We start from the raw sequence: 568213 nt of genomic DNA, 5'->3' as shown, positions 1-568213 counted from the left end.
TTATGTTGTACACTACACATTTATTTGAAAATAGAATAAATTTTTTTTTTAATATATATATTTTTTCGTTGATAATAATAAATATAAGCGTTAATAGCTTATTTAGGTTAGTTATAAGTAAATTTTAGTGTGTCCGGAGACCCGGTTACCGTTTACCGAGACCGAAATTAATTTCGCCGGCCGACGGCTTCGAGATGATACAAACTCAGAGTCCTTTGTCAGAAATATCACATAATTAAGACGAATAATTGGCCTTTAATTATTTACTATATGTTTCTAGTTAACAACAGTACGAAAAGTCGAATAGTCAATTTTAAGGGTTACATCAATCACAATTTCACCTTTATAAATGTTTTTTATCATTAAAATATTTAAAAAATAAGTTTATAAGTTCTCAGGTCTGTTTAAAAAATTTATTAGACGAAAATTTTACATCAAATAAATTTCATATTTTCATTGGGGATTTAATAAATTAAGAAGGAATTTCTGAATAATTTCAATAAGTTCTACGCTTCTACGAAACTTCGTAGCGACCAAATATTGACGAAATCTTGTTATCTACCTATCTTAAAATTTAATTAAAACATCGAAAATGTCATTAACGTTGTATATGTATACATATATATTACGTTACATAAAATTTATACTCAGTTATGATATTATTTCGAAAATATATTGAATATCACAGCGTAAAGTAAGTAAAATGCAATGAAATTAATAATTACTAATTTAAAATCATTTGATATCGATAGATATGACTGTATCATATAGAAACGATATAGAATAATTGATACTTAAACGCCGGAAAGGGATTTCAGTAATTTCAAAATTTCGGGGATTTCAGGTTTGAGGGGATGTTGGGGTCATTCAATCTAATGATCACCTAAACTGTAGCAAATTTTTGTTATTTCGAAAGAATTCGATTTTCAAAATTAATATATATTTTTATTTACTTAAAATATATTGGAATACTTTATTTTAAAACACTTAAAATTGCATTCGAATTATTAGTCAGAACTACACGATATAGACAGTTATAATTTAATCGGAACAATTTAATTTTCCTCACAAAAACTTAGTGAAGCCTCCCGAATCTAAATGTCCGAACGGTAGTTAGACTTATCCGATACAGGTTATCTCAATGACCACAACAATAGCGCTCAAGACAATGACCAAAGATAAACAATTTCATCGTCTGCGTTTCTAGCTTTCATAAAAACATTTATTCATATTATTAAGGGGTATAGGGCATAATGTAATATAAGTCAGTGTTGCGTGTAATTTTGAAATGTTTACTAATAAAATTATTTTATAAAGAGTATGTTAAGTTTTTACGTTACAAGGATTATTTGTAAAACCTTTAATTGTGTTGTTTATTAACTAACGCTAATAAAACAAAAATAATGATGCGTGTAAAATAAAATATGAAGCTGTTTTAGGGAAATTAGTCAATTAAAAATGCTATAAGTGAAAAAATTTAAACTGTAATTTTCATGGAATTTGATGTATTTTACATACTGTCAATATGTTATTGAATATAGATGCATCGCTTGTGATCCTACTTTGTGTCAGCTTAAGCTATTAATAATAATAAACTTCTGAAATAGAAGTCCCGAGAGGGATATTACTACATAGTGTTAGTAAGGCGATGTTTTCTTAAAAATCATGTATTAGTCGGTACAATTAAAAAAATACTTTAAATATTATATTTAGTGACTGAATTAAGGACTTAATATTAATATAAAATATACAATAATCAAGGATTCTTTTTATTAAGGTATTTATTGTTACATTTCAGCTCCTGACAAAATATAAATGACAAAAACATATACAATAAACAATATAAATGATATAGTAATTTTAAATATAATTAAATGCCCTAAAACACTAAAATTTTTTATAAAACTCTTAATTTACACATACAGACAAAATGAACAGTTAATTTTTCGAAGTATTTAGATTTTGTTTATATCTTCTTATGAGCAGTTCGAGGCTACAAAGTTATCGGTGTAACACTTGTTGCGCTCCGCCGGTTTGCGCCCCGTAGGCCTAAAGAGTTCCGACGGAAAGACGATTACAATTTATTGACTTGATATATTAGTTACGACATTATATTATGTTTTATATCTCACTGGGCTACACCAAATTAATTTGATATCGTCATCGCTCCAGAACACAAATTTTCGCAAAAGGGAAACAAATTTTTCTTTTTATAATTGCATGTATTTTTACTATAATAAGTAATGTTTTTGACCTTCTTATACACATACGTTGTAGAAAATTTATGACAATGTTATAAATTCTTACAATGGGTTTTTTTATTATCTAGCACACGTTATTCACCTAGGAAAATTTTGTGTTTAAATCAAGCCTCTTTAAATAGATTAGCGTCCAATATTCTCATGGATAAACCATAAGCCTATGTCGTCTGTGTTCCTCTTTGAAGGTTAAGTGACTTAACTATAACTTAATTTCGAATTACAATTTCCAGATTACATGTATAGAATTGATGTAAAAATTATATTCTAGGAAGCTCTTTCACACTTGGATCAAAATTATCATATTTTGTTATAACTGACAAGCTTATGGCTTCAATATTATTGTTCTGTATTTTTAAGAGCTGAGATGGCCAAGAGGTTAGAAGGCGTGTGTCGTGATGATTACGGGTTCGAACCCATACAAGAACCACTGATTGTTCGTGTGCTTAATTTGTGTTTATAATTCATCTCCTGCTCGGCTGTGAAGGAAAACATCGCAACGAAACCTGCATATGTCAAAGCTCACAGAAATTCTGCCACATGTGTATTCCACCAACTCGCACTGGAAAGCGTGGTGGAATATATTCCAAAATTTCTCCTCAAACGGTGAGGAGGCCTTTACTTAAGGAGACTTTAGCAGTGGGAAATTTACAGGAACGTTGCTTATATTTTTTATTTATTTTTCTAAGTTAATTTTATCGTACGTCCCTCATAAACATTTGGTTTCCAATGAATTCTATGTAAATTTTATAACAAGGAAACTGTATATGTTGTAAAATTCTTGCATTTCATTTGTTATTCGTTAGAATATCTTGAAGTTTTCATAATAATTTCATCCAGCGTATAAGCTTTGCCTTCACCTTCGAGCATTTTGAGCCATAAACGTACATTAACCAAATGAAAACTCAGTTCAGCTTAAACGGATATAAACGCGCATGTAAGATATGTGTAATACCGTGCTGTGTTCATATATTTTATATTATAGTCTTATTTTATATTCTATTACATATTTAAACCGAGATTTTATGCAATTTTTTTATGGTAACGGCGCTTTTATATCATGTGTGTGAGTTTTTTATTTCATATAGGTAGGCGACCTGGTAAATAGACTATTTAGTAGCTTACCACTGCCAATAAATATTGGTACTACAACAAATATTAATCATTCCTCATTTTAATGATGTACCAATCCTGTGAATAAGATATTATGTCTCTAGTACCTATCGTACACTTTCTCATTCACCATTTAAACGGGTACACAAAGATACTTAGATTAGTGGGTGGTATCTACCCGGATAAGCTTGAACAATGACCTACCACCAAGTGTACAAAACATATAGGTATAAAACATTTTATTTTTATCATTTTATGTTGATCCAGAACATAATTGATATAATAACACGTATGGCAACACCTATCATTCATTTTAATTTTCACTACAATTCAAATATACATAGCCCAGCGGCTTAGTAAGCTGAAGTGGCAGTGGGCTAGCCATATTTGTCGTAGAACCGACAACCGTTGGGGAAATGGTGTTCGTCCTCAGGCACGGCGGAGTGACGATATACGCAAGGCAGCTGGCAGGAGCTGGATGCGAGTACCCGGAGAAACACCACAGTGGCGTGCACTTGGAGAGGATTATGTCTAGCAGTGGGCAAGATCAGGCTGATGATGATGATGATGATGATTCAAATGTTACAATTTATCAAATATGTATTGTGTAAATTTACAAATAAAAAGTGTTCTTATTTAAAATGATATCGTTTTAGTAATTAATGAAAAGGAACAAATGGTTAACGAAGATTGTCAAAAAAAATTGTTTTGGAATTAATTTACCCATGGGAAAGCATAGGTAAGTTTTTGGGTTTGAGATAATTTCAACATAAGCATACTTTAACTTGTGCTTCGATGTACGAAACCACACTGTCACATAGGCTGTGTAATTTCCCCTAGAAGCCCTACAGATCGTCTTTACCTATCAATGTGAACTGAGCCTTAATCCATAGAAAACATTGTTATTTATGGACCATAAAAAATAAGGCTTATCTCTTAATACCAATATTATATTAAAGAAAAAACTTGAATTTGTTATGTTTTCGGCAGGATTTATTTAATTAAGCATCAAGAAGTTTAATTGGGATTATTATTTTTTTATTATTACTATTTATTATACTCGACTGGCAACATCAAGCTGAAAGTGAGGTCGCCACTGTGTTAGTATAAGGTAACATGACATCGAAACTTAAGGTTGAAGCGTCGATTGCGCTGGCCCTGTTAATCAAACGAATTCGCTGCCTTACCAACTCAATCGCGCTATATCTTGTTAATCTTGTAATATTTTAAAGTTATTGTGATTTAATATTGAAAATACTTTACTAACGTGAACGACTAAAATTAATTAATTTCGAAGATAACTATGTTTGATAACGCATTAATGCCATACTCCTCGTTATATATCTATTAAATATAATTAATTGTATTATACCGACATACTCTGTAATAAAACAAATGGAAAAGTGTACCTAGTTTATTTCTTGCCGGTTCTTCTCGGTAAAATCTACTTTTGCGTTTAATTTTACGTGCTCTGTTCTTACATCTTTTACATACTCTCGTGTTTGTAATGGATACACGAAAGCACAAGATAGAAACCAGATAGGGTAGACCGAGGCGAATCGGATCACAGGGCGAATCGGATCAAAATAAGTTTTTTTTTGATAATTCAAATATCGCATTCACATAGAAAGCACTCAACCGGCGTTTTTCGTCCCTCCCCTCACCCTGCACCTCCCGGCATAGGCAGTATTTCGATCCCGCTTGTGGATCAATGTCGAAGCCTCTCGTTAGTGACTCGGTTGTTTGTGTGTGTCGCAATTATGGCACTCATCTAAGGTACGTACTTACGAATTATTTGTGTCATATTACAGATTTGTGTTAAAACTCAACTACATTGGTTTATATTGTTAAGCAGGGTGTCTATATTATAGAACCAATTTTCTTTTAAGTGTAATCTTAGAGGTTAACGACTAAAATTTTTATTTCAAAAGTATTAAGTATGGGGCTAATCGGATCTTATCATCAGGGGTGAATTGAATAACACTTTTAAACTGATTTATTAAATGTTTAAGGTATTATTGATTTAATTTTTTTTCATTGTAGATGGTTCGCATGTTCCAAAGAAAGTTTCAAACCTCTGCCACTGTTGGGAATGTTACAAAAGGCTTCGAAAAGACTGGAATATTTCCATTAAACGCCAATGCAATGTCTGACTACAAGTTTATCGGCGATCTAGAGTCGGACATTTTAGAGTCCTTAGTTCAGTCCCCAGGTTCCCAACAAGTGAAAACCACAAATACCCAAACAGTAGCTGTAACAGTGTCATCTGAAAATTCACAACAATCTGACAAACCCCAGTCTTCCACCTGTGCAGATGTGGGACAAAATAAGATGAAGAATAAAGCAACGCCTGGGTTAAAAATTAAGAATTCATCAGAGAATACAGAGAGTGTCGAGTACCCCAAGTTAAATCTACGAGTTCCCAAAAGGTGCAGCCACAAGCCCAATCCTCAAGTGTCCAAGCCACAAATACAAAACCACTTGATAATATAGTGCCATCCACAAATTCACAACAATTTGACGAAGCCCAGCCTTCTATCTGTACTGAAATAATTATAGAAATTTTTCCATCACCTTTAAAGTCTTCAATTGCTTCTCAAAGATTTTTTAAAGTTTCATAAGACTTTTCTTCACGGAAGAGAAACAAAAAAGAAATTTAAAGTAGACAATAAAACCAAGGAAAATAAGGAAAAGTTTGTGGGCAAAGAAAATACTTTGAAGAAGATGAAGAATAAAGCAAAGCAAAATATAGAAATTAAGAGTTCATCTGCAAAGCAGAGAGACTGGCAGTGCATTTACTGTTCCAAAATATTCGTGAATCCACCCTCAGAGGATTGGATTCAGTGCAATGCCGGCGAAGAATGGTGTCACGAAAAATGTGCTGATATGGGGATATAAGGACCACATTTATGTGAATTACATGTCTATAATTAAAATTGATCCCATTATTAATTTTTTACTGATTCCAAAGCTGTATTGTTAAGAAACCTATAAGTTTTATTAACTAATGTGTACGATCCGATTCACCCCGAAAATTGGGGCGATTCGGATATTTTTGTTTTTTTGCTTTTTAGTATCTAATTAAGAGAATATATGTATGATATAAGTTTTCAAATGTTTATTTTATAGCCGATTGTTACTTTTAACATTTTTATTAATAAAAATAGCACTATATAACAATTTAGTATGATTTGCTCAACCTCAAAGAAAAAGTGATCCGATTCGCCTCGGTCTACCCTACATATTGACTTAATATCCATGAGTCCATAGTTGGTAATGAACTTCAACTCTGGACTAGACTCACAATTACCGAATTTCGTTTGTTCTCGAGCAAATCCGATCATTCCTACGACGGTTGAATATCCGAACGTGGTTTTGGTACAATCTTGTTAAACTCCGACCTGGTGAAACTAACGAGTGTACAGTTTATCTTTTGAGCGTCTGTTACTAATGACAAGAGAATGTCTGTTGTTAAAAGTTGTGTCATTTCACTGCTCGTAAATTATATACAATAAACTAAAACGAGCAAACCCAGGCAAGCACCACTATATATATGAGCTAAATTTGTGTTTATAATTCATCTCGTGCGCGGCGGTGAAGGAAAACATCGTGAAGAAACCTGCATGTGTCTAAATTCTGTCACATGTGCATTCCAAAAACCCGAATTCCGTTAATGGAAGAGGAGGCCTTATCTCAGCAGTGGGAAATGTACAGAAGTGTTACTTTACTTTACGTTTGTTTAAACTAAAAAGATGATTCAATTTTACCGAATGCATTTTTAAACAATGCTGCAAGTTCAATGCTAATATTTCTTTTTTATATGAGCTTTTGAATGTATTAATCGACCAAGTCATAAAGAAAGGTTTAACTTTTGTTTCGTCGTGTCTATACAATGATTGTCATTGTTTGTTTTGAAACTATGTGGAAAGGAGTCCTGAGCTCTTAGTTTCAGTTCACATACTTTCTTTCAAAGGCTATTCGTATGCAATAGTGGATGGACAACAACAACAACAGCCTGTAAATTCCCACTGCTGGGCTGACGGCCTCCTCTCCCTTTGAGGAGAAGGTTTGGAACATACTCCACCACGCTGTTCCAATGCGGGTTGGTGGAATACACATGTGGCAGAATTTCTATGAAATTTGTCACATGCAGGTTTCCTCACGATGTTTTCCTTCACCGCTGAGCACGAGATGAATTATAAAGACAAATTAAGCAGATGAATCAGCGGTGCTTGCCTGGATTTGAACCCGCAATCATCGGTTAAGATGCACGCGTTCTAACCACTGGGCAGTCTCGACTCAGTAGATAGACAATTGATGAAAATGACCCTTATCATCTACATCATATACCATGATATTCATGCTAGCAATAAACCATTTTATTGATTTCACAAATAAAATGAAATATAAAGATACAAAATATTCTTATTCAAAGTTTGGACAAAATGATGATAATGATGGGCAGTCGAATCTGTGGCGGAATGTATCGCAAATTATAGTAACGTTAGCTGTAATTGACCGAAACCGCACAGATTTGGTTTTGCATCGGTTATCGGGCGTGTATCAGTTTGATAATAAACAAGTTTAATGATCCAATGTTAAATGAATTGTATAATTGTATATTTATTATATACAAGTATACAATTAAGTGAAAATATTAAACTTTACGTACATGAGATTGTATTTAACTCAAATCCGTTTATTCAATGTAGAAACATTACACTTACTTATAGATTGTATTTCTACCATCAGTTTGAGAAAGGAAAAACCCTGACCTGAGAAGAACCGGCAAAAGAAAAACAGCACGTCTTTTTCTTTTATTTTTTTGTCAAATTAAGATTAATTCATAATAAATAAATTACTTACTTTGGTCTATCCTAGGGATCCTTCACTTTTGAAATCAGCTCTTTATTTTTGAAAACGTCAAACACTTTTGATAGTTTCGCCTACAGACAATAAATTTGGAGAAGTAATTCCGTATACAATGTAATACGAAAATTGTTAATGTTTTTATGTTTTCTATTCAACCATTGGCCACAGTTGGTTCATAGTTTGGCCTTCGAAATAAAAAGTTAATCTCTTCTAGCCTGACAACGTTTGTGTTAGATTTAATGGGGTTTTGGATTAAGTAGTTACGATAAGAAATTATCTTTTTGATCATAGCCAACATTGGTTATATACAGTGTTTATGATATTATAATTTATTCAATTAAGTCTCCCTCTAGCTGACTTGAACAACCCCTTCTGAAGATCTTTATATTATTTTTTTTTTTTGTATAAACTTGATTCAACTCAATCAATGTGCAGGCATCTATTTATTTTTACATACATTTCGTTTAACCTCGTGTATTTTTCGAAAACATAAATAACATTTCCAAATAAGTAATCCGTTATTCTCTCCAACGACCGGTTTAATTAAAACCGTACGATAAAAGTTCATTCTAATTAAGTAATGAAATTTCGGTGCTTGATGGTTGATTACTTACAATTACACAATTATTATAAATAAACTTTATTAATTTTATAACGTATGACAAATCGACTGCCATAGTAAAACAATTACTATTGCAATATTTTTATACATGTAGTCGCCCGCGGCTTCTGTTATTTGCTAGGCAAAAAAAGAATGTTCTTTCTTGGAGTTCAAGTTTGCTTCATAACAAATTTCATAAAATTTGGTTCAGCGGTTAAGCCGTGAAAGATTGACATACAGAGTTTTTTTCATATTTATATTATTATACTATAGATTAAAATTTAAGCGCCTGATATATTTTTATATTAAAATCACAAAAACATTTTTGTGCCTTATTAATAATATTAGGATTTCTTTTAAGGTTCGACGGGTTATTAAAATATAATATTATGGAATATAAATGTGAATTATTTTCTTTCATATACTAGTAATACAATGAAATAATGACTGCAAAGTAAGTGATCGCATCCGCCCATAAATTTAGATGTTGGGTAGCTTTAATTTGTTTTTGCTTGTCAAATGGAATTACAAATCATCTAATTACACGGTCAAAGATTAGGCCTGTTCCCTAAGCCTGTACACAGCGGGTTTGAATATTTTTATTCACCTTTTTATCCCTTTGCATTTATAATATTTAATTTTAATATTTTATAAATATAATACTAGAATAGCATAATAACTTATAATTTACTAGCGACTCGCCCCGGCTTTGCACGGGTACAATACGATACTAAATAAACTACACATCAGAAGCTTCTAAAATTTTATCAGTGTTTCTTTACTATATTTTCCAAATTATATTGTATACAACAACTTTTCTCTTGAATCTCTCTTACTAAAAAAAAAGGACAAACAGCGGTAAGCGACTTTGTTTTATACTATGTATTTCAATCACTCGATAACTCATAAGTCGTTTTGATACTGAAGCTAAATGTCTCTTCAATGAATATTATTTAAATTATTTTAATGTAATTATGATTTATGCTGTTTAATTAAATATTTATTTCGTAATAAATTTTAAATATTTTAGAAGATATTACACCGTTTGTAATCGGGAATTATATTATTTACATTGGGATGTACAGACAAGTTTTAGGGAGCAGTTTGTAGACCAACTTTTTAACTCAACCGCAGAGAATCAGCTTAAGGATAAGTGATCCAGGATAATAAGGACAAGGAAGTGAAGACGAAACGACTTATACTGGCCGCTATACTAATAACCACGACAGAAGGACCTGATTTTAAGGCCTTCATTTCGGGCAGCCAGGTTTGTGAATAATCTTTTAATTTGTCATTAGTAATATTATTTTAATTTTACGATATCAAGATCTATCTAACCGTAAATTACATTAAAATTGTTAACTCTTCGACATACATGTTGTGGGACCCTCACTTTTGTGGCGATCATAGGCAGTTGCCAAGGCTCTCCCTTAAATCCGACCTTGATACCGTGGTTATGGATATAGTAAAAGAGTAAAGTAAAGTAATAGCCAGTAAATTTCCTACCGCTGGGATACGGCCTCCTCTTCCATTAAGGAGAGGGTTTGGAACATATTCCAGCACGCTGTTCCAATGCGGGTTGGTGGAATGCACATGTGGCAGAATTTCGATGAAATTAGACACATACAGGTTTCCTCACGATGTTTTCCTTTACCGCCGAGCACGAGATAATTTAAACACAAATTAAGCACATATATATAGTCGTGCTTGCCAAGGTTTGAACTCGCAATCATCGGTTGAGATGCACGCGTTCTAACCACTGGGCCATTTCAGTTATGGATATACCACCAGTTATTTTATTTGTTCAACTGCTTCATATTTGTCTAACTTTATTGCTCCAAACTGTGTTGTTTGTTATTGCTCTCTCTCACAATGATTCTATGGTTAGTGTATTTGACAAAATACATTTGAATAATAAAATTGTTTACACGTTATCTACAAATTAAGGACATAATCTTAGACAGGTTGTTCGGATACTTTATTTATGTTAGAGCTCTGTGCAAGGCGGGCTGGGAAGTTACCACCCACTAGATGTTCTAACACCACATAGACTTCGGTTTAACCACATATTGTTGTGTTCCAGATTCAAGGATGAACTAGCGTTCTTATTATTCGAATTAGTGTTCAGGCACAATGACCATAACATCAGGCAACGTCAGGAATGGTTTCTTTCATTGTTTTTTTTTTGTTGATGGCGCTGTTGAAAACTAAATATCAGCTGACTTATTAACTAGACCGCCCAACTATGTCATAAAAAACAACAATATGTACTTTTCTTCAAAAACCACAAACATCGGAATTGGAACAGCTGGACTTTGTCTCAACGCGATATAATCTGAATATTTTCCTTTTTTACAAGACTGACCAATTACAACTTTATCCATTAATCTTAATTCGTGTAACATAACTCCAAGCCTTAACATGCAATAATAGTTTGTTTAAAATTAAATAGAATACATTTAAGGTAACGTTTCGTGCAATTTAATGAAACACGGTACAATAAACATAGTTATAGTCTGAAATTAGAGACGCGTTCTGTAAATTAAACGTGCTCGAGAACTGAGATGAGGTGTGTATTAAAACTTACCTACTGTTTTCATAACATACTACAAAGCTCCTCCCATCCAGTCTGTATGTTTGCTTACAAAAACGTTCCTCTCCTAGATTGACCATCTATTAAAAATTTAAATGGTATCTAAATCTGTTGCGTAATTTTAAAGATTTAAACATACATAGGGACAAACGGTGGTGGCAGACAATAATGACAGTGACTTTGTTTTACGTATACTATGTGAAAATGATGATGATGGTAATAAGTCAGGGTTTTGTGTTAATTAGGTGAAATGTAGCGATGATTGTTGATCATATCCGAAATCACACCGTCTACGAGAATTCCTATTGTAAACCAAAATAGTTATGTTCGTATGTATCACGATCATGTTTTATGCTAGCCCTTACCCTACTCGTGCGAAGTCAGAAGAACCAGTATGCATATATAGGCTATTATTCCGCCACTCATTTCTACTTATAACAGTAGCTTGCTTCAGTCAGAAGAGGATATGCAAACTACTTAGTATATTATACAAACACACGTGTACAAATAAATGCCGTAGCACATGTCGACTTAATGACGTCACTAAAATCGTGGGGCACAAGATTAATTATAAACATAGGTTAAGTTTACGAAACTCTTAGATAGACGTGCGCGCTCTAGAAAGTACGACCACGAAATCAAAATCAAAATCAAAATAAACTTTATTCAAGTAGGCTTTTATAAGCACATTTGAATCGTCATTTTACAATTAAGTGAAGCTACCACCGGTTCGGAAAGTAGATAGTACCGAGAAGAACCGGCAAGAAACTCAGTAGTTACTCTTTTTTAACATTTAAAAAATACAACGTCATGTTAATTAAATACAATTATTTAAATTAATGTATCCTGCTTGGAAGTCAACAGGTACACGAACAAGATTGTCATGTAAGTCCGTTGTCTCGTTTCTTTTGAGGTGAGTTAGTTTGTTATGTGTTAACGTTATGTGTTACACACTCCCTTACACTCTCACACAAAAACAAAAAAAAACATATTTATCTAAACTAAGAAATAACGGATTTAAATTTCAATTAAATCTTTTTTGAGGAGACATACTTATATTGGCACGTCCTGACGATTTAATGGTCTTCGTATGTGAATTCTGCCCAGTCCTGTTCTGGTGTGGACATAAGAGAATAGCAAAAACATCTGTTTCACACACATTTGTGCAATGTTGTAGATCCTGTGCAGTTGGTTGGCTTCCGTTCAGGATGATCACTGACCGAAATCGCTTTGAAATACATCACATTATATTAATGATATTATGATATATGATAATCATCCTGGGATACCTGGATGGAACGAAGTTCGGTATATTCGTGCCGAAAGCATACATATATATTATATGTTAAAAACAACAAGACAAATTTAGAGACAAAAAAAATAGTTCCGGTTTGTCTGTCTGTTTGTTGCGACTAATCTCTAAAACGGCTGGACCGATTTTGACGAGACATTCACTGGCAGGTACCTAATGTGATAAGGTTGACTTAGGCTACTTTCGTTTTAGAATTATATATTACATAAAAAATCACGCTGCAATACCCAAATACTGTCCATTATTGCTCGCAGCCCTCGAACATATACATATATAGTGTTGTGGATATGATTATTTCTATTACTTAGCAGTATACATACCTATTTCAATTATACATCTTTTCTGTATTTATATCGCTAATTAGAGTTCATAAAATGGAACAATGTTGTAATTATGAAAATGAAGGAGGCACTTAGATAACAAAGGAAGCAATCACTGCTATCTTTACCTTAATATTAAATTGCAGTGATTCCTGTTCAAGTCGTTAATGTAACCGCGCCGGTAATATTGTATCAAGTAGACTTTAAAAAGTGCCGTAATTGTAAAAATGTTTTTTAAACCAACGGTTCGAATTGAAACAATTGTGAAGAGCGAACGGAAACTCGATAGACTATAAATCCGACTCATTTTATTATATTTCTCAATTATTATATTCGATTCAAAAAATACATTCAGTTGGCTGCAAATTAAACATCTTTATTAACATAAGAATTAACAACATTAAATGCTTAAATATATATATACAAATATGAACTAAAACTAGTTACTGTATAAATCTTGACCGCGTGGAATGGTGGCAAGAATGCTAGCAGCATTTCCCCGTTGAATCGCAATTCCGATCCTCTGGGCAAAAAACGAACCAGCCCTCCTGTCACCAGTGGAGGCAATGAGGCGAGGTGTTATACTTTTGATGAAGCTTTTTGCAAATTAAACTATATTTTTATGCAATACAATATAATTCGATACATCATCGCTCGAGATTGTTTCTTCTTTGAAATTTTCAGTATTATTTCTTTGATTATGTTACTTACCAAAGTTACAAAATATATTTCCCATGTCTTTTAAGTGATGATTGCAGTTCCTAGGAAGGCACCGCCTAAGTAACATGTGCTACAACATTGTGAGGATATCTGTATTTCTCTAATTACAAAGAAATTCTGGTACGTCTTTATCCACCGACCTGCATTGAAGCAGTGTGGTGGAATATGCTCAAAACCTTCTCCTCAAAGGGAGCGGAGGCCGTAACTCAGCAGTGGGAATTTCACAGGCTGTTACTATTGCTTTTGTTATTAATCTCTTTGGCGATAGTGGGAAAAACTGCAAGTCTCTAATTTCAATGAAAGACAAGCACATGCCTCTCCTTCGTGGTCTCAAACACCTAAACAGATGTGTGTGAGTATGTGTAGACTAAAGACATTAGTATCTCACCTTAAATCATAGGTCTTGGAACTAATTTTCTTGATTACAATATTTTGGATGTTCTGCTAATTGCCATTTGGATAGTGATAATAATTATCTAAATTCTACTTATTTACAGAACTTTAGGTAAGTGGGTAAGTTCCTCTCTGAAAATAATATATAACGGAGCAGCGTGTCCGAGCCCGTTTTTAAAAATCATGACGCCAGCATAGCTGACCATACCGGCGGGCGCTTGATCTTTTATAACAAAAATAGGCGGTATTCACTCAACACAACAGCTGTTTACAAACACTTAAATATATTAGACCAATTTAACATTTCAAAATTCACTAAAAATTATTAATTTAAGAATCAAACAGTTTTAAATAATTAAAATAAACATTCCTGGACACGTGTTTTTCTTAAATTCGTGGTTTCGCGCCGACATGTGTAATTGGGTATTTATTTAGTTTGATTATAGTTGTTTATATGTAATTTTTTATATGTTTTCCAATTGTTATTACTTTAGCTCTATTAATCTAAAATATATAATTTTAGTAGATAGCATAAGGTATTTATAAATAAACTAATAAAAATAATAGCCATAAGAACAATTAGCAGATGTTTAGTATAAGAATAAATATAAAGCTTGGCGCAAATCTGATTGCTTAGACTTAATGTCATTAATAAAATAAACCAGAGTAGATAAGTGTGTTATAAAAGCTGTGCCTGATACGTTATAATTGTAACAATAATGAAACACGCAGCTAATACATTGCTCCTAAGAATCTATCAGGCGATAAAATAAAATCCAATCACATTTATTTATAGAACTCGCCCAATGACCAATACTTCATATTTGATGCATATCTCATTTTGTACTTGCACAATATTTAATTGCTCAGTACACATTTAATTAATCGTCAACTAGTTTGTGATTAAGGTAGGTTGCCAAAATCATTAACTTATGTTTAAACATGTATGATTTATTTTATATTTGTCTTGCGACATAAAAAGTACTCTGGAAATTATTTCTGTCAAAAGAATATATACAAGATTGCTAAAAATAGTTGTCCAATCACTTATAGTATTTATGAATCAAGATTAAAAATTGTTGTCTAACAAATCATAACAGCTTGGAACAATTGCGAGGTGACAACATGCCCATACTTAGAAGGTCAATCCTAGAAAACAAATAAAATTATAAGTAATTATTATACAGTGAGGGTACGGTGCATTTGCAAAAACAGCGCACTTGATTAGGTCGGTGGACTAACTTGATGGTGGTGGGACTCGAGTGCACGCAGAAGTCAGAATAATGTCTACTTTGGCACACCTTGGTAGAGCAGGTCCAGCAGATCATGATGTTGATTTAATCTATTGACAGGTGATTTAATATTAACAAGAAGTGAAAATTTTTGACTGTTCATAAATGATTTTTATACATTGGGCATACTCGATATATGGGTATAGTTACAGTACCTCAATCATAGGATCAGCTATCATGTCAAAGAAATGTAGATGACCATTTTCGTCTACAAATATAGAATTTGACAATATAATTATTAAAGCCTTGTTAAAACAAAATAAATCTAATGATTGTTCTCAACTGCTAAATTCCTTTAACCTTATTATTCATACCAGATTTGAGCGTAGTCCCCATTATACCCAAGAATATCCATATCCTCATACGACACATCGTAACTGCCATTTTTCAAGGAAATATAAGATATCGAATCATCATAATCAGCAGCAGCAGCCCATGTTTGTCCACAGCTGGACATATGCCTTTCCAAACGCACGCCACTGTGGTCTTTCTGCAGCTACCGGCATCCAGCTCCAGCCTGCCGTCTTGCGTAAATCGTCACTCCATAGTGCCTGAGGACGTCCTATACTACATTTGCCGAGACCCGATCTCCACTCTAGGCCACGTTTTCCCCAGCGGTTATCGGTTCCACGACAAATATGACTAGCCCACTGCCACTTCAGCTTACTAATCCCGTGGGCTTTGTCACAGATATCGAATAACATCAGCAAATTTCAATAAATAAACTCTGACACATTCAATACATTTCGTAGAATATTTGTGTGAGCTGGTGATTCCAAATCTTGTTTAAGGTGATCATAATGCTTTTAGCATGACTAATATTATTTTCGAGCAAATGTTTTCAAATAAACTTCCTGCAATTTACTTCTTTCTCTGTAATTATGGGTGTACTAGTCCCGAGCTAATTTTGTATTATTTGTCATGATTTTTAAATTAGTCAACTCGTTCAGAAGCCTATAACGCTACTGGACATGCATTTATATTTAATCTGTGGAATTTCTACCGTTAGAAAGAAGTCAATAAGCTACAGGTTTATAAGAAAACCCTAAGTAAACTTCGTTGACTAATATTTATATGACTGTATACAAAAGGTAGCTAGAAAGGTATTTCATGTACGTGGAACCAAAGTTAGAATTCTTTGAAAGCCTTAGATGGATTTATGTAAAAGCTTTCGATTTAAATATCACCTTGTTCCCTATGTATATATACATAACTGTTGATATTTACTAAATATACAACCATGATACGCTATTTTCTTTCCTGTATTCTTTAAATACTATTTATTATAATGGTCAATTTTACATTTCACTTTCTGAAAATTACCAATTTGTGTCTTCGATGAGTTTCAATTTTTTCACAGACATAGTCTGCATATACACCTGAGGCAGATAGCCTGGATTGTTTAGACCTAAAACAAATTGTTATTATGCTCGTACAATAATATATGTATACTTTTATAAAGTTGTAATGTCATCGTAGCTAAATTAACATGTATACAAACAACAATAACAAGAATTATTCACTTTTCCAGATTTAAACTAAACAGATAATCACATCGTCGGGAATTATGATAATTAGTAAAAGGTAGTAAAATTGTTTGTTTCTAAATCTTATGGCCTTTGATTAGATACAATATTGGGCAGTATGCCAAAAGGCCTTTAGAGAAGGGTCTATGCCGGAAGACTGTAGTAATAATCAAGATGTTTTGAATAAACAGCCGAACTAGATTAAATAACTTTATTATCTCATAGAAACTTACCAACATTGGTTTCTATGTTTAAGGTTAATAGACTTGTCGCCGTTTGGTTTCCATGAATGTTTTTTCACCCTAGTATTGATTCATGGTGGTTTTTATAGTATCCATAATGTCGCGACTTACTTTGAGAGCTATAACAATATGTCTAAACTATAACCAAGCTCTACAAAGATCTACACTACTATAATAATATTAGAAGTGCGAAAGAAATTCTGTCTGTACGGATAAACTACTGAACCGAGTTTGATCAAACTTTCTATGGATCAAGCCTAAAAGAAGATCATAACTACATTTTATGTTGTCGATCTGTGCCCAAACCTAGGTAACAACTAGTAGATATATAAACACAAACAAGATGAGCATAGCTACTAGAATAAGCAACTTAAATTTAATTTTAATTATATTTTTCACAGTGGAAGTTCAACAACTTCCAAACATTATCGAACACTCCAAACAAAGATAATATAAAGGCGTGCTACTCACCAATATCTCCGTAAAATTAATACAGTATAAACATTTCAACGATTACTCAGATCCATATTTGTTAATATATTAATTTCAAAATTTTAAACTTTGTTACTATTGACATAAAGTATCATTTGCTTTGCTTGTGCTTGATTCATTCGCGTACAGATGGTGTCAAACGCGCCCCCGCCCCTTGCTGCGTCATTGAGTAATAAGCGCAGACGCAACCAACGCTTCGATCTCTACGAGAATAATCACGAACGTCATGTCCACGGAAAACTAACCGCGCACGTTCAATCATCGTCTCGGTATTTAGCCAGCGATGTATGAGTAACACATTATTTATACATCGTATTTTAAAAACTCGAAGCCGCTATACGGTCCGGAATATTTTGACTCCGATCAGTTGTGTTCCGATTTCTGTTTGCGACGGTTGCTTGGATTTTTCAGAAACATATATAGAAATGCGTCACACTTTACGGAACCAGGTGAATATTTTAGTTCATAGTCTTTATTAGCGCTTAGCGAATGTTTTGGCAAGCGTTCCTTGAACTTAGCCTTGCTGTTTTATCTATTTGGGATGCGTCTGCGCATAGCCGTCTATTGAAAATAATTTATACTTTTTGTTTTCATATGCTCTAACCTGTGTACCATTTCATCTTTGATCTACTAATACTTAAATATTTAATATTTACGACTACGTGTATATTATATATAAGCATACCCTTTATTGCTGTGTTTGATTTCACCGTATATGCGCAAATAGAATTATTTGTATGAGTTAGTAAAAATAACTATTCAGATAATACATGTCACAAAATGTTATCAACTTTATCGCTTAAGTGAACTCGACAGTTAAATTATTAAATACCTAGCATATGATGTAACTATGGTTTTTTAATCCTTACTGGTTCAGTCCGCTATTAAATCTTTACAAATAATATTCTCCCATTTACGTTTAAGAACTCTAAATTGTTTCTAGTTCATAACAAAAAGATTTATGCACATCTGTATAGCATTATAAGTATACCATTCTTGTATCGCAAACCTTATGTAATGTGGACCTCAGAATATACATACATAATCCTGTCCCGAGTGGAAAAAGTATAGTCGTCTTCTCAACTTGTTACGCGACTAACAAAATATATATTTAAGTATGGAGGTGAGTGACCCGAAATACGTCGCACTTTTTCGAACAATAAAACAGATGTGTTTAAAAGTTCACAGTGAACAATGATTTCTTGAAATAAACATTCATTTTGCATTAAACAAGTTACAACTTAGCTATTAATTATAATTTAATGTGTTTCTAATGTTCTTCATCCCAAAAAAATCGCCTCTTGTTTTTTTTTTTTCATTAGTATCAAAACAGTATATATTATGTTTATATATTTGTTGTACAAGCAGCTAATAAGGGTAAACGCTTTCACTTCTATCAGAAAACAGGAATTAACATATATACGTATTGTATATTTAAAAGATAATGTTATTGTGTAAAGAGTCTATATCCAATTCTGCGATATATTCCGGTCACATTTCCGATGAGTACATACAAAGACATTATTATATAAGACTAGCCAACATACAAATAAACATACTCCAGAATTTATTTATTTACGATATCACATTAGAAACTTCTAAAATTATCAGTGTTTCTTCACTATTTTGTTCATCTATTATATACAAAAACTTTCCTCTTGAATCACTCTATCTATTAAAAAAACCGCATCAAAATTGTTCCGTAATTTTAAAGATATAAGCATACATAGGGGCAGACAGCGGTAAGCGACTTTGTTTTATTCTATGTAACAATGATAATGATAAATTTGTCACAGTACGAGTACATTCCGATCGTAAAATGTTGTAAGACGACTTAATATGATGATACGGTCGATTAGGGCGTTTAATTATTATAATTATTGTATTAAGGTCGAATTCCAGTTTCCGATGATAGGTTTTTTGTTAATTGTAAATTTCGAGTTTCTTGTTATAGAATATATATAAGTTTGTCACTGTTATAAATAAACTATACAATATTATTGGTAGTCATGTAGTCGAGGGCAGTCACAGCATCATAACTACATAGAACTTTTTTGTATTCAGACAAATTCGTGTCAATTCGCGTTCATGCAAATGTATAAACAACATGCATATATATTGTTGTATTACCAAGTACATATTTTATTTATTTTTATTTATATACTTTATTGCTAAACACATCTGCTCTTATATACTCAACATAATAGAAACTAAAAAATGTTTTTCAGTTTATTTCATAGTGCATCAAAACTCAATTATTTCTTGGTTGTTACCTCGTACTAACTACATATCAGATGTAAATTAAGCAATTTTAACTCATGTCAAAAAATTAATTTAAGCATATCTGAAGCCTTGAGCTCAGACTAACAATTGATCACTCCATAATTTCTAAGTTGAAGTCCTACTAATAAAAGCGAAAGTTTGTGAGGAAGGATGTATGTATGTTTGTACCTTTTTCCTAAAAAAACTACTGAACGGATTTGGGTGAAATTTTACTGTAATATAGGCAATACATTAGAATAACATATTAGCTACAATTTATAATGATTGTATGTGAGTTAGTCATAATATAAAGATACATATCAAGTACCCAAAAGCCGGGGCGGGTGAATAGTGAAGAAATGTGTGTCTGCACAAGTATGCGACGATTTAACAACTGTGTCGGCCAAAAACGTCTGCCCAATAATTGCCCTTTAATTAAAAACCGGCCTGTTGTTTAAGCGAGAGATAATTTATAGGCGAGCACTCACGATTCAGTTGTAGTTGATTAACAATTCAACGACTACAACAAAAAACAATTCAAATTGAATAATAGTTCAAAATCCATTCAAAATTATATCAAAATAATTTTAAGTATAGTACGCCTAATAGAATTTTTTATTGCTTCATGTTACTTGAAAGTTAAGACTTCGAATTGTTTTTAATTAAGGCGCGGTTTAAGAATACATAGAGAACATTTGCTTAGATACTTAACTTTATTGATAATGAAAATATGTAGACGAAATAAATTGATTTATAGTAAAATGTTTAGTCTAGAGGCACTAAAACACATATCTGTTTTGAACTAATTTAGACGACCTCCGTGGTTGAGTGGTGTGTAAACCGGTTTTCATGGGTACGCCACTCTGAGGTTCCGGGTTCGATTCCCGGCTGAGTCAATGTAGATTATCATTAGTTTTCTATGTTGTCTTGGGTCTGGGTGTTTGTGGTGCCTTTGTTACTTCTGATTTTCCATAACACAAGTGCTTTAGCCACTTACATTGGGATCACAGTAATGTATGTGATGTTATCCAAGAAAAATAAATCTAAGTCTAATAGAATTTTTTATTGCTTCATATTACTTGAAAGTAAGTTAAGACTTCAAATTGTTTTTAATTAAGGCGCGGTTTAAGAATACATAGAGAACATTTGCTTAGATACTTAACTTTGTTGATAACGAGAATATGTAGACGAAATAAATTGATTTATAGTAAAATGTTTAGTCTAGAGGCACTAAAACACATATCTGTTTTGAACTAACTAACATTATTAGTCAATGTACGAAATATTCTGTACCCGTGGTCTCACATCTTGAATATTAATTAAAATGTTATAAAAATTATTTGAGTGGTTTTATGTCACTTTGTAGCAAAACCCTTAAAGTTTTAATGTAGGTGTTATAAATGTTAAAAAAGAGTAACTACTGAGTTTCTTGCCGGTTCTTCTAGGTAGAATTTACTTTCCAAACGGGTGGTAGTTTCACTTAATTGTAAAATGACGATGCAAAATTGCTTGTAAAAGCCTACTTGAATAAAGTTTATTTTGATATGATTTATTGTATATGTTGTTTTTAAGTTAACTAGCTTAATCGTTTTATATTATAATTTCATAAAGAATACATTTGGAATAAATAATTACATTTGAAATGTTGTTTAAATTAAATTTCTTAGCTTAGAACTTTTTGATTTTTGATTCTAAAATCCATGCATCCATTTGTTTTTATATTGACCTACGAGTCTGCGTATACATAAATAAAATTTTAACAAAAAGAAAAACCGACTTCAAACAAAACACTATTTTAAAACAAATGAATATGCACGAAAAAGTAATAAAAATAATTGCGTATTCAACATATTTTTTAGAGTCTTCCTAAGTTAAATGAAATGAAAAATATTAGACTACTTAAAAGTCGATTAACGATTATATCATGTAGTTATAGTTATTGGTATATTTGGAGCCGGTGTCAGCCACGGTGCCCTTGCCCCAACAATCAAAAGAAAGAAGCGATACGAGCCCCTTGATTGATCCAGTATATTATTGTGTAAAAGGTAATTTGTAAAAAACATATTTGTTAAAGTATTCTCGTATTGTTTTTTGATAGATATACTGTAGGGTTTTATTGGCTGACACCGACTCCAAATATAACAATAATTATAACTACATGATATAATCGTTAATCGACTTTTAAGTAGTCTAATATTTTTCATTTCATTTAACTTAGGAAGACTCTAAAAAATATGTTGAATACGCAATTATTTTTATTACTTTTTCGTGCATATTCATTTGTTTTAAAATAGTGTTTTGTTTGAAGTCGGTTTTTCTTTTTGTTAAAATTTTATTTATTTTTTGATTTTAAGTGATGCTGATGTTGACTAACTAATTTTTTTTAATATGGATAGATTAAGCGTTCCGTTTATATGAGTCAGAAACTACTTCGAGGACAATTTCAAAGAAAATTGCGAATAAAGCAAAAATAGGCTTTCGAAAATGCGGATTTAATACGTCACGCGGCGTGAACTACAAGGATCCCTCGAAAGAGCTGTAATCGAACTCAGCAAAAAAACTTTGAAAAAGACCAACTATATTTCGTACATCATATGACATCACATCACATACACAAAATTTGATTAAAGATAGTAAGAAATTCTGCCCCATATCGCACCCTAACTGCAAGCCGTATAGGAGTTCCATCACTACATAGTATAAAACAAAGTCGCTTTCTCTGTCCCTATATCTTTAAATCTACGCAACGGATTTTGATGCGGTTTTTTTTAAAAGATAGCGTGATTCAAGGGGAAGGTTTGTGTATATAATACATGAACAATATAGTAAAGAAACACTGATAATTTTAGAAGTTTGCGATGTGATGTCGTATATAAACAAATTCTGTAGTATATTTTGTATCAGTATTGCACCCCTGGCGAAGCCGGGGTGGGTAGCTAGTTGATTATAATATTCGGCTATGATAATTACATAAACATAACCACATTACGGAAGGTGACTCAAACATCCAAATAACCTATAAATAAAAGATTCGACCGAGTATCGCTAACGTGCTCCTCAGAATTGTTCCGTTCCCTTCCGTTCCGTCACTTTGTCATGGATCCTGTGCTCAGAACCTTACCAAACTTTCACCAAATTACCCTTGAAGTATATATTTTATAATAAAAAAAGAATTATCAAAATTGGTTAACGTGATTTTCAGTTATTCACTTATTTGTCGCGCATATACATAACGCAAATTTAAGACTTATGTCGTTTTCACATGGATACCATCATCGGAAAAAAAAATAAAAAAAATGGGACCCCACGGGAAGCACTACCTTTCAAACAAAAAAAAAATTATCAAAATCGGTCCACCCAGTGAAAAGTTATGAGGTAACAAACATAAAAAAAAAAAAAAAAAAAAAAATACAGACGAATTGATAACCTCCTCCTTTTGGAAGTCGGTTGAAAACGTCATAAAAATATTATATGAAAAAGATTTTCAAAGCGTTTTTTAAAACAATATATGGTTTACATTTATAGATTTTACTGTTACTGCTAATATTATAACATAACACGTCAATCTCCACGCTTGTATGCCACCTATGCCACTTATATGCTATTTGTCACTGCCGTTTTCAATTTTATTCTAAACGTTGTTTAATCCGTTATTTGCGAATTTGATAGGTGCAATATACAGAAGTATATCTACAATAATCTGCATATATAATTCTATAATAATCTTTTAACACTGTATGCCTTTACAAGGCTTTCTTTTAAGCACCATTTTGTAACATAATTGAGAAAATTACACATAATTTATTACTTTTATCGCTTTTTCGTAGTCATTTTGTAGAAATTTCAAGTTTATTTACAAAGTAAGAAACCTTATTTAATAATTAATTTTCTCCTCTCTTACTGACAGATGTTTTTTCTTATTTCGTTTGTTTAATTTATTCGTGTATTGTTTTTTAATTGTAGTTGCGCATTCGTGTATTTTTGTTTTTCAATAATGGTTGACCGGCACAGAGTGCCTCCAGGCATCGAGTCCGCCTTTTGTTCTAACTGAACAATTCTTTTGGTTCGTGAAGTTTTTTAAATAAATATATCTGTATTAATTTTGAAATAAGTACTATTTTATACATTATTGCCGATACTCTTACTTGGAATTAAATACATGAAACTTTTTTGGACATATTCTCGAAAGTCTCTCTATACTGTTTAAAGCGTGGAGTAATCTTTCGACTGAAACTATAAAACAAAAAAGAAGTACAAAAATCGCACTTATAAAAAAAAATTATATATGTTATACAATTTTTAACAAATAAATTAATAATAAATAATTAAAATGAACTTTATTCGAGTAGACTTTTACAAGCACTTTTAAATCGTCTTTTAAAAATTAAGTGAAGCTATCACCGCTTCGGAAAGTAGATTCTACCGAGAAGAACCACCAAGAAACTCAGTAGTTACAATTTTTAACATTTAAAAAATACAGTCATGTTATACTATGTATACACATATTAATTTAATGCGATCAACAAGGAAAGGAACAGAAAATAATAAAAATATATTTCCACGGTGCTGTTGAGGACCTGACCCGCTTCATAGGATTGTATTTTCAATAGAACGAAACAAATAAACTGCCGGCGATGCATATTGCTTAATACACGATTACGTAGGCGTATCAATAACAATGGCGATGTCTAGTATCAAATATATATGAGATTGCTAGATGCAATTCATACACCTTCAAAGGAAAGCTTCGCAATAGTGAACTCAATATGAGACGTGATATTTCCTTGAAGATTTCTATTAAAGTGGAACCATTTGTACTCATTTGTAAAGACATTTCAAGGATCTGAGACTTTATTCGCTCGAATTGCAAGATGTTATATTAAAATGACGACAGCGCGTTGCTTCTGATCTCCTTTTCGCTTGTGGATTAATCTTAGTTGAATGTCACTTCAATGCAATTCTCTCCATGGCGTGTAAAATTATGTAACGTATAACATTTATTATCCTCTCATAGAAATATCAAGCGCTTCAGCGCTGTCTGTGAAATAAGCGTTGTATTGTAACCACCAAAATTCAGCGCCAAGGACAAGCTTTTCAATCAATTATAGTACGACACAACTTAGATGTAGCATCAAATTCAATAAAAACGATTACTGCCGATTTAAACAACCAATAGAAATAGCTCCCTATCTACAGATTCTTGCGTCAGTTCAACCCGAGAAAACAAGTGCAAGTAAATCGACGTGTCAAATTGACGAATATATTAGGTCATATGAATTTGAAAGTTATTACGTTTCTGTAAAGATCATATTCATATAAGAAATAAATATTGATAATTTGGGATAGCGTACTTAATTCGGATGTGATCGGTTGTACGAATTTTGTCGATGCTACATCTAAGTTGTGTCGTACTTATGTGATTCATTTAAACGATCTTCCATATTGGGTTGTCAATCTAAATATCTCAACAAATACGACCACTTAAAGCCCATTAAATATTTGATATCCCAAATTAATACCAAATCTTCTACTTCTAGTCCGATTGATATAACTTTCAAAATGAGTATAAATACATAGTTTTAGTATGGATATATTGTAGCAAATATGCTAAGATATAGTAACATTTCTTAATTTCTCATATTATCTTTTTATCTTAAACACTTTTGACCTCCAGCCAGGATATACATATTACATACATATATAATTGTATTTAAATAAAATGACTTTTTATTTTTCAATTTTGGAAAAGAGACTAAGTAATTAACCGAGTCTCTCGCCGGTTCTTCTTGGTAAAATCTGCATTCATAACCGGTGGTAGCTTCACTTAATATAGTTTGTTAAATGACCATTCAAAAGTGCTTGTAACAACCTTAGGTTAATCGCTAACTAGTATAAAACAATGTCGTTTTCTTTGTCCTTGTATCCCAATGTATGCAATATTAAATCTATGAAACTGCTAAGGTTTTTGTATATAAAATACATGGACAATATAGCAAAGAAACACTGATAATTTTAGAAGTTTCTAATGTGATGTCGTAAATAAATAAAGTCTATAGTATATTTAGTATCAGCATAACACTCGTGTGAAGCCAGGTCGGGTAGTTAGTAACCTATACTTTGATTTGATTAAAAATTTAAAAATAAATTTAAATAAAATGTAAACGTACACTGCTATTCGATTTAGTATAGACAATATGTTTCAATTAACGTTGGCAAAAAACGACAAGGAACGTGCTCTACTGACACCTACGGGCGGGCGGATCGATCGCCGTGTTACCTGTTCGTTAGGCTGTGTTTGCGTTGCGATATTTGTATATTTCTCAGAACCGTTAAAAATATCCACAGCTATAGTTTTTAAAGTAAAATTGGACAATTACCAAATTAATAAAAACGTATTATAAAATTGATGGTAAGGCTGTCTGTTTAGATACTCGCTTAATATATACTAGCGACCGACCCCTACTTCGCACAGTGGCAATGCTTATACTACATACTCGTATACTGCAGTGTCTTGCAATGTTCACAGTTTCTCAGTCATTCTCTACTTTATTGTACACGTTTTAAAGGTTTTTAAAGGTCTAAGCATACATAGGGATATAGGGACAGAGAAAGCGACTTTGTTTTATACTACATAGTGATTCTAACTTCAAACTATAAAACCAGCATTTTTAAAGTGGTCCTCCTATTTGCAACTACGAACTACGAGAAGTAGTACATTAGTTCTTACAATAATTTCATATCGTTCATCACTTTACATATAATTATTATAAATAAACATGAAACAACATCACATCAATTACTCTGATTCCAATGTAAGTAGCTAAAGCACTTGTGGTATGGAAAATCAGAAGTAACAATGACACCACAAACACCCAGACCCAAGACAAGATAGAAAACTAATGATAACCTACATTGACTCGGCCGGGAATCGAACCCGGGACCTCAGAGTGGCGTACCCATGAAAACCGGTGTACATACCACTCGACCACGGAGGTCGTCAAATAATAATATAAAATAAAATTATAAAAGGTTTTATGTAATTGGGTGACCTACTTTTATTAGTATGTATTACTGTAGTGTGAGTAAGTCCCATGTTGAGTGAGTGAAAGATACAGTACGAAACTTTTAAGGTAAACCCAGAAAGTTCTCGAAAATAGGAGAACGAAAAGTACTTGAAATTAATAGTTAACGAATTCATATACTACAATGAAAATATAATATCATGCGCTTACATACACATTTAAACATGCACAGATTTGAGTTTAATAAAGTCCCTACCGACTGCTTTCTAATGTTGAATATGCCGATAAGAAGCGGCAGCAACTCAGGGAAATCCGCCTGTGAAAGTGAAAAATAGTCTTATTTTCACACATTTGCCATGTGTGAAAATAAGACTATTTTTCACTTATTGGATGTGGAATTTTTTTAATTAAATTTAGAGAAGGATTTCAATTGGAATTCAATAATTAATTTATAAATTGAAATGAATGTACAAAGCCTTATAAAATTGAAACTAGACACGTGTAAGCCAAGGTAAATTAATGAGATGAAATATAGCTATTCCTATATTTCATTCAAAGGAAATAATTATGATTTATTCGTAATGGATGCTCCACTACTCAGATGCATAATATACAATTTCTATAATATTCAATATCAAATCACTGCAAGTCAGGGGTATTATGTTTCCCTTAATGAGAATACTATTCAGAATTGAAATGTATTCATTCCCTACTTATTAAATATAATAAATTAATATATTCTTCAAACGACAAATTAAATGCAATCTCAGACTGAATTGGCTTCCTAACTAGCAATCAGTGACATTCAAGGAAACCACTTCGTATTATATAAACTACATTTGTAACCGACTTAATTTATAGTTATTGAATTTATGTTTTTCAATATTATTTGTTTACATAATCTACTAACTTTAAGATAGTAATAATATACAAACAAGAATTGAAATAAGTCATTGCATATAGATGAAGACTAAAAAAGGGTAGCAAGCGTCGTAGTATAGCGGACTGATTTCGGGACGAACCAGGAAGACACCCGCGCCGCGTGCGACGACTGTCGGCCCGTTAGCGGGAACGGGACGTTGGAATAGTCGAATCGGGACACGCGTAATAAGAATTATAGCGTCCGCTCTTGCGCCGTTAACTATTAGATTTGTCTCAGTTATTTTATTAAAATTATTTATTATTTAATTACAGTAAAGTTTAAATCATTTAAATCGACATTATTATTCACACGCCTCCTATACTAGCAATATTATTTTTTTACGTTGTAATTGTAATCTCAAAACACGAACCAGCCCTTGTTTTTTGAATGATTACCCTCAAAATTTAAATTACTCGGTAGTTTATAGTGAGCGTCTAAATTTCAAGGCGTAAAATTTAAATTGTGATGCTGCCTGGTAATAAAACCTGCATGTTTAAGTGCATGAAAGTACGCTAAAAAAATATCTTAATTAAAAATACACGATGCACGCACAACATGTCTGTGAAGATGACATATAAATAAAAAACAATCAGTTTTTGAGTGACATTGAAATTTCTTCGATCTCATATAAATCAATTGTATTTCGCCCATGGAAGTAGTTATTTAGTGAATATAAAAAAAATATACATATAAACTGTTCATAAGAAATAAGAATTATTTTCTCTTTATTATAAGAAATATATCTCTTTATTAAAATAATAAAAATAAGTGAACTAAAATTATTTGTAAATTATTATTACAAATATTTTTATTTCGCTTTTATACCTGATCCTAATTAATGAGCTTCCTCCCGGTACATGGAACCTGAGATCAATTTTTCTATATATAAAAATTAATCCTTAACAACAATATGGATGTTTTTATAGCTTTATTAAAGATAATGGAAAAACAGACGATAATGGATACCTAAATAGACAGTTCTCCACTGGAGCCGCGATGAATAGCAAAATAAAGATATATATTTATCGTCAGAGTAACATCATTAATGAGTATGAGTTGAATTTGAAAGTAGCCAATTAGAACTAGCGCGCACTGGTAACTTTTGTCACGGTGACTGTTTCGTCACTCCTGTCGAGTCCGTGAATATGTACAGATGCAGACACAAATGTCACGTCGTAATTTGCGCGCACCTCCATATATATTCATGGACTCGATAACAGTGACGAAACAGTCACCGTGACAAAAGTTACCAGTGCGCGCTAGTTCTTATATAAACGATTGTTACTTAGCATCGACTGCTTAAAATTTTGAGGCAGTAACATTGATTGGCGATTTTGTAGTAGCGCAAGATTCGTACTGTACTCATTGATTAATTAACAATATTGTATTCAATGACTTAACGTAAGCGACAACTCTTGAAATAATAAATCCAGATAGAGCATATAGCACAAACTTTTCTAAAAGTGTAATTATTTTCAAAGTTGTATGTCGCCTACAAGACGAATACAATATTCTAGTTTGATATATTATTATAGATATTAACTAGCAAACCGCTCCGGCTTCGCTGGATGCAATGCTGATTCTAAATATATATATATATATACCTACTACATAATTTGTTTATTTATGACATCACATTATAAACATCTAAAATTAGAAGTGTTTCTTTACTATATTGTCCCTGTGTTATATACAAAAGCCTTCCTCTCGAATCACTCTATTTATTACAAAATACCGCATCAAAATCTGTTGCGTAGTTTTAAAGATTTAAGCATACATAGGGACAAAGGGACAGAGAAAGCGACTTTGTTTTACACTATGTAGTGATGATTACGACGTTCTCAAAGAGCTTCGTGTGATTGCGTTACACTGACTAGAATGTATTGACAAGAAATCTCATCAAATCTGAACGGATTGCACTCGTAAATATTTGGCCGGACACTTCTGTGTAAAGCCGTAACGTACACGTAACGTGGTCGACTAAAGGGAAGTTCACCAGGATAGCAATTCTACTAACAAAATCAAAACATTATACTTTGCTCAAGTAGGCTTTTTTACAAGCTTACTTTTTAATTGTCATTTTTCGACCCTACTGTGATACCGTAGAATTTGGATTGGAATATAATAGTCGGTCACCCGCGAAACTGCGAAAATTCAAAATATTATAATGGAAATTTCGAAAACAAAGGCATGTATTATTTTTATTTTATTTCATTGTAAATTATAAACTGCAAGTCACAACATTTGGAGTCGAAATGATGAAACATTATTAAAAGGATGTTTTTCATACATCCTTAGCAGCACCGTTTTCTAACCACTCTCTAAAATTAAATATTTGTTAAATTGTAACGATATAGTAAATAACAATCACGAATGTTCCTTAATTCTCTGCACATCTACTGGAGTTCGCTAGTTGGTCTCTATCTGGAGCTCTTAAAAATGAGACCACAACCGATCTTTTATATGACGTTATCGTCCTAATCACTGGGACAAAAAATAGCTTACACGATTAATATATAAAACAGCCGATGAAGATAAGTAGAATTAATCCCAATTAAACTCAGTTTTATTTTCTGAGGAATATTCGATGATGACGTAAAGGCTTCAATATTGTTATGTGTAAGTAGTAGAATTGACCACCTGGCCACACTATGTAGCCTATGTTTCCCGATAGCGGTGAGGATAAATCAACATGCAATATACAATTAATGTAGGCTACGTATGGAAACTATACTGTGCGCTCGCTTTGTCAGGTGTGCGCATATAGTTGCGAAAATATCTACTAAAATTATGGATTTCAATAATCCATATACTAAGGGTATGAATTTAATGCTCCTTAAGACAAGCCTGCAAAAGGAGATTAATGTTATATTTATTTGAAAATCATAACTTTACATAACTACACAGTATAAAACAAAGTCGCTTTCTCTGTTACTATATTTTGATACGAATTTGCTACGGATTTTGATACGTTTTTTTTAATCGAATCAGTCTATCTGACTGATTCGAGAGGAAGGTGTTTGTATTTAATACATGGACAGTGTAGTAAAGAAACACTGCTAATTTTAGATGTTTCTAATGTGATGTCGGAAAAAAACAAAGTACGTAGTACTTTTAATGCCAGGTTGGCTTCTGAACGAAACCGGGGCGGGTTGCTACTAGTAGTTGCTTATATAAATGCCTAGTATTTAGAAGTTAGATTTCTCAGTTAAGTATTACAAAACAAATGTATCCTCATTTGTAAGTTATATATCTGCTCCGCTGTGAGAACATTTTTAGCTGACTTTGAAAACGAACACTATTACTTAACTTCACTTGCTATGAAGCTAAATTTCAAATCATTTTAACGAAACCGATTATGCTGATATTTTACCAATATTGTGGTGCTGCTGACGTCATAGCGTCGTGTGCTAATTACATTAATTTAAGAATTAGATAACAGCTTGTGTCGAAGTCGGTTTCTTTTTTATTTATTTATGTGAGTATGTTTCGCGATAAATTTTCCAATTGTTACGCGATTTTTAGATGCCTTATTAAATAGCTTATACAAATTTAAAAGTAGACCCTTTTAAAGTTACCAGTAAAGTTCGGTCCGTTAATGGAATAAGGGTCAGAACAGGTGTGGATACTATTCTCTAAGACAGGTTCTTTTGAAGAGTACTCACTGTGTTTAATATACAAACTTCTACACCGATTAATAAAAACTAACCAAACATCTTTTTTAACATACCTGTGACATTTTCACCAAATAAATTGTAATTATTTTTTATTGTTTGTAAATATTTTTATTATTTTATTGACAAAGAATTTCATTTTCGGTAGGTATTGTAGTTCTTATTATATAATTTTTAAATATTTTCTAGACCAATTATGAAACGCATGTAATGTTTAATACGATTAAAATTTATAAATAAATAATTAAAAATAAAATATAAATATATTCATTTTACATATTTATAAAAGAATGACAATGGTAAAAAATACATCATGATTTAATCGTTGATGAATGATGAACTACGCAATTTGTTTATATTTGCAATAATTATTCACCAAAATGTATATAATATAACTTATACACATAACATTACTCATATTATTTATTACCATAATGGACGAAGATGTCATATCATGACAATTTATGGGTGCCTCTATATAAACTTACATTCATTACTCTACTTGATTATAGAACACTTTGATTCAGCCTACATCTCTGACAGTACATATTAAAAACCTGTAAATTTACCATTGCTGAGCTAATGCCTCCTGTCTCTCTAAGAAGGAGATTTGTAGCATATTACACCACGCTGCCCCAATGCGGGTTACGACGATACAAATGTGTCAGAATTAGACACATAAAGGTTTGCTCTCGGTGTTCGAGCATAAGAGATCTCTGAAAAAAGCGTACAATTCGAGCAAGTTTAAATTATATTTAATAATACTTCGGAATGAATTTTCATTCGTAATATATGTAAAGCTTTACATAAATGATTTTACGCCTAGCGAAGCAGGTTCGCTAATTATTATGGATCAATATATGTTTTCACAATCGTACATTGTATTCCTCGTATGATTAAAATAATATAAATAAGTGCAAAACCGCACGTTTTAATAAATTTGTATATATTTTAAATCGAGATTCATCCATGATATAAAGGATTTTATGTAAATAATCAATTCATTTGAAATAGCGCTATATAAATATATTTCACGTTTAAACTTTTTATTGTCGTAACTGCCACAGGTGCTGCTAAGTGCCGGCATGAAATAAATGTTGTTACTGCATATTCAATTGTTCTATGTATATATAACAAACAACAACAGCCTGTAAATTCCCATTGCTGGGCTAAAGGCCTTCTCTCCCTTTGAGGAGAAGGTTTGGAACATATTCCACCAAGCTGTTCCAATGCGGGTTGGTGGAATACACATGTGGCAGAATTTCTATGAAATTTGTCATATGCAGGTTTCCTCACGATGTTTTCCTTCACCGCTGAGCACGAGGTGAATTATAAAGAAAAATTAAGCACATGAATCAGCGGTGCTTGCCTGGGTTTGAACCCACAATCATCGGTTAAGATGTACGCGTTCTAACCACTGGGCCATCTTGACTCTTTTGTCTATGCTTATATTAATAAGGATTTATTTATAAAACTAGAGGTGTGTACATAAATAAACGTCAAAAGTGATTTGGCAAACTCAGTACAGGCGCTTACTAACCAAATTCCATCTGACCTCTCTCGCCTCTTTAAAGAGACGACTCTTGACTTAGTGTATTTCATTAAATAATACATTACTATAATATTTAAACATTATTAGAGCTTCCGCAAGCCACGCTTTTAGTGGAAGATTAGATTAAATTAATTCAATTTCATGTGACTATTTTCGATGTTTTGATATTTTTTCGTCTCGTTAGCTTTAGAGCTAATGGATATGACGAATTCATTTATTGTTAATCCTTACTTTCCCGTTGCAGTATTTGTCGTTGTACATAGGTAAGTTTGTTTCGGCTAATCTCTGGAACGGCTGGACCGATTTTGACGAGATTTTCACTCACAGATAGGTGATGTAATAAGGAGTAACATAGGCTACAGCAATATATTTTTAATACAAACGGCAAGAATCCGCGTTTTTGGTTGTTATATATTTATTTCTCCACAGACCTGTTGCCCGTGCGTTTTTTTGCAGTGTTTGACAATTTCAGTAGCTTAAGATATATATTTTAAATCTAATATTTGTATGGAATATAAATGTGACTCGACATTAGAAGTCGTAGATTCCAGACGGCATATTCATTGAATCGGAATGCTTCCTTGAAGGGGTTTACCTTCGTGGTATTCTAGATTCCTAAGCCTGGATGGCTTGCAATCCAGTCTGTTCATGTGCTGATATATATTTATGCGTGTGTGAGTGTTGTGTATTAATATTTTCAATACTTTAACGGCAATACCACATTTAGTCTCGTCATTTCAATTTCGTTTTATATACTTCCTAACAACATTAAAAACTACTTTTTCATTTATTTTTTATAAATGATGTAGGCAGATCCCAGCCTATACATGATGCTTAGTGGCTACTCAATTCTCAACGAGACAGTCGGAGGTAAACAGTGAGGAATGGTTGAAATGTGGTTCCCGATAAAAAGTTATTCGGTTTTCCTTGGAAAGATTCCCATTACGTCTAGAAATTGGAAGGTGTACAGTCCAAGGAGGTAAAAAACTTAGGTCATGCACGTAAACTCTTTCCGGTCGTGTCTCTGTCTTTGCCAATCCAATCATATCCAATGGGATAGGATAATGGGAGTAACGGACTAGCAGCTCTTGTAATCAATGCAGCTCTCTTTGCGCTTGCGCACTGTAATATCTCCTGCGTAGTTGACTGGTTTCTCTTAAGATTGGTCGCCGTTGACAAAATCGGTCAGAACGCTAACGATCTTAGGAAGTAAATAAGTATCTCCAATGTGATGTAGTTCACTCACTAGCACACTTGAAACCGGAAAACTTGATGTTTGACGGCAGAATATTTGATGTAAAGTAAACATTAAAATCAAATAATTTTGGTGTACGTAATATACAACAGTCTTAATCAAAGTGGAATCATTTGGTAATAATAAACAAAGATTTAACTTCAGCATATTATAGTCATAACTTTTTTTTACACGCCCCTACTCGGTGTGACCACCGCATCGCTCAATATTGGAGTAAGCATCTAAAAATATCGAATGTTTAAGCTTAAATAGCAAACACGTGGGGGCGGACACAAAATGAGATGTCTGTAAAAACTATACTTTTTTTTCTATAGTGGACGAAAAATATTGTAATTATGAAGAATAGAATGCATTCCAATTTCGAAAATAGAAACACTATGTTTTTAAAAGTGATAATTAATAGAGGCAAAGGTAGTAAAAAATAAAATGTTAACAAAAGAATAAAATAGTTATAATAGGATAGGATGTGTTGCTATTTTATATCTGATTAGTGATTACGATTAGTAAATATAATGACTATTCTGTATTTCATATTAAAAATAGTTCTCCATGATTTTTTACTTCGTCTAGGTCCACACAAATTAGCAGATTCAGATCGTTAAATAGAGGAAAGATTTAAGGTCGATAATAGATTTACAGCCACTTTCATTGATTTCTGAGCCTTTTGCACAAATGGCACAATAAAAAATTTAAATTATCAACTCAATTTAAACCAATATTTATAATATAACACCTCGCCTCATTGCCTCCACTGTTGACGGGTGGGCTGGTTCGTTTTTTGCTCAGAGGATCAGAACTGCGATTCAACGGTGTCAATTCCACGCGGTCAAGATTTATACAGTAATTAGTTTGAGTTCATCTGTGTATGTAATTCTTATGTTAATAAATGTATTTAAATCTTATTTTTATTGCGATTTCAATTATAATTAGCTTTCCTGTACAAAGCTTTACCTAGCTGAGTTAACAGAGTTTTTCGGCAGTTTTGACAGTAACAATCTTCTATACTAATTCAAGTTCTTATATTTGATTTTAATGCAGTTTGACGAATTATGATAAACGACATTTTTCAATAGTTTATGTTTGAAAGACAATGCCTGTTACAAATATCACACTATAAATATTTACAGGCGACGTACTCACTTTTTATATGTTTTTAAATATATTTTTTTATTGAAGCATAAATGTTTCTTAAGTAAGTGTCATATATTTTAAACATAACGAAGTTGAACAAATACTATTTCGAAACATTTGTATACCATCGTAACAAATCATAAATATACCCGAGCATGATTGGCGAACAAAATGATGAACATAAATGTCCCAAGACGTTTTTATTAAATTTGACTACCCATAAATTTAAATTGGTAAGAAAACAAACGTTTGCCTTAACTTTGATTGTTTATCACAAAAACTAAAAAATCACTAAATAAAATATATACTGACACTACATTTCCCACTGCTGAGATAAGGCCTCCTCTTTCATTAAAGAGAGGGTTTGGAACATATTCCACCACGCTGTGCCAATGCGGGTTGGTGGAATACACATGTGGTAGAATTTCGATGAAATTAGACACACGCAGGTTTCCTCACGATGTTTTCCTTCACCGTCGAGCACAAGATGAATTATAAACACAAATTAAGCACATATAGTGGTGCTTGCCTGGGTTTGAACCCGGAATCATCGGTTATGACGCACGCGTTCTAACCACTGGGCCATCTCAGCTCTGTACTGACAGAACTATTGTAATAAAATTGAGTGTGAATTTGTTTGTTTGTAACGCTTTTGTGTAATACTCAATCGGAGTTTTTGAAATTATTACGTACATGTTTTCCGAGGTAAAAAAAATATTAAATTAAAGATATATTCTTAAAAAAGAAATCATATTTGTGGTGATCTTCGTGGATAGTGGTGACTACTTACCATCCGATATCATATAAAATATATCCGCCTTAAGCAGGCGGGGTACGACACAGATGGGATTTCTTAATTTGTATCATTCATCGGATTCATTTATTTGAACATTTGTTTGAAACTTGTTTGAAGAGTTATCGCCATAACATTATTTTATAATTTATAGAAATAATTTTAAGGGTTTTGTATCACATGCATTAGCTAAAGTTTAATATTGAAGTAGTTTTAGCCGCCGTTGACATTATTATTCATAGCAATAGATATACATTTTACAAGCTTGTTCGTGATATGCATTTAGATATACTAAATATTGACCATCTTATATGGACTTTGATTGTGTATTTTTAAGTTTTCTGCTCGTGGTTATACTATTATGAAGAATAACAGAACTAAAGAATTAGTAGCTAAAATATTTATAAGAAATGTTCGTATTATACTCTCATGAATTAAATTGGTATTATATTCATATTACCAGAGGAAAGTAGTTATGACTCTTTGAATCAAATTGTCACGTTTTTATATTGTGTCAATAGTTTGATCGATGAAGGAAAAGCATCATGAGGATCTGATACAAACAAGTGCCAGAAAATCTGCCAAATGTTTAAACAGAGAAGCACCTTCCCGGGTCATTGGTGCCTTTTTTAAACATTTGGTCAAGTTTTTGCACAAGGTTTACACATCCATAAATTGAGGACTATAATTTTACTTTTATGTATTTAAAAAGAAAACCCCGTCAAGAAAACTGCTTTACTTTGAAAACGAATTAACTTTAGGAGAAACCTTTTTAATAAGACAGATTTATCTAAACTCATGATTTTTTAATAAACCGTAAAGACACCATTAAAATATTTATTGTGTGCCCAATTAGGTCTCCAATCGATTTCATGTCAGGAACCCAGCTATTTTCCTCAATTGATAATTTTATAAAAACTTGCTACAGCGGTGTCCTCTTTTTTAAATGTTGATCCCTATTTGTCATTCCACGGAATAAAAAATAAAACAGGTCACACAACTTCCGTGTTCTCGCTGCAAAAATTTCAATACTTTAACAACATTGCAAGCTATTAAACGTGGTGATAACTTTAATTTATTAACAATTACTAAAATACGGTTAAGTTAGATTTATTTTTTCTAAAATTAGAGCTGAGTTGGCCCAGTGGTTAGAACGCGTGCATCTTAACCGATGATTGCGGGTTTAAATCCAGGCAAGCACCACTATATATATATGTGCTTAATTTGTGTTTATAATTCATCTCGTGCTCGCCGGTGAAGGAAAACTACGTGAGGAAACCTGCATGTGACTAATTTCATCGAAATTCTGCCATATGTGCATTCTACCAACCCGCATTGGAACAGCGTGGAGGAATATGTTCCAAACCCTCTCCTTAATGGAGGAAGCCTTATCTCAGCAGTGGGAAATGTACAGGCTGTTACTGTACTTTACTTTACTTTACTTTTCTAAAATATGACGTACATTAAAACTAAATCAATAATAATCTTTACTTATAACAAAATCTAAACGCCAAATTGTATTATTCAACTCCAAAAATAACAAACACTCTTGCAAACTTTCCACAACATTTATCTATTAAACCTCTCTAGTAACTTTTATAACTAACGTTTATTTATAAACAGATATTTTTCCAACTTCCATACACCTAATTTCCATTTAAACTTTTATCTCCGACAAAACCTACCGAATTAAAAACCCATTGAATGTTCAGATAAGTTGTTATTCATTGTTTAAGTAAAGTAAAGTAACAGCCTGTAAATTTCCCACTGCTGGGATTAGGCCTCCTCTTCCATTAAGGAAAGGGTTTGGAACATATTCCACCACGCTGTTCCAACGCGGGTTGGTGGAATACTCATGTGGCAGAATATCTATGAAATTTGTCACGTGCAGGTTTCCTCACGATGTTTTCCTTCACCACTGAGCTCGAGATGAATTATGAAGACAAATTAAGCACATATATAAAGTGGTGTTTGCCTGGGTTTGAACCCGAAATCATCGGTTAAGATGCACGTGTTCAAACCAATGGCCCATCTCGGCTCGCTTTAAAGAAATTTGTTATGAAACAAACTTGAACTAAAACACTAAAACGCAAGCTAATCCGCGGGCGACTACTAGTATGGTATACATCTAAAACCTATGATACTATTTTTTTTGTAGTTGGAGGAGGATGGCTACGTCGTGTTGGAAGACTTTCTCCGACCGGCGGAATGTGATGAACTCCTCGCTGCCGGGCTGGAGCTGACGAAGCAAGCGCCTGACTCCGACGACAAGACCATCTTCTCAACTTTAGAAAACGACAAACAAGTATGAAATAAATATTTGTTACTTTTTTATGGTATAGGTTGGCGGACGAGCATATGGGCCACCTGATATATTAACTATTCCTTACATCGCCAATGCGCCACCAACCTTGGGAACTAAGATGTTATGTCCCTTGTATCTGTAGTTACACTGGCTCACTCACCCGTCAAACCGTATCACAACAATACTGAGTACTGTTATTTGGCGGTAGAATAACTGATGAGTGGGTGGTACCTACTCAGATGGGCTTGCACAAAGCCCTACCACTTGGTGGCACTTTACTACACGGTATTGAAGATTATTAATGATAACAAAATCAAACCATTTACAATTTACGACACGATAACAAGCTTACCAAAAACGTTAAATTAATAATCAAAAGCGTCAAAATATTTTCCTTTCACAAGGGTACTGTAAAACATTCAGCCTTCAAGGATTCGATCGATAGATCCGTAGTGCTGCTTCCCAGTTAAGATCCACTAAAGTTCTATCTAGGTTTCGTTTAAAAACAAGAGATTAAGTTTAATTTAGAACTAATATGTAAATTTCTAGTTAGATAAGCGCATCAGGATTCCCTCTTACAACGCCTACACGTGATCTTTAGCTTAAAGTTGTTGACGTAAATAGCAAAAGTCTTAGATGAGAGTAAATAAATAAGCATGTTCCTACATTATTTTTCATTTTAAGAGGTATGTAACGAGGCTTGATGTAATAAGATCGCCCTTGGATTCTAAGAAAAACACTCTCAATTCAATAAACAAGCTCATGCTGAACTCGACTATTTCAATCTTGAATGTACAACAAATTGAAGGTATATTATGAGAATAACATTCTGATTGAAGTATGTTTTTATATGCATATTGAAATATATAAGACCAAAACAATATTTAATGGCATGCTCTTATAATATCATCGTAATATAAGAGCATGCCTTACTTAGTAAATCGTAAAGAAATTTCTTAATATTTGCCTGACCATGGTAAGGCTTTGTGCAGAGTCGTTTAGGTAACCACTTATAGAAATCAAAATCAATTGACATAGTTCTACCGCCGACAAGCAAGTATTTGCCATGTTCATTTCAACTTGAATGTTAAATGAATATAGTTATTGACAGGCCCATCTGTTCGAAAGATTTTTTCTTTAGTAAGGAAGTACACAAATAAATACAAATCTTGAATACGTTTATAACAAATTCTAATGATTTATAATTTTACAGTTCACACAACAAATGTCACCTTATTAAAAAGAATATACAAATCAATTAATTTTTAAACAAAGGAACTTTCAGTGCCAGTTAAGCTTAAAGAATTATAGATATTTATTGTTAAATTTTCTTTCAGCAACTAAAGGACAAGTATTTTTTGGAAAGTAACGACAAGATCAGCTTCTTCTTCGAAGCCCAGGCCGTCGGACCAGATGGAAAACTACAAGTTGATCCCAGTATATCTTTGAACAAGGTGATCTATTAATTCAATGATAAAACCATAGCAATTCATTATCAATTTTAACACTTATAATAAATCCAAATCAAAATTAATGTTATTTTTTATAAATATATAAATAAATGTAATAATAGAAATATTGGTCAACATCACATACATTACTCTGATCCCAATGTAAGCAGCTAAAGCACTTGTGTTATGGAATATCAGAAGTAACGACGATACCACTAACACCCAGGCTCAAGACAACATAGAAAACTAATGAATTTTTTCTACATCGACTCGGCTGGGAATCGAATTTGGGACCTCGGAGTGGCGTACCCATGGCAACCGGTATACACACTACACCACCACGGAGGTCGTTTTTTATTAAAAATTTGCAATATAGATATGAATTTAAAAGAGTTTAGATTTAAATTGTGTATTTACTTGGTGGTAAAACTTTTTGCAAGCCCTGTATAGTTACCACCCACACAAAAAATCAGGGAATACCAAACGTTTAGCTTAGTTATATTATTTTTATGATATTTTATAAACTCTAAATATATTTCAGAATATCTTATTATTTTTCGATGGGCAAGTTATTTTAGTAGTTTTTTATATGCTCATGTGTTCCAGGTAGGACACGCGCTCCATCTCCTGCACCCCATCTTCAGATGCTATACGTACAGCGATAGAGTGAAAGCAATTTGTCAAGAGCTCGGCTTCAGGGAACCAGCGGTTGTACAAAGCATGTACATTTATAAAAATCCTGGCTTAGGCGGGGAAGGTACGCACTTGAATTTTATTATAACCTAACAAATTACCAGACCCTCAAAAATAACTAAAATATATATTGTCCAAAAATTTATATACATATTAATTTAATGCTTTACAAATTTCCTTTTGACGAACTTTCATCTGTAAGATGTGTGGAAGTGATCGCTTTCTTAACAATAAGATTCATATGTACCATAAAATTCAGTTCTGTAGCAAATTTAAATTTTACTAGACTATTCAAATTAAATAAAAATCATGCTTAGTACTGATTCCTATTGGTTAGTAGGAAACTCAGTACTCTCTCATTTCTACTAATTAAATTTTGTAATTTTTTGAACTAATTTGTCAATAAAATGCAAATAATGTATCTACATATACTACCTGAAAATTAAAAATCTATATTTGAGTAATATTTATCAGTGATATTTTATTATAAGGCGCAAATGCCTTAGGAAGTATTTATTGACTTTGCGGTGTGAACTTGGAGTTATAAGCTTGTTCTCTCTTGTCGTGTTTACAAATTAACGATTTTAACAAATTCCGAATTTAATCTAAGTTATTCTCAAAAACACAGCATTGGTTGCAGTCTGATCATACGATCTGTAAAAAATCTAAAAATGAAATCTATAAAATTTAACAGGTAACTTTAAAATACTCAATAAAAATAAATGAAACATACAATCAGTGTGAATCCGTCCTGTCACGAAGTCGTGCAACTTCACGTTTAATAATTATCAGCGTGCATTAACAAATATTAATTTGGCATCGTAGTAACATTAGTCATCTCACGCACACTAAGACATCTTGTAAGCACAAGCACTCATACTAATGCACACCATTAACATAGCGCGGAGGTAGCGAGGAAGTAGGTTTGACGACCTCCGTGGTCGAGTGGTGTGTACACTGGTTTTCATGGGTACGCCACTCCGAGGTCCCGGGTTCGATTCCCGGCAGAGTCAATGTAGATTACCATTCGTTTTCTATGTTGTCTTGGACAACAAAGAAAACTAATCAATAACATAACATACATCATTTACCCCAATGCAAGTAGCTAATGTTACGGAAAATCAGACGTTACGACGGTACCACAATACAAACAGTTCCCAGCGTCTCCATAAGCATAAAATCCCTATCGCATGAGACGGTATAACAAGATGTGAACGTTAATTCAAATACAATATTATGATTATAATTCTCAACTTTATCTGTCCAAAGCCAGTTTTGTAGCTTATCAATAAAAAAGTTATATTTCAGAATTCATTTCGTTCGCCTTTCATCGAACCCGCAAACTTTTGTTTAGATCCTGTTTCATCCACTTGTGTATCTCGGCTTCATTTGTTATTAGTATTTTAATGAGCTTATACTCGATACAAAAATAATTTATGATGATATCGGAAATTGGAAAACAAATTAAAACTTGTTATAACTTTATGTTATAGATCGAAGTCGATAGCTCGCTAACGAGGTATCTGAAAGACTTGTATGTAAGCCCTTGAAGTTTTATTTAATTAAATAGAGAGAATATTTTTTCATAAAAAAATAAATAATTAATTCTGAAATATTTATCCAGTAATATTTTGTTTTTATTCATCTCCGATGTTATTGTTTCGTATGAGTTGTTTATTTTTAAATGTATACTATACCCACTCATCATTCTAAAACAATGTAATAGCTTTTAATTCAGCTGATTAATAGAAGCTCAAATACCTATTCACATATTTCTAATAACAAATTTGCGGAATTTCTATACCAACTTCCACCCCCAAAATTAACACCCTAAGGACATACATTTTGAAACACTTTACCTAGTGCTTCACCAAAGCTCTATAAGTCATTCGTTATCAAATTTGCATTATGTTTAAGTTGTGTGTTTGTATGTCACATAATTTTAAATGTTACTTAAGGGTTCATTATTATTTCCAATATAATTACAGTTGTAGCACATCAAGACGCGACATACTTGTACAGTGAGCCGGTTCCTCCTATCGGTTTTTGGATTGCCCTTGAAGATGCAACAATACAAAATGGCTGCTTGTGGATGGCACGCGGTTCTCACAAGTCTGGCGTCCATAGAAGACTTATACGCAACCCCGACAAGGAATCGAAACAAGCTTTGATATACGATAAAGGAGCGCCGGTGTATCCTCAGTCTGGTTTTACACCGGTACCGGTTAGCAAAGGTATTTTGAAACGTTTTTTATTAATCATTCGTGCACAATTTTCGACGATCAATCGTAATTAATGCACTTGCAAACAGAATATTCGAATATTTAATATTTTCGCGTCGTTCCATTTTCTTAACCAAAAGCTTGTAAAAAATACAATTCGATATTGTATATCACGTTGACTGTGTACACCATAGCATTCTGTTTTCAATAGGCATCATATAAATATATTTATCACTTTCCTACAATTTATAAAATAGATGTTACGACCTCCGCACGACAAATAAATCTATGTTTTTCTTAGACACACCGCAAAGGAGACACATACGAGACCTATTGGACCTCGCTCCAAAGCGAACATGATATCGTATAAATTATATTTGTACTTTTACTACGATTGTAGACTTTTTTCTCGAAGTTTCGATAATAGTACACCTGTTGTGGTATGAAATTAACTCGTCTTGTGATCAAAATCGAAATCAAAGTAAACTTTATTCAAGTAGGCTTTTACAAGCAATTTTGAATCGTCATTTAACAATTAGGTACGTGAAGCTACCACCGGTTCGGAAAGTAGATTCTACTGAGAAGAACAGGCAAGATGTAGTAGTTACTCTTTTTCAAGATTTAAAAAATACAGTCATATTAGTTAAATAAAATTATATATGTATGTAATGTCTGGAAGTCATCAGGTATTAATTCCACGCTTTTTTAACATCTACAAATCTTATATCGAATAATATGCCTTTTTTAACCAACTTATTTTTTACAAACGATTTGAATTTACGAAACGGCAAAGTTAAAAATGTCTGCGGAATTTTATTATGAATATGTTTGTGTTTAAATCCAAATAATATTATATATTAAGTTAATAATATATGTACATGTAGATAGCTAAAAATGTACATGTATTATCATATCTTAGCCTAGTCCTTATTGGACAAAACAGTGGCAAAGTTAATTTGTGACAGATACACATATTTAGACGGATAGGGGTTAGTTTAGAAATTAAAATACTTGCATAGCTAAGGAAACATGCATTTCAGCACATACGTTTGAAAACTTCTTGTGACGAGGATGAGAGGTCTTTTGCCAGCTTTCAATATTTACAGACTGCGATTTTATTTACACTAGTCTTCTACTCTTCTAGGCTATACCTAGCTCGAGCTATACAAGAAGTTGTTTTCACAAACATATTGTTGTGTTACATGTAACACATTAAATATTTTTCATGTATTTCAATTTAAGAGCCGAGATGGCCCAGTGCTTAGAACTCGTGCATCCAGTGGCGGATTTACTAATAGGCAAAGTAAGTAGGCTATAGCCTAAGGCTGCAGCTTTAGAGGGGCGGCAAATTTAGTCCAAATTTGTTATTATCTTACAGAAATTAAAAAACAAACTTATAATTATATGTATATACATTACGTCCGTAATCCGTATACTTCTCACTACATAGCGGGTTGCAAAACTAATCTAGTAACTGACTGAAATATCACCTAGTTTATAATCATACTAATAACGGGAAAAAACCGATGTAATGAGGACGATAGAACCAAAATCATAAATGTTGCAAAAAAAGTAGGGGCGACAAAAATTGAATAGCCTGTTAGCCTACTAGCGGCAGATTTGTAAATCCGCCACTGCCTGCATTTTCACCGATTGCAAGTCCCAACCCAGGCAAGCATCATGTGCGTAATGAGTGTTATAATTCATCTCGTGCACGACGGTGAAGGGAAACATCATGACGAAACCCGCATGTGATTAATTTCAACGAAATTCTGCCACACGTGTGTCCATCAACCCGCGTTGGAAGTGTTGGAATATGCTTCAATCCTTCTCCTCAAGGGAGAGGAGGCCCTTAGCCCAGCAGTGGGAAATTTACAGGCTGTTAATGTAAATTTATGTAATGTATCAATTAATGCTCAGTAATGATTACTCAAATTGGAACTTGTACCACACTTTACTTGGTGATAGGGCTTTGCCGTCTGGGTAGGTACCACCCACTCATCAGTTATTCTTCCTCCAAATAACAGTACTCGGTATTGTTGTGTTCCGGTTTGAAGGGTGAGTGAGCCAGTGTACTACAGGCACAAGGGACATAACATGTTAGTTTCCAAGGTTGGTAGGCTGGTTGGCTCATTGAGGATGTAAGAAATAGTTAATATTTCTACAGCGTCATTGTCTATGGGTGATGGTGACCACTTACCATCAGGTGGCCCATATGCTCGTCCGCTAACTTATACCAAAAAAAAAAAAAATAACAGTCACGATCAATGTTTAATCAACAGTTTCATCTCGAGCTCTGTTTATCGTTTCGAATGTAATTATGATTTAAACGAATATCTCTGTAACGAAACTTTTTGCTTAAAAAAATGTAATCTATCCTTTACGAAATACGAAATTCATTTTTATTATACTTCGGTTATTCTGTTATTGTAGTTAGCCGGCGTTAACAATGGAAAATATAAAGTCAAACGAAACTAAGAGGATTTTGTAAATGCGATTTATTCGAAGCCTTTGTACTGATGTTGTAGGGAGTAATTACAATATTTCAAAAGATTTCAGCCATTTTGGATTTTGTCGTGAAAACACAGCGCACATTGCATATAACTGTGCTAGGGCACAAGAAAATAAGGACCAGCTGGGATTGTCAAGTTACAATGAAACTTCGCTAAAACCTCATCGATAATACACTATACTAATATTATAAATTAAAAGTATCTCTGTTAAACTGCTACGCTTTCACGGCCAAACTACTAAACCGATTTTGATGTAAGTTTTTATGAACTTATTTCTACACTCAACTCAACTAAACTCGGTCCACAAGGAGGACAAAGGTTTTTTAATACCCTAATACTTAAGATCTACGAGCGAGGGCAAATCTTGGGTAAAACTGGTCGCTTATAAATGTCTAAAACGTCGCGAAATTATATATATTATATATTCTTAATAAAACATTTTAGAATGTTAAAAAAATCATGTTATTAACTTAATTGGAAAAATTTGATAGATTATTTTGTTTTACACGAACAAAAAATATACGCATTCAGATTAAGAACTAGCGCGCACTGTCCGTGTACGTGTCTGTCGAGTCCGTGAATATGTACAGATGCAGACACAAATGTCACCCAATTGTCTCGTCGTAACGTGCGCGCACCTCCATACACATTCATGGACTCGACAAGAGTGACGAAACAGTCACCGTGACAAAAGTTACCAGTGCGCGCTAGTTCTTATACTATAAATTTGACAGTAACTCTGCCTGACACCTATTCAAGCTTAGACCTCTGAACCGATTTAGGCGATAGTTTGTATCCCAGGGAAACGACATCGGTCATCATCATGTCTTTTTTAATTCACGCCTCGGTGTTCACGATTCTGAGCAATAGATAAAGTTTTATAAACTTCAGTTAAAACCATAAGTGCGGCTAGTTATAGTGGCTTGGCGGTGTTTGCTAGTTTTTTTATTTAACATAATTTATTATCAAATGTTACATTATTTATATTACTTTTACTTTATTTAACAATTCAAATTTTATGATGATAGTGTCAACATAAATATATTACAATTTAATTTATACACGTGTTATATATAAAACTATATTTCATGTTTATCTAGACATCGCTATGAGTTATTACCTATAACATTCATTTAATCGGTAAAATTATTAAATTGAAGGTATTGAACGGTGATGGTTTTAAACTCAATGTATATCTATGAAATAAGCTATGTAACTAATGAGTTTTTGCCGGTTCTTCTCGGTAGGATCTATTTTCCGAACCGGTGGTAGCTTCACTTAATTGTAAAATGACGATTTAAAAGTACTTGTAAAAGCCTACTTGAATAAAGTTGATTTTGATTTGATTTGATTTAATTTGAAGCACTGGGAATGACGACATCTCTCAGATAACAATCTTCCCAGCCATATCATCTTTCACACAATCCATCCATCATTTCATTGGTCGTCCCATTTCTCTATGTCCATCCAGATTCATGCTTAAAACCTTCCTGACGATATGTTCCTCATTCCTCCGCACCGCACAATAGCCGCCTTCCACACAACTACTCGGCTATCGTTGCTACTTTCAAAGTTCCTATTCTGTACTTAAAGTGTTAAAAGGGAAGGTTGGGGATAATTTAATTTATCTTACACTTTTTGGAGTACCCTGACACTCACTCACTCTTCAATCCACAATAATAGTAAGAATTGCTATTTGGCTGTCATCAACACATGCTAATAGAAAACTTTTTAATTTCCAGGTACCTGCATTTTAATACACGGTCACGTTGTCCACAAGAGTGCTCAGAACAAATCGGACAAAAGTCGCCACGCTTACACATTTCACGTCGTCGAGAGGCACGACAACACCTACTCACCAGACAACTGGCTGCAGGAGGGAGAAAACGCGCCTTTTCAAAACGTTTACACAACTCCCCAAATAGTTTAATAACTTGTCAATATACATTAAGTAGTAAGCGACAAAACTGTTACTTACCGTTATTTTTAAGACCAAACACATCGTGTGACTTTTTAAATCTATATTATAGTAAATCTATTTTTGTCACTTATTATTCATATACCTATGCATCTTTATTTTTATTTCTGAAATGAATTCTAGATAATTGTTTTTTACGCAGACCTAAACAATATATCATATATTTTCTTACATTCTAATTTTGAATCATATTTTATTACAGATAACTAAAAATATATTCGTTTTGAAATCATGCTTATAAGAATCTTTACAATTATGTATCTTTTAAATCAGTTGGATAATTATTACATTGTAAGTGCAACCATTACTTCCTTCAATCGGAATTATAGCCCGTAGATTATTTTATTTATGGGCTATAATCTAAAAGGCTAAACTTTATATAAGCCATGTTCATATGTGCTAGTTAAATGGTTTCTTTTACTTTCTCACACGACGAGAAAACTAAATTTGTGTTTACATTAAAATATTATTTTTTTATTAATATTAACGATTCTATTTTTTTTTCTATCATATGTAAGCTCATAATGTTGGCTCAAGTAAACATATTAATATAGTTATCATTATTTTTACATTTGTTATTCATAAAAGTAATAAACAATTGGTTTTATAAGTTTAACTGTGAATTTGAAGTGCAGATATAAAGTTTTTTGTTTTCGAATAATTTTCAAAAAATAATTATGTTTTTTTTTTTATTAATGTAATAGATACCAAATGTTTTCCATAATGTGATATGTCGCGATTTGCGAATTTCAATGTGATACTTTGTACTAAGTAAACATTAAACATTATCATGTGTTTTTATTATATAACCAATAAGCGACCCGCCCCGGCTTTGCACGGGTGCAATATGTACTACTACAAATTATACTACAGAATTTGTTTATTAACGACATCATTAGAAACTTCTAAAATTATCAATGTTTCTTTTTTTATGGAATCAAAATCAAAATCAAAGTATACTTATTCAAGTGGGCTTTTACAAGCACTTTTGAATCGTCATTTAACAATTAAGTGAAGCTACCACCGGTTCGGAAAGTAGATTCTACCGAGAAGAACCGGCAAGAAACTCAGTAGTTACTCTTTTTCAACATTAAAAAAAATACAGTCGTGTTAGTTAATTTTAAGTTAATACAATTATTATATTAATATATCCTGCCTGGAAGTCAACAGGTATTAATTCCACGCTTTTTTATCATCTACAAAATCTTGTATCGAATAATACGCCTTTTTCACCAATGTATTTTTTATAAACGATTTGAATTTACGAGACGGCAAAGTTAAAAATGTCTGTGAAATTTTATTATAGAAATGGATACCATGCCCCAAGAAAGATTTATTGACTTTGCGGAGTCGGAAACTTGGCGTTATAAGCTTATCCTTACTTCTAGTGCATATTGTAGATTATCACTGTAGATTATCACTGATTTTATCAAAGTGATCAATGTTACTGTGAATATACATGATATTGTTGTAAATATATTGCGACGCAACAGTGAGTATTCCTACTCTGTTAAAAACATCCCGAAGAGAGTCTCTAGCTCCAAGATTATAAATAAACCGAATTGCTCTCTTTTGTAAAATAAAGACAGATTCAATGTCTGCAGCGTTACCCCAAAGTAATATGCCATATGACATAATACTGTGAAAATAACCAAAATAAACTAAACGAGCGGTATCAATATCAGTTAGTTGTCTAACTTTTCTAACTGCGTATGCTGCGGAGCTGAGTCTCCCTGTTAGGGACGACAAATGGGGACTCCACCGAAGTCTGAAATCCAATTCTATTCCCAAGAACATGGTAGTATCGGCTACATCAAGCGGGCCACCGCTTAAAGATATATTATAATTTTGCTTTCTAACATTGGGTAGGGTAAAAACTACACATTTTGTTTTTTGAGTATTCAAAACCAAATTATTTACATTAAACCAATCTTGTATCTGTGATAAGGCACCGTTCACATCGTCATAGTCAGTTTTTTTCCTGTCAACCTTAAAAATCAGTGAAGTATCATCAACAAACAATACTATATCACAAATACCTTTAACAAAGAAAGGAAGGTCATTTATATATACTAGGAATAGAAAGGGACCCAAAATTGAACCTTGTGGAACACCCATTTTTAGCGTATGTAATGAAAACTTGCTGGATTCTTTGATTTAAGTATGAAGCAATGAGATCAAGAGCCCTACCTTTAACGCCGTAATATTTGAGCTTATAAAGAAGCGTCTCGTGTTCTACACAATCAAACGCTTTAGATAAATCACAGAATACTCCAATAGCATTCTGTGATTTCTCCCAAGCATCGTAAATATGCTTAAGAAGCGCAATTCCCGCATCAGTTGTTGATCGACCTCTTGTAAAACCAAATTGCTCACTATGAAAAATTTTATTTGTACCAAAATGGATAAGAAGTTGATTTAAAATATTTTTTTCGATAATTTTACTTAAAGATGGGAGTATTGAAATAGGCCTGTAATTACTGGGATCGCTCCTATTTCCATTCTTAAAAAGTGATAAGACTTTACTACATTTTAACAAGTCAGGAAATGAACCCGAGTCCAAACTCTTGTTAAAAATTACTGCTATATACGGAGCAATATCGTATATGATGTTATTTATGAATTTTACCGAAATGTTTTAAATACGTTTATAAAATCTATTGCAGAAACTGTTTCAAAAGAAAAATCAATAACGCATTTAGAAACATGTTTATTTAATAATCTAGCTGCATCTAATGTAGATGATTTTAAATGAGATGTTATTTTATTAGGTATGTTATCAAAAAATATTTCAAATAAATTTGCAACTTCCAAATCAGAATTTGTGTATTTACTGCCTGTGTTTAATTTGATTGGTATACTTTCCTTTTTAGGTTTTCCACTAACACTTCCAATAATGTCCCAAGTAAGTAAGTAGGTTAGCGGACGAGCATATGGGATCTATCTATTTAATGAAACGGTTCCGGTCAAAGCTGTTGCGTAATTTTAAATATCTAAGTATACATAAGGACAGACAGTGGTGAGCGACTTTGTTTTATACTATGTAGTGATGATACCAATAGATATAAAATATAATATAAATATCCCTTAATTTTAAAGTTAAAAATATGTCGAGATGTTTACCTATTAACCTTCATTATCCATCATTGTCATTCACGTTCAACAGATTATATAGAAGATCGAAGGGTATTATATTTGTCGTGAGGGCAATTCTACTAACTTATAACGGTTACGTACGGATAATACGTACCATATGTTCCTTTCCATTCCTCATCTATACATATAATAAAATTGGAGTGTACGTTTGTAATATTAAAATAGCCGTTTTTAATCAATGCATGTGTGTATACACGGTATATATAACAAAATAACATTTTTTACAATTTTTATTTGTCTGTCTGTTTGTTCCGCTTAATCTCTGGAACTGGTAGATAATTTTACTGGTAGATAACTGATATAATAAGGTGCAACTTAGACTATAATAATGTTTTTTTTTTGTTGTGCTAGTGCCTCATATAAATAAAACTTGTAACTAGTTACAAATGTCGCTAATTTAAAGTTTAATTATACTATTCTATTTCCAAACGATATCAAGAGAACCTATTCTATTTGGATCGTTGGGTTAGCGTAATAGATAAAAGACAGTTATTACGTTTCGATTCCATTCCGTTGGTGACAATTTGTTAGTAGAATTGCCCTCTGGATACTCAACTCGCTGTAGATATTGGATATCGATTGAAGAAACATCGAGGTACTGTGATCTGAGTGTCGATGATGCTCCTACTGCTAATGACTTTTCCAGTGAGATAGGAAACCTTCACTTGGAGACCACGCTGTATTTTAATAAAGTGTAGTCTCTTTCTCTGCAATTCGAACTTAATATTATTGCTCTAAAACGGCAAAATGTTTTTTTTTACAGTTTTATACGAAATGAGAAAATCGGTTAGAGGAGGCATTACACGAACGAGTTTGAAAGGTTAGGTTTCATACAGAGAATATTATCAGGAGTGAAGCCATAGTCGATTATATGAAATTACCAGAAAGCTTATGGCCCAGGCTCGTATTATAAACAGACTATGCTTATATTCGCGTATTGAAAATTATTTCAAAAGTAGGTTAACAGTGCATAATATAAAAAAATAGTTTTTGTCCCGTTTTCTACTTGGAATAAATTTATATCTGATTCATAAGTGAAGACAACTTTATAAACATATGATTTGGCAAACATTGGAAAAGTTTGCCCTGATATTGAGGTTTATGGAGACTACTGGCTTACACCCAACACCATAAATCTCTTGTTTCTTCTTCAACTTCACGTTCCATGGTCAAAATATGTCAGGGTGAAAATTTTAGCCTGAAATCTACTATCAACTTCAATTTGACAGTATTTTTTCTCTGAAAGTATGTGACAGGGTGTTCTTGCTGATTGCGTTGAATTTAGAACTTTCCTTTACACAATGCATGCACATAAACACACGTCCCTTTTTATAGCATATACAAGAATGTACATAGAAGGAAATGTAAAATGAAAATATTTTTTCAATAATTTATAACAGAAGATCTCATCTTAGAAATCCTGTGGTTTTAGAACAATTTTTATTTTTAATGTCATATTTATCATTGAGATTCCTTGTATTAATTATATTACTTGTTAATATCAACCTAAGCCCATAACTTCGTTGGGCGTAAATATGTAATAAAATAATATTTTAACGAGATCATGTCAGTGCAGCGTGAGGAAAACTGTGTTACCGTGAAATCTAGGGGTTAATATCTGTAAAATATTCTCAATAATTACATAAGTCATAACATCGCCAGTGAAGCGAGCTTTTCATTAATTACCTACATGTCGGGTTATATCCTTTACAATATTCATAAGAACAATTGCATCATATTTATAGGTATCGTAATATCTGATAAGCTCGACTCCCATCTAAGAATACTCCTGGATTTATTGAAGCAGAATCACATCTAGGCTGAGTATTTAATATGCATGAATTTAATATGTAAGGATCAATGATTTTTGCAGTTATTAAAATATTCATTTTTATTTATTTACTAGATGTCGCCCGCGGCTTTGCTTTCGTTTTCGGAGTGTGATTGTCATGTGTTAAGCAAAAAAGTAGCCTACGTCCATCATATTCGAAAACATCCATCAGCACATTATTGGACATATCTTCTTCTCTAGAGGAACTATCTCTCTGCTCTAGAAATTTCTTATATTCTCGAGGAGACTCTTCATGGAACTTTCGTGACGTCATGTTTCTGTAAATATAAATAAATATAAATATGAGACAACATCACATACATTACTCTGATCCCAATGTAAGTAGCTAAAGCACTTGTGTTATGGAAAATCAGAAGTAACGACGGTACCACAAACACCTAGACCCAAGTTAACATAGAAAACTTATGATAAACTACATTGACTCGGCCGAGAATCGAACCCGGGACCTCGGAGTGGCGTACCCATGAAAACCGGTGTACACACCACTCGACCACGGCGGTCGTCTTCGAGTAAACTTCAAAAGTAAACATTAAATAGTAAAAGCCATACATTTAACCTGTATGTACTAAAACTTTAAAAATATTTATTAATATAATATATATATAAGTACATACATGTATTTGTGGACGAAGTAGAACGACTCTCTATTAAATAAATAAATAAATTGTTCGCAATATGCTTATGACAATTATGGGCAGTTCACACGAGCGCAAATATTAAATTGCTGTTATTCACGCCCGTTGCATACTTGACCCACTGCAGTTCAGTTTCAATGAGGATGCACCAGGCGCTATCAATGATGCCTACCGTTCAATTCTTGAAACCTGTGCCCTGTGAATAAATGTTTAAATTGGCTTACACGAATCCACACACTTAATTTGCAGCTATTAGTAGTTTTGTCAAATTCAATAATAATCTTTCTTCATGTATATATATTATTTAACTTCAATTTCACCATCATATATCACCGATTAACCTTAGGAGCTAAGATGTTATGACTTGTAATTACCCTGGTCCTCACTTCGAACTGGGAACAGAAACAATAAGTATTGGGCGGTAGAATATTTAACGAGTATGTTTGGATATTAATTAAATACATCTATCACACATTAGTTCAGTAATCATCAATTAATGATATTACATACTAACATGCTTTGTAATATACATATATATCTTACATAAAATCTTGATCCTTGTAGATGCATTAAAATAATTTGTTCTTGCAATGGATCTAGTTTGAGATAACGAGGTTCACAACAATGTGGGCGGTCTGTTAACAACAAAAACAAAGGCTTTATAAAATAATAATCCTTACTAACTGGATTTCATGATAGCCTCGCGTATTATTCCAAGTAACTTGATATCTATAAAATAAAATTCATGGAAAATAAATCTTGTAAAAGCCAATTCCTTTTATTAATATTTCTCTCCGAAGAGAATTTAATCCTCTCCAAGTAAATAATTTATATTATATCGTCTCGAATTTTATGTTATCCTCTTAAGTATTTTTAATATTTGAAGGATTTAAATATACGTTTTACATTTGTACCCGTGCATGGTTGGTTCCTATTTGTTCACTGAGGATAGATGAGAGGCCACTATATGGAATGGAATAACGGTATCTTGAGCTTGTTCTAGAAATATAATGACCTAATAAATTAGACAAATGTATAACTATTGGCTAGATTACTTATAAATGTATTCAAACGAGTAAATGGCCTTAGAATATCTGAAGAGTGGGTGGTCTTCCCAAACTGGATTGTACGGAATCACCTTGAGAAATTATTGTATGAACTAATTTGCTTTTCAGTATTCTTGAAAACGGCTGGTAAGAACTTTGGCTATATTTCAGTACGAACTTTACGGATTTTATGTATATTCCATTTGAATAGATAATCCATCAGAGTTCTAATATAGACAAGAGGAATGTCATTATAAATCGCGAGGTGGAACACAGACGTTGAGTAAAATAAAGTATGAACGTTGAAAGGCTTATAACGGAAAGTATCTTCATTCAATATGGGCTATATTTCAACATCGTTTTAATATATTCTTAGTAAGATAGGAAGAGTTAATCCTGGTTAACAGACCCCATTATATAACATACTGGTAAAGATTCCGGGATCATAATTACTTGGCAAGACTTTCTCTAATGTACCGTGTTTGTATACATGAATGTAAATCTTTTTTCTCAAAATTATTTCCTTTAACAAAGTATGACAATTCTATTTTTGACTGGCGTTGGTACTTGTTTTACGGTGTCAATAAAGTACCTGTATTAAGTTGCTAAGACTTTTTCTTAACATAGAGTTTATATTCATTCCGATTAATTTTTATTTATTTTCTTTTTTTAAACACCTCTTGTTCGTTCTTCGACTTTTTTTTTCAACACATAAAAGAACATATTATGCATACATCGAAATTTTATTAACTCACATGCATTTTCTACATTCCCCTAATGAAGCTTGCCAATGCCAATTTTGCCAAATGCCAATTTTTTTGATGTGAAAAATCAACAGACATATAAAGCTACTTTAACATTCATAATAATTATAGATGCCTAATGTTATTTTCTTCAATAGAAGCAATACACAAGCTAGAAAGATTAATCTTAGCTAGCCACTAATAGTCCATAATTCCATAAAATATATTTTATATTCTTACGAACATGTAACACAAGTGATTACATATCGTATGTGTATAATGGATGCTTTTACGTAAATATTATATTATTTAATGAGATATGATTTTATCCGCTGATGTCAATGACCTATCATTTTGGACAAATTAATTCATTCGTAAATCATAAAAGTATGCATTCTATCATTTTTTTTTTTGTCAGCATAAAAGCATTACACACACTCACTGACTGTCAAATTTGACACTACCACTGTTTCGGAAAATAGAAATAAATACTACGGAAATAAAATTGAAAATTGATAGATATTCGTTTCATTTCCAAGGTAGCACACCTTGTGTCTGTAGTTACATTGGCTCACTCACCCTTCAAACCACCACAATAATACTAAGTACCGTTCTTTGGCGGTAGAATATCTGATGAGTGGGTCGTACCTACTGAGACGGACCACAAAGTCCTATCATCAAGTAAATGTATGCGGTGCGGTGCATAGGGATTAGCAGCACAATAATTTTAGTATTTTTTTTTGTAATCGAAATAGCATCGATTGTAAAGAAGTCAGAATCCAAAAAAAATAACGATGAACTTCTTTTTAAGTCTTTTAAAAATACTTTCTTTAAAGTGTTTTAAGTTTTGATTTTGGATTGTTTTAAAAAAAAAAATCCTCGTAGTTGTTGAACGCAATACTGGTATTTAAAATACGTTTAAATTGTTTACAAATTCACGGTATTACGTTTCACGGATTATAGCTCGAGAAGAGCTTGTGGGCGGGAGAGGAGGATCAATTTTATCGTGTAATTTACTATTCTTTTAAAACGTTCCATGAAAAGCTTTATATAAGCTCAGTATTTTCAAAGGGATTATTACATTTAAAATACTCTTACATATATTTAATATTAAAATAAACATGCACTGATAGAGCTCTGTTATAGTCATACATTATTATTTACACAGGAATTTCGTTTTTTTTATGGTATAGGTTGGCGGATGAGCATACGAGCCACCTGATGGTAAGTGGTCACCATCACCCATAGACAATGACGCTGTAAGAAATATTAACTATTCCTTACATCGTCAATGTGCCACCAACCTTGGGAACTAAGATGTTATGTCCCTTGTGCCTGTAGTTACACTGGCTCACTCACCCTTCAGACCGGAACACAACAATACTGAGTACTGTTATTTGGCGGTAGAATAACTGATCAGTGGGTGGTACCTACCCAGACGGGCTTGCACAAAGCCCTACCACCAAGTATATACAGTGCCTTATATTCCTCTGGAACTCGTATATGTTTTATCGGGGGCAAGAGAGCTAAGGCTCGATTCCATCACAGTGACCTAGTGTTAGTAGAGGCATAACCTCAGATTAAAAGTGGCTTTAAGGGTATAAGAGCTCAATATCAACAGCGAGATCGGGGGGCCCATATGAAAATGAACTTATTGATTTTAAATTAATGTTCAGCAAACATTTATTTACAAGATTCTGTTTGTGTGAAAAAAAACGATTTGAAAACCCGGCACATCCTTAGCTTTCAATTAAGTGTTACTCTTACGCACTCTCTTAATGATATATCTAAGAATACCTTCAAGAGAAATCAATACTTATCTGCTCTCTAAATTACGTCCTTCTATATATTTGCAATGTATTTTTAAACTCAGAAATACTTCTCCAAGCGCCATGAGATTGATCACTAAAGTGTAAATAGCTAGTACATCTCAGCATCTCTAAAACGCAACCTAAACCTTACAGTAGAATAATTACAGTTAATTAATTAATTATTAATTCCAAAGTTGACTATGTCGAGACGAGATTAACAAAAGAGCACTTCATCATTGCGATTCTGTAAATAATGACTTCGTAACTCATTTCAGTAACGTTGACAAGCGACTTACAATGACACGCCATTAAGAAACGTGTATCCTATTAATTTTATAAAGATTATATTCGCATATCAAATTTTGACATTTCACCCTTGTGCTCTGCTTGTAAGAGTTTCATCTTGTAAGATACGTCTCTTCGTAAATGTGACATCTCGCTTAAAACACTCACTTCTTGTTAACAGCTCCTTAATTATCAAATCATTCCAAAGTCTCAAGAATTATATTATAATTAATGATGATGCACGGTGATGAGTAATAAAATAATAGTGTTTGACTTTTTCATACTGCCTGTGTATCATCAATATCTTTACATAGTATAAAACAAAGTCGCTTAGTAGTCCCTGTGTTTGCTTAGATCTTAAAAATTACTCAACGATTTTTGAAGTAGTTTTTTTTTTTTTTTTAATAAATAGAGTGATTTGAGAGAACGTTTTTGGTATACAATACATGGACAATATACTTAGTAAAAACGGATAATTCTGTAGTATATTTTTAGTATATATATTTAGTGTAAGCATTGCAACCGCGCGAAGCTGAGACGGGTCGCTAGTTATAAATAATTTTTATACCACGTTATACCTATATCTTGTAATTATGTACGGCTTCATCATCATCATTATCATCAGCCCGTTCCCGTCCACTGCTGGACATAGGGCTTTCCAAGTGCACGCCACTGTGGTCTTTCTCCGGCTACTCGCATCCAGCTCCTGCCTGCCGCCTTGCGTAAATCGTCACTCCACCGTGCCTGAAGACGTCCACTACGTTTGCCGAGACGCAGTATCCATTCTAGAACGCGTTTTCCCCAACGGTTGTCGGTTCTGCGACAAATATGACCAGCCCTGCCACATCAGCTTACTAATCCGGTGGGCTATGCCGATGATGCCGATTTGGTGATTTGACGGATCACCTTTCTTCTGATGGTGGACCAGCCTTGTCGTAAGTGTCCGTATGTCTCCGTATGTCATAACGGGTAGGACGCACTAATTGAAGACTTTCGTCTTAAGGCACGACTTATACAACTTATCTGTATAATCTTTTTATTTTACAAATATTATGAATGATAAAATGATGTTTGTTCTCAATCATGCCTGGACAGATAAAAAAAAACTGAAAGAAATTTATAAGCGATAGATTAATTTTAGTCTGGAACGTGTAGGTTAATTTTACCCCTAAAAAATATATCCCTCTTCTCCTCATAAGCGGGCGCAGTCGTGGGTGGAAACTCGTTTATCTATATATATACCAATTACGTGAAAATGCTTAACGCGCCACGAGACCAATCGATGCATAAATATTCGTAATTCAGTTAAAGCTGTTACTTTTTTAATTCTTTGGTACCTATATTCATTATTAATACCAGGGATGCTGGATGATAGTAAATATTGTTTAGATGATATATTATATATAGATACAAGATAAATACTTCTCATCATGTGATTTTCAAAACGATGTTTGAAATTTAGTACCTATCGTTAATCCTTTCGAGGGACAGTGAGCGCAGGAGTTCTCTTTTGGAAATTTACCAAAATAATGTTGTTCTTACCAAATGGTGTAAAATAATATTATTTAAATATTTTTTTAAATACATATATACACAGAGCTCCTTCACATGCAGTTTGTATTTTTGAACAGAAGTGACCAAACCGTAAAAATATCCACACGATTTTGTAATAAATGGTGACAAAAGTACAATCGCTTTTCCTATCCTTGGGGTAAAAAGAAACCAGCCTCCTGTCACCAGTGGAGAGTGAAGGGCAAGATGTGATACTATTAAGAATATTCTTTTACTTTTAATGCCAGGGGACGGTAGCAGCTACTATTTATATATCTAATAATTATAAACGACAATCGCTAGTAAAATAGGTTTTATATTTATATTTTTTAGAGTAAAGTATGATGAAAAAGTCTACTTAGGTCGTTGTTTGTATCGTTACTTACTAAGAAATCAATTAGCTTTGCCGTACAACATCATTAATTCACCGCCAATCAAAACGAGTACTAATTTTAATACAACACTAATTTAATAAGTATACAACAACAACATCGACAACTTGTAAATTTCCCAAAGTTTTGGGGTAAGGCGTCTTTTGAGGAGAAGATTAGGATTTCACCACGCTGCTACAATGCCATTTGGAAGATCAATGATTGGGGGCTATCCTCCTCGTAATCCAGATGTCAAGCTAGTCTAATTTAAAGATTCAATTAGATGAGAATTATTCTAAGATAATAAGTATCATTTTCCTAGCATTATATAGAATAGATTAGAATATAATTTAAATCTAAAAAGGAAAGTATACCAATCAAATTAAACACAGGCAGTAAATACACAAATTCTGAATTGGAAGCTGCAAATTTATTTGAAATATTTTTTGATAACATACCTAATAAAATAACATCTCATTTAAAATCATCTACATTAGATGCAGCTAGATTATTAAATAAACACGTTTCTAAATGCGTTATTGATTTTTCTTTTGAAACAGTTTCTGCAATAGATGTTATAAAAGTATTTAAAACACTCGATATTAAAAAAACGACGTATGGGGCATTTCGGTAAAATTCATAAATAACATCACAATATTGCTCCGTATATAGCAGTAATTTTTAACAAGAGTTTGGACACGGGTTCTTTTCCTAACTTGTTAAAATGTAGTAAAGTCTTACCACTTTTTAAGAATGGAAATAGGAGTGATCCCGGTAATTACAGGCCTATTTCAATACTCCCATCTTTATGTAAAAATTTCGAAAAAAATATTTTAAATCAAATTCTTATCCATTTTGGTGCAAATACCATTTTTCATAGTGAGCAATTTGGTTTTACAATAAATTTTTCTTGGGGCAAGGTATCCATTTCTATAAAAATATATATAATAAAATTCCACAGACATTTTTAACTTTGCCGTCTCGTAAATTCAAATCGTTTATAAAAAATACATTGGTGAAAAAGGCGTATTATTCGATACAAGATTTTGTAGATGATAAAAAAGCGTGGAATTAATACCTGTTGACTTCCAGGCAGGATATATTAATTTAATAATTGTATTAACTAACACGACTGTATTTTTTTAAATGTTGAAAAAGAGTAACTACTGAGTTTCTTGCCGGTTCTTCTCGGTAGAATCTACTTTCCGAACCGGTGGTAGCTTCACTTAATTGTTAACTGACGATTCAAAAGTGCTTGTAAAATCTCACTTGAATAAAGTATACTTTGATTTTGATTTTTTTTGAATCTATCTCATATTTCATCGACCATAATAAACTGGAGAAAGTCTCGGAGTATGCTTCAATTCGACCCTTAAGAAGAGAGGTCGCCAGTTCGATTACTGTTACGCAATTGAAGCTGAACACGGCTGAACTCATAGATTATTTTATTCGAAAATGTATTGCAAACATTTTTTTCTTTAAAAAATGTAGGCAAATGAAACACATAAAATAGTAAGATATCACACATAGACTTTTCCCGTCTGGGTAGGTACCACCCACTAATCAGTTATTCTACCGACAAATAACTGTAGGTACTCAGTGTTGTTGTGGTCCGGTTTGAAGGGTGAGTAAGCCAGTGTAAACTACAGGCACAAGGAACATAACACCTTAGTTCCCAAGGTTGGTGACACATTGACGATGTAAGGAATAGTTAATATTTCTTACAGCGTCATTGTCTATGGGTGATGGTGACCATTTATCAGGTGGCCCATATGCTCGTCCGCTAACCTATAGAATAAAAAAAGACATCTGCTTGTAAGATATATTAAGTGTTCGGTTATTTGAATGACGAAAGGCTTAAGTTTGTCGAGTCGACTGCATAGCTTGGTATTTGACCTTGACTCCAAACGTTATTGGGCACCGCTATAGCAAGTCAAACCAAGTAGAGGCATTTTTACAGGAATTTGCTGCTGTTACCAGCGCTGCTGCTGCTGCAACCGCTAGGCTGATTTATGATACTAATTTTAATTCTATTATGTCACATAGAGTGATATTATGAGGTAATGTCATAGCTAATTAAATTTTATTTATGCGGCCTAAAAGATTACTCCGAATTTATAATGCTAGTTCTACGACATCATAACCGGGTATGTACGGCTACTTTTGAAAACAATTCACAAAAATATTCCAATACAATTAATAAAATAAATTATGTAACATCTACTTTTGGCGTGCCTGTAAGACTGAGACTTTTGAGCAACGGTGCACAGATATAAAATAAAATTAAGTAATAAATCTTATCATTCATTAAAGTAATACTTATCGGATCAAGACTTGATTTCATTCCAATAAAGGTCTGACGAACAATCATTGTGGATATTAACAAAATTATAAATTTTGGTTGTATAAAAGAGCAGCTATGTATGAGATCATTGAAGTAGAGTTGGAATATTATATCAGTTTTTAAATATTGGTACAGGCACCAAAGAAATAATGTTAAATGGGCTGGTAAGCACTCTGAAGAGTATAGGTTGGATTGCGGAGTGAGGCAGGGGGGTCTAACCTCGCCCACACTTTTCAATTTGTACATTAATAAACTGCTTGAGGAGCTTAGCAGTAATGGAATCGGTTGTCATATTGACGGAGTCTGTGTCAATAATATTAGCTACGCAGACGATATGGTACTGCTGAGTCCCTCAAGTAGTGCAATGAAAAGACTTCTTAGTATATGTGAAAGTTATGCAGTGACTCATGGACTAAAATACAATCCAACGAAAAGTGAGTTTATGATATTTAAACCGGATCACAAGCGTTACAACCATGTACCAAATATTACACTTTGTGGTACATCACTAAAAAAGGTTGACCGTATTAAGTACTTGGGTCACTGGATTACGGAAGATATGAAAGATAATGTTGATATAGAGAGAGAACGAAGGTCGCTGTCTGTTCGTTGCAATATGTTGATCCGCAGATTTGCAAAATGTACAAAACAAGTAAAAACTACGCTCTTTAACGCATATTGTCAATCTTTCTATGCGTGCAGTCTGTGGGTGAACTATACTCGGAGGGCATACAATGACTTACGTGTGCAATACAACAATGCGTTCAGGATGTTGATGGGGCTGCCGCGATACTGCAGCGCCTCTGCCATGTTTGCAGAGGCTCACACAGATGGTTTTGCTTCCATCATGCGCAAACGCTGCGCGTCCTTACTTCGACGAGTACGGGACAGTCCCAACACCATCTTGCGTGCATTGTCGGACCGCTGGGACTCACCAATACTAGCTCACTGGATACGACTTCACGTAGTCCAGTAGAATAGTTTAAAATTAGTTTTAAAAAAAATGTCATACATAAATAATTAAGTAAAATTGCTTTTGTGAACTTACTAACCAATTTAGGTATTAAGATTAATTAATTTATTTTTATTAACACTATATGGATCTATGTAAATTATGGTCTGAAATAAATGATTATTATTATTAATATTAACAAGTCGAATAGGTTTTATAGTAAAATATATTGGAATTGATTCCGTACATAACACTGATGCTCCACTAACCTTGGGAGCAAAGATGTTATGTCCCTTGTGTTTGCAGTTAAACTGAAACTCAACAATACTAAGTATAATAATTAATTTATAATAATACAAAACATTTTATCTTTCCGCCGCTGCAGCTGAAATCTGAAGTAAATTCTTTATAATATCGCTGTCTACATCCTCGGTTATTTTTATAAATTAATTTAAACGCAAACTTTATGCAAAGAATATTTACTTTGATGTTGCGTTCAAAGGCGAACCTTTATTACAGAGAAAAGTGCAATTTTATTTAGCTCCAATGTCGAACGAATGTCAAAAGGTGAAACTCTATAAAGTTATATCTAGTCCTTGAACATTTCAAATAAAATAACTAAACCGAGCTGTTCAACGCAACGGAAATAATAATATGTCGTTAATTAATATAATACTTGTAAACAATCATTGTTATCGTTTCTTAGCTGTTCATATTTCGGGTTTCTCTCGTAATAAGTAATATGATATGTATATTTACCGTACTATGTACGTCGATGTGTGTATATTTTATCTGTTTTGTATGTAATATGCGTATCTCATTATATTTCGCTAAATGCCTCAGTAATGAGATAAATAGAATCTGAATGAATAAAGTATGAGCATGAGATTAATTTACCTATTCTATCTTATATTTATAGTGACATTTCACGGCTTACGAGTTTACTACTAGGCTTTAATACTAGTCAAAAATCTTCACGTGAAGAAAAAGCGTTTTACCTCTGCATGGACCAGGCAACTGTTCCCTCTTTCTCGTTCTTTTCTCGTCTCTTTCTTTGGTTTTATAAATCACGTTTTGTAATAACATTTTTTCACTGGCATTTAACTATTCACAAACTTTGTTAATTTATTTTATTTTGTTCCTTATAAAACGCTTCATTGAAACAGATGCGGCTCTCAGTTTGGACTTTTGACGTGTTTACTTGGTGGTAGGGCTTTGTGCAAGCCCGTCTGGGTAGGTACCACCCACTCATCAGTTATTCTACCACCAAATAACAGTACTCAGTATTGTTTTGTTCCGGTTTGAACGGTGAGTGAGCCGTTGTAACTACAGGCACAAGGGACGTAATATCTTAGTTCCCAAGGTTGGTGGCACATTGACGATGTAAGGAATAGTTAATATTTCTTACAGCGTCATTGTCTATGGGTGATGGTGACCATTTATCGTCAGGTGGCCCTTATGCTCGTCCGTCAACCTATACCACAAAAAAAGCCAAGAACGAATTACAAGTTCTTATTTTATATATATTTATATAACGTCACCCGCTTAATTAGTTATAGTTGTTTATTTCTTATACTTGATGGCTTATTTACAGCCGTTATTATTTGACAAGCGTCAAACCCAACCAAAAACAACCAAACCCGAACCAAACGACATGTATATAGAAGAATGAAAAATGCCAATTCATTTGAAGTTATTAAATCAATGAAAACATCGTGGTTCACAGACTAAGGGGCTTTAATAGCATTTTATAGTATAGTTAGGTGAAATAATAGAAACAAGAATATTATCATAAAAAATATGAGATATATACAGAATCATTATCCATTTCCAAGGGACAGTTTAGATCCCGAGGTCGAATCACAACAAATATTCAGCCCTGTCACTCTCGTGTCCAAAATTGATTGTTAGATTATTAACAAAATTATTACGCTTAGCTCATCTCCTAGTACATGACAAGATTGTTGAGATCCAAAAGTTTCACATTACGTTCTTTTTCTATTTTACATGCAGAACATTATTATAATACGAGATAGAATATTTCAAAAGATTTTTGAAGTAAAATTGAATATGTTTTCAACTTCTCGACTTAATATTAAAAATTTAATCTTACTTCATACTCGTATAACGTAATCTTCAAACCAGAATCATTACATATATGTATATCAACTATGTTCAACTAATCTCAACTATTTGTCCTATGTCTATACATTATTATGTTTTAACCTACCTACTAACCTTAAATATAACCTAACTTATTTAAACACTCTTTTTCATTTATATAGTAAAGTAAAGTAAAGTAAAGTAAAGTAACAGCCTGTAAATTTCCCACTGCTGGGCAAAGGCCTCCTCTCCCATTAATTTAAGATTGGAACTTATTCCACCACGCTGTTCCATTGCGGGTTGTTGGAATGCACATGTGGCAGAATTTCAAAGAAATTAGACACATGCAGGTTTCCTCACGATGTATTGCTTCACCGCCGAGTCCGAGATGAATTATAAACACAAATTAAGCACATATATATAGCGGTGCTTGCCTGGATTTGAACCTGAAATCATCGGTTAAGATGCACACGTTCAAACCACTGGGCCATCTCAGCTTTATATAGATATATTTTTAACACTATCTAATACTTATATAAGTATGTTCTGTTACCATGGGTAAAAGAATCAATCAAAGACACCATTCAGATTACTCTAAGAGGCTCTACAGAACTGTTTACTCTCAATTCTTATATTATAAAGTAGCAAAGCAACGCTGGTGGAAATTAACACTAAACCTTATAAGGGTTTGTTCTTGACGACATAAGATAAAACAAATGAAGATGCTTGAAAAAAATAATACAGTCATGCCTTCTGTATTGTAGTATGTGACGTGATTACTCATATATTGTATTACAAAATATTTAAGAATAGATTAGACTGACACAAGATACATAGAAATCTAGAAGTCAGGTAGAGGATAAGAAAGCATGCACATTCAATCATCACTCATTTATTTGTTTTTTTCTTTCCTTCATCTGTGAGTGACTCTATAGTCACTCCGTTATTCCTCTCAGTTCTAGGATCCTTAAGTCTGAAGAATTCCTTCATTCAAACCTTGCATATACATAACTGGTTGTCGCTCGCGGCTCGCTCGCATTTAGGGGGTTGATTAGCACGTGTTAGACAAAAAGCGTACCCCCTGCCCTTTCCTAAAGTTCAAGTTTGCTTCACACCAAATTTCATCAAATTCGGTTTATTGTTTTAGCCTTGAAAGAGCGTCGGACAGACAGACAAACAGAGTTACTTTCACATTTATAACATGATTATAGATGTTACAGTAAAATGATGCTATAGCATTTAATCTGTTAACTAGTTTTGAGGTGAAGTTTCAATATTTTTTTATATAGAGAATTGAATAGAGAAAGTCGCATGAAACATCTAACTGCGTCAAGTGGGCAAGCTGTGACATAACGATATGTTATAGTATAGTTAACAGAATAGATAAGGCGGTACAGCGGGCGTTCACTTCAGTGGCTCGCTGTTATCAGTCGAAGCTTGTTCTCTAATCAAACTAACGATGCGCACACGCACCGCACTTCTCGTCATCGCCATCGCGGCCGGTTTCAGTGAGTATTTGCAATACTCTACATTTTTATTTATTATTTTTAATTAGAATAGAACATTCTATTACTTAAATTATTTTCTTGCTTTTCTTTATTGTATTCTAAAATGTGTAATTTATTTATTATATCAAGCGAATTCCAAAATATTGCTTTTTAATATTAAAAATAAAATTAAGAATTTTCGACTGATAACAATAATATTTTTAAAAATATAATCTTATTTATCAAAGCATATTTTTAAAGCTAGCGTCTTGTTTGACTTCAAAAACAATCTATGCTACTCAGATGTATGAAAGCTGTTGGAATTAACTTGTAAAACAAATTGCGATCGAATTTTATATCAAAAGCATTACGCCTATTATGTTTGACGATATTAGTTTTTGTCATAAATAAAATTGTACGTTTATTAAAAATAGCTACAGCGATATATTGTATGGTTTGATAATGACCGGATAGCTCGCGATATATGTATACATATTATTTCTGTTCATATATCACTACTGTTCTAATTTTTAACATGTAATTTCGTGGCCCTAGAACATTTCAATTATATTCTATTTCATACATATTTAAGGGAATGTCTGCTACTTAAAATACTTACATGATACAGAAATTGTGTACTAGAATATAAAGAGGTTTTATGAAGCGCATTATCATATATTGATATGTAAAAGCCTGAAACACTCGTAGTGAAGACCTGACTGTAATATCCGGCTAATCCTTTCTATCTAAACCGATCCCACTGGTGGGCAAACGTTGCGTGATTAAGAACCTAACCAATAATAGTACTCGTTTTATTTTAATACTAGTACTCGCCCGCGGTTTCTCTCGTTTTATGGTGTTGGTTGTCAAGTGTTAGACAAAAAAGGACCCTATGTCCTATCTTGGAGTTCAAGTTTGCTTCATACCAGATTTTATCAAATTCGATTAATCGGTTTGGTCGTGAAAGAGCGACCGACAGACAAAGTTACTTTCAAATTTATATATTAATATATATAGATAATATCATCAAATACTTCATTATGTATTCCATTTATCATTATTCAATTGTGAATGAGAGCTTAATTTAACAATGAGGTAACGGTTTAACTCGGATACGATTTCCGTGAACTGTATACATTAACTAATTTCCATACATGACCTATAAATTATAAATAATTGAATATGTATAGTAATATTAATAATAACAGTAAGTAACAGTAAATTTCCCACTGCTGGCAAAGGCCTTTTCTCCCTTTGAGGAGAAGGTTAGGAGGATATTCCAACACCCTCCCCCGAATTTAGTTGTTGCATTCACATGTGGCCGAATTTCGTTACACATTAAAAATTAATAAACACATGCAGGTGTCCTCACAATGTATTCCTTCACCATCGAGCTCGAGATGAATTATAAACACAAATTAGGCACATGAAAATTCAGTGGTACTTGCTTGTCTTTAAATTCATCGGTTAAGATGTAAGCGTTCTAAACATCTGGGCTTATTATTATTATTATAATTAAATATATATTTGTCATTATTTAATTAAACCTAACCACCATCAGGTGGTGATCCAAGTGCCGTTCGATTTTGATCCAGCTCAGATCATTATTTTTATCAGATCTTTTATGTATCACTTTTCAAAATTAGGTCGTTGAACTGTCCAAGTCACATTTATTTGATCGACCAATCAAGATATTCTGATCTAAATCATTCTAAAGCATTCAAATCTTAACAATACACAAATAGAATAAACTTTACATGAGAATATATTCGCATAATCTTCATCTTGTAAGGGATGAGATGTTAGTACTTTGCAAAGGTCGTAGGCGATTGTGTCCCGTTTCATATTACTGCTATTTTCATGACAAGAATATCCTATATACGGCTTGTTTATTCAATGTGCTCAGATGCATTCACGTTATATTCGTTCTTAGGTAACAATCAGATCCATTTTCTCTACTAACTTATCCGACCTGGCTTCGATTGTATGCAGAAAAAGTAAAGTAATAGCCTTTAAATTTCCACCGGCATTGCTAAGGCCTCCTCTTCCATTAAGGAGAGGGCTTGGAACATATAACCACGCTGTTTCAATCGTCGGTCGGCGGAATGCACATGTGGCAAAATTTCAATGAAATAAGACGTGTGCAGGTTTACTCACGATGTTTTCCTTAACCGCTGCTTTACACTGTGAATGTAACAAAATATGCTTCTATTTATCTGATGATTTTAAAAATCAAATTATTTTGACACTGTACCCAAAAGAACTGAAAGGAACTACAGATTGAACTTAATACAATTAAAATACACGAGAATAGTAACAGGTCGTTGGTTTTAAGCTCTTTCACTGTTAGGGAGGAGGCAGAAAGCATGTCAGGATTGATTAGTAGAGTGCGGGGTGGTACAAAGATAAATTAAGCCGGTAGGCTCGTTTTGTGGCACCTATTTGCTATGGTATCTCACCAAAAATATATACAATGTTAAAATACTATCGTGTATTATATATGCGATAGTATTCTATCGCATATATAATGGGATATTTCCCATTAGATACAGAGCAATCGTAGAGAAGACTCTTTTCATCACTGAGATGATTTACCAAATACACATTATTACGTGTTGTGTAAAAATGCCTTTACTTAAAAGTATATTTGTGCTATTGCTTGGTGGACGAGCACATGGGCCACCTGACGGTAAGTTGTCACCACCGCCCATAGACAATGGCGCTGTAAGAAACGTTAAGCATTCCTTTCATCGCCAATACGCCACCAACCGTGGGAACTAAGATGTTACGTCTATTGTGCCTGTAGTTACACTGGTTCACTCACCCTTCAAACCGGAGCACAACAATACCAAGTATTGTTTGTTTGGCGGTAGAATATCTAAAGAGTGGGTGGTACCTACCCAGACGGGCTTTTTACCGATAAAAAGAACACATTTAAGAAATAGTTCATTCGACGTCCTATTAAATAAACCATTGTTTTTAATTGTAGACTTGAATTAACTGTTTTGCGTCTCAGTATTGTTTTCTATTTCTGTTCGACTATTTAAGTTGTTCGGGCGTAGGAGGAGTTGTTTTTAAGTTCTATGTTATCATGGCAGGTGCTTGTATGTTCTACAATGTGTATCTAATATTTCTAATTAATAAACAAACACATATATTATATATGTTTTTATAAAAGTGAAATACCTATCTTTTATTTAGATTAATCATGAAATCTGAAAAACCATAACACCTAAAAACGCAAAGAACGGGTTTTATGAAACCCTCAGGAAGTAAAACGGGGGTAGGAAGTTTGTATGAAAGTTAATAGTAACAGTCAGTCACGTTATTCACCGCTCGTTCAAACATTTACGGTTTTTGTTAATACAGCAATATGATATTTTAATTATAATCTTATCGACGAATAAAAAACATGCATGCTATCGTTTCATCAAGAAACCCTACTGAAGTTATATGAGAAACCATTCTATTATTACCGTTTACAGAATAGAAAATTGGACATCGGATATCAGGCGGATATGATTGCTGCAACTCGATCTAGATTCCATTTTAAAATACTTTTGGATATGATTTTTCACTTAGGTAATATAATATATTGTAAGCTGTTGGTAATTCTTCAAACTCTCATACATAATATTTATATATTAAGATATATCTTAGCAGAATTGTTTATATGTTTTAATTTTGATATGTTACACCGAAATCTTAGTACGGGACTACCTGACTTAGTTTTCACTCCTGCCACACACTCACAATCGTTATTTTGTTTTAAAACGCATTATAAAAAATATATCATTATTATTGTTATTAAAAAAGTTAACGTTAAGCTTAATAAACTTTATTAACATAAGAATTAATAACATTAAAAGCTTAAATATATACAAATATTAATTAAAAATAGTTACTTTATAAATCTTGACCACGTAGAATGGTGGCAAGAATGCTAGCAACTGTCCCCGTTGAATCTCAAAAATAATAGTAAGTTTATTATATGTATATGTTTATTAGTCAAGATACTAGTTATCATAAATGATTAAATATGCTAATTCATTAATTTTACCAATGCGTATATGTGAGTTAGATATTTTTAAATAAAAATGACCACTACTAAATGGTCATAGACAGCTGTTCTATGTATAGTTTTACAAGATTTACATAAATCAAGAGTAATAGAAAATGGGAGCTGTTTATTTCTAAGGTTTCAAATGAAATTGTTCAAAGAAAGTTATACGATATGCATATTGAATTACAGAGACTTCAAGCTGAAGGATTCTAGCTATCTCGTATTGCGTTTTATTCCTATGAGTTTTATTTATATCTTCGTTATGAGTAAATGCATTTATTTTCAATATATGTCGCTATTGCGTCTAAATTTTCCACTTCAGGACAAAACGCTCTGTTATTGACAATAGGCAGCTTATTTCGTTCAATATCTCGAGAAGAGTTTGTTGAATACTATTTATTTCATTTAGTACGTTTAGTATTCACAATTATATCCTGCTCGCAGTGCACGCTTGATTCGTGTTCGCAAATGTTCGGTTATTATTCGTATTTTCTAGGACACAATTTTTTTCTAAAAGCAGATGATCAAATGGGCCATGAAATGGTAAGTGGTAACTAGCACTGTAAGAAATTAACTAAAAAAAATAACATAATATAAAAATTAAATTAAAATTAATTAACTATTTTATATGTGGCAATTACCGCCACCTTGGGAACTAAAATGCTCTATCCCTTGTATTTGTACATACAATGCCTCACTGACCCTTTAAACCGGAATACAACAATCACAAAAAAATCACAGATTAATTGGTTTTAATTAAATATAACATTACTTAATAATGTAACAGTAAGTAAATGTCACATTGTTGGGTAAAGGCCTCCTCCCTCTTATGAAGAGAAGGTTCAAAAATGACTTACATTCAGTTGGAGTAATCTCTTTGAAAAATACATACAACATATTTTTCCTTTCCTATAACACTACCTATGTGTTTAATTTATTTCATCACTCTGTATAATCCGAACTACTCCGTATAGTCCCCCGAACAAGGAGCAAAGATTCCTACATCCCACTAAAACAAGACATTTGCCGCAAGATACTTGTACAAATTCAGCTCCCGACAGATGGAAAATCAAACTTCGATAGAGGGTTTGAAGGTTATCAAGCGATTTATTAACTTAATAAAAATATCTCGCAACTGTGAGTAGAGATTAATCTCAGTGATTTATAGTAGTGTCGCGCGCGATAAGGTTCGTAAACTATTTTTAATATACCCTATATTAACAATATATCATGAATAGAATCACATATTGCATTTCTAAAGATGTATCGATGCATGATGCATCTAGCCTATCGCTACACATTATGTACTGTCTTATTGCCTAGCGGATTGCTAGTAGGACTGCAAATGCTAAAGCCTATATCCCATATTTATATTATAAATGTACTTTTATTAAAACTCTCAAATGTTAATGATATGAGGCCTAAGTAAAATTTTCCTTTTAATATGCGTAAAGTGCGCGGTTTTCATGGGTACACCACTCCGAGGTCCCGGGCTCAATTCCCGGCCGAGTCGATGAACAAAAAGCTTTCTATAAAATATTGTCTTGGGTCTGGTTGTTTGTGGTACCGTCGTTACTTCTGATTTCCATAACACAAGTGCTTTAGCTACTTACGTTGGGATCAGAGTAATGTACGAAGTGTTGTCCAATATTTATATCTATATTTATAATTTGTGTTTATGGACAGTGAAAGTTGAAAACGAGACGACACAAATTGTATCTAACAGTTGGCTACTAAGTACACCCACACTAGTAGGTAAAGTATTATAACGTTTAGTGAGTGTCAAACGCACGCACACCAATACAATCAAGTTGGCTCGATTCCTTTAATTCTCTTGTAGTAGGTATAACACTATATTTTGATATATAAATTACGAAAAAACTTAAGTATTAGTACTGCTCCAGAAGTCACACCTGCCTCATCCAGCTAAAAGATTGCTTCACTATAATCACTCCCATCTCGATAAATTATCTTCTGGATTACAAATTTAGTCGGAAGTAATCATACTATTGTGAAAAGTAAAAAAAAAACTAGTACGACGTCAACTATATGAGTAATTCAGAGAACACAGTCCGACTTTAATTTAATACTCGTCACAATAATTCATTGTGTCCAATGAAAACAGTTAGAAGCTGTCTTTAAACGGAAGCGATCAAGATAAAAACATCCGAAAGCGAACGTTGTTTGTTAAATTATAATTTGAAGCTGCTGTTCATTTCCTTTATATTCAAACATTATAGAATAAGTTTTCAAAGATTTGTTTATAAGGAGAATTTATTGACACGCGGTAATTCTCGATAATTGAATTTATATTATAAAATAATTGAATTTATATTGTACCATAATAACTATCAAAAATAGATTTTTTTATGGTATAAGTTGGCGGTCGAGTATATGGGCCAACTGATGGTAGGTGGTCACCATCATCCATAGACAATGGACGCTGTAAGAAATATTACCTAATCCTTACATCGTCAATGCGCCACCAACCTTGGGAACTAAGTTGTTATGTCCTTTGTGCCTGTAGTTACACTGGCTCACTCACCCTTCAAAACGGAACACAACAATACTGAGCACTGTTGTTTGGCGGTAGAATAACTGATGAGTGGGTGGTACCAAGTAGGGCACTTGTACTTCAAATTATAATTTTCAGTATGCATTTTATCATTTGTATTTTATTTTCCAGTGCTGGTTCTGGCTTGCGAGCCGGAAGAGACTCAATATGGGTGCAAGATTATGAGCTCAACTTGCACTTGCGGCTACGGGTGCAAAACCGAATTCGTCTTCCACTCCAGAAGAGAATGTCTCGACGCATTGAGAGGTATAATATATAGTTATAATAATGATTAACACAACTCATACAACTCACCGAAAACATCTAGATCCTGCTTTCAAAGAATTACTATTGTTGGAGGTGAAGACGGATAACCAACACTCGCGAGAAACGCTACCAAACTCCACTAACCCTTAAAAAGCAGAAACCTGAATCGGAACAAAATATATTTAATTAGCGTTGAGGGCTCTCTTTTCTATAGGAGAGGATGCCTTAGCCCAGCAATGGGAAATTTACGGGCTGCTACTTTACTCTTTTTTTACTTTACTTTAGCGTTGAGGGTATAGATCTCATAAACCGGTTTCCAGATTTTCCTCATCCAGTCTGCTCAAGCATTTGTTTTAATTCCTTCTACTTGGACCTGTCCAATTAGTAACCCATTCCACCTTCTATACGTCAATCTTGATCGATTCATTGATCTGTAAAATAATTAGTTCATTATTAATTCTAATAATATAAATGCGAAAGTTTGTTTGTTACGCGTTCGTTTCTCGTCCTAAGTTAACCAATCTTCATTTAATATTGTACATTAGATTCCAGGGATATCGAAATGGGTAATGACTATCAAACATCTATCTTTCTCTTCAAAGGCGGGTAGACATTACTTATTACATAAATTACCTGTACAGAAGTGCAATGGGACATTAAGATTAGTACCGTAGATTGTCAATGAGTCTCAAACTTTTGAATTATTATTATAAACCGTCTAATGGTGCTACCATTTATACTTACTTACATTACATTTTTACATTTGTTACTTGGGTACCTGGCTTTTTTTCTTATTATAGTCGCATATCGCTGACTCATTTTCGATGATTATCTTTGGCAGTATTTTTCTCTTACACTAAAGTATTTTCGCTCTCTTTATTTTCCAAAATAAGGTGAAGAAACAGCCTGTAAAAGTCCCCTGCTGGGCTAAGGCCCTTCTCCCTTTGAAAAGAACTTTTGGCGCTTATTCCATAACACTCCTTCTATGCGGGTTAATGGCAAACCCATGTGGCATAATTTACTTGAAATTAGATACATGCAGATGACGACAACGACGCTTTCCTTCATCGCCGAAGACGAAATAAGTTACAACTACAAATTAAGAGCATTTAAATTCTGCGGTGCTTCTCTGGGTTCGAACCCGCAATCTATTGCTATTGGAAGTAAAATACACGCGCTCTAAACACAAGGCTCCAATTGTTTCAGTATTTTTTCACGGTTTTGAAAATACCTTGCAATAATTGAAATGATAATAATACTGACATACTGAAAACACTGAAAAGTTAACTTGAGATGTACTTATACATTTATGCATGAATGATTATATAATTATCAATGTACTCTATATTCATGATTCGAGATCGGAAGACTCGTTGAACTGTCACAAATGATACCGCAAATCGTCGGATATACAAGCAAGTTTAAGCTCAATAATCACGTAAATAGTGCCCATATTGCTTTAATCACAATTATTCGAAAATGTTGTATCAGAGATTCAATATGTTACAGGGACGAATCGCAATTTAAAGCCTATATAAAGCCTAATCCATATTATATACACAAAATTTATTTAGAGCCGATTAAATAAATAGAATACCTCGAATACTTTTGAATCTTACTTACAAAAAGTAAGCGATAAAAAAATGCAAGCTTTCTAATTCTTTGAAAAATTTAAAACAGCTGCTTGAAAATTTACAGCGTGCAGAGTACAAGCTACCGTGATCTATGATAAAAAAGGCCATGAAGGCTGTTTAAACGCTCCCTGTGTTTGACTATATTTCTTGCTGCTATATTTTCGAAGTGTAATATGCCAGTGATTGAAATATACCAATGAAAACAATGAAAGCAAAATCCGGTGCGGACGAGTATTAAATAATACGATACGTTTAATTAGTTATTTATTGCTTCAAACAAACTGATTCCTGCAACCTTTATTTATTACTTGGTGGTAGGGTTTGTGCAAGCCTGCCTGGGTAGGTACCACCCACTCATCAGATATTCTACCGCTAAACAACCGTACGCAGTATTGTTGTGTTCCGGTTTGAAGGGTGAGTGAGCCAGTGTAACTACAGGCACAAGGAGCAAAGCATCTTAGCTCCCAAGGTTGGTGGCGCATTGACGATGTAAGGGATAGTTAATATTTCTGACAGCGTCATTGTCTATGGGTGGTGTGTACCACTTACCATCAGGTGGTGTGTATACTTGTCCGCCAACCTATTCCATAAATAAAAAACAAATAATACCTTGCTGACTTGCATTCCTACGCTGACGAAGCATGCAGCATGCTAGATGTGTTTCCACGCATCAGCTTATCTATGTAATAAACCTGAGAAATTATTTCTAATGAGCCCAATTAATGAGTTAGGATAGGTAGCAGCTGCCTCAAGCGGTTCCATCCGCTTACTTGTTTATCGTCTTATCATATACAAGCCTTGAATTACGTTATTTTGAAGGCTACATTTAAAATTCTTTGAATACTGAATAAACTACTTACTTCGTATCCTTCATAAAATGTTTCGTCCATTAGATTACCTTTGACTTTGTAGAAATAATGAATTGTAAATGGAAGCTTGCTTGTTACCTTAAGGCGTTCTTGATGGGATAAAGAGTTTGAAAATTACGTCGCTTCATGCTACCATCTCTTAGCGTGCATTTGACCTTTATAAAATATAATATTAAATTTAATTCCTTCTTAGATAGATGGGTATGGCGTACATATCCCACTGAAATATATCTTAGGCATGAGATCGTAGGGGGGAAGATTACCTTCGCCCCCTGAGGAGGTCTCCACAGCACGGATGCAATACAGACGATCACACAGCCTCTCTGTTCTGTGTCTATGACTGCTTCCGATATACGTGGTTAAGAATCCCACATAATCCGGTTAATTCAAGAACATTGGCCGTTCAGAAGGGTCCTTTCTGAAGCACCCACCGCTCGGCCGATGAATCTGCCGATAGCGTCGTCACCATCGTCCGTGTAGTAGACATTGGTGTTAGTGTGTCTAGTAATTGCCACAACTGCGTGAGGAACACTTTCGTGAATACGGAGCCTCACATTTTTCGACTGGACTATGATAACGTCGCCGTAGGTCTGTCCCTGAGATTCGTGGATGGTCATGACGCCTGATCCTTCTCCTTTTCCATATCCCTGGTCCATCAGGAGTTTCTTTTCCTCCTGCGTAACGACCAGATATAGGGTTTCGGTTTGGTCGGATGGTTTGTTGGCGTCAGTGAATCTCTTCATTTTGAGGGAGTGGATTATAGGGCTTGCAGAGTAGATGGTGCGGTAGACCTCACTAATGGCGTATGCGACGTCCAGGGGGTTTCGGTGCGTACAGGATAACTCGCGGGTAATGTTTGTTGTCAGGCTTGGCCGGCAGTACCTCATTTCGAACAGATTTTCTCTGTCGATATAAGGCAACTGGTTGATGTCTCCGATAAGGACCACCTCACTAGCTCCAGACAGCTGTGTCGCCATTACTATGGCTCCGAAGTGGTTCATGAGGGCTTCGTCGACCGTCAGTCGGTTGCACTTTGTGCTCTCGTTGAACCCGTTTACTAGCACGGATGCCATAGTTCGTACCCTTGATTTAGCTTTTTCGCCAAATCGGCGTGTAAGTTGTTCTTTCAGATCGTTGGCGGCTTCGATTGTTGAGGTGATTACCACTTCGAGAGTACACACGAGTATCCTGTCGTCTAGCATTACTCTCGTGCATCTGGCCACTACTACCACCATTAAATTATACTCAGTACTTTGCGTGAAAGAAAAACATCCATACATACTATCATCTTAATAAAATTAGTAAGGATATAAAATTTCATAATATAGCTCAGCTCTATCCGAAAAGATATAAGAATTATTTTTTACGAAATATTTTCTAAAAACATTCTACAGAATCATGAATATAACTTTCAATTATTGAAGTCCGATCCTGTAAATTTACTGGTAAAGCTTATTTTAAGCCCGCCTAGATGTCTAACAGCACACGCAGGCGGGCTGAACAAAGGATACCCACCCTCATGCATTCGTTATTATATCAATAATTTGTATCTGCGTGTTCCGGTTTGCAGGGAGTGCATTGATTGAACCCTAACCTACAATTTTGTTATACATATCATATACTAACATAAAACTTTATATAAGGATTTGCACGGGTATACTGATAGTAAATGTAATACAATATTTGTTTATTTACGACATCACATTATAAAATTCTAAAATTATCATTCTATCTATTAAAAAAACGCATCACAATCCTTAGTTTTAAAGATTTAAGCATACATAGGGATATAAGGACAGAGAAAGCGACTTTGTTTTATACTATGTAGTGATTAAATAAAGATTTAACCGTTAAACTATGCTTACAATGCTCCTTTGATCTTTAAGATAAAATCATGTGAATGACAATATATATCATATGTTTTTAATCGATCAAAATTATATATGTACATAATATATTATTTAATGACCAAGTACATGCATTATCTATAGTTGTTAGGTAATAAATAAATATATGTATTGTATACTTACGTTACGCGCTACGCTACATAATACTGAGTTATCAAATTGCCTAGGAAGAGTTCTTAAAAGAATTAAAGTGTTTATAGAGAGCCAAGTACATATGCATTTGTATGTATATATGTCAAATTACACTGGCTCACTCAGGCTTGAAACTGGAACATAATATAACTCAAATATGTTGTTTAGCGGTGTAATAATTAGTTCGGTGTAATAAGCAGTAGTTCACATAAGCTTCTACAAGGCTCTACTACAAAGATAAGAAAAAAAAGCTGTACTAATATTATAAAGAGCTAAAATTCGTTTGTGTGTATGAGGTAATCTTCGGAACTTATTATCCAATTCTAAAAAATCACTATTTACACACACACACACACATATTTTTCTTATAATAATGGAGTGGATTAATTTAAATTAAAGACTATTTTTCTTCTTTTAACAGAGAGAAGTGCAAATCCATGCTCGCGAGTACCGTGCATGAGAGGAATCTGCACTCAAACGGTTCAGCAACCAGGGTACGCTTGCAAATGTGAGGGTACGGGTTTTTTTGGACAGCGATGTGAGAAAGGTAACAACAGCAACATTAAATAAAAAAATAAAATATATTATTAATTTAATATAACATGTATTTATTAACTAACAATTAATATTATGTAAAATAATACTGTCTAATAGACTGTCCGGTGGCAGCGCCCCCAAGTTCCCGCCGCTTTTGTCTTTATGAAAGAAAAATCTAATTATATGCTGCAATATCATTGTAATATCAACCTAATTATAATAAAGGATCACATATTCCAAACCATTGAGAGCTAATGTTCATTATCGGATAACGCGAATGGTAAGGATATATTGTCGTCTCTTTCTTTCTCATAATATCCTTCATAGAGAAAAAAAAGAAAATTTCGACTATCTTTTGTGCTTCCATTTTACCCTTCCATGTTCTATATATAATTTATAGTATGTTTCATTATTTTTTTTATATTTTCAGCATGTCCCACAGTCGCTGTTCGAGGATTAGTTTTTCCACACGAATGCGTTGTTATCTGATGCAAATATCTCTGTATATTTCTTTTCTATTTATTTAGCAAAAAGTAGCTATAGTGTTAAAATATAATATAATTTTTATTCTTAAATTATATTCACACTATGTACCGAATATAATAAGTGTACTAGGAATATGTTTCATTAGATTAGTTTCATTTTCGTATTTTATTTTTGTTTTTTTTAAATAAATGACTATTAAAATGTATACTGTGTTTTTTTTACTTATATTAATTTATCTGTGGGCAGTTCGCCTTGCAGCATTCACGTTGAGGTGTCACCGACACATTTTTAGATGTATTGTATGTATCCCATCGAAAACATAAATGTAAAATGAGAGCCAAGTTCATTATTATGAAATGTACCTTGGTTGTTGACTTCAACGACAAAAGGAGTGAGATCTAAATGGGTGCCAAGTTCCATTATCCTTCCTGAAATTCATTTAATAATATATAAAATAACATTTCTCCTTATAACTCAGAATAATGTATTGTAGACTAAGGTCTGACTTGACTAGTTCTTATATGTTTATAAATACGAATTACAATTTAAGTTTATACTAACAAATTATAACTCAGAACATCTAAGAATAATTGAGGACAGCTCCATATTGCTTAGTTAGTATTAACGTACATTAAGAGCTGCTATGATCCAGTCGTTGGAAAACATGAATCTTAACCAAATATTGCGTATCCAGACAAGTATCATTGTTTTTTTTGTGCTTATGAATATAAGTGTAGTTTTTGTGTGCTTATATTTGTAACAAGGCTATAATATAATTCGTATATCGTAATAACCAATAAAATGTAATATTTTAACTAAATGATAAAAATATACCATTTTCAGATTTTTTCCTTTATCTTCGCCTAATTATCTACCTATATGCCAAATTTGAACATTCTAGGTCACCTGGAAGTGGGAAATAGTTTTGATCTATAGGTCAGTCAGTGATAAAAATGTCGATTTTTGGACATTAATATCTAAATAATCGTTTGAGATGTGTTTATGAACTTTGGAGCACATATATATCTCGCAAGTCTTAATAGATTAGACAAAGACAGACAAGACAAATTTGACACGTTTATATCAAACAGTTTTTGAGCTATGAAGGGGTCAAAAGTGGCTCCAAATGGTTCGTGTAAAATTACACACCGTGCTACTCGCCAGTTCTATTACCTGAACTTTGCTGACAAGCTACCGCGTGTCTAGATACATAGATCAATGTTTAGGATATATTGCTTATGATAGCGAGGGAGTCGTTAGCTGTTAGTCTGCAAGAATTATATCAATGGGATATCGGTTGAGTCTATAAATGATTTTAATTGCAAACATATCTTATTATTAATTTGCTTTCTATCATGATACGGTGTTATTGATTATATATTAGAGTCGAGAAGGCCCAGTGTTAAAACGTGTGCATCTTAACCGACGATTGCGGGTTCAAACCCAGGCAAGCACCGCTGTTTCACGTGCTTAATTTGTCTTTATAATTCATCTCGAGCTCAGAAATTTATGCCTACTAGAATCTAACGTCAATTATGTTAATTGTTGTTATTATTAACGCACAACCTAAGGTTTTATAATAAAAAATATTTGACTGGAGTTAAATTAAAATGGCTTTTGTTTTATTTGTGAATGTTTTGCAGATGATTATACAATTAAATATAAATCAAAAATTGATGAAATAAACATAAAGAGATATTTTAATAAACAATCAATTAAACTATAGAAAGGAGTAGAACTCTATATAGATATAGTTTGACTAATTGGTCAACAAAGTAAATGTCAAGTCGGTATGTTAGCAAATCAAGAGCCAATTTATTTATGACCATGATGAATGCATATCAATTAAAAAAAATTAAACAACAACAACAAAACGTCATAAACAAAAATAATAATATTTACCACAAAAAGAATATTGAAATTTAAAAAGATATTTTGTTAGAGGTTTACAAAAACGTCATCGTAATTTACAATTATTCAAATTTAGAATTCTCCCGACAAGAACAGAAGTCAACAAAAAGTAAAAATAGGGAATTTATTTTATATATTATTTTAGGGCTATTTTTATTTTTGTGTTTATTATAAAGAACTCCCTACAGGATAGACCACAAGTATACTAAAAATCTAAAGCACTCTAATTTAATGTAAAAATGCAGTTTCAAAATGTCATTTTAAATTTTCGCGTGAAAACGCATCTTTATTTCTTATGACGTCACTCCTGTCTGTCACCCGTTGAGCGAACTTGTCCTCACTTGCTTTCATACATATGCATTTTTTCGACTTCGATACTTTTTTGTAAAAATTTAAAACTGACTATTCGATACTCCGAAAAAAGCCGTATTGACCTATGTTTTGTTGCAATGTGTTCATCTACTTCAACAAAGTTTTCAAATAAATGGTTTTTGAGTGGACCTTCTGACACAAATTTGAGAAAAAAGCGGTTCGAAGTTGAAAAGAGAAATCTGGAGTTTGCTTTGAAAACCCAACTTCCATTTTTATTCCAAATACGCAATTATTTTTCGTTTCGATATTCACTTTTTTTACAACTATAAAAATAAATAAGTGACTAAACTAAAATAAGTAGTCTTAACAGGAGTGACGTCACTGAACAGTGTTTTGAAATACGTTCCGTTTCAAGTTACTTTAATTAATAATTATTGTTAAATTTTATATAATAATTATTGTTAAAAAAATAACATTACATCAAATATAAGCCTGGCAGTGGGGCCACTTGTTTTATAATTGTTCCACATTTTAACACCAAAAATTGCATAAATATTATATTTGCATCTTCCCTATTGAAAGTGTAGTGGGTTGGCGTACGAACAAATGTACCATGAGATGGTAATTGGTAAGTGATTTCTAACGCCCAGGCTATAGACAAAAGAATAATGAGATATAGTAACAATTTCTTACACCAACCTTGGGAACTAAGGTGTTACCATGTTATGTCCCTTGTGACTGTTACACTAGCTTACTCATCCTTCAAACCAGAACACAGCTACTGTTTGGCGGTAGAATATCGGACCTACCCAGACGGCCTCACACAGAAACTTGATACCATGTAAGCAGTAACATCATTATTAACATCCTTAACAGCATTAGTTAGGTAAAGTTAACATGAAAAATATAAAAGTTAGCGAGAAATATACCATTTTTTAAGTTACTTATAAATAATAATTAGCCATACTATTGCCATCTACATTTTGTTTCATGAGATTTGTTCTTACCTAGTTTATATGTATCATAATAGATGGCAATAAGAATTAATTAACAATTGAAATAACATCATCTGTTTTATCTATACTTTGAAAGCTTATAAAAAAAAACTATATATTAATATATTATAATGATAATATTAGTGAATTTTATCATAATCCCCAGTTTCTTTCAGTCAAGACGGATCAAAGTATTACCGAAGCATGTAAAGTAAACAGCTATTTAAGTTTAATCTGTGTTTTACCTTTACACTCTGTTTTTATATCAATTTATAATCTGTGTATAAATTGTCGCTGACGCGACGAGGCTCACGGTCGTCGAGTAATCAAAGACAACAATATAACTTCTTCATTGTCTATTTGTCCCATAGTATTGGTAAACGTTTTAAAAATATTGTTTTGTGATTGTCAGAACTCAGAAGCGGATGCAATTGCAATACGTAAGTAAATTATCAATATTCTATTTTAATTTACACCTTAGAAATACGACGTATTATTATTCCAACTAATTAACCAAATATTTTTTGTAATAAAATAACAATGATAATAACTTGGTTGAGTTCAGTGACCAAACAGTGTCAAAAATTCTTCTCTATAATGACGAAGGAGTTAATTTAAACAAACGAATAACGTAATGACAATGTAATATTCTATACCGAATGTAATGCAGATTTCTAGATGTACCATAACTTTAAAATGAAAAAAAAAATAAAGAACAAATTCGTATTTTTTTTAAATTAATATTAACAGACATACTTCTATTTGATGTTTATCTACCAAACAAAAATGTTAACAAAGACTTATTTATATTTAGTTTTTTGTTCAATCGATGGATTGACATTGAATAAAAGAAATATTTACGCAGTATGCATTCGCGTATTAACTTTTTTTTTAAATATATATTTTTAATAATAAAAACATATGGATTTCAAAGCTTATCTTGTGATGAAAATGTTTAAATTATACTCATAATTATTCTTAAAATCGCAATATAACTGTGATAAGTTGCTAATATTCCCTTCAAGCCCTAATATCTACTTGATCTTAGCTCACAAAGAGTAACTAATGATGATCATATTCCCCTACTAGACAATCTAGTTAATTTCTTCATAATATATGCAAAAATTTGACCTTATACACTTAAAAAAAAAGTAGGTTAAAAATACATTATATTATACAGTATTATACAGTATTATTATTATTATTAGGGTTATTTATACAGTAGGTTAAAAATGGGATTGTATACACTAATAGAGAATGATCAATTTTATGATATTTAAAAGTCTGCTTTAACTCGCTATAGCGTCTAAAGAATTTTGAGTCAGAACTCTTTTCAATACTACTAATACTTGATTCACCTCTATTGTACTGTATTTTATGAAGAATGGTTACATTTGTGTCTGGGTAATCAAATATATTTATCTTTTCATAAGATTAGATCTGACAAAGGTATAAAAACAAACATTTTAATATACATAATAATAAATAAGATAAGTCTTGTTGAAATTGCTTTTTGTTAAAATTTGTAAAATAAATATATATCATTAAGATTTCAACTTTTAAATTGAATATTTAATCATTTAGGTACTGTTTTTTTACTTATATTAACCCATTAGTCAACTGTTCAGGTTATTCCAATGCTGTGTAATAAGGTGTTATATGCAAAACCATTTTGTAGAGAAATTCTCAGAAGCAGGTAATTAAGTTAATGGAACAAAAAGTTCACTTGTCCTTATTTTAAACTTATATGAGAAAATTTACATCTTCTAAGGTCACTGTTGCTTACATCTATTAGGGTGATAGAATAATTTTATATCTATTTAAAAATTTCATGCCCCATGAACGATGATGAATGATGATTATATTGTATTGCGTAGGTTAACTGAGGAATAAAGCAATAACAACACAAACAATGGCGTGGTCAAAGTATCAAAAGTTTCTTGCACTCATGATGGTGGTTACTGGATCAATAAATACATTGAGTACCAAATGGGCCGATCAGATGGATTCGAAAGGTTCCGACGGCAATGTGAGAAAATTCGACCATCCATTCCTACAGGTATTTGAACTTCACAATTTATTTATTTAATAATCCGTACCTTTTTTTCTTTTTAACAAGCTAACTTGAGAGTTAATATCAATTAAATATTAATATATTATTAATAATTTGTAGGCAGCAGCAATGTTTCTCGGAGAGATTCTTTGCTTGTTGACGTTCAAATTTATCTTCTGGAGAAACAGGAATGGTGATCATCAGCTTATACAAGGCAGTCAAGATTTCAATCCATTTATACTGATGCCGGCAGCTATGTTTGATTTGGTAAGTTATAGAATATAGTTGACTGATTAACTTTTCTAAATGGCTGAACTTTCTTGTGAATTCAGTGGTAAATAGGTGATTGTGTTTTACCGTTGAACAAAATTTCTCTGTGAATATTCTTGTCATCTGTTGAGAGGTATAAAAAGCCTTTTTAACAAGTAGGTTGAAATACATAGACCTATTTGTTAGTGGTAAACCGTTCTGAAAGATCATATGGGTAGGTATAATCCATTCATCAGATTCCAAAAATAGCAATGTTCGAAGAAATACTGTAATATTTCCTGTTCCACAATGGCTATTCAAAAATAAATCATTCAATACAAAATTTGAAGAAATTTAGATAAATAACCTATTGTAGGATTTTATTTAAAGAATCATTCAAAGTTTGTAGAAAAATATGCTAAATAGTCAAGCATTTTTTTACAACAACTGTTACATAGTGACAATTTCAAAATAATTAAGTGCTGTGTTTTTAAAATTTTATTCCAATTGTTCTCAGATCGGTACGTCCATCATGTACATAGGTTTAAACTTGACGTACGTCAGCAGCTTCCAAATGTTCAGAGGATCAATTATTATATTTGTGGCCGTGCTGTCCACTACATTCCTCGAAAGGATTATAGTCAAGAGGGAGTGGGTGGGAATCGGTAAGTTTGTTATCTCTTAATTTTCTAATTATACTTAGAGTTTTGACGGTTAATGGGTTCAAAACTAGTCAAGCATTGAAATGTACCAATGAATGAAAATATTTTCAAGAAACCTGTATGCTTGAATGAAATAATATACACTCCACATCGGAACAATAAAATTTCTTGCTACAGGGGTAAAATCGCACTTCGTTTTGTATTGAGACATGTACAGAGTATCACGGGCTGCGTATATTTATGTCTGTTATGTTCGATTTTGGAATATGAAAGTTACAACTGATTGGAAAACTAATGCAGATGACTGCAAATATCATATAAATAATTATGTTTGTTAACTTTTTGTTGTTGTTGTAACTTCTTGTTGCTCATATTCAAAATTCAACAAAATTCAAATCGGTCAGTAATTACAGTTTTAATTTTCCTGTAATCCTATATACAGGCTGTATACAGGATTACAGGTAATTTTATTTATTTTAGTTTGGTGGATAAAATAAGCATATATAGCATTATATATTCGTAGAACTGCCATATTGTTAATATTCTAAAAGTTTTACACTTAAAAAAGGAAAGTTATCGAAGTATGTAATTATTCAGAGCGACAATCGTAAAAGTTAATATTGTGAGAGTAAAACGTATGTTTACATGTCACTTCCCGAAATCGTCTAATCAAAACATGTGCCCGTCTGTGTGACGCACATTGTGTTATCATAACATGAAACTACTACATAAACACAGCACGAATATCAACAACATTTCAATAACTTTTATGAAGATCATTTGCGAAAACGTTTTAGTAAAGCAGCTGTCTTTTTCTTTTGCACGTCGCCTTACTCATGAGAGAAAAAGACAAATCGCTGTTTCAATCGCTATTCACACGCAATATAAAGTTCATTATGAAGACTTAAGAGTAGAGGGGTGATAAATAAGCGGGAGTCAATAAAATAATAACGTCAATTTTCTAATATAACAGTGTGACAAGGATCTTCCCATCAGCCAATCTGTATAAGTGGTCAGCTTGATCAGCATCATTGTATAAAACAAAGCTGGAACTATATCTAACTAACTACAACATATATAATTTATTTTAATAACTATTCATTGTATCTTATAAAATTAACAAACCGGTAACAAATGTTATACGTTTTTCACTAGTAGACGAAATTATGCTTCAGAGTATTATTTGTATGTTTTATGTAAATCCTTATTCTTTCAACGCGAACTGGTAATTACATACATTTATTAAAAAAAAATTAATAATACTTGAATAATGGAGTCGAGATGGCCCAGTGGTTAGAACAAGTGCAACTTAACCGATGATTGCGGGTTCAAATCCATGCAAGCACCGCTGATTCATGTGGTTAATTTGTCTTTATAATTCATCTCGTGTTCAGCGGTGAAGGAAAACATCGTAAGGAAACCTGCATGTGACAAATTTCATACAAATTCTGCCACATGTGTGTTCCACCAACCCGCATTTGGAATATGTTCCAAACCTTCTCTTCCAAGGGAGAGGAGGCCTTTAGCCCAGCAGTGGGAATTTACAGGCTGCTGTTGTTGTTGTTTGTTGTAATAATACTTAATATTATGAAGTTGGAAGGTTTACATGACTACATTAAACTATGGAAATAACGCTCAGATTTAAAAAACCTGTTGTATTAAATAGTGCGTCAACTGTAAGAGGTTAATCTTAGGTAATGGATGATGGTCAAAGATCGCTTTCTTCATCATAAATCTCACATCACTTAACGTTTGCACTGAGTAAACGTTAAGTGCGACTATAGTCAAGTGATACGGACTCAACGACTATGTTGTGATAGGTCGAAATAGCTTCTAATCAAGCGTAGCTACTAGACTAGAATGGAGACGCGAACGAAACAGTTTATTCCCAGCGATTGATCCGATTATCAGATAACTTGTATCGATTTAGTGGAGATTTTATAATTTTTAATACAATGTAAAAATCGTTACACCTAAAAATTAATTTGCTTGTTTAAATTTGTACTTTTGTCAATGAATGGCTGAAAAATAGAGAAAAAGTGACTCAACCGTTTTGTCTTTGGTTATTTTTTAAATATCGAATCGCATTTAATTAATAGAATTGTTCCGATTTTCAAATTATAGCTTTGTAATATAAAGAAAATCGAATTATATTAAAAATAATACACATTTAAATAAAACTATTTGTTACGGATTTTAAGTGCTCGAAACGTCGGGATGTCCAAAATAATTAATATACGCGATTAAAATCCGTAATAACTAGTTTTATTTAAATGTGTAATAATCGCGAAAATTTAGGACAAAATTAAATATAATACATATTTTCTTAGCACAATAAATCAATAATAAAAAACAGTTAGTTACCGAGATTTTAATAAAAAAAATAGAATTAAATGTATTGTGCTGTCGTTACTATTGTATTGTTCTATAGCATATATATTGTCATAGCAGATAACTATATTTGAGATATATTGTGATCGACAAAAACATGTGCGATATAACGAAAAAGATGTGTCATTATAAAATCGAGAGCATGCAAATATTGATATCGTTATATGATTCATACGACGCAAGTTAAACAATTTCACTTCGAATCGACATTCCTATTGTAATTGTATCAGTTTTTAAACTTACAATGCAATTTGTAAACAAATATAACAACGCTATACGACTTGTGAGTTATAAAACGTTTTGTTTATAAAATTTGTATAATCATTCGTAACTATGTAGCAGTTTAATCTTGTGTATTAATAGCGTCAGTCGATTTTTATCCCAGTAATTATGTGTGACGGATTTACAAATTTGCCGCTAGTAGGCTATTCATTTTTTGCCGCACCTACTGACTTTAGAAACTCAATACGTTAGTTTAGTTCACAATTAAATTTATTCTGAAATTGCAACTTCATGATTTGTGTTCTATCGTCCTCATTATATCATACATTTTTTATTTCTTTAAAATAATAACAAATTTGGGCTAATTTAGCTAAGCTCCAGTCTATTTAGGCTATTGGTAAATCCACCACTAGTAATTATGGTCTTATTTTGACGAGTTCCAGTAGATGTGCAAAAATTAAATGTATCATATATGTGTTAGTATCTGTCTATCTGTCGCTCATTTACGATCAAACCGCTGAACCGAATTTGATGAAGTTTGATGTGAAGCAAACTTGAACTGCAAGAAAGGATATAGGTTACTTTTTTGCCTAATATATGACAACCTTGTTGGTTACCGTAAAGGCGAGCATAGCCACGGACGACTACTAATATTATATAATTGAGTCGTAACAACGATATGACAAGTAATTAATTTTAGAAGTCGAAAAAAGTTACTGGCCTCGTAAACAACGGCGCTAAAAAAAAAACAAATGTAAAACATGTGAACAGACATTGTCGGTTAATAATGCAATTAAATTCAAATAAAACCTGCAATAAGTTTGGAAATTAGTAAGAATCTGTTGAATTTATTAATAATTTCAAGTGCTAACCACTAGTAAATAATAAAACTTCATCATCGATAAATTTGAGACGTACAATCCTATCCCTCGAGAAATATTGTATTTAATTTTATAAAATTGCAATTTTAAACCATAGACTATAAAATTAAAAAAGAAAAACACCAGACATTGCTCCTAAAAACACCAATATAACTTAATTTATCAAGATACTTAGACTACTTAAATAATACTGTTATAAACAAGCTGCCTGGTAGACTTTGCTTGAGTGAAATATGGATTTATTTGCTTCCCGATCCGAAACGCCCATGAATCCACGTAAATACATAATAAAGTAAAACAAAAGCGAAATCGTCCCAACGTATACGGATCGGATTGTACATACATATAAAATCAGGCCCGCCGCTAGCTGTTTTGTCGCCCGCGTGCAATACCTATTATGCCGCCCTTTTTTTCGCTACAAAAACGCATACCACTATTCCTCCACATGAGGTGGGGGGCGGGGTGTATACCTGCTAAAAAACCAACGTTAACGACCCACTCTGTCTTTTTGGAGGATGTTACGAAATCTTTTGTGCATACTACCGTGACGTTCTAACGGTAGGCTCACCTCTGCGGAGTTCCACTTCCTAGGGAGTTCTCAGGGTACAGAAACCCTTAACCCCGGGACACTTATGGCGGGAGGAGAAGACATCCATAGCGAAGACCCCTTCTACTGGTCTTCTTCGGCGAAGCGGGTCAGCAGCACTGTTCCCACGGTCCCGTAAGATAAGAACCTTGTTACGAGCATTAAGGGAGTCCAACCAAATAGGTGTATTTTCCGTCCAAGTACAGAATCAGCAAACAAATCCCATACCATTGCATCAAGGTGTGAGATGAGGGGACGTTATTTCCCCCAAATTGTTTACTAATTCAAAAGGAGGATATGTTCAAGACGCTGAACTGGAAAGGACATGGCATCAACATCAATGGCGAATACATCTCTCACTTAAGATTTGCAGACGCTTGCTGATTCTTCTATGCGTATCGGCCTACGGATGAACTTGGATAAAACCAAGGTCATGTTCAATGAACATGTTCTAACGGAACCGATTGCGATACACGGTACCGTCCTCGAAGTTGTTCAAAAATATATCTACCATGGGCAGACTTTGCGATTAGGTAGAAACAACCTTCAGGACGAGGTGAATAGAAGAATTCAGCTGGGTGGGACAGCGTTTGGAAAATTACGTCGAATCTTTACATCGTCGATCCCACAGTGCCTTAAAACGAAAGTCTTCAACCAATGCGTCCTACCCGTCATGACATACGTAGCCGAAACGTGGAAACTCACGGCAAGGCCGGTCCACCAGTTTAAAGTCGCTCAGCGTGCTATGGCAAGGGCTATGCTCGGCGTTTCTCTGCGGGATCGCATCAGAAGAAATGAGGTGACCCGCCAGAGAACCAAAGTCATCGACATAGCCCACCGGATTAATAAGCTGAAGTGGCAGTGGGCGGACCATATTTGTCGCAGAACCGATAACCGTTGGGGAAAACGTGTTCTAGAGTGGAGACCGCGTCTCGGCAAACGTAGTGTAGGACGTCCTCGGGCACGGTGGAGTGACGACTTACGCAAGCGGCTAGTAGGAGCTGGATGCGAGACGCCCAAGAACGATCTCAGTGGCGTGCAATTGGAGAGGCCTATGTCCAGCAGTGGACGGAAATGGGCCAGCCCATTTCCGGTCATTGGATTAGATTTATTTATATACAATAAATAAAAAATACAATGACATAGAGCGCACGCAGGCAAGGTGTTTGGTTTAGGAGGTCCTCCTAGGGGCGCCCCTTTGCTCTCTGTTTACTTAACGCCTTTTCTAACTCTTTTTTCAACTGACGATGTGCAGCCCGCAGGTGTACCTCTAAGTTTGCGTTGAGCACGATGCGCCTGCGACAGCGAACGTATGCCCTCCGCGCCCAGTTTAACGGTGCCCGTGTAGCTCTGCTAATTCGAGCGACCACCAATATATAACTTACGGCGTGATACCCTTCAAGCCGCCCTACGACAACGCCCTACTACAAGTAACGGATACCTAATCTACCGATTGATAAGGAAGCTAAAGGGGATTCTCGTAACTTCGACAATATTGTTTTTCATAGGATAACAGACGACGGACTTTTAACTTTACTGAGTGCGATATTTTTCGATGCTTTAAATAATTTATTTTACTTAATGATTTTTGGGAATTATAATAATGACTTGAATTAAGTACGTGATGTATTGCTCAATTTGCCGCCCCCTGGATGTGCCGCCCGCGTGCGGTGCACGCGTCGCACCCCCGCTTACGGCGGCCCTGTATAAAATATAGTTAGTAACTAATTACTGCATCCTTTTGTTACTTGTAGGTATAAAGAGTAATAAAATTTTCTTTCAATAATTTCCTTAACCGTTGAGAGTGACATCATTTGTAAGCACAAAGTAAACACATTATATTCACTATATGTATATATATAATAGGACTTCTATAATTACATTTTATAGCGAATACAAATTTTATATTTAATATTAATATTTAGTGTTAATTTTTAATTAAATCCACCAGACAACATTTGTTGTTTTCCGGTGTGAAGACTTAACTGAGCCAGTGTAATAAAATACATAAAAGTAAAAAAAGCAGCCTGTAACCCTTTGCTGCGATAAGGCCACCTCTTCCATTAAGAAGAGGACTTGAAGACTTGGGTTGGTGGAATGCACATGTGGCAGAATTTCGATGAAATTAGACACATGCAGGTTTCCTCACGATGTTTTCCTTCACCACCGAGCACGAGATGAATTATAAACACAAATTATGCACATATAATGGTGTTTGCCCGGGTTTGAACCCGAAATCATCGGTTAAGATACACGCGTTCTAAACACTGGGCCATCTGAGCTCAATTACGTACATGGGGGTATGATATCAGTTCCTACAGCTAGTAGTGTATTGTCGTTGTAAGGGTTGGTTAATGTTTCTCAAAATGCCACCACAATGGACTTAGGGCTCATAACCCCAGATTCATTAGCATCTATTAAAAACAAAATCAAATACCAAGTATGGTGTGACAGCACTTTAATTTTTTTTTCATTTAATTTCAGCTACAATTATCCTAGGATTGTTGATAGTGGGATTAACAGATGCGATATACCAATCGCCGAGTGAAGCTAAAGGCAGGAACAGCTTGATAACCGGTGATCTCTTGATCATTGTTGCACAGATTATATCAGCATGCCAAATGGTGTATGAGGAGAAATACGTGTCAGGTACGTGGAACTTCAATTCACACCAAAATATATGAACGGTTACAAATTTAAATTAACACGAAGAAATTTGGGCTCATATTTTTTAATAATATAGTTTATTAACATAAGAATTAATAAAATTAAATGCTTAAATATATGCAAATATGAACTAAAACAAGTTACTGTATAAATCTTGACCGCGTGGAATGGTGGCAAGAATGCTAGCAGCATTTCCCCGTTGAATCGCAATTCTGATCCTCTGGGCAAAAACGAACCAGCCCTCCTGTCACCAGTGGAGGCAATGAGGCGAGGTGTTATACTTTTGATGAAGCTTTTTGCACCACTATTCCAAGGGCAAATGGAAAAAAAGTAATTAAATAATATCATGTTCTATTTATCCTGTGAACCATAGTGTGGTTCCGTATCTGATCGTTTGCGATTTTATTTTCATGCTATTCATTACATGTCAATCCATATGAGATTTGTTATTATATAACACGTTACTAAGACTTAAATGATATCTTATTGTCAGTCTAATCGGGTTACACTGTTGCATACTATTGCTAATTGGCTTATGACGTCATAGATCAATGGTTCCTATTATTAGAAAACATAGCAACATCTCAATTTATCTAAACATCTGTCCATATAACAAAATACTGCCTAAGAAGTCATTTATTAGCAATTATCATTGGTGTGTTTACAAATACTAAAGCTAATATCAAATCGTAATATGTATTCTACATAGAATTACTTTATTCATCCGCGTTCCATCCGTGTGTTTCGGAGAGGGGTGTGGGGGCGTGGTACTTAGGTGTTTAGGCACTGTATACAGACCTGTATGTATGTTGTATCAGACCTATATATATGTCAACTTTCATGATGATAAATAAATAAACACACCTGTAATGTTCTATCATCAAGTTTTAGACAATTAGGCTTATAATGTTAATAATATAAATATATTACTTGCTTGGTTAGCTAATGTTTCTGGTGAGTCATTACAAATATAAACAATTAAATATGCTATTTCTGTTAGGTATATATTGTTGTAAGTCTCATAGAGACACATAAGTTGGACAAATGTTAAAACCACACTTGGTCAGTTGAAAAATCATTGTTCAAGGTAGTCTTGCTTCTATAATCAAAACCACTGGCTCGAATTCTGGTTTCCTCCGAGAAAAACCGGAGAGAAATTCAGACGTAGATCTCTTTAAAAAAACACCAATTTGTATGAATATCTACTAAAGTTCTACCAGTGATAAATCTAAATATAAATATACTAAATAATATCCCAAAATTTAAGCATTTACAATCAACATGGTCCAACCTTTTATTCCAGGTTTAAATATCCCTCCATTACAAGCAGTGGGATGGGAGGGCGTCTTCGGATTCTCTGTTCTATCTGGACTACTCGTGATCTTCTACTGGATCCCCGCACCTCCTCACTTCGACCACAACGCTAGAGGGACCGTTGAGGATGTGGTCGATGGGCTTGCTCAAATCGGTAAGGATGTTTATCAGATTAACAATTTCACTTCGAAGATATCCAGTCTGAAATTGGCCATCAAATTTTCAATGTTTACTCTATCTAATTTATTTAAGGTTTTTAACAGGAACTAATTTTTAAAAAGACCTAACAGGCTAGTTTATAAGAGGAGCCTTACTCTAATAACCCTAGATATTTCGAAGTAATAACACTATGTCCACTACTTACCATCATGACATAAGGTTTTGAACTTAGTTTTCCGTCATTATTGGCTCATTAAATGATTTTACTCACAAATTGACCCAAGTTGTGGTTAGGTGAGATCAAAACATCATGATTTGTGATCATGTCGTCCTCGTCGTTGAAGGAAAATATCGTTAGGAATGTTTGTAGAGGATGCAAATCTGACCAATATACCCACTGCTTAGGAACAGTGAGGGGTAGGCTCTAAATCTTCTCCTTGAAAAGAAGGGAAGGATTTGTAGTTGGGACTTTACAGGCAAATGTATCTTAAGCCGATTGCATTAATAAATAAATGTTATGTTTCAGGTAATAATCCTCTTTTGTTGGTGGCCATTTTGGGTACTATTGTGTCGATAGCGTTCTTTAATTTCGCTGGTATCAGCGTTACGAAGGAAATGTCAGCCACGACTCGAATGGTTCTCGATTCAGTGAGGTAAGAAATTATTCAAATCATTTTGATTATATAACACCCATAAATATATATTATAAGAATGCTTATTATGTAATTTTCAGAACACTCGTCGTCTGGATGGCATCCCTGGCTTTGAGCTGGCAAATATTCCACTGGCCGCATTTAATTGGTTTTGCGGCATTGATCCTTGGTATGTGCGAGTATAATGGCATATTGCCAAGGTGCTGGCAAAGAAGAGTTGTACAGGAAGATGAAAATCAAGTTGTTAATACAGAAGCCGACCGGCTTGAAGAGGCTTAAGAGGTACACTATACCTATATATGTATACATGATATTATATGTCAATTCTTCTATTTTGTAATTAAATTTTATATCTAAGGGACACTATTTTATATATATTTTTTTAATTTAAGACTGGGACGGTGAAGCCAATAGTGATTTTATGGAATTTAATGTATATAGAGGCTCGCCTTAAGGGGGTACAATACAGACCTGACATACATTCAGTTTTAGATATTGAGACAAATTTATAAAATATGTAGCGTTTTTTTGTACTATAATTCGTAGTTTTTTTTTTTAATACAGATCATGGTTTATTGATTAAATGTTATTTGCTTTCTTGATATTTCACATATACTGATTTGAACACTCTGTATATATAAACATAAGGCTTACTTATAAACGGTAATCAGAGGCTGAAACGCAAACAATTTTGTCTCCAATAAACAATTTGTAAACTATAAAAAGAGAAAGATATACATATAAATTTAACAGCCAATACTGCGTTTATAAGTAAGACAATAATTATTCTTTGTCAAAGGGAAATATGTTATAAAGATATTGTAAAGACAGTCCCTCACTAGCGTCACTCTTGCTTGCAATGTAACAATATAATATCGGTATAATCGCCTGTATGAGCCGTGACGTAAAGACAGTGGTGGGGATCAATTTTACGTAAGTACCTTTCGGCCAATGAAATTGACCGATTGACAAGTGACAGTTCAATAAATGACCAATCGCGTGCGGCCTCGTCGCCCCCGGTTCCTTCATTCCTCCAAAGAGATCTAAAAATGTACAGGTAAGTTTGTGATCATAGCTCATGCCGATTATTATAACATATCATTTATATTATATTAGTTAAAAGAAAAAAGTTAAGTTGCCCACACTGTCAGTTCTACTCATGGAAATATTGAATCATACTGTTACATTAAGGCGAATTCAGACGTTGAGGGACAGTCTGAAATATTTTTTTATATTGTGGGTGTTTAAGGTGCCAGGGTTATTCGAATTAAAATTCAATTGAAACAAATCGAATTAGGTTATAAATATCAGAAAAATATATTTAATTTCTATTCAATAAGGATTAAACATGTATCACCATCATTTGAAATATTAAATTAAGTTAGATTTAGAGTATTATAAAAATGAATATTTAATCATTGATCGAAGATGACTGCGGCCATACATCTTATAAAAAATCGATTTTGGCAGCGATAATCGATTCTCTATTCGGCCGAGTTAGGTTTTGCTATATAATTAATACCATCGCCGTTAAAGTTAATGGAAAGGTAATAATTTTTAATGGTGTAAAAATTTTGCTCAAAGGCATACTGTGTCTAAGAACTTAGGTATTAAGTCCTTATGTTTCTAAAGAATAAAATACATTGTTTTCAATTCTATATCTGTGAATGCCTCAGAAATGTTACTCATTGAATTGATTTTATTGGCTTTAGTGTATTATGTGTCATTAAGGATCCTAAGGTTCAAAGTTTTTGATAATCTATTCCTAATTGCTTTAGTAAAATATTGAAATATTATAATATGTTGTGTTTTCACTATTTTATTTTATTATAAACAAATTAATCTTGCTCAGCTGATCAGACTTGACTGTTTCGTTACATATATCTTGTAATTAATTAATTAACATTCAAAATTCAATGCTACCATGAATCAAATATAATTGCTCCTAATTTGTGCGATTCGTCCAAAGATTGAATACAAAATTATAAATTTGAATCCAAAGATTATTTAAAAGTTAAAATGTCTATATTGAGAACAAGACAACACCAAAATAATGTAAAGTATTTCCTGTAGTTTAAATAAAATAAAGAAAAGATTATTATGTAGACTTTAAGAAGGGACGAAATAAATATGCTTATAATTTTTTTTGTAACGAAAAAGATTTAATTTAATTGATTAGAATAACTGGCAACCTTGTTTGTACCGATCATAAATTACGATAATATTTTTACGTCATCTGTAGTCCACGTGGCATTGTAACATCAAACTACTGTCATTTGAAGATGACATTTTGTTTATAAATTAATACCTAATTGTTATTAAACTAAGGTCGTTATGAATGTGTTTAAAACTATCGGATATTTACTTTACAATAATAACGGATTATAATTTAGTAAATTTCTTTTTATTTTTATGGGTTCATAATTTTTGTCTGAGTAGAAATCTTAGTAAAAAATTATGCATGTAATAATAAAGTAGATCTGCTTTTTCAGGTTAAGCTTTAGAAACACAGAAAATAAATTAGCTGTAGTGATTCATTCTCATAAAGTTATTTATTTTTCATATTTTTTAATCTATAACATTGTTAAGAATTATTATTATTACTTTAAAATCAAAAGGTGCCTTTTAATGAACTAACATGTATATTATTATTAAATTAAATATTATGTTAATGTTATATCCAATTCAGAAACCTCAAATATTATTTAAACCGACTCCACAAAAGTAATTTCATCAGAACTTCCTAATTTATGAACCAATTCGAATAGATCTGTTTTTGTTTGGGACCAACTTTTCTTGTATAACAATATGATAATTTCCTCAGACTAATATTTGAGGTAGATTTTTTAAATTACTTATATCTAACCTCATTGTTGTAAATTTTGATTGAATTGATATTCTGTGGACTGGTATTAGTACCTTCTTAGAATGGTTAAAGTAAGTTTTAAAAATGTGAAACAAATTTTGCCATTTGCCAAATTATTTAAAAATAATTAATTTATTTATGCTACACAAATAACCACTGTTACATAAAACATCTTTTTGTCATTTTAAAACCAGGGTACAGAATTTAATTCAATGAGAATTTGTTTAAAAATGAGGCATCTAAATATTAATCTAATAATCATATTAATTATTTTCAATGAATAATAAAAAAATATCTCATTAAATCTATTTATCATTAATCAAATAGTATTTAGATTACCTGTGACTACAAATTACAAAAAAAAATAATATAATATAATTTGTGATTTAAAAAGCCGAGTGCTAACATTCTGAAACTTATTATACATATATACTCTCTATAATTTTTTCACAATTCGTTTAACAGGTAATGTGCACTCGGCTTATTTGTGATATAAATGAATTTAAATTCTATACAGAAATCCTTCCATGTCAAAACTACATTTGCATTGAAAATATCATCAACTTTCAAATGATGTAAATTAGTTTTGAATAGGAACTATTTCTGAACATTTGCAATTCCTTTATGCGATAGTGTTACCATTATAAAAATATTATTTTAATAAATAAGTTAATTACAATTAATTTATTGTTTTATTTATTAATTAATTAAATTATCCTTATTGAAGTATCATGTGTTAGTTTTTTTTAATTCTGGTTGATAGAAAATAATATGTCTGCTTTTGTTTGACTGTTTCCTAAAGGCGGGCATAACAAAAATTCTCCTGCGTCAGTTTCATACATTTTGTATGGGCTATCGCACACCTCAAGCTGGCCGCAACGGGCCGCATCGCAACGCATTGGCGCATCGCTAGCCAGGCGTATTTTTGCGGCGATGTTATGCGTTGCTATGCGGCCCGTCTCAGTGTGCGTTAGCAGACGCAACAAGTAGACGGCTGATTGAGTGCTGTTCGTCAGAACTATCCATCTTCTTAGCTTGCCAAAACCTGACTGATTGTAAGATATTGGGTTGCGGTGTGGCCCGATGCGCCTGCTATATGCTTTGGCGCAATTTTGCAATGCGATACGTTGAGGCCCGCCGCGGTTAATATGTGTCAAATATGTGTCTTTAGTGAGAAATAAGTTTTTTTTTTTTTTAATATATGGCTTTTATTTGTGCCAAGAGAGCACAGATTATTTCGCCAATGAGAAATAAGTTAACTGACACCAAGTATTCTTGTCTTTGTTAAATGTCAAAACAATGAATACAAATTACATATCAAACAAAATAAGATACTTTTTGATTTCTTTATTATTTAGTTTTTTTTTTATAATATTTGAAAAAAGAGATAAAAAAATATCTTGTATTTGTGCAGTTTAAATACAATTAATTTATAATTAGGTTTTATCTTTATCCGGTAACTTTGGTTTTTCTCCGGCAGCTGTAAAAGATAACAGATTATATTAGTTACTCTGGTATCCAAGGTGATAACACTACATATTATACAGCTGCACAGTTAGTAACTTAAATCCAAAACCCTATCTCAATTTCTTTGGGTTATTGTAATATCGCGCAAACACATTTTAAAATCAATTGTGTAATTCAAATTTAAAAAGAAACCGGAAACCATTAATGTTTTGACAGCGAATAGGTCTTTCAAGGTTGCTTGCTAGGACTTCATACAAGTCTATCTCAGCATGTACCACCCAGTCATCAGATTTTCTACCACCACAGCAATACCCGATATTGTTGTTTCTTGGCTTAAAGCGTGAGTGAACCAGTGTGATTACGTAGGTACAATGTACATAACATCTTAGTAAGCAACATTGGTGGTGGAATTGTGATTGTATTCATGGATGATTGTGGTGATCACTTACCATCAGGTGGCCTGTGACCACTTGATTTTATTATTCTTACGTAATCATTTTTGTAAAGGGGGTACCCTAAAAAAAGCATCCCTAATTTTGGGATGTTTAATGATGATTAATTATGAAACTTAAAATAAATTCTCTTTTCTTGTGTAATGTAAGTGAGTGTATGCAATGAAATCCACGAACGAATCCAACAACCATTATTGCCTTACGTAATTGATTCCCATTGACCCAATAAAAGTACTTAATAAACGATTGATCACGTTTAGCCGCCTCGTCCTTCATATCAGACTTGAGTGCCTTCCTCAATGTTGTCGCAGCGATGTTCGAATAGTTAACGTAACTGAAAATTTTATACAAAATATGAACATTTAGGTATAATCAAGTTTACCTACGATCGACCGTACACATACGACTGTATTATATTATATGTATTTAGAATAACAGCAAAACCCATGTTTTGCTGTTATCAACTGGTGGATAAATCAGGCAGATTTTCAGCTAATTACTAGATAAGAAGTTGTCACAAACTATTATTGTCTTTCGTAACAGCAAATTAAAGTTTTACAGCACTGTTAATACGTTATCTAACTCAATGTTGCTATAGAATTAAGAAAACCTATATTAATATTATAAATGTGAAATTGACTCTGTCTGTCTGTTTGGAACTCTTTCCCGACCAAACCGCTGAACCAAATTTTACGAAATTTGGTATGAAGCAAACTCAAACTCCAAGAACGGGCATAGGCTATTTTTTTGATAACATGACAACCAACACCCAAAACGCGGGCGACTACTAGCAAATCATATAATATTGAATATTAGATTTAATTTATTTTAACAAACGTACGTACTTTAATCCAGCCATTCTCCAAGTGCTCATTATTATTTATATAAGTGAATTCTTGCTTCGAACAGATATATCATTTAAATGTAATTTACTGTGGACTTTTGACAACAAAGTTTTATGACAAGGCGATAATATGCTCGTCAGAGTTTATATTAAATAGTTTGTATATCAATTATTTACGATGATATTTAAAAGTCTTTAATTATAATAATGTTAAAATTGTCTTTAATTAAGCTTAAATCATGTATGAAATATTTTAACTGTATACACCAGTGATTCCCAATGTGGTCCAGGTGGAAACCGCCCGGGGTCTACGGGAGAAATGATGGGGGTCTAGGTAGGAGTAAATAAAAAATAGGGTTCCATAAAATGTTAATGGGGGTCCACGAAAATTTATCTGCTTTTGATAGTAAAGAGAAAAAATGTAAGCATAGGTATAGTAAAGTAAAAAATGGGCCAAAAGCGACACAATTTTTATTCTTTGGCGACTTTAAGAATGTGGTAGAAATGTAGCAGTCGGGGTCCACCGAAACCAGTAAAATTTTGAAAGTGGTCCACGAGAAAAATAAGTTTATGAACTACTGATACACCTATACACAATAATGCTTACTATAACTACAACAGGAGTAAAATCAATTTTGATAAAGAATAGCCGCGAATTCGAGATCTTACATAATATATGAAACTTAATAAAGATTTGCGAAAATTTTGCGCTTTGGATATCGGCAAAATGTTTTTTAATTAAAAAAAAAAGTTTGGTCGATTTGGTGGAATAGAGCTCTTTGCAGGTCACATGAGATTTGTTAATTTAAATTATGTTTATCTTTATTTTTACGATTGCTATAATATATACCAATGTTATTATAAAATAGATTATTGTTAAATATACTTAACTACTGGTAATCGCCCAAGGCTTCGTGGCTTCAAATTTCACAAAATTCGGTTTAGCGGTTTGGTCGTTTGGCCGAAAGAGGGACAGACAGACAAACATACAAAGTTACTTTCACATTTATAATATTAATATAGGTTCAATAAAAGTAGCTGTTGTCTATTGGTTAAATTTAATGTATTAACTATATAGTGTCTAAATATAATTTGAAACAACGCCACAAAGCTATGTATGAATGGGCCTATAGACAGTAGCTGGCAGATAGTAGATTCGCAGTAATAAATACGTACGTTGAGTATTAATAGATGTATGAAACTAGAGACTCATAGATAAAATACTAAGGCTAATAAAAAGTAGATAACGACTATGTTTGGTTTACTTTATATATTAAATGTGTCGGTAGGTCAGTAACCGAATCCAGACGATTGATGCTTTGAGTATTGTCAAATGTAAGACAGCATGTTGACGAAATCACTTAATTTCAATAGTCATAAATTATTAGTAATTGTGGGTAGATGTCTGTAGAGTAGGAATAGAGAAAGTTCTGGAAGGGCTCATTGAGTGCCGAAAATAAAATGAACAATGCTCCCTTCTTCATATGACTTCACGACTCTGCTTAATTACACGAAGGTAGTGCGGCTGAACACTTCGTAGGTACATATTAATTAAATACGTCTAAGAAATATAATATGGAAAGAAAATTAGTAAGTAGGTACAAATTGAAGGAGTGCAGGGCATACAAAATTAACTTCTTTGATATATAGTACATAGTATGTTTAGGTTTTAACAACTCACCAAGTGACCAGCGTACATAAGACATAATAGAAATAATATATTTAATTCATTGGTTTGAGAGATGTAGATTATAGTATACAAGTAACAAGTACTTAGTACAAAGTCTGTGTTCTTAAAATGATTAAAAAAGTATTAAGGTTGACCCCACAAGCAAGAACAGTGCTGCTGACCTGACCCGCTTCGCACATTTTCTCCTCCCGCCATAAGTGTCGCCGGGCCTAGGGGTTTCTGTACCCTTAGACCCCCTAGGAATTGGAGGCCCGTAGAGGTGGGTGTGTCGTAATGACGTCACGGTAGTATGCGCAAGCGATCCCGTGACGTCATTCGAAAAGACGAAGTGGTTACCGCTGGTTTTTTGGTAGGTATTCCGGCCACACACGTGAAATAAGACTTTATATCTCTTGTAATTGAGTGTAATAACAAACACGAGGAAATCATGTTAATCGTTGAAGAGATAATGCTAGTGATGTGACGTTTTTAATCACTAACTTCCTGTAAACGAAAGTCATGTGTTATGTTCCATAACCCCTTTACCCAAGAGTCCATATTAATATTATAAATAAGAAAGTGAGTTTGTGTGTCTGTATTTACACTTTCACGTCTCACGACTCAAACAATCAGTTAACCCTGAACTCGCGGGTTAAGCCGTGGGCGAAGACTAATTAAAAATTCATACAAATCATCTGTAAAATAAATGGTATTGTGTTTTTAAATTACAAATCAAAAAATCTAGTGATAATAAAAGTTAATTGCCTGATTATAATTGACATTTTAGTAATCATGACATAATTGGCGATATTTAACAAAATACTGTGGCAAAGTTTATCTTATCTGCACCAGAAGTTCCGTAGAAGGCATTATATTTAAGTTTGAGAGATTTATAGACCGGGAGATGATAATGACAAAATATTTGGTCATTTGTACCAGTATGGCGGTTCTTCAGGGGACTAATTACGTAAAGGCTAAAAGGTGAAAATCGTTTGGCCAAAAAAAAAATTACTCCTTTGCAGTGGTATGGCGGCCATTGGGAACTGTCGAAAAAGTATGGCAAGGCGATTTTCGTGAATGGCTACTCGACGATAATTAGCTATCCAAAAATTAGCCTGGTATAAATGGTTGGATTGATTTATTAAAATTAATGTATTCGCGTCGGTATGGCGGGCTGCAAGCCACACCCGAGAAGTATTGCATTACGCTACCGCCTACTTCTTTTTTTTCGACTATATGAAAATACAAGCATTTTGTGGAACAAATCGTTCGACACTCGTTCGATTAAAGCCCACGCGATTGGGGCGCCGCCGGTGCGAGCGCTATGACCATCATTTTCCTTTTTGCCTTTACGTAATTAGACCCCTGGAGAACCGCTATGCTGGTACAAATGACCAAATATTTTGTCATTATCATCTCCCGGCCTATTATTGTTGACATATAATAATTATTTCACGTTACATAATAAACGATAAAGACAAAATATAATAATTCATATCATACGTTAGATAGAACATACAGATTATTTTGAATTAATTCTTTGTATATTTACACGATCTTCGCAACATTGAAAAACTTATTAAAAAGGAGAATCAAAACCATAAGTTTTTTAAATATTAAAATATCATCTTTAAACAAAAATCCTTTTAATTAGTTAATGTAGGTCATATGCCAGTTGAACTTTATTACCCCTACTGTGCTAATCTATATGGTTTTCTGTTTGACCTAAAATGTATCTGGCAGACAATACTTTCAGACATTTAGTTTTATCCCATTTTCTATATGGTGTTTTATAAAGTATTTAAATAAAAAAATCTTACGACGCAATGTACAGAAGCTCTTCTTAAACTTTATTAAAAGAAGAATCGCTCTAAGACAGTGGTGGATTAACCAATAGGCTAAGTAGGCTGGAGCCTAGGGCGGCAGATTTAGAGGGGCGGCAAATTTAGTCAAACTTGTTATTAAGTAAGTAAGTAAGTAACAGCCTGTAAATTACCCACTGCTGGGCTAAGGCCTCCTCTCCCATTAAGGAGAGGGCTTGGAACATATTCCACCACGCTGTTCCAATGCGGGTTGGTGGAATGCACATGTGGCTGAATTTCAATGAAATTAAACACATGCAGGTTTCCTCACGATGTTTTTCTTCATCGCCGGGCACGACATGAATTATAAACACAAATTAAGCAAATATATATAGTGGTGCTTTCCTAAGTTTGAACCCGAACTCATCGGTTAAGATGCACGCGTTCTAACCACTGAGCCATCTCTGTAATCATTTATTATGACATAAACATAAGGAAAAAAAAACGCTCAGTTTTCATACTGTCTAACGGAAATGCGGTGTCCAGTATATTATAAATTTGAGACAGTAGCCGTTTTTATGTTAAAAATGGTAACATTATCTCTGTGTATTCGTCTCTCACACAAATAAAAGGGGATGTAAGGGAACTTGTTATTACCCTACAGAAATAAAAAAAAAACTTATAATTATGTGTATACACCGTCCGTAATCCGTCTACTTGTCACTACATAGTGGGTTGGATCTATTAACTAACAGAAATATCACCTTTTTTTTTCTCGCTGGAAAAACGCATTACGCGCTTCCCCCACGTGATGGAAAGTGGGGGGGTGTGTGGGACTCCCCGGAGCCCTGAACGCCGAGTACGCCCAAGCACACCGGGTTTACCCACTAAAAAACCAGCGGTACCCTCTCCGACTTTCGGCGGACGCCACGGGATCGCTTACGCATGCTACCGTGACGCCCTGACGGTCGGCCCGTCTATACGGGCCTCCAACAGCTAGGGGGGATTCCCAGGGTACTGAGACCCCCCCTGGTCCCTACGGCGCCTATTGAGGCGGAGGGAGAAGGTGCGCGTAGCGCCTTTTCCTTCTCCCCGGTCGTAACAGAAATATCACCTAGTTTATAATCACTGATTATGAAAGTTCATCAAAACATCTCAAGCATTATCCAACAAATAATTTCAGTTTATAGTAATAATATTTCAGTTTTGTTTTCTCGTAAAATATTATCATAGTTCCGAAGGTAACTCCTAAATCAGTATGTTCTAGAACTTTTGAAAATGAGTATTTGTGTTTTAAGCGATCGTATGGACGTATCTTACCTGTCTTAACACTTGCAAGATCTGGACCGTGCGCGTGTACAGCAGCTGGGTCGGCGTTGTCTTTACCGACTTGCATCACAACAATCACTTATTTACATAGAGTCATATGAGACATTTGGTTGTAACACTTATTAGGATTAAGAATGTAAGTCGTATTCAACTTCACGAGTGAGATACGATTATTTATTTCAGAATAGCATCGCAGAGCAGAGTAAATTTAATAAATTTATATTTGTAAAAACATTTTTTTATGGTATAGGTTAACGGACGAGCATATGGGCCACCTGATGGTAAGTGGTCACCATCACCCATAGAAAATAACGCTGTAAGAAATATTAACTATTCCTTACATCGTCAATGTGCCACCAACCATGGGAATTAAGATGTTATGTCCCTTGTGGCTGTAGTTACACTGGCTCACTCACCCTTCAAACCGGAATACAACAATACTGAGTACAGTTATTTGGCGGTAGAATAACTGATGAGTGGGTGGTACCTACCCAGATGGGCTAGCACAAAGCCCTACCACCAAGTAAAAATAATATTACGTTTTTTTATTGATTGACTGACAATTTTCACTTTTATTGACATCTATACCTTAGGCTTTCAACTACGATTTTAGTTACTTATGTATACCTAATAGTACTTGCCAGTTTTAGGATTTCTAGGTTATTGGTTGTCACGTACTCGTATTAAGCAAAAAAATTAGCATATATTCTTGGAGTTCAAGTTGCTTCATAAATAAATTTCATCAAATTCGGTTCAGTGGTTTGGTCGTGAAAGAGCGACTGACACACAGACTGAGTTACTTTCATAATCATTGATTATAAATTAGGTGATATTTCTGTCAGTTACTAGATTATTTTTCCAACCCGCTATGTAGTGACGATTATACGTATTACGGACGTAATGTGTAATAATCATACTAATAACGGGAAAAAATCGATGTAATGAGGACGACAGAACACAAATCATAAATGTTGCAAAAGATAGTAGGGGCGGCAAAAATTTAAGTAGTAGGCTACTAGCGGCAAATTTGTAAATCCGCCACTGCTCTAAGCGTTCTAGTACTTACTAGTAAATGTGTACACTATGATAATAATATGAAATTTCAACATAAGGGTACTTTTAATAAACAAATTGCTGCCCGAAAAATCCGTTATTTCCAATATCTAATTTTTGAAAGCTGTCTTTCTTAGTTCATGAGGTATGTGTATTGTTCTACAAAGAATAACAAAGAGCTTTTACAAAGTAGAATAAGCTGTTGTACGTTACGCAAAATATCGAAAGCCTAAAATTCAATTCATATTTCAAAGATATTCATTTCTATGCCACATTTTAATATCCTCTAATTTGCATCGGAAGCAACAGCAGCATGATGAAATTACCTCTAAAGCTTCTCTTCTTTCTCTTCTTTTAGCCCAGCAGTAGAACCTTTACAGGCCGAACATTCATTTTTATATGTAATCATTATGTATTTACTTAATATGAGTATTATTCTACTATTTGTAACAGTAATCGCCTAAATATATACAAATATGAACTATAACTAGTTACTATATAAATCTTGACTGCGTGGAATGGTGACAAGAATGCTAACAGCATTTCCCCGTTAAATCGCAGTTAAGATCCTCTGGGCAAAAAACGAACCAACCCTCCTGTCACCAGTGGAGGCAATGAGGCGAGGTATTATACTTTTGATGAAGCTTTTTGCACCACTACTACAAGGGCCAAACGGTTCGACAGCAAATCGAACCAAAAAGTATTTTGATATAATACACGAATATTTAGTTCTTTTTTTTGCTTTAGCTTTTTCCGCAGTGGCACCGGCTCTTTCTCGGTGTTTCAGTGTTTCTCGGATATGAGTTCGAGCCAACGTGTCAATGCATATAGCGTCCCACACAAGGGCCCGGCCTCGTTCCCAGGGAACAAATGTTAATCCATCAGGTCTCTTACCATCATCACGACTTTTTAGAGGGTAATTAATTCAACCAGTGACTTGACTCTTTAGATGATAACTCTAAAAGCCTGGCACGATCTTGGGCACTTATTTATTAATTTGTATTTATATTTTTAATTATGTATTTGCCATAATCTTTTTTATATACTGTTTCATCATCATCATCCTTCTGCCTTTATACCAATTTTATTTGGGGTCGTCGCAGCAAGTTTTCTCCTTGCATACTTCTGTGTCAGACGTCATCTCACAAGTAACATTTTTTCTAACCATATCGTCTTTCACACAATCCATCCATCGTTTCCTCGGTCGTCCTCTACCTCTATATCCATCCACATCCATGCTCTTTCTATACACTACTTATATTTACGAATATTTGTCACATATTAGGTATCGATATGAATATTTATAACTTGTAAAATGATATTAAATGCCACGTGAACATTTTAGTTGCAATTCTTTTTCTTATTTGAGCACCTCTATGCAACAAAGTGAAATTCTATAATTTAAACGGACATGTGTGTCGCCTGTAATGGCCTTAACGAATATGACCTATTGTGGTTAATGAGCTGGTGGCTCACCTGATGGAAAGTGATTACTACCGCCCATGAACAACGGGGAGCTTACAGGTGCGTTGTCGGCCGAAAAGGGTAGGCTCTTATCTTGAAAGTTTCCAAGTCAAGGTGGCGAAAGGTGGTTCCGCGAAGTGGTAAGCAAGGCAGGAAAAAGAATTTATATGAGAATATACAGACTTAGAGGTACTGTGACAAACATGAATCGGAGGTGACTAACCATTTTATGAATGTGATCGTTTATTATTTTTTTATGATAAAAATGATGTTTACTTCATATCTTTAAAAAATATATCATATTGTCTAAAGCCTGTCTCATTTCAATTTATCGAGCATTTATGTCAACGACCTGAAAATACAAGAAATAATATTACCGATATTTGTCGGTGAAAAAAAAACAGGCACACCGATGAACCAGTTTCGGTCTTTGAATTCTCGACGCAAAGTTGCAGGAGATATTATTGTGCATAAATGTTATCTAACTATTATTGTACATAACATCAGGTACAATCAGGGCTTATTTTTCTGCTGAAAGTAGTGACTAGATTGTTTTTTAAATTGCCTGGTATATATACCGAAATTAAAAGACAACACATACAATGCCATCAATAGTGCTGAGTGCTGTCTTTAAGTTCTCCTATCATATCTCTATCTCTATAAATGTGCAAAACCTATTTACAAACCTATTTACAAGGCACTCAAAATTTGTCTGGAACAAATTTTGAGTGCCTTGGACAATGTTCTTACCGCTTTACGGTTCTGATGTCGTCTGCGTGAATGATGAAATGAAAACGAAATGATGAGTAATCAAATTAAATGACGTCATGAAATAGTAAGAATTGTAACAGAAGTCATTCATATTTTATAGAACTACATGCAAGAAGACAATTAAATGTAACCTGTGTCTGTCTTAAAGACAAGAGCGTTAAAAAATGGAAAAAAATATATCGTTGACAGTATGCACAATAAAGTAACCGGATGACAAGATCTGGTCGGCGAAAAAAAATGGTCGGTCCTAAATAAATAATAAAGGGCAAGTGAATGATTTTGGTGAATTATTACATTATTTGGTACACCAATCAGAATTTCGGCGTAACATTTCTCACATTTCCACGAACCTGAACCCTATTACGACGCTGTAAGACTCATATCTTTTAAAAGCTCGTTATCCGTTATCGACCCTTATCGGTTATCGATAACAGTTCTGATTCATTAAAACCACACAATGCTAGTGAAGTAACTGCACTTGTAATATCTAATAAAGTATTTAATGCCGGCTCATTGAATTAAACGCGGCGAAATTTCATAGTATCGTCCTGTATCAAATAGAATCTTGCATGCTAGAATAGGTTTTATAGCATCGTCTGTGGGTGTGTTTTTGCTTGAGCGGCTACAGTCATGCGCGATGGCGTGGCTTCTAAAACGAATTGTTGAAGGTCACCTTGAGTAAGCGTCTGACTCGAGTCTCAACCGCCTCGCCATACAACCACCGTTGGTCGTCTCTACGTGACCTGTACCACGACCTAAGATATATCTGTGAGTAACCACGTATTCCTTTCACTGACGTATGAATCTATATTGTTCCATTTTTAAATGTGTTTAATTTAATTTTTTTTTTTAAATCTGAGCAAGCAATGAGCCTGAATGAAAGTTAGTAAAAGTTTCTTATAAAGTTAGCGAAGTTTTTATATGTGCCTCTTTCGACGTTTTTGTATTATTTGTGTTTATTTTTATAAGTTTTTCTATATTTCGTTGCGTTTAATTTTCGATTATAAGATTATAGTGGTGACCTTCGCCGTTCGTGTCAATGTACGGATGATAGTTTATTTGTTTTACAGCATTTACTATTTTAAAAAGTTTTATCTATAATTTTATTTTTTTCACAAATATTTGCACGTGTTAAATTATTATATTATACTATAATTATAATGATATTTGTATTGCGATATTTATAGACTTAAGAATTTCTCATATAACGCGAATAAAATGTATTGTAATAATTATTAAAAGTAATAAATACTGTTCTCAGGTAAAGATAGATTTCAAAATTTCGTCTGATCGTATTTATTTAATTCTTGACCTTGCTAGTTCACGTGATCTTGACAATGACCTTTAGTACGCGGATGACTTTTCCCAATTTAATTTTAAACGAATCAAATTAATTAGTCAATGTAAAGAAATTTATGCAATCTCATTTTGTGTGATTTGTATAAAACAGCTGCAAATTTATGTCTGGATGAAAATAAAAACACTCAAAGTTTTATTCGTGGTAAGGATACGACGTTAAAATTTTAACGTACTTATTTTTGGATTTGATTTCAATACGAGACAATAATTATACGTTCTATATTTTATAATATCCAAAGAAAACATAAATAAGCATGTGACCTTATTGTACTAATCTGTAATTCTATATTAATTAGAAATACTAAAGTATCTCAGTTGACTAAACTGAGTTTGATGATTTGGTACTTAATCTACTTTTTAACGCCTGACGACTAATCCCAAAAAGGCGAGCGAAGCCGCTGATGAAAACTAGTTCCAAACAAACATCAGTACAGCTAGGTGAAGGTCACAGGCTTGGACCTTAAACTCGTAAGTTTAAGGTCCATGCCTGTGACCTTAAACCCGCTCCTAGTTAAAATAGTGTCGATTACTACATGTAACAATTAATAATATAATTTTGCTAAATATAAAAATTGATGATATATTCTACAACCAAATAGTAATATTATGAATTGTATGTATTTTAGGGCGGGTGAGTGAGTTAGTGTAACTAAAGGCACAAGGGACATAAGTCATAACATCTTCGTTTCTGAAGTTGACACCGCATTAACGATGTTAGGATTAAAATTTAGTGCAGCGTTCTTTTTTGCAATAGGTGGAAGGTAATATATCTGGTAAGCCATCACTGCCCATAGATGTTATTTCGGTGAGAAATAATAACCATTCTCCCCTTGGCAAATCATAAAAATCTGCTTTGCGATTATAAACACTTGTATTCTATTATAGCTATACATCTGACAATTGCAAAATAACGTATTATTAATGTAATAACGTAAATTGGTATGTAAATTTAAAAAAATCCAGTTTCCAAGTTTAAATTTAAAAAATATTACCATTATACATTCCATTTACGAACATATTTTTTACATGTTACGCGCTAAAAGTAAAACTAGGTCAGAAGGTAATTTTATTAAAAAGAAAAGAAGGTATCTTAAAAAAGTTATTATATGGTATATCATATTAAAAAATATTGTGTAACAAATTTATTACGACATTATTTCAGTATGTATACATATGAGTGGTTTGAAATGAATAATTACTGCATTGTTATTTGCCAAGCAACGTACGTGCATTGGAACATGTATTTCCGAATCCATTCGATCAACCGTTCGTTCTCGCAGATTAAATTTGGAACCCATCCCCACTATAACACATGGCCGGTCACTTCACCCTATATTTTCGCGCGCTCACTGCCATTCGGTCATCACAGTTCTTTGGTTATATATTCGGTTACTAAAACAGTTAGTAATTAGTTGCATTGCTGACATCAACGGCGTAACTACAATATTGTATTACTAGCGTGACAATTCTTGTATTTCTACGAAACAATGCCGGGGAATAAAGCCAACGGAATGAATGGGACTCCACGTGAGATATACCTTTATTATTTTTAATAACACTTAAATAAAATTATATTTACTATACATGCTTGCGAAATAATTTGCTGTTTTGTTTTTTTTTTTTTATTATGGTAAAGATCCTAGTATATAGATACTAACCACAATTTTTTACCGGCTCGATAGTAGGAGGAAGATTGCTAGTAAATATTCACCTAGTATTTTATAATGGTAATCTTCTATGAGTTACCTGTTATGATCGCTTATATTTGCGAGTCATTTTTGTCATATCATATTTACTATGAGTAGTGTGTTTACAGTGTTCAGTGATTATTATAGTGAATATGTTTCCTGTATTAAGAGGGTTCAGTGTAAAATTATTATTTAGTAATAGACATTATAGAGTAACAGGTACCTTTAATATTTATTTCGAGTAGTTTGATGAATATTGTCAAATTTATTATAGTATAATGTTTTTGCTCAGCGTTAATCAAACTAATGATTGTTTTATAATAAAACACTAAATGACATACATACATTTATCATAATATAATCAAATGTTATGTCAAATAGATAGTTATTAGCGTGATATTGTAACAAACATAAAAACTATAAATATTTTTATTATTTGATATAAAATTAAAAATTTGCTTTGCGTAGTTTATTGTGATTATTAAAATGTTTTTTATTTTTTTTTATAATAATAGTGTAAAATAAATAATTGAATTTTTGTAAATGTCCATTTATATATGGAGGCTACGGTAGAATTATGATGCAATTCAATTGAAATAAAAGAAAATAGTTAGTTAATTAGTTTCACCTTTTTTAAAATATTTTATTTTATGTTATAATGTTGGTGTTTTGTACAATAATTTGTTCATAATGTGTATTTATGAGCAAATACTTAATTGATTAGTCAGTCACTTACGTATCATAATTGTTTCAAAAGCTCTGATTTCGGACCTTTTCGCCCTTTACGTGAAACTTTAAACTTTGACACAATATGCAGTTTTCCTCCACAAATTTTGAACCACTCAATTATAATTACAAATAAGCATATGAAATGTTTTAGTCCTGTCCGGATATGAACTCGCTTCTTCGTGAAAGATTTTTATTTTATTATTTCATTTATAAATGGTCGTCTAAAGCATAAAATTTCTTGATTTAGGAATGTCTGCAGCAATTGAAGCGCTTCCTTGAAAAGTAAAATCCAGTTTTTTTACTCTACATAAATCATATTTTACCTGAATACCTATGGGTTGTCACTGTCATAGAATATAACCAATTTCTTGCACCATTAACACACAAATGGACTTAGTATACTTCTATTGTGAGTACTAATTCTTTTTTATTTCTCTAGGTAAAATGGCTACTCTAGAGCAGTTATTCCAGCCAGTGCAGCCGAGGATCGATGACACCGGCAATAAGGTCACTGTTGTCGGTACCGGCCAAGTTGGAATGGCCGCCGTCTTCTCTATGCTGACACAGGTAAAATATACATTTGATATATCATTTTATTATTACATCTTACTCATCGCTACATATTATAAAACAAAGTCAACCGGCTGTGTCCATCTGTCTGTATGTTCGTGATAAACTCCAAAACTACTGAGCGGATTTTCATGCGGATTTCACTAATGGGCAGAGTGATTCACGAGGAAAATTTAGGTATATTATTAAGGTTTTTTGTAAATACATTGAAATATAAAGACAATTGTTAAACATGTCGGTAAATAGAAACAAAAATATGTAAATAAAAGGGTATTAAAGTAGAAAAAAAACTTATGTCCACACGTGTGAAGTCAGGACGGGCCGCTAGTATTATATATTTTAAGTTGTGTTCGTTACTTATATATTTGACAGGATTCTGATTACGGGAAGGACATAAGTATCGTTGAACAAATGAAATGTCCCAAAATTGTAACTCCTGAAGTACTGCTGTCAAATCACATACTCTTATTATTTAAAATGTTATAGCTCAAGGAAATATAAGATTTACAATTCCCCAATATATCGCATTCGATATGATATACATATCTTCATAATTTTATATGTTATATATAACATTAATCGATATAATTTTCATATCGTTGATAACTTATATGGTAGCAAAATTAGATATTTGTATCTAGAGGAAGAAATACTGTAACAAGAAACTTTAGATAATTTGCTCTACAATAATTTGGAACCCCAAACATTTTACATTACTCACTAAAAGCTATTACTAAATTACAGATAAAATATTTTTTAGTTAAAATATTATATGTTTCCAAATTAATAAAAATAATATAATGAAGGCCCTACATCTAAGTCGTTAGGAATAATGCAATATAGACGGATAAGGATCCAAGACCCAATGAATCAGCTAGAGGGACTAAATTATGAGACGGTCGTCGTTATCAAATATCACGTGAAAGTTACAAAAGCACGTGCATATCATGTGCAGTGGCTGCAATATGACGACATACGAAAAACTTCATATTTTAAATAGCGAAGACACGTTGGTCATTCGTGAAGAACCAGTCACCATCACTAACATTCTGGATTACAATTTATCATAGAGGTGACCCAATTTGGACAAACTGGCTGAGTATCAATCAGATCAGCTAAGTCTAGAGTTCCTCGCAGACTTATGATAACTCATCAAAGTATTCAAATAATTCTGCCTGATAACGTTTAATAGGCTATTTGACAATGCATGAAATAAATTGTGAATTATTGTAATCAGTGTATATTATGAGTTTAAAAATGGTTATTTGCTAACGAAACTTGAAAATGATACTTAATTTATTCAAAAATCAATAAATAAAAATGCATTTTTTCAAACGTTTGTCACGTGACACTAAACGCTCCTGATTGGCCGGGCTTATGATTAAGTCACTTTCTTGTAAACTTTGCTTTTCTACTATATGTACCACAGATTAAAATACAGCAAAGTGACGTCACCGACCCCATTGCAGCGCCATATTGTCCAAGTAGCGTTTTCGCGCGTTATATAAATATGGAATTTTTAAGATGATATTTTTCGGCAAATATGTACTAGAAATAAAGAAATCAACTTTTACTGGGTTCCTTAACCTCTACTAAATAATATAAAATGGATTTTAAAAACCAGTCAAATAGCCTATTGATGCAAATTATAATTAAGATATAACAACGTCACTTGTGGAAATACAAATAATATTAACAACAAAAAATACAGACTGATAAAGTTACCTTTCATTCAAAACTTAAATAATACTTCTTTGTATAAATTACAAAAGAAAAACAGATTCACCGCGAAACATTATTAAAATAATAATGAGCTACTAAAACAAACGTATCTAAACAATTATATATTAAAGAAAAAGGTTAGTCGAGAATACGCTTATTTTGTTCTTAATTTGACATGAATTAACTTTAAGAAATATTGTAAAAAGTATATCTAAACTGTAATTTTTTCTAATGTAAACCTTTCCTGTGAGATTAACTTAATAGTTGTGAAAAAGGCTTAGAAACCAATGTTTAGTTCCGAAGGAATTAGCGTGACGCGAAAATCGTCTTTATATTTATAGCACTTTGATATATGTTTGCTAAATAAACCTTAAATTCTTACGCCATATTTCCACTACTAGCATCATATTTACCGTCTCACTCACTCACACGTAACATTGACCGCAGATTGTGCAATTACAAATAGTCCTGGGAAGGAGTACTATTGCATATAAATTTCGTCATAAGTTAGAAAAAGTTGTGTTTAATACAATTATGTGGGTTTACCTTTCGACGTAGCAGAGTTCTGATGAAATATTTTCAGCGTCGTTGTAATATCGGCTTTTTGACTAATTGATTATAAGATTTTAATCGTAAACACATCCTAGGTTCATATATTATTTAAGAGGAAATATAACATAGTGTCCTATAAAATTATCCTATTTTAATAATATTGCATGACGAAATTGTTATTCAAGTCATTCATTGTATCATAGGTTAGTCCCCATTGTTGAATAGCTATTATTGTATAGTAAAACTTATAACACTAATTAAATTCTTTACCTTATGTTTTGTACTATTTCGTAATATGAAATCATTATTGGAATTATTTGCCATTATTAATTATTAATATATATTACATATACGATAGGATAGTTTTTAATTTATATTCTGATATGTAATGAAATTATAGATATTCTTAATGTAGGTAGACCACAAAGCTGTAAATTATTTACTATTTTAAAGGTGTTGAATTTTTTCGCGGCTTTTCCTGATCTATAATAAAAATTTTCTCAAATTAAAATTTTCTTTGTTCTTTATTCTGATAGACATATTTTGATCTGGAAAAATTAACTTTATTAGTAATATCATTACGGTTCAATTCAGTTTATGACGCAAGATATAGTTTCGACATTTTTATTTTACGTTACGCGCTATAATTGCTCGGTTGTGGCTAACTGCTGAATACGATCACCGTTTTCACATTAAACATTTAAATGTTGCTTTGTGTATCTTTTTTGTGGTCTTAGCTTTTACTTGTCTATTTGGTATTTTAGTTCGGTTGTCAAATCTATACATAAAATAAGTTTGTAATATTAAAATAACCCTTTTTTACTCAATGCTTATGTAGGTATGTACACTAAAATATCAATTTTTCCAATTTTTGTTTGACTAATATCTGGACCGATTTTAACGGGACTTTCACAGGCAGATAGCTGATATAATAAGGAGTAACTTTAGTACAATCATTTTTTTTTAATTCAAACGCGTACAAGGTAGCGGGCTCTACTAGTATAAAATATAATCGAAGTGCATTGTTATTATATACACATCTTGGTTGAATACTTTGAAGTGCTTGTTTAAAAATAAACCGCGAGTCAAAAGTCGACGGCCGGTGTTACGAAAATAAAAAAATTAGGTTGAGCGTCGACAATAAAAGCAATTTAAATCTGTATCATTGCAACCGTGAACCTCGCTGTCAAACTCTTCTCATCCTAATGGGAAATTCCTGATTATCTTCTTCGGGAATTTTGCACAGGCACACACAAGCGATCGTTCAATTTCACGTTCATAATCTATTACGCTTACTGAGAAGAGAAGAGGGGACTTCTGTAAAAAGGTTGCCATAATTTTCAGTAGCACTGGGAATTTCTGAACATATAAAAGTATTAATCATTTTCGCCCCAGTCTGACCCCGGGTCATATAGATAACCCAAACATCTTTACGACCTGATCAGAAAAGAAATATAGTCTGTAATTGAAGAGCCTAGCCAGTAAAGTCCGTTCTCAAAATTACCATTAGTATTATAATCAAATCAATTTTATTTTGGTCAAACGTAACAACATAATATTTCGGAGTGAAGTCCTTTAATAATATGAAATTTTTTTTGGAAATCTTTAATTACTATTTTTATATGATGATACAGGGTGTAACAAATAACATCGCTTTGGTTGACGTCATGGAAGACAAGTTGAAGGGCGAGATGATGGATCTCCAGCATGGCTCCGCCTTTATGAAGAATGCAAGAATCCAGGCCAGCACTGGTAAGATACTTATCCCTAATTCACGTCAACTCCCTTTTATGAAAATAAGATAGATAAGAAGTTTAAGAGAGCACGCTCCCTAATTCCACAATGATATTCCTAAACTCTTGGAAAATAATAGTTATCCCTAAAAATCTCGATAAATCACTGCGTATCGTAAATCCAAATTATTGTCTAACGAGACGCTTGTGCCTGTAACAGTAATTACCTCACAATTTATTTAAGATATTTTTCTTTTACATTAGTTGCCGACTTTTGTGAATTCGAATCGCCCTAAAATTGTTTTTAAAAAAGTTTATGTAACAACTATTTCAAATGTCAAAAGGATTGTATAAAACATTGGAATTCGCATTGTAAGAATACTTTAGATTGATCATAATATTATTTCTAAACTTTTCAACACTCGAGGTTATAGGATTTTTTATTATTGGTTAAGGTTAAATGATACTGATCCATAGCTATCAGTTCTACCAGTCAATTTTCTCATTATGTCCTCGCTGATCTGAACTTAATTAATTTTAGTCAACCCTACAAATTTACCAGATTATTTGAAAAAATAAAGTCAAAGTTAAAGTCTAGGCAAAATTCTGTTAAACATAGAATATTAATATTATTTCAAATTTAAAATGATCCAATGTAAAGATCTGACTTTAGCATTCCTTGATGCATCTTTACAATTTGGTCACTATTTATTTTTTGTACCCTTTTTTATATACATATTTAGAATAGGCGTTTGTCTTCCATCTCACCTGATGGAAAGTGTAGATAAAGACAAAGATGGTACACGCCCATCCAAACCTGATCCCTCTACTCTTAAAGGCTCCGGTAAAAGCTAAAGTTCAACTTATCAGGATAAATAGACGCAGGTAGGTCGTTCCAAATCTTAGCGACTCTCACCAAAAACGATATGTCAAATCGTTTACTTTTGTAACGGCCTAGTGGCTCAATTGGTGTTAACATTATTGTCATAAATATAATTCGTGGCAAAGATTACCGTCTAAAAATTTAACTGAAATACTTTACCGTATTGCAAACTAAAAGTTACCAAATTATTTTTATAATAATGCTCAATACAAGTATTTGTCTCTACAAGAAAGTAAAATGGTTAATTTTGATATAATAAAATAATATAATAAAAAATTGGCTATCTATTTCTTATAAAAATTTTGATCTCATAAGACTATCATAAGTCAATAAAAAATATTTATTAATAATTATATTCAATTTGGTTTTTTTATCAACAATTATTATTACAGCTTAAATGTAATATATAACATTAATATAATAAATTGAAAGATCAAAAAAATTTCTTTTTGTGTTTACATGAAATAATTTAGTATAATTCTTCGATTGTTACAGCTTCACAGTTCCACTTCTCCCATTTATAGTAACTAAATAGTAGAAGTACCATTATTTCTTTCTAGGATATTATTCATTACTTATTAATAATAATATGCCCCAGTCATATTATAATAAGGTATTGTCCTGTCCACAAATAACTAACCAAAACACTCATTGTTTTCTTCTATGTATCACTATTACTATAGTTATATTAACTTCTTGAAATGTTTTCAACATCTAAGCAATAAGCACGTGGTGATACCTTGGTCAAGTCAGTTTCCTTAGCTTTTCAATTATTCTTAGTAGCTACTAAGCAAGTTTTGAATATAAGCCTTTTATAGATTATAAAAGGTAATAAGTCGTCGTTGAATTTCACGCACAATACTTATATTATTGTAAATAAAGAAACAACTCATCGAAATAAATAATGTAATATTTTTTTATTTTCTGGTTTTATCCGGATAGCGGCGGATAACCCGTTTAATCAATCTCGTTAAATGACGATACAAAGAATTATCGCATTAATGCCGACTTGTATAAAGTTTTATTTTAATTGGCTTCAAATCAACCAAATCATAAATTGTATATATTTTTTATAATGTTTTAATTGTGGACGATAAGAAAATATCACTAATATAAATAAAGAGATAAATGTACGTTTGTTTTGCTATAAAGACAAAACGTTTACATTACAAGATTGTATACATCTGTATTCAAAAAAAGGAAGTTTTTTGTGTTTCCTGAATGAAAAAAGCTACTACAACAATATAATATAAGAAACATATGTCAGAACATGCAGTGCGTATCTGAGAAGGTTTTCGTTCGTAACAATAACTTAAATAAAAGGGAAGAAATACTAACTACTAGTTAGTCTAGTCCATTCCAGTCCAACTACTAACTACTAAATTTAGTCCATTATTTGATTTCAGCTAGGGATTATGAAATATGATTATACAAAAATATATCTGTACTAGGTTCAATTAAATAAATTCATTACAAAATTGGAAAAAATAAATAAATTGAACCTTATTTTTGATCTAGTAAGGTCGAAACTGAACTAGTCAGATATATACGTTGTATATCCATGTACGAATATTTTTAGTATATACATGTAAGAAAAAAAACGGACTCAAAGTTATGTATATATGTCTGTCTGTCTATCTGACACACAGACCGCCCCTGAATAAGTGAACTTAGAGTCAGAGTCTTAGTAATCAGATTCAAATAGGATTTAAAATATAACATAATTTGTATACGAATTAATTGTTTTTCAGATTACGCAATTACAGCTGGCTCGAAGATTTGCGTAGTGACGGCTGGTGTCCGTCAAAGGGAAGGCGAATCGAGATTGGATCTAGTGCAGAGAAACACAGATGTGCTCAAGATAATCATACCAAAGGTATATATTTACCTCTATATTTTAGAAGGTTTTCAGTATACATCACCTCTTTATACATAGACATTTAATCTTGACTAGAATATTTTTTTATTAATATTTACCTAGTATAAGCCTGATTCTGCCCTTGGTAAGTACACACATATTCAACCTTCAAGTAACAATACATAATATTATAGTCCGGTTTGAAGTGTGAGTGAGCATGAGGCACGGCAGTCAGGCATGTGTATATATATGACACTTCCACGCTTGTTATAAATAATATTTTAAAAAAAGTAAGTTTAGGCTACGTCTTCCAAAAAGACTAGTTTAAAGACCAGCAAAGATCTGCTAATGTTCAGTAAAAATGTTAAATACAAAACGGTAAATGTTTTAAAGTAAAATCTAAAAGAGGCACGGGCAGTTTGACGAATATGGATGGTGGCAAATTAAATAAAAACAAACAGACACAAGAGGTATCACATTTTCATTTCCAAAGTTGTTGATTTGATAGTCGATTTCGATGAGTGGTGATCACATATCAACAGTCAGTGCAAATAATCAAGTATAGGATTTTGGTCTTTAAGCAGTTATGATATGATACAATATTGTTTTGACTAATACTTAGCAATGCAGGCATAATGACATCATGAATTTAATAGGCGACAAAGTAAATTCTGTGTGGGTTAACTAAGTGAATGCAATTGTCCGGAGAGCACGAGACTAGCTTTGCCCCGCATATTCATTCGTCTTTGTTACGACAAAAGAATAAACTTACTTTTACATTTATTTATATTATATAGCCTTATTAAGATTAGCGCATGCAAAGTCGCGGTATCCAAAAAAGCGTGCATTAATAATTTTACAAGTGTGATATAACCGCTTATAACACATAATTTGATAAGTTTTATTGCAGTTTTAAATATTGTTAAGTTATCGTAAACTAGGTGTCAATTGATAACATTTACTTATCTCAAAATTATATTACAAAATAATTTCATTCAGAATAAAAAAAAAAAATATAGCTTCAATTTATTTTTTGTTAGATAACAATGTTGAGATAAATTTAAATTACACTTTATGTGTATATAACATGTACATACAAAAGATTTTTTTTAAGAATTTCAAATCCTATGAAAGGTGTTTTTTATTTCATTTCTTTTTATTTATTTATTTGGGAAACAAACAATTATAATTACACTTAATAGTAAAAAACAAATATAAGAAAAAACATAAATCAAACAAGTTTCCACTTAAAATTAACACAAACAAATGACATATTATATTAAAAATAAAAACAAAAACAGAAAGCACAGAATGCAAGTGAAACTGCTATAATTCAACTATATGACGTAAACTAATTTTAAATTCGCTAATTTTTGAGTTAAATATATCTAATTCTGTACAATGTTTGTTATAACATTTACATGCACGTAACGAGAACATATTCTTTGAATAGTCACAGTTACAAAGGGGTACAAAAAATAAAGTTTGATTTGATATTTAAAAAGTATATCATTAAAGAGACTCTTAGAATCAACAATGTTATGAACAATTTTATATAAAAATATTTGGTCTCTTATACTTCTACGCATATTTAATGGAATGATACCCGAGATATCATTATTGTCAGTATTATCAGAAAGGCCACCTCTAAATCGCAAATGTTTCAAAAATTTTGACTGATTTTTTTCTATTTTATACTGAAACTGATGAAACCTTTTTTAAATGAAATTTTATATATCGAATTATTAGTTCTCCATAACCGGCCAGTAACTTCTGTCTGGTCTCTAAAATTAATTATTTATTCAATTGCAATAATTTATTAAATATCAAGCCAGAATTTTCTTTAACTTTCTGCACATCTACGACTGGAGCTCTTCAAAATGAGACCATAAGCGATCTTCTACATGTAGTTATCATTCCATAATACACAACGGGCAAAAATCAGCTTACGCTATTATACAAAAATGACACAGAAAATACAGAATTGTGAATACATTTTGAATAAGGCTGTATTATCTATGTGGTCTCTATACATAATGTTCCCAAATACGGCGCCCAATCAGGTACTGCGATAATGACTTACGAATACTTTTTCAACACGATGCAAAAAGTCATAGAGACTTCACGTCGATATTGTAGGTTAAATTCCAGATAAGCACCTCTAAATTTTTCATAGTCTTATCATCATCATAATCATCCTCCTGCCCTTTTCCCAATTTAATTTTGGGGTCGGCGCAGCATGTCTTCTCCTTCCATACTTCTCTGTCAGACGTCATGTCACAAGTAACATTATTTCTAACCATATCGTCTTCCATCGTTTTCTTGGTCGTCCTCTACATTTAAATTTCTCATAGTCTTAATCTTGTATTTATAATTTTCATTTCATCTCATCTCTTGCTCGCGCAGTTCTGGGGCTAGCTCCTTGACCTAGGCTATAGTTCCACCGTGCAAAGCTCCACCGAGATATGAACGGAGTACAGAACGGGGTGTCCCGCAAATTTCTTATATCGACACAAACACCAGCCTTTCCGATCCATGCAACCCCTATATAATCCGATCGCTTGAAAAGACCGGGTATCTTACTGAAAGTTTCCTCTCCGTGAAGAAACTATAAAAAAACCTTTCGCTATTCTTTCAGCTCGTCAAATACAGTCCGGACGCAGTATTCGTAATTGCCAGCAATCCAGTCGACATTCTAACATATGTGACCTGGAAGATCAGCGGGTTACCCAAACACCGTGTTATTGGATCCGGAACGAATCTAGATTCTGCTAGATTCCGCTATCTCCTATCAGAGAAGCTATCCGTTGCCGCCACATCCTGCCACGGATACATCATTGGTGAACATGGGGACAGCAGTGGTGAGAATAATAATCTTATAAACGTCGTAGAATATTACCCATTAAATTGTTTGTATCTTACTCATTATAAATAGACCGTTAACCTTATAAATAGAACTATAGTATTATAAATAGTTATAGTGAAACAAATCCTTATCGCTGAGAATTGCTGATAACCGCAAAACCAACAGAAGCTTTGTGAATAGGGCTGTCAGATAAATTGTTCTATTACATTAAAAACAAAAGAAATTTTACTATAAGAAATTTCACGTTCGTATCCGATTAAATATTTAACATGCTTAAATACATTTTTTTAAACTGGCAACCCTTAGTGGCGAGAGTATATTAATACTTAGTTTTTAAATATATTCAAAAGTAAACAATACATAAAAAGTAATCACTTTCTTAAGCTTCATGATTGTCATAAAAAAATTGTCCGTCAAATTAATACATAGAAAACTTACAGTGCCAGTTTGGTCTGGCGTGAACGTGGCTGGAGTGCGTCTAAGCGATTTGAATGTCAAGATCGGTACCGATGGAGACCCGGAGAACTGGCAGGAACTGCACGAGATGGTGGTGAAGAGTGCTTACGAAGTTATCAAACTGAAGGGCTACACGTCCTGGGCCATCGGACTGTCGCTATCGCAGCTCGCAAGAGCCATCTTGACAAACGCCAATAGTGTTCACGCTGTGTCTACTTATCTCAAGGTATTCTACACTAAAATTAGTTTCATTACTTTTAAAAAAAATTAGGTATATTTGAGGAAGATTAGTATAAGTTTTGAGTTAACTAATCTAGACTTAAATATCGATTGTACTGATACTATAATAGGTTTGTTTCTCAAAACTATAATAATAATTAGCCTTTTTGATTTAACTTGGATACCATAAGTAAAACTCAAATTTTCTCTATATATGGCGATCTTATATTTTACGTAATACATTACACAAAAAATAAAAAACTCCATGATATCAATTTGAAGGATATCTATATAGAGTTCGAAATTAACTATATTAAAAAACAAAAAAAAAAACTATTTATTTATTAAGTTGTAGTAACTTTACGAGCGAGTTCTTGTTTTCGATTGAAATAAGTCTTATACGTATATAATGTCCTAATTGTTTTTTTTTATTATTTTTTCTATTGTATTGCTATTCATATTCCATTTATTTCAAGCTGAAACTTCTAAAACGATTTAGATGTATTTTATTTTACTTAACAACATTTCAGCTCATGTTTGGGAAAATGTGTTCAATAATATTTTGTAACCATAAAAATTATTTATCTATAGGGCGAGCACGGAATCGAAGAGGACGTGTTCCTGTCCCTCCCCTGTGTGCTGGGCAGTAATGGAGTATATGACGTCATTCGCCAACCCCTCACGGAGAAGGAACTGGGGCAACTGCGCAAATCAGCCAAGTTGATGGCACAAGTACAGGCCGGAATTCAGTTTTAATTTTAATTTAATATAGCCGGAAATTGGGAGATTACAATAACAATCACGACTTAATTATCTTATAACGGAATTTATTGAAATAATGTCACGCGAGTGACGCATAGAAACTGTCAAACCAGAAATCCAAAATTATAATTTCGGTGAAATCATAAAACGATCGCCAACATTTTTGAAAATAGAAACTATTCTTATATTGCAATCGCAAATAGATTTTTTTTTTTTTGACATTTGAAGACTAAAGAAGCCATATATTTAATATAAATATTAATGTAGTCATTTTAAAAATGTTTACGCTTCATATCAAGATTTGATGTGCACCAATGATATTCTAATAAACAGATATGTTATATCCATAATAAACAACTGAAAAAAGTGTGCCGCGCCGGGGACCGTTTATTTTTACATTTCGTTGAAAGTAAATAGGATAGCTTGATAAAAACAATAAGTAAAAGGGATAACTAGATGTTTTAATTACGCAAAACGTGTTACTACGTAATTATGATGTATTATAACGTATTACTACGTAAAACGACTAAAGGCAAACGTCCCAATTAGGACGGTTTTTAGTCTTCACTTTTTGCGCGTAATAACATATCTGTTTACTACAACATCATTGATGTGCACGTAGTTGTAGTTGAATAATTTATTACGAGTCGCTTGTTGAATCGATGTCTATTTATCAAATTTATCTTTAAATATCTTCACTATGCAAAATTTATATATGTCATGAAAAATCCTAACCAGATTTTTAAACAAGGCACAGTTTTACGCACTAATATATATATAGAACAAACTTTTTTAAAATCGACACGAATTGATTTATATTTTTTTTTCATTTGTTTTTTTACATAGATTTATTATGAATACGATAGGAATAGGATTGGATGTCAAATCATAACGGTCCATTAATGAATATTATATAGCGGATACATACGCAATGATTTATGCATCTCTTTCTAACATTAGTCATTTGTAACACGAAGGAAGAAGACGATTTTTGCGAGTATTTATTAAATTTAATTATTATTTTTTATATTTAAGTATTAATGACTGTTAAATAATAAGCCACGGTGTTTGACTGAGATATAACACGAATTATGTTAATTTTTTAGAATGAAACGAACGTTACTATGGCAGCAACTGTAACTGTTTAGTATTCAAAAGGTCGTATGTGAAAATTGTCTGTTTCAAAAAGAACTTATTTCATATGCCGTTTCTATAGTAACAAACGAATATAGTGCCTTTGAACATTCATAAAAACATGTCTGTGACATACGACTTTTAGACGCAGCTATTTTTGATCATTATACTTGTATAGTACGACACAACTTAGATGTAGCATCGGCAAATTCAATAAAACCGATTACTGCCGATTCACATACAAATAGAAACAGATCCATATCGCGCCATTCGACGCTATTCGTTTCTATAGATACTCACGTAAATTAACGAATATATTAGGTCATATGATATTACAAGTTATTACGTTTGTGTAAAGATCAAATTCACATAGCAAATATATATTGATAACTTGGAAGAGCGTACTTTATTCAGATGTGTATAGTTACTAAATATAAGTTGTGTCGTATATACATGTGCCTAGATTCCTATTCTAAGGTCAGCCGAAACTGATGAATTTCAAATTAAGTCAGACCATGTCATAACCGTGACACATAAAAAATATCGATAAAGTATCATGACATTTCCCAGTGCCGAATTTATACCTAAGCATTTTATAGTTTTATTATACTAACTTATTTTAAATAAAATAAATTTATATTAATGAATTAATACGTATTTCTTTATTATAATTCTAGAACCTTCGAATTTTGTACGCTACTCTATAAAATTGCATTTATTTTATGGTATTAATAAAAAAAAACGATTTATAAATATATAAATAATTGGAAATAAATGATTGATAATATATTTTTTAATTATATTACAAAATAGTTTTTATATCACAGAAATAATCGTGTGTTTTATTAATCTGTGCTCTTTCGATTTGTGTAATTTTATACGTCTATTGATGCTGTGGACTTTGTATCAAATTTATTTATATTAAATGTTTCGAAGTAGAAATAATTGCTTTTTTATTACATAAATTGATATATTTATAATGTAGCCATATAATAAAAACTTCGTGTTTTAAAATAAAATGTTATTTTTTTAATTTTTATTTTATAATTATCATTAGGAGTAATAATTACGATAACAATCCCTTCAACCAGTACAAGTAAGGTTGACAGGACTATGTTTCTTAAGGATGAGTCCATCCGCATATATTTTGTTATATTTAAGGTTATTAAAAAAATCCATCATAAAAATACATTAGGGCCGTCATCATAAGTAGAAGAGCTGAGAGTTACCGATAAAGAATAAATTTGCCAAAGCATCTGAAAGCCAGGATTGCTCAAAACTTATTATCAGATCGCAATAGTACAATTAACAATATAATCGTAATATACAACTGAATATGAAATAATGTACCCTTGTGTGGTCATATCTTTATAACTGGGATATTGACTACCTTGCCGATACGTCGAAAAAGTGCTTACAAAGTACTTTAAGCCGCCCTTGATCTTGCTCTAGATCTCTTTCCAGTCGTGTCTGATGTAACCCTACCTTTTTTATACTTGTAGATAAATAAAAGTATGAAACTATTTTTAAAATGTGTAAAAAAAAGTAACATAACAGCCTCTGAATTTCCCACTGCTGAGCTAAGCCCTCATCTCCCATTAAGAGGAGAGTTTGGAATATATTCCACCACGCTGTTCCAGTGCGGGTTGGTACAATGCACATGTCGCAGAATTTTGACGAAATTAGACAAATGCAGGTTTCCTCACGATGTTTTCCTTCACCGCCGAATTATAAACACAAATTAAGCACGTATATATCTTGCCTGGTTTTGAACACGAAATCATCGGTTAAGATGGACGCGTTCTTACCACTGGACCATCTCAGCTCTTAAAAGTTTAACTTTACATATTCCGAGGAGAAAAAATTCATTGCCATGAAATCGAAATGAGCCAGTCATTTTGTTGCTTACGATAATTTATTATTTCAACGACTTGGTGGTAGTTCGTTGTAGAACTCCGTCGGGATAGGTACCACCCACTAATCCAATGTTCTATCACTAAACATGAATAATCGGTATATTGTGTTCTGGTTTGAGGGGTCAATTTAACTACACAAGGATCATAATATCTTAGTTCCCATGGTTGATAGTGTATTGTGTATACATGTGGTGGTGGCATTAGTTTGAGGGTCATAAAAAGCAACACCAATATCAGAGCTATCCTTTGAGCCATCTGTAAACATTTTATAAAATGATGATTTTGAAATTTCACGTTCCGATAATAATTTTAAAGCTGCATTACTATACTCACTTTTACTTTTGTCAATTGATGCTAATGAACATTTAATGTGAGTGGATAAATCCACACTGCTAACCCACGTGTCTAGACTAAACATTTCTAGTTAGTTCTAGTCTATTACCTTGATGGATTCTGAGAGCATTGTAATCATTGTGAATCATAAAAAGCAATGGTAATTTTTATATCGCCAGTAAGAATTGGTACACATTTTGGAATATATTTAACAACTTCATAATTTCATTGTCAGCTATAGACTGTCAAGTATAAGTTGGCGTTCCTGTGGCAGCACCGGCTACACCTTTGTCTTGCCACTTTTTTGTTTATTTTACCAATATATCCTTAGAAAATAATTCTCTAAATGTCATTTTTAATAGATTTTGGGTAAGTTTTCTTAATAAGGGTAAATAAAAAAAATAAGATATTAAATGAACAAAAAAAAATTTGTACATGTTTTTACCACACGCCAAATTACACTTGACGCGCTATACAGATTTGCATTTTAAGCAAAATTTGACTTTCAAATAATACCTTTTGATCGGCACTGGCGGAGCGCAAAGCACGTTTTCCATTATATGGATCGGTAGTCTTAACAAAGACCTATGATACTGAAACGCGTCGATTTTTTCCAAATTTTTTTTTACAACTATTATATCGTAAGAAACTGGAATAATCTATTCTGCTGAGAATCAAAGCAAAATACAACCGCCTTAAATGAATATGATCTTCCATAGCCCGATCCTCCTATAATTTTAACAATATTTAATAGATTTAAATTTTTTCCATTTGAAGTAATAAGGATTATTTTATTTAGGTACATGTTTCTTGCTATATTTTAAATCAATTACTATATAGTCACTATAAATATATTTATATCTGTGGCCGATGTTTGGCTGTTTTGATAATCCATAAAATTTATTTCTTTGAAATTAAAATTCCAAAAATGGGAGGAGCTTAATCGGTCATCATAAAGGTATGCCTAGGTAATTGATGTTTGGGGGCTGCTTTTCGCGGATAAGTGTGGCGACACACATTTAACTCTCCTGTTGATCGGTTTGAGAATAGATAGACGTGTTAAGTTGTCAAACATTGTCACTGATATCTTCATTAATTTTCATTTGTGTAACAATATAGTAAACAAATAACTCATCTACATACGAGAAAAGCGGCTACAATCAGCTTTCCGAAATTCGTACTATTCATTTTACAAAGTGTACAAATTAAATTCCATTCTTTAATCCAATTCGTACACTTTTATTTAATGGATTATGTTTTTATACTGTTTTAAGTATTTCATGTTTCGAGTGTTTTATAACATTGTTATATAAAGGTAGTATTTTATTACTTTTATTAACACCCGTTAACACAAGGATGAAGAGGGATAAGTCCAATAAATAAGTTTTGATACACGCCGTCGTCATAGTAATTGCATCAGGTTAGGGATTGATTTGTTTTAAAAATAGAAACCTACACGGGCCAACCAATCCACCATCGTTCTTAACCTGACATATTTTAACCAATGTGATTGTATACAGGTGATGTTTGTAATATCTTGAAGTCATTCTTGTTACAATAATGACGATGGCACCGAGAATAGTAATCATCATGCAATTATCAAAGAACGTTGTCTGTCCTTAATATAAATATATCATATGATCCTTGGCGGCAATCATCAGTCTTGCTAACTTTAATGGGTACAAATTCTCCGTCGAGACCGGGCAGAACAATGTTACTTTTTTAAAACATTTTTGAAAAACCTGATTTGAGAGCATTTCGATTTCCACGCAATTGTATATAATTCACTATGTAATAGAATATCTTGCCCTGTGTGGTCGTCTCTGTAAATCATCACCATGGTCAAGGGTCAGTAAAGAGTTGGAAATGGAATATAAAATAATAATTAGTAAATTGACTCAAACATTCCTACTTGAGTCTAATGAAATTTTGTGTTCTGATTTTGGGTCTAACACCCCCACCCCCCTACTTTCCATCAACTGGGGGAAGCGCGTAATGCGTTTTTCTAGCGAGAAAAAAAAGGAATATCACTTGTTCACGTATTATTTTATTTTCCAGTAGGACAACCAAAACTTCAAAAAAAGAAAAGATTATTTCAAAATTATCTTGGGAACTGTGATATCAGTTAATCGGACTACAGGCTACGAGATAAAGAAGTTAGTCAAGTGCGACATGAGCAGGTGAAATGGTAAAGACAGTTGGTTTGAGATGGAAAAGGTTTCATAATGGAAGATTTAGAAGGAAGGGCCGTACAAATACTATATTATATAATTAGTTATCAACCATATCTTTCCTGTTTACTATTCTTATAGGATAAGTGTTTGCTGAACACTTTTGAATACTTCATTATTTTTATGTGTTAATTGTGTCTTGTACAAATAAACGGAGCTTGATTATTTATTATTATAAAGTTGAGACTGTTCAGCGGGTAGATTGGTGAAATGGGTGATTATTAAATTGAAATTAAATTGTATAAAATTTATTATTATTACTTGTTGATAGGACTCTGTGCTCGTCTGGTTAGGTACCTATTCTATTATTAAATAAAAGTATCTAGTAGTATTCTGGTTTAAGCTGTGAGTGAACCAGTTAAACTAGAGGATCACTGAACTTAATGTCTTAGTTTCCACGGACTTTGGCCTATTGGCAATGTAAGGAATGGTTAAAATTTTTCAGCACAACCGTCTACGTGTGATGGTGACCACATATCAACAAGTGGACCATTTGATCGGTTATCAGAAAAATAATTAATACCATTCATTACAATTATTAAGCAACGAATTACAAAGCTTTATTCAAATAGGTTCATAATTATAAATCGTCATATTACAGTTATGGACTTATTATGTCAATAAATATTTTACCATTTAAATAACAGAGTATATCAAACGTACAATTATATTTATGTTTACCTACTCGTATTCTGCCTGGAAATCCATGAATTCCAAGCCCACGCTTTTTTACCGTTAATATAATTCTGTATTAAGTAAAATGCCTTATTTATTAATGTTTTTTGACATGAGACTAAAATTAATAATAAATCCATAAATCCATGGTAAAAGTAATCGTGGAATCTCATATAGAAACGAACTAGCTAGGCGTCCCAGCTTCCAGTAGTTTTTTCCTACATGTTTAACAGTTTTCGTCCTATTACTATACTTATTTACACAAAAACCTTAATAAATTATATACCTAACCCTTATTTTGTGAATACCTCTGTCTATTAGTGAAAACCGCATGAAAATCCGTTCAGCAGTTTTGGTGTTTCGCCAACATATAGACATACAGACTTTGTTTTGTAATATGTAGTGATACTATGCCTTTTAAGTTAAATCAAACACGGAAAATACGCTACGATAAACTTAGCAATATTTAATGCATCGAAGAGTATGATGGTGTAGAGACTGGGGTTGGTAGGACAAGGGACTAGAGAAGGGCAAAAAGAATCGTATGCCGTTTGACATCAAGGCATCCGAAACGATCTTACTCACAACAAGCCGATAGATAATTATCTGTGGTTCTATAAAAACGTCAACCTTATAATGAAGATACGATTTTGGGTATTATTATACCCATAAAATGTTATTACATTTTCCATAAAAGGTTAATTTTTTTTCATAATCAATAACCAAAATAAACTTGTATTTATAATTACGTAACTAACAATAGATAATTTTGATGAGCAACAATAATTTTTTATATTCTAATCATCCAAAAATGTATTGTAGAACTGTAAATTTTATTTATTAATTAATAAATGAAATACTCATTTTATTGTAATGCAGTTGGATATACATTATTCTATTTTTTATTGATTAATTTGCTTTTACAAAAAATCATAATTATTAATGGATTCGATATCCTATTCAACTTGTAAGTTTTCATTTTTATTTTTATCTTGTTCCGATCTATTTACTCGATTGTCATTCGATATGTTGTTTTATGTCTAATAGTTTAACAGCGAAGCATGTGTAGTATTATTTAGTTCCGCACTTATGTTTCACTTTCGAGAGCTGGCCTGGTGAAGCAGTATTTTTTTATACCAGTATGTTTGAAATCTACTAATACGCAAAAGACAGTTTATAGGTCATCTGATTTAATGATTCTATACAGAAGCTATATGTATATTTTCAAAATATAAACATTACGCTTACCTATTGATTATGAAATTAAACACTACCACCAATCCGAAAAAGAAAATACATTGCTCTGAATCGAACCGGCGAAAGAAATTCACTAGGTTATTTTTTCAGACATTTCAAATACAAAGTTATCTTAGATTCAATCAATAGTTATCACTAGAAAAGGCTTTGGTTCAGGGTAAGCCAATCCACAGTAAAAAAACATAATTTCACCCGTAAAATCAACCCTAACGACATAACGCTCAATGCTTGGATTCTGAGATTTTTCTTTTGCCTGCCTCTTGAGGAAGTTCACTGCATTCTAGAACGTTTATTACGTCATTGTAAAGCAAATTAGTGAGTTTAGCCGGGTTTAACGATTATAAGGGTGACATTAAAAGAAACCTTAGCTGCACATTAAATGCAATGACGGCAAACTAAATAAACGGAACTTGTAACAGCAACAAGTATAATTTCAGCGTTGGAGTAGAAAAAAGAAAGTATATTTTAAATGAAACGTAAATACAAATGAGGTTGATTCTATATTTTAAACTAAGGGTAGCTTATACAATTTAAAATATCTTTAAAACCCCACTATAACAAAATACTTAGGTATATTTTGATTTTGAATTTGGAACGTGCTCCAGTGCTATGGAAAATTCAGACAAAATAAGGACAATTCACTTTCGCGGAAATCAACGAGGCGTTGGACGTTGGACGTTGGACGACGGACATTTGACCAAACATTTGTTAAGATGTTGCACGAAAAGAAATGGAGAATATACTACACGCGCCAACAGTGGATTAAATACTACGGCTCATGCCGTTTGCCGCCATATTTATTTAATCCGAATAGCGCGCCAAAATTATTTATTTCACCGTGTATGCTAAGGTGTTTAAAACTACGCAACGGATTTATATGCGTTTCTTTAATAGCTAGAGTGATTCTAGAGTAAGGCTTATATTTATCATACATAATATATAAGAGAAACACTAATAATTTTATAGGTTTCTAATGTGATGTCGTAAATATACATATTTTTTTGCGCTTACATTGCAAACGCCGCTGAACTCTACGTTATACTAAGAATATTTTGTAAAGTTAAAATTTATTTATTTAAATAATTTGAAATATTTCATATCGGATCATCAATCATTATTAGCTTACAGAATATTTGCTTTTATTTTTCTGTGTGTCCATTGGTAAGGTGGAATTAACTCCTTACTTATGGACACACCATTACTATTAGTCCCCATTTTAGTTTATTACATATTTTTTATATAATATTTCAAGACCGCATCGATTTTCAGAGTTATCATAATACCATCGTTACGCGATCATATAAATAAATGGGATCACAAAAATTGTTTACGACATCATGAATAAAACGAACCGACAATTTTATAGCTATCCCTTTCTAACTCGCGTAATTTTGTTGCCACAGAAAAGGAAAGCTGGAAATGGCATCTCGAATGAAAAAAAAAATTATTTCATTTTTACGCAGACGTCAATTTACTTTTTTATAGTTTTTTAATGAAAAATGTAACTATAAATTCATTTAATTTATATTTAGATTAATAGGGCTACAAGTGATTGAAGGATTATCTGCAATATTAAATGTATATTAAGCACTTATTAAAGCATATATAATCGATAAATATGTGCCAATGTGTGTCTCGTTGTATTCCACGCAAATGAGTAATCAATTCAATCGTAACTATTTAATTACCTTTGCACATTAAGTGGAAGAACTGGGTTTCTTAGTAGAATCTTCATGGCAAACTGTTTGTAACTTTAAATTTAATTTAATCTTGAGATAAGTGAATTTTGATTTTGACAATGTTACCCACAGTAAGCATTTACCATTTCTGGGGCGCATTTTGATCTTAGAACGCGATCTCGAGTAAGAGGGTGCTGCAGTGACGTCACGGACCGCGTGCAGTACGGGGTTGCGGCGAGTATCATTTCTGTACAAGCCTCACTCGAGTCGACAGTTACTTTACAATATAATAATCAGTGATTTAAATGTTTCACTCACATCGGTGGCAAGAGTTTCTCACATAACGGCTGATCATTTTCCTGTGACGTAAGTCATCTCATATATATTTTCTTTAAGTAATGATGTTTATGTAATAGCGCGAATGTTGCCTTTGCTGATGGTTACACTGTTATGCACTATGTAATTCCACAATATATTCTAAGAATCAACTGGAATCTTCCTGTATATGTTTGTGTAAGATGATAAGGCGTCGTATGTGTTATTTTTATGTAAATTAATTTACTTTGACGCGATTAGCATAGCAGGCGTAGTCGCGTAGTGCTTGCGACTCGGTTTGTTTATTCATAATTTCTTCCAATGTTCTTGAAACTATTTTTTTAGTACAGAGCTGTATGGCATATACATTACCTATGCCTATTTTAATTATTGTGTTGTTTTTGTGTTACATTTTAACTCACAATATACCAACGTCTGTCATAATAAAAAATATATTTCTTTTTGTCTTATCATATAAATATGAAAAAAGATACGTTTATTTAACTAATAAATCAGTTAATATAAAGTAATTAAATATAAATCGAATTTAAAACAAAGTAGGTACTACAACACCGAGTCATTAAAGTCAGATTAACATGACAAAAAAGCAAATTTGCTTTGTTATTGTAGTTCACACCCTTTAAGCGCGATGCGAATTTGAAATTCAAGTTACGGAATACTATTACCGGATGTGACGTCGCTCTTTGATGAACGCTTCAAATAAAGGCATGACAAGCCTAATAACTACGTTGACCCCTACTGAACCTTGAACGCAAAAATACTACAGATTATATATGTATAACAGATGAAATGGGAACGTTCTTCTTTCTTAGAGTCTGCAAAAAGGTTACATATAAAAAAAGTCATTATTTCTTGGCTGATTAAAACTGCTTTCATAAATCCTCAAAAAATATAAAGGAAAACTCATCTGATTCTACAAGACCGTACAACAATAGATTTTAAAATAAGAGACCAAGTCTTTACATGAATAACAAATATTACTTGGCCTATAACGTAATGTCCAATAAGTTGATTACGTCACAGCTATCTACTGCTGAATACACAGGTAACCTTAAAAAACTTCCAAGATTCTCTAATTCATTTACATAAATTATTCTTATACAATGTTTATGGAAACTTTTAAGAAGAGAATAATTACTTTAAACTTTAGACTTGATGTAGTTTAATGTTTATATTGTTAAGCTTATTTCGTCTACATCCATCCAGAAAAATCCAAACAGACGTACTCACACATTTTTAACATTAAATAGTTTATAATTACGTAATGTATAAAATTAACAACAAATACAAAACAATTAATGATAGAGTGTTTAAGAAGACAAGATACCCAGCAAAATAATTGAAATTTATAAGAAATATATTTTGGAAAGATTATATCGTGACTACCCAGGCAGGTACTATTTCTTGCTTATTTACTAAAATGCTTGGCTCCGCATTTGAGCTAGGTAAGTGCTAGCGGTAGCTCTTAAGTCAGCAGAAGAGCGGACCAATTTCGGAGAGAGCTCTTTCTACCTTTATTACTCGTTTCTTACTACAATTCTCATTTTGCTCAATGTTTTAAGTCATATTTTCATGCATTGTTTTAAAGGGTATATATAAACTCAATTTATAGTTCACCTTAAGAATGAAAACTATGACTTAACCACATATTTGCGGAGTTACAGTAACCCGTGTGCCTCTTGTACAAACACAGCCATTCCCCAATGTACACAAAATAAGCAACAATCGCTAACAAGGAAAGATCAATTGCTGTTGACATAAGAAAGAAACACTGTTTTTGAAAACGTTTACAAACGAATCACATGAAAAACAATGGATACTGAAACGAAACGTTTTTTCGTTCTATCGATTCGATATACGTCCTTTTCAAAATAAGATGAGGATAGGTTTTTGTTTCAGGTGCTGTCTGAAAAACTACAAAACGAATACACATAAAACTTACATAGTACGACATAACTTAGATGTAGCATCGGCAAATTCAATAAAACCGATTACTGCCGATTTATACAACCAATGGAAATAGCTCGCTATCGCACCATTCGACTCTATTCGTCGCTATATATTCTCGCTCAGTTCTATATGAGAAAGCAAGTGCGAGTAAATCGACGTTTCAAATTGATGAATATATAGATAAATAAATATTGATAATTTGGGATAGCGTACTCAATTCGGATGTGATCGGTTTTACGAATTTTGCCGATGCGACATCTAAGTTGTGTCGTACTATACCAAAATATGCAGCGCGTTTCGGAGTGTCAACCGTTTTAAATTTAGAATTATGACGTGTCATTTTTGTGACGTATTATATAGGCGACAGTCAGAAAATTTGCTAAAAAAATTGAAACACGCGGCGCTCGATACACATGACTGATAAGAATCGTAAACTACGGAAACGTTTTATTCAAGCCTTGTGTAATCGAATGAGTAACTCGGCTTCACCAAAGATCTTTATATTTGTAAAAACTCTAACCTATAGACTTAAATACGGATAGACGTAGGAAATTCTTCCGCTATATGAGACTTAGCGACAACAACAACAGCCTGTAAATTCCCACTCCTGGGCTAAAGGCCTCCTCCCCGTTTGAGGAGAAGGTTTGGAACATATTCCACCACGCTGTTCCAATGCGTGTTGGTGGAATACACATGTGGCAGAATTTCTATGAAATTTGTCACATGTAGGTTTCCTCACGATGTTTTCGTTCACCGCTTAGCACGAGATGAATTAATGCCTGGGTTTGAACCCGCAATCATCGGCTAAGATGCACGCTTTCTAACCACTGGGCCATCTCGACTCGTCCGTCTTAGTGATACGGTTTTCTGTAAACCCGTTTAGATAGGTTTTACCCATTCCACGTGTCCTGCGGCCAAAAAGCAAATTTTAGTATTGTTGTGTTCATGTGTTTAAAGTAAATGAGCCTGTGTAACTACAGTCTCACGAATATATAAATTTTAGTTGCCATTGGCTCATGAATAAAATGGTAAATGGACCACCCAATAGGCTTAATAATATAAACATATTTTATATTATACAGAGGTCGGTTTTGTTTTTTGGATTCACTATATATAGCCTTTTCAATAGTTTCAGATTGGGTATAAAATAAATGTACAGAGATAACATTTATATCGAGAGTTATTTAAACTGAAGACCTAAATAAATACAAGAGACGTAATGAAAAATAGCTATTGTACAAATTGTAGCCGCGTAGAATGGTGGCAAGAATGCTAGCAGTCTTACCTCGTTGAACTGTTATTCCAATAATCGGGGCGAAAACGAAACAACCCTCCTACAACCATAACCACTGGCGACTATAGGAACGGTCTTTATGCCTTTAAGAAGACTTTTTGACCTATTTGTCCGAGGCCCGAATGCTTTAATTGAAAACGGTAGAAGGGTATAATTTGGAATGAAAGAATATTGCCTTCGTTAGCTTTTATTCCAGAACTTTCCAGTGCGGCTTCAAGCTGTAATTTTACAAATGAGACCTCGTTCTCTTAATACTCTATATCCATCAATTACCTAGTATAAAATGAAAGCGTTTCAATTAAAAGGATATGTAAACTGGTGTATGACAGATATACAAGAGCGATAATGTCTTAGTTCCCAAGGATGGTGGGAAATCGATGAAGAATAGTTAAAAATTCTTATCTCAAGTGATCCGAATTTATATTATAAAAATATTCTCATGTCATGTATTGTTTTTTTTTGGAAAACCATCAAATAATATAAATCTAATCAAAGATCAATCAAAAAATCAAAAATCAATATCAAAATAAACTTTATTCAAGTAATACAACGTCATGTTAATTAAATACAATTATTTAAATTAATATATCCTGCTTGGATTAATCACGTATATTCCACTTTTAAACAGGTTGACATATTTTTATCCTTTAACAATATTGCCTGGCATAAGTTGTCGAAGATAGAACCTCAACACATGGCAGAGTTATTTGATTAATAACTCATGTTAGGTATAGGTTAGGTGTGTGGGTGGGGAAATAGTTTCAGGGGCTTGTTCAGCAAACGCTGCCGGAACTAGAGCGAAACACTTTATATTGAAGTAGATTTATAAAATGCCTACAAATTTGTCTGTAACATTCTATGTTTTATGGATAATTCACAACAATATTTTTTGTTACAGTAAAAGTATAAATAATCGATTTATTTATTTATGAACGAGTTAAATGATTAATTATTTGAAATACGGTATACAAAATGTATAAATCAGTACTGACTTTATCTAGGGTACAGGGGGCGCAAAAATTAGGACACCGCCCAACGGGCGGCATTTCATCAATTCTTACTCTAGATTAGTGAGGCACCACAGAAGTTCCCTTAAAAATATTTTGTAGAAGGGGGGGACTCCAGTTTGGGTTACATAAATGTAAGGAAAAAGGATATTGGGTATGACTATTTGACTTTTGGGACTGACTATGAATATTTTCTAATTTCGTATTTTGATCAATTGTTTGTGTAGGCAGGTTGAATTTTTTTATCATTTTTTTTTTCAGTTTTGTTGATTTCGAGAATGTAGCGGTAGCTTAACCCGTAGGTTATGTTGAAATCGAGAACAACCGTTTAACGCGTACGAAGTCAGGCGATTACATCTAGCTATAAAAAAATAATAGCAGAGCATTATGTGAATTCCGTTATTATAATTAATTAATTCCTGTATGAATTAGATCAATTGGCAATGAATAAAAGATATCGTATATTGTCCCACAATGGATTTCATATCCTTTGTTACGATAACAATGTCGTCCCAGAGTGGCCCTTCTTGTGTTTAGTTCGCCATATTAGTAGCCGCGTACCGTACTTAAGAAACGGACCGTTCAACGTTGCTGCGTCACGAGAACAGGTCGGTAAATATCATTCTATCTAGACAAGAAATTATACTACATTAGAAACACAATTATGTAACAACGTTTAATATAAAACTGTACGGATGTTAGGCACGGCATCCCCGATAGATACCTGAACAAAAAAAAAATTAACAAAGAACGAGTAACCGCGTATTATATAGTAGGTATATATAGTTAAAATAAAAATGTTGTGTAATAAGACTATAAAATATTTACAAAATTGTCTGCAAAATGTGGTACAAATTATTGGCAAAATCAATTATAGGCCTCCATTTGTTTGTTACCCTAGAGTATTCAAAACTTTAAGCCCCGTTCTGATAAAACTGAGTTACATACAAAATTACATAACGGATTTAGGCTAGAACCACGCACATAAACACGTGGATCTTACCCAAATAGTTCTAAAAAAGTACCCCCAGACTTTCATTTGTTTTATTTGCCTCGTGGTCAGCGTTCAAGGAAAACATCGCGAGGAAACTGTGTTGTGTCAGATGTTTATCTTGAAACCAGTAATGGTGCAGTGATGGATAGAAAATTGGAACTTTTTTAAGAGCAATCTTTGTCCTATTATGAAATATTAATGAAATGAACTGACTTAAAGTTTAAATATGTACATTATTGTAACTACCTCGTAATTATGACTGACCGTCCGTTAGTCAAAATTACTCCTCAATAATTTTTTTGGTATCAAGCTCACCTCAACTGAGGGAGTTTTGAAACTTCAGATTTGACTGGTCGAAAAATAATCGTACCATTATTAAAGCAAAATCATCCGATCTTTTGAACTCGTTCAGGTGCAAAATCTATACTAGTAATGTACCAAATGTTTGGTTTGTCTGGAAGAGATGGCTAATAAGCCATAAGCCCGCTCGTTGTACAACACTTTTAATGTACTTCTTTTTTTGTATTTGATTAATTTTGTGTAACTTTCTTCTTTTTGTTTTTGTTTGTGATGTGCAATAAAGTATTCATTCATTCATTCAAAAACAGGTGATATTATCAAATTAAAATAGACTCGTAGTTTAGTATGTAACACAAATAAACGAAACAATCGAATTCGTTTTAATTCCTATAAATTTATTCACACAAAGTTTGTTCCCAATCAAAGTATATATATTTTAAAAGTGTTCCAATTTCAAAATCTCCAAATCTTCTATTTTTTATATATAAATATACTACTTTATATGAAGATGGAATTTTAAAATATGAATAGGAGCCGGCGCGAATAATAGCGCTAGTGTCTAGCGTTTGTTATAAAAGGATTGTTTTATTAATAGAATTTGTCTAACATAGCATACAGTTTCTGTATCATAGTCTGCAGTATTTTATACATAAATAAACATTTAACCGCGACGCACTTCATAACATACATTGCGGTTTTACGTCGTAAGTGTGGTTAAAAAAAAACGTATCCCATGTTTATTTATTAAATTACAGTAAAGATTAAAAATTAATCACTTAATATTACAGGTACTTTTCTAAAGGGTATTGTTAAATTCCATTGGGGTAAGATCACATCGGACGAATATACTGATTCGACTACGTTTCATATATTTCTCTCGCGTCAAAAAGAAGCGGTTTTTGGCTTATATTGACTGAACAGTGTCAACATGCTCGAATCAGTCGGAAATTGGATCGGTTCGACTTTACTCCATCACTGATCAGTGATCATAGCAAAACAAAATAATTTGAGAGATATATCTATAAATCAAAAAGTAGCAACGCGATAAAAACTAGAAGATTACTTCGGTCAAATTATTTACCTGTATTTTAAAATATATTTGTAACCTATAACTTTAACAAACAGACACATACACACACACATAGACCCAATGCACTCACAGGGAAGTTCAAAGTTTGAATTATTTGTGTACATCATTTTCATTTTGTACCTTAATTTAATAATTTCTCAGATTTCAATGTACTTAATGTATGTACTATTTAAAAAATGAAGACATGTAAATTAAGAACTGATGTCTATAATACAGAATTTGATTTACCTATTTGGGTATTTAGTAATTTGTCACAATAGGTTATATATAGTAACAAATTATATGGTAACAGTGTCATAGAATAACTATAAATAATCTATTGTAGTGAAACAAGAAAAAGGTTCAAGAAGAAGGTCGAGTCTGAAACAATATTCCGCGTCAAACGAGACGGAATATATTTCGTATGATTTGGCACGGGAATCAGGTCACCCGTCACAACACGAATTGAGTTTTACATGAGAAAATCGCTTGTAAATAATTTAAAATTTGTAATTTGTCATTCCTTAAAACCTTTTTTTTCATATTTACTTAAATATTTAAGATACAATCAATATGACCTTTTCATTTTTCGAAAACTTAAGTGTAAAAGAAAAAAAATATTTAAAAATATAATAAAATAGAAACTTTTTTTTTTCTAAAATGACTTGTGATTGTCCTTTATGTGTAGGTAATTTTTATTGATGTCATGTGTAGTGTAGTGTAGTGTAGTTTTAACTCACAGAACTAGCGAAATAAAAAAAATCTATTTATTATAAGTCTTTAATTGTTTTATTTATTTAATTCTTCGTAATTATTACCATAAAATGATTTTACATTGATTATATTACCTACATCAAACTTAATATAAAATTTTGTGATATAAAAAAATATATCAAAGTTTCATTTAACGCAAGTTAGCGCAGGAATGATCTAAGTTTGAATCGTTTTCAACCGTGAGTATGACCACAGGATATCAAATAGTGCACACACAGGCGACCTCTTTTTGCCACGGCTATGATTGTCGTCTTCCTCATATAATTTTCTCATATCCTAGTTTTATATGTATGTCATTTCGAACCAATCAGGAATCATCGCAATACAAAATATATGTCATGTATAATTTAGTTAAAACAATAACTTTCAGAATACTTTGATAATAACATTACTTCACATTATATATGTTCTGAGTTGAATTATATAAAGTATAAAAATAATATATACATGTATTGTTCATAAGAGATAATATCAAACGATGTTTTCGTAGTTTAATCAATGTTTAATAAATAAACAAAGCGGAAAATCATCAATTAACTATATTGCTATAAAAAATATTGTATTTTTCATCCAGTATATAAAAACTATTGTGTTTTGGTATTGCCTAAAATTAAATGTTGACATCGCTCCGAAACGCTTTCGATCAAAATATTAATGCTGTATTTTTGTTGAGTGGGTTTAATATGAAGTGGTCGGCGTTTCCATCAAATCATTTTACCGTATCGTTCAATTGTCTACCACCAATAGTTTACGGATAATTGTTTCATGTACATAGTTCCTAAGAAGCTTAAATGAATGAGATATGCGCGGGCGGAGGTGGGCGCGGTCCTCCGGGATGGCGGGCCTCTTAGACGTCAAACGAGCTCAGGGCATATAGTAAAACGGGTGTACAAGACAAGACGCGCGTGCTCTGTAACTATTCCATAGTTCCATAGTCTGTCACATCAACATCGCTCAGCTGAAGGAAATATCAAGTATGTCAACGAATTTCAAATTTTCTTTTTTTTTTTATCGAACATCAAATCGTTCGGAAATATCCGTCGAATAAATTTAATTTATTTTTATCGAGAACTCTGACGGCGAACTTTTATTGTAGTTTATATTTCAACTGACAATATGAGTGGTGACTAAAGTTTTTTTACGATCGATAAGTGTACCGTTCAAATATTAAAACTATTCAGTTGGTTTTCTATTACGAGTAAAATAATGCATGCTCTGCGAAATTTCGAAATGCGCTCATTTTTACGACAAAGTTTTAAATAGCTCTTTTACATAACCGCCTTTGTCACATGTGTAGAAGTTGTCTTTGTTAAATAATTCATTTATGTGTTAGTCCTTCTATGTTTAATTGGTACGAATGTATTGTGGAATGCTGTGGCGATATTATTACATCGAGGCAATTGTTATACAGATATGTGATACCATTATAATTTTTATTTACCTAGTTTAAAAAAAATAGTAATTTTTATCGCATTTTTTAATTTAGTAAAATTTAATTTTTGTTCTTATATTGCACAGCAGAGAAATTATTGATGTTGGTATATAATATCAATGCTATTTAATTACGTTATTATTTTTATTTTTTTAAATAAATATAAATCATGAGCAAAGTCAGAGATCAGCTTTATATGTGCGATAATGATTAGTTATTAAAATGTTCGTCACAGGTGATCGTGGAGTTGCAATCAAGGGTGAAGTCGTGAAACAAGTTTGACAGGGGATGGACGATAAGGCGGAGACAGTGCGCCTGCAGCCGGTGTCCGATTCGGCCGAGTCTTCTTCACCTATCCCTACCAAGTAATATATATATATATATACACATATATCCTACATAGGCAATGTCTACAAATTTCAAGATGTGTGTGCACGAGATTCCCCATGTATTCGCCCAAGTGCGGGTGTATATTTATATGCCGGAGGAGGACGCGTCTCTCCGTGCAGATGTGTGCGTACGAGTGATTGCGTATGACATAGTCAGCCTGCACGCAAGTGTGGTTTCATGCGTGAAAAACATAAAAATGCATGTGTGCGTACTCACGTATAATAAAAGAAAAATATTTGGAAAGTTTAAATTTCATATAACATTTTTAAATTAAAGATTTCAATATTTTATTTATTATTAACTTTTAAAAATATATGTACATGCACGTTTTCATTTAGTGTTATTAATACGGCAATTTGTTCTACAGTATTCAATTTAAAGTACTTGAGGTTAATAACAGCGGAAACATGACCCAAAAGACCCCTACCATAGAAACCTACCTATATCAAGCCGTGAGAGTAGGCTACAATACTCTCAGAGATACTGAAACGACTTTTTTTTAAAGGAAAAAAACATCCTTAAGCGATACAGTTGCCTTTTTAAAACATAATGTCGATGTATGTATAAATCTTAAGTATTGTAAAATGATCGTCTTCTTAATATCTTTTATATTTATTGCACACAAATATATTCATGATTTACATGTCATACTTACCATTATCGCCATGATGTAATGACTACCAAATAAGTACTAACCTACACGTGTCGGCCTAACCTGCTTCACGAAAACGTAAGTTTCATTTATTTATTTTAACGTTATATAAACGGTATATAGGCACAAGTCATGTTTACATGAATTTCAGGGGTTTAGAAAACTAAATTTAAAAATAAAGCAATATGTTTAAGTGGGTAGCCGCTGCTAACCTATTTTAAAGTTATTATTCAGAGGCAATTGCGATGGAATCTTAATACGATGAATACAGGAAACAGGAAAAGGATATTTTCCTAACGATCGTGCAGCACGGTTTTGTAATAATCTATCATGAAGCTTTGACATTATGATCTAATCAGATAACTGTACAGTAAGCTGATAGATAGCATTCCTTAACTTTTTTCTACCTTTCATAGTCTTGAGTCTCCGCAAAAACCTAACCCAATCGAGAATTCTAGAAAAAAATTGTAGATATAGTAAAATATAATTATATATAAATATAATAAATCTATTATTATGTTTGTGAAAATATTTCAAGCTGTAATTTTATGAAATCCGCTGAAAGAAATTGTTTAAATTCTAATTAATGATTAGAGCCCTCCATTTCCGCGTTGTCTTGAGCTGTATCAAAATCCTTCTCGATTATGGACCAATCATCCTTAAATAAAACTAGTTTATAGTTTTCTAGGGGTTATCCCCATTCAAGTCATCCGTTAACTTGCCCGACCCCCGGACCCCTAACACTCCAGAAAGTTTTTACATTGGCCCAAAATTTATTTCACGTTCGACAAACGTGGCTGACGCTGTCCTATTTCAATTTAATATATATAGGATTCAGGGGAAACGTCACTTATGTGAGTTATGAAGCACATTACTGTCACACGGAAACCTTTGCTGGAATTTAAGCGCTATCAGCGTTTCAATACCGGAAGTACTAATGGAGGCACAAATTCGTGAAGCGCTTTTAAGCGAATAGTGGACTAGTTCTGTATTTTATATACACACGAAGTAGATGGAATGTTTATATAATTTTAGTTGATATTTACAAACCAAAAACCACTAATAAATTCTGAAGCGTTAAGTTAAACATAGTTGTTTGATTAAAAGTTTTGTAGTTCTGTTATATAAATTATTTATGTAAGGTGTGTTTAAGAGACTTTCATGGTGTAAATTTTGATATATTATTTCATTCTCAGAGAGGAAACCGAAGAAGAATATGATCCACATCTACATCGGCAGCTTTCTAAGCCAACGAAGTAAGTAGAATATTTTACAAGATATTTTTCTTTAAACAAATTGATGAGACAAATTTATTCATTACACACACACACACACACACACACAAAACGTAAATTTTTCCTCCTTATAATATAGTATAGATGAAGAACATTACATTCTTATTGTAGAGGAATCTGCCCACTTATATTCGCTATTATTATTATTATTATATCCATTAGCCTGTGTAGTGACATTGGGGATATGCATAGTTTAGGATTCAATAGGTGGGCGAGGAAGTTTGCAATAAGATTAAAAAAATAATTGCCATAGAAATTGTTCAAACAAATTATTTCAGATGATGGTATATATGTGAGCATATTCAAACTACTATTAGTAGTAATGATATTACATAGGTTGAAAGGTTGCCTATAAGGACCCCGACGTAATTAATCCGGTCCTGTACTGAGGATGATATAATTATAGCGCTAAATGAATTATTCTCGTGTAAACTGCAAGCTGTAATAACAACCCCGTTTTAAACGATGCAACTAATAATTTTAATATGTTAATTTACTGATTGGGGCGTTAACTTATTACAAAATGTTATATCCCTGTAATAAGTAGTAACAGTTATCAAAAATTTAAACGATTTAGCAAATTAAATATATTGTATAGACTTGGAATTCCCTAGAAATGACATGACATATTTTTTATACTTAAATCTTTATCAGAATAATTAATTTAAAATAAGAACATTTTGGAAACATAGATTATTGTTTATTTTTTATTTTCGATAATTCTTTAATCGTAGAATAGATATTCGTTCTTTTATATTCTTTTTTCGTATCTTCCTCTTCCATTTTCTTTCCGTATAATATATACAATATATAGTTTGTTATTTATATACACGTTCACGCACTCAACAATGAAAATATAGTCACGCATTCATTTCAAATTTAAGCTCTCAGTGATTTATCTTTAGCATATCCCAGAAGCATTAGTAGTGCTTTTACTTTGTGTGTTGGAGTCGTTAATTATATGTTTGGGAATTTTATATGACACATGCAAGCTTTCAAACCTTTAACACGGACAATGAAGATTTCGACCCAATCAAGAAGGTGAAAATTCTACCCACCAATTCTCAATTAAAATGTTAGTCATATTTATCATCAAGATTTATCGTGTTCAGATCAGCTAAATTCAAATCTCAAAACATATAATTAATTACAGACATATTCAAAATGAACGCTGAATAAAATAATTAATTTTGATTTCAAACTTAATTTAAAAAAAAAGAATAATCAAAACTCCTTGTTAAGATAATTTCGCAATAGATTTTTTTTTTTTAATTTAATCATATTGCTTCAGTATATATTGCCGTTCTTTCTAGAACATTCTACTTGAAATATAAAATCTTTTAACACTTACCAATAGTGGCAAGACAGGTTTTGTTCACACGGTGTCATTATAAAAGCTACATTATAATTTAAACTTTTCTTTGAAAAATTTTTTGCGATAAAGAAAAAGACTGAAATTGTAGTCTCAATTATTTTAACGATTCCATATAATTAATATATGTCTATTATATTATTTACAATTTTATAATAATAGTCTTTCTTATCCCTACTTTGTTCATATATTTCGTATTAAAAATGTATCTATCATTTTTGTTCTGACCTGTTAAAAATATAAAATAGTATTACTATGATAATTATTATTTCTCGTGTAAATCCTGCAGAGGAAGTTTTAATGACCTGCCGTGACATGGTTCTAAAAGTAAAGACCATTAATAATCTGGCTCCATAAATTTCTTCCAGACGTGACTTTGTCGACCAGGATACCTTAAACGATAGTCAGCCGTTGGAAAGCTATCATTACGGCATCTCTTTCCATTTCTATGATAAATAACGTAGTTGGCAGCACTTGCCAAAAAATCAATAGTCACCAACAATCTTTCCTTTGTCACTAACATCAAATATAGCGTCGTGTTGCCGACTTACTTTACTATTAAACGAAGCAATTTAACTCGTGTAACGGGACGATTACAAAAAGTAATGCTTTCTGTGAAACGGAACGTATTTTATTGAAAAATGGCTTAAACTATATTGTATAGAAAAATTGATATTTACAGTTATTGAGTAGTTTTAATAAAGCTTTAATTATAAAAGAACATTTTCTCACTCTTATTGCATTTGATGTAACTAATGATGAGATTTGGTTCACAGTAATATCGAGACGTTGGTGCATCTTCTGAAATGCAGTTTAGGAACTGGTATACTGGCGATGCCACAGGCGTTCGCTCGCGCTGGGCTTGTCACCGGTATAATAGCTACCGTGCTGGTTGGGATACTCGTCACGCATTGCCTACACGTACTCGTACGTATCATAAGCTTAACTTATATATTACTATTGTGTTACTATCTACATTCGACGACCTCCATGGTCGAGTAGTGTGTCCACCAGTTTTAATGGGTACGCCACTCCGAGGTTCGATATCCAGTTGAGTCGATGTAGAAAAAGTTCAGTAATTTTCTATGTTGGGTCTGTGTGTTTGTGGTACCTACTTTACTATTGATTTTCCATAACACAAGTGCTTTAGCTACATATGTACATTAAGATCAGAATAATGTGTGTGATGTGATCCAATATTTATTTATATATTGTAATTTGTTCGGTATTCACGTGATTTATTACCGGCGATCTCTTAATCTATCCTTTGACATAGATCGCCTTTTGTTAAATTTATTTGTGATTCCTGAGATTTTTGAATTGAAAGATTTTATTTATTCTGCGTAAAGTCACTTACTACTTGAATCGTTTGTCTCTTTGTCTGAAGGTTATATTAAGTACAAGATTTTTATATCTATGGCTATAAATATTGGTCTACCGTTTTTTAGTGATATTAAAGGTTAACTAATATTATGTTTGTAAAGGTTCGGTCGCAATATGCGGCCTGCAAACATCTGCGAGTGCCGCTTCTGTCGTATCCCGAGTCTGTGGCGACGGCGCTGGGCTGCGGCCCGCACGCGCTACGTCGCTTCGCCCGCCCCGCCGCCCTCGCCGTCGACATCTTCCTCGTCGTCTACCAGCTTGGAATCTGCTGTGTTTACATTGTATTCATAGCTGATAATATCAAAAAGGTAACCTTATTTTATTTTACTAACATTATCTACTTCAGTTATATTATTATTCATATGGCTTTGTGATCAGGATCATAGATATAAATGGGTACCCATATAGTTTATCAATGACAGACTTTAATAGAAGTATTTATGTGCTATTTGTAAAATACAATGCCATTGCGAATTTTTTAAGAGTATCATTGTATTGTGTTCGATAACGTCAGTATTTATTTGAGGGTACGCCTGTGACCGCAATGCTTGTATCTATTTCTGTCGTGATTGCTTCTCATGACAGCGTTGGAATGTAACATATTAATAAGTGATCCGTTACTATTTCCTCAATATTATGCAAGCGAGGGTACTGCAATTGGTTTAAATGGGCGGGCGTCGGCGTCGGCATGACGCGGGTCATGAATCGTACTGTGACCGCACGCCAATAATAATCAAGGGCACTAAATAATAAATGCACGTGTACCTACTGTGTGACGTTTTCGTTCCATGATAGTAATCCTTCAACTGTTGACATCGTTCACCTGTTTTCTCGGAGCAAATTCCAATTATTAAACGGTCTTAGCCTGTTCATGTCGTTTATTACAAATTTAATGTGTCTTGCCTTTTCTCCATTTATATTAAATAAGTATATAGTAAATATGTTTCAACGTTATATTTACATTTGGTAATATACACCAGCTTCATCGAACTTGGCACAACACCCTCAATACGGTCATCGAATTGAGTTCTCTTAGAAATATTATAAAATAGAATCCAGTTTTAATGTCGAATTTAAATATAAATTTATGTATCTAATGTGTAATGAAAAGTATTTGGATTGGGTACCAAGACGATCTCACACAAACCAATCGAGGGAAAAACGATATGTACCTATGACGGCCCTTATGTTTCCAATTAGTACTTAAATATTAACCTTTAGTTATTAAGAGGCAATGTAATCCTCTATGTTTATTTAGATACTGCGAATCTAGGATACTTATTCTTTATATTTTCTGCATCAAAAGTCTTAGTAGGTTTATAACAATAATCGTATGATATTCTCAATACAATGCAATCGTGTCACAAGTACGTTGTCATTTACACTGATCATCTTAGTTAATCGTTGCATGCACGCGAGTCTTCGCTTACAGATTAATTGACTTTTGTGACGCATTAATAAGAACAACTATATGCATAGCTTGACACTATAATATAATATTCATATTAGAACATGCTTACTTCTTAGGCTCATCGAAGAATTTTTGCGATTTGATTTATTCAACTTTTCATATTTTTAATGATGGAGTTCTATTGATTTTATGACATTGTAATTCCAATATTTTCGTCTTTATATGACATTGCCTTTGTGTATCACCATACCTTTTAGAATTTGAGGTTTCCAATTTTATATTAGATTTAGCGTAGTAGTTTCCGATCCCTCATGTATATGTTTTAATACATATTTTCTCACTTTTCGATCGTCAAAGTTATTATCGCCAATCAAACGGTAAAGGACAATTTTTTTCCAGGTAACTGATTCATATTACGTAATGGCAGCCGAGATACACATGCTAATAATCCTCGGTCCTCTGATAGCGTTCAACTTGATACCGAGTCTGAAGCTGTTGGCTCCGTTCTCCGCGCTGGCCAACGTGATGACCTTCGTCGGTCTCGGCATTGTGATATATTACCTGGTGATCGGCAAGAAGGCCAGTGCTCAGGACATGCCGCTCGATTTATGGGGATCAATAGAAACATTCCCTCTGTTCTTTGGGACGGTGTTATTTGCCCTTACAGCAGTCGGTGTTGTAAGTATAACAAACTATTTAATAAATTAGAATTATATAATTAATATAAAATGATCAAGGTTTACAGGCCCGTCTTTAACCTTTCAGAGGCTTTGGGCATATTAGGATAATGGTGCCCCATATGACATTAACAGAACACTATTTTTTTAGAATAGATAAAGAAAGTAAAAAAACAAGGTCTTAGATTTATTTTTATTAACAATCATATATTTATATTTGACTTATTCTTTTGATCTAAGGGGCCCCTGGGCACTTGCCCAAAGTGAATACCAAAAAAAAGAGGTGTGTAAAGATCTATAGTTAATTTATTATTATTTAAGGTAATAGCCTTGGAGAATAATATGAAAACACCGAAAGCCTTTGGAAAACCGTGCGGAGTACTGAATGTTGGTATGACCATAATAGTCCTGCTGTATGTGGCGGTGGGAGCTCTCGGCTACGTGTACTGTGTGTCTGATTGCAGAGATTCTATAACACTCGATCTGCCGGAGAAGGACCCGTAAGTAACATCGTTTTATGCGTTTATTCTTCATACAAAACTTGGCCAATAAAATGTCAGCTAATTTATTAATATACTTTGATTCGATGATAATGTTGTAAACAAATGTTAATAAGATAATGGCCTCCTATCCCATTAAGGAGAGGGCTTGGAACATATTTCACCACGCTGTTCCAATGCGGGTATTTGTCACATGCAGGTTTCCTCACGATGTTTTCCTTCACCGCCGAGCACGAGATGAATTATAAACTCAAATTAAGCACATATATATAGTGGTGTTTGCCTGGGCTTGAACCCGAAATCATCGGTTAAGATGCACGCGTTCTAACCACTGTGCCATCTCAGCTCGGTTTATAAGATAACCAATCGTTAAAGCAATAATAAGTATTCGAACCATACAAAGATTGATACAGATAGATCGATCGTATTTGAATTACTTTACATTCAAATACGATCGCATCTTGAGTGTAAGACCGACCCGTTCGCCGTGAAGGCAAGCGGCATGACGCTTTCTAAATAATGTCATTATGTCGCCGCTCTCTACGGATTTTTACTAATGAATTATTTATTTCATAAATTAACATTTTTCGACAATCTAGTGACGTCATCGCCTCTTGGCCTCAGTGCTAAGATCAAAGCGTAGAGTCCAGTTACCAAAATTTTTGTCGAGCATAATTCATGTTTTATAAATAACATACTTTGTTCAATACTTTCTAAGTATCATTGGTTGGCACGACCTTTATATACTTAGAAACGGTTTAACTGCCAAGTTCTATTCTTCGCATGACTAACCTTTAAATACATGTAATCGGTTTAAGCTTCATGTTCGGATAGTTTTGATATTAAGTGTATAGTGAGTTTCAATATTTAGGATTAACTATGAATTAAATCCAGGTTAGCTACAAGCGTGATGGTTATATTCGCAATCGCAATCTTCATAAGCTACGGATTACATTGCTACGTGCCTGTTGAAGTTCTGTGGAAGGGCTACTTGTTGCCGAAGCTCGAGGGCTCTTCGGCGCAAAAAGTGCGGCTTTACGAATACGCATTACGAGTTGCACTATGTTTACTTACTTGTAAGTATCTCTGATAATTTATAACGAGGATTCTGTTTATATGACACCATTCTTTTCAAATCATTTTCTAGTCAAATCATATCAAATCAAAATAAACTTTATTATTCAAGTAGGCTTTTACAAGCACTTTTGTATCGTCATTTTATAATTAAGTGAAGCTACCACCGGTTCGAAAAGTAGATTCTACCGAGAAGAACTGGCAAGAAAGTCAGCAGTTACTCTTTTTTAACATTTAAAAAATACAAAGATGATGAGAGATTGAGTGATTTTGATATTGCGATATGCAAAAAAATATATATCATTTATTACTGTAATATTTGTTAACGTTAATTGTAATGCTTTACCACATATTTTTGGAAGTTCATCGACCTTTGTAGTTCACTACCTCATATCAAAATTGATGATTCTTAATTTAAAATGATCACATTTTAATGGCACAGATTGTCAAAAATTATTTGTCTCTGGTTAGTAACATTTAAATAAGCATTATTAAAACCGTTCGCAAACAATTTCGTTCAATTTAAAATTAGTTAATTCACAGGGCGAGGACGAAAAAATCATGTTCGATTTAAGCGGAACACTTGCTTCCGCTATTAGAGATCTTACGATTAGATATGATTAAACTCTACTGACGAATGATGTATTGGTCACTGTTTCTCAACGAGTATGTTTTCAGTTGTGTTGGCGGTAGCTGTACCAAGGCTTGGACTGTTCATATCCCTATTCGGAGCGCTCTGCCTCTCCGCGTTGGGAATATGCTTCCCGGCATTGATGGAAGTCTGCGTTACATTCCCTCAACGAGCAAGCGCAGCGAGGAGCATCCTATTCGGAAAAGATGCGATTTTATTCATAATAGGCGTTATTGGTCTGCTCGCTGGCACATACACTGCTTTGGACAGTATCATCAGATCGTTCTCAAGCACTGCTAACGCTTGACCTACCAGTCCTTAGCTCAGCTGTCCCCTGTTATGTGGTGTCACGCTCTCGTTGACACATATCGATTAAATAACTTTTTATTTGTATACACTGTTTTATTTATCATTTTATTTGAACTATCTGATCGAGCCAGTTAACATATTATGAAGTGGCTAGGATAAGAGACCTTATATGAAAGGTCGATAGAAAATTGAATATAATTTTATAATATTAGAAAGATATACAATAAATATTGACGGAAATGAATAAGTTATTAATAATAATTGATTTTGTAATAGCGTCTTTGCGAGAGTGTGCCGCCTCACGTGCCTTCTAGCTAAGCTTTTGCAAGAGTTCTTGTCGACGAATGCCTTAGTAGTGCAGGTATTATGATCGATAAATTCACGGAACTCAGTCAACTTAGATTACCGAATAGATGAATACGTAGATATTTATTTGAAATTAGTGACAAGCGAATTGAAATTGATTGTTTTATAAATATGTTATTTATTAAAGAATATTCTGTAAAGAGCACAATTTATTGATTTTGTTAAGTAACAAATTCTTAACAAGTACATAACCGTAACTAATACTTGAGAAAAACTTAAATATATAAACAAAATTTTATTTAAGTTGAAATTATAAAATCTTTATTCAAAAAAGTTATATTAATGTTCGTAAATTAACGTGTATTGGACAAATACTTATTTTTATTATAGATAAATGTAATAACTCTCAGAGTAGGAAAGGACAAGAAATAGAATTACGTTTGACTGCATAAGTATATATGAAATATGGTCGTGTTATATATAACACGACCATATTTCATTACTGATCTTACGACGACATCAGGGAAGGTTTGTGAAGTCTAGGTGTAATGAAATAACAAAGGAGTGGCCCCTAATGATCATTTAACAACTTAAATTAATACTTTTATTTCAATCATTTTCACAATAATGGTACTTGTTAGCTTCTACCATACTTGTAAAAACTCTTTGGTATTATGTTTTTTAGAATCTTTATTGTTACTGTTGTCAAATAATTTTATAAAAGACAAAATATTATGTTAAATCACTGATTATGTTGCTAAATTTAGAATGTTTTGACAATGTTTAAAGATATTTCTGGAAACATGTTTTTCAAAATTGTTTCTAAATGAAATTACTAGAAGGTTTAATTTTAGGTGCAATTATAGTGGCTTATATCGTTTTTGAGCCGAATGGCTCAGAACAGAATTGTTCTGAGTAAAAAAGAACCTTTTGTAAGAAGCAAGGCTATAAGATTGTTATAAATTTCATTTGATACAATAGTTTTAAATTAAAGTAAATATATTGAACGGTTGTTTTATTTCTAACTAATAGACATATATAGATATATAAAAATAATATTTGAGAGTTGATTCGAAATAAGAAAGAAATCAAAATCAATATTTACTTTATTATTTTGCTTTCAAGAATCATTGGTTGGTCGATTGAGATAGTGTGACAGTAAATTTGGCAAATATAAAAACACACTCGGCTTCTAGATTTTCCAACAAAAGATTATATAACTGACGGAACAAAAAGTTCACGGTATACTTTGAGATTTTTGCACAAGAACAGGTTTCCGACTCACAGATTTAGTACGAGCACAGATTCCTGACTGGCAAACTTTCAAATGTTACAATATTCTGTGCAGCTAGTAAATATGCATTTCCTTTTCATTTATCTTAATCAGAATTTAATTAATTAATGACAAGAACGTATTAATGTCTGATGCTGGTTCTCTGGAAATGTGATATATTAGTAAAGTATAAGTTAGTGAATCAATATTAAAATCCCCAGTGAAAAATGCTAGCGTTCAAACGATACAAATATTTAACGATTTTTAAGACTTCCTAAAATCCAAAATACAGAATGTATTTCTGTCTGTCTGAAGTTTTAATTTTATTTGAAAAAGGAAAATGTGATCTGGGAAAATTTCGTTAATATTTTTGAGATCTTCAAGTGTCATATACAAAGTTATTTAGTTTACATCTTATAGTTTTGCTAGCATTATCTCGAACAGAAACAGGTCTTAGAATTTTGTCTAGTAAATTGAAATATTTTATTGAAAAAATATTCACTAGTAATTTTATTTTGATCTTTAGTGTGTATATAGGCATTGCAGAACACACACTGTACTAAAATGTTCTCTGAAGCACGCCCCAAATTCTGGTCTGAGGTATATGTATAATAGTCTAGATTTTTATCTAACCATTATAATAAGACGGCTTTATTATTATCTATATGATTCGTTTACACTTTCAACACTTACCTTTGATTAATAGAACAAAACCATTGTTTGATAACCAGTCTCTCCTTCCTGTACTGTTGGCAGGACAGGGTACATATTTCTCCCAGATAATCGGATTCTCCGGTCACAACATGACAGTAGATATTTATGTTTTTGCTTTGCATGTATTAAATATTTATTTATATATGTATTTAAATGTGCCATAATGAACGAGCTTGCTCATAAATTTGATAACATGATGTTAATCATTCCTGTAACAACTATTTAAGACGTTTTGTTTTTGCAAATTAAATTCATAATATGAAACTCTGATCGTGTATATATTTACAATACATGAGTTGTAAAATAAAATTCGCAGAACACATAAATAAATCATTTAATAATAAATATCAAAATAATATGTTAAAGTTCACTAAAAAAATGTTATATATTTACTATTTACAAACATAACTAGAAAATTTCATATTCAACGGTTCGGTGCATGCGTTTTACTTTTAGTTAAGTGATCAAATGATGCCACCCTCAATTGAATTGTGCTGTGTAACATCACTAATCCCAGATTCAAATGTAAAGTTAATCATACATAAGTGGTAAAACCTATACAGGCAGGTGGGTATACTAGGTTAGGTTTGGTGTGTTTCTGTGTAGTAACTTAATCACGCTGGTAGATATCAGGGAATAATGAAAAGTCACGTTTGTGCAAGGTACTGTTTACCACGATTTATTACATAAAACAGCGATCGAGGAAATATATCAGCGGTTCTGTAACTAAGGCGGCGCTCGCGACCGCGCTCCGGCCGTCCGGCCCGCCATCAAATAAATAAACATAAAATACAACAATTAACGTTTATTTCAATCCATAGAACCATATAAATTATAATCAAACGAAATACTACTCGTACATCAATATGGTTTTACATTGTTGCAATACAGATAGATGTTCACAAAAGGCGATTAATTCTCACGAGAGAGGGAAATAAATAAATAAGGAGGCGAGCGCCCGCGGTGCGGTGCGATGCGGTGCGGTGCGGCGCGGTGCGGCGCGGACCGCGACGCTTACACACAACTCCTTCTTATCACGACACCTTACCATTACATTATGTATTACATTTATTTATATACCCATTTATTACAATGTCTGCGGAAACAATTATAATTTATTATGTAAACTGTATAAGTACCATATACATAATATAGCATAATTTAATTTTTAATGTATACTTTTTAACAAACAAGATGGAATATCAAATGCCGCACTGCGCGGCCGAATAACATTAAGTTCATTACATATAATATCATTTGATATGAAACAGTGCATTTTAAAAGTTCAACCGTCACACCTTTATAGAATCCCTCACATGTAAACCTTTATAGAAAAAACATTTTATTGTTCTCGCTTTGTATTCATAAAATACTTTCAAATGCAACAACTTCTTAGTCTTAGTTCATAAACATTAATTTTATTTCAATTCAATAAACATTCAATTGACTCATTTATCAACGACAAAAACCTACAAAAATATATTATAAGATTAGCACGAGTCAAATAGAGTGCGGAGGAAACGTCCAGGTGATGCAGTCAGTGCGTAGGGACGCGGCCGCGCGGGGCCTGGCGACGCGCGCGCCCGACGGCGGCGGCGCCGGCCGGGCGCGCGCGTCGCAGTGCTGTGGGCACGGGGCGCCGATCAATCTCTATACGCGGGTCCTACCCAAATAGACGCGATAACGCGACTTTTTTATAACTAAAAAAAATAATATAAACTTTTAAAAACGTTAACAACTACAGCCATAACAAAAATAGACTAATAACGACTACGCTACGGAATCTACGTACTACTTAAACTATCCACTAAGTAAATTTGAAACGAAACTAGTGTTCGCTCACTACGGAAACGACAGAGGGCACGCGCGAGACGGCGGGCCCGGACGGGCCGGGCCGGCCCGCGGGCTAATCTCATACAGAGCGGTCTACGAAGCGAGCTAGAGCGAGAGACTTGCGCCTCGGACACCGGCGGACGCGCTGCACTCATTCCGGAGAGAGGGACGGACGGGGTCGGAGCTGGTGTCGGCGACGATTATGATAGAGATCGTGAGCGACCGGGTGTCCGGGGCGCGACCCGGGGCGGCCCGGGCGACTCGGGGTCCTATTAAAACTACCTATATACAGACGCAGCCACTACACTTGCGCATGCGTACGCGAGCCACTTGAGCAAACTAGCGCGCGGCACGGGCGCTCCCGTGCCGCGCGCGACCTGTGCCGATAACATATAAATATTCAACAACATTAACATAGACGACGACCCGCGCCCGCCGGACCGGGCCGGAGCGGACCGGACCGAAGCCCGCGGGCGGCGGGCGCGGCGCCACGCACGCTCGGGACGGGGACATGACAAACATTCTTTAAAAATAACAATTCTTCATAAAATTTGGTCCGTACGTCGTTGACTAACCCTGTAGAGTGTCGAACCGAGTCCGAAGGGAGGAATTAGATACGACGATAGATCAGAGTTCGAGCGGAACTTTGGTAAAGATTCACCTATCAAACTAAGTAGATTAACTTACGGTAACTGTGTATTGATTAACTCTATGATATACAAACAAACAAATAACTTAGAGCTGGGTTAAACTAGTCGATTCGCCATACCGCCCCACTGAGGCTCGCGCGCAGCGTCCGCTTACAGCTTGCAGCTTAACTAAACTACGGTTGTGATTATAACATTTACTATAAGTACTCGGGGAACGCATTAGCGAATCGAGTCGTTTACGTGAGAGTTAAGGGGAAGGGTTCGTAGGGAAGGAGGACGAGGGGGGAGCGGACCATACAGACAGAGCGAGTTACAATATTTAACAATAGATTAGTCAGTAAAGTACAATATAACCGAATATTTGAAAAGCGTTACAAATAGAAAGTGGAGCGGTGTGCCCCGAGACGGCGCAACGCGCGATAATACCCGCGACCTGCAACAAAGATACGACGCGCTTAGTTTCATAATTACTCAATAAAATTGATCATACTCAGTTACACTTAAACTTTCACCTAAACTTTATGTGAATTTAACACAAAAGATTACTCTTTCTGAAGTTTAGTTATATCGTCGTAACGACTGTAACACTTTTCTTTTGCCATTTGTTTTATATATTTTAGCTACTGTGATTTTTTCTGAACAGAATATTCAACGCCACAGAGTGTAAATTACAGCGTGCTCACAACCACTATTGCTTTTATTTTCAGCTTAGTCTTATGAGATATTCCATCGGAAGAAAGATCTGGTGTAGAGTTCGTAGAGGTGAACGCAGCCATTTTCCTCATTCTTAGAGAGGAACAGGGATATATCCCCGTCTTTATTGTAATGCTTTCTGAGAGTTGTTCCTCGTATAAGTACTTACATATCGTGTGGCTTGTTTGTGCTGAGCGGTGAGCCCGCTTATACGTCCGCGTACTTGGACAACTTCTCGCGCAAGATGTGGTTCTCTTTCTTCAGCAATTCCACCTCTTGTCGCAAGCCCATGTTCTGTAAATGCCATACAAACACGAGATTATTATACGTTATTTGGTGATATCGAAGTTTCTCAAAGACACAAAATTCAATGTCTATCCTGAATTTTGTATAATTTGTAGATAAATATGGTTAGTAAAAACTACTAGCGTAGATCTTATGATATATATTAATAAATAGCATTAAGATTTTCCTAAACATGGTCTCCTGCTTCACACGGCTTTCGGTTTTCGTATGTGTATGAAATATTAAGCAGTTAATGAATTGCACTATAAGTATGTAATATATGTATATACATTTCATTACAAGAATAAAAGCCACATGATACCTCAAACGTAATACAAATCCTCTCAGTCAGAGAACCTGCGAACCCACCTCCTTTTCAAGGTAGCCGGCTCTGAGCGCGATTTGGTTTTCTTTCATCCGACGCGCGTCACGAGATCTTTTGGCAGCCATGTTGTTCTTCCGCCGGCGCGCCCAGTACTTGTCGTCTTTCAGGTCATCGGGCACGAACTGCCGACGACGTCGATATGGGGTTAGCACGCCGCGCCACACACTAATACCACCCTTCACCCATCAGTAATAATACGATTTACGAATCGTTAATCACTACTTCGACGATACCCTGCTACCTATTCGCAACCTACACTTTACGTGCGTTTTATTATACACCGACGATGGCTAACTATAGGACGATAGGACGTTATTATTGTCGTACAATCTCGTACATTGTTTGAAAAAACCACTCAATTACGTTTTCATTTGTCTTTTTTTTCAGGTAAATCTGAACACGTTTAAAGTACGAGTGGAATACAGTCCATTAAAACAATCTGAATCTTTTTAACTAACATTTTTAAATCACGCTGTATTCGACATACTCTTGAGATGAAATCGCATCAAAATTAATTCAGTACTCTTCGAGATTAGCCTTATAAATGTGATGAAATTTGTTTACGCGATTTAATCTTGAGTTCAAAGTAAATATTTATAGCACCCCAATCCGCTACGCAGCGCTACGGTTAGCTTTCAAGTCGTAAGGTAATCTACATGTTAGTAAATATCATATCTACTGTATAATGTAAATGCGAATTCTGTGTGTGCAAAACCCAATTAGTAGCGTTTGTGTGTGTTGGCGTCTGTGTGTGACAACACAACGTAATGTTTTGATAAATTTTAATTTATAAATTGGGTGACTTATTGGTAAATAGTAGTTTCTTCCCGGAGACATTAACGATGTAAATATATTTACTATTTCTTACATCGTCAATGCACGGTTATATATATTGAGACGTACCCCTTGCGCCTGTAATTACGCTGACTCGATTATTTATACCGTTGCATTTTGACAGTACACTAACTGATGAGTGGGCGGTACACTCAAAGCTACCACCGTCTAATCGATATAGGAATTTAATTCGTACTCTTTGTATGTATTCGCTTACGTAGTTGATATTATATATTCATTTCTGAATGTAATTCTTTGACAGACTTAGATTTTTTTTTTTAATTTACAGGTATATTAATAGCAATCAAATTTATATTCATTACGTTGTGTTAGACACGTGTGGTCTCATGTAGTGTTGTATGAAGCGTTTTCTACTTTATAACAAAGATTTTTTGTAAATAAGTCTATTATAAAAAGTGCATCTTGAAAACTAACGAACTAACTCGAGATTATGTAGAAAACGAAGTCTCCTATAAAATTACTAATACAGCTGTATAAACAACCCTGTACCATACTATATACAAAATAATCTATTTTCTATAACCCTTAAAAATATTAAATATCGCACCACACTAAATATACTCAATTTATGCTTAATTTATGTTTGAGTTTTCAAGGAACGATTAAAATATTATTATATCGAGTAAATTATTATATTTTTAATGGTGTAAAAATACAACTGGCTGTAGAATAATATCCTTTTTTTCTATTTCAAAGCACGTTTAGTGTGGGACGAATATTCAATAATTAATGTTGTATATCTGTTAGTAAGATTTGAGAAAGCGTTAGACAAGCATTTGTCATGCTGTGTGTATATAAAAGTTTGTGTTTAATTATTTATCAGTCATGTCAAGTCTTGACGAAAAAAAACGTATTATCATTTTTCTATAAATGTTGTAAAGGGAAAATTGGAAATATAGATACTTTATTTATAAAAAAAAAATAGTGAAGAGTAGGTCATTTTAAGCTCTTCAAATATTGTTTTTATTTAATTATAAATTAAAGATTTATATAATTTTGCTTTAATTGAATCAAATGAAAGTAAAATATAACTTTTGCGTATTACTCTCAGTCTTTGTCATGAATGTTAAGTGTGGAGTGTGAGTGAGTGTCGCCGCACCCCGCAGGCAGTTGCAGCATGCCGCTAGGAATGATCAGCGCACTAACTTCATTTACCTGTTTCCGGGATTTCTTGATCATGGGCTGCGGCTTCAGTTCTTCGTCAGAGAATGCACGCGTCCGAGGATCAAAGTCGCGCCCTGACGACGCCATCGAGAACGCTGGAAGTGTGCGCGAAACGATTAATATTGGCCGTGAACTTGTCAGTCATCGTTGTATCAATTATACTACGTGAGGCGTGGACGAGGAACGCGATGTGTATGTGGCCGCGTACGGTGTGAGCCGACGTGATGAAACCTGCTCAAAATATCGTCGTCCGCCTCTGGTTAATTCCATTACTTACCATAGTAATTGTAGGTCGGTATGGCAAAAGTATTAATGTAATTAAATTGCCACATTTTGTGCAGTCGACTATCTCAGGCGGCAGACGGGAATGAACGTTTTAAGGGAAATGCAGGGGTGACATATAAACATTAACGTTTATTGAACGTGTAATTTAAATGTAATTTAGCGTCGTAGCTACTATAACAATGTTGACATTTACAGTGGTCTAAATAAGGTCGTGTACATACTGGAGTCGGCGGGCGACAGCGGCGGGTTGATCGTGTCAGGGCTCATGCAGTCCGACGGCGACGGCGACCTCTCGCGCTTGGTGACGGGCGCCTGCAGGCCGAGCGCGAGGCCCGTGCCGGCGCCGAACGCCGAGCCGCCGAGGTGGCCGCCGCCGAGACCCTCTCCCGGCATGCCATTCTCCGACAGGAACTCGTCTAAGTCCACGTACTGGAAAGCAAAGGTCACGTCACACGCCGCGCTCTTCACCGCGCTGGCAGCGGAGACGCTAGCGGCGGACATTATTTCACGTCGTTTCGCAGCAGCAAATTCGCGTTCGCAGACAATTCGCAAGCTTATATTAATTAAAGTAAACATAGAGAAATGAAACCTTAAACTATTAAAGACATAAATGTATGGATGGGGATTCGCCGGTGGGATAAGCAGGAAGCGACTCTATTACCTAGTGCGGGCGGGTTAGAAAGCCTGTGAAAGACGGACACACGACACGCAACACGCAGTAGGTAATAAAGTTGCGATTACTGACTTCTTGTACCTTGAGATCTGGGTCGTAGGGCAGCGTTTTGTCCCAGAGGTTGGGTCCGAGGAAGGCGGCCTGCGCCTCCCACAGCTCGCTGTCATCCTTCTTGTCTTCGAGCGCGTCCTTAGCGTTCACCGATTTGCCTGTAACAAGGAGGGCGGTAGCCCGGTCACTGCGAGCTCGCGCCCAACAACGACAGCCTCTAGGCCCCTTCACCTCAATACCACAATGTTGTGACAGACATAAACGCTACACGGTGCACAACAGAGCGGGCTAGGAGCGGGGCTGCGCGGTTGTCTAAGCTCACAGGGACACACGGCTAGCGGTTGCAACGCCAAGTTTATAGGCGACTTAAACTAAATTAATAGTAATATATAATAGTCATTCGCTGAGCGTTCGAAGCACGTATCGGCTCATAAATATTGTAATCATATATCGCACAAGCAGATACACTTATAATATATTTACAGCTTATTAAAGCAAAGACTATTATAAAAAATATTTATTTATTATAAAGAAATAACATAGTCAACAATTGCAAATATTTCATTGGATACAAACACGACGACAGAGAAACAGAGATTTTAGAAAAACAAGTACAGAACGAAAATATACGAACATTAACTGTTACGAAATACAATTACTTTTTTTCAATTGAAAACAAATTATATTTTCGTACATCGAATAAACTTTTGAAAACAGAATACGTCATTTAAAATTTATAAATAAATATATACGTTGAAGAGTTATTTTTGATCGCTATTTCAAATTAGATATAGGAAGGGAATAATTATATATCTCTTAGAAGATACATGGCCTGTTTGAATTACTACAAACAAATTGAATGCGGATGAACCTGCAGTATTTGGTTATGAATAAAGCATAAGCAGGGCCACATGTCCTACATTATAGTTAACATTTAGGCGGTTCTAGTCATCTTAAAGGTTTTACATTAATAAACACGAACACGAATGATCTAGCACGTGCGACGTGGGTGCCGGCATTGTCACGAGGCAATACACGCGACGGCCGCGTGAGAAGGCAGAAGACTTTGCGACGATCCCGAAAACTCTGGAACGTACCTAATAGACGTCGAGCCAAACTTACATGAACACACGATGAAATATAACTTGGTATTAAACGTCAGTACCCCACACGTGATATTGCGTCCAAGCAGTCAAGAAATGTAAACAAATTACGATGTCACATCAGAAGGAATTAATAATTATTGCATACTGTGCTTTTTAAATAAACGGTACTTTAATCGTAATCTTTTGTAACAATTATTACTTTAGTATCAATATATACTTAATAGAAGTAGGCTTGGTGTTCTCAAACGCGTCACGGTATCGCAAACGAGTATTATGTACGTAGTACAGCATATGTTATGCGAATGTTATAATAATAGTATTTCTTCTATTGATTTCAAATTGTTGTTTAACGAAGGAAGTTTTATTGAAACAATTCATAGGTCAAGATGCATTTGTTCTCTATGACGGACCACTTAATGTTTGCTTAAATTATATAATTTAAATATGCATTAATAATAATACGGCTTCGTTTAAAATAAGAAATAATGTACTGCTATGGTGATAGTTGAGGTATCTTGATCATTTTAATGTACTTATTATTGCCTCGGTATTAACCGACCGATTTGCATAGGCAAGCTTTTGTTAAGATTATGTATCCGTCTCGGTACTATCAACATGCGTATTTAATCGTTGCAATTAGTAACGATGTCTCAGGATCGTCCGAAACAATGGATTTCCTCCGCTACGTATATTTTCCTTTAACGATGTTCGCATGATTAGCATCCACGTGTTCGATACACTAAGTCATACCAACACTTTGGAAACATAATATATTTACTATTACAATATATGTGATATATTGTATTTTTGGAATTAATTAAACAGAATTGTATAAAAAATCGTTACGCAAGGATCGAGGTAAAATCTAAAACAAGTATAATTGTTAATTGAAAACGAAAATCAAAATCTACTTTTTTCATGCAGGCTAAATTTATCTCTGTGAAAATCTACCAACGAGTTTACTATTCTCTTTCAAAATATAGACTGATTTTGATGAATGTTGATACTTGAATTTAAATATAAAAAGATATTCTTGGCCCCTGCAGTATTACTTGGAATAGTGATGACACGATCGATTAGTAAATATATTATTAAAGATTTTTTTAGGTAAGTATTAATAATTCGGCCTTTTAAATATCGAATTTAAATTTTGTATTTCTGATTTATACAATGTAATTTATAATTGCAGGGGTCCTATTTCTATCGCCAAGTGACATGTCTTATAACATCTAGTATTATCTTATAAATGTTTCTATTAGTGCATTAATACAAAGCTCCGTTACTAAGGAAAACTCGAGGTCCTGTATTATTGTGTATGTCGCAGCGTCAAAAAGTTTAATTAAGATTTATTTATTTTTTATCGTACGTACTGGCGACGTCATTATGACGTAATATACATGACAGCGAAAAAAGGGATATTTGAAAAAATATCGAAAAAAATATATTACGTTATCATATCTGATGACCACTCGTTATATATATACCAAATATATATTTCTTATAACTTTCAAACGCAGACATTATTTCATTTATAAATAAAGTACTCGAAAGCTCTAGAATCGCTAGCTGGTTTAGAAAATAATAAGAGTCTATTGTTCGCATTATATATAATAGCATTAATTAAAAATTATGTCTAACAAGAAAAATAACATTATTTATGATATTATACTATTTATATATATTTTATAATGACAACATTTAATTGTTATAGATGTCAAAGATAGATATTAGTATTTTATATTTTAATTTTGTATATTTTCGTATTACTGTTTATTTGGCATGTTTTTTGGAAGCCTCGGTACCGATAACATATTATTTGTTTCGGGTTAAACACACATAATATATTAAACATTATTGGTGTATATAATTATGTTTACAACGTAACCTATGTACACAGAATGCCTTTATAGCTATCTTAAGTTGGCCGTTCTGCCATAGTAAATAATTAAAAATACTAATATATAGGCACTGATTAATTTATACGTATTCCTTGAAACTATTAGCTTGATTTCAAATAAATTACCTGTCTTATTTAGAACGCAAAGTGGCGTAAAATGTTATTCAGAATCACGTCATAATATCAGCGGGTAAAACGTTAAAGAAATATGTAATCGTAACAGTAATTACTGTGGGAGTAATTTAACACGCTTCCTAATGAAGAAAAAAAAAACTTACGCAGTGGGGTAAGGAAGTAGAGGAAGAGGGAAGTAACCTAGTTGAAGTTACGTGCGCACGCCACGCTTTTCTAGCCGTTCCGGCGCGCGCTCAGCACGCGTCAGTGACGGCTGAGACCACTCATGATACAGATAATACTATGTTTAAAACTAATATGTTCTAACGAATTATATTAGACGAAGAAATGACACTATTATATATTATATAAGACGTATCAATACTAATGATATAAATTCGAAAATGAAGCTCTCTTTCTATTTGTTCCTCATTACTGAGTTATGAAATCTGACAAACAAAGTCTGGGGCCTTGTTAATGACATATAAATAGTAACATTATGAAATAAGATGCGTATGAAATCGCGAAGATTAGCTAGTAACTATTAAAATATTCAATTATTAAACGTAGATACAATAATGTTGTAATACGATTTATATACTTATATTTATTTAGTACAAGAAAGCCTTTATGAACATGTATGTACGTTAAAGACTCATATAATTACGTTCCCCAAAATTTTCTAATTTTTTTTATAATTGTCTTAAAATTCTTTCTTCATCTTACTAAAGTCAAATCACAATTGAATGAATGGTTTAAGAACACATATTACATGTAAATATAAAACAAATATGTATTTTACAGAATATTGCAAAAGTGTACATGCTTCATTCAAATTGATTTTATATATTTTTTTTTATATAATAAGTACACTTCAGCCTAGTCCAACATAGAGCATATCGTGTGTATGTGTTTACTTAAGTATTGATAAGTTACGATTATGTATTATAAAGTCTTATATGCGTAGTTATATATTTGAATCTAGGATATAACAAATAAATATTGAATAATATTAAGTAGGATTTATAATATAGTATATCGTACATCGGCCTTGACTCGTGTTGTGATAGAAAAATCCTGAACTTCAGAGGCAAGTTCAAGTTCCCTGAACTCACTGAAAATATATGGGTCACGTTATGCCTCTAGACAGAGACGTAGGATGCAGTTATTACATAGGAGGAAGTGAGACAGCATCGAAGGCGCAGAGCGCTTCCGGGCCGCTCGTCAGACCGCTCTCACTTTCGTTGGAGAAAGTTTGCGTTGATGACGACATAACACACTATGCAATGTTGGACTGTGTCTATACTCTTATTACCTTTCCTCGAATCGATTCTCATCGTAAAATTTCATCGATTTGTTCCGAATATCGATAGTACGAATATGAATAATAACTTAATAAAATTATTTCAAATTAATTGTATTTAATCGATTTTCTTCATTAGATTTAAAAGAAACCGTGTAATAATCTGTTTGAATGAATTCGATTTTTAAATCATGTAATCATTTTCTAATGTATAAATTAATCTTAACGCTAATCTTCTCTTTTAGAACGTTAAGAATTTTAATTATGTTTTTTTAACAGTGCTGTATCAATAGTGATATGACATACGAGTCCGTAAATAATTTACGACAGATGGAATACAATGAAAAGTACGCAATAAAACATCTCCACATCAAAGATAATATCCAAGTTTTTGTAATAATGTCGTAGGATTCGAACTTATTATTGACACACAATTCATAGTGATGTCATAAAATTCCCATCTTGACTTATTTCCTACTTTAAAAGACTCAAACCCACACTTTCAATACTTCTTTATTATGTCAGAATTTTCCCATAATAACAATTTCCTCTTATAAATTAAGTCATGTTTACAGACCGGTTCAGAATCGAGTAGAGATATTTCAGACCGAGTTGGTACAAATCGATACAAACATTGGTTCCAATATCAAATGTGCGGTTAGTATAAATAAATTCGAATACAATATTAGTGAACTGAAACGCATACCGCATAATTTAGTATTTGGCAACGGATTATAGTGGAGAAAGTGGTAAGTCAAATGTGCAAGTCGGTTTTACGAGGCGAGCGGTTCACTCTCACTATCGGCCACAGCGAAAGTTGTGTAACGGAGAGTTGCCCTTCGCTCCGCTGAATATTAACCGACAAATGTTTGGCCAAAGAAAAATATTTGAAGATTAAGACGTTTCGTTGCACGCAAAAATGTTGCCTCATTTTTTTTCCGATCAACTTGTCTTTGGGCAAATTAGAAATTTGGATGCAGGGATTTCAGAGGTTTCTTAGAAAACTTGCAATAAAAATATATACATATATTGCCAACTTAGGCAATTATTTGTACGAAACAAACTTTACAAATTTAAATGTAATAATAAAATTAAATATTGTTAATTATTCTCTTAAACATCAGCGTGATTTAAATTTGTTAATATAATAAAATTCAGTAATAGGTACTTAGTAATACCGGTGAAAATATTACTTCACCCACGATATATATAACAATATGTAATATTGTGTGGCAAGAGGATCCAGGTCAGTATAGCTAAGTCGAACCACAGCCAGGTCTAAAGTTTTCCCAGCAAAATAGGTACCAAAATTAACCTATATTTCGGCCGGTGTCTCAATCGTGTCTCCGTGTATCCGTGTGCCAAATATCGCGGTGATCGTTGAGGCATTGAATCGTGAAAGCAGGACAAAGAAACTCACTTTCACATTTATAAGTCGAGATTTTTTAAGTTTATTTTTATGTTCAGAATGAGATTTTTGAATATATCTAATATTGTTAATATAATTAATGTATAAATAAAATTATTTCATTTTAACTTTTTCGATATATACATATTTTTATTTGGAAAAGTAAGAACTTATTCTTTATTCTATTTGTCTGGTACAAAATTGTACAGAAAACGATGTCTACAAATAAATAACTTTCAACGGACAGAAATAGATAACTGTGAAGCATATAATTTTATATGGTAAGATTGTATTAGTGACGATTGGAATGCCACGCGGGTACCAATGGAAAGCTATTCTTGCGCAACTTACTTCCTACTCGGAAAATATAGGTAAGGAGTGCCGGTACTGGCGGGAGGGGGGCTGGCGCTGGTGGGGGGAAACGGGAAGTGGTCACAGTTGCGTAATGGTGAAAGCAGGCGTTTTCCGCTGACGTTCTTTTTCGTAAATGTGTGAATTGAATGAAAGTTGGACGAAAGTTTTTGCAGCTACTTGTTAGCGCTCGGCAGGTGTCAAAACAGATGTTTTACTTTGGATCGTGGAAACGTTTAGATATTAAAAACTCCGTATTTCAGTTTAGCTTCCGTCACTGTATTCGTATTTTAATTTCACACTGTAATAAGCATCTGTACGTTATTTCATTTTATAATAACAAACAATTCAGTGAGTCGTGCTAGAATTCACCAATGTAACTAATTACAAATTATATTATATGTAAATATATATGACATAAGTTGAGTTCTGTCACATACTGGTTGCGAACGAAAGTGTTTACAAACAATAGGAGAAGCCAGTGGCGCATGCGTGGGCTCACTCGATCGCACTGCTTGCCATAAACGTCCTCAACATTTCTAGTCACTGTCAAACACAAGAGCATCTTTGTGAAGTTATTTTCGGAACGAATAATGCGGAATAATCCAGATTAAACAGATAAATTCCATTTTCAAACTTAGAACGTTTCGATGTTATTTAATATCTTATTAGACTAATCATTTCTCTTTGACGTTATACAAATATTAACTTTTTAATTATTATAACGAAAGTCGCTTTACATACAGCCAAATTTAAAAACAAATAAGCGATATTATTATTGGGAACTACTTCTTAAATTATTTTTGATCTATACTAATATTATAGCTGTCCTAGTTCGTAACTCTTTTTTAACCAGAAATGGATGGTTATTGATGTATATGGGCTGGTAATTGAGGAAATAATTTATATTCCAAAATTAAAAAAATATATATCTTTTTGATATTTGAAATAACTTAATATATCAATAAATGAATAAATTCTGCCTGACAATCTCAACACTTGATTAACGTTCGACGTATTGCATAGTTTTGCGTTATTAAAACCTTATTATTTGAGTTATTTTAATAACTGTAGGTATATAATTAAGAACGATAACAGTTACATTTTCCGTGATAAAAAAATAAAGCGAATTTTTTTGTATGAAATTTCTTCAGTGGCAAGTCAGGTATAATTAACTTTGATAAAATCTATATATTGAAATAATTTTTATTAGTACAAAATTTTATTGTATATAAATTTTTCTAGATTGAATTTATGATATATTAAAATATATTTGTAGTTTAAATAAAAATTAACGGATTATGTATACGCGTATGTATTAAGGGATTATCTTATGTTTAAAATGCATCTAGTGCTGTGTTGTATAAGTACTTAATATTTCTAAGTAGGTTCGATCGTAAGCGTGAAAACAAAAAAAAATCGTTCGTTAATTAAGCAGAAACAGTTGGTCTCTGTAGTTTAAAAACACAAATGTTTTTTATTAAAAAAAAAATATATTGAAAAATATTATGTAATTGTTTAACAAAGAAAACTTATGTCATTTGCGTCTTAATGTATGTGTATGAGTTCCATATGTTGAATGTATATGCGTTAGTGACTAGTTTGGATGGATTAAAGGCTAAGTGGAGTAAATTGAATCGGAAAATGCAAAGGAAAATTCTGGATATCCCATTCAAAAGTAAGAATGTTAATTAATGTTTGTAATTGCTGGGAATTAAGAACCAATTTATTACATTTCATTTCTCGATTTTATGATCATGTTGTTATATAATAATTAATCATTACCACTAACTAACTTAAGCTAGTTCTAGTAATAAGTAGTAATCACAGATTAAAACTATTTTTCAATTTATTATTGAGTAATTATCAATCAACAGTAACATCAAGAAACGTGATACAAAGCGTGGTCAAAAAATATTGCGTGTGTTATTTTTCACACTACGATTATTTAATTTGTATATTTTGAAAATTGAATTATGGTTGATAATTTCGAAGCAAGTGAAAATGTGATTTAAAGAATTGTGACGGCAAACGTCTTGACGCTTTCTTATGCTCTTTTTGTTTGGTGGTTTATAAATAGTTTTTTAGTATTACTAATAATATAGTTACATGTAGTCAAATTATTTTAATTAGTTGAAAGAACAAGTCGCCTTAAAGTGTAGACGCGAGCTATAAATACTTTCATCCACAACACCCCTGACCACAAGATTTGAGAGCTTAGGTACTTATTGCCTGTAACTAAATCCTATCCTTTTAAGAGCCGAGATGGCCAAGTAGCCTAACGTATGTAATTAACCGATTATAACGGGTTCGAAGCAAATGTGAGAAATACCAATGAATTATAAAAAACATCGTGAGGAAACCTGCATGTGTCTAGCTCAAAAGAAATTTTGTACCACATGAGTCCAAAGTTAGGGAATATGCTCCGAAACTTTTCAAAGGGAGAGCAGGCCTTAATCCATACGTGGGAAATTTATAATAAAGGAACACAGCAATATTAAAATATAGTTATATAGCTGATGCGTTGTACCAACACAGACTTAAACATAGCCCCACAGCTACATACTAATTCTATGCTATATGGTAAGGGAGGCGATCATTATTGAAAACACGTGCACTTCCTTCGCAGCTTATGCCGAGTTTAATTTCTATTTCTTACTTGGATATGTTTAATTAAACAAGTTATATATTTATCGTATGTACGTACAAATAAATTTAAACTGTAAAATTATTGATAATATGTTTATAAGTATATTAATTGACATATTAGCATGGCAAAGGTTTGTTTTTAATAAGTCAATATATTGAGCAATCAAATAATTATTTTAAACAGTTAAGACATTTTTGTTATGTTTTGTAAATTATTATCAAAGCTTTTTCGCTTGAAAGTGATAAAAAAAAATAGTTTCTGACCAACAGCTATGATGTGTATCTATCGCACTACCCCCTGTGAGATAATTAGCCTATTCTGTAAAAAATCTGCTTCCTTTTGTAAAAATTATCCACAATCTTCAGATTTATATTACTTGTATCTCAATATAAAAGAAAATTAGTCATATTTCCAATGTCTGACCAATAACATATAGAAAAAATATTACAATAAACAAATACGTTTATGTAACTTTTATAAATGAATCATATGAAAGTTAAATATTAATATCTATTATTCACAATTATATGTTAAGAATAAATTACACAAGATTGTTAAGAAAACTCGAAATAGATACAACAATGATACGTCACTGTTAAACGAAGCATTTACGTAATCTAATAAAAAAGTATCAATATTATTATCGTTCATAATAATTAAATTTCTTTATTTTACTCGTTATTAAATTTCCCCGACTATTTAATAATTTAAAAAATAATGTTATGCAAAAATTATATTCGCGAAATTTTATTTGCATAAAAATTTGCATTGAGTTCGTCTTTTAGAATTAAGTTTCACTTGCTTTCATTTTATCTCACCGAAAAAGAAACCGTACAATGTACATATGTGTTAATTAATACTAACTGTAAATATAAGCAGTGACACTACCTCTGTTGTATATAACGTTATATACATAACGGTAAAGCAGAGCCTTGAATTAACCTTGATATAATTATTTAATAACAAATCAGATGTCGGAAACTAAGTATATACATAAGATTTAGTGGTATCGTTGCGATAGCTGCGCGCGCGCACCGTCAACGGAAAAGTAAAAGTCGGAAGGTGTTAGGGGGGGAAGGGGTACACGGAAGCGATAGCGGAAGACCGAAGATTACTTTTACTCTCGCTAGACGAGCCTTCGTACAGCTCACACCACGAGAACTTTCAATTTCTATGTAATATTACAAAATACTAGATGAAATTATAGCTAGATATGGAAATTACATTGATATCATTTATATTCTTATCCTGAAGTTTCGCTATGAACACATTCAATGAGATGCTAATACACGAACCATCGCCATAGATATTATATTTAAGACGTTTTTACATAAAATATGGACATTTTTAAAAGTATCTATCTTAAAAGTAACGTCGGAAAAAAATAAAGTATGCAAAGAAACTCTAAAAAATAAATAAAAATATCCTAAATATGTAAATAGTATTACGTGAATTATAAAAATGTAACGCACAATATTATATAAATATTATTTGTTTTATATGGTTTAAAGAAATGAATCAAAATTCCGATGCAATTACAATTTTCCGAAAGTTATTTAATACCTTATATTTATTTATATCATTTATTATCTTGTATTAAACTTGTTCTTTTGTGAGATTTGAGAAAATTGCGTACAAACTCTTATGTACCTATAATATAAAATTTATGAAAACTTTAAAGAACGAAATGTTTAGAAAACTGTATCGAAAGGCTTACACAGATAAAAAATGACTAATTTTCTTATTTTTTAATCTATTCTTCAACCGGATTTTCTGAGGTATGTATTTCCGAGTTATAAACGCTACTATATAACGATACCAAGAAAGTGTTGTAATCTATAATGTTCAATAAATATTCTTGAATTTAAAATCGAATTTAAAACACAACGTACATAGAATTGTATAATTACGCAATAAATAAATATTTACTAAAATCGATGCCCAAACAGTTACATTGAAATTAATATTTATTTATAATAAAAAAAACACAGTTTATCAATTTCATGACACGTATTATCATTGATACATTTTTGTATGAATGTCTAACTACGGTAATAGAGATTTAGGTAAATTCATAATTAAACCTTCATTTAAAACAACATTATTAAGCTTTGAAAGGTTACATATGAAGGTTTCACTGCAAGTTGTTTTTCGAATGTGTTTAGTTCTATTAAGATCACATCCGGTATTACATAAAATACTATAATTAAAATGTAAATAACTCTATAATTAACCGATATAAATACATCTCTACTGTTTTTGTTACTCGTACTTAACTCATAAACATCTAGTCATATCAGTGAGCGGGCATTGTGCACCTGGGTACTAACCACTCATCAGATATTCTACAGCCAAACGGTAATACTAAGCATTCTGATTTAAAAGGTGAGTAAGCCAGTAACTACAAGTACAAGGGACATACCATCTTCGCTCGAGGTGATTATACATTTACAGAACCCATATCCACGGGCAGTGACCACTTACAATCAGATAGTCCATTTATACACCTAAGTATTACATAAAAAAATAACCAGTTTGTTTCTTATTACTACTAATTAGTTTAATTCTTCTCAGATGGAAATCTTTGCAATTGAACGCTTAAAATAATTACTAATCTCTTTGCTCTGCTGCTCATACAACTTTTGTCATTTTTCTTTAAAAAAATACAATTTTATTGCCCATTCGATATGAACGCGGTTCCACTAGAATTGAATATAGATAAGTATTAATTAAAAACAATTCAACTCTCTCTTATAACCCGTTCGATATCAATCAATCCTAATTATTAAGAATATTTAAGAACTACATATATAAAGTATATTTCCCCACACACCAGACCCTTTATTGTATCGTCATGTGTGTACACATATAAGGTATATCATAAATGGGGGTCAGTGTGATAGTGATGAGGACAATTGATAAAAATCATCTCCGAGAGCATTGTCAAGTTTAAAAGTAAAAGTGCTCTGTAGGCAGAACGCGGAAGAAAGCATGTGCTCGGGGGGCCGGGTGCGAGGGGCCTCGGGAGAAAGCAACGAGAAGGTCGCTACTTTTTCCCAAATATTCGGAGTGAAAGTGCGCGGCCATGCTCGAATTGATCAAAATAACCCACGGAGCTAATCTTGCGCGGCATAAATTAAATATGGAATCTTTACGAAATTGCTTTTTTATTACCAACGTTCATGTATTATATTGCAATCAGTAATACGTAAACGTTTTATAACATCAACATTGCTACTACAAAAACACATAAACACTACATATATTTCAACGTGAACGATATACTAAATAAGTAATTTATTGATGTTAACTTAAGTTAGAAACAATTGAGCTGAGACGGAAAACGTTTACCTAGATAGGTTTGAGTTTATACTGAAATAGGCGTAAAATATATATACAGCGAATAACAATTATAGTCGCCTTCAACATGTGATTGAATGCTGGGGACACGTGTAACCTTCTAAACATTTGTGCGGTGATTTCTTATAGAGCGATCGAAAATAACATTATATACAACGTAATTTCTCAATATTCCGCTATAAAAAAGAATAACTACTGAGTTTCTTGGGTTATTAACGGTAAAATTTTAAATTTCGAAGCCTATTTCAACAAAAATGTATCTTGATTTTTAAAGTATTCTTATCGATATTGTAATGATGTAGTTGTGAATATAATTAGCACTGTGAATAACGCATCGAAACAACTTTGACGTTCGTTTAATTTAATTCCTTTTACATGACTAGTGTTGTATATTGCTCATTATGAATGAGGTAGTGACGTAACATCTGGGCATCGATATTTACCGATTAATGGATTTTATCAAATGTGAATTTATTAAATATATACTTATGATTTTTTTGGATTAAAAATTATATTTCATAAGAATTTTGTACAACACGAAGTACTGTCAAATGTTACTCTATTGAGTCGTCGAAGAATAGTTCAAAGTAATTTTTAAAAGAATGTTTTTAATTTTAATATAGATAAATTATAGAGAAAACCTAACTACTAAAAAGAAAATAGTTATTCTGATTGTTGTAATAATAAATTATTAAGCCAAATGTCATAAAGACGTTACATATTTTTTTAGTAAAACATTAATCTCAACCTCTTACTCAGTAGAGTAAAAAATATGCGTCAATTGTGACGATAATTATATCTTACTTATACATAATAGAAGTGCTAAGTTCTTTACCATTAATAATTAATAACTATTTGTCTAACTATATATTGTATATATCTACTATATCTTGAATCGTTTTCCTCTACGGAAACATCTCGGTGTACTTTGTAAAATACAATAGAAAACCGACGCGATATTGAGAAAATATAATTGAAACTTACGTCCGTCTGTTTGATTTTAACTATGAAATAGATTATTTGTATATAAGATTGAATGCATACGAAACGCTTTCTTATAATTAAACCTTATTTATTTGTTAATTTATTTCAAATACATTAAAAAAAAAACATATTTATAGATTTTTTTAGGTTTTTCGTAATTTGAATGTTACTTTTCAAAATCAGCAAAACACAGTTTACTAAACGGTGAATTATAAATTATTGATGCATTTTGACAATTAAAGAGTGCGTATGTTTAATAATTTAATATATCTTTTAATTCGCGCCTCGATTGTATATGTTTTAATATCGCTTTCAAAACGGTAATCAACAGTTCGAACGTGAATCGATAACGCTCGAGTCCACGGCGTGTGATCAATAATAAATCGGAACAGATCACGAATGTATCAGTGTTTTCGCGGCCCTATTCTCATTGAATTCCATTTAAAACAAAACATAAAAAAATACCTTTATAGCTACAAAACTTAACTTGATTTTACACATAATATAAATACGAATTTTAACTTTGTAATATTTTACGTACATCTAATATGTTTTGCGTCAACGAAACGAATTAATTTATCAACATCGAGTTGAGATAATGAGCTGTAGTATAATCTTTGACCCAGTGAACTAGAGATGCAATTTACCATGGGCGAGAGTTTGATTTGTATACACGGTGTTGTGTACATTACACTGGTACACTAGGGCTTCCCGATACCACTTTAATCGCCTTTGCGGCCGGACACGCGGCCTTCCGTAAACCTACGCCTCGTGTCATTTACATAAGCCCCTTTACTCTTTCTTTCGCACACATGTTCGAAAGAATCTGAAGAACGTGACAGAACAGTTTACGTAGTCTAATGTTTTACTAAAATCCTAACGAAACATACGACAAATAAAATAAGAATCAAATATAGGCTCAAAAAACTGTTACAACAGAGAAAAGTAGGATGCTGAGAAAGTCGGAAGCGAGAGGCGAGTCAAGAATCAAGGGAACAAAGAAATTTCGATGAGTCAAAAAGTTCCGATCGCGGGTTACGGTCGCCCACTTTCTCTTTTCGGTCGGTGTCGAGGCGAGCCCTGCCCGGGGACGAGCGCGCTGGAGAGAAAGTGCGCGATCTTCCCGCGATGACTCGGTGCGAAACTGACCATTGACAAAAACGTGCTGTCTCCAGATGTGGTATTGGCTCCATCGATCGTCGTCCTGGACGTGACCGTGCTGGAGCTGGGGCAGCGAGGGCAGAGGGGGCGGCGGCGCCGGCGGTAGCAGCTGCGGGGGCGGCGCCGGCGGGCCGAGGGGCTGAACGGGCTGCGGGTGCTGGTACTCCATGAGGTAGGTACTCCGTCACTGATAACACATCGCGAGGCGCGCGGGTGGCGCTGGCCAGTGCGCGGGCGTGCGTGCGCGGCGGCGAGCAGCGCGCGAGTCTCCTCGCAGCGGACAGCCGGCGTGCGCGCCCCCCTGCCGCCGCCCCACCCCACACCCCCACCTCTCGGCTCCACCGGCGAAGCCCTGCCGTGTCGGGCCCCCGTGCGAATGACATAATACTGATGCACGATCACTCTCGCCAATGATAACCGATTACCGGCACACATAACATGCGCACGCGCATTGTTGTAAACAAGCGATACATCCTAAGATTCCATTAGCGATCGGGTCAGCTTTATCTCAGAAACGAAGAGCGATGCCATCGCCATGCTATAGCATCACTATAAAGACGTAGCTTAAAATGATGAAGATTTTCCTACGTCGTTAGTAATTACTAACAGTACCTATCGAAACCGGTTCTGAACTAAAAAATAACATATTATTTCCAAGAGATATAAAACACATTTCCTTAACATAGAAAAATGACAAATTGCTATCACACACAAAACTTGACCAAAATCGACGCAGCGCGTTGAATTCTTATCTTCGTTAAATTTAGACACGGGCATTTCGCTAAGAAGTTTTAATAACTTCTATTACTAACACGACGAACTTTTTATTCGTAATCATTTCAATAGACCGATCGTTAAGTGTACGCTTCCGTAGAGTTTCTCCAAAGACGTTACATTATCTATAAACTAGACGGCTTGTCTGAAACTTGACATATTTTAAAGTCCATAATCCTAACGTTGGCAAAGGCCACATCAGCTAAAATATTCGGAGCATAAAACGCTGATTTCATTATTAATAATAGTGTATTTTTATTCGAAATTAATAAAGAGTAAGTGTAGTATCAGAGTCATCCATTTTCAATGGCAAACTGTCGGCTCTTTTTGAGATGGGGGATGAGACCATGTATGGGCTCATACGTACCCGAAAAAGTTGACGGAAGAAAAATAGGAAATAACGCACACATATACGATAACTACATATGTGAAATTTTATTTAATTTAAGAAAATACTCAGTGATTTTAAATCATAATACAATTGGGCGGTCAAAAAGACTGTATAGATCTATCTATTTAACCATTCTTTATATCAACAACCTCTTGGAAAGTAAGATGTTATGAGCACCTTGCACCAGCAGTTCATACTCACTGACGAAATCAACTGTTTTTACTGTTTTGGCGGTAACATAAGGGGGTGGTACCCAGTCGGGCTTGCATAAATCCCTACCATCAAGAGAATAACTCTTATGTTGTCATCAAGATGAAAGACTAAAAAATGTTCAAGATTATGGCCACGAAACAAAAGCCACAGGTGCAGGCGATGTGATATCGTCCGATCGATCAAACAATGGTGTTTTGGTCCACACCAGATGGCTCAGCTTCTCAAACCCTTTGTTTGAAACAATATTTTATCGATTAGAAAACTTCGATGCAGTTTGTAAATATTACTTACTATTCTTTTTTTATTTCTTTACAAAGAAATCTAAAATTCCATAAACTATACCCAAGTGAGTTTAATAATAACATTTGTACTTAAATATACTTAACGAGAAATACATAACAATAGTTCATACATGTTGTATTTCCCCGAATTTTCCACAGTACATAGAGATAGTATGAAATGTATCTTATAGTTTTTGTTACCAATGACCGTATAATTTTTGTGTCATATATGGAAATAAAGCAGTAACATCTTTGCCCTTTTTAAATAATCTTTCAAATGTCTTCAACAACACGCCCATAATTACCCACTGTGTTGTTAGCTGCTAACAATTTTGCTTCGTATAGCTCGGTGCCTGTAGGGAGAGCGAATACTCGAGGAACATAAGCACTTAAGTCCAGAAGCGATTCAATACAAGAAATTGCTTCGGTTCTTTACAATGAAATGTATTTTTATTGCAAAAACAATTTTGAAGCGATCGCACATCTGTGATGATAACAAAGATTATATTTGTGTGTCATTGGTGAACGTTGATTTTTGCCTGCATGTAATTGTATAATTTAATTATAATTAATGTAAATAATAAGTATGTAACAAGAATAATAATGCAACCTCAGATTTAGTTATATTAATTGCATCGTTTTTATATTAAATTAATTAACAGCTGCAATACTTGAATCAATATCTTTACATAGAATAAATCAAAGTCGCTTAAAGCTGTCTGTTCCTATGTACGCTTAGATCTTTGAAATAACGGTATGATGCGGTAGTAGTAGTTTTTTTTATATAATACGTGGCCAATATATTGTAAAGAAACACCGATAATTTTAGAAGTTTCTAATGTGATGCGTAAATAAACAAATTCTGTAGTATATTTAATGTCAGTATTGCACATGAGTGAAAAAAAATCCATTATGTAACGCGTACATTATTTTATATATCCCGAAATCGAAGGTTCGATACTGTGTCTGATGCGGTCAACTGGATCGTGCATCTGCACTGTGTAACATTTTAGTTTGTCACACAAAACAGTACTTGTAAATTGAAATTAAATTAACAAAGCAAACTGTACGAGTATTACATTATCGTCGTAGTAAACAGAAAATCAAATGATTTTAATTAAAAAATAATACCTTCCGTAGCGTACTCGCGGAAAAGGACAAATGAATAAAATGAAAGAAACTTAAAAGCAAAACAAAAGTTAACAATTGTCCTTTATCGGCAAGAGGAAATTTACATATTTTATTTAAAACATAGTTTTGTATCTTATGTTCTTCATAATGTTGTTAAATAGAATTATAAAACTCGCTTTAGAAATCTTTATATGTAAAGCATACTTATTGAAATATATATTTAATTCGTTTCTTATATATTTCGATTATTCCGGAAAGAGGACTGTTTATCCTTATCAAAATAAGAACGGGCTCCAATATCCAAGTATGTATGCGCATCAATAGCTTCATAAATAATAACAGAAAAAATTGTAAACATAAGTTTAGTTTACGAGTTAATATAACTACTTAGATAATTTATATACAAAACTTAAGTTATTGTGTGAATGTATAAGTAAATTATATACATAATGGGTGTGCGCTAGTGTGAGGACAGGTAGCATGCGCTGGCGCAGGTGACGTAACATTGTTTATAAAAACATGCGTTAACTAGCCACCTGGCTACTCAGTCAGTAGTTAGATGTTTTTCATTGAGAGAATTTTCTCTTTACGAGATGTTTTCCGATATTACTTTTAATGTATTTTGTTTATATATAATTTATTTTATTTAATGTTATTAGACACTGTCTTATTTACAATACATGAAACATATGCATTAAAATATATAAATAAGTACGTACTGCATTCTACTTTTAATTAGACTACGTTCGGTTAAGGAGCAGTGTTTTGAAGATTGGTTTGAAGAATAGTTACTAAGCTATTATAGGTAAGAAAAATATGAATGGCGCGGATTATTGTGTGATTTTAATTCATTCTAATCGCGCTGGTGCATCACGGCTTGCACTGAGTTTGTAATGCTTAATTTTAGTTCATATATTTTTGTCATAGCATTGCGAATTCGTGCCGATGTACTTAACTAGACGCTTTATTAATTAGCAATATATAATGAACATTAAAGTAGATAATAAGAGAGCTGAGCAATTTCTTCTTAACTTGTGAGGAAAGGTCTCGAATTTAATTAAACGCTTCTACTATGTTTTCATCCGGTGTGATACATGTAGTTCATTGTAGACTCAAAATAAAATATAATAAATAAATGGTGTTTAAACCTAAAACCTTCGTTTAAAATATATCAGTGATAAGCTTAGTGAAAACTAACATTTAAATAATTTATTAAAAAACATTAGCTGTCTACTTAGATTTAATCCGCATCAATCGACATAATGTGCGCGGGCGCAGGAAGTGGGGGAAACCGATAACCCTATATTATCTGATCGAACTTGAACCCGCACCGAAACGTGTAACTCTTCTAGCACTGATACTATAGTATCTGAGACGAAACAACATCGATGTGGCGACGCGGTGCCGATACAACGCATCTTGTCAGACAGACAAACACTATCGCTTTACAATCTTTATTATAGATCAGAGTTTGTTTAGACGATGAACAGCCCTATCTTATATATAACAAGCAAACCTGGATGCAAGCAGTCTTTAGGCAAATTCGTTTCGCGCCAAATATAAGGCGTAAGCGTATAATTAAGGCGAATATAAGGCGCCTCAATTCGGATTTTTTTTTGCACTCATGCATTTGTGTTTTGATTCTACCTTCGGCCTTCGTAGGCGTCGTAATCACTAACTACGTTTGAAAAGCAAACATATACTTAGCGCAAATACTACCGGGTGCCAAAGCATTAAAGGCATTCCTACCAAAAGTCGGTGACAGGCAGTCTCCGTACTCAAAAATCGCGCCAAACAAAATACATCTTACTATTGTAACAATATTGGTGCTACAATTTACTTGGTTGTAGGACTTTATGCATATTAAGAATATATTAAATACATAATTCTATATGTACATTGATGCTGTAAAAATGTATATTTAACGGAGACAAACCGTGGTATCCTTTCACCGTTAAATTTATTCGACCAAGAACAAGCTTTACATTTAATCAAGACGATGCTGTTCTTCTCAATCCCGTTGTTTGTGATGTTTTATTTAGTTTGTAATTGCAGCAAAAACAAATACAAAATTAAGTACTAGATCAGACCTAAATAAGCCGTTTGTGTTTGAAACTTTTGTTTATTTCATAGCTTATCTTTGATTCCGTAGCGTATCACCGAAACAACGGATCGATAGGCTTATTTATCCGGGATAAAGCCGCAGGTACAAAGCATGATGATTAAAACAGTAGGAAAAACAAGATTTCTAACGACGTACGGATGATAGGATTAATTTTGCCAGTCATATGTTATTACACTTGTAATTATTTTAGTGTTTATCATACGACGACTGACAAATTTCAGTAAGTCGACTTTAGCCTTAGTTTTGCTACGGGTTTTTAGATGAAGGAGTCATTAAAAAGGTTTTTTAAAATATTGTTTTAACTTTGGGCTAAATTTATGCATTAAAGTATTTTTTAGTATTTAATTTATATTAATTATTAATATAAATTAATATCTATTCCATGATTTTTAAATTGAAAAATGTTGACACAGTTTTTCTACAAAATTTAGCGGACATTTCCTATGAACCCAACAACTATTTTACAAATTGTTTTGTGTCCATGGTATAGCTTTGCCAGCGAAGGGTCTCAACAATTTTTTTTTAAACTTAAATCATTAGAACATAATAAGAAATAACCTTCACTACACTGCTGCAACACATAAGTCAGTCTTGACAAGGCTTAATTAAAATTTAAAATTCGGAATCACTTGGATTATTAGTTGTATGCATATAACACGATATTTGCACATACATATTTTTATTTGCACATATATATAAGGTTGAATTAGCAAAGGTATGTGTGATATGTATATCATTTTCAAGTTCCCAAATTCTATTCGACAGAATCGTTAATATTTCTTGCAATGATATTTTCAATACCGTTCTATTTTAAATAAATAAAAAAAAAACGATTGTATTAAATAACTTTTATTTTTTTTATTCAGAAACGATCGGAGATTTAACTTCGCGTTATTCATTTTTTTTATCGAGTAATTAGAAAATAATGCAGGTCGCTCTGCTGTTTTTATTGAAGTGTTCAGCGTTAAATGTTAAACGGATTCTTAGTGGAAGTTTTATCAAAGTTGCGATATAGATAGCTCCGTAATAAATGTGAATTATTTTTCATCGAGATAAACATGACGGATTATTATATATATTTCTTTTTATAACTTTATACTTGTATTGAGTCAATATTATTGCTTTAAGTTACACTTGATTTTGAAATAAATTATTTATTGTTATTTCAATCATCATTATTTCTACATTGACGTAGTAGTATTTTTGATTAATTAAAATAAAGGCAATAAAATAAATAAGGCTCTACATTTCTTCTTCTTCAAATTCCTGTTAATAGATATATTTTTTTGTATTTTTTTACTCAAAAGAGATGTGAGAAATTTGTGTTGGTTGAGCGTAAAAAATGAAAACGCACTCACATTCACACAATTGTTTACAATTACAATCAGCTTATATATAAATGTGTATATTATATATCTACTAAAGTACCACACAAATAATTATATATATGAAGGTGTTTTTTTAGAAAATCAATGGGCATAAATTTCTAAGACATCCATTCATCAAAAATGATAATTCATACTTTCTGATTTAAAAAAAGCCTAGAGGCAGTCGTGCCATTGCCCACTTAAAGTTTGTTTACGATGTTCGAATATAAATATATAAGTATCTTTGATGAGATAAATGTGTTCTGAGTGACCTGACTGACCTTGTAAGTAAAATTTTACTTTGACATTTTTGACAACCGAAATCGATGTTTGAGTTTGTCGATTTTATATCGATTATAAATGCTTTCGATTATCAATTTAATAACTCAATCTAACACATGTGAAAACTGAACATAAAATACACATTAACAACTTTAAACCAATTGAAATAACAAAAAGCCATTATTGCTACAAATAATTGTAAAGTTATTATTCTTATTTTCGAAAAAAAAAATGATAGAAAGTTATTTCTTTGATTTAATAATATCACTTAATTGAAATGGTTGAAAAAAAAAATCGGACCACAGAAACCATTGTCTTGGCCGAGCGAGGTGTTGCCGAAAGTTGGAAGACTTTCACTTTCATAGAGGAGAGGGGGTCGTATAGGCGCTCGCGGATCGGATCTCAGCACAAAAAAACTACTTTTCCTTTCTCAAAAATAAAGACTTTCACTTGCGCCGAAATTGAAACGCAAAACCTTGTACTACTGACCGTTTCGGTCATCTGTATCCTGAATCAATCTTTAATAAGTGGAATCAAGACCCCACTTGTACTTTTTCGTATATATCATATTGGTAATGAGTTACATATTTATGTTATTAGTAATTCTTCATCCATATATATAATATATTGAACCGGTCACTGTAATATATTTTTTATTTTATTAATCAACTGTCAAGATTAATAGGTTTTATTTTAATTTAAACGACGCTTATTGAGACTATATGTTTTAAGTATTAAAATGTACATATCAATAGTAATAGTCGGTTGTACTGTATAATACTATTTACAGCAAACTAGATAGTATGTAAAACATACAATAACTTTATGGTATGCATTAAATTATATCGAAATTTATAAATCTGTAATTTATCTTATATCAACATTATATAAATACTAGTTGTATCCCACGTTGCATTTTAGTGGTTGGTCGGTATAAAAATTTCTTGTTTGAGGTTCAAACTTATTTCATAGCAAAATTTCATCAAAATCTGTTCAGTTATCAGCCCGTGAAAGAGCAACGGACACAAAGAGGAAGGTACTTTCGCAATCTATTATATTAGTATAGATTTACTTATAAACGGTTTTTATTCGCTTCGAGTAAAAACAAATTTACTTTAGTTCATGATTTATTTTATAAACACGATCAAAACTTAGATGGGTGGTGACGTTATTGTAGGCGACTTCGACTTGGATATGGTAACTTTCACCGTTTTTGACCGGTTTGAGAGTTTACAGAAATCACCTAAACGTACCGCAAAATACCTATTTAGATTTCGTTTGTACTTTATTACGATTCAATAATAAAATTAAAACTATTTATATTCTCTAATTTATATTATTATGTACATAATATTAATGATTAAAAAGGTTTGTTTGGTACATTAACATTTGATTTATTTTTAAATTTCGAATTCGTGTTCTTCTTATTAAAAGTCGGTTATATTTATTGTCGAACGGTGTTTTTAGTTGATTAAAGACAATTTCATTGGTTAAAATTAAAATGCTTGCAAAATCAACTGTAGCGTTTCAACTTCTTACTAAATTACTTTGATTATACGTGTCATCGGAGCAAAACCGCTAAACAATAGTAGCCTACGGAAAATGAGGGAACGTCATTTCCGTAACTACTGTATCCGTATAGTGTGCGAAAACGGTATGCTAGTTTGTTTGTACAATTTAATAATTAACACAATAATATATGTACCTACTTTTTTCCATCATAGGACACTAGTTACTGTAAATAACAGCATTGTATATCTGTTTATTTGAAAAGAGCAACTATGGGAATTTCTTGCGCTTTCTTCTCGCTATAAGCTGCTTTCCGAAACTTCTTTCTTCTTTTTGAAGTTTACTTGAATAAAATTGATTTGATTTGATTGTTTCTATATCCTGGCCATTCCACATGGTCAAGATTTATACAGTAACTTGTTTTATTATATATATTTAAGCATGTTATTAATTCTTATGTTTATAAAGTATTGATTTTTGAATTATATTTTAGTTGTACATACATGCTTTTAAAAGGCACGCCCTTCCACGTTAAATTAACACGTAGACCATTCTACGTGCGTCGAAAATACGTCTTAATGTGTAATATAAATTAAGTAATATTTGTTGAGTTTATATTATTAAATATAAATCAATCAAACGCCTAAGTTTTAGAAATTTATGTATAAAATTTTTGTTTTCTTTTTATGTTATAATCTTACATGTTTTTCGTTTAGTAACGGTTTGTCTCGGAAGGTGAATTAATCATATGCATTGACATCCGATTTGAAGAGTATGTTTTCCATTGCTTAAGATGCATAAGCGAATATAATGACTTTATATTTTCGATTTAAAGGATAATAATAATTAAAAAAAGGTAAATGAAACTTAAATATGAGTATAGAAATATATAATTATACTATAATTGTTATGTCTAACATTGCTTTTTTTGTCTGTTAAACATTTATAGAAAACTTCAATCAATCAAGACAAGATTTAATATAGAGAAACATTAACCAATACATAAGGGAATCGTAACATTAAAAATTAATTTTAAATATACCACAGTATTCTGCTTCGTCTTATAAATAGAATGGAACGCACTCGCGAAATTGACGCGAATTTTTAAGGTAAAGAGCTATGCGGGATGTTGATAAGAAAATCTAGGCCGAGTGAAAGTCACGAGCATGAAACAGGGGACCGTTCCTGTTTTGGTGAGTTCATATATATATTTCAGATCACTTAAGGCACAGTAATGTATTAAGCAAACGAAAATTGGCGCTATCAGTATAAAGTATGTTTTACACAGTCAACACTTCGACTATGCCATATAACAACTACTCTGGGTTACCTTACTCAAATATAAATTACTACTTTAACGGCGTAAGATTTACAAAATTATATAAAATAATATAATATTTTAAATAACATATATTTATTGCAAACAATGCGAGCAATTAAAAAAAATAATTAAATACGACGTTATCTGGTAAGAAAAGAACTTGAAAAGAAAGCGTTAAGTATACTTTCAATTTATAGCGCTGTAAAGCGTTGTGTAGCGCTATACCTTGAATAGATTGTCAGACTGTGACAGTTATACATTGCTTTAGGTATTTATAAGATGCGGTCGAGGTCAAGTGATCGAAATATATGTAAATTACTATTCAAATTGCATTGACTAATTTGTGAGTACAATTCACGGCAGTAGATTTTTTCTTCATCGCTCCTAAGACATCTAAATATTTAAAAATGAATCATTTTATTAAGTAACAGTCTGGTAGTGTCTTCCAGATGGTCTGAGAACTTTTAAGATTTTGTAGGCGTACGGGCAAATAGGCGCCTTGATGGTAAGTATGGTAAGACAATTTGAACATTTTTTTTAATGTAATAGGGTGAACACGAGCAGGAAGCTCACCTGACTTCCACCGCCCATGGACATCTGCAACGCCAGGGGGCTTGCAGGAGCGATGCTTTAAGTAAAGCGTTCACTCTTTATCGCCAATGCGTTACTTACTATGATTCCCCTGTATTACTGGCTTACTCATTCATTGGAACACAACAATACTATTGATGCTTATTATATATTGGTAGAATATAAGCAGAATGGGTTATACCTGCGCAAACGGACCTACCACCAAGTGAAAATTTAAATGACAGTGATGTCAGAGAATTAAGGCTTACCATTAATCATAATATGTAATTACTTTTATTTTTAGAATACCGGAGCACACACGTTACATACAGTATTTATATTTAATCTCGATTGGAATGTGCTGTGACGAATCAGATTAAATTAAATTGTAAGGAAGTAAATAATACGACTTAAGTTAGTTGTAGTTAGTAAATCATTTGGTGGATGACTCATTGGTTAGAACATGTGCCCATTTATTAACTATAGCACATTCAATCCTGTGAAAGAAAATATAAGTAAAACTGCGTTTGTCAAATGAACGAATGATGAAGGTTTCCTCACGATAATCTCTTTAATCGTTTCTGAAATCAACAGTGATATTCGACAAAGATAGAGGCACGCGACTACCTCGAGTATTTTTAAACAAGGTTTGTGTTAGAAATAGTACACTAAATTTACTTCCTAAACAAATACCATCCCCTATTCGATGTACTTATAAGTACTTGTGTTTATAATTCATCTTGTGCTCGGCCGTGAAAGAAAACATCGCGAGGAAACCTGCATGTGTCTAATTTCATTGAAATTCTGCCACATGTGCGTTCCAACGATTCGCATTGTAACAGCGTGGTGGAATATGTTCCAAGCCCTCTCCTTAATAGAAGAGGAGGCCATAAGCCCAGCAGTGGCAAATTTACAGGCTGTTATTTACGGGTCCGTAACTGGGTAGCGATCTCGGTACTGATCTCGTTTTTGGGTCGAATGATGATAACATAGAAAACTTACTATTGAACATCAATTCAAGAGTAGGAAGAATTGCGTAAGTAATAATAATGTTTTTTTTTAATTGTCATAAGGTCAGGTAACTATAATTAGTAGTATATTTAGTGGTAATATTATGGTGTCAAGTAAAATCACGGTTAAATATAGATTATATTCAAATGTGCAACATAACACACTAACATTTGTTTCCCAAATGAAAAAGGCGTCACTTATAATTTCATATTTCATGCCATTTATTTTAACTTGCAAAGCGAGATACATACATAGGCACGTTTATTTTATTCTTAAACACATACAGTATTGCGATGATCATGTATCGAGATGGAAATCGGTAGCCTCTGTTGATTTAAAACAGTTTGAATTATGAATGAGGTCTAAGTAAAAACTTTTTAGATTAGATTCCACGTTTATGTATGAGCTGCCATCTAGCGGCCGTCGCGTGAACTTAGATGCTGTAGAAGTGAAGAACGTGGTCTAAGGCTTGCTAAGTGGTTCTGCATTGTTTTTTTTCAACGCAGTAGGTAATTGTGTTAGCTGCATTATTTATTTAATTGATTATAGAAAGTATATTTTCAAGCGGTACCCGCTAAAGCGCTTTAGCTGCTTTCAGATTTGAAGTTGAAATTTTTTTATAATAAAGTAAGTAACAATTGTATAAGAATCAACGGAGGTACTTTTATTTTAAAAAAAGTAAATAGTTAAACAATATTCGTATTATAAAGATGTGAGCCTATTATTTTAGTTAAAAGTATGTAGTTTTAGAGAATTTCTATATCAGCTACACTAGTCCTGTAAGGGTACGGATTATTTGATCATTTAAGTATGATAGCCACTCATTATTTATTAGTAAATAATTGTTATAGTTACAATAACACAATGTTAATATATGATATGTTCGCGTGGGGGTTTTTAATAACATATATGGCCTTATTGTCCATCTACGTATCTCACTTTTCAGGAAAGTTATCTCCAGTCAAATTTAAATCATAGATAAATCGAACGTAGTGGACTATTCTTGAATTTGAAATAAAAACACAAACGTTTTCAGACTCAAAATAAAAACATAGTCCCGCTCAGACAAACATAGAAATAAGAAGGAAAATTCAAATGAAGCAGCGAGTTGCGTACAAATGTAGGCGATATCAACACGTGGAGTTCGATAGTTGTACATAAATCGAATCAAGACATTTGATTGTGTTTCATAGTCAATGACGAAAAATATTGTGCAAAGTGACGATTCTAAAACGCTTCTAAGAGCAAAACTTGAACAAAGTATATTTTGATTCTCTGTTTGACATTGAGACACTATGTTATGCGCTACATAACATTTATTGAATGACTGATTTCATTTCCGGTTCGAAGAGAAAATATACTTCGAATTGACGCAGAATGAAATATGTTTCGGTTTTGATTTTGATTTTTGATAAAAAAATATCAAAAATTATATTTCTATGGTATCATATTTCTATGTTGAAATAAACAAATAAAGTACCATTCATTGAGTTCCAGGAAAAATGAGAAAAGAAAATTACGTAGGTAACAATTTTTTCAGGCAGTTAAGTGCTGTAGATAGGCCTGTACGAGATCGCCTATCTGTACTCGTTTTAAATAAAATCTATTGAAACGATTTTAATGTAGTTTTCTGTTCTCTGCTCATTGATTCACAAATAGTCTAATGTCTCATCAAGATAAGATGTCTCGGAATCGAGATATGAGACAAAATATAAAAACGGCACAAGATGCCTTTCATACGGAAAATGTGTCGGGTTTTAGGTCACGAGAGGTTCTTATGAATTTAATTGAAAATTCAAAACGATCCACGCGCATCATTGTATACTGTATCAATAGTTTTCCTGTTAAACTTACTACTGAAGAGAATTAACAACATTAGATGCTTAAATATATATATACAAATATGAACTAAAACTAGTTACTGTATAAATCTTGACCGCGTGGAATGGTGGCAAGAAGCAGCATTTCCCCGTTGAATTGCAATTCCGATCCTCTGGGCAAAAAACGAACCAGCCCTCCTGTCACCAGTGGAGGCAATGAGGCGAGGTGTTATCTACTGAAGGAATACGTTTAACGATTATCATTTTTTTATTTCGAAAAGATCAGCACTTGTACATTTAACAAACATTCCAGGATCGAAACTAAGTAAGGACTAAGTTATCTACCTCGGTGATGAAGGAATACATCGTGAGGAAACGCACGTGTTGGAAAAATTCTGATATATGAGAAGCTAAAAATCCTACACTGCATTAAGTAGCTGTTCATGTTAATTTAACATTCTTCCGTAAATGATACATCACTAAAACAATGTAAAAGTGTTACTGTACCAATCAAAGGATTGAAATGTAATGGGGAAGTTATAGATTATTCTCAGTAGTATTGTGTTGTTGGTGTTTTTACAGCAACAACATTACAATATGGGTAATTGGCTAATATGGACAACAATATTGTGTATGCTATAGAAATATTCATATTGATTTAATTCTTACAATCTATAGATACTTGTACGTTGCATTATAGATGTATAATTTGTTGATATATAATTTTCATCAGAGAATTAGAATTGCTATTGAACAGAGAAATGCTCGTAGCATTGTTTCCATGACATATCAGTGAGATCATGATTTTCCAGGTTTTGGCTTTGGACTCATTAATATCATCATATTTATTGAGTTTTATGAATATCAATAAGACGAAGTTAACTTTGACAAGTTACAGAGATATTGGTATTACACGACACAAATAAATGTTTTGTGCAATTAATCCGATTCCACGAGACGCCCATTCCCTATGTGCACCTTAAAATGCTGATATTAATTTATCAACACAAAAGATCATATATACCATTACCACAAACATTACCACTTATCATTAAATGGTATAAAACAAAGTCGCTTACTGCCATCTGTCCCTGTGCTAAGATCTTTAAAATTACGCAACTGATTTTAATAGATGACAGATTTGAAAGGAAGGTTTTTGTATACAGTAAGGAAACACTGATATATTCCGAAGTTTCTTATGTGATGTCGTAAATAAACAAATTCTGTAGTCGCTAGGAGACAATAAAATATCATGTTAATCTCGATCCGCTACGAGCTACTGGTCTCATATTATGACCTTGTAACACTAACTAATTAGTACAAATAACATCACAGCAAAATTTAGTGTTGCTGTTCGAAAATTTACAAAGTTCTACAAAGAGCAGGAATTCCCAATACCGATTATAAACTTCGTTAGAAACGAACCGACTTCAAAACTTTGTACGAACTCTCAAATAAAAACTAACAATTGTCCAATTCCGAAAACATTAAATAAAATCAAATTTTACTTGATAAACTTTATGATAAAGATTTTTTGTTATTTATTTAATAATACATATATTTAACAAAACGCTTAGTCAAAGTCAAAAATATTTATTCAAAATAGAAGTGATTACACTTTAGTCAAAAATCTACCACCGGATCGGAATTTAACACCTCAGACCTGAGAGGAACCAGCGAAAGAAATTCAACGGGATCAATTTTCTTTTTTTGTTATTTTTTTTTAAACTGTTTAACCTGAACTGATTGACATCTATGGAGAAAAGAATGTTTGTTTGTTAAAGAAATTATACATAATATATTTTACAGGAATACGTTTTTTTCGTGGTCGGCTAGTAGATCATTTATATTTTATTTATATGTAGTAATAAATGAACCTATGTACAAAAGTATTGTCCTTTTTGAAAGTCTGTTAAGACCATACAGCCGCTTATTTACATTCTATAAAGGAAAGTAACATCATTATTATATTTACTGTGCTTATATAAAACCAAGTTTCATTATCTTTATTAAATACTATTTTATTATAGTTAAAATTTTTCTTCTATTTACAATACAATGCTTTGCAAAGTTCGCTCCTACAGAGATTAACAGGCAGTCTTGTGTCGTAGAATGTTTTTCAACTATTCCTTTGCTTTAAAAGTGCAAGATTGATATTTATTACAGATGATGGCACCGTTTTGTAATAAACTTTAGAATATATACGCTTGAAAAACTTTACTTTATTATCTACAATTTATATGATTTTTTATAATAATTTTATCTTAGTTTCGATTAATTCTTTTTTCATTTTAAAATGCATTTATTTTATTTAAAAAAAAAGCGTTTCTAAAGAAATTAAATGACATTTTCAGGGCGTTGGTAAAGTCCAGCTACGCAGAAAAAGTGTTTCTGAGAATGATGACTTTTGGGTTTATTTTTTCACCATTTCAAGGTACTCAGTCAGTAGACGATAGTTAGACGGTAGAGTAAATGTTTTACCAAGCCGTAGATATCAAAAAGACACACTTCACAACATAAGCCAAACGAGACCATATTTTATTCTTTAAAAGGTAAACTTAAACTTAATTTGTTTGTTTACAGTCAGATCATTATAACCATAATCATAATGAAAAAAAGTTGAATTTTCTTTGAATAAAAGTTGCCGCTTGTATTGAGCAATTTAAATAAGTAGTTTCATATATTTATTGGGAATCCAACAGCGTGAGGTAAAAGTAACAAGAGCTTGATAATATGCGTTAAATAAATTCACTGTTTATATAATTGGTTCCCTTAAATTGGACAGGCCAAATACCTACCAACAGCTTTAGACAAAGATATGACCCAGTACCATTTATTATTTTACCAACAGCATTTTTGTTGCATATAAATAAAATACAAACAGTGTTAGTACAAGAGCTTGGGTGGATCAGTAGAACACTTGAATTGACCAAAGACCACGGATTTTACAAGTCCAGCTTAGTATGATATGCTTCATTTGATTAACGTATTAAGTCCGTATTAAGTAACGCTAAGTTTCGAATGAATTTGAAATACACAAGACTGAGAAAATAGTTTCCAAAACTTCTCCTTAACAAAGAAGGCCTCTAGACAATTTTTTGTATAGTTTTTAATCGTCTGGAATATAAAGGAACGTTCAGTATATAAAAGTAATAAGTTTACGATGGCGAACGTGCAAGTACAAACAATTTACAAATGTTCACGTTTCTCGGTGTGTGTGGAGTGATATTATATTTGAATAAACGCATGAAAAAAAGACGTGGGCCGTGCAGTTAAATGGATTACTGCTGTAGCTGTATCCGTTCTGATTGCATCTTACTAATAGTATAAATGTGAAAGATTTTCTGTTTGACGATATGGTTTATATGTAACGGCCGGCCCCGCCTTCAATACTTATACTAAATAAACTTCAGAATTTGTATATTTACGAAATCACCTTAGAAACTCTAAAATGGTCAGTGTTTCTTTACTATATTATCCATATATTATATATACTAATACCTTCCTCTTGAATCACTCTATCTATTAAAAAAAACGCATCAAAATCTGTTGCGTAATTTTAGAGATCTAAGCGTATTTAGGGACAGATAACAGTAGCAATCGATTTTATATCCCTAACTGCTCCTCTTCATCCCTCACGTATGGGCGAAGACACAGCAGGCACATAGTATAATATTATTATTATATTTCATGACGAATTGTGTTAAAACTTTACCCTTAATTTTAGGGTAGTTGTTTTTTAAATAATTAAAATGTGTTAAAGAAATAAATCTTGTCATATAGAAGAGGAATATATAGTATTTACCTGCACCTTTGCTTGCGTTTTAAGCATCTCTTAATAGGCATAGAAAGTAAACTATGTCTTTTTTTGGAAGTCTAGCTAGCATATTCCATACCAAATTTTAATAAAATTGATTCGAAATAAATAGTGGTTCGGCCGTCCAAAAACAATAGACATAGAGAGAGCTACATTAACACTTATAATATTAGAAATATGGATTAGATATACGAGTTAAAATTACTTGGAGAATTAGTCTTTAATTCTTAAGCGTTGTACGGAACAAGGTACCTGGGTATAAAATTTCAACTGGAGTATGTAAAAATATCGATATCGGATAAGATTGGAATTCTCGTAATTTCCCCATGAATTTAACATTATCTAAACATCTTACGTCTAAGTCAAGGTAATAGACGCAGCTAGTAGGCGCATATATTCAAAATCATCTTACTTTCAATAAGGAACTATTTGATCTTGTTAGTATAAAATAAAGTTCTTACCATCTTAATTTCTTACGTTTCAATCTTTAAAACTAGGCAACGGATTTTAATGCGTTTTTCATCAATATACAGATTCAAGAAGAATGTTTATTTGTAAAATACATGCAGATTATAGTACCGAAAAGCCGAGAATAACAACTTTCCTATCCGGTAAAATTTAAAATTGTATTGTTTCTTAATGTCCAAGTTGTTTATAGACCCTTACTGAACACGTGTATGCCCGATATTGAAACTATTACCAAATTATATAAGTATTTATATGATGCGGAAAAGGGATGGATAAATCATTTCAATAAAATATCGCGTATTGTAAGTACAATAATATAAAAAATATAATAAATGCCACTATGAGTTATCTCAGAGAGGGTGTTAACTGCTACTCTGATACTTTGATTTGAAAAAAGTGCGCGTTATGTATCGTAGAAGCTATACTTCACTTACAAATCTACTTGTTCACAATTTCAATTTATAATAAAACATGACGAGGTATGATCCATTTCGGGCTGATTGACACGTATATAATTAGCGGTTTAGGAACTTGATGTACATAGATTTCATGCGCGCGCATTATGAAAAAAACACTTTCATCATACATCCCTTCCATAATGCACCAACATAACTAAAACTTTAAAATTATTATTCAATTAAAATAAGTTTATTTTAATCTAGAAAACAGTGATCAATTTTCAATTAACGATTTAACAAAGCAGAGAATATGTTGAGGGATTTTATGAAGTGCGTTTTGAAAGCTACGAAATATTTTAAAATTTCCATCGGGTTATAATTATTGTACTGGAACAACTGATATTACATGTGACACATTCTACGGCTTCTTATTATCATTTTATTTCCATAAGCTGATGTTTATTGTAAGTTTATGAATTTTTAATTTATATAGTCAAAAGTTGCTTTAACTATGAATTTATATTGGTGAGCTGTAAATGCTGTGAGTAATAATAGTTATATTTTATAATTTATAAATTAATAAGCTTTGAATATTTTTTTGATTGAGATGGAAATAATGTTTATAAGATTATTTTTATTATTAAATATTGTTACACTAATTAGGATGAGTAGAATGTTTGTATTTAGTTTTTTATTGGTACTTGAAGACATTATTTTGAGACTCTGAATTTTATAAACAGCAATTATTTTTTTTACTAATTTCGTGTAGTATTAATATATAATTATGCTTAAGTGTTTTTAATGTTTGTGTTATAAAATTACTAATAGACGAAGTATATATTTTAAAAATTGTGTCATTGAAAATATTTAAAAAGATCGAAATGCATAAGAAACATTATGACAAACAAGAATGTGTCAAAACACAGACGCACGCCCAACGCTCAAATTCTTATAATCAACCGAAGCTTTTCGTTACGACTGTAGAGACGCGTAGCACTTGGGGCTACGTGTTTTTTTTTCACACATTTTTTTTATCACAGATTTTCACTGATGACTTTAAAAACTTTGCAGAATTAAATCGGATATCATGACATCAAAATAGACATCGTAACAATAACAGTCTTACATTTAAATTTATGAAGATAAAAAATAATTATGTATTAAAATTAATATTTTGATTCCATAAATACATTACTGTAACCAATACTTATCACAAAAATGTACATTATGTCAGTCAATGAGGGCTTACAACGAAAGTATTGAATAAAACATAATAATTAACGTGTATTGTTTTATTTGCAAGTAAGAAAAATTACTGAAAATAATGTTCGGTGCTTCAGCGATACTGGACGCCATTGTTATGTTATTCTGATTCGTAAAGAACTAACATTTTGTCACTTTTCAATATTTTTTAGGGTTCCACGATACCAGGTATTAATATAATATTTATGACATTCAGATGCCATTCGTTTCGACTGTTCGTGTTTACATTACATTTCCTCAGTTTGAACTGATATCAATTTAAAATTAGGCATTGTTAATAAGATAACTTCACGTATGAACCATGCCCATCCTTCGTTTTTAGAGTTTAGTTAGGTTCCTAAATCATCCTGTAGAATATTTGTTGTTAGTAGTGTAGAAGTTACATTATATTCAAGATGCAAAACCATGAAATTTTTATTTTTTATTTAAATTAAATGATTTAGAAATTATTTCTTAACTTTCAAAAGAATCAATGAATTGTGTATTTTTATTTGCAATGTCCTAACGGTGTGTTCGTGTGTCTATTTTATGTTCCAATTCTTGTCAATTTAATAGTTAAATTATATAGTTTTTTTAATCTGGTAACTTAAATATATGTGAATGTTGAAGTAATGAAGATATTTTGATTCGAGTAAAACTGTACCTACAAAAAATATTTAAAGTTATGTTATCGTTATGAAATGATAACTGAAAATTATCCCCCTACAATAAATAGATATCCGGCGACGTGAAAAATCCTTTACAGTCCTTATTAAAATTCAGCACAGATCCAAACTCGCCCTACCTGGTTGATAAATTTGTTGGGAGCAGCATCTGTGCGGTAGCGGCGTCGAGGGTGCCAGGAAGCAGCAGTCAGTCGACATTGTCGGGGCACACGACTGGGAATTGGAACTTATCCCCATATCTATATACCCGTGCCGGTCGAGGCGTGGGTTCGGCCATCGCGAACAATCGCTGACCGTCTTTGATGTTGCGAGCTCAATCGTGGCGGCTAGATCGACGCGACCGATCCCGGAGAACTGCAAGGCGGGATTGAGAAGCGTCGCCGCGTGCACGTGTCGCGGTCCGTGCGCCGCGCTCGCACACTCGCCCGCAACGTGCACGCCGACAGACACGTGCGCGCCCCGCGCCCCGCAGGTATTTCGAGCTCCTTCTGACTGACCTTGGAGCCTTCAGCCGTGCGCCCAAGACATGGCACTGCTCCATTCATTATTTTTTAAGACAACAACATAGCCTTCGCGAAGCCTTCGAATTGATAAATAATCAGATGATATTTATCGTTTCCGTCGAAATTAACGTTACAAATGCGATATTACGTTACTGTTATGACTGGCTACGACGTCATCTCAATAACTCTTGAAGGAATCAGTAGCGGATAAAACCTCACCCCTTTGAACAAGACCTGCAGTCAAATAGAAGGCTAAGGCGATTGACGTTGATTAGAGAGACAATTAAAAAGCTACGGAGCTTACCTGTGTAGGTAAATGTCAATTCAAAAAGGATCACAATAATGAGACGTTTATTGTGTGATGTGTTTGCTTCTTGCAGCCCACGTTATTACCTTAGTCGGTTACCAATGCGTGTGAACTAAATAAACGAAAAAATAATAACGATTGAACATACCTAATACTGAACGATTATTTACAAAACTACGATTTTTTTTAATTTGTTTTCATGAATATATGTTATTACTATTAAATGAACATTAAAGAAACAATTGAAAACACAGTTTACAATGATATATACACAGCGTTCAAAGAAAATAGAAAAAAGATTACACTTGAATGACGGCTGTGAATACATACAAGTTACGTTTTAATTCTATCAACATCATGAGATTTTGAGTCTCAGACTGGACGGCGTATGGTAATATCTGAGGCTAACACACTATCATTACATTAAACAGTCACCGGAACTTCGACTTTGAGAGTAATTTTCCTTTAACAGGTAATATTTCGTGTACATGAAACACGTTGGATATATCGAATTTACGGTGTACGAACCTCGTACTTTTCATTCATATATATTTGCCAAGTGCTTTCGAATAGCCGTGAAGTGTATCGAAATAGTTTTTTTTTTTTATAAAACAAAACAATTTTAACATAACTTCTCAATATCTATAAGAGTCCGTAATTGTCCTAATGTTTATATAAGGTCACACCATTGCAGATAAGTGCATACATGTGTTACATGGAAAACATATCGGTATCCAAACGAATTTACAAAATTAAGCATAATATTCATTCCTGAGTTTCTTGTTGGTTCTTCGCGGTAGAATCTACTATCCGAACCGGGTTGTTTTACCTTTAATTCAACGATAACATTTCGATTCAAATACTAGGCTTTTATGAATATTCTGCTTTCTTACTACAGGTACAACGACCCTCGCAGCGCCTGGCATAACTTGCACCGGACCTGAACATACTCGACTATACTCGTTCTTCACCATTCAACGGTATTGAATATTTCTTTGAAATTCCATATCATACATTTGAAATATAAGGTCGCAATTTATATTTATTGTGCGTGCGTTTGAAGCAAACCTATTATTCGTTTGTAATATTGAGAATGACAACGCAGAACGTAATAAGTAATATATACATAATAACTTGAATAAAGTTATAATATAAGAAATGTGTATTCAATATTTTCACAAGCACATCGGACTAGGCATGTTTCATGGAAGATAGTTTGCTAGAATTGGCATGAAATATAATTCGTTACGAAAACATGACAGCCGTGCACCTTCCAGTAACAGTCGCTTACAAGTCTTTTGAATCGTCATTTAACAAACTATTTTAAGTGAAGCTACCACCAGTTCGGAAAGCAGATTCTACCGAGAAAAACCTGCAGGAAACTAAATTACTTACTTCTATCATTTATATACCATGCAACACCAACGTCTAGAATTATTTTTAAAAAAATCTGAAGTCTTTTTTCTATATATATATGAAATGAAACAAAGCGGTAATTATAAGTTGTGATGTTGTGTTCCGGCTTAAAGAGTGAGTGAGTTACATTGGCTCACTGAGTCGATGTAACTATGGCACAAAGGACATCTTTGTCTCGGCACTTTGTAACGTATTGGTTAAAAATTGGTTCATATTTCTTACGGTGCTAATGTCCACGTAACCCAACATCAACTAACCTATTTCTTGACCACATATTACATTTAAAAAAACGGTTCTACGTGATTTCAATCAAGTTATCAAATCAGTGAAATTTTTAAAACAAGAGTAATAAGATTAATATTATTCTCGTTAATATGATAATTATATTTCAAGAGCATTTTCCAAGTATTTAGTAATTAAGACGAGATTATTAAGTTGCAAGAAATAGTGCTTATTATACGTAGCTACAAGTACTCTACTTTACGGCGCTACAGCTTAAGGTGACGTAGTATTCAATAGACAAGGTGATACATCACAGTTATATACATACATGTATACATATCAGTAGACTTTTTAATTTGTCTATCGATCACCAACTTCAATATTATAAACCATCAAAAATTTATTATATTTTAATTTAAACGTTACATACAAAAACATTTATAAAAATAACAGTCAATATTAAATTATTTTTATTATTTGTATTTCAAAGAAAGCAATCAGAGAAAATCATTATATTTATTATATTATACAAGCTACTCTGCGCTACTTTCAAAGAAACGGCCAATCAAAACGCGTGAGGCTTCCTACCGCAATTCAGTATTGCTACAAAGCTTCTAATTTCCAGGTAAAGGAGCATTTGTCCGATAGTGTGACATATAACGCTACTGTTTATCATAAATTGCTATATATATGTTAGTCAAGTAATTAATTATATTTTGGTGAACCTTAAAGAAAGTTTTTATATTTATTTTGTGTATTATTATCGTAATTTTAGAAATAATTAAAAACTTATACTTCATAATAGCAATTTATTAATATCACAATGAGTAATGGTGTTAGACTCCAGCTTATGTTAATTTAATTTGTATTAATACTTATTTCTTTATTTAAAAAAAGATGCATTCCTCACATTAGGCTTACAGTTCGTGATCACAGGTTCGATGTAACGAGTCAGTCTCTAGTCGGTTTTGTGAACTACAACGTCTTCGATGCTTAAAAGTTTTTGTTAAATAGTTTTTGGGTCTATCATTTTATGTAGATAAAAACTTTTTTATACAACAGATCAACGCACAAATAACTCCTATATAAATGTACCTCATATATTGTGTATATGTATACTACATTGGCATAAGTTTCCTGTTTTTGATTTAAAAGAATACTGTAAATGGTAAATTTTGATCAATGGGACTATACCGATGTTCTTGTCGCTAGACATATCATGTAGGGGCTGTGGTACTGAGTTTCATCCAAAATCGAACATACAAAAATGAATTACTTTGTAAAACTATAAGTTACCAAAGCGCTTCTAGGATGCGGGTACCAGTAGGAGTGTCCCCCGTGCCCCTGGGAGCACGTGATGCCGTTGTTCTTGCACTTGAATATTTTCCGGTCATGTCAAATGAGAGAATGACTCTCGCTCGATCAATGATATGTCCTGCAGTTATGTCAATCCCCCTTAATTATGGCCACCGCGTTTGAAGTAAACAACAGCCTGTAAATTCCCACTGCTGGGCTAAAGGCCTCCTCTCCTTTTGAGGAGAAGGTTTTGAATATATTCAACTAAGCTGTTCCAATGCGGGTTGGTGGAATACACATGTGGCAGAATTACTACGACATTTGTCACATGCAGGTTTCCTCACGATTTTTTCCTTTACCTCTGAGCACGAGAATAATAAAGACAAATTAAGCACATGAATCAGCGGTGCTTGCCTGGGTTTGAACCTGCAATCATCGGTTAAGATGCACGCGTTCTAACCACTGGGCCATCTCGACTCGCCGCGTTTGAAGTCAGTGACATAAACATTAAATTTTCCTCCAACAACAAATTTGTTATTATACATGTGTGGCGTACAATAACTAATTAATATGTTTACAGCCTACATAACTAGTTTACGTAAAATATGTGGGGGAGGGCTTAGAAGTTTTTTTAAAGATTTATTTTTTTATTTTTAAACAACATACTTTACGTATTCAGACCGTTTGTTATTATAAAACATTTTATTCTTTGATATTATTTTGTAATTAAACTTGGTAAAAGTTCAAATTAAACCGGCTTTCCAAATTTTTTTTACACAATTGTGTACGAATGAAGATCTTATGACAAATTATTATTTTTTCAATTACATAAGAATATAGGGGGTTTGTACACCTTCAATGTTGAATATGATTTCAAAGTTTAAGTGAAAATTATTATTTTACTATAAAGCGCTAAATCAAAGTCATTGTAACAGTTTATTACAGAATGCCCAGAAGTTCTATTTAGTGAGAACTTATTTTGTGCCTCGTTGGTAACATACTAAATATCAACTAACGTGATACGCTATTTTTGTGCGTTTCTGATCTTATTTTGTTTATTTAACAAGGGTTAATAGAATGGTTTGCAATAACAAAACAGAAATATATATTTTTTTGTTTAATGTCTTCATTAACTAGTTTTAGTTATACTAAAAATTCATCAAAAAATTACTAACTTATGTGACCGCTAATCCAGAGGTTTTCGGTTCAAATCTTGCTAACCTAACCAGATGCCTGCCCATTCAGTCTATAATAGTTCTCAAGATAAAATGGACAATTGTAGTAAACATCCAAAATCCCGAACAGTTTCTTTAGATTTAACTTACGTTTGACAACTAGCTGAGATACGAATTCTGTGCGCAACCAGTGATTAGAATCTTTTGTGATTTCACACAGGTTTCATTTTCCATCCACAATCAAGTAATAATCCGATTTGGAATCCCCACATTTGTCCCTACTTTACAAGTATTATGTTATTGTTCGGTGAATAGAAACGACACCGTCTTCCCGAACTTTTTTCATTTACAACTTCACTTTGACGTACTCACGTTTAAGGCTGCTGTTTATCTCCACGTGATTGGACATGAATTTACTTTCAGCTTCGCCTCAAAATCGTCACGATGGACTTTCGTATTCCCTCGCCCACGAGCCTCAATTCTGACATAAACATTTCCAAACGATGGAATCAAAAACGCATCCAATCAAAGGCAATCTAGTCTAAACTCGTCGTAGATATTTCGTGTTATGCGTTCTGTGTCGGGATTTTTTCCATGACAGCAAATCGTTATCGAAAAAATTAACAAAATTTAAAAATAAATGTCATACATCTATATAAAAAAAAGTAATCTTAATTTCAAATTATAGATCAGTGAAGTTCATGAGCAATAAGCAATTTTTAAAGGCACAAATGTACGAGTAAATTAGAACCATAACATATCATAATAAAAATATCATTACAAAATATTAATATATATTTTTTAATAATAAAATCGTGGCTAACAATCCTGGGCTTTACAAATATTCCTATTTGATTCGCCACTTAATCTTTGGGTTTATGCTAGAAAGCACGGCTACAGCTTATGATACTTAGGGATGGTCTGAACCAAGGATTTCCAACGCACAAAACAACCCAGCTATCGCTCTAACGAATCTCTTAATTAATTGAGAATTGTAAAAAAGCAATTATATACTTATTATATAAACTCCATACACATAAAATACGATTCAGTGATTTGTTATCTTTGAATGGTAATCGAAGATTCAAATACGCTTCATGTGTATTATTGCATGTGTCGAATGCAATTCTGACACATGTACAATCAAACCAAATGTGGTAGAATAAGTTAAAAGAAGGGAAACTTTGATAAACAGTGGTTCATTTATAAGCTACTATGAATGTATATTTTTAAACGTGTTCAATTGCATATTGACTAAAAATTTAAAACGAAGACATTTGTCATGCTGCTGTCATTACGTACGCCTAAATATACGATCAGATATTCTTCCCATAACACAATAGTTATCGTCCTTGAATGATGAGTGTTCTATATTTATAGCCCGCTGTCAAACATCGAAATTCGTAGAGAAATTTACACGTGCTGGTATCGTGGTTGATACTCTCGGATGATGGATAGGAAAGCTAACTTTTTCCCACCTATAAATCAAATTAAAATTATGGTTCTATGTAAATAATAAAAGCAGTATTCCTTCCAATTGACTGTCGTATCGATGAAGCCGGCCAGATATTTCGGTAATTAAATTAACATAAAGCAATTATTCAAACTTCGGTTTTTATATAACTTAGAATAAAGTAAGTTACGTAAATTTAACGCCAACATATTTTTTTTTACCAGAAGCTTCGGTTACTTCCGAACAGCATTATTAATAATATGTTCTTATTTTTACCCTAAAATGAATTGTTTCGAATTTCAGAGTTAGATTTAGTTTCGTAGCTCGTAGCACTTTTGTAGAATTAGCCAAGGTCAGCGAACTCGTATAAAAACAATGTTTTTTTAAAAGCGCCAAATAATTAAAGATGGTAAAAGTATCCAAAAAATATATAACTTTTGTTGTTTTTTTTTTCTATATACCCTCTTTACACACTTTGCACACCGGCGAAATCTTTAAAATAAAACCGAAATAATACGTAGCTTTATTTATATATTTCGTGCATGTTTCAATGTAACAAAATATTTCTTTTTCAGTTTGCAGATTTTAATATAACTTATTAATTCTGCATTACGCAGCTTTTATGACATTATTATCAAGTCGTTAGTGGGAGGCACCCGATGCGACGGCAGAGTGGTGGCATGCGCGATGACTACTATTGACATTGCGGCATGACTTTATTTTATATATTATGTATTGATATAATAAGAACTCTATTCAGCCACGAAAGTGGGCCCCTCTACGTAAATACCATTATCATTATTATCAGCGTGTATATATATATATATATATATATATATATATATATATATTAGTGTGTAAAGCTAGGCCTAATAACATGTTTTAGTGTGCGTGCGGAGTCTAAGAGTAATGACAGCAAAACAATACAAAATAAATTAACTTTGCTTAATATTAATGAAATGAATTAATTAAGAACCTTCTACTAAACTATACATGGATCTATTAATTTACAATAGATCCATGTATAGTTTAGTAAATTTAGTGTCGTATAAGAAGAATCAATAAAAAAAATACTATTCGTTAGTAATTAGTTACAAGTGTTGAGGATAGATGGCGTTAAAGCAAAGTTACAAATTAGATGTTTGTAAGTTCATAATATATTAAAACTTTATCATTAAACAATAAAAATATTTAACGCTAGTTGTTCCACGTGGATTAAATATTATACCACCTGCGATAAATATGATGTACAGTCAACCTGTCATTGATGAATCACATGGATGAAATGCATTCGGAGTTATAGTACGACACAACTTAGGTGTAGCATCGGCAAAATTCGTAAAACCGATCACAACCGAATCGAGTACGCTATTTCAAATTATCAATATTTATTTCTCCTGAGAATATTAGCACAAAAGTAATAACTTGTAATATCATATGACCTAATATATTCGTCAATTTGACACGTCGATTTACATACACTTGCTCTCTGATGCGAGAATCTATAGCGACGAATAGCGTCGAATGGCGCGATAGGGAGCTATTTCTGTTGGTTGTGTAAATCAGCAGTAATCGGTTTTATTTTCATTCCATTGCATTTTCCGATGCTACATCTAATTTGTGTCGTACTATACCTATGTATACATAGGTGATATTTCTTAAAATATTTTCTCAGTGTACTATAGTACTATATTACAAATTTCCTTACTCAGAGTGCATGGCATTTCGCTTATATCTTTATAGATAAACTTTTCTAATAAATTCAAAAATTGTATTTACGAATTTGACTGTCTAACTTGCGAATAACGTACAAATAAAGTAGCACTTTCATATAAAAGTATTGATTTCAATTGTCATACTTGGTGATTATTTATAATTTAAGAATCAGTATTATGATTCATCGGGAAAATCCGTTTAAAGCTCTTGCCTTGATTTGAATACCTAATACAATATTTCACTTGGTGGTAGGGCTTTGTGCTAGCCCGTCTGGCTAGATACCACCCACTCATCAGTTTTTCTTCCGCCAAATAACAGTACTCAGTATTGTTGTGTTCTGGTTTGAAGGGTGAGTGAGCCAGTGGAACTACAGGCACAAGGGACATAATATCTCAGTTCCCCAGGTTGGTGGCACATTGATGATGTAAAAAATGGTAATGGTGACCACTTACCATCAGGTGGCCCATATGCTCGTCCGCCAACCAATACCATAAAAAAATGAAATTACTTGTAGCTCTTATATCTCTCGGTGTTCTATTGAAATATTAATATAAAATAGCTTCGCGTAACGATGTACTACTATGTATCACTATGTACGTACAATATTTGCCCGTAGGTCAGTGCCTACGGGTGGATAGATAGGTCAGTAACTAAAAAATGTTTCTGCGCGCCCCGCATTATTTAATTATCTCGTCTATAAGCTAACGTCGGAGTTTATTTACAGAAAACGAATAAATTAATCGTTTTGACTTGATGTGACATAAAGTAATCTAAGCTTATTATTTTTTTTATAAATAAGATTCTTTAGAAGTGTTCGATACAAAATATCGAACGCGTCTTGGAAAAAACGATTCGTATGCCGCGACGGTGAGCGTTGTGATTTTCTCTTATTTAACATAAGCTCAAAATTACAGTGCCAAAAAAAAAAAATCAAGTTTATACTTATTCAAATAAACGACACACAAATAGAGTGCATTAAAATAAATAAAGGCACAGAACAAATATTATTGTCATATGTAGGTTTATGTATATAAATATATACATATAAGTGTTTATATCAACGCCAAGATGACTCAGTACAACATGTGAACCATACCCATAGATTATTTAACACGCGTTAAATCTTGAGTCACAGCTGAGTCTATGAGTGAGTGATGAAAATGAGTTTCATAAAACCTCGCTTTATTATTATCCACCAACTTGCATTGGACCTCAATAGGGAAAAGTGATTTGTATGATAGTGGTCCATATACAAGCAATTTTGTTTTACTTTAAGTTAATTTTATTTCATATTTTGTCAGTTTATTATGTAAAGTAACAGACAGCCAAATAATGATAAAAGTCTTCAATCGTTTTTATTTTTATTTTACGAGTAAATGAAAGCAAGTCCACTGTAAGTGGTGTACGTGAATATGAGATTACGAGTAAAAACAAACACATAAAAATTGGATTTTTTTAAACAATAATAATAAATGCACTCCGATTGTGAATGACGGTGGACACACCTTTGTGCTTGTATGATGTTTTATATGTAAATAAGTCTTTGTCATTATAATCAATTAAACCTTCCCAATTGAACTATAATTTGCGAATTTAATATAATCATTATTATTTAGTCTCTGTTTCTCACATCCATTTTATATTTTTCTCAGATTTTCAGAAGAATCGTTTATTATAGCAATCGGCGAATAGGCAAAAATTCGATGTACAATTATTAATCTTTAAATGTGTTGATAAATAATTAAAAAAAATCGAAACGACATACAGATATTGGGAATATAATTAATAAAAACGAAAGTCTTGTATTTAATTTTTCGTTTGTTAATATTATTCGCAGAGCTGGTAATATAATGTAATTCCTTATATTATGTTATTATTTATTTATTTATACAATAATAATTATTATTATATTAATTAGTGGGAATAGGCATAAATTCTCTTTTATCCAATTTAGTTAGATTTAAATTATTTTATTATAAATTTATTTCATTTTTACAAAATTCTTTTACTGACCGTATTTTTTGTTGAAACTAGCCCCGTGACTCAGGAAATCTGTAAAAAAATAAAATAAAAATATTGTAGAATTTTCTTTGAAAAATAATAAATAATTAAAAACATGTATAATGTGACACTGATAAATAAAAACAATGTAAATATATTTAGCTCGAATGTAAAAATATATATATATATATATATATATATATGTATATGTGTATATTACCGCTTTTAATTGTTAATAGTAAAATGAATAAACAATAATAGTATTGTTTACTTTGAAATTGTTTGAAATAATATTTCTTAATCAAAACAAATAACCTTTATTTACATCGATCTATTCTTTATTTTTAAACATTTGTAAAAGTTGTGAAAAATAACTATTTTATCAAAATATCGGAACAGCGCCATCTACAATTTTATGGATCAACTAGGAAAATGTATTTTCCCGATTGACAGGTAAAGTGTACGCAGTACGTAGTGCCTCCAACAGCCGCCATTTCGAGTGGCGCTAGATACCACGTGCCTATAAAAGGAAAAAATACAACATGCGGACTTACCGTGCCGACTCATTTTTCCTAAAAGCAATTTCACAGAGCTAAACTATACCACAAACCTACTATCCTAGAACCAAAATTTAATGTTTACGTGTTATAAAAACTTTTTTAAATATTTTATTCGCAGTATGATAAAAGTAGAGTGCGGTCACATGTGCGCGCAATGCCAGAAATGTAGTTGATTGCGATTGGCGTGTGAATCGGTGTCGGTAAAGCAGCGCGGCTCGCCATTGGTCGGTGGGACGTGCCTCGGTAAAGCAGTCAGTACAAACGCACGTGACAAGCACGCTTGAAGGCCACGCGGGGCTCACGCACATCAAATTATAGATGGCGCCGTCGTATATTTTGTTTACAAGTTCTGCAATACTTGCTCGTGTGACATAATTTCGCATAATCGTTCGTAGGTACGATACGATACGTTTAAAACGTCAACAACAAAAACTTAGTAACCGGTTCGCGGAGTTCTGGCTGCAGGTTGCTTAGAGCGTTTTTAAGTGTTATGTAGGTAAGATATGCGGCATGACCTTGAACGACGTATATTGTAGCATTGAACTAGATGTCAACTCTGTAAATATCTATGAAATAGGTTGTACATAAACGTGTGCATTTGTAAATTAAAGATAAATGAATTAAAACGCTCGTTTAGCGATAAGTTAGTGAAAACAGGTAGTAGACGTTGTTATATTAATTATTATTTTATTGTATTTATAATGATAAGTTATTTATCACGCGGAAAACGATAATAATGCGAGGCGGGGCGATATAAGTTTTGCGAATGTTATAAGTAAGCGATGACTATTACGAGACGAGTATCTTTGAAGGAGATAATTCGCAATGACATTTCGATTTCGATTCGTTGTATTTAACAATTTTGTTTGACGTAATAACGGTGTAGTTCCTTAGATTTAAACGATAATTTACTTGTATTTTCCTCATGCACGATCATACTATATATTACAATACACAATTCACGCCTTTCAACTACGATCGATCGGATTTTTGTACGGTTTTCAGTAAGATTTAGTGATTCATTAGAGAGATTTAGGTGGAAATAATTGTTGGCAGAAATGTTAGGACGGTTTTTGTGTAATAGGCGGACGCAAATGGGCCAACTTCGGCTCAGATCGGACGGGCTGTGGGATCGTGTCGATATAACGCATCCGCTGCCCCTCCCGTTTTAATGCAGACCCTTATTTCTATATGTATAACATATACATTCCGTATGCTACTCTGTAAGGTAATGATATGTACTAGGCTATATACAATATGGTATTATTTTTTTTTTATTATAACCAGAACGTCTGGACAATGCTTTTCGAGCCATTCGTCGTTTGTCTCAAACAAGTCCATAATGGCTTTTCTTCCAGTGGATGCTTTGATTTTTGCCTTTTCTAATATCGTATATTAAGATTACTTCTATAATCAAACGTCTGTTCAATAAAGATAACAAAAATATTTAAACCAGAGGTATCATGGGATTCATGGGGTCTCCGATTGGAAGAATCTGCTTTGTCTATCTATATATATTATATGTTTAATGACAGGTACAATGAATAATTCAATGATAAGAAATAAAATAATTATTAATCATCACGTTAATTAAGGTTATAAGTAAAACTTTGTACATAGTCATATATAATAGAAAGCGAGGGTAAGAACGTGAGGGAAAGATCGGCAGGAAGGGGCATAATACACTTTGCTCACATGAGGATTTCTGCCACGTCACAATCGTAAGCCATGTAAAAAACATCGTTCCAAGAATATTGAGACTCGAACATAGCAACTCATATCTTAACTGGTTAAATTTAATAATACGTTATACAAAAACAGAGACTCAGTATAATCATTAATATTATCATTACAGTCGTTTACCACTGTCTGTCCTTTTATATGCGTAGATCTTTAAAATTACGAAACTGATTTTGATGCGATATTTTATAATAGAGTGATTCGAGAGGAAGGTTTTTGCTTATAATACATGAACAATATAATAATAGAATACTGATAATTATAGAAGTTTCTAAATTGATGTCGTAAATAAACTGTAATATAGTCGCTAGTTTAACGATAAAACGATTAATGAAATGTTTAAAGAAAATTGCGAACAAATAAACAATGAAAATTAGGCTTGATATTATTTTAAAATGTTTAGGCATAATTTTATCATTAAATTTGATAGCGTCCTGCGCTATAGGCGCCATAACAGTATTTTTTTATGAGTTTCGTTAATACTGCCGAAGGTTGTAGGCCCAGGGAGAATACGACGAGAGAATATGATAAAACTTTGTATAACACATCATTTTGATTCGTAATGCTACCTTTTATTATGTTTACCTTTATAAGTATAACCCTACGAAATAGAGGATGACGTATCTATTGACGTAATAACCCAAAAAAACAACGATAAAAACTAGACGATTAATATCAACCAATTTTTGTAAATACTTGATACGTTTTTTTTTTATTGTGTCTTCATTGGTAATTCGAAACAAAAAGTATTTACAATACCGTCTTCAAACTGGTGCTACGAATGATACTCAGTTTGGTTTCAGCCGACACTCAGGATTCATCATGGAAATAAATGAAGTATAATAATATAACTGCGTTATTGGGCAGTATATTATGCAATGCTTTGACAGTAGTAGTATTTAGTATAATATCTATTGTGTCAAGTGTTTTACATATTCGCGGCTTATCCGGTTTCTAGGCGTGCTGTATGTAATGGTGTTCTGAACATATTAAATGATAATAATAAATATTGGACAACATCACATACATTACTCTGATCCCTAAAGCTTAAGTATTTGTGTTATGGAAAATCAGAAGTAACAATTGTACCACAAACACCCAGACCTTAGGCAACATAGAAAATTAATTAACTTTTTCTACAGCGATTCGGCCGGGAATCGAACTCGGGAACTCGGAGTGGCGACCCATGAACACCGATTTACACACTCGACCATGGAGGTCATCCAAAGATTAAATACAATTAACATAATTGATTTCAAAATATGCTATAATAGCCTAACATCAAATTTCATATGAATCGACTATAGTCCGATGTTATTTATTCGACACACTACACTTACACAGCACAAATAAACCACTATTTAATGATCCTTATTGGGGTAAGTTGTGTACATACACACCCTGTATAGCTCATAACACCCGTATTGTTTTAACAACTATTTGCCTGTTGTATTGAACCAACCACTGTACATAAGTGTCACGTAACAGCGACCACTGTGCCGATTAGATATTATTTACTATTATTATCATTTATGTAAATTTAGACAATTTATTTATATTCTTGACCAATTTCGTTCATGGTGTAACTTACACTGAATTTTTTTATGATATAGGTTGGCAAATATGGGCCACCTGATGGTATGTGGTCACCATCACAAATAGACAATGACGCTGTAAGAAATATTAACTATTCCTTACATCGTCAATGTGCCACCAACTTTGGGAACTAAGATGTTATGTCCCTTGTGCCTGTAGTTACACTGGCTCACTCACCATTCAAACCGGAACACAACAATACTGAGTAATGTTATTTGGCGGTACAATAACTGATGAGTGGGTGGCACCTACCCAGACGGGCTTGCACAAAGCCCTAATACCAAGTAATAGTAAAGTATTTTGAAGTTCACATTTAGGCCACTCTTATCACCAGATGAACCAGCATCCTCAACCACGACCGGAAATAATTGAAACAAAATACAACCTACGTCCATACTCTGAGAATTTCTTCACAGAAATCCGAATATTTTTTTACAGATCTGATCAGGGTTTGGAATTCAGGATCCACGGATGACAGTCCGGCATTACTATAAGCTTGCCGCTAGACTACCAAATCCAACAAGGAATGGGAGAGAAATAAAATAGGCGTACATTCTGCACTCAAGGTATCCAAAATCAATTCACGGTAGCATGCGTAAGCGATCCCGTGGCGCCCACCGAAAGACGGAGAGGGTACCGCTGGTTTTTTAGTGGGTAAACCCGGTGGACCTTGGCACACTCTGCGTCCAAGGAGCCGAAGAGTCCCACACCCACCCCCACTTTCCATTACGTGGGGTAAGCGCGTGACGCGTTTTTCCAGCGAGAAAAAGCAGCGAGCGAAGCATTTAGTGAGGCGTAATTCTTAACGTGAATTATGTATGTAATCGTCTTATTTTTTTATACCGATACGAGCAAAATGCGGGTTATTTAATTCATCAGACTAACTCGTTCTTTGTTCGATATTTAAAATTAAATAATTTTATTAATATTTAAAAATTAAATGATGGTCATTTGGCAGGAATAAATTCGAAATGATGTATTGATGTAATCGTATTAATAAAAATACCGTTTTTATTAACTAAAGAAAATTGATTTGATTAACGAAAACTTTAACTGAGTTTTCTTGTTCTTTATTTGTATTTATATATTACACTCACACATGTGCCCCTATTCACTGAAAATTATCCTCAAAAGGAGGTATTTACTGCCTACTAAAAAGTATGCGGCAAATAATTAAGGGAATAAGTAATATGAGTAATAATACCATATAAGCGTTTCGACGAAATTAGCCCTAAAGTTAATCCGTTTAAAGTTGAAATTTCCTTAAATCGTACTATCATTTACGTCGTTTATATATAAAGAACATATGTATGATTAAAAAATTATTACAAAAATAACCTTAACACCATTATAATAAGAGATATTTGTAAATATCGCAGTCAACTAAACGCATATCATATCGTTTAAGCATTAAACGGCTCCTGTAGCGTAAAATTAACGCAGTTGTGGTTACACTAGTTAAATAATATAACCGCAGTCTACATGTTAACTAACTATCGAACGCCGCTTCTCGATATGCATCAGTATTATAACATAATATATGTGCCTTCACCCGCGCCATTTGCATTTTCAATCTCGACTCCTAAATCCGCTATTCCAATTAAGACAAAAGTACGCTCACGCTAATATTTGCCTTATTAAAGTACTGTGGAAATGTCACTTGACGAGATCTATTTATATATTGTATAACAGGTTTTTTTTTTATTAAATATCCTAAATTACATAGTTTAAAACAAAGTCGCTTACCGCTGTCTTTGCGTATGTATAAGCATCTTTAAAATTACACAACGGATTGTGATGCGGTTTTTTTAATAGATAGATTGATTCGAGAGGAAGGTTTTTGTATTTGTAATAATTTTAGAAATTTCTTATGGGCGGGTCGGTAGTTTCATTACAATTCAAAGATATGATGTGATCGTTTTTTTAATTAATGTACAAGTATGAATAATATACAGCAGTAAAGTTAAATTTGAAATGAAATGTGAAGCGATTTTCAACATCCAAATTCGAGCATTAAACGCCGATTGCCGCGTCGACGTGCAGAGAAAATTGGTAATATTCTTGTTTCCGATGGCGGAATCAATGCGTGGCGTCGAAAGATTCTGTAATCATCGCGAATTGTCAACAATTATGCCCTTTTGTTTCTGAGCATGAAAATTTATCCCCTATATGGTTGAAGCTACCATTTATATTCGTATTGTCCTCGTCGTTCGCTACACATGTTTGTATTTGTACAAGTACCCCCTTAAACCGCAGAACAGTCGAGTTGATAGGTTGAGGTGCCATATTTATAGTTTGCGTGTTGTCGAGCCACTGGACAGCGGAAAGTTAAATATTTGACGTTAATGGATTTCACCTCGCTGTCAACAGTTTAATACTTGCCTGATGGAAGTTGAACGGATTACGCTTACGAACTTCGGTAATTTACTCAAAACATATCATTCATGATACCATTTGCGGTCAACATTTTTGGAAAATTGTTGATTGGCATTTTAAAATTCAAAGTAGATTGGCAATTGGGTCACTTAATGATAATTTGGCTACCACTATACATAAATATTGGCTATTAGCCTTGAACTCAAATCTATTACTTGTAGTTACTCTGGCTCACTCATCATTCCATTGAAACACAACAAGGGTGTTATATGGTACTTATCGTATTACAGTGGAACGGTTGAATATGTGAAGCTGCTAGATGGTACCCACGTCCAGCTTGCACAGAGCCTTACCACCAATTGTATATTAATTTACTAGTTTGAGTTTCATATTTTGATTGTTTGTTTTTAGAAATGGCATAATTCCCAATCTCAGGGCCTTCAAAAAGTATTGTCTAGTCAACCTACAAAGGTACATGCATTTTTTTAAAGATATCTTTCCGGTTACGACATTACATAATAATACCTACCAGTTAGTATTAAGAAAAACGTTTCAGGTTTTCGAACATCACACCTACGACGCGATAAATAAAAAGGTTCCATTCATATTCAAATCAATGCAAAGAAAATGTTTACTCACAATCAAATCGTTCCGACCTTTACCTTGACAGCGAAAATTTTAATAAAAAGTATATCGCAAAGCGAGCTCCAATAAAATCCGTTGTAAGCCGAACGCCAAAAGTAAACAACATAGGAAATTAATTGGACTATTGGGAAAAATAAACATTGAAAATACAACCAACACTAAAAGCTATCCACAGTTATTGGATTTTAAAACAAGAGAACTTTTAATAATATATTGTACTTAAAATTCCAACTTGAGTTTAATTTAATTATCCTTAAATACAAGGGTTTTCCGTAACGTGTTTGCGCAAACGGTATTATGTTCAACTTTTAAAGAGCTTTTGCTTGATTCAACATATTAAGCGTAAGCTCATTCATTGGCAACGGAATTAAAAAAAGATAATTAACTGTTCGTATATGTCCCGATACAGGGTAATCCCCTTTTGTCTTCCAATCTTATAGCTCATTTGATTACGATATTATATATACATAATATATGTTTTATTGTATAGTTCATAACAGACACACCTGATGTAAGAGATAAGATACATTAGCCATTCCTTACATCGCCCATGCGTTACTAACTTTGGGAACTAAGATGTTAAGTCCCTTGTGCTACACAATTATGCTGTATACTTCAAAATCAAAATAAATTTTATTCAAGTGGGCTTTTACAAGCACTTTTGAATCCTCATTTAACAATTAAGTGCTATCACCGGGTCGGAAAGTAGATTCTAATAATACGCCTTTTTTACCAATTACCCTTCAAACCGTATCATAAACACATTAAGTACTTCTGTTTGCCAGTGGAAAGGTTAGAGTGCAACCAACTCACTGCATAAAGCCTACCACTAAATAGATTCGATTTCGCCTCTGTCTTTTTTTAATTATGTATTTGTATAATTACCACGGCTCGTTAATGCTTTATTTCTTTGTCGAGCCTTAATTAAATTTATTGACGTTGCTCCACTGCATGCTGAAATATAACTGCATGATGATATAAGTGTAGCACACACAAGTCTATCGGTTACTTCAAACAGAACATTTTGTAATAATATTTTAGTTTAAAAGTGTTACGAAATCTTAAAGTACTGTGTTTGGTCATAGATATTAGACAATATTGGACCATAAATTACTCTGATCCAAATGTAAGTAGCTAAAGCACTTGTAGAAAATCAGAAGTAACGACGGTACCACGAAAACCCAGAGCCAAGACAACATAGAAAACTAATGAACTTTTTCTACATCGAACCCGGGTTTGGCGTATCCATGAAAACCGGTGTACACACTACTCGACCACGGTGGTCGTCAAATCAATAAAAAATAGATGTCTTAATATTATCATCGTCATCGTCAGCACATTGCTGAAAAGGCAATTCGTAAGGTGCGATATTATCCTCTGCCTTCCGCATCCATCTGACTGGAGACCTACGCTGCGCTTGCTAATACGCGGTCTCATTAAAATTAATCCGAAGATATCAGCGCGGTATAAATGTTATATTACTTTTCAATACATTTTTATCCTTTTCCTTGCATTTGACACAATTGTAGAGTAAAGTAACAGCCTGTAAATTTCCCACTGAGACAAGGCCTTCTCGCCCATTAAGGAGAGGGTTTGGAATATATTCCACCACGCTGTTCTAATGCGAGTTGGTGGAATGCACATGTGGCAGAATTTCGATGAAATTAGACAAATGCAGGTTTCTTCACGATGTTTTTCCTTCGCCGTCGAGCACGAGATGAATTATAAACACAAATTAAGCACATATATATAGTGGTGCTTGCCTGGGTTTGAACCCGCAATCATCGGTTAAGATGCACGCGTTCAAACCATTGTGCCATCTCAGCTCTTGTATTGTAGAGTATTATCTCGGACATATACAAAGGGACGTTTACATTTTTATAAATAATAGAATAAAATATTTTCGTCCAAGCTAATTCTTCTATTGAAAGTTATAAATAACTGGGACATACTGAGTTTCTTTTATCGCGTATATGATAATGGAATCTCAGTGTTTTCTCTAACAAATTAATTCTTGACTTAAAATGAAATACATTAATTCGATAAAAACTTGACGGTTCCTTTCTTTACTTAATAATGTTGTAAATAGTAGTTTGTGTGTGTGTATCACACACACACACAAACAAAACGTTGATGAAATAAGTGGTGATATGTGGTGCAGATTAATTTACGTATAATACTTGTTTCTGATGACAACTGCCAACGTTGCCACAATAATAATAGCGACTGACAATTTAAAAGCGGGTCAGCCTTGACCCTTTAGGGCTTCTGCGGTAACCACTCCTAGTAGGTTTTAGGTAGGCTTGTAAAAACAAATGCCCCAGCGTTACTTCACTAGTGGCAGTAAAATTTTAGGGGACAATTTTAAATACGTTAAAGATAATGAAAAAAATGTCATTAATTATAAATTTAAAAAAATATATATGTATAAGATTTTTAAAGTACTTTCTACTTTCGTAGGTCTTTTAATATTATTCAATATGATAGGTTTGATGAGCTGCGATGGTATAGTGGTAAGAACGCGTGCATCTGAACCGATGACTTCGGGTTCGAATCCAGACAAGCATTCATCTAGTGCTCGGCGGTGAAGAAAAACATCGTGAAGAAACCTGCATGTGTCTAATTTCATCGAAATTCTGCCACAAATACATTCCATCCCGCATTGGAACAGCGTGGTGAAATATGTTCCAAACCCCCTCCTTAGTGAGAGAGGAGACCTTAGTTCAGGAGTAGGAAATTTACAGGCTGTTACTTTACTTTTACTTTAATATGATAAGTTCGACATGGTGATCTGACAAATAAGTACTCGCCCGTAGAAGCCGCTGGCGGAAACTAATTTAATCAAACATTATTATTTATGATGACAATAAGGTTTTAGGCCTTAATAGCTAAGTCCCTGGTTCGATACCCTTGGTCTATTGTGGTACCCACTCTTAATACATGCTTCACGCTTAACTGGAGGGGAAAATCGTAGTAATTCTCGGAAAACAGGCATTGCTATTATTCTTTTTAAAATCATTAATGTCCAGTAGGATTTTATTTCAGCATATGACATTAGAATTATATTAAAACATCATTTAAAAGTGATATATTTTTTTGGCAGTATTTTTTCATACGTTTGTTAATTTACGTTGCAACTAAATTTGACATATTACTGTTAAGCTGAGATCACATGAGCTCAAAAGATATGATTACAAACAGTGGAATATACGTCCAAATTGAGGCAATCTAAATTGAATTTTAGCATGTTGTATTTGGGTCTATAGTTGTTCATCTCGTGCTTGGCGCTGAAGGAAAACTTCACGAGGAAACCTGCGCGTATCTTAATAATAATAAATGTAAATATTCAAAAACTACGTATTTAAACTAGATATCGATAGAATTTTTTTGAATTGATTTGATTAAGAAATATAATAACATACGTGTAAAGTAATGGAATATAATTATAATAAAAGCTACTCGCTCTTCGTTTTAATAAAATCTCAATTATTAAATTATTATATTCTCATAATATTTTCAGCTTTCCGCATTCCTTTTCCTATTCAATATTTACCTTAACAGGAGTAAGATTTTATTGAATAAAATGTAAAGTATATTTGAACACCTTGCAGACAGGTGAATGATATTTCAAAGTAATAATACCACTCTTTTCCATTAACAAAAATCTCGATAGAAATAGCTAAGAATAACTCGCAATGAATTATTAAGTCGATAAGTTATCAAAGATAAAATATGAAAAATATAAATGCATTCTTGTCAAGTATGGAAGCAATTTAAATGAGATTAAATAACTTTGAACGACATCAAATTATAAAACCAAGTCGCTTCACGACGTATGTACGCTTAGATCTTTCAAACTACGCAACGGATTTTAATGCAGTCTTCATCAAAAACAGAATGATTTGAGAAGAAGGTTTATATGTAAAATACATGCATATTGTTGTAGAGAAAAGCTGTGTATTGTACACATGTGAATCCGGTACAATTATCTTGTTATTTATGCATGAAAATCTGTGAACGCTGAATCCGCAGTTCATTGCAAATAACTTTAGAATCTAAATTTATTTTTAGATATAGGTTTTACAGAATCAAAGTGGCTTAGTGGTTCAAATGTATCAAATTTAACCGATACAACACAGGTTCAAAATCGGACAAAAAAAACTGAATTTTAGTGTGCTTTCTGTATTTACTGTAAATAAATAATTATTTTTTACAACAATTTGGAACTTAAAAGATAAAATAAGATAATTCTTAATTAACTTAATCTCTGTTAATCATATCAATATTATATTCTATCGAGTATTACGCCATGTAATTTATTGTTGTTTATTTTAACGTAAGATATTTAATTAGCTATTGAAGTTACGGTTACGGATGTTGTCTGTTGGCGCGCAATGTCGCATTTCGGCTGGGGGGTGGTGGGGGAGACAGTGAAGCGAAGGTCGAGGGCGCGCCAAAATCAATGGCTGGCACGGATGTGGATGCAGACAGGCGTTACCTCTTAGAATTGCTCTTTTAGCTCACTGTAAGAAAGCAGATACGTAGATAGATCGTGGATAACTGAGCCGGGACACTCGTTAGATATTTTGCGATCACAACCATTATTTCAGTAGATAACATTTCATAAGAAGGCTTCAAATAGTATTTCTTTAAATATTTATCGACTGGCGACGCTGCTTTCGTTCATATTTTTGATTAAAACAATTCATTCTAGTACACATTTATAAAGAGTATCTTTATACATTATTATAGATACAAGTATGTACCATTGTGTATCCGAGTGTCTGAGATGTACATGCTAGCATATGTTATTGGAAAACACGAATTGCCATATTTCTAAATTTCAAAAAAGACGAAATATCATACATACTTTCATCCCCAAAAAATCACCCTTAAGTTGTAGGTACATACTATACACAAATCTTTAGCATCTGTCCTTAAGCCCATTGACATAAGTCTATATACCGATTTCCATATTTCTAACATAAGAAATGTCAGATACAGACGAAGTTTCATCACCCATTTAACATCTCGCATTGCTTACTAACGTTTCACAAAGGATGAAAAAATCCTGTTAAACTTACCGGTAGCACTGTATTCTAAATTTAAAAAAATTAATTTACTATATATTTCAACAATAGGACGAAAAAAAATTAAATAGAATTTCATATTGAACAACTCGAATATTGTCTGAGAATTCCTGTGAAGTAAAGTCAAAAGGAATTGTTTGGCAGTGCTTCCCGAATTCATATTCCAATTCCCGAGTTAAATTCTCTTAACTAAATACAATCCAAATCACTTTGATAGTTTAGCTGTAAATAAACAGTGACAGCCGGAAATAAAACAATATGAGAACTGGATGTCAATTTACATAAACAAATTTGATTTAAACGAAACAACGTTTATTTTGTTAGTAAATTAATTTAAATAAATGCGGAAGGGTTCATTTTTGAGTCTGTACTTTCCTTGCAACTGATTTTTGCATGGAGATAGTTAATGAATCTTTATGAATCTGATTATTAGCTAGTTTAATAAAATGTGTTTGCTTATGTTAATATACTATCTATCATTTATATATTATATATTAATATATATCTTCATCGATATTTATACACAATTAATGAACCATCAATAACATTTTATACTATTAAAGTATTTAAAAATTCTATACGTAAGAAAGCAAAGTATTGGTCACGTTATAAGCTTAAGAGATTTAAGCAATAATTTCTTGAGTCTTCAACAAATAAATATAAACGAAATCACTAGCGGATTTACCAATAGGCTAAGTAGGAGCCTAGGGCGGCAAATTTAGCCCAAATTTGTCTTACATAAATTAAAAAAAAACTTATAATTATATGTATACACATTACGTCCGTAATCCTTATACTCGTCACTACATAACGGGTTGGAAAAATAATCTAGTAACTGTCAGAAATTGAAATATCACCTAGTTTATAATCACACACACACAAATCATAAATGTTGTAATAAAAGTATTTTATGTAATAAAAGTATTTTATGTGAATATTTTGTATAGTTTAGTGGCAGATTTGTAAATCTGCCACTAAACTATACAAAGTATTCACACTAATACATATTCTTAAAATTAAACAATATTATAATTACGAGTTGTGTGCACCTTCAATTCCAGGAGACTGCATGATAAGATGAGTTTCGATTGTGACCGATAATAACCAAACTTTTAATACAATTTATATAGGTTTTACTTTGTACTAACTTACCGCTAGATAGCGCTATACATTCACCTTAAAACAAAATAGCTCAGGAGTACTACATTGCTTTAAGTGATAAATGAGGCAAGGTGTCGTAAACGCTAAAACATTCTAAATCTGCAACTACTGTATATATGATCGATCCAAATCGTATAACTAATTAGCTCGGGATTTGAACCCAGACCCTCGAATCTGTAATCACACAAGCGGCTAGAGAAGCGATTGAGTTAAGCAGTTGTATGTATAATAACGCAGCAGTAAATATAAATATAAACGAGTAAAGAACTGCAAAGCGCAAACCAGACTATCCAAGCTAACTCTCATAATATAACGCTAATCTCCAGGGATCAGATCAGCGCACATTATCTTAGTTCGCTCATCGTTGCATACTTCGTATTGCTCTATATTTTTCAGTGATATTTCTCTTAGATTCACGGATTACTCATGTAATCAATTACTTACAAGCTTTGCTGCGACCTTGTACGCGTATGAATTTTACAAAAAAAATTTAGCCTTATTTACTTATTCACTATATTACGTCAGTCTGCCAGTGAAAGTCCCGTCAAAATCCGTCCAGCCATTCTAGAGATTAGCCGGAACAAACAGACAGACAGACAGACAGACCGACAGACAGACAGACCGACAGACAGACAAGAATTGTAAAATATGTTATTTTGGTATGTGTACCGTGTATACATACATATGTATATATGTATATGCATTGAGCAAAAAAGGGCTATTTCAATATTACAAACAGACACTCCAATTTTATTATAGGTATAGATTCATAACTGATGTAATTTGTAAAAATTTTGTATGTAATTCTTGTGCTGCAGCAAGCGTATCGTGTACATATACATATATATAAATTTATGCCTGAAGGGAAAACTTTATACGTACCTTTTAAATTGCAGGTATGGAGGTACGTGAGATTTGAAATAATGGAATCTAATATGTATATAAAATTTGTTCATAATCTATACTAATATCATAAATGTGAAAATAACTCTATAGGTTACTTCTTCACGCTTAAACAGTAGAACAGATCTGGTTGGGATTTCATATTGAGATGGATTGGGTGTTGGATTATTGCAAATATCTGAACAAAAGTGATCAAGTGCATAAATGACTAACTCTGTCAAATTAAAATATTATCGCATTAAATCTTCTCCAGTTACCCTATATTGTCAGCTATATGTTAGATGTAATTGCAACGCAAACGTTTGCACATCAAACTTGTACTCATGAAAAGAAAATATTAAAATTGTTTTACCTACCGTTTTTTAATACCGATATCATGCGAGAATCTTTTACATTTTAAACGGGTATTATCAGCGTTTATCGTGAATCAGGTAAAGCGTTTTATTAACAAATTATAATATCGACGTCGAAGGATATAGGTAAAAATTCGTTTACCAAAATAACGCTAATTAATTTCCGAAACCAATGCCGTTATATCAATTAATTTCGGCGACGGCGGCGGTTAATACACGACAAATTGGATAACGCGTCGCCCAAAATGTCCAATAATCGGATGAACTTGGTATAATAACTGCTTCAATCCGGTATTTTCAAACGACTAGATCATCATCACTCCGTATGTCATATTTGTATTCTAAATACAAAAGTAACAGCTGTTTATATCCCACTGCTGGGCTAAGACTTCCTCTACGGGCTGTTGCAATGCGGTTGTAACAGAATTGCATTAACATGTAGGTAACGAAGTTTCCCTTTAGCGTCAAACACGAAATTGTAAGCACATAAAAATCCAGTACTGCTTATCTGGGTTTGAACCCGCAATCATCGGTTAAGATACACTCACCATTGATTATATCGATATCAGCCGTACCAGCTCTATGTGTCAGTATACATAAATTATTTAGAATAACAATTGAATAAATACAAAAATGTTATAAAAACGATTATTTTCATACATTTCTAGTGATATTCTTTTTCTTGTTAAAAACCTAAAGATGATTTCAAAAAATGAGAGAACTAGAATTACTGGTTCCGATTAGTTTCAAAATTGATGTTGACATAAGGAATCGTTAAATTACGATAGTTGGTGACTGATTTCCAATGTGGTCTCATTTGCCTGCCAATATGAAATGTCATAAGCAGTGATATTTCAACCTGTACAATAATCGTTCTGAAATTAAACAAGCGTCTAAATTTCGTACTATTTCACGAGAGGTTTAGTCAAATTCTAATTTCAATGGACATATTCTGTGTCTAAATTACGCTGGTTAAATTTTCGATAGTCACAACACTAATCTACATTACATTATAAAACACTAGCGACCCGCCGGCTTCGAGCGGTTGCAATGCTGGCACTAAATATACTTCAAAATGTTTCATGTTTCTTTCCTATATTGTCCACGTATTATATACAAAAACCTTCATCTCCAATCATTATATCTATTATAAAAACTGCATCAGAATTCGATTAGTAATTTTAAAGATCTAAGCATATATATGGACAGATAGCGGTAAGCAACTTTGTTTTCTACTATGTACTGATGATTAATACTTTTATATAACAAATACATGACTACGATTAACAAATGTTCTGTTAGAATTTGAATTAATAATTAGTTTTCATATTAGCTACCGATCATCTTAACCGATGATTGCGGGTTCAAACCCAGGCAAGCACCATTATATATATATATATGCTTAATTTGTATTTATAATTCATCTCGTGCTCGGCGGTGAAGGAAAACATCGTGAGGAAACCTGCATGTGCCTAATTTCATCGAAATTCTACCACATGTGCATTCCACCAACCCGCATTGGAACAGCGTGGTGGAATATGTCCCAAACCCTCTCCTTATAGAAGAGGAGGCCTTATCCCAGCAGTGGGAAATTTACAGGCTGTTACTTTACTTTTTTCTGTTATATTAGCTAAAATTTCAAATAGACCAACTCATGATAAGTGTAGGTACCAAGGTTATAGACTCTCATTCACCCTTTAACAAAACAAAATATACCCTCCAGTTATGTTATTTAGAAGCAGAATATATAATAGGGTATATAACTATTAAGTTTGCAAGAAGATTTACAAAATAAAAATAAATAAATTGATTAAATAAATATTTTACTGGCTTCTTTGTTTATTACGTACTGGTTTTGTATTTCAATTAACCAATTTCCATATAGGTAAACAAAAATAAAACAATATTTTCTAATTAACTTTTCATCTTTGAAATAAAAAAATATGCTGTTTTCAATTTAAATCGTATATTTCTTTATTTCGAACGTATTGTTGGGTATTCCAAGAAGAATTAATTATAACTATTCAAGAATTGAATGCAATAGTAAGCCCTATTATTGCACTGATAAGGAAGATTTTTGATTTCGTTTCACAATTTAACACGTCTGACGCAAGCCTTGCGAGGATGTTAGTAATTAGATTTTTAGTATAATTCGACATCTTTGCCATTTTAGATGTCGAATATATTTCCGCAGATAAATTGCTTCGATACGTTTAATGACTTTCGGGATGTATAATAACATAATACAGATATAAAAATAAAGTATTGAAAACAGCAACGCTCATCTCGCTTTCTATCTCACTCGTGATAAATTGTGTTATTTTATATAATAAAATGATTAATGATAATATCGCATATTACTTTATGGTATTTCACGATCGTGTTTTACTGTGAGTTTCGACTTTCTTCTTATGGAATACCTCCGCGGAGCACGTGTCTGTGACTTTACGCGGGAACCATATAAATGTTGACTTTAGGAATATTTAAAAAAAATTAAAAATGGAATAATATGACTTTCGAATTGGAGAGAAAAAAGGAACCACGTGACTACCCACGCGAACACTGTTCATTAGCACAGACCCCATCATTCTTTACATTGTAAGACATCGTCTCAGTGTGTCACCGTTATCATATTTCCACTCCTTACCTACATTTACTATCACGAAGAATTTTAATTTGTATATTTATCATAGCGCCATGAGACGTCAGATTTGTGATAAGTGATTATACGTGATAAGATAACAGGTTAATACACGGTGATGTGGTATTGCGGTCGAGACTATATGAGATTGTGTTTTTATTCATGTGGTTTAAGAAATACATACAAGTGAATTATAATCATGAAAGCATCGTGAACAGACCATTTGTCGTATGAAAACGACGCATGTACCAAACCCACAGTAAGACACGTTCGTAGCTCCGAGCCTTCCTAAACGAAGCTGGCTTAGTGACCTTATGGGCGAAGCATTAATTTCATTTATTACTAATTTAAACGGCATGGTGTACAGATTCGAATGAGTTCTAAGTTGAAAAGTAATTTCATTTGTTTAAGGGTCAACTAACGTATTTTATTGGCCGACATTTCAATGGAGACTACTATACTAGGTTTAACCACAACAGCACGATTTCTTAGACATTTACTGCCTCGCACAACCATTATGTGGAACCAGCTTGCGCCGGCTGTTTTTCCGAACCGATACTACATGGGAACCTTCAAAAAAAGAGCGTACTGCTTCCTTAAAAGACGGCAACTTAACTGGAAGCCCCTGGTGTTGCAGATATCCATGGGCGGTGGTAGTCACTTTCCATCAGGTAGCTCCTGCTCGTATGCCACCAGTCATAAAAAAAAAGAAATTTGCTCACGACTAACGTCTTTTGGGTGCTTTCCAAATTCACTAACACCTATAACAGAACCCAATAATTATGTACAAGACTGACTAGGAAAAAACCACACTTAACCTGGATCTACGGTTGAACAAGTTAGCCACTACACGAACGATTACTACGGAACGATTTGGTTTTAAACCAACCACCAATTTGGTAACTATAATTTAACCAGTAACCAAACCAGTATGGTCAGCTACACCGAATCTCATCTTTTGCTAATTAAGCTTCGTTTAATTAACTATTATTATAACATTCACCGATTATTGTTACCTGAAATATAGAGAAAATACTTATTAAATATAGGTTGGTGGAGGCACTCATAGATCAGTAAGTGTCCGATCTGTCCTGAATATCTAAATCACATAGATATTAGCATTGAAGCTAGTTAAATATCATTATAATCATCAGCCTTTTTTGTCCACTGCTGCACATAGGCCTCTTCAAGTGCACGCCACTGTGGTCTTTCTCCGGCTACTCGCATCCAGCTCCTGCCTGCCGCCTTGCGTAAATCGTCACTCCACCGTACCTGAGGACGTCCTACTCTACGATAAATATAATAATGATAAAAAAATGGAATTAAGTATAACGTAGAATGATATCTTTTAAATGATAATATGATATATCTGTGATTATCTTTGAAGACACTTTTTAGTAATACCTTCCTATTTTTAGTTCTGAAAAAATATTAATGAATCCAAATAATGTGAATTGTATACGATTATAATATTCTAAATAACTATTAAATTGTATTTTTATTGAGACACTAAAAAACGTGATTATATTTAAAATGTGAAGGTGAGTTTGTTCGTTTGTCAGTTTGTTGTTTTTCCGGCCTTAATTATCCGATCATCATGATATTTGTCAGGGGTACGAAAAAGGATATAGGAAAAGTTTAAGAGGGTTTTGTTTACCTGTGTCTCAACTCTGCTTAGAGTTCAGATTCACGATTGACCAACTCTTCAAATTTGTATTCTAATTAACTTGTAATTTTAACATAAGGTTTACAAAGATAGGCCTGTAAATTTCCCACTGCTGGGCTAAGGCCTCCTCTCCCATTAAGGAGAGGGTCTTGGAACATATTCCACCACACTGTTCCAATGCGGGTTGGTGGAATGCACATGTGGTTGAATTTCAACGAAATTAAGCACATGCAGGTTTCCTCACGATGTTTTCCTTCACCGCCGAGCACGAGATGAATTATAAATACAAATTAAGCACATATATATATAGAGTTGCTTGCCCGGATTTGAACCCGAAATCATCGGTTAAGATGCACGGGTTCTAACCACTGGGCCATCTCAACTCTTTACAAAGATAAACACATGAAATACATTAAATAAATAAAGTATATATTGTTATGACGCAGATGAAACCGCAGCAGAAAGTAGTTCGTTTAATAAGTGGAAATATTTTTTTTTACTTATTATTTTAAGCGTCCACTGAGACATAACCTTATCTATGTATCCGGCGCGAAATATAAAAATGTCACCCGTGCACGTAAAGTGATTTGATTAATGATGTTTGTATACTACAAAGTTAACAAATACATATTCGCCTTTAAAACCACTCACTGAATTAAGGAACGGACTCCTTGCGACAAGATATGGTAGTCATTCTACCGCTAAACAACAGTACGCAGTATTGTTGTATTCCGGTTTGAAGGGTGAGTGAGCCAGTGTAACTACAGGCACAAGGGACATAACATCTTAGTTCCCAAGGTTGGTGGCACATTGACGATGTAAGGTATAGTTAATATTTCTTACAGCTTCGTAGTCTATGGGTCAAGATGACCACTTACCATCAGGTGGCCCATATGCTCGTCCGCCAACCTTTACCAAAGAAAAAAGAAAGATGATACCTTAATAATATTTTTTTTGTATAATATATCGCACACGAAACACATTGTCACAGTTAATATAATATAGCGTTAAATATGTCACGGTTCACAATATTTCGACAGTTTACAATCTGATGAGAAAGATTGTAATCTAACGAGTTTTGTTATCTTACGGTGACATATACAATACCCAAGATCATGTGTATACGTAGAATTTTCAATACACAATAAAAAAAGGAAAAACTATAATTTATTTGATAGAAGACAATAATTGTAATACGTGGCCTAGAAAACTCGCTAAAATATTATATTAACAAATAAAAAAGACGTTTTAATATTTATATAAAATTAAAATGTTACCGCCAAACACAACTTATGTGATGCAGATGCAAACTAACAAAAAGCTTTTGGTAATCGCGTACGAAGTCAGGAAGGACAACTAGTATATGCATATGCTATATCAATAAGCAATATATATCACTAGTATTTATTTTTCACTTTTTTTTTTTAAATATATTAATATTACACTGTATTTATTTATTATATTTATATCTGCTCTGTACACCCCTACCTCTTTCTATATCTGTTTTCCTCTACCTTAAGGTTGCCTGGAAGAGATCGCTGTGTTAGCGATAAGGCCGCCTCTTGTACACCTTTCTTAACGGTGTCTATGTGATTTATTTATTGGTATACAATAAAGATTATTTTGATTTTTTTTATTTTGATCACTACATAGTATAAAAAATGTCGCTTTCTCTCTCCCCATATAGGGATATGGGGAGAGAGAAAGCGAAAGCGTTTCAAAGATTTAAGCATAGGGATGTATGTTTAAATCTTTGAAACGACACAACAGATTTAAATCCGTTTTTTTAAATAGATTCGAGAGGAAGGTTTTTGTATATATTACATGGCCACTATAGTAAAGAAACACTTATAATTTTAGAAGTTTCCAATATGTCGTAAATTCCTTATGTTTCTTGGTGGTAGGGCTTTGTGCAAGCCCGACTGGGTAGGTAACATCCACTCATCAGATATTCTACCGCTAAACAACAGTACGCATTACTGTTGTGTTCCGGTTTGAAGAGAAAGTGAGCCAGTATAACTACAGTCACAAGGGACATAGCATCTTAGTTCCCAATATTGGTGGCGCATTGACTTAGCGTCATTGTCTATGGGTGATGGTGACTACTTATCAGGTGGCTCATATGCTCGTCCGCCAATCTATTCCATAAAAAAATAATAAAAATAAATAAACCGAATTCTGTTTTATATTTAGAATCATTATTGCACGCGTCCGAAGCCGGGGTGGATTGCTAGTTACACCATAAAACATTCGAAACCTTTGGCGTGATCCCGTTTGACTGGAAATTTTAATAAGTACAAATATCTCGCCGGTTAACTAGGTACATTATGAAATTAATTAACCGTTGAATAAAGCTATTGAAATACAATAACGCAATTTCGAGTAACATTATTTAGTGAATATTGCGACAATACGTTTTTCATATGAAATTAATAAACGCTAATTTCGAATTTGACGTTGATGTTATATTTTGTGATATCACAATTGAACTCGTAATTATAAAAGGCGTATAAACATTCATTTAAACCAAAATGGCTGAGTTAGTGATTAACCTTTAAAGTCGCTAGAAATAAACAGAATATAGTAAAGTTACAACCAGCAGCACACCTGTCAATGTGATCTTTCACGGTCAAATTACTGAATAAAAATTGATAAAATTCTGATGTATAACCCCATGAATCGCGAGCGAAACAGCTAGCGACAAAAGTTATGAATTCAAGTGAATCAATACAAAGGGATAAGATGAAGACACTGCATATTACAAAATGAAGACTTCTCGCAGCGCCTGTACGCGATCGAACTCCGAAACTGCAAATCGGTTTATTTAAGATTTTCACCGATGGACAAAGTGATTGAAAGGGGAATACTTAGGTGTATTTTTTATGGTATAGGTTGGCGAACGAGCATTTGGGCCACCTGATGGTAGGTGGTCATCATCACCCATAGACAATGATGCTGTAAGATATATTAACTATTTACATCGTCAATGTGCCACCAACCTTGGGAACTAAGATATTTTTCCCTTGTGCTCGTAGTTACACTGGCTCACTCACCCTTCAAACCGGAACACAAAAATACTGAGTAAAGTTATTTGGCGGATGAATAACTGATGAGTACCACCAAGTATTAGTGTATTATTAATTTAGACTTTTTGTATATTTGGAGTATGACGATAGATTAAAGTTGTCAAAAATAAAATTTCATGTAGTCATGTTACCTGTGGGAAGCTCGGTCTGATAGCTACTTGACTATAAATAAGAAGCATCACAAGTTTACTAAGTACTGCAGTGCGATACTTAAAGTATTCACAGCGTGTCACACTCATGAGATATTGGCAAACGATTTACGGAATGACACCCTTTTTACATCATAGATTAATCAAGCTTTCGACCAATGATGTCGCGTCCAATTTTTGGTCATATGTTGGTTACTTGGTTTTTCCTGTTATCGTTGGAATAGAGAATATTTATTACTGCAGGTAAAAATAACTGTATTACGTGTGATTGGACAAAGCTAAAGCCAGAAAAGCATTTGACGACCTCTGCGGTCGAGGGATGTGTACACCGGTTTTCATGCGTACGCCACTCCTAGGGCCCGGGTTCGATTTTCGAGCGAGTCGATGAAGATTACCATTAGTTTTCTATGTTAATTTGGGTCTGGGTGTTCGTGTTACCATCGCTACTTCTGAGTTTCCATAACACAAGTGCTTTAGCTACTTACATTGGGATCAGAGTAATGTATGTGATGTTGTCTCATATTTATTTATTTATAGCGCTTCCTTTAAATATGTCACACACGCTCACATCACGGCGGGTGTTGGAATAAATCAAATACATTTATTTCCAACTAGTGACCTGCATCGGCTTCGCAAGGGTGCAATACTGATACTAGACATACTACTGAGTTTGTTTATATTTACGAGATCACATTAGTTACTTCTTCAATTATCAATGTTTGTCAACTATATTAAAAAAAAATCGAATCAAAATCCATGGCGTAGTTTTAATGATTTAAGTGTAACATAGCGACAGAGAAAGCGACTTTGTTTTATACTATGTAGCGATAACCCGCTATGGAACAGGGGAGTTGATTAATTTTTCGCTTCAATCCAATACGATATACTTTATGCAAAAAAATTTTCATCGTTTGAGTGTTGATCAAAGTTAATATTCAACTTAACTCGGTATTCGCGTAATTGAACTTCAAGTTCCGCTCGTAAAAGTAACGAGTGTTAATTGGTAACTTAGCGACGCCTGCGCACAATGACACCTGCCTTCCGGTTGGGCCACGCGATCCTAATTGCTGTAATATTTGTCAATACAGATTAAGGCTCTTTCAGAGTGGATGCTTCCGGCGTAGGGAGCGTTGCATGTCGCAAATTGCTCACCTAGGAAGTTCTAAGCGCGATGCATACATGCCGGATGCATTAAAAGTATAGACATACATGTATATTTACGAGCCGAGATAGCCCAGTGGTTAGAACACGTGCATCTTAACCGATGATTTCGGGTTTAGGCCCGGGCATGCACCACTATATGTATATATGTGCTTAATTTGTGTTTTTAATTCATCTCGTGCTCGGCGGTGAAGGAAAACATCGTGAGGAACAGCGTGTTGGAATATGTTCCAAGCCCTCTCCTTAATGGCAGAGGAGGCCATTAGCCCAGCAGTGGGAAATTTACAGGCTGTTACTTTACTTTTTTTTACGTGTATATTATAATCACTAGATAGTATAAAACAAAGTCGCTTACTTTTGTTTGTCTGTCACTATTTATGCTTAAATCTTTAAAACTATGTACCGGTTTTTCTGAGGTTTTAATAGATAAAATTCTAGAGGAAGGTTTATGTGTAGGTATAACAGAGAAACGCCGATAATTTTGGTGGTTTCTAATGTTTTTAAATAAACAATATTTTTCCTATTAATAAAAGATTAATATGATTTAGTACAGTATGTTACACTTTAAAAAAGTCTACAGAAAAGTCCGCGATGGTATATGTCTATCTCTTAAATTTTAGGCAAAACGCTATTACTCATTATCCAATTAGGTACCTTAAATACTTCGTGCATTTAATATAGATCAATCTGTAATATAAAAAGTCTATTCTGCGTAAAAATAGAAATAACATTAGTACGAAGTAGTAAGAAATATTTTTTTAAAAACTTTCATCGTTCATTTCATTAAAAGTACTCCTGAAATCATTAATCAAAATGTAATATTTTCGTCTATTCATTACGATGAGTAAAATACTGGCAATATTTTTTTATTTTCTCACCATAATATATATAAAACAATATTATGATATATTATTGAATTACAAAACATTTTAATTTACAGATTTAAACATTGAAAACTTTATTAAAAAAAAAAAAACAAGCCGCATTAATAATTTAGTAGCATAATAAACTGTTGAGACTCAAAACGAGGTCGGTCCGTAGAAGTATGTCACGCCGGAGGCTCTTCTATTTGGCTCGGAATAAAAACTATACCACATTGCCCTCTAAGATCATATGTTTTTAGACTTAGTCTTTACTCTGACGCAGATAACGCTACGATATATGATTGCTGGTTCAAACCCAGTTACCGCTGAATATTTATGTGCTTGATTTGTGTTTATAATTCATTTCGTGCTCGGCGTTGAAAACATCGCCAGGAAACCTACATGTGTCAAATTTCCTAGAAATTCTGCCCGTTCTATTCTGTTCTGTCATTCGTGCGTGGTGGAATAAGTTCCAAACCTTCTCCTCAAAGGGAGAGGAAGCCTTAGCCTAAAATGGGAAATTTACAGGCTGTTGTTGTAGATAACGCTAAATTATTTAACGACGCATCTTGCACGCCGGCAGCTAAGTTACATCACAATTTTATCTATAAATGTGCATTATAAAATAAATATTTATGTATGTAGTTAATTATTTTATTTCTAGTATCTAGTTTTTAAGGCTGCGGTCGCCGCATGAGTTAATCCCGGATTGGACCAAAAAACTTATTAAGTTTTTTCATCTATAAATTTTCAGTAGCAGTCCGTAGTTTCGACCCGAAATATCGTTACCCTCTGAACACGGCGATTGTATTGAATAGCTTCTCTCTCGCATTCCCATAGTGAATAATTTAAATCATTCTAAATTTAATAACTATGGCTTAAAAGGAATAACGTCGATAGCATAGTATGAAAGTACTTTAAGAGCAAATAGTCTTGAATGATCTTTAATACGGCAGAACTCTTTGACTACAGTAATTACATCATATTTATTAAAACATTTTGATTTTTTGCACAGATAACTCAAACACCAAGTCATGTCAAGACAATTAAAATGAAATTTATTAAAATGTCAATTGACAGAAAATAAACTGAATATAATAATGATGGAATCTTATGGACTGACTAAGGTTCATTAGGTATAGGTTAATTATTTATACACTGTAAAACGTTTTTATACATTTTACGTAGCATAGTAAATTTATTTAAATGAGGTTTTATACAAGTTGTATGACGCATATCGATCATAAGCATTGAGACACGTTTTATAGCATTTCAAGAGATCGGATCGGATCGGTTCTTTCTTTATAGTAACATCTATAGAGCGAGATAACAGCAGTGGTCATCGCAAGGCCTTTGTTAACGGCTGCTGTTTCAATCCCGATTTTTTAAAAACTTCAAATTGTTGTGATGAAAAAAAAATACATATTTCGATTAAGTTTTTTATAGATTTTATTATGTAAGGTAATATGAGACGAGTAACTTAGAACATAACAGAAGATCAATCTAAAATAATTTTAATTGAATGAAACTTTAATCATATAGTTTTTGTACGTAGCTTGCAGACTCTGAATATATGACAGTAGTGGATACAAATACTTGTAATAATTTTAAAAGTATTACTACATCATCACTACATAGTATAAAAGTCGCTATCTCTGTCCCTATGTGCCTTTGTCAGCTTAAATCTTTAAAACTACGCAACGGATTTTGATGCGTTTTTTTTAATAGATAGAGCAACTCGAGAGGAAGGTTTTTGTTTATAATTCATGGACAGTTTTGAAAAGAAACACTGATGATTTTAAAAGTTAGTAATTTGATGTCGTAAATAAATAAATTCTGAAGTATATTTAGTATGAGTATTGCACCCGTGCGAAGCCGGGGCGGTTCGCTAGTATAATATAATACCGATTGTTGCAACATAAGTTTTACGATATACGCCATAGCTCTAGGTACTTTGCACTTTGAATGCCTTAGAAATGTCGAGGCTATTCTATTTCTGACTTAACCTAGATTTTTTATGAGCTTCCTTCTAGTGTCTGTGTGTTTCGTTGTTTATATGTTTCTATTCTATTTATATATACTATATTCATACACGAACCAATACGTGTAGTATTTCATTCTTAAGATCAATTTTGGTAGATTGTTGTGCAGAAATAGAAAACGTATTTCGAAATTGCTATCTTCAAATGTTTTGATGTATTGACGTTAGGATATCGTCGCTATAGACGCTTTATACGTTACATATAGATATATTTGTCTGTCTGTTTATTCACTGATATTCCGAAAAAGTTATCATGTAGTATGTTACCTTGAGCTCAACATGTGGCATTATTTTTGTCTTTATTAATAAATACAAGATTTATTAATTCGATATACTCGAAACGCTCAAAAAGCAAATTATTATTTAGAACACACGTAGTCTTCTTAATATTAACTTTATTTTCGATATAAGTCAGTTAAAAAAAATAAAATATTATATTTGGATGAACTATCATATCGAGTTCAAAGTAAAACTAATATATTTCTATACAATCGGTATGTATCGGTTTGTCTGCTGAAACTAAAAAATGAATTTGGATCAGAAGATTTTTTGTAACGTAAGCAAAAATCCCTTAATAAACAATTTTCAACTATTGACATTGTTTCAGTTTTTCTCCTACAATGCTGAATCGTAGCGAGTAAATATTTATAAAACAAGTTGCTTCATATAATTGATGGTAAAAAATTGCACGTCAATTATTTTACCATTTTAATTGAAAACACGAACATTATTATAAATATGTGGCACCTAATTGCATAAGTATATACAATAAGCACATAATTGAATAATTATTTAAAATTCCATTAAATATTGACTTCAAATTATACTTCAGAAAATGAAATTTTTACTAACCATTTCAGAATACATTTTCTTTAATTTATAGATACCGTGCTTAAAATTAATTGGCTACAGTCATCGAATTTACTTTCAAATAAAGATATGCAAAACAGTTCTAAAATTAAAAATGAAATAAAATGTTATAAACGTATGGTGCAAAATATTTGGCTATTAAATGACTAAAATAGATAAAATAGATGACTGACAGTCTGTATTGAAGGCATCGCAGGATATGCAGTGCCTTTGAGCTTCCATGATAAACTCAATATAAAGCTTTATATATGTACAGATCCTGCAATTCAAGTTTCCAATATATCATGACGGATATTTGTCAAAGGGCAGTAATGGCTACCTTCATCCCGAGTGTAGTAAAATGTTATACATATTTCAAAAGCATATGACCTGTGCTCCCAAGATTACTTATTAGTGTTCCTGTAATTTAGATCTATTATAAGTTCCTACTGTTGAGCAAATATGTTTTGTCAAGTGAATGGAATTAAATAGACAATATATTTTCAGCAGAAATCTGTTACAGTGTATCATTAAGCACGAGAAACCAAGAAGAGTATGCCCAAAATCGCAACGAGTTTCAAGTTTTCCAATTTTTCTTACTTAGTACTAAACAGTTTAAAATGATCTCATTTTTAATTTCCTAACATTTCTTAGTCTTAATTTTAAGAATGAAATTTAAATATAGAATAAAAACTCATTATTTACTACAGTTTTAAAAAAAATTAAATAGTAATAGCAAATGTTTTTGCCTGTACCAATCATGTCGCGGACTGAATGCTAGAATACCGTCGTTTCCCCGATGAATTATAATAACAATTCTTCAGGAGAAAATTGAACCAAAATTGCCTTTGACGGCATATAATGAAGATTTTTATTGGAATGCCATTTAAAATTTTTCATATGGAATATTTTGAAGTTAACGTTCTTTGAGTGTGACAAATATATAATTAAAGGTCAAATTTAATTGAAACATGTTTCAGTGAATCGTTTCAGGCGTTAGAAGATTTCGTGACAGGTATGACAAGTTTCCAGTGCATTTTCTTCCTAATGTGCTTAATTCGCCAAAAATCCAGCTGACTTTTTGGAAGATTGTATGGTAATTGAAATTTCAAAAGTTAACATTCAAACATCGATGGTGCTTAGCGTTCTTCGCAGAGTACATGAAAAATAAGTTTAAAGTACACAACCAAACTCCACGATATAGTTAACTAAGCCTGAGCTGTGACGGGTGCTAAGCGCGAAAAATCCTTTGAGCTCCGTGGGAATGGATTGTGCAATCGAATTTCTGCAAATATTGAGTTACATTTCACCGACCGCGGTATCGATGCACGTATAACTTCTAAATCAACGAGAAAAAAGAGAGAAGAAAATTACATTGAGACCAAGCAAACACTAGAGATTTGAGAGCTTACCAGACTATCTGGCGAAAAAAATCCTAAGTTTATCAATATGACAAATAATGTTAAAATTTAAAGTATGTTTTCAGACTTCATTGCATTGACACCTATATAGTAAAAGATAAAATTTCAGTCCAATTGGTATAATGGTTTGAACAAACAGTTGCAAGGTTTGAACCAAACATGATACGTGAATATGATTCCAAAATATCAATCGAAAATGAAACCAAAACGGTTCAAACGCGTATTTTAACAAAATATTGAAAAGAGGGAAACATTGCGAAGAAATCATGTATACACTACACTGCATTGGCCTAGCACCGGGTTTCAGGACATTATCTTAAATTTTTAAATTTTAAATATACCTTAAAAAAGTATTTGAATATGAAGTAGAGAACTTTATTAGAACGAAACCTTCTATGGATCAGAATACAAAATTTGTTTATTGTTTTAATTTAAAGGTTTTTTTTACATTCTATTTGTTTTAAAATCAGATAAACAGATTAAATAAATCGCGTACACGGCCTTTACTTTATATTTGTAGATATTTTATGTACAAATAAAGATATCGTTTCACTTCCTCATGATGATGACAAAAGGATTATTTTGTAAGTCTATTTTAAACATCAAATAATGTATACGAAATTTAGGGAACAATTTCTCTTAAAAAATATATATTTCATAAAAATAAATATGTACATTTACTAAGTATTATTTGTAATTACATGTGTATGTCTTTCCTTCAACTGAGCTGAAACTTTATACAGTTATTGTTGAGCGTAACACGGACATTGGATGGAAGATCGTCGCTTGTGATTAATAAAAAATAGGATAGCCCTTATAAAAGTTCTAATTCCTCCTTTTAAGTGCGCTTTGGAAACATATTTGACACGATTATACTTAATATAAATTTCGAAAAGTAGGTTCAACCAAGGATAAATTTAGTAGCTTGTTTTCAAACAATAGACGATTCCATATATGTCTAATTTCATCTCAGTGACATTTTCCAAATAAAATAATAAAACATTAATAAAATTGGCGTTGTAAGAACTACATTATTCAAACAAGATAAGATCAAATTCAAAAGATAATATCAAAGAAAATCGGAAATATCTAAGATTGGAAGGCGAGAATTTTAATGGAAGGTGTTAGTTTAAATTAGTCACAAGCCTTGTTGGTAGCAAGGGGAAGCTCCAATTATTTCCCGGATGTGATTTTATTGCCTTATTTAGAAGGAAAAATAATACTCAATCAGTTAATTATCAAAATATACGAAACAAAGTTTGACGGACACACGATCTGACGATACAGAAGCAATTTTTCAAGCAATAAAACATTTCAGTTTTCTATTCCATTCGCCACGATTCCCTTGCGGTATTTGCTATTTTTAGATTCAAAAGTGCCATTCCAGCGTTCAAAACTCGATTAACAATGGAATTTTACTGAAAAATGTGACATATTTTGCAGTGCATCCGCTTTGATAGGTATACTTCAGTTTTAAACGTCCCTCGTAAAAAATATGTACAATAGACAACAATAAAGAATGTTGACTCGCTCGAAAAACTACACTTCCATGAACTTAATACGACGGTTTTGTCAAGGCATTTCTGTTCTATTTATGCGTAAAAATCTCAGTCCCTACAATATTCTAATTACGCTTTTATCATTGATCCACAGAACTTAACTTACTTTTTAATATTTCGTCAATTATAGAGAAATCATATTTATAAACTCACGAAATTGACAGTTCAATGGACAGATATTATTTTAATTTTGGTATAAAATAGAAAAATATAAAAATTAAAGTATACCTAGCGCTCTAGGTCTGACAGCGTACGTTAGAGGTTATCGATGAGTTTTTACTGGGTAGCATGGCAACCGGCCAGGATTATTACATACCCTTGCCTAACTTAATTTACTGACGCGCTGCCACGCAAGATATATCGTGTTTGCTGATACTCACCTAGTAACCGCCTATAGTACATGACACGGCGCTACTAGGTCGTAGGTAAACTAATTAAAAGTATATATAATGTCTTGTATTTTAAATATAGTTAAATATGCCACAGAAATTATAGGTAAACAAAAAATAGTTAGGATATTTAAATTTTTAAACCTTTTCCAAATATTATGGTACTTATTTTAGAGAGCAAATCCGCAAATCTGAATGGATAGTGGAATTTTTTACCGAATTTTGGCGAACCTTCAAATTGATTGTTACTTTGTTTGTTTAGATGAATGCCACACATTACACTGAAAAACTTGGAGGTTTTAGTTCTATTGACGACAATTAGGCGAGAAAACTACTTTGTTTTACTTATTTTCTAACAATTTCTAGAGTGCCATATTTTCGGTCATCGATTATGTGGTAATTACTCTTATTGAGCTTATTGAGTATATAGTGTTATATGTTAGTGTTAATTGACCATTAGATAATTAGGTCTAGCTGTTAACATTGATCGCGTTCAATCGACAGAATGTGATATCATTTACAGCTACCGGTAACATTGATCCTTTATTTAATAACAAATAAATTTAATATGGCTCTCCATAGAGATTCGCAAAGAATAGATCTCTAACTCTCTATTTATATTTGATACTGTTATGTTTCAACACAAAAACGTCAAAGATTTCCAGAAATCGTGACGTAAATATTGTTAACATTAGAAACAGGCATAAGCTTGTAACTGATACCCGATTACACAGGGTTAACAACACTTTTGTGGGACAATGTATACACGCCTTTACAACCATATCCCACAAATCGAACAAAATGTAAAATCTTCTTATAAAATAGAAAATGATCATTAAGGTACATTTCTGTGATAAAAGAAAGCACAAAACTAATAAAAATAGTTATTTGGGATTAAAGGGACGGTCTCTAGGCTGTTTCAATTAAAAAAAAAAAGAATCAAGTATGACATAAAAAACCTTTTAATCATGATACGTAAACAAATATTTTATAAAACGTCATGTGTCCGCGTCAGATAAAAAAATACTGGCTTATTCCGTTGGTAATAAACTATAAGTTATATATCTAGGGAGGAAATGTGTATGTGAAAAAGATCTGGCGTCCCCTCCGAACCGTGTCGATAAACGCCTTCGCGAGGCTTTTAGCGAGTAACAATCCCTCATAGTCCAATTCACCCAAGGATCGCCTTCCGGGTATAGGCAGTAAAACTTCCATAGTCATTTTACGAAAAAATCCATTATAACATTAACAAATAAATTGTAAACATTCGTCTGTTTAGTCGATGCCACTTTGGCCGGGGAGAGGTATTTTAGGAAAGGATTAGTTTATTACTTCAACGCGGTGTACCGATAATATATGTATAATATAACAAGATATATGTATACGTTTTATATATTTAGCAATATGTGTGTCTTTGCGAACAGGCAAGAAACGTCCAGAACCTGGAGTAATTCGTATTACAAAAGTCTCTAGAGATAATTTATGTTATCATATTATTATGTATCTATTTTAATAACGGATATTTTTTAAATATATAACATGAAATATATTATCCTAATTTACACATGAATTAACTAGTAAGCACTCAGCTATATCGGCTGATATGTATAAAATAGGCTATATGCTATGTCTCTCATGATCCTAGTTACGAGTATACTGTCCTATTCAAATCGAAACACACCACAAAAGCACTAAATATTCTTGATGGGCGGTAAGCAATGCTAATAGTCAATGATACCTTGATTATATGTACAAAACTCTACCCAGTTTGTATGTAGGGGTAATTGTAATTTTATACAGGTTTTGATTTCTCTGCAGCTCGCGTACAGCATTTGCAAGTTACTCTGTACCCTGTATCGTGACGAGCGTGCGTCTTCTGACCTTGCCACTGTTTTCTTCCATACTCTTATCACGTTTTATCTAACGAATACGTAGCTCTAGGATCGAATCAATCACAGTATATCTTACTCTTTGATAGCGTTTAATCATCGATTAGTTAAAAATATAATGAAATGTTAACACACTCGACCTAATTTAGTGATTAAATACTTTTTGATATTCAGACTCTTTACTTGAAAAAAGATTGTTTTTTTTTAAATAGATGATAGTATTAAGATTAAGATTCGATATGATCTCAACTGTAATGAATACTTAAATGTAATAATAATTATAGATAGGTGTAAAAATAATCATCGAAATAATATGTTGTCAATGGCAATAAATCGTATTCAGCGATTAATTGAAGAATGATAGAATCTAAGTTAATACGGACGATATCGCTGGAGCAGCGGGTTATCTACGGTATCAGCGACGGCCCGGCGTATTGACTTGAACTTTATCATTGTAACATTGCGATAAATTAATTTCGTGATATACGACTAGACCTATAACATTTTTATAGGTATTTAAACTCGTAGTAGCAATCGGATTATTTGTGAATAAATTAACGTTATTTATTTCGTTACTTTTTTCGTTACATACAATTAATTTTCATCCGAGGCTTAGCTTGTGAGAGGAAAGTATTTTTCCAGGATATAAAGTAACTATTGGTTATTCCAGATTATGTCGAATTTCATTCAGATCTATTCACTCGTTCTGACGTGATTGAGTAAAAACATACATTCATTCAAACTTTCGAAATTGTAATATCAGTATGATTTCCTCTTATTTTAATTAAATGTACGATAATGGTACCGTTAAAATATACATACATAAATGTAGTACAGGTTGGTAATGTATATAAGTCTCATATTTTATAAATAACTTACTGCCCTTCGTAGATTCAACCGCTTGAAAAATATTGTTTTTCTTCCGATTTCACTTACAAATATTGAGTTTTCAACCCGGAACTAATATTTATTTAGACCTGACCCACATAACGTGTGGCTTTTTAGTAGCGGAATATTTTTTGGCATTTCAGTGGTTCCGTAGATTAAACACCTCACATAAACAAACAAAATAACGTGTAGTTGTGTTCAGTTGGTGAATGTGTAATTCAAGGCAATAGGAACATCAAATATTTGATCCCTAGGGTTGTGTCGAGTCATTGGAAGGTGATCTACCTATGTCCGTTAGACTTGCAATATACATCATGCAAAAAATGCCAAAAACTTGCAATACTCGATACAAACAGTAAATCGAATAGGGATAATTAACACGTGAAAATGAATGTATAGTTGTGCGTGTAGGTATTTAATTATCTATCATGAATGTGTAACGCATTGAATAAAACAAAAAATTCTGAAACATTAAAAAAAATATGTTTTTTTTTTTGTTTTAAGCATAACGGCTTACGTTTTTGTAATTTAGTTCTGTACTACTCGTAGTACATTATGGCAATGCTTTTAGCACTGGTAAGCGATTAAAAAGTAATTATTAATGAATAGGAACTTTAATAATAGACGCTCGTCGAAATATTTAGCACAAAAAAAGCGAGTTGACATTGTAATCGCTAAAACACCACAGCAAAACATGAAAACTGACTGTTATAGAAGCCTACGTTATAAATTCTTAACGTTTTTGTAATAAAAAATCTCTGTGTAATATTTGCGCTTAGATATATATAGATATGTCTCTACGATCTCACTGATTTGTCTGTTAAACTACCGCCATAAATCATTTATCTCCAAATTTTGATATGGTAGATAAGTGACCCAATTGCGTACATAGGAAATTGAATCTAATCATTCAGATCATATGTTTCACATTCGAATATCGAATTGATTAATTAATACTTTGTCGAACTAAAATATATTCTGTTGTTTAAATCAATGGATTATATATTATTTAAAAATGGAATAAAACGCATTCGATTTCAAATTAAACATTTTTTAAAAATGGAATAGAATATTCAACGCTTCCGATTGTATTATATATCTTTTAAACCAGTGATATTACAGTAAGACGTATAAGGAGTATTTTTATCTTATGACGAAAATGCGCAATACAAACTTTAATTCACTGCCGCATTACAATCACTTTTTATTATCACATCTATTAAAGATAACGTTGTTTTAAAATAGAGAAACGTCGCAATATACGTATTATTTTACATCCGTTGATATGACTTGGGAACTTTAAAGGCTTAAGGGCCGACAGCGCATCTGCGAGCACCCCGGTGTTGCAGATGTCTATGGGCGGTGGCCTCCTGCCCGTTTGCGAAATTATAAAAAAATATCCTAAGGTTTTATTATACACATTTTAACTTTTATACCGCTTCATGAAATGTCGCATACGCCTTGTCAGTACAAGAAAGAACTTCCGGTACCTAAAACCCTTCCCCGTATCATACTAGTATATAATAAAGCGCAAGGTTTTTTTTTATTGATTCTTTGACTAAGTAGGCATCAGACTATTGCGTAAATCAACGACAATACCATCCATTTTCCCGCGAAATCAGCTTGGATAATATTGTCTAGATTAACAATTTGTTTATTTCAGTTTTGTTCGAGTATCAACGAGAAGAAGCGCTTTCTTTGATGTTGTTAGACACACACTTGGGGAACTACATGTACATGTAACAAACAATTCAGTCACACAAGGTCAAAAACCTTTTGGACTCTGGCACAAATACTGAATAGGAACATTGAATTAGGCACAAACACGCGTCTAATGCGTGAATAGAGGCGTCAGAGCAACACAAATATGGCACCAGCTTTAAATTCGTGCTACAAATAAAAAGTAGTATAAATGAAATAAAAATTATAAATGGAATGATTTAGTTACATCGTCTGTTGCGAGTACCTCTAAGCTGCTGATCTAATTAATCATTCAAATCTAATTTAGGTTATAAATGAGTTAAAAAGAATTATGAGGAGTTACAATGCAATTTGTAAGTTTAAGGGTTTGGAAATTAAGCTAAGAGTCATTATAAAAAGGTGGAATGAAGCCTTTATCAACGGCTGTAACCAGGTCGATTATATATTATACTAGTTGTCGCCTGTGGTTTCATTCGCGTTTTAGAGAATTGATTATTATGTCAGGCAAAAAAGTCCTATGTCCTAGAGTTCAAGTTTGGTTCACACTAAAATTTCATCGAATTCGGTTCAGTTTGGTCGTGAAAGAGCGTCAGACAGACAGACAAAATTACCTTCACATTTATAATATTCGTATATATAACCTAATTTAAGCCTTCTTTACTTTTTTTACATATGAAGCAACAACGTTAATTAATGTTTGTTTTAAATTGATTGTTGCCTGTCTCACTTGAACGTCGATATAACCCATTATTAAGATTCCACTGCGTACTTAACAGTATGTGTGTCAGTATTACATTGTATTCGTATGTATTCTGTTTTACACAAATCACCGGATCGATCTATAAAGCTGAAGAAATATTTTACTGATTGTAGGTCTAACGTAAAAATTATTTACAAAGTTTATTTATAAATCAGATAAATAAATTTCAAGGTCATACAGTAATGTTTGATATTACTAAATCCAAATTATCCTATATATCCGAAGTAATAAAGAAAAGTACGTAACTGATTTGTCATAATGTAGACCATTACTACTTTGATGATGTGTAGTGTATAGTACGATACTTGGATGTAGCATCGGCAAATTCAATAAAACCGATTACTCCTGATTTATACAACCAATAGAAATAGCCCCCTATCGCGCCATTTAACGCTTTTCGTAGCTATAAATTCTCGAATCAGTTTAACCCGCTCAAGCAAATGTTGAAAAAGGGTAACTACTGAGTTTCTTGCCGGTTCCTCTCGGTGGAATCTACTTTTCGAGCCGGTCGTGACTTCACTAAATTGTAAAATGACAATTTGAAAGTGCTTGTAAAAGCCTACTTGAATAAAGTTTATTTTGATTTTGCATGTAAATCGACGAATATATAAGTTCATATTATATTACAAGTTATTACATTTGTGTATAGATCATATTCGCATAAGAAATACATATTGATAATTTGGGATAGCGTACTTAATTCGGATGTGATCGGTTTTACGAATTTTGCCGACAAAGAGTCAATGTAAATAAAACGTTAACCATCGTCACACTTATTTATTTGGAAGCGAAGTTTAACTCTTTGGCCTCAGTTATCAGCAATACTTTGAATGGAAATTAAGTATAAATTTTGTTATTTGGTCAACGATACTGTATTTTTTGTCGCAATGACCAAGCAGAACTGTAACTACGACGAAAATAATAAAGTTATTTATAGTTATTCTTCGTGAGATAAGAAAATGTTAGCTACGGAATTGATGTTGTCCTTCTGACTTAATACATCCAAGGCCATCTATTTAATTCTCTACTGAGGCAAAAAAACAGCGTAAGAGATATAAATTCAAAATATATGCCCAAACATAGATTGTACTTTCAACATCCTTACTTCCTCTCTGGTGGGATAATAGTGTAAAACTTCAGAAAGGACTTAAGAGACAGGACCTAGTAGGAGGTCTACGTCCTCTCCAAGGCATTACATTACTAATTAATTATATAAGTCTCATTCAAAAATCAGAACAACACACATTTGCAGCTATAAAACCAATGATATATTGATTTCATCACTTAAAATAAAAATCGCTAAAATCGACAGACGTAATCGATCACGACCTTGACATAATATGTTCGACCACGCTGTGATTCCGAGTATGTATTATTATAACTTAAGTCATCTGTTATCATTCGTTTAGTTTAAAGTGAATCTATTATTGAAATATGCCAGTTATATTTAAAACTAGCTGTGCCCTCGACTTCGTACGCATTTTAATTTAACAAGTTGTAGTTGTACTAGTCTAATTTACTTCTTATCACATCATCTTTTTAACAGTGAAAGTGCCGTTGTAATCGGTGCAGTCGTTCCAGAGATTAGCCGGAACAAACAGACAGATAAAAAAAAAAACAAAAAATTGTAAAAATGTTTTTTTAGTATATGTACCGTGTATACATATTAAGTAAACAGCAGTTATTTCACTATTACAAATAGAATATCCAATTTTGTATTATAAAATATTGTGACGTAAATCAAGTAATACTAAATCAAAATACTTTATGTTACTTTCTTTAGAAAATAAAGAAATTGTACTAGACGTTCGCTATGCTCACCTAGATTCGAATTCAACCTTCAGCAGAGATGTACTAATGTGAATTTATTCACTGGGTCATCGAGTCATGTTCGCTTGCTTCGCCGGCCCATTAAAAAAACACAGAATTAAATAACTCGTGTTTCAAAACAGGAAATACACAATTGTACCATTTATACATTTTGTTTACATTAATTTGGATCTATTTAACTATGGTGTGGAATTTTTTTATGTATATTAGGTACTCAACGTTAGTTTTTGTTAATAATAATTAATAAAACTATATTTACTAAATAAATAAAATGATATTAATGATAAAAAGCATGTAGTTGGTGGAATTGTGATACATTAATTTAAATATGTATATTGGTTGAAAAATACTACCAAGTTTCATGTCGGTTCTCCTCGGTAGAATCTACATTCGGAACCGGTGGCAACTTTAAATTTAACGTTGTTAAATAACGATTCGGAAACTTGTAAAAGCCTAGGCGGGTAAAGTATATTTTGATGTTATTTGATTTATTACAGCGTGTTACTAAAATAACGTACCATATGTTTTAAGTACTGGTACCACAAGATAATAGTGTATCATCGCTCGTGTATGGCCAAAAATCCTTTGCGATTCTTATGATGAGAATCAAAAGATGATAATTTACTTCAAAATAAATAACCTGGTTGCGTTATTAAAACTGATATTACAGATCATTTGGGCATTAAAATAGTAAACTTGTACAATTCGTTGAGATGTTGACATTTCAAATTGAAGAAGGAATTGGAATTATCCAAGCCGCGAACCCCGAAATGCAATCAAGCGGTACCGCAGCGAAGTGGAAAATTTATATTTAAAAATAGCTAGACGACGTAGTTACTATCATTTTACAATAAAGTTTGGGAAATTGTGGAGCGCGAAAGTTGTTTCTGACGATATTCGAGAGACTTTTTAAATATGCGTCAACTGTCTCCTTTAAACGGCTTGTTAAGTTTTACAACTACTGGTTAGAAATATTTATTAATTTTTAAGTCAAGCATATTTTTAACGCATACCATAATACAAATTAAACGTATAAGTATTATATCCAAGTCAGGTTACAGAAGCAGTGCGGTTGTTGAAATATCTATAAGAGCTTGAAGTCCGTAGTAGGACAATCATGTCTGAACTTCTCAACAGATCATAATGAAGTTTTGAATTCACATCTGGGTTGTAAAATGGCACAAAGAATACCTGAAACCTTACCTAACCACAGGTAACAGTAACCATCAATAATGAAAAGAAATTTTATCTAAATATTTTGATGCAATTCTTTTATAAACAAGAAATAAACAGCAAGATATCTTTATGTAAAGGATAAAGAAGATATATTATGTATTCGAATATTTCGATTCTTTGGGAGTTTTGAAGCGAGTATCGACCTCGCGTGATGCATTCTACGATACATAAGATCTAGTTTTGACGGTAATTTTATGTTCAATATTTTAACATATTATGTAGTTTATTGGAAATACTTTGTATACAATTTAAAGTAAAGACAAAAGTAAACAGCCTGAAAATGTTCCTCTTGGTTGAAGTGGCTTTATAACCAACTTAAGAAAGAGGTATTTAAATCGATTGTATAATATTCGTTTCTTATCTCAGTAATCTGTAATTAATAAACCCATTTAATCTATCGTTTTTTTTTTTGTTTGGAAGATACTAAATGGTTGGTCCAATAATTTGTATCGTATCTATAGTTTTATTTTCAAAGATTAGATTAAAAAATCCATTGCATTTTTTGCACATAATTCGAGGCAGCAAGCAGCTTTTAATTTGTGCTTATTGCCAAGTCTCTATAATTATAATATAAAGAAAACTATAGATACAATTACCAAATGTTGATTAATAAGTACAAAATAATTTGAACAGGACTTTGCTTCTATGAGATCTCAAAACTTTTTACGATGGAAAGACTGCATCGAGAGACCTGACATTTTTTACATTCAATGTTTTTTGTGGGATTTAATATTTTCAGGTCACGCTACTGGAATTTTGCAATCAACGTTTCGTAGTTGATTCATATATCGATTATTAATATAGAAGATGTTTATATCAAGGACATCTTTTAAATGGCATAGGTCTTTATAGCAGGTACGTATTTATTAATATATCTTATTAAAATCCTACCAGGTGATGACAAATATAGGCCTGAGAATAAAGATATACTAATTTATAGAATAAATAAAACTATTTAGGTTAGGAACAGTCTTCATATTATCGCTTATCAGTGAGATTATAAGAAACGCTTAAAATACTTCACATTTGAATTAATATCTAATGTTCAATTTAGTATAAGAAATTTAAGTTAGTGGAAAAATAAGTAAAAATAAATTTAACGAAATGAAGTACGTTACAAATTAGTAACAAGTCATACCAAAATAATTCTGTTTCATCAAACTGAATTAACTATTCGATGAATTTAGATATCAAGCAAAAAATAACCATAAACATTTTCTCGGAATACTACAGAAGCATCAATTTTAATTGCAGCTCGTTTTAGCATACTGTTCTACAAATAGGCTTCACCAGCACAGCTTAATAAATGCCAATTTTTTAGTGCCCGATGAATTCACATATTATACAACATCACGCAATGTATGACGAATGACAGATAACAATAATCAGAACGGAACGGAACGGAATAGAAGTACCGGAGTAGAAGACGACTTCTACGATTCCGGCAAAATGAAGTAGATTTCTAAAAGTAACTAGGCAGAGCATATAACAGTATGTGTGTGCAGAATATAAGCACCATTCTTTTTCTCCTTCTTATTGCTCTCACTTTGTAGCCACGAGAAGTGGTCTGTCCAACTTTCAGAATCTAAACTTGTACTGAGAATGTTTCGATGGAAAAAACCGACAACTTTTTATCGGTCCGACGAAAAAAAAAATCTTGGGAAAACAAAATAAAACACACGAAAACCAAATGCTTGACGGACTGCACATGCGATTTTAATTTTCTTGTTTTATCAACATCGCTTTTTCGACTTTTAACTTTTAGCAGTTTACGAGCATAATGTTATTATCAGAACTTGTTTTATAGCAACAAAATTGGCACGGCTATATTGGCTAGGTTTCGCCGTGACTGCGGAACTAGTGGATTACTTTAAATATTTCCGAGATAATGCAATTTCGAAATGTTTACATAAAATTTATCTTTGTCTTCAACTCCTTTTATTAATTTTTTTAATAACGTAGCCAAGGAATGTTGAAACGTAATTTGTTTTTTAAAACCCTTGAACAACTTGACTATGTAATGAATACTTGGAGCTCAATTTACGCCCACTTCCGGATGTCGGAATAATTTAGAATTTAGCATATTTATTGAGAAGCGTTAGATTTATTGAGCCGAGACGGCCCAGTGGTTAGAACGCGTGCATATTAACCGACGATTGAGGGGTTCAAACCCAGGTGAGAACCTCTGAATATTAATGTGTTTAATTTGTGTTTATAATTCATCTCGTGCGGCGGTGAAGGAACAAACTTGCATGTGTCTTATTTCATTTAAATTCTGCTACATGTGTATTCCACCAACCCGCATTGGAACAGCATGTTGGAACCATAACATGTACCACATATTTACTTATGTTTACATTAAAATACTATTTCCAATATTATATATAAAAAAATACTCAATTAAAGTAGTACCTGACCAGAACTGACCAGACCTAACAGGTCGCTTAAGCTTCACCTTTTCCTTGATTTAGTGTTAATTAAAGAAAGAGGTCATCAAAGTAATTGCCAATTATAAAATATTTATTCATAACGTAAGTTTTTATAATACATCCTCGCTTAAATGTATCATAAAATTAATGTAATTAATACACGTAGTCGAGTTATATGCACTATCACTGACCTTCTAAATAAGGCATGGGATCTGGAGATCTATAGTATGTTGCTATGATGAATTTATTACATCACAGTCCTGTAGGATTAGGTGGGTAAGTGAACCAAATTCAACCCAAAACGTTGGAGTCTGGTTTGACGCGTTACGTTGGCTTATACTAACGTAATATACCCACAGGTATAATATCTAATATCTTGATTTTTGGAAAGACTGAGATTACGAACAGATAAGGCGAATCTAAACGTATAATATATGAAACAATATCAGTGTCTCTTGTCTAATTTGATTGTCTTATATTAATTAAGAATATACAAATTATTTTATTAATAATATATTTTATTATTACAATAAATATTAACTGTATATAATCCGAAAACATAAATCGACTTTAGTTACAGCTTTTTATCAGTCATTCGATCCGGATAGACTATACTTTATTCAAGTATTTAACGTTTCAGTCATTTAACGTAAAACGTAACGTAATATAACTATTTTAAGTGGAACTGCTACCAGTTCGGAAAGTAAATTCTACTGAGAAGAACCGGCAAGAAACTCAGTAGTTACACTTTTTCAGCATTTAAAAATACAACGTACGTGCACGTTTTAACACTTATGTGAAGGTTAAATATGGCGTTTCGAATAATTGTTTACACGATAAATTGGAAAAGCATAACACCAAGTTAGTTATTTACAAATAATAAGTTTACTTGGGTGAGTCTGATTTCCGGAATTATCCGGATCTGTCCCAGTTCAGAGTACTGCTAAGCCCGGAAGGGGATTTCTATGCCAATAGGTTTTAGAAACTCGATACTATAATAAAATATTTTTACATTAAATTTAGGTATAATATTTTTATGTCTTGTGGAGTGATCTGTAATAAATTGAAGGAAGCGTTACATTTTACGATTATATTAATCGCCGTTAAAACATTTAGAAGATAAAATATACATATTATAATAAAATTGGATTGTCTGTTTGTAACATTAAAATGACCGCTTTTTGCTAATAAATAAGTAGATAAAATTATTTTTTCCAATTTTGTTTGTCTGTATTTTTGTTCCGGCTAATCTCTGGAACGGCTGAATCGATTTTGATGAGACTTACTGACATGATGACACGTACACATAGCTGATGTAATAAGAAGTAACTAAGGCTACAACAATAACTTTTTTATTAAATTCGAACGCACACGAAGTAGCGGGCACAGCTAGTAATTAAAACAGTCGTGACTAGAAATAGTGACATCTATAATGTTAATACCAGGAATAAACGTAAGCTTGTTACCTGACAACTAAGGATTAGTAATTCTTATGTGGGTCGTGCGTTTTCACAGGATCCTAGAAAAGAATGAATGTTCAATCGAACTGTTTATGTATTAAACACATCTGGGGTGCTCCAAGGATCAAACTTGGGTCCAACTATTTATAAAACTTTTATCAACGGTTCTGTTAAGAAAGTAATTTGAATTACATTTGCAAATGTTTTCCGTGTTATTTAATCAATAATAACATGTTTATATTCAGCATATTAAAGTCAGCAACACAGTCTGTCTCTAGTAAAATGTGCCTCAATACCAGCAAACACTTCTATGTATATTATAAATAATAGGGTAGCTGTTCACGCAACTTATATGTTAAAAATAAATATAATTGAGATAACTTATACTAATTATTGTTATTATAAAATTATAATTGATACTGTAATATTTTTAATTTCGCTCATGAATAAAGTAACACGATCTTTTATATTGTTTTTATTTAAAATTTCACATTTATCAATTAATGATGCTTTTTACGATACAATTTAAGTAAAAAAGTTTTTATCAAAAACTTATGTCATTTTCATAAGTTTTTTGTGATGGTTATATAAAATTTTAAAGTTTTTACTTTGGCCAGTGTACTTATAAATGCATGCAGTGTTATATGTATATGTAAGTGTTCATACTCTCTATGTAGGTTTTCAGTTTTTTTTTTTAATTTGCTTTGTGAAGCTATTGTTGTCGCGTCTTAAGAAAAAAATAGTAACACGAGTGGTGTACCTTCAAATTTAGTTGCACAAAATCGTCGGAATTTCTTCAGCCCTATCTCATCACATTAAAATTATATATCAATCTTTCGTTTACTTTCAAAACTAATACTAATTATTACTTATAAGTTTTGTATTTACGTATTCAAAAATTAAATAAAGTTCGCTACGACGCGAATAGCTTATTATAGTTGGTACTTTACAAATAAGAAATCAATAGCGATGCACTGATTGTATTGCATGTGATTTGTATTCTTGGTTCAGACTTTCATTACATTCATGTGATTTTTAACCGTAAGGCAAGCTGGTACAGTTAACTGGCACATAAAATATGTACAACTTTTAGGTCTAGTAAGACCAAGACACGGTAAGGCTAATAAGGCAAGTACTAAATTAATATGTCTGCCACAAGGTGTCTAGATTCTAGAATCATTCTTTACAAAAATCGTATTGTGTAATAAGATCGCCTGCATACCTCAATAATATAATAACAGTTAAATAAAGCAATCAAAAATATATATTTAAATAGTTTTCCTAAAACAAATTGCTCAGATGAATTTGTTTCCCACCAAAAGATAATTTCGCCAAAAAATTATTTGATCAAGCTATTGGTAATCGTTTGTGTTGTGTACAGTACTATATCATTCATAAGAGTAAATTCATTACAAATAACCTAATCTTTTCGTTCTAAATATAAATGACTCGAGACGTCAAAACATGCTTCGAATATCAAAACAAATTCGAATTCCACACGACACGACATACAAAACTAAACTACTTACATTTATCTACGACAAAGACAAATCAAAATATCTAAACTTACAATGTTTTAATTCGTAAAACGGTTCAGATTCACTGTCATGTAACATAATTGAACCAATAAAATCAGGATCATGCACACTCCCCTACATCCAAACGGAGACTGTCGGCGGAAACTGTTTGACATATGATGTTGTTAATAATGAATGTTAAATGAACGTTCGGCGATGTATACGCCATGAATCTATTATTCGTTAATCGCTATGCAACAGCGCTGAAGTGGAAACACCTATCATGTCCATTGATTACCTTCATTTTGTTGAAAATTACTTTTAAAATATTTAATAGATCGTGTGTTAGAAATATAACAGGCATCAGAACTGATTTATTTTGATTTGGAATTTTTAATACGGTAACGTCTATTTCTTTTCGTAAAATTTGTATATTTTACTAATTTGATTAATTAGATATTGTAGTAAATATAATAGATAAAAGCTTGTTGTTCTAAGGTGAAGGGGTTGTAACGAGGCAGGTCAGGGTGAACTGGAAAAGAGCGCGTTACGTAACTATACTACGAGTATAATTGGCTACTTAGATAACCGTTTTAATTTTTAAACTTGCATTTTTTATGTACAAAATTATATTAATAGCACTGTTGAGAAAATTTCTGAAACAGTCTGAAGTCAGGATGGTGCACTCAGTGTTATAATCTCGAATGTAATTTAAGTCTTATGCGTGATCCAAATTTGGTATTATCATTCCGCTGTTTCATTAAAGTATGATAATTCTTCCTCTTCAAATATGGTACAAATACATACAAACAATAGTACAAATACTAGAAAATCAACGATGTGTTTTGAGTAAGTACTTGAATATTTCCCTTCCAAGCCTACACTCACACACATAATGATTAGTTTCATTATGTGTGTATAGGCACTTATCACTAACCCTTCAAAGCATGGAATCAATCTAAGTTCAGCTCAGACGTGACACTAGTGAGTCGTCGAGGATCTGTTACGATGTATCATTGACACAACAATTTTGCATAATCTTTTGTAAATCGACCGACTTCACTCTATAGATTCTCCGTCTGTTTACATAAATTATAACATGTTTATTCAATCTTTATAACGACGCTATTTGTTTGTAATATAAACAGGCAATAATAAAATGGTTCTGTACCTTTTTATTCTCAGCTCGTCAATCGGTACAGGGTGGTAGGGCTTTGTCAGCCAGTCTGGCTAGATACTCATCTGATATTTTACCACCAAATACCAGTAATTAATAATATTGGTTTCCGAGCTGACCTATCTTAGCTAAATAGTAGTAGCGCATAAGTGTGATGTTGAAGGAATTATTATCCCTTACAACGTCAATTTCTTTAGGCTATGGTGACCACTTACCATCAAGACCAAACACATCTACCTTGCGTATAAATAAAAATCAACTATTTTATTTTGTATTCTCTAAATCCCTCTCTCTATTCAATGCTAAATAACATAAAATATATATCTTGAAAACATCAGAGATTTTTATTGATATATATAAATTACATTTTCGATTTATATTAATTGCATTTAATTCGACTTATAAACGAAAATTTCATTCCAAAAATAGTTCAGAAATATAGTAGTCTCTTTTTCCCATATTGCCTGAAATAAAACTGACCGGTCAGCTCGATAATGGAATAATTAATACCGCGTTACCTACGTCGATGCAATAAAAAGTACTTTCGTCATTAAATAGCCATGTAATTGCATTGTAGTATTGTAAAGGTCAGTTCTAGCATACAACATACACACTAAAAGATGTCAGATTATATAACTCCAGTCCTCGTTATGAATGCACTTGCAGATGAATTTGCTTGCCGTCAGATGAAGTAGCTTAAATATGAGTTACTTTAAGGGTGCAAATTAACAGATGACATATTTTGAAGTAGAATCAGAAATGATGATAATATTAGTGTTGTTGGCTACGATTATGGTGGCTGATAAATTAATGATAGTGATAGTGAAGATAACAGTGATAAAAATGATGATGATTATCATGTTGATTAAAAATTTATTATGGAACATGAAATATAAACAATTGTAGCTATGAGAGGACTAGTTTGCAAAACTGATCATAAAACATCATACTTTCATACATATACATAAAACTATTGCCTACAAAAAACTGTTTTAGTAACAGGCGATTTTATAATACTACGTTACTCAGAAGCCCTGCAACAAATGATATATATAAACTGAACTAATTAATTAAAATATAATAAATCAAAGTCAGGTGCTAGATAATTGGCGAATATTTTGGCAGTTATTTGCGGTAATCGCTACGGGCAATTTCGTAGGATAAGACATGTTTTGGCGGGCGTCAATACATGCCCACGCTGCAATGTACAGTCAGAGTAAGAAAACATTCTTCAGTTTGCAAATTCCCTAACCGAGTCTAAAACTCTTAGTACCATTTGAATCTAAACAACAAATCATTGCAACGCAACATGTCATTCTCAATAGGTAAAACAGATTATAGGTCATACTGAACACACAAAAATAGATCTTAAGGTGACGAACCTTTTCCTACTTTAAAAAAAAAACAAACTTTAGTTCTCTATACGATGGATGGCAGTAAAAAGATTAATCTCAGTCCTTATAAGGCTTATCAAACTCCCTACTTAGATTTCAATTTGAAAAGTGAAGGATTTTGATTAGACAAAGTGGTTGCGTTGAAACTAATTGTTTATGAAACAACGTAAACAATTCAACAAATTTATGCGTCATAATAAATAAGCAATATATGTTTTCTTTCTTTCTTTTCTAATAGTATAGGTGGGCGGACAGGCAATGACATGGGGACGACCATAGACAGACGCTGTAAAAAATACTATCTATGCCTTTGTATCGAGGGGTAATTATGTGTATGGTGAAGTATGACACGGGGTAACGTGGTAAACAAAAGTTATATGAAATATGGGGAAAGTTGAAATAATAAAAAAGTTTTTAAGTCATACAAGTAAATAAGTAATTTTAATAATAAAATATTTTCTATTATTTGTCAAAAAATTCGGAAAATAGCGGATATACCAGTACTAAGTTAGATATTACGTCAGCTTTCTGCCAAAAGTCTCGTCAAAATCTGTCCAGCCGTCCAGAGATTAGGCGGGAAAAAACAGACAGAGACAAACATTATAACTGTAAACTATAAATGTTTAGTAAATATTACAAACCGACACTCCAATTTAATTATATGTATAGATATTAAATGCGGAAATATATACATATTATATATTATTAAATATGATTACTTAGTTAACATAAACAGTCATTATTATATAGCGATATATTATTTATGTAATATTGATTAATCTGATATAAAATGTAATAAAAATTTCTTTACGTCTGTCACTATCTTTAGATTGAATTTACATTGAATTATGTATTTTTTTCATCTTGAAGGAAATTATACATTATTATATTGTCACCGTAGCTTGATCGCTTGATTGAATGACTTTATCATTCAGTGTCATTAATGCATGCGAAATACTGTTAACTGATTCGTTCATTGCATCTGAAAGCTCCCTATCGTTATCAACGGTATCTATTGTGACACTTGAAGGGGATACTACATTGAAAACGGACACTAATCGTATTTAACACCATTGGATACTAATGGGCATACTATTTTTATACTGTCAGCAACTATTCGGAAACAATTTGAGATTATGCCATCTATTTATTTTTTTTATTTTTATTTTATGTTCATAGGTCTACAAAACAAAATGACAATCAAAAAATTGAATTGATTACATTTCTCTTGATGTAGACACGACATGCGTTTTTGATTAAGTGCAAACAAAAAAGTCTAGTCTATGACAGCAACAAATATCTAAACTTATAATTTTTTCAATTGCAAAACAATTTAAACTATAGAAATATTTTTTTTAAACTTTTTTTCAATGAGGCTATAGAACTATCGGTAAAAATATCATAATTAAAACGAATACTATTATAAGAGGAACACATGCGGTATAAAGGCGAGTGGCTAAGTACATTTGTTCTAGAGGTAGGAAGACAAAAGGTCGTACAATATCGCATGCGACAATTTGGACGAGGAATGGAAAACTGTATGCATTGCAGGACATCGGACGAGTCAATAAGCCCATGAATTATCTTGTATAGAAATATGATATCATTTATTTTTCTCCGAGTGTAAAGTGAGCTTGCTCTGTAAAAATTCAGTCTCTGTGCATACGATTTAAGTTCGAGACATTTATTACCTGTGTAAGAAACGTGATATAAGAACCTCTTTTGAACACATTCAAGTCTATTTATGTGAACCTGATAGCAAGGGCTCCACACTACACTGCAATACTCCAGGATATTTCGAACAAAGGTATTAAATAAAAGAATGGAAACACTCGGTTGCTTAAATATTTTTAACTGTCTGTTAATAAATCCAGATAGTTTTGACGCTTTTTTTATTATATTATCTAGATGTAGCCTAAAACTTAATGAACTATCAAGTATAACGCCAAGATCACGTATGCTCGTTACTTCTTGGATTGTTAAATTATTATTGATATAATATGTCACCGTATCAGAAATAATCTTGCGAGAAAATTTTATGTAAAAACATTTTGTGGGGTTAAGGTACATTTGATTTAAGTGGCACCAATCACAAATATAGTTTATATCCGTTTGCAATATTAGTTTATCTAAGTCATTATTTATTACGCGATAAATTTTCAAGTCATCAGCATAAAATTTGAAATTCGATTTTATATTAACACATAAATCATTAACGAAGATTAAAAAAAGTAAAGGGCCTAAATGTGATCCTTGAGGGACTCCCGAAGCTACCTCAATTTCGGCGGACTTAAAACCACAAATATTAACTAATTGTGACCGTTTTTGTAGATAAGACTCAACCCATCTCAATAAAGAACCATGAATGCCCATGTGTTCAATTTTTTTCAATAATATCCTGTGGTTGACAACATCAAACGCTTTTCTGAAATCAGTGTATATTGAATGAACTTCTTTTTTTTTATCCAAAGCTTTTGCAACTACCGATACATAAGACACTAAATTTGATGCTGTTGATCTACCAGCCAAAAAGCCGTGCTGATTACAATTTATATATTTACGTGTATGGCCTAGTATTTCCCTATGCACAATTGACTCCAGTATCTTACCACAATTGGATAGTAATGATATAGGACGATAAGCGGTTACATCACCTACATCACCCCCTTTGTGGATTGGTATTAAATGAGCTTTCTTCCACATGGATGGGAATATGCCCATCTCTAACGACTTATTATAAATTGTGGTTAAGGGCTTATACAAGTTTTTTGCACATTTTTTCAAAAATAATGGAGGTATTCCATCGGGACCGGGTGATTTATTAATATTTAAAGACTGAAGACATCCCAAAACGTCGACTTCTTCTATGAAAAATTTACTGAGTGACATAACGTTGCCATATGGATTAGTAATATCTGGCGTTGGTAATCCTGAGCATGCACGGCTTAAATTATATGTATTCTGGAAATGCCTAGCAAAAAGGTTAGCTATGTCCTGTCCACCCATTGCTTTTTCGATTCCTAGGGTCATTTCATTGGGAATTGAAGTACAGTTACTCTTTCTACTTTTAACAAAATTCCAAAAATACCTTGGATTTCGACCTAAATTATTAGGTGTGTTATTTATAAAGTTAGTATAACATTCTTTTATCAAAGCCTCACATCGTTCTTGTAACAAAGTGTAACTAAGTTTATCCATTCCATTTCCGTAAGATTTGTATCGTTTATGGTATTTCGCTTTTTCTCTAAGAGCTTTAATAAGGGATAAGGAATACCAGACAGGGAAGCTCTCGTTCATCGGCAATTTAACTTAATCTACATAAGGTTTATTTGAAATGAAATATTTTATCTCCGTGAAATGGAGCAAGTGATGCGAATTATAAAGCTGTGAATACAGGGCACCTCAGCGATAATAGTTTGGATCCGAATTGGATTTTTAAAATATTTTTTTTTGGGCGGAGAACAATTCGTCAGGCGATTGTTCAGCTTAAGGCAAGATTGCGGAATTTTTTTTAATGGGTTTGCGGACGATCATATCGGCTACCTGATGGTAAGTGGTCACAATCACTCATAGATAATAACACTGTAAAAAATATTAACTATTCCTTACATCGTCAATGTGCCACCAACCTTGGGAAGTAAGATGTAATGTCCCTTGTGCCTCTAGTTACACCGGCTTACTCACCCCCCAAGCCGGAAACCAATTATATTATATTTGCAGTAATTTCTAATACAAATAGGCACTAGAATAGACAGAAAAGACTTTTATTATAGTACCTTGATAACTAAAAGGCCCTTATCACCAGTAAACAACTGGTAACAGTGAAAAAACTATTATAAGAAACTCCAACTCGCAAGTCTCCGGTAAAACAACAAAATTTTCGACTATTATTAAGCTCCTTGACAAAATTCCTTGTATTTAGTATATGAACATATAACGTAAACTATAAAAAGGAAATTATTCTATGAAATAAATATATAGTTATACTAGTATCAGTAAATCTATATAATAAAGATTACGATATCAAGGTGAGAGGTCAAATGAGTTTGTGAACTTGGAGATCTAATTAATATTGATTAACGTTCTGAGCTAAATAATACCTGCATATGATATTATACCTTAATTATATGAATTAAAGTGCAAATTACAAGGTACCCTTGAAATATTTATGTTCAGATTAGTTAATAGCAGAAGTGGCATGTACGATGAGCGTGCCACAATATGCAGAGAAAATACAGGATTATACGCTGGAAATTTCGGTCGTAGTGTTTGGAAATGTTGAAAATTACGATGGTATTTTGGAAGTGGAATTAACCAAATATTATTTGAACAATATATATAATACAAAGCAAAAAACAGTTACGTGATGTCAAGAATAAGTAACAGCCTGTAAATTTCCCACTGCTGGGCGAAGACCTCCTATCCCTTTAAGGACAGGGTTTGGAACACAACGTTGTTCCAATGTTGCTTGGTAGAATGCACATGTGGAAGAATTTCGATGAATTATGAACACTAATTAAGAAAATATATACATAGTGCTTGCCTGGGTTTGTACGCGGTCATCGGTTAAGATGCACGCCTTCTAATCACTAGGCCATCTCAGTCAAGAATTATAGGTTGTAAAAAGTCTTTATCTGTTCATGTGAGATATTTATTTCCGAAGCGATAAGTTACGCTTCTATTTCGAATAAAGATTTTAATTTTGACTTTGACAATCTCGTGAAATTTCTTTCGAAACATTTTCTCTTAATTCCAATTTAATTAATTCGTTCAAAGATATTTTAATTTGCGAAACATATATTCGTTTACTAAGTTTTTTTAAGCGAAATCGTTCAGGCACTCATATATTTAGATAGACCTCAGATATGAATAGATATTTAGGTGATATTTATAGTTTATACGGAACGAAAGTAAATGTAATTAGTTAATTAAGACACAAAAAATATTTAACTATTTGTTTTTATTTCTTTATTGAATTGACACTTGTTAGTACGTTCACCTTTATACTATACGGATAATAATACACAACACTAAAAGAAAAACAGCTTTACAAAATTGCATTACTGAAAGTAACTTACATTTCTGTACAATTTTAAATGCGTTGCTATTCTTAAGTATAATATATACTTTTCTATTTTGCTCAAAACGTAAAATATATTTAATGAAAAAAAATATCAGACTGGTCTAGAATTAACATTCCTTAACAGTTTTATATCTAATCCTATAACAGGTTCGAAATGCGCTCGTAAGCCTATTTAAATAAAGTATATTTTGATTTGGATCACGATGTCGTTTATTTCATAATAATGCTTTACAATTTTATCTAATAGATGGCTGAAACCAATAAATCATTATTATAAGATGAATCAATTTACAAATATATTTCTATACCAATCTGACGCACGAATGAAAGTGGATTGAAATGAACGTAGGATATATGCGTGTGTGTATGTATATATGCATGTGTGCGTTTGAAATAAACTTATGTACAGAAATATTGCATATTTATTTACATAAATTTATTTTGTAATAATTCCGTGAATGATATATTTTTTATCGAATCTGTAAACACAGATAAATTCGTTAAAGTTAAATAAAGATGGTGATTCAGAAACAGTAAGCGAGTAAATCTATTAAGTATTCCGAGTAAGCCGAGTAAGTAAGTGGAGTAAGTGGAAGTACATGGCTTCTTTCGGCTCTGGAAGGCGCCAGCGGTGACTGTGCCAGTAATTGAATAAAACATAGCCTTCTCCCCTGCCTCTCACACCCCAGACACCCTACTTCTGTCAGATAATTATTTTAACTCAATCTGTTTACCTCAAACAAACAAGAATTCTTATTTAATAATTGTTTTAAGCTCTATTTTATGTTGTTTATTAATAAATACCTTTTGATGTATTAAAAATATTTGTACGTTATAGTTTCAAAGAAACGGTAGTCATTATTTTTAATCTTAACGATTAAAAATAATAAGTGAAAGGAAATAAACTCTAAGTGTGTGTGCGTTAACGTTTTTTTTTTTAACACACACATAAAAAAGTAATAAAACAACCGAAACAGCGCGTTCTAAATTACAACGTTCATTGAAATTTTTGGCAATATCGACGTATACGACTTTTACAATACCTCGTCGATTTGAATTAATTACAGAAAAAATACTCCCCGACGCTTGTTGACAAGACATGGAGTGCCAATTTTCCTGTAACAACATTTACTTTTTCATCACGTAACACAAAAATATACATGCGACCCTCTTAAATTAAACATAACTCGAAATATAAATATGATAATTTAAGATACATAAGATTCTCCTAACATCTATGAGCCTTTATATGCAAGGGAATCCATCGAGAAGACCCGCCCTGTCTTCGCACGAGTGCAATGCAGACGCTAAATATACTACAGAATTTGTTTACTTCCGACATCACATTACAAACTTCTAAATTATCAGTATTTCCTTACTACACTGTCTATTTATTATGTACAAAAAACTTTATCTTGAATCACTCTATCAATTAAAAAAAACGCATCAAAATCCGTTGCATTATTGTAAAGATCGTGTGAAAAGAAGAAGTAGAAAAGTGCGGAAAGGGTCTTTGTTTTATACTGTGTAATGTGTGATAAACATCTGTGCTTAAAATGTTTATAAAATTATATATAACTAGTTGTCGACACGGTTTTGCTTGCGTTTAAGTGGTTGGTAATCGGGTATTAGATGACAATGAACGACGATAACGACAAATGAACATGACAAACTATATTGTGGAATATAATTAATTTGCATTTATAATATTAGTACAGACAATACATATGCAAACTTTTTTTATAAATCATTCATTTACATTTAGATTACTACGAAAATAGTAAATAGTTATAAAAAAAAAACGACAATCTTGTTTGACAAATTGAACAAAATAAATTCACCAAAGAAAGAAGAAAGTACAGTAATCTAGAATAATTAAGTTATCGCCAAGGAATGAAAACACTATTGTTTATTGCCAGCTTTTATTCAACATCACTCGTCCATACGTTTCTGTCAGAGTTCGTAACTGAATTTTAAACCAATTCTACACTCTCGTCCGATTCAGCTGAAAATTGCGAACAATTTTGATGTTGTTGCCAATATAATCCGGTGCGCGTTTATTCTTTTTAGTCGCTGTATTAAAATAAACTTTGGATTAAAATTGTTATTTTTTTAAAGTTAGCTTCAGAACATAGATTTCTATTAAAGTAGTGGGAAGGTGGAATAAGAACGATCTAAGAAGAGATGGACAGACTGTTTCAAGAGAGATATGAGAAAAACATGAACGATTAAAAGTCATGTCAGGGAAAAAAGTGCATAAGTATGATGTTGAAGGCTTATTATCCCTTACAACGCCAATTTCTTTTCAAGACCATTAGCACATCTACTAAAAATGTACACATGTATTAAAAAATCAACAATTTCATTTTGTATTTTCTGTATATCTCTCTATTCAACCCAAAATAACATAAAATATGTATCTTCAAAACATCACAGAGCTTTATTGATATACATACTTATAAATTACAATTAATATTAATTGCAATTAATTCGACTTATAAAAGAAAACTTTCTTTCCAAAAATAGTTCAGAAATATCGTAGTCTTTTTTCCCATGTATCTGAAATAAAACTGCCCGGTCAGCTCAATAATGGGATAATTAATATGTATGTAATAAATTAATTAGTATGTTTCTTTTAATCATTACTGTTCATAGAAAAAGTGGCGGTGGCACCTTCAATCGTCATCTTTATCAAAATAAACCAATTAGAGGGTCATGTCATGATGGTCACAATTTTAGGATCAGACAATTATGTCGCGTTAAAAACGTATCAATTATAATAGAGAGTAATTTAGTTTCTTTTATTTTTTAACGGAAATATCTTCTTATTAATACTCAGATCATAATTAGACCCATGTATGATACTAATTAAGTTTGAAATATTATTCCAATATAAGTTAATAATTTGTATGTTCCTGGAATCGATAAAATAGCAAATATAGATATAAAATAACACAGTGATTGAACAAATAGGTTCTAAGTATGTTTTAAACGTTGATCGTTCATTGAAACTAACCAAGCATCAATTAAGTTTTATTTAGTTCATTTGTCTTTTCACTCCGAGAAGAAATCACGAGATAACCAGCATTTTCTACCAATCCGTATTGGAGTCTAGCATAGCAGTCTATTAAAATGCGCTTCAAACCTCCCGATATGAGACCTCCCCCAATAAACCCCTATATCCTCTCTACATCCTATACGTACATCTTTGGAGTGTCTGTTTGTAATATTAAAATAATCGCTTTTTACAGAATTTGTTGTCTATCTTTCTGTTTGTTCCGGCTAATCTCTGGAACGGCTGGACCGATTTTGACGGGACTTTCAGTGACAGAAAGCTGATGTACTAAGGATTAATCTAAGCTACAATAATAACTTTACTACTAATAATTACTTAATTCTTCTGACACTCTTGTTATCCGATTCTATATTTTCCATACAATTTAGTATTCAAATTAAAAATAGGTCCTAATTTTATCATAAGCAATTACTCTGTTACGTTAACGTTATGATAAATACAGTTCATATTTGACAAGTATAAATCACAGATGTAATGAACTCATCTGTAAAATTATACATTAAAGCCCCTTTAGGTTGATATGATGAATTAGATCCAGAATTAATTCGAACTGTTTCTCTGCGCAACAATCCGTGAAATTAAACTAAACGAAAGATACACACTATTTTCTGCTCGAAACAGTAACTTAAATTACCAATTTATTTTCATGTTTAATGTATTTTTAATTAACTGCTTCGTTAAGATAATTAACAGTAAAAAATAATTAAACGGATTTAATTTGTAGTCAAATATAGAATAATCTGTTTATAACTCGCAAAATTATATTTAAATAAATCTATTCAACCTTAAATTTAAATTTAAATCTATTTAACCTTTGTGTCGATGGTTTTTTGTAACACTAACAAGATCGCTATAATATTTTGGGTTTTTCATTAAAATTATTATGTATAAGTTCGAAATAACATCGAATACTCAAATACGACCGGTAGGAAATCTCATTGGTGACAAATGTTAATTACAATACCCGACTACACAATCTACTGATTTCTATACCGAGCTATAAATTATTGCTTACTTTGTAATCTATAAAAATATTATAAATGCGAACATTACTGTATCTGTTAGTTTTAGTGAAAATATGAAGCAAGCTTGTACCTCAAGCTTTATACTTGAAAGTTGTCGCCCAACTAACAAACGACCAACATATGTGTGTTATATAATATTGAGTTCCATTCCATTTCCATTATCTACAACAACTACAACAATAGCCTGTAAATTTTCCCACTGCTAAGCTAAGGCTCTCCCTTTGAGGAGAAGGTTTGGAACATATACCACCACGCTGTTCCAATGCGGGTTGGTGAAATACACATAAGACAGAATTTCTATGAAATTAGACACATGCGGGTTTCCTCATGATGTTTTCCTTCACCACCAAGCATGAGATGAATTATGAATACAAATTAAGCACAAGAATATTCTGTGGTTCCCTAGGTTTGAACCTGCAATCGGTCAAGATGCATGTTCTAACCACTGGGCCATCTTGGTCCATTATCTACGATGAGATTTAAAAAAAACCAGCTTCAAAGAGTACAAAGAACTTTCTTTATCATCTCGATTGCAGAATAAATTACGTCCTTTAACCTCGCAGGAGTCGCGCTTAAATCGACAATCTCATGTTGAAAGCAACACGAAAACACGATGTAAATAGATATCTTTCATAACACTATTCGTATCGACGTAAGTTTAGTTAAAATTATTCTTTTGAACAGCTCAATTTTTAAAATAAATCGGTCTTGAAAATTTCAGCTTTCCTTACTTTAAGAGTTAATAGTCAGAACAATGAGTTTTATAAATAATTGTCAATGATTACATAGATGCAGCTGATTTATCGGAATGGTTTGTTTTCAGCCCCATAAGTTGAGGTAGCCGATTATTGACCGCAAGTAATCAGTTTTACCTTTTTCTAAGTATATACAAGTCAACTGTACTTGGGCCTTATTTAACGCTTATAAAATACCCATATACGTAGCAATACCACTTTTGTAATTGAAGTTGATTTTGTCGTTATTTACGGTTATAATTAAAAATATGTAACTACTCCTTAAAGTTGATATTGGTAGTGCGATAATACGTAATAGTGTTTTCGTATATTTTAATAATTCCGAATGTAGTGGAGTACGTGTGCATTACGCTAAGAAACGTTAAAAAAATTATATATGTATTTAATTTCAGTAACTTTAATGAACGATAATCTAATTATTCGATTTCTGACAAAGTCATCTGTACTGCATATATAAAGATACATATTATTATGAAACATAAAAACCTCCCAAAATCTGTCCGCATAGATGTTTTAAACTAAGCAACGGGTTTTAATGAAGTTTTCATAATTAAATAGAGTGATTTCAGAATAATGTTTACATTTGTAATTCATCAATAAAGTTTCAACGAATTGTTTCATTTTATATTCTACACAGGAAGGATACAAAGCTGTCGAGTTAAAAAAATATACTAAACACCAAAGTAGAGAAATATCTAAAATAGTCAAACATTTTTTGTTGTATTAATTCGCTGGCTTTACAATATCCAATGTCGTCAAAACATGTTTTGATAAAAAATCGTATTGGATTATTTTTTTTCACGACCAACTCACATCCAATAACAAATCGTTTAAAGAAAAGCTCACTGTCATAAATAACTGGTAAGCGCTGGTACATACATTTGTACAAATGTTGGTGCCAAGCTAGTCACATGATTCACATCATAGACTTCACATCACATCACGCCAACACCCACAGACCACTTGAAAAAAAAATTGACGACCGAATACGATGTGTTAGAACGAAAACAATTTAGTTTGCATTAAATATAACATTCGACTGTAAATTTTAATTCTTCGGGCACAAAAGACCGAGATTATAAGATTTCTGATTTTTTTTTTATTTTACGACATATCATAAATACGGCCTCGGAGCTCAAGACGATAACAATTAAATTATTGTTAAAAAAATATGCTCCTGATATTATTCTTTAGTACAAAATAGTAGTTAGCGGCCCCTTTTTTTCTACGACTTTTGATTTTCCATGACTTCATATTTTTGGTGAAATATTTTAATAGAAAAAAAATAGCTATATAAATAGGTACTATGATAATCGACATAGCTGTTTCTTTTCTTGATTTTTCACATAACTTGAAAACCTTAACTATTAATACTTTAAATATAGATAACATATTTTATTTAGTATATACTGAGTATATTGTGATATTGAATAAATGTAAACAATCACAAATTTTCAAAAAAGGCCCGAAAACAATCCACCAGCAATTAAGCAATATTGAAAAAAGGAATTTATTCAGATTTGATTTAATACATACAATACGAACACACACAAGCCAACAAAAATATAACTAAAACGATAAATACGTTCTTGAGTTTAGTTACGTTATAACAAAGTTTATCAATCTTTTTATTATAAAAAAGATGTTTAGTTCAATAGAAATCGCTGACTAAAAAGTCAAGAACCGAGTTAGCAGCGGATTTCTATTGAACTCGCTGGCGTCCATGCCTTACGCCGAGAACCGTCTCACGCGCTTTGCTGACGCGTTCCCAATAAAATTAATCTCCGCCGAAGAGTCTCAGTGGAAACTGTGTCAGTTATTCACAAACGCTATTTTTTCGTAAGCTATTTGTGTTCGATATTTATTTTTGTAGCGACATTATTTTCCGTGGAATTGTTAGAGGTTTAACATCACGCTCAAAGTCAGCGGAAATGTCAACGTGACATGGGCTTATAGCTAAAGTCACGAGAAGGAGACTAGATACATTTGTTTTGTTCGAAATTACTGCATATAAATGTTTGCAATAAACTCCCACTGCAAATCGTGACGAAAAAAAATAATAATTACAGGCGAAGGAACATAAACGTAATGCCTAAAAAGATTCTATTACTCGAATAGTTTAATGAAATATTTTATTAATAAATTAATGTTATTAAAATAATAATAATAATAATACATTATAACATAAAGAATGATAAATAATGAATTGACATGAGCGAGAATTTAAACACAAGTAAAAAGTTTTCATAGGTTATTTCATCAAGAGTTTTTCGGCGAAGGACAAACCGTGATGTAGTCTGTGTAAATTATTGTGTATAATTGTGTATGTGGTTTTATCGACCGATCCCAATGGAGTATAGTTGTTTGGGTCAATGCCTAATTCTTAAAAAGACAGGACTAATCCCAGCAGTGTGTCACTGACTTTACATTCTCCCAATTTTCAAATAGAAAGAAAAAGTATTTAAACTAAATAGTTGCATTCAAAAAGCAACGACCAGTTATAATTAGACGCTTCAGTGATCGTTAAACTCATCATATATTTTATTTGCGACTCTTTCTATTCAGCGTTTGTTTATTCAAAGATATTTAAGACATTTCTTTCACCTCTATATTAGTATCCGACGTCGTATAATTTATTAATAGACGAAGTTACTTGAACGTATTCAAATAAATTTCAGATATTAAGACAAACATTTGAAAAAAAATAATACTTACTAATTGAAGTGGCTTTAAGTATGTATGCTTTGTATGTTTTTCTAACATGAAGACATATACAAAATAATAACAAGGACAACGGGTACATAGTTTGTTTAAATATATTTTTACTTTTAAATTTCGAATACAGCTGTCTGAATAGCATTGTATTATTTTGATAGAGTTTAATCTTCCGAAGTATTTGTACGTTTTGTACGATAAAAAAATAAATATATAAATACTTTTTTGACATTTAAATAGAATTTTTTTTTTATTCAGCAAGTCTTGAATTTGTATAAAAGTGTAGTTACTTAGGAATTAAATAGCGGTTTAATTTCAAATTGACTAATTCGAAAACCGGCCAGTTAATTTAAATTTTAATTAAAATTTATCTTAATTTATGTTCATTAAAAGTTCTTAATTATAAATGACAAATCCGTTCGACTAAACGACACTGGCCATTGTTCACGACGCAACATTTATTGTTTATGAGGGTTGAGCCATTCTTAGAAAATGTTAAAAAAATAAACATGTGAAAACTATAATAAGAAATAGAGAAAAGAATCAGCTGACGTTATTATATTTCCAAAGTAATATACATATGTGACTTTATTTAAAGAAAACTGCTCTCGATTTCAGACGTAGAATTCAAACTCTTGATTTCAGAAACACGGCGATCAATATTCACAATTTTAACGATGGCTGTCAGAAGAATATCCGCGGCGCTACTATGGAAGATTATATTATTATAACATCGTAAAATTAGTTTGTGAATCTATTCAACATTTTATCATAAGCTGTATCAACCATCAATCACGTTTTTTTCAACGCAAGGTCAAAAGGTAAACCTCTTTACGATGATTTTTTTTTTAATATACGATCATTGCCTGTTTTAACTATATGTCTTTTTTTTATTAGAAAAAAAACAAAAGTGTCAAGTTTAAGTGTCAGTTATGTTAGTAAAGGCATAATTATGTTTATCTCGCGTTCTATAGCTGACTTTGACGAAAGTCACGAGCTAAGGAGAAATGTGGTATGATATGCCCTCAAACGGTATGTTCGTTAGGAGCGACCTACTGTCAAGTGTCAAACCACACCCTCGTTTTCACCCAAGGTGGTCGGCCAATTAAGGTAAGTACTAAATGCACGCCGTGACACGCTTATAATAAATGTGATGTTTCTTTAGTCCTATAAATACGGACTACATATATATATGATGTAAGTCTTATAAGTGCTTACAACAAACAACAACAACAGCCTGTAATTTTCCCATTGCTGGGTTAAGGCCAGGTTTGTATCATATTTTACCACGCTGTTCCAATGCGGGTAATTGGAATACACGGTTGCGCACGGTAGCGCAATCATCGTTCAAGATGCACGCGTTCTAACCACTGGGCCATCGCGGCTATAGATGCTTAAATGATCAAAAAACAGGTTAATCGTCGAAGTAAAGAATTAAATTAATTGAAATCCTATCACCGGTTCGATAGGTAATCTAATAATTCGAACCAACGAGGAACTCAATACTCGCTCTTCTAATTAAAATAATTAATATTGTTTTTAATTACAAAAAACAACAACAATATTAATTACTATTTGTGTCGCTTCGGATATGTTTTTTTTTAATATTTGATATAGATTACCAGACAGCATCACAATTTTTTTTTAATTATTTAAATACAGAACATAAATAGCTTCAATTGTTTTTATCACCAGTTGGTAACATAGATTACCGAGAATTGATCTGTACTCATTCCAAACCACGTTTAATATATAAATCAGTCAAGTAATAATTATATGTGTATATAGAACAATATAATATTCAACACCCTTCCCAAACCAACCAGGGTTTAAGAAGGGTTTTAGTAAGCTATCTACTTATCAGCTATTGTTTTGTCAAACTAACACTTGGTACTGCTTTATTTCGGTTTGAAGGGTGATTGATCCTAACTGAACGCAACTACAGACAAAAAGGACACATCTTAGTTACCAAGGTTGCCGGTAATGGTGTAAGGAAGAGTTTATATTTCTTGGGCGGTAGTGACCACTTATGATGAGGTGGTGCATTTGCCATAACGCTTAGCATAACATATTTCGTAAAATAGAAATTTGGGTCATGCTATGGAATAAAATTAAATCTGAATAAAATATTTGCCAATGTTTAGATTCAATCAATTGTGATACATGTGTTTTCTCTTTAATAAACCTTTTCATAGTCGATTTTTTTAATTTACAGTAGAGCCTCGTTCATCCGGACCTCGATTATCCGAACCCTTAATTATCCAAACGCTTAATTATCCAAACGGAGCAGTGCAGCCGTTCGTCAATTAAGAATTGACGATTCTATATATATATAAAAAAATAGCATTCGACAATTATAGGTGTTTTATATAATCGATTTTATATTTTAATATGTATGCTAATTTTAATAAGACTGTACTGTTATTGTAAATTCGATTGTAAAGTATCCGAACTATTCTCAGTTCAAAGCAATTCGGATAATCGAGGTTCTACTGTATTTTAAATATGGTGGCATGTACAATAATACTCATTATTGTATATAGATATATATAATAAGAATATTGTGGGCGCAAATGTAAGAGATATCTCTCCTTCCTCATTCTATTCGATCGAAAATAAAATTCGATAGCTGGAAATACTTCAAGCAGGACCAACGTACTTACGTCACGGACTTTCGTCTAGTGAGCACTAGCAACTTTCAAACTCCGGTCAGCAACTAAAATAAACTGTAAATAGAAACGTGAACACTTACTTGATTTTTGCTATTTGCTGGTTATAATTGTAAAATTAAAATAAAAGTAGTATTGAAGTAATTCCAACACGGATACTCATTAATAAAATAAATATATTTTTCTAGTATTATATACAATATGGAACGCACACATAAACACACACATACTAGGGGACGATATAAATCGGCATAAAAAAAGAGAGTCGGTCTCCCCAAGACGCACAATATACATAAAGACGTTGAAAGTTTTTAGTTGGTATAGTAATTTCAGAACATTTTTGATTGGTGTGCGTAAAATATTCCTTAGTGTGGGTGAGATTAAAATGAAGACGGCAAAAAATTTGATTAAATTCAATAATTTAACATGGACGGATGTGTGCGTGAATAGATCTCTACAATTACATGCGTATAATTTTTTACAACTCTAAAGTAGCATTACGGATTCCGCTCGTTACGATCGAAATGTTTTTTTTTTATTTATCTATGACGTACATCGAACGCACGTGCTTGGTAATGTAGAATAAGTGTCAATTGATAAATTGGTGAGCGAGAACAAGGTCATGGTTCTACGTGTGCTCACGACCACATCGGCACTTTGTTCCAATTAATAGTAACAACTGTGCTTGTGTTCCGTATTACATATTCAGTCGTTCGTAATCAATGCGATGTTCTGTATCACAGAGAAATTCACACCAATTTAGACGCTGATAATATTTCCTCAGTTTTTACCTTCCTATTTTTTAAGATATAATATTGTTTTGTAATTAGGAATCACTAATGTTCATATTAAGCCCTTCCCCATTTAAGCTTGTGTTAGTAGTGATCTGTAGGTGACTTATGAATTTACTAACAAACTTTATGGGTTTACTCATGAATTTTTAATATTATGAATGTAAAGTTACTTTGTCTGTCTACCAAGAATAAAACAAATTTGACGGATATATAGACATATGTATTATATTACTGTTTATGCCTAACACCTAACGGCCAAAACGCAAGCCAAACTAGCTTTTATTAATATATGAAATAGCCTAAGCCTTTGTTATATGAGCGCATACACATAGTTTTCTTTTCAAATATGAGGAGCAACTTAGTTGCGGGAAAGAAATATTGTGTTTTGCTGTCGGTACGCTCAAAATTAAAAATAAAGTTTAAAATATTCTCAACGACTATTTTTTATATAATCTTGTACACATTCAGGGTTTACGTAGCCTTTGTATATAGATATACAAACAAACATGTGCGTAATATTAACAACACCACTTTGTAATACTAGTATACAAATATAAATATTATTGTTATAAAAGATAAACTTTAATTATGTATTCTATTTCACAAACCAAATTCCAAATAAACGAATTCGATATATTTTTGTTTGTATACAAAAAAACATCGCTTGAAATTTTCATTTTAAAAATACAATTTTACGAGAACTATTCGTTGATATAATATTTAAATAACAAAACAAATACTAATATGGCAACAGGAATTATTTTTCAAAAACAATTAATCCAATGGATCGGATCAAATATAAACTCTAAAAATATTTACGTTATTCTAATAGTTTCATTGAAAAGTTACAATACGTAATATATGCAACAAAAATATACCTGATATTCTCGTACATATTTATTGACACTTTAAAATACAAAGTTTAAGTAATGATTAATCTGAGTAATGTTCATATATGTATAATAAAATATATTTTTTTAAATAAAAGTATACATACATGGTTAAGCTGGAATGATTTTTTAGTTATATTTAGACCTTTTATTAAACTAACGGTACAAAACAAGATTGCATAATATAATTGCATGTACAAAAACAATTAGAAAACATACGTAAAAAATATACATTTATTTTCAAACTATTTTAAAATACCGGAGCATTATTTTTTTTTGTTGCAAGAGATGCATTTTGAAGTAATGAAATGGGCGTGATATAAAATCAGTACAAGTAAACTCGAGCCAGAAATTGTCAGATAGAATTTATAATTTTTCTTCTGATCTTCGCTGCAATTAAACGAATATAAAAAAAAGACTACGGCATGTCAATCTACACGTTTAAATTTCGAATAATTTAACGCTTGCACTATTAACGTACAACCTTACGGATTAAATAAATCTCGATGAATTAAAACGAGTTCGTTTCGACAGGTTGTCGTGAAATTTTAACCGAACTGGAGCTATACCATTATTTATTCTCGGCATCAGAAAATGAAATGACGGCTTGCAGAACGCACACTAGGATTAATTTTAAACTGTTCAACGTTTTATTTTTATTGTAAGGTCGCGCTGCCGACAGCCGAAGAGAGCGTCAGTGCGTAGAAACGCAAGATGGTTGAATATTGTCGCTGGCATTGCCCTATTACAATAATTTAATGCATTTATACTTTTATTGACAATTTAAAATCTGATCACACGCGACCTCAAGGGTTTGCGGACAATATAACATTTTTAAATCAACACGTATAAAAGATATGGGAGTTCTATGGGACACTTTATATTCAATGAATGTTCGTAATAAAATTACTCGATTTTATTTTTAAGTATATGTCTACTGTGGTTTGTGTAGATATAAATCATAGGCGCGTGTCGTATACAACGGTACTTCATTACTGAGCGTGTTCCCATCATAAACTGACATGTACATCAAAATGGTTCGATAGTTTATACTCTAGTTTATGAATCCCAAGATTCTGACTTCAAACCCTGAACGGTATCATTGACAAAATGTTTTTTTCCACAAATAAAGTAACCTTCTGTTAGTAGCTCCGTTTTTCAGAAATCACGTAAAGCCTTCAGTCCTACTTAAGCTTTCAATGGTTATTTACCTTTTCATCGAATTATGAAAGTGGAAAAATTGATAATGGAAAACATGTGTTTGCGCATATGCTTGACAACTATGTCTCCCGCGCAGCCGGCTATTCTTGGTTGGAAATTGACGCCGTGACCGGAATTTGTCATGAGGACATGATTATGATGACGAAACAAACATGGTGCGTTGAAGCAATAAAAAAAAACATACGAATGTATTCCATAACGACTTTTTAAAAAAATCATCCCTATTTTGTATGCTATGTATTCAAGATACGTGAGGAAATTTTGAGAAAACTTCCTCATGATTTATTTACCTGATGTGTCCAGGTCTAAAATTATATATAATAAAATATTGTCATGTGTACAAAGAAAATTTAACAATATTGTTTATTGATTTATAAAATAAAATACTACCTGTAAATTACAATAGTTTGGTTTGTATCTTTTTCTTGTTATTGTTCATCGTTGAAACAAAGTTGTTATCATAAATTTAATCGCGAAAGGTTTCAGTTATACTACAATAATTACTCCGCGAGTTGTACGAGGCATACCGGAAATTACTTCAGATAACTATTTCACTTAAATATTGCACAGAACTTCACTACGAAAAGTAATTGAACTATACAAATTGCTTATAAAGTATCAGTAATAATGGTAATTATTTTTACGGAGACGATTAAAGGCGTCAATATTAATTAATAATAATAAAACCGGACACTCTGTTGATACGATATTATTAAATAACAGACACAATGGTATGCGCTTGAGACTAATATAAGATAATAAAAAATACATTTTCTTTATTCAAAAAAAATCTACATAAATCCACATAAAATATAAAGAGAAAGTTCGTCTGAAAGAAGCATAACGCTTCTTTTTTACGTTAAGATTTATTATTCGTAGGCCGTGTGGAAGAATTTCATTTCAGAAATGTGTTATTGAACTACGTCGACAAACGTACATACGTATATTTAAATTAACTTTACGACCGTGACTATCAATTGAAACTACCTCGTACCTTAATGGCTCGTGCGGCTGGGGACACACTAGAGAAATGATTGGCTCGGGGACGTCTAATGGAAATGATTGACTTGTGACTCACAGCTTCCTTGAGTTGAACAAACGTCGCTACCCCGTCCCAGACAGGATCATCAGGTGTGAGTAGCTTGTACGATACCGTTCCACTTCTGTGTGTAATCAAACTATTCAATTCCTTACAATTTATATTTAAAAGTAACTTCTTTTACTTTTTGATCGGACATACGCTTGAAACGAAATTTCTTTCGATGTATATGTATTGAATAGCAGGCGCAATGAAACGAATTAACTATGTTTGAGGATAATGAAACGACCATAACGAAAATGTTGCTATGTCCTATATGAATTAAAACAAACAATAAATTTGAATAGTTTTAATATAGAATCGAATACAAAAGAAAGAGACCGAGGGAAAAAGAAAGGGAAGGAAGATTCTCGTGGAAGGGGCGTGACGCTGTTTCCCATCGTGTCGATTTTTGCCAGTTCACTCTACAAAGACGAGAGTGCCGCGTAGGAAAGAAGTCAATTGGACAACAAAAATCAGGTCTTACTTTCCGAGGCACGAGAATAGCACATAGCTAACTTTGGACTTATACAAAAAGTTCTTGATATCAAAACCAAATAACTTTAGTTGACCCGACCGGGATTTGAATCGTTCTAGATTCGTTCGATCATTGCAGGCTTTACAACATATTAAATTTTCTGCTAGTGACTAGACCAGCAAGGCTAACTGCCTCGAACATTTTAACATAACTAGGTTGAAATTATATTCCTGATTCAATATACATTATTGCCTCATATGTTTTGTGTTGAACTTATATGGGCTGGATCACATGTTTATAAGATTTATTGTAAATAAGATATTCTGTTTCGTACCGATAAAATTAACCGATAACGGTGAATAATTAGGAATTATTGCATTCAATATAAGCTCGCTATAAAAGTTTATGGCGACGAGTGTCCATTAAAATTGACAGCAACGGGAATATCATTTAGATACTACGTTACGAATGTGCCGCACGCCGTCAAGTTTTACAGCCTGTGTGTAATTAAATACAGAAGTGTGTTTGACTCAGGTCGGCTAAATAAATATATAAACCCTGATCTTTTAATGTCCGATTAAATTTGCAGCAAAATAATCATTACGATATATAATACTCTTACATAATAACTAATTCATTTACTAACTAAAATATAAATTACTAGGTGTTTTTTTAAATTGTTTATAGAAAACAGTAAACTATGTATAGTTGAAAATAAAAACCATTTCATTCGCGTAATCTATGTTATTATAATACCTTAATATTTGAAGCTATTATTTATTTATATTTCCAGCCCCAATACAACATGCATAAACAAACGTAAAAGAAATAAGTGAGATTTATTGGTGGAATAATTCGTTATATCAAGCGTTATTCACGCAAGTAAAAAAAATATACCACGACATCATATAAAATCGACCATGTGTACATCCACTATTCCACATTGAAGCAGCATAGTGGGTTCGCTACTAACCTTCTCCAGAAAATTAACCTTAAGCCAGTTGTGAAACATTCATGATATTAAATTATTCAAATCAAAGTATGAACATAAGAACAGGTTTTAGTTCATCTTAATAGTGATTTAATTAATTATAAAACAGAGATTACCGTAAATTACTCATCAACGAAAGCTTGTTAGTCGGAGCGCCATTTAATAACCACAAAATATAATTATATTGATGACGTGCCATCGTAAAATCAATCAGTTAAGACATTATTGGCACTCGGCCAAAAACCGTGAAAAATAAAATAATGCGTGATACTGTTCCGTCTGTGTTATTGCTCTACATTTCAAATATGTCTATGGCTATAGAGCACCAGAAATATAAACTATTCCTTTGTCTAAATTAACTCGCCGTCAATAATAAATGAAGATAATAAAGTCGCATACTTCTTTACTACACTTTTTACAACTAAAACCTAGTTAGGAAATATCAAGACTATTCAAATTAAAACACAATACACTCAGACAGTAGACTATAAATATACCTCGGTAAAGATTATTAATTTGCTTTTTTAAATTAAGATTATTATATGTAGAGAAACGCAATCAGCTTCGATAGATGACTCGGCCGCACTGCGGTTTTTGAATGAATGGTAAAGAGCGCATCAAAGAAGCATGCTTCGTAAGCGTGTGGCTCCTTCTATTAATACATCGGTCCCGTGACTGACGCCGGGCCGAATACACTCGTAGATACTTGTTTACGTGCTCTGCAGTGCGCGTGATTAAAAAAGTGAAAGTAGTCAGCTGCTCTATCGATCGTCAGCGCTCCTCCAGATTTTGACTCAGATATCCTCTTTATATCATTGACGTAGCAATAATTCGTAATGTGTATCGATAAATATGTGTATTCGTTCTATTATCCCGTTACCATTATCCGCCCACTTCTATATTTATTCAAATGCAGTTTTTTTTTTAGTTTAATTATATTTTTAAAGTAGCGTGGAATTGTTACTTGTATTCGTCATTGTTCTTTAAACGAATGATATTTATAACATATGTATAGTATTGTGGAACATCGATTAATTTTAAATAGGGATCTTCATTGATGTATTGATCGCGTAATAATTTACTTCAATATATTTTATACACAATACACAGACTATACTTACTATACTTTGTAATCTGATATCTTTATTTGTTCAACAATCGTTTCGGAAACTACATAATTTAGAAACACATGCGTGCTCCTGATTATATATTTTTCCTAATAGATGTTTCGTTATATCTAAACAGAGAAACTGCCCTATTTACTGCCGATGATTAATATGTGTTAGCGGCGTCTGTTCATGGTATTTCTGATTTGTAATTGTAAGAAGTTGATATGCAAACAGTTTTGTAGTTATTTGAATAGTTCGGCATTTGATAAATTGTAAAACGCGTGGGTTCAATATATGTACATTAATTTTAGTAGGATATACTTATAAATTGTATATCGTAAATATATGAAATTCGATGAGTATAAAACATTAATTGCTTTATGCATTATTAATTATATCTGCAATAAACATCGACTAGTATCGTTTTCAAATTACCAGATTATTATTAAAAAAATACTAACTCATTTTCACCCACGTATGAGAGGTGGAGGGAGGGATTTGTACAAAAGTTATCGATATAAATATAAAGTAACTTTTGTGCAATTCCAGACTATAATCTATGTATCTATGTGGCAAATAACGTTGAAAAATGGTCAGCCCTTTTAAATTAATTCGTCTGAATTTTCGCATTTATACATTATTAGTATGACGATAGTATCATCGATGTTAGTATTTAATATCATATAATATTAAATTAACAGCGTAAGACGATTTTTGTTCTTGCATTTATAGAACAGCTGCAAATAAAATATTGGTATTATTTAGAGCTTATGTGCAGAAAAATAAAGACGGTTCTTGATCGCCATTTATTATATTATTATGATTTAACAGAGTATTAATTTTAAGAGAGCGAAAAAAGTTACTGGCCACGTAGAGAGCGGCGCTATAAAAAAAAAAACAAATGTAACTCGTGCGAACAGACGCCGTCAGTTTACAAAGACATTAAATGAAAACAAAACCTGTCATAGGTTTCGAAATTTGAAAAATCCGTTGAATAAACGCGATCTTTTTGTGCCACTAGTTTATATTTAATATAATAGGAGAAATTATTGTTTACGAGAAAATGCATGCTGTGCATTTTCTCTTACTCAGTTATATTCAGGGTAATCCAGCGTAGGACAGACAGCTTACAGCTATAAAACATGACCAAAAAATGATCGAAAACGCTGCGATCTAAGAACTTTCTTTTCGAATTTATTACTGGCATCTTCTTAACTCCAAGCTGATGTAGAAAATTAACCATCATTGAACCAGTATCATCTGGGTGTGCAGCGGTACAATCCTACCATGGGGTCCATAAAGCAGTTAATAATATTTAATGAGGAAACTACGTGAATACCATTTCATATCTCGTGAATGTAGATAATTCCTATTTTATTTTAAGCTTATCTTATGAAATGTATTTCGCAGCTGCAAGAAAGGATTAAAATGACAAGAATAAAAGAGTGAAACCTTCTTGGAATACTGGTTACACTCATTTGATTTAAGAATTTTATTTACCTTCCTTGGTTATAATAACAGAATTTCTTGAAGTCCTATATATAATTAATCTCGCATTCTTCGTGAGCAACGTGAACTGTCGTGTCTATCCAATTTACTTTATGAGGTAAGTTTTAATGAAATGAGGAACGACGTGCTTTTATTTTAAAATTCTAAACAATTATTTTGCATACATTTGCTTCTAACATTATTTAAATTTGTATTTTCTATTGTATTCGAATATTTTTTTAGGACCAGCTATGTTCATCTTTAAATTAATTTCATAATTTATTGAAATATCTTCTAAATCAGTTTTCACTGATGAACAATTTTTGTGACGATCTCTCTAGATACCAGCCTCACTTGAAAAACGTTTCCTCCAGGTGATATAAAAATTGAAAAATTTTCACTGCACTAACAACAATCACTGATACACCAATACTTAGAGCACCATGTATAGCATGATAAATAATGCAAAGGGCTTGTGAGAATAGCCGAGAATTTCTGAAAACTATAGCTTTCACGAAACTGGTTGATACAAATTACATAGCTTTACGTCAAATAATGCAACATTATATTGTGTTAACTACAAGAAGTTTTGTATTTCCAAAATTTCCTATAATTGGGCTATTTTGCGACAGCGGATTTAGTACAGAGTTTCAACAACATTCATGGCGTAGTCTAGTCACAACATAAGGATCTAAACTCGAAGAGAATCGAGTTATTAGCACAGATTGTCTTTTGTTTATTGGGACTTGGGATGTGGACGTCAATTGGGATATTTTCGCTCTCTCGGCCAACATGAGCCTGATGAGCCCCTTTGTTCGTCCATAATGTAATAAGTTCTACGAGGGCGCACTACGTCCTAGGTATTCTTCGAATTGAATGCTAACTTGAAGGTAGGTTTACCGAATCATGTGGTTACATACCGTTCATATATATACGATGCTATTTATTTCTGTTAGTTCTTTTTCATTTACGTAGTTGGGGCGTTTTGCTAGTTAACTACTACTAAATGCCTTTTCTTCTTTTTTAAGGGTAACGTGTGGTGCTGTGCAGTGTCCTGATGACTTCGACATAATTTACTTCGTCATCGAAAAGAAATGTATAATAAATACAAATCAAATATATGTAAACTTAACTGCTATCTCAGTCTATTGATTTTTTTATGCATTATAAGTTTTATTACATTCCATTAACAGCCTGTAAATTTCCCACTGCTGGGCTAAGACCTCATCCTCATTGGCGGAGAAGGTTTTTCAATATAAGTTATAGTTAGTATTTATGATAGTAGGTATGGGCAGTTACGACCATTTATGATTAGTCGACATTTGCTATTACTTTCTTCTTTCCCAATAAGAACAAATGACTATCAATTATTTTATGAATATTTCTATACTGAATTCCACGAGAAATAAAAATTCTACAAATGTCACACGTCAAACTAAACCGTGAGACCTCAAATATTACTCTCAACTGAACGATAAAGCGTCCGGTACACGTTCATGCAATTTACCTGAATCAATCAAATTTTCGAACAGCAATTGATTGATGCGTGATCGATGGGAGAATGATCTTCATTTTTCAGTGCGGCTATTAAAACTGGTGAAAATTTAATCGTCGAACGAAATACGTGGCAAAAATTATTCGTTCGTTCTTAAACATATAACAGATTATACGGTAATCTTGTTTTTCTAGAGGATGTACAGGCGACATATATATGAGAGATGGATACTTCCATGCATCTGCATCCCGGGATGCACATTCATGGATGTCTAATAAAGTCTAGCTAAATTTTAGTGAAGATTCCATCAAATCCAAAAGCCTAAATATTTAATGCTTTTTTGTCTCTGTGGATACTTTTTAAAACTTTTAGAAATAAGAGTAATAAAGTTATTGGTAAATTGATTTAATTACATATGACAGTATAGATGAATGTTACTACAATTATTTAAAACGCGGAAGGGACTCACGTCGTTTCGTGAACAAGACATTTTAAATACAGCAAAATGTAATTCCTGGTCGATTTTTTTATTAAATTTAAACTAATACAGATTAAAAGTATCAATAGTTATTCTATGATGCACTTTAGTTTCCGTCGATAGCATTCACTACAGAAAGAAGTTTCGTCACCGACCCACGTATAGTGGAAAAATTCATTCTGTATATTTCACAAACATCGTTCAGACATTCATATATCGTACCTCAATAGTAAAAACCTTCACACATTGGACACATTCCAAAATATTGTTTTATTTTTGTGTAAAAAAATATATTTCTCTTTATACCATCGAATTTCAAATTTTAATTATTCATACAATTTGGTGTTTTTTATGACATAGGTGACGAACGTGTAGGAGGCTAACTGATGGTAAGTGACTACCACCGCCAATGTACATCTGCAACACTAGGGGGCTTGCAGGTTACTTGTCTACTTTATCAGTTGAAAATCATATAACAAACTTCAAACAAGTGTTAAAAAAACATAAGGAAAATGCATATTATTAACGTTTCTAACGTTATAGTCCCGAAATGATACGTTTGAGAAACGAGGTTTAATGATAAGTTAGTAAAACTCATTTTCGAAAAGAATTATTTTGACGCTTGAGCCTTTCTTCTTCCACTGACGATATATGCCAGCTTTCATGGTGATCGGTCAAACGTCGTCGGCGTTAATCTCAAGTTGATATATACCGACATTTTAATATTTTATATAACTTACAAGGTTCATTTGTTAGTTTAGGTAAAGACTTTCAAGCTGAATTAAAAGCACACTTTGTAAAAGATTATTATTATATAAGATTTCGACGACCTCCGTGGTCGAGTGGTGTACACCGGTTTCATGGGTACGCCACTCCGAGGTCCGGGTTCGATTCCCGGCCGAGTCGATGTAGATGACCATTAGTTTTCTATATCTTGGGTCCAGGTGTTTGTGGTACCGTCGTTACTTCTGATTATCCATAACACGAGTGCTTCAGCTACTTACATTGGGATCAGAGTAATGTATGTGAGGTTGTCTCATAAACAAAAAAAAAATTAAGCAAAGGTTCGTGTGTTTGGTCTACGTTGACAACAAGCTCCTAAAATAAAAGAAGATTATTTATTTAAGTACTCTAATATGTTCAAGTATTATTAATAAATAAAACGACCTTTATTTCGAATTAATTAATTATTACATATTCGATGTAAGTATGTATTAAATTTAAGCTACATGTGCTATTCATATTATTTTCTAGAATTGATAAGTTTAACGAATATATTTAATTATGTATGTGTTTTCAGAATCCTCTAGTACCTAATGATTATGTATTCGTATGAAACAACAAAAGTTCTTTATTTATCTTGGCATTGTTGATGGAATTATTCCAGACATGTTATTTCTAAACTTAACGCTTTTATTTGATGTCTTTGACGCTTTATAATATTACAAAACATTTAAATTTATATATCAAACTAGCAAACCGCCTCAACTTCACACGGGAGCAATGATGTGACATCACAGTAGAAACTTCTAAAATTATCAGTGTTTCTCTACTATATTGTCCATGTATATATAAAAACCTTCTTCTCGAATCACTCAATCTATTTAAAAAACGCATCATAATCCGTTGCATAGTTACAAAGATTTAAGCATACATAAGGTGATAGGGACAGAGAAAGCGACTATGTTTTAAACTATGTAGTGATTGTTTTGTTCTGTATAGTTTATTAACTAAGGTATTGTTTACGAAACCTTCGAGATCGATTCTTAATTCATCTTCAAATCAGACTCTAAATGACAGTTCTTGAATCATTAAATCTGTATAAATATAAAATAAAAATGTTGTGTTTGTCTTTAAGTTAGAGTAACATTATATCAAAAAAAAAATGATAATTGTTATTTTTGTAATTATGTTTGTGTGTGTACTAAAGTTGATAAGCCTTATTCGATAAATAAAAAACTAAGGGCTGTCTCGGGACCCGGTTGGAACAAAGTTGTTTTCGCTATCAACTAAATAACAGACAGTAAAATAAATTGATAACATTTGAGATTAATTAAATGACAGTGGCAGAATTGTTACTAATCTCATCCTATGAAATGAATTTAAATTTTATTTTATAAAATCGTATGCAATAGAGATATATATAAAGAGATACAAAGAGAAAAAGAGGGAGAGGTTGCCTAGAGGAGACATAACACATTTTTCTTACATGACATTTTCTGAAAATACACTGTAAGCCGTTTCAAATAAATTCGTCTCCATAAAATAAATTAAATGGTGACTAATATTAAAAACCTTTTTGTTTCGTCTTTACGTCTAATCTTTTAAAAAAATATAAAATATTGTGCATTTAAAGCAAAACACACTGTTAAAATTTAAATGATAAAAAAGCAATATGTAATTGTAAAGAGTGTCCTGGTATAAAAAAACCAATAAATTAACCGCCTTTGGGAACTGCCAACGTTACGTCACTGGTGTCAATAATTACTCCCCATGGAACACAGGAATACACAATACAATCACTGGGCGGTGAAATAACTGCTTACTGTGGTATCTACGGGAAGTAATAAGTGGTAACTTAAAAAAACGGCAAATTATATTTATTTATTTGTAGGGAACGTTTTAAGAAACATTAAGATTCAAGATAAGGGTCAATGAACTGTTATTAATTTACAAATATCTTTCTATTTGAAGAAATGGTGTTTGACGTATTTTATGCACAATATAATGAATGTCTAAAGGATTTCCTTCCTTTAACCCCAAAGTTTAAAAAGTATCAAATCTTTATTATATATTAAGGGTAAAGACTGAATAGGTATATTGACAAGCACGGCATTTTAAACTTTTTCAACATCATTATAAATATTTAAAAAAAATGTAATGATAAAATAACAAAACTTTGTCTTTAATGAAATGAAATTCTTAAAATATCGATAACTTTCTTCTTGAGAATATTTCCAGTTAATTATTATAAACGTATCACAACAATGTATATGTTAGCAAAGCTATAACGAAATACACTATATTTAGACCATGATTCGTAACACACATGCTCACGCCTTAATTTATTGTAATATAATATACGATTTACCATTCCATAATATTTTCAGCATCATAATAAATAATTCATCTCTCAACTAAAAAGCTTTTAATGGATTCTGCACGAAATCTGAGCGTACGATACTCATAGACAGTCCCAATAATGTACTCGAAGTAATCCTATTGTTTTAGACAATACTTGTCAGTGTATTATCATAGCGTTGATGTTATAACGTGCTTGGAAGTTAATATAACATATCAAGGTCACGGGCACCGACTATCACTAAGGGCTGCTATAATTAAGCCCTGGAATACTATCATTTCAATGGAAAAAGACGAAGCTAATCAAAATCAAAATAACCTTTAGGCTTTTGCAAGCACCTTTGAATCGTCATTTAACAATTAAGTGAAGGTTGAATGTTGAAGGTTCGGAAAGTATAATCTACCGAGAAGAATTGGCAAGAAAGTCAATAGTTACTCTTTTTCAACATTAAAAACAACAGTCATATTAGTGAAATGCAATTATATATGTATTGTAAAAGATGATATACCAAGCTTATTATTAATTTCAAGTGAGTTAAATATGATAAATGTATTAGACTTTTTACGAAATATAACTGTTTGTTAATGTTACTCTACCATTCAAAGCTTTAAGAATTTTAATAAGAACGCTTTACTTTAGTGTTGCGCTGCGACAAACGTTAAAGATTATCAGCCTTAATGTTAAGTATTTTATACAAAGTTATCCTACGCTACTGTACACGAATAGACGAGACTACGAGACGAGTCGGGCCGAGACAAGCCGAGTCGAGCCGAGACGGGCCGGGTCGAGCCGAGACGGGCCGGGTCGAGCCGAACGCGAACGATTTAACGACGAAAAATTTAGTTTTTCCTATCCCATCCTCGATAGAGGTTACCGTCTTTTTATCTCAGAGATTTAGTCTAGAATTTTTCATACGAAACACAAACAAATAACTCCCTGATAAACGAGTTTATTTTATAAAATCTTTAAATTTTCTCCATAACCGCCGTGGTATATCTATAAAGCCGTTATCTACCTTAACTCATTTACGAGGTATGAGCATAGAACGCGGTAAAAAATGTATACCTATATAATTTATTCATTATAAGACTATATTTTTTTCAAAACTAAGATACGACTATATGTGGAGTATTTTGTTATGAATATGCCATTAAAAGTTGAAAATCGATCAGATCTCAACGGTTTTTTTGCCTCTACAATCTCACTGACTTGACTGTTAAACTACCGCCATAAATCCAAATTTTGATATCGGGGATAAGTGACCCAATTGCACACACGGGAGATTGAATCTAACCACCCAGATCATATGTTTTACATTCGAATATCGAATTAAATAATTAATACTTTGTGGAAGAAAAACAAAATATTGTCATTTTAAATCAATGAAACACATATTATTTAAATATGGAATAATCGAATCGAACGTTAAAATCGATGAAGTTTCATCGCGTCTACGTACGTTCATGTTAGCTTCTGAATTCGCTTAATATCTCATATGATACGATAGTGAGCATGTATTATGTGAAAAATCAATGACATTTAAAACGCGTTGTAGAAATCCGTCTGTAGTGCAGTTAGAAACTATAACTACGTAGGTACTTACATTTATAGCGATAATTATAAACAGCAAGCTCACCTGAAACAGAGAAAAGACAATTAATTATTTATTAATAAATAGTTTATTTAAGAAAATATAAAATTAAAAACAAAACACATTATAATTTCAATCACAGATAAAATTCGAGCAGAGATGGCCTAATAGTTGGAACCCGTACATCATAACGCATGCGCATTGCGGGTTCAAATTCAGGCAAGTATCACTGAATTTTCATGTATTTATGGTATTTATAGTTCATACTATGGCCTGTAATTGTAAATTCCCCAATGAATTTACAAGCTGTACATGTTGATAACAAGATACAAACAAGTACGTTACTCTTCAAATAAATAGCATTAACAAAATTTACGTAATAAAAACCTATTCGTATGTAAAATACACAAAAATAGCTTGACCAATATTCATAAATCAGTCCTAACCGGCGAACGGGAAGCCGGCAATGTTATCTAGCGAAACACATCCAGCTCAAGGGGCTGCGGAAACAAGATTTAGGTTGAATTTCAACTTGACAAATCGAGAGATACAGTTATATAGACGACATATATATATATATATAACTTGCATATAAAATTGATATCGGTGTAGTTATATTCAAATACTTTAATGACTCAATTTGAAGATCCGAGATCGCCCAGTGGTTAGAACGCGTGCATTAACTTAGATTGTGGGTTCAAAGCCAGCCATACACCACTGAAAATTCATGTGTTTGTAATTCATCTTGTTCTCGCCGGTGAAGGAAAACATCGTGGGGTAACCTGCATGTGTCTAAATTCATGGAAATTCTGCCGCATGTGTATTACACCAAACCGCATTGGAACGGTGTGGTGGAATATGTTGCAAAACCATAATCTCAAAGGGACAGTAGGTTTTAGCGCAGCAGATGGAAGTTTACAGGCTGTTGATGTTGTGACTTCGACATTTGTATACATTGATTTCATATAAAGGATTCTTAAATTATTTACATAATACTCTATACTAAGTATCACAGCATAACAACCGTATATTTTCTATACCGTTTAAGCGTTACGACAATTGGTATATTATATATTTCAGCTAGGAGAATATTTTGGTGTAGTATAAGTTGACTTGTCGCTTGCCACTTCCCTCGCGTTTTCGAGGTGGGGTATAAAAAGTCACCTATGTTAGTTTCGGGTTTGAACTCGTTTCATTTGACATTTGGTGGAATTGATTCAATTATTTGTGTCTTTTAAGCATTAGTATAGAAGTCTATACACATACAATAGACATACACACTTATTATAGTATGATGATAGTTATTAAAGCTTATATTCTTCTGCTTCTTTTCTAATCTGCAGATATAAAAGGTTATAGTCGCTTAAACAGTAGAATCGGAATATGTAATTTTTTTACATTAATAAAATTTTATTTTATTCAAGACCATTGTATTCGTTTATTTTATTATATTGCGAAGACTTTTTTATAAAACTTGAATTATATGTGAAATATATAAATGTATTGTTTTACGAGTACTTTTTTATTTGAATAGAATATGTATTCATTAGATTGTTTTAGTTATAGTTATTATAATTTAGGACGCCCTCTATGCGCCACAAACCTTGGTGAAGGCACTGGGTTACTCACCCTTCAAACCTGAGCACAACAATACAAGTGTACTTATGACACAAATTAGATGTAGCATCGGAAAATGCAATGGAATGAAAATAAAACCGATTACTGCCGATTTACACAACCAATAGAAATAGCTCCCTATCGCGCCAATCGACGCTATAGATTCTCGCGTCAGAGTAAGCAAGTGCATGTAAATCGACGTATCAAATTGACGAATATATTAGGTTTTGCCGATGCTACATCTAAGTTGTGTCGTATTATACTTCAGTTTTGCGTTTGAATATCTACTGAATGTGTGATTCCTAGACAAGACAAAGCCCAACCGCATAGTAAGATGTATACATCCAAAGTGCTTATGTGTGGGTTTATTTGTAAAATCGGCATAAAAGAATACCTACATATATATAATTCAGGCTGCATTAATATATTATGAACTGTTTTCCATAATCTCTTGCGTTGTGTATTACGATTTTGATTATAATTTGAAATAAATACGCAGAGTATTCATTTAATACTTGATTTACTTTACTAAATATTGGAGATGTTGTGTGGCGTACACAAATATTAATAAGTTATTATGAATGTAAAAATTATATGTACGGAATTTGTTTAGTTTATATTTAATTTACAAAATGTCGATTTGTACCTAAGTGTTAAAATTATGTCACATCGAAAAGTAAACATTAAACAGTTGTCGAAATATTTAATTGAGACCATATTTTTTTCTAGTTTCAAATATATTAAAAACAAAATATATTTGGCGTAGTGTTCCTGTTGTTTTTATTTAAGTATATCGTTTCAGTTCTGTGTGCTCGTATTCAGGTGCGGATTCAAGATAATAGGATTTGTTCGCTTAGATCCAGCAATTAGTGTCGCGTTTAATGAGACTAAAATGACGTTAAAACTTACATTTATTGAGAAGTTTTATGGAACTAAGCCGGGAACACACATGCCAGTTACTTGCTCAATGCCATGCCATTTAACGTGACTACGTTTATAAGTATTTGTTAAATGGCTTGCTTGAAGCTGAAAGGCAACTTGCGCGTTAAATGAGCTACAGGAGAAACCGCATGTCAAAGAGCACGTGTGTAAACCAAGGCTGAATATTAACTGGCAAGTCTTCACCGATTGTGTATAACTGCCTTTTTATTTAAAAACAAAGCAATTCCCACTATCTTTTATTTTAAACTAAATCAGTACATATTATAAAACAAAATACCCTGACCGCGTTTTTGTGTCTCTATATACGCGATTTACTCCGAAACTACGGAATTTTTAAGTTTTATGCGGTTTTCACTAATAAACAGTAGGATTCATGAGCAGGTTTAAGTATATAATTGACAAAGGTTTTTGTGTAAATTAGTTAAAATAGAACGATAATTGTTATGCATGTCGGAACGGGTCGCCAGTACTGTATAAATACTTATTAATAAAAGTATTTCCTCTTAAAATTTACGCAAATGCTTTGCGATGCGTTTAAAAATGATCCCTGCTTATTTCTCGATTCTACACAATGACATAAACGTCAAAAAAAATTAAACAAAAGAAATTTAGTAAAAGAGTAACATCGAAAAAATTCTAGAACGTTGTGCTGATTGTACTACGAATACTTTCTGATAAAGTGTAGTTGACTTACGACAACGGGTCACGTGATTCGGGGGTTGAATCGCCTCCCCCACTTGTAAAAACTTGATCGAACATTCGCCTTACCCCACACGTTTGACCCAGAAATAGACGAATGCCGAGTCGTATATGACATTACAACATTGTACGATGACCAGAGTGAAATCGTTGTTGTGTGTGACATAATACAACAATGTTGTATTTGATTGCTTAGTAACACTTATCAATTATTATTATTAATAGTTTCAAATAATTCAGCGATTCTTTTTTTAAATGTATTATTTTTATTGTTGATTCTAAAGAGTTCTTTGTGTAAATAAAGCAATATCCTTTAAAACTCAATTGTGGAAATATGAAGCTAAATTAAGTAGGACATTCAGTTTGTTTGTTCCGAGCGCTCAAACACCTCACGAACCTCCCCAGATCAACCCACCCCGACTTTTATAGTGCTACCAGACAGCGGCGCGTCCCATGTATTCACAGTCCTAGGGAATTGTTATTGTCCTTAATTTTATCTTTTATAGCCTTCGAGACTGGAAAAATAAATAAAAAATACATTTTACCGTTTTATTTTAATGTTTATAATATAAAGTTAAAATCAGCTGATTGCCAAAAATTAGGGATGTCACAAAATATTAATTGCACGTGTAATATTTGAGTCGACTAAAAATAAAACAAAAATTAATTGAATTATATTATTTGTATAAAAAACTTCCTGCTAGCAATATGTAATAACAAAAAATAATCAAATAGTATATTTAATTTTTATTTTTAAATTCTAAATTCGAACTTCAATTCAAATTTCAAAATAAGTATAGAAAACAAGTATATTAAGTAACTTCGATACATATGTAATTATTGAAATGATAATATCGATGTGTCAGCCCTGAGCAGTCAATGTCATTTCAAGCAATTCGACCTTGAACATTCCCCTGTCACTGTTTTTGTATTATAATTGAAACAGGTTTCATATTAATCATGGCCCTACGTATGAACAATGATTGCTGGCCGCTGGCAGATATGTAATTGGGTTAATCAATGTCTAGAAACGTCCGTGGGGCAGCGGTGCATCCCGTCTTATTCCGGAACGTGCCAATCACTCGCTCCACTGCGATTTGGCACCGAAGTTTCCTGCAGTACACTCTTGGTATTCGAACGACTTTTTTACGTTATTTATCAGTTTTTTGCTACAATTTGTTCAAACTCTATAATCAATAAAAGAAATAATCATAGTCGCCTATAAGATGATTATTGTTATTATTGTACATTGTTAAGGTTGCAAATTTGATGGGATAAAGCTGATAGGTTTCGCCAGTTGCGACTCTACAACGACTAAACGATATAGTCTGGGAGCGTGGGTGGTTGCAATTTACTTATAAATTATCCACAAGAAAGCGGATGCAATGATACCATTACCATGCCGAGGAAATGCTAATTATATCAAGTATTCAATAGCTTTATCCCGCACAGCGAGCGTGGGTCCGATAGCAATCTGCCCGTGAGCAGTACGAACGGGATCGGGACAGTATTCGGAAAGAAAGACAACAATAATCTATATTCGTCTTGCCCATGGGTTTTAAAATGAAACATCATAATTTAGCCGGGCAGTTCATCATTGACAACCTTAAAATATATGTCGGTAAAAATAACGACATGACAAAGAGCAGCTTCCACATAGCAACGATGCCAAAAGAACGATGAGCGCTGACCGACAAATGGACAGCGTCAAAGATCCGCGCTCGCCTTCACAGCCGCTTGTGCGCGCGCCCGCTCCGGCTGGCCTCCTAAGTGCCATTGTCGTCACCGTTGACCGCTCATCGGTTCATCGACGACCATTATTATTAATAGCTGACTAGAAACCGAACGCTTGCGCTTCCCTTAACATCTTATTGTAATTTAAATATAAACCAAGGCAAACGGCCAAGTTCGGGTAAGTGGTTCCACGGAATTACGCTTTGCATTACAGTTAAATAATTTTCAAGTAACATATAAACGATATTGCCTCCACTGTATCGTCATGGTAGACGATTGTAATAACAACAACGATTCGAAATAAATTCACATATACTTGTAAATGCAAATTGCATCGGTTGAAGTTTATGCCAGTAACGCCTGGCAGCGTAAGAACTGCGTGACATGCTGAGAGAGTGTCACAAAAATGTGCGCGTTGGCAACGAACTGAGGATTGCCATGAGGTCGACCGAAGCAGTGTCGCAACGCGTTGCTATCGAGTGTTAAATACGGGTAAACATCGCTTTCTAAACGTTTAGGAAACTGTTCAGCGCTTCAGGTTAAATCATCACAAGGCTATTCGGTAAAACTAGTCAGCTCGTCATTTATCAAATTCAATACATGTAGATTACAGAGTTCTTATTTCAAAAAGTCTGAATAATATTCTGTTACTAATTTTTGACATTGGTCCAAAGTAAATGACATAATTCACGCAATATTGTCGCCGGCCTGCGTACCTAACACAGACAACTGAATCAGTAAACGTGCCCATTTAGCTGAACGCGAGTGAAAACACATTTAGCAAATGAACAGCAAACAAAAAAGCTCACACTCCGCTAGCAATACAAAACATTTTAAGCCAAATAGCCGAGGGTCCCAGCTCGATGCAAATGCCAGGGAGCGCGACGGCGCGGTGCCGCAGACGGGCATCGATCGCCCGACCGATCACGTTGGGCGACGTGAACTGAATCTCGTATACGTACACACAAGAATTCGCCATAAAATTTTTGGCATTAGAACACATCGATATTCAAAGCCATCGCTTTACAAGGCCCATTATTGTTTGAAGAAATATTGCATTGTAAAGTTGCATTCAATTGAAAAAAGATTAGGTATGTTCAAGTGAATAACATCTTTATGTTTGAATAAATTAAGCTATTCATAATTATCTAAAGACGGCGAAGGTGGCGGATTAGAGTATTTAACTTCGCTGCAGTGAGAATTAGTTTTATAACTCACAAACGAGGCAAGGTAAATCCGTAAGTATACGTGCAAGAACCTTAATCCTATTAGGGGTAAGTTCTCTCAGTGGAGTACTACATTTACGGTTAAGTGACACACAGACGTAATCAGATACGCTATTTATATTGCCTTCATGTTATCTAGATATTAACTGCTTAAAATATTCTCACTGGTTTTTATTTTCGCGTCTGAAGTGTAAACAAATTTATATATTGGCATATCAACTTTATCGTCGATAAAGAGATTATTTTCTCCATAGATTTTGATTGTGAATTTCGCCTCCATTTGATATGTATATGTATTGTATTGTGTCTATACCGAGAATTAGACTTACGTTTATTTATCACTCTTTTATATGTAACAATTTTAAGGAACTTAAATATTTAAATAGAGAACTTTATTCTACAACGCCAAACTCTCACGCCCCCGATTTACCCCTCGAGGGATCAATTAAAAAAAGTGGCCTATTTCCTTCCGCGGGACTCGAAAACATCTCAATTTCAAATGTCAGAAGGGATACAAGACACAGTTGCTTTTATTTACAATATTAGTTTATGATAAATGACGAAATTAACGACAAACACAATTATAAATCGACAAACAAATCAATTGAACCGTTTTTAATTTATTCGACTGACCTCTTGGGATGTTAATTGATTTAGTCTTAGCACAACAGCAGGTAACGATTTCCATAGCATATATAATCCGGTGTAGATATAAGGAGATCAGAGTGTCCGGTGAGATCCGTTAACATTGACAGCCGTAAATTGAGTTAGCATCTTGGTACTTGGCAAGCGACATGTCGACTCAGTAACATGTAGGTCATGAAATATACTTTACCTTTACGCGATATTTATTGCAATAAAACGTTTCGATGTTTGGTAAAATCTATACAAATACTAAATCAATTTATAATATATTTTTTGTTTGATTTTCTACTGAAGTGTACGAGGTGTTATTTATATATGACGTCACTAAATAGGAACCTGGCAGACGCAGCCAAGAATATCGAATTATTTACAAACGTTAGTAACATATTATGTATATAATTAACGAGCACTTTATAGTTACTTTAATTGTTTTTGTAATTTTATCAAATAATTTTTGGACTTGGGTGTTATATGGGATGGTACAATTATGAATCTTTATACTGCGCCATTAAGAACTATATTCGTATATAATTATTTCGTAAAAATAAAAAAATTGATTTAGTATACAGCTCAGGAATATAGTCATATTAAAATACTTCATACAAACTCACATCTTGTTTGACACATACTCGTATATAAACGTACAAAATAATGCCATTATCATATATTCGCCATGCATTCTAATTTCTTTGGACATTCTCTTATATTTATGAGCGGGTAAATCCCGCGGGTATTCGCTATCCGCTGCTAAAAGCCCATCATTTATTACTCGATTGCTTTAAAACTTTTACTGTGATTGCAGTAACGTGAGTTACGGACTTCAAAATACTTTAATACCGAAGTGAAAAATATTTTAAACTTTCGATACGAATAAACATTTTAGAGTAATTAAAAATGTCTAAAGATACGTTTTTATTCACGTAAAACATGGCAATACTAAATGTATTTATAGACGTTAAATCGCCAATTGCGCGTGGTGAAGCATGCACATTTCACGATTCTTGGCCACTCACATAATACGCAGAAACGTCACTGCGCTGACATCCCGATAAACATTCCGCTGCACTCGATACCACGTTACCATGGCAACACCGGCTCGAAAACTTGCAATTTGACCATATTCAATTCATTAGCATCGCGGTCGTTTTCGAAATTGCAATTTATAAATATTTGTTGCAAGGTCTTTTTTAGAATACTTATATGATATGCGTCAATGCAAACTGTTTAAAAATTAGTGGATCGGAATTGATAACAAAATGATTACAATTAAATATTGTAATTGTAATTATGATTTTTTTTATTATGTTTATTTTGACTACGGCTTACAAAATAAATCCAAAATATAAATACTTTTTACTAAGAATTATATTTGTTATATTTAAACAATTTTATTATGTATAGATCGTTAACATTGTTTACCAATGTATAAAATATGTAAATAGAATATAAAGTAATAATATAATTAATTTATTTCTATCTAAATAAAATCGATTTTAAACGGTATCGAATAAATCTCTATGTTTCAAATCTTGCTATTAAAAATACTATAATTATTTAAAAGCTACTAAAATTATCTAATCACATACGAAGCATAATACGCTAATCACAGCGACTCGAGTGGCTTTGCTCAATAGAAGTCTTAATGATAGAATTTTCATTTTCATATGTTAAATCTACGTCCCCAAAGTGCATTCGCTGCCTCTTGAAAACGCGATTTCGCAATTATTTCATAATCAGAGAGTCGGACGATAAAAAAGCGGTCAAGTGCGAGTCGGACTCGCGTTGAGAGGGTTCCTTACTTTCACAATAGGATATAAGAAAAGAATAATTATTATTGTTAATTAGGAATGATAAAAGTGTGAAGACATATAAATTATAAAAAAAAAAACGTTCGTATTATTATTGTAGTGAATATATAGGTACAGATAAGTCTGAGAACGAAATGTGTTTATTAAGTATTTATTATTAAAGTTGTTACTAGCTATATATATATATATATATATATATAAACACGTATAAAATATAACATCTTTGTCGACAAGAAAAAAAAACAATAAGGTTCTTTGATTTAGTGGGTATTGTAGTCACCTTATTCCACGAAATATTGATAACGCTCTGTGTATGTATACTTTATTTTTTTTTTCGTTGCTGGTAACAATTCTTAAACTCAAACTCTTTTTCTTATCAGTAAAAAATAGTTTCAAATTAGCAAACTTTATCATTAGTAACCAGGATTGGTTATCATTATTTCATGAGTACCGACGTTTAAATATTTCCATTCGGAGGAAGGCTTCGACAAACGAACATTCAGTCTCGAGAGTGTTTTATTAACCTTATTTAGGTACTGTTTTTATACGAAGCACTAAATATGATAAAGATATATTTCTGTCACTAACACTTATACCAAAAATAAGGGCATACATATATAAGTATATAATATTATATGAGTATATTATAATCTATGCTTCGCTTTTTTACCCACCACTTACACTATTGATTCGACAAATGGGAATTTCCTTTTAAATCTAACTTACATATTTATTCCAATAGCTTATAATTTTATAATTATATATGGCGCAATATCCGTTACGGTTTGTGGGTCGTAAATTTTAATTCAAGTGACATTAAGTCCACGTGTGTAGCGAACCGATCGAGGGAAGGCAATTTTGATTTTAGATTCTCTGAATTGTGAGCGTATTGATACACAAACCGATGTCACTCCACGAGGGTGGAATTTTCTTTATTCAACGAGCTTACGTGAAACGATAGAATGATCTGAAAGGGCTATATATCTTGATGTATTTCGATATAAAAAAAAAAAACAAATACGCAATTTTTAAATCGTATGGACACATTATTTATCTCATTATTAATATCTGATTCTCAAAAGTCAATGAAGAAAAAGTGCATTATTTTTCTATGTTGCCTTGGGTCTGGGTGTTTGTGGTACCGTAGTTACCTCTGATTTTCCTAATAATATATGTGATGTTCGATATTTATTTATTATTTATCCCTACGACATTTTTGTATCTGTGCAAGTTTCGTATCTTTGTGTGTGTTTACACTGAATAGCAAATAATTATATTATATAATATTTATGAAGTAGTAATTGAAAAAGATGACGAAATTTATTTAAAACGTGAAATCTTATGTGAAATTAATTTTCAATTATTTTAACTTAATTAAAGTACCTTAAATCGATCAGTATATTACTGAGTTCATGATATATATAGTAATTGTAGCTACTCATCTGGGTTTAATAAATGAATTGATATCAATTAATATAGACAATATTAATGCACCTTCAGGCTAATTGCTGAACATGATCGCACATATCAAAACATAATTCCGAGTCACTTGCAATTAACGAAGCTAACTACAACTTGATACGTTGAACTGACGTACAGTGAAATGTATCCTTCAAAGGTTATTCTTATAGACGGCAACATTGGATTTTCCATTTTGTATCGCTGAATTTTATAGCACATACCCAGACACAAAAGAACGTGATTTTTACCTTTGGCTACACTTAATAATTCTTTTTTTAAAACGGCTCGATTCGATAATCTGTTTTGAAATCGTTTTTCGCTGATAATGCATTTATTATTGTTCTTACAACATTATGTTTGTAACAAATATAGATTGATAAAACCGTGATTCTTAATGTAATTTAAGCATAATTCCATCCATTACTCGTCAATGAAACAAGATAATATATTTTTTTTTTTAAATTATTAAAGTATTTTTTGTTCTATATAAATATTTCATCGAATTCTATGGAAGGGTAAAAACCGAATCGTTGAAGCTTTATTCAGCTGCAAAGAAATTGCATTTATCGTATAAATAACATATGAAGTACGATTTCTTTGATTTAATTTGATTATGTATATATTTTATATAAAATTGGTATATATGCTTAAACATACAATCTACATACTTCAAGGTAGTGTGAATTATATATTTCCGTTTTATATTAATGACATTTTACATGACAAAAGTATTATAAAGTTATTAATAATAATTTAAAAAAAGAGTCTCACTCGTAGATTCTACATTCCGTATATCCGCTATACTATATGTATAGCTTTTCATTTATATTTTTGTAAACTGTCAGTTCAAAACACGTTTCTGATTTTATTTTACTATTACACGGTTGTTTTATTATTTCAAGCCGATTTAAATGCATCAGTTAGAACAAAATACCAGCTGTTTGTACAAACATTCACAACATCTATGTAATATTCGATGTTCGGAAACATGGTTCAGAGTTCATTGCAATCGAGGTTCCAATATACGATATTACAGAGCAATAAATACAAATTTTTATCGACGCTTTCGTACATTTTATAGATAGTCCGAAATGACATATTGACAGTAACTCTCTGGAGTAAAATTTAAATAATAATGTACAAATGACGATAACCGTATTTAAATTGTATTCGTTAAAAAACCACAAGCCTTTTTTAGTTCATTCGTATAACATTATTTGTTTTATAAATGTTATTGTTATACTCGGTAGTATAAATATAATATGTACTTAATTATTATGTAACAATAATTTTCATTTATTATAACTTATGACTGCCTTATTAGGCTAGTGGCTGATTGATTCACAAATCCCAAGGTCCAAGATTCAAACCCAGACTTTTAAAAGTAGAAGCATTCGGAATAAGTAAAAATATTTTAAACGTAGCTACATATAATATGTAAGTAACTGATCTTTCTATTTAGTGTAGTATATAATGCACCATACTTATATTATCCAAATTATATAATCCAGCATTGGATTTTACGGCAGACTAGGATATCTCTACCCCTCCCATCCGTCGGCTGTCGTAAGGAGCCCGTAAGGGAATTTTTGTTAAGCGATTCCTTCCATCAAGCAGACCCGTATGGTGCCGGAAACTAACACGCCAGCGAAATAATCCCCAAGGACGTCAGGCAGACAGCCTACCGTGAAAATCTGACAAATCCTTTTCTCAAGCAGTACGTTTTGAGCACAAACAAATGGGATGAAGCAAGGCGAATGAGGATTTCTCTTCAATACAAATTTAGTTTGATCGACAAGGACGAGATGAAGCAAATATTTTTATTACTGTTTTCATATGAGTCGAAATTCGGTGGTTACTTTTATATAATTTAATATAATACATACATTCAATAAGTATTAGCTCCTTGCTTGTAAAGAATGACTGAGATGATAGTCTTCTATAAGAACGAACTAATCACTTGAATGTGATTTGCAACATTGACTATAATAAGTATAGAATTTAAATGTTTTGTGTATCGATATAGCGTAACACATCATTTGATTTACGACATTTTTCAAATATTGATTAACAATATATATAATACTAGCTGTGCCTGTAATCTTGTACGCCTTTGTATATAACTAAAAAAAATATTACTGTAGCCTTAGTTACTCCCTATTATAACAGTTATCTGCCAGTGTAAGTCCCGTCTAAATCGGGCCAGTCGTTCCAGAGATTAGAACAAGCAGACAGACAGACAGACCGACAAAAATTGTAATAAATGTTATTTCGGTATATGTACCGTATATAAATACGTATGCAGTGAGTAATATTGCAAACAAACACTCCAATTTTATTATATGCCTAGATAACACCGAAGACCTAAGAGTATTTTAGAAACGACTTTTTGAGAATTATTTTATTGTATATCTTACTTTTTACACAAACGTCTAAAAAACTGTCACTCACTGTTTTTATATTATTTCCGAATCCGTTGACATGACAATTTATATGATACTGAATATGCAGCCTGTTACAATTGCAGAAAGAATAAAGATAAAGAAATCGTAAAGGATCTTAATGTACTTTAAGATTAATTGTTTGCTACGTCCATCCTATTAAGAGTAATCGTATACAGTAAATCACTACCTCACTGAAAGTAACCACTATTATTTAAAAGAAAAAGAAAATAAATATTTTAATCGTAGTTCCGAAAAAATTACTTGGTGGTAGGGCTTTGTGCATCCCGTCTGGGTAGTTACCACCCACTCATCAGTTATTCTGCCGCCAAATAATAGTACTCAGTATTGTTGTGTTCCGGTTTGAAGGGTGAGTGAGCCAGTGTAACTACAGGCAAAAGGGACATAACATCTTAGTTCCCAACGTTGGTGGCACATTGACGATTTAAAAAATAGTTAATATTTCTTACAGCGTCATCGTCTATGGGTGATGGTGACCACTCAGTCAGGTGGCCCATATGCTCGTCCGCCAACAATACCAAAAAAAATATCAAAAATTTTATTTTACGAAAGTTCACTTTAGTTAATTACTATCGTAGGTATGTATAACAACAGTACGAACCGCCCCCCCCCCCCTCAATGAGCAAAAGGACAACGGGCGGTCAATGCGTGTTTAATCGCAAACATTTCACATTGACGGCACTTTGTATATTCAATCTTTGTATGCAGATATCTAGTTTAAACACAACCACAACACCGTACTGAAATATTAAATGCGAATCAGCAAGTATATTATTATATTGAAATTAATTCGTTTCGTTGTAGTATCAAGAGTCGAGATGACCCAGTGGTTAGAACGCGTGCATCTTAACCGATGATTACGGGTTCAAACCCAGGGAAGCACCGCTGTTTTATGTGCTTAATTTGTCTTTATAATTCATATCGTGCTCAGCGGTGAAGGAAAACATCGTGAGGAAACCTGCATGTGACAAATTTCATAGAAAGTCTGCCACATGTGCATTCCACCAACCCGCATTGGAACAGCGTGGTGGAATATGTTATAAACCTTCTCCTCAAAGGGAGAGGGGGCCTTTAGCCCAGCAGTGGGAATTTACAGGCTGTTGTTGTTGTTGTTGTATCTAACGAAGAACGAGACTTGTACGGAACCAATTTCAAATTCAATATGGAAGGTGAGGTACAATTTACAAATAAGTTTTATAGTGACCGTAAAAGTTCATCCACAACTTTGTAGTATAAATCCTTATCAATGTAAGGTAATGTATTTTTTACTGCACCCACAGTGTACTTGTCTCAACGATTCACTGCCTGGAGTTGCAAGTTCCAGATTGTAGCCCTATGCCAACAATTGCACTGTCAATCAATATTAAACTCTAGAGGAATATAAGGATATCAGCTAACAGTTGAAAACAGTTCAAGATAATATTACTCATTAACAAAGGTTACGAATTAATACATGTTACAAGATAGAAGGACAAATAGAAGTGTTGGAAAGAGAAGAAAACAGCGATAGAAAATATGAGTATGGACCGCTGTATGTAACGTCAAGAATATTTTTCATCCTAAGTCCAGTACTGCATCATAACGCATTTTCCCGAGTTCCGTATGTCTATATATTAAATGTCATTGTTAGTCTATTTATATACCCAGTTCAGCTTTCTAAGTTACTCTATTTTTGTATTTGATCCACCCTTTGATACTAGAAAAGTGAATAAAACGTATAACGTTATGTAGCTCAAGGCATCTCTTGTCTTCTTGAACTAAAGTAGTTCAAGATATAACCATTAAGTGTAATATTTTATCACACATAAATACATGTTACGGTAATTTAATATTTTTATATGACAACCCCATAGGCTGTAGCTATCATTTAAGAGAGTACTATTAACTTGATTATTAAAACAATTGAACAAATTGATACATTATTTAATATTTTTTTTAATGGTAACATCACAGCCTGTCAATATTTATTTGTTTAAACTGAGAATGATTGGTGTCAATTTAAGTACAGAAATTAGAATCATTTGTTTTTAATATAGTAACCCAACCGTAACCGATTTTGCTCTCATGTTAATTAGACCCTGGCCTATAGATATACTTTTTTACCATTCGTCAATCATTACGACGATGACCTCACACCTCATTATCGTCATTCTAACTTCCTATTTCTGTCAACAAATACGTTTATCTATAATAATGAATATAACAATCATGAGACATCTCCGTTATTACCACACGATGTATTTAAAAGTCACACAATGTCAGATAACTCGCTACGCATAACTTTGGTAAGCTGTGGTACTAAAACTGTCTTCATAAATATCGAGGAAATTCGATCGCAGATTGATGACTCGCTTCAGGCTAATACGTCGGCTAAGTCTACGGATTGCTCCAAGTAACTAAAATGGTATTTTTTACATCATTTGCTACAAGACCGCATCGCTTCGACAAAAACTGAACACCCTGTATTTTAGACTAGAAACTAAAAAAACAGTAAGTAATTTTTAAGGATATATAAATCGTTTTATAACAGTATAGGTTTGCGGACGGTCAATCGGACCACCTGATCGGAATTGGTCACCCCTATACATACACATTTACGCTGTATGAAATATTATCCATACCATACATCGTCAATGCACTACCATACGTGAGAAATTAAGATGTCTCTTATGCCTGTAATTACACTGGCCCACTAACCGTTCAAACCATAACAGTACTAAGCATTGCTGTTCGAAGTTAGAATATCTGATGACTAGGTGCGGATTTCCATAAAGTCATAGCACCAACTATATTCACAGCAAGCGTTTTCTTTGATGTATCATTTCTATATTGGGCATTGCTAAACGCAACCTCGGTTGTGGTATTTACCCTATCACAAGTCAGTCCGCCTTTCACAGGCAATATTTCATAGTTTTAAGTTATCTCCCGTGTAAATGATTTATCACCCGCTGATCATTTTGCTCTCGTTCCTCGCTATGCCGAAGAACAGAAACATTTCCTTTGAAAATCATAGTCATGAGAAAGACTGGAGTCGTGAGCGGCTTTGCTCGTGTACAAGGACAGCTTTTTCTCTAACACGTCTTCCGTTTCGAAAGCAATTATTTTCATAGCGAACGAACACTAGTAACGAGATTTCTTCTGAATATTCTTAAGAACCTTGGATGAATTCACTAAGCCATTTCGACTCGGTTTAACTGCAGTTAATACAGAGAATTGTGTGAACCTAGCTTTAGTTTTTTTCTCTATAGCTCCTAAAAAATAGTATTTTATCTATCAACAGTAACTTTATATAAGGTTACCTGAACGTTTGGGTATATGGCATATGGCACACAAACAATTATCTCAGATTTAACCCACTATGGGTTCATTAAAAAAATTAGGTCTTTCCCGGAAGACAAACTATCTCTATAACAAATTTGATCTCAATCAGTTTAGCGGTTTAGGCGTAACGATGTAACAGGCATTTTCTTATTTGTAACATTAATATAGATTAATAATTCAAAAAAAGATGAAGTGTAAATGTGTATATTTATTGAAAAAATGTGAAAAAACACATACTTTTTATACTAAACTTCAAATCACATCCAAACTATGTCCAAGTATTTTAAAGCACATTTGAATTGTCATTTTACAAGTTATATGAGGCATTTTGTATTATTCAAATATCGTTTACCACTAAGACCCTATTAGGGCTATATTGGTTTTGCACATGCAATTTCAGGAGTTTACTCTGCATATACAACGTAATTCAACGTAAGTACATCACCAATTCTGTTTTTACAAGATATTATATAGAAAAGTTTCCTCGAATTTTATATTCATTTGTAAATTAAATTTAAATTATAAGATAAAATAAATAAAAACTAACTCTCGTATATTAATGGAAAAAAAACCCTTCTCGACTTAGCCTGCCTATGCTGAAAAACCTGCTGAAAAATGTGTAATTTTTTTTGGAGAATCATGGAATAAATATCAAACCTGCTCTTCGTGGGCTAATAGACTTAAGCCCATCTAGATATTTAGTTGTTACGTCACATAAAACTAATAAATAAAAATCATACGGTTATTTGAGATTAATTCAAATCGATGTTATTATAAAATCTGAATGTTTGTTGTAAAATCTATAGGAACTGTTATCTGTCATACGCTCGCTATCACAGCGTTATCTATTGAAATATTCCTTAAACATCTGACACATTTTTTAAGACCTGTTAATATTATAATAATTCAACAAAATTAAACATTTAAAAAAATACTTTAACAGATTTAAGTGTAATTTCAGCGCCGTTTTTTAAACGTGATCTAATTTATACGAACTTATAATAATTATATAATAATACTGTATATGTCTAAATTCAACGAAATTATGCCACATGTGAATCCAGCAATCCCGCATTGGAGCAGCGTGGTGGAATAAGCTCCTAACCTTCTCCTCAAAGGGAGATGAAGAATTAGTCCAGTATTGGGAGGCTGTAACTATACGATTATAACTTTAAGCTACATATTTTTATCACAATTTATACATTAGAATATGCATTACTATCTATCTACATTAGTTTAAAAAGGCACTCGCTGTAAATAGTTATAAAAAATTATCACGAAAGTATGCAGGGACACGGAAATACGTCAGCGACGCCCACGTTATTGCGCTTTCAGAAGACTCAATGTGAGCAATGAATGGAAAATGAAATCTTGATGTTCAGTAATGTTGATATCTTTTTCATAATATTATTAACTAGTGAACCGCCCCGGCTTCACACTTGTGCAACGCTGATACTAAATATACTAGAGATTTTTTCTTGTTTCTTTACTATATTGTCCATGTACTCTTGGATCACTCTATTAAAAAAACCGCATCAAAATCCGTTGAGTCATTTTGAAAATATATGCAACTTTGTTTTATATTATGTAATGATGATAAATTCCTATTTAAAATAAGTAAAGTATTTTCTGAAAAATCAAATTAAAACTAAGAAAGTGTAGTAAGGGTGTGATGAATTTTCGACAACAACTTTTCTCACAAAACTATCTAATGAAACATCTTCGATGTTTCTTAATATACCAATGTACTGTCGACCACGCCTATTGTAGTGCCCCCTATGTCTGCCACGGGAATACAGCCCCACTAACTCCCGCTAGTAGAAAGGAAACATTCTAAATCTTTCAATTCCACCAAATTTATTTTACCGGACTGTACTGAAATCATCAACTGAACAATTGATCATATAATCAGTAACCGAGAACAAAATTGTCTGCCATGCTGTAAACCTGTTATTATTTACTATAACTTTATTTATTTACATACGATTCATTTAAGCATAATACCTTTGTAATATAATGCAAGTGTCAAATTAAATTCGACCCTATTATCTAAATAATAGCTTTCATTTTAGATGTTTCGGTACATTACAGTCTTGGTTGGTTTTGGATGGATGAAGATTGCGAACAGAATAACCTAAAATAGACTAGCAGTAGCAGTAACGAGTATTATCTAGACAATTACAATAACAATAAGGTGATTTAGTTCAATGGGCTGTACGCAAATTATTTGATAGATTAGCGTAGATAATAAACGAGAAGGTTATTTATATTAAAAACTGATTGGCTTAAACCTCTAAGGTTATCTGAAAGCTCGCTATTTGTCGATAACACCACTTAATGGGCATCGGAAATATTTTCGTGTAATTGATATTGTAAATTCGTTAATTGATTCAAAGTAACAAATCTTTGTTCAGTTAAGAGGGATTAAACTTAATTATTGCTTATCAAGGAAAAAATACTACAAATTCGGAAACAAACTCTTCACCTGAGAAGAAATCGTAAAAGAAACTCTCATATGGTGTTTTTTTTTCTATTTATTTTCCTTTTTCTTTAAGAGTTGAAATGGAAGAGCTGAGATGGCCCAGTGGTTAGAACGCGTGCATCTTAACCGATGATTGCGGGTTCAAATCCAGGCAAACATCGCTATATATATGTGCTTAATCTGTGATTATAATTCATCTCGTGCTCGGCGGTGAAAGAAAACATCGTGAGGAAACCTGCATGTAACTAATTTCGTTGAAATTCTGCCACATGTGTATTCCACAAACCCGCATTGGAACAGCGTCGTGGAATATTTTCCAAAACTTCTCCTTAATGGAAGAGGAGGCCGCAGGTAGTGGGAAATTTAAAGGCTGCTACTTTACTCTACTTACTTTAAAAGTTGAAATTTATAATGCAATTTTTAATATTTATATGTTAGTCGTTAGCCAAACCTTTCTGTATAATAAAGATTATTAACAAGACAAAAACAATATAAAGTGTATTTTATATACTCGTATCTTTTATATAAAAGATATAAAGACATCCATGTAAAAAAAGAAAGCTGTATGGCTAGTCAAAATAAAATCACCATTAAAACTAATGATCCGGTCGAGTTGATTTATATCGTTTGCGAACACAGTCGGAAAGTTAAAAGTATAAGAGGAACCTAAGTAAGGGGTCTACGGGAAGACTTTACGGTTTATTGAAGGCTGCCATTGAAACCGTGCCAGGAATAGACTTGCTTTTATAAATCCTGCAGACGATATTCCAGATACCAGCGGCGTTATTGAGCACAAAGATTTATTTTGTTGCCACAGGATTCTTTACTTCGAGCTTGAAATAAAACTGGATAGTATGATAGGAGTTCATGCATTTAACATTAATTAATTTATATTTTTTGGATTTACTTTTAACTATTTATAACTATACACATATTTAGTATAGGTTGTGATATTATCCGAGCCAGACAAGTAGGCACCTGATCTTTATATTGTTTGATGGTCATTAAAAGTTTTGTATTTGTAAGCATTAATCAACTTCGCCGTGTTCAGGAATTCTTTTTGTAAATATTATTATCGCTGTGCAGTATTTATAATGAAATTAATAGGATTAACTATTGCTGAGTATTTAATAATTTTTTCCTATTATTAAAACTATATCCATTCTCACATAATTTGCTTCGATTCCAACAAATAAAACATCGTCAAGAGTTTCAAAGTAACCGTTTGTTTTTTTTTTCAGTCCCAAAACCGGTTCTAATGAGTTCGTGAGTTCTTCGTCGAGATGATTTCTCATTACTTCAGCCAGAGGTGAAAGATGAGAGGAAAAATTAATAATGTAGTCTGATATTACAAAGCAACTGGCGTCATTTTACATTAATTTACCAAAAAGGATAGATAAGAATATTTATTAAGTTTTATGGTTAACCGAGATGGTCCAACGTTGGAACGTAATTCTTAGCCGATAATTGCAATTGAAATCTATCAAGACGCTGAATTTTAGGTGCTTAATTTATATTTAAGATTTACCAATCAATTTATCAATCCGGATTGAAGCAGTGTTGTGGAAAAAGTACAAAGTACGAACAAGAAAGATTATTTCGCCAATCTTACGTATGATGGAAAAGAGACAGGAAGTTTACTTATATAACAAAATAATATCATATAAACATTCCACGGACATTTTATATAATAGCTTATTTCTTTTTTATAATCGAAAAACGTTAATGATTACTATTATCTATTAAAATAGTTTTTTATACTAAACGTAAATAGTACATCAAATAATTCCTAACATATCTGAGTCTTTTTAGAAAATCGATTAAATTTTCAACTCTTTCTTTATTCTTTATTTTTGACTTTAAAGTAGATGGACTGGCAAATGGTTCACCTTATGGTAAGCAATACTGCCCATAGTATTGTTATCAAGAAATTTTAATCTTTTACTCATATTACGAATGCATCATGAGTTTCAAACCTTATTGTTTATACATTACCTTATAATATTATCCTAAAATAGAACCTCTACGTTTCGATGAAATGAGAATTTCAATTAACATAATCAAGATTCTGATACGCCGTGGCATTTTCTTAATAATTCGATTGAACTGTACCATAATGACAAGACAATAGCAACGTCTAAATATATGCGGAAGCACATGCTGACCTTCCCGCCTACGCTTTGCATGTCGAACTGAAATTACCGATTGTTTGATCAAATTGCTTAAACAGGTGACATAAGTGCAAAGATCGAGAACCATTACAGACCACGTTCAGGAAACTCATGCAGTTCAACTGTTTTTTTTATTATTACAGGATTTTTTCTGAAGGATAAAGTTTATTTGGAAAAATGGCTACAAACGACTCCTGATTCGGATGTGTTCTTTTTGTCATCATGCCTTTTCAGCTCTTCCAAAGGATGTTTGATACAGCTGACAACGGCAGGCATATGATATGGTTATCCCTTGAATGAGATACATGTTTTAGTTTTTTGTTCAAACTGTAAACCTTTACGAAATATAATCAGTTTTTAAATATCGATGACATCCTTGTTCAGTGGGTACTACAAGCTGAAGTAAAAGATCTGTATTCAGTATAGCAGCATTAAACTTGCTTTCTGATTGTCAAGAAAAAAATATCCATTACCGGTTAGGAAATAAATACCTCAGATTCTCAGAAATGAGAAAAACCAGCGAAAGACTTTGAAAAGTGCTTCATATAATACCACTTCATTTTGAAAAGTTAAATGGACATCAAACAATAATATAATAAGATACCGCTATTACAGTTTTAAGTAAGATTTTTTATTTGTTTTCATTATAAAGGCCCACCTTTTAAAGGGCGGGCAAATCGGAACATTGTTGGAATGTGATACCATACACAATGACGCTGTAAAAATATTTAACCATTCATTCCATCATTCCTTTCATCATCATTCATCATTACCTTAGAATGTTACCAACTAAGATGTTACGTTACACCGGCTCTCCCATATTTTAAACCGAAACACAACAATACTAAATTGCTTGATAAATATATGTAAACAATAGTGAGTGGGTAGTACTTACCCAAAGGCGTTAAAATCCCTACCACTAAGTAAGTCTAAAGTTTCATTAAACATACGTACAATACACACAGCTAGTGTAATTAGTAACTACAGCAACATACGGCGTTATAGATCATATTGTTATAAGGAATGATTTATACTTTATAGTGCCAATGTTTATTAGCGAAGTTGACTCATCGTATTGTCAAACCAACAGCAAAAGTATTCCTTATATACATATTTCAATTATTTTTAATGAAACTATGTAATTGTATTATACCGTATGTACAGCTGTTTCACTTTAGTTATCTAGTTGGGGAATGCTCTGTAAGTCCACAAATACTGTAAAATCACAACGCTTAGACGGGCAGGTGTTCAATCGATCGCATGGCTGATTCGCTATGGCTCTGAGCCCCAATAGCGCAACTGTTAAAGGGCGGGATGCGTCCAAGGTCGCTCGTTCTATGCTTTTGTCACATTCGCTTGTGTTTTATTCAGCTAGTATACAATCATATCATACATAAGAGTTATATGTGGTCAATTTATTGTCAATATGTTTTCGTGTTTACTTATGAATATTAAGAGAGTAATTTGTTAAATAATGCTTGTCTCCCTCTGTCCAATAGCAAATCAATGATGGTGAAAAAGACAGAAGTATATAAGCATGTAATTCTGTCAGTATAAAGGCTGGGCGTTAATAAATAACATGTGCAATTCTAATAATACTATTTTTCATATCATTCTTACATTTAAATTTATAAATAAGTAAATAGCTTGTACGAGCTACACTTAGCGTTGCATTACATATTCATAGGAAAAAAATGTGTGTTGAAAAACAGTACTTACGATTCATTACACAATATTTTCCTGTAAAACTATTTTGTAAAATAAAACGAGTATTTCATTTTAAATAACAAAGCTTAATTTCTTTTTTTTTAATAAGAGACACGAGAGATAATAACTCTTACGTATTTCTTTTTGTTTTGTTGGAAATTCGTGTAAGAAATATTAACAACGAGCTGAAAATACCCTCGAGGGGTGCATTAAGAAGTAACCTATTTATTTAAGCTTAAATCGCTTCAACGATTTAGTCATGAGGTAGCAGAGCTAAATTCCCATTTAAAATATTAGCATAGATTTATTACTTGTGTCATTTTAACACTGACGATTGGGTACCTCATTTGCCTTACGGCACCTTTCAAAACGATAATGTCTCATTTGTTAAAAGTAATATCAAAATTATATACCAAACAAATAAACCATACTTAAAAGCTTTCCAAGGGATTGCAATATAATATTTTAAGAGCATCTTCTATACCCCTTTTGTTTGTGTTATTCGTGAAATAAACTCAACAACTCCATTCAAACTGAATTATTATTAGTTATATATAGTTCTAATAATCAATATCACAACCCTATTGTTCTTTTGAGTTAATTTCATATATATTGAAATGTATTTTAATTAATTTATTTGATAAAACACAAAAATGCATAAACCAATTGTAGGATAATTTAATTACAGTAAATGCCAATGTCATAATATGTCAATGTAAATAATAATTATAAAATAAATTAATTTGTTTCACTTAAAAGGTAATTATTAATCAAATAGTATGTTTATAAAATAATCATTAATTTATGATCTAAACTAAAACGGTAATTAAATTTCAACTCAATTGGTTATTGCACTCGTTTGAAATTCCATGGTAAGTATTGACACACACACACACACACACACACACACACACAAATATAAAACAATGACATTACTATCTATTTCAATAAAATAGAATTTTATACATAAAATCGGCTTCCATTTATAATCGTCATACGAAACTAGAATAATCTCTAATATTCAAGTTTTACTTGCTTGCACTGGTTAAAAATATTGAAACTTTTGATTTAAACTGTACTTTATAGTTTGAATTTTAGAAGATTAAAATAATGTTGAAGATAAGAAACATTCTGGTTCTGAGTGTCGATTCATTTTGAAAACATCGGGATGACATTTTATACTAAATTCAATGTTCAACTTATGCTTCTCAATGCTTCTACTTTTATTACTATAGTTTATATTCATAAAGTAAGTAGTATTTAATTAGTGACAATTCAAAAAAGCTTCATTGTGAAGTTTACTTGAATAAAATTGATTTGGATTTCATTTTAAAACGATAATAACCTTTAAATGTTTATTTGTCTAAATATTTGATTTAATCACTAGAAGTTAGTATCAGATTTTAACGTGACTCATGCCTGCTTTTCACTAATGCAATTTGGAAAAAAAATACATCTCATTAGCTTTTATTTATAAAGTAGCTTTCTACATTCTTACCTCCTTTTACCTACAAACTTATATTATGTAAGTATAGATATATTCTTAATTTAAAATTGTACAAAATCTATATCCGCTTTTAAATTTTAACTTCTTAAGTGCGATATGTCAGTAATGAAACGAAATGACATTACCGCCACGGCCTTATTTAATCTGTGACCTTGTCTCTTTCACACTCAACTGTTAATATGTAACTGCACATAACTGGTTGATCAACGTAATGATATTGTATCACAATGATCACTCAAATTATGTGAAACAGTTACCAATCAAATGAATTTGATTCAACAACAATGTAAGAAAAACGAAATGTAAAAATATAGTAATCAAGTTAAGTAAGAATTAATAGAAAGAATTAATAAATAAAAATTTATATATTTTGTTAATAATTTATTTTGAAACGTAAACAGAACTTATAAAACGTAAGTAATGAACGTATATATACGTAGTTACTGTTGTTGTGTTCTAGTTCGAAGGGTGAGTGAGCCAGTGTAACTACAGGCACAAGGGACATAGCATCTTAGTTCCCAAGGCACTGACGATGTAAGGAAAAGTTAATATTTCTTACAGCGTCATTGTCAATGGGTGATGGTGACCAATTACAATCAGGTGGCCCATATGCTAATAAACACACAAATATTTATTTATCTAAAAAATATTAACACAAGTTAATTTGAGATGAGTTATTAAAATGTGATGTCAATATCATGTCAGCAATGTCATAAAGATATTCAAAAGATGCCGCATCAGATGAACCGTACATGTCTGGTGTGAAATTGCGCATGCAAAGTTGTATTGCATCGGACTAGTGCAAAGTCAACTCAAAGTCATCTTGTTTAAAACAAGCTGTTTCCCGCGGTCACGCCGTAGAATATAAACTAACCTTCCTTAATAAATATGACGGCAATGATGTTATAGTAAACAGATATGTTATTAACGCGCAAAAAGTGAAGACTAGAAAACGTCCGAATTGGGACGTTTGCCTTTAGTTGTTTTACGTAGTAATACGTTATAATACATCATAATTACGTAGTAATACGTTTTGCGTAATTAAATCATCTAGTTATCCCTTTTACTTATTGTTTTTATCAAGCTATCCTTTTTACTTTTAATGAAATGTAAAAATAAACTAAAATAAACGGTCCCCGGCGCGGCACACTTTTTTCTGTTGTTTAGTATGGATACAACATATCTGTTTATTAGAATATCATTGTATGACGGTGTCTAATATTTTTCTTATTTGAATTTGACTTCTTTACCTTAACGATAAATAACAAATAAAACTGAAGTTTTATAATATTAGTTTTGATGAAATTAATCAAGTTTATTTCGTTATGGTTAAAATTATCATCTTGGATTGCATAGATTTTTCGTTTGTGTGATTTAGAACAGCAATCCAAAGGAACTCTATTGGACACACGTCGACCTATATTTACCTGATAAACTATTTCAAAAACCTGCTAAATATTTTCAAGCACATTTTTTTTTAAATTAGTATCACGCTGATATTCGGCATCCTTTGTCCCTTAATTATTTTCAACGAAAGAAACAGCGTTTTCTTAATTCTTTATAATAAAGTTTAACGATTCATGTATCGAATTGTGAATATTTTGATTTTATTACAATCATAAGTTGTTTTTGACCGAGATACTTTTTAAGTAACTTAATTTATTTATAATCAGTAACATTAAGAGTTACATACCTATTATATGTAATATATAATGATAACATAACAACGGTGAAAGTAAAATAATTACATTAACAGGTCGACCAATGATAGGCGGAACTTACTTCATATATTTATATGTGTGTATAATTATATACATATAGGTACATGTGTGTGTGTTTGACCGACAAAGTTGGAGAAGTACCTACGTTGATTAACGACATATTATGTTAGGTTAGTTTTATTTCTGACAGTACTATCGTGTACGTATAATCTATTCCGTTGAAATGAGATTTAAAGACAAATAAACAACGTTAGCCTTGAATTAACTTGTCATTAATGGCGGAGGTTTGAAATAATCTGTAGTATTTATTATGAATTCGGAACAAATGTCGTTTTGAATGTCAGCAAGCTATCGTCGGTATTTTGGATGTGAATTAATTCTATAGGCTAGTGTAGTGATGTACCTAAACGTGTATTAATCGTAAATCCTGTAGGAAGTTTTGAGCGTGGAATGTATACAATCTTTACTCCTGCTACCATTGAAATGGACTTAAATTTAAAAAAAAAAACAGCTGTCAATAATGTCAAAGATTCATTTCGATCCTGTGTTGCCAGTCTATTTTTTTTTATTAATGTCGTACAGTTATATTGACATAGATGAATTTCAGTGTAAACATCATCACATAATATGTAGTACACTGTTAATTACATAGCGTCGATTAATCCATTAACACTGTCTAGAGTGACGCAAAATATAAGGCTGGCCATAACTATAAGACAAATATATAAAGAATATGTCTTTATCACATATATGTCAAATTGGTTATAATAACACTAATGTTTTATGGAATAAACGTCTATTGCATTATTAATTTACTGGTTGCTAAGTGATAATATCGCTTGGGTAATTTGTGTGATATACCCTTTCGTAGTCTAACATCAATTTATGTATCAATTTGATATTTTATTTTATTATTTTGTCATTACGAATAGATCTATTACATACATACACGTATACATACATATGCCATGTCACTACTTAATACATTAATTTGTTAAAAGGTTATAAAATAATTTTATAAATTAGTCTGTATTTCAAGTTTATTCATATAACTCCTGTTACAGAATAAAAGTCTTCTACATTCAAATATGTCTTTATTTCATTGAAACTCTGTCTAGTTCGTCTGCGCGGCCTAAATCTTTTCAGGATGTACTTTTATTCATTGTGGTGAGCTAGGTGAATGTCGGGGATCCGTTCATTATCTTTACTCACTACGGTATACCTAAACATTTATCCAACTGTTTTACTGGTCGAGTTAAATTCTTACAAACTTCATTCATTTTTTAAATAAAGGCGATAGATTAATAAGCTGATGGTAAGTGGTCAACGCCACACAAATTCACAATCCCTTCATGAATGTGCTTACACCAGCAATACATCACTTTGGAGCTAAGATGTTCTCTTGTCCATCACTGACTCACTCACCCTTCAAACCGGACCACGATATGTTTAACCAACTCAACAACGACTCAATACTCGATTTTGAATACAAACACGTTACATACAACTAGTTTAAACTAGTGTTCAAACTGTTTCTTTTATTACAAAAGTGATTTCGAAAACTCTTTTATAATATGGAAACAATTCGGCAACCGGCTGTTAATACCACGTTTTAGTAATGATGAAATTTAAATTATGTAATAATACTATAGTCAAGAGCCAAGTCAGACTTGACCTCTAACTAACATAACATCGTCACAAAAAATATTCAATATTATTCAGGAAACGTCTCATATGTAATATGTAATCATAAACATCTACATACAATATACATATTTGTTTATGTTATACCGAACAAGCACAGCTCCATGACTTTACTATCCCAGATATAATTGTATTAAATCTTATCCCGAACTTGTTATAGCAATTATAATTAAATTAATTCTATTTTTACCGTTATTAATATACCAAAGTACTACTGACTCATCACGTGATCTTTACAAGTATTGGTACAAGTGCCTTAAAATTTAATATTAACGACTTATACAAGCATTTTTTTTATTCTAATAATTCTTATCAGTTTGTAGTCTACGCTAATTTTATAAATGCGAAAGTTAACTCCGTATGTTTGTATGTATGTGAACTTGTTGGCTCTTGCACAGGTATGCTACTGAACCGAAATTGATTAAATTTAAAGCAAACTTAGAGCTCGAGGTTACTTTTCAACGCCTAAAACGCGAGTAAAGCCACGGGCGACAGCGGCTCTGCAACTAACTATACGAGTTACACTATACTAATGATGAAATTATAAGAAAAACTCTAATAAAAACTCAAATGAAACTGAAACATATATCGTACGATATCTCTTGTTGTTTCAGGAAGACGATGGAATAGTTTCCGTGCTGACGGTACCTAAGGCCAAAAGTGAAAGATAGGTTCGTATATGTTTATATAGGTTAAGTTTTTATTATTAGGCTAATTACGTTACGTCGTATAACTGTTATCGCGAAGGCCAGTTATCTCTCGAAAGACCTCCGACCTTCATGATTTGCCTACGTCAGAGCTCGTATGTCGGCAACACTGATCAATGAATACATAGTTTACTGTTTTTAATTACATTGCAACATTCTTAATGAAATTGTTTAATGAAAAACACGAAAATGTTATAATACTTTAATTTTTTTTTTAATTGGGTATATTATCACATAATTTTGCTTTCATTATTCCTACTAAATATTTAAAATTCAAATCTGGATCATAGGCTGAATCTTAAAGGGGATGAAAATGAGAGTTATTTCTTTATATGATTTTTTTTTTCTTACGAATTCGGGGCGAGCATTTAATATTTTGTAAACCAAGTATTGTCCAATTCACTTAATAAAATAAATAAAGTTAAAGTAATATATTAAATTGCACTACCAGCATGATTGTGTGCTGAATATCAGCTCACTCTATTATGTAGAACTCATTTTCAAGACACGACACATGCATTGATAGGTTACGGTAAGGTGAGGTGGGTAAGATTACAAAAAAAAATCCGTACAATGAAATGATCGTATGTTACAATATTAAAAAAATTAGCCAATATTTTTGTATCCCATTTAAACTGCCTAAAACTAAGATCTTTCTTTACTGAGCACCGAGGGTTTGTACCCAGAATCATCGCTATTGTGGATCTGATTTAAAAAAAAAACTTCTTTTTAAGAAAAAAAAAAAACAATAATCATCAGAAAAATTTTGTTTTTTGCCATTCGTGTAGATACCGCCAAACTCCATGGTAATATTTGATAGTGTTTAAAAATAATAGAAACGAAAACGTCGCATATTATTTTAAAATACCTTGATTCGTCCGTAAAAGGCAGACACTACGGCGGAGTTTTCTGTTAACATTTTTGAGATCTTCAAGTGCGCTATACAAAGTTTTTCAGATTACCTCTTATAGTTTCGCTAGCATTCGCTTGAAAAGCACCTGGTCCGAGATTTTCTCTTTACAGCATTGAAATATTTTACAAAACATTTAAGTAGTAGTACTCATCATCTTGAAAATATTAGTTTTTCTTTTATAACGTAAAAATCTTCAAGTTAATCAGATTTGTAGATTTGAATAAATCCGGAGTCCATAAAAAATCTACTAAACGAATGGTAATTTTGTCCCACGTCCTCGCTTATAAAAGATCCAATGATGTTTTTTATTAGCTTCTCCAACCATATTTTCGTTCATAAAAATATTAGTTCTTCTTCAATATACGTTTTAGAATTGAAGTGTATGTTTGTAATGACAAAATAACAACATTTTACTTCACGAAAATATATGTTTACAACAAAAAAAACGATATCTAATCTTATGGATTATAACTTTTGATTGTCCTTTTATTGACAGACAAACATTATGAGGAGTCAATTACTTAGAAAATTAATTAAGATATTCCACAAAGAAATTAAACACATGAAAATAATTGAAAAATCCAATTGAACTACCACGCAGAAGAAGTCGTAGGTAACATCTACTTTTAATTAAAAATGAAAACACGTGAACGACACATATTGAGCCCTTTGCAATAAAAGTGTAATTCATGCATGCAGTAACCGTGTAGAGTGTACGCCAAAAATCACGTATGTAGATCCGTGGCTCTTCTGCGTTAAAGGACAAACCGCTGTAGTGCCAAACACGATTTTGCATTTGTAATGTTATTAGAGCCTAGCACGAGCTACTTCACGCGGGTTAACTTTATCCTCATAGCTATTAGCGTAATATTAGGCCTGTATACCCTATAACCAAGTTATGATGACCAAACTTGTACAAGCAAAACACACAAGAAATTTCATGTGCTTAATTTGTGTTTAAAATTCATTCTGCTCGTTGGTGATGGAAAACATTATGACAAACGAAAAAGAGATAATGATGAAAGGGAGATAAGTACTTAGTTCAGCCTTGGGATATATAAATCAGTTGCTTTATAATCTATGACCTATCTCAATTTGAAATCGAACTTGTTGATCTTGGTATTAGCACGCTCGAACTTTTGATAGTTTAAGCATTATGTAATTGTATATAAGTAGACTATTTCAAAGAATTAAAGTCATCGACATAGTCCACCGTATTAGTAAGCTGAAGTGGCAGTGGGCTGGTCATATTTGTCGTAGAACAGACAACCGTTGGGGAAAACGTGTTCTAGAGTGGAGACCGCGTCCCGGGAAAAGTAGTGTAGGACGTCCTCAGGCAGGTAGGAGCTGGATGCGAGTGGCCGGAGAAAGACCACAGTTTCGTGCACTTGGAGAGGCCTATGTCCAGCAGTGGACAAAAACGGGCTGATGATGATGATGATGAGACTATTGCAATCAAATCTACACTAGCATAATAGTGAGGAACAATTTGTTTCTTCATATAAATCGGGTAATCGCAAGTAATGATCAAATTGTATTTTATACAAGTGCCAAGCAAAATATTTCCTGACTATACAAGTTATAATTATATTACATTAGATGATTTATAAATAAATTGCAGCAATGAATCCGTCGCGAGTCTCTAGCAAGTAATAAGGATCATCAAACCTAAAATAAATATATTGTTCACTAAAACAGGCGTTAATTAATATATCGTATTGTAATACACTATTCAACAGACCTACATATATCCACATTAATTTTACGTTCAAAATGTACAGGCTTAGTAGAAATTCAACCATTTTTTCGGAAATCCATAATCAATATCATAGATTATTCAAACTCTTGACCAATGGTATCAATTCGATGTTAAGTACGCTTAGCTGTAGCGCTTTAATATTTATCTATATCTATATCTATGTATAGTGATTTACCTGAACTGTGGATATAACATTGTATTCCGTCTAGAACGTGAAACGATACTTCAGAAAGCCCGAGTTCGCTTTGAGCTACAACTACGGCTCTACAATAGAATTATATCATTTAATATAACAATAAAATAATTCTTGAAATATATGATAACATTTAATTAAACTGTTTATAAATTTCCATTTTCATAATTTTCACAAATCACATTTGCTTGTGTATTCAATTTTGTCGCTGCATCAGCCTTTTGTTTTATAATCTAACAACGCATGTATTTCGAAACAATACACATACATTGATAATTTACATATATTATCACTGTATAGCACAACAAACTCGCTTCCCGCTGTCTGGCCCTGTGTATGCTTTATTAAAACTACTTAATCCAGTTTTTTAAATAGATGGAAAGATTCAAGAGGTTTTTATATATAATACATGCATAATATAGTAGAGAAATACTCATAATTTTACAGGTTTCTAATGTGATGTCATAAAAAACTTTTTTTACACGTACGTAGCAAATGCTGGCTGGTCCCTACAACATAGATCAAAATAATGAACGCTACGCGATGTTATATGTCTATCTCTTAGGGATAAACTATAATAAACGTTTTTATCCTTTACTTTTTATTATTATTAGGCTTATTTACAAAATGATTTTAAGTAATACAGCATTAATCCATATCCAGTAAAGTACTTAAATACACTGTAAATTTTATATAAACCAATAAGGCCTTCTACAGCATAAAATTTAAATGAATATTTTCGAAATTATTACAGATTTATAATATAAGGACATTGCGGTTTGAATGATATTTAATACTAACTGTACCCGCGACATTGTACGCGTTTGAATTTATCAAAAAAAATATTGTAAGTTACTCCTTATTATATCAGTTATCTGCCAGTGAATGTCCGGTCAAAATCGGTCCAGCCGTTCCAGAGATTAGTTGAAACAAACAGACAGACAGATCAGAAAAAAGTTGTAAAAAATTATTTTGGTATGTGCCGTGTATACATATGCATTGAGAAAAAGGGCTATTTTTTTATATTAAAAACAGACACTCCAATTTTATTATATGTATTGATGAGCATTGTACCCATGCGAAACCGGGCCGGGCCGGCTTGTATTATATATAGTTATAATATAATAGTTTACATTGTGGTAGGACCTTGCAAGCCAGAGTAGGTACCACCCACTCATCAGATATTCTATCGCGAAACGTGGTGGAATAAACTTTAAACTTTTCCTCGAGAGGAAAGCAGCTTACAAGCTGTTACTTTGCTTTTCACTTTCTAAGACAAATGTCTGTGAGTTAATTAAAAATCTGATATAATTAGTTATACACAATGACCTGTATAATAGCGAGTGGTAATATTATTTCCTACTAAACAAAAAACATAGAATATTTCCCATGGATTCATAAATGACGAAATTCTGGCACAAAATAAATTTAAAAAAAAACGCAAATAAATTGCAAACCTCGTTCTATTTTTAAATTCGATTGTGAAATAGTCAAAATGTTAGGTTAGCGTGCTCTAAAATATATTATATTAATAATTAAAATCTAAATTGAACTGAAAAAAATCTAGTGTAGATTTCGGTTCTTTTCAGGTCTGAGGTGTTTATTTCCGAACTGGTGGTAAATTTGGGATAATCGATAAAATAGTTTCAGTTTCAAAAATGGAATAATAGTTTCGGTTTTAGTTAAATTATGAAGGATTAGTGCCTGACTAGTATCAAAGTGTATGTATAACCTACTTTACTCGCCTAAACAGTACACCCCATCAATGGCTACCCAGAGTAAGGGTTAATATTGTCAACATAACGTAATTGTCGTCATCGACATGAGCTCGTTACACAGGTACACACAGAAATCGACCATAGTTAATTGCTTTTTTAATTGAACTCCGTAAAAGTCGCTACTTCATATCGATAAATTAATTGAATTTTGTTATTTCGAAAGAGTTTGTATAGCATTTTAGTTACCTTCATCGATTACATTAAATTAATTTAAAGTGTATATTTATAAAATGTGTTTTATTTTTAAAAAAGATCACTATGTATAACTTGTATATTATCGTTTTTAGGGACACTTTCTAATCCTATCAGAATCATAGTCACTATCGCATATAAGTCAAAAATCAATTAAATGTACCTATATTTAAAACAATATAAACTTTATTGAGCAAAATTAGACATCAGACAAAATATCGGACTAAATGCCTGAAGGTATTTTATACTTGTCAACCTTTATTTTACTTAAAACTACATGTATAAAAAAACGGTACTACAACTATTCTGAAGACATTTAAATACATTACTCATATAAAAGTCATATAAATAACAGCATAAAAAACTACAACGAGAATTTATTAAAACATTTAATAAAATAACAAATTCATAAGTTGATAGGTAGGATTTAAAATAGCTATAATAAATGAAAGTGAATACAGTGCTTTAATACTTAGCGTTGGAGTTTATTCTTATGCACTGTAGGAAGCCGGATTAAATTAACCGTGAGGGCACCGTGGCCCCCTCGGGCTGATGCCTTCCCCTACAGCGCTCTTTCAAATTACAGCGAGGTGAAATACCAAACACGTTTAATAAACTTCCAATTATAAAATCAATCGATACAGTGAAATACTTTGCTTTAAACTTCAAAACTAATGTCTTATCAAAACGGAGCTGTCTATTTGAAAAGTTTTTTCTTTATAAAATACTAATAGGTAGTATTAGTGAAGTGACATAAAAAGCTACGTTGTTATAACACTGACAAATGTCTAACTGCGAGCTAGTATTAAGAATCATTTAATAGTCTCACTTAAAAACTTGTTGTTACAAAATCGGTATATCTTGTAATAAATTCAAATAATATTAGTAATAGGCCTATTTAACTTCTACATATATTAAATAAATAAAGAAAGGACTATAATTAGTAAAATTTCTAACAGACAATTGTCAGAAAAAGATTAACACTAGAAATATAAAATATACATTTTTCGCTCAACGGAATAAATTCCGACAACTGAAAGTGTAAATAAACACTCTGGCTCCGCAAAGTCAATACAACCTTCCTGGGGCAAGGTTTTCGTTCTTCGTTTTCTATAATAAGATTCCAATGATATTTTTAACATTGCCTATTTATAGATCTATTTTTGTCAACAATGAATATAAAGCGAAGAGTTCTTAGTATAGTTGATATCAATATAGGACATATAATTTTTAGAAAGCTATGTATTTAATTTCAGATTATATTAAGTACCAAGTTTCCTGCCGGTTATTCTTGTTAGAATCTAAATTAACCGGGTGGTTTTAAATTCAATATAATCCCGTTACGATTCAAAGCTGCTAATACAAGTCTAATTGAATAAAGATTATTTTAATTTTGAATACTCTGAATGGAATACTAAATATGTGATAACTATGAAAGTTTGAAATCGACTCGAACGAATTGAATAATTCAGAGGAAAATCCCGCGCGTCAACACCTCTGCACGGCCGGTGTTCACTTCAGCTGTAGGTTGACCAAGTTTTCAAATATTTTTGGGATTTATTCCGTGACATATAGACGTTAGCAAAATAACAAACCATGTTTAATCTTTCTGTGACCGTTGAACTGACATACAAAATAACACAGCACTATTTCATTTATATAAATTTAAATTAAATTTATTTCATCAAATCTTATATAATTAACTAAGATGTATATGCAAATTTCTAAACGATATCAAAAGAACGTTATAAGAAATTACAATTTTGTAATTAATAACAACAAGGTTTTTTTTTCTCTGCCCTTGTCCCAAACTATTAAGTGTCGGCGCAACATAACTTTGCCTTCCATTAGCCCCTTTTCTTCGTTTCATCTGATCGTTTATTTCTCTCATATCGTAGATAGGTATAAAAAAAAAACATATATTCTGTGCCAACTTTCAAGACGATTTGTCCAAGGATGATGTAGTTTATTGTCTAAAATATTTATATATACAAAATCAATTCAATTTCAATTTAATGATAGTAAGTATTCGTTGCTTTCTATTAATCAAAATTTTAATAATTGTTTTTCCCGAAGTTGCTAATTCTACGCGTATATCATGGCGTTCCTACGTTGTTTACATCCGGATTTAAGCACAGCATTACAGCATTAATCACACGTTACAAACGAGGACTATTCGATTTTTAAAATTATTTTTAACATAACGTATTTGCAATCATTATCACTACATAGTATAAGACAAAAGTTGCTTTCTCTGTCCCTATATTATATATGCTTAAATCTTTAAAACTGCACAACGGATTTTATTACGGTTTTTTTACCAAATAGATTGTTTCGAGAGGAAAGTTTTTGTATATAAAACATGGAAAATATAGTAAAGAAACACTGATTTGAAACAAGTTTCTAACGTAATATCGTAAATAAACAAATCGGCAACCGTGCGAAGCCGCCAGCCGCTAGTTGACAAAATAACTGTAGTAGATGAGCAGCTTAAAATATAATTATTACTTTGGAACCTGAAATATCTATTCTCCCCTCAAGACAAAGGCTTGCTTCTCAAACTTTGAACTAAAACTCGTTTCCGGTCAAGGTTAGTAGTTACGAAATTTGTGGCTGAATTTCATCCAGTTCATGAAGGTATGATGCAAATTATTAGTTAAATTTAATCGCATCAAATCTCACTAACTTTTAACCGGATTTAAACCGGTGACCTTTGAAGCTTCACCATTTCTATTCACAGACCAAAACTGGACTTATATAAATGAAGGTCAAATAGACAATAAAAAAACATTACACTAATAGTCTCTAAATCAAGACTCACAAGCTTTCGATATTCAGGCGTTTATGCGTAAAAAAGGACACACAAATATATATATATAACAGTGTAAAATACTTTAACGTTTATAAATAAATTCATAAATTTCTTGTAAATCAATTTAATTTCTATTTTATAACGCCAACAAAAGCTTAAATGAACTCGCTATAATTATAAGTTACAAGGAAATTTAATAATATTTAAACAATTTGAAACGTTTCTACATTACTGATCCTTAGTATAAATGGTAAATATTCAAAGAAACCAAGTAAAATTAAACATGGTGGCAGCGCCTTGTGCAAGCCATAGCCTTGAACCATCCACTCATCGGTTATTCTACCGCCAAATAACAGTACTCAGTATTGTTGTGTTCCGGTTTGAAGTGAGCCAGTGTAATTAGAAGCACAAGGGACATAACATCTTAATTCCCAAGGTTGGTGGCACATTTACGATGTAACGAATAGTTAATATTTCTCACAGCATCATTGTCTATGGGTGATGGTGACCACTTACCATCAGGTGGCCCATATGATCGTCCGCCTATACCATAAAAAAAAAATGTTTTTATCATTTCGTTCTATTTGTCGGGTGTTTCACTCCGTGCGAAATAAACGCAACGTGTAGAAGTTGTATTTATTTTTCCCCATTCATTAAAATCTAAAAATGTTTCCATCACTACTATATCTATAAAAAAATAACTGTCACGAACATTTCTAAAGCCTTTTAAAGACCTACGGTTTCAGCAGGATATTTTTTTTTATTGAGAACTTTGTTTTTATTTCCTGTGATTTAGACCGCGTTGGCTTGTACCCTTATACATTAATTAACGATTTGATTAGAAAACATAAACATTTTGAATCATTTGTATTATTTATTTTTTTAATGATATAAAAAAAACTACTACAGCGTTTACTCTAGTCGTATCACGCACACTAAGACATATTGTAATCTCACACATACATACCCAGATCACCAACAATTATTTGACTTGGAAGGGCGCGGCTTCGTAAGTGAATATTTCTATAAAACATAACGGTGTTTACAGCGTAAAAAAACATTGAGCAGGTCTGATTTTGTCTTGCATTATAATGAAGTTTATTCTGGACGACGTGTCGTATAATATCTTTGCAAATTTACTTATGTATTTTCAAAATTAAACTATCGTTGGCTTCCACATAATCCGATCATTATATCAGTAGTTTATTAACTAACTCGATCCAATGAAATAACGTTATTGTTTTATAGAAATAATTCATGGCGCTATTAATATCAGCGAGCTGCTACAACATACAACAAAAGCAGTATTTATTCCACGTTTCACCACAAGACGTAGCTTAATTAAAAATATAAAAAAGGCAACGAAAACTGTACTGTTGTTGCAAATTCAGTGTTACCATTAAAAAAATCACTAATCGCTTAGAATTAAAATTATATGATTGTAATAAAATCAAACGATTTCGGTAGTTACAGTCTAGATGAACGTATAAAATGAAAATTATAGTTTTGGCAGCGTTATCACTCGTAGCGCTTTAGTGAATTCGTTTGAAAGCACTCAAAACATAGATGTCATCTATAATTACAATGATTAATGTTAATCTCAGCTAGACTAAGCGTCCGTGCCGTGAGTTGCTGATTACCTTAATTGCTAAATTATAATATTTTCTTATTTACTCAACAAATTGTACATAATAACGATTCTACTTAGTTGGAGATCTGTTTAGGTACCAACTTTTTATAAATTAATACTTATAGTTAGTATTGTTGTCTTCCAGTTTGAATGAGGCAGTCTAACAACAGGCATAAGGGACATAATATCTTAGTTCTCAAGGTTGGTAATGGTTTCTTAAAGTACCAATGTGTAAAAAAAACGTAGACTAGTCAATAGCAGAACTAACGAAAGGTAATACTACTGGGAATTCTTGATAAAAATCTTATGACATTTTATTGATGACCTAAAGCCGAAAAAAACTTCGTGCTATAACAGTTTCTACTATCATAAAAAAACAAATAAATATGCCATAATTAACTACTTAACTATAGTAAATATTCCTTCAAACTATAAATGATAATTTCTCAGAGAAAAAGACCCGGACCTTGTTCGTATAAATCTATCAGGCTTCCAACAACTGACTTCGAGTACTCTTTTATGTAATCGATACGTTTATGAGTCGATGAAGGCGTTTTAAAATTAAGTGCCGTCACAGGACGGAGAATGTCTTCCTTTTTATACAACGAAAATTTGTATTTGATGTATGTCGTTTCCATTTTGGAAAACACCAAATGTTAATGCAAAAATTTTTTGGCGAAATGTTACCAATATATATCGCAAATCTACGAATTTCTGAAACTTTCAAGTGTTAAGTAAAAGTTACTTCCCAGTTTATTTTTTTTTAAATTAATATTAAACGGAGTTTAATTGTTAAATGTAATTTATGATTATAAAACTAGACATTATTTGTATGTATCAAATAGTACAAATTTTGAGGCTGTAATTTTAATGTTTGTTTGATTTGATTCGCAATTGAAAATGCGATGTTCACATTTGTAAATTAAACCGTAGCTTGATACAAGTCATGACCACTTTATTTTTAATTTATCGGCATGAAAGGCAAAAGCCGTGGGCTATTAATGGTCCATTTTCGCTCATAGAATCTGTCAATATAAGATATATAGCCACTTCTTATATCTACGAACCGCTATTTCTTTAACGTAATATTTATAGTATAAACTCAGCGTATAATGGAATTCTACTTATTCCCATGCACAGAGTATGTGAACAAAGATACAATCTATTGATACATTGGAATTTGTTTAGACAAAATAATCGCTCTGCATCGAGTATCGTTAAACGAATCTGTCCGCCTATTGGCAGGGCCTGATTAAAGCTGACACTGACTTTGTCATTGTAATGTGTTTATTTACCTTTCTATGACGTCACTCTGATTTTGTAACAAATGCGCGATTGATAATTCGATATTTCATTGGCTTAAGAAAATAGTTGTTCGTTTTTTCTTTAAATATGGATCCTCCTGACCGATTTCGGACAGTAATACAATTCTCAATGGAAACTAGCCAAATACACATTAAATATTATAGATATGTGTGCCTTCTCTATCCCATAATCCAAGAACAAGGAAATCCATAACGAGATAGTTCTGACAGAATATCAACAGATTCATTTACTTTCAAAGGCGCTTTATGTAAACTTTCAAAGTCTGTTCTAATAGAAATTTACAAACAATTCTCATCAGAAAACAAACTACACACATTTATAGATATTGAGTATTTAATAATATAACAATACATACTCCAAAAATAAATGTAAACGATATTGTCCAACACAAAGAGTGACATTGATGTCACAAATTTTTACGTACGTTATGCTAAGCGTTCGCATAGACCTGTTATCATTTGTAACGTGACATTTAATTTAGATTTATGAAGATGTTCCGTTGTTATAAATGAAAATTTTGTATCGCTTTTATGTTCAATTATATAGCCTTAATTACACGGCTCGTCATTTAAAATGGCTATTGCGGGTAATCGGTAAAATTAATCTCTGAAACAGCGCAATATGTTTCCGTAATCTATACTAATATTATAAATGCGAAAGTAACTCTGTGTGTCCGTCTGTTTATTACTATTTTATGGAAAAACCTCTAAATAGAATTTGCTAAAATTTAACATGAAGTGGGCATGATCTCCAAGGCTCTGGCTACTTTATTAGCCTAAAATATGATCACAATTTTTAACAAAAACAACAACAACAACAACAACAGCCTGTAAATTCCCACTGCTGGGCTAAAGGCCTCCTCCCCCTTTGAGGAGAAGGCTTGAAACATATTCCATCAGGCTGTTCCAATGCGGGTTGGTGGAATACACATGTGGCAGAAGTTCTATGAAATCCGACACACGCAGGTTTCCTCACGATGTTTCCCTTCACCGATGAGCACGAGATGAATTGTAAATACAAATTAAGCACATGAATCAGCGGTGCTTGCCTGGGTTTGAACCCGCAATCATCGGTTAAGATGCACGCGTTTTAACCACTAAGCCATCTTGACTCTCAGTTTTTAACACAAGAGCTAAATCCCGAGCGTCAGTTTGTAAATAAATTTCTAGGTAAAAATAAATAATTAATTAACAAAATTTTAATTAAATTGCTTTAGTTGTCTGGTCGAGGTTGTGGTGATTCATTTAAAAATCTTATTTCGGTTGCTGGATATTTCATCCCTTGTTTTTAATGGGAGACGTTTAAATTGAGTCAGTTTGTATTAACATTAATACAAGTTTGTATTAATACTTGGTGGTAGGGCTTTGTGCAAGCCCGTCTGGGTAGGTAACACTCACTCATCAGTAATTCTACCGCCAAATAACAGTACTCAGTATTGTTGTGTTCCGGTTTGAAGGGTGAGTGAGCCAGTATAACTACAGGCACAAGTGACATAGCATCTTAGTTTCCAAGGTTGGTGGCACATTGACGATGTATGGAATATTTCTTACAGCGTCATTGTCTATGGGTGATGGTGACCACTAACCATCAGATGGCCCATATGGTCGTCCGCCAACCTATACCATAAAGAAATACAACTCTAAATAATAGATAGATTGTGAAATATCATTGAATCGTAATGTAATTATAATTGACCCATCGTGTCCGGTAACTTAATTTTTTTGTATAAATAAGTCAATGTTGATCATTCAATTTAATTGTTAGAAATGAGTAACTCTCGAATTCCGCGGTGGTCCTGAAAGAACCTACATTTCGAATTAACTTTACATTGCATTCAAACCGTTCATGCTATTTGAATAAAGAATATTTTCATTTATATTTACTCAATATAAAAGATAAGTAAAAACCGATGCAATTTTAAATGGAGGAAATATTAGTCAGTATAAAGAACAGTATTTCTTGTAACATTTCTGATGCTTAACTGCAATAGAGCTTTCATATTAATATGCTGAGAACTCTCCGCTTTGCCGCATTCGTATTGTAATGTATGTAATGTAATGTTAACTATTTTTTTGACCGTGAATACTAGACATCTGTATTTTTAACTACGTTTTTATAACGATTCAGACATACTTATTTTGGGTTGAATCAGACTTTCGAGGCATTTATTCTGCAATAATTCGCTATTACGAAAATGTAACTACAGTTTGCTTAAGATATTAAATAATCGAACTGTCTGTGACGTAGTCACGATTATTTTAACATTTCCAAAAAAAAAGATTCCAATTATGTTCTATAAAATATTGTATTTAGAAAGAAAACATCATAATCGTTATCAGCCTGTAAATTTCCCACTGCTGGGCTAAGGCATCCTCTTCCTTTGAGGAGAAGGTTTGGAACATATCCCACCACGCTGTTCCCATGCGATTTGGTGGAACACACATGTGGCAGAATGGCTATGAAATTAGACACATGCAGGATTCCTTATGATGTTTTCCTTCACCGCCGAGCACAAGATGAATTTTAAACACTAATTAAGCACATTAATATTCAGTGGTGCTTGCCTGGCTTTGAACCCGCGACCATCTGTTACGATGCAAGCGTTCTAACCACTGGGCCATCTCGGCTCATTCAGAAAGAAAACATTAACAAAATACTCTCGTAAATGTTTCCGATTTCATTAGTATATATGTACTCGTATAATAAAATAAATATCTTTAGCCTACAAGAAATGTCAATTTAAAGTCCCTTTAAAGTTTTAACATGGAATCGACTCCTACATATCTGGAATCGAAGATTCGATTCAGATAAATGTAACTCTCGACCCGACATCAACGTTATTTCCTGTAAGTATTTCGTTTTTAAATCGAACACAATAAATTTATTTTCCATTAATAATAAGCTACGACCAGACTCGTTGTATTATAAATTATTGAGAAGGTATTACACTTCAAAATACGAAAGTAGCTCCACTATTTCCGTTGCACTTTCTAGACTTTTATATTATATTTAGATGGGTAAACTTCATTCAGAATTAATTGCCACCAATGTCAAAAGACAATGGTTGTATATAAACCATTCCTTACATCGCAAATTTACCAAACTTGGAAACTAAGATGTTATATCGCGTGTAGTTACACTAGCTTTTACTATTGAAACTGAAAATTCAAAAATATTATGTACCGTATTGTGTTAAAATATCTCATAAGGGTATAGTATCCACCCAGACTAGTTTACACAAAGCACTAAGTAATTATACCAAGTGAAAAAAATAGGGAGGCAATATATTAAAATAATGTATATTGTATGTATAGATTATTAAATTCATTTATCAATATTTGTTTTGATCGTAGCTAATAAATAAGTCTAGTTTACTCCAAGACGTTTTTGATCGGCAGCCCATTTTATAAACAAGTGAAGTACAAGTGTTACAAGACGGAATTATCAAAGGAATGTTATGTATTATCTATTCATATATCAAAGACGTTGTTTCGCCCGTGACCAATCTGTACATCTTTTATGGATTTTCGGTACGGAAGTACTCTTTCCGAGATCCCGATACAAGTGTCCTTGAACTCAACGTCTGACATGCACTGCAATAACATATTTGAACACTGCTATCATTAAAATGCTATTGAAAACCAGTATATTCTGGTTTTACGTTGCATTCAAGACTGAAATCGGTGCCGAATTGTACACTCGGGTTAAGAAAACCTTCGTTAGTTTTAAAATTTACTCCTTTATCTAGTCTTAAACTCTTAGTACTTAGTAAAGCAATTATCGTTCATACTGAGTACACGAAAATAGATCTTAAGGTGACGAACCGTTTATCAACTCGACTGTACTTCTTAGAACGTGTAGTGTAACTCAATTGGTTTACGTGGCGCGCGAGTATCGCCCAGACAGCGTGGCTTTTTTCCGACATCTCCAACAATCGTATCAAACACCTACACTTTCTTCTTTACGGTTTTTAAGTTTATCGTGCTCAAACGAGCACGTGGTGAGGGAAGTCTGATTTATAATCTTGTTATATTACGGACATATACTCATCATCCTCCTGCCCTTATCCCAATTTTATTTGGGGCCGGCGCAGCATGTCTTCTCCTTCCATACTTCTCTGTGAGACATCATCTCACAAGTAACATTCTTTCTAACCATATCGTCTTTCACTCAGTCCATCCATCGTTTCCTTGGTCGTCCTCTACCTCTATATCCATCCACATCCATGCTCAAGGCCTTCCTCACAATATGTTCCCCACATTACGGACATATACTAACACACACATACTAGAATTTCACACAATAAGAACCGACATGACTCATTGGACAGAATATTGTAATGATGTTTCATGTGTTTCATTAAACCTCGTTTCCTTGTCATATGACATGTAAGACTTCGTAGTTACTATAAACTTCAAAACTGTTTTATACAGGATTAAATTTAGATAATAAGCGTTTTATTCATTTATACCAGTGATTCCCTAAGTGGTCCAGGTGGACCCCCAAGAGTCCAATGGAGACATGATGGGGGTCTACGTAGGCGTGATTAAAAAATGGGGATCCATATGATGTTAATGGAGGTCCACGAAAAATTTATCTGCTTTTAATAGTTAAGAGCAAAAATCTAAGCATAGTTATATTACCTCATCATTTTTTTCTTTTAATTCTTTTCTTTTAATAAGTAAAGTGTTAGAAGAGGTTCTATTCTTCGTTTTTAGTTTACCTATCGGAATTATTTTAATTGTTTGGAGCCTTTAGGAATGTGGCAGAAATGTGGCAGAAGGGGGTCCACCGAAACCAATAAAATTTTGAAAGTGGTCCACGAGAAAAATAAATTTGGGAACTACTAATTTATTCCAATACCATTTATAAAGTAAGTAACAGTAAAAATCCCACAGCTGGTCTAGCCTCCTCTACATTTAAGAAGGTTTGGCGCTTCCAACATACCGTACCAATGAGAGTTGGACGATACATATGACAGATTCACATCTGACATATGCAGATATTCTCACGATATTCCCACCGAACACGAGATGAATTTTAAACCAGAATATGGATCATGAAAGATCAACGGTGCTCGCGTGCGGTTAAAATACGAGTGTATATTATAAAGTTGATAATGCCCTGTTCATTCCATATTTGAATTACAGATTAAGCTACATTTGTAGTTTACTCTATGATTACGTAACGCATATTATTTCATATTAGCGATTAAATTTTCTCTAACACATTTGACATAGAATACCCAGGAAAATCAATCAATCTAAATCTACTTTCTTTATTCAAGTAGGCTCATTAAAGAACTCTTCAAACGTAGGTAGGTACCACCAGCTCAACAGATATTCTACCGCTAAACAAGAGTACGCAGTATTGTTTTGTTTACACGATTTATATGTGTGTACAGTCAGGGTAAGAAAAGGTTCGTCGAGTGGCGTACCCATGAAAACCGGTGTACACACCACTCGACCATGGAGGTCGACAATAAATAATTATCGTCAATAAAGTCACGGAAGCTTTCAGTTAAGAATGTATTGTTTAATTTGTTTCTGAAAATAATGTAATCAATATTCACAGGCTCATGCTGTAAATACATTTTACAACTTAATATAATAGATACGTATTTCTTATTGCAAATACTTCAATCTCAACTTGTGTATGAAGAACAGCAACTCGGCGCTTTGAAATATATCGGTACATTTTTTATTAAGGAGTAGATGAAGATTTCCCATCGGAGTTTTTCATCTGCAATAATCATAAATGGACGTCAGTCTGTCTGTTAGCCCTTCACAATAAAATTGCTAAAGCCTATCTACCGTTAAATTTTTTTTACATTCAATACGTTTATTTCCAAGAAGGATATTTTAATTATATAAAAAAGATTACCTACTACTTAAACTTGAATTTCACGACGGAAATTGCTTTAAAATTATATATATAAAATTAATATTATATTTATTATTTTAAGCTCTATCCAATAAGAAAATTTTGAATAAATTAGGATTTATCTACGCATAAAAAATACTGGATAAATTCGGAATTTGAGTTCATTCATTTATAATAGTATGTATTATTTATATGACTATATTCAAACCTAGTTTTAGAAACATAGATACATCAAAAAGTGTCAAAATATTACATTTATAAACCGACAATAAATAAAAAAAAATTTATATAAAACTTTAAATTTATACTTTTTTACCCATAGTGTGAATATGAATGATGAAATATTAGCATATAAGTACACACTATATAGTGTGTAAAAATGTGTGGGAAATATTTAAATATTATAGACATATTTTCTGCTTTGGAGCCGAATATATGAACTGATTCTAGTTATAGTGAACAGGACAAAAAGAGTGAAGTAATTTGATTTTAAATTACCTCACTAATAACCAACCGTAATTGAGATATTATTTATCCTTTGTCTCATTTACACTGGCTCAGTCACCCTTCAAACCAAACAACAATGATGTATTTCTGTTTGGTAGTAGATTTTGGTGGCTGTATGCTACCTAGACGGGCTTGCATAAAGTGTATAAACTAATTTTAGTAATCGTCAAACATCACAGCTAATTGTAATAAATAAGACGATCTCTTGTAATGTACACAGGACTAGACAACTTGTAGGCACGCTTCGATACATCGTTCCTTTTGAACTTTTTCGGCACATTTTCCGAGACCGCAGTTGCCGTTCGCGATGACAGATTGTTTTATAAATAGACCATCGTGCACGAGCTGCGCAGTTCGTAGTAGATGACATATATCGTATAACATCGTCGGGATACTTGCCTGTGTCTTAAGAAATTCTGAGAGTTGTGTATCTCCCAACATGCTTTGAGGCAGCGCAGTTAAGCTCCGAATCCCGCTACTTGATGGGAGAGGCCTTTGTCCGGGGGGACATTTACTCGTAGTTTAATACAAAGCGTTCCGAGAACTGCATATAGTTAGAGCTAATCTCGAATGTTTAGTAATGTAAAGTAACAGCCTGTACATTTCCCACTGCTGAGATAAGGCCTTCTCTTCCATTAAGGAGAGGGTTTGGAACATATTCCACCACGATGTTCCAATGCGGGTTGGTGGAATGCACATGTGGCAGAATTTCGATGAAATTAGACACATGCAGGTTTCCTCACGATGTTTTCCTTCAACGCCGAGCACGAGATGAATTATAAACACAAATTAAGCACGTATATGTAGTGGTACTTGCCTGGGTTTGAACCCGCAATCATCGGTTAAGATGCACGCGTTCTAACCACTGGGCCATCTCAGCTCCTCGAATGTTTCTTCATAGTTAAATAAGTAAATTCGTGTTGAGAATTACATATTTTGATAGTAGAAAGCCACATCGAGCCACTGCCCCCTAATAACGTAATCGTAAGTCGGATAATCGATATGACAGGCCGGAATTACGTTAATTGTCTCCTATCGTAAATTAATTAAGCGAACTAACTGCAGTATGCCGTTAAATCTAATAACGTTACGTGTGTAATATGCTTAAAATTATCACACGCTACCAGCAAAATGAACAAAACATTTTTACGAAGTTTTAATTGAAATTCACGTTTTTAGAATATGCAGGTGCAATCTTGCAAATTTTTTTTAAAGCCAGTTTCACACATACACTAGATAGCTGAAATTTGGTATACATTTTTGATACGTTAACTAAAGAATATATGCTAATGAAATAATAAAAATCGTTTTTATTTAAGCATTAGTTTGTTTTTTGAAATTTATTCAACACGCGAGTATCAAGATCGCTGCGTTAACTATGTCATTTCTTAACTTTATATCCGGTTAAAACTAGTTAGGAATGTAGCCATCAAACTGTTCAAGTAAAGATTAGATGATAACAGTCATGGAGCAATTTCTGTGACGTCAGATCTAGGTCGCTCGATGTTACCTAGATTGGTTCCTTAAGTTTCGTAGCAAAGTTGATTTGCAATCATGATCTACGAATAAAAAGTCAACGTACATAGAAAGAACATTTAATATATTATTAATGACGTAAAAATTATAATTATACATGTTATAAAATATACTAAATAATAAACCGTAAGATTATTAGTCTAGTGCAGATAAAAGAAGTGTGTATAAATAACTATTATAATAGCTGAAGAAGAAAGAAAGAGGAATTTATAAACAATGAACGCAAAATCAGTGTTTTATACTTAAGGTTCATTTCATATATTAAATACTTTTTGTTTATTATAATATTATACAGCAATGAAATACAAGCGCATCGCACCCATGGGAGTGGAGGGCGGTGGCAGAGTCAGGCACGATAGCACGTGAAAGAGTCATACCGTTTGGCATACCGGTATACATTCGTACACCCAAGATTGATTCACGTTTAATAATTTACCAATATAACATATAAATTTCAAAGAGTTATTCCCGAACACAAAAGTTACGACTGTAAAATAGTTTTCCGTAATTGAAACTCCAGTTACCCTTTCAACGTTCCATTCTCGTCCACTGCTGGTGTCAAAAATCTTCAAAATCACACCACTGAACTCTTTTATAAGCTTTCAATATCATTCCTCGTCAGGCTCTTTACATATGTGGCTACACGTAGCCGGTCCTAAGCTACGCTGATCAAGGCGTAGTCTCCACTGCAGAACACGTCTACTTCAAAGGTTGAGGGTTCTACGATATAACGAACAGACACCCATTTCTCTTGCTAATCCGGGTTATGTCGATATGGTTATCCTGTACACGTCATTAATTAGCATTAGTCCCGATTGAGATTTGAATTATTATCGAAATCACAAATATGAAATACATGTAATCTGATTTATAGTCTTTACTGAAACGCTTTTGCATTGCATTTAGGAGACTGATACTGTTCTATACACTGTCAGATTCTGAAACCATTATATGGGATAGTCACCCACTAAAATTACTGGGATGGTCGTCTTCGGCATTCGACTGGGGATCCTACGAATCCAATTGAAAAAACGCATCTAAGTTTTTATATAACCCTTCCTGTGAAGTTTTAATAACTACTTGAACGAAATCATAGCGCCATCATTCCTTTTGTTTTAGATTTGTTTCAGCAAAGACTTTGACGTTCGCGCCTTTTGAAATGTTCTTTTGTTTCTATTGTGATAACTGAGGTATCACTTTAATTAAATGTTGCGAGTTTGACAATATGTCTGTCTCGCTTTACAGGAGACTTTTAAAATTCGAACGCAATGTGGCAACATGTGGCAACATTATAAAATTAAAGTAACATAAAGACTTGCCAGTCTTATATAATTATTATAAAAAATATAATTCTTTTTCTCTTGCACTAGATGGCGAATAAAATAATGAAGAGACTACGACGCTTCTAAAAACATGTTGAAGATTCTTAGATAAATTACGTTCATTAATCGGAATATTTAATAATCATTTTGACATAATCAATATAACTCAGATATACGGGATGGCCCAGTGGTTAGAACACGTGCTTCTTAACCGATGATTGCGGGTTCAAACCCAGGCAAGCACTACTATATACATATATGTGCTTAATTAGTGTTTGTAATTCATCTCGGGCTCTAATTTCGTCGAAATTCTGCCACATGTGCATTCCACCAACCCGCATTGGAACGACGTGGTGGAATATCTTCCAAGCCCTCTCCTTAATAGAAGAGGAGACCTTATCCTAGCAGCGGGAAATTTACAGGCTGTTGCTTTATTTTACTTTACTTTAATATAGCACAGAACATATTGTGAATCTTACAATCGTAGGCAAACAACAATGACACTTCATGCACTTAATATTTTATGATTATCTGTGGTCTATCTGTGGTCACCATAAATAAAACTGGTGTGTTCTTTATTAGTGACACTAATAAAGGAAAACATAGCAAATTGTTAATGTTATTAATTCATTTCGTGCTCGGCTTTGAAGAAAAACATCGTAAAAAAACCTGCATGTGTCGTATGTAATTATGCTACATGTGTGGCCCTGCCGACCCGCATCGGAGCCGCGTGGTGTAATATATTCCAAGACTTTTCCCCAAGAGATGGCATATTTTCGTTTGATATAAAACCTCTTTTTAAGGCTATTTTTATATATTTATGTCCGATACGTCGAACAATAGGATTACGCACCAATGTTCGACGGATCGTTCGATACTCGTTTATAAAATTATGTAACGCTCTCGTGGCGCAGTTTAATTGACGATATTTTATCGGATAAATGCTGATGTCCGAATTTATGTGAATAATATAACGGTTTATGTCTTTATTCAGGCATAGATCGACTTTGTTACAAACAAAATATCTTATATGGTTTTATTTTTAAGCGTTATTAATGGAATCAAACTTATAGGATTTTATATGCGTGTGTCATTATGTGAGGTACTATAACCCTCCTCCGTTAAAATTGAAAGTAGATGAGCGGTACGATTCATGCCAAAGACCTACCACTAAACTTGTAGCAATTGATTTTATTCACATTTTGCTATTGCGGTTGTAACGATCAGTTCGAACGGATCTTATAACATATTATTTTCATCCGGTACTTATATTCGCCACGAATGACAGTGGTGGTGATGATTGATGACAGTGTATCCTCCCCATCATCATCGCGGTCCCAATTTAGCAGGAATCGCAAATCGAGATACTTAGTTCGGTACAGACTAGATAAGTGGGTAAGAGCTCGTTATACCCACCGCTGGGCTAATTTTCCGCTCGCTGAAGGTAATTTTCCTGTTAACGACACGGTACTTAATTCATAAAGCCACTCTAATACAAATTGGCTTAAGTGTACATACGGACACATTTCGTCTTTCCCATCGTACAACCCTTTCACTGCGCAGCGTAAGGTGAAATATTGGGGGAAAAAAGATCTTCTCAAGTAAAGGAGCGTAATTACAAGACGAATTTAAAACTCGTAAAGACTTCAACGCGAAACGTCTTTTAGTATAAATAATGAATAAGAAGAATAACAAGGTGTTACGTAGCATATATTTTTGAATAATTACTCCCATCAAATTGCAAATGTTTCGTTACAAAAAATATGTAGAATTTGTATTACTTTGGACTTCATATTCGAACCTGTGACTTTCACACCACTGGGCGGACTAACATATTCGAGTTTAACTAAATATTAGATGCACAGAATATTACAGAGTCAAGTGGATCACTACAATGCCTTTGCGTAAAGAGTCAAAATAAAAACATCCAGAAAAAATCTACTTCTCTAGTCTTGAAAAATATGTATACTCATATACTCATGTACTCACAGTAGGATAAAGTCCATACCTGTTCGAGGGCGGATCATTCCATATTCTAGAATTACTACAGTGAATGAGATAAACTTACCGAGTGCGCAACCTGTAATGACATAATTACTCCGGCGTAAAATCACAGACTCGACAGCAGCAATGCTCAAAATTGAATGTTAAAATCAACCAGCCAGTGAAGTAGTTCCAAAAACGAATGAAGCATAGAATATTACATTAAAGGTGAAGCGATCCTGCTGAAGGGCCACACTAAGAGTACATTTTTCATTGTTGTACATTTTAGCTGCGTAAGAAACGGTCATATGGCTTGTGTGCTCGTATCAAAGTTCAAAGGGTAAACCCGGATTTGGAGCCAGAACCTCAAATCTCAGTTTCAGGATTAAGAGACGTCTCGATCTATGCGTCTTGGAAGTTTCATCGGTTATACGTTAATTACCATGTAAACTTTAACATAGATCAACAAGAGATGGAAAGTCGTTGGTAAGCTAAGGCGTCTGTTGTAACTTATCCCAAGTTCACTGGGCAGTAATAAATGTTTCATTACAAATATATTTACATAAATTATCCACTGCTCACACAAACAAAGTAAAACTATCTTATTTTGTTGTAAATTCTTAATTAAGAAAATCTTTAATTAATATATTCATGACTAAAATGTGTTTGGATAATTTAACGTCTGGAAGGCTATACGAAATCTATCGGGATTCTAATTTTGGGTCATTTTGAGATCAATTCAATAATTTGTTCAATCTACAAATTAAATGAGTTTCTCAACTTTCATGAAAAATTATGAAGTGGCCATGAGGAGTTTTGTAGTATGTAATATTATTAGACATGCCTAGACTTCGGTAATAATAATTTCCATGTCGAAATATATTTAAAAAAATAAATTAAAGTAACAGCCTGTAAATTTCCCACTGCTAGGCTAATGGCGCCCTCTCCCTTTGAGGAGAAGGTTTGGAATATATTTTACCACGCTGTTCCAATGCGGGTTGGTGGAATGCACATGTGGAAGAATTTCTATGAAATTAGACACATGCAGGTTTTCTCATGATGTTTTCCTTCACCGCCGAGCACGAGATAAATTATAAACACAAATTAAGCTTATACATATAGTGATATTAATATATTTAAGAAACCGTTCTTTAAAACTAGTCCTTGGATTAAAACGATAACCATTGCAAACATTTATCAATTGTTCATTTCTATTTCATTTTCCAAAAACTTCAAAAAATCATTAAAATCCTAAAAATCTTGACGTCTCATATAAAGTATTTAGAGGTGGTTACAAAATCGATGACATCGATTACATCGATTTTGTCTATTCGAACAGCAAGCGTAATCACACAGGAACTAATTTTCACATTCTATCTTCAGCGAGGCTATAATTCATCGTTTACGCATTTGAGACCCGCAGTCAGCTACTCCGATCCGCATTGCCCTAAATTACTGCGCCATAGATACTGATAATAAACGATAATGTTTTCGTATAAGATTACCGTCTTATCTGATATCATACCAATATTATAAATACTTTGTTTGTTAGTTCGCATTCGACCACAAACACTTATCTGAATATGTTTTAAAGAATATCTCAAATATATTGCAAAGAATATCTTGACCAGATTTTTAACTTTATATTATCGAGTTCGAGAGCTGGTAAAACTAAAAGTACAACAGATACCTAGTGGAATCCTTGCAGCATTTTCTTGTTAAATCGCAATTCTGATTTTCTGGAAAAATAACCAGCTCGCAAGACATCAATGTATGCTATTTTATTAAAGATTATTTTAATAGAATCATGGAATTTTATATTGTTATTATTCTTTTATTTTATTCTTTTATTGTATTATAAAAAAAAAGTTTAAAAAAGTTTTTACGAGTTCGTTCCGTTTGATCGTTTTTAAATTTTTCGGCATTTGGACTTATTTTCTTGACAAGATACGGTCAATATGTCATTGCACGTAACGTATTAAAATAAATCCCATCTTCGTTTCAAGGAAGCTACTGTTAGTCCATATGGTCTTTAGTCTTGACGACGTACAAAGCAAGGCCTAACTAAATTTCGTGGAAAAGGAAGACCGTATAAGCCGAACGAAAACACCTCGTTACCAAAGGTATCTGAGTTATTTTAGGCGATAACGTAAATGCCTAAAAATGTCCTAAGATTTTTCACGAGTATCGCGTGCGACTGGCCCTCTTTGGTTGATAAAGCTAGAAGTCGAGAACGGTCATTTTACTTGTAAAATTTTATGTTAAACTATATTCTGTAAAACGAATTCAAATATATGCTTCTCATAGATAAGTCTACATTGGCTATTCTTTCTATTTTAAAACCCAAAATATACATACCCATTTTGTGTTTTAAAAAAGTGAGAATAGAACAAAAAATACCGTTTAAATTTTTAACGATTTCTATGTTCCGAAATTTAAAAAAAAGAAGAATTTTTTTAAGCGTTCAGAGTGATAGAAATAGTAATTGATGTATACGGGCCCTAGGGCTACAATATTTAAGTTCCCAAGGTTGAGGGTGCAAATGAATTGAAAGGATTGGTGGATATATTTTTCAGCGCAATGTCTATTTTATGCAATATATATTATAAAGGATAAAAATATTTAAACTTTAGTTAATAGACCTGAATAAACAACACCAATGTGAGATTTTACTATGCAAAAACAAGATTAAGTATGAAAACTAAAATGAGAAAACTGTAATAAAAATTAGAAGACCTTTATTTCCATGACAACTCAACTTTTTTTATAAATTTTGTTTTTGTAAAAGGAATTGTCACATTCAGTCTAAGGTGTTATACAAATAGTTAATATTATAGTAAAATTATCACAGTCGAACCAGACGTTATTTTTATTTTAATGATAGTAATGTCACCTATAATTTGTCAGAAATCATCAAGGATTAATGACAGCTCCAAAGCTCAAATAGTGATTCGAAATAGTTAACGATCTTACAATTGTATTATTAGTCAACTGCATCTCACGTTTGATTAATCACTCATGTCTAGCAAACAATAATTATGGTGTATTAAGTTAACTAACTAGTCCACACAATAGTTGTTGAAACTAATAGACTAATTTCAACGACCTTGACTTCTGATTCGAGTAACGTTCGATTTGATATTATCACTTGTGTGACTCTAATGGCGAATTCGAACGAAGATAATTAAAAAAAAAAGAAAAATATTTTCCTAATTTTTCTTGTTTTCGTATTTACGAATACTTATTTTATTATCAATTATTTAAGAGATCTTAGCTATATTATTCTTAATTTGCGCAATAAATAAGTCTAAGTAAGGATTGTTCGGGAAATATCATAAGATAATTTTCAAAGTAAATTGAGATACCAAATCGCGAAACAACGTCGATATATTCTTGAGATATTTTTATGATGTTTCAATATTGAATCTCAGACGCAAAAGATACTTGATATAAAACCTTCTCGAGTCGCTCTTTTTGCACCAGGCAGGCTTACTTGTCTTGCTCTATATGTGACAATCGTTTATATCGTAATAAAATTTATTAATATTTTTTATTAATACTATTATTAGTACATGTAAAACACTATATTGATTGTTTATCAAAGTCCCGCACAAATACATGTACACTAGTAACTAAAACAGCTCTTTATTTTAATAAGCGCACTGATTTCTGATTATTATAGAGTTAATCTTTCAGAAATTCCCAATGACAACCTATAATTATGACTTTGGCGGTGTTTAAACACACGCAAATGGTTCTGCGTCTTTATATATAATGGGAATAAAGAGACCGCAGTGTTTGTGAATGCACTTGCACTATCTACAATGTGTAACAATCCTGTGCAGTCTCCCTTGAAATTGTCCGCCGTGGCGAAGTCGCCGAGAAAGATATATAAAATAAATCTTTTTGGGTATTTTAATGGTTTTCAATTACATTTTTATATTAGAATATATTGGATTCACATTTAGAACGTCGAACGTCGGCTGGTTTTGATGTTTAATACAATTTCCTTTAAGTTAATTTTGTAGTTCATGACCAAAGCTGTATGAAGTTAGGCGAACTTTAGTAGGTCGCTGTACCCGGGTTACTTATCGCAAAGTGGCCCTCCAATATTGAATGTAGCCGAGACGCCATCTTGAGATAACACACGCATCAGCTGAAACCAGTTCTGATAAATGATAATATAAGTGCAGGAAATTGAAAATCGTTTTCCATAAATAACATTACTTCTACGCTTTTGATCTTGCGTCTCATCATTCTTTTTTTTTTGGAACAGTTTTATTCGCATCGATTTCAACACTTCAACAACAAAAATAGGTACAGTTTATTATCTAAGGCGTGGAAAAACTTTTCTTTATTTCAATCTAATATAAAATTCAACTGCATTATACATTTACAAAATCAAAAAGCTACGCATTCTTTATGACCTTTTTCGTAAAATCTGTACATTTTTCACGATGTCATTTACATTTATTTATAATATAATAGGATTATATAACACATGAAATGTAGTCAAATCTCATTAAAAATAAATCATTACTCGAGCAAGGAAGCCAAAAAATAATTAAATCGAATTCCTTGACAAACATGCGTCATACATATTTGGCTACATATTACACAGACGATTTAAACCGAATCAATTATCGTTCAATCATTCTGTCATTCAATATTATATTTAACAAATAGTCTGTTGTTATCTGTCTCGATATTTTATCATTCGTTCTCAATAATACGAAACTAATCAACGTGTTCATTATCGAATAAGAAATATGTTTTTATTGAATGAATAAGTAGTATTTCGTTTTGAAATAATTATTTCCGAAATGACTTATGTCCAGCAATGGATTGCAATAGCATTATATTAAGGATTGACAATAAAATATACCCAAAATGTTGTCCCTAGTTATACTATATTTAGTATACATTTTAAACATATATCTTACATAGCAACATACTTATATAGGTACTGTTAATTACACGAAACATACTAATCTGGCCATTCAAGCAGAACACACATATAGTTGTATGGGTGCTTCACGGTAACTTGGTCGTAGTTCGTTGCAAGTATTTCGAAGTAATTAAATAATTTTAATCGAAGTTATAAAACGATATTTGTCAAAAAAGTTTTTGAACGAAATACCTACATAGTTGCAAGATTTATATGCATGTAAACTTTTATCGCAAAAGCTGTTATTGACATATATTATTAGCAACATAGTTTATTAAAGTTGAAACAATCGCAAAGATATACTTAATTGCTCTAATAATAACAGGGCATACGCGTTATTATCCTACAATTTGCAGAACACATATTTTTCTGCTGTACTTTTCTGTTGAGTCGGTTAACACTTTGATGTAACAATAATTATATTTATGTCAAATGTTGATTACATTTTGAGTAAAACGTTATTAATCTTGATTCAATAAACGGCTTTATGCTGTTTACTATAAATACTATTATTACTTAATGTATTTTTTTATATTATTCTCTTTTTCGTCCGTAAAGACGCTGTGATGATTTAACTTGATAATAGATGTGTACGCGACTTCGTGCGCATTTAAAAATTTTATTATTGTAGCCTAAGTTACTCCTTATGATATGAGCTTTCTGCCAGTAAAACTTCCATCAAAATCGGTCCAATCATTCCAGAGATTAGTCGGAACATCAGACAGACACAGAATTTAAAAAATGTTATTTTGGTTTACGTACCGTGTGTAGATACATATGTATTTAGTAAAGTAAAGTAAGTAGTTCTTTAATAATACAAACAGACACTTGAATTTAATTATATATATGTAGGTATAGATAATTAATTTATCATATATCGGGTCTAATCCAAATTAATACTGGCTTATAGTAAAATCTGTCAAAGTAAGTCAATGTGCAATTATTGGTTAGTGGTGTGTGCATGATAAGACCAGGAACGGGACAATACCTAAGCCTAATAGTCGCTAAGATAATGCGTTTCTGACGGGTTGGTGGACCAACCCACGTTGGAACAGCGCACTGGGGCGAGCTCCGACATCTCAAAAGGATAGATTAAGCCCAGCTGTGTCAATTTACGATTGAATTTCTTGTCTAATTGTTCATAGGAAATATGACTTAATTAATAAAACATTTAAATATACTTTAATTAAATACGCCTAAATCTCATTGAAGCTGTTCATTTATAATCTATAAATACATATAATAAGATTGGGAGTGTCTGTGTGTAATATTAAAATAACTGGTTTTTACTTATTGCACATTGTTGTCTCTTTATTCGGCTTACCTCTGGAACGACTAGATCGATTTTGACGGGACTTTCACTATCAACAGTAAGGTAATTAAAACGAGTGCAAAGTCACATGGTCTGATATATATAATTGATTGGTAAAAATATAAAAATAATATTATGTTAAACTATATTTTAAAAAGTCACACACACAGACAAATTAACTATGTTATAAATGCATATGTAAATTTAATGATTTTTATGTCAAACACTAATTTCATATATTATTATTATTTTCTTCCAAAATTATTAAAATAGTTATTTTAACAATACACCATTTTCATCACATTTTTCGTTTTCCATGCGATGATTTCGGTTTATTAAATACAGTGATTAGTACAAGACTAAGAGCGCTTTGCCGCCAAGCTAGTGGTTAGCGATCGAGCCTTACAAGCAATACTGAAGTTACCTACTTAACTTAAAAGCAATTTGACAAGGTCCCAAAGCTACTCTGGCGAAAACTTAATCAGAATTTGATCGATATTTGTACATAATGTAGCTACTCGACGAGTTTTTTGAATTTATTTATTGTTATAGATACTTCTGATTTTACAATTCAATTTCTAAACTTCGTAATACACGGTTGTACTTGTTGCTCGTGTATTTTGAGTTAAAAGTAATTTTAATGATGAACATTAATTAATTACCAATAAAGCATCCGTGATAGCTGAATATTTAGAAGACGTGGATGAAAAACTAGATCGAAGCAAATCCATAAGCATTCAGAAAGCAACCCAATCAATTTCCATATTTAAGGTCGCTGACAGACCGCTCGTGATAGTAATGTAACTTCAATCCGATTATCAGCATTCGCTATCAGTATTTCTACATTGTCATACTATTCTTCTCTCACTGATGTTACAAATTGTATTATTTCAGGTTGTACAATCGGGGCAAAAAAGGTTCGTCACCTTAAGATATAATTTCGTGTGCTTAGTATGAGCGATAATAATCTGCTTTACCGATTGAAAATGACAAATTGCGTTGCAAAGATTTGACGTTTAGAATCAAAAGGTACTAAGAGTTTAAGACTTGATAAAGAAATGAATTTGAACGCTGAAGAAGGTTTTTTTACTCTGACTGTGAATTGCTCAGTCCTTCTCGCATGGTTATGATTATGCAGTTCGCTCGTATCTGGACTGACAATAGACGAATACTTCAAGCGACCGACCTGAAGTTCATTCCAAGTCTAGCATGAGTCTACCAATGTCCAACACAGCGTAATAAACTCTTTGACTAATAATGAACCATTTAATTTTACTTGGTGGTAGGGTTTTGTGCAAGCCCTTCTGGGTAGGTACTACCCACTCATCAGTTATTCTACCGCCAAATAACAGTACTCAGTATTGTTGTGTTCCGGTTTGAAGGGTGAGTGAGCCAGTGTAACTACAGCCACAAGGGACATGACATCTTAGTTCCCAAGGTTGGTGGCACATTGACGATGTAAGGAATTGTAATATTTCTTACAGCGTCATTGTCTATCGGTGATGGTGACCATGCCCGTCTTACAAACTATATGATAAAAAAAAATTAAACTATCAATTTCAAATTGATGAACAAGTAAATAATAATCACTGGCATTCTCTTTGCTTCTGATAACGAACAACTACAAAGAGATAATTTGCATCATAAATTGCTTCAAGGAAGATAATTTCATTGAAATGGCTGAAGGAATGCATTTATACAATTAATCTCCCGCAGTGAAAGTTATTTGGATTAGTATGTAGCTAAGGAGAAATAAAGAAAAAAGTAACCAGTAAATAGAGAAATGAAAAGACAGAATAAATAAAAGGACGGAACAAAATTACTTTAATTAATGAACCGAGATATTACCTTAATAAAAAACATTGTTATTTATTTAAAAATACAAAGCTCTTAACTTGATATTGACTACATATTAAAAATACTGTTAATAATTGTAATTATGCGATATGAACGAATATGAAAATATTATTATAATAAATCCAAGTGCGATATCAGAAAAGACTGGATGCTTGAATGAGGCTTTATATGACAGTAGGTTAAACAGGATGATTTGCCAACAAGGCATATAGCCTATATATGTATATATGGCATAATATAGGTCACAATTGTGTGCAATCATAATTACTCTCTCTATACTACATATGATCGGAGAGTTCAAACCGGCTTTATCCTTCTGAGAGTTTCAGAAATTTCTTACAAGAAAAATTAATGACTTTTATGGACTGATCCGGGGTCTACCCATGATCTCGGGAACATTAGATCAAGGAAGCTGTCAATAAGAGGCTACACTTTCAAATTGTTTTGTATCTAACATTATTATGTTATATATAAGCTGCAAAAATTACCAATCGACAAAAGTGTAGTAATTGAAAATTCGATTACAAGAACGAATACCTTTCCCCCAAGGAAGATTTGTTGACTCGATTCGGTAACTTGGTGTTATAAGTTTGCTTTTACTTCTCTTGTTTATACAATGCTTGTCTCTGATCATAACTAAATAATCAATATTATTGTGAATTAACATTATGTTCTTGTAAATATATACTGATGCAATGTAAATATTACTATTTTATTAAAAATCTCTCTAAGTATTGAGCGGCAAGATTCTGTTTTCAGTGTTCAATATATCGATATAAAAAAATATTTTAAATGATAGTGGAAATGTACAGTATACATCGGTTTTCTTCAGATTACGTAAACAAAAATACAGACGCTCTTCCTACCTATATTATATAAAATGATAAATATAAACATTTACCAAAACAATAAATAATATATTTTATAAGAAACAAATAAGATAAATATATTAATCCCACGCGCGTATCCTCAATATTATTTAATGGAAAACAAGTAAATTCAACGGGCATGTCCTTACATAGACTTTGTCGGGCTTCAAATAAATCCACTATATTCGAATAGTTATAATTGAAAATAAAATTATAATGAAAAAATTCCTAGTTTAGCCGATTGGCAAATCTGCATACCGAAAAGCTTTCAACTTTAATTCTTTGATTTGATTTTTGCCAGCATTCCGTGTCCGGTGATGCGAGCCGTGTCCAATCTATCACCGGAGCCTGGGCTATTAAGTGGAAAGATTAGTCGACTATGGAATTTTTAACAATTTTGACGTTTCGATCCTATTGAATATTTTATCAGACGGAAAATCACTTCGCTATCAAACAACTTGTATGATACATTTTCACAGAGAAGAAATTGTCAAAAATGTTTAACTTTTTTTTTATATAATACTAATAAAAAATCGTTAAATCAATATAGACTAAACAATATAGACGTTATATTTTGCCACTGTAGGGCAATATTTGCAATCCATTCAAGAAGCATTGAGAGTGTCATTTTACGATGTAATTACACTGGCTTTATTCAAATACTTAGGGGCCTACCCAACCCATAACATACCGGCAACGCGCGGTATGGCTTTTTAGAGGGAGATTCATTGGTCTACCTACCTACACAAAGTCACCTTCACCGAGATTAATGATCAGAATTACAATGTTGAAAACTTATTGTTAATAAATAAGATTCAAATTCAAAATATTCTTTATCCTTATTATATAATATGAGGATGATATTATAACAATTATTATTATTATACAATTGTTTGATATTTATAATTTTTCTGTCATCAATCATCATCTTTGGTTTGATGTTAGGAAGAACTGTTAAACTGATACTTTTTTACAACATTTGAGTAGAGTTAAAAAGTTTATATTTTGTAACATAGAACAATCGCAATCTTTATAACTGCATCATCATATTAAAAAAAACTTTATTCAAGTAGGCTTTTACAAGCACTTTTGAATCGTCGTTTTACAATTAAGTACAGCTACCACCGCTTCGGAAAGTAGATTCTACCGAGAAGAACCAGCAAGAAACTCAGCAGTACTCTTTTTCAACTTTTAAAAATACAGTCATGTTAGTTAATACAATTATTTAAATTTAAATATCCTGCTTGAAAATCAACAGGTAATTAACTCCACGCTTTTTTATCATCTATAAAATCTTGTATCGAATAATATGCTTTTTTTACCAATGTATTTTTTACAAATGATTTGAATTTACGAAACGCAAAGTTAAAAATGTCTGCGGAATTTTATTCTAGAAACGGATACTTTGCCCCAAGAAGGATTTATTGAGTTTGCGGAGTCGAAAGTTAAGTCTAAGTCAAAAAAAACTTTACGTTATTTATCTAATTATGATTTTTAATTTAATTTACAACATACACGGGCTGACAATTTGAAAATATTATATACATGATCCATAACAAACAATAAAAAGGCAATTCTTTTAATCCTAATTCTTTTAATTTTACTGCAATACAGTCTAACAGCGATCTATAAAAAGTTACTATTGAATGCAACTCGTAAAAGAATGTATTTATACATAAAAATCCAATCAGAACAATTCGAATGGAATACAAATAAAACTAAAATAGATTTGAATTCTTGTCTGTTTGTTCATTAAAACGCATTCAATGGACGGATATTTAACGAGAAAATACGAATTTTAATTTAATTTGTCTTTGCGATAAGATATTACTACAAGCGGGTATATTCGTTACAGCTTAAACTCACTTTAGGACAGTTTTCACCTTTCAAACACAGTATTAATTGGTGTAGATATGTTTGTGTGTTCGTTGACCAAGATTCGATATTTATACAATACGAAATTCAAGTATTAAATTTGAAGTGTGATTTGTGCCCCCACCAACCTTTCCTTCTCTTTCTATTGTAAATCACACAGAATTTTTAATAAGAATTATGTTAATATCTATTACTAGAAAACATTTCTTACTAGAAAATTCATATCGAAAGCCACTTCTTTCCGACCGAGTGTCTGGGTGTCAAAGAAATATTTCGTTTAGATTTTTCTGTCTTCCTTTTTATCCGGTTTAATTTTCCAAAAAATCAAAACTAACAAATAAAAATTACATTTCAAGATACTGTATTGATTTCATTATTACATTTATAATACAAATTTTATACGAGTACTACCTTGTTCTATATTAAATTAAAGACCTTTAACAGTTCCATAGCAGTTTTAATTTAATTCAAACATAGACAATTATGTAACGCCACAAACGGCGGACGTTTCCAATATAGATTTCAAAAAAACAAGTGCCGTCGGAGGTTTTGGAAAAAAAACCAATTCGATTGTAAAAAGGAGCGTTCCTGTTTTCATAGCTCCGACATCCGAGAGTTCCGTTTCGAATATCTATGTGGAAAATTTGTAGGCGCGTCTGTAACGATCCAAAAAGTACGAAATGAATGACAGCGACCGTACGTCCGTTTCCTAACAAATCGAAGGTTAGAGACAGCCATTTCCCTTATTGGGTTAAAAATCGAACGTACACTTTTTGAAATTAATATACGCTAGCTGTTTTTTTTTGTCTATGATAACCTGAAATCAAAAACAGTTGATAATTGTGAAGAGTTAGACATGTGCGTAAGTAAAGTAACAGAATTAGGAGCTTAGAATGATGGCAAGGTTCCCATGTGTGGTTTATTTAACGATCTTTCTCAAAGTAAGCCCGCGAAGAAGCAGGCAGGCAGCCTTCACTTGTGCACTACAAGTCCAGTTGTTTTTTTATGTAATTTCCAAGCTATGATCTTAACTTAGGTATCTTTTTTAGGTAGATTTAGTTGAATAACATTAAGTAATGTTTAACATGTCCATGCGTTAATAATGTAAGTAGAACAGTCTCGATTTTTAGCGTGGATACTTCTTTCAAAAAAGACCAAAATATCCGCTACAAGGCAGATTATCCAAGATAATAAATTAAAAAAAGAGCTCGAAAAACATCCTATATTATGAAACAGATTTATCCTAAAGAATATAGAAAGCGATCGCATAATCTCTACAAAATTAATCATTAAAAGCAGTTTCGTAAAAATGCATTTTAAAAGCTTATCATCTTTAGCTTAGCTCCAGCTCAGCTCCAGCTTGGATCCAGCAGCTCTAGCTTTGATATAAGCTTGATTAAATCTTGCAGCTAATTTTAAACCAGTCCACTCGATTGAGCTGAACTTTTAACAGATAACGGTACTGGGGACGACACAATAGATTTTGTACATTGAATTGTAGTCATTAACTTCATTTATATAAAAAATAAGGCCTTTAAAAGTAATAATATATATATATAGGTCTATCAATAAATACTACTGTTTCTCTCTACCAGCAATTTTTTTCTTCTTTTATTAACTTGTTCTAAAATTAATTTTGAGGCATAACATGAAATGCAAATTTAAACTTATATTACTGTAATAGCATTTTAGTAAAACAAATTTAAATTAAGAATCATTTATTTCGCTCATAACCTCGATGAGGAATAGATCTATCGATCAATTACATTCATCCAGTAAATTCATTCATTCATTATCATACAGTCATCAATCACAGTCTGATTGTAGACTATAGCGATTAAATCTGTGTTAAAGTAGATACTAGATTAAGGTAAAAATATTTAAAAATTGAGTTACAAATATATTTTTTAAATATTAATTCTAAACATTTTCTTTTAAGGTTTTTCTCACATTGAAAGCAATAGATAAAAAAAACTTATATCGACTGACAGAAGCCGAGATGGTTCTTTTTTTATGGTATAGGTTAGCGGACGAGCATATGGGCCACCTGATCACCATTGTCAGTGGTCACCATCACCCATAGACAATGACGCTGTAAGAAGTATTAACTATTCCTTACATCGTCAATGTGCCACCAACCTTGGGAACTAAGATGTCATGTCCCTTGTGCCTGTAGTTACACTGGCTCACTCACCCTTCAAACCGGAACACAACAATACTGAGTACTGTTGGCGGTAGAATAACTGATGAGTGGGTGGTACCTACCCAGACGGGCTTGTACAAAGCCCTACCACCAAGGAGGTTCGAGGGTTAGAGACCGCGTTTCTTAATATTTACAGGTTCAAATCCTGTTAAGCCACTGCTTTTTCATGAGCTCAATTTGGAATTATGACTCGTATGCGTCTGTGAATGAAAATATCGTGTGAAAAAATACATATGGCGAGTGATATTTACCAAGTACAAGTTCGCAATCAAAAGCAAAATGTACTTTATTCATATATATTTAAGACTTCGATTTCTCATACATATATAAATTACGGGCAAAGATTATAATAATTATTATTATTATATACAAATGGTAAGTGTAAAAAATATATATTTGTTTTATTATGTAATTTATTTTATATAATTGTATTAAATGTTACGCTAAACCAGTTCCGATAATAGAAAGCACTGAGTAGAAACAATTATATTTTTTCTCAATAAAGCAGTTCGCTTGGCAGTTTAAGGGTTATTACGATTGATCTGATCCGATAGTCGATCTCGAAACCTGAAGACTCATAGCCCTTGAAAGCAGCAACTAGGCCGTCGATACCGTTGTTATTTTTGTTAATAAAATTATAATAAATTTCAATCAATTACGCAGCCATACAACTACGTACGTAGCTGTGCATATATTATGAGCCACACATACAAGGTTAAACGTCCCGACTATTTGAAATTCATCATTGAATTCGAATGTGATATTAAAAAAAATATAAATACCATAATATATAAAAAAAATTATAAAAAGAGTAACTACTGAGTTTCTTGCCGGTTCTTCTCGGTAGAATCTACTTTCCGAACCGGTGGTAGCTTTACTTAATTGTAAAATAACGATTCAAAAGTGCTTGTAAAAGCCTACTTGAATAAAGTTTATTTTGATTTGAATATAATAATTACATTATAAACATATATACCAAAAATAAATAAATCAAACGTTTTTTATAACGTGGAAATAAATATATCATAATCTGACAAGCGACTTTGCAACTAATTGTTCAGGTAACATAGCTTAAAAGACGAAATTAAATTTATGACGTTTTCAATTCATGAACACCGAAAATGTTTATTTGAATAATTATGTAAGTGGAACAACTTAATTAGATTAAATATCGACTAGTCTAATGGCTCCATTCAATTTGAAAAAATGAGACGTCACATATAGGTAATTTTATTTCCTTGTGAAATGGAAATATGAACAGGAAACCTGTAGCAATATATCCACCAATCAGATGCTGTGTAGTTTACCTTGGCGAATGAGTGTCGTGCTTTTATGGCATTTTGTGATAGACTGCCGCTGTCGATATTCGGTAGGAACATCAACGTATAATAAATGACTCTAGATTCACTCTTCATCCATTCAGTTCATATAAACACTTGAAGACTTAGCGATCTACACTGTTGCAGTAAACCAGCAACTTTATAATTCCCAGGGATAATTTATATCAGGCAGAATTCTGTACAATTTTGCCGCAAATTGACGGCATTTACGACTGCAAGGCAAAGACGAATTTAAAACGCCATTGTTTTTTTTTTCTTACAATTTGTTGATAATCAGTTATGATTCGAAGAAAAGCAACATAGTTTGCTGTAGCGATACAAACTGTGTTATTATCCTCCATTATTATTTAACAATGTTTTTATTTCATCGTGACATTGAAAAATTGCATAAAACGTAAACCCTAACGCTCTTATTGTTGGGTAAGATTGAAACGATACGAAGTTGGAATAGGCAGGAAATTAGACTGTCTCGTGTTGAACACGAAACTCATTAGCGCTTATGATATTGCCATATCCCCCTTAAATCCGATTTGACATCAATGGAGAATTAATTATGGCGGATAAAATCGGAGATGAAAAATGTGATAAAATTTAATTGTAATAAAATGTCATAAGTCGTGAAAATTTATTTAGTAAAGTAACAGCCTTTAAATTTCCCACTGCTGGGTAAAGGCCTTCTCTTCCATTAAGGAGAGGGTTCCACCACGCTTTTCCAATGCGGGTTGGTGGTATGCACAATTTCGATGAAATTAGACACATGCAGGTTTACTCACGATGTTTTCCTTCACCGTAGAGCTCGAGCTGAATTATAAACACAAATTAAGCACATATATATAGTGGGTTCTTGCCAGAGTTTGAACCCGCTATTATCGGTTACTGGGCCATCTCAGCTCTTACTTTTTCTTTTTTTTTATATATTATGAATCCGCAATCTCGAGGTCGTGAGTTCAAACCCCAGTTGGGGGCGATGAAAATTGAATTTATCGTCGGGAAATACGCCGTAGTATCCTGGAAATGAAATGAACTGAATCCGGGCTGAACTCTTTTCCACTGGATTGTAAGAATGCAAATGTACTTGTACAAATACTTGTGAGTTATAATATGTCCTGGGCAATTGGCTAGTCCCCTTAAAATTGACCAACGTGGCTGATATCGGTTAGGACATGTTCAAACAGGTGTGGTTCTGTAGCATGCACATGTGCATGTTAACTGAATATTGTGGGTCAAGTCCGGGCCAACATCAATGACTTTTTTTATATGTACCGCTGTCACTACTAAAGAAAAATTTTAAGGAAATACATTTAATAACTTGAAATGAACGCGCGTGACTTGCAAGTTTTATTAAATAAGAAATAGTTAATGTTTTTGTAGTTCACATGTAGTTTGTCCTTAAACAAATATTTTTTTAAAAGTAGACGGAAAAATACCTATATTTTATATTTCATTATTAATAAGTATTACAAAATGGTGGCTGTAACTTTTCTATAATCACGACATCATAATATGTTTTAGACAATTCTATAACCCGACAACGCTTAAAGCAACAATGATTAGATAATTAATTATTTTGTAAATTGAATCGAAAAAAAAAAGTTTTGTCCAATTCAAAGTTAAAGAGAAAAATAAAATTAAAATATGCAGTTAGTATACGATATATATACGATAAATTTTTTTGTTTCTTTTTTCGTAATTATAATTAAATGTCACTGTGTGTGAGATAGTCATGACTAAATAAAATTGTTTTAAAATCAATGAACTTAATCAGTAACTTATTAAACACTGAAAAGGCAGGAAAAGTTTTTGGACCAATTTTTGGAAATTTCATAACTGATCTCAATGAAATGATCTTTACGAAGGTATGCAAACCGACGTAACTCCGTTATCTAACAAGAGCATAATAATAAAAATTATGTTGAGACGGAAAACGTTTATCACATAACGCTTTATGAAAATTCAAACGTACATTTTTATACGTGCAATTTAAAGGTAAATGGAATAAATACGCTATCATTTAGTATATTCATAAAAAAAATTATGTTTCAAGTTTAATTCGTTCAAGTTATGTTTAACTATGTTTAATGCGAACAGCATTAGAAATTCCATCAAAATACTCGAACTCCCAACCATGTACATAGAGCTCATGTAAGCCACTTTTTTCCGAAAAATATGTCACTATCGAGATCCAGTTCGGATTAGAACAGAATAAAGCCATTACTCTACACGCTACTCCATATATTCATAAAACCTATCAAAAGTTTAATTAAAAATCCATTGAAAGGAAATATTCAGGATTTTTTAAATTTCGATATTAATTCGAAAATATGAAGGACTTTCTAATTATTAATCTATTGAAAGTATCAGTCCTATAGAGATTTTCGCTGATATGGCCAAACAAATTTCGGCCAATGAACATTTCGATGGATTTGGAAATTACACTGAATTGACAGCTATCAAAAAACAGGAATTAAGGTACGAAATGCAGAGAGCAGGCATGCGTTCGTTCAATTCATATCGATCAAGCGTCGGTCACATTGCTGACATTTTAATATCTACCCAAAATGGGCTCGGGACTTCGGGAACAATTTACATACGAACATTCAATTAATAGTACTCAAATGGGTGATGTTTTTTGTAGTAGCATCCCTTGTATCTCCAAAGGATTTTTTTTTTTTTTTTTTTTATGGTATAGGTTGGCGGACGAGCATATGGGCCACCTGATGGTAAGTGGTCACCATCGCCCATAGACATTAACGCTGTAAGAATTATTAACTATTCCTTACATCGTCAAAGTGCCACCAACCTTGGGAACTAAGATGTTATATCCCTTGTGCCCGTAGTTACACTGGCTCACTCACCCTTCAGACTGGAACACAACAATACTGAGTACTGTTGTTTGGCGGTAGAATAACTGATGAGTGGGTGGTACCAACCCAGACGGGCTTGCACAAAGCCCTACCACCAAGAAAGATGCTAGATGCTAGATATTTCTTCTAGTAAAAGACACTCACATTATTTGCTAGTTAATATTAATTATTAATTTAATATAAGAAAAATTAATTTGACTTCGCATAAGGCAGTCTAACCTAAAATTTTATGTCGCATTCGCAGTTTGTTTGTACAGTGGAAACCATTCACATAAGGTCAAATTTATTTGTATTAAAAGACAAATTTGTACACAAAAATTACCTAATGGGATATGCATGTTACACAAACTCTCAAGGTGATATTTTTGAGGGAACTTTGTTATGGGAATGTCCGCATCGAAGGTTACTAGGATCAGATATTAATAACCACCTCAAAGCACAAAACATTTGTATTATTTGCTTACTAACCGAACCCGGCTGATATCATAACAAAACATTATTACGCATGAAACTACTTTGTTTACGTTACGTTTAAGTTTATTTCTGATTTGAATATGCTACCCTCAATTTACAAAATGATGTAGTATGGAAATTCTACGGAATTGAACCATTTATTTACGTGATATATATATTTTCTGAAACGTATTCAGATTATAAGTTGGCTACTCCTTTGGTGCTTACTCGTCCCTATCCCGTTTATTCCAGATCTGAGCAGTGTTTTCTTCGGCATATATTTTATCTAGGAACTGAGGATATGCCTCAGTTCCTCTTTCTCATTCTTTCAACTATCCTCCACTTTTTACATACAGATAAATATCCTTCATCTGATGGGTACATGATCTCTACGACGCTTGTCTTTGGAACTGTAATATTATGTCCCTTGTACCAATACTGGGAGCATGGCTCACTATTACAATAAAATGCTAGTGTTTGGCGACAGACAGATGGAATAGATTCGATTCTATTTTTCCCTAAAAAAAATAAATCTTCTTCTTGTTTTGGTGTCTCTTCTCTATTGTTTTGATTGATATTACATTTATACCTAACACTTGAATTGTTACATTCAATTCATATTTTCTTCACGTGTCCGTGATAAACTTATGCTTTAATTTAGCGTTTTAGTAACAGGAGCCTTGCAACCTAATATTGGTTCAAAGAAAAATGTTTTTCCCAATTCCATTTTTAACTATATCAAAAATGTTGCGTTTAAACTTTATTATTAATATTACACGAAAAATTTCAAACGCAAAGTTGTCGAACAATATGGCGGATGACATACACGAAATTAGTAACTAACGATGACATACGTGTAACGCATCTAAATTTGGAACACTTATAAGAATACCATGACGACATTATTACAAAAGATTAAATAATAATTACTTAATAATCGGCCGAGTTTAACTCGGATATAAATATCACCGTATTCAAAAACCTTTATACTTCTGAACCAAGCATTACATTCATGTATTCAAATATACTACGTAAGTCGTTTCTAGCGTGCATTCATCGCTTTAGTATGTTAATTTTTAAACAAATTGTTAAGTTTCGTCATACGTTACCTATTCATATGTCTACTCCTTGAGGCGTCTTAGCTAATAATGCGGAGCTAATACTTATTCATTAGTAGTTTGTATTTGAGTTCAGAGTATTCGTTGTTCTTTGATGGTTTTCTATTTAAAACGAGCTGCCGCTTCGTTCGCACGGATGATGGATGGAAATAAAATTTTTAGACTATCTACCAGGAAATGCTCTATTTAAAAGGAAATTAATGTTGCATATATTCAATATTTTAAGAGAATTTGCCGTATGTATGGAACTGGATACTAAAAGTTATATGTTTACTTTTAAAATTTAGAATTAACTCGGTTTTTTGTATAAATATTGTAACAATATGATAAAGGCGTATTGTTATAACCGAGTTATAAACTCTAAGACTAGAGTTCACTTAATATTAATAAAAAAAACGTGGTAATCCCTTAGTGATATTTCCTACATTTTTATTATCTTAACACGAGAGCCAAGCGATCTCAATACAAACTAAATTATAAAGAGCTGTAATTACAAAACTCAAAGGTCTGGTCTAGTAACCTAAAGGTTGAAATCCTCTGATCTATTTAGGGATCATCTCCCGATGCGTTCTCTCGCTCTCAAATAGAACTCAAATAAAAAGACATTTGTAGGTGCACACATGTTAGTTGGATGTGTGCGTTATGTAGGCACGCTCGTAATGGACAGACTGATTTCTGGTTTAATCTGACACTGGGAAGTATGAGCGAGAACTGCGCCTAATTTGTAACTAGAGAATCCGCGTCACTCTCGCATCTACTATACTTATACTCATACCAGCCAAATTATTATACAACGTAACGGTAAAAAATTAACAGTTCGTAAATTGTCCATTGCTGGGCAAAGATCTCCAAGCTTCGGAGCTTCCCCCACGCTCATGTATTGGTCGAGTCAAGACGTTGTGTCTACGTTTGAAATTTATACGTATACCGTTTGTAAAATTGGCTTGTATATTAGTGTCACGCTGTGATACGTGCCAATGACTACTAATAAAATATTTATTACGCTATCAGTCTTAATATATGTTTTGACTGATTGGTTTGATTGTGTTCGGTATCTGTCGCGGGCTCAGGGTGTCCTAGATGGATTAGTGCATGCTTGCATCCATTTGTAACAAACTTTAATCGTACCTACGTTAAGAATTTTAATACGTTAGACTTTTTGACAAATTTCACAATATATTATCAAATATTAATATGTCAAAATCGCCTTACGCTATTAATATATAATTATATTAATAGCATAAGCCGATTTTGTGAGTGATTATGGGACGATAGCTGCACATCATAAATCAACGAATTTAAAATTTCATTCAAAAAGGTTTCATCAGTTTACAAAGAAATGAAATAAAACGAAAATCTGTAATAGGACTTGAAATATCTAAAAAATTTTTTGAATGAACGCGAAGTATCGCGGGCGATCGTCTAATAATTACTTGCATCGATACATGAGATGGATTTATATTAAATTGTTTTTTTTTTTAAACTGTGTAATGAATAACGTATGTATTAATTTCGCTTTTAAAATATTATTTTATTATTACTATAAAATGCGTCAATATATTGAAAATCTATAATTCTGTTCGTAGTTTCAATTTAGTTTAAATGTCAAATTAATTATCCTCTTTTGATTTAATATAATTGAATTACAAATGCGAATTAAATGACGCCTGATTGGAATTGATCACTTCCCCGTATACCAATTGAAATGCGAAAAATATATTCCTCACACCTTTTCTCATAGGTTGGGAACTGACCATAGTCTTAGTATATTAGATCTGGTGCCCGTTAGACTTGTTCTTTCATACATCATAGACCGTACAACATATTAATATTTGGAGATATTACAACCTTGTAACCTTGTAAGTGGGTACCTACCTAACCTGCCTACCTATGCCAATTTTTCATGCTGTGAGCAATTCCACCTAGGACTTGCTCAAGGAATAAAAACTCAAAAAATATTTACATGAGCACTTTAAAAGATCTTACTGCGTAACTTTATCACGAATCTGGTTTAAAGTAGATAGATTAGCCCACAGACTGGGCCTCTTCCACTAGCAGTAACGTGGCATTTTTGTGTACGGTGTATAATATGAGGTACAAAACGACTTCACTTTGCCGCCACTTCAAGACCTATTTGGTTATTATTTAATAAAACAAGCAATTTGTGACCATTAGAAGTGTTAGAAATATTAATTATTCAATTCATTCATCATTAGAGCAGCGTACCATAAGCATAAGATGTTATGTCGCCTGTGCCTGTGTAATTACGTTGGCCCACTTGCCCTTCAAACCGGAACACAGCAATATAAATTATTATCGGTGTTTGACGGTATATAATGACTACCATAAATTACATACCATAAGATTTCCTGTGATTTCATATCGTCTATAGTGCTTGATGGCACTTATGACACAAACGGAACTATTACTACTAATACTACAAGTACATTGAAGAAACGATTACTTTTGCCCACGAATGGTATAATTTAGGTTTATATATTACTATTAAAGCACTCTTATATATCGCCTTCATACATTTATAATATACGTAATTCGTAGCCTTCTGATCGGCCAGTAACAAATGATAGCCGAATGAAACCTCATTCATAATTTTCCTATCCGTAAAAAAAAGAAAATTTTGAAAAAAGAAAATTACCTTTTGTCAATAAATATTGCACCATACGTTCGTGTGTATAAAATGTAACACTCGAAACGTTTCGTAGCAAGCTTGTTATTTGAAACCGTCCGCAAGTCGAGCGCCTTAATGTGACTCCATTGTCGGCTACTGGCCTCCAATTTTGACCAAACACCCGTCTTGTGACCGAGTTATAATACTTTATATTTACAAAGCAGACCACATTATCCACTGTGATATTTGTTTGTTACTAAGCGAAAGTTTTTTGCGAATAAATATTCTTTTTATTCCATACATAGTTAGTAATCGGATTATATATGTTCTTGGAAAATACGAAAATCTTCTAAACGTGTTTCAATGGATAAAACATTTTTACAGCATGTCTGTGTAAAGCATTTATCCCACAAAAATCACTGTAATTTTTGACTACACTCAACACGATATCTTAAATATCCTCATTGTCGTTTTCATATAGAAGAAGACTTGTAGTACTAATGATGAGATTATGAAAGATTTTGACTTTGTGAAAGCCTGCCTGAGGAACCATCTCGACGATACTGCTTAGTTTTCATATTTTTTTGTATTTTAAGGGTTATTTGAAATACTGTATAAGGAAGTAACTTCTTTATTACCAAATTTGCTGGTGTATGTCCCAACGAGTGATGTAAGGAATGGTTATTATTTCATACAGTTACAAAATGGACGGTGGTGACCACCTGAATTGTAACAAAATATCGTGAACGCAAAAATATATATTGATGATTTGAGAAAAAACATTGCTCAGAATTTTACTACACTTTGTGTATCGTAATCAAAGTTAATCAAAGCACAATATAGGGCGTGTGAAATTATACGTATTAAATAAATATATATACATAATACCAACTTAAAGAAAAATAAAGATAAAAAAAGTTATTGACATTGAATTGATGGGAGATCATTGGGTGAGGGCTTAAAAAATCACAATTTATCAGAAGTTTGGAAGTTAAATTAAAGTGAATGTTAGTAATCAATTAGGATTATATCGTACTAGAAGTCGCATGCGGATTCACTCGTGTTTTAAAGTGTTGGTTGTCATGTGTTAGTCAAACAAATAGCCTATTTCCATTCTTGGAGTACATGTTTGCTTCAAACCAAATTTCATGAAATTCGGTTCAGCGGTTTGGTCGTGAAAAAGCGACACACAGACAGACAGAGTTACTTTAAAATTTACAATATTAATATAGATTATAAATAAAGATATATTCATCAACAAGCTGTGCCCGAGAACTTGTACGCCTTTGAATTTAACAAAAATATTGTAAACTAAGTTACTCTTTATTATATCAGTCATCTGCCAGTGAATCGTAATGTATTTATTTATGAGTCCCCAATAAAGGATTAACACTAATTACTCATTCAAAATAAAACCGTATAAGATTACTTATGTGCTCCTTCAATTATAGGAGACCGCAGCACGCACAGCAAAAAATAATTTTAAACATAAAGAAATTAAAAGTGAGAAAGTAATAAATGGAAGTAAAAATACAAATTAAAATCTTAAAATTAGGAAAAAGCTTATAAACGAAACTTTTTTATTATTGTATTAATAGTATTACGTTAAAATTTTAATGTAGGTAAATCTAATGTATATCTCTGTTTTGATTTGATTGAGCTAAAGAGTAATTAGTGTACTGGCTATTAGATAGATTTTAACATTTTCACACGTTATAAAATTACAGCGTTATGCTTCAAGCGTATTCAAATTCGAACGATTCGCTTTTCCTTTTGTAAAGGACTGCATACATATTCATTTAACATCGCGCGTTTGCTGACATAATACAATAGTAATAGCTGTAATTAGCATACTTATCATACTTCATTAGTTTACATTTCAGCTGAATTTCAATCTAGAAAAACATCGGAAAAATATTTAATTATGAAATATATTTGGCGAAATATTATTCTTATGAACAAACGTAGCCGATTTAAGATTTGAAGTTCTCATTTTTAGATATTTCCTAAAAACTAAGGCAATACAAACTTAATTATAAATGGATTTTAATTACTGATTTTAAGCTAGTTGAAACACAGAATCAATAACACAGGACTATTAATTTATAAACTTTTAAAATAAGTACAATCGTATATTCAATTCTACGCGTCATCACGAAACACTTATTTATATTCATCGTAAAACTGTTATAATAAGCTGGAAACATTCATTAGTATTGTAAATAGAAAAGTTAAAGGTCATCTATAATTTTAGCCGTTAATCTACCAGCGCTATAGAAACTTCTTTAAATTAGCTTCTATAAATAGTACTAAACAAAGTCGCTTTATACCGCTGTCCGTATCTACTGCAAACCACTCTACAGATTTTGGTACGGTTTTTACTATCAGAAAGACCCTTAAACTAGGATTTTTTAAATATAGATAATAACTATACATAAACATTAGTTAATAAATATAAGCTATAAAAATTAAATGAAAATGTAAGTTACTTTAAAGATATCACCGTTTCCAAATTATGTGCAACAAAAAAGATCGTTCGCTGCGGAATGGGTGGTCAGATAACCAGCGGTAACAATAAAATTTTGCCCTTGGCAGTTAAAACCATTTCAAATTTATGTTTCATAATAAAATTACTATTCATATTTCACATTTATGACATACTTATTGAACTAATAAATAAATATACGCTATAAAATAAACAGACTCAATAGTATCTCGCTAAGAATTCTCATTATTTTATTAATAAAATGCACCCGAGGCGATGTCATGTACTTGTAAAAGAATATAATTGTGAATTTCAAGATTTCAGGATAATATTTCCACTTAATTTTACAGTCATTTTATTAAGCAATAATGGTCATAATTAAAAAGTAAGTCGGTTGACAATCAGAAGGAAAGGTTAAACAATTTTCTCTATGCGTCGTAGTGGGAAAGTGTTAGAATAAAATAAATTTAATCGAAACTACTTGAAGAATTCCAACCAAAATTGGTAGATAAAGAGTGTATATTTTGGGAACTGGAATAGGGTGTTCTTTTTTAATTTATGATTAGCCATTACGGTTTAATTATTAATTACAAATCAAATGTTCACGAGAAATTTTAGGGTTAATAAATGTATCTGGGAACAAAGCCGTCTTCATTTTAAAGAAAAGGATTCCGGGCATAATTCACCACGTTCCATTGCGGGTTAGACTCCACACGTTAAGGCTTTCACACAATGAAACTTTCCTCTCGATGCCGGATAACACAGTAATATATTTATTCCTTTAATGCCGTTAACCTCCGTCATCCTAACTACCATTATAAATACAGATATGAGTTTTACAATTTGTTATACTTTAATTATCTAATTAAAAAACCGATCTATAAATAACTTTTGTTAAATACTGTAAAAAATCATATGCTGCTATGAGCCACTTCTTCATATAACTAGTTCGTTCCTAACACTGTCTTCACATACTAGTAGTGATCAACGGTTTCGCTCGCATTTAAAAGATTCGTCAGTTAGGCATAAAAAGTATGTACTTCCGTGGAGTTTAAGCTGGCTGCATATAATTTATCCATGAACAACAGACACATACAGACAGACGGACAGAAAGATAATTTTGCATTAATAATATTAGTATAAACGTTCATTCAGCTTAAAGTTAGTTAAAAATAGTTAAATATATTTTAATGATAATCTGATACTCATTAAAAAAGATACTTTTATATTTTAATAGTTACGAGAAACAGCCTTCATCTGATTTATTATGACGCAAGATAGACTGTTCATCTGTTCATTTCGTCCGTCAACAGTGTACATACTATTATCCTCTTAAAATATACACGAAAATACGATAATACAAACAATCTGATCATAAAAAGCAATAACAAAAATGAAAATATCATCAGTTATATTTACACAGTTTCATTTAAAACACTTCAGCGATAAATAATAATCAAATATTTAAAATACGATATGTTTAAAACAGTTCCGTTTAAGTTCATGAAAGGTTTACGTTTCACTTTTTAATGGGTTAATGATTTAAAAATTGAAAACAATTATTCCGGATTTATCTCGTTATAAATATAAAATATGAGACAACATCACATACATTACTCTGATCCCAATGAAAGTAGCTAAAGCACTTGTGTTATTGAAAATCAGGAGTAACGACGGTACCACAAACACCCAGACCCCAGACAACTTAGAAAAGTAATGGTAATCTGCATTGACTCGGCCGGGAATCGAACCCGGGAAATCGGAGTGGTGTACCCATGAAAACCGGTGTACACACCACGCGACCACGGAGGTCGTCAAAATGAACCAAATAACTCTTCACGCTTTTTTTATTCCTCTAAATTAATACACAGCTGATCCGGTTACAGCTGGGCGCGAATCTGGTTTGACAATTGACAGCAAACCAGGAACGACATCGTTAGAAATGGCTTGAAGTCATGCTCCTTCGCTTAGACTCGGCGAGTTTCATCGTAAACTATTTATGGAGCCGCCTTCAAAGACGCCTCAATAAAATTCTATTTGAAATCGGACATGTTCGAAACATTTATTTTATCTTAGAATAACTTTTACCCGCATTGTATTTCTTTATCCGTTTATCTAACGCTGTGGAAACCCCAAATAACCTTTTATACTACAGTGGGTTTTCATCACATATGAAGTTTAAATTCTCATCGATACTTAATAAATAAATACTCGGGATATTTAGCTCAGAAACCAAAAATATTACGCTAATAAAACACTAGCACGGTTTATCCCAAGCAGTACTCAGCGTCATCATTAAAGTAACGTGTGGACAGGAAACCGATCACAAGTATTACATACCTTCCTTCCTACCATAACAAACAGGCAAATCTCAACCGCGAGGAAATATTTGCAACTTAGGTATTATCAAAAGGGGCACAGCTGATAAGCCAATGCTAATCGCTGTCCACTTCTAAATCATTGTTACGATACCACTTCATCGTGGTTTAAACGCTTACAATTAGATGATAAGTAACATAATCAATACTTTCGTCATTAATAACAATCTGTTACCGAGAGCTTCCAAAGAAGTCTATTTCAAACAAATCGTGACTTCGACCTCGCGCTGAGAAAACCCAGTGCGTTAAGGAAATTACTGGTTTAGACGAGATGGAATAATTAATCAAACACCTCACGCGTGGGTTACGAAAGTTTCACTGTTTCCTCTATGCCGTATTTAAAACTTTTTTGTAAATTTGTTTTACGATACTAAAATATATGAATATTATTTGAGTCTTGAAGACGGAGCAACTGCGTAGAACAGCTACCGATATTAAAATATATAGCATTAATGTACTCGTTGGAGCGTCTGATAAAAGTTTTTATACATTTATTAGTTTAATTTACTAAAACTTAATTTAATCAAAACAGTAAAAGAGTTATATTCGGTTGAATAAGGAAGAATACCTTTTCTACCAATAACACTATTCTGCTATTGTCAGTTTATCTCGCAGCGTTTACGGTTTTATTGCAGCCAATTTAAGATATTATTCATAGAATTTACCTCGAACATTAAACGTCGCGTTGTGTTGTCAATTATAATGTCATTTTACAAGATTCAATTAAATGCGGAGCTATCACCGGTTTCGATTGTTGATTCTAATACAAATCAAGAAATGTACTGTATTTCACGAATAGATTTACATAAATCAGCTGAGTCCCAACTATTTGCTTCATGTATAATTATTTATTAATGTTTATCCTGTCCAATAATGATACAGTACGTTTGCTTTGAAAGGCGATCGATTATCAAATGCATATTATTTCATAATACTATTTATTTCATTTTAGTACAAATTGTGTCATAATACGATAAGCGTAATTACGCTATCGTGCTCCGTGAAGTAAAATAAATTAAAGTCAAGTTAAGACTGCGTCTTCGTCCGTGTACATTTTAACCAAGGATACCCAATTCGTAATTCTCGTGGGAATTCTTTCTTTTATTTTTTTAATTTAAAATGTTCAATTTATTTCAGACAACGGCTGCTTTTGTAATGAATCCAGCGGCAAAAAAGTTAAAGATATCCAACTCTTAAGATACGTCCAATGAGAATTAATTTTTTTATAAAATAATTTATAGACAGACATAGCAATATTTCACTTCAATAAACTATATGGAATAGTAGATGTATCTTATTTATGATCGATTTGTAATATCGAACCACGGCTATTTCAAATCCTCGTATAGATACTCTTATCTGATAACGAAGATCACATTGATAGGATATATTTTTTTAACGAAGTGATAATTTTAATGTCTTCAATGTAAATGTAGTATGAATCGTCATAAAGTTATAAAAACGGTCAACATCAGTCACGTTGCGTTAAGGAGTTATCGCAATGTTTACGTTGATTTGCGTGGAATGTCAGAACCACAGTGAAACATACAAAGAGGAGCGGAAACCGAACTAAATATAACTCTATGGGTGTCGAGTCGAAACTCTAAACTATTCCGAGGATTATTTACGAGCTCGTCCAGCGGCCGCGGCCAGCGCCGGCCAGGGGAGATATCTATTGTAACACGGCCAAAGCTAACTGGAGGAATCGTTGCGGCAGAGCCGAAATGCCGATAAATAGATCGAGTGGAAATAGAACGGTTCCGACCATGCCCGCAAGAGAATTATCGCATCTTTCTCTGCTCTTCCGAAGTTTGATGACTACCTACAAAAACTATGCCATCCGAAAATCTAAGGTCACCGGGTATCGATCCGCGACAGCTGGAGACCGCACCGGTCGCACCACGGCGCCGAATCGCTTCGTCTCCGCAGCCTCATTTATCATCGGGTTCATCACTAAACCGTTCGATTCGGAACATCATATTCGGTATAAACTGAACTAAACTAGATCTCTAAGGAGCCAGTGATCGTTGATCGCCATGACATACCAAGTAGATATACCTAATCCCCTTAACTTCGGGTATAAGCTCAGCGGGTCGATCGAACCCGCGACGTATACACTGCGGCAAAACGAAACGGCTGTGCGAAATTAACGTGAGGTCCAAGTCGAAGCGGGAAGCGGCAGCGAGTGCAGTGACCCACTGCCCCGCTGCGGCGATGACAGTGGCGCGCGAGAGACGATCGCATCGAGCACGCGGCGGGGCGCGAGCGCGTGATGCGCGCTCAGCGCCAGCGCGCTCACGGCTTCAGGCCCGACCCCTACGCTCGTACACGCGGAAAGCACTCACCGTTTCCGTTTATGAGGGGGTAGTCGTCGTCGTGTCGGCCGATGTACGTCTTCAGCGGGGTGTCCGTGAGGGAGGGCGACGACCTGTCCCTGTCGCTCATAATAGTCACTTATAACACCGACTGCAGGTTCGATAACAACACCGAGACGGGGAGACGCCGGCCCCGCACACACTCCACGAGCGACCTCCGGCCCGCGGCTCGCGCGGCGAATAAATAATTGAATTCAGCGCCGCACTCGGCTCGCTAGCTGCCGCACCGCGCGCCTCGGCCTCCCGCTCCCGCCGCGCAATCAATCCGTCGCCACTGCGCCGCCGACGCTCGCGACATCTTGGCCGCACCCCTGGCGACTGCGTTCTGCCGCTAGATGGCCCGAAACAATTATTTTATATTATTTTAACTTTTTCATAGATCTTTAAAGCCTTTTCTTGTTGTTTTATGTACTTCATACACTTTAACATGTTACTTAATTTACTTTGTACAGAAATAAATTTCTTTTTTTAATCAAAATGAATGTAATACTCGTGAGTCGTGACCTACTAGAAGAGATATATTATATGTGTTGCAAATTATTAACATTATTATAATATTTGAAAAAATACATACATACTCGTTATATATATATATATATATGTACTTATATACATATCGATTAATGTTTTAAAAAAATCAAACAATATAAAAAATGCAGCTAACGTTTTTATTTTAATTAGATGAAATTAATTATCTCAAAAAGATAAATTTAAAAATTAAATAATTTAATACACGATCTATCATTAATAACTAAATAATCCCAATCACATGTTTCTGTGACAAACGAATGTTGTAACAAGCGCCATCTTTCATTCACCTCGCTTAAAACGTTAAGCCCGTAAGTAGAGCAACGTAAAGTTCCCGTTTGAAATGAAGAAAATGATCAGTTAGTGCAAGTGGGTATTTACACGCTAACTTTAACTTTCGTAGAGGAACTTTGAGCACGTATTTAACTATTTAACAAGTAGTTTAATGGAGAATACATTCAAACAAATAACGTGAAAACTTAGTTATCTCATTTTAACATTACAAAAAGATTAAAAACGTAATATCAATACAAAATGCTTGTATATAAAATAAAAAATGTGTTTTTATCAATATGTTTTGAAACAACAATCTATGAACTCACACGACACTGCACAATCTATATTAACCAGAAACCAACACTCTACATAAACAAAACTATTTGTATTTTTCATTAAAGAAGGGTTGTTTATTTTAATGAGATAAATTAATAAAATAAAATGTCCATAACTGTATAATATATTTTATAACATATACTGTATAGCGGTATATATAAATCATATTCGCGTTATTTGCATGACGCTATCCTATATGTCCCTATGGCTGTGAAACCTGGGCCCTGACGAAACAACATAAGGGACAAACTGGAGAAATGTCAAAAAAGCATGGAAAGGAGCATGCTAGGTATAAAATTAAAAGATAAAGAAGGAAGTGCAAATATAAGGCGTAAAACTAAACTAACGGACATACTTTCAAGAATCGATCAACTTAAATGGAGATGGACTGGACATATGCTTCGCTACAAAATAGAAAAATGGAGCAAACAAGTGACAGTTTGGTACCCAAGAGATGGAGTTGTAAGAAGGTGGGATGATGAACTAAAATTGATCCTAGGACCCTTTGGGATCAGAGTAGCAGCAGACAGGCAGCAGTGGAAAGAACTGGACAGAGAGGAGAACAGGAGGCATTTGCCGTAAGGCATACCGAAATAAGAGACATTATTTAGTAGAAAAAAACCTTACTTTTAACTTAATTCCTGTGTAAACTTTTGTAAAGTGTAAGTTTCGGAAATAAAAGGCTCTATTATTATTACTATTATTATTATTATCCTATATATCCCTACAACCACTCCCTACTCACTCATACGTATATACTAGCTGCGCGACGTCGCGTGCGTTTGAACTTAACAAAAAAATATTAGTGTAGCCTAAGTGACTCTTTATAACATACTGATAGTGAAAGTCCCTTCAAAATTGGTCCAGCCGTTCCAGAGATTAACCGGGACATTTAGACAGACAAACAAAAATATGTAAAAAAAGCAATTTTGATATATGTACCGTGTATACATACAGACACTCCAATTTTATTATATGTATAGAAGATTATATAAGTATTTCGTTTCTATGTATTATTAGTTATCAACCCTGGCTTGGTTTGGCCGTAATATGTTAAGCAAAATTAAAATACCCTTTGTTCATCCTCAAAGTTTCAAGCTTGCTTCATAGCAAGTTTCATCAAATTGGGTTCATTGATTTAGCTATGATACATTATCTCATAAACACACAGACAAACCGGATTACTTTCGCCATTATAATATTAGTACAGATCATAATTAAGACAAAATAATTATTTTATAATTGTATGTTTTATAAATCTATGTTTTTGTTTATTTTCATCCTTATTTACGTAAATTTATTATTTATTTTCAAAAATCATTAATTTGGATGAAATCATTAAATTGTACAAGGCAAGATTATCTTGACGCTCATGTTTGTTTACTTATACTTCAATACCAAATTTCATCAAAATCGATTCAGCTTTGGAAGGAGCAGCAAACCGAGCTAGTTTCGCATTTAAAATATTAGTATGAATTGACTGCCACCGATCATACTAAAATATTATGATCCCTCGTTCTAAAAAGTATATGTCACCTATAACTTTATATGTATTAAGAAAATAACAACAACAACAACAACAACAGCCTTTAAATTCCCACTGCTGGGCTAAAGGCCTCCTCTCCCTTTGAGGAGAAGGTTTGGAACATAATCCACCATGCTGTTCCAATACGGTTTGGTGGAATACACATGTGAATTTCTATGAAATTTGTCACATGTAGGTTTCCTCACGATGTTTTCCTTCACCGCTGAGCACGAGATGAATTATAAAGACAAATTAAGCACATGAACCAGCGGTGCTTGCCTGGGTTCGAACCCGCAATCATCGGTTAAGATGCACGCGTTCTAACCACTGGGCCATCTCGACTCGAACTAAGAAAATAAATCATAAATTAATTCAGAATAACAATCAAAATGTCCATAATATATGAAACTATTTATTAAAGTGATCACGATAACAATCATCATATGTTTAAATCTTGTTGATTTGTTTCGTATGAAGTTCGTCCACTCGTCATCGAAGGCCGGAATCACTGCATTGGGGGGGAACGTCGCTGGAAGGGCGTCTGAGAGGGGGGAGGAGACCTCTTTCCTTTGTCGATGTCCTAAAAGAGCCTTCAGTTCTCTTTCAGCCACACTTGCGACCGTAATTACTTCTGTAAAATAAATAACTCATTTTTTAAATTAAATACAACTCATCAAGATATTTTATTTTCAATTTAATACTAAGAGAAAAAAGAACAAACATTAAAAACATTTAGCAATCTAGTTTTATATAGTATAAAAAAAAAGTAATATTAAAGTGTGGCAACATTAAAAAAAAACATTATAGTCATTGTAAGCCTTCCTCTTTTGTCCAACGTCATTGACCAGCTTCAAAAAAAGCGAAATTATAAAGATATAAAAGAAATTACAAGTCCTACTTGAACGTAGAGATAATTAGGTCGTCGTTTGTCAACCACATACATCGAACCTTTTGGGCCTCTTAAATTTTTTTTATGACACTTTTTGTCTCCCTTAAGGAGTAGTACATCCACCTCGTATGTTGTGGTGGCATGTATCTCTCTTATTCTGTTCTGCCGTTCTCTACTCATATGGAAACTGCATATATATATATATGTTCTTCATTACCATATTTTATAATAATAATATAAATATATTAATTACTAGTGTCCGCCCGTGACACCGAACAGGTGTGAGGCTAGGGATAAAAAGTACCCTACGTGCCAGACTATAAACTATCGTAGTGCCAAATTTCATTCATATTCATTCAGTAGTTCGGGCGGTATAACTCTCGCATTTATAATTATGAAAAATTCGATTATGTCGATATCGATGTATTACATCAATAAGCTGACTGATTCTTTATTGGCAAACGTAATTACATCTAGGAATATTCGGTCGTCGTCCGGCGAATCGTAATTGGTACTCTGATTTGAATAACTTTGAGAGCCCTCAAAGCTGACATTCCCTTAAAGAAAGCCAAATCATTTCCATTTCAACTCTTGTTACGACAAGTGTATCCAAATATATTCACGACATGTTCAATAATCATTTCGACGTTATTTTAAAATCGTTAATCTACTGAGATTAAAATTAAGATGATTCAACTCATTATTTAGTCAGTTATGTTTTTTCACTATCTGCATAACATAACATAACAGTAAAGTTTAAACGGTGAGCTATCATTAAAATGAAAACTAATTCTGAATATCAATTACAAAGGATTTAATATTAAAGTGTACTGAATGCAATCCGACAAACATGACTGACTATCTGTTCGAAATAATTTCACAAATTAAATGAACTCGCAACGTAAAATGATATTAAAGCATTAATAAGCGATATGAACATCTAAAAATTATTTTATTACGAATTTCATCACTATTTAGTCGTGAATGTACTTTGATATATTAATGTTGATAATATATAAACATAGATTTAAGGCGTACTTTAAAAGGTTCTCATATAAAATACATCTTTGACTTTTAAATTCGACTTATAAAATATTTTATTCGAGTCATAAAATATTTTATATTTATGTTTATCTTTCGACCAGAGCGGACTGGAATCCCGTATACGATACTCTGACGATACTCCTTTTCTGACGGTAATGTAGTCGGCAATATCTAAAAACTAGTACTATTTTGGGTATGTAACTGATGGAATTATTTGTCTGCTAAGGTGTCTTGGCGTTTAAGTTATCACTCTTCATACCCAAATTAAAATGTTTGGCTTCAGAAATGCTCATTTGTTCATGCGATGTCTTCAGGTCAGTTTTATCTTCACAAGTAAAAAGCACTAAATTGCTTCTTTTTACATCCCGGAAAATGTTTGTAACTGTGATCCTAGCGGCCTCGTATACGTATACTATCAAATAGTTCTGAAAAATCACTTCCTTCCTGTAGCCTCTGAAATATGGATGGCATGTCCATACAAACGTAATTGTGGCTAATTTTTAACCTTCCAACAAAAAATCTTTGAGGCAGAAGCGTTTCTGATATAGATAGCAAGCAGTATGCATTATCTTGTAAATCTATTTCTCGATATGCATTAAGCAAACTGTTAAAATATTAGGTCGAACAGTTCAGAATATAAAAGTTAACAATTAACATTATTACTTAGGTTCATTATGTATTGTATAATAGTAATTGATAAGATGCCGGTGCTGAAATTGCGGATGCATCTAAGTATTTTTATACCTAGATTGCAATTGCAACAAATATATTCATATTGGAATGATTATATTTAACAAAATTAAGAAATTTCTGTCCAATGCTGTTCATATTTCCGTTTCCATGTTTACGCAAATAAGTTTTATAATCAGCACACACTCTGATTTAATATTAACTAATTTAGAACTAGATTTTTTCCTCGTGAGCAAATACACATAGTTCGGTTGGAAAATTTAGGTCGGAATTTATTATAGTTTTGGAAATCATCTCTTGATCTTACTTAGCCCACAATTTCCAGAAAAATAGTATCAACCACTACGTTCAAAAGGTTCTCCCTCTTTAGCTAGATGTGTTTTGCTTAAAGCAGGTGAACATAACAAAGACGTATGCTGTCATAACTTCACAATTCCAGGACCCATAAACTAAGTTTTACATTTCTACTTGTTGCATTACAGTAAAAACATTACACGACTTATCAGTTAGATCAACCGCCAATAAATTATATTTAGGTAATTTAGGTAAAATTTAAAACTTTAAATTTTTTATAATTAATAACTCTAATTAATTTCCTTAATTGTTACTATTTTGGTACAGTATATTAATCTGCTACTAATAGCCCTTATATCGCGATCACGATAAAGTTCTTTTTATATATTTGTAGACTATATTTTACTATAAATTTATTTTAATTATGCCTAGTAAAATATGTCCTAAGTAATTACAGTTACTACTGTTTATATTCTGAGTAGGAAAACATACTTGTGCACAATTAACACGTTTTATGTGAATCAACAATATTTATTTAAACAAGATCTTTACTAATTGAACAGATAATTACACTTAGCAAGATTATTTTAAGATCGGGAGACAAGTGATGTACATCGCCATTGTTCAGTAGAGACACGTCGATATAATCACAGACCATTTCGTCCCAATTATCAATCAGATCTTCGATTCTCCTTGCTCCAGAAACCAATTTGCGACGCATTAAAGTCTTTGCACGAGCGATCCTTTCAGGTGAGTCGTCAAAAACTGCACGGGCGCGAAATAGTACATCTTTCTTCGGATGTTCAACCATCACCATTGTATTCATCTGTTGCGTCACCAGCATAAGAACCGGAGGCTTCGTTGTCCGCGTTACATTTCCTAAGTTATCCTTTCTTTGGGCCTTTTTGAGGATGGACAGCCTTGACTTCTCCGCTAAAGATAAAACCGTTGAACTCATCGAGATAGGAGATTCTGGTGATGCTATTGCTTGCGACGTTATCTCGACTAACTTTCGCCTTGCTATTGAGTCGGTCGGTATTGCTTCGGTTACAACCGCACTCTCGACTTTTTCAGGAATGTTAGCACGTCGGTAACTTAAATCTTGGAATTGGCGAGTACTCGGTGGCTCCGTGATGGTTGTTGATGCTGAGCACACACAAACTTACAATTACCTAACCGTTTCTGAAGTATGGCGAAGTTTTTTTTCTCGATTATAAAACACCAAGCACGAACAATTTTTAGAAGAAAACATCTCAATAAATTGTAGTAAGTTTTTTTTAAAAAATAATATGAGAATTAAAGTCCTATGCAACGATATTAAAAATAAATAATAAAATAGATGTTATTTACCTTTAGTCTGGCGAAAGATGCCTGGTAACTTATTTTTTATAATATTGACTCTTTTCATATCATAATACTCGTCATATTCTTGTAAGTTATTTTTGTTGTTTTTCATCAAACCAGGAAAAGGTCCACGAGGCCGTTCCATCGTCGTTTGTAGACGTTTCATTTTATCATAATCATTATCTGAAGGATCCTCTTCGTTTTCCATCGATCTGAGAAAATCTGGTGGTTCATCTCTTTCCAAAATTTCACGATTTATTGTTCTGTCACGTGGTTTCCTTCTAACTATTCTCCTTGTCGTCTGTCTAAAATTGAAATTCGTTAAATCTATTCTATTATCAGTTTTCGATCGATACTTATCTATTTTATGTTCATTTTTAATATCTGAGTCCTCAATTTCATCGTTGCGATTTCGATGATATTTAAAGATTCGCCTGTCATTTTCTTTGTGTAAATCTTTGATACGGGTCCGATGTTTAGAGAAACGATGGTTCGGTTTAAACTTGGGAACAGTATCGAGGTCACTGTCATCGATTTCAATTTTATCACGGGGTTCTTTTAATGGCCTTTTCCTCTTTTTACTCATCTTTTGCCATAGCTGATCTTCGTCTGTAGTCCCGATTTTGTCTGTAATTGGTTTAAAACTTAATTATGTCGTTATTATCTTTATATTAGCTCTAAGATCTAAGCTGTTGAAAATACACTAACCTTGAGGTTCTTCTTCATACTTATAATCAAACGAAGCGGCTGCATCAGGCGAGCGGTCTGAATATTCATCCGATAAAGGTGCCGGTTCTTTGTTTTCATATTCTATGTTGTAATGCGGCATCCGAACCCCCGAGTAATCACCATAGCGGGAGGCTTCCAACGCAACCACATACGCTAACAGGACTACTAAATGCTTTGTCATTATTACCGCATTTACTTTGTAATCGTACGGTTCCGTGAAATACTTGAAATTCGCAACATAATTATAATAGATATGTGACTACAAATTTGACATTTAAACTTTGATCATAAATAAATATGTCAAATATACTTTGAATATTTTAAAAACTTATTGATTACGGCTTATTTATTTGTGTCATGATTGTAACCTATTTTGAAAAACAATAAAAATTATACGCCATGTTAAAAAAAAATATAAACTTTACGTATAAATACTGGCTGAATAAAATAATAAAAAAGATCTTAAAAAAATAAATAATTTGATATGTTTCGGATTTGTCATACAAAACATATTAATGAAAATGATTTTTTGTTGATTTTATACAATTATTATAGTATAAAATGAAACCCTTTCTATTTATTACAATGAAGTGATTTAACCGTTATGGTTGATAATAATAAAAATAAAAAAGAGGAGGAATGCAACGATGAAGCTCTAGCTAAATGGTCGTGTCCTCCTATAAGGAACGTAACGCATCCCTTGGTGAGTACATATTCTTATACTAATGAAAAAAAAAAAAAAAATAAATAAAGTCATATAATTTGACTTATTCGTATTTAATTTACGAGTCCACTGTACTCGAACGCTACTAATTGAGAAAAGACCTTCCACTATATATTTGTGCACTATTTCATTTCGTCTTATTTATTAATCGTTAAATTTATTTCTTATTAGCGCTATTACGAGTTTTCGCCGGAAGAAATCAAAGCACTCGAAGAATGTGACAAAGAGAGTTTCTACCAGCGCTGCATACCATTCAGTTCTGTTTTTGCTGCCATCACTTATGCTGGTGTCAAAAATGGTAAGTTTCTATAAGTATTAGCAGATATGCAGTATAAACTTCATAGAAGTAAGAATAGGAAATTTGTTACTTGTTTATTTATTTCTTAATTTATAATTTGGTTATGTGACATTCTATCCTCTTTCTTACTTCTGTGAATGTTTGTTCTAGGTATCCTGAGAAGAAATCCGCATTTTGGTGCCGCACCAAAAGTTATGTTTGCAGCTTTCATTGGTTATTCCTTCGGCCGTTTATCATATATGTCTCAATGTGACTTAAAGCTTCGCCATCTACCCGGTGATAGTCATCTTGGAAAAATTATGCGACAGTATTATTTAGAGAATAATCCATCTAATAATTCCAAATAGTTTTGATTCATTTTCATTTTATTACTTATCACACTACAACTTGATATGATGTAATTTTATTTAATTCCTGAATAAAGAAACATTACAAAACAATTCAAGTTTAGTTTATTCTGACTAAACGCAATAATGTTATATTGTCTTTGTTTTGCTTGCTAGTAGAACGTATTTTTTTTTTCTATATAAATTAATTTATCATTTATCATATTTTTCAAGTCAATTAAAATGTAATCTTGTAAAGGGTTACTAGTAACTTTTTCTCTGGAAATAATACACCGCGAAAGACAAAAGCAGGATTTCGACAAGCATAACATTGTGTAAAATCACCATCTTAGTGTACTATTTTTATACATATACTATATTTATAAGGGATTTGACCGCTATCATTGCCCCACATTTTGAAAGAGGTGTTACTAACCTAATATGGTCTGGAATTGATTAGAAAAAAGGAAAATATCTAAAGTTCTGACGTAGAATATTTTTTTTAATTGTGGTATAATGGTTCGAACAAATTAATTTTTTAATTTATTTAAAATTGATTTATTTTAAATCAGTTGTTGTTTGTCTGCAATAATTTCAAAGATATTTTTATCTTGGCAACATTATTGCCGTATCAATTTCCAATGTCAAAATTCTGTCAAATGTCAGATAACATTTATTTTTATCAATTGTCATTTCTTCCGAAATCATATTTTGGGATAATCATATGAGCGAAAATTAAGCCGGCGTTTATTGAAATAAATATGAGTGATACAAATTTATTTGGATATGAGGATGGAACTACGACTCCTGGAGTACCGCAGGCTCCGCCGGTAAGGTTATGTCCGCGTAGTATCCCGGTAAACATATGACCTGGTTTTTAATAGTGTGGTTGTTCAGGGGCCGTACAAGTTCTCGCAGGACGAGCTACGAGTACTCCAGGAATGCAATACTGAAAGCTTCTTTCAACGTTCCTTGCCTTTGGGTACAGCATTCGGTCTAACGGCGTTTTTCGGTGTACAGAAAGGTCAGGATTAATACAAATAAATATTTCTGCAGTCTATTCATTCTGCTGCTTATGAAATACAAGAATTTAGAATTACTAGTTAAGAAAAGATTCATTGCGTATATTTAATTTCAAGTGTAACAATTATATTATTCATCCTATATTACTCATATATTTATTCAAATTTACTATTGGTACAAAATTAACTAAACTTTTACAACATACGTAAACTAGATTAATCTGCAAAAAATTCTTGCTGAATCTGCCATTACATCATTCTGGTTTATAATTTTGACAGACTAAGTGAAAGTAAACCCTTGCAGAACAAGTGATATTATAGCTTGTAAGTAGTTGGCAATTTAATACATTGATTGGACTCCATATTCTTAGTGTTGCAATCAATTCAAAAATCTATTAAATTCTTGTTATTGTTGCATCATCATAAAAGTAGGTTTTAATAACCTTTTTAATTAACATGTTATATTCATTTATTGTATTCAGGTACCTTTAAACCAAACCCTCGTTTTGGTGCCATTCCGAAAGTGACATTGGCTGTGATAGTTGGCTATTTCCTCGGCAAACTGTCTTACCAGCAAGCCTGTGCCGAGAAGCTTATGGCAATACCTAACAGCTACATTGGACAACTGTTAAGAGAAAAAAAACAAGGACGGTCAGGGTATGGAATTGGATGTGTTGTTTTTCGTAATGTTTAACATTCCCAAATATAATGTAGACTACATGCAAAGCAAACGTCATTAATATTAGCCAAAATAGCTATATTACATAGTATAATAATGTGAAAAAAAATTAGTCACTTCCTTAGTCTGACTGCCGCTGTTACATATCATTTGAAAGGACTTCTTTCCAGTAACCAGTCAACATATTATATCAGTTTTTTCAATAATGATTTAAAACTAAAATAATTGATGTCATTCCTCAGTCTATTTTTTTCCAAATTACATGATGACTTTTTGGTGAGTTAAATGGTACTTTCTGAGCTTTAGATATCAGATTAATTGTCTAATAATAGATATTATTCTTGCAGTATCAGGTATACAAACAAAGGCGAAGGCTAACTATCCATATAGTAAATGAAATTGAAAGTCATTACTATTTATTTTACAGGATAGCTCCGAAACGTGCTCCAACTATGTTTGGAGCTACATCTGACGATGTGTACTCCGACGCCGGCCCTGGCAGTTCCTTAGATCTCGATACAGATCGCCCACTCTTTAATGATGACTCGTTTAGACCAGGTTCTGATTCAGGTAAGAGATAGTTTATTATTCAATTTTGTTCGTCTTTTTTGCTTACTTCAGACAAAATTTATTTATATTAAAATATACCTTTATTACAAGTATGAGATCTGAGATACTCCGGAGGTTAGTACGCATGCATCTTAACCGATCATTCCGGGTTCAAACCCAGGCAAGCACCACTAATTCATCTCGTGCTTGGCGGTGAAAAAATACCTCGTGAGGAAACCTTTATGCGTCTAATTTCATCAAAATTCTGCCACATGTGCATTCCACCAACCCGTATTGGAACAGTGTAGTGGAACATGTTCCAAACCTTCTCCTTAGTGGGAGAGGAGCCCTTAGCCCAGCTGTGGGAAAATTTCGAGCTGTTACTTTACTTTCCTTTACAAGTATGTTAACTTGTAAATTTAAGAGTGTAAATTTATTAATTAAGACACTTATTGTTTTTACCATTGAAAATACAACTCATGAATCATTTATATATAAAATATTATGTCTTGTAATTTTCAGGTTCCACCCCTCACACAGACAGCATACCATCAAGGCCTGTCTTGTCCTATGACGAGCTTCGTCGCAAAAACCGCACCGAGTACTCAGATTCCCGTCAAGATCCATACAAGTGAGATTCATAATTATTAAAAAAACAATCTGTATTAATAATTTATACTAAAATTAAAATTTATAACCCTAAAGTGGTTGTAAATTTTAGTAATAATTTTGAGGTTAGCGTATGTGCGTCATAGCGATCCAATAAAGTAATTTTTTTTGCTTTATAAAACTAGAAGACAAAAGATTTTACTTAATATAATCAAAATGGCATTTTCAAGCTGTATAAAGCATTGTTTTTCAACAATAATAATGTCTATCGAACATAAAAGTTTAATCGTTTTTTACAACTCCAGAATGGAACCAAGCACAATACCATCAGTTAGCAGAGCTGAACCGACTCCACCTCGACCTTCCTCTACCAACAAATACGGTGATACAATGGAATAATTCCAATTTTCCTGAATTTTAAACATACAAGCGCATTGCTAGTAATGTAGTACTTTGAAGGATTTTTTAAAAACGACAGTTACATAATATGACCGGAACGATTAGTAAGTGGCTTGCGAACATTAGTGTTAAAGTTTTAAATAGAGATTGAAATGATTATGAAGTATTTCGTTTGCTAGTCGTACCATAGCCATGTTTGATTGGATGAAGTGTTATGTCATCGGTTGCCTTATTAACAGCAATAATAAAAAAAAAAATTTTTAATATGTAATTATTGCATGTTAAAATATTTATAAATGTTATATCTCTCAACTCTGGCGGCTTATCACAGCCATTTTGTGCCTTCATAATATGCAACCAATAATAGTAAAATTATCTACAATGTTTTATGTAAATATTTTCATATAGACTGATATTAAATATACAATTTTTAAGTGTACTAAGTCATTGGTCAAAATAAAACAAGAAAGCAGTATATTGATAACAATGTTTATAATCTAATGTTCTTGCATTGCTACAGCATCATTTTGTTTTTAGGTTAGAAATGTGAATGTAAGGTAATAAAGTAGATAAGGGTTTATTTTTGTTGTTTTTATTTGCTACCTAAAAGGTCCTGTAATTTTTCACTCAGCGATTATATTAGAAACTTGTTTGTATTATTATGTATTACAGACAAAAGTAAAACTGGTTTAAACTATAAAATGTTATCATATTTCTTATGTAATATTACAATCATAACAGTATGAGTTGTATGATTAAGTTGGAAATATAACCGTTAACTCTTCACGCTGACCTAAATTGATTTAGATGAAGTATGGAGATGGTCTCGAGGAAGGCTTGAGGCTACTTTTTTAATTCCTCCCTTGAGGAGGTAAAATAGACGGTGATGTTGGTGCCCTTATAAATTTTGTGCAGGAAAAGGGAGAATTTACAATTAAAATAACATTCGCTTATGCATCCTTATTTGAATAAATACTTAGCATTGCATTCAATGTCATTATAGTTATTTTACGAGGGAAAATTTTAAATGAAACGCACAGCTTAAATCAAACATATTTTGAAACACTTTACTATAGTAAAAAATAAACTAAACAGAAAATAATTCAAATAACAAATATAACAATATAACATGACTACACTGTATGACCATCCCTAACTTGAAAAAATAAAACAATATTGCAATCAAATTAAAGCATTCACACATGATCCCTAAAAATGTGATGTTTTAAGAATCTAATAGATCTATTGGACTGTGTTCTCACAGACAAATTGCACATGAGGCAGTTGTAAGCAGGGCAATGGGATTATTGAACATAGATGTAATAAAATATTGTAGACATTAATTTAGTTGCAGAATAGTAAGGATAATATTCTTTAAGGAAGTTAAATTGGCCATCTGCTGTGTAAAACTGATTCAACCCACAGAAAACACAAACCTTATTAAATTTTATATGTCTATAACCATAATATTTTGTTAGTGTTCTGTTACGTTATGCATATTATTTTAGAAGTTTAAAAAAAAAACCTTTTGTAGTATATGGGTTTGACATTAGTGAACAACACAGTCCAATCGTAATGACATACTCAATAATTTAATAATGCATTTTTTAAAACACCTTACAAAGTTTACTTATCACAAATATATCATAACAAGTAAAACAAGAAAATATTTCTTTACATACATCATGTTTCATAAACAGGGGTAAAGATAATCTTTTACAAATATTTGCAAATTAAATTATTGGATATGCATTAATAAAATTATTATTTTTATTGAACTTAAATTAAATTCATAAAATATCAGTCAAAGAAAATATATTGTAATCATCTATAAAAAACAATGTTTACTACCTATAAAAAATATTTTAACAAAATTTATATCACCATTTATAAATTGACTAAACGGAGCTGTATACAATCTTTACTCATACAAATAAACTTATATTTCAATTAACTATAAAATAATATACTATGGGATGGTCATAATGTTACCTAACATTTTTAATAATAAGAAAGTAAATGTACATGCAACTTACATGTTTATATATTTAATTCGGATATTATTCACACTTAACTTTTTAACCTTAATATTGTATTGTATTGATTACAAATGTGATAATCAATTTATAAAATAAAAAGTAAAATGTGAATATGATCATGAATAATTTCTTATAGCTACATTTATGCAGCATTATTTTGTTAAACGTAATAAATCATAATATTTATAATTTATATCTTACTACATACCCATGATTGCACATAAAATTAATCGAAGACATAACGTCGTGATTGAATTTACTTTAATATATAACATTCACTATAAAGCCCCTCCACATTTCCGTGCAAACTCGCGAACCGTGAATCTTTCGCGTATTCTCCTTATATCATTGAGGCATTCGTGCCTCGTCTTTATCGCCCGTGGTAAGACACTTTGTTATACTCTCGCAAAAGTTTGCGGGAATACTTAAAGAGTGCATGAGTCCTACAATCCTGCTACTCGATTCCCATTAGAATATAGAGAGGCTTAGAGGCCTTAACAGTTAACATTGAACGTGCATATCTTAGAATGTAAAACAATAGTGGAGCGTGCGGAACGCCGTATTTCAGCCACCAAAGCAAATAAGAAGATATCTTCGCTTCTATCAGGCTTGATGTCTGATAGAAGCGAAGCTATCTTGTTATACAACTTATATAAGTTGCATGTACATTTTGGTTCGAGTAGCAATGTCCGACACGCATACGCGTAATATTACAGCGCTAAAAGCGCTTTTTCTCTTCACGCGCTCCATGTTTTGTTTTATAATCTGAGGTATATAGAATTAAAATAAGATAAGCTAATTAGTTACAAAAGTTATGGCAAACAGAAAACTTTTTATTTCTAGTCACAACATAAATTGATTTTATTTGTTATTTATATATATATGTAAATTTTCTTAACGAAATATAACATACTTATACGTTTTAGTCAACAATATGTCCGAGATATACATTTTAAAATACAAACCTTTTTCAATACTACTTTAATTAATTTTAACTAATAAGTTTGTTAAGGTTAAAAAAAAATTAGGTTATGTTTTTTAAATTGTTACGAACTTATACGTCAATGTCAGATATCATTTAAGTAACACAGAAAACGAACAGATTACATAAAATTGCTAACAATTAGTGCGACACTTACTCCTACTAACATTTATGAACATTAAATACACAACATTAATTGGGATAGCTACGTGTTATAATTTCATTCCGAATCTACAAAATAATATATCGTCTCCACGTCTTAGAATGTAAAAATAATTTGAATAAACATTTTTTTTTAGTGTAAATCGAATAATGATTACAATTAGTACGATTTACACGTAATGGTCAAAGTTCAAGTCCTATTAAAATAAAAATGTTTTTTCGTAAGGGCTAATGCATACTACAGATAGTGAAATTTGATTATTTTACGGTTTTGCTACATATATTTTATGAATGATATCTTTAGTGCATAGATTAGTGTTTTTTTTAAATATAAAAGAAAATTGATATCTTCTACCAATTAAAAATAAACTACCATAATAATTATAATAAAATTTCATTAGATCAAATACAAAAGATACCAACCAGTATTATATTTTTATATAAATCAATAAAAAATATAAAACCATAATTATATTTCATAAATATATTAGAATAGTACCATATTATAAGAAGTGTTTTTGAATTTCAATGTAATTTACTCGTATCATATATAATTATTAAAGCTTTAGTTACAAATTGTCAAACAAAATATGTAAGTAAAGATACACTGTGAATCAATTAAGTAAATATCTTGATCCAAGTATTTTTCCTAATATAGTGATTAAAATAATTAATAAAACACGGTATAAAATTTTTTTTGTTATGAAATAATGTAATATAAAATAGAAATATTAAATTCAGATTTATCGAGTCTTAGTGCCGGTTCTAAATCACAGAAAGTTAAAATATACTAATTTATTTTAATACAATGGACGTTTTAATTGCAGATAATGATTGTTTATAAGAAAGTAATATAGGTATGGATGCCATAACTAAAGATTAAAATTAAAATCAATGACATTTTTCCATGAGCCACTATATTAAACAACATAGTTTGTTTGTTTTTTTTTTTATTTATAAATATTATATTTTTTAAATTATTTTGTTAGTTTATAAGATTTTAAGCTCATCTTGTTACATCAGAATAAAATAAAAAGAGTAAAAATTTAGTGATGTACATTACACAATTCAAAAATGATCATAAATAGTATATGAAGAATTTTATTTTAAATTTTAAATTTGGACTTTTTACTTACTCGTAAAGCTTGATAAGTCTTAGAAGAGAGAAAAAATATATCTGTATAGAAATACATTGTATATAGAATAGTTAAATATAATAATCTATTGACAGAAGTCAATTTTTTTAAATTATTAATTATGGATATTCAAAAAGGTTAACTTAATATGTATATACATACATCATATTATTAAAAATAACAGCACATCGCATGACCTTCACAGATTATTTAATTTAAGAAACATTTACAAAACCTTTTCTGCATATTTCCATTGACACAAGGGAATTTTAATATAATAAAGATAAAATAAGTGAAAATGTCGTATAAAATTAAAAAAAGGATCGGGTATGCGATGTGCAAAATAAATGTAAAACGACCTTAACAAATAAACAACTTGGTCCACTTAATATTACATTACAGACTAACTGCCAGTGTCTGAAATTAAATGAAGCAATCTGAATAAACACTGCAATCTCATTGGTCGTTTATAGAGTTCTCAATTAACTTCGACCAATGACCATTCCGATTAAAGCCAAATTTATTAATCTGACTAATCGGCGTTTCAGAAACGAGGCGTAAGTTTTGACTGTTAGGGAAAAGAGCAATGATATTTAATTGGTTAAGGCCTGTTTTACATTAGCAATAGGTAAAATATTATAAAGTTTAAAGTAATTATTAAATTTAAAACAATATTGCTGTCTGAATAGGAAGATCAGCGAAAAATTGACTTAGGAAATTACTCTTGAAAGAGTGTTTTTTTAAGGTAACGGCCAAGGTAGACCGGAGAAGTTGACCGGTCCACCAAGCCCAGCATCGGCTTCTAGTAAACTCATTATGACTGCCATAGCTGCTTCTCCATTACCATCAAGACCCAGAGTCGGGAGTGGTGGGGATGTTGATGGGGGACTGGTGGAGGATAGTCCATTCACCTCAGGTATGGGTGATCCTTCAGCACCGACGGAGCTAAGGGGGACGTTGTTTCTTACTTGGTTGTTGTAGGTTGACATGTCCACGCCCAGAAAATTATCACCTAGCGAACCCTAGAAATATTTGGATAGTGAATATAGTTTTATATCTATTATTTTAAATAAACACCCTTAAAGTATATATACCCGCTTATCATTCGAAGCTATGGGAAAAGTCAGTTTTAATACTGAACGCTCATTGGTCGAATATCGCGTCATCGGTTTCCTTCGACCAATAAGACAGTTCACAGGCTTTGACCAGACTGTTAGACACTGGTAGTCAATACTGTCTCGTCATATTGACCTTGTTAGAAAATGTCGTGTCCTGAATCTTGTCAAATAAGTTATTATAAACTCCTGAAGATTTATTCGATGTGACGATGATATATATTTATAAAGAAGAAATGAATGTGACAAGCATTTAACATTACACGAATGTTGATCTGTAATTCGATATTCAATATTACCTGACGTTCGATAATATAATTATGCGGACTAAACGCTATCAGAGGAACATCTGCTGATAGTCAGCTTCGGTTGTCGTGGAGATAACGTTAAATGTTTCCATCTGTAAGACTATTCACTATATTGGATTTTATGTACTTTACCTGTTCTCAAGGTGTTCTAGAAGAGAATTATTTCTTATCTGTCCCAACTAGCCCAAGAGTTTATAACTATTTTAGGACATAACTTAGATGTAGCATCGGAAAATGTAATGAAACCGATTACTGTCGATTTATACAATCAATAGAAACAGCTCTCTACTGCGCCATTCGACGCTATTCGTCGCTATAGATTCTCGCGTCAGTTCAACCATGGCGACGTGTCAAATCGACGAATATATTAGGTCATACGATTACAAGTTATTACGTTTGTGTAAAGATCATATTCACGTAAGAAATAAACATTGATAATTTGAGATAGCTTACTTAATTCGGATATGATCGGTTTAACAAATTTTGCCGATGCTACATCTAAGTTGTGTCGTACTATACAATAATATACACATCGATTTGTCTCTTACCTGTGGTGTAAAAACCGTATCTTGTAATATATCCGCGGGGAGTTCAGGCGAATAGTCAGAGGAAGATCTCCTGAGCGCTTCCTCCGCTATCGTTGAGCCAATCTTGTGCGACTCGATCTGCGAGTCGATCAACCTCTGCATTTCGACATCAGCTTCTGAAAGCGCACTATGAAGTTGGTCCCAAATTGGCTCGCCTGCGAACACACGAGCGTATGGACAAAGGCATCGACCTTACATACGTCGTTATGTGCAGTGTGAGATATTTTTTTAAAGGCACAGATAATAAAGACAAAAAATAAATTAATTATTTAAAAATCAAACAACTTGGTGGTAGGGCTTTGTGCAAGCCCGTCTGGGTAGGTACCACCCACTCATCAGTTATTCTACCGCCAAATAACAGTTCTCAGTATTGTCGTGTTCCGGTCTGAAGAGTGAGCCAGTGTAACTACAGGCACAAGGGACATAACATCTTAGCTCCCAAGGTTGATGGCACATTGACGATGTAAGGAATAGTTAATATTGATAACAGCGTCATTGTCTATGGGTGATGGTGACCACTTACCATCAGGTGGCCCATATGCTCGTCCGCCAACGTATACCATAAAAATCAAACAAATAACAACCTGAAAATAATTGACTTTTATTCACTGGTCAATCTTGTCAAAATACAATAATGACCATAAAATGAATACAGCCAAAGGTCCTGCTAGGATTTGTCCCGTATACTTTTTATGTTTATTTGTATCTATAGTCTTGCAAAAACAGCACAATGAACACATTGTATCCAAGGGTTTATACTTTGTAACCCTAAAAATTTTAATTTTTCAATAATTTATTTCTATTAAAATTATAGTATTTATTTTTATAAACATTTATCGGTTTTATAACAAAACTTCGATTTTTGAACCGTAACCGTCGTTGTCTTTATTATCTGTCAATTTCGTGGAACGGCAACACTGCGTTTTCTGCGTCGTCATTCTATCGTTGTGCAGGCGCCGGTCGCATACCGACACTTGTGTATTTTAAAGCGATATATTCTTTTTTTACTCGTGAGTATATTCAGCGAATATTCTGGAATATTGAAATTTAATATATTGTTTCTACATTTCGTATATTGGTTTTGCATTCGTTTCAGATTATACACGAATTATATACTTACGTAAACGGAGGGTTACCTACGTCGTCAAGCTATTATATTATTTATTTATTTATTTATTTATTACATAGGTCGCTAACAGAGCATACATTCTTACAATTGTACATGCTAATAAACAAAAGAAGATCTAGACTAAATGATGCCCTAATTATAAGCAACACTGCATTCTAATAAGACAACAACATAATACTTAGTACTAATAGTTTAGTGAGCAAAAAAAAAAAAAAGTTAGTATTTGTTCTCAAACAAAAATATACGAATGTGTTTTTTAGTTATTACAATAATTAATTAACCATTTATAGAAGAATGAAGAAATTTAAGTTTTATGGTTTTCTTAAATTTATAAAGAGAATCAGAAAAAATATCAATATCATTGCTTGAGCATAATGTTTTGTGAGATCGTATTATTCTATTAAGTGGCGCATTTTGACCCAGGTTGGTTTTACAAAGTTTTTCATGAAATAATGAAACATTCTTTGATCTAGGTAGTCTTGATGGTATGGCAAAGTCGATTTGGGTCAATAACCATTCGGAGTCAAATACACCTCTTACAAGTTTATATAGAAAAAGGTTGTCAAGCATATGTCTTCGATCTGATAGAGAATGCATTTTAAAGTGTTTCAGTTGATCCTCATAACTACGAATAGATTTATCGACTCGACAATGATACGAAATGTGCCATAAAAACCGCTTTTGAATAGATTCTAACCTTTTTTTATATATATTATAATGTGGATTCCAAACAACGCTGCAGTATTCGAGAATGCTACGAACTAGTGCGTTATATAAGCATATTTTTGTTTCTGGTTTCTTGAATTCCTTACAATTACGCAAAAGAAATCCAAGAGTTCTAAGTGCTTTTTTGCAAACATTATCTATGTGCCTATCAAAACGTAACTTTGAATCAAGTACTACTCCAAGATCTCGCATGTGCTTAACTTCACACAATGGTATGTTATTTAAATGATATGAGCCCTGAGATTTAATTCGACTTCTCGTGAAACGGATGAAATTACATTTATCAGTATTTAGTACCATACCATTGTTAGTGCACCACGAGGCTAAACGGTTTAAATCACTTTGCAAAAGTAATACGTCATTGTCATTCCGGATGCATCTAGATACTTTTAAGTCATCAGCGTATAAATAGTAATCGGAATATTCAAAACTGCTACACAGATCATTAATAAAAAGATTAAAGAGTACAGGGCCCAGTATAGAACCTTGGGGGACTCCGGAAGTAGACGTAAATGGAGCAGAATTGTAACCGTTGACTACCACAACCGATGTTCTATTATAAAGGTAGGATTTAAACCACTTCAGCAATTGGTCTGTAAAACCATACGTAGCCAGTTTATGAAGTAAGATTTGGTGCTGCACCTTATCAAAAGCCTTACTGAAATCAGTATATATGACATCGACGGTCTGCCTCGAATCTAAAGCCGCAGAGAGTTTCTCCACAAATGCGACAAGATTAGTGCAAGTAGATCTGGCTTTTATAAATCCATGTTGATGTGGGGATATAAGTTGTTTACAATGCCATGATATCACATTACAGATAAGTTTTTCAAATACCTTAGCGAAAACAGGGAGGATGGAAATAGGTCTGTAATTTTTTATCAACTCCACTCTACCGCTCTTAAATATTGGGATGATTAACGAGTTCTTCCATAAAGATGGAAATGACCCAGTGGCAAGAGATGCATTAAAAATTAATGTGAGAGGGAGAGAGATTGCTGTTGCACATTTAACTGCAAATAAAGACGGTATACCATCCTCACCTGCACCCTTGTTTGGGTCCATTCTTTTTAACACATTCAAAGTATCTCTTTTTGTGAAGGTTATATTACTAAGGAAACTAGTGGGCGCTGTGCACTGCTTGTCAGGTTCGTTGTGATTAGAAGTAATTTTATTGTAGACCGAACAAAAGTGGTTCGCGAACAGATCACATATATCATTGCCATGAGTCACAGTTTTTGTATCAAGAGTCATTTCGCTCGGATATGAACTCTTTTTTTGTTTTTTCCTCTTAAAAAAAGTCCAAACCAGCTTAGGATTACTTTTAAAGGTGTCTTCGAGCTTGGATATATAAACAAGGTAAGAGATTTTCTGGATATGTTCACATCTTTTCTTTAGGAGTTCAAAGGACAAAACATCAAGTGGATTTTCATTAAATTTTATGAGTTTTAATCTGACTTTATATTTTTCACGAAGTAAATTGATAAGGTTTTTTGAAAACCATACTGGATATTTATGGTTGCGTGGCTTGGAAAGAGGTACAAATTTAGCTATGAGTTTTCTGAGTTGACAATAAAAAATTGAAAGCATCTCATCGGCTGTTGTGCAATCTACAAATAGTAAATCCCAAGAAATACTTTTCAGTTCTAAAATAATACTATTGAAGTCAGCTTTAGAGAAACAAAACCTAGATGTATTATTAAACCTAGATGTATTATTATATATATTTAAGAGGTTTAGGCTACTAAACCGTAAGTAAAACAATTTATATTTGCTTAATCGAGGCACATTAGTGGTTTTTAGAATGATATTTAATCATATTTTTCGTTAAATTCCAGTCGTCGTATAATACCGGCCACGTGCATTATTTGACAGGCGTTGCCGAATATCTATTTATTTAAACACTCCTGAGGTGAGTTCATGCGTTAATTACCTTTGTTAATCAATATCCTACATGGCTCAGTAATTATTTCTATTAATTTCTTCATATTTTACTCAAAAACTGAACATAGACCTTGTCCATGTATTGGATGACCTAAGTCGAATCCTATAGTGATTTAAATCACTTAGAGGCACTATTTCGTTAAAATAAATATAGTTCTTGCTTTTCCGTTTTGTGTTATTGCAAATTAAGCAATAATTTGTACATTTTTGACACTTTAAATATCCAATTCAATAGCTTCAATCTTATGAGTTATTGTTGAATTTTGATAACTCTTTATTGCTTGTACCTGTGTCTAAGGCATTCTTAGGACCTTCTTAGTGCTTATGCAAGATAGGTAATAAGTTGTTTTGTTCACAGGGAGTGTTTTTTTTTATATGTATTTAAATACATATATAATTTTAAATAAAGTATATTCTGAAGTACTACGGTGTTGCTGGACGGACTCAGCTGAGAATTGTTGCTGAGTTCGAGCATCTGCTTCGTCGGAGGAATTGCTGCATGTCCAGTGCTGCTACCGCTGCTTCTGCTGCTGCCGCTATATTGGTTGCACGGCTTTTATTGATGCATTCCATTCGTGGGTTTGAGCTATCCTGCTTGCTTTATCCGTTCTTAATTTAGAGATGCCAACTCATTAATATTAGCTTTAAATTGTTGATGTCCATGACCAGATACCGTCAACGACCTCACCCCTGATGATTATTTTTATGTAAATTAAAATCATTTTGTTTATCAGATTATTTTATAAAATATTTTTTTTTTTCTCAATTAAATTTGCTTAACCAACAAAAGTTTTTTTTTTGTCCCCGCGACAATTTGGCGCCCAACGTATGAGGCTTTTGACGGTATTTTAGGCATTTTTGTGATCTTTTTGCTCCCAAAAATTTTGGTCATGAACTTAGAAAATATTTTTGGATAATTTCTAAACTTATTTGAGTTGGCTTTTATAACTTCACTGCATATAACACTCTTATTCTTTACATTCTTTCTTGAATAATATTGCTTTTGTTATAATATAAGATATTTATTTATTTTTGTATTTATGTTAATTTAAGTTTATTTTAAGATAAGCTTATAAGTTTATTTTAAGTCTAACTGAACATTGTTCATAAGCGTTGCGGTTTCTGGTCATGATAATTTAATTTAAACATTTATTATTTTACATTTAATCTTGCTTTTGGCTTATTGCATTATACATTGCATTTATATAATACTGCTTTACCATGGAAGATCGCCCCATTAATTTTAATTTATTACACAAGGACGAATTAGTTTATGAGATTGAAATACGTGGTGGTACTCCAGCTGATACGGTAGATGAATTGCGTTCACAAATTCGCAAGCTTTCTAAGGTAGTTCTAACTGACGAAATTATTGATTATAACGGTGATGTCTCTTCGGAGTTACAAATTATTTCTCTAAAATTAAAAGAACTGTTTAGTCTTACCACTTCAAAGTCGCCTTTACAACTTAAGACCTTGAATAGAATTAACGCTTTGGGTAATCATATTTATCATTGGTTAGGTAGATTAACTCCAGTTGACGAGAAGGATGAGTTGGCAAAAATTGAATGTAGTTCTATGTTAAATAATATAACACGTAAATTTAACAAATTATACACCATTTTCAAAAGTAGTCAAGAAGTAGAAAATAAGTATTTTCCATCTGAAGAAGATCATGCAAAATATTTTGATTCTGAAAATGTAGTTGGTCATACCGAGAATATGATTACACCTCAAGTAAATCTTTCTTGTAGTCGTTCCGTAAATGTTAATTCACTTAATTTAAAATTTAATGGTAAGTCGTGTGTTGTTGCTTTTATACAACGCGTGGAGGAGTTATGTAAGGCTCGTGGTATAACTTTTGATCAACTTTTTAATTCAGCTGTTGATTTGTTTGAAGATAGTGGTTTGTCTTGGTTTAGAGGAATTTGTGGCACTGTTAATTCGTGGTCAGAGTTGAAAGACTTGCTACTGGAGGATTTTTTACCACCTGATTTTGATAGAAAAGTGTTGGATGAGATTCGTTCTAGGACTCAGGGAATTGATGAGGGGATTGTTGTATACCTTAGTATAATGCAAAATTATTTTTCACGATTAAGAAAGCCGCTCACTGAAGTAGAAAAATTAGAAATTGTCAAAAACAACATCAGACCTTTTTATACCGGTCAATTATACTTTACTGAGATTAATAGTTGGGCTGATTTGAAGAAGTACTGCCGTCATTTAGAACATGCGAAAAACTGTGCAGATGCTTTTGTTGAACCGCCGCGTATGTCTGACAAAATGGTAGCTCCTGATCTAGCTTACAAGGGTTGCTCAAAATCTAAATCATGTGCTGCTACTCCAGTGGCTAAACAGTTTTGTGTTAGATGTCGTACGGAGGGACATGCTTTGTCTAATTGTAAATCTCCACCTAAGGTTGTTTGTTTTCGTTGCGGAGAAAAGGGAAAGACGATTAAGACCTGTCCCAAATGTAATTCTAACAATTTAAAAAACTTGTAAGGAAGGGCCGTCATCCTAATTTCGATGAAAAGGATTGGAAAGATTGGTGTAGTGTAGTAAAATTATTTTTCAATTCTTATCGAACTAAAGTGTCGGCAGTCCTTAATTCATTACCCAATGATTCTAGCGTTAGACCTTATCTTAAAGTTAAAATTTATGACTTATCTGTTTCTGGTTTGTTGGATTCAGGTTCTGAAATTTCTATAATAGGAGGCAGTGCGGTTGATTATTTTTCTGGCTTAGGTACTTTACATCCTTCGGATGATTTGCAGAGTATTGTTACGGCAAATGGTTCCAATTCAGATGTTGCCGGTTGTATGTTTTTGCCCGTTACCGTTAACAATGTGACACGTATTGTTAAATTTTATGTGATACCCGAAGTATCATCTTCTTTAATATTTGGAATTAATTTTTGGAAAGTATTTAATATAGCACCGGATGTATTAGCTTTGTTGGAGAAGGACTGTCTTGTTTCTTTTTGTGCTGCAAAGGATTTTGCTGTGTCTGCAGTTAATTGTTTACACCCGTTTGAGTCCTTGTCTGAAGAACAGAAGCATGAGGCCAATATGGTTTATAAAATGTTTGAAGATATTTCGTCGGAGAAGAAGGGTTTAGGTAGAACACATCTTATAACTCATAAGATTGATACAGGAGACGCTGCGCCCATCAAGCAAAGATATTATATGATGTCACAAGAGAAGCTTGCCGAGTTGAATCGTCAATTAGATGAGATGCTAGCTATGGATGTGGTAGAAAGGAGTAACAGTCCGTGGAATAATCCAATTACAATGGCTCCTAAATCTGATGGAACATTACGCTTTTGTTTAGACAGTAGAAAGTTGAACGCAGTTTCTAAGCATGATGCATATCCTCTTCCTTATATAACATATATTTTAGATAATTTACGCGATTCTCGTTATCTTTCGTCTATTGATTTAAAATCGAGTTTCTGGCAGATTCCTCTAGATTTAGCCTCAAAAGAAAAAACGGCTTTTACTGTCCCGAATCGTGGATTGTTTCAATTTAAAGTTATGTGTTTTGGTTTAACTTCTGCTCCTGCTACTCAGCAAAGATTAATGGATCGTTTGTTTGGTCCAGAATTTCATGGTAAACTTTTCATTTATTTAGATGATATTATTGTTATTAGTCGGACGTTTGAGGAACATATCAGTCTTTTAAAAAAAGTTTTTGATCGTTTAAAATCTGGTAATTTAACCATCAATTTAAAGAAGTGTTGTTTCTTTCGTAAGAAATTAAAGTATTTAGGTTATGTTGTTGACGAACAAGGTTTAAGAACTGATCCCGAGAAGATTAAGTCAATTATAGATTTTCCAACTCCTACTTGTCGTAAAGATGTTAAGAGATTTCTGGGAACAGCTTCGTATTATAGACGGTTTATAAGAAATTTTAGCAATATTGCAGGTCCACTTAATGCTTTAACATCCACTCGTAAGGATGCATTACCTTTTTCTTGGTCACCTAAAGCTGAAGAGTCATTTAATGCGTTAAAAAGTGCTTTAACAACTGCACCTGTGTTAGCTTGTCCTGATTTTTCTCAACCTTTTATTGTTCATGCGGATGCTTCTGAATTTGGTATAGGTGGCATGTTAACTCAAAATATTGACGGCGAAGAACATCCAATTGCATATTGTAGTCGGTCTTTGAGTAGTCAAGAACGAAATTACTCAGCTACTGAACGTGAAGCTTTGGCAGTTGTTCATGTTGTGGAACATTTTAGACCTTATTTGGAAGGCAGTAAACCTTTTAAAATTATTACGGATCATGCTAGTTTAAAATGGTTTTTAAATTTGAAGAATCCTACTGGTCGTTTGGAGCGTTGGGGATGTCGTTTATCTCCATATAATTTTTCAATTGAGCACCGTCGTGGTTCTGAAAATATTGTACCAGATGCTTTATCACGTTCTGTTCCTGTTTCTAGTGTTACTTCTGTTTCCACGAATGATTCTTGGTATAATAATATTTTTATTCGTTGTAAGGAGCGTCCTCAGACTTGTCCAAATTTTCAAATTAATAATAATAAACTTTATCGTTACACTAAAGGTAAAACTTCTCTTAGTAGTGATTTTAATTGGAAGGAGGTAGTACCAAAAGAATTAAGAGAAGATGTCATTCGTTCTAACCATGATTCGACTTTAGCTGCTCATCCTGGCATAGAAAAAACTTATAAAAAAGTTAAACTTCGTTTTTATTGGCCTGGTATGTATCAGGACGTATCTGATTATGTGTCACGTTGTAGTATTTGTAAAGCTTATAAATATTCCAATCAAGCTACTCCGGGTTTGCTTGGAAGCCCTAAGGTTTGTTGTCGTCCTTTTCAGTGTATCAGCATGGATTTAGTTGGTCCACTGCCTATGTCTCGACAACAAAATACTTTTCTGTTTGTTGTGGTCTGTTGTTTTACTAAATATTGTTTACTTTTTCCCTTGAGGCGAGCTTCGGGCAAAGTTATAGCACAAAGGCTTGAAGATCATGTTTTCCTGGTTCATGGTATTCCCCAAACAGTTATTGCTGATAATGGTTCGCAGTTTGTAGGTAATGAATTACAATCGTTACTTAATAAATATAATATTCCGCAAATTCATTTAGGTCCTGTGTATTGTCCACAGTACAATACTGTTGAGCGTTATAACCGTACAGTTATGACTGCTGTTTCTTCTTTGGATGGTTCTGATCATCGTACATGGGATGTCAATATACCGAAAATTCAATTTTCGATTAATACTTCAGTGAACGATGTTACTTCGTTTACTCCATTTATGTTAGTTCACGGTCGTGAAGCTATTGTTGATGGTCAAGTTTATTCAGATTTTTCTGAACTAGACAGTTTGACATTTGGTTCGCGTAACGATTATGTTGATAAGTTGTGTAGTTTGAAAGATGTTTTTGCTAATGTTAAAAATGAGTTGAAGAAAGCTCATGATAAAAACGTTAAATATTATAATAAGCGTCGTAGGGATATTAGTTTTAAGGTTGGTGATTTTGTTTGGAAGCGAACATACAAACAAAGTTCAGCTCCGAAATATTTTTCCGCTAAGCTAGCTCCTAAGTATGAACGATGTAAAGTTATTCGTAAATTATCTCCTTTAGTGTATGAGCTAGAAGATGATAAGGGAAAGTACCTTGGGAAGTGGCATATAAAAGATTTTAAGTGTGCTGATGTAGTTGAATAGTTGTTTCGTTTTTTTTATTATTTTGAGTAGTTGATTTATAAGAATAGTCCGGGCCGCAGAGCTTAATTTGGTGTGTAACATCTGCCCTGACGTTTGGCTTCTTTAGAATGGTTTGAATTGTCTTTAGGTTTCGTGAGTGTAACATAGTCCGGGCCGCAGAGGTTAATATGGTGTGTAACATCTGCCCTGACGATTGGTTTCTTAAGAATGGTTTGAATTGTCTTTAGGTTTCGTTAGTGTAAAATAGTCCGGGCCGCTGAGTTTTATTTAGGTGTGTAACATCTGCCCTGACGATTGGTTCCTTGGAATGGTTTGAATTGTCTTTAGGTTTCGTTGCTATAAAATAAATCCGGGCTGTAAAGATTATTTTTGTGTGTAAGATTTGCCCTGATGAATGGTTTCTTTGGAATGGTTTGAATTGTGTTTAGGTTTTGTTACTTTGAATATAGTGCAGTAAGTTTTTCTTTGTTTAATTAGGTTATTCTGAATTAAGTGATTATGGTTCACTAGCAGTGAGTTATGGAACCATCAGTAGAACTGTTAGATTTATAAGTAAATTGCTGTAGTGTAGAAGACTAGCATATTTTAATTTGTTTTTTTTTAATTTAGGTTGTATTTGCCTGTAGTGTAAGTTTTGCTTTTGCACTGTTTACATGTATAGACTTGTTCACAGTTACAAAGTGATATTATTGGTGTTTTGCTTAAAACTGCAAACATGATTATTGTTTTCAGTTCTTATTCTTATTCTTGTGCTTAGGCTAAGTTGAATTCACTTTGTTACGCAGTCCGTTAGCGAAGTTCGAATTTATACTTGTTTCAGTTGGTTGATGTTGAGGAATTATTAATTCCATGTTGATGTTCGTAGATGTTGTGGTTTTTTTTTCTTTTTTCAGTTTACTCTGTGGGTGATGATGCGGATGAGGGCATCCGACGAATTCCCTGCGTAAATTCTTTAACAGGGGAAGGGGGTACTGTAACCCTAAAAATTTTAATTTTTCAATAATTTATTTCTATTAAAATTATAGTATTTATTTTTATAAACATTTATCGGTTTTATAACAAAACTTCGATTTTTGAACCGTAACCGTCGTTGTCTTTATTATCTGTCAATTTCGTGGAACGGCAACACTGCGTTTTCTGCGTCGTCATTCTATCGTTGTGCAGGCGCCGGTCGCATACCGACACTTGTGTATTTTAAAGCGATATATTCTTTTTTTACTCGTGAGTATATTCAGCGAATATTCTGGAATATTGAAATTTAATATATTGTTTCTACATTTCGTATATTGGTTTTGCATTCGTTTCAGATTATACACGAATTATATACTTACGTAAACGGAGGGTTACCTACGTCGTCAAGCTATTATATTATATATATTTAAGAGGTTTAGGCTACTAAACCGTAAGTAAAACAATTTATATTTGCTTAATCGAGGCACATTAGTGGTTTTTAGAATGATATTTAATCATATTTTTCGTTAAATTCCAGTCGTCGTATAATACCGGCCACGTGCATTATTTGACAGGCGTTGCCGAATATCTATTTATTTAAACACTCCTGAGGTGAGTTCATGCGTTAATTACCTTTGTTAATCAATATCCTACATGGCTCAGTAATTATTTCTATTAATTTCTTCATATTTTACTCAAAAACTGAACATAGACCTTGTCCATGTATTGGATGACCTAAGTCGAATCCTATAGTGATTTAAATCACTTAGAGGCACTATTTCGTTAAAATAAATATAGTTCTTGCTTTTCCGTTTTGTGTTATTGCAAATTAAGCAATAATTTGTACATTTTTGACACTTTAAATATCCAATTCAATAGCTTCAATCTTATGAGTTATTGTTGAATTTTGATAACTCTTTATTGCTTGTACCTGTGTCTAAGGCATTCTTAGGACCTTCTTAGTGCTTATGCAAGATAGGTAATAAGTTGTTTTGTTCACAGGGAGTGTTTTTTTTTATATGTATTTAAATACATATATAATTTTAAATAAAGTATATTCTGAAGTACTACGGTGTTGCTGGACGGACTCAGCTGAGAATTGTTGCTGAGTTCGAGCATCTGCTTCGTCGGAGGAATTGCTGCATGTCCAGTGCTGCTACCGCTGCTTCTGCTGCTGCCGCTATATTGGTTGCACAGCTTTTATTGATGCATTCCATTCGTGGGTTTGAGCTATCCTGCTTGCTTTATCCGTTCTTAATTTAGAGATGCCAACTCATTAATATTAGCTTTAAATTGTTGATGTCCATGACCAGATACCGTCAACGACCTCACCCCTGATGATTATTTTTATGTAAATTAAAATCATTTTGTTTATCAGATTATTTTATAAAATATTTTTTTTTTTCTCAATTAAATTTGCTTAACCAACAAAAGTTTTTTTTTTGTCCCCGCGACAACTTGACATATTACAAAAATTTTATCACAATTTAATTAGTTGCATTCAAATGATTACATAAATAAATATAATATATATATGATGAACCTATTTCTTAAAACAGTAATTAAATTAGGTTACCAAAACTTCAAATAAAGATAGGGCGATATCTGATCCAAATATTACTAAATCCAGATAATATTAAAGAAAAATAAAGTAAAGTAACAGCCTGTAAATTTCCCACAGCTGGGATAAGCCCTCCTCTTCCATTAAGGAGAGGACTTTGAACACATTCCACCACGCTGTTCCAATGCGGGTTGGTTGCACATGTGGAAGAATTTCGATGAAATTAGACACATGCAGGTTTCCTCACGATGTTTTCCTTCACCGCCGAGCACGAGATGAATTATAAACACAAATTAAACACATCTATATAGTGGCGCTTGCCTGGGTTTGAACTCGCAATTATCGGTTAAGATGCACGCGTTCTAACCACTGGGCCATCAGGGGTTTGAGATAATATTATTATACCCAAAAGTATTGGTTAGTGATTATAAATACCTGAGGTACAATTTAAATGTTAAATCTTAGTACACCCAATTGCATGCGTATAATCAAAAACTAGTTTAACTGTCGTACGTACTGTGCTTGTATATGTCGAAGAAACTGCAGTCCTCTAGCAGGGGTTGATCCTGCTCGTCTGTCACCAACGTGTTGTTAGCGACGAGGCACTCGACGTCCTTTGTCCATGGATTCCTGTAAACGAAGTCATAATATCAGTCACAAGACATAATAATGATTAGACATTTTCTCCAGTTTATTTATAGGCAATCCTTAAAAAAAAAATATTGGACAACATCACATACATCACTCTGATCAAAAAGTAAGTAAGCTAAAGCACTTGTGTTATGGAAAATCAGAAGTAACGACGGTACTAAAAACACTCAGACCCAAGACATCATAAAAAAGTAATAAAAAAAATAAGTAGTAAGTAAATTTTTCTACGTCGACTCGGTCGGGAATCCAACCCGGGACCCTGGAGTGGCGTACCCATGAAAATCGGTGTAGACATTACTAGACCACGGAGGTCGCCTTCTTTAAAATATTAGGATTATTGGAAAGGCTTTGGTCTATTTTTTTGTCTTTTTCAGGTTCCATATAAGTAGTAAGAAGATAGATTTCTTTTGACAAACTTTTCGGTCTTTTCTTGGTATCAACATAGTGGCTGCAGGTTTTCCAGTATCCTTTAAAAATGTCCCCGTAATGGAAATTAATATGTAATTAATTTGATTATTAAAAAGTAAAAACATAAAAAAATTCACCTGAAAGGTTTGAAGTGCGTCTGGATTCTTGCATATGTACCATCTTTGCGCCGGAAACAATATGGCGGTGTTCGTAGGGCGTCGCGCCTCAGAAGTGCGGACTTATGCGTGCGAGCGACCGCGCCGAGTTCCGCTGCGCTGATGTACTCATATAGACTTGTGCCAAGAAGCTCCTGAGGTAGGAAACCTAACGCCAGTGTCACCCTGAAAATAATATTATTAATTCAAAACAAGCATAACGGAACACTTTCTACGTTCCAGGATATACTTATACAAAGTTTTAATTCACTTTCAATTCATTTCGTTCAGTAATATTAACTCATATCACATGGATAATGAATTATACCCATATATATTTAGAAAAAATCATTACCTTATTATTGATATATTTTTTTAATTTTTTTTAAATTATTAGCCAATCGGAACAATGAAGGAGTTCTAACTTTTCGTTCCAAAATTTTTTGACAAAAGTTTCATTACAATTGGGTGAATGATTTAGTTACGCATAGGGAACAAATATAAAAACATTTATATTTATTTATCTATACATATATTAAAATTGGAGTGTCTGTTTGTAATATTACTCAATGCATACGTATTTTTACAAGGTAATTAAAGTAACGTTTAGTTAAGTAACAGGCTGTAAATTTCCCACTGCTGGGCTAAGGCTTTCTCACCATTAAGTCCTTTTTAACTCAATGCATAAGTATCTACACGGTACATATACCAAAATAATTTTATTTAGAATTTTTGTCTGTCTGGCTGTCTTTTGTCTTTTTATTCCGGCTATTCTGCAACGACTGGACCGATTTTGATAAGGAGTAACTTAGGCTACAATAATAATTTTTTTGTCAAATTCAAATGCGTACAAGGTCGAGGTCACAGCTAGTTTATTACAAGTACTTGTTACCTTTGATCGACGAAGAGAAACTTCCCGTCGGTGGCGTGTCTCGATATGTACTGCACGTAGCGCGTGTAGGGCGCGGGCGGCGCCTGGGGCGTCAGGTCTGACAGCGCTCGGCCGACGGCGACGAGGCAGGACAAGTTGCAAGCGTCACCATCGTCGGGACTGCCGTCCGCCGCGCTACCAGCTTCCGACATTTCAGCCGGTGCCCACGACTTAAGATATCCTGAGGAACATTTAATTAGATACATATAATTACATATCATAAAATTGGAGTGTCTGTTTGTAATATTAAATAATATTAATAACCACTTTTTACTAAATGCATGGATGCTTTTTACCATATTGATGTAATTTAGCTTAATAATTAAGCTTTCGATTGCGTTAGGCATGATATTCTCCTAGAAAAGCTTAAATATTATGGTATCAGGGGCCCTGCATTGAAATTAATTTCCTCCTACCTTAGTGAAAGAGTTTTGAAGGTTGTGGTTAATGGTGCAAAATCAAATGGCGCTGTGGCGCAAATGGGTGTACCACAGGGTTCAATTTTGGGACCTCTCTTGTTCTTAATATATATAAATGATTTACCTTATTTCGTAAAAAATACTTGCGATATTGTACTGTTTGCAGATGATACATCCCTCATTTTTAAACTTGATAGAAAAATAAACAACTATGACGTTGTAAGCAGTGCTCTGTCGCGGGTTCTTGGTTGGTTTGACATAAATAATTTAGTACTAAATGCTAAAAAGACTAAATGTGTTTTGTTTTCCTTGCCAAATGTCAAATCAAATCCTTCTGCAATAACTTTGAAAAATGAAAGGCTTGAGTTTGTTGAGTCGACGGTCTTTTTAGGGATAACCCTTGACTCCAAACTGCAGTGGGGCACCCATTTGTATGCCCTGGCAAGAAAACTAAGTAGTGCCATTTATGCAATAAAAATAATTAGAAAACTTACGGACATAAGTACTGCTAGACTAGTTTATTTTAGTAATTTTCACAGTATTATGTCATATGGAATGTTGTTATGGGGTAATGCAGCAGAGATTGAAGTTGTTTTTATTCTACAGAAAAGAGCTATCCGATCTATTTACAATATTAGCTCCAGGACATCATTACGCGAAAAATTTAAAGAAATAGGTGTATTAACGGCTGTTTCACAATATATTTATGATAATATAATCTTTATACAAAAGAATATTAAAAATTATTCTATCAATGCTGATGTACATACTATTAATACAAGAAATAAGAATAAACTTGTAACCCCCAGTTTCCGTTTGCATACGGTAAATAGAACGTTTTTGGGCAATGGTATACGCATATATAATAAGATACCGGAAAATATAATCAATTTACCATTTTCAAAATTTAAAAATATTATTAAGACTAAATTAATAAATAAATCATACTATTCATTAAAAGAGTACTTTTTAGAAAGAAACGCCTGGAGTTAGGCTCGGGTTCCATGATAGGACGCTAATTACTGTCAATAACAGCACTGTAAATGTGTTTATTTGAAAAGAGCAACTATGCGAGTTTCTTGCCGTTTCTTCTCGCTAGAAGCTGCTTTCCGAAACGGTGGTAGTATTTGATTATTGACGATTCAAAAACGCTTCATTGTGAAGTTTACTTGAATAAAATTGATTTGATTTGATTTGATTTGATTTGAATTTTAGTTTATCTGTCTGTTTGTTCCGGCTAATCTGTGGAATGACTGGACCGATTTTGATTGGATTTTCATTAAATATAGCAAATAGCTGATGTAATAAGTATTAACTTAGGCTACAGCAGTAACATTTTGTTAAATTTAAACACGCATGAACTCGCAGACACCGCTGGTAGATTAAGAAACATCTTAATCTTTTGATTTCTTCTTCCTAAGCCCAACCCATCTATCGACCTTACAATTCATGATAAGAAGAATAGAATTATTTCTTGTGAGCATTGCATACGGCTATAGACGTATTTCAATATAAATTGTTTAATGGTAAACTGACCTAGTACTGAAATATAAACCATGAAATCTAAAAAGACAGAGCGTGCATTTCCATTAGTCCAATAGCCTTTCTACCCGAAATAATTGTGCCAATTTATCTAGTGAGCGTACGATTTTCAAGCCATCAAACCTATAACTGATGATTTTTTAAGCTATTGTTGAAACATAAAAAACATGTTATCAAGAGTTTCAAATAGTAATCAAATACCTGTACACTGCACGACGCAGTACTTCTTCTCATGCGCTTGTTTCTTCCTCATTTTGGCGGTGGTTTCGCTCTCCTCCTTAACTTGGTTCGGTTGTGGGCACGTCGTGGTGGGAGTGGTGCTGCTGGCTTGGTTGTTGGACATGCGGCACTTAATGCGACAGAAAAAGGAGCGCCGAGCGCCAGGGCAGAGACGTGACGCGCCAGCCACTACATCCGCCTTTACCGGTAACATCGCTAAACAAAAAATTATATATTAATATTATAAATGTGAAAGTAACTCTGTCTTTTTTTTATGGTATAGGTTGGCGGACGAGCATATGGGCCACCTGATGGTATGTGGTCACCATCACCCATAGGCAATGAGAAATATTAACTATTCCTTACATCGTCAATGTGCCACCAACCTTGGGAACTAAGATGCTATGTCCCTTGTGCCTGTAGTTACACTGGCTCACTCACCCTTCAAACCGGTACACAACAATACTGAGTACTGTTATTTGGCGGTAGTATAACTGATGAGTGGGTGGTACCTACCTAGACGGGCTTGCACAAAGCCCTACCACCAAGGAAACTCTGTCTGTCTGTTTGTCACTCTTTCAACCAAACCGCTGAACCGAATTTGATGAAATTTGGTATGAAGCAAACTTGAACTCAAAGAAAGGACATAGACTACTTTTTTGCCAGACACACGACAACCAACATCCTAAGACGCGAGAGGAACTGCGACCGACCACTAGTCTTAAATAAATACACAATTTCTACATTCTGTATTATACTTAAATATATTTCAGGAAATCATAAATTATATTTTTTTAATGTGTGTGTTGATATTTAATAATATTAACAAGTATTAATAAAACAGTATTCAATATATATATTGTAAAATATGTAGATGGTGTATTTGTCACTGTAAGATTACAAAATTCGTTAGATCGGACAGATAGATTTTAGTCAGTCGAAAATTTTTGAACTGTGAAATACGATTGCAATTAAACGTATTATTAATCGACGATCATGATCAAAACCCGCATTGGAACAGCGTGGTGGAATATGTTCCAAACCTTCTCCTCAAAGGGAGAGGAGGCCTCTAGCCCAGCTGTGGGAATTGACAGGCTGCTGTTGTTGTTGTTGTTGTAATCATGATCAAAGATGTTTAGGAAATACCTATCAGATGCAAACAGTATCATAACATAACTATCTATTTCAAAAATAAAAGGTTTAACGACAAGTATACGATTTTTTTTTTTTACGAGTAATATAAAATATTCTACAATTACACATATAAGTAAAATAAATAAAATACAAATATAAACTAATGATATATTAAGTTACAATAGTATTCGAATTTATTATTTAATCGTATATAATATTGTTAATAAATTGATGACATAAAGGATTTGATACGATAATGAAAATTATAGCAAATAAATAATTAATTTAGGAAATTGGTATTAGGAATACGGGAACTATAAATCATTAATGAATTGATAAAACCGCATCATGCATTACATTACAGCACAATTATAATAGGTGTTTAAAAATGAAGACAATGATTTGATTGCTTATCAAACAATGATTATCTTATTTTAACGAGTTCTTTTATGGTATAGGTTGGCGGACGAGCATATAGGCCACATGATAGTAAGTGGTCACTATCACCCATAGACAATGAAGCTGTAAGAAATATTAACTATTCCTTACATCGTCAATGTGCCACCAACCTTGGGAACTAAGATGTTATGTCCCTTGTGCTTGTAGTTACACTGGCTCACTCACCCTTCAAACCTGAACACAACAATATTGAGTACTGTTATTTGGCTGTAGTATAAATGACGACTTAATTCTACAATGCTATGTAGCTCCTAGCTGAAAAGTAATTAAATGTAGGACACAAGTCAGTGTGACCGCACTTGAGGCGACACACTTCGCGGTCTGAAGGCATGTGCCCCTCTGTGGAATAGTTTATAAGAATGAATCGATACGTACTCTTGGCGTCTATTAATCGCTCCCTCGGGCTGAGGTCTGAAGAAGAGAGCTGTTCTTTAACTTTAGCGACGTCCTTTGGATGCAAGATGTCGAAGAGACTCTGACCGAGTAACTCGGACTGCAACAAAAACATTTTATATACCTTCTCGTAACACATTTTGTAGTATATATTTCGTTTTACATCATTGACCAATACAGTTTTAACAAAAGTTCTAGTTTTTATTCATGACGACTTCAGACAAAACAATAATGATTAAGCACTGTCTTATAATATAAGGTTTGATTATTTATCTGTCGAGATACACTGTCAAAGCTAATGTCAGTGTCACTGTCAAAAATAATGGCCAGCTGTTGTGTCAATAAATACACGCACACTAATAAAATAGCATGACGTTAGACGAGTAAATCATATTTGCCACGCACACTAAGACAGTATATTTTCAAGTTTGTTTTAGTACTGTTGAAGTGCGACACTCTATCTATGTGTGTGTGAGCGTGTGGCGGTAGAATAGTAATAACTTGCAAAATAATCAAAATTATTAAAGAAAATCTCAATGAGACATAATAATAACAACCTATTGCTATTGACGAATTAAAAAAAAAATCTGACAGAGGAGAACCAAACATAAAAACAAAGTTGTACATACAAACGTTTTCGAGATAATATACATTAAATCGAAAACATATAAAAATATATTAGTTTATTGTCCTTAAATATAAAGCACAGATCATACATCTATATGTATGCGTACTCATATAAGCAAACGCTTCGATGCAATTCAGATAAAAATTCGCGTTGCACAAAGTCACAAGCAATTTCGCCATGACTGCTGTCGTTTCATATGGAAGATCATTTGACATTTGTTGTGCGCAGGTTTATTTGCATTTGAAATTAATATAATCATTATATTATTGACACAATGTCTCACGTGCGCACGTCAAACATGCTCCGCTGTTTTATTTATTAATAAAGACGATTTCCTCTGATGGTTATTGAAATTAGTAATAAAAGGAAAACAATAATAAATACTTGAGTAAAATACACAGGTCTGTAAATCTGTAAATCTGTAAAATACACCTCATATATATATGTGTCATAAAAAAAGAGGAAAAACGGCATGTTGAACAGAGACGCATGCCGTATGCCGTCGGCGTAATTTTCGACCCAGGGTAGCCCCTAGGCTTGGTATAGATGTTATCTATTAAAACACTGCATACAATTTACGTCAAAAGTCTTGCGATCGGAGCAAACTGTTTTAAAACGCATAAGCAATAACGACAGGTTGTCTCAATTATCTTATATGATATTTATTTTAAAAGCCTCGCTAAATAAACTAAACCAGTCTCACCTGATCGTAATGCAATAATCTCGTAACCGAGGCGCTAACGTATAGCAGCCTCCCACGATCGCAGCCAACGACCATCAAGAAGCAATCTCTAGCCGCGTGGAGCACTAGAGCGTTCAACTCTCGCTCAGAGAGAAAAGCGGGACGCGGTCTGACTGTCAACGGTCCCGCGGAAAGTGCACCGCGTACTGATCTCAAGTGCTGGACTGCCATACGGAGCACTGTTAGCTTGTCCAGCTTGCGGGCCATTGCGCCACACATGGGAACCATTGAGCTCAACTCAGATATGTAAGTGTTCATTTTATCGCGTCGTCGCTTCTCAATCTCGCTATGGTTTTGCCTGCAAGATGATAAATACATGAGACAACATCACATACATTACTCTGATCCCAATTTAAGTATCTGAAGCACTTGTGTTATGGAAATCAGAAGTAACGACGGTACCACAAACACCCAGACCCAAGACAACATAGAAAACTAATGGTAATCTACGTCGACTCGACCGGGAATCGAACCCGGGACCTCAGAGTGGCGTATCCATGAAAACCGGTGTACACACCACTCGACCACGGAGGTCATGATTATAAAATAAAATTACCATAACGTTCGACTACAACGTGTGCGTCAAGTGAACTTATGCAATATAAGTAAATAATAGTCACAATCAAGTTCATATGTTATGATTATTATTAAGTATTCAGGTCGGTGCAATTAGTAATCTTTTTAAATTAAAAATAGCAGTGATTTTACATCCTCGTACTTATCTCTTTAATGAACTTATTAATAAAATCGGAACACAGTAATGGTTGTACGTATTCTTCCACTGACAGCAACGTCATACATCAAATTGTTATTCAAACGAATACAAGCTCTAATACTATACATTGTTTTAAAGCTGTATTGTAAGGCGATGTTTTGTCTCGTTCTTTCGAATGCAATATTAAAGTTATCAGACAGGGAGCAATTGATGTATTAGCTACACATTATTTAATAAAAACTTACTTTTTGTCGGGCAAAGTTCGATTGGAACGGGTCTCATCGGTGCCGTCATCGTCGTAGGTACTGCTGGTCGCACTGTAAATAAAACAAACATTTTAACAAATTAACACTTTAATGTGATACGGTAGACGAACGAGAAAACGGGCCACCTGATGGTAAGTGGGCAACACCACCCATAGACGATGAAGCTATAAGAAATATTAACCATTCTTTACATCACCAAATTTGAGAATTAAGATGTTATGTCCCTTGTGTCTTTAGTTACACTGGCTCACACAGTCTTCAAACTAGAACACAATAATACTTAGTACTGCTGTTTGGCGGGAAAGTATCTGAAGAGTGGGACGGGGAAAACATGAGCTGACTTGGGTAGAGTCGGGACTATTGATTACTTTTTGAAATGATACATTATAATACATTTATTATATTTGATAACCTTATAGGTACTATCTGCCTGTCCCGAACTCGAATGGGTAAAATCCTTACAAATTGGTCCCTCCTATTTTTTTCTTTTAAAGTTTTATTTAAGAAGATTTATTTTAGCCGAGCGTTAAGTCAGTCAAACCAACGATTTTAGATAGGATGTGACGGAAACATATCATTGAGGTGACAAAGGGGTGGTCATGAGGGGCGAGGGGCTTGATGGCAATTATATATGAATTGGTTGTTAATCACTTACAACTACAACCTAAATTGCATTCACAGTTACGTAGTACCTATAATATAATTTTGGTTTGATCATGGTGCTATATTTTATCCCTCATGATTATAATATTGTATTGTTGAACCATTATTTGATCAGGTGAGTTTAATATTATTGAAGTTATTTCTACCACCTGATGGTACGGAAGCAACATATGAAATCAAAATCTATTAAAACTACAAAACAGTCGATTTTTGCATGTCAGCATTACGTTTCCTTCTCCACAGAAGTAACACTGTTAGAAGTATATCAAACGCTTACATAGACACTATCCCAATGACCTTGTTTATGTCATATTCCCTGTGTTGTAATTCCTCACCCTTCAAACCAAAACACAATACCTAATGCTTAGTCATAGTAAACCTGTATATAATGATACATAAATAAAATCCCTACTAAAGCTATACATCAGTGTGTCACAAAGAAAACAGTTACTAAACATATATTGGAAATCTGGGAGCCTGTATTTCAATGGCACAATATTATAGTACACTGATGCTACTACGAATGAAATTGACAGTGTACACACACTGAATGTCAACAAACGGTACGATACCAAAGTTGTAATTACGATTTCCTACCTTTATTCGCTTGGAATAAGTATGTCGTGGGCTTAGCCTTCTTAATACTACCTTATCAGCTATGCTACCGCCAAACGACAAACAACAAAAAACAACAACAAATAGTACAGATGATGCAAATAGTTAAATATTTCCATATTGCCAATATCTACAGGCGGTGACCACTTACCACCAGGTGGCCCAATTGACCGTTCACCTATATATAAATATGTCATAAAACACACACACACACACTATTTGCTTCACTTATATGACACGTATAAATTGCGAATGTGTTCAAAGTGGGAACTCTTAGTTTAATTAAAGTTCAACGCCCCCCGAGAGAGCGCGTACTAAGGAGTTCAGAAAGCAATTATAAATGTTATCGATACGATAAGGATTTCTGACCCATTTGACTCCTTGAATTGTGATATTGGAGCCACGTCGTACTGACAAACATATTACAATGTTAGCGGATAAGGCTTTAAGGACTTCATAAAATAAAGGCTCACTGTTGGGTATACTATGGGCTATGGCGCATGGAAAGCACATATAGTTGTCAGTCTTGTGCCTGGATTAAATTTGTGTTAGATTTGATACAATGGAGGAAATGAGTATGGGCAAATTTGTCCTGCTTGTGACTGGTTTCTCTTGAGAAAAACTGCCATTTTAAAATCTATTAAGACAACATCTGTATAATATTAAAACTGTTCTACGAAAAGGGGCTATTTAACTGTTATGTCTTTTTCTGTATATCTTATGTTTGCCGTGTGAGTAATTAATAAATAAAAGCGTAACACATTGCAGTAAAGCTTATAATAGGATTTTAAAACTTACTATCTTTCCCTATTTCTTAAATAGTATAATTAAAATGAAAAAAAAAAATGTCAGTGTGAGCCACGTCTTCCAAGTAAACAACTAGCTTGAAGTCCAGCGAATATCTGCTGATGTTCAGTAAAAATATAAAAAGCCAAAATGTATTAAAGTTTTATGTAAAAAAGGCACGGGCAACTGTGAGTCCTTAGATGTTGTTAAATTAAAATAAAAAAGTACTAATCAACTTTTTCTACATCGACTCGACCGGGAATCGGACCCGGGACCTAGCAGTGGAGTACTCATGAAAGCCGGTGTATCCTACTCGACCACGGAAGTTGTCAAATTTTACCAATACCCATATTATGAATTGCGAAAATATCTGATTGTATATTGCTTTTTCATTAGCAAACTACTGGGCTTGCAAAGCTTGAATCCAAGGATGACCATACTTTTTTTACTTAACACTTAGTTTCCAACCTCGAAAACGCGAGCAAACACGCGGGCGGCAATAGTACTGATATATCACTGTAATATTATGACATAAGCAGACAACTATGCTAAATGTAAAAATACTAGAAAATAACACATACATGATAATCATTTAAGATTTATAATTACAATCACAATTTGTAGCGACAGATATTAGCAAGTTTAAACATCAGAAAAATATTATTGACATTTGCAAACTTGAGGAAAATACAAAACAACGTCGCTTTAATAACGCACTAGTCGGTTTTTAAAAAGTACTATATTGTTTTACTCATAATATTAGTACAGTCGGTCCGTTAGCGACGTGAAGTCGTATAATATAAACACGGAACGGCGGTAGATTATAAAACTACGAAGGGTTACTTTGCACACAAGAATGTATAAAGTTCACCATCTACTTAACAGATCGAAATTCAAATATTTAGATAAAAGGATGTTTTTAATATACATTTTTAATAAAGAAGGAAGACGAACGGTTGTTGGAAAGGTCACACCATTGGCTTTAGACGTTAGCCCTGTAAGAAATTTTAACCAATCCTTACATCGTCAATGCGCCGCCAACCTTAGGGTATAAGATGTACTTAATACAATGTTTACACCGACTCAATCGCCCTTCAAATTGGACTACTATAATATTACCTGTTTTCCGTCTAGGTCCAAAACAAAGTTTTAGCAAGTACTATTTTTGATTGTACCCCGAACTTCAAAACTCATGTATTTTAACAAACAATTTATATTTGCTGCAATTTTGAGCAACGTGATCATATTACTATTGTCGTTAATGTACGTTTCAGGACATCTTAAGGTGAAAAAGAAAAGCTTTAAACTTTCTTTAACTATATGTATTTTGTATTCTTGAAACTTTTAACTTATTTATTTATAATACCCAGGATGGAAGACATTATCTAAGCAGCGGGGTACGTATACATATAGGACGTACCTTTATTGTGGCTGACAGAAATGACTAGGTTAAAATCCTCGATTTTGTCAATAAGATTGGATAACCATGCTTCAATTTCAAGTCACGCCACATTAATCGTCTTAAAATTGTGTCAGCTTAGCTAAAGCTATGTGACGCTACGTTTCAGTGAGTGTTGAGCTTTAAGAGCCTCGTTAAACACAATATTGGTAGCAGGTGAGCAGCAACAGGTCAGTCACTCGTCGGGCTAATTGGTCGCTTTGTGATTGAATGGAATTGGGGAAATAATAAGTACAAGGGTTATTCTATTAGCGACGTCTTTGAGAAATTTATATAATTGTATAATTTGAATAGTCTAGCGCGTTTCCATGGACGTAACATAAATTCAACTGTGGAACTATTTGAATATCGAACGAACGGGTTTTGACACATTCGTTTGATTGACGAATTCGTTTTTACAAAAAAACCCAAAATGTATAGGATTGACATAAGAATTTGATGTATCACATGGTTAAATCGGATTCACTGAAAATCTGTGTTGAAACGCGAAGGCTTGATGTGGCTTTGGCATTTCCGACATGGTTAACAAAGTTGTGACGTCAAATCAACCAGTAGACAAAATATTTATAGGTGACTTGTTTTGTTATAATTTGACAGTCTTCCTTCGCAGATAGACTATTTATTAACGTTTAAAAATACGCTGTTTTTTTATTTAAATCAAATGCATTTTACACCAAAGTACATACTAAAAAAATAAGACATGTGTTGCCTAAAACCAAGTACACCATAAAAATAGCAAAACATTGCACAACATTACATAATATTTTTTTCAAATGAGAAACTCAGGAAAAACTATATAAAAGTTATTCCTATTTGTAACAATGGTTTTTATTGAAATCAATAAATAGATCAATTTACCCCAAAATCCAGGAAAAACATCGACGCGTATTCATTGGACAACCACATACAGCCTCATATAACAAAATCATTTGGTAAATAGTCGTATCAAGTTATATTATTCATTTACATTATTATTTACAAATTAATTTTAAAACTCTTGCTGTTTGTATTAAGTTAAAATTTGGTGCCAGAATATATTATGGACTGGACCAAAGTTTGTCTTGAACGAAAGCCATTTGCGCGAGAAATGCCAAAGTGTGTTGTTTGCTCAAGAACAACACTCTATTTGCACACTCTTCTGTGGCATATTTGTAAGTGGACTGGATGATGGGCCACGTAATAGTCACAACTGCCTGTAGACGTTGGTATTGTATGAAATATTAATCAAAGTTTTTATGACCAACATATCAACAATTTAAACAACAGCCTGTAAATTCCCACTGCTGGGCTAAAGGCCTCCTCTCCCTTTGAGGAGAAGGTTTGGAACATATTCCACCACGCTGTTCCAATGCGGGTTGGTGAAATGCACATGTGGCAGAATTTCTATGAAATTTGTCACATGCAGGTTTCCTCACGATGTTTTCTTTCACCGCTGAGCACGAGATGAATTATAAAGACAAATTAAGCACATGAATCAGCGGTGCTTGCGTGGGGTTTGAACCCGCAATCATCGGTTAAGATGTACGCGTTCTAACCACTAGGCCATCTTGACTCATTTATAACGAGTTTTAGGTAATTATAATTCGAAGTATATATTTACTGGATAGATACCATATCTAAGTGTTACAGAGTTGGTAAAAGATTATAAACAAAATGCACCTGAACTCCAGGCAGAATATTTGAAGAAATCAAAATAATCTGGGGAAATCAATATAATCGTACTGATTCTATTTCACTTATATTTTAGGCAATTTTGTAATGTTATGTGAACCTATTCTACGCGATATCGTCGATTCTAAACTACATGTTATTAGTATTTTTCTATTGAAAATTTTAATTAAAAGTTCATAGTAAGCCTTTAAAATTTGGAATTTTCACAAATATCGTGAAAAGCTAAAGCGTTCACGTAACATGTCATATGAAACGGGGCTCATTCGTTTGTGCCCTATTTTATATAAATCATACTAGTAGTCGCACTCTGCTTCACACGCGTTTATGGGTGTTGGTTGTCATGTGTTAGGGCAAAAAAGTAGCCTATGTATTTTCTTGGATTTCAAGTTTGCTTCATACTTAAATATCATGTAATTCGGGTCAGCGGCTTGGTTGTGAAAGAGCGACAGATAGACATATTTACTTTCACATATATAATATTAATATAGATTTAAAATAAAAATTACAAGCACATCAACAGTATATCTACAACGATTCTGATTTTCCTGAAACTTAAGAAGAACGTAGCGCTGCGAATTGCTTCCCGGATTCTTTGAAATAATATAAAAAGATGTTCCTCTCGCACATAGGATTAGACTAGTCTACATGATAAAGACAGTGCGAGGCCGCCTGGATAATCAGCACCCACTCATTAGATATTCTATCACCAAGTAGCAATAGGCAAGACAGTGTTAATTGAGCCACAAGGGATATAACATCTTAGTTCCTAACGGTAACACATTGCGGATGAGAGAAAGGGTTAAATTGTTTAACTGCACCAATGTCTCTGGCAGTGAAGACACTTACCATCAGGTAGCACTTGTGCCAGTCCGCTTAGCAATGCGAAAAACATGTATAAATGAGTAAGCATTTTTTTAAACTTAATTGAAAATAAAAACTACTGAATCAATATATTAAAGTGACAAGCGTTAATTTTGTTTTAATTTCATTGTTTGTAAGTAAGAACTTCAATGATAAAGAGCATGAAATTAATATTGTTTCCTAACGGTTCCATGCACGGAAAATCCTTTAGCAATTTCAGAGAGTTACGTCTCTCTATTCTCGGACGAATAAGATTATGCACAATCCACTGAAACATATTTTGATTTTGATTGACCTAAATATGTACCAGAATTTCTACCTAAATATGCAAATTTCATCTTGACGTATTCCTCCGGCGTTGAACACGAGATGAATTGTAAATAAGAACAAAACATTGGTGAATGTGGATACGCTCGCCTCTGTATAGACTGAACCAGCGTTTCTGAACATAAATACGTAGAAAAGCAACTCTTGTAGTTATCATTTCGGCCTAACGGAATTAGTTGGGTAAATGGGACATTCATCTTGGGTTAAAATTGAACTGTCCATTGCGTTTTTGATGAATTTTATATATATTTTTTGTATATAACTATAACTTAAACTATTTTGTTTATTAATTTATTTTTTTCGTTATGTTTGAAGATCGTATATATTCTCACTTATTATATTTAGATTTATATGTATATTTATTTATTTTATAAGTATTGATAATATAATTTATTAATTTATATATAATTTGTGTATTCTATATTTATATTTATTTCATAGTTTTAATAATAGACTCATATTATTTTATTTATTAGTACAGCACCACCCACATTATATTCTATGACCTATCCTACACCGTTGATTGCCTGGAAGAGATCGCTATGTAGGGATAAGATCGCCAAAATTGTACGCCTGTTATATCAAGGTCATATCTTTGTTATTATTTATTTTAATTTTTTGTGTGGTGTACAATAAAGAATAAGCTAAACTAAACTTAAATACTAATAATTACTTAACATTTATTTCAATGTTTTAGTATGTCGATTATAAATATAATACAAAATATATGATAAGATGGTTTTGAAAAACAGTTGAATCTTCTTTTTTTTTGTATCTGATAAAATTTCTGGATAATATTGATAAGTACGATGTTACTTGTGTACGGAAACAAAACGAAATCCTTATATCACTCGAAGTCACGATGGGCAACCCTATGCCTACATGGGTTGTCAAATCCATTTTATGCTTTCTGTTTGTTAGATATTGACAAGTTTAAAAATAGTTTTTCAGCAACAAAATGGATATACAAGCAAAATATGGAAACTCATATTTTATATTGTTAAAATTTTTAATAATGTTTGATTGAATCACTAGTTTTTATGAATTACAAAATAATACGCAAATAAAAGAAATGACCTATTTTCGCAAAGATCACTAAAAAAATACACAAATTTCTTGGTGGTAGGGCTTTGTGCAAGCCGGCCTAGGTAGGTACCACCCACTCATCAGATATTCTACCGCTAAACAACAATACACATTATTGGTGTGTTCCGGTTTGAAGGGTGAGTGAGCCACTGTACAAGGGACATAGCATCTCAGTTCCCCAGGTTGGTGGCGCATTGACGATGTAAGGAATAGTTAATATTTCTTAAAGCGTCATTGTCTATGGGTGATGATTACCACTTACCATCAGGTGGCTCATATGCTCGTCCGTCAACCATTTCCATAAAATAAAAAACAAAATAAAATAATTCCATACGAACGACAGACTATGCTGACAAGCTAAGCTCGCAGTTGTATGGTAAGCTAGTGTTTGGCTTACTAACTTGTGTGCATTACTTTGCCTTCAATATAGCTGATTTGTTAGCAAAAGCGTATATTACTATTCGAAGTCTTTATTATATATTTACAATAACCTTTTCACTATTCGAGTAAATGGCGAAAATGACGTACAACGGACTTGAGCTAATATTAGGGCATTTTAGTATGCAGTCGTGACAATCGTCGTTTTGAGTACCTACTAAAATTGTTCAGGACTGTTCAACCATCAATTATAAAAACATCAATTATATTGATGAGGTACTTACTAAACGGAAACTTTCCTCTTTCTAGTGGCGCTCTCTGGTTGCTGTACGGGTGCCGTAGGTGCTGATATTGGGATGTCGCAGCTTGGCATCTCGTAAGTCTCCGAACTAAAATACGTTAAACGACACAAATAGTATATTAAACAGACTAAACCCGATACCTCAATGCAGGACTACTCGGAAGTACATCTTGAAAACAATCATTCGCAATGGTCAACACACAGTACAAAATTATCATAAACATTGATAGAAAAAAAAATACATCAAATAAATATTTAATACTTAATTTAATGGAATGGTTAATTTTTACAAATTTTAAATAAATTGAGTAAAATCTACTTAAAGATTTTGCAGTTTGACTAATTACGGCTGGTTACATGATGCAGGGTATTTGTAATGTAAGTGATAAAATAAAATGGAGTACTTTTCTTAGAAAACATGCAATAATATAATAATATCAGAATAAACTTGGCATAACATGATAATAAATACACCTATATAAATAATCAAAGTAAAATTTATTTGGTGTTTGGTCTTTGTCATTTGACTCATCACATACTCTATTCATGTGGTTTAAGGCGTGTAAGCCGGACTAACTACAGGTCCAAGGGACATAACATTATATCTACCTTATTGATGACGCAATCGCGGTAAATGAGATGATTAATATTTCTTACAGTGTCTCATATTCAGACTTTCAGTGACATGACAAGTTTTCTAATACATAATTGTGTAAACAAAAATGAGAACCATATTAATCCATTTCGTTCTATGCAAAAAAATTACTTACCAACATACACAAACATTCGCAAATTTATAAAAAAAAATAAAGATATTATTCCAAATGTCTCAACTCCAAGTCGCTAAAAGCGCGTGTACACCTCTTTTATGAGGCAGTGGCAGTCGCACAAAGGAGCTGACTTGATGGGAGTTATCTTTTCCGCCCATAGGAACTGACTCAACAACAAATATTATTCATTCCTAACAATCAACCAACCTTGGAAACCAAGATATTATATACCCATGTGTCTGTAGTTACACTGGCTTACCCACCCTTCTCTTTTTTCCCTCCATCTTCTAACTTATGGATATAAAAAACTAAATAAAATTCAGAACGGCTTATTTTCAAATACATAAAAGAACATAGGCTGTCTCTTTCCAATTGTGCTGTATTAAAAGGATGGAATGTCAAATACTTGAAAATAATGAATGCATAAAATCAGCGCAGATATCGCTATATATTTATTTACTATCACTATGCAAAAGCAGTTTAGTAGATTAGAAAGCAAGCACTAGCTATAGAATTTCGCCTTGCAATGCACATATATTCTAAAAATATATAATTTCGATAGAAAAAACTAATATGAATAATATTTAAATTAGTTTGCCTCGAAAAGTGTTCCATAAATAATAAAAGTGGTTAGCCTTATATAATTACATATGTTTGAATAAGCAACATTATAGGTCTCAGTTTTACAACATCTATATTTTTACTTTTAACTTAAATTCAAAGGAAAAAAAATAGTATCAAAAATAAATTAAATTAAATGTCATAATAACTTAATTATAAAAACAAGCTAACTAAAATGTTTTCCTGCGGCATTGTACCCAGGACGGTGACACAGGAAAATCCTGTTGGAATACATCTCTGAACCGTAAGTCCCTATCTGTGTTTGAGCTAAGTAAGGAGCAGCTCGAAGCCTGCCAAAGGTGCGAACCAGTTTCTCATCAATTTATTTTTTTAATATCTTTATCTCTCTTTGTACTTAACAGATGGGACCTACTTGAAGCCGTACTGAACCCAATGCAATAACGAATATAACAATAAGTTTATAAATTAAGAGCTAAAAAAATTGTTGTTGAATATATTTTGTATATAAAAGAAAAGTAAAAAGTAACGTAACGGCCTGTAATATTCCACTGTTGGGCTAAGGCCTCCTCTCCAATTAAATACTAATTTTTTTTTTTTTATGGTATAGGTTGGCGGACGAGCATATGGGCCACCTGATGGTAAGTGGTCACCATCACCCATAGACAATGACGCTGTGAGAAATATTAACTATTCCTTACATCGTCACTGCGCCACTAACCTTAGGAACTAAGATGTTATGTCCTTTGTGCCTGTAGTTACACTGGCTCACTCACCCTTCAAACCGGAACACAACAATACTGACTACTGTTATTTGGCGGTAGAATAACTGATGAGTGGGTGGTACCTACCCAGACGGGCTCGCACAAAGCCCTACCACCAAGAAAAATAAAACTAATATAAACTATTCGTATATACTTTACAAAAAATTTCAATAATGTTTATCGTTGATCTTCAACAACTAAAAATTCTTACTAGTGCTGTGTTAAAAACAACCTGAAGGGAGTTTTGAGTCCGAGATAAAAAAATAGTCTAGTGTTCAGTATTCAATGTCAGATCAATTTCTGTAATTATGCCATCAATTAGACAAAGCACGCAGAAAAGTGCATCCAATAGGAGGACGTTGGCGCAACTCGCTTCAATGATAATTCGTTAATTTAAAGCCTAATTGTTATGAGTATATTTAATTAATTACGTTACATTAACATTATACTATATATTGTGAATTAAATACATTTTATATGGTACAATCTTGATCTATTTACATACTACCTATATAATGTAATAGGTGGACTATTTTTGAGTTGTAAGAATTTGCACTTAGCTTAATTTATCACAATCACCGCAAAACTAAAGTAATTCTTTTATCAACCCTTCTTCCTGACACCCTTGCGGGCGATCAGCATATGAAAGACTCAAAAAGTTTCAATAAGCAATCAAATTATTTTAATATATTTTTTGTCAGTTCTATGTGAAAATTTACTACATTGAATAAAGTCTTTGTGCATGTTTTTGATTTTTTTTATTTACTTAAGGAAAATTTAAACTTTTGAGGAAAGCATAGAATCACTTTTCACCCCTTTATTTAATGCACGTGTACGATTGCGTGATAAAAGTTTAAACTTTATATTTAACTCATTTCCGGTACGTGTAATGCCTGCGTAACTTTTTGCACGTCCACAATTTTCTTGCCGAAAAACGTCACCAATTGTACCTACATATTAGACCCCTTACTACTAAATAATGATAGGCTACTTATATTTTTATTTCGATTTTCGTGACATACTTTTTTCTCTTACTAATTTCATTATACCATTTATTTATATAAGATTTTAAATTAGCATGGTTATTTTAATTATTAAAGTTAAGTCTCGTGAACAAGACATTCGTAGATAATGTCGAAATATCGAGCTCCACCGAACAAAAATAAAAAACATGTTAAATATCCCGAAATTAATAACCATTTATTTACTTTTTGTGTTTACTACTGTTCTATTTTCTTCGACATATGCTTCACATGGATTTTTTTAAATGGCTTAACTCTATTACTAGATACTATACATTAGGAAGTAAAAATTGTTTGAACTATCAGGCCGCAGGGTTTTCACAAACTGCGGATTTGATTGACATACAAATTAACTACCTCGCAGCTGTCAGTTGAATTTTGATAGCTTCGAGAATTCCTCTATCAAGATTCCTACGCGGTTTTTTCAACACGAGTTTTGGTTTGCACATTGAATACTATTGTATTTAAACCTTAGGGATTTAAGTATAGAAGGCTATTAAATTCACGCTAACCAAGTTAATAGTCAGTATTTGAAGCGGATGTACCTAACTGCGAAATATAATTACTTCGGATATAAAATTGACCTATGTGTATCAGTTAGATATTACAGAACACGTCTTACCATGTATGGTCATAAATTTACTATAGAACAACTTCACACTGTTTCAAATGTTTTAGGTTATACGAGTGTATACAATATCTTTGTATCTTAAATACACATTTGTTATGTAATTTAAAAAGAAATACATTTACAATTATAATAATTAATTAAACGGTAAAAAAATTACATTAAAATTTACAATTTCCTACCTCACTATACACGGCAAAAAGTTTGTTGTATCAGTGCGTTATAATTGATATTGAAGGTAATTTTCGATAAATACTCGCGTAATTATGATTTTTCATATTTTCTTTTCGAGGTCACGGTTATTAACGATACCGGATTCGCTTATAAAACCATCGACCCTCGGAGTACACGTCACGACGTTTGAGCTAACCATCGCAAACACTTCAAGACAATAGCCAACACTTAGCGGATTGTTAGGTCTCGCCTTCGGATCACTAGTTATCCCTTATGAAGAAATTGCTTCACAAATAATATCGTGTGAAATAAATACTAACTTTGTAACAAAGTATTGTAATAGTCCATTGTACTTACTGTACGTAAGTTCAAGATGTACAAAGCAATATTATAATGTTGAACGCGTTATGTAAAGATAGTTATTAATAAAAAAATAAAATTCTTTTTTGTCAAAATAGTTTAGTGTTTTTAATTATTTCTTAGTAATGTATGTTTATTACATGTGAGAAGGGAAGAGCGCTGACTCGGTTCAATTGGATTTTCAATGGTATTTTATTTATATAGGCATTGGCATACAACATGGCAGCTCCGGTTGTTTATGTTATGTCCTAGTACAAGGGTCATACCGACATATTGTGTATGTTACATTAATTAGTAATTTCGTTAAAAAAATTGTTACAAAAATGTTTTTTTGAGGACAGCATATTATATCCGCATAAAATCGCAATTTAATGATATGACAGTTCAAGGGGCGGCCATGTTTGACGTTTATGCATGACATGGATGCGTTCAAAAAATGCGTGTTCGTGCGTTCAAATCATAAATTCGTCCAGAGCTATTATATAGTAGACTCAATAGAAACTTATCCACAATAAATTATGGATTAATCTTTATGAAAAAATTATACGTTATATGCAAACTAAAGAATAGACCGTATTTGTTTAATTTTATTTATTATTCCCAGTCAGTTTGCATCTAGTATTATTATATACTATTTTGACTTGTGCTGCGAAATGACAAAAAATATTTCTTACTGCAACAGCTACCTTGTATGCATAAGACATGAATATAAATTATATCAAAAGTTTGTACATAAACAATTTAATGAATATTAAATGAATTGTTGGAAGACAAAATAAGGATAATTACTAATAAGATGTCGCAAACATTAAACAGTGTCGTCAGCCATTTTATGACAAATTCAATTTAAATAACGTGATAATTGTTCGTTTGGGCTCAGCATGTTTTCATGTAATAAAAAAATTTGTAAAATCAATATTCCATTGATTTATATGACGTTAAAATAAATAGAGTTAAATCAAAACTGTCTTACTATTGAGTCTTTCTCTTGCGCGAGTTCTGGTGCGCATCGAGATGCGTCTGCGACGGCACGGCGAGCATCGCGCCAGCCGTCTCCGCGCACGGCGGCGCACCGGCGTCGCCCGCTCCTGCCGTCAGCTCGAAGGCCGGCTCCGCGCTCGAGTTCGACCTGCAATGGAAATTATGTATTAAAAATCAAAACATTATATAAACGATATCTTGACACAACAAATAAAATCTTAGCTTAACTCAGTTACATATGCAATAATAACTTCTCCTATATGACAACAACATGAAACTTTAAACTTTCCTTTAACTGAGATAAGTTTATGTAAGAAAATATTTATTACTTACAAAATAATACTAACTTCACAAGAAGAAGATATGTTACTGTTAAAAGTATCAGTAATCGCGTAACTAACAAAACTTTAAAGGAAAGCGATATAAAATCTTTTAAAAGGAAAAAGACAAGCTACCTTTTCCAGCTACAAATTAAATAACGTTAAAAATATTACATAAAATGTTATTCTATATACGCCTATACAATAAATATGTTGCACTAATATTTCGCTATTCTTTACCTACCCAATTCGAATAATTATTTTTATTTAAGATACATATTATATTGAGGTATGATTTCCTCGTTGGTACATTGGCTATTTGTAAGAACGAAGATTCCGAGGTTTCAATTTTAACCCCCGGTCGGAATAATAAAACAAGAAGATTTGCCGTCCAATTGGATTATGGGAGTGAATGGATATAGCACCTGTATTTTCGCACACCTGTGCACAATATGACACGTGTGGTCGAGTCCCCCTTGAGATTGGTCGTCTTGGCTCAAACCCCAGGAAATACGTCATCATCAAGAAATTTTAAAGAACTTCAATTCGATGGGAATCCAGATGGTCAGTGTAACGCATGAATCCTAACCGTAGATTACGACATCCACAAGCAGGTATGCCTTACTAAACGGAAAAGTCTCTGGTTTAATTTGTGTTTACAATTAATCACGTGCTTAGCGGTTAAGGAAAACATTGTAAGGCTTATTTAGGGTGAAATTATGCCAAATGTTAATCCTACATTCGACGAGTAGGAAGGTTGAATAAGTTTCGAGTTATAAGTCTTCTCTTTAGGAAGTATTTTCCGAGACACGGTTTACAAGAGACGGTTTACATGCTGTTATTTTAAAACGACTATGGAATAGATCTTAGGACTTTAAATACCAAGAATTTGGTAACATTTGTGAATCATACCATTAAATCTGGACTATTGCCGCACTTAGAAAAAGATCCCAGAAAATTGAAATTCGAAATAGGTTTATTTCAGAACACGTCAACTTTTTTTTTTGGAAAATCATCTTTAGGGTTTCACAAATCATCAATCACATTAGAGGGAGACCGTTGTATGAATTTCATCCGTACAAGAGCGGGATGGGTATATACTCCTTAACAAAAAGAGTGAAACTGCGGCACTAACCGAATATGTAACATTCTAATAGATATCCATGAAATAAACAGTATTTAAGTTAATCGAAGTTTTCTTCGCTACAAGTTTCCTACGACCTTCAAAAGTTATATAATTCCTAAGATACAATAATATGTTAAGTAATACTATTTAAGTATTAAGTAAATAAGTAACTGTATAAATATATTATAAATTATATGATGCAATTGTTTGATAGTTTCAAAGTAATATCACACAAATCATTGTATCTCTATTAATATTATAAATGCGTAATTATTCTGCTACCACGTCATGCTTAAATCGCTGAACTAATTTATATGAAGATAGAGATAGAAGCTCGAGAAAATACATAATTTACCCCTCGACGGGGTAAATTGGCACTAAAGTTTTTTTTTAAATTTCGCACGGGTAAAGCTGCTGGTCCGGTTCATATTTCTGTATGTTATCAGATGGATTACGTTACAAAACACAACCGACGCCATATTTGTGTCATTAAAACGAAACTGAATCTATTGTTATAATTATTACAAATTTTCAAATATGGAAGCCTCTATCATTAACACATCGTGTTGATTGGTCAAATCAAATCACCCTTCGCGGGCTTTCTTTTACCCACTTCCGCCCTTTTCACGAATCGCTCCCACAGATTGCAGAAAAACGTAAGAAAAGATTTTATAGGTGAAAATTTTTCAATATATACTTACTTTATTATAAATGTATATATGCAACGACTGTTCTGTCGGTCAGTTTAAAACTTACATTGCTCTCGTAACTGCCTTCTTTAATAGTATTGCTATCACCACAAAAGCGCCCAATAAGGCTATTATATCCCCTACATAATAATCAACTATAATTAAACATAATTAAAAATCTTTTTTTTTATCCTACGATGATAAACCTTTTATATAAGCGAGACAAAAAAAATATTATAATATGACTAAAATTGAAAATAAAATTGACAAGTAAAGGCGTATATACCAGAAAAGAAATGAAATAAGGTTACATCAAAACATAAACAAAAAATGTATATATACGACTTCACCAAGTAAAGAATACGGACGCTACATCATTATTGTGTAATATACATAATAGGTGAATAACAACTGTTTTCATAATTCGAATACAAAAAATGCATTAACCTCACCTCACTGTCACAATTTAATTATGAACGCATTGTTTATGACGTGAATACAATATACTATTTAAATTATAATTGGATATTTTTCATAGTTTTTAATACAAGGCGAGATTATTTACGCGGAGAGCACAGTTCGAGCGTCGGACTTGCGCCGGCGCAGCCTTGACATTGACTGACAACGTAGAGCGCTCGCGTCGGAACGAGGTATCGCGTCAGCACAAATATCAAACAATATAATAAATATCATGGAAATACTTAAACAACATATATTTTTGTTTGGGCATACATAATTAGTAGCGGTTGTGAAATGAAGTGACTTAATTTAAGTCAACCATAGACGAAGCCAGGGATTTTGTTATATAGGAGGCCTAAGGGGTCACACAGGCTTTGTGTTATAATGGGAGGTAAGTAACCATGTACCCTACCTGACATATACGTTGTAGGTATAAGACCATCGTATCGCAATGAAACCATCCAAAAATATATATATTTTTAAGATTATTCCGAGGCTAAAACCAAAGCGGGTAGATCCAGATTCATATGACCTTGAAAGTGCACCTATTGAGAGTTTAACCTTAGACCGCTTAATTTCACGTTAATATGGAAATGTTCATTTGGTATATTACCACGTAACAATCTGTGGAAGTTTTAAATCTGTAACATAATTGTATAGGACACAGCTGTTTATTCAATATTGAAGTATTACACTTTCCTATTGATGGTCAATTGAAACAGTACCACCGCTTCGGAAAAGAAAATACCCTGACCTGAGAAGAACTGGCGAAAGAAACTCAACGGTTTTTTTTGTCTCATATATTATATGAACCATTTAATATGAAACGAAATAGCCAGGAGGCGATCGTTTCATTCCCAAGGTGTACTATCGATCATAATCTCATCAATTGTATTGTGCCTTTTGCACACAAGCGTTCCTTAATCATTTTTTTTTAATTTTTGCAACAGAGGCATTTTGAACGCTTTCTGGGATCCTGTCGTAAAATCGTATATATTGCCCCACAAAGGAGTTACTGACTCCATGCAGTCGAGGAACAGGAGTAGGAGTTCCTCGTACCAATGTTATGAGTGTCACATTTTCTCATAAAATCATTAATATTTTTTCGTACATACATAACATTGCAGAATATATATTGAGAAGCAAAAGTCAATTAATGATTCTTTAGCTCCTAGGTTATAGATTGCGCGAATAGCCCTCTTCTCCAGCACAAATATAGTATGGATAGCGACTGCGTTGCCCCACAGCACAATACCGTGTGACATTATACTGTGAAAGTAACTGAAATATACTAAGCATATAAAATGTAATATAGCACTGGATCACCAAAACCGAAGACGAAAATATAAAAATTATTATATTGAGTCCGTTTCAGAGTATTTTTAAATACGGAACACTAGAAAAAAGAGTACCGTAACCTAACGAGCCTGTAAACGTAGCTCAGCTGGACGAGACTCTCGTTAAGGTGAAGGAACGTATCGCTTTACGCTCATCTTATACAAGTTTGATATATAAACATACATAGCTTAGATTTTTTCCGATCTCTACAGATAATATAAAAGTTTAATATACGTTGTAAAAAAGTATCTAAAAATTTTTAATACAAAATTAGCTCAAATTTATTCCTCTACATACATCGTTGAGGGTACTTTTCATAATCAACTAGAAATTGAATGTAGTTCGAAACTTATTATTATTATTTTAGTGATGAAAAATTATATCTAGCCCTGTCTTTTTTTATTTTAAGTAGTAAATGAAATTCGAAGTCCATAATTATTGTTTCGCTGTTGGCCTTCTATCCCGAGAAGATTAGCTGCCTTGGAGTTCTGTCGGGCAGAATTTTATTCGGCACTTGAGGCACAATCCTAACGACATCTTCATGAACGCAAATTTACATGAAATCTTCGTTCGCCGGGTTTGATTCCGCAACCTACGGTCACGTCACGTGTTCAACACACCAAGATCTCTAAACATATCTGGCTTTCAATTGTAATAGTCATTACGTTTGTATTTAAACAACGTATTCTTTTTTTCTTAAACTTGCTTATTTACATTTCAAATTAATTTTATTCTCCTTGTCCATCTAAGACAAGTGAGTTCTGAGATTTATACATCTCGAGTGTTTTTTTCACTTACATAATAACATTAGCGCGCGAAATATAGCCATGAGAAACAATTGAATTTCAACCATTTGCTTTTGTAATAAGGCAATTGATATAGGTATTATACAGCGATTTATAAGCGTCCTTGACGAAATCTTTGTGTTATATGTTATTAAATACAAAATGACGATTGCTGCCGTAATAAAAAACATACTTTTGTTTGTGCTAATGATGAGTGATTTTAAATATAAGAACCGAAAAATGAGTGATTTATTATAACGTACGAATGTTAAACTGCAACTCGTGGGAATTTGTAACCACTTTTTATTTTCTATTTACATCTTTATAACCAAAGAATATTATTAATAAATTAAATATATGAATTATTATTATATAATGTATCGCCTTTGCAAGTGTTCGGTAAAATCAACATTGTAGTTTCTTGAAAGTTGAAAGATTTTTAAACGGTATTAAATTACTGATATACTAACAATATCGTATAATTTAAAGACTTAACAATTTTCAGACACGACACTACGTTAATAATGATAAATTTAATTATACAATTTTACGACAATATTCTCTAACACTACGCTTTATTATCGAGATAATCAATATTGCAGTAAGAGCCACGTTGGGATTACGAAGTCAAAACATTTGATCTTTAGGTAAACATTTTTAAATTAACAATTGTTACTAAGAATTCTCGGACTATTCTAGGTTAACTTGCCTGCATATAACTTTATAACTTTACACAAGAGACATCACACAAATGCTATAAGTCAATGTTAAGGTAAAGCTTCCATTAGTTCCGAATATAGGTTCTAAATAGACGAACAGAGAAGAAACATAGAAGCAACTATTTAAATCAATTATTTTAAATGCAAAAAAATGCATTAAGTTAATGAATTCGTCTTATGGAAGATTAATTATTTGTATGATATCATACGAAGTAAGGATTTGAGACATAAGACAATAATGACAAATTTTACGTGTATTAAATGACGTAAGTTCTTAAAGTAATTCGACTATGGGACCTTAAAAGTTTATGTAAATAGCTGATGTTAATAATTATGCATACGTGCATTATGCATATATATAAACTATACTTTACACTCATCTATGTCTAGTTATCACGGCCTAAAACCATTAAATTGACAATTGGCATATTTTTTAATTTTAATTATTAATCCCTACAAGAATATACTGTCCAAAGATATCTAGTTTTGTCCCACCTTCGATTGACAGTATGCGATCGTAAAATTTTCGATCTTCAATCGAGATAAGATAGATAAGACATGAGGACCGACATACGCAACATCAGTGAGAGCAAGCATCGGAGTACGTTGCCGCATCGTGCGGAAGCGAGCTGACCTTCAACTGAAAACTTCTCCAACCCATTCACTGATGTTTAATCGATTTTAACTAGCAGTCGGATTAAATCTATAACCATCAATTAAGATGTAAAACTAGCAATACTAGTATTGGGAACGAAACGATCGTCGCCTGGCTGTTTCTATTCACATACTATGTGTTTAATTATTTACCCAAAAAAAAGAACCCGCTGAGTTTCTTTCGCCGGTTCTTCTCAGATCAGGGTGTTCCTTTTTCCGAACCGGAGGTAGTGTTTAATTTGACCATCAATAAAAAAAGTGTAATGCTTCTACATTGAATAAAGTTATTTGAGTTTGAGTTTAGTACAAAGCAATACAAATCAATTAAATTAAACCAGACAATTTCCTATAATGATGACATACAGTATCCCTTTGAAAGCAAATTCGTAGGCCTACATATTTAGTTGAGTAATATAATTATCATAAATGCTATACGCAATATTCAATTTATAATTATTAGTCAAACTTATAAAATAACTTGTCCTGACTGACTGACTGACTGACTGACTGACTGATGCGTCATCACCAAGCGGAAACTATTAAAGTTAGGACCATGAAATTTAGTGAGTAGGATCGTTTTATTGAATAGACTTTTCTATGCCCGAGGAAAATGGAGGTTGAAAGTTTGTATGGAAGAAAGTCATTTTTTAAGCTTAAATCATGAAACTTTATTTTTGAGACACTGTTTTAAGTAGTTAAAAGTTTCTACATAATCTACTTCTAAGAGAGTAATAAGGGTTGAGAGTTTCTATGAATCTCAGTTCTCTTTTAATTTCGAAATATGAAACTATATTTTGAAATATTGATCGAAAATGAATAGATAATAAACGTAATGTTTTATGCCAATTTGTAAATATTTAACTACCACGCGAGCAAAGTCATGCAACAGCTAATGTTATACGAAGGTATATGATGTAATTACAAATATAATATGGCATTCGATGCGGTTATTTGACAAACACAAAAGCATAACTCATCATATTTGGTTAAAGCGATTTAAGCATTTGTTTACATACTCGTATTACATAAATACAACTTTATTTGTGATTGCAGTATTCCACAATGTCACGGAATCTATTTCAAGACATACCTATTCGAATATTCAAATTACAACGTTCTTCCTCATCTTTCATAAAAATGATGTTCCAGGTTAAAGGATTTGAGATGTAGAAAATTAATAAATCCTTCTATCTCTCTCACTATCTTGATTACAAGGAAAAAAATAAATTGACTTGTGATATGAAATCTTTCTTATCTCAAGCTTTTGCTTCTTAAAGTTCTGCGCAATGGACCTTTTTTTTCTCGCTGAAAAACGCATTACGCGCTTCCCCCACGTGATGGAAAGTGGGGGGGTGTGTGGGACTCCCCGGAACCCTGGACGCCGAGCTCAAGAACACCGGGTTTACCCTCTACAAAACCAGAGGTTACCCCTCTTTGTCTGTCGGCGGACGCCACGGGATCGCTTTCGCATGCTACCGTGACGCTGCGCAATGGACCTGGCTGATACGAGCCAATACGAGTACAGGCAAATATTTCCAAAGAATACATCAACAAGCTTCTATTGTCTCCAGTGGCGCAAAAGTAAATATCTATGTCATCGCTTATTGATGGTCGCGATTCAGACACGCATTATCCTGAGTATTATGAATCGGTAGCCGCTGACGAGCGTGGACAAACATGTGACTCGTTGCACATAAGGCTGTTTACAAACTGACCGACATTTATTAACCCCATTTAATTTTTTAATGGACTCGAAGAGTTGGAAAAAAGGTAAGAATAAATCACACTGATGTTGTTATCTCATAATAGACATTTTTTTATTTATTAAAATTACCTTTAAATACTATAGAACATTCATTTATAATAAAATAAAGAATTATTAGTCCTGAGTTTTGTCTTCCAACTCAGGTAAAGTTTTAATAACTGATTTAAATATATTATTAATTATATTTATATATACATCCATTAAAACAAATGAAAAATTATATTAGTTGTGGGTGAGAAATGGACCTACAGATCTAATTACAATGAATATTATTTACGAAAAACGTAACACGTAATCAACTATTATTTGTATTAGCTCATATGTATCCGATTTCTTACAAAACATCGTAATCGAATCCAGTATGTTAATAATAAAACAGTTTCTAGACTATAATTATCGTAACCTAAAATAGTTACCTGTGACAATTTATAAACGAGTGCAAGGCATGGACCATTATAGTTGTATCGTTAACCAAATAAATTAATTAGGTAAGAGCTTTGGGCGCGATAATTGAACAATGTTTAACCCCTCCTTTCTAACAACCCACTCATACTATGAAACAAGGTCGCTTACCGCTGTCTGTCCCCCCACCTATTTCGTTCTGAGCCGAGGTGCGATCTCATAGGAGACACCCTCAGGACGAACTTTAAATTTAATTTCGAGCCCCGCGCTCAACCTTAGGGCAGGGGACATTAGTTCTCGCCCGAAAGACCGGTGACGCTGTAAAGGCCAGTAGGGCCAACAGCAATACTTCACACAAAAAAAAAAGCTGTCTGTCCCCTATATATGCTTGAATCTTTAAGATAAATGATTATTTTAGAAGTTTCTAATGCGATGACGTAGTTGAAAAAAGTCTGTAGCATATTTAGTACCTATTGTATAATAGCGGATTGCTAGGCTTATTCTAAAAGTATTAGTGCAATTCTTGGTTGTGCGGAACGGTAGACGGTTATAGTGGCAATATTTCCTACAGCGATATTTTGCAAGGGAAATTAAGAGTCTGGTTATGTATTACAATAAGTATGTTTTGTAATCTACGTTGGTACAATAACAACAGAATATTAAAGTAATAAGATTCTGGTAAGTACCTGCTTACCAGTATATATGGTCTTTATTTTTGTTTTTACTTTGCATTATAGGATACTAGTTGTCACCCAAGGTTTCACACGCATTTTTGGGGTTTGGTTGTCATGTACTTGGCAAAAATGTCCTTCCTTGGAGCTCAAACTTGTTTCATACCAAATTTCATAAAATTCGGTTATCAGTTTTGTAGTGAAAGCGCAACAGACAGACAGATAGACAGAAAGAGTTACTTCATTACATTTATAACATATTTATAAATTTCCTTAGGTTAGATAAGTTTTTGGATAATGTGCAGCGGTCAATGAACCCGCCTTCACGATGCTCGATACGGTTTCGATTTCCGCTAGTTACCGTTGTGTAGCTATTGATCATATACACACCTAGGTATGTCGAACCGCAGGATAATTACTGTCGAGTGAGTTAATAATAACCACACTGGTATACTGAAAACTGAACATTACACTCGTATAGCGCTGAATATCAGGTTTTTATTAGTTTTAACATATTACAATTAAAGATACATTAATATGCCTTTACATTGTGCATAAGTTCATCTGAGTACATCACATACGCCAGTATACCTAGGGTACAAATAAAACACGATATTTTTTCGGCATATCCAGAGTTTGGAACGTCGTTGAAAGTTTTAATCGTTTATTGTTATCTTTTTCTAATGAATAACATACATATGGCAAGCTACCAGTGGTCTCAAAGTGATTCTACCCAACTCTCATTATCCAAGAACATATGCAAAACTCAGGACTTGCTTGGTCTTTAAGGAATCAGTAGGCTCTTTTATAGAATATTCCAAAGTCGTATCAGTTGAGAAAACAGCGAGCGAGCAGAAAAAGCCTTAAAAAACGCGCTATTGTTTATTTCCGGCCGAATAAAACTTGGTATTTAGAAAAAAGGTGAATCATGGAAGTTTTAAATATCTTTAAAAAAAATGCGAGTAAAGCGAAACCGAAGTAACTGAAGAAGGGATTATTGCGCATTTATCAAGCAGGTCGAATCCTGAGGAACGAAAATGTTTTATAAGAACCCCATACAGATTGCACATAATAATAATAATAATAAGTAACTTTATTCACCGAGAAGAAACAAAGACAAAATTAAGGTACAAAACCATAAAAAAAAGAGTTGACAATATGATATTTGATGATTTGGTGAAAAGGTCGTAGTCTCAGCTAGGCTGCTTTTCAGTCTACGCCTTGTACATATGCTGCCAACACAAACGTTACAGTCATTGCAGTAAAAGGTAAACGAATATATCTCTTATTCCCATCTGCCAAGTCGGAACACGTACCTGTCACAAAAATGTCACGTCTGTCTAAAACCTAAGCAAAGGTAATCATTAGGTAATCGATGAGAAGAATAACAATTGTCAGTGATAGCTCCGCGGGTGGGCGGGCGAGGGGCGGTACGCGGCAGGGCGGGGCGAGACCCGCCCGCTTCCACCCTTACCACAAGAAACCAGAAATTAAACTTTCAAGGAATTCACTAAGAAACGGCTTACCAAAGGTTTCACTTTGATTTCTCGAGTGAGTTAGATCGCTTAGGGGTTACGCCACTTTATATGCTCAGACGAATTATGTAATCAATTAATTAGTAACTTATAACCGGTAACAATTGATTATCCTAAAACTTTGCGACGCTTGCTGATTGAAGGTTACGATTTGTTATAAAATTCGTTATGATCTTAGTAGGTATAAATAACATTTGTTTTTGTGACATGTAAGCAGACTTTAATCGTATTACTAAGTTATTTTTATTAATACCTACTTGGAGAGACTGTTAATACCTTTAGCTACATTTAAGACCAATTTTCCAAGATGTAGGTAATCACTTTTGTCAGGATAGAATATCAAACATCCAAGCATGAAAGTCGAAAGCAATTGCATATATATGCAAATATTCAAAAAAAAAATCCATAGGTATAGATAAAGCACTGTAGATAAAAAATATATAGACAATTTGCAAACTAGTTGTCATATACGGCTTCGCCCGCGTTCAAGGGGTAGATTAGGTTACGTTTTAGTTATAAAAATACTAATGCAGACTAAAAATACTAGTTCAGACTCGCTTCATATCAAATTTAATCAAAGTCAAATAAGTAATTTTGCGTGACAGACAGATAGAAAGATTTATTTTCGAATACATAATATTAGTTTCGATACATAAAAAAAAAAAAAAAACAGTTACAAGCCGTAAATGATGATGAATGATGAGTGTGAGGGAAAGAAGACTCTTATTAAAACTAGTAGGTGGTAATAGCTTATTGGTCGATTACAATGAGATATGATTAATAATTAATTATTAATTAAATAGTTAGTGTTGTGTACACGTGCTTCGAATGTTTGTGACGTCATATTGTTAGCATGTCTCAACGTAAAACGTAACACGAATCAGCTGTCTATACCAGAGGCCTCAGCATTGTGAATTGTTAAATGCTCTCGGCAGCTGTCAGCGTGTCGTTGGTAGGTACCAGGCTAGTGACGTGGGTAGGGTAACTAGGGATAGAAAAATGTAAATATTGTTTTTATAAAAAAAAGCACCTTTCATTTTTTGTATAAAATGACAATCGAACCTACTGACAATAAAAAACCAAATGATTAAAACTAACGGCTCTTATTGAACACAACTAGTCTAAATAATTTGTTTATATTATATAATTACTACTGTAAAATATTTTTAATAAGAAATATTTTTTTCTGTAGTCTGAAAGTCTAATGAAATTCAGGTATTTTTCCATCTGAATTCGATTGGTCGATTACATCCGATGACCCAATAAGCGACAATGAGGGTCTTAGTAATTAATAAATAGATATAAACAAAATTTAAATATTAGGTTCTATAAAGATTTGGAACAAACCGGATACAAATACAATTGTTCGTGTTCGACGCTTAAAACGCAAAAGAGATGTACCGATTAATTTTTTTTTCATCTCACTTTGTTTAAAACACGATTTCACAACAAAACCTTTGTTGTCAAGTTGCGTTTCGCAACAAAACACACCGTTCGCATACAGCCTTTGTAATAAAATTTGAACCTATTTTGATATTTAAGTGGCAATTGATTTTTTTAAATATTTGATTAGTTCCACAATTAGGTTGTAGATTCCGATCCCCAGGTTCGAATCTCGGTAGGGCATAAAAAGTCTCAGAGAGTGTTTATACTCGCAAAATTTGGAAGTCACTTAAAACCTGTGTCCGAATGATTGACTTATGTAGACAATTATTTTACAGCATTATTAAATAACTCATAAATAAGACGTTACCGAGTTACAGTGATAAGAGTTGTTATATATGTAAATAGTATTGCCATTGGTCTATCAAAAATCTATAGACGTATAGAGATGATCAAATATGAGTCGAAATTACACATGGTAAATATCTGTTATTTCATTAATAGGCTCGTTTTGATTGTCACAGTATATTCATCATATCATAATAGGCACAAATCAAAGTGGAATGTCCCCAACGTCCATTCAGGGCCCGCTGCAAACGGTACTTCAAAGGAAAATCATTTTGAACACATGTATAGTTACTATGAAATATCCATACATTTAGACATACCAATGTCGTACAGCAAAACTGCTTTTATTGAAATGTTATCAAGTAAAGGCAACATCAGCATGTTACATTATCAAGTAATCAAGTTAATATTGATATCCCATCAGAAACCTAACGAGTTTTTATTACAGTTTGTTGTGGTAGTTGTTTTAAAAAACAATTGTCTGTTACTCATAAGCAGAAGTCTATACAACGAGTAAAATAGTTTTTATTTTCAAAATGGCGACACTAATGTCTTTTATTGCATCTTTATTTGCTAATTTCATCCACTTAGGTGTTCAATTTCAACACACAAAGTGAAAAAATTATATACAAATCTTTACCCGTAGTTTGGGGTGAAATGAGGATAACGAAAATAATTTAAAAAAACTTTTTTTTAAATTCAATGACTTTCCCAAAGAAATTACTGCGACAATTTTAATTTCGTTAAAGCCACAGGTTTAGGTTGGGCGTTGAACGTCAGTCTGTCAAATAGTTTACCTGATGTGGTCAAGAGGTAAACAAGATATATTACCCACATACATTACATCACTCAGTCACTAACATCCTTAGGAACTAAGATATTATACCCCTTGAGGCTGTAAAGCCAGATCAGTCTAAAGTATTGTTGTTTGGCGGTTGAATAAGTGTTAGTAGGTGGCAATACCCAGACGGACTCGCAGAAAGCCATAGCACCAAGTCAAAATTTTAGTATAAATATTCATAGCTAACGAAATTCTTAATATGGAGGATGACGGCCTCGATTCTAAGGCTTCATTTCACAATCGATACTGTTCGCATCGCTAATACAATAAAACTAATTAATTTAACAAACCACTACTGCCTCTGGTAACCTCCCTTTCGCCCCCTCTTAAACTCTGCTCCCTTCTATTATGTCATGCATAAAAACAAAACTTCGATAACGGTTGAAAGGTTGACACGAAACAATGTTTTAATTATTGTTTTAAACTTGTTAAAAATGTTAATAAATAAAATGTCTTGAAAATTTTACTTTGCAATCGAAAAATATTTTTGTGACTTGTACGGAAAAATTCAAATTACATTTGAAAAAGGAATACGCCAAATATCACACTTATGTCTGACTATAAACAAAACTCTAATTTGAATTTAAAAAAGGAAACGCTCCAGCGAAGTAATGTGAAAATCCTTTTTTGTCCTCTAGTTTGAATTTCGAACGTAAAATGCTCCAGAAAATTAAAATAAAAATATTTTGTCAATTTTTAATCATAGGTTTGCTTATTTATCTGTCTTTTGTTAAGCAACCTTCACTAGTCTGCATGGACGATTTTCAAAGGAAAAATAATTTAGGTTATCTATATATTATCTACAATTTTTGTAATAGTTTTAGTATGCCTGTGTTTCATCAAATTAATTAATAGAACTCTAAGAGTTGATTTAGATCATCATCTGTCGGCTTGAAAAACACACATTACTGTCCCAACAAAGTTGTATGATGTATGTGTTTCTATAGCGTTATGAATGTCAATAGTGATTTAATATTACAATAAGGTTATACTAGCATTCAAACTAACTGATATTAACGAAGTCTTTGCTATTTTCAACAAAAATGCATTCGTTCACTTTTTAATTCTTCTACGTTCTACAAAATATAATCCCAAAAATAGACTACTAAAAAATGCTTTATGTTTCTTCAAATAAATTGTTCTATTTCATAAAATTATATTGTTACACATTTAGTAGTATTGCAGACATTAAAGTTAATTTTGAAATGTGACTATAGAAAACCTTTCCTAGGATTAAAATTTCATTTAAATTGGCATTCGTTTAAACATATAGAATATATTCAAATGGAAGTATAAAAAATATTTTACAAACATGAAAAGTAAAGGTGGAGTGACAACAACAAGTTTCCGCAAAGGTATTATATTTTTACGTTGGCAAAATTGTTTCTTTATTGAGTAAATTAAAGAAAAGTTTGTTTTTCTTAATGTTTACGCTTTCAATGTTTTTAGGACAAGGTTTTGAGGACAGCGTATTAGCGTAAGTTAATAAACCTCATCGCTGTAACAGGAAGAGGGTAAAATAATAATAACTGTGGTCATTTAATTAATTACTGGTGAGGTCGTAAGTCAGTTTGGCTTGTGCCGGCGGATCAGTTAGAGAAACATATTTCTCCTTCGTGAATGTATATTGACAGAGGAAAACAGAATCACCAAGTATTATGCGTTTTCACAAAGCTCCATCACCAAGTGTATCATATTGTTACCTTAAATTAATATTAAAAAACAAGAGTCAAAGTAAAGAAAATTTTGAAGGAAACCATACAGCCGAAGAAGCTATACCAATCCATACTTACCGGAAGAACAAAGCGTATTTTTTAGAAGGGTTGACAAGTTATACACGTTGAGCCTTGTTGACTGTAATTATATCGTAAAATAAGAATAGTTTTATATTATTAACGAGCTATGCCCGCGACTTGCAATGTGCGCCTTTTAGTTTTTAACAATAAAGTAATTGATGTGGTTACTCCTTATTACGTCAGCTTTTTCCAGTGAAAAACGGTTGGGCCATTCCAGAGCTTAGTCGGAACAAACAAACAGATAGATTGACCAAAATTGTGTATACTATATATGCATTTGTAAATGCAAAAAGCTGAGATGGCCTAGTGGTTAGAACGCGTGTATCTTAACCGAAGATTTCGGGTTCAAACCCAGGCAAGCATCAATATATCTCGTGCTCGGCGGTGAAGGAAAACGTCGTGAGGAAACCTGCATGTGTCTAATTTCATCGAAATGGTGCCACATGTGCATTCCAACAACCCGCATTGGAACAGCGTGGTGGAATATGTTCCAAACCCTTAGTGGGAAATTTACAGGCTGTTACTACATAGCTCTTATGTCAATATTACAAACAGACATACCATTTTTATTCTAAGTATCAGTTGATTATAACTACGCATATATTTGAATTTGACTTAGTGGTGACTTAGTAAGGGTTAGAGCCAGTGTAAATACAATTGGGAAAAATCTCGTTTGTATGATCACTTTACTCACTCATACGTCGTTAGGAGAAAATCACGTGAAAATATAATACTACGCCTTGTAAAATATATTGTTCTCTTCTAAGAACCGAATATATTCCAAGAAAATTATAAGGTCTGCTTTCACCATTCGAACCAAAAGCTGTTAAAGATTCCATCAAGTTATAAAATCAATTCAGATCATTGTCATAGAGAACAGCGGTAATTGATTCAATTAACATTACGCAATATTATGTAACGACTGGTTTTATTGTCTGTGTGTGTAAGCTAGAACAGATGTTATAATTAGTATCATATCTAGACTTTGCTTTATTTTGTAACATTGACGATGCAAGATGACTGGAGACAATCGCGGCGCGAAACAAGCTAGTCTATCGTATAGAGAAAAGAACTGGCCAATTTACATCGCATAATATATAAAATATATAAAAAATCATGATATAGACGACAAACATTCGCATACAGGTGTTAGTTACAACTAATAACACTAGTGAGTATTGTAAATGGACTCGAAATATGACATATTCAACAATGATCATTAAAATTAAAAAAATAATTTTTGATCGTTTTCAATAGAGTTTAATCTTAACATATACTGACAATTTCAACATTATATTAGATTAGCGTCCCGCCCCTGCTTCGCATGAATGCAATGCTAATACTAAATATACTGCAGATTTTTTTTATTTACGATTTCTCATTAGAAACTTCTAAAATTGTCACCGTTTTTCACTATATCGTCCATATATTATATACAAAAACAATACTCGAATTACTCTATCTTTTAAAAAAAACCGCATCAAAATCCGTTGAGTAATTTTAAAGATATAAGCATACATAGGGTCAGGCAGCGGTAAACGACTTTGTTTTATACTATGTAAAGATTAATAGCAATTAGTATTTTGTCTTCGAATTAATAATCAGATAGCGTTGGGTTACCGGGAATATGAAAACCATCCATTTTTTTATATGTAGTCCACCTGATCATTCCTACTACTGATAATCTTTAGCCGTTGCTATCGGATAAGAAGCCTTAGCAACGACAACCGACACGTATCAAAAAAAGCACCACCTACCCAGCTTACATACAACCTCTCTCCTTATTGGGTTGTCTGGAAGAAATGGTTAATTAGCCATAACACCACCCGTTGTCCTCTACAATATTATCTAATTTTTTCCTTTCTTGTAACATATTTTAATGTATATCACGTGGTGTACAATAAAGTATAAAGAAATAAATAAAAAAAATGTTATATTTAATTACCAATTACAATATTAATTAAAAAAAAACCATCAGTGAGCATAAAACAAATAACGGAGTCATTAGAAACAGAAATATAAAAAAAATCTAGTTAAGAAGCCAATCAAAAGTTTGATTCGACGAACTTACTTCATAGCTAACGATCGGGTACAATCATTTATTTTTAAACAATAAAAGTTGCTTAAAATTTTAATTGAATAAATATTTTTACACCCTTCGAATTAATTTGATGGAACGTTGTTGCTGGACTACAATATAAGTATTTTAAACATACCATTAATTTATTTTCGCTCGTGAAGTATTTGCATAGAGCGCATTTTGTGTTCGTTTTGCTGGCATTCCAAACATAAATAAAGCATTTAAAATATTAACCAAAAATCGACTTCAAATAATTTCGGACCAATAAAATAATAAATATTATCTCGTATTTTTTACGGTATTGTTTTTAAATTTAAATGTGCTAAGTTAATGTGTCTAATCGAAACTATCATCTAATCCTAACTGATAGATCACATTATTTTAAATTGTAAATAAATACTATCTAGTACTATGTCCCACACTATAGGCATATATAGAATACGATATATTGTACATGACCAGCGTTGTTTTACTAGAGGATATGATTGAGTATCGAGTTTGTCACCCTACCAGCGCTGCGTTTACAATTGACAACCCTTTCATTATGCTTGAAAAGGGCTCAATACTTGGTTAAATAATATTAGCTTCTTAATATTCAGAATGATTTTTAAACAGTCTAAGTTTTACTACGAGTTACAAAATTGTATAAATATGAAAAATACTCATGACAGAATGAAAATTATAAAAAAAAAATACATTTAGTAAATATATGTAAATAATATATGTAAGTCTGGTAGTAGGGTTTCATGCAAGCCTGCCTGGGCAGCTACCACCCAATTATTAGCTACGTTACTGTCACACAGCTATGCAGATATGTAGTAATAATGTGTTACGGTTTGAAGGGCGAGTGAGCCAGTGTAATTGCAGGAACAAGTGACATAACATTTCTAATGTATATAAGTAATCTTAGCTCGCAAGTTTGATGGCGAAACTATGCGACAAAGATAATATAAATCTTAAATGTTACATATGTATGTATGTATATATAAATAAATATGAGACAACATCACATACATTACTCTGATCCCAATGTAAGTAGCTTAAGCACTTGTGTTATGGAAATCAGAAGTAACGACGATACCACAAACACCCAGACACAAGACAACGTAGAAAACTAATGGTAATTTACATCGACTCGGCCGGGAATCGAACCCGGGACCTCAGAGTGGCGTACCGATGAAAACCGGTGTACACACCACTCGACCACGGAGGTCGTCAAAAATAAAAATATTTAGAAAAAAAATAATCATTAACAATCGATTAAAGGAATTGTAGATGAAAAATTTAAAATAACTTTAAACCTTGAAACACTAAAGCAATGAAGACGATTGATTAGTTCCATAATTAAGCCCCATCAATATGATTAGTGACAATTAAAAATGTATTGAAACAATCATACCGAGCGTAGATGTGAAACACGATACAATCATTATGAATTTGGAAGACTACCTACATGTGACCGAATGAAAAATATTGCATATGCATTAGCATATAGAGAGAAAAGGCACTGACATATTGTCATACTGTAAAAGTACTTAATACGTCTGTCTGCAATACTTAAAAACAGTATTAGATAAATAAACGCTATACATAAGTTAAATAATTACAAATATGTATTACAGTAAGCTAAATAGCTATATAAATATATTTCGACTGTCTCGTTAGTCTACTAGCTACAGGGCTGGAAATCCCGAGGTTCTGGGTTGACATGCCGGGTCTTTCTGCAGGCAAGTTCTTAGTAACAGACCAGATTTATGTGCCTTCCTTAACAAGGAGTGCACGTACAGCCTTTTGGCTTGCGTTTGCACTGTTGCCAGTCTCGTCTCTTCTCTCTAGTTAACTGCACACCTTGGGAATGAGAATTTCGCCTCCAGGCTATTTTAAATAACAAAAATATATTTGTATTATTATTAAAAATACATATTGTATATGTAACATGTTATGAAAAAAAAAAGTTTGATCCCGCTGAGTTTCTTTCGCCGGTTCTTCTCAGTTCTGTGTTAAATTCCGAACCGGTGGTAGATTTTTTGACGGTCAATAAGAAAGTGTTTATCGTATGTGTTTATGTTTTATGTTTATGTATATATATTTGAAAGTTTAATTTGTACTTCTATTTTGAAATTAGACCCCTGTGTTTTCTTACACCTACTTGTGCACAATGTCCTGCGAAGTTCGCAATTCTCGCTTAGCCTTTATAATAAATTTATTTATAATTGTTCCAAAACATTATGAATAAACATAGTAGTTCATACAATCAGTTTTTAAAAAATTACTTCTCAATATTAAACAAAAATACAATTAATAGAAGCATATATGGTTATATAAATATATGTCTAAGTGAATCAGACATTTGTAATATAATGAATAATGAATGAGTTTAATCATAGTACTATCAGAATTGTTTATTAACGTTCTCTCGCCGTGAAAGTAAAGTAAAATGGCATTAGTTTATTTCAACAAAAATAAAATATACCTATAGTTGTTAATAATGAAAGGTGAATTGTTCGTTATTTCATTTACGACAATAATTCATTATCTACTCATAATTATTTAATAAGATATTTTATTTGTACATGATTTAAGAAACAACCTCTCAGTAGGCTATCGACTTGTCATATGATTGTAAAATAACTATAACGCTTAGTATTTGTTTTATATATATATATACAACTATGATATCATATTCCCCATAGCGATTGAAGCGGCGTGTAGTTATACGTATATAATTTATGGCATGACTATTTAATAATAGTAATTATACATAAGATTCATGTTCAAGGTTTCCGGATGCATCTGTTTATATACATATATGTGTCAATATGTCATTATATAGTTTCAATCTTGATGATCAACATCGTATGTGCTGATTACTTAGACCACATACATCTTTTGTCTTATTGATACTTTATGATTTCTTCTCTTTCTGACGTTAACAAATTGGATATGGTATAGAGATAAAGAATGTTTATATATGAACAACATGCAAGGTTTATGGGTAAGATTAATCTATTACAATTAACAATGACATCAAAAGAAGTCGCGTACAATAACATTTTTGGAAATAAAAACATTTTGTTTTGTTGTTAATTCTGTAGTATTGATTTTTCGCAAAAATAAAATGTAGTATACGACATAAGCTTATAATTTTAAAAGAATAAACATGGGGACTTGAGATATATTTAATAATAACTTTTTTTCAAATAAAACATAACGACGTAAATATTTCGATTTGGTCGTTTCGTGATTTTTTCAATCGAGAATTTTAATTTTTTAATGAAACATAATTTAAAATGTAATATTATATTGTTGAACGAAAATCAAGTGACGTCACTGGACATACGATGAAGCGTTACAGAAGATATCTGACAGGCGGGCAGGCGACGGCCATATTAGTTGAGACGGAGGATAAAAAGATTGATTTTAGTTGCATTTTTAAAATATTGTTTTATGTTGTTGTTATTTTTATTAAATGTAATTGTGTTTGTCTGTTAATAGTATTTTTTGTGAATAGTAGATTATAATATACTATCTTTGAACTGGGTTCACACAACATCAAGTTACATAAGTCATAAGTCTTAAAGTGTACTCTGTATTTAAATTAATTAAAAGAACAATAATTGGCTATGAAATATAACGAGTGCATACAAAACATTACATACAAACTTCTGCGGTTATATTACACGCATAGATATATAGCAAGCAATAGGATGTACGACCTATCAATAATAATTAATTGATATAGCAAGATACGATTGAATAATAAAACTAAATGAGTTAAATTACAACAAACAAGTAATTTATGAATCAAGATAATATCAATAGTTTATCGTCGTTTATATCTACACTAATATTATAAAGAGGAAAACTTTGTTTGTTTGGTTGTAATGAATAGGCTCAAAAACTACTGGACCGATTTTAAAAATTCTTTCACCATTCGAAAGCTAAATTAATCCCGCATAAAATAGGCTAAATTTTATTTTGAAAAAAATAGGGTTCCGTAAGATATTTTGGGTTTTTCGGACAAAAAAGGAAAAAATCAAACAAAAAAAGTTGAGGTGAGCTGATCACGAATTTGAGGTTTATCACAATAGATCCAAGCGCCGGTTGCAGTAATTCTTCAAATGTGACCGTGCCTCAGCAGTAGGGATATTAGAAGACTGATTATGAACCGTTATTTACGCGGGCGAAGCCGCGGGCGACCGCTAGTATATATATATATATGTGTGTGTGTGTGTGTGTGTGACTATGTAACTATTAAGTTACATATGAGATGAATATGACTTGTATGAATATTGGACGCTAACCAGAAAGAAAATGTAATATATTTTTCTATATATGTATTTTATTTGAATACTGAGATATTAGTAAATATCATATAAATTACTATGTAGGTTCTGTTATGAATCCATTGCAATAAATTGTTTTTTTTTTTTTTTATATCAAAGTGGAGATTCTAAGTTCATAAATCTTTATTTTTATTTTTAAACATGTTCGGGCATAACTCTGTTATAAATCGGCGGATTTGAAAAAATCTTTTTTTGATCGACATAAGTTTGTTACGTAATGGATAAAGTAACGCATATATACATATATCAGCGAAACAACAGCAATATCTTCTATAGCGCAAACTGAACGAAAACTAAACGCCATTGAGGTAATTTTTTAGTATTGTTAAAACATTGTTTTTCACAATTTTACTTTTCCTTTGCGATATACATATTTAACATATGAATTATTTTACCGCTAAAATAATTTTATTGGTCTTCCTGACCGACTTCAGCCACGGAGGACGTAGGTACTCAAAGGAGACCAGTCAGTCAAGCAGGATATATTATGACCATGACGAGATGTAATGTTAACAAAACAGTTAGGAACCAATTATACCTTGTAATCTAAATGAATCTATAGTTTATGTCGAAATTATGCCACACAACTCAGACAGAACAATAAAAAAAAAATCAAGTTTTTATCTAAGCAAAAATATACCTACAATACCTTTTAATTACTTTTCACTCGAGTAACATAACAAGTGACGTAAGTCTTTTTATAAATGCGAAACGGAACGATAACTGAGTTTTAAGACTGAAATAACAGCGGTTGTAGCTGAAGCTTATCGGCGAAACAAGATCGATATACACAAGCCGCTGGTCACCATACGATTAAAACAAACTCGTTTATAAAACAATGCTAGTTATAGTTTTCACACGCGTCATATGCGTTCAACATATGAATATCCGTTAAATGTCAGGCTGATTTATTGATTGATGTATTCACTCACTTACGTACCGTTTTTGTTCTCCTTTCACGGATAATCACTGCGAATACAACCTAAGGTAACTCGTTACAAATAGAAATATATTTACAACGAAAGCAACTAAATCAATAAAACTCATAATTGTGCCATTTTAATTCCAAGATTTTGATTGATGGCGAGTTCCGGTTCAACGAAATTCGCATGGGATCGATGTACATTTCCAATTTTGTTTCTATTACAAAATCTGATACCTATTGATATTGTATGTAGTCCAATATGTACAGACAGAGTTCGAAAACCTTCGTCAGTTTCCAAATTCATTCCTTATCAAGTCCTCAACTCTTATTACGTTTTGAATCTAAACATCAAATCATTGCGACGCAATATGTCATTCTCAATCGTTGAAGCAGATTATCGCTCATACTGAGCACACGAAAATAGATCTTAAGGTGACGAACCTCTTCTTACTCCGACTGTACATAAGTGGATAAAAATCATTTAAGTAAAAATGTAATTTTCTTAACACTAATAATCTGCCGTTTCTCTTTCAAGGTTACCAACACTCGTTGCTTCAGACTCGTACTGAATGTATATAAGATTATTACTCCAACTTCATTGAGAATTGATTCCAGTGCACTCCCTGATGTATACTCTTTACTCATCGTATATTCATGAGATTACAATTATTACAAGTAAAACTCCCGTAGTCATGACGAAAAACCGAAATCTAAAATACAACGGGAGCGTTAATTGGATGATTTGTTTGGTTCTTTCAAGTTGATAACGCTAAATATTAATAGAAGTAAGTTATTTTTTTTCTATGGTATAGGTTGGCGGACGAGCATATGGGCCACCTGATGGTAAGTGGTCACCATCACCCATAGACAATGACGCTGTAAGAAATATTAACTATTTCTTACATCGTCAATGTGCCACCAACCTTGAGAACTAAGATATTATATCCCTTGCGCCAGTAGTTACACTGGCTCACTCACCCTTTAAACTGAAACACAACAATACTGAGTACTGTTATATGGCGGTAAAATAACTGATGAGTGGGTGGTTCCTACCCAGACGGGCTTGCACAAAGCCCTACCGCCAAGTTAAGTACGTAGTTAATTCTAGCATTTAGACTTCGATCTGGACCCATGCCACTGCAAGTTTAAGCATCAGATGAGAAAAACTGACACTCGCAATTGTGAAGTATGTGGTGTGTTAGAAGATGCTTCACACTTGTCGGCACGTGTCCGTAACCACAGTTTGAGAGAAACACTAAAATATGAACTTAATTTAAATTTATTCAATACTGGTGTTTCTAATTCTATTCTTAGTAAGCCTTCTGGTATTTCAGCAATCAAAATATATGAATTTGTTAGTACTTCTCTCTAACTGATTTAGTCCTACTCTTTTTTGTTTGTATTTAGCGTGTAACGATGGGGCCGTCCTATAAGCTGCCTAGAGACGCCCTTAAAATACAAGAACGAAAAAGGCAATACTTGAGTGTCTAGCTAACTCACTTAACGCCTTTTTAATTTAAAGCCCGCCGTTGTAAGGCCGTTCGGACATTTGGACTTTGAGGATTTTCGTAACACTTGTTCTAAAATAAATAAAACACTGCCATGCAAGAATACAACTTAGCAGTCTATTAAATATGTATCACGTTTTCGGAATTCCAATTAAAAAGAAATGAATTAATCTCGCGTTCCTTGAATTCAAAATTCTGAAAAAAATACAGCATCATTCCATTGCAAGTTATGTATCAGTTCCAGATCAGTTAACAAATTTCAAATCTACTACAATTAAAAATTTAAATTAAAATCGATGTGAACTTGTTATCAATATAAACGATTCTGTAAAAAATTCGATGCTCATATACATTTTTATAATTACAAATTTAGAGGCAGCGTACATTCGGTTTTGCTCAATAAAACAGAAAATCGCAAAACTTAACTGCATGATTACATAGTACGAGTAAGATAATGCAATCAGAATGAAAAAAATTTAAACCGAAATCACTTTTAATTCGGCACAATAGACTTTTCGGTTTAGGCGAGCCAAAGTTTTCTTCGGTCACGAGAGCTTAACTGCGCAAACAAGTTCGCACGAGTAAGCGCTAAGTGATAATTGAATGTACTGTTTCAACTTATCCTACAACACAAAGCCTTAATCCTATTACCATCTGTCTAGTCTAAGCTAAAAACAATACATTTTTCGTACTGGCTTTAGTGGGTAAAGTTTAAAAGAATATATTACCGGTATCCGTTTACCTAAAATGTTCGTAAATATGAGTAGAAAGCAATCCACGACTTTTATAATAGAATAAATAATCAAAGAACCGTTTTAACTTTTTAGTTCACAAAATCATTTATATACGAGCGTTTATTTCTCATCGTCTGGTACGGTGTATATGTGGCACAAATTTCGTTCCTGAATTTTAAACAAGTTTTACCCAAATGGTGGCGCAGGAATTATTCACACACTTTTGTTACTAACGACAATACATTGAATTAAAAATAATTTAATCTTTTCGGACATTCTTGAAATGAAAACATATTTTACATCTAGTTTTTTACTTTTTTAAACGCTTTTGTTATAAGAAACTATTCTATTCGTGTTTTCGGTGAGAAACATTTAAATCGTATAGTATTATTGATATTATACATGTACATTTATTAAAATAGGAATGGAAATATTATAAATTATAGTAGAAGAAAGTTCACACGTTCGGAAATGAAGCAGACCGATATTTGTTTCCAAATGAAAACATATAAAAAGGAATTTGAAAGTTAATGGCAAACATTTATCAAATATTTTTTATGGCTTCAATTTGGTGGAAAATCTACTCAGACAGTTGAATGACCTTTTCATTTAGAAGTTGTGTAAACTTTAATATAAGGAGTGAAGCTTCCTGTACCTTGTGTTATATCAAACGCCATAATTAGGTATTATGTATAAAATGAATAAAATGACGAGCAAGCGTTGCCGTCGCGATGGGAACACCTTTTATGGGTTAACACTTAGCATTGCAAAGCATAATATTTATATATAGCGCATAAATACATCACTAAAAGTTGACGTACACGATCAAACAAGAATAATATTTAAATTAATTATGTTAACATTTAAACGGCGAAAAAGTACAAGAGTATGGACGAGGGCTGGATTTTATCCAAAAGCATAAGCGATTTATAGTAAAATAAAAAAAAATCAAGAAAATATTCAAAAACTGTCTTTGTTATTTCGAAATGGAATGAAAACAATAAATGCAGGTGCACATTTCAGTTGTACAAAAACTAAGGGAAAATGAAAATATTTTGCCGAAGTCGGCTGTGTCATGTGATGTACTGTAGGTATATAGCAGCCCAGTTGGTCTATGTTCCAGAAATTCTCAATAAAATGAGTTTCTAAGTAAGAAATACTCAGGTTAAGCTATGGTCGAGCCTTTCTCTCTGTCCAGTTTACTTATCGGATTATTAAATATAGAGAATAGAGTACACTCTTAAATGTTTGTATATTCAAACATTTAGGAATAAATAAAGATTATACTTTTGCGGCGTAACGACCGAACGAAACTTTAGCTTCTTTTTTTAAATAGAATTAATTCGATCTCTTGATCACCTCCAGGCGATCCTGTTATATGTAAATGACATCAATCAATACATCAAATAATAAAAATCATTTTATAAAACTCTTAAGTATTTGTGTGTTGAAACAAATACAATGCACCAAGGTTGTGTTTTCCATCGCCATCGATTAAACAAAACTTCTTCAAAATACAGCTGCAACATATGTTAGCATATGTCAAGTTAAATGAAATGTTGCAGGTATAAAAATAACTTTGTTTTTAAATTAAACGGACATAAGCTGTGAGATTGTATTTTAAAAAGGTTAAATGTGATTATGTAAAAGGTAGTTTACAAAGTGATTTAAATTGCATTAAATATATATAACAAAGTATTAAAGTAACAGCCTGTAATTTTCCCACCGCTGGGCTAAGGCCTCGTCTTCCATTAAGGAGTGTTTGGAACATATTCCACCACGCTGTTTCAATGCGGCTTGGTGGAATGCACATGTGACATAATTTAAACGAAATTAAACACATGCAAGTTTCCTCACGATGTTTTCTTCACCACCGAGCACAAAATGAATTATAAACACAAATTAAGCACATATATGTATATCTAGTGGTGCTTGCCTGGGTTTGAACCCGAAATCATTGGTTACGATACCACTGAGCCATCTCCACTCTTATATATATTATAATTTCACTAAGCGATTCAAGATGATCGATATTTTTCACTTAACATAGTAGTTACATTTACGATTCATCCGAACGGGAGTTGACAATGAAGAGGCATTACTAACTGTTAAACAAACAAATCCTACCCAGACGTATAAAGTATATACACTTTGCATTACAAGTATAGTCATACTAGTTGTCGCTCGCGGCTTTGCTTGCGTTTTAGGGGATTGGTTGTCATGTGTTAGGCATATAGCCTCCTTCCTTGGACATCAAGCTTACTTCATACCAAATTTCATCTAACTCGGTTTAGTGGTTTGTTCGTGAAAGAATGACAGACAAACAGACAGACAGAGTAACTTTCACAACTATAATGTTAATATAGATTCCAAGAAAATTACAAGGAATATATTGAACAATGAAATTAAAATTCCGCAGACATTTTTAACTTTGCCGTCTCGTAAATTCAAATCGTTTATAAACAATACATTTGTAAAAAAAGTATTATTAGAGAAAAAAAATTGTAGATGATAAAAAGGAATTAATATTAATTAATTAATACTTGTTGATTTCCAGGCAGGAGATATTAACTAACATAACTATATTTTTTTAAATGTTGAAAAAGAGTAACTACTGAGTTTCTTGCCTGTTCTTCTCGGTAGAATCTACTTTCGGAACCGGCGGTAGCTTCACTTAATTGTTAAATAACGATTCAAAAGTGCTTTTAAAAGGCCACTTGAATAAAATTTATTTTGATTATGAACACTGTAGGTAAATAGTCTTTTTTATACCGATACAGATTTAATATTTAGGATATTATATTATTCTAAATAAATTGTAATGACATATATGTAACTTATATTAATTATTTTTCGCAGCACTCCTCGCGTGGAATTAGCTTTGCCCCGTTTTAATAAGGTTATCGAGTGAGCGAGCGAGTTTTAAACACGAATTTCCATGGAAACCATTAGAGATGCACTGTTTTGTTTTTCGTAATGCGTCTAAACTTTCAAACAACATTAAACGGAAAATAAGCTTAAAAAATTATTAATGTTCCATTTTTTTCATTATTATATATGTATATGTCCAAAGGAATTCGGCGCGCTTTGAACGCCATCAGTACACAAGACTTCTAGAGCTGCTTTTGCTCTGCTTTATGTAAAAAAAATTTTTTTTACATCACCGAAATGTAATTTAGTGGCCAGGACTTTAAAATATAGTGAATTGCCCTCGAAGACAGTCACTATGTGTTACTTACTTCTGAACTTAACGTAGGTTCTATATTTTTAGGGTAGCGTAACTTTAAAAGAAAAATGGAACCCCAATAAACCCCAAAGACTTTTTCATTTTCTTTATGTCTGTCCGTCTGGACCCCTTCTCTCAGAAACGCATAGAGTTATACACTCGCAATTAATAATTAATACTATAAAATATAATTTCATAGAAATTCTGCCACATGTGTATTCCACCAACCCGCATTGGAACGGCGTGGTCGAATATGTTCCAAACTCTTCAAAGGGAGAGGAGGCCTTTAGCTCAGTAGTGCGAATTTACAGGCTGTTGTTGTAAACTATAACATAACAGATATAGATTTAACATAAGAGATAAAGCTGGGATACCTTTCAAGTTCGTTCTAAGACATTTAATAACTCAGAATTTTCTTTCTAGAACATTCCACATACAACCAGCACATTTCACTAGTGATTATAATGAAAAACGAGACATGTTTTTAATCAAAATATCTCATACAATCAGTATTGCTTTAAGCAAACATTATTAAACGATCAACAAAACTCACATAGCAATATTTCATTCGTACATCACACAAAGTTGTTAATTAACTATATCACATGAAATACACACAGACGTCCTTTGAAACCATAACCGAATTCAATGTCAATATTATTAGCAGTTTTTGCAGGATTCGCCGTAAAATAAAAAGAACCAAACTTTATTCCGTAGTACGTACGTCTAGGGTTGTACGTAACTGATTTTTAAGCGTTTTAGGACGTTTCTGGTCAATCGGGTTTTTGTTAGGATTTTTACATTTTGATTGATTGAACAGACACTATAAAAAAGATATGTGATACATTTTTTCTTAAAACATTAGTTTGGAACCACCACCAATTTGGAAACAAAGTGAATTTAAAAAAATGACTAAAGATGTATAACAACAACAACAACAGCCTGTAAATTCTCACTGCTGGGTTAAAGGCCTCCTCTCCCTTTGAGGAGAAGGTTTGGAACGTATTCCACGCTCTTCCAATGCGGGTGGAATACACATTTGGCAGAATTTCTATGAAATTTGTCACATGCAGGGAACCTCACGATGTTTTCCTTCACCGCTGAGCACGAGATGAATTATAAAGACAAATTAAGCACATGAATCAGCGGTGCTTGCCTGGGTTTGAAACCCGCAATCATCGGTTAAGATGCACGCGTTCTAACCACTGGGCCATCTCGACTCAAAATAAAGATATATAATTTCACATAAATAGTTGTCGTCTCATTACAAACGATACATAAGTGTCTAGTTTTTTTTACCCAAATCTCCAGCTAAAGTTGTCGTTCTGGCTTTAAGGCTGGTAACCCTACGTGCGTACGTACGTTTTATTTTTCATTACGATACGAAAGTGGTGATATTTTCGCATCTTTATTTGTACGTGATTAAAATATTACATTCATTTTGCGCATGTACACTGAGATTTTATGAATTTCATCTGAGAACTCAAAGTTATGTGATATATTTTTCACCAATCTATTTACAAACCAACTTAATTAGAATGTGTACACGTTCGAGCATGATATAATTTTATAACATTAAAATATGGATATAAAACATAGTTTCTTTGCCGCTGTCTTTCTGTCACACTAATAAAAAAAGTACCGAACGAAGTATGTACCTTGATTTCGAAAATATCTATTACTATATACCTAAACGTTTTAACTAGATATTTTTCTAACCCTACGAAGCTGAGTCTGATAGCTAGGTGTGCGTTGTTGACTTCCTCGATTGAGCGATACTGATAAATACGAAACGTGGAAACCTCGTACGCCCTGTATCTAATATTTGACGAAGTGTCACAGGTCGTCCAAGTGGCACGTCTCGTCCTGCACTGATATCTTTGGTGACAGTGACAAATTACGTAAATATATCTGACAAAATAGATAACAACTACATTCTAGAAAAATAAGCCGATGATTCCTTTAGTAATCTTACCAAATTATTTTCCAATGTAATTAAAATAATTTTGCCATTAATGTCTTACTCGTACATGAAAGCAGCTAATAGAAACAAAATTAAATTCATTTCAGCTATCCACGCTTTTAAATAATTGTAAAATTTTTCGACTTTGGGTTACTTAATGTAATAAGTTATTTATATAATCTGTTGGTTTCATCATACAGATTCTAATTCATTAAAATGAAAAAAAAAAATTAAAGCTACTATCCTTTCCATTGATCATTATAACAACGACAGCTTTTTATTTTCAAGACACCAAATAAAAAATGTTTAATAAAAAATGTGTAAGTAAAAATAATTTTGTATATAAACATTTAGAAACGCAATACAAAAATGTCGCAATCAATTTAATTTTACAGAAAACTACATATCATCGAATACAAAATATATACTTACAATAAATTTTTTTTAATTAAATTAAATTAAATTTTAATTTTAATTCCATTATTTAGGCATCATCAGAATTTTGAGAACAATCACCATCTATAACGAAAGCCTACAACTAAAACTAGAAATATGGATAGCGTATATAAGGAATGAGTATGTAGTGAAAGATCGTAAAGATTCAACACGTAGGTATCAATGTATATCGTTATAATTAAAATAACTAAAACTATATATAAATATATATAGATGTTGTTATGTACAATATTAGGGCAAAGTAATTTGAACCGTACGCGTAAAGAAAAAAAGTCTTAATCCCATTATTGGACGTCGATGTCGAAACTTAACCGGAGTAAATCTATATTTTCAACAGACTTCATAAAAATACCTCAAACCTCCCGCCATTTTTGAACCGATTCAGTTTCGTTTTTAGTTTAAGTACGTTCCCGTTTGTTCCCATTTAAATATGAAGAAAAAATTAAAAGCCTCTTAATATTTCATAATGATTATTTACCAAAGAGTTCCAATATCTATTTATTTCATGAAAAAAAAAAAACAAGAACCGCTCACCGTGTTTATCGGAATTGAAATTTTAATATTAGAAAACTCTGTAAAAAAAAAGATTCTTGATTTAAATGGTAATAGTACGACACAACTTAGATGTAGCATCGGCAAAATTCGTAAAACCGATCTAATCCGAATTAAGTACGCTATCTCAAATTATTAATATTTATTTCTTACGTGAATATGATCTTTACACAAACGTAATAACTTGTAATATCGTATGACCTAATATATTCGTCAATTTGACGTCGCGTCGTCGTGGTTGAACTGACGAAAGAATCTATAGCGACGAATAGCGTCGAATGGCGCGATAGGGAACTGTTTCTATTGATTGTGTGAATTGGCAGTAATCGGTTTCATTGCAGTTGCCGATGCTACATCTGAGTTGTGTCGTATTATATTTCAAATCCTATACACTAATCTGTAGCAAGAAGATGACATTCAAACATGTCACGTCATACCAAATTGAATTGAAAGCGAGTGAAACTACGAATAGCAATAGTATATACTGAAACTGCAACGCTGATCAAGTTTTATATACGTTGATTTTAAAGAATTTTCAACTAGGCATTACAAAGAAAACGTCGCCATATGACGTTCGGGTAATATTGTTTGAAATTATCTTATATCATTATTTATGCGTATTAAGTAGTAAGAGCTGAGATGGCCCAGTGGTTAGAACGCGTGCATCTTAACCGATGATTGCGGGTTCAAACCCGGGCAAGCACCACTATACTTATATGTGCATACGCATATGTGCTTAATTTCTGTTTATAATTCATCTCGTGCTCGGCGGTGAAGAAAAACATTGTGAGGAAACCTGCATGTGTCTAATTTCATCGAAATTCTGCCACATGTGCATTCCACCAACCCGCATTGGAACAGCGTGGTGGAATATGTTCCAAACCCTCTCCTTAAAGGAAGAGGAGCCTATCCCAGCAGTGGAAAATTTACAGGCTGTTACTCTTTTTTACATCGCGACCCTCACACGCTTTTCCTGGTAATTCATGGTATCATATCATCTTGGTATTCAGAGATCAGTATATTCTAATTAGAGTTATTCCGATGCACATATTTTAGAAATTATTTTCAATAATATTGTAATGTTCTTTTAACACTAACTCCTCTCAAAAACGCCGTAGCGACTGTTTTAATCGAATCGATCGAATAAAAATCAATTTGTTTCATATAAAATTTCATCAAAATCTATTCTATTGTTTACCTTTGAAAGCGTAACAGACATACATAGTTATATTCGAATTTATAATATTAGTATAGATTATGTAACATTTATACACAATAACCTATACCATTGTGAGTATAAAAAACTAAAACAAAAATATTAATTGTCATATGACCACTAATATAAGTTATTTCTCATAAAACACAATCCGTGTCAATATAATGTAGTTGTACATTACGCAGTATTTACTTTCATACGACCTCCTACATTAAAAAAATTAAAAAAACGATGAATTATCACTATTTAAAAATATTCCTTAATGATGAAATAGATTGAAATAACTAGTAAAACTAACACATGTTTCTGTTAAATATCTATTAGGTACCTACTGACCTAAGAAAGGTTAAGGTAAATAGGTCACCCCTTGGGCACCTTACGCGTTGCATCGCCTACCGCGTCAAAGACGCCATGTCCCTTGTGCCTTTAATTACAGCGCTTGTGTCTTTAAACCAGAACATAATACAAAGCGACGATGATGGCGTGACTAACATGACTCGCAGTTATTTATCCAGACGCACTTGAACAAAACCCTGCCAACGATAAACTATGTACCTCGTTCTCTGAGTGACTAACTTTTCTTAACATACAAACATAAGTTTTAAAACTAAATCCGCGTCGGCTACGGAAAAATTTGCGCTCCGAACATTACGAAACAAGGAAAAATTGTTGTCCGAAATTTTTATATTCAGAGGATTCCTGGTTTTTTTTTCTGAAGTTTACCGAGGAGTCAGTACAATTTATTCATCAACAAATCACTAATATCCTCATTAACTTATAAAATCAATAGATTGGGATTATGAACAAAGGAAAGGAAAAGACCCATGGGTATATAAAACTGGCTACCAGGCGACTTTTTCTAGGTAAATTAATAATTTTCTTTATTTTCTTACAGCAGCGCCACCTACTGGGTCCCGACTAAGTCATGGGAATACACAAATAAAAAAATTTAACAACATCAGGCCAACCGTTAAGAGAAAATCATAAGCTTCTTCAGTTGTTACAAGATTGTATGCCCTTTGTCATGTTCCACATTTAAACGAAAATGCTATAATGCTATAACGTTTAAATGTGGAACAAGGCATAAACAAGGCGCTCGGGATGCTTCTATCGATACTTAATTTGTAAAATCAGGTTGTTAAGAACATATACGGGAACACTTTATACAAATTTATCCTATGCATTTGGTATTAACGAAGTGAATTTCATACATCAATAAAAAAAAGTATTCGATAATCTGACAGAGGATTGCTTAGCCAAACAAATTCTTCAATTCTTGGAATGCTGTCCTTAGTGTTTTAGTTCCCGCCTATTGTCACCTACTCTATAATTCTGTATAAAATTGTAAGCACTTAAGCTGGCCCACACTGCCTCGCAGAAATACAGACATTATTTAAACTTATTTATTTAGAAATTATATTAGAATTATCAATTTCATATAATGATAACTTGCGAAAAAATATCAATTCCTGAATGATTTGTCGAATATAATTGTTTGATATTTAAAGCCATTTCAAACTGTTTTGAGTTTACATTACTGTTGAAATAAATTATACGAGATTATCTGACAAAACATTTAAAATTCGAATACTTCTTTTTTATTTTGACTGAAAGTTTAATGAAAACTTTCGGCGAAAGATATTTGCTCAACTAGAAAATACATTGATTATTTGTGATTGGATGATAAACCGATGATAAGCGGTCACATACCCGTTCAAAGATATTGACTCTGTAGGAAATGTGAACTATTATATACACGAGAATTAAAACTTACACTCGCTCGCTTAGAATTCAAAACACAGTATAATAAAGTATTTCTGTATAACGGTAGCATTACAAATGAGTATGTTGTACCCACAGCGACTGTCCTGCACAAAGCCTTATCACCGAGTTGATTGCATATTGTCTGGAGCGAGAGTTTTTATCATGATGCAGATGAAGATAATACTATAAATAAATATACTGTCTATAAGAGCATATTTCAGGTAGTTACTACATATATAGCATTTTCACTAGTAAATAATTGAACTTCAGTTTGAATTATATAATACCACCGCTACTTAAGTTCAAATCATCTATAAAAACTCTCGTAATATATGATCTTGTACTAAAGCCTTATTAGTCAGAAAGCTTCACAGACGGATAGAGGTCTACTTAGTGGAAACATTGGAAATTCATTCAGTATTTTTAGATTATTTCTCCTCCAGTTTAAAAAGACTTATTTCAACATATCTAGATACAGGAGTATGTGTCGGATTCAGTGTGTTCCACCCACTGAATCTTTACTATAAAACTATATCCAATATTAAATAGGAAAGATAAAAATAAATTAGGAAACTTGCAACTTTATTACTTACAAAACACATACAAAATACTGAAGATTTTATACAGATATACAAACGGTACGCGTCGTACCATCGGTAATACAATGCTAACTTAACGTTAAGTTACAACGTATAACTTAACCTGTACACTCGAACACAACAACACAAACAAAGTTTCTTCGAAGTTAGAATCATAGCAGGTGAGAAAGACGAGGCAGAATATCTAGAAAATATTCAAGTTTAAAAAAGTTTAATTTTTCTTTTAAAGAATTGAGTAACTTGAAGTGAGGACAACGTCAGTTGTTTACACTTACGAAATAAATACAGGTGCTCGAGGACAGTGTTTATGTAAAATTTTTAGAACAGTTTATGTTATGGGAAATTTTAACACTTTTTATTTAATTTGTTTAATTAAACAACCGTAAGTATTTTCGTATTTCACGTGCTCTTAGAAAACGTGAATTCTAACCGGATATTGTGGATCCAAAGCCGGGCTAGCAACACTAAGTTCGAATGCGGATAATTTGGTTTTATAATTATTCATCTCACGTGTTACGGTGAAGGATAACACCGTGAAAAATACCTGCATGTGCCCGATAATATTCAGCCACATGTGCATCCATGTGCATGAGGTTGGAACCTGAATTATTTGTTTACGATTTACGTACTCTGCGCCATATCTTTAAACTGATTTTATTTAACTATTTATATGAAATTGAAATATCAAATAAAAACTTTTTTAATTCTTAATATATTAATATAAAAATAAATCAGGCCATGGCAACTATGTGCCCAACGTGAGCGTAAATTAAATCAAAGTTTGCAATAATAGTTGTCACCACAAACGCAATTTTCCACATGCAAAAACTCGAATCTATTTTCAATAAGGCTTGTACGTTTCAAAGCACAGACTTAAAGTAATGGAAACACTAATCGAATTAGCGGAAAGAGGCTTATTAATGTTAGGCTTCTTTCACACTTTACCACCTTACGGTCCTTTCGTACTTGTTGCATTCATCTTGGGACACATTCCTTCTTGTAATGCGGAATTAACATACAACACGCCACAAAAAACAATACTTATATCCATCACTAAATTCATCGTAACTTTACGTACCTAATAAAAATATATTTAAAAGTCATTTATCGCGCTAACTTTTGACAAAATTTTAGCATAATTTCGCAGTTAAGAACTTTTCATTATTCTTTCATCGACACAGAATAAAAACGGCGGCTTATTTAAAACCGTTTATAACGCACAATTGAAAATTATTTAAATTTTCGCGGTTTGTAACAGAAACAAAATATACATAAGTAGTCGTATTTACGAACGAATATTGTCGATAATACGTTTAACTTACTGTATTTCATACGGGTAGTGGTAGTGTGGTGGTGGTGTTTGCAAATCGTGTAGTTGGAGATAGAATTCATGAACGCGCGGGTATTCGCGCGCCATGATCGCGCGACCGCTCCGCGCGTCTCGGCCTCTCTCTACGAACTGCCGGCAGCGCGCCGAGCGAACGCGAGCCGTCACTGACCTGCCCTTAACAACCCTTATACATCTTCACTATCCGAACATCGCTTACCCTTAAACGACAACTGACTTTAAAGGAACATGGGTTTTGAATATACGTTAATATACATTAAATGTAACACTTTTTAACATAATATTGATTTGAAAAGCGATCATAACTTACGTTATTTAAACCATATTCTATATATATATAGTAGTAATTAAAAAATCCTATTTAATAAAAAATATAATTGAAGATGATATTTAAATTAATATTTATATAATATAACACTAAATCGTTTAAAATAATCATTGACGGAGCTTTTACGTACAAAATATATGATGTTTTTTATATCGTATGATATTTTAAGGTAACTTGAAATTCAGGTAAGAGATACAGTGTTATAGTCTAGACAACCTTGAATACATAATTGAGGTAATAAAGCGTATATTTTCAGATTGACGCTATGTGGACGCTATGTGGATTGTTGCTGTAATAGCTTACTAATGAGTGTGTGTAAAGTTATGTAATCCATCTCGGTAATCGCTTATTTCATACGCAATGATTGATGTTTTATAATTGCTATAAACGTGGAATAATTTGCAACGTCCTGCCCTTTTTAAAATGAATCAAAGTGGGGCTGATTTAAGAGAGTAGTCGTGTTGAATTTAACAATTTTTCCAGATTTATAAAATCGATTTTTAAATCAATACATTTCGTAATAAATTACTTTATTATTACGTTAGAAATTAACGCGAAAACATGTGGTCCCACACACGGTATTTCCTTACGTCCAGACGACATCTTCCTCCCCCTCTCTTTCTCTCTCTCTATCTATCTATCTGTCTCTTTCTGTTATATATGATTTTATACAATATTATATATACTTATTTTTTATTACTTTATGAATTAATATAGGATTTTTAATAACAATTGGTGTGTCATCGAATTATTCTCGAACGTTGTTAATACATAATATAAAGAGAAGGCAATTTCTAATGAACCGAGTGTAAGCAATAACAAACATATTTTTTTTTGTTTAATGTGATATATGTATATATATAGCTTTCGATATAGTGGACTTAGTATGATATACAGATGTATGTTCATTATGATTTAAATAGACATAATGTAAACGATTTGTTTTTACATTTTTGATGTTATAAATTAACTTTCTCGTTAAGTAACAATCACTTATGCTAAACCATTATTTTAAAATGCAAAGGCATAATGTAACACCTTTGGAAGTCTTTAAAAAAGGTTTTAACCTCATCAGCCCTTGTTCCATAACTTCGCGATTTTAATAAAACGAACGCTATATGGTATCCCAAGGTAACTACAGTATATTAGTGCGATAACAAGCGAACAGATAAACTGAAAAACAGACAAACAGAAAAAGATCATATTTATGTGGTATATTGCGTTAAGTAATATTATCTTCCATGTACAGATTTCGATTAGTTACGATTTTATTACATGTAGAGATTCTGTTATACATTGAATTTTCATACCATGATGTATTTTAACACTTTATGATATCAAGTTTGAAAAATAGTGCATGCGGTGATTATCTGCAATAACTATGATCGTAGGGCTGATGGTAGGGCTTTGTGCAAGCCCGCCTGGGTAGGTACCACCCACTTATCAGATATTCTACCGCTAAACAACAGTACGCAGTATTGTTGTGTTCCGGTTTGAAGGGTGAGTGAGCCAGTGTAACTACAGGCACAAGGGACATAGCATCTTATTTCCCAAGGTTGGTGGCGCATTGACGATGTAAGGAATAGTTAATATTTCTTACAGCGTCATTGTCTATGGGTGATGGTGACCACATACCATCAGGTGGCCCATATGCTCGTCCGCCAACCTATTCCATAAAAAAATGTAGGTAGACTGAAAGACTATAAATGATCAAGTCTCTTTTCGCACATAACATAACTCAAACAATATATGAACTTTTTTCACAAAAATAATTATGCCAAATTATTTAAGATAAAATTAAATCATTTCAGCGAATAAGTAAAATTTGTATATGATTACTTTATTCTACGAATGAGATATAATTAGTAACAATAAGTAATTCCTTTCCGGCTTAAAACTCATGCAAATGAACTGATATGCTGATGAACGTACAGATAATGCTGTAAACATTACTTTATTTACTTCAAGCTGATTATAAATAAATAAATAAATATGAGACAACATCACATACATTACTCTGATCCCAATTTAAGTAGTTAGAGCACTTGTGTTATGGAAAATCAGAAGTAACGAAGGTACCACAAACACCCAGACCCAAGACAACATAGAAAATTAATGATAATCTATATCGACTCGCCCGGGAATCGAACTCTGGACCTCGGAGTGGCGTACCCTTGAAAACCGGTGTACACACCACTCGACCACGGAGGTCGTCAAAATTTTCAAAAAAAAATAAAGATTTATTGTCAATAATGATTTTGAAAAAAATAATGATTGAAAAAAATTGAAAAAAAAAATCAAATAATGGTATCAACAAATCAGACACATCTGAGGGCAGATCATTTGAAACGTAATAATGGGTAAATTTATTTTACTGTCAATTGGTTTACGCTGTTAATAATGGTACAAGGAAGAGACAGGATTAGGCGCGTAAAAAAAGCAAACATACATATGTATACATTTTGACTAAAGCTAGTAGAATTGTTAATCAGTTAGTATATTAATAATCACGGAATGTCACTTGAGCATCACTTGAGCATGGATGTGGATGGATATAGAGGTAGAGGACGACCAAGGAAACGATGGATGGATTGTGTGAAAGACGATATGGCTAGAAATAATGTTACTTGTGAGATGACGTCTGACAGAGAAGTATGGAAGGAGAAGACATGCTGCGCCGGCCCCAAATAAAATTGGGATAAGGGCAGGAGTATGATGATTAATAATCACGGAAAATGTGTTGATATATGTCAGGCAGCGCCAGCACCACGCACGTTCATTCAGCTTCCCTGACTCCACACAGGCACATTTCTGTCTCTTTCCACGAAATCATTGCCCCAGCTTGCAGGAAAGAGAGAGGAAAAAAGAGGAAACACATACATATATAATAAATACATATTATTGCTATTTTTATTGTAGTATTCGTGGTAGAAAGATATCTAAAGTAACATTGATCTTTATAAGTACGGAAATGCGATCTTGGGCTTGAGAGACTTTGCTTCATAGATAACAGCTAATTGATAACACTGGTAACCTCACCGTCGCTCTATTATAACTCTTGATGTAATTAAAAAAATTAAAAAAAATTAAAAAAAAAAAAAAAATTAAAGAAAATTTGTAGAAACAGGTTCGATACATTTGATAAATATTCACGGAGAAGTATAATTAAATATTATTACTACTCTTATATAAATTATACAGGGTTTTATAATAAGGGCCTCCTTGAGGATTCGAGCTTACTCCATACCAAAATTTCATTAAGTTCAGTAGTTTAGCTGTGAAAGCATAACATACTGACCGACAGATAGGTTTAATACGATCCGTTATTGTGGAAAATAAACTAACCAATCAGCCCATATTCGAATTTATAATAATAGTTGGTAGTTAACTTTCGCTTATCTATATTTATCCTTACCCCTGATATCGTCCAGTAATTAGGTCACCCGATATCCCTTCGAGGTGAAAGAAGTACAAAAAACAACACTTATAATTGTATTAGCCTTCAATCCGTCCATATAACTACAATTTATCTAAAAGGTAGTATTTCTGTTCACTTTCTTTCTCTTTTTACTTAATTAATCAGACAAGGAAGGAAACAGTTACTATCAATAATAATGGTCAAATTGATTTCTTGAGTTTATTAGCAACCAACAACAGCCTGTAAATTTCCCATTGTTGGTCTGAAGCCTCCCCTCCCTTTGAGGAGAAGGTTTGGAACATATTCGATCTCGCTTTTCCAATGCGGGTTGGTGGAATATGCATGGCGACACATGCAGGTTTCCTCACGATGTTTTCCTTGACCGCTAAGCACGAGATGAATTATAAATAAAAATTAAGCACATGAATATTCAGTGGTACTTGCCTCGGATTGAACCAGCAATCATCAGTTGAGATGCACGAGTTCTAACCATTGGGTCATCTGCCATTTGGGAATCAGCCAGTACTGTTTCTTTATTATGTATATTTGTTATATCATCATTATATTCTAAATTGCATATTTCAAAATATCGTCTGGTGGCAAAAATTTAATTCATCAAACGACTCTATATGAAAGCTATTGAAATGTATCATAGATTGGGATGAGAATTAGGTTAATACTAAAATTCTGTTCAAAGCAAATCTGAAACAATTATAATTGGATTATTTGTGCAAGATCAGTTTCAAACTATCAATTATTATTAAACGCTTGTATAGTATTAACGCTATTATATTCTACATATTGCATTAAACAGTCAATACATTTGATACAAAAAGGAAACATTATATTTACTAATATTATAAAGAGGTAAAGTTAATATGGAGATAAAAATTATGTTGTTTATTTCTTTATAGCAGTTATAGCTATACTTTTAATATAGTAAAATTACGATTCAAAAGCGTAGTATTAAAGGACTACTAGATATTAACGTATATTTTGTTTTTTTAATTGATTACTTGCGTACATGCGGAGACGATGTAGTCACCAAATTTGGATATGCTTGGATAACATTATAACTAATGCTATATATACTTCAAATACACTCAAATCGAAGTGGTTTGTATAATCAAATGAGTGAAATTATATAGAGAGAGTGATGATATAAACAGTGTCGTCCATAGTACTAAATATGAAATAAGTGATCCCGTTTAAATTTCTATAAATACAAAGAAATTTGAATAATCGATTCGATTGTCATATTATTCATAGGTGGAGATAAGTTCACAAATGTATACTTAAACATTAATGAATACAAAAAAACATTTTCTAAAAATATTGGCTCCAAGACGGCTTCAAGCTATAAATATTTACCAAATTATTATCACTTCAAATAAATTGCAGGGTAAATGAAAATAATACACGTGTCAAACGAAACAATCTTATTGTCTGGAAACTTGTGTATCACGTAAATAATCTATTATCCGACTCGATTCACTCGTCTAGTTGTTAGTTGGTTCTGGGTTCAAATCCAATGACTGGCTGACAAGACGTTATTGTGAACATCCGTCAAAAAAAAATGATAGCCCTGAGTTTGGAGAAACTTGCGTCTGAAGTGTTTTCGGTCGAATCACATTACCCATCCGGATTATAAGTGTGCGGGAATAGAAACTGCACCTGTGTTAACGCAAATATTTGTGCACTGTAATATTTCCTGTGTTGTTGGCTAATCTCTTTGAGATTGACCGACGTGACCGAAATCAGTCTGGAGGATCATACATCGATTTTCTTTTTTTTTTTACATGTTCTAATATTTTACATATGCTAACAGATCGTAATCCGACAAAATTAGATTGCACCTGTAATATTGACTCGTGGTAGTAATATTAACACTTTTGTTTTTATTTTCATTTGATTGTAAACTACAAGTCACTCATATATATTTTAATCAATTTACAAAAAAAAAGTACTGAAAGAACACTATACACAATGGGTAAGTAAACTATGACGTCATAGGCGTTTAATCACAGAGGCAGTGTAAAAAATTATGTATATACTAGTAGTTTCCCGCTACTTCGTTCGGGTTTTAGGGTGTTGGTTAACATGTGTTAGGCAAAAAAGTGGGCCTATGTCCTTTTTTAGAGTTCATGATTGCTTCATACGAAATTTCATGAAATTCGGCTCAGCGGTTTGGTCGTGAAAGAGACACACACAGGCAGAGTTACTTTCACATTTATAAAATCAATATTGATATTTTGGAACAAAAATATTTTACTTACTATAAATTGTTATTGATAAAACCTTACAAGACGTCGTTGTTTGTGGGTTTACATACACAGTCAGCCCATTAGCACACCATTAATCATCTACCCTGTGGCAATTATGGTGGTACATATATCTTAGGTTTTAGCCATAATTTCAGTTAGGCTAAAGCTATTTCAAACAACTTTGTTTTCTTTCAGTTATGCCAAAAGGGTGCTTATATAAATGGCAATTTGATTATATTTTATGTTTAACTAATATTATAAAAGGAAATTCGCCTGTCTATCTATTCGTATTATTTATCAATGTGGCTCAAACCAATGAAGCAAACTTCATGAAATTTAATTGTGAAGTAATAAGACTACTTCTTTATGCCTGATACCCACAAATCTCGAGCGAAGATGCGAAGTATATATAAATAATCTACCTGACAAGTTTTGACAATGTTTTCTAATGATATTTCACCATATTTCAAGACTGTCAAGAAAAACTAATTATGAAGACGTTAACCGTGCATTGTCGCGGATTTAAGATTGGGTTATAATAAACAAAATATAGTTTAAAATGCTATAAAATAAAATCATTAAAACTAATTAATAGATTCTACGCTGCAGTGGAATCTTCAATTATTACCGTTACTAAAAGGAAAACTAAGCTCCGCAGAATTAACGATTACAACGTTAACTGATATTGTTACTTCTCGTCTTATATGTTTTGGTTATTTCCATATTATGTATTATGTTCTATAGCATATTACTTCGATGATATGATACTTTGATAATATTGAAGCTAGAGACTCTCTTTGTATGTACATATATTGGTCACCTGGAAAGAATAAATGAATCATTGCATCAACACTAAAAGTGAGGAAACGCTTATAATGCCACGTTTCCTATTCGGCAATGTCAATTCATAAAAAATCGATAGTTTTCTAATCAATAAATTCGAATAGTTTGTTAAAAAAACATTAATTAATAAGAAAGTTTATTCAACATAAGATTAAACAGATTGTAAAAAAGCGTGAAGCCAATACTTCTTGACTTTTAGAAAGAATATATTGTATTTAACTAACACGACATTGTAATTAAAACTTGGAAAAAACGAACTACTGAGTTCCTTAATAGACTACTGAGTTCTTTTCTTTGTGCAAGCCCGTCTGGGTATGTAACACCCAGTCATCAGTTATTCTACCGCCAAATAACAGTACTCAGTATTGTTTAGTTCCGGTTTGAAGGGTGAGTCAGCCAGTGTAATTACAGGCACAGGTTTTATAATAAGGGCCTCCTTGAGGATTCGAGCTTACTCCATACCAAAATTTCATTAAGTTCAGTAGTTTAGCTGTGAAAGCATAACATACTGACCGACAGATAGGTTTAATACGATCCGTTATTGTGGAAAATAAACTAACCAATCAGCCCATATTCGAATTTATAATAATAGTTGGTAGTTAACTTTCGCTAATCTATATTTATCCTTACCCCTGATATCGTCCAGTAATTAGGTCACCCGATATCCCTTCGAGGTGAAAGAAGTACAAAAAACAACACTTATAATTGTATTAGCCTTCAATCCGTCCATATAACTACAATTTATCTAAAAGGTAGTATTTCTGTTCACTTTCTTTCTCTTTTTACTTAATTAATCAGACAAGGAAGGAAACAGTTACTATCAATAATAATGGTCAAATTGATTTCTTGAGTTTATTAGCAACCAACAACAGCCTGTAAATTTCCCATTGTTGGTCTGAAGCCTCCCCTCCCTTTGAGGAGAAGGTTTGGAACATATTCGATCTCGCTTTTCCAATGCGGGTTGGTGGAATATGCATGGCGACACATGCAGGTTTCCTCACGATGTTTTCCTTGACCGCTAAGCACGAGATGAATTATAAATAAAAATTAAGCACATGAATATTCAGTGGTACTTGCCTCGGATTGAACCAGCAATCATCAGTTGAGATGCACGAGTTCTAACCATTGGGTCATCTGCCATTTGGGAATCAGCCAGTACTGTTTCTTTATTATGTATATTTGTTATATCATCATTATATTCTAAATTGCATATTTCAAAATATCGTCTGGTGGCAAAAATTTAATTCATCAAACGACTCTATATGAAAGCTATTGAAATGTATCATAGATTGGGATGAGAATTAGGTTAATACTAAAATTCTGTTCAAAGCAAATCTGAAACAATTATAATTGGATTATTTGTGCAAGATCAGTTTCAAACTATCAATTATTATTAAACGCTTGTATAGTATTAACGCTATTATATTCTACATATTGCATTAAACAGTCAATACATTTGATACAAAAAGGAAACATTATATTTACTAATATTATAAAGAGGTAAAGTTAATATGGAGATAAAAATTATGTTGTTTATTTCTTTATAGCAGTTATAGCTATACTTTTAATATAGTAAAATTACGATTCAAAAGCGTAGTATTAAAGGACTACTAGATATTAACGTATATTTTGTTTTTTTAATTGATTACTTGCGTACATGCGGAGACGATGTAGTCACCAAATTTGGATATGCTTGGATAACATTATAACTAATGCTATATATACTTCAAATACACTCAAATCGAAGTGGTTTGTATAATCAAATGAGTGAAATTATATAGAGAGAGTGATGATATAAACAGTGTCGTCCATAGTACTAAATATGAAATAAGTGATCCCGTTTAAATTTCTATAAATACAAAGAAATTTGAATAATCGATTCGATTGTCATATTATTCATAGGTGGAGATAAGTTCACAAATGTATACTTAAACATTAATGAATACAAAAAAACATTTTCTAAAAATATGGCTCCAAGACGGCTTCAAGCTATAAATATTTACCAAATTATTATCACTTCAAATAAATGGCAGGGTAAATGAAAATAATACACGTGTCAAACGAAACAATCTTATTGTCTGGAAACTTGTGTATCACGTAAATAATCTATTATCCGACTCGATTCACTCGTCTAGTTGTTAGTTGGTTCTGGGTTCAAATCCAATGACTGGCTGACAAGACGTTATTGTGAACATCCGTCAAAAAAAAATGATAGCCCTGAGTTTGGAGAAACTTGCGTCTGAAGTGTTTTCGGTCGAATCACATTACCCATCCGGATTATAAGTGTGCGGGAATAGAAACTGCACCTGTGTTAACGCAAATATTTGTGCATTGTAATATTTCCTGTGTTGTTGGCTAATCTCTTTGAGATTGACCGACGTGACCGAAATCAGTCTGGAGGATCATACATCGATTTTCTTTTTTTTTTACATGTTCTAATATTTTACATATGCTAACAGATCGTAATCCGACAAAATTAGATTGCACCTGTAATATTGACTCGTGGTAGTAATATTAACACTTTTGTTTTTATTTTCATTTGATTGTAAACTACAAGTCACTCATATATATTTTAATCAATTTACAAAAAAACGTACTGAAAGAACACTATACACAATGGGTAAGTAAACTATGACGTCATAGGCGTTTAATCACAGAGGCAGTGTAAAAAATTATATATATACTAGTAGTTTCCCGCTACTTCGTTCGGGTTTTAGGGTGTTGGTTAACATGTGTTAGGCAAAAAAGTGGGCCTATGTCCTTTTTTAGAGTTCATGATTGCTTCATACGAAATTTCATGAAATTCGGTTCAGCGGTTTGGTCGTGAAAGAGACACACACAGGCAGAGTTACTTTCACATTTATAAAATCAATATTGATATTTTGGAACAAAAATATTTTACTTACTATAAATTGTTATTGATAAAACCTTACAAGACGTCGTTGTTTGTGGGTTTACATACACAGTCAGCCCATTAGCACACCATTAATCATCTACCCTGTGGCAATTATGGTGGTACATATATCTTAGGTTTTAGCCATAATTTCAGTTAGGCTAAAGCTATTTCAAACAACTTTGTTTTCTTTCAGTTATGCCAAAAGGGTGCTCATATAAATGGCAATTTGATTATATTTTATGTTTAACTAATATTATAAAAGGAAATTCGCCTGTCTATCTATTCGTATTATCTATCAATGTGGCTCAAACCAATGAAGCAAACTTCATGAAATTTAATTGTGAAGTAATAAGACTACTTCTTTATGCCTGATACCCACAAATCTCGAGCGAAGTCGCGAAGTATATATATACTTATTTATACGTATATATATATATATACTTATTTATATAAATAATCTACCTGACAAGTTTTGACAATGTTTTCTAATGATATTTCACCATATTTCAAGAAAAACTAATTATGAAGACGTTAACCGTGCATTGTCGCGGATTTAAGATTGGGTTATAATAAACAAAATATAGTTTAAAATGCTATAAAATAAAATCATTAAAACTAATTAATAGATTCTACGCTGCAGTGGAATCTTCAATTATTACCGTTACTAAAAGGAAAACTAAGCTCCGCAGAATTAACGATTAGAACGATAACTGATATTGTTACCTCTCGTCTAATATGTTTTGGTTATTTCCATATTATGTATTATGTTCTATAGCATATTACTTCGATGATATGATACTTTGATAATATTGAAGCTAGAGACTCTCTTTGTATGTACATATATTGGTCACCTGGAAAGAATAAATGAATCATTGCATCAACACTAAAAGTGAGGAAACGCTTATAATGCCACGTTTCCTATTCGGCAATGTCAATTCATAAAAAATCGATAGTTTTCTAATCAATAAATTCGAATAGTTTGTTAAAAAAAACATTAATTAATAAGAAAGTTTATTCAACATAAGATTAAACAGATTGTAAAAAAGCGTGAAGCCAATACTTCTTGACTTTTAGAAAGAATATATTGTATTTAACTAACACGACATTGTAATTAAAACTTGGAAAAAACGAACTACTGAGTTCCTTAATAGACTACTGAGTTCTTTTCTTGGTGGTAGGGCTTTGTGCAAGCCCGTCTGGGTATGTAACACCCAGTCATCAGTTATTCTACCGCCAAATAACAGTACTCAGTATTGTTTAGTTCCGGTTTGAAGGGTGAGTCAGCCAGTGTAATTACAGGCACAAGGGACATAACATCTTAGTTCCCAAGGTTGGTGGCACATTGATGATGTAAGGAATAGTTAATATTTTTTACAGCGTCATTGTCTATGGATGATGGTGACCACTTACCATCAGGTGGCCTGTATGCTCGTCCGCCAACATATAACATAAAAAAAAGACTTTTCGGTAAAATCTCCATTGCGAACTTTGCTTTACTTTTAATACAGTTCTATGAAGTGACATTCAAAAGGTGTCAATAGTCATACACTAGAATGATTTTTTTATTTAATAAAGTATATTTTGATCTTGTAAAACCTCAGCTAGATCATTGTACAAATTATACTGTAGTATATTAAAATTCACTATTAAAACGTATTTTGATACTCTTATGTAATAAAATATATATACAAAGTTAAGTTATCGCAAATGTTAAATGTTATTCTCATTTCAAAATGTGATGTTTATTTGGAAATTCGATACTTTTTAAATGAGATATAGGTATAATTACAGCTCTGTTTACATTAATAACTTTGTGACATGTATAATCGAAAACTATCGAATATATTTAAACGCAATATGTGTCAATAGTGAAATGTGTACAAAGGAAATTTAGAAAATTTATGTAAACGGAATTGTGTCAACGACTTTTCTAGATGTGTGTACCAGGCTCATTGACATGATCATGTATAAATTTTTAAAAGATATATTCGGTATGAATGGTATAAAAAGAACTTGATTATCGTTACAAAATTTGTTCTGAAACTAGTGATTATTTCTGTTAACGTGATTATTTGTAAAAAAAATTGAGATCATAAATTGGTACCGTAACTAGTGTAACATTATTATTAAGTGTGGTGTTGTTATTATATAGATACAAGTGCGTGAGATTGTACAAATGTGGAATTTAATATGATTGGGTATGGAATACTCTAGTCCACAGTGCAAGTTTTCTATAGCTTACTTCAGCACACAAATTGTACTCGTGTACGGAAAGTTATTATCAAACTAACTAACACTCCTTGATTCAATATGGAAGCTTTATACTTACTTATTGATGGTGAAATTAAACACGACCACCGGTTCGGAAAAAAAAAATACCCTGAATTGAGAAGAACCGACGAAAGAAACTCAGCGGACCAATTTTTTGCAGTATTAATAAATAGCCAGGAGGCGATCGTTTCAGGACTACCATACAAATCCCATTATTAATAAAATCATCATGTTAATCCACGCGGTCAAGATTTATACCGTAACTAATATTATTTCATATTTGTATATATCTAAGCATTTAATGTTATTAATTCTTATGTTTATATTTAATAGTGCTTATTGAAAGTTTGAATGTGAACATGTGAGTTGAATATAAGTATTGAATTGTTCGCGACCTCAGAGAAAATTATATAATTCCACAAACAGCCAAAAATTTTAATAGTTAATTACAGAAAACTAATTTATTCAATGGTAATGCAAGAAAAATACTTATTCTCACTAGTGGTGCCCTCTCCCAATGTCCTGCCAATATGTCTTACCATCATCAAGTAACAATTCGCGACTAACTTCGATATAAAAAAAATACATATTATTTTCTTCTTATAGTAGTAACTACGTGAGTAACAACTTTATAACTTTTGCTAAGTTAGATTACAATTGGCACTTAGTAACAATATTTTTCTAAGCAAAATTCTTGGAATAGAACGTTGATGCCCAATGTTATATTCTATAAAAACAAATTTAAATACATATCTTTATAATGAGTTACTATCTACGGTCAGGCTATTGATAAAAGGTAGGTAAGCCAAGAGTTAGTTCTTAAATGAAAGTTAAATAGATTACGACTGAATTAAATCGCTCAATTTTAACTGAGCCAAATATTGGCATTCAGTAGGTTTCCTTCTGTACTTCTATCCCTGAATCATGCTGCACATCCCAAGCGAGTAAGGTAAGTATATGAAGACAAAGAACCGGTAAGATATCGCAAAGGTACCGCCCACACGACACGCCCCTCAAAACATCGCTCACCTAGCGAGGAATCAAAACAGCCGCAATCATTAGTCACAACGCGAAAATCGTACGTAATTATGAGTAATGTTGCGAAAACGCAGTAAACTATTTGTTTTAAACTTATTTTAAACCAGTCATTCTGTATGCGGGTGCATGAACTCATCAAACTTAGTTCATAATCTTAATTTCACGGCGAAACGATCGAATTTGGGGAAATTTGGTAGGAAGCAGGCCTTGTCCTCAACGAAGGACATAAGGTACCTTTGTAAACGGCTGGGTTACCGCAAAAAGGAAGGCAAAACCACAGGAATAGTTATCGTAACGGAGAAGTACTCAGGAGGTTTACAAGTTCTGCTGTTAGACAAACTGAGAAAAACAATGAACTAATCATTAAATAAAACTCGCCTTCAATTTCGATCGAAAGTTTTCTTAGATTTATTGAGACGTATCACAACATATTCTTATTTACTTTTTAGGCCTTTGTGGTTCCTTTTTGAAACCTGAAATGTAATTCTAGCATTTGATCTCAGTCTCGAAACCCGACCTCTCTTTCATTGGTATGAACTTTGATTTAGAGAAAGTGTCTCAATTGTCTTTTTATATCAGACGAGTTTCTCGAGGCATGAGCGGTTACCACCAACTTAGTTAAAAAAAGACTATAATCGCGCAACTTATAACATTACAAAACAAATAGCTAGTTAAATAATCGAATGAGACATAATTGCAAGAGATTAGATATCCAGTTACAATAATAAAATAATTAATTGGAAATTTTTATCCGATGACAATGCCGAACGTGTAATTATAATGAGACAATGCTCTGTAATTTACAAAGAAACACTTTTTTATAAATGCTACTTTAAAATAACAGGACAATGAAAAACTAATCGAAGTTTCTCTGAAAATGTTTCCATCAATCGTCTTCAACGTCAATGGAATACATATTTTTTATAATCCATCACAGATAGACTAGTGAGTCGCCCGCGAATCCTCGCGTTTATTCAAAAGATTTTTTAGGAATATCGAAAGCTATTTGTTATATATTTATTTGTAGGTTTGTTTTTATTTCATTCCATTATTAATTGCGATTTAGGTAGTTATCTAAATTTGACGCCAAAACCTTTTTAAATTATTTTTTATATCAATTGTTTGAATGTGGAACACAATTTAGTTTTGTTCGCGTTTTTTTTTTTTTTTAATTTAGTTTCTTGGATGCAAGAATCCTCTCTCGTTTCCTGCACATCTACAACCAACTGAACAAGTACAAAAACTTTACTTTGTACTTTTCAAAATGAGAATATGATGAGATAATCACTGGGACAAAAATCAGCTTACGCTATTAATGTATGAGATTCTCGTGCACTCCGATTAAAGTTGACCGGATTGTAGATATTTCGGTGCAATTGTTTTTATAAAATAAATACTTACCTATTAGTCTTTCGTCTGCACTGGCATACTAGATTATGAGGATCCTAAATTAAGAATGAACAAATAAAACTAAATAAATAACTATACGAAACCAAATTAAACCTTTATACTCGGGACCTTCGCGATGATAAGATTTGGTTTAGACGTGCGTCCGATAACCGAGTTCGGATGAAGGGGTCCTCACGTAAGTCGACCTAATTCAATTGCGTGTTCGCAACAGACACTATTATGCATTGTCTAAAATCTTCACTACGACGACTTATATACGAAATTTATATACTTTCAAATAAGTTTTTTCTGAAATGTTGCCCAAATCACCGCTAACTATAGCCTCTCAGATATATTAATTGTGCCAATAATTCAAACTTAAAAAATATATATCTTGTGATAAAACAAATAGTGTGCCAATAGCTGTTAAATAGATTATCAAAAAACCACCACCAATTTAAGACCAAATTCTTTTTCTTTCTCTTTACCTCTAACGTCAAATGTAAATACATCTTAAATATCCCTAAAACTACTTCTTAAGATAATAAAAGTCTAATTTATCGATAAGTATAAATATAGTAAAAATAATATTAATCGGCTCTAAAAAAAAAAAAAATCCTAGACTTTTATCGAATGTTTTTAAAGTAAAGAAATTATGTTAAGCATATTGTATTTTTAAACAATTTTATTATCATAAAGAAAATTTATAAGAAACATGATGGTTATTTAAATATATATAAATTAAACGGAATTATAGAAATTATCACATTTAGATAAGAAAACTGTTCTAAGGGAGACGTTGAAATCCTTCTAAAGGGCTGGGTTACTACTACACTAGTTACCCAGCCCTGAGGAATTAGTGGTCCGTTCCTTAAATCGAAACAGCGTACGCTGTTGCCACCGCGCTATTCTATCCAGCATTCTCTAGGTATCTCATGAACTCGCATTTATATCTTTTTAATTATTTTTTCACACCATTTCCTACGAATACATACAAACTTATATCATGCTCACTCGTCACGGTGGAGCGCGAAAAAAAATATTGTAAACACAATATTATTTAAAACCCAAGACTATAAACATTAGATCTACTTATCGGGGTCTGAGGCAGCAATCTGTTGCTTCCAATTTTGGAATGTGGTAACCCCAGGAAACCGGGATTGAGAATTAGTGGCCACTAGGAAGATTATCATACATAAAATCGAGCTGGATAGGTTTCTACCTCAGATGTTAGTCAACGTGTAGGTAACATTCCTTCGTTTAACATTAACTATAGCTATTATATAAGTATGTATATTGTATTATTAAAAACATGTTTTTTTATGATATTATTTATGTGCATGCACTTGGACTGGATTGTTATCTTGCTTTAAGTATGTCATACATATATATTTTTTAATTTATCCTTATTTTACATTTTATGTCCCATACAACAAATAAATTTACTTCATAAGGTTGACACACATAGGTTATTTTTAAAAAAAAGTACAATTACCGCACACCTCCAGATTTAATTTAAGCCTTAATTTTTAGCGCCTTGCTCGAAACAATATTTAAATAAGATTATTACTGTTTTGTTTGGTCATGATAAAGTACTTTCAATTTAAGAAGTGTACCTTATGTAACGGCAATTATCGATGATAAGACTGGAGGTAATTACCATCACAAAAATATTAATTCTTAATTTATAGAATCACTGAAATTCGAATTCATCTGTTACTGTTACTCTTGTTAATGAAATCCCTCGAACAAAACTGATATGTACACCCAACAGCACGTAGCTAAATGTACAATATTCAAGCAAGATTACGACGAGAAATTAACTTATCAACTAAAACGCTACGTTCTTGAGAAACGAGCGCCATCTACAAGCGCACGACAGTACGACCGTGAACCTGACCGACGAACGACTCTCTTCAACACTCAGCTCACGATTACGCATATATTTGCTAAATATTCTCGTTACGGTATACATAAACAGCAATGTATAGTATGCGGATAAAACAAATATGCTACATATCCGTCGGAGCTTGTTACACGTGCCGCAATTGATAAATATAACGTAATACTATTAAGCAATAAAAGTCGAGTTCAATATGGAATGTATGTGCAATAACTGCACTCGACACGGTACTAACGTTATTTAATGTCGTGTTTTCTCCATTATTCTAGAACCTTTGTCGTTTGATAAAAATATTTACAATTAGTTCACGCTTAATAAAATGTTAAGCAACTATATGTAGGAATTCTCTCTTTACGCGTCTTCAGGATAACCGCAATAATGGTATATTATTACGTAGTGAGTCGAGATGGCTCAGTGGTTAGAACGCGTGCATATTAACCGATGATTGCGGGTTCAAACCCAGGCAAGCACCACTATATATATGTGCTTAATTTGTGTTTACAATTCATCTCGTGCTCGGCGGCGAAGGAAAACATCGTGAGGAAACCAGCATGTGTCTAATTTCATCGAAATTCTGCCACATGTGCATTCCACCAACCCGCATTGGAACAGCGTGGTGGAACAGGCTACAAACACTCTCCTTAATGGATGAGGAGGCCTTATCTCAGCAGTGGGAAATGTACAGGCTGTTACTTTAAATCACTTTACTTTATTACGTACTATTAAAGCTCAACAGCCAGTTTAGAGTATTGTCGTATTCAAAGCCTGAGTAATTCTAAGGTCGGTTTATCAACAAATGAAGGATTTTTATGACGGTCTAGAGCGCTCCAAAAACGAATTCGCGTAGCGAAGAACGGACTCAGATAAGAGTTTCCTCGATTTTTCCACAAGCGAAGAGGAAATTCAAACGTTTTATTCTGTTAGATATGTTTAGCGATATACGCGTGCCCACAACGAAATTAATAAAACTTGGACAGAGAATCTTTATTTGCTACAACCTACTACACTTAAGACAGAATTTGTTGAGGACTTGTTCTATGACCACGATTGAAGGAGTCTAGTTAAGATCTATTCTTATCCTTCTTATTGTGGGGACAATTTGGTGCTTATGTGATAAGCCAGCTTGAGTTCGCCCAGCAGGTGGTGAACGAAAACGCGAGATAATGAATCAATGATAAAATTTGATGAAATACTGCATAGATAACGAATCAATGCAGTGGCTTCATGGTAAGTCAAAAGCAAATACAATCGCTAAGTCTTCATTAAAATCATAAAACTTACATAAACCACATAGCCGGAATAATACGTATCTTGAACTAATTTAAAAATAGAACATTACCGAGATACTTACAAAAAAAAACAACAAACATATTTGTATAAACAAAATAAAAAAACATGTGTAAATGAAATTTCGACGAAACTCGCCTCGAGCGTCGGCCGGAACGAGAGCCGCTGTGACATCAGACACCAAGCAATCACTGACCGAGATATAAGACACCCATGAACCTGAAATTCAGTATTAATCAGAGAAATCTGGACGTGCCTCTTATTAACTGTACCTATCCCACGGTGTCAGGCACACTTCTCAAGGAAAATATTAATGATTTTGTAAGAAAACTAGCTGTGCCCGCGACCTTTTACGCGTTTGAATTTAACAAAAATAATATTTTCGTAGCCTAAGTTACTCCTTACTATCTTTTTATCTGTCAGTGAAAATTCACCTTATCTAAAAATGAACAAAAATAATTTTGCAAACACATTATCAGGGTACAAAGAGTACTTAAAAACAGCTCCTGTGTGCTCCCTACACGCGAGGACACAGCAGAAAATATAAAAGGAAGGAAAACAAGTCATTCTATCCGATCCCATGATTACTGTTACTCAGGTAGGTAGTTGTATATCTGAATCTGTTATGAACAACGTAAACTTGAAGTTGTTATAAGTTTTAATAAACTCAACCGATTTGATGAAATAAGAGGCTACTTTGGAGTACAAGCTGTAATAAATTAGATATTTACATTAAATTATTTGGGGTCATACCTACCCAGGAGGGCTTGCATAAGTCAATGCTTTATCTATAGATGCTATTGTACTTAATGGTACGATATAATCGAGGCTACCAGTGAGTGGGGACATTTCATTCAATAATATTTAACAGGAATTTCAGAAGATACATTGTGAGTACAAAACAAGCATCTACTTTTTGAATTCATGTTGGAAAAATGTATTATTTACTTCAAAGTATATATTTGAATATGAATAAAATGCATCAGGGTTGTATTATTTTTAGCTTATTAAGTGGCCCATCCACACATGATTTCAATTTCATGAGCGTTTTCATGAAATTGCAGTGTTCCGTGGATTTGTGATTGAGAACCACGGGCAAATGTCATTACGGTGACTCATTTACCTCCTCAAAGCGGAATAAAGCAATCACATCATTGTTGGTCGGCGGCAGCCAATGTCACCTGCACGCTAGTTATTAGATGGTACCTGCACTAACGAGCCGAACAAAGGTCTAATCTAAACAATCCATTCATTATTGTTTTATAATGGATCGATTCATTACCGAGTCAATGGTACCAACATACTAAATAAAATGAGAAAAAATAAATTGAAATGTTTTGTAACGAAATTGTATACGTAAAATGTATGGGCTTTATTAAGCATCAGGTGAGGTGATCGGAAACTGACCCGCTAGTTGGAACTGTTTCATTACCAAGAAATTCACTGGAAAAGTGTTTTTCTCTTAATCCGAGACGAGACGTCGGATATTTAAGATCGAGACGTCGGCGTCTGAAACAACGTCCTTGATTGAAATGAGACAGATTTCACTAAAATAGATACACATTCGGCAAAATTACTAAGCAACAAAAATTGGAAATAATATTTTGCTCGAGTTTACTTCTTCATTAATCTCTTTATTAATGAAGAGAACATTTATAATCCAATGATCACATTGGACTAACTAGAATCTCGTGATAGGAAAAACAGGAATGATTATTTAATTAATAATAAAAAAAAATCAAAAGATTTATACATCAACTAGCGACCGGCTCTGGCGTCGCACGGGTGCAATGCTGATCCCCAAAATACTTCAGAATTTGTTTATTTACGAAATCACATTAGAAAGATCTAAAATTATCAATGTTTACAACAATATTATGTATACGTATATTCACAGTAACATTGATCACTTTGATAAAATCAGTGATAATAATCATTCTATGTGCTCTAGAATTAAGGATAAGCTTATAACGCCAAGTTTCCGACTCCGCAAAGTCAATAAATCTTTCTTGGTGCTAGGTATCCGTTTTTATAATAAAATTCCGCAGACATTTTTAACTTTGCACATTCGTAAATTCAAATCGTTGTTTGTCTAATAATATGCTTTTTCTACCAATGTATATTTTTACATTGGTAGAAAAAGCATATTATTAGATACAAGATTTTACAGATGATAAAAAAGTGTGGAATTAATACCTGTTGACTTCCAGGCGGGATACATTACATACATATATAACTAATATTTTTTAAATGTTGGAAAAGAGTAACTACTGAGTTTCTTGCCGGTTCTTCTCGGTAGAATCTACTTCACTTCACTTAATTGTTAAATGACGATTCAAAAGTGCTTGTAAAAGCCTACTTGAATAAAGTTTATTGTGATTTTGATTTTGTCTTTTGTGATGTTTATTACTACATTTTCTTTGAATAACGTACAAAAACCTTCCACTCGAATAACTAACTCTATCTATTAAAAAAAAGCGCATAAAAATCTGTGGTGTAATTTTAAAGATCTAAGTATACATAGGGATAGGCAGTGGTAAGAGACTTTGTTTTATACTATGTGAGGAGCCTATAACCACGAATTGGGTTTAAATACCTTCTTGTCTTGCATAACATACGAATTATTACCGCGATCAAACCTTATTATTTTACTCAATATTTTGTACGAAATTGCCGTTACAACCCAAACATAAAACGGATAGTTTACATCGCTAACTTTAAAGTGTACTTATAATATAGACACAATGATATAGACTACTTACACTACGCCGTATGTAGGGTAAGGTTATATTAATATATGATAACTAGGGCAAACTTGCCATCCTTATTCAATTATCGGTTAAAAATATGACATGCGGTCTATGGAGTTTGAAATAGAAATTTTGAATCTCAAATAAAATAAATATTGCTACTAAGCTATTAAGAAATTATGTGATTATTAAAATAAAATATATTTTCTTAATATGAAAATGAGTTGAGATGACCCAGTGGTTAGAACGCATGCATATTAACCGATGATTGCGGGTTCAAACCCAAGCAAGCACTTCTGATTCATGTGCTTAATTTGTCTTTATAATTCATCTCGTGCTCAGCGGTGAAGGAAAACATCGTGAGGAAACCTGCATGTGACAAATTTCATAGAAATTCTCCCACATGTGTATTCCACCAACCCGCATTGGAATGCGGAATGCTGGAGAAGTGAATGCTAGTATGGATCAAATACAAGTCGATAATGTACTTTATTAACTATTGAAGTGAAACTTTGTTACGTGCCGTGAGGGTGCAATTTCCAGTTCAAATTTGGGTCTCGAACCTGCGTAGGTTTGAGTAAATATTATTCCATCAAAAACAATACTTGTCAAAAAAACCAAGTCTCGCAACTCAGTTGTTCTGCGGTAAAAAGTTGTGAGATCCATGTAATACCAAGTCTTATCCATGTAATACTTAAGCGACTTCCTGTCTTAATACGTCCACTCCCTAAGACCACGATCGTGGTCCATATATTGACTCGGCCATCGCATAAAAACACGTGTTAATTAAATTATTTAGTGCGATGACCAAGTCAATATATGGACCACGATCGTGGTCTTAGGGAGTGGACGTATTAAGACAGGAAGTCGCTTAAGTATTACATGGATAAGACTTGGTATTACATGGATCTCACAACTTTTTACCGCAGAACAACTGAGTTGCGAGACTTGGTTTTTTTGACAAGTATTGTTTTTGATGGAATCTCATTTCTTTTTGTATTTTGTAGACAGTTCTACTTTTTTTCTTTTCGGTACCTTCTACTTATATCTACCAGCAACGAATTTTCTTAAAGCCCTCTCTCTGAATTATTAACTTTTCTTATTTTTGTAGGTAGCCTTCCGTTTTCTCTTTTCCGGTACTACTTCTTGAGCTTCAGCTACAGTTTTTCTAAGAGCCCACTCCCTATCTCTATGTGTTTTTCTGGGAGGCCTTGATGTTAAAATTTTTGACAAATCTGGACGGTAAATGATTCTTAGTCTGTTGTATTCACAAATTGAGGATTCCTGCGCTTTAACACTTCCAAAGTCGATGTTAATTAGATGTAAACCGCCCAGACTTGTAACTCTCGAAAGTGCCACGTAAGCTTGACCGGATGTGAATACTGCAGAACCGATATCCATATTTTATGTAATTAATACACTAAAATATTAATATGTATATTATTATTAATAATATATACTATTATTAATAATATTAATTTTATTATTAAAAATAATAATACATAATATCCAAATATTTAATAATATTATAAAATAAATTAAAAAATAATAAATAAATACAGGAAAAGCGGTCTTTGGAAATGTAAAGAAACATGGTCATAGTTTAGTCTGGTCTTGTAGTTATAAGTGTGCACTAGTTGAGAACGTAATTACACAATTAACAAACATTTTCGAAAGCTTATTAATATAATAAATTTATTATATTGTTATTATAATAATATAATAAATAATCTTCCTTTGAATTTGTAATTTTTTTTTTTTTTAATTTTATCATTTTGTTAATTATTTTAGTTTTTCCTTGGTTCATACACTAAACACTACTTATATTCCAAATTTGAAGCTTCTAGGTCTGCTAGAAGTGCCTTAGAATTTTGATGATCGGTGAGTCAGTGAGTGAGTGACAAAATTAAGAAACTTTGACCCGTTATAATTCTTAAACTACTAGTTCAAATTGAATGAAATTTGAAATATACCGTGTCTTTACAATGCTTGCATGGTTACTGAAAATTCAGTCTTCTAGTTTTATCCACAACGAAGTTACAGGGGGTCGAAAATGGCCTGAATTGCTTCGAGAAAAGGATGGTACGGCCGTGCTGCTTTTTTGCTCGACTTGGTGGGGGCACTGCCGTGCCCCCAGATCTGATGCAACAAACTTTCACACATATCACGTGTACATCAGTGCGAGCGCTTTATTATTATTTGTATGGATATATAATTACATATCTAACGACTCTTAACCTGGCAGGCAGACGACCGATAAGTAACTGAAAGATTGACGAAGTCTTCTCGTCACAGGCAAACCAATACAATATATAAGAGGTTTTCCAAACGAGAAACACAAAATTTTTTAAGATACTGGTCAAATTTATACGTCCTTGTTATATTAGTTTTAACATACCGGAATATGCAAAATTTGGCCAACGAATATATGCCAATATAACGAATAGCCTGACAATTACAGCTAGTTACATTATTTCACCGAATTAAAAAAACAGCTTCAAAAATACTCGACTCTAGAAACAACATGCGTAACCGTTAGGTTTGGGTTCGTTTGATTTTCAAACCACAACGATTACCCACGAAACAGGCTTATTGTTTTGTTTGTCTTATCTAGTTATTAGTTTTGAGGGCTGGTGTTATTTAAGGAGAAATTCTTCAGTTAATATATTGATTAACGGCTTCGTACAAGACTCTGGGTAGGTATCACGAATTCGGACATTCATTATGAGAATCCTCTTGTTCCGGTTTGATGGGTGACTAGGCGAAGGTAACTACAAGAACAAGAATTATAACATCTCCCTTTATAACATTAATTGCGTATTTGGAATGTAAGAAGTGGTTAATATTTCTTACAAATCTATGGTCGATGGGGAGATATTGTCATAAGATGGCCCATTTTACTGCGCAATTAAGGAAAAACATGCACCACTTCACGTCAATTTTAAATGAGGGCAGCCAATAAGATAATAAATAATAAGAATAAGATATTATAAGCCTTCTCCTACAGAACAATTCCCATTTTTGCAAAAGTTAGAAAATATAAACTTTTAAAGAGACACTTAGCTCTTTAACTTCCCTTATAAAAACATTTAGAAAAACACTGTACCGACTTTTCTTGTACTCGTAAGTACATAACTACATATGATAATAGTAAAAGAGTAGAGGAATATCAAATTAATGGAGTGAATGATTTTTCTTTACCAAACAGGCAATATAAAGGCTGACCAAAAATAAATTTATATAAGACGTACTTCTATCTTCAGGAATACTATCAAAATGTGTGTGTTGGTAGTGTGAAGGAAAACATCGTGAGGAAACCTGCATGTGACTTATTTCATAAAAATTCTGCCACATGTGTATTATATCCAACCCGCATTGGATCAGCGCGGTGGAATATGTTCCAAACTTTATCCTCAAAAGGGAGAGGAGGCCTTAGCCCAGTGGTGGGAAATTAACAGGCTGTTGTTGTTGTGAAAATCGAACTAAATTAAAATATTAAATGGCAAGTGAAGAAACAACGCTAAATAAAGAATGACCAGCTAATTAGTTTCTGCATCTTGTAAATAAATGTACCGTCGTTGTGTACAAAAAAAAAATATAAATATTTTATTTACTGCAAATAAATATTTATTTAAAAGCGAAATAATTATACGTAGTTCTTATTATGTGAGTACGTTTTATTATGTCTTGTTACAGATGTAGAAATAAATGAGATTTAATTTATTATATATGTAGGTGTAGGCAATATGCTTCATTGGTCTAGAAGACATATCAAAAGGCGATTATGTTGATCCTGGGATATGTCCTGATGTTGATGCTGGAGCATTGAGTCAAACTATTAAATCTGTTAAATTTTCGAGAAATTCTAAGAGCCTCTGGAGTCTGGATATCAAAGAAGACCCGCACTGAACTATTAAGATATGTCTCCAATCCAAAGAGATGCATTTGAATTAAGAGCTCTTGGTCCCTCAACTGTGTACCGATGTGCGCGTTTTCAATAGGGTTTAACTAACAGTTGTCAAGTGCTGATATTTCTATGATCGACAACGACATATTCATACTTTTAAAGAACTAGTCAGCATATTTACACAACTATTATATAAAATGATATGATGTAATTAATACTAGACTTGAAACTCGTTTAATGCATTTCTTTATTTTTTTGCTCTAGTGGCAGTGACAGGTTCGATAAGGAGATGACTTAAAAATCTGGCAAAATTTCAACGCTCGATCATTTAACGGTAACGAATAAGAGCAACAAAAGTGATTTATACAGAGCGGAGTTGAAAGCAAAAATAAGTTAAAAGAATAAAGTTTAGCAAAAAAAAAGTAATAAATAAAAATAAACGTATAACATGTTATTGCTTATTGTTAGTGGTCATTCAATAGTCAAATTAAACGCTGATCATTAGTAATTAAAATGAAAGTCTAACTTCTACTTCGTAGAAGTATGTTCTTATGTGTTGTCGTTTATTACTTTGCCTTGATTTACTTACACTAGCGACCCGCCCTGGTTTCCATGTATTATACACAAAAACCTTCCTCTCGAATGACTCTCTCTATTAAAAAAACCGCATCAAAATCCGTAATTTAAAGATCTAAGCATACATGGGGACAGATAGCGGCAAGCAACTTTGTTTTATACTATGAAATGATATTATAAATAGCTTTTTGCTCTCTTTTTCGATATAAATTTAACAATCTTTGTTTAAAATATACATAAAAGTCGTACATAATTAGATCTTGACGTATTAATGCATAAACGATATCACCGGCTAACATCGTGACGTGATAACGTTTATGCAAGTTTTTAATCACAAGCTTTAACAGAAAAAGTGACCATGGAAATGAGGAAAGGAATTTAAAATACGTGTGTTAAAAAGTATTTATGATATTAATGAATTAAAAATCAAAGTAATCGATATACAAGGTGAAATATCGGTAAAATAAATATAAATAATAATTATTTTAGGTAATTATAACTGTCGAATGCGCAAATAATAATATTCCCTTTATGATACTTCACATAAACAGAATTTTATTGAAGTAAATACAATTTATTTTGAAAACAGTATAATAATTGTACTATTACATAAAAGTCACCCAACCTTAACCGTCTGTCTCGAGGACAAATTAAACAGTGGAAAAAACTCGAATAGTTGCACCTCCGTTCCGCCCACAGTGTTCGCGTTGCTTAGCAACTAATTGGGGATTTCAGTACGTTGACGCGAATCGATGGTATATCTTTAAGCGACTAATTACGAAGTAGTTTATCTGCAAAACCTTATAATTTTCAAAGCATTCTATTAAATTATTTCTGAATTATACATTTATCCCATTTAGTTCAAAGGTGAATGAGATTGTTGAAATTAACACGTTCGAAAATTCTACTAAATTATGTAATATACTACCTACCTTTCCCAGCTTCACATGGGTACATTTGAAAACATGCTTTAAAAATATATTACGATTTTTCCGGCTACAAAAATTGAAACTCTTGGCTTTTCTCTACGATAGTATTTATTTATTATACACACATACATACCTACTCACAGTAGAAGTCACAATAGTAGTAGTAGTAGTCACATTAAAATAGAATTTTAAATATTGAAGCGTACAACAAGAACTGACTACGTTTTACTATGTAGAGAAAAATTGAGAGGGTTTAGTGGAACACACGAACACATCATAGGAACATTATCACATTTTGTACAATTATACTTAATTTTTTCCGTCCTCAGAATTACGGAAACACATACCGATAAACAGCGATGGGATGAAAATCTGCTACCTGGGATCACCTTTCCGCGTAGGGCAGGGTGATTTTATTTAAAAATATATGCACAGGCATTATAAAAAACAAACTAGAAAATCAATTAAAAGTAAATTAAAGGCGAGCGATGGAAGATTGTGACCGAAATAAATGGTTGTCAAATTAACAAATAGAAGCTAATTTTAGTAGTTAAATAAGATTATGTCAATAAGAAATAAATTATAATCCCTTTTTATTTCTACGATTTAGCTTAAGATCCATTTAATTAAAAATAAAAAAAAAGTCCAAATCATCAAAAAATTAGAATCTTTGTTTAAGGAATTTCTTCTAAGGATTTTTGAATCTGCACGTTATAGAATAGAATTGACTGTAAAGGTTTACTGAAAATAGGCAAAACATATTTTTTTAAATTGCCCCAAGTCAGATTTACAAAAAATAAACAATTAAAATTGGTTTACAACAGACACGATATCCCGTAACATACAAACAAAACGTTCAGCCGAATTGAGTTTTTTGAAGTCTGTTCAAAACAAAGCAAAACGCATTGTACATACACGTGTAAGCATAACACATACATTCATACCAATATTATAAATGCGAGGGCTGACTATTTGCTGCGCTTTCACGGATAAACCACTATAGGGATTTGGATTAAATTTTGTACGGATAATACAAAAACATGAAAAAGCCTTTAATTTTAACACAAGGCGTTGAAAAATGAGAAATTCACAAGTAGACTTTGGAAATGTTAATAATGTCAAATATGTCAAATTCCATTCATAATTATCGTAGTATTAGAGCATGAAAAATAATATATACCATGCGAGCACTAATATAGGAAACCCACTCGGCCACAGGCTTAGCTAAAGATGATATGAATTCTACATACCGTAGGTATATATTGCTTTTTATTATATATATCCATAAATCTTATACATTGAAATTACTATGATTTGATAATATGGATTGAACTAAACTAGTTGGTCTACCGCAAAATTGCGCGTCTATATAGAAGATATTTTTAAAAAATCCATGTGACCATTACATATATTTTAGGTGCACCTATCGTCCCATAATCATTGGGACAAAAATAGTCTTACGCCATTAATATATAAGAAACGGTATACGTTTAACAGCTTGAATTTGGTTAAATACCTTTTATAATTGAAGCACCAATTGGAAGATGGGAATAAATCCAAAAAATAGGAACGGAGATAATAAAAAATAAACTTCATAACTTTTTGCTTTCAACTTATAAACTTATAGGACATCAATGATTATTAAGAAAATATCAATCCTAATTAGTACCTTAAATGTATAATATTTAGCCCTACGTATAAAGAATGTAAGAGTGTATAAAAGCGAATATCTCGAAAAGTGGCGTTTATTCCCTTCTTCCAATTGGTGGTTCAATTATAAAAGGTATTTAACCAAATATAAGCTGTCAAACGTTGTAGCGAAAACGTTATAGCAATTTGGTTCTGCGTTTGACGCCTCTTCGGCAATGTCGATCAGCTCAGGGTTTAAGACAATAACGCTGATACTTGGCACAACCTCTACATAGATTATTGTTTGTTTTTGGGGGTGCCAGCCCAGTGGAATGAACAGGAGGAACTGCGCCCAAGATCACGAATTTAAAGCTACGCCATTTTTGTTTTTAGCACATCTTTGTACAATTTTCATTTATATTTCATATCGTCATCGTTGTTAAGATAAATATTGCGAGGAAACCAAGCAATGTATTGTTTTACATCCAGTGAAAAAATATATATATAAAGTAATTAGTACGGTAGAATAAATTAGGTATATATACGTAAACAATTTACCTCATTTGAGTTCCAACGGCCTTGAGGTCAACTGGCAGAACATTATTGGATGACATGGTCATTCGTGTGTCATTATTTACAACAATTATCCAAATCATTTTTCACAATACAGCGTTTTTAACATAAATTTTAACTCGAAATTCGTTTCGGAAAGCATATTTCAACTATAAGAAACGTCGGGTAATATGAACAGTCTTGTATTGACAAGCTTCTCTATCTATTATGATTTTTTGTTTTAATCTTTTTAGAAAAGTTGTTAACGTTTAATGCTATGAAATAATTTAAAAATATTTACTATCGGTTCAGCTACTTTAAATAATAAAAGTATCAAGATTAAAACAGATAAGTTGTATAATAAATTAAATATAATTTTGACGTCTGCATTATTTTCACCAATCGTTGCATTCTTAGTACGGTAGGTGCAATTTATTCTTTACTTATTCACGACTGCATTTACATAATAGTATATAATATATATTGCAATGGATATCGCATATGTATAAACTGCAAAAACCTAGCATCACAGGAAACCATACTTTATCGGCGGTACATTAGTTTAAAAAACCTATCTAGATGAATTACAGGAATGTCATCGCTCAATTCGATAAAACTGTTATATAATAAAGTCAAATATATTGGTTCCTGTTTCGAAACGAATAATATTTAATATACTAGAACGTATTGCCACCAGCATCCAAAGGGTGTAAAATTTCAGCTCAATCGATCGAGCGATCGGGACAATGATTCAGTTGGAAGAATTAAAGCATACCTATTATTAAATGCATGTATCTGTGCGAATAATACTTATTATTTAATATATCTTATTACTGTATATACATTTAACATTATTGCGAAGAAACTTTAAAATGAGATCTTTAAAACAAAATCACTGTTTCTAAAAAGTGGTAGCACATTTTTAATTAAAACAGGTATCAAGTGTTCAATGACAGAAATCATTTCTCAGCAAAGAGCTGACGATGAATAATTATTTTAATGGTTGTTTTTAATCATAAATATAGAAAATTAACTATGTATAAACATATTAATTCATTTCCGAATTGCCGCGTCTTTCAGCACTATGCGCTCTTTAATTTGCTTTTATACAAGCTTACAGTATACTATATTGCTGTAAAAATATTGATATCTCGTCATACTGCTATCTCAAAGATACGCGGGAGATCCACTAGTTATCCTGAATTTACAGAAAAATACTTTCCCAAGGAGATTTGGAAATAGTTCAGTGCAGCTGCAAACTCAAATAATGTCAAGTGAATTATTTCAAACGTTAAACACGTATAGTATATGATATTACCCACCTACGACTTCGAACAGACTTGTTTAATATATTCCTGACCTTTACAAGTACTGTATCACAGTTTAATAAAGGCAAATATTTCAGAGAAATATCGCTGTCAGACTATTTCATTAAATACTTCAATTATTCAGCTTTTATAATTTCTTGTATTACTGTGTCATTATTTCATTAAACAAAATAATAGTATAACTCGTCTTGTGCGCAGATTTCCAGACACACATTCCTGTAAAGAATCAGTATCCGTTGGTTTTATTTTATTATGAATTGTAAGAAACAATTGAAGATCGATCTCAATGTAGTGATATGGGAGACACATGGCAAGCAATACATAGCCTACTAGTGATGATGAATGCCTTAGTATTTTATTCTTTATTTAACCTCATATGTTTTTTAAAAATAAAAATCATTCGGATTGGAATAGTTGTGACTGAGATATTTATTAGTTTCTCTAAAAAGAATAATAGTGATGGAATACATATTAATAACATTTGTCGATGAAAACATTCATTTGAAAATAACTTGAGATTGACATAATAAAATATTTTATCTGTTGTCATTTTTGAAATATTTAACATTCTCGTTCAATAATAGTCTGTAGCATAAATATCATTCGCAGATTGCATCTCATTAAGCTGTCCGACACACCCGCCCCCCGTGGATGGGACGTTTGTTTTCTTACGAAGATAATGTTCGCTTATCGATACAGTATGTTTATACAACGTTTCGTTACAATATTCTTATATAAAGGCTTTTGTATACTGTTATATTCAAAAGTATTGTGTCTTCTGAATATGTCTTATGGGCTTGCCTTGCGTTACTAATGACCATTGTACATTATCTCTTAAATAAATAGAACTAAAAGATCTTAACCCGTGCAGAAGTAACCCGTGTCAAAAAATGATAGTTTGAGTCATTTGAATCGGCAGCGGTATCTATTAAACGATAAAACAAATAGGTACATATATTAAAATATCCAACAAAACAACACATTACTTTATAACAAATATAATATTACGCAATGTCATAAAATAATATTAATATGTCAAAAATGTTTTGTAATTCGTCCGTATAACGAGTTTGATAATTAGTGACCAGGGCTGATAAGAACTGACCTTGACTACAACAAAATAAACAAAGAAAACACAAGAATCTATTCGATACTAATATTAAGACTTAATTATTTTATGATTTCAAATAAAACTAAACAAGGAAGAGACGAAATTTAATAGATATTCCTCTGAATAATATTTAGATCAACCTCTAGTCTGCGTAATCAGTAAGACAGAAGCCTTAAAGTTCACCGGTAAGGCGGTAACCAATAAGTCATGTGGAAGCCGGCTGTCATGGTATCGACATAATATTGTGCGGAATGAAGACCACGTTGTGATGGTCTTGAGCATGGATGGATGGATATACAAGGAGGAGGCGACCAAAGAAACGGTGGATGGATTGTGTAAAAAACAATACGTTTGAAAATAATGTTACTTGTGAGATGACGTCTGACAGAGAAGTATGGAAGAAGAAGATTGGCTGCGTCGACTGGGCAAAGACCTCAGCTCCATCACGACGAGAAGGTTTGAAGCGCATACCACTACGCTTTCATATTGAGTGTTGGTGAATTCACTTATATTATATTTTTGTCAATTAAACATGTGAAAACTCTGTGCTTTTTGCACGGATTTAAAACCAAATTGGTGTATCTCAAATTCCAGAATGTTTATTATATAAATTGAATCTACAATGAGAGCCGCTGGTACGCGGTCGGTGGCGTTTAATTTAATACTATAATATGACATAAAAGAACCCACCTGAATAGAGATTATTTTAACGCAGTGAGGAGTTGAACCGCTTTATTAAACCTTTTTAATAAAGCGGTTCAAAACATATTAATGCAGCGTAATCATAACGGCAGTGAAATATCGAAATTGATGATTTTATCGAAATAAATATGCAGCTTACTGGGCTTACAAAAGAGCAAAAAGTTTTCGACTACAAACGTAAAACATTATGAGACAATATAGGTATAAATATTTTAAATATTTTAATGCGGTTTTTATCATATCTGACACGTAATTATATGTTTCACTTAGATAAATAAATAAGAGTAATTGAAGAGGAAGGCTTACATAAATGTATATAATCAAAAAGCAAAACAATAGCTGATAATTTCAGCTATCGTAGTGGCGCAAACAAGAGATTCTCTTTTAATCTGTTCCTTTTAATATTTGCATATGTTATAGCCGCGTGAAGCCTGGACGGGCAACAAGTTGTCGTTCAAATTGATCTCATTAAATTTATATAGAAATCATAATCGCACAAACACTTCAAGCCAAACTGAAATGTAATATTAGATAAATAAATTTAAAGTATATTTACAGGCCGGCTCTAAATAAAGATTCAACTGATAAGAATCTATAAGAAACTCAGTAGTTACTCTTTTATTATACGATATTGCTATGGTTATAAAATATAATTAAATATAAAAATATGAGTGAATACCGTTCGCAAAACAAGGTACTTATTTTTTGATTTGTAATTGCAATATGCTTTAATTAAAATGACTCGAAGAAGTCGTGTTTGAGAAATCATTACTTAATAATTTATTAGCAGGATTTTAACAGAATTTCCATGCATTTTAATAAAATTGTAATGATACAGTTGGTTACGCATGGATTGTATACAGTATATAAGTTTATAAGGTGTAATCAACTTTTATTACTTTACGCTTTTTTCCATCTACACGTGTAATGTTTGTATTATGAAAGTAAAATAGTTAGAAAAATTTCAAATTATAACAGTTTTATGAGTTAAAAATTACTAAATGATATTATTTCATTATAAGTTTTTTTTTTTAATATTTTCTTTAAATTACAAATTAATTTATAATTTAACATTGTTCTTCTGACGCTACACATAATCACTGCCACGTAACATTGTTTTAAAACCTAACGTAAAGTACGTTACGTCACGGCATTTGGGACAGATAATAGGATCGCTATTGGCTCAAGCAACTCGGCTAACAAGTTTCTCTAGCCCTGGTACTACATATATGTTTCGTCCGATCACGTAAAACATAAGTTTTAATTAAAATATTTTTGAGTTGAATTTTTATTTTCGCTTAAGACGAAGTTACTTTCATTTTATTGTTTACGTCGTTCAAACTTACTTTGTTTGTTTTGTATGGCTTTTTGGTTTACCTAAAGGGTAGATGAACATCCTGTTAGTTTCCCGGTGCTCTTCGAGAAGGTTGCTTACTAATCTTAGTTACATAATATAGGTTACACAAACGGTACTTTGATTGACACATTCAGAATTCCGCGGGATATTTTCCCTCAAATTTATGTAACCAGATTTTTTTCTAAAGCGATCGAATTGCAATCACGCGCAGAAGTATATTGTCGATTTATAAGACATTATTCATTATTACTGTGATTAAAGAATCACAAGTCGACAAGGCTTAGTTAAGTCTCTTAGTCTCTGAACTTGTTGTTAGTTTCAAAAGTTATTATATAAAGTTATTAAGGCACTAATATTGATAAATAAATACATATCTTACAGAATCACATACATTACTCTGATCCCAAATCCCAAGTAGTAATAAGTAGCAGTTGCGTTATGGAAAATTAATAGTAACGACGGCACTACAAACACCCAGACCTTTATGCTTAAGAGTTTTGAACAGGGCCCGGCCGAAAGAACTGGCACGAAGCCCTACTAAAAAGATATAATTACATTGAAATATACTTGAAGTAGTCATATTTCTATAATAGTGGAAACATATCAAACTTCCCTTTATATTAAAGATACTTGTGCAAAGTACCATTCCTTTCTTGAAGAGGCTTTTGTGGTATAAAAAGTTCGCGGTTCTCTTTTCAATTTTGTTTTTTCCCGTCATAAAAAAGTGATAAGAATTTTAGGATTTGTTTATTTGCAATCCAATCCATATATGACATCATACTGACTGTAAGATATTAGCGGTTAGTTTTTTGTGTAAATGTGGATTTAAAACATCCAAATTTATAGACTTGTAGTTTATTTAATTTACGTACGAAACATATATGCGGGTATTGCGATTACAAATAATGGGGGCATATATAGTTTGTAATGATTTATATAAATTTCACTTTACAGCTATACGTATTTTTAATCTTGTCAAATATATTTTTGGCTAATAATACTGGTGAATGAAGAACGTTTTACATATTAGATAGTCTATCTAAAGTGATAGAGCGTCAAAGAAGATGGTCGTCAATTATCCAGCAAAATGTCATGACATTTGGCAACTCAAGTACAGCTGAGACGCACACCAAGACTTTGAATTTGGCTCGTTTTGTTTTGTTTTAGTTATTTTGTAGTGCGTCACTGGAAAAACTGTAAAAAAAACCTAGCCCTGGCTGTCTTTTATTGGCACCGCTACTTCAACTTCTCTACCAGCATGCGATGCGAAGATAAGGTTGTCTATAAATCATCACCGTATCTGTGATCATACATGATACACTGAAATAAGTGCCGAATGTGTCTGTTACACTTAGTATAAATAATGATGTCTTCTCTACCGAATACCGGTATGGCGGCCTAACTTCCTGCTTGTAAATTAGGCGTGCAAATAAAGCTGTAGTAGTCATTAAGCTTTATTCACTATGATCAATATGAAGATGTGTGGCACCAGTGTTACAATCGCTATGAACCCAAGTAAATGTTCATTGATTATTTCGCCTCCTGATAAATATTACTGTTAAGATAAATACCTGTTATCTCCAAATCGCGTCATGATTCCGGGCCGCAGCCTCGGCCGCTGGTGGCTCTACCTGCAAGCATACCATATCTCAAACCGAGCTAAGTCGCTTCCATGATGATTCCACATCGCTTCTTAATTATAAATAAATATACATTAAAAACTATTTTACACTAATAATACAATTTACACCTACAGATGTGTAAATGATATCTGTATGATTTCAAGTGAAGTTTGTTTATTTGTAGACACTATGATATGATGCTGTGAACATGGAAATGGATTTTGGTGATGTTTCCCAACGATATAGATTGTGCTTATGTTGTATACCAACGTCAATATATATTATATTAACGAGTTACGACAATGAACATAATACTGTACCAACAACCTCTATATTAACAATATACTATGCTATTTTACATTAAGGACAAAGTTTAGACAAATTGTAGTTTTGTTATGTTTTATGTGGAATTGCGCAGGTTTCTCTTTTTAATTTAAAATGAATTACTTTTTGTAAACACAGATATATTATTATATAGGTAAATAAGTCAATTGAAGGCAAACAAAAAGTGTCTATGCAAAAGCTACTCTATAATTTTCAAAATAATTTATACCAACGATATTTACGTTTAATCTGATATCATTGAAAAATTTAAGAAATAGCGACGGCGCTCATTTTAGAGATAAGACAGCTTTGCAGGAGATAAACAAAACACTCTCTTTTCTCTTTCTTCCATTACCCATTATACTAGTCCATATAGTTACCCATTATAGTCATTGAGTGTGCACACACGGATGCAATCTATGTTACCCCTCTCACAACCCAATTGACCCGCAGGCGCTAAAGGCTTTACTTGCTTACTGTATCACGGAAATGTTTTCAATGAGTTGGTAAAAAGAAGCAATATATTTTAACTAGTCTCAGGATATGGACACGATATTAAAGTAAAGTAAGTAAAGTAACAGCCTGTAAATTACCCACTGCTGGGCTAAGGCTAACAGTGCATGCGCAAGCCAAAATGCTGTACGTGCACTCCTTGTCACTGAAGGCACGAAACAAAGTAAAGTATAGTAACAGCCTGTAAATTTCCCACTGCTGGGATAAGGCATCCATTCATTCCATACTGAAATGGCTTCCATTAAGTAGATGGTTTGGAACATATTCCACCACGCTGTTCTAATGTGTGTTGGTGGAATGCAAATGTGGCAGAATTTCGATGAAATTGGACACGATATTATTCAAACAAAAAAAAGGTTTTTTTTCTTTATATTAATACACATGATCAATTTTATTGCTCGTATGCAATAGAACGAAATCGAATGACAAATTGTTTAAGAATGTCTCATACTATAATTTCTGTACGGTATGTTGTTCATTAACCAGGAAACGATATTATGAAAATATTTCATAGTACACAAATATTGCGAATTGTATTTACATTTAGGTTATTTGAAATCATAGTTATTCAAAGATCAATCAATAAAAACCCATCGAATCCAATCTCTTTAAATAATACTATAAAAAATTTAAATTTATTGCTTAATTAAAAATGAATTTACTCAGTCTATTCTTTTGTTGATTTGATAAATTGTCTAAGAATGTATAAATAAAATTTTATTTATTTCTTATTGCATAATGAATGTATACAAAGTATTCAATCAATTCTATAAAGTTTTACATACTGATGCAATTTAACATACAGCTAAATTACATGTACTATCTAAAAATATAGATAAAACAATTTCATGGGTCATGACTTCCTTGGGTCATGTGATAATACCTAGGTTTAGTTCAATAAGGCAAAGGAGATTGAGTGACTTCTTCTTTTGGCCTTAGATTGACGGTAGTGCTAGTGTTATGGCTAGTGTTATCGATAGAGCAAAATCATTAATAATTTAAATAAAGGGACCAATTAGTTGTTCTAATACGAATTAAAATAAGAGAAAAGTTAAATTATACGGACAGTTTTCATTTACTAAATTTACACAGAAAATTATCTTAAGGGCAAAAGTGATAGATGCAATTTTATGTCTTCAAATTTACGCTCGTGTTTTAGCAAATTTTTAAATTATAATAGTATAAAATCGATCATCTAATTCTCACTTAAGCACTCCATTAAATTATTGATTTTCGTTTTGGCCATTTCACATTTGTTTTTCATATTACAAGGAAATGATTAAATTAAATTCCATTCATATTTTTTTTTATATAATAATTAGAATATGTTATTTAAAAGTTTTCGACATATATTTGCATAAATTATTTGAGAGACATTATGATTCGTCATCGAAACTTGTAGACATTTCGAGATGAAATAAAATTGACTATTTTTTTCCAAATATTTGAGTCGGTATTCATGAATAAATCATTGTATTTTAATATTATGATACAAAAGAACGTAACATATTGACTTTATAAGGTAATGCGATCACCGTACTGTTTTCATACATCGAATATTGTCAGAATTTTGTAGAAGCTTCGAAAAACTTGTCGAAACAGGTTCTATCATAATTGGACCGTGTTGGACAAAAATGTGATCTAACCGACAAAGAGCACAAGTTTTTATTTAGGTATATCACTGGTAACCGAAGCATGGTCTCATCCCATACATTAAAAAAAGTTACCTTACCTACCTTCTTTACTTTTTTAAATTATTCTTATTGAAACGTTTTCAGAACGTTTTTGTTAAATATAAGATTTGGTAACTGCTTTGTGAGAATTAAGATGTTCGGATGATAAATACTAGTCTTTATAAAATGCAGTGGACGCAATTAAAAAGTGCAATGAATAAAGTTATGATGGCTTAATGAGGATCAGCTAACGATTTCAATATAGCGACTACGTTCCCGATCTCTTAAGCTATGGACGTAGTCGTTTCTACAGCAATAATCCCCTCGGTGAAGAGTAACTTATTGTCAACATTATTTTATAAGGCACAAGCTTAGTTTAAGGGAAGCAGTGTGACGCTTATCGTATTGCTTTCAATGCCATAGATAAAAATAAATTTGAATTTTACTGTTATTAGAATTAGATTCGTTTTGGTTTGACAAACATATTGAAATATTTTTAAAATCAAGCTTATAGAGACAAACGGAGCTAAGCTTGCGTTGCGTAACATGCGTTGTCTTCGTATCTAAATGAAAATGTTAAATATTTAGGAGTTTCTGAGTTTTATCTGGAGTCGATCTTAGTGTAGACTAGGTACTATTACATGAAGTCGTTCTAATCAGCTAGCCAAAATCGCAAATTCAAAATAAGTTTTGACAGAAGGACTAAATTTAATTTTAAGAAAATAATAAATGACAGACATGCCGCTAATTGTTTTAGACGAAATTTAAAGGTTGAGTTTGCGGCAACATGCGGATAGTCGCTGATGCGGTTGCAGCGTTATAAAGGCTTAGACAACATCATTAATCTGCTGTTGAATCTTATGTATTTGTATATGTTTACTGTCTCTTTGTATAAGTACGTATTAATTTGAAACGCTTATATTCCTAAATGTATCGAAAAACAAAACCAAAGCCATCTATGGGATAATACCGAAAAGCGCTCCGTGCGTTCGTTAGCCGGCGATTATGTTCGTTAGGCTGCTTCTCTTGATTAAAACGAACTTACCGATGAGTTAGAAACTGAAGTTCGATTAATTTACATTTTGTTTATAACTAAAATCGCACGCCATATTTTTTGTAATACGTCCAATATGATATTTACCGCTTAGTCCGAAGACAAATTTATAGCGTATTTTTTTAAATAAAATTGCTTCTGACTTCATTATTGTTACGACTAACTGAACCCGCAGCTTTGCTTTGCTTTTTAAAAATATATTCTAGTTTTTAATTACAGATATAAAATATTTTTAGGCAAATTTTAAACCTTATTAAGCCCTTTTATTTTTTGTCCGTTATTAATAATAATAACAAGAATTAACAAAAAAGCGCTAAAACTTTATTCAGAAGTTCAAGTTTCCTACAATCAAAAGGAATACATAAATCGTTATGTTGTCTTAAATTTTCGCGATTATTACACATTTAAATAAAACTAATTATAACGGATGAATCGCGTATATTAATTATTTTTAAACATCCCGACGTTTCGAGCACTTTGCAGTGTTCGTGGTCACGGGTAGACTGGCGAATTTGATTTGATGTTTCCAGTCCGTACTGGTTCACATAATGTTGTCTTAAATTTTCGCGATTATTACACATTTAAATAAAACTAATTATAACGGATGAATCGCGTATATTAATTATTTTTAAACATCCCGACGTTTCGAGCACTTTGCAGTGTTCGTGGTCACGGGTAGACCATAGATAGACAATTCTATTATATTATGTGAACCAGTACGGACTGGAAACATCAAATCAAATTCGCCAGTACGGACTGGAAACATCAAATCAAATTCGCCAGTCTACCCGTGACCACGAACACTGCAAAGTGCTCGAAACGTCGGGATGTTTAAAAATAATTAATATACGCGATTCATCCGTTATAATTAGTTTTATTTAAACATAAATCGTTGTCATCCCATTTAAATTAACTCGATCAAATTTTAATAACAAATCAAATTGTAGTTAATGCGTGTTTATTCAAAAAAAAAAAGAAAGAAGTTATCAACTGAAACACAGCGACAAGTTTTCGACAAAACAAATACAAGTAGAGTGGTATAATCGAGCTAGTTTTGTAGACGCAGGGCACTTTATAACTTTAGCAATATATGGGGTCGAAAAAAGTCTTTTTTGTAATAAAATAGATAAAACACATATTTGACTTACAAACGGTTCAACCTTCACCGGCGCGCTTAGATTCGAATCACTCGGAGCCGAGATGACTAATGATTACTCCCTATTTTTTTGTACTAATATATTTTTTTAAAGGAATAGCTTGGCGGACGATCATATGGGCCACCTGATGGTAAGTGGTCACCATCACCCATAGACAATGACGCTGTAAGAAATGTTAACTATTCTTTACATCATCGATGCGCCACCAACCTTGGAAACTAAGACGCTATGTCCCTTATGCCTGTAGTTACACTGGCTCACTCACCCTTCAAACCGGAACACAACAATACTGCTTACTGTTGATTAGTGGTAGAATATCTGATGAGTGGGTGGTACCTACCACCAAGTAACGTGTTAAGTAATATATATATTTTACTTTTCAGTTGTAAACATAAGTATCCAGTACTAATGTAGCACCTAATTGAATAAACGACATATACGAAACAAAATGTTGTAAATTATCAGGTCTCAAAATATTCAAATTTATTCTCAAAATGTTTATCTTTAAATGTGTGAGTTTTACGCATGAATCTGATTATTTTTCGTAAAACTATAATTTTTTGCCTTGCCAGCTATTTTTGGCCAAAGTAATAAAATCGCAAAATAGAGTTTCGTGAATTATTCGTCAGGAGCAGAACATACTTCGATATATAATTAATTTGCTTTGTAATAAAGAAAAAAACCAGAGTTCCAAGCGTATTTTTTTTATAAAAAAATGTTGCTATGGTAATTTTACCAAATATAATTAAATTAAAATAAACATGTTTTTTGACGAGTAATTATAAAATTAAAGATTATAACAATACGGCTGTATTGTTCTCAGAATTAATAAAAAAATATAATAGAAATATATTAAATGTTTATTATTAATTTAGGATGACAATGACTCAATTAATAATTTAATGCAATAATTACAGATAATTTTTTCAAGGGCTTCTGCTAGTTGGACCTTTTAAAATATTCCTAAAATATATTGAAAAAAATAGTACCAAAAATAATATTATTAATTCCGAAATATCTATTGTTATACTAACACTAAGAAATAAATAAAATTTTCAGTAACACTTTTTTATTTACTTTACTTTTTTTTTCTGTTACTTAGCAAATTTTTTTTTTTAAACTAAGTAGCCCTTGAGTTGAAAAATGTGTAAAAATAATCCTGAATAGTTTTTTCACTATGGATGAATTATTTCTCATTTAATCCTTATTATGTTGTATGGACAAACAGACTATTCACCAAAATTTTATTTTTGTTGTTCTCTTAAGGAAAAATGTAGAAACCGTCATAATGATAACAAAAAAGAGTGATTTATCCTCAGTTAAGAAACTGATTCCGAAGAGTAAAAATCATAGGATAACATTATTACACATTAAGCATTAAATATACACACCATATGATGAAAAATATATTTCACATTTTTTTCTTAGTACTATGATCACTAAAGTTCTTTCTTAAATATATCATCATCATCAATTCTATTATACTCAATTACTAGCAAATAAACTAGTAAATATTATTATTCATAGTAACAATGTGTTATTATTGGCCGATCAGAATATAAGGAAAACAATATGTAATCATAATATTTAATCATAAAATTTCTTAATCAGTTTTGAAGCATAAATGATATTAATTATCCTCTAAGAAACTTCAAGGTTAAGTAACTATAAATATCTCTCTCACAGATTTAGGGTTGGCGATGTAAAAAATCCTTTTAATAAATATTTTTTGACTATAATTAGTTAGTATTTATGAAATATAAATACTTTTTTTTTAGATTTGGAAAATAGTTCGGTATTGTTGTATAAATTGTTGTTTTTATGACAAAAATCATATCTTCTAAACAGAAATATTTTTGAATTATCATGATGACAACATATTAGGCGATCAATGCCTTTGTCCAAAAAATATGAATTTAAAAAAAAAAATATTATAGTATTAAGAAAAAAAAAATATTAACATTAAAGGATATGTATAAAAAGAAAACTAAATACTGATTAATAACTATTAAGAAAGTGACGATTAAAAAATATTAAGTATTTCAACAGCTGCAGGTTATGGATATCTGAATTGAAGTGTATGACATTGTCAATGTGATTTGAAAATAATAAAATATAATATAGTTATACCTTTTGATACAGACTAACCCTTCACCTTGTAACTTGATAATACAACATATGACATCAACCTGATACAAAGTTGTCTCAGTTGAAAAGTAATTAAATAATTTATGTTGATACAAACTCCAACAATTGACTTCCCTATATTTCTTGTTGAATAGTTCTAAGTTTCATTCAACAATATTTCATGAAGTAATGAGTTTATAAGGCAAGAGTTTTGGAAGAAGTTGGCAATTGTGATATGAGAAATTGACTTTGAAAATTTTGTATTTACAATTAAATATAAATAACTTTATAGGAAAAAAATATACTCACTGGCCACACTTTGAAGTGCTAGGCTGCTGTAAATCATCCATCCCGCGTAGAAAAGCATGGAAACTTCAAGAACTCAAAATTTACAATCCTTTCTATGCCAGCCAACTTTAGTCAAAAACTATTTATTCTTCACTCACAACAATCAACACTGAAACTGTACTGGATAGATATGCACAATCAATAACAGTAATTATATAAATTAACTTTAAAAGTTACTTATAAAGTTTTTATATGTTCAAAAAACACTTCGCAATTTTTAAGTTCACAACATAATAAGTATTAACTACACAGATTAACTGATAATAATATGTCAGCTGTCAGTGTGAAGTCTGAGGAGCCAGTTGCCATACAAGATTTGTTTAATTCAACTGTTTTTCAACAACATGTTACATTGTGATATTTTAATTCGAAATAATAATTTCTACAACTTTTCTAGTCGATTTAGTATTGTTTTTCTACTAAAATAATCATGACAATTGATTATTAATTTGTTTTAAGAGATATATGAGTCTTTGTGCTTTACACATAGTAATTTTTCTCTAAAAAAATATAAAAAAGTGTATAAATTGTACAATATATAGTCAAATATAATACATATACAATATGACGCTATTACGAATAGACCCGATAAGCGTTTCTATGGCTAAGGTATACGTCGCATTATAGTGTATGCAAATTTATAGTTAAAATCTTCTCGGAAACACGCAGTTTTTGCGTGATAGGCATTCTAATATATCTGTATATATTTCATTATTTATGATAGTATTATTACAAGGTACATTCCAAGTTTAAAATACTATTAGCAACTTTAATAGCAACACTGTTAATTAAGCTCTTATAAGTAGTCTTCTTGTTTTTAATGCACTCCATTACGTAAAGATTGGTCATTGGTGAAAATAATCCGGATTCTAACAAATTTTCTGGCATATATAGTTTGAATAAATTGACTAGTCCAGTGTTGGCTAGCGGCATTTTATTTTGTCGCTTTTAAATAAGCACAAATATTACGGCATTAAATGCAAATATACCTATTAATGTCAATGCTTTAAATTTAACTAAAAAAGATATGCTGCATTTTACTAATTGATGTCTTCTTGCTATGGCCTAGCCAAGGTCTTCTATAAGGATCAATTTTAGATCACAATGATCTTTTTTTTTATGGTGTAGGTTGGCGGGCGAGCATATGGGCCACCTGATGGTAAGTGGTCACCATCACCCATAGACAATGACGCTGTAAGAAATATTAACTATTCCTTATATCGTCAATGTGCCACCAACCATGGGAACTATTTTATGTCCCTTGTGCCTGTAGTTACACTGACTCACTCACCCTTCAAACCGGAACACAACAATACTGAGTACTGTTATTTGGCGGTAGAATAACTGGTGAGTGGGTGGTACCTACCCAGACGGGCTTGCACAAAGCCCTACCACCAAGTAAAATCATTCTTTCTATTTCTAGTGTTAAATAATAAAATGAATGATTTTTACTTTAATGATAATGGTATTTGTGACATTTGGTTTTTCTGACGATTCTTCGCTGATACATGATTGGTTCGCAACAAATTATTTTCAAGATTATTTTTTTGTTTTAAAGTTAAAAAAGTGTTTAAAGTAAGAAAAATAAATAAATAAAATAATATGTTTTTAAGAATACCTTTTGGGTAAATTGGATTATAAACCTTAGCGAAATAAATATGATAATGTAAAGGACTTTACTTTATCATATTTATCAATAAAGTATTCCATTGATTATGAAGTATATTTTATTTTGTAGCATTAACCTATGTACCATAATATATATAGCTTGTGTAGGAAGATAACAATTATACAAGATTTTAACTTATCACTTGTATAAAACCAACCTTAAGTAGCTCTTATAGTTACAATTAGCAGTAGGCAAAGAAATTAATAGTTAAACATCAGTTATAAACAACTGAAAAAATCCATCTTCTTTTTTTCTGGTAAGGATCACGACAGAGTATCGTTTCTTTACGGTCATCGCTCGCAAGCCACCGACCGTGGTGGTTCTTGGACCTCTTTATTGTGTCAGACCATCTTGTACTTTGATCAAGTTGGTAATTTTATTCTCGAGTCTGATATTCTACCAGTCGTCAAATTCAATAGCGACTTACCTTTTGTTCCTTATCAAATATAAGCTATTGTCTGGTTCAAATGCAAATATTTTCCCTTGACATCGTAAGACGTATAAAAAGGCACATAGAAGCCGCACCGGCTTCTATGTGCCACTAACTACGGAATCTAAGGTGACATATCTCTTTTAGCTTATGACTGGTGGAGGCACTTTCGGATGTTATAAATTTAACACCGATCATGCACGGTTTTATATGAAATAATGATTAAAATGGTTTTATATTTAACTACTTTTGATATAAATGTAAGTAATGAGGAAGAACAAAATCAATTTATAGAAAGAAAAAAACAAATAAAAACGACATAGACATTTTAAATTTTTTTTAATCCACAATTTGGCATTACTATTGACACTACGGTGTTTATTATCTGTCAGATCATAGACAATACGGTGTGAATGTAAGAGGCCATAAAGCTCGCAAATTATATAAGAACAACCAGTTGTATCTGCCTAACTAATATAATCTATTTAACAATTTTGATTTTTTTTTTCATCTTAACATGATCGACGTGTAAAGTACAAGGTACAGACACATGATATAAGTATAATAAATTATATAATAAGTAGTTAATAAATTCATTAAACAATTCACATTGCATGTTAGTAATTAAAAGTAAGATGATTACAAATATTTGCAATTGTCAAATTAAGGCGCGGTTACGCAGAACACTGACACAACGCGTCGGCGGTTCAATGCGCATGCGCAGCACAAATAATTCCGTGGCTTTATCAATAAGCTAATATTAAAAATAGCCTATAACTAGCGTCATTCTTATTTAATGTGAATAAAATGTATTTTTTGAATATTATTCACACATTTTTGTTATCAATCAGAGCTGGTGCACTGCTCGCATGATTTCGTCAAGATCTTATTAATTTTTGCTAACGTCTCAAATAATATTACCTATAAAAGTTATTTTTTTCAATGAAATACGGTTATACGTCGTAAATGAAAAAAAATTGTGATGAAACCATTATCAATTACCGAATGTATGACGTATAGAGTTATGCATAATATATAAAATTATAAATCCAGACTATATTATACTTATAATAGTTATTTATGGAAAAAGTAGTTCTACTCGTATGAATTCTTTAAAGGACGGCTAAATCATCTTAGATGATTGTATTAATTTATTTTTATTACAGCACAGAACGTTTCAATCTACATATACAACCTTTTTACCAAAAAGTTCTTGAAAAATTTCGATAGTAGTTGAATAGGATTTCGAATTTGAAAAAGGTATTATTTTGAATTATAATCTATTTCGAATATGTTCTATTATTGATGTCATATAAAGTGTGGATCTTATTTGATAAATATGACTTTAGAAAAGTGTTCGCAATTCATACGAGCTTAATATTAAATGTATCGACGGATTTGCAAATTGAAGGTGATTCATAATTTTGTAATTCTAGTTTTATAATATATGCACTAATAGTATGTAGTATTCATAAAAAATAACTTCTATTTATCGTCTATTTTAAACCGATAGCCCGATATAACTAGGCCTTAATTATAACTTAACACTAAAAAAATAAAGCACAGTTGAATACATAGAAATAAACTAAAATTATAATCCAATTAAATATTTAAAAAATCTTATTCGAATTAATCATATAAATCGATCAAATAGAAAAAAAAATTAATGAACAATTTTGACTTGAAAATTAATAAAACTTAGAAATTGTGAAAAAGTGAAACATCTGTTTTATTAAATTAGTCTTTGTATTGTGTGTTATTCAATTTAATTTGTTTTTATTTCATTTTATTCTTTGGTCAATTGTTTTTAAATGTCATAATCGAAATTAAATTACTTCGCCAATGTCGCGTGTCTTTTTTATATTTAATCATATTTATACTTAAAGATAACATGATTGCATTGTAATCACAGTGTTGCCAACTTTAAAAAGTAACAAAATTAAGGAATATAGATGACTTTAGATTAAATAAAGTTAGCAAAAAATAAATTAAATAATAAAAAAATATAGAAGTATCAATAAATAATTACTTTGGAATGTCTAAGATGTATAATTAAATAATAATTTAGAAGAATCTCAATTATTTTTTTATGGCAAGTCGACAGTTGGCAACATAGAAGACAAATTATATACTCAGTACTCATTGCAATTTACAGTGACAAGTAAAAAAAAATTATCAACAGATTAAAAAAAAAATTAAAGCAATTGAACTTGGCACACGCGTCATAAGTGAAACACTACCGTGCATCGTCTTACAAACAGTACATATAATTACGTTCTACTCGAGTTAGGCCTTAAGTATTATTTTAACGTGTTCAAAGAAGTTTCACTTCAAACAAATTAACGATATATAATTATGTCATAAATAATGAATGACCTTTAAAGTAGTAAGATTATTTTTAGGTGAATATTCAATTATATAGTACTGAATATAGTTAAATCTTAATGTAAAACATGCAGAATACATTTGAAACCGTATCAATAATGACAAATGTCGTGTGTACCATTAGAAACAACCTTTATCCCTAAATATCATATTTATAAATTTTGAACAATTGACTGACTCGTTTTTTTTTAAATGGCAACACACTCATACGACTGTCAGGTATGTAGTATGACCTGCTCAAAAAACTGTTAAAGTTATCATATTACATATAAACATTATAGGTTTTGAAATAATGTTAAACAATGTCGATATTTGCCGTCGAACTGTTATCGTAACTCATAACGTATATAAGCAGTGCAGAAGAGCGTAAGAGCAGCAGTAAGGTATCGTGGGCGCTGTTACAGCAACCGCTTACTTCTTCGAGTTGGAGGCTTTGTTAGATACGGACTCCTTCAAAGGTATCTGAAAAATAAAATATTACAATTACTACACAATTTAGACTTTCAGACTTATGTTTGATTAATCATGATTATAATTCAAACCCTTCTTCGTTTTTTGTTATTTAGCCAAGCAAACTATATTATATCTGTATCTAACCATAGGTCATCGTATAATAAAATTAAATATACTCGTATATGTAATTGCTGCTAATGAAATAGACCTTAACTTTTATTTACATTGAAATAGATGTATCGAAAATAATTTTAAAATCTCTCAAAAATATTCTTTAATAATTTTGGGTCCTTTATTTGTAAACTGTGGTTTTGAATGAAATGTAAAATTATACGTACACTGGCACGCTGGTCCTCCATACGGCCAGCCTGGGCGCGCATTATGAACGCGAGGAAGTCGTCGTCCAGTTGGGGACGTTCCTTTGGCTTCGCAGCCGGTAGCTCGGAGCGCTGGTCATCTAAGCGAGAGCCCTGCAGAGGACGTTTATTAACGCTATCATAAATATTCTAATGATATTTTTATATTAATTATAATTGAGTCGAGATGGCCCAGTGGTTAGAACGCGTGCATTTTAACCGATGATTGCGGGTTCAAACCCAGGCAAGCACCGCTGATTCATGTGCTTAATTGGTCTTTATAATTCATCTCGTACTCAGCGGTGAAGGAAAACATCGTGAGGAAACCTGCATGTGACAAATTTGCACCCGCATTGGAACAGAGTGGTGGAATATGTACCAAAACCTTCTCCTCAAAGGAGAGGAGGCCTTTAGCCCAGCAGTGGGAATTTACAGGCTGTTGTTGTTGTTTGTTGTTGAAAATATTTTAATATTATTTACAATCTGTAAATTTACAACTTGTAACAAGTCTTCTTCTAGTAATATTTCGCGAATGTAGTATATTTGTTTAATTAAAAAAAAAAATGGTTTCAATTATTTTAATTCCAGTTGTCGCCCTCGGCTTCGCTCGCGTTGGTTGTCATGTTATAGGCAAAAAAGTAGACTATGTTCTTCTTTGGAGTTCAAATTTGCTTCACATCAAATTTCGTCAAATTCGATTCATTGATTTGGTAGTTAAAGAGTAACAGACAAGACAGACGGATCTATCTTACATTTATAATATTAGTATAGTTTAGTGTAGATTGATATTCTTATCATTATATTAATTCATCTCTTGACTTATTGGATATGTTTTTTTTTGTGAAAAATAATCTGTCGCGCTTTGGGGTTAGACCGATACGTTGGTTTCGACAAACGTCACGACACCGCCGCTTTTCTCCTGTATCCATGTTTAATTATTTTATTTATTGGTTTTATTTGAATGATCATCAATTTTAATATAGTAGTGCCAGGCCTTTTTTATGACAGGTCTGGCCTGACTAGTAGAAATTTAATTGTAATTTTATTTTATCCGTTATCCATGCAATTGTCCTCCAAAACCTGCACTACAAAAACGTGATAATTAAAACTAAAAATCATAAATGATTCGGTATTGGTGAGGGCCGTCGCTGGAATATTGGGTTAAAGTAACAGTAAGTACAGTTGTGTTGTACAGGGTTAAGGTAAAAGACTCACCTGAGGTGGACGACGAATCTTCTATAGGCTGGTTTATTGCGTTAGTTGCGTATGTAATTAAAGGAATCAAAGTTTTTACCTGCACTCTAGCAATTATTTCCATGAAATCATCTTCGGGCCGGGTGCTAGTAGTCTGTAGGGGGCGAAGGCCGGGTAGAGAAGTGGCCTTGCTCACCTTGGATGTTTTCTGAACAGGGCGCAACTCTGCACGCTGGGAATCCATTCTTTCAGATTGAAGTTCAGAAATCATGTTCAGCATCTCGAGCATGCCATCAGGGGGACTGTAACAAAAATATTTATGGATTTACATTGAAACATCAATGACGATGCTGAGAGAAGACGACCTTACGAGTAGTCCACAACATCTCTTTTCAATTTATATTCCATAAAATCTTTCTAATAAATGTTTATATCGTAGACATGCTATATTTACATGCATATTCAATAACATGTGGAATATATTGATAACAAATATAAATCGACGAAGCAGAAGCAGCTGAAAACACGACTATCACACGGTGATCTTAACCAATTGACGTAAAAGTATCAACTTCGTAAGGTGTCAGTGCGTCGCTTACCAAGTGTCCCTACTAATAAAAATGTTTCACATAAGCAAACGTTCTAAAGGTATTATGTCCCTACTAATAAAAATGTTTCACATAAGCATACATCAAGAGCATATAAATGGTATTACCTAGACGAGTGAGCAAGCAATCATGCAAATATAAATATATTTTAAATTTCATTCAGCGTGCACGTTAATGATGTGATTAAATGTAAAATGATATTACAGACTAACCTAACGAACCTTATAGTTACCATTACCAGTAGCATGCAAAGTATTTTATTCAAATTCACGGCAATCGTAAACTTCTTCCTCGTAATATCTAGAAAGCCTTTCCGTCGTCCGTATCTAGAAAGCGTTTCGTCCTTTAGACAATAAAAGATTCAGCGTCAAGTGCTTGGAAAATTTTACCGTTAGTCACTCAGATTTTAGACAAACTTAATTTAGCTCACGTCATAAGTAACAAAGGAATTTTATATTTTGTCAACGTTGTTTTAAAATCGTCCGATACAGGAAGTAAAAGGTCGTTTTTAAACGCTGATTTTCCGTGGAAAGCGGAAATAACCAAGTAGGAAAGCGTGTTAATTTTTTTTCTTTTCTATATTCTCCTTTCTCTATACTTTCAGAAGTTTTTAAATAAACGTTCAGAAAATAGGATCTGATAAATGTTTTTATGAAAATAAATCGAATCTTTAACTGCACGTAAATTAATATTTTTTATTTCATCTACCACATCGAATATCGTTCGAGGATCGTTGTTCGATTATAATTAAGGAACAACCTGTTTAATTTATTTTTAATTTCTATTAATAGAGTAATATGATATGATTATTAAAATTTAATTATCAGTAATATCGGTTGATCGGTTTCTCAGTATTCTGTTGAGTGAAAATAATTTAAAAGCATAACTTATCGAATTACTCTAGGACGTGTGTATTTCTTTTTCAGTTATATACATATATATCTTTGTATTCTATACGAAATTGAAATTCAGCTGTTTTGTATAGCGTTACAGGTCACACGTATTCTGTTAATTATGCATGTCTGTTATCTCTTATCGAATAGGTCAGTATTGTCCACGTGGGGGTATTGTCAATGACAAGTGCCTTGGACGAACTCTTGCTAGCCAATCAGTAGCCAAGCAACGGGTACAATCATATACCTTGTATAACGGTTATTGTACAGACTCCCACCCATTGATAATAATAGTACGACGTGTGCGTGATCATTAAAGCGACAACCCAAAGGGACAAACGGACATGCATAGTGCTTAGACATACTGGTATTCGCTCAGTTTACTAACATAGACTATAATCGTTATTAAAATTTGGAAAATCACATGAAAATCGATTAAATTAAGCTAAGATGGCCCAGTGGCGTGCATCATAACCGATAATTTCGGGGTCAAACCCAGTCAAGCACCACTATATATATATATATATATATATACTAGCAGACCCGGCCACGCGTTGCTGTGGCTGAGTGATTAAGGAAGGATTTAAAAGGCAAAATTTAACACAAATTAACATAGCATTTTTAATTTCATTTTATTTATAAATACTCTGATAACCTTTAATTAAAATAAATCACAGTTTATCACCTTAAAGTTTACTGAAGAGCCAGTCGATGTTCAATATTTTTGGTCAACCTGTCTTTTGTTAGCACAAATAAACTTGATGGTCTTCCTACACGTGAACAGGCCACGTATAATTGCCCATGGGAGAAACATGGATTCTCTAAATCTAGGCCGCAAATAGACATTGTTTGGCCTTGTGACTTATTTATAGTCATCGCGAAAGCTAAACGAATAGGAAATTGCAGTATTTTAAATGGTATTGGAGAATATGACGGTATCATTGGAATGCGTGGTAACAGAACGATTTCTCCTTTAAACTTTCCTGTCAAAATAGTTGCTTCGAGAACATTTCCGGTGATTTTTTTTATTACCAAACGTGTACCGTTGCATAGTTTAGGGGGGTTCAAATTACGCAGAAGAATAATCGGTGATCCAATTTTGATTCGAAGATTGTGTGGAGGCATTCCTGTTATGTCTAAAGAATTTAAAAATTCAATTGGAAAATTCACTGCTTCATTTTCATCAACAGTAGTGTCGATTGACTTGAACGACATCAAATCACCTGGTAATAGTTGTTGTATCTGGTAGTTAATTAGATCTACATCAACATTTTTCGCTGCCATAATAGCACGATTACTAAGCCAATTATGATTTAGATAGTTATTTATTATATCTGGCAATACACTTTCGATCAGTTCATTTTTAGTTTGAACAACAGTACAGAATTGTTCTGGTAATCTTATGCATTGGGTATCTTGATAAAATTGTACTTCACCGTTTCCAATATCTAATAATTGCTGAGAAAATACTTGTGCTGCCGGATCATTTTGGAGTTGTACTCGCATGTTTTTTGACAATCTTAGAGTTTTGACGTTTCTCCATAAAAATGATTGTTTTAGACATGCTGATTTCATCGGCAAAAGTAGAGCGAGGAATGACAGGCAATTGGCATTGGCATCAATGACCCTATTTTATGGTACACTTGTCCTTGTATTTTAAATGTTGTTTCAAAATTACGACCATCAGTTGAGAGATCGCAAATTTTTGATGCTCCAAATGATGTCATTTGAAAGCAAGAATTAAACTTTCGTGTCTTACGCAAAAATAATTTTGAATCATTTGAAATGCCAGAAAAAAGAGATTTCAAAGGTTCAGGCGGAGTAGGGAGTGGTAATAATACAACTTTCCCTGAGGCACAACACATGCCAGGTGATTCATTCCGAAATTTTAACGCCTGACAATGTTTGCATATTTTGTTCATCGCACCGATAGTAACTTTGGGATCAGCTGAGTAATTAATGTCTGGTGCATAATTAAACCCAAGACGAACAAATGATTCACGTGTTAATGCACGACTAGTTCGCTGCCTTTCTCGGTCTCGTTCTCTAATTGAATCTATGTGTTGTCCACGTGCAGCTCTTGTTCTCAATAAATATTCTTGGAGACGATTATCACGCTGTTCTCTTGATTCATGCGCACGAATATCTGCTATGCGAATTCTTTGAGCTTCATTTCTTTCTGCTCTTTGTTCGACTGATTCGTGAGCTCTTTCAAGACGCCGTTGTCGAGCTTTTTTGCTACGGGCATTGTTGAGGTTAGATTATTTTGGTGGCATTTTACTGAAAATTTTATGTGAATAAATTCCTTGTACTATTATTTTGTTGTTCTTAAAAGCGATGTCACAGAGAGTATCGATCAAAAAATGGCCAGCACCACGTGTAGTGGAAAATGAAATCTAAAATTCAACGGTAGCGCCATCTATGATAAGTTAATGATAAACGGTCTGACAAATTTCTGTAAAAATCCTATGTGAGGCGCCATCTGTTCGAAATTTTCGTAACTTACAATTAATAACAACAATCAACTTTGATAATCAGTTTATTGTTATTTATAAATCATTGAGGCCATTAATCGAAATGAAAGCTATCCTATCTCTTAAGTTGGACCAAATTACACATAAATGCCAAATTTCATCAATATCGGTTGAGTTGGTGAAGAGTTCACTGGGAACATACATTGTGACACTGGATTTTTATATATTAAGATAGTGGTGTATATATATATATATATATATATATATATATATATATATATATATATATACATACATATTTACAATTTATTTCGTGCTAGACGGTGAAGAAAAACATCGTGAGGAAATCTACATGTGTGTAATTTCATCGTAATTCTGCCACATGTGTATTCCACCAACCCGCATTCCCGCATTGGAACAGCGTGGTGGAATATCTTCCAAACCAAAATGAAAATCAGTTTACTGAATCAACAAAAAGATACTGAACTGTAGTATAGGAATTTTCTAATTCTAGATAAATTGAAGCGCATTATTATTGTAAACATACAGTGAAGGTTCTGCAAATTTTGTGAAAATAAAACATCTCTGTTAAAAACATTCCGAACTGAACATAGAGAGCACAGATTGCAAACAGCCAGAAATGTTCGAAGTCGTGAATTGATTTCAAAACTAATAAAGAAATTGCGTCAATTACTATATGTATAACTTCATATTTATTATATCTGTTTTGTACCGAGTAGTAATTTTCTTTTCTTCTCTACCTAGTTAATAGACTTCTATAGTTAGGTATCACATGCATTAAATTTTTATGAAAATATAACTCGTCCAACAACTGACGTTAAATAATCTATATACCGTTTCGTTTCAATCACGATGAAGGTACGAATCGAGGTCTAAAACGCCGCGTACAAGTCGTAAATAAATTAACAAAACCATTCAATATAATTATCCCTTACGTCTCCAATTACTATACCGGGAAAGCTGGTTCAATACAAAAAAGAAAAACGAGTTTTCTTCAATTATGGAATATAAAACCTGACTATTTTTTTAAATTTGGAAACCAATAAAAGCAGCTGCTGAATCAGGACTAAAGATAAACAAGCAATGCGAACCCGTAATTGAAAAATCAACTATCATCAAGCGAACTCTCCGCGCTGGCGCGGCGCGTTGCGTTGCAAAAGCTCGTTTGATGGCTTCTTTTGGGCTCGAATATACGGAAGCGTAGTACTCGTAGTACTCTCCGGTTACACTTATCTCTATAATAATATTCCTTCAGACGCAAATAACTGCTGTTTTCTGAATATGTTAAATTTCTTAAGGGTTGTTTTCCTATTTTAGCATGTTGAACTCTAGCATTCCACTGACTTTAGACCCGCCCCTAATTATATATATGTATTGTGGTAGATCTATTTTATTTTAATTTTAATATGGTATCAATGGGATGGTCCAAGTTTAGTATATCATCAAATAATATGAGAGAAATTATTAAAATTTTTAATAATAACTCCTTTTTGATGCCGATTGAACTAGAATATTATGTTTTATTCCGAAGTCATAAGCGATTTAGCTAAAGGTTTGGTTCGGCTAATATGATTAAAGTATTTTTTTTTTAATATTTAAGTAATTTAGTTTTTTACATTTATACAATAATTCCATAGGCTAAAGGTTTATTTGGGATAAGTATCAAAGTTTGTTACTACACGTCGCTCATGGGCCTGATTTGTTCATATCTAAGTTGTGTTTTGTCTGGGTTTGAATCTGCAGTAATCGGCTAATAGTCATGTTTTTATACATAGTGCCAACGCGTCACATTTAGATTTAAGTACATGTAATTAAAATTAAATTCATTCAATTTAAAATAGTATTCCTCTTTTAAGTAGTCACTTGATATTAAATTAGAATAGTCATTAAACTTTCCGTCGAAAAATTCTTAGTGATTTAGTGACAGTCCGGGGTATGGAAGTTTGAAGTGTAACACTCTCGCGCTTTGGAAAGCACGTAAGGTGCTGCGCCTGTACTCTTTCCGGTCATGTCGAATTCGTCTCATCGGAATATGAAAATGACGGAATAGAGGGTGTGCTTGTGTTTGCACACACACTTTCTCAATATAACGCTGATGATCTTACATAGTAGTTTGGGTCTCATGAGATTGGCAGTGATCATAAACGAAATCATCGGATATAAGTAGTTTTTTATGAAATAATTACGTCGTAAATAAAATATTTCTACAGAATAAAGATCAATATCACCAATACCGATAACCTAGTTAGTTGTGAAGACTCACCTCTATCAAGGTTTGTCTCTAAATAAATATTTTAAAATTTAATAAAGCTCCAATGCGAACTAAATATAAAAGCGATACAGATCTTCAACAGGTCATTCTGACCTCCATTCAATTTTTAGTCATTTAATAAAATATGCAACAAACGAAACATATATATCGTGTACACGAAAATACAATCATAGTAATTATAATACCCTCCTAGGCTGAGTGTTCAAAGATGAGGATTATTAACGATGCTTTTAAGGGTTTAAAGTTTTATATTCCCCGCATCCTGTGCTCAAAGTACATACGTCCCGTCGAGGCAGAAAACTAGCGTTTTGTATCCTATGTAATTTTTTGTTTTTAGTATCGAGTAAGAATGAGCTTCCTCGAATGAGCATTTCAAACTATTACGTAATCATTATTGTTAGTTAAATAGACTGCCGTTAATGCTAACCTACATATTTTTCACAAACATGGATATTTCTATGGTATGAATAAGTAAGATATTACGTATTTTATTGACGTTCTATTTGTTGTGTCTTGTATTTGATATTGAAGGGTATCAAAGGATATTTTAAAATTAAAATTGTCTTTGCTCTAACCACACGCCCTTTGTTCTTTTGCAAAATGAGATTTTATTTTATCAGATTACTATCTGATACTTACTATCCGATACTTTATTTTTTTATATTCAGTACTCTGAATATAAAAAATAAAGAAACAAACACAAGTTTTAAACATTTATTTTTGTCCACAAACAGAAAAAGTTTCAGAAAACGTCATAGTTTCACTCGAAAATTTAATAATGGAAAAGCATCAATTATCTTTTTTGAGGATGTAGTTATGCACAATATTTTTTATGGTGTAAATGGGGATGAAATATTGTATAATAAGTAATTTCTAACTTCATTATCATATTAGAAATAAACATCGGTATTTAGACTCATTTATTGAATTAAAGATAAATCTACAGCTTTTTTGAATATTATTATATTTTTTTAATATTCAATTTGTATAAGAAAAATATATTATTATTTATTCAAGCCATTTTTTTAATTCATCTCGAAGTATTGTTCGCCATTTTTGATAGTTTGAAATATGTATCGCTATATACAAATATCGTCTCGTCGTTCAATACAATATATCGTTTTTAGGTTGAGAAAAGCGATTTTGAGAACCCTGAAGGCGGTAATGGAGGATATCATGGAAATTGACTTTTATGCTTTTGTTTTTGAGTAATATTTTACTTAAACTTTTAAATTGTTTTTGAAACTTGATCAATTGATCATCAATTTATTTTTATTTATTGAAATCTGGTGTCAATTTCTGTGTAATTTTGTAATTCCTGTGTAAATCACGCAGGCAAGATCTTTGGCACAGATAGTCTAGTTTTGAAAGATCGTTTACATTGATTTGATAATTTTGTATAAAAACATTGGTCGTTAACCGTTATATGTAAGCTTCTATTTGGTTTTTCATAAGTTTTTTTGGCAATTTTCGTTAATTAATAAACAGTAAGTTGAATCATTTTTTTGCTAACGTGACCGCGGTAAAAGTGAGTGTATTTGCAATGCAGATTACCTAAAATTCATAATACTCAAGAGAATTCGCTGTTGGGGTCTCCATGTAGTTCCTCGATTTTTAACACAGTGCCTTACTCTTTAAATTTACTGATTAAAATGTTTTTTTGCAGATTTAAAATGGTATATTAAAATTGAATAAAAGGCACATATAACGTTTTATAACTGTGGAACTTACATTTGGTAATTATGGAAGAAAAATATTTAAACCCATAATCCGGTGCTTTCATATAAATTAGAACAAAACAGAAAATCGCTTGAGAAATTTTAAACAAAAAAAAATTGCTTAGCATTTTAAAATTACCGCTCCATTTTGTGTAAAAACAATTTTTTTATGTAAAATAACATTTAATAATTTAATATTACATGGTAAATTATCAAGTTGCTCAATGTAAAATTCGCATTGTCGATAAAAAAATTTCGCTTCACTAACAATTCTTTAAAATTACACACAGCAAAAATTAATTAAAATTATAACTTACCACCAGTCTTCAGTATCGCTGGAGGACTCAAATAATTTCGTGATGCAAAGACACGATCCCATCGTATCCGCAAAATAAGTTAAAATTAATTTTTAAAACTACGACGAGCTTCCGAACTAAGTCCCGGACATGCGGAAGGCTTCGTTGGTTAGTGCATACGCGAGGACGACGTCAGCCGGAATGAGAGCCTAGGTATCCTATACGTGTGCTGATGCACTCAGCTCGGCCAAGTGCGAATTGTACGCTTTGTGTGCGCTTACCGGAATCGCTAGCCCGCGCAGCCTGCGTAGCAACTAATTTATTTATATATTTCATATACTTCAAATATCGACTGTGTTATATTATTATGTTATATTATATTCATTTCGTTTTGTTGGATTCATGGATTTTGAAGTACTATAAATCGATTTTAGAATTATTGTAGATTATAACGTAAGAGATTTATTTTAATATTATTGCTTTGTTTTATTTAATATGTACTCAAGTTTGGGTTGGATGCTGCCGTTTTAAGGATCATTAAAACTTACTCTATGTATCTCCAGATGGAATTAAAACTTGTAGGTGTACATTGTTATACAAATACATTTTCAATTTAAGAGAGGCTTACTTGATAATCTCACTCATGACAAAGACAAAATTTACTTACAAGTAGGTTTCTACATGATCTTTTAAATCGTCATTAAGCAAACTACATATATTAAGTGAAGTAATGGTTCAGAATGTACATTCTACCGAAAAGAATCGGCAAGAAAGTCATTAGTTACTCTTTGTGTATTATCAAACAATATGTTCTACGATGAAAATAGTATGATATTTTGGAATTATGGTAACAAAAAACTGAAGTTTATTTAAAATCCGCCCCGAACAAATGACTAGCAGTAATTCGTTAATAGTTTTAAAGTGCTATTGTAAGTATTTAGCAATCTACATACCTGGCGCCCATTTTGAACTGGAAAAGCTAGTGTATAAAAGCGGAGGGAAATAATATTAACCTATTTAAAAAATATAGGGCATTTAAGTTATTTATATAATACATTTCCTATATAAATTTGTTCAATAATAATCATGAAACAATAATAAAAGATATATAAATTGCGTCGAATAAGATCATTTCGGAAATAAACTCTTTTTAATTGCCTCAAAGAGTAAGCTATTTTACGTAAACTGTTTTTTTTTTAATTTGATTACGATGGTATACATTATAAGATAAAGCATTGTTTTATTCAGTGGTAAACTATATTGAATACAACAACAACAACAGCCTGTAAATTCCCACTGCTAGGCTAAAGGCCTCCTCTCCCTTTGAGGAGAAGGTTTGGAACATATTCCACCACGCTGTTCCAATGCGGGTTGGTGGAATACACATGTGGCAGAATTTCTATGAAATTTGTCACATGCAGGTTTCCTCACGATGTTTTCCTTCACCGCTGAGCACGAGATGAATTATAAAGACAAATTAAGCACATGAATCAGTGGTGCCTGCCTGGGTTTGAACCCGCAATCATCGGTTAAGATGCACGCGTTCTAACCACTGGGCCATCTCGACTCTTTATATAGCGCACGGTACTTATATTGAATATATAGTATGATATTCGATTAAGATAAATAATATTAAAAATGCTATAAATTTAAATTTGATATCTCAACACAGACTTCTCACATTCTAGAATCTGGTATTAATGTACGTCTCAATTTATTTAAAAGAAAAAATCAATTTTTAATTATTGTAAGGTCTCTTTTCCATCTGGTAGACATTTTTTGTACGTTCGTTGAACGCTTATGGAGAAAATATGAAATCAGAGTTGATTAATAAATACCACAGGATTCTGTTATTCATAAAATCTGTCTGCGTGAGTTTTGCTGTTGCAATAAAATCAAGAGTGCATTTAACTCCGCATGGCCGGGTAAATATTTATTTCGTTTTTGAAAACGTGAGCGTAATAATTTTATATTGTGTACAGACGATATACGCCTCCCGTCAAAGCGACCTACGACAAGGGGTGTGGTTAGAACACGTCTGACAAAGGATCGGAGAACATGTATAAAAAGATCTGAGCATTCTGTAATAATTTAAAATTAATTGTTTACAGCGTTGCATAACTCAGTTATGCAATTATTGTATAACAATATAATACTATTTTTCTTTGTTTATGTAATAAGTATGTTTCATACAAACACTTCAAAGTGTAACCTTTAAAGGCTAGTAAAATTGCCAGCTCTGTGACAAAAGTGTGTACGATTTTACAGAGATGCTAAGGCTGTTTTGAAGTATTCTTTCACTGTCTAAATCGAAATGAATTTGGAACTAAATAGACGTTAACAAAATCAAATACAATTACATAATATTAATTTATTTTGCCTAGCAACTTATGTTTGTGATATGTATTAAGGAAACGACGCCGAGATGAGGCGTAGCTTCGTAGCTCGTTCCTTGTGAATACGTAGTACGCCAATACGTAGCTTATAAAAGCTACTCCACTAAAAGTGCGGCGCTACGTAGCAAGGGTTACGTAGAGTTGGAATTAGTAGGTGGGACCTAGATAGACATGTAAATGGTTTTACCACCAAGTATTTTTTTTTAATATTATATACTTACGCAATTAAATGTTTATATAGGATTTTAAACTAACATGGTTATTTTTATTATTAAAGTTATTAATTTCGGGATATTTACCATGTTTTTTATTTTTGTTCGGTGGAGCTCGATATTTCGACATTGTCTACGAATGTCTTGTACACGAGTCTCGTGAACAAGACATTCGTAGACAATGTCCCGAAATTAATAACTTTAATATTAAATGTTTATGATTTTTTAATATAATAAATTAATATAAGAAGCAGTGAGCCAAGAGGCTCACTAATAATCGCTTCAAAGTATCGCTGTATGTGTGGGTAGTACCTAGGTGGGCTCGGACAAAGCCGTAGCTCCTCCTACGTACCACCTAATAAAAACTCTTTGAAATTATGAAGCAATTTTTTACAAACATAATTTTATCTTCAATCATAGTAACATTATTAGCAAATGTTTTCAATTCGATTTTTGAATTGTACTAATTAAACTCTAACTCAAAATCTCTAAAAATGAAAATCTATTTTTACCATGACAGAGGATTTCGTACTGCATTAAACATTCAACTGTTGGTAACACTCTCTCTCCCTTCCATTATCTATCCGTAGCGTTTTCTGTCTGTCTGGCCAAGCGGAAGCGTTAAATGTAACTTCTGTGTAAATTGACGAAAGTCAGCCTCTAACAAATTAACTCCGATAATAATCAAAACATCCGAAATTTTAATAGACTTATAAGCATGATCTAGGATGAAATTGGACGTAAACTTACTTACATTACTTTGGAACTTAATAAAGCTGTTTCTAAAAGAAGTACTTAAGTCGAATAGCTATATTCAAGAAACAATAGTTTCTTTTTTAAAAAGGTGCATTATTGATTGAAAGTAATTTTAACAGAAATTTAATTTGAAAAAGCGACAAGTCAATTAATGGAATTTTCCTATTGATAACTTCTGAGATGCAAAACGATATGAAAACTCCCACATCAATAAGTATAAATAAGAATAAACAAGAAGTAACATAAAGTATTACGCAAGTATGCTTGTAAATACGCAGACGTAGTCACATTGAAAATTGTCATTACACTATTTAAGAAGGGTTTTCCATTGCCGCTGATCGTTTATTAGGATTTTTTGAATGTTTTTTGTAAGTGACGTTCTCACTTTCGGTTTCTTTATTTTGATGTAAATAGTATATTGATAGTTATAAAAATGTAGCATTCAAATTGTTTTGATCTGTGTAACAGATAATGTGCACCTTATAATGTAATTTAATTACATTAGTAAACAACATCTTTTACTCGGTGATAGAGAATACTTGTTGGTTGGGCATTGTTTAAGGCTGTCTGGGTAGGTACCACCCACTCATCATATATTTTACCGCCAAAGAGCAGTACTAAGTATTGTTGTGTTCCGGTTTGAAAGGTGAATACAGACAGTGTAACTACAGACAAAAGGGACATAACATCTTAGTTCAAAAAATGGTGGCGAATATATGTATATGGCTAATATTTCTTTCACCGCCATTGTCTTTTTGCGATGGCCACATACCAACAGGTGACTATTTGCTCGTCCGCCTACCGATATCATAAGAAAGAGCATCTTCATCTACATTCTAAAATTCTGTACTATGGCACCATCATGTAATTCAATAATTGAAATCACACTTTTATGTGTTTTTTTTCTATAACTTGAACCCTTTTTCTTTTAATTGTCAATAATATCGACATCACCCCTATTAGAAGTATTAGCGATTCCTTATAATCGCCAATGCACCGCCGACCATGGGAACTTACGAGTATGTGTTACACTGGCCCACTTACACTTCAAACCAGAATATATCATCATTTTCTTGCATTTACCCCAATTTTATTTGGGGTCTTCTCTTCCCATAGTTCTCTGTCGGACGTCATATCACTAATAAGATTATTTATAACCATATAAAGTATTACCAGAGCATACCAATACAAAGTATTGATGCTTGGAGGTAGAATATAGGATGAGTGGGTACCTACACAGACGGGCTTAAACAAAGCCGGAAATCGCTACAGTTAATTTAACAGTTAATTTTACAAGGCCAGTCAGCTATGTATCAGTTATATTTGTATACTTGAAAGCATGTAAGAAATGTTTCAAACATTCCAAGTACTAACTCAGCTAATATGTAATGTATAACTGCAATTTGCGATTTATGAATGTTGTATTGTCATATTTTGACATATTTGTCAGTGTGAATAAAAAAAATAATCATAAATAATAATAAATTGTAGCTGCAAGATACTCTCTGCAAATGTACCAAATGCTGGATTTCCATATAGCCGTCCAATATCAACACACTGAAACCATTGATCCTACTATACTCCGAGAATTTTCGATAAACAAATCCTCCGGGCAGGTAAGCACCTCGGCCCTTTTGGGGGCCTGGAAACAGTTTACCGGTAAAAGCATTTCGAAGGATTGGCAACGAATAATATTTAATGTAGCTTCCAAACTGCAACGACTCAGTATAAATAGCGTTCGGGCAATATGATGTTGCTTGTTTTCAGGGAACTAATAATAAATTTCGTGTCCTTTCAGACGGAATATTCGTTACTAGCGTGACTTTTACATTCCAAGCGACTTAATTAACATAGTTGTTTTGGTACCAAGATAACTCAGTGGTCAGAACCCGACAATCTCAATCGTAGGCGAGTTGAAACAGGGGAAGAACTACGGAATTTTCATGTGTTTATTATTCATTGCGTGATCTACGATCAAAGAAAACGTCGTGCTGAAACCTGCATTTCTTTAAGAAAATCATCAAAAAATATATGGCTTGGATATTTAGCTCAGTTGTGGGACGACGAATTGTCAGTTCTATTTATTTTAAAGCAAAAAAAAAATACAACTTTTGATTGACACAGACAGTCGCGAGCGCTAACTTATCGATAATGAACAACACATTTTAAGTACGAGAAAATCTCAAGTGTTTTATTTACACGAATATCTTGGAACACAACGACGCAACAATAAAATTAATACAAAATAACAGATTATGTATAAGTGAAGCTTACGTTAACATATTACGCAGTACTTTTTAATGTCAATTGTTTTTGAGAAACAATTTACAAATATTTACTTAGTAATAAAATCTTGAGATTAAAATATGTTTTCACATTTTAAAACAGATATTATTCACGAGTTTTTTAACTAACAATGTTATATACGAAACCGATTACCTTTCTTCAGTATTAGACATCCCGCAGTGACAATATTACACTTAAATCAACACTTTCCGAATATAAAAAACATGATTTCTTGAACACTATCGATACAGAAATAACAGTTGAGAGGCTTGTACTAATGTCGCTCGAGACGAAACAGTCTAAAAATGACTGAACAATGGATGCGTGATATATATGATGTTTAGCGATTATTTTAGATAAGCGCTGTTACGAGGCGGCTTTTTCGATCAGAGATAGCGTCTTTGTTTGCACAATTTTTGTTCACAGTACAATTTAACAGGTCAATGTTCTAGTTAAAAAGATTCTAAACGGCAAAAAGGGATTTCTGCTCAAATCGTTTTACGAGTATTTCTTATCAGATTTTCTTTACAGATATACATAATACATACATTACTCTCATAGAGTTCAGTTTCAGAAATCACGTTACCTGTTATTAAACGCATTGACGCCGAAGCTTCCTCCCACGGATCGGTGTCAGTGTGCGGCTTCCCCCCCACATTTTGGTGGGGTCATCGCTCGGTCACTGGCCTTTTATATTTATAAAAATAATGACCATAATGTCTTATTAAACATATGGCAAGCAGAGAAAGTTTAACTCATTATATTACTATAAAAATTCCATTTTGATGTCCGAAAATCCACAACAGCGCGATTTCTTAGACATTTTCTGCCTCGCACAACCACTCTGTGGAACCAGCTTTCGCCGGCGGTTTTTCCGAACCGATACGACATGGGAACCTTCAAGAAAAGAGCCTACTCCTTTCTCAAAGGCCGGCAACGCACCTGCAAGCCCCCTGGTGTTGCAGGTGTCCATGGGCGGTGGTAGTCACTTTCCATCAGGTGAGCCTCCTGCTCGTTTGCCACCTATTCCATAAAAAAAAAAACGTGTTGCAACAGTTTTTGCAAGATGGCTAAGAACTCTTCTCCTTTTGGAGGAGAAGGTTAGGAACATATTCCACTAAGTTACTCCAGTGCGTGTTAGTGGGTTTACATGTGGCAGAATTGCGTTGAAATTAGACACATGCAGGTTTCACAAGCTCGAAAGTAAAATATAAATTAAGCACATGAAAATTCAGTGGCGCTTCCCTGGGTTTGAACCCGCAATCATCGTTTAAAACGTATGTGATGTAGCACAACCGATCTCTACCATGTGTTTTTTATATTTATATACTTTAATGCAAAATTTATGTCGACGCGAATATTATTTAGCTGATAAGGCTGATACTGTTCTTTAACTAATTATTGTTAGTGTCAAAAATGATTGTGTGATTATAATATTGACGGTACTGATTTATTAATTGCTATGAGTCAGTATCGATACTTATAAGAATAGTTTAATTAGCTAAATTAATTTATGAAATTAGTTATTCAGACACTAATTAGATAATGCTATTGCAATTCAGTTTTGCAATTTTGTGCTTTTAAATAATTTTCATTAAATTTATCAATTGTTTTTAAACATTGTTTTATAAAAAGAAAAAAAAAACAATTTTTAAATACAGTGATTTTACAACATCCGTTAGTTTGACGATGAAGAGTTTTTGTAGGTGTCGTTCGCCTATGGTGGAGCGGGCGGTTTAATAAAAGATGGCGATTTTAGTGCAACACACAATTTGCTAGTGACTTCCAAGGAGAAAAAGAGTGTAGGTAAAAATCATGTCAAAATCACAAGCGACCATCCATCACGACGAACGTTAGAACACTATCAAGCCTAAGCTAATGCATCGGTATGTTATGATGTTTGTTTTTTTTTTTTTTGAGTCGAGATGGCCCAGTGGTAAGAACCCGTGCATCTTAACCGATGATTGCGGGTTCAAACCCAGGCAAGCACCGCTGATTCATGTGCTTAATTTGTCTTTATAATTCATCTCGTGCTCAGCGGTGAAGGAAAACATCGTGAGGAAACCTGCATGTGACAAATTTCATAGAAATTCTGCCACATGTGTATTCCACCAACCCGCATTGGAACAGCGTGGTGGAATATGTTCCAAACCTTCTCAGGCTTTTAATTTACAGGCTGTTGTGGTGTGGTTTGTTTTTTTTTTGTTTTATGGTATAGGTTGGCGGACGAGCATATGGGCCCCCTGATTGTTAGTGCTCACCATCACCCATAGACAATGACGCTGTAAGAAATATTAACTATTCCTTACATCGTCAATGTGCCACCAACCTTGGGAACTAAGATGTTATGTCCCTTGTGCCTGTAGTTACACTGGCTCACTCACCCTTCAAACCGGAACACAACAATACTGAGAACTGATATTTGGCGGTAGGATAACTGATGAGTGGGTGGTACCTACCCAGACGGGCTTGCACAAAGCCCTACCACCAACTGATGATGATGATGTAAACACCAACGCATATTAACGCATAAAGGAGTATATATTCTGGTTAAACATATTAACTATAATGAACTATTACTTGTCTTCGTTACCAATGGCGTTTCTCTGAGGGATCGCATCAGAAATGAGGTGATCCGTCAAAGAACCAAAGTCATCGACATAGCCCACCGGATTAGTAAGCTGCAGTGGCAGTGGGCTGGTCATATTTGTCGTAGAACCGACAACCGTTGGGGAAAACATGTTCTAGAGTGGGCACCGCGACGTCTTTTATATTTCACCAAATACTAATATATATAATATAATTTTAAATTTGCTTTTCTGTAAAAACATCAAATTATTATAACTAAAGCAGAGCCGATGACCGAAATAAGATCAGACTTTCAGCGTATATTTAAAAAATAACTGCCAAACTTAAATTTGATATGTAACATAATTAAAATAATATTAATTGATTTATGGCTCCAATAACAAATAATTATAATAAAGTTTCAGTAACAATTAATTTTGTTTTTCACATTTGCCACGAATTCGATACAATGAAAAATATTTTTATTTATCGTCATCAAAATATAATGATTTTCAACGAAATGTTATATTATATGATTCTTGGAATATAAAGCGATGGAATATATATTGCTGTACATTCCGAGTATTCATCATTTTCAGATATTATGTTGTTGAAATGTTCAGTCTGCGATTTGTATGGATGTCGCTTGTAGTCGATCAGCTAGCCGTAATAAAGTTCATAGGAGTTGTAATAAAAAACACATTGAGCCTCTAAATAAAATTTCTGAATATTGCGGTGCAGGTTATTAGACTAATTTATGTAGTGTAAAATATATCATTTTTTTTCCTTTACTCTCTAGAAAAACGCATTACGCGCTTCTCCCACGTGATGTTAAGTGGTAGGGGGGGTGGAGGGGTCGTCTCCCCGGAGCTCTTTACTCCGAGTGCACCCAGGTACTGGCCCAGGCCAGTACCAGGTTTACCCACCAAAAAAATCAGCGGTACCCTCTTCGGCTTTCGGCGGGTGCCACATCATTTACGCATGTTACCGCGACAAATATATACAAATATATCTAGGCCAAGCTATCAATCGTTAAATTCAAATGTCATTTTAGAATAAAGATCGAAACAGCAGATTTTCTCTATACAAACATTTAACACACAGCGTGTAATTAATTTCACGATCTTATTAGTTGGATATAATAAAATAAAAATCAAATATACCGCTTTAGCGCTAACTATGAAAAACAAAGAATACAACTGAAGCAGTTTAAGACTCTAGATGACACACGATAACTTATTATAAAACCATTAATTGAAATTGATGTTACAAGCGCAACTTAAAAACTATTATTTTTAGGAACACATTGTACTGGATGAGATAATAACGCCAATAATTTCTATTTGGCAAAAAAATGATATATAAAAATCCATCTACGAATCCTATCTCTTAAAGAATCCTTTATTATCAAATATATAACAACCTAATGTGGGACCGTGTGAAACACCTATTCTTAGTACCGATCCAGACGACTCGGACAGTTGTCATAAATAGACTCTCCTGTTGAATTACTTCATTTAAGTATGAAACAATGAGAGAAAACGAGAGCTATAACGTTGACACGTTAATGTTTTAGGGTGTTCAAAATCGAACACAGTGAATAATCAGAGATCCTATGATTACTCGTATGCATATACGATGCATAGGATAAATCATATATCTAAGATGACTAATCCAGCATCAGCATTTGAACGACGTCCTATTAAACCGAACTGTTCTATGAATTAAAGTATTTATACCTACCAAAGACAACGAAAAATACAAAATCAATATCTATGTCGCGTTTCAATTGGTACTGCTTTATAACGATACTTAACGTGTGCAAAAAAAAATATGTAAATTTACATATTCTTGGAAGCTTAAAAACCACTTAGGCATATTTATAATATAGTCACATTAATATAGTCGAATTTCGAAAAAAACGGCGACAATAATTATAGACACGAGCTGAAAAGGTAAACTAATAACACCTGGTTTCCGACTTCGCAAAGTTAATACATCCTTCCCGGGGCACGGTATTCGTTTCTATAATAAGATTCCATGGTTATTTATAACTTGGCCTATTAACAAACTTAAATAACGCATATTGCTCAATACAGATTAAATTAATGATAAACAGTGTGTATTAGTATTTTTTTCTATATCTAAAGTTTAGTTGTAATTTATTGACATAAACTTCGTATTTTAAAATGGTGAAACTACGCACTGGGTTCCTTGCTGGTTCTTCTTGATATAATCTATTCTCCGTTGGCATATTTACAATGAAATCATCACTACATTTTGCTATTAATGTTTTGTTTTGTTGTCTTAAGATAACTTGGAAGAGATCGATGTCTTAAGCGTCTTATATATCCTATATCGCATTTGTACATTCCAATGGATAAAAATGTCGAATTTACAGTTACGTCGAGTTTTTTTTATTAGTAATTAGGTTGCGTTTTCATTTGAATTATTTTCATGGGTTGATACATTCACGATATTGGACAAATATTTTTTATACAAACCTTTATTGGGTAGTTCTATTTGAATATACTATATATGCGTGAACAGGCAGCAGATTATCCCAGATACACCTTGAAAACATATATCTATTAATTTAATGTATTGACCTATTTAAACCAGTGGTTGTCAATTGATCAAAACTCGACTGTAATTCATTGACAATAAACTATATGATGCATTAATTCTAAAGCTGCATAGGACAAACGAGGCTGAACTGCACAATACTTTGTCATTACTACATTAAATAAACTCAAATTAAAAAATATATAAAAATACGTTGTCATTGGCAGTGTGTACATCTTATACATATGTTGATATAGAAGATCGGTTATAGTGACATTTTGAAGAACTTCAGCCGTATGTGCAGAAAATTAAAGAATACTCTTGTTTGTAATTTATTAAATTATTAAAATTTAAACATTGCTTGAAAGAACGAAAAAGAAATTCTAGTTATAGAGAACTAATGAATTTCACTTTTTTAAGGAAAGTTTCATCAATTTACATTAAAATGAAATAAAATTAAAACCTCTCAAAGGATTTGATATACCTAAAAAAGCTTTTGAATAAACGTGAGTATCGTATTTGACCGACTAGTTAACGATGAATGTTTTAATATTACATTGAAAATCATATCTGTACATGTACACGTTAATTTATTTTATATTTATTTAATGTCCTAATGCATATTTTATAAAAAATATTACATATATTATAAATATTATTGAATATACTATATATGCGTGAACAGGCAGCAGATTATCCCAGATACACCTTGAAAACATATATCTATTAATTTAATGTATTGACCTATTTAAACCAGTGGTTGTCAATTGATCAAAACTCGACTGTAATTCATTGACAATAAACTATATGATGCATTAATTCTAAAGCTGCGTAGGACAAACGAGGCTGGACTGCACAATACTTTGTCATTACTACATTAAATAAACTCAAATTAAAAAAAATATAAAAATACGTTGTCATTGGCAGTGTGTACATCTTATACACATATTGACAGCGTAAGCCATTTTTTGTCCCAAAAATTATATCAGAAACTAAGCTGCGTATAGAAGATCGGTTATAGTGACATTTTGAAGAGCTTAAGCCGTATGTGCAGAAAATTAAAGAATATTCTTGTTTGTAATTTATTAAATTATTAAAATTTAAACATTGCTTGAAAGAACGAAAAAGAAATTCTAGTTATAGAGAACTAATGAATTTCACTTTTTTAAGGAAAGTTTCATCAATTTACATTAAAATGAAATAAAATTAAAACCTCTCAAAGGATTTGATATACCAAAAAAAGCTTTTGAATAAACGTGAGTATCGTATTTGACCGACTAGTTAACGATGAATGTTTCAATATTACATTGAAAATCATATCTGTACATGTACACGTTAATTTATTTTTTATTTATTTAATGTTCTAATGCATATTTTATAAAAAATATTACATTGCTGGACCCCTTCATATAAACTTTAATAGTAACAAATTTCAAACACAAAACACAGAAAGCAGGTTTCAAAATATATATAAAGTTGTATTAATAATATTATGTTCAATAGTAAACATACAATAGTGTTACGAATAAAAGAATTACCTGACAGCTACAAAAATGTTATCCGAAATAAATAGTAAATCCCAAACAGTTATATTGAAATGAGAACTTCATTTCAATATTATAAATGCGATCGTGATAACTTAATACCCTGCGCATTAATATATTTCACGATTTCTCTGCAAATCACCTAATCCGTTTTAACGTCAAATGTTTATTTTCAGAGGGATATTATGATTTCACATGTGACACTATAGTAATATGTTTCGGTAATCGTCTCAATTTCATTCGATATTAAAAGCTTTGACGTGCTAGGAAAAGTATTATTGAATCACTAATGAGGACGCAGACATTATTTTTGTTTAATATATTCTACATATGTATAATAAAATTGGAGTGTCTGTTTGTAATATTTATAAGCATATTATAATATTTATATTTATAAATAATCGTTTTTTATATACAAATTTCGTCAGTCTCTCTAGAAATTAGTTTTATGTGCTGCAAAAAGGTACATATGAAATATTAAAACGTTAACAAATAGCATTTTACATAATAACTATTATGATCCAAGCATACGCAGAATTAGGTAAAGGAAATTGTGTAGCTGAGTTTGGATATATGTCCTACTAAACCTGACCTGCCCTAACACATTACAATGTAAGCATTTGTTTGTTCAAAGTAGCGAATTTAATTCAATGAAACAGAAACGTCCTTTAGCAAAATGAACATTTGATGGCGGATATTTTCAAAACGGAAATCCTATCGCTCCAGGCTTTCCCACAACGAGCCGCCATTTAATGCAATTTATAATGAATGTCTGTTCGTCAAACAACACACTCGGAACAAGTATTACTGCTGGTTCGATGCGATATTTACATGTATACATAACGAAGCCAAATTAAATACACATATTACATTTATGATTTGTAAAAGATTTGCTTACAACCTCGAAACGCCGTGATACATTGAATGCAATTTTTCTTAATAATTAATATATTCATGGAGAACGAAAACTGAGTGACGTAGTTGACTACATTCTGGAGCAAGTGAGGTTACCTTTTAGACGTCGTAAAAAGGAGCGGTATGCATCATGGGTTGTCATGGTGGTAACAATTTTTTTCTATTAGTTTCATTCTTGATTAATTGAATAATATTTTGTTATTAATAAATTAAACTTGGTTAATCATTATCCTTCGATATTTAATATATTTTAAATATTTATTAAATGGTCGATTGTAATATACTATTCCCTTCAATATTAAAATAGGTTGTAATGGCAGTATTTTATGTTTTTATAAAAATAATAATTCTCATTATAATATAGCTTGGATATTTGTTCAGACCGTTCAATAATGAATATCCACACAGGTAATCGAATGAAGGAACAAAGACCCGGATATTAAGGAGCCAGGAACGTTTCTGTATGAATCAGGTTAACTAATGCGGGAACAGTGACTTCACAACGCATTGCTTGCAGACTTTAGACCATGTACGAAAAAAAAAAAATATTGGACAACATCACATACTTTACTCACATCGGATCCCAATATAAGTAACTAAAGCACTTGTGTTATGGAAAATCAGAAGTAACGACGGCACCACATACACTCAGACCCAAGACAACATAGTAAACTAATGAATTTTCTGCATCGACTCGGCCGGGAATCGAACGTCGAGTACGTTCGATTCCCGTACGAATGGCGTCCCATGAAAAACACTACTCAACCACGGAGGTCTAAAACAACGTCTACTACTAAACTAGTAAAGCACATTTCCTTCCTATATATTTGTTACTGAGAAGTTAATAATAAATACCGGGTCTCGGATTTGAGTACGCTCCCGACGATATCGAAAACCATTCAACTGTTTTATTCAATCACTGATACCTGAGGAAATATTGACATCAGTGTTATTGTTTAGTATATCATATTTCAGATACCATATTATGCGTAAAGTTTCATATTGTAGTTTACAATTCGATCACATCATCTATACATATAAAAGAATTGGAGTGTCTGTTTGTAATATTAAAATAGCCCTTTTTTACTAAATAAAAATTTATACACGGTACTGCGGTACACGGTTTGTTCCGGCCAATCTCTGGAACGGCTGGACAGACTTTGACGGACTTTTCACTGGCAGATAACTGATAGGACGTTACTTAGGCTACAATAACATAATTTTTTGTTAAATTCAAACGCGTAAGAGGTCGCGGGCACAGCTAGTTAAATAATATAACAGTTCCTCGTAGTTTCGAGAAAAAAATTACTTTGAGACAAGAGACATCATCACATACATTACTCTGATCCCAATGTAAGCAGCTAAAGCACTTGTGTTTTGGAAAATCAGAAGTAACGAAGGTACCACAAACACCCAGACCCAAGACAACATAGAAAACTAATGGTAATCTTCAAAATTTTTTTCATTCATTCATCGACTCGGCGGGGATTCGAACCTGGTCCTCGGAGTGGCGTACCCATGAAAACCGGTGTACACACCACTCGACCTTAGAGGTCGTCGAACTTTACCGAAATTATATTTTGTAAATGGAATAGAGTAACGCTCAGATACCTATTATATATATCCGGCGGTCTATTTCGTACGTAGATACATAGGCAATGTTTATTAGACAGATTAAGTCTATTATAGTTGGGTATCGATCATAAAGAGAACTAAAATTTATATTTTCAACAAAGATAAGTATAGAATACGGTACGAATTGAATATTTAACGAAGCGAAATCAATCGCACATTTCACCTTCGCTAACGTATCAATTTCTTATGAAATATTGACAGCTAATTAATTGTTTAAGAAGCAATACTTTCTGACGTCAAAAACACTGATGTGAAAACTTTTATTGCATTCAAATCGAGATAAATTTATATTAATTATGTGAGGTGGACCGGTGAAATGTATACACATTATTCTTTCATAGCCTATTAATAATTTGGATTTGAACAAAAAGTTTTACCTAAACAATTAGCTTTATTCCGAAGTTCCGGGAAGTTCTGAAATTCCTAAGAAAAATCTTTTGAACAAACGCGAAGTTTCGCGGAGACTCACTATTAGATATAAATAAAGCTTAATTACTAAACGGCGTTTAAAACATTTAAAATTTATTATTAGTTTATTTTAAATACGCAATGTCATAATACTTATAATATTATTATGCCCTTTAACGCTGTATGGATACTTCAACGCCTTTTAGGTATTATTTTGTAATAATTAATATTACTTAGAAATTTTAGACGCAAACCTTGCTGCCTGTGTATTTAAATAATAAGAATCCAGCGTCTCGTGTCCTCTCTAATAGAGGTGAGAAGAGGTGGTAACGGTCGATAGGCGAGGAAGTAAAGTAATGTAATTAATGTCAAAAGATTTTAACCCGAATAAATATATTTTGTAATCGAAGTCTATTTTTGTTCTAGAATAATTGGCAATGTCTGGCTTGCAATTTTTGCCGATAGTCACTTATTTTTATTTATGTTTTGTTTTACACCGATTTCAATGATTGAACCCATCTTTGCTTGCACAAAAGTACACTGCAGGTCAAAAGTTTTTACAGTTTTACAAACTTATTTACAGGAAGATAATGAGACCCTGCATAACATACAACTGCAAATAAATCAATTTACAAGTTACGGTTCGAAATCGTCCGATTTTAAATTTACTTTCACTGTCTTCTCGTACTTTCGAAAACGATTCCTATTTCCTGACTGATTATACATTTTTTGTTATAACCAGTCAAGGAACGAGAATTAATTTAATGCTATAAAGTAACACGCCTTTTAAATTATAGTTTGCCTTTAAAATGAAACATATTTATTAATTACCGCTAAACAACAGTACGCAGTATTGTTGTGTTCCAGTTTGAAGGGTGATTGAGTATATCTACAGGTACAAGGGACATAGCATCTTATTTCCCAAGGTTGGTGGCGCATTGATTTCTTACAGCGTCATTGTCTATGGGTGATGGTGACCACTCACCATCAGGTGGTCCGTATGCTCGTCCGCCAACCTATTCCATAAAAAAATGACGTTAATCAATATTTATCACTGCTTTAAAAATAAAATCAATCTAAGTATGCCAACCGTTAAAGCACCCAGAAAGGCGTCTCTAGTTTTGAAATTGTAAATAGCCAAAAGATCCATTTTTGGACGAATAGCTATTTTGTCTGTCTGCTTAACAAGGTACACCATAGAACAGGATACGATGAACATATCTAAAGCATACCGGTCGAGCAGTATCAATGTCGGGTAGCTGTCTAACTTTCCTAACCGCGTACGTTGCGGGGCTGAGTTTATCTACGATGGATGACAAATGAGAATTCCACTGGAGATGATAAAGTTATTTACAAATGTTCTCGAACTTTCGGCCGGCAATATATATGAGCTGACAGTCGCGTATTCCTTTGACGCTTACCGCCTAACGCGGATACAGGAATCTCGGCATTTGATTGAAATTCAAGGTAGGTAGGCAGGACAATACGGATTTGTCAGAAGCACATCGCTATATATAACAACAGCCTGTAAATTAACCACTGCTGGGTTAAGGGCCGCCTCTCCCTTTGAGGAGAAGAATTTCTATGAAATTTGTCACATGCAGGTTTCCTCACGATGTTTTCCTTCACCGCTGAACACGAGATGAATTATAAAGACAAATTAAGCACATAAATCAGCGGCGCTTGTGCGCAATCATCGGTTAAGATGCGCACTTTCTTACCACTTATATAAAGTACGGCATAGCAAAAATTAAAAAAAAATGTTGGCGAGAATATTTATAAAAATGTATTTTTTTGATAAAAAATTAAACATCAGATCAAATTCACACTTTAAATTGGAAATGTCTTAGTAAGTGTGAAATAGCTTCTGAAACTATAATTATTATAAAAGACATCTACTGCAAAAGTAAAAAGCAAGCGAGTCCCTACAATAAAGACTAGTAGTGGCGTCAGAGAAGGTTATGTAATCTTGTCAAACAGAATCTTTAAATCTTTGCTTTGGAGCAGTATAACGAAAATTTTGAACTTTGGGTGGAAAGGAATTGATGGAAAACCCATCAAGAATTTTTAATTTGCGACTGATTTAAATTAGGCCAAAGAAAATGAATTGAACAAGGCATATTACATGTGTAGACAAATAAACAAAGAAACGGCTGGCATGGACCAAGAAACAAAAGGAGAAAAGGTAGACCGAAAATAAAACGGCTTGATGAAATATTGGTTGTCGAATATTAATTTTTGATTAATTTGAATTTATTAATCATCCTCAAATTTATACGTTATTAAATTATAATAATGTGTCTGTAATATAATAATCGCAGTATAATTTACTAATATGGATGAAAATATGAAATAATTAATCCCTATGTAATTGTTTTATAAATTATATGGAATTAAACAAGCTTTAATAATAATAATAACACTATTGATCGCCCTATTTCTACGTTGCTGACGTGTTGGGACTTGTACATTTGAATTTTCCTCATTTATTCTATAATTATTTTTTTATGTTTTCTTTTGTTTTAATCGACATTTATAAATTGGGCTTTTAATGCTCATGAATGTTGATATTTTACTCTAGTTGGTCGTCCCGTGATGGCAATTATTTTTTATAATATTCCATTTGAATTTTCTTCTGATAACCAGTCACCTTGAATAGCTTACCCTAATTGTACCTTTAAGATTAAATAACCAAACAAAATATACTAAAATCCAAACTGTACAGCGACTAGTTTTTCATACTACATATTAGTTCCTTTTCGAGTAGATTTTTTAAATTGATTTTAAGGAAGTCAGCCTTTATATTAACAGCTCTGTATAATAAAATTGTACCCTAGCTCAAAATCGATGAAAGTTTATTAAATATAAATCCTAGTTTGGAAATATTTTTCACATAAAAATATTTTATCGCAAGTGTTTCAACTTTATCTGCTTCGAAGTACTTCGACAGTCTCTAAAAATAATACCAAGCAAAAATTTAAAAATGTGACGTTACTGTTTACCAAGTTAGAAACAGTTACTTTAAAATATTTTAATGGTCAAATAATAAATGTAGTATTATTAGCTTCCAATGAGATTTGAAAGAGTATTATTGAACTTTAAATTTTGCTTCGAAAAAAAAAATTGCTAGAAAGTTTTTCGTACAAAGACGTAGATGAATATTTTCTTTCTTTTATAATAAACAGCTATTTAATTAATATGTAGTAAAATGTTTAACCAATCGCAACGGAAACAGAAAATTACACCACAAATTAAATAAATACAACAAAAATATAAAACAATAAAATTTATAATAATAAATAAATAATTCACCGGAAATTGAAAATCAAGCTGCGAGAAAAGTATGTTAAATTAAATTAATCATACTTGCGACGGACTTGATTCAATTATAAAACAATGACAGTAATTTGATTACATTTTTAATTTGTATATGAAAATATTGCATCGCACAAAAATCTGGTTTATCAAAGGCAATAAAATAAGCCAGTTGCAAACAAAATAAATGTTTGGGCTGTGGGAAAGAGGTCCTTTGTTGTGGTGATTCCAAACAAAATATTTGTTTTGTCATGTCGAATAATACGCATGGAAAGTTTTCATCTATTAATATATAGTGTTTTTTCGTTATCGATATTTTAAAATGTACGTACGTGACATAGTTAAACACGATTTATCGATATATTAAAAAGAGTGTTGTAATAAGTTTGTAACCGTTTTTAAGAAAAGATTATATACAAGTATTTAGATTCACACGATATTCACATGCTTTTTCACCCACTTGTTAAGTGGGGAGGAGGGGAGGCTGCAGTCTGGTCGATCTTCGTGTTTTAGGTTTGAAAAAGTAGTCAGTAGCTTTCCTTCGGACTCAAGCTAGCTTTTTACAAATTTTCCTCAAACTCGGTCGATTTTTTTTGTTTTTTATTGAAATAAATAAGGTATCGTCCAGTTAAGCCTCATCTATACTCACTTATATTATAAATGTGAAAAAACTATCGATAACGCTTTCTCGGCCTAACCAAAAGGAAAAATTACTAATTTTTTTTCCTATATTTCGGATCAATGTATAGTATATTTTTATAAGCAATGAGTGACCAATATTTCGAAAAAAAAAAGCATGACAGCAAGTTATTAAAACTCGATATTTTTTATAGAATGTGTGACCCATATAGTTACGTAAAACTATCAATTGTTTTATTTAACTCACATATGCGCTTTTCTTTGTGTTTTTATTAAGAGAACTTCTGACTATAATGCTGTCCATTGAGATGTTTTAATTGCATCAGAAAAATTAAGCACAAATATTACAACAGTTGATTTTATGAATAATGAAGGAGGTGGCTCTATTTATAGTTTAAAACGAGTATCGTTTTCTTATCAGTCTCTGACAAGGTCACCTACTTGCGCTTAAAAAAAACATTTCAAATATAAGGAATCTTGAACGTGAAAAAGATTTGACTAAGTAAAGTAAAGGTTTTGGAGATAACTCTGGTTTACTTGATGATTTGCCTGGGAGGTACAACCTTCGCGACGACTATTATACCGCCAAACAGCAAAACACAGTATAACGTTTTAATCCTGTCAAAAATACTAAGTGAGCTAGTTTCGACTACAGAGACAACAGATCTGAGTTTCCGAGGTAATAGAGCATAGATGATATACTAACACCTAAATCAGCGGTGACTTTTTACCATCAGGTGGTTAATCCCTAAACCTATAGTGAACGAGACATATCATTTTCTCCATAAAATCTACATATTACGGTTCCCCCACGAGATGAATTATTATAAACACAATTTAAGAACGTTAAATTCAGATTCAAATTAAGAATCACGTTTTATAACCAATGGACAATCACGGTATGTCTACTCGTTGCTTATTATGTACAACGCCATCTATCGCCTCATGAGTGCACTTAACGTGCCATCTGTTGTGAAGGAATCGTAATAATGCAACAGATAACGTATTACTATTATTTACTGAACTCTCTATGGTCAATATTTATTGATATAATACAATAAATCGTGCTACTTACCTTCATATGTAAAAACATATGTCAGCATATAGTATTTTAGTTCTTTGTAGAATGATTTCTAGAATAATCATGATTCGTTCGAATTTCGAAATGGGAAATAAAACGTAAATTAAAATTTTAATAGATATTGTTCGTTCATAATCTTTGGCAAATTAAAAATTTAATTGTTTTTTTTCTAATTAATTCAATATTTTTTAAAAGTGTAAATTATTCTTATTCTTTTAAGTTAAAACTTTTTTGACAACAATTATCTGTACTTATATTCTAAATGCGAAAGTGACACTATTGTGATTTCTTTCTTTCTGGCTTGCATTTTTAAGGTGAAATATAGAGTAAAAAGTACTCGAAACATTTTCGTAATAAACTTAATTCCAAGCGAGCTAAGCTGGCGTGATCAATAATTACCAAATAACTTAACAATATTTGTTAAAAACTTAATATAGTATTTAAAATAGTAGTTAAAGAAGCTTATCACTATAAAATTAGACAAATCTACCTTTTTTACTAAGTAATAATGCTGTATACATGCACAACCTAAGGCCATGATCAACAAAAAAAAATACTCACGGATTTTTGTTTCCACTACTGGCCGACCGTTGCAGCTTTCTAGGCCTGTTCTCTTTATCGAGGCTGGCTCTTTGCTCGTCCATGCGATCTGACTGACACCTCGCGACCAACTCCATGAACATTTCACTCGGATTATCGCCCTCTTCGGACTCGCCACGGATCATCTCCCTATCTTTATTATTATCTTCACCCTCTCTCTTCTTCGCATCAGGAGTTATCTAATGGCAATTAGTTTTATAAGAATCTATATTTACATCGGATATATATAATTATTGACACTAGAGTATCGTTTAAGACCATTTACAGATTAAGATCACATGTTAAGAAGGTTACCTAACTTATAAAACTATACTGTATTCATATCTCTCATAGTAAATTGATTATGGGATTGTACAAATAGTGTTAAAAAAGTATGTAGAAGATTATGAGTGCCTATATTGTATACTTTAATTATGACTAAGCTTATAGAGAGTATACGAAATATAAGTGTTTGTAAGTATATGTGTTTGTTTGTGTGTGCGTTTTTGATATAGTTTTTTAATTAAAAACTCTATATATTACCTGTATCAGAGACAACTGTTCCATACTCTGTCGTCTGACGCGAAGAGCGTTGAAGGGTGTGCGGGGTGCAGTGGCGGAGTCCTGGGGCGGTGACGGCGCCGCGTCAACGGGAAGCCCTAAGACTTTGCAGAGATCGCCGATGTTCATTTGTGCTGTAGCCATGCCAAGAACGTCACCGAGCTATTAGAAAAACACTCACATTAGTTAAAAAATATGAACTACATTTAAGATTAAAAATATTTCATATATTTTTTTACTGGATCCCTCCTTTCAAGCAAGCAATTTCTGCTTCATAATAGCAACATCATAATAAATAATACTATCGTTTAGTACAAGCAAGCCCTAAATTAGAACCTCATATTAAAGTTTTCTAGCTTATGATATCAAGCTGAATTATAGTTTTCAGGTAAAAAATTGCCTGAATTATCGAAGTGAACAAACTTAGTACCATTATGAGTAGAATAGTAAATATTAAACTACAAGAACCATCGAAATATTGAGAAAAATATACGTGTACATTTGACCTTCATTATTTAATATTTTTAATAGGATTTATTCGTTTCCAACGCACAACTGGACTGTATAATCAGTTGAGAAGTCCATATTTGTTCTTATTGAATAAAATTTTTACTGAAATATGAGATAAGTCTTTTGTCTTTTGCTTTAGTGCTACATTATGTTATGAATAAATAATAAATCTGACCTCTTTAGAAATATTGTAATGTTCCTTGGCAAAATAAAGTGCTTTCTCGTGATTCCCGAGCGCTGCATGAGCATTCCCTAGCGACCAGCATGCTCTGCCTTCGCCAACTCGGTCTTGTAACTTCCTCGCCGCTGAGAGGTGACGAGCGTGGTACTCCTCAGCGATGCGATACTCGCGGAGGAGAGTGTAGGTGTTCCCGAGGGAGTAGCATGCTTGGGCCTCGACTGCTGCATCTCCTAGCTCTTCAGCAAGAGCTAGGGTACGTCTGAGTGGACACAATACATCTATTAGTCTAGTAGTACATAAATACATGTAGCAGCAATTATATATTTCACATAGTAGCTTTTTCCATATTTATGCTTATAAAATAATATATCTTGACTGACTGACTACTCATCACAAAATTTCATTCATTATGATGAAACGATTATTGAAAATTTTAACAAGGCAGATGGAAAAAAAAGCTGCAATGTCAAGTGGTAACCAAGGCTCTTAATCCACCTTACTTGATTAAGACCACCTTAATAAAATGTCATAATTCTTGTATTTAGTCAGTCTAGATTAAGATACCAATTCATTTATTGACTACCCGGGGATTGAACCCAAAGTCACTACATCAACAAGGCACATAAAAATCACATCAATGTAAAGTACAATTCATATTAAAACTTTTTAATAATAGTTTTGGCAGGCTCACTTATATTGATGAGACATCAGCAAGTTATATTGTTAATCTTATAGAATCACAGAGATAAAGTTGGACATTAGATTTTATATTTAAATATGTCGATATATTTGTTTAGGATTGGAATACATCAGGGTAGACTTTGATACCGTTTCAATAACCATGAGGTAACCACTAAATGACGCTGCAGAGCATTTACATTTTACAAAAATTTCAAAGATAGATTGAAATGCATTCTATATATTGGCTAGCATAATGAGTAAAACATTTTTTACAAAATTATAAAAAAAATCATAACTCTCTAAAACAGTCACATGTTAATATTATTATAAAATTAAGTCACAAAATATTGATTTGACTGTAATTGGTTTTTTAGTCATATTATTTCGCCTTTGCTTACTTAGTCTAATGTGTGATATTTCATATTCTGGGCCCCAGTTCGAATCCTAGGTCAGGCTTCTGTTTAATCTTTACTTGTACAGGATAAATGAAATAAAAGTCTTGCTACAGAATCAATGCTATCATAACTGAAACTTTTCTTTTGATTTGAGAGTGTCCTAAAACTGTATTACCCAATCCAGTTTGGGGATTCTATTTGCCCAAGCACATTTTAAATATTATAACTTATATTAAATTGACAGCATTGGCATATGATTTTATTTAATATTTCGCTTTTCGCAAATATAATAAGATTTGAAATCCTTAATCAAAATTATTTGTATTTTAATAATTAATGACTCAATTTTTTTTTTTTTATTGTTTAATTACTCCAAATACTGCATGTATTTAACATTCGCAATAAATTAACTTTTCAACTATTGCCAATGATAATAATAATTATATTTTCATAAATTATTTTTCAATAAAATTACAATAGCTTTATATAATGAGAATAATCACAAATTATAATTTTTTAGATACGAAATTACGCAACGCTTACATCTGTTTATAATAGTAAATCAAAAGGCATGTGTTATACAATTTCAATAAAATTGAATATCCTTTGTAATATTATAAAGGCAAAAACAAAAACTACTGAATGGATTTTAATTAAGCTTTACACTTATATACCTTATACTTCAAGATAACACATAGGCTATACAACCAACGCAAGCGAATTCACGGGCGAAGTCTAGTGATGTTATATTCTTGGTATAGTAAAAAGTTATACATAGTGCCAGCATATTATTTTTTAAACAACAAAACATGGGGCCTTTTTATAATTTTATTTTTGCACAGCAATCAATCAATAACTAGAATTTAATTTTCTAGCAATACAATTTCAAATTAATTAATGTAATGATGTAAATCTTCATTTTTCATTTTACAATAACAATTCACTTTCGCTTTTCTTTCACAATGTTTATATTTTATGTTATATAAGAAATGCTTCAATTAATCAAATAATAGACTTCAATTCGCTATGCATACCAATATAACATATTAAGTTATTTTATCAATACATTCACAGTTTTAACTTTATTTATATATGATGTATGGAAAATTACACATTGCGTATAAGATGGAAGAAACTAAGACCAAATAGTACTCACTTGTAATGCTCTGCTGCGTTTTCAAATTGTCCAAGGAATATGTGTGAATTGCCCAAGTTGCTATTAGCTCTGCGTTCAGCAGCTCTGTCTTCTACCTCTTGGGCTATCCTCAGTCGCTCTGTGTGATATCGTATAGCTCTGGTGAAGTCACCGAGGAGGTAGCAAGTATTGCCAAGGTTGCCACACGCTCTGCCCATTGCTTGTCTATCGCCGAGGCTTCGCATTAGTTCTAAGTTTTCTCTGTAATAAATACAATATTAATTACTTAGTTCTAGATTATATACTATTAAACAATATGATTTTGATAAATTATATTTCATAGTGAATAAAAAATATTTTAATAAACACTTGTAATTGAATTGGACCTAACTTGTTATATGTTTGATCTTAAAATACAATATTGATAGATTGTATCAAAGTCATTTATTCAAAATAGAAGTGTTTACACTTTTTTATTCAATGTCGAAAATCTACCATCGGTTCGGAATATAACACCTCAGACCTGAGAAAAACCGGCGAAAGAAACTCAGCGGGATCTATTTTTTTTTTATAATGTCAATTTACAATATACAATATTAAATTAGAAATAGAATAGATTTTAAACACTAGTTTCAAGATTTTTTTTCAAGGTTTTGTTGGCTGTTTATTCTGTATATCTACAATCATAGATTTAAAGAAGGCAACGAAATTAGATATTCATGACTGACAATGCTTATCTATTGAAATGTTCTTAAAAATAAGTTAGACAGATGTTTTATTTGTATACTAACTCGTAATATGCAACCGCCTGTAAAAGACAGTCACGCACTTCTTGAGGAAAATGACCTGGGTCATTTTGGCCAACTCTACCCAGCTGTTTCCCTTGCGCGTGGTATACGTTGCCTAAATTATACAATGCACGACCTTCGCTCAGTCGGTCACCGAGGGAACGTGATATCTCCAAGTGTCTCTTGCAACATTGGATTGCTTCGTTAAATTTTCCCATGACTTTTAGAGTGTTTCCTAAGTTACCAGACGCCTTCGCCTCCCCAAGTTTATCATTCATTGTTCTGAAAAGTCAATCAGAATTAGGAAGTTATTTAAAAGATTGTAATTTTTTAAAATAATTCTTTACATAAATTAATTTGTATAAAATTTCTCAAACAGCTGACTTATAACTATGTCTATTTCTATAAAACTAATATAGATTACCTAGCTAATGTTAGGTCATGTTTATGGTATTGCATAGCCTTTGTATAATCGCCTAAGTAGAAATAAGCATTGCCTAGCTGGCTGTATATAGCGCTGAGGGTTCGCAAATCATCTGTTCCAGCCTGGATAGCCGCCTGGAAGAATGCCACACCCGCTCTGCAATCCCCTGCTTTGCATAGTCGTTCACCCTCCAACGCCAATTCAAGGCACATAGAACCACCATCGCAACTCTGTAATATGAAAACATTGAAATCAGTTATATACTGTTACTTAGTTTATAAATACAGATTTAAACATTTAGACACATCATTAGGCAAGTGGCTAGAAAATAGGCATCATAAACAATGATTGCATGTTGAAACCGTGACAAGCACCACTTCAATTTCTATATGCTTAATTTATGTTTGTAATCTACCTTATACTTGGTAGCAAAGAAAAAACATCATGGGAAAAACTACATATATCTAATTTCAGTGAAATGCTGTCACTTGTGTATCCATAAAACCCCATTGGTTCAGGGCTTTGGAAATAACTCCAAATCATATATATCATATTTCCTCAAATTAAAGGGGGCCCTAACCCAGCAGCAGGATTTTAATAGGTTGTTACTTTAAATATTAATACTCATAATAAAATTACAATAACAATATATAATACAAGTGTATGAAATGATTAATACAAGCCATTTCATAATTATTAAAAAATATATAAGTGTTTTATCATGTAAATAAAAAGAATTGAATCAAAAATTATTTCTTAAAATTTTATTTTAAAAAACTACTTAATTATGTTTTATAATATTATTTCAATAAAAATCTATTTTATGTGGTAAAATGAATCAACTTAAATAACCATAGGAACCGATCAGTATTGTGAGTCACTCAGACACAACTGAACTAATTACATATTAATTTATTATTTAACATAAAGTGTGCTGTTTGAATGATTCTAGTGGTTTTGTTGACTTGGAATCTCATTGATGCCTGTCGTTACATTTTTACCTAGAATTACTACCTGGCTTTACTCAACTTAGCTCAAAATCAGGTTTAATTTTAACAAGATTACTTAATTATACAGTTGATTTACATTTTTTAAGTACATTTATATACTCAAGATAGTTTTGTTTTAATTAAAAGTTTTTCGATCTTTTTATTTATATAGGTAATTGAAATAATTGTATTAACTAACATGACTGTATTTTTGAACAAGAGTAACTACTTAGTTTCTTGCCGTTTCTACTCGGTAGAATCTACTTTCAGAACCGGTGGTAGCTTCACTTAATTTTTGAATTCAAAAGTGCTTGTAAAAGCCCACTTATATAAAGTTTATTTTGATTTGATATTTTAAATCCAAACTTTAAAAATGTTATCAAAAATGTAGTACATAGCCGTATTTTGCCCGTATTTGGTTTATCAATAATCTCATTAAATTTTAATTGATGACCTTAGAGCCCACCTACACTGTCTGACGCACATGTCCAATCAGTTTTAAAAAGAAAAATATTTATGGATCAAAGAAAAAAATCAAAGTCTGCATAATCATTTTATTATCTTCTGTATTGTATAATGATCCAGTCTGTTACTTCACATCAGAACATTATTTGAATTATACAAGTTTTACAGCCTGTTTTAAGTGCATGCAATCATATTGCATACTTAGTAAAAATACATTTTTATATAATTTTATTTTGCAGAGTAATACTTTAGTGTAACAATTATATTTAATTTATAAAATAAATAGATGAAGTTTTTTTTTATATTACCAATTTATTTTTTTAAAACTAATTATTACAGTTTTTTTTGACAGTAATGTTTGTATTAATTAACTTGTAACAGAGTTAGACCTTTCAAACTTTGTTACAAGTGCTTTGAATTCAAATATTTGCACATTGGTAAAATTATTAACGTTTAAAAATGTTCTATTGTTATAAATCAGAGCATTCCTATAACAAAAGATAAACGATTATCTTAATTACAATTTTAATATGTTATCTCAAATTCCTTGTTTACATATTTTCGCTATTGTTTTGATCGACTTTTAACCCTTTTTTCCCAAATTTGAAAGTGATAAGAGTTAAGTTTTATAGATTATAATATCGCGCCTGCAAGTGAATAAAATGCGCAGGCAAGTATCGTCTTCCGTATTAGGGTTCCTATGAGTGACTCATGATTACGTCCTGTATTTAACAAATGAGGCCATATTTAATTTATAGGACCTTCGTAGTTTAACTTTTTTTGATTGAATTGTGTCACTACTTATGTTCTAAATTCACGATAGTTTTTTTTTAATAATCACAGTATACACACCTGAGCATCGGTTGAAAGATTTTCAGCGCTCGCACTCAAAGACATTTTATGTAAGATTGAGGACATACAAAAAAACAACACAACAGAAACCAAAAAAAAATAAAAAAAAATCAAAACTGATTTGTCAGATAAATTTCATAATTGTGTTTTGTGTAAGTTTACATCGCCATGGGCGTACACAAGCGTCACCAATATAACAAACTTTGCCGTATGTATTACAGTTATGTTTGGTTGAATTTTTTTGTTTTGCGAGATTCAGTGCTGCCATATAATATAATTATTTGCTTGTGAACTCATTTACATTTCTGAGGCAAAGTTAATTATTTTTACATATTTCTAAATATAAAAAAATTAATAGGGTAATTATAATTGTTGTATTGTATTAAAAAAAAAGAAAAATGTAATGGAATATGAAACGACTTTCATCTTTAGCTCTGCCATCTAGTTTGACAAGTTAGAGTTAGAATGTGGTTAGTGTAGTATCAGAAGGCAGGTGGCGGTAGGAGTTACTAGTAAGTTTATGAAAATGTATAATTTAAAATGTATACGAGAAACACATTATACCAATATAAAATATGGTTTTAATAATATAAACATTATTTAAACATAAAATAGTTTTATTTTGCTAAATCTAGGTACGTTAAGATTTCATTATAATTATAATGAGTAAGTACAATGGGAGAAGCAACTAAATACTACCTACTTGTAGGTTTTACGTATTTTGAAGTATTATTAGATTGAAACGCAAAAATTATATTTAAATGTATTTTTTATTAAATACTTGTTTATATCTTATTAAAATATATTGACAAAACTGCGAATAAAAGAAAGTACTATAACATATTAAACAAATATTATAATTAATAATTATCGTTCTAAATTCTCTCTTGTCCACAAACATTCATTTAACCTTAAACCTAATTTACTGCAAAAAATTAAAAAAACACTTTAAATTATATATAATACATTATTTGCTTACCATTAAATTGCAATATTATAAATCATAATACAATATGTTAATTTTGGACTGCTCTGTAAACTATTATATCGTGTTCATTCGAATATAATATATAAAATTATGTTATTTTCAGTAGACAATTCATTCATAGATATTATTGAGTCGGTAATAGCTTTTATTAATTATTTTTAATTATTATTAATTATTTCTAGCATTTCACCTCTTGATCCTTTTTAGCTTCCTATTCCGCCATTATTGAAACAATTTGAGAAAAAAATGTTTGGGACTCAATTCAGATTCAAAGCGATTATTTTTTTGTAAAATATTATTATTATGCCTAATAGATATCTGTATGTAGCTCTATAAACGAATTGATTGTTATTAGTTATTTATAAGCTCTTAACTGAGCACAAATGAACCCAGAGCTAATTATTTTCAGTTACAGTTTTTTATTTCTCTTTTTAACGATTATGTTTTATTACAAGGCGTTATTGTTTGAGGGAGACAATGTTACTTGATACATAACCATTTTGTTATTACATAATAACCCGCCGTCGCCTCCTTCAAATTATTTCTCGCTCATGACAATCTTCATTTCATATTAAGCCCGAATATAAGTGGTTTATAACCTTTATTATTTTGATGATTTATACAAAACTAATAAATAAAATAAAATAATGTACTGTTCGAAATGTATATTTACCTCGCAAAATATGTAGGTAACTTTATCCTGCAATGTCATAGAATAACAATATTTTTTTATACCTTAGACGTATATTTATTAAACTTTTCTCGATATAAAAAAGGATAATTCTGCTATGGTGATATGAATTTAATATCATATCCAGAATAAGTATCTGAGATAACAACGTAATTTTATTAATTTTCGTAATAATGTCATCTGTAACAATATATTCTGAGCACAGAGGAAAGTTGTGCTAAAATACAGACGCAATGTAGGTAAAAATGTCTGAAACCCCCAGGCTAACAGGGAGCTGGTGCGGGGTGGCTCGTTAGTTATGCAAATATAGCGGGAGGCAGCTCATCTGATTTCAATCACCACCACGCCCCTGCAACGATTATTGAGTGTAGACGCGACTTAGTAAAGGTATTTATTATCTACGTGGGCTTTGTAGAACCGACTTTACAAATTATTATTTATCTTTGTAGGTTTTGATCTTCATTATCATTTTTATCAATTCAAATTTACAGGCTGTCAATTTCCCATTGCTGCTGTGACTTTACTTTTTTTTTATCTATTAGATAATAAATGAATGTATTTTTCTAAATATAAGATCATAAATATAGATTTTAAAAATCATAGATTTAATAGGAAGGTACAAATATAGAAATTTAATTCAAACAATACACTTATCTATGTATCATGATTAGAACTACGAAGGCGTGCTACTGCTATCGTTATGTTGATTCGTCTACAGGAAACTATATTTCCAACTTATCTTGCTACTTTCGATGAGGTTTTTTTATTAAGTAGATAGAGTGATTCGAGAGAAAGATTTTTGTATATAATATATATAATAATACTTTGACAATAAGTATATTGTAGAATCACTGATGATTTTAGCAGTTTCAAATGTGATGTCGTAAATAAACACATTCTATAATATATTCAGTGTCAGTGTTGCACCCGGGCGAAATCATAAGCATCTAGTTTGAGATGAATCGAAGGCAGATGCAAATTTCAACATTTAGATTTCCGAAGGCAATACTCTCCCGAATAATGGGAATCGGAACATAATATTTTCGGTTATCGTTATTCATCGATTATAAACTATATTTTTTTAAATAGCTGCCTATATCTAACATTGATTTGCTACAAATTTTCTATACTTACCTGGTTATATATTATATGAGATCTATTGAATATTCCAATATTGTTTTCGAAAGTATGCATTTAATAATGTAGTTTAACTGACCATAGTTACAGTTATAAAAGATTTATCATCATAACATATTAATAATATCAGTTCTAAATATTAAAATCTAAATAAAGAATTTTATACATACAAATATGTCTAAATAATTAAATAATAAAACATATAAATCGATGTGATATGCTTTCTAGTTTAATTGTTAATTAGTGCTACGCGCTTGATTTAAATATTTTTTAGGTTTATTCTTTGACGGTTACCGCAGTATGTAACTTTGGTATCGTCCGTGAATACATAAATTATCAAATTAAAACAGAAATCAAATAAAAATTGTTCATATTTTGTATAAATTAGTATAACATGTTTGAAATTTATTTTCAAATTTATTTTAATGAAACGCCTACACGTTTGTGCTTTAAGATATTAAAAAATGAGACTGTAGTTAATTATACTTTTCCGTTTATCTCAGATATATGTAAGTGTAAATTGAAATTAATTATTTTTTTGTTCCATTTGCTGTCGAAACGCTGGGCCCTTGGATTAATGGTGCAAAAAGCTTCATCAAAAGTATAACACCTCGCCTCATTGCCTCCACTGGTGACAAGAGGGCTGGTTCGGTTTTTTGCCCAGAGGATCGGAATTGCGATTCAACGGGGAAATGCTGCTAGCATTCTTGCCACCAATCCACGCGGTCAAGATTTATAAAGTAACTAGTTTTAGTTCATATTTGTATATATTTAAGCATTTAATGTTATTAATACTCTGATGTATTGATTAATTGAAAATAGAGCAACTTATATACACTCGAATGTAGTTTTCATTTGCTCATTTGAACTTTATATCTAATTACATATTCCATTGAATAGTATGGAACGACGGTATAAATGTCATTTAGCTTTTTCAGATTTTAGATACACATAGATTTTAGAATGTCGTAGAGTAAGATTAACAAACATTTGGCTTCTCAAATGTATTATATTTTCGTTCAACCTTCTGTAGTTTTACGTAGATTATTCTATCCATTTAAACTAATACCAACACAATGATGAGATGAATACGGTATTATTAAAAATATACATAATTTTGATCGAAAAAGTCATTGCAACCAAAATAATAGGAAGCTACCCGGGTATAAAGTTATCATACATGCGAGATTTAAACAAGACTGTATAAAATGTTTACTGTAGTTCTCTTATGTAGATGTCTTATGTGTTTCTTGCTGTTCCGGGAAAATATATCAAACATATTCCTCATAAAAGGATCCATATAGTTAAAGGATGCTTAAAAAACAATAACAAACAAGGAAGTTTAACATTAACTAATATCTAATACAAACTTATTTCTTCACAATAATTATTTCTTTGAGTAACATTACTGTTAATACAATTCCGACTTCGGTGTTACTTTTAAATTATGTGAATGTCAGCACATTCAAAGTTTAAAAGATACATAATTGTGATCCTGAATAATATAATTGTTTCTACTACACCGAATATCTTAAAAATTTACGAATATGTTGTGAGAGGATACGTTAGGAATAAAATAGCGCCGACGATGCGGTAATTCCCAATACTCGTAGTACTAGGCTAATTAAATATTTACGAGCGGCGACGATGAAAACAAAAGGAGCATGAACGTATCCGTAACGTATATAAATACAAACACGAATAATTTTTTGCCTATATTCCTGACATACTTAAAATTATTATACGATACAAAACATATTGGAGTGATTACCGAAATCAAAATCTGAGTGATATCGATACGTTAATGTTCTGAAGACGTGCGTAAAGCATACCTGTGTAAGCGAATATAATCTTTATAATTAACATTGATAAGAGCGCGATGTGTTTGAAACGAAACAAGATAGAGTGACTTGCATAGGCACGGTGGTCCACAACAAATACCGACCACTAGATACATTTTTTAGTACAGATTATAAAGTGATCAGAGTGTTCTACTATGTTTGAAATGTAAAAATGAGGTGTGTCAATTAAATCACGGACCTGTTTAATGTAACAGCAATTTTGTCTGCATTTCTGTTGAATTGCTTTTACAGCGGAAATATTGGGTGTTATGAGTATATATATTAATTAAAAATTACTTATAAAACTTTTCAAAATGTCACCTTTCTGACAAGGTTGTGATGTATGCAAGGATTTGAAAACAATCTTTTTATATTAAGTCAGAACAATCATTCTAGTATTGTCAGAAGATCTTTAATAGGTATAATAACAAAAAAATTTTACCTTATCAATTCACTAGTCTAGATATAGAAAAAGTGAAACTGAGGTTATATTTGTATAAAATAATATTATATGCTAAAACTTTATTCGAAAGGCGATACGTCTTCTAATACAAGTTTTATGTATCTTCGTTTAGTTACTTTTTAGTTAGGTTGTACAAAATATACGTAAGCGATACTACTATAACTACTATAATTCATTTTCAAGTTGCTATGCGTTGCTATTGTAATACAATAAAATTGAATAATTATTGCTAAAAACTACAGATTAGCTAGTCAAATTGACACTTTAAGACTAGTTAATAAGAATCCGATTATATAATTGTGTGTCTGTTTGTAGATTACTCTGGGTATATCGGCTGGCGACATGAAAGGTGCGGTGCGTCGACTGAGGATGATATATGGATAGTCTATGACGCGCTTCTTTGAAGCCACGTCAATATCTGTTAGTGGCTCGAGAGGGTACCAACGAGCTACTAAACGAGGATACGGTACCTTAGAGGGTCAATCAGTTGAAGGAAATTATTATTAAATAAAATCAAACCCGTGCAGTTTTTTATCTTATATCCAATAAGTAATAGTGATGTGTATGCTTATTGAATAAATAAATTTGATTTGTAATTTATGTTGATCCTTTTGAATCTCTGAATTTAACGAATTTCCGAATTCATATTGTTTGTCTATTGTGTTTGGTGTTTATGTAGATATTTGTTTCTAGCTATTAGTGAACAAATGTTAAGATTTACTATGAGGAAATCATTAACGAACGAAAATAACGTAAAATAAGGATAATCAAGTATTTCCTCGTTAGATCTGAAATTATATTATATTAATAAACATTTTAAAACTGTTTAAAAAAATATAGGTACAGAAAAAATAATATCCCGAATAATATAACTCGCCTTGTGAACTTGTTTTTATAATTTTATTTCTCCAACTTTCTCACCAACACTTTATTCGAGCGCCCATATTTATTACCTTATCCACATTGTATATTGGCTCATGGAACGGATCAGTTCGGGGCCAGAGGTCGGAATTCCAACGTGAGGGGGTTAAAGAAAACCCTGTAGCCTTTTCCAATGTACGAAGAAGCGAGACACACACGTTTGGACCACGACGTTCCAACAATTGGACAGTAATTTGCAATTAGGATGCGATGTGATGTGGATATAAAAAATGATTCGATAAGTTTGGCCATTGCAACCAACGTTGGCCACGCTTGTAACGTCACATATCTAACCATCTTTATTAATTTTAGATGAGTTTAATGAATATATTGATAGAGGCTAAAAGTAAGTTACGATAATTGGATATATTTAGTCATTTAAATTATTTGAAACGTAACTACATGATTAATTATGTGGTTGCAAATGAGTTAATCTCTATTAATATTTATTATTATAACACAACATCAAAATGATAACAGATAGGTCTCTTTGAACCGGTCTTTCTATCATAGCGACGTCTCTAGTTACAAATACATTTCAGTCAACTTTATTGTTTAACATGATACATAGAACGAGTAATGGGTCTGGAATGATGTCTTTACAATCAATATACTAAACTAATATACATGTAGGTCTTACATGAGGCAAGCAAGAAGACTTATTATTGCTTATCACAAGCGGCAATATTGAAATATTTATATAACGGAGAGCCGGCAAGATTGTTTGGTTAAGGGTTCATCATCGTCATCTACAACATACAAAACAAAACTATAGCTAGATTCGTATATTGGTCTGTTACAATCTTTTTATATGCCAAGACACCATCCGTCATCCTTCTCTTTCGGCCAGCTGACCTTTCTTGTTTTTCTAACATGATTCTCACTGGCCAGAATCAAATCTCAAAACTAAGAGTTTTCAATCAAAGTATTTAATTATCTCATGCTCCGACTTATATATTTTCAGATGAACTTTGAATGAGATTCGACTAACATAGTAAATTGCTTAATTTGAATGATATCATGGAGCGATTTGAGATTGCAATGATCGTAACCTTGACAAATTAAGTACTTGAATGATCTATAAGACCATTGCTAAGAGGCCTTTTTCGACAATGCATTTGTATTTTAAAATGTAAAAATTATATCCAATAGGCGGATATATTTATAAAAGTAGAATCCATTGCTGTGTACTTTTATTTTTAATACAGTTTTAAGTTATTAACTATATTTTTAAATATTGTGATGATGTCCTGACGTCAAAAAGTGCGTTGTTGTTCTTGAATAAGCAACATTTTGATTTTGAAAATACAGACAAAATCTACTTGATGAACATAGAGTAAAAGGTTAAAGGAAGAGAGACCAAATAGGTGTGGTATGTGGTGTCCCACAGGGGTCATTTTTTGGGGTCTCCGATGTTTACGTCCTGGCAAATAATACAATTATACAAATTAGTTAACACGCGTTCAAAATAAACAAGTAGTAACTCGAATAAAAATATCCTATTATAGATTAAAAAAAAATTTAGTACATCTTTAGCGCCAGTTTAGTATGGATTAATATTATATACAGCAAGCAAATAAAGCAAGTACAATGCATAACAAAATAAATCGTGATCGAAACCAAGTGTATTAATTTGCCTTGCTTTAATTTTTATTCAGAAAAACTTAAGCCGATTAACTATGAACTATCTAGCAGTGTCGATCGCACGGCCAGGGCTGCCAACGATATTAACAATCGGAAAGAATCCAGTAGTTTAAGAAAAATATAATTTAATGATTAAAATGAAGAAAAAAAATATTTATAGAAATATTAGTGACTTTTATTGTTACATTTCCATTTTGCTTTGGTTCGATACTTTTAATATTAAAATATAAAATAATGTTCAACGATTTTGTTCCGTTTTGCTTTGTTCTACGCATTCGATTAAATTAGTAAGTATATGTATATATGTATCTGAATTTAAAGATTAATTAATGATTTAATTAATTAAAGAAAAGAATTGCGTGTTTGGAAATAAAATTAATTTTAATATAAGCGTGGTAAAGTATGAAGAGAACTTTTCTTTTCACTCTGAAATAAAAAGTATTTCTACTAAAAAGGTTTGACCTAGTTTTAATTTTAAAATAAAGTCTGGCAACCCTAGACACGTCTCGCATTGACGGCACGCGCCTCACAATCAGGAAGGTTCCTTCCTACACCGCCTACCTTTTTAAATGTATTATAAACGCCCCGATAGTTTTTCGAGGGTTCGTTCGCTGATAAAGTTAAATCTGGGATGGGATTTTTTTGCTGACACCATTTTTATCAGAAAGAAATGCGCTTACAGATTTTATGCGCGGTGCAATTTATTCGAAATTATTTTCCCCGTATGTTTGTTGAAATAAAATCCAACCTTCAACTTAATATACCTATAAAACCCATCGTGTTCATAATTTTTATCAATACAATAGGAAACAGAAAAATTATCACGTCAACTATAAGTGGTCTGTTATGCACTTAATTAGGCCTAAACTGTTCCTTTACCTCAAACAATAGGTACTGTGCTTGTATCACACATAGGGAGACCAAAATAATATGTTGTGTATTTTTAAATGAAATTGTTAATATAATGTGTACCTATATGAAATTTTAAATGCAATGTGATTTTATAAAATTTACTGTTTACAACCTTATTATTTAAGAGGTTGTTGAAAATAGCGGCCTGTGAAGTTATAAAAAAAAATATTTCCGTCTGATATATAAATGAAAACTTTTTTGATTGTTCTATAACGCCGTAACGTTATTGCTCCTGCAAAAGTCGCTGTGTTTTTTTTTTATATTTTTCGTTTGTTACACCGATTTAATCATTATTTCCATACGCATGAACTGTAAAAACAGTTTTTTCATTATTTCGATAGTTTAAAAGTTTTCAAATGCAGAAAAATATTAAAAAAAAACACATAGCGACTTTTGCAGGAGCAACGACGATAAGTAAAACAATTACGATTCAACGATATTGATACAATAATTTCAAAAATAATTGTACATAGGTTCATACTTGATACCTGCCTGAAACGCACAGGTTCATAGTCCCTTACACCCGAAACTTGCTTTATTATCGGTACGGTAACATCAAAGGATTTCCTCTGTAAATACAAAGAGAATATCTTGTATTTTTCCCAGACGCCCGCCCGCATGTCGCTGTTTGCCGTTGCGAATATTGTTACCAGGGGGAGGCCGCCCCCGAATTATCTGTCATTGTAGCAAATCGCTGCTGTTAATACAACAGGTCGTATGTAGAATTTTCAAAATGATCCTGTTGACTATTTCAATACAATATCAAATTAAAAAAAAAAGTTTATGTAATTTCAGCAGTTCGGGATGGTCGAAATAGAATTATATTTTACAATGTTGCTCCAATCTCTCTATCTTTTGTTACAATGCCCTCAATCGTCTAATTGTTTTTCTAATTATAGTTCAATAATTTAAAAAAAAAGAAATAGTGGTACATTCCTGTATTAAATGGTATGCCATATTAAATAACATTAATTACAGATTTATCAATACCAATTAATTACAATAAATCTGTCTGGTCTGACGACCTCCATGGTCGAGTGGTGTGTACACCGGTTTTCATGGGTACGCCACGCTGAGGTCCCGGGTTCGATTCCCGGCCGAGTCGATGTAGATTACCATTAGTTTTCTATGTTGTCTTGGGTCTGGGTGTTTGTGGTACCGTCGTTACTTCTGATTTCCATAACACAAGTGCTTTAGCTACTTACATTGGGATCAGAGTAATGTATGTGATGTTGTCTCATATTTATTTATTTATTTATTTAATTATTGTATGTAATAAAGTAAATTCAATATTGTTGTAACATTGTTGTTGCATATTATGAAGAAAATTCATAATATGTAACAACAATGTGGTACAATGGATAATACAGAACCAAATGACAACACCGTATCGGAGGCAAGGGTTACTCTCTAACACATAATTAACTTCACATTTCATATTGTTTTTCGAAATTAATATAAAATTGGGATCTTTTATCGTGTTAAGACATGTCTTGGTAGGTTTAGGTAGAGCTGACTAGGACTTCGTTTCTGTGTCTAACACTTGGGCGAATGTTTTTACTTGGTGGTAGGGCTTTGTGCAAGCCCGTCTCGGTAGATATTACTCATCAGTTATTATACCGCCAAATAACAGTACTCAGTATTGTTGTGTTCCGGTTTGAAGGGTGAGTGAGCCAGTGTAACTACAGGCACAAGGGACATAACATCTTAGTTCCCAAGGTTGGTGGCACATTGACGATGTAAGGAATAGTTACCATCAAGTGGCCTCGTCAACCAATACCAGAAAAAAAGAACGTAAAAGTATCAACTCGAGTGCATAACTATCCGTCACTCACAAAAGAGATAATAAAACTTATTTCATGTATATTAAATTCGTTTTTATGAATGAGACACTGCGATCCCGCTGCGCTTTTCATACAGTTCTGGGTAATGTCTATATTCTGTGGTCAATAACAAATCAGTTCGGTCTAGAGGTGGCCACGGCTATCTTCATCTGGTCTCTTGCTTCTGTAGCTACGTAATTATGTATTGCACGCGTCATTGCTCTCTACCCTCGCTGAGTTGGATTGAGTGATTTTGATCCTTGACGTTTGATTTTTCTTCACTCAATATTTCGACTACACAATATTTCTAAATCATAATATTAGGCAAGTCGATATACATTTCTTCAATATAAACAAGATGTTCTAGTTGTACTTATCTAACATTTGTTATGACGTCAACAGCAGTCAAATTTGAAAACTTGATAATAAAAATCGAAAAGCGCTATTATTAATGAGTTGATTATCAACAGCGTGGTCCTTGTCCGTCTCAATAAATATTAACATGAGCTACGTCAGCAAACGTTGTAAAGCACAAGTATCAAGATCGCAAGTCCGTCGCTGTACAAATGTCAGTGAGCGGTGATTACACAGGACTAATTCGATAAATAGGGCTCCTCAAACCCTCCCGGCGCGGGCAATGTTTAACTGAATTTATTACTTGATTGCATCGCTTGTGCGACGCACTTGTTACGACATGTTTGATGGCCGTAATTGCAGTGTTTTGACATATTGAATGCGTGTAAAACCATAGTTTGTAATTGTATTAATTTTCTTAACGAAACTTCGTTTTTGTGCTTCGAGCGAATTTTATTTGATAACGACACAATGGAAATTTATTTATAATTTTAATGTTGAAATTTTAAATTCGAACTTATTATTAACTCCTATTCCTCTAGCATATTTTACCTTGTTTCTTTTTACTACCGAGCATGAGATGAATAATAAGCTGAAAATAAGCACATGAATATTCAGTGGTGCTAACATGGGTTTATACCCGCAATCTTCGGTTAAGATGTACGCGTTCTAACCACTGGGCTATCTAGACTAGATTCTAATTGACTCAGGTATACTGCTCTGCTCTACTTCTAAGTCAACAAATATTACTGAGCCCATGTATATATTCAAAACACGTTTTCCATCATCGTGGATTGATAGTTAAAAACACTAATTATCTAGCATCTAAAAACGGATACTGCTTATATCCTAACGTTAATCTATGATTTATATTTAAAATGAACGTGCGCCTGTCTGCATATAAGTTAAATGTATAAATTCACTTCTACAACCTTCTTGGTCGTTATCAAAGAATACCGTAATTGCAAAATTTCTTTGGTCTGTTTAGTAGTATTTCAAAATGCTACAGCAATATCTGTCTTAAGATTTCTTTTTATGTAAGCCTAGCTAGAGTCAGGTCTGTGATACAGTGCCTTATTCAAATATCAATTTATTTGCAACTATCAGATACGACTTGCGCTAAAATGACCCTTATGTATACATAGCATAAAGTAGACATGTGTCAACTTTCAAGGTGACCTGTCAAACGGTGTCGAATTCATTCATTCATTCAGGCAAGTGTTAAAATATGAGCAGTTTCAGCTCAACAAGATCAGTGGAGCAGACATTCATATTACACGAACAAATACAATAATTAAATATTTTTAACATTTAGCGCGACTTCATAAATTAACGAATTTGTTAAATAAACAGCGCTCTATATTTCGATATTATAATCGCAGAAAATAAACCAGCCAGCTATGAAGACTGACAGTTATAATGTCAAATGTATTTTAAAATGAATAACTTTTCACTAAGGAAGGACCCAATAGCGTTGAGTTTGCTGATCGCTTCGAAAGACGATCGTTAACAAGCAATCAAGTCAATAAATAAATCCTGTCTTTGGTTATTAAGTTTACATAGCTAGTTCCTACCGTTTTAATCGGCACTTATTCATGGAATGTAATTTAGAAGACACGAGGATAGCTCCCGAGCGCTTATTACAGTTTATTGTTATTAGTACTTCGCCAGCAGACGACCTATTGTTGATGCCATATCGTCTATTATTAGACGGAGCATAATGTTGCCTTAGCATTTACGCGATCACAATATTGATAACTATTCCACGAGATACGTTCCTTAAAAACCAACGTAAATCTAATGCAATTTCATCATTATATTGATAATAAAATTTAATGTTTACACGGATATGGAAATTATTTTGTGATTTATTTTAATATATTTTCAACAAACAAGACTGAACTATAAATTATATTTTACGATTCCAAAGGGTAAGTAAAACATGATAGTTGTTAGGCATTAAAATTATAGCTAATTAGATATTGAAACTCGATGTGGGGCAGTGGATGGAATACTTGCTTTTGATCCGTGTATTGCGGTTTCAAATCTGTGTTATTTTTAATCATCATATTCACTGATAAGGACTTTACAATGTTGTACACAACAATTGAATGGGATAATTCGCGATACAAATAATAGCCTAATGAGACAATCACCATACTATGTTCTTGTCATAATATATCTTGGTACCATTTTACTTCTACGAACTCCATCAACTTGATAGAAAAGAAACGTGTGATTAATTTAGGTTGTTTTTTTTAACTTTATTATTATATGCAATGAAAGTTAATAACTTTTATGAAGTGTATTCTATTTTTATTTATCTTTGTGTTACAAATATCAAATATATTTTCCACATTTGTGAAACGTTTTTGTATCGCGGTCAGCGCACGCGCCGCCGCCGCCGTCCGCCACGCTTCGTTACCAATAAGTATGATTTAGTTCGATTGTTGACATTTTATAATAATAATATATAGTAACAACTATAAAGAAGCCGAGCTACTAAACAATAATGTACCTGGCAGGAAATTTGAAAGTGCATAAATTGGTTTGTATAAAAAAATAGGAACGTAAATTATCGGCTTTATATGACCTCACTTGATCGAATTCTGTAAATGTGCTGGAGATGGTGTAAGTAACTATGCATTTTCTCTTTTTCTAACAATCTTACTCTGATGGGGAGACAATTCTAATGAACCGGTGACATCAGGCTCTGCACCAAAGGCTTTCCTTTACCTTAACTATAGTTTTTTATAACTTGTAAGAAAACATAATTATTGAACTTTTTTTTTTCCACGGGTATGCATTCAAACAAATGAACCACTGGGTTATTGAGACGGTTATTTTCAATTTTATATAAATCTTCTAAGTAAAAAGTTCTTCTAGGTAAGTAAACGGGGGTACATCTACCTTCCTTTGACTGTCGCTATACAACTTTTATTTTATTTTCCAGATCCAGAGTAGTATCCTGTAAGAGTAATTCCATCAAGAAACACGGTAATTACAGACACAAGGGACCAAAGGAACTTTGTCTCAGGAAAGGAATCTCCTTCAGCTAAGTGAATTTAACATCAACAATAATTTGCCATCTTTATCATTATTTATGACAATAAAAAGGACAAATTAGAAGTATTTCTACTATTGAATTGATACTAATTACCTACGCAAATATGCTATTTTAGAAATCATTCGTAATATGATAAAATTTGGCTAATTTTAATATAAATAAGTAGTATCGCGTGTGGTCGAATTACGTGACGAAATATGGACGAGAAATTCTACTTTTTTGTGTACACGACTACTCTTCTTTTATAATAAAACTAAACGAAAATATACGACGAGTTCTTATAAGACACGAGAGCATACGATATATTTAACGACTCAAGATAATACGTTCGTCAAAAGGTGGTCACGATCCCATGACAGCCGTGATGTGAGTTTTTATCACTTAACTCCACAGATAAAAGAAAACCATATAAACATCGATACATATTAGATTTCTTTTAGATCAAGACTATCAATATTTTTAAACTGTATTATAATCTAATCATGTCGCTTGTCGAGTTAATATAACAGATCAAAAAGAAGAAAAAAATTAAAGGACATAATGGACGAAGAGTTACGGAGAATCTGTGTCGGAGCATTGGGATCCACAAAAATCGTTTTTCAATTACAACACATTGTGACGTCCTAAGCTCGCGGACCTCCAAAACGGGCGGGCACCAGTTAAAAGCATTTAATAACTCGGGAAGCAGTAAATCAAAATTTGATTATGAGAATATGGAAAAAGATCCAATAAACCATGGAACATAACTCAAGACCGGGCGTGGATGAGATCTGAATGCATACGGTGAAAAAACTCGCTTTCATTACGGCATAATTTATTCGTCGCACAACTACTAAATATCTAAGTATTACAATAAAGCGCTTTATAGCGATCGGGCGTCGCTGCCGCGCGAAAAAACCGCGACTAACCTACACTCGATTCGCGTAGACCGTCAGCAAGAACATCTGACAGATATAATCCAGAGCAACGCTCGATATTTACTCTGTGTAAAATTAAAATAACATTCTCATATATCTCAATAGAAGATGAACATCATATAATTGTTTTAGATTTAGACACGGCATAATTATAGGCTTTTAATTACTTAAAGGCTACTTTAATATAGTTATTATTATTAGTATTTGTGTTATATAGTGCCATAAAGTAGGAACGTTTTAAAATATGAAATCATGTTAACGTATATAGATCTTATTTTTCTGTCTGTACATTCAACAAACCGTAATAAATACGAGGCTCCATATATCTGTCGGCGGTTGGCGCGATATTATTTATGACGACCGGCGAATAAATCGCGCCGTGTGTAAACAGCCCAGCGCATTCTACCCGTGAAGACGGGACTCGCAATCATTTCGGGTACAGCCACCAGCTTCCTGCTCTGTGATGAGTCAGCTTGAGTTATATGTTTGCTCTTAAACCAATTTACTGCCGCCATATAACGAAGTCCATCTCGAAGGAACATTTAAATCTAAACTAAATTATAAATATAATTGTTTCGTTAATCGCTTTTTGTTAAAATATTTGTATTAGTTTTCGAATTATGACGAAAATTTGAAAATAAATGTATACTAATTTTATGAATGTGAAAGTAACTCTGTTTGCCAATTTGTTTGTCGCTCTTTCACGACCAAACTGCTAAAGCAAATTTGATGAAAATTGGTATGAAGAAAGCTTGAACTCCAAGAAAGGATCAGAATACTTATTTAACCTGTCACATGACAACCAACACTCTTAAACGCGAACGAAGCCTTGGGCGACTACTAGTATTTCATAAAATAGGAAAAATGTTACGTATGTTAAAATTATTTTAGCGAATTATTTTTAAAGTATAACACCGTATTCGAGCTCCCGAAATCCATTACGTCACCGTTAATTATGCAAATCGCGATGCAGAGGCTTGCTGATGACGTCACACATTCAATGATGAGGATTTACACGTTACAGCTGATAATTGTTGCATTACTGGGTAGCAACACGTCGACGCTGTCTCATTACGGTTGATTATTCAAATTTATTCAGTTCTCTCGCCCTTAGGGGAGCCTGCGCTGCAGCGGCGGTTACGTCGAACGATACTGGATGATATTTGCAGTTGAAATCATTTCGAATGTCAAAGCCCGTTGCTTTACGCATTTTATTTACAAAAACGTTGCACTACATACTTATTAATGTAACAAATAGGTATACTTAATATTTGTTACGAAATTATACTCGAACGTAATGAAAAGATTTTTATTTGTTAATAAAAATATTATTTAATATCATTAGTACAAAGTATTTATAAACATGTGTATTCCGTATAATTATTAAAAACAGCATTGAAAAATTGATTTGAAACCTTTCGTTTAATAGACAATTTCAGTCCTACTTAAAAATGAAACTTCTTTTCAAGCAGTTTCCTTTCTCAGATAGACTAGAAGTATTACAAAATAATAAAATAAATAGACGATACCAATGAGACAAAGAACCACACCGGCTCCGAGTATTGGTTTCACACGTTCTGCTTCCTTACAAGATTCTAGATGGATCGTACTTATGAAAGTACACCCTAAGCCTGTGAAAATACAACAATACATCAATATACCAGTTTACGGCTGCAGATACTTGCAAGCATACTCGTATATGATGATCGCTCTGCCAATTATAGCTAACATTAGCTGGGTTTTATTAGAACGAGACAAAAAATATGAACAATAAAAGTTAATTAAAGCTATGATTGCATTATTTTGTCTTTATAAATTTCGTTCTACTAGACTAGACTATTCAGTTTGGCAAACGATACGTGATTCAAACTTCAGTAATAATTCAAATCAAAGTATACTTTACTCAAGTAGGCTTTTACAAGCAGTTTTGAATCGTCATTTAATAACTACCTATTGTAAGTTAGGCTACCGCGGCACTGTAAGATTAATAAAATATGGCTTGGTAAATTTAGATTTTTTTTAAATTAATCTCATGTAATGTAATGATAAAAAGTATATTGTTTACGTCTTGCAAATGATGAAAATAACTGATTTCGAAACACAATATCAATGAATGAATGAATAGATAGAATAAACTAAGGTAATATATCAGGGAACATATCAGGTTTGTTCCGTTTCAGAGAACGCGTACCTTTTAATAACAGAATAATAGTACATACAGTTTACATACCCATTGTAATCATCGCTAGTGCAACAAACGCGAAGCGGCTGAAAGAGGAAAAACGTTTTTATTCCAACTATTGTTTTACCGTTGTTTCTTTGTATGTTATTCGGGTATTGATTACATATAGGCTTTGTCTTCCTCTTTCACATATTGAGAAAAAGAGATAAAGTATTATTTAAAAATAGGTTCCGCAAAATTTCTTTTAGCATTCAAATAGAATTTCAAATACTTCATGATCATGTCAATTGGTTTTAATTATATTTTTTTTTCTATTATTTTATTAAATATTACAACAATGCTAAGAATATTTTATATTTATAAATAAAATAATTATTACAATTAAATGGGATTTCAGCGCACAATTCATCGTGTTTAATTGCTTACAAATATTCAAGACCAAACTTACTACAATAAATAAATAAAACGTCCTGTCAATTAAGAAATATATCATAATAATATATAAATGATATTATATAAGAGCATTATGTACTATTCGTATTAATGGTGAGATTTAGAAAATTCTTCAAAAATTTATTTATGAATATTACGTGCAGTTATTACATATGTCTAATGTTGTTATGAATATTTAAAAGTGAAGAATAAAAAGGTTTTACCTTGTCCAAATAATTTGGGCTTTTGTGTATTCTTGCATCATTATGAAACGATAATATGAATAGGAAAACATTTCTAAATTAATTGCAATAACAGACAGTTATATAAAGGAAAATATGTTTTGAATGATCAATCTAAAATGACACTTAATAATTCTGCCATTGTCAAGAAGGAATGCAGATAATACGAAAGAGGATTGAAACTTCAAAACGTAAATAAAATTATTTATTAATTTAGCCTTTATACTTACTTGTGAAGTCACTTTTCCAGTTTAGCTAGAACTTTTAATAATTGAAACACACTGGTTTACACTTTTACAATTTTATTTTCTCTCTCTACAATTTCGACGCGTCCGTATAACTTTTCGAGAACATTCTGGATGCTTCTACCCACATTCCATCATCTGCTTTTTTTTAATTCGTATATTTGTCTAGTGTTGCTATTTTAAATATATTTATTAGTAATTATTTTAAATTAATAATAAGTGTTATTTTACACAATAACACTCTATAATTAGATAATTATGACTTAATATTTAGCTTATATTATACACAATTTACCTAATGATCCTTTAAAAATATATATCTATTTTATATATATAAATAGGTAGGCTTACAGCTCGGCCTTCCTGTTCTTAGCGAGCCCCTTCGCGTTGAGGGGTAAATTATGTTTTTTTTTTTTTTTTAGTTCCGTTTTGTTACATAAAATGTACTAATATGTAGTTATTTTAACATGTAAATATTCGTTTTACTACATTTTATCTTTTTACGAATATATCAATTAATTTCATTACAATGAATTAACTTAATATTACAATTAATTACAATTAACGTATAACAATATTATATTATATTATTTAACTATTTTACAACTATCCAATTATTAACTAAAATTATTAACTTATGAACTTAAATTAAATTTGAATAACTATTTATTTATGCGTATACTTAGAATTATGTAAAAAAAATTACATTACATGTATTAAATTGTACTATTAATATTTTTATATAATACTTATTACCATAAATAAAACATCAATCAATAATCATGTAAAATAAGTGTCTATTAAAAGTACTTTATAAGGTAATTATTATTATTTCAATCTTTATTATTATTTACAATTATTATAATTATATCATTTTAATTATTCATTTTTATCAGAATCATTTTCGTCGGAACTACTATCTAAATCTCTAGTAAAATGTAGCCACGGCTGTATTTTGTCTACTGAAATTACCGCTTCATAGCGGCGATTATTTTTACGCGATAACGGAGTGTCCTCAATGACATACCTATCGTTAGGAAGAACTTTTATGATACGGTACGGACCTTGGTACTTAACAACCAATTTTTGCGACTGGCCATCATGAGGTACCTGTCGCTCTACTCTAACTAGATCACCTTCGGAATATTGTTTTGGAGCTTTTCTATGGCTATCATATTTTTCTTTGTCCTTGCTTTGCTTTTCTATTATCTTTTCTCTTGCTTCCTCCCTATTTCGTACCAATTCCTCCTCAGAAGATACATTAATAGTGTCATTTAAAACAGCGCTTAGTATCCCTTCGCTTCTACATTTAATGTTGAAACCAAAAAGTAACTCCGATGGTGTTTTTTGAGTCGTTTTATGTGTTGTAGTATTTAGTCCTAACTGAATGTCTAGAATATTCTCATCCCACGACCTTTCGTCTTTGCCGTGATTTAAAGTGGAGAGGGCATTTAGAATGGTTCTGTTGAACCTCTCCACTTGACCATTGGCTCGCGGAGTTGCCACTGCATTAATGATATGTTTGATGCTAAATTTGTTTGTAAAGTCCTTAAAGACGCTGCTTGTAAAGCTTGTACCTCTATCTGTGATTAGACGAGTAGAAACACCAAAATTACTGATATGATCTTTAAGAACCCTAATCGTAGTTGCAGACTTTGTGTCTTTAACGGGTCTTATACTGGCAAATTTTGTAAATCCATCAATCAGAACTAAAAGGTAACAGTTGCCTTTCTTGCTTTTTACAAAGGGGCCAAGATGATCCACGTGAATCGTATGAAAAGGCACGCTGGGTTTATCTATGGGATGAAGCTCTCCTTCACGCTTTCCTCCTGGTGTCTTATGATGCAAGCATTCAAGGCAAGAGGAGACGTATTTTCTTACAAACTTCCGCATCTTTGAAAACCAATAATTTTTACGGATGCGTTGCAACGTTTTGTCGAAACCGCAATGACCAACATCGTCGTGGTTCATTTTAAGTATTTGCCAACGCACTCCTTTTGGCACAAGCCACTTTATTTCCTCTCCTACGACTCTGTATACGCGGTTATTCTTTAATTTATAATTCTTATGAATGTCCAATATCTGTTCTGTATCAGAAGTGGACAGAATTTCTTTTATCTTTTTTATCTCCTCATCACCAGATTGTACAGTTGCGATCCAATCTTCTTCAGACTTTTCAGTGATCATGAATGTGTCGAGAAAAATTGGGGTTTCTGTCTCAGCAATTCCAACTGGATTTCGGCTTAATGCGTCCACGTGAGCCATACGTGATCCTGGCCTGTATTCGATGGTGCAATCAAATTCCTGAAGTTGAATCCACCATCGGGCAATTCGTGGTATTAAATCTCGTTTAACCAGAGTTGCGCGCAATGCATTGCAGTCTGTAAAGATTTTAAACGAGATACCGATAAGATAGATTCTAAACCGATTTAAGGATGCAACCACTGCCAATGTCTCAAGATCATACGAATGTAGTTTCCGCTCCTCTGGGTTGGTTTTTCTGCTAAAATACGAAACAGGCTGGAAAACCCCGTCACAATTAGCCTGGAGTAAGATACCAGCTAAACCTTCCTTACTAGCATCCGTATGAACTTGAGTTTCGGCATTCGGATTATAAAGCGCTAGTAAAGGTCTGTCTACCATCATATCTTTTATTTTATTGAATGCCTCATCTTGATTACCGGTCCAACACCATTTAACATCTTTTTTTAAAAGATCAGTTAGTGGAGCAGCCAACGACGCATAATTTCTAATAAATCTCCTAAAATATCCCGACAGCCCCAAAAACTGTCTCAACTCATGCTGATTTCCAGGTTTAGGGAAATTAGCTACAGCCTCAATTTTACGCAGCCCTGGCCGAATTCCATCGGATTTCACTTCATAACCAAGGAAATCGATGGTCTCAAGGAAGAAATGGCATTTACTTAGTTTTAAGGTTAGACCACCCCTTTTGAGTAACACCAGAACCTCTTCTAATCGCTTAAGGCCTTCTTCTATGTCTTTAGAAGGAATGAGAATATCGTCCATATAGACGATAGCGTACTTGATTTTTGCCTCGAGCAATATTTTATTTATGGTACGTTGAAAAACCGAGGGTGCGTTTACCAAGCCAAAGGGCATCCGATTGTATTCATACTGGCCATCGGGCGTCACAAAAGCCGTTTTGTGTCGTGACTCTTCCGCTATCGATATTTGATAGTAACCCGAGGCCAGGTCTAGGGATGTGAAAACCTTGTTGCCGGCTAATTGATCGAGTTGATCCTCGATACGAGGGAGTGGGTAATGTTCTTTTTTAGTTTTCCGATTTAACGCTCGGTAATCGACGCATAGACGCTTATCACCAGTTTTCTTTTGGACTAGTAAAATCGGACTAGCATATGGTGAGTTTGATTCCCTAATAATGCCATGATCGACCATTTCTTGAATCATATTTCTAACTAAAGTACGATCAGCATAGGACATTCGATAAGGTCGATAGACGACTGGCTCTGCATCATCAAGTTCGATCGTCATTTCCGTCAAGTTTGTGAAACCTAAATCATGAAGTCCGGTTGAGAAACAATTGCCATATCTTTGTATTAATTTTTGTAATTTATGTTGTTCGTCCTTATTTAATTTATCACTACAGTTTAAATTTTCGGTTTTCTGACTTTCTGAAAATGTAACATTACACGAATCTAAAACGTTGTTTGATAATTTCGACTCTTTAGGAGTCACACGTGACAAAAGTGAACCCTTTTTTATTGTAAAAGTATCTGTAGAAACATTGTATATTAATAGGGCGCCTTGACCATTCCTAACCTCATATTCACCTGGAAGGAGAAAATATTCTTTACCTTCTGGACCCCTGATAGATCCATTCACGAAAACTTGACTACAAAGACTTGGTTCAGTTGTGATCTGAACAGCACATAACGTATTGGGAAATATTTCCGTATCTTTACTTGCCACTAAACGCGTCTTAACAGTGGGGGTCTGTTGGAATATAATTTCAGTAGGAGTCTTTGTAATAATAATATCTGGTTGCTCGGTAAAAGAATGACCTAGTAAGGTTGATTGGGTTATTACGTAATCATCGACAATATACATATTTATGACCTTTTTGATATTTTGTACTTCAACGGTGACAATCGTCATACCTACTGGTGCGATAAGGTTAGCACCAATACCCCTGAGTACAGGCAAATCATCTGGTACAACTATTTCCAAATTAAGTTCCTTAGCTTTAGTAAGCCTAATAAGGGAGCATTGACTTCCTAAATCTAAATGACAATCAACAAAGTTATTGTTTATTTTAATAGTAATTATATTTGGCAGTTGGATCATCTGTATGACTTAATTGAGCTACGCGTTTTTCAGTTTTATCGTTGGTAGTATTAGAGTCTTTCTCACGATCTTTGTTAAATTTATTTTTAAAACAATGAATGGACAGGTGGCCTAATTTTTCGCAAGTAGAACATTTTGCATGAGGTTTGTTACATCTAAAACTTGGGTGGCCTACTTCATCACAATTGTAGCAAACCATTTTTGTATCAGGTTTTGAACCACCTGATCTAGAAGTTGATTTTTCATTTCCGGCATTTCTACGCTCATTCCGAAATTTAGAATACGATTCATGGTTTTCGCGGCTTGGTCCGACTTTAACAGTCCTAAAATATTTTAAGACCTTTTCCGGTTCTGAGAACTGCGCAGCTTGCGCACCGACTTTTACGGCCCTATCTTCTACCCCGTACAGTAGACAATCTACAGCCTGGCGTCCATATATCTTACATCTATTTAACAAATTAATTTTAGCGTAATAATATTGCTCAAGAGACTCTCCATATTTTACGCGCTTAGCTAGCATTTCAGTTAAGAGTTCAGCGTAATCTTCACGAACGGGAAATGATTCAATAAGTTTATTTTTCCACTCGACCCATGTAAATTTCATACTAGGTAAGCTTTGATACCACGACTTGGCTACACCAGTTAGTTTTGGAAGGGCATAATGAATGATTTCCTTATCATCCCAACCGTATATTTCAGAACACTCTTCCACTTTTGTAAGCCACGTTAAAATTGTTTGCTCTTTAGACATAGGGTCGAACTCAGGGATAATGTTAGTATTAAAAGTTAACTTTGACTTATCTGAACTCTTGACTGACTGCAATATTGACAAAAATTTATCTATTATATTATCCTCATTAGAACTATCTCGACGTCGGCGTCGCCTAGAGGTACATGGTTGCTCACCTGGATCACTTGGACTTCTATTCCTCTTACTTCCGGCTCTGAATGAGGAATTTACATCATCATCGTGCGCTCTTTCGATTCTAGTCCTGCTTCTTTCTCGCATAACACGTCTCGAAGAACCGGCACCAGGCGATCGATCCCGTGCGACTGAGGGCGTGCGAAGAGATCTTTCCATATTTCTTTGCTCCCGAAAATCATTTAGTTGCTGACGCTCTCCGTCAGGCCGGCGAATACTCTCACCCTCGGTATCACGCTCCCGCGATACCCTGGGTTGCTCGGAATTATAATGTCCAGCTCTCCTGACCTGACCCTCATACCTGGGTTCTCCTGGCCAGCTTGCACGACTAGTATGTTGCCTTAGGTCTAGTGCGTCCTGACCCTGACCCTCGAACCTGGGTACACCTGGGTCTGCACTAGTCCTATCATAGGCTGCTCTTTTTCGTCGATCATTGCCTTGATCCATAGCAAAAAGCTGAAACTGACAAATCTCAGTTTTAGATAACAATTAATATTCTCTTTCATAATAACCTGTTTTAATATTATGAAACCAGTCTAGGTTTGTAAGTTCACGTGTATTATTTCTTAGTCAACATAAAACACATCACTTTGTCATTATGCTAAGATTAAGCGTTTTATAATAATAAAACGATTAGGTGATCATAATTAAATAAAAAAAAATATATGTATATATATCACTAGTCAATGAAAGAAAAATCATTACGACACAAAATTAGTAGTACACTTTTGTCGCATAATATTTGTATTTATTACTTTTATTCAATCTAATGTGTTAAGTTATGCCTTCGTTATTATAAATCACAATAATTTTATCGATTTAGTATTATTACTTCTTACTTCTATTTATAATAAAATAAATTTTAATTTTTAATCACACTCAGATGTAGGTAGAAGAAGAGAAAAAAAAAATCTTTATGCAATTAGATATCAAATTTAAAATATTAACGGTCAGTAAGTGACTTATAGTTTAGCTTTAAAGTACGTTTCTTTGGATGAAAAGAAAAAACAATTATCAAAATAATTATAAAATTAAAAACCTACACAAAGTTCTAAAAAAAATAAAAATAATGTACTATATGTACCTCCACGTTACTTACAGTTTCACGGTGGCGTGGAAAGGAAAATGATATTATCTTCCTTCGATCCCACTTATGAAGTTGAAGTCACTTTTCCAGTTTAGCTAGAACTTTTAATAATTGAAACACACTGGTTTACACTTTTACAATTTTATTTTCTCTCTCTACAATTTCGACGCGTCCGTATAACTTTTCGAGAACATTCTGGATGCTTCTACCCACATTCCATCATCTGCTTTTTTTTAATTCGTATATTTGTCTAGTGTTGCTATTTTAAATATATTTATTAGTAATTATTTTAAATTAATAATAAGTGTTATTTTACACAATAACACTCTATAATTAGATAATTATGACTTAATATTTAGCTTATATTATACACAATTTACCTAATGATCCTTTAAAAATATATATCTATTTTATATATATAAATAGGTAGGCTTACACTTGTCTATTCGTTTATGTTCTACTAATCCATTCATGAGCTATTTGTTAAAAGCAAAGGCTCGTTCCAATTTCCAAAAGAACTCAGTTTGACAATATTCTTTTTTTATATATTTGTCGAGCTTTAGTATCATCCTTGAAGAAAAATGTTCGAAAAATTAACCTGCGAATTTGTTGTTTTCAATTGTTCAATTATATTTATGGTAGACTTGACTAAATGAAAATCAATAACACACTATTTTTACTTTACTGATATTATATAGAAGTAAAATTTTACTTGTTTGAATGTAGTGTCATCAATCACCAGAATCAGTGATCCAATTCTCTTTTTATTTCACTTATTACAAGGCTTCGTTATTCCTGTTTAGTGCTTCATAATTTACATATAATGAGATGTTTTCATATAATATCATGAGCCCAGTGGTTAGAAAGCGTGTTAGAATTTGTGTTTATATTTATCGACGGTGAAGGAAAACATCGTGAGGAAACCTGTATGTTTCAAATTCTATCAAAATTCTGACACATGTGCGTTCCACCAACCCGCATTGGAACACCGTGGTGGAATATGTTCCAAACCCAGATTATTGGAAGAAGATGCCTTATCTCAGCAGTGGGAACTGTACAGGCTGTTACTTTACTTAACTCCTACTTTATATAATATCATATTGCACCCGTGCGAAGTCGAGAGATCACTAGCAATTATATACCTACAAAGCTGGCTATATGATTCGTGATTTTATGTATAAATTTCAAATTATATAATATTTTTACATTGAAGACGTTGCCGATGTAATATGTATCGTGATAGCTGTACAAATATTGATGGAAGAGCTACGAGGCGCCCTCAAGTTAGTTCGTTACCGTCTTGAGGCGTAACGAACTGTTTGCACCCGCGGGGGCAGGTAATCTAATCTTGCGCCCCACTTTCTAGGGCTGGAACACTTCTGTATAACAAATAAAATAAAAAAACCTTCACCGATTTTATTTATTTATTTTATTGTTACCCTACGTGGTCTGTATATATTCCAATCGCCTAAGCAATGACGTATATATCCGCTATAACTAGCGGAAAATTGATATAAAATATTTGGTATAAAAATCTTTTGATTTAACAAAATTCATATATGCTGACGCATTGCAAGAACTACATAAAAACTCCTGCGACAATGTTCCACGCCTGCTCAAAATCCTACCAACGAAGATGATACATTAATATACCATTAAAATAAAGGACATCGAATCACATTAGTATCGTATCAGATATGAAACTGGCTCACTCACTCTCAACCAGGAACATACGTACATACATACATGTGTATTTGTGTCTGTGGAATTGGTAATTCGGGTGGTACCACTGCTTCGAATTTTGCAAAAATACATAATTGGATAATAATTTAACAGTTAATATTGTATCATTTCGATTTAATTTCAGCCATTGTTTCAAAGCTTAGGCAAAAACGCTATGTTGTAGCGTACAAATTAATAAGGCGCAACACAGCTCTATCAACTCTATTTATCAACTTTGCTAAATAACGATCAATGAATGACACGAAAGGAAAAAGATTAAACAAATTTAAAAAACACGTCACTTATAAATAGTCGCTATTCAAAAAGTCGACCATAATTTGTAATAAAATTCAGTATTAGTGTATCAATTCAGTTCAATGACCTTTATATTACCGTCTCATGGTGTAAAATATATATAATTTTACATTTCATGAACGGTTGGAACCCTATTTGGGTCTGCTTCTCGCTCCACCCCCTCCTTCTCACCCGTACCGTTTTTCCCGATGTTTATTTCAGTATCTGAACGGACCGTGCGCGACTTGAATATTTCATATCGACAGAATGTATTTAATAAAACAATTGTTTATATAAATATCATTGAAACAAACATTTTATTAGATATATTTATACGTTCAGAATTCGCTGGTAACATTTCGTGCAAGTAGCTGGGTAGGTATCGCCTGTTTATCATTTATTTATTTATTCATAGTTAAACAAACATAATTCAATAAGAGATAGATCAATATAAGGAACATATATAATTTTTTGCTAGATTACATTCAAAAGGATGCATATAACATTTTATTTTGTTTATGGTATAGGTTGGCGGACGAGCATATGGATCACCTGATGGTAAGTGGTCATCATCACCCATAGACAATGACGATGTAAGAAATATTAACTATTCTTTACATCGTCAATGTGCCACCAACCTCGGGAACTAAGATGTTATGTCCCTTGTGCCTGTAGTTATATAAACACAGTCGGGTGGGTTCTCTTTTATGTAATAATGAAAAATTAATAAAATATAATAAATATATAAATTAAAATAAATTGAAATTATATAATATAAATACTTTACTTGTCTAAATAATATTTATTATTTATAACTATTAAACTAATAACAACTTACCCATTTGAACACCATATCGAAATGTTGTTTCTACCGAGAAGAACCGGCAAGAAATTCACTAGTTAAGTTACTGGTTTTTAAGAAAAAAGAATTTAACCAAAAAAAATTGTTTTTATACATCCTGTATGACCTTCAACGAACAATATTACCAGTCTTCTATCTTTTATGTAATCCAGTACAGTATGACATGCATTTATTTTTTATATTTGGTTCAAATTTTGTCATAGACAGAAGATAAATATTCTGCGGAATTTAACTATAGAATTGTATTCGATTCTCATACATGCTTCTTAGGTATGGTATTATCATACACTAAGAAGCATGTATAGTATGATACAACTTAGATGTCGTATCGGGAAAATTCGTAAAACCGATCACATCCGAATTAAGTACGCTATCACAAATTATAAATTTATTTCTTATGTGAATATGATCTTTACACAAACGTAATAACTTGTAATATCATATGACCTAATATATTCGTCAATTTGACACGTCGATTTACATGCACTGACGTGAACATCAAACACATTTTGATGATCAACATTTATAATTATTATTACTGAATAAATGTTTCTAGTAAGTAAGAATATATATTTTATGAATGTATTGATTATTAACTTTGAACGTGCTATATGCGGTCAACTTGTATCCCCAAAATCAATTGTCGAATCCATGATACGAATACAAATAATACTTCATAAAAAAAGACTCGGCTACTGTGTGCGAATTAATTCGACCTCCCAACACGTAGCCAATGCTAACCCCCAATTGGCCGTCGATAATGATCAAAGGCGAACGATCATTAGACCGAAGGCCTTATAATTTTCGCATTACATCATTATTCTGCACCCATTTACGATAATTCGGTACTCTTGAATGAGGAATGAGCGAGCGACTCGCGTGAGAGCGATTTGTTGACACGCGACGCCTTTTCACCTCACTGCTTTTAAATAGATACTACGCCAACTTATTGTGATAATTGAACACGTCATTTTCAACCTTATTCTCTTAGTGTTAGAATTCGTAATATGTAGTGTTATGATTGTATAGTATTGGTTCATTACGTATTGAGTTAATACAAAATTATTTCGTTCGTGTGTTAAGCTAATATGATCTGTGTTGGAAAGCGATAAGGCAGTCCTTTCCGGAACAGAGTTTTGTGGTTTATTTGTTCAATAAAAGATTTGTTTAATTCAAAAGCTGCATTGTAAACATTGGGGATATTTGGCTGATTGTAATTGCATTATATATTGCACTTCGTGAGATAACTTTTACGCTTTCGACGCGAATATTTGTTTTTACATTCGATGAAAGCAATGTTAGTTTTATTATTTTAATAACATTAGCTATATACAGTGTTGGTGTTAATAAGCAGAATGTAGAATGTTAGTAAAAATATATATATTTATTCTTAATTACATTAATAACAGATCAATGTTTATGCAAACATTTATGAAAATAAGCACTTCTACTTTTATTCTAACACTAACATTCATAAGTAATTTTACACAAAATTTAATAAAATTTACATACAAAATTTAATAAAATTTACATTTTATATTGGAAACTAAATGTATAAATTAAAGAGGTAAATAATACTAGACATCCCAGTCAAGAAAAAAATTGCTATACTACTAAGCACATGATACGATAATCCTCTATCTAAGATAGCCTTAAACTCAAAAATGAGCTCCATTTCCACCATAGTAAACGAGATACTTCTCTACATTTGTAACATGTGGGTGAGCAAATATTTGCAGTAATTCCCCTATCTGTGCTGTGTACGGCCTAAACGCCTCCGTGCGTCGGCCCCGTCTCCGGGGATGATGTATTAAAAACAATAACATCGACAATTCCAAACTACTAGTTACACTAACAAGTCCCAGAGGAATCAAATCCAGTTTGATATTCCTCGTATTGGTCTTTCGTTACATATCGCACCCTCAGTTGAATGAGGGAACATTACGCTCAAGTAAAATCAGCCCGCGGCTCCGTTTGTGTGTACGTGGAGGCAGGTAGCCTCTGTGTTAAGTGAGAGTATAAGCTATTTGTATAATTTATTCAGAATTTGATCCATCTGTAATACGCGTACGAACCTACATATTTGTAATATCAGTGGAATTAATAAGAAATCGTTTACGTTAAATTGGAATAGTTTTACGGGACTTGGGTGAAGTTTCAGTTCAGTTCTTTCTCTTCCTCTATTAATTAAGTACCATTTTCATATTGCAGACATCTTATTTTTATAATATCAGTAAGATTTTCCGTATTAAACATTAATAGTTACGTGCTAAGTTGTATAATCATTATTATAGATTGACATCTACCACACAAATCACCAATATTTTAATGACACAATCATATTCATTACAACAGATGTAAAAGAACTTTAAATGAGGGATTTTTATGGAGACATTTTAAAGGGGGCTGTGGTCCACGTAGAGCAGTGCCGCGAGATGCGGGTGGGGTACTAATCTCATCTCGGCGGTCGGCTGCGCGCGCGGCGCCCGTGTAATCTCGTTGTACTAATAGTCTTAGAATCACAAAGGGCTGATCAAACGCTGCAATTTAACGCGCCAAATGTCACCGTCCTGCGAATCGAGTAACTGTTTTAAATATATTTTATTCATTCTTATTTATATATTTTTTCAAATAGTATTCAAATACATACGATATTTATTATTATTATTAAAAGCTTATAGATTTTTTTTTATTATATTGTCTTGTCAACATTGCATTTACACGACAGTTATCTTAAAGATAATTGTAGAGAAATACATAAAAATTATATTATTTTCTTGTATTGAGATTAGTCAAGTGAATCTAACCCAAGATTGTTTCAACTCCAGGGATGAAATTTGTGTTGATAATTAAACTTCTATTTTTTTGTTAAATCATTGTCTGTATAAACAAAGCATGTATGGTAATCAATAAATAAATTAAAAAAAATATTCAACCTAAAGTATAACATTGAAAGACAATCAGCCAATATGCTGCAATACCACAAGTGTTCATCAAATCGGCCCTCACATCTTCCGAGTTGGAGAAACGACGAGGAATAAGCTCTAAGCCTTCTTCTCAAAAGTGGAGCAGATATTAGCTCAGCAGTAGGACGTTTAGAGGCGTTCACTTTATTTTTACTTTTTTCAGATGCCTCAACCGTAAAAGGACGATATATACGGAGTTGTATACGGACAAATGTACTTATACACTTTTATATAATAATATTAGACAAGAGGTAAAATAAGTCATCTTCTTATTTATATCATTTATATATATATATATATATATATATATATATATATATATATATATATATATATATATATAAATTATATAAATAATAAGATCAAAATACACCTTATTAGATATATATATTGAGTGAGCGAGTGTAACTACAATAACAAGGGATATAACAAATAAGTTTCCAAGGCTGGTGGTGCATTGGTCATGAAATGAATACTTAATATTTCTTACAACTTTACCGCCTATGAGCGGTGGTGAACGCTCACAAAAGTAACTTTTCAGGCACAGCAAAATGTGGTCAGAGCTTTATCAATATTTTTGGTTACTAATCTACTCACATACTAATTTGTCTAGCGTCAAATAATTTGTATTTTTTGAGTAAAATATTTGATTATGGTTGCCTTGCGTATTGAAAGTCAATTTTTTTTATATTGTATACGTTAGTTGACGATTACCACCATTCGATTTAATCTTTTCACTCTTGTCTAATTAAAATAACTAAGCATTGTATCGTAGCACTTCTAGAATATCGATTGTTCTATCTGACCAAACAGAGCATTTACGGGACGTGTAATGAAATCAAGCCGCATTTTGCTGACTATCGCCCGCGCCCCCCAGGGCTGCTAACTTCCTTAACTATCCCTTTTCGTCACTCCATTGTTCCGCACCGGAAAATTACTACAGCAAGGCCCAGTATTATTCTGATTACGGCCTTTTGACAACCATGTGATTGTTCATTTCTTACTGATTATCAAATTACAATATTTTCGACTATTTCGTCTGTATATTTATGAATCGAAAAATGAATACGTCATTCGGGCTACTTTCTAATAATAATCCTTCTAGTTTTAATATAAATGTGACTTCGATTAAAATCACTTTTCATTTTACTTCACATTAGAGCTGTAGATGATCGATACATAACTTGAATGTGCTTGATACTCTCGAACTCAGTATTACATTGAGTAAATACAAGCCTCGCATATGTAGATATTAGATTGAGGTTTCGTTAGGCTTTGAAAATGTCGGTACATATTTGGTGAAAAATGATTTACTTTTTAGTATCATAAAAAATAATATAGTCCTTTATATAAATTCGAATCGCGTCCACAAATCACAAACGGTGGACAAACGAGTTGATTTATAATGCGGAGTAAGGGCGGACGATACCCGCGTTGTGAGGGCTAACTTTCGTCTGCTTGGAGACTAGTCACTAACTCAATTTATTGTGCGATATAAGTTGCGTCGCTATTCGTCGCTTTCGTACCTGCATTTTAACTCCGAAAGATAATTTATGTCTAATCTATTAGTAGCGAAAGTATATAAATTATATTGAATAAATAGGTACTATATGCTATGTGATTATATTAACGATATAATTATTAAATTAAAACTAATTTAACAAATTTTATCAATAATTAAGTAATGTTATACCCATACTAAACAACAGAAAAAGTGTGCCGCGTCGGGGACCGTTTATTTTACATTTCGTTACAAGTAAAAAGGATAGCTTGATAAAAACAATAAGTAAAAGGGATAACTAGATGTTTTAATTACGCAAAACGTATTACTTCATAATTATCATGAAAAAGACTAAAGGCAAACGTCCCAATTAGGACGTTTTCTAGTCTTCACTTTTTGCGCGTTAATGACATATCTGTTTACTAGAACATCATTGCTTTTAAGTCACAAAAGTCCTCGTCAACATAGAAATATTCATTGATAAATTCATTTGTAGAAATCATATATAAATGACATAATTTGATAATATCTTAATAATCAAGTTAAAGATTCGCGGAAGAAAGACGATAAATATGAATTCGGTTCGAGTTAAATGCATTCGTCATTTAGTTATAGTACGGCCTTCAAAACATAGACCTATGTCAACATCACTTATAATTCAATTTTATATTGCGAATCAGAGGCCATTATGCGAGCAGATTGCCATCTCTGTAACCCTTAAACACATCTCATTATTTTTATTTGAATAGAGAATGAATAAAACCACACAAATGGCAACAGTTGTAGCAATTATGGAATTACAGAACGCACTTGTGAGCACACCTGAGCAGGTTGAATGAAAGCGATTTGGTGTAATCGTCTCGTTATGTTATTGTACACTCACCGTCTATTTTCTATATTAGGAACTGTATAGTTTAGTTGGTTATAGATGAAACGATTTTTGATTCAGTTATGCTAGTCAGTTTCTGTTTTATACCACATGATATATTTGAGTTATAATTAGGTATATAATGTTTTGAAATTGTTATTTTTTGTAGTAGGGTTTTGTGCAAAACCGCGTGTGTGCATCTGGTGGTAGAATATCTTCTCACCACTTCGCTGAGTGGTGGTAAATAGTCTACCGCGAAGCAGCAGTACCTACTCAGTAATGCTTTGTAATGTAGTGCTAATGCTGTGTAAGTAATGTAAGTGAGTAAGTGTAACTACGGGCACACCGAGTGGGTCATATAAGCACACGTCCGTCTACTTATATAAAAAATTAAAAAATGGGCAGAATATGCTTTAAGTATAGACATGGATTCTTTTCTTAGAATTATATAAAATATGGTAAACTTTATATATACTCTACATTTATATGCACTATTATCTACCAAACACATTTGACTTGAAAATAAAAAATAATACGTTCATAAGTGAAATGTTTTGCATTATTATTATATTTGCGCAATTATTGCTGTTCTACTTAATAATAAAACTATTGGTAAAACAAGTTCGCGTATTAATAATAAGACATAATCGAATGATTTCGAACTCAAAGCGTTTCACAACAATGTGTATTCCAAGTCCGCGCACAAAGCAACATCGGTAACGAAATTATTCGCTCGTAAAAATGGCGAGAGGGCGTCGACGCAATTAGAATTTCAAATTTGCAATTTGCAATGAAAAATCGATCCTTCCGGCCAATCCGGTCGCTTCCGACCGGTTGAGGAGTGGAATTAAAATGCGAGTGAAATGAAACACTCGGAAATAGATGGATTCTGGAAAAAAAACGTAATTACGATCCGTGCGCATTGCGGCATCGGGACCGAACAATTGCCTAGAGAGACTTTTAAATAAGATTATTTGATGCTAAATACTTCATTTCATTTCTAATTAAACGGTAGCGGATGCATTGAATTGTAAATGCTTGAAAATGTTATTATTACGCGTGGGATTTTGTTTGTGTGAAATAGTTTATATACGGTTTTCTTTAACGTTTAATATTTTTATGAATGCTTGCGTGTTGCAAGCGACGTGTTACAATATAAATTAAAAAATAATTTGCTCTTGTTTTATTGCTTTGATAATGAACATAAAAGGTATGTATGTGTTTATCTTACATATATGCTTGATCAATTGTATTTATTTTCCGGTTTTGTTATATACGTTTGATCAATATGGGATCCGATCCGTAAGATATAATTGAATCTGGCTCGGTCAGACCTAACAAAGGTTCCCTCCTAACGACCGTGTAGTCCAGCGTGCGGAAGTCGAAAAATATATATTTACCTACGTACATTTGTGGTCCAGAATATTATTGAAAAAAAAACTATGCTAATATATAATGTCAAAGAACCAGTACGCAGTGTTATTCTTGTAGAAAAAAATTCGAAACTCATCGCAGAATACGAACGTGAAATATCAAATAATACACACAAGTATTGAACATCGCCATAAGACGATTTTCGAGATTTCACGACTAAGGTCTTACGACGGACGCGCTGTCAAGCTGAAGTTCTTTTATGGTTTTAAACATGTTTCTACGGTGTCGTACGCTGTCTGTCTGAATTGTAAATTTACTGTTGAGTCCGGAATCTATCAGTTATATATTATAATACCTACGCGTGTATTATTTACGTCTGTTAATTCCATCGCGACATATCCGACTACGCAGTCAGAGATATCGTGGAAGAATTACAAAGGTTTTCTGAGATATACTATATAAATTAAAGGCTATGTAAAATGCTTTTACTGAATATAATATTAATTTGAAAAGTATTTAAAATACCATCATGTAATATGATAATTTGTTGTTTCATTTAATTGCATTGGTTCGTGTATTACTGTTGATGAGTAAATAAAGAATAAAGTTCAAGCTTATCACCATTGTCTAATCGTAAAATGTATCAATTTTAACACTAACGTAACTATTTCCATCTCTTTACTATTTAAACAGACTTCAATAATAAATTACCTAAAATGAATATATGACTTTTCCCAATAAAAGACATTAAACATTAACAAATGTAATACTTACAAGTATTGTAGTTTTCTTTTGTTTAGATGATGACTCGTGTGGACATACATGATTATTACTGGATATCCGTTATTATTTCACATATTCGATTATCCACTAGTATATTATTTGTTTTACAGACGTAAAAAGAAGTTCATACATTCAGAAAATAAAAATGTCATTTACAGTTGATAAGAAACGATTAAACAAAAGTAAAACTAAAATCATTTACTTAAGAACTATTATGAACTTATAGTCAAATAAAAGAGAGAACACTACATACCTATGCTTAGAAGTAAAAAATCATCTAAAAATCCGACCTAAATACGCCCTTAGTCTTTTGTCACGTGACCCCAAAAGAACAAAATCCAAAATTACAGTCTCCAAGTGAAGGGCCATCGAGATACAAGCGGCCGTAATGGCAGTGATTGCGTCTGTCACATTAATCCCTCTCGTTACAGAACACAGTAGACTGTGACGCGGCTGGGTATACTTAAGTAATGTACAGAAATGCTTCGGTTTATAGCTGCGAAGTGTGGCCTAGTTATGTGAGAACATTTTGGTGGTTTACGTACTGAATGCGACGGAGCTTTTTAACTGTTCTACATAGACGTATTCGCCACTCGAATTCTAGAAGATTAACGTATAGAATTCCAAAAACGATTCTTTAAGAATTTTCTTCGCATCCGTGTAATTTTGCCAACCGACTTATACATGCATTTAATGCAACATACAACTTGCATTTAATGCAACATGCAACTTACATTTAATGCAACATGCAACTTACATTTTGATACGAGCATTAGACAACATATCACATTTGGGTATCGGGTTTCTTTTTACGATATCGCACTACCCTCCGGCTACCTACTCATTCTCTCACGGAGAGTGCTCTGAGATATTTTTGGATGACCACGACACCTTTCTTCTTCCAAGTGGTCATTTCATCCTCGAGGCAATTTTTTTATTTATCTACCTTAACTCGCTTCCACGTCAATACTATGGAAGAAACTCACCCTCCTTGCAGCAAAAGGAAAAAATATCGCTCTAATATTAAATTTATTAATATATTTTACAACATAAGCCCTACTTGCTACTCACACGTATTAATAATAACTATTTACATAAATTTAATTTATTCCTTATAATTTTCAAATCTATTCTACTGCATTTGTGGTCTATGTTTATTAAATCTTTAATATTCTGAACGCTTCTGAACGTACAGCTCAGATGTCATTGTTACATTTTGTAAGCGAGTACTTCTGCCATATATATCATAAATAATAATTTATTGCAGACTGAGCAATAAATATAGATAGAAATGAATAATTCATCATATATTTACAGTCAGTTTTAAATAAACGCGAAAGTTTTTGTATTTGGAAGGTTGTAACTCAATCACGCTCGAACGCAGGACTGATTTCATTACGCCGTGAAATAAAACAATCAATGGTACATTTTTCGTTTTATAATATAGAAAACGAATTTTGTAACAAAGGGTTCTACGTAAAATGGCTTCATTGTAGGACCTAATTTTATATTGGAATTAATTATTGTTGTATATTCGAATCGTGTCTGTATTAAGAGTGGAGGTGCACATTTAATGTTTTCCGAAGATCCGGACTTCGTTCGGAGTTTCTGGCAGTTAGGTATGCGACCATCTTGATTTGTATTGCAATTATTAATGGTACAATTAATGTGTTGTTATAGCCGAGATAATAAGAACGCGTGAATATCCACCAAATATTGCGGTTTCGAACTTCAGCAAGCATCGCTGAATTTTCGACGGAATAAGAAAACAGTGATGAAATCGTTTCTGATAAAAATGTTGCCACATTTATCTATCAAACTCTATTGGAGCACTATGAAAATAGCTCCAATATCATCAGAATATTTACAACTTGTTTTTTCCTACTGGTGAGCCCGTTATGTAAGCCCGTACCACCCAATCAGTAGTTCGTCCCCCAAATATCAATATTTTGTCTTAGGGTGTTTGTTATGACTTGAAGGGTAAGTTAGCCAATGTTTGTAAAGCCACAGACGCAATATCTTACTCTCGGTATATAGGTATTCGTTTACAAAGCCGACGGTAATTGTTTTATAAGGATTACACTTAAATATATCACATTATTGATATTTAGACTTCGTAGATTACCTAAGATTAGCATTTATTTTGGCGGTACCTTGTGGAATGCAGGTGAGCTTAATGTATGAAAGTGTGTGTGGCTTTTCGAAAATTTACCCGTGTGGTCAGATAAATGTTTGTTTTTTTTTTTAATGTATGTAATATAATAATCGTATTTACCCATCTGACAAGTAAACAAAAGCAGTTAGACATTTCTGAAATTTCGTCATCTAAGGTAGTGAAATTGGAGATGAAAATTTGTGTTAAAATAAGTGTTAAAAGTAAAAGATCAGCGCTACAGCGTTCCTGGAAGAGATATTCCATCTAGGATGCAACTCTAGTGTTACGATATATAGGTATTCAAAACATGCCTAAAAATATCCTTATAACTATCATTGCGTGGATTTTCAGTAAAATCCATTGTGAATACTGATTTATTTATTATGACTTAGAGAGCGTTTGAGGATAATGTTTCTTTCACATACGAACGTTACAACTTCGTTATCTGGAACTAGCAATCATAAGTTGTTTTGTTCAGACGTTTGAATCATTGTCTTTTTTTTTGGAATAATTATCATTATGAAAATAACGCATAATATTCGCACTTTTAGTAATAATCAGTGTGTTTATATTAATTATTAATCTTTTGTTGTATATACATGTTTAAGTGTATTTTTTTTATTTCAAGAATAACAGGATACCTAATACACAAAATTTGACTCTAAATTGACTCGATATCATTGGTCGACTGCTTGATTAATCTATAATATTCACTAAGGATTCACGAAAAAATTGCGTTTTGACCGTCGACGTTACTGCTTTGGGGGTAAAATGAAATTGGAAATA

The 568213-nt window shown here is 32.6% G+C and overlaps 10 protein-coding genes across 29 annotated transcripts; 6 read left to right on the top strand and 4 right to left on the bottom strand.

Moving 5' to 3' along the window:
• Positions 1 to 18077: 18077 nt before the first annotated feature.
• Positions 18078 to 48295, top strand: LOC124543229 (phytanoyl-CoA dioxygenase domain-containing protein 1). The gene is made up of 6 exons (XM_047121366.1): positions 18078 to 18183; positions 38504 to 38650; positions 39988 to 40104; positions 40708 to 40858; positions 42783 to 43028; positions 47272 to 48295. The coding sequence occupies exons 1-6, from the start codon at positions 18160 to 18162 to the stop codon at positions 47457 to 47459; spliced, it is 873 nt and encodes a 290-aa protein (XP_046977322.1). The 5' UTR covers positions 18078 to 18159; the 3' UTR covers positions 47460 to 48295.
• Positions 48296 to 65736: 17441 nt separating this feature from the next.
• LOC124543130 (cubilin-like) lies at positions 65737 to 78497 on the top strand. Of its 2 annotated transcripts, XR_006967432.1 has the most exons (5): positions 65737 to 65864; positions 72593 to 72727; positions 77691 to 77816; positions 77924 to 78086; positions 78237 to 78497. XR_006967432.1 is itself a non-coding variant. In XM_047121197.1 (4 exons), the coding sequence occupies exons 1-4, from the start codon at positions 65816 to 65818 to the stop codon at positions 78293 to 78295; spliced, it is 369 nt and encodes a 122-aa protein (XP_046977153.1). In that variant the 5' UTR covers positions 65737 to 65815; the 3' UTR covers positions 78296 to 78497. The 2 variants fall into 2 exon arrangements, 1 of the variants encoding a protein (XP_046977153.1); XM_047121197.1 differs by lacking the exon at positions 77924 to 78086.
• Positions 78498 to 81814: 3317 nt separating this feature from the next.
• Positions 81815 to 95059, top strand: LOC124543125 (solute carrier family 35 member F6). Its single transcript, XM_047121190.1, has 8 exons — positions 81815 to 81950; positions 83388 to 83569; positions 83684 to 83830; positions 84330 to 84477; positions 91039 to 91203; positions 92525 to 92689; positions 93221 to 93347; positions 93428 to 95059. Exons 2-8 carry the CDS (start codon positions 83423 to 83425, stop codon positions 93624 to 93626), a joined length of 1098 nt encoding a protein of 365 aa, XP_046977146.1. The 5' UTR covers positions 81815 to 81950; positions 83388 to 83422; the 3' UTR covers positions 93627 to 95059.
• A 12481-nt stretch (positions 95060 to 107540) lies between these two features.
• On the top strand, positions 107541 to 122617 carry LOC124543192 (L-lactate dehydrogenase). Of its 3 annotated transcripts, none has more exons than XM_047121294.1 (7): positions 107541 to 107832; positions 111280 to 111407; positions 115319 to 115436; positions 118052 to 118176; positions 120797 to 121019; positions 121465 to 121706; positions 122291 to 122617. In XM_047121294.1, the coding sequence occupies exons 2-7, from the start codon at positions 111285 to 111287 to the stop codon at positions 122453 to 122455; spliced, it is 996 nt and encodes a 331-aa protein (XP_046977250.1). In that variant the 5' UTR covers positions 107541 to 107832; positions 111280 to 111284; the 3' UTR covers positions 122456 to 122617. The 3 variants fall into 3 exon arrangements, with proteins under 3 accessions (XP_046977250.1, XP_046977249.1, XP_046977248.1); XM_047121293.1 differs by lacking the exon at positions 107541 to 107832 and adding an exon at positions 109785 to 109950; XM_047121292.1 differs by lacking the exon at positions 107541 to 107832 and adding an exon at positions 110245 to 110330.
• Positions 122618 to 131897: 9280 nt separating this feature from the next.
• Positions 131898 to 150620, top strand: LOC124543323 (proton-coupled amino acid transporter-like protein CG1139). 3 transcript variants are annotated; one of them, XM_047121510.1, is made up of 9 exons: positions 131898 to 132052; positions 141078 to 141207; positions 143081 to 143140; positions 145328 to 145478; positions 146036 to 146242; positions 147745 to 148023; positions 148344 to 148522; positions 149417 to 149598; positions 150275 to 150620. In XM_047121510.1, the coding sequence occupies exons 2-9, from the start codon at positions 141131 to 141133 to the stop codon at positions 150532 to 150534; spliced, it is 1395 nt and encodes a 464-aa protein (XP_046977466.1). In that variant the 5' UTR covers positions 131898 to 132052; positions 141078 to 141130; the 3' UTR covers positions 150535 to 150620. The 3 variants fall into 3 exon arrangements, with proteins under 3 accessions (XP_046977466.1, XP_046977467.1, XP_046977465.1); XM_047121511.1 differs by lacking the exon at positions 131898 to 132052 and adding an exon at positions 136783 to 136881; XM_047121509.1 differs by lacking the exon at positions 131898 to 132052 and adding an exon at positions 140252 to 140384.
• Positions 150621 to 154641: 4021 nt separating this feature from the next.
• LOC124543299 (hepatic leukemia factor) lies at positions 154642 to 358745 on the bottom strand. Of its 10 annotated transcripts, none has more exons than XM_047121471.1 (9): positions 358505 to 358745; positions 280093 to 280125; positions 203545 to 203583; positions 159725 to 159861; positions 159201 to 159408; positions 158677 to 158789; positions 156660 to 156797; positions 156175 to 156299; positions 154642 to 155745 (listed from the first exon to the last, which is right to left on the bottom strand). In XM_047121471.1, the coding sequence occupies exons 1-8, from the start codon at positions 358602 to 358604 to the stop codon at positions 156213 to 156215; spliced, it is 855 nt and encodes a 284-aa protein (XP_046977427.1). In that variant the 5' UTR covers positions 358605 to 358745; the 3' UTR covers positions 154642 to 155745; positions 156175 to 156212. The 10 variants fall into 10 exon arrangements, with proteins under 10 accessions (XP_046977427.1, XP_046977429.1, XP_046977430.1 ...); XM_047121473.1 differs by having other exon boundaries at positions 158686 to 158789; positions 159734 to 159861; positions 358505 to 358732; XM_047121474.1 differs by lacking the exon at positions 280093 to 280125 and having other exon boundaries at positions 358505 to 358742.
• A 5899-nt stretch (positions 358746 to 364644) lies between these two features.
• On the bottom strand, positions 364645 to 366457 carry LOC124543298. Its single transcript, XM_047121466.1, has 3 exons — positions 366169 to 366457; positions 365467 to 366087; positions 364645 to 365262 (listed from the first exon to the last, which is right to left on the bottom strand). Exons 1-3 carry the CDS (start codon positions 366368 to 366370, stop codon positions 364652 to 364654), a joined length of 1434 nt encoding a protein of 477 aa, XP_046977422.1. The 5' UTR covers positions 366371 to 366457; the 3' UTR covers positions 364645 to 364651.
• Positions 366458 to 366742: 285 nt separating this feature from the next.
• LOC124543331 (OCIA domain-containing protein 1) lies at positions 366743 to 371375 on the top strand. Of its 2 annotated transcripts, none has more exons than XM_047121530.1 (6): positions 366743 to 366892; positions 367085 to 367211; positions 369042 to 369216; positions 369666 to 369808; positions 370310 to 370418; positions 370702 to 371375. In XM_047121530.1, the coding sequence occupies exons 1-6, from the start codon at positions 366794 to 366796 to the stop codon at positions 370793 to 370795; spliced, it is 747 nt and encodes a 248-aa protein (XP_046977486.1). In that variant the 5' UTR covers positions 366743 to 366793; the 3' UTR covers positions 370796 to 371375. The 2 variants fall into 2 exon arrangements, with proteins under 2 accessions (XP_046977486.1, XP_046977484.1); XM_047121528.1 differs by lacking the exons at positions 366743 to 366892; positions 367085 to 367211 and adding exons at positions 368185 to 368367; positions 368435 to 368561.
• A 461-nt stretch (positions 371376 to 371836) lies between these two features.
• Positions 371837 to 488321, bottom strand: LOC124543330 (protein cycle). 4 transcript variants are annotated; one of them, XM_047121525.1, is made up of 13 exons: positions 488021 to 488321; positions 480813 to 480872; positions 411208 to 411363; positions 405921 to 406025; positions 397770 to 397841; positions 396771 to 397107; positions 395422 to 395539; positions 393436 to 393669; positions 391235 to 391454; positions 390325 to 390528; positions 389646 to 389758; positions 377086 to 377240; positions 371837 to 376136 (listed from the first exon to the last, which is right to left on the bottom strand). In XM_047121525.1, exons 2-13 carry the CDS (start codon positions 480833 to 480835, stop codon positions 375855 to 375857), a joined length of 2019 nt encoding a protein of 672 aa, XP_046977481.1. In that variant the 5' UTR covers positions 480836 to 480872; positions 488021 to 488321; the 3' UTR covers positions 371837 to 375854. The 4 variants fall into 4 exon arrangements, with proteins under 4 accessions (XP_046977481.1, XP_046977480.1, XP_046977483.1 ...); XM_047121524.1 differs by lacking the exons at positions 480813 to 480872; positions 488021 to 488321 and adding an exon at positions 446738 to 446891; XM_047121527.1 differs by lacking the exons at positions 480813 to 480872; positions 488021 to 488321 and adding an exon at positions 413803 to 413963.
• A 2168-nt stretch (positions 488322 to 490489) lies between these two features.
• Positions 490490 to 530953, bottom strand: LOC124542911 (G-protein-signaling modulator 2). Of its 2 annotated transcripts, none has more exons than XM_047120836.1 (10): positions 530709 to 530953; positions 528403 to 528632; positions 527982 to 528260; positions 527212 to 527451; positions 524974 to 525238; positions 524271 to 524450; positions 523710 to 523927; positions 494647 to 494848; positions 493335 to 493466; positions 490490 to 493005 (listed from the first exon to the last, which is right to left on the bottom strand). In XM_047120836.1, exons 1-10 carry the CDS (start codon positions 530772 to 530774, stop codon positions 492955 to 492957), a joined length of 1863 nt encoding a protein of 620 aa, XP_046976792.1. In that variant the 5' UTR covers positions 530775 to 530953; the 3' UTR covers positions 490490 to 492954. The 2 variants fall into 2 exon arrangements, with proteins under 2 accessions (XP_046976792.1, XP_046976793.1); XM_047120837.1 differs by having other exon boundaries at positions 494743 to 494848.
• Positions 530954 to 568213: the final 37260 nt, after the last annotated feature.

The sequence above is a fragment of the Vanessa cardui genome, chromosome Z, assembly GCF_905220365.1.
Source record: "Vanessa cardui chromosome Z, ilVanCard2.1, whole genome shotgun sequence".
In the NCBI taxonomy this organism is placed as follows: domain Eukaryota; kingdom Metazoa; phylum Arthropoda; class Insecta; order Lepidoptera; family Nymphalidae; genus Vanessa; species Vanessa cardui.
The sequence above is the reverse complement of the archived record's forward strand: the minus strand, read 5'-3'. Positions and strand labels throughout refer to the sequence as shown.

Bases quoted from the DNA above. Each gene is read 5' to 3' on its own strand.
- LOC124543229 (XM_047121366.1), top strand. From the start codon at position 18,160: ATGCGTCACACTTTACGGAACCAG. The intron at 40,105-40,707 runs GTGATCTATTAA...CATGTGTTCCAG, and splicing joins CCAGTATATCTTTGAACAAG to GTAGGACACGCGCTCCATCT. The intron at 43,029-47,271 runs GTATTTTGAAAC...TTTAATTTCCAG, and splicing joins ACCGGTACCGGTTAGCAAAG to GTACCTGCATTTTAATACAC.
- LOC124543130 (XM_047121197.1), top strand. From the start codon at position 65,816: ATGCGCACACGCACCGCACTTCTCGTCATCGCCATCGCGGCCGGTTTC. The intron at 65,865-72,592 runs GTGAGTATTTGC...TTTATTTTCCAG, and splicing joins CGCCATCGCGGCCGGTTTCA to TGCTGGTTCTGGCTTGCGAG. The intron at 72,728-77,690 runs GTATAATATATA...TTCTTTTAACAG, and splicing joins ATGTCTCGACGCATTGAGAG to AGAGAAGTGCAAATCCATGC.
- LOC124543125 (XM_047121190.1), top strand. From the start codon at position 83,423: ATGGCGTGGTCAAAGTATCAAAAGTTTCTTGCACTCATGATGGTGGTT. The intron at 91,204-92,524 runs GTACGTGGAACT...CTTTTATTCCAG, and splicing joins TGAGGAGAAATACGTGTCAG to GTTTAAATATCCCTCCATTA. The intron at 93,348-93,427 runs GTAAGAAATTAT...TGTAATTTTCAG, and splicing joins ATGGTTCTCGATTCAGTGAG to AACACTCGTCGTCTGGATGG.
- LOC124543192 (XM_047121292.1), top strand. From the start codon at position 110,264: ATGTTTCCTGTATTAAGAGGGTTCAGTGTAAAATTATTATTTAGTAAT. The intron at 121,020-121,464 runs GTGAGAATAATA...GAAAACTTACAG, and splicing joins TGAACATGGGGACAGCAGTG to TGCCAGTTTGGTCTGGCGTG. The intron at 121,707-122,290 runs GTATTCTACACT...ATTTATCTATAG, and splicing joins CTGTGTCTACTTATCTCAAG to GGCGAGCACGGAATCGAAGA.
- LOC124543323 (XM_047121510.1), top strand. From the start codon at position 141,131: ATGGACGATAAGGCGGAGACAGTGCGCCTGCAGCCGGTGTCCGATTCG. The intron at 148,024-148,343 runs GTAAGTATAACA...TTATTATTTAAG, and splicing joins CCCTTACAGCAGTCGGTGTT to GTAATAGCCTTGGAGAATAA. The intron at 149,599-150,274 runs GTAAGTATCTCT...GTATGTTTTCAG, and splicing joins TGCACTATGTTTACTTACTT to TTGTGTTGGCGGTAGCTGTA.
- LOC124543299 (XM_047121467.1), bottom strand. From the start codon at position 174,206: ATGGAGTACCAGCACCCGCAGCCCGTTCAGCCCCTCGGCCCGCCGGCG. The intron at 158,790-159,200 runs GTATGTACACGA...GCACACTTCCAG, and splicing joins GCTGTCGCCCGCCGACTCCA to CGTTCTCGATGGCGTCGTCA. The intron at 156,300-156,659 runs GTGGGTTCGCAG...TGGCATTTACAG, and splicing joins CCGGCTACCTTGAAAAGGAG to AACATGGGCTTGCGACAAGA.
- LOC124543298 (XM_047121466.1), bottom strand. From the start codon at position 366,370: ATGACAAAGCATTTAGTAGTCCTGTTAGCGTATGTGGTTGCGTTGGAA. The intron at 366,088-366,168 runs GTTAGTGTATTT...AACCAATTACAG, and splicing joins GTATGAAGAAGAACCTCAAG to ACAAAATCGGGACTACAGAC. The intron at 365,263-365,466 runs GTAAATAACATC...GTGTGTGCTCAG, and splicing joins CATCTTTCGCCAGACTAAAG to CATCAACAACCATCACGGAG.
- LOC124543331 (XM_047121530.1), top strand. From the start codon at position 366,794: ATGGTTGATAATAATAAAAATAAAAAAGAGGAGGAATGCAACGATGAA. The intron at 369,217-369,665 runs GTATGGAATTGG...TTTATTTTACAG, and splicing joins AAAAAACAAGGACGGTCAGG to GATAGCTCCGAAACGTGCTC. The intron at 370,419-370,701 runs GTGAGATTCATA...TTACAACTCCAG, and splicing joins TCCCGTCAAGATCCATACAA to AATGGAACCAAGCACAATAC.
- LOC124543330 (XM_047121524.1), bottom strand. From the start codon at position 446,832: ATGGCGCGCGAATACCCGCGCGTTCATGAATTCTATCTCCAACTACAC. The intron at 390,529-391,234 runs GTAACAAGTACT...TATTATTTTCAG, and splicing joins TTTCTCTTCGTCGATCAAAG to GGTGACACTGGCGTTAGGTT. The intron at 389,759-390,324 runs GTGAATTTTTTT...CTTCGTTTACAG, and splicing joins ACGCACTTCAAACCTTTCAG to GAATCCATGGACAAAGGACG.
- LOC124542911 (XM_047120836.1), bottom strand. From the start codon at position 530,774: ATGTCCTCAATCTTACATAAAATGTCTTTGAGTGCGAGCGCTGAAAAT. The intron at 527,452-527,981 runs GTTAGTATACAA...TATTTATTACAG, and splicing joins CAGGCGGTTGCATATTACGA to AGAAAACTTAGAACTAATGC. The intron at 493,006-493,334 runs GTACGTATAATT...TTTATTTTTCAG, and splicing joins TGGAGGACCAGCGTGCCAGT to ATACCTTTGAAGGAGTCCGT.